The 576,716-nt window shown below is 35.8% G+C and overlaps 8 protein-coding genes across 68 annotated transcripts; 3 read left to right on the forward strand and 5 right to left on the reverse strand.

Annotated features, from left to right (window-relative positions):
• Nucleotides 1–221: 221 nt before the first annotated feature.
• On the forward strand, nucleotides 222–62,863 carry LOC149794125 (ras-related protein Rab-1A-like). Of its 3 annotated transcripts, none has more exons than XM_089968113.1 (8): nucleotides 222–596; nucleotides 25,960–26,755; nucleotides 35,556–35,616; nucleotides 46,624–46,684; nucleotides 51,923–52,000; nucleotides 54,889–54,996; nucleotides 58,785–58,904; nucleotides 60,243–62,863. In XM_089968113.1, the coding sequence occupies exons 2-8, from the start codon at nucleotides 26,623–26,625 to the stop codon at nucleotides 60,579–60,581; spliced, it is 900 nt and encodes a 299-aa protein (XP_089824239.1). In that variant the 5' UTR covers nucleotides 222–596; nucleotides 25,960–26,622; the 3' UTR covers nucleotides 60,582–62,863. The 3 variants fall into 3 exon arrangements, with proteins under 3 accessions (XP_089824239.1, XP_089824237.1, XP_089824240.1); XM_089968111.1 differs by lacking the exon at nucleotides 222–596 and adding an exon at nucleotides 11,114–11,399; XM_089968114.1 differs by lacking the exon at nucleotides 222–596 and adding an exon at nucleotides 11,114–11,399 and having other exon boundaries at nucleotides 26,305–26,755.
• A 5,594-nt stretch (nucleotides 62,864–68,457) lies between these two features.
• LOC149794126 (uncharacterized) lies at nucleotides 68,458–127,017 on the reverse strand. Of its 4 annotated transcripts, none has more exons than XM_089968116.1 (10): nucleotides 126,555–127,017; nucleotides 105,434–105,517; nucleotides 92,904–93,061; nucleotides 90,207–90,255; nucleotides 88,070–88,157; nucleotides 87,535–87,664; nucleotides 86,730–86,790; nucleotides 79,228–79,397; nucleotides 78,012–78,163; nucleotides 68,458–72,661 (listed from the first exon to the last, which is right to left on the reverse strand). In XM_089968116.1, the coding sequence occupies exons 1-10, from the start codon at nucleotides 126,766–126,768 to the stop codon at nucleotides 72,514–72,516; spliced, it is 1,254 nt and encodes a 417-aa protein (XP_089824242.1). In that variant the 5' UTR covers nucleotides 126,769–127,017; the 3' UTR covers nucleotides 68,458–72,513. The 4 variants fall into 4 exon arrangements, with proteins under 4 accessions (XP_089824242.1, XP_089824241.1, XP_089824244.1 ...); XM_089968115.1 differs by having other exon boundaries at nucleotides 88,070–88,172; XM_089968118.1 differs by lacking the exons at nucleotides 105,434–105,517; nucleotides 126,555–127,017 and adding an exon at nucleotides 100,483–100,560 and having other exon boundaries at nucleotides 88,070–88,172.
• LOC149794127 (uncharacterized) lies at nucleotides 98,078–100,167 on the reverse strand. The gene is made up of 3 exons (XM_089968911.1): nucleotides 99,879–100,167; nucleotides 99,035–99,197; nucleotides 98,078–98,324 (listed from the first exon to the last, which is right to left on the reverse strand). The coding sequence occupies exons 2-3, from the start codon at nucleotides 99,139–99,141 to the stop codon at nucleotides 98,078–98,080; spliced, it is 354 nt and encodes a 117-aa protein (XP_089825037.1). The 5' UTR covers nucleotides 99,142–99,197; nucleotides 99,879–100,167.
• Nucleotides 127,018–148,562: 21,545 nt separating the features above from the next.
• On the reverse strand, nucleotides 148,563–202,300 carry LOC149794128 (peroxidasin-like). Its single transcript, XM_089968119.1, has 14 exons — nucleotides 202,049–202,300; nucleotides 196,081–196,215; nucleotides 193,161–193,212; nucleotides 191,684–191,710; nucleotides 185,038–185,232; nucleotides 184,011–184,277; nucleotides 182,114–182,401; nucleotides 180,371–180,489; nucleotides 177,384–177,534; nucleotides 176,136–176,396; nucleotides 166,779–166,854; nucleotides 165,531–165,600; nucleotides 159,284–159,414; nucleotides 148,563–148,718 (listed from the first exon to the last, which is right to left on the reverse strand). The coding sequence occupies exons 1-14, from the start codon at nucleotides 202,262–202,264 to the stop codon at nucleotides 148,643–148,645; spliced, it is 2,064 nt and encodes a 687-aa protein (XP_089824245.1). The 5' UTR covers nucleotides 202,265–202,300; the 3' UTR covers nucleotides 148,563–148,642.
• A 12,462-nt stretch (nucleotides 202,301–214,762) lies between these two features.
• On the reverse strand, nucleotides 214,763–268,225 carry LOC149794129 (uncharacterized). Of its 7 annotated transcripts, none has more exons than XM_089968176.1 (18): nucleotides 265,929–268,225; nucleotides 262,015–262,041; nucleotides 258,952–258,975; nucleotides 254,645–254,707; nucleotides 254,153–254,251; nucleotides 252,886–253,002; nucleotides 251,453–251,497; nucleotides 250,696–250,740; nucleotides 241,615–241,773; nucleotides 241,063–241,161; nucleotides 239,563–239,607; nucleotides 236,148–236,228; nucleotides 235,467–235,520; nucleotides 231,272–231,316; nucleotides 230,743–230,823; nucleotides 222,224–222,256; nucleotides 221,068–221,271; nucleotides 214,763–215,941 (listed from the first exon to the last, which is right to left on the reverse strand). In XM_089968176.1, the coding sequence occupies exons 2-18, from the start codon at nucleotides 262,016–262,018 to the stop codon at nucleotides 215,589–215,591; spliced, it is 1,551 nt and encodes a 516-aa protein (XP_089824302.1). In that variant the 5' UTR covers nucleotides 262,019–262,041; nucleotides 265,929–268,225; the 3' UTR covers nucleotides 214,763–215,588. The 7 variants fall into 7 exon arrangements, with proteins under 7 accessions (XP_089824302.1, XP_089824307.1, XP_089824308.1 ...); XM_089968183.1 differs by lacking the exon at nucleotides 214,763–215,941 and adding an exon at nucleotides 217,553–218,077; XM_089968179.1 differs by lacking the exon at nucleotides 214,763–215,941 and adding an exon at nucleotides 217,553–218,019 and having other exon boundaries at nucleotides 265,929–267,902.
• Nucleotides 268,226–268,359: 134 nt separating this feature from the next.
• On the reverse strand, nucleotides 268,360–426,647 carry LOC149794130 (uncharacterized). Of its 50 annotated transcripts, none has more exons than XM_089968123.1 (100): nucleotides 425,057–426,647; nucleotides 387,750–387,902; nucleotides 385,671–385,716; nucleotides 384,458–384,484; nucleotides 380,646–380,693; nucleotides 378,623–378,658; nucleotides 375,009–375,062; nucleotides 374,537–374,572; nucleotides 357,745–357,798; nucleotides 356,240–356,293; nucleotides 328,328–328,363; nucleotides 327,806–327,841; nucleotides 327,299–327,343; nucleotides 326,402–326,455; nucleotides 325,397–325,432; nucleotides 324,696–324,731; nucleotides 324,199–324,252; nucleotides 322,971–323,024; nucleotides 322,396–322,422; nucleotides 321,961–321,996; nucleotides 321,312–321,347; nucleotides 320,807–320,860; nucleotides 319,830–319,883; nucleotides 319,260–319,286; nucleotides 318,825–318,860; nucleotides 318,180–318,215; nucleotides 317,713–317,766; nucleotides 317,330–317,374; nucleotides 316,733–316,786; nucleotides 316,158–316,184; nucleotides 315,723–315,758; nucleotides 315,090–315,125; nucleotides 314,593–314,646; nucleotides 314,210–314,254; nucleotides 313,619–313,672; nucleotides 313,043–313,069; nucleotides 312,608–312,643; nucleotides 311,977–312,012; nucleotides 311,481–311,534; nucleotides 311,098–311,142; nucleotides 310,521–310,574; nucleotides 309,942–309,968; nucleotides 309,507–309,542; nucleotides 308,885–308,920; nucleotides 308,388–308,441; nucleotides 308,005–308,049; nucleotides 307,428–307,481; nucleotides 306,849–306,875; nucleotides 306,414–306,449; nucleotides 305,792–305,827; nucleotides 305,295–305,348; nucleotides 304,912–304,956; nucleotides 304,333–304,386; nucleotides 303,758–303,784; nucleotides 303,323–303,358; nucleotides 302,682–302,717; nucleotides 302,185–302,238; nucleotides 301,223–301,276; nucleotides 300,647–300,673; nucleotides 300,214–300,249; nucleotides 299,579–299,614; nucleotides 299,079–299,132; nucleotides 298,696–298,740; nucleotides 298,104–298,157; nucleotides 297,528–297,554; nucleotides 297,093–297,128; nucleotides 296,463–296,498; nucleotides 295,963–296,016; nucleotides 295,581–295,625; nucleotides 294,989–295,042; nucleotides 294,415–294,441; nucleotides 293,953–293,988; nucleotides 292,861–292,905; nucleotides 292,494–292,538; nucleotides 291,909–291,962; nucleotides 291,340–291,366; nucleotides 290,878–290,913; nucleotides 290,206–290,241; nucleotides 289,709–289,762; nucleotides 288,763–288,816; nucleotides 288,191–288,217; nucleotides 287,726–287,761; nucleotides 287,376–287,411; nucleotides 286,870–286,923; nucleotides 286,489–286,533; nucleotides 286,114–286,167; nucleotides 285,536–285,562; nucleotides 285,066–285,101; nucleotides 284,271–284,306; nucleotides 283,204–283,257; nucleotides 282,475–282,528; nucleotides 281,926–281,952; nucleotides 281,405–281,440; nucleotides 274,155–274,190; nucleotides 273,236–273,271; nucleotides 272,805–272,840; nucleotides 271,420–271,488; nucleotides 271,070–271,105; nucleotides 269,913–269,939; nucleotides 268,360–268,668 (listed from the first exon to the last, which is right to left on the reverse strand). In XM_089968123.1, the coding sequence occupies exons 1-100, from the start codon at nucleotides 425,261–425,263 to the stop codon at nucleotides 268,619–268,621; spliced, it is 4,470 nt and encodes a 1,489-aa protein (XP_089824249.1). In that variant the 5' UTR covers nucleotides 425,264–426,647; the 3' UTR covers nucleotides 268,360–268,618. The 50 variants fall into 50 exon arrangements, with proteins under 50 accessions (XP_089824249.1, XP_089824259.1, XP_089824255.1 ...); XM_089968133.1 differs by having other exon boundaries at nucleotides 320,816–320,860; nucleotides 327,290–327,343; XM_089968129.1 differs by having other exon boundaries at nucleotides 317,722–317,766; nucleotides 327,290–327,343.
• Nucleotides 426,648–468,262: 41,615 nt separating this feature from the next.
• LOC149794131 (uncharacterized) lies at nucleotides 468,263–477,295 on the forward strand. Its single transcript, XM_089968184.1, has 3 exons — nucleotides 468,263–468,841; nucleotides 470,019–470,400; nucleotides 473,478–477,295. The coding sequence occupies exons 1-3, from the start codon at nucleotides 468,644–468,646 to the stop codon at nucleotides 476,027–476,029; spliced, it is 3,132 nt and encodes a 1,043-aa protein (XP_089824310.1). The 5' UTR covers nucleotides 468,263–468,643; the 3' UTR covers nucleotides 476,030–477,295.
• A 37,476-nt stretch (nucleotides 477,296–514,771) lies between these two features.
• Nucleotides 514,772–554,052, forward strand: LOC149794132 (uncharacterized). Its single transcript, XM_089968185.1, has 4 exons — nucleotides 514,772–515,170; nucleotides 540,505–540,880; nucleotides 543,785–544,945; nucleotides 551,784–554,052. The coding sequence occupies exons 1-4, from the start codon at nucleotides 515,000–515,002 to the stop codon at nucleotides 552,779–552,781; spliced, it is 2,706 nt and encodes a 901-aa protein (XP_089824311.1). The 5' UTR covers nucleotides 514,772–514,999; the 3' UTR covers nucleotides 552,782–554,052.
• Nucleotides 554,053–576,716: the final 22,664 nt, after the last annotated feature.

Genomic DNA, 576,716 nt, shown 5'->3' on the forward strand with positions numbered 1-576,716 from the left:
AACATCAAGGAAAATACTTAAAACATTGGGTTTCCGTCCAATTGAGAGAAAAGATTTCGCCCAGGTTTTGGCAAACTGTACATATACATATAACCTTTCACAATGAATGACTCAGTCATCATTCATATAATCACTATTTTGTCGTTTTATTTAAAGGGAAATGAGTTCGTTTATCCTAGGACACAATATGTTTGTTGAGATAAAGGCTGTTATTTACAATCACGTTTTCGCAGATAGGAATGTACATGGCGTAATAGCAGTGCATGTCATGAATGAATGATAGACATGGATAGTTAATTTCCAGTGTGACATTGTATCAACTTTTGTATACAGCAATCTAATTGGAAATTCTTACTGAATCATGGGCTAATCACTTAATTGGAAATTCCGACCAAATCATAGGATGATCACTTCATTGGAAAGTCGATATCTTCAACTAAATTAACCTGAACCGAGCATACGTTCTTATATATCTCCTTAGAAATTGGTTCTCCGCTGACAGTGAGTGGAAAGAAGCATTGTACGTGATAATATATTGATCAGGCACCTACCTACCAAACGAAAAATTCCATTTGAATATACAGCCAAGTTCTGAGGTATCTTTTTTAATTATCTTTTTCTCTGTTTAACTGCAATTTCAACGATTCATCATCCATTCATCTGTAACTCCATCAATTCTGTTTATGTGCACTTAAAAATGAGTATCAAATTTTGAATCGTCGTCATAAATACATCTATCTACACAGATCGTAACGACTTATATATCTATTCACCATCCTACGCATTCAACAATCCATCTATCCGTTAATATGTATGTCTGTCTTTTTTGTTGTTTGTCTGCTTGGCAGTATAACTGCATGCCGATTTAAAAGTCTCAGACTGTTCGTACGTCTATCCGTGTCCTATTACCATGTCATCGGTCGGTAATAATGTCTTATCTTCGTCATCATTTGCCCAAATGAGGCAAATACTCAAAGTTCGAGTTTCTAGACGAGTCCTCCCCTCCCCCCGGCATACAAAATGAATCTACACAAATCACATGGCATAACTACAGGATGGATAGAATTATTGTTGTTGTTGTTTTAGGCGTATCACGAAACCACACACGAATTGCTATGCTAGCGGAATTTAATTTTCATCTATACGTACAAATCCGTTCGGCTTACCAAGCGAGCTCCGAGTCTGTACTTTAATAACATTCGACCGTATTCTATATTTTTGGGAGATGAGCGCAAAGAGGAATTAATGCTTTCAGAGTTATTTGACTCTCTCTCTCTCTCTCTCTCTCTCTCTCTCTCTCTCTCACACACACACACATATGTACAACCTCTTTTTCGTCTTGAGCGTTTGAAATCTCTGAACAAGTGTTTAACTGATTCATCACTAAGAATTACACCTGACCCTTTGTTTGTACAGATGATAAACAGGCAGGGTTTGTATACACATCATTTCATTACTTCAGTTTGGAACAGGCATGGCTTTGGAATCTGTATCCTTCCAAATGAGAATAGAGAATAGGATTACTTGGGATAGTGTTAACAATCAACTTTTGTGTGTATGTGTCAGAGAGAGAGAGAGAGAGAGAGAGAGAGAGAGAGAGAGACAGAGAGAGAGGGGTATATTACACTGGCGGACCGGCGATATGAGACAGACAAACGGACAGTAATGATAACGGAATGCATCTGGACGAAATAAGATCTACAAATAACAATACTGACATGGAAAATTAGAAATTTATTGTATTGCATTGCGCAACGTTCTACCTTTGTAGCAGAAAAGAGCGAAAATCAGCACATTTTATAAAATTGATGATTTTCCAGTAGCTTGGAATAGTGTTGATGTGCTAACAGTCTTGATGTATCACAATGATATAGTTCCAAATGTCCTTGAATTAATTCAGATTAATCACAAAATAATGATTTGGTTCGAGAGGTCAAAGATCACTTTGCAATTCCAATGAATTAATTAAATAAATAAATCCTCTCAGATATTAACTATAACACAACTAAAATTATTTCATATAAAGACTGATATTAAGATAGGAATGATTAATTCTGAAGTAAACAAACTTTGTATACCTCTATACCTCTCTACCTGACCAATATCGTAATAACAATTTTCTTTTAATACTCTATCATCTTAATGGGACTTTTCATTAAAATTTCAAGTTAAGTATACATAACACCTTTATAAACAAATGCGCTACTGGATAGCACGTGCTCCTAGAATATAAAGCGTTGCTGGACATTGACGTCGCGTTGCTTTGTATTGTTAAATACCCAAACTATGTTTGAGACAATGCCTACAAGGTTTTGTGAGATAACTTGGAAAAGGATATAATTAACCGCTTTCGCTGACATGTGACCAACATGACTATTGATTTAAACATATTGGAGGAAGTACGAGTGCGATATAATCTATCGTACTTCCTCATGTCTCCCACCGGAAACACATCACTATTTTAACTCAGTGGAATAATATTAAAGAGGTTTACAAAATATGCATGCTGTAATTGACCCATAAGTAGTAGTATCACGATAGGGATTTTAGATTTCGACAGCTAAGATGGATGAACTGCTTATATAAACCATGATTTTACTACTTTTACCCCGATCGTCATACGAGAATATATATATGATATAGAGGGTTTCACTGTTGCAACGGAGTTGCTGATCGTAGCGCTTGAAATTACCTTCCTTGGCTCCAATGATCATGCCCGCAAAAATGTCTAGTTCTGGATAGTTCAGAATTTCGCACCGTTTTACGCTTGGTTAACTAAACATAGAGTCAACAAAGGAAATAATTTTAGCTGTACTACAGATCATTATGGTTAAACCAATGAATACTTTACATACGTCTAACATCTTTTGTGCATACTTGGAGAATAATTATAGACGTCATATCAGATAATTAGATTCGGTGTCCATACTTACATTATATCAGATAATTAAATAATATTTACTATCCATACTTAAAGTATATCAAATAATTAAATAAAATACACTGTCCATATTTATAATATACCAGATAAGAGGAACTTAACCAAGCAATGACTACATTAGCTGTCATGGAGATAAAGGAGTGTAATTAATGCAGATTGAATATTTATTCATGTTTGGGTGTAAATATCGTACAATATTCAGTTTAATTAAAATGCCCAATGACAGTTTTTGTTTTATTTTATTTTTGGTGGGAGGGGAGGGGTTCTCCCATCTTTAAACAATCAAAAAAGTATTTCCTCATATACATATTTTTTTCTTACTATGTCCATTCAAATATAGCTATGCATTCGTTCAACCTAATATTTAATTGTTTACAGTCCTCGCCGGTTTTCTCTAAACTTGAAACATCAAATATCGGACGGTGCATGCAGTAACTTTCAGCATGATTTTTCTTTGCTTATGCTGACACGTTGTAATAATTTTTCAAAAGAGACAACATTTCTGATTGCCACCAGCAAATTGTCTGGAACAGCCTTCTTAAAATTAGATTAATTATATTTAACTTTCCTTGCATCAAATATATAAGTTTAAAAGATCCAATTATTTCACAGATTCCATTCTATTACTTTGGTTCGCCTTTTAAATCAATATCGATCCACGCGGCCGGATGTGAAATTGCAGACAGCGTGATTGGAAAATAGTCTGTTTGTAAGAACCCACTCTTCAAGTCAGTAATAAACGGATACTCACAAATATTCATATTTGTTGTCTTTATCTAACAGTCACTCTTTCTATCTTAGCACTCGTTTTTGACCAAAAGTATGTTTATGTAATATACGTATGCGAACACACATTCATTCAAGCATATACATACCCATGCACCAGATGAAATGAGACAAACAGACAGACATACAGACATACATGCAGATAGATGAGAACCAAAACTGTCTTATACATGCATAGTGTGTCTAATAACATCGATATTTCTCCAAACTGTATACTCTAAAAATTCCAACCGTTCAAGGAAATAAAATTAAAATCATCAAGAAGACTCGTACACGCGCCTTCCTGTTCAAGTGTGGTAGACATTTGTGCATTTTGAAAAATGATATATCCTTCCTAGATATAACTCAAGTTATTTCGTTAGAAATATAATGAACACTAATAGAAATGCAACAGTCTAAATCAGTAATAAAAAACCCTAAGAAGTAAGAATGTTTTCTCATTGTCATTCAACCTCCAGTAGCTGCAATGATTAAAGATGTAAAAAATGAACATATTTTCATTATTCTTCAAGCGAGATAAATTGCACTTACTATTTTTTCCCGCAGCTATACACTTTCGCACAATCAAATAATACAAACTAGAACACGAGGTAGTAATGGAAAGATAATGAAGTTTTGAAATAGGCAAAGAACATTTGCTTGAAAGCTGGGAACAGCGCAAGTTAATGAATAAAGATAAAAGATGTAAAAACAATTGATCAAATATTGATAGAATTTCTTTTTAAGATAATGAGATATCGATCTTGCTTGCGGAATGTGAGCAGTCTGTCACATTTTTGTGATCTACATCTGCCATCTTTATTGATTGAACTATCCGGAAGTGAGTTGAACCGAAACGCCCTCTGGTGTTTGCAAAAGGAGATAATAACCGTGAAATGGTCTGTAGGGCAATACAATATAATTGTAAAGCTAGCGGTAAAGATTTTGCATAGTGTAAATCTGCAAGCGTAAAATATGGAACTGTTATTAATTTTTTGGTAAATATAATTATTAATTCTTGGGAAATATAATTTTTAATTTTGGGAAATACAAATACTCAAACAGCGGCAACAGTGACGAAGCACCATTTCCGTCGTTGTATATACTGTGTCATTGCTGTCGCTGTTTATATTTCTAAGATGATGTTCTTTAGAAACATACTGGATACTATTCGTTATTCTGAGTGGAGTTTTACCCTCTGGTCGCGTAAAAGAAAATCTGCCGGTGGTCTGGCCAATACAGTATTATTGATTATGTCTATACTTTATATGTGGAGTCTAAAATACTGTTGACGCAATAGGATTATTGATCGCTACTATGCTGTGTATAATATTCCGCCGACAGTATTTTCTGTGTGTAGATGTTTTATTTTCTTCTTGGCAGCTATATTTTATCTTAGTAAGATGGGTGGTTAATTAGATTTGGCTGGCGTTATCCAGAGGATGGCCTCCCTCGATTTTAAATAGCCCGGTGGGACTGGATAGATAGAATATCAACAGAGGACTGAGCGAGACTATTGGGAATAAATAATGCAGTACGAGACCCTCCCCCCCCCACAAGAAAATTAACAAAATTAAACCAATGACAAGTAATAGCGGCAACTCCAATTCAATCTAAGTTATGTCAACAGAATTTAATAGTAGTGTATAATTTGGATTTATTTCATGATAATAACGAGCGGTGAAAAAGTTCAATGTCCACGACTGATTGCATCACCTTCCTCTCGTGACACGTGTGTCACGTCTTCACGTGTTGTATGACGTGTATCACGTCTTATTATTCTCTAGTCATCCTATTCTGTTCATGGACTTCCTACTATTTTAATCTGAATACGTCATCTATTTCCGTACTTCCGACTTCCGTCTTCGGACTCTCCTGTCTCTCTCAGAAAGCTGTTTCCTTAAAGGACAAAATTACCCCATAATCTCTATACGTATCACTTTCTATACGTACATAAAATGCCCTCACTTACGTTACTCAGAAGCATAAGTAGCTATCCAAACACTGCATAAATTCTGAAAGGACTATTATTTTTAGGTTTCCTCGTTGCCAAACTTCTTCTCTCTTAGAAAATTTCGGACCAAATAATTTCAACCAAGCTCGTCTCTTTAAATTCACACTACTTCCAAAGTGTATGCCTTAATTTACTCTGACCAATCGTACACAGCGATTCCTAAATTTTCCCAAGATAATCATTTCTTCCGTCAGGTTTTAGACAGCCTAGAATCTTTACAATCAACTTCTCTTTGAAAATGATAATTTGACTTGGGTTCCTATCAAGCGGTTATGGTTGGTAGCTCAGATGTTTAATTTCTAAGTACAGCGTTGCGATGCCCTGGACAAATCTCATAGAGTCGTAGACGCTGGCCTTTCAAGTTTAACACTGACATGGGGTAGGGAGAAAAGAAGAAAGTCGAAGTGACCCTTCACAAAGACTTTTCTGGTTTAAATGTGATATAAATGTAATGCTCCTTGCATTCCACTTTAAGGTTCAATACTATTCAAAATTCGACAATTTATAATATATATGAGTGAATACTACATTTATTCAATTAGTAAATATGGCAACAGTAACGAAAAGCATAAAGAATAAATTAATTATAGAAACGCATTTTACCAACGAAACATTTTCGTAAGAATGTCATGAATAGTCTATGCTATTCTGCGTAATGTTATGAGTTCTTGCGAAAAGAGATTCACATGCAAAAATACAGAAAATATTGAGTCAGTTCGCAAGCAGTGCAAAAAGTTGGATGCCATTTTACACGAGGCGGTATACTATTTTGTAAAGATCAACGTGCAGTGATTTGGCTAAATACCGAATTGAAGAAACTTCTGTTCAAACAAAATTTATTTGATAGTAATCCTCAGTGTATGGGGACAGGTGAAAAAGTTTATTTGCATCGCACAGCTGATAGCTTTCATTTTTTTTTAACATTTGCCGTCTATTATTTTAAATGACTCATAAAGCACGCTTTCCTTCGGCACAATTAAAAAATTAAATTGTTTGTTTTGTTCAAATACACCGAATCCATATTTAGTGCCTTTCTACAGGCACACATAAAGCTTTGTTGACCTTCCTTTATCTGTCTATCTGTCTGTCTGTTGTTCTCAATTTGGTTAATCATTTTTATCTTACTTCTTTTATGGAATATTTGAATATATTGTATTTTGTTTTTGCTTTTCATCTGTAGTGTTTTTCCGTTGCATTTCTAATATTTACAACAGGTTATGTCTTCGATACACGTTGCTTTGGGCACGCTTCGACTTTTTACCATGTTGATTTTAACATTTATTTCTGTACTTTTATTTCAAACACTATTTAATGTCAGCTGAAAGTGATGAAAAACAAAATTGTCAAAATCTGTTTATGTCCACACTTCTAAAAGTGTGCTGGGTTTTACTTCTTTCAAGTGTTTAGAAACACATCCCATGTTAACAGATTTTGGTTAAGTTTGTGATAATCCTTTGCGATTTAAGGTACGATTGCTGTGCGTTCTTTTAACTTAATTTAAGAGAAGTTTAAATGACACAACGATTGTATCAAGATGAATTTCTCACTCCTATTTTGTGTCAAATCTCATCGACTAGCTCCATGTCTCTTACACTATATATTTTTGTCCAGCTTTTTTAATGTTATCTATTTTTTCTTCCATAATTTAATTTTTACCTGCAAAATCATTGGGTATATTGTTTTTTACGTTTTTCATGTGTACTTTTGTTTCCTAATGATGATTTTTTGGTATGTACTTTCTTGTATTCTTATGTTATTTTATATATCTGGCAAGTCTCCAGTCCTTCATTTTCCTTTGCAAATTTTCTTCCCCCACATTTGTGACACATTCTAGAAATTCATTATCTTACAACAAAAAAACCTAAAAATATTCAAGTTCTTTAATACTTTCATTTATGCATTGCCCTTCCTTCAGCTCTAATGCGATCCACCGCTTAGTCATCTTGTTCGCGTTTCAATCCGAACGGAAATATCTTTACTAACACGGCCCGCCATATTTATGTAGGCAAATCTTTGTATTCAGTCAACAGAAGTGACGTAGTTCATACTCTTCCATAAGCTCCGAGTAATTACTTACAGTTTCGTGACTTTCGGAGTTACATCCTTCGAACTCATTGACACAGATTTTACCTTTCTCTGTAGTGAAACTCGGAATTTTCCAGAAACCTGAAAAGGACAATGATCGGGCTGGTTGTTTACACTGAAAACTCCCGTTTGGATTGAAACGGGAGCAAGATGACAGTGATGACGGTGATTATGCTACCAGCCAAGTCCAGTCCGAAATTACGAATGAATAAACGAAATGTAAAAATTGCGTGCATTTATTTAATATCCTTAATGCTCCTCGATTTTAAAGTTGCATGGTGGGAGGGGTACAGACAACGTGTGGGTGGGTGTTTAGATACATTGATTGTCATCTGTCGACCACTCAGTATCTGATAATTTAATCACAGTCCATAATATTAGCTATTCGGGGTGAACTCATAAAACAACAAGTCTCACGAATGTTTGCATTTAGCCAACACGCCAAAATATCGTCGTAGTGCTTTCATCTTTAACTTGGTATACTTTAATAATTATTATGCTTCCGCATTGGTCTGTTAAAGAAATGAACATTGGCTGCAGATCACGCGACAGATGCTTCTGTTGAGCAACTTTAGATAAGGGAATATAGGAGTTTTTTTTTAAAAAAAATAATAAAAAAAACTAGGTCGGCTTCTTGGGTATTATTGTAATTCATGATACTCTTTGAGTTCGAACTTTGTTTCGCAAATGCCAAATTTGCCCCGGGTCAGCTGTTTAATGTGCTTGTACTAATGGCAGTTCCTTGATAAAAGTCATGCGTGTCGAAAAGAAGGGTATATTATTGCTTTTTAGCAAGTGGTAGATAGTCATACACCAATAGGTGGCAGTGGATCGTGTCTTCGCATATATTTAGTGAGTAAGACATTTAATTATGGACATACATTCTCTTACTGTCTTTCTTTTCTCTGTGTTTCCCCCACCCCCACCCCCAGCTTGATCTCATTTAAATGTGCACTTCACGGGTTCTCTGGACACATCCTTCATTAATTAGGGGAGAAACACCAGTTGTCACAATTACGGTTGTGTCACCTTAATGTGGACCATCTGACAAATTTACTGGGACTAAATCAGTGTGAAACAAACATTTAGAAGCAAAACTACTACTACTACTACTACTACTTGTTGCTGATGTCGTTGTACTTAATTGCATCATTATTTGCTGTTGTCTTTACTGTTGGTTCACATTTTGTATTCAACCGACCCGAGTGCAATAATAGTAATGAAAATCACACTCTTTTGGGTATTACCACTAACTTTAAACTTCACAATGAATTCAAGTTTATTTATATTAGTTTATTTTCACGTACAATTTTACAAATGATAAATTTATGATGTTTTCCCATGTCCAGATGAAAGTTTTGCATTTCGCTTACGTTATGATTTGTTAGGTGAGGTGAATGTTGGTAGGTCAGATTTAAAAATTATTTACTGAAAATCTTAATATACAAAGCTAGGTGTCGAAATGTATCACATTTATCCTCTTTCAGCACATTCCCTCTATCTTCCAGTGTTCCAGGTTATTCTGTCATGATAATTAATGTTTAGACTGAGTGCGGAATAAATTAGTCTACCATTGTATAATAAACATTTTAATGAATCTCTACCCAGATGAACACCTCACTGTGTGTAATGTAATGTTTACTTCACTGAGTATTTACAAGTCAAGTTTGATCGTCTGACTGTCAAACCGAGTGGATCATAGAGACAATCTTAAATTATCATATTTATCTAACTCTGAACTTAGACCGCTCCGGTGGCACAGTGGTTAGCGCGTCCGCCTCGGATGCGGTAGGTCGCGGGTTTGATCCCCGGCCGAATCATACCAAAGACTTATAAAAATGGTACTCACAAATCCTTCGCTTGGCGCTCAGCATTAAGAAGTTAGTGTTAGACTGGTCGACCTAATGTCAGGATAATGTTACTGGGTGGGACGTCATGCTACATGTCTGCGGTATGATGCCCCAGTGCTAGACATCACCATAAATTGCCACAATGCAGACACCGCGGCGATATGTCTGAAAAATTGTTAAAGATATGTTAAAAATCCAACACACATTTCTGTTGTAAATCTATTATATTTAACGTTCTCCCCAAATCCCCGAAAGGTCAATTAAAGGTTTCTCTAGCAGGTAGCCAACAGGTATATATAGAATAAGCCATTGCTGTACAATTGATAGGCACACCTGACCATGTAGCTTTAAATTAGAATATTTATTTCGAGCTAATTTTGCCGCCGCCAATTTTGTGAGACAAGTAGCGTAATATGCATTAACGAGCCGACTGGCCTGGTATTTATAGCGCTAACGCATTAAACTCAACATATTCATGACTATTTCTCCTTTGATTTGTCTTTAGTTTTGTTTGATTTTAAAATAGTAGATGGTAACAAGTACTTCTGACCATCCCAATTTCAGTATACAAATGTACACACGCTATAGACTACCTGGCGAAACGTATCTTTCCCGTATAAAATTATTTCCTCCCTCTTCTCAAATTAACCCATTAAGAATGTGTACAAGGGAAGTTCCGGAGGGTGGAGGTTGTGATGCGGAGGCGATGCCCTTTCCCCCTACAAAAATAGCGCAAAACAACGAGAATGTTTCCTAGAGGAAGATTTCATTACATTTACATGCATACAAGTATGCATTGGAAGCACTTTAAGTGCCCAGACCTCTCCGCCTACTCACTTTGCCACCCCCACCCCCAATTGCATTCAAATGACCTATGTATTTTATCTCACAATCGAATAATACAGTACGGTCATGTAATCTTGTGTAATAGAATTCTATCAAATCAAAGAAGAGTTAAAAGTGTTGCATAGATTTTATCATCAAGCCATCTAAAAGTATGTCATACGGAGCTTGCCTATATAAATTAGTGTCGACCTGCAAACATCAAATTTTCAATCTTTCTGAGCTGGTGATGTCTATTCTTCGTTTGACAGATACCCAGCCATTCAACACATACTTTTCTATATGCCCCTTACCGACGATTTGAAGGAGAAAAATGTGCTGAAGATATTCAATGCATATTATTTATTTCATCGCATTTCTATGGATATTCTCTCCTTAATGTTGAAGAATGAATTCCCCAGTATTATCCATTTGTGTTACAAACAGTGAAAGCTGTTTTATCTCGGTGATATTTGCTTATTTTAGGATCTTCTTTCGACCGACCTTTACGTATACAATGGATGCATTTATCAAACAGACATCGCATGTTACAGATTGAAGGGCTGTGTACAGCTGTATTTATACATTTTATCCAAGAAGCATTTGGAGATAAATACTGCATGGAACTGATTCACTGAAGGCCTGAACAGACGTTTGTATGTTGCCCTGAGGGGGAAGTATCATCGTCTCTAATGATCTGCACTATTAAGCTATCTCTAACTGTCAGAGAAGGAAGTTAATAAGACAGAAGCAGGGGTATACTTTCAGATCATTGTTTCTTTACTGGATGCTAAGTGTTTTCAGCTGGCTAAAACATATTCATACAAGAAGAGGGTCGAACTGTACACTTAGAAATTGAATAATCGCAGTGGTCACATTACGTACTTTGCGTCTCCACGATTCCATTTCGATCCTTGGTGTGGTAAGTAGAAGCATTTATGGTATTCACTGTAGTATGTTCCCCCCCCCCCAACTAGTTTTTAAAAATCAGCATCCCTGCTTTGGAGATTGATCTTGGAATTCGCTGTGCAAATGGAGTGAAAGGGAAGTTGGCTTTCGATAGAAGCATGTTTTAAGTATGTACATCATGTACTAGGATTAACTGAGTTTAATTGGGACTTATTTATAATACGATGAATGTATCTATAATTCAGTCTCATTTCGGATATTGGTGAAAGTCCTGTATCTGGTCACGAAATGTTGTTGTTTTATTTACTTGACCCATATCCATAGTAGTGTGTACAAATCGCACCATTGGTAATATTCTTTGATTTTCTTAACAAGGCTCAGACTCTTCATAATATAAATGCTATAATGATTTTATTGACACCAATTTCTAAAAAAGTAACAAACAACAACAATAAGTGATTCAGGTTTGTATTTACCTCTGAAGTTGCAGGAGTTAAAGGGATATGTACAGAATAAGTCATCTCTTCAAATGAATGAATACCGACTTCTGATTGTTTCGTAACGGAGATAATGTCGCTGATAAAATGATGGATATTACTATCGACTGTGGAAGTAAAGTCAGGTGCTCTCTGAGGTTGACGAGAGCGAGAGATAATATCCATCAATCATAAAATTTCACTCCACATTTCGAGTAATAAATGTTATTTCAGATTTGGAAATCTTATCCAAAATGAACAGATGAATGCATCTTTATAATTATTTTAATATTTTAAACTCAAATTTAAAGTCGAGAAAATTTTTACGAGGGAGGGGTATGAAGAAAACCACGGTCCACTGATTGTTTATAAACTACCTATCTACGGTAGAACGCCAGACATGGGTCGCGGGACTGATACCCTCACAGGCCAATCCAGTTGGCTGCCTCAGTGTGCCTTTGGGAAGGCACTTATTTCCCTCGGTATGATATAGTCAAAAATATGTTAAAGTGCATTTAAGACCAAAGATAAAATTGCAATACAGGTGATCAAGCTTGGGTCATCCAAAGTGCAAAGCTAGAATTTGGACATTGTGTTATTCAGGCGTTTTGACTCGGCTTATCCATCGCATGTTTGACTGTTTTCGCAGCCGTATCCTGCCAAGTTTGAATTTGGTGTCTGATCCCCATTTGGTCGGACTCATTGGCAGATAGATGCGGTAATGTTTCTTATATAATTGTTGCTTATTATAGGATTGCTCGTGATTATATTAGAAGAGGAAAAAAGTACTTATAATTACTTACGTTAAATGGAACTTTAAGATTACTATTTTTGTAAAACCCTAAAGTAGCTCACATGAATCGTTTCCATTTTCCATTTTCTTTTCTTTCTCTCTTTCGCTTTTGCTTCTAATTAGTCCCCGCCTACCGCATTTTAAAGACGTAATAACATTAGCATTCATTTCCTTGTGCAAAATATTCTTTTTCGCTCAGTCACTTCTCTCTATCTCTCTTGGTTGTTCTATCACTTCTCACATGTTTGTCTGTTTATGTAATTTGATAGTAGTTAATGGGAGCGATATAGCGTCAATGGAAAATACATACAGGCCCTCTTGGGCTTGTATAGCGTCAAGACTTTTCAGATCACCCTGGGCACGTTTTGCATCAGTGGGAATTGAACATGGGGAATACAGGGCCCGTATAGCGTCAAGGGAAAGATTGGTTGTTGTATAGAGACAAAAGGAATGAAACAGGTCACGATACTAAACATTGGTAACAATGTAGCAAGGGGCTGACCTGAATACGCGCTATTCTAAAGAGATGCAAATACAGAAGAGATATAGACATATACATATATAACACACACAAGACATAGACACATATTGAAACCGTAGGTTAAATGAGAACATATAAGGAAAAATACACTGGATACGTATATGGACAAGGGGAATTTGGCATTGGAAAATTTAACGTGGGTGGGACCTTAGCGGGACAAGGGAAGGTTTAACATAGGTTGGGACTGTGTAGGGACAAGGGGAATCGAACATAGGGAATGTATAGCGACAATGGATTGGGACTGTCAAGGTACAGTGGGAACTGAACATAGGACTATCTAGGAACAAGTAGACCTTAAACATGGATGGGCCTATCTAGGCATCAAGGGGAAATTGGATACGAACTGTCTAGGGACAAGGATGGTAGAGTGCCCAAAAAACAAAAACAAAAACAGAGACAGAGACAGACATATACTAATACAAGCCCGAGATTTTTATATAAAACATTACCTGGACCTGAAATTATGTTGGCAGTGTTCATAAATTTTCATGCCTGTAATGATGCTATAAATAGCTATAATCAGTGAAAAGACTAACGCCAAAATGGATGTGAGCAAAAGTGTCGATAAAATGGACGAAATTATCCCAGAATTTAGATTAAAATGGATAATCCTAGTAACTATTTATAATCTCATCTTGTCGGAAAGTCCTATGAACTAACCTAGTATTTATTTATAGCATAACCTGTTGAAATTCCTATGCTATGAAATCCCACCATCTATTTATAGCTACAACATGTGGAAATTCCTATGAAAAATCCACTATCTATTTATAACCTCATCTTGTAGGAAAGTAATATGAACGAACATATTATCAATTTATAGCTGTAACCTATTGAACCTCCCACTATTTATAGCTACAACTTGTGGGAAATTCCTTTGAAAAAACCGCACTATCTATTTCTAGCCTCATCTTGTGCGACATTCCTGTTTAAAAACCATAATATCTATTTATAGCTACAACCTGTGGAAAAACCCAAGGTTATATTTATGGTCTCAAAATTTCCAGTTTCAATGACGTCACTGTACTGAACACTAGGGGAATAATGACAAACGTTTTGCAAGTGGCTGACCTGAATACGCGCTACTGTAGGTAGGTAGGTAGATGAAATTTATTTGATACGGATAAAGGGAGTTTTATAGAGACAAACAAAGACGGATGCATACACCCACACACAAACAAACATACGCGCGTGCGCACACACACAAACACACACATACCAAAGAGGGAAGAAGAGAAAACAAAGTCAAAATATACTATCCATACAGAAGGGAAGGGGAAATAAACCCAATATCTACTATAAAAAATATCTAAATATTTGCTATAAAATCTCATACAAACACGCACTCTACTCTCCACACAAATGTACGCGCAAGCATACAAACTCAAAATATACTATCCACACAAACGTGCACACACACACACACACACAGTGAAAAAGAAAAAAAAAAGCCAGAATATACTATCCACACAGAAGGGAAGGGTAAATCCCAATATATAGTATAAAAAATACCCCAATATTTGATATAAAAAACAATATCTATTATCAAAAATACCCCAATCACTACTATCATAAAACCTCAGCATCTACTATCCACACAAACAAACACTCTACTATCCACACAAACACACTTTACTATTTACACAAACGTACACGAACGCATACAAACACAATATCTACTATCCAAACAAACATACGCGAACGCATACAAATATAATACCTACTATCCACACAAACGTACGCGATCGCATACAAACCACAAATATACTATCCACACAGAAGGAGGAGGACAAATACAAACCCGAAATATACTATTCACACAAACGTACGCAAACGCATACAAACACAATATCTACTATCCACACAAACGCTCGCGAAAGCATACAAACCCCAAATATGTTATTCACAGAGAGGGAAGAGGGGAAAAAACCACCCTAAACACACTCTGCTATCCACACAGACACACATTCTCCTATCTACAAAAACACACACTCTTCTATCCACACAAACTCACGCGAACGCATACAAACCCCAAATATATTATCCATAGAGAGGGAAGAGGAAAAAAACCCAAACACACTCTACTATCCACACAGACACACATTCTCCTGTCTACAAAAACACACACTCTTCTATCAACACAAGCGTACTCGAACGCATACAAACACATATATACTATCCACATAAACGTACGCGAATGAATACAAGCACACACTCTACTATCCACACAAACACACACTCTACTATCCACACAAACGTACGTGCATGCATTCAAACGCACACACACACACACATGCACACACACACTACACAGAGGGAAGAAGAAAAAAACAAACCCAAAATATAATATCCAGAGAGAGAGAGAGAGAGATAGAGAGAGAGAGACAGATACAGAGAGAGAGAGAGAGAGAGAGAGAGAGAGAGAGAGAGAGATAGAAGACAAACACACACTCTGTTGTAAAAAACCGAATATCTACTATCAAAAATACCCCAATATCTACTATCCACACAAACGTACGCGAACTCATACAAACACACTCTACTATCCAAACAAACCCAAATATACTATTCATACAACGTACGCGCACGCATACACAAAACCCCAAAATATACTATCCACACAGGGGAAGAAAAAACAAACAAATATACTATCCATACAGAGGGAAGAGGGGAAAAAGTTTTAGGCAAGAAAGCAAATCTGTTCAATTCATATGAGTGGCCCTGATTGTTTTTAAACGTCATTCCGTTAACACAGAGGACATCGCATATGTCTTCTTCTCTTCCTCAAACTTCTTCTGACTTCTGGACCGATGATGAGGAATCTCTTCAGACATCATTGTCTCACCACTCAGATTATTCTTTTCCAAACACTCGTATCGGTGATCTGGATGATTGTCCATGATGATCTGACATACATGGATAAGTCCGTCCGGAACATCATCGATGATACGAGGGTAGATGATTCAACGTTAGTCTACATCTTGTGACGAGAACAAGTTAAGGGCAAGATGTGAACGGGGATATTTATAATGGAAGAACGGATCGAAACGGATTTAGTTTTTTTTCACCAATCCTAATACGCATTACAAAATTCAGTCACAGTGTGGTGTCTGTCTTCCAATCCGAAGAGAACTGCCTATAACGTCACAATCCTCGAAAAGAGATAGTATTCATTTTTTCAACATCAATTAAGACTCAAAATTCATTTTTTGCCTTATGATGTACGTGTGTGTGTGTGTGAGTGCTTGAGTGTAGGTTCTTATTATGATTATAAAAATAAAATCCAAGCGACACATACGTTTTCTGTCTGGTCTATTCCGTTAAAAAGTTTGCAATCCAATTCATAAAACAACACTTTAAAAAGTTCATAGACATCTTTGTCTTTTTGTTCACTCTCTTTTTTTAAATTTCTTCATCTTCACATGTGTTTCCTCCTCTTCTTCCTCAATTTCTCCTAGTTTTTGTCTTCTCTTTATTCTCTTTCTGAACGTGACTGGGTTCTTCCTTTTGGGAGGGTACCTCTTCTGTTTTTCCTGTTCGGAAATCCTCTCTTCCTTTTGCCCCTGTTGTTTCTTAGGGCAGACTGAAGACCAATGTCCTTTCTCTTGACAATAATAACAAGTATCTTGACTTTTATCTCTTCTAACACCTGTCTTGCTTTTTTGACATTCTGGACATTCCGTAACCCAATCCCATTCTACATACAGATATTTTAAGTATCTTGACTTTTAGCTCGAAAGGAGGCGGAACAGTCCGTCGGCTTCACTGAAGACAACTTTCGTATGACACCTCGCAAAGCTCTGATCAGAAGTTCGATCAGTGTGGGCTCTTCCATCATTATGGTCGGTTTGAGACTGAAATTAATATTGGGAGGGAAGACGTTGACCCTTTATGTAGGAAATACAATAGTCTGATATAGATATAGAGACCCATAGCGTTTCAAATATAGTCATTTGACTTTTTGCAGTCAAGATGACACGATCGCATCATTTCGTAGACGAAGGAGAAGAAAGTAAGATACAGAAACGTGTCTTATCGACTCGCACAGTTGCTGAAGTCTTGGCTCAAATTCATGCTAGCGATTTTAAAGATGACTTAAGTGAACCCGAATCCAGACCCAGAGAGTCCACACCCAACCAAAGTTCACCATTATCACCCGAAAAATATTACCACATTCGAGTGACGGAAACACGCTCTTCTAGAAAATCTTGAACTACGGCCTACAAGTACACGGTGAAGTTTAAAGATTTCAAGTCCGAAGTACCGTTGGAGAAAGCAGACGGGTTCATCACTGATGTGTGGGATTCTTTGTTAACCACACTGAAACTACAATGTGAAGCCAAAATAATACGATCGCTTGAGATTTTCCATTCATCACGACAGTTTGAAGTCGCCCGTTTAGATCGAGTTTAGCAACCCAGCAGAAATGATGCCTTCCAAAGTCATCGCAAAGATCCAACACGTGCAACAAACCAAAGACAATTTTCACATCACCGGTGGAAAAGCGACACTGTTCATGACCAACGTGTCTCTTCCCCAAGGGACCAGACAGTGCATAGAAGTGTCATTGATGGACGACCTTCGTAGCATCAAGCGTAGCCTCGTCCAAATTAACAATCCTTAAGCAATCGTGGTGGGACGAACGTATGCCGACAAGAACGACACGGCAGAATGGAAAAGTGACTGGAAAACTATTCAACAATCTGACCGAGCCAAACAACTAAGAGAAGCAGATCGCCTGTAACAGCAAGCAAGGATATCCAAAGACACCACCTGTGGCATTCCTGAAATGCAAGAAATGCAAGAATGACCTGGCTCCACGTTACACCTTGAAAGTGCGCCCTCAAGAAGTGCGCGGACCTCTATTGTTTCGAGGCAAAGATGTTAAAGACGGACAATAACGTCTATCGTCACGATGAATATTTTGATGCAATTACCAGTATTGCCGCATTCCTCGGTAACAGTTATTACTGTGAAAAATGGGACTATGGCTATAACAATCGAGAGCAACACAAGCATTGTGGATCGAAATGTGAGGTATGTTTGGCCTCTCAACCCTGTCATGAAGAATGACAAGAATGGGTGCATTGCGCAGCTTGTCAGCTCACTTTTGTCAGACCTGCATATTACCAACAACAGTTCACAGAAGAAAAATGCTTATCAACTGCTGCGATTGTGCCCTAATTGTGGACAAGTCAAACGTACCAACTGTGCCAAGGCACACGTATATTCAGGAACGAAATGCTTCATTCAAAAATACCATTCCAAACATCAAGAGGAAGACGATGACCAGAAGAAAAGTAATTTCATACTTTTCTTTTGGAATGTATGCAAGAGACCGGTATTCACATTCCTAATTTCTGTGTGGCTAATCGAGTGTTCGAGAAGTGCACCCAAGAGCTTATCTTTAGTCATTTTTCTCACTGTAACAAGATTCCTAGAGGACGTGAAAAAATATTTCGGCGACCTAACACTCTAGCCGATTTTGCCCGATGGCTCTTAGATCCCATCGATGAGACGTGGAGCGAGATACAAGAGGACATCGAACGTTACGGAGTCTGTCATCGCCATGCCACTGTAATGGCTCACAATTTCTTGGGATATTATTGACAATTATTTCTTCTCAGATACTATACGGTGCAATGTACCGAACGTCCTAAAATGACTTTGAACGAAGCCAAAATCATTTCCATGCAAGTGGGACAAGTGAAGTTTAAAGAGTCGATGAGTTAGTTGGCCATGCCTTTGAACCAAATGCCTTAAACGTTTGGAATGCAGAAATGGCCAAAGGTTATTTTCCTCAAATTTTCAATACCGAGGCAAAAATCAACACGCCGTTCTACCCATTTGCCCGAGGGTCACTACTACGACCCTGTCTGCATATGCACCGAACAATGAGAAGCTTTATACGCTAGGTACCACACTCACGCCTCGGTCCTCTTCGACTTTCTGAAAAAATTTGAAACTATTGTTGTTCCGACGTGGACATTTTACGACATTGCTGTGGAAAACTTCGAGAATTATTCATGGAACACTGAGGGACCGATCCTTTAAAAGAAGCCTACGCCATCGCCAAAGCGTGTTCCTTAATATACCGCCAACGGTTCATGCCCGAAAACACCCTAGCTGTCATCAACACTTAAACGACCAACTCGGTCAAAGCCTTTCGCTGGCTACATTATTTATGCGACAAGGAAGATAAATGCATTCAACATTCCCGAAACGGAAGAGGCGAAAAGACCATAAGACCGTATTCAGTGGATGGCTGAGACTTAGAAAACCCCAAGATCGTGTATGAGTTTAACGGGTGCTTATTTCACGGATGTCCCTTCTGCTATCCTCAACGTGACACTAAAAATCAGTTTTTACATCGTACCAGGGAAGACTTGTACGAGGCCGTTGTCAGCGACTCTTGAAGTTAGAACAGCAAGGATATGTGGGAACACGAGAACGATGACCGTTTGAAAACAGATCCCGAGTTTAAACGTATCGTGGAAAGTTACAAGCTGGTTGACCCTCTGAAACCGCGGAATAGTTTGTACGGAGGACTGACTGTTTGCTGTACCACGCCGACGAGGAGAAAGGAGAAGAATTCAAATACTAGTACGTGTGTTCGCTGTATCCTTACGTGTGCAAATATTGTCATTTTTTCCGCACAGCACCCACAACTGCTGACGAAACACATCGACCTGGACAACAATCAACAATACGAAGGATTGATTCAATGCAAAGTCTTACCTCCCACGAACTTGTGCTTCCCGTTTTACTTCACCATTGCCAAGGAAAACTGATGCTTCCCTTGTGCCGTACTTCTTCCGAAACGTGCAACCAAGACCGACCATGTCAGCACACCCAAGAAGAATGCAACCGGACGGGAACGTGGATCAGCGTCTAATTGTTTCAAGCTCTGTACCTGGGATACCATTTGTTAGAAGTGTACGAAGTTCACCACTTTCCCAAGACACAAAAATACAACAAAGACAACGAGACTCAGAAGGGCATCGATCGCCTGGGTCAACGCCACCCTGACATCGAAGGAGACAGTTTAGGAGCCTGGACAGACGAGCACCCCAACGACAAGATTCTAAGTTTTCCTAGTGGCGGTCCAAAACATTACGGCTACGAATACCGAGACCGACAAGGGGAAGTGCACACTGAGTATAAAGTGAAAGAATTGACTCTCAGTTATCGCATCAGCTGAGTAGTGAAGTTTGGCGTACTGATAGATGCATTACAGTCCGGACTGGTTGAAAACTTTAAAGTAACCACATCGGAACAACAGTATCATGATATTCTCTCTGGGTATCCTACTGAGTGTGCTGGAGAAGTTTATAGAGATATTATTTTCTTTGATGATTTACTTCAACGTGCGCGTAATGAAGTAGACGCAGAATCAGGCTGATTATTTGTTTTATGAAGAGGATGAGGAAGTAGAAACTAGAATTAGAGGTTAATTCAGTATTTGTATCAGAGTTTAACAGTACCTTTGTAATGTGAAGTTGAGTGAATCTAAAGGGTTTTAAATTGAAAGGTGGAAGAGAAAGTTTATGGCTTTACATGTGGCTAAAAGTAGTACATGGAAAGAAAATATGCACAGATTTTACACGGATAGACATGAGGAATATAGGAATGATACATATGGTTTGTATAAGGACTCTGAAGTATGGAGAGATCATGGTGTAAATAGGATTTGAGAGTTTATAAAATTAAACGTGTTGAGTAATGAGAAATGCGTAAAGTACTTTGCATTGGGATATACAGATGAATATGAACATAACTAGTACATATATATGTTGCATGTCCAATTGGCTTGTATTGAATGGATAATGCTTTGACCAAAACACAGGTCGTAGAGCTCATATATGTAATTGAATAAATACTTTTTTTTTTACCCATACAAGATAATTTTCTTGATGGAGTCACTACTCTTTATGGATTAATGCTTTAAGGTACAAGCAACACAAGTTGATTATTTATGTCCATAGCAGTGGGAATAAAGTGCCTTGCTCAAGGACACAATAAGGTAGCTGACCCATGCTGGTCCTATGGTAGGATTCTAACCAGCACTCTATGAAATATCTCTGTATTTTCCAGTGTCTTTCTATCTTCTGTGACTTGGAAGTTGACATCCCTTCGATTCAAACCTACCACGAAAGAGAAAGGTTGCAAGAAAAAAATAAACGAGACAGTTGGTGTCCTCAAGAGTGCTAGAGACGGTACTGTGCCGTTAGGACATGTCCGTATTCCAGAAAACCACGCTATTCGAATGCGATATCTCATTCTCTCTGTCAATTTTACTTTGTCGCTGACCACGATGTCTACCAACTCTGATTTCTTTTGCGTCCGCGTTTGAACTATATAAATTGTTGATTCATCTTCCTATGAAGATGTGTTCAAGACTAGCCAAGCTGAACGAAGCTTACGTGAATTTACATCGTGCGAGGCAAAATCCTGATACCCAGACCTGTAGAGAATGTCATAATGTTGAAAGTGACCGAATACCTGATATAACAGTTCTTCAGAGATGAGATCAGAAAGGAGAAAGAAGAATGAATGGAGACGTACAGACTACAGACGCAAAGAGAGAAGAGAGAACAGCAGCAACAGAGCACCAGGAATCAGACAGAGGATTTGTAGTCTGCCGTGTAGACATGAAAGAGTTCTCCTTCTCTTTCCGAAGAAGCAGACCATTTCCTGTGGAAAAGCCTGCTAACAGACGGAGACGCAATCTTAGACGATACAAGATTGCAATAGATCCCCGTCCAGAAAAACAGCCCATTTCAGGGCTATCCCAGTACTCCAGAAAAGAGATACTAGTTCAATTGCCAATCATATTATTTTGTGTGTCTATAAGCAGTTCGTTTCTTTGTATTATGTCCAAAAATAGATATACGTCTATCAACACTTCCTTTCCCTGTCTTGTCAAATAATCAGTGTGTTTTTGTTTGTAGTTTGTAGGTAAAAAGTGAGCAAGTGTTTCTTTTAGATCCGCTCTTTCCATGCATTTTGATAATGATATGGGTATTGCAAGTTTTGGTATCAGGTTTATGTTTTCCTTCAGCTCCATGCTTGACAAATATAAAAGGAAGCGCTAGTCAGTCTGGCTAATCTCAAATTACTCCTAAATTATTAAACAAATATACCCCCCTTTAAAAAATTAAAGTTATTATTATTACCCACTGCCCAATCCATTACATACAATATAAAGCTCAAACCAAAGACGGGCACCTTTGACACGTCCCCCGAGACCTGAACACTCAGCCATGGTGTCCGTCTTCGAGAATCATTCCTAAAGCATGAAAGAAATATACCCTTAACTTATAATTTAATTTCAAAATCTCTCTTGACTCCTACTCCTACCACCCTCTAACAATCTACCCATACTTGCTCCTCAACATCTCTGTCAATAACAAAACAAAATAACACAGAGTAGTCTTTCCAAATTCAGTACATTTTTAGAACTTTTAGGAAATACAGATCCAAAATTCAAAATTCTTACAAGACGAAAAGTATTCCAGTACCACGGAGTCAACGGACACACTTCTGTGGATGGGTGCCTGCCTTCCTGCCTGCTTCCTCCCATGCCTTGGTCGGACAACAAAGAGCGTGCAATTCGCGCATAAATACCTCCCCCAAAATAAGACTAAATGAGTGATGGTTCTATTTTCACTCATCCACTAAACTGGTACAGATGGCTCAAACATGAGTGTGTGCTGGTTCTACTCACACTCACGACAGCCTATCACTCAGATAGCATGAAACTTTATGTTTTGCTATCTGACGGCTCAATTAACAGCACTCTTTGAGTGCATAAACGCCTGGGGGATGTGGCTCTGATTCTTTTCCCCAGGAACTATTAGCATCCTGCTGTGCAGAAATAAATAAGTGGCACATGCACAATTATGCGCACGCCACTTAAATCGAAGAAAAATCAATCAATCAATCTGGCTACCCAGGGTTCACTCGTTAACATTAAACATGAGTTGAATCATCAAATTATTGGAGCTTCAGATGCACCTGGAGTATGCCGGGTGCCTGCTGAATCAGCTGGCCATGGATGCAATCCAGGAAAGTGCCCGATTTGAAGTAGAGGAGGAGACGAAAAGGAAAGAAGAGGAGAAGGAAAAGAAAGAAATTATCCCGCATTACCTGATGCTAAGACAGACCTGTGAAGTCAATCCGATGGAGAGGACATCTCCACAGAGACAAGCACCACAGCCATTACCAGCACAGAAACCCGTGGTCCCACAAATAGAGAACCGGGACCAATTATTGGAGAGGCAGAGGAAAGAGCAGGAGCCTCAGCATCCACAGAAGGTAAGGAGGCAGCATCCGCGGGCGTAGAAGAGAAGGAGAGAAGCCTTCACTATCCCTCAAAGTGAAAACCGGGATGATGAGGCCACTCAAGCTGCCTCTTCGTTCCAAAGAACAACTGTGAATTGGGAGCAAGGTTGGAGCCGCCGTTGTATCTGTGGTGCCCGGCCAGGGAGGTGTCACCATTAACCATCTGCATCTAAGTTCAGCAAAAAAATCTCAGCCCTTCTCATGGCTAACCAGAACTCTATAAAAGAGACTATTCAAGTTGCCAATTTCTGTGAGTGTAGAGTAGTGTGACTATAAATACTAACTCATTTACTGATATTTGTGTGTGTTTGTGTTTGCATGGGTTCACGTAAGTTTATTTATGCGTTTGTGTGTGTGTATGCGTCGGGTACGTTTGTGTGGATAGCATAATTGGGGATTGTATGCGTGCGCGTACGTTTGTGTGGATAGCAGTGTGTGTTTGTATGCGTGCGCGTTTTTTTTAACCCTTCCCTTCTGTGTGGATAGTAGAGTGTTTGTATGCGTGCACGTATGTTTGTGTGAATAGTATATTTGGGGTTTGTATGCGTTCGCGTACGTTTGTGTGAATAGTAGAGTGTGTGTATGCGTGCGCGTACGTTTGTGTGGATAGTATATATTGGGCTTTTTGTTAGTAGATATTGGGTTTATTTTACCCTTCCCTTCTGTGTGGATAGTATATTTTGGCTTTGTTTATCTTCTTCCCTTTGTGGTGTGTGTGTGTGTGTGTGTGTTTGCTTGTGTGTATGTGTGCGCTCGAATGTTTGTGTGTGTATGTATTGGTCTTTGTTTGTCTCTATAAAACTCCCTTTATCAATATTAAATACATTTCACCTACCTACCTACCTACATTAGCGCGTATTCAACCACATGCAACAATGTTGCCATTATTCCTCTAGTGTTCAGTACGGTGACATCATTCAAGCTGGAAATTTTGAGACTATAAATATAGACTTGGGTTTTTCCACAGGTTGTAGCTATAAATAGATACTAGGGTTTTTAAACAGGAACGTCACACAAGTTGAGGCTAGAAATAGATCGCGGGGTTTTCCAAAGGAATTTCCCACACGTTGTAGCTATACATATATAGTGGGATTTTATAGGAAGTTCAACAGGTCATAGCTATAAACAGATATTATGTTAGTTCATAGGACTTTCCTACAAGATGAGATTAAAAATGGTTACTAGATTTATCCATTTTAGTCTACATTCTGGGACAATGTCGTCCATTTAGCGTTACGTTTAGTCACATCCATTTTTGGCGTTGGTCTTTTCCTTTATTATAGCTATTTATTGCATCATTAGAATTATGCAAATTTATGAACACCGCTAACATAATTTCATTTATAGGTAATGTTTTGTCTATTAATCTCGGGCTTGTATTAGTATATGTCCGTCTCTGTCTCTGTTGTATTTGGCCCTCTACAATCCTTGTCCCTAGACAGTTCCTATACAGTTTCCCCATTGCCCCTAGACATGCCTATCAATGTTCAAGGTCTCCTTGTCCCTAGATAATCCCATGTTTAATTTACCTTTTCCCTAGACAGTCTCAATACACTGTTGCTATATATTCCCTATGTGAAACTTTCCCTTGTCCCGCTATAGTCCCACCCATGTTAAATTTCCCCACGTTAGATTCCCCTTGTCCCGATACGTTCCCAGGGTGATTTTCCTTATATGTTCTCGATTGCCTTACGGCATCAATCTATGTCTATGTGTTGTATGTATTATATATGTATATGTCTATATCTATCCTGTATTTGTGTCTTACTAGAGTAGCGCGTATTGAGGTGAGCCCTTTGCTACATTGTTATAGATATTCAGTACCGTAACGTCACCTCACCTGTTCCATTCCTATTGTCCCTATACAACAACCCCACTGTCCATTGACGCTATGTAGGCTCAATATTCTCCATGTTCAATTCCCATTGACGCTAAACGTGCCCCTGGTGATCTGAGAAGTCTTGACGCCCAAGTGGGTTTGTGATGTATTTTTCACTGACGCTACATCGCCCCCATTAACTACTACTGCTCTCTGTGAGACTGTTTAATTTTAACCTTTATCTCAGTTTCTTCAAAGCATTATTTTTCTATTTGTTAATCCTTGTTCTTCTCGGTTAACAGGTGCCTCTCCTGCTTCTTGTATTTATTGAGGTGTATCTCTGCTGACCAGATGTCATTCTGTGTATGTGGCTTAATTAATGTCTGTTGATATTTTCTTCTGTAGGTGTTTTCTTCTGGGTTCTTGTTTATATGTATTGGAGAACTGAAATCCCCTGTTCAGCAGAAAAAGATCGCAACCCCTATTTTCAAAGTGTTCACATTCCTCTAAAAATAGCTGTAAAACTTGTATCAAATAGCCAGCCAGTGCAGATAATGCAATGTGCAGTTGTAGGATTGCATAAATGTCTTTTTCTTTCAGGATACAGTGCGAATAGGATTGCATCAAGTGATCTGCAGACGGATGTTCAAAACACGAAAGCGCCTGCACCCAAACATTTATGTACGTAATAATACTGGAAGCTTCATGTCATTATTCGGTTCTGATTCATTTGTAGTTTGCCACTGTCACGTGACTGACTTGGTTCATATGATTCTGACGTTGTATTCAGCATCACAATGAGACGTGCCGATTCAATAGTGTAGTTTCGATTTTGGAAGTTCCAGGAACAAGATAAATGCACAGATCTACGATTTTCTTTGCATGGATAATTTTTTAGTGGCTATCGTCTTTGTATGAGTAATTCAGTAATTGTTTGTACTTCAGATCTTGATACTGCTGACCATTGATGGTTTTCTGCTATATAAGTCTCACTGGAAACCGAAGAAAGGTCGAAGAAGTTCAATAAATATATAGTAGTGATTACATTCAAGGATGTGGAGTATTCATGACTGTTTATACGATTGTATCTAACCTTCTTTACGACGAATTACAGCAGACATTATTTTCAAATGACCAGATTTCAGTACGGATTTGATTCGCGTAAGTTCAAATGGATAAGTTAGCCGTATTTAAGAAGAATTCAACGACAAAAGGGATTGTTTGACTAAATATATTACCACGTCTCACCAGAAGATAAACATCATGCCGCTGGATGAAGCCGATTGTGCCGCCACCTACAAGATTTTGATTCTAGGGGACGCTTCTGTTGGAAAATCATCCATATTGCGCTGTTTGACAGGGCAAGAGTTCAAAGACCAGCTCTACCCGACTATAAGTAAGTTTCTTAACATAAAGGGTAATTATGGAGTATTGTGAGATCCTAGGAAATGAGATACTGCCTTGGGTAATATGCAGAGACTAATATGTCTGCCTCAACTGGTTCCCCGCTTCCAAAAATCAAATAGGCTTTCATACTGATCGAAAAGGACATATACTCTAAAATAATTAGAATTGTGATGTGGTTAATCAAAATGCCAAGCATGTAATGCATTGTAATCTTTCAGTATATTTATGAAGAAAAGTTTCTAAAATATGTAATGGGCAGTATCGAAACACAGACGTGTCCCAATGACCTCATGCATGTAAAGAAACCGTGAAAGGCGCTTTGACTTGAATGTGGGTAAACTAGATGAATGTTGTCCAGTCAAATCACTTAATTTTACGATGGAACAAAAACATCTTGAGTATTAAATTAACAAAGTATATAACTGTTTTTAAATAAATTTTGTTTTTGTAATACTACATAAAATAATGTAAAGAGAAACAATTATTACAAAATATCATCATGTGCCTGTCGAAACAAACTCGTAAACTATGGAACTTTGCCTTTAATATAATTGTCCATGTAGAAACTGTTGCATGCTTTCCCTACTGAAATAAATGTATCGCTATGTGAATTTGTATTGTACTTCATTAATTAGATCAACGCACAAAACTATCCAAAGCTTTATCACATTATCCTAGCTTACGGTAGTATGAAAAATTAAATATATAAAGTCCAACTTCATAGAGTCCAAAATTTAGGAAGTTTTATTAAACTACAGGGGCCCCACGGGTAACACACACACACACACACACACACACACACACACACACACACACACACATTCAGGATGTGATATGGTATGATATCCTTAAACATTCCACAGATTTAAGCCAGTGAAAATCGCATACATTGATTTAAAAATGCTATATGTTACAATAACATTAGCAAAATTCACTCTGTTACTATATATATATATATATATATATATATATATATATATATATATATATATATATATATATATATATATATATATATATATATATATATATATATATATATATATATATAATCCGTAATGAAAGTAATCATTTCTTTCTATTCTAGGACTCCTTCATTAATCATAATGTTCAATAATGTTCATCATATAACGCCATGGATATCTTATATGGTCTTTTGTATTATATGGTTATCTTGTATGCACTTGTGCTATTATATTCAGCAGTGTTGTCATTATATCCATTTCTTTCTTCCTTAGATGTAGTTTGTTCTGTACTTTATGTGGTAGATTCTTCAGGATGCGTATCTTCATGATATGCAATGGTTTCGTCGTTAAATTCGGTGGCTTAGCATTGTGCGTAGATTAATTAAATATATTCGGGGGATTTTGTTATTAAATGCAGTAGTTCAGATATAATATGCGGTGTTTTCATTATTATAGGTGGAGCTAACTCCATTTTATATGCATTGCGTTTCCTCTTTGCATTATTCTTTATATTCTCTTATATCTTTATATCCGGTAGTGAGGAATGAACGGTAAAAACTGAAATCTGCATTCCTGGTAAAAACTGAGCTAATGTTATATTTTAAATCCGGTAGTGAGGAATGAACGGTAAAAACTGAAATCTGCATTCCTGGTAAAAACTGAGCTAATGTTATATTTTAAATCCGGTAGTGAGGAATGAACGGTAAAAACTGAAATCTGCATTCCTGGTAAAAACTGAGCTAATGTTATATTTTAAATCCGGTAGTGAGGAATGAACGGTAAAAACTGAAATCTGCATTCCTGGTAAAAACTGAGCTAATGTTATATTTTAAATCCGGTAGTGAGGAATGAACGGTAAAAACTGAAATCTGCATTCCTGGTAAAAACTGAGCTAATGTTATTTTTTAAATCAGCGTTTCTTGGTGAAAATTGAGTTAATGTCATTTTTTAAATCAGTGATTCTTCTTTTTTTTTGTGTGGAAAAAATGATTTACAAACCTACGTGTATAATACTTTACCCAGAATACAGAAAACTGAGAGAATTTCAAAAGAGGAGAAGAAGAAAGGTGTTTCTGCAGTGTTGTAAAATAATGGAATTTTCAGTGGTAATGATGGTAAGGGCTCACATCCTACACCTAGTAAAACACCACAAAATGATATTCAGTTTGTTCATGACCATGCCAATACTTTTGATAGGTTTGAACCTCATAACACAACAAATGACTCAAAAAGAAAATGTCTTTCTCACAACGTAAATATAAGATGAATCCACTCGCTTTAAATAAAAAAGTGCAAACGCTGGCAAAGAAACATGTTCAGGAACAAAGTGTACAATGACATTTTTACAAGACTGTAATTGGCTTTTTTTTTCATCCGAAGAAAGAACAGTGTCCAATTTGAAGTCGCTACGAGCACCGTAGGAGAGAAGGAAATTGATTGAAAAACAGAAAACGAATATAGTGACCACCAAACTACAGAGAAAATGTCCTGGCAAGATAAAGGGAAATATAAGAAAGGGGCCAAATCCGATGCAACTTCACATATTTCAACATTTGAGTTGTAACTGTTCCGACAACGCCTTGTTGCTTTATAGGAGAATTGCATTGTAAGAGAAGATTTTGCTGCTAAACCTAAGCATTCTAGTTACACAGCGATAGTATTAAAAAGTGCTTCATATGGGATAAGACACAAGGAGCTTGATGGTCTTGCGAAATCCGGACTTGTCTTATCATACATCTAAACTCTCTCACGAGCACGACATCAAACCTCAAGGAGGTCACTTATTATTTGGAGAGCAAAATAGAAACTACGTTGTATCACGTGCATTGCTATATTGCATTTGAAAGGTTGAAAACATAACCCACATTGATCAGAAGATTCTAGAAATAGGACTTTCAACAATGGAAGATGATTCAACTCATGCCAACACAGCAAATGCAAAGAAGGTTACGAAGGCGTATGATCCTTCACAACTGGAAACAATGGTATATCTTGCATGAAAGACGAAACCCTACGTTGTCATTACATTTAAGGTTAAAGAATTAATGGATTTAAAGAAACTGAAGACGGAAACTGTAACAAAAATTTCAAAGTAAGCACAAAAGAGAAGACAGGTTAAAGATAAAATCGACTCAGATCAGGAAGGAAACGCCAAACACCCTTTTTGTGAACAATATATTTAATGAGCAAGACTTCAGAGAGGTGCCGGCGACCTCTGGCATAACCATAGGTACGCTAAATTTTCAACAGTGCCTTAACCATGTCTGAAAGGCGCAGGACAACATTGTCAATCTCTGCTACCAAGAAAGCAGTTGTGTTGTCCCTTGTGTTTCAGTGATCGTACCAGAGAAATACAGCGAAATACTATCAGACCCCTCTATCTAATAAATCTGTGGAAGACAAACTTCCTTTTGTACCAATATCAGCCATTTCTTCATTAATACAAGTCTATGCATTAGTTCCCACATTATTTATTACTGACATATGCTGCTCAGCACTTGCATACAATTCTGGAAAGTATAACTATTTTAAAAAAAATAATGTCGACAAGATATTGTGGCCTTAAAATAATGTTGTTTTTTTTTTTAGAATACATCAGTCCACGATCTTATGGTAAATTGTGGAATAAGGAAGTGCCAGTTGTTTTCCTGGGAACTTTGGAAGAAAATATAATTCTGATAATTTTTCTGTAACGCTGAACAATGGAGAAAAATGTTTTCTAATAGATATATATTATTGCAGAATTTCTAAAGGTTCTTACATTCTTAGGCAGTGAAAACAATCACTGACATGGCAGTAAACAATGTTTCCTTTATAGATTCCTAAACACGTTGATGCACAGTTACATCTTTGAATGCAAAATGACCATAAGACAGTGTGCTTGGTTTTCTCCATTAATTCATTGTAATAAGAGCATTTGTTATTTGCTTGTTGAATTGTCGGTGTGGAACAGTAGGTTTTGCCGTTCAGAGTTTTGATAAATGATGCTAAAATAATGTTGCCGTTTAGCTGCTGATAGTGAAAGTAACTAACGGCTGATATTTTCTTTTAGCAGCATGGAGAACAAAAACGAAAATAGACTTGTTTTAACAATCGAAGTTGTAACTAGTTCAAAGTGAAACATTTTATTTCACCACTGGATCATACTTAGAATTCGTCCTTTTAAGAAATATTACAAATTAACTTAGAAGAAGACGTAAGAGATTTTTTAAAATATTTATTTAAACCTTTCGTTTGAATATCTCAAAATTTAAAAAGAAATAGTTATCACCCTCGGGTAGTTGCATATTTATGTTGGTGCTTATTGTATTATATGACTTGATTTGATTATAATGATTCTGATGATGATGATGAGGTTAATTCGTAGATCTCAGACCATATCCAATGTCATCTGTATTGTTGTGATTCCTTTTCTTTTACTAGCAAATGCTTTTACTTCCCATGCCTTTTCGAGAACGGTGGGAGACAAAGCATTATGTTTGTAGATTCTGCAGTGGGTCACTCTTTTGTTTCCGTTGTGTAAGTACAGCTGTTTGAGATAAAGGATGAAACTTGGTGTAAAGAAGTTTCTGCCTTGAGAGTTGGGTTTTTGTTTCAATAGTTTAAGTTTCTATGTGCCTTTTATTTCGGATTTATGAATTTTGAGCCGTCAGGAATGAAACAAGATACATGGTCTTATCACAAAAGATGCTGAAATGTTGCACAGTAACAGCTGCGTACTGTTTACGGGTATACGATATGGACGGCCTTATGGAAAATAACGCAAATTTAGTGTCACTGAATGTAAAGCGTACGAAAGATAGGTTTATTATGAACAAAAAAGAATATAAACTAAAAGAATAGTTTGAGAGCCCCACCTAGCTGTAACTACAAAAATAACATTCATGGAATTTCATTTCTTTTATAGACTTCAGTTTGGAATACTCATTACTGAAAGTAGCACAAGAATCTTTCGTGCAGAATCAAAAACACAAGTAGATCCAGAAAATGCTGCAGCTCATATGGTTTTCCCTAAATATAACCCGATATCAAGCATGTCTCTTTATCGATAAATGTAGCTTTGATCATGAGCGTTCCAAAATTTAAAGTTCTTGAATTCTCGATATTACGGTGTTTGCATACCTTAATAATAGGAACCTAATTAGTACCGTGAGTCCTATGGAACACAAAGCTCTATAGTGTTTCTGTCTATGCATGCACAATTTACATTACTATAAATGCAGAAGTATAATTCTTTTTGTGGAAAAAAATACCTTTTGTAAGCATCAGGTTGACTTCAGTGGGATGTTAAACACTATTTCAGACTTCCCAACGGTTGCTTTTAAAGGGAAGAGGGTGTTGGTTGTAAAGGGTGTAGATTTGACTTTGATAGGTGGAGTGTTTTGCACATTGTTTAATATCTATGCAGTCAGATATATAAAGTATATACAATTTACCATCTATATAGTAATTATGATAGAAATGTGGTATTTCCTAATTGTGTTTTGAAACATAATGCCTCAGATATGATCACTTAGGTCTCTACCATTTTACTTAATGGTGATGACCCCTCGCGAGATTGTGTCTCACCAATTTCATTCAGTGAATGTTTTGGAATTTCATATTCTTTAATTGGCTTATGCCTACATTACGTTGGTTTTAACTTATGTGCATTCATGCAATTTTAGGTAATTTATGTCATTTAAATCCTCGTTTCTGTTGTAATACATACACCTGTGAATCTATCATCTTGACATTGTACTTAATATGACAAAAGCTGATATTATATTTCAATTAAATTTGACGAGATATAAATATTGATTGTAAAAACTAAGCCTTGATTACAAACATTTATTTTAATTTTTTTCTTAAACATTTTTAATGAAGCACAACTGCTTAAATGTTGCATAAAATAAACCATTGCTATACTTGCAAATATAATTTAATATTCACTACTGTAACTTTTGACAATCTGTAATAGGCACACAGTTTACTTCACGTATGCATTCAAGCTACGATTCCTATGTCAAGTAAATCAAGGTGCATATAGGACCTAAGGTAGTAATGATATGGAAGAATGGGAACCAGGTTTAGAACTAGGTGAAGATAAAATAGAATATAAAGTAAGATTTTAGTCAAATAATCTTTTGAGAGCATATCCTAGATGTAAATAAAGAAACAGAGACATTGTATTATTGATGAAATTCAGTCCTTTTGCAGATTTGAGTGTGGAAAAAATTCATTTCTGAGATTAGCACCTGACTCTTTGATGCGAAACTGAAAGCACATGTTTCGAATAGACGTCGATCCAGAAAATGCCGCGGCTTATATGGTTTTCTCTACACAGAAGTCGTCATCAAGTATGAATGCATGTACCGATAAGTATAGGTTTGATCATGAACACTCAGAAAATAAGGTTATCGAATTTTTAATTTTATGGTGTTTCCATAGATTTACTATGAGAGATGAATTAGTAACGTTAGTCCCAGCACCTGAGTACTCTACTGCTGCTGAAATAACACATTTTTACAGTCCATAAATGTGGAGAAAATGGCGGGCGTGGGGATGTCACGCTCACAACGTGACCGGAATTCTTATCTTTGCTCACCATTGGATAGTCTGAAGAGAATCATTACAAATATTCGAGATATGACGTCAATATTGTGCTGATAATTATATCTCTATCCAGTATCTCGACGATGCATAAATCGTACCACGTGATTTTAGCTACTTGTGAGACGCTAAACGTTTTGGTGAAATTATTTCATAACGTTCTTTTTCATAAATTGTTTATTTATCTAATACTCAACGACCTCTATAAATGTGTGTTCGATCTGTTATGCCTGTGGGAAATCCCAATTTGTATAGTATGACGTGATCGCCATCGTTTTTGTTAATAAATCCGATTTATATACAACATAATCAGAATGTATATCGCATTCAACATTGAGGGTCCTTTAATGTCAAGGTAGCGAGTCTGTGGTTTATCTTTTCCGTTACACTTTCATTTCCGTTCTATAACTTTCAAACCGTCTGAGGTTAAGTGATGAAACTTAATATCTTTATACCTCCTAATTAGAGAGTGAGTTTGTGTAGAGTCATATCTTCAAGGTCACGGATCAGTATTGCCAATCACATTTCTCCAGCTTGCTAACATAAGAGCTGAGAAAAATAGGAAACTTGCCAAACTTGTATATTGTCGGTAGAATATATACTGCATTCTACATTTGGATCTGCGGGATCAAGGTCAAAGGTCAATATTTCAGGTTTCGTTTGTTTCTGATTTATGTTTGTGGTACATAGATAAATCATGGGGTTAGTCACATTTCTGGCTTTGATGGCACCTCATATAACAGTCAAAACCGTATCCTGAAGATCCAAGTCTCTTATCAATCCTCTCCCTTTCCTGCCATCTTGCTCTAATTATCTTTTTTATAGGTAGAAGCATGAAACAGTTCTTCTTTCCATGTCTGCCCGTTACTCGGTGGTCAGGTAACAATAGCCACAACGAGATCTTGTTACTGCATACTGTTGGTGTATTTGCTTATTATGTTCTATCTAATATTCATTTTTTGTCAGAGTTGAGAGTAAGGTTAGAGAAATCCGAGGATGCACCGGTATAGGGAGTTTTATTCAAACTGTTTAAAAAGTTCCTATTTAAATGTCGCGTTGATTCTTGTTGTAAATTAATGGTCCCAAATTGATGTTATGGTTATCAGACACCGAATTGACGAGTCATGGCGATATAATTTTATTGCGAGAAAGAATTAAGTTTCCTGCTGTTTATTTAAACGAAAATGACGCAAAACAACGAGACTGGTGCTGCTGTATATGTACTTGGGAGCAACTTTAAAAGAAAATGAAGAAAATAGGTTTAAAATAAAATCATGATTTTATGCAAATAATTATAGGTTACTGCATTTGTATCGAAAAATATAAGCGAGATTTGACTCAAAAATACTGCACAACCTTGGGAGTTCAGTATTAGTCTGCTAAAATGATTTCATAGTCTGCCATACAAATGCAGTAACGTTTTAATTATAATACTCATTTCATTTTCCTAGCTAAGGCTTATTATAATAAAGGTATAAACTTCAAGAAATAAAGCAACTGAATTTATGTTGTATTTCAAAATAAATACACTATCGTAGATTCATCAATACGAAGTAACAATATTAATGCGCACATAGGAGTACCCACCGACCTTTCAACTTCGTTGCGCGCTCTACAGTACTTTAAAAAATGCTCGTATGACCAAAATAGACCATATTTCAAATTGAAATGTACTCATAATTTGACTGAAAGCACATTGAAAAAAAAACTTTTCCAGTTGGTCTGAAAAGGATAGACTTTATAGACTTTGTTTTCTTTTGATTTAATGCATTTCTGCTGTTCTGCTTATGATGGACTGGATTTATTCGGTCACTTCAGTGCAGCAAGTAAAATGCAATTTCTACTGGAAATGTAATCGAAATTACAGTACAATTTCTGTGTGTATCAGGTTTTCTATGACATGGGTCATGTAATTTGGATTTGTAGAACTAATTAAGAATACATTTTGAGGAAATTCGAGATGCATAAATGTATATATATATATATATATATATATATATATATATATATATATATATATATATAAAATGATGAATGTACTGCATATAACAAAAAGTAAACAAAAACACAACATTTTATGAAGACGGCAGATAATTTACATCCCACAGAATATAATAATGAAAGAACACATTAAAGAGCTCTGGCGTTCATGAACATACCTATCATCATTATCTTATGTTCTTCTTTTGATTATTATTATTATTATTATTATTATTATTATTGTTATTACAGCTGCTGACTTTAGATACAGGAAGTTTGAAGTTGATGGAGCACTTGTACAGTTGCAGATTTGGTAAGCATCACATTCCTAAATAGCCAATTAACTTAAGACACGTGATTCAAATGTTCTGCTGAGTGAATATGGTCTTGGATGCCATACAGATGATTTCACGTCTACTCTGAAGCAAGGTTTAATGTATATATCACAATCTTAAACTTTCACATGTCAGCATTAGGTCCATTTTGGGTTGCAGGAAATTGGATAGCTCACAAGAAATATCTTCACGTGTCTCTCTCGCTTGTCAAAAGGAATTAAAAAGCTTTTGGGGTAGCAGGTATAACCTTGCGAACATAAATTTGTAGCGTGTCAGCGTGGTGAGACTGTCTTAACGTTTTTACCAGGTTTCGCTGGGATTCAAGAGCTGGCTAGCAATAATATATAGGCCTCATCAGGTGGTAGCAGCAGATAGTAAGTGTATCCCTGTGATTTCCTACGGATTTCACATCAACATTTTGTTTTTAGCAAAACGTATTTATATAAATGTTCCTATCACTGGTCATGATGTTGTAACATTTACACCATGATAATTCCATTCATTTAAATTTCATCAGTTTCGTGTAAACAATTTCTTTCTTTTGTTAATACCGATGGCTGTCTTGATTTCTCTTCAACCTCGACTACCGGCATCGGATCAAAGTCTTTTATGTCAATTCCAGCATGAGTTAATTCCATTGGTTAGTTAAGCTGCAGTTTTGATCAAATTCTGGCAAGAAAATTCTCGCCTCCACTAAATGCTTGATATTGGAAGTACTGTCATATTTCCATCAAATAAATCGCATTCGGGTACTGTCCTTTCATTAATTCAGATGCCGACAGTCCGTTGTAATTGTTATGCACGATGAACTACCGAGTATGTGCAAGTCGAAACCTTTAACTGGTGGTAGTATCAAACAAATACAGGTGTATCAGAAAACCTGAAAGCATGTAAAAGGGAACGAGTAATCACACCTTCTGAAAACCCACCTGGCTTGGGCATCTGTTCTTAGATCAGTCAGTTATGTTAAGGCTACTTTATGCTTTTCAAGAAAACGTTGAGTTTGATAAAGAATGTGAATAATTCCCTGTAGTAACTGACGTGATTTGTGACTGTTCGCATACGGTGAGTGAATGAGTTCGGCAGCAAAATGAGATTAAAATTCATGGAAAATAATAACGGAGAAGAAGGAAGTAAATGCAGTATTTTAGTTTGCTAGAAAAACGAAAACGAAAAAAGCGACCTGTAATTCATTTGACCTCCTTCTCGACTCTAATCGTGAAAAAAATCTGCTCAAAATCTCAAAAAAGCTAGAGTAGTAGATTTTAAATCGATGAGTAAATATGCATATGGCAAACAAGTGACATCATTGTTTGCTGTTTCAGCCAGAGCTTTTCCAATGGTTTAGCCAAGGTTTTGAGATGTCTCTAGGACTTTTAAATCACGTAGTATCAATGACACAGATCGAGCGATGGAACGTTCTTTGTTTAAATAAATTGTGATAATGTAAATCTTACTTTTCATTAGACCAAAGTTTAATTTTTTTCTTCATCTTCTCCATACTTGGTGCACGGTGCATTGTAGAGGATGATCCAATAAAATGAGTTCTATTTATCAACACGTTTGACACACTAGGGTTTGTCTGGTCCTGCAATAAACATGCTGAAGACACTGTAATGATACAATGCCTCCAAACTTTGATGGTCTGACCGTATATTTGTCACTTTGATAATGGACGATGCAGCCATAACCTCTTTTGAAAATTCTCAGACGAACACATAATGCACAAAGCATTTTTACGGAAAAAGGAACAGTTGTGTTTAACTTTTGACTAAACATTCTAATTTCTCTTTCAAACTTTTACTTTTGTAAGGGGGAAAATACTAGAAAAAGCGGACATTGGCTCGCATAGTTGATTAGAATGCTTAGACAGCTGCGTTCGCCAAAAGACTAAAATTAATACAATTTAATTCTAAGGATGTAAATTTGAATCTGACAATGTAAGCGTAATTGTGTGGTTGTGTGGTTGCTGTCACTTGAAAGTTTCTTGAAGTCAACTTGCTCGCTGGTTAGATATGAAAATGATCATAAGGTGCTACAATACGACATTCAGGATTGGATGGCGGCGGGTTCCACGTCAACCATCCCATCACTTGACCTGATCCGGCGCTGACACCCACACACCCACACCCATACATACCCCTACCCCCACCCCCACCCCCACCCACATACACTCTTTCTCGTACTGCTTTGATTAGTTTTAAAGAGGCGACAAGTACTAACACTCCAGTACATTTGCAAAAAGGTGAGAACTCAGGTGAGTGGTCTCGATCGGTCAGCTGAGTCGAAGATGTTTTGTGTTTAGAGACTGTCACTCTCTTAAAGCACATGGAACCTTTGACTTACGCCAAAGTCAAACATTGTTCGTCAGTGTAGCAATGTTTCGAGGTCTTTCTTCACCATTGTTCTCACTCCATTATATATATGTGATCTTTGTCCATAGGTAGGTCTCAGTGACAATCATTTATTACTATTCTCTTTTCTGTTTTGGACATAACAGTTGGTGTGGTTTTGTAACTATTTTTTTTATTAACTATCATCACAAAACTCGCCTTTCCTTTGTCCATTTTGCTTGTATGCGTGGGCGTTGCTTAGTTAAAGTGAGGGATGGATGGTTATTAGTTTCTTCGTTCTCGTCACACTTAAAATTGCAACCTTGGTCACTGTTAACCCCCAACTCCCTTTTCTAGGGAATCGAGGCTACTAGAGCTAAAAATACTACTGAATATTACGTGTCATCCCCCTAAAAAAAAGTATCCAGTAATTTGTTAACGTTTCGTGTCTTTTTCAGAACTTTAGTTTTTGTGAAAATAAATAAGAAAATAGTAAATTTTCAAGTTTCGTTATTTTGTTAATTTGCAAAGTTCGTATATTTTATTTGTTATAATTTATAAAAAATTTAATTTTTTCCCTTATATATTTATTTAATTCTGCAAAACGCCGTGTCGATTTCACAATTTTAGTATTACTTGTAGTCTTTCCCATATTTTAAAAGTTTGTCCGGATTTTTTTAATTTTCCGCTTAAATGGGGCGCATTTGTCTGTTTATCCCCCCCCCCCACCTTACTATATACGGTGAACTCTCGTTGCAGTGACCAAATTGGTTGCAAGCGATTTGGTTATAATATCATGTTTATCATTGCATCGATTTATGTATTTTTGGGACACGAGTTATCTTTCTTATTAAGCTTTAACACGATGTAATAATAGCACGAGAAAGAAGAAAAGGAAAAGCAGAAACAAGAATGATAACTAATTTCCTTAAATATTATCTAGTTTGCAAGCAAACGTTCCTGGATGTCGATAATTTCTTCTTTTTTTTACCGAGACCAAAACTTGGGTTGGTCTTTTTCTTTCTATGGGGTATTTCGCATCCCTTTAAATTTAAATGCAAGCTGACATACATAATTTATCACAACGTCACAACGGCTCTTTATATGTTATCCTGATCAATGGACTCATATCATTACATCAGAAAGTGACATACATTTTAAACAAAAAATACCACTAGGTTCTTATCCGCAAAAAAAAAATTAAAAAAATAAAAATAAATAAAAATACACGATCCCGAGTGCGTCATGTTTGATAAAAATTTTGATTGATATTTATCGTTGTAAAATTCCATTTTTATATGCAAAATTGCATGTTTGCTACAAAAATAAATCAACGTCATTGTCGGAACTCGTATATTCCGTCTGGACGGATAAATTTAACAGAGTGTACGTTTGTTCCGACCTAGTTTTCATCGTTAAGCTAATAATCAGTTGAAACGAGTGTCGTTTTAACAAGAACCGACTGTATATAAACATTTCCTTGTAGTTTATAGGACATCTAATAACCAGCCATTCTGAGGTAAATACCGAATCCGTCAGTAAACCAAAATATTACATATATGTGGTAAATTCTAAATTCCAAGTTGAATAAAGCAGACTCTGGCTGTATATAGCAGGCCTTTGTTGATGGAAGATATAAATTATGGACGTTGGACTGCATATAGGGGCCATCCATTTAGTACGTACGCAAAAAATATCATTAACGTGTTTAATAAAAAGATATTCCATCGACTTTGAATGTCTAGCTGCATCAAAGAAATAAGCTGTGTAACTTTAAAAAGTTTGTCTAGTGTCTGCTAAAATTCAAACGCCAACTGAAACCAGTCGAACAGGTTACGTATTGCATAAATTATTATTGAGGTTTAGCCCCCCCACCCCCCTTTCCTATGCGTACGATTATTATTAGTAGACCCACCATACGCAAGCGTATACATCTGGGTTAACTCTCTCCCCCCTCCATGCATATGTACTAAATGGACGGTCCCATACAGTTTGTGATACTAAATAAATCCATTTTTAAACTTATGTATATTTCACATTTCTCATTTCCCTATCAGAATCCTTGTAAAAAAATCGTTTTATCTCCTGCGTCCATGTATTATATATAATCCGGGAGTATTTTTATATAACCTTGGACCATGTGCTCTTTGACATCAGTGAAGCTGTAATGAATTCATTAATTGTGGAATTACTTTTTTACTATAAGAATTGTCTTGAAAAGACAAAGATTACAAAGAAGAAAATATGCAATGAACCGTCTGAGGCATAATTATCTTACTTTTTATGGCTTCCTGCCATCTGGTAACTTGCCCTTGGCTCTTGCAGGTCTATGAGCTAATTAGATATAAATGTAAACTGTAAGATTACAGTATATACATTCCGCCAGAAGTGTTGAATTGCAAATGAAGTCATGTGAAGTACGAACGTGGAAAAATTTGGATTTATAGACCATATGCTTTCAAAATAGTCTTAGAGAAAAATAACGAAGTCAGTTGTTAAGTTAACTTCTTTTTACTTTTTTCCCTTGGAAAAATAAAATATAAGATTGAAAGAGAGAAATTAGAACTCTTTAATCCAGATAAGCATGCTTGTTTGTTTTCTTTATAAAATGTGTTCTGTCCCTTCTGCCGTCTAAGAATTTCCAAAACCACTCAAAGGCTATGGCTGCATCCACCGTTATGAAAGGTCAAATCAACAAAGTTAGGCGGCACTATGCCATCGTCTAACATGTTGACTGCTTGACTGAGTTCAGACAAAATCGAATTTGTCAAGCGTTGAATCGAACACAAATCACACATTTGGGATCGTGATGTTTCAAAGAGTGGCAATCGACTTGGTAAGTTACTGATATACATTGGAGGGTAATCCAATTCATTTGTAGAATGAATTCCACGTTAAGATATGGGATCGAGACTGGCTTCAATAAAACACACCTCGGCCTCAAGTCATTCGCGCGATCAGTTGAATAAGTGGGGTTGGATTTGTTAGGAGCCGGTCTCATATAAGTACTACGATAGTTTACATTGACAGCACATCAATTACGGCAGGGAATTATTCTTATCCCTCATCAAACGCAACGATTTCTTGTAACGTTACCTTAAAACATCTTACCGGTCATGTAATCGATACCCAAACCAAGAAGCCCGTTAGACTGAATGCGAAAAGAAGTAGATTTCTAGGTTATGAATCGTTCACATCCACAGTGACATCCCAATACCATAGTCAAAGACAAAAGAGCAGAATGCAATAAAAAAAACTAAGAAGAACAGGAGAATATCAGTGAGTGCACACTATAAACCACCCTCTTCCAAGAAGAAGAACAAAGAGAAAATTCACACTGCACCCTCAGGAAAGATATACTTCGGTTAGAATGCACACATGCTTGCAGGAACCTTGACCAGTAGGCAGCACAACAACATCTGCTTATATCTCCTCTTCTTTATCTTCATCCCTGTACGTGATGACGCCAGCTTTAAAACAAGTGTTTCCAATTCTGATGAAGAAATGAAGACTTATCTCTTAAGGGCCTCGTACATTTCTTCGTCTTCCTTAGTCCTTTTGGCTGCCAAAAGGGTCGCTTCCCTAAGAAAAAGTACAAGAAAGAGCATGAAAGCTTACTATATTTGTCTCAGCAAGCACATGCGCGATTTAGTCTAATGATAACATCTCGTCGTCCAGTGGTACCCAAAAGCAAATTGGTGCGACGTTCCACAACCCATGTTGACCAATTCTCTACAGAAGTAAAAGTGTTTAACTAGTCACTTGAATTCCTCTGACCAAGATGTTATACTCAAAGAGTTCAGTCACAACATCGACGACTTCCAAAGATGCCTTTAAAGAAGAGGAAGAAAGGTTTCCCCGTACAGCCACAAACATTGGATGCGTTTTAGGTTCTTATCAAAGATGATGCTCTTTTGCTCAAATAAATTATTCAGACTTGCACGTAAAGACATTCATCGATAAGAACTATGATTGTTGTTTAAAGTGTTGAAAGGAACGATTCCCTTGACCAGTACACATAATCAGAGATTAGGATGACATTGTTGCACTCTTCAACAAATAGTGAAAAGAAAAGAAGTGCTCAGCTGACGAGGAACACTTAATCCGATGTATGACAGAACCGTTGCTAGCCAAAGTGGAAGCTCCACCGGTAAGAACAATAGCTGGATCTTTTATAATGGTTGTAATGAAGTGAACATAAAAAGGAATGTGCTTTCTGGAAGGACATCAAACCTGTACACCTGTACTTCACAAAGGGACAAACATTACCTCTAGCCCTTTCCAACGGTTGATGAATCTTAATTATCAGAATGGCAAATAAATACCTCAATTACACCCTCTCCTAATCTCGCGAAGATATCAAACTTGCAATAAGAGTTACAATCCTTGATGGATCGAGCAGATTTGTCAGACACGAATACCTTCCAACGGTATAGACAGTTACCGGAACGTCTTCAGCTGTTTCATCAGAGAACTTTAGACGAGACTGCCAAACTAGCTTTAGAGGTTTCAAGAAAGTTATGAAGACCGAAGGAAAATAGAGCAGCAGATACAAAGACGACGACAGACATGGCCATGAGTATGAATAATAGAAGAGTTAGTAGAATTGAAAACTTCCTCTGGTCAAGTACATTTTCTCCAATGTGAAACCTTCAGATATTTCAAATTGGCGAGAAATGAAAGTCTATTTTGTTTATAAAAATATCGACACCCTTTCCAGCACAATATAGAAGGGAAAGAAGTGATGAGAGAAGTGAAAAAGAAGACAATAAGAAAAAAACAATTATCTCCACAAAGAACTTCTTTACCCACTCGTATTGCTTATCGGATACGCCAAGCGTTGCAATCCAAATTGCCAAACGAACCTAGGAGCATCGAAGTCTTACGAAAGTAAAAAGACTCAATGTTTAAAGGCAAGACAATGTAGCAGACGTGTCGAACTTAGTGTCGCACATATGCTTTTTTTCCAAAATCGGTTTGAATATTTCCTTTGACATCCAGAACAAGTTAGGAATTAGTTCAAGCTTTAAAAATCGTTTTGAAGCAAAGAAGTCAACATCCTTTGCAATGGTAAACTGACAAAGGTACTGAATTTACAAATCAGTCATTTAGAAAAAAATTAAAACAACATTTATGCCAACGATATCCATCCATCTTTGATTGCTGCTTCACAAATCTTTAAGTATAAAAAGAAGTGGAGATTGCGAACATGCTGTTAATTACTCCATTCCCTTCTCCGAATTTATCTGTCCAAGAATTGAAAAAGACCAAAAGAAAAAAAATGAAACAACAGCATTAGCCGATGTTGTGTGGAAAACGTGTTTCGGAAAATCAAATTGTCTTCTTTTTTCAGATCTTAATGGCGCTTCTGTTAGAAATTGAGTTTGGAACACGGGGAAAAGAATTGCATATTGTTTAACTTAGCAATTGTATTGACTATCTTCTTCCCAATCCCTCTTTGAAATAAGTCTGCAGTTTTAACAACAACGTTAGTGATACCAGCACCAGCATCAACCCCTCCTGTCACAGTAACCCTTGAAACTGTCAGATGGTCATTTTATCCTTTGTGACTTCTGATGACTCTTAGGGAACAAGAACGATCTAACTATAACTATCAAATGTATTTGACTTTACAAAGTTATGGTTCTATAGACGCGTTTAACAACTACACAACTGTGTCGTTCACGGCAAAATTACATCAAACCATACAGTGACTTTGATGGAAATTCACTTGATACATCTGTCAAAACCATTGATATATCATCCATGCCACAGCAAGGACAAAACGGATAGATATTTAGAAATCCATTCAGACCTGACAGCCGCTACCATAAAAAGAAGAGAGGAACCGTCGAATTTGGACGATTTTGATTACATCAAAAAAGATGTAACATGATTCTTGTGAATGTGCAAAGACAAAACGCGATCTGTTTGCCACGCCCCCCCCCCCCCCGCAGGCGACGACAATGCAAAATTACTAAGGGAAATTTCCATCCCGTGTCGTCTCTTCAGCTCCCATCGAGTTTGAAGTCCAAAAACAAACCGAAGATTGCATCGATCTGAATAAAAATACTTTTATCTGAAAGTTAAAGTCATGAAAACTGACGAAAATCCAGGTGTGCATATTAGAGTGACTCCTATCAACAATGTCGTGCATCCCTTGTTCAGCAAAGTGGATTTGTACCTGAAGAACAAATGTGTCAGCAGTAGCATAGACACCTACCTGTACTGAACTTACCTTGAGAACCTTCTGATTTATGGAAAAGAAGTCAAGAATACACGCGTGGAAATCCAAACATATTGTGTGTGTTGCACAAACAGAATTGACAGTGGACGGCGACCCTAGCAATAGTGGATTAACCGACCGACAAAAGAGGATGAAACAAGGAATAGTTTGGAAATGATTGATCGTTTGGACATGTGTTTGCAAAACAAATATTTGTTGAATGGAGTGGATGTATGTCTGCGACTTAATCGAAATAGCTCCGTGTTCCATTTCGTGTCTTATACTAACTAGTACAAAATAACCATAGAAGAATCCAGACTATGTGACATGTGACGTATGGAAGTCATACATAAAGTTAGAAACGCCATCAGTCAGACTGACGAGAAACACAACTAGGTATCCCTTACAACGAGCGGGGTCAAAACCTTCATCATTACCTCTTAACTCCGATCCAATATTGAATATAATGTATTCTAATGACTATTGGTCAAAACCCTTTCCAGTTCCTACACGTCAACGTATCCAAGATATACGTTACCAGGGACGACCAGACGTTGTGTACCAGACCTTTTGATTCTACCTTTGTCAATAAAAATTCCTTAAGATCTTATTTGAGTCTGTTTGAAGCCATAGGGCAGTTTGAACCAACAGTACCCGTGACATTTACTAATACGATTATGTAAAAGGGTAATGTGTGTGAGGATTTGTTTTCAATAATATCCTATGACAAAATTATCAGTATGTGCCTTATGCATGAATAAAGTTCACTAGTACTATAACAAATTAGCATACTTTTCATCACCCCTCTACCATCTAGATTTTTAGATATTAACCTCTGTAGGACACATCCATATGTACTTAAGCAAAGTCGGCTGTTCATTTGCAGCCCAAGTTACGCATTTGATCCTTAATGCTAGTCTAATTTGTGACAGGCAGTCACCAAACAAGCATACCTATTTTCAAGTCAAACTCAAAGTAAATAAAACCAACATTGCAGATTTAGCTTCTGTGTGAATTTATAAATGCTAGGCTTAGGATAATTAGGCTCATGCCTTCTACCTTAAAAATTAAGGTGTCAAAATACGAAACTATCCAGTCAGACCTTTGTCGTGTACATAGATTCATGAAAATGCACGCTACCAAGAGTCTGATTAGGACGTAAGGCCTCATTCTCCCGGAAACCGCTATTGAACAATTACATTTTCGTTTTGTGATTTGTTTTTTTTTTCCTTCTCGATTCGGTTGTTATTTTAAAAATAATCGACATTGCAGCTCCAAAAATGGAGATTTCCACTTGGTTTGCAATATGATTGATTACCGATAAGATATATTAACTTAGAGTAGTTCATTTTTGAATTAGTATACACTTTGATTAAACACCGATAAGTAGTTATTAACTTAGAGTAGTTTTTATAAAAAAAATTAGTATACACTGTGATTGAACACCGATAAGTAGTTATTAGAGTATCTTTTTTTAAAGTTAGTATACACTGAGATTGAACACCGATAAGTAGTTATTAACTTTTTTAATTAGTATACATTATAACTAAACACCAATAAGCAGTTATTAACTTAGTGTAATTGATATATGATTAGTTTACAAACTGATTGAACACCGATAAGCAGTTATTAACTTAAAGTAGTTGATAGTTGAATTAGTATACATTATGATTGAACACCGATAAGCAGTTATTAACTTAAAGTAGTTTATATTTAAATTAGTATACACTATGATTGAACACCGATAAGCAGTTATTAACTTGAAGTAGATGATATTGAACTACTATAAGACTGGTCACCGATAAGTAGTTATTATCTTAGAGTAGTTGATGCTTGATTCAGTATATAAACAAAATACATGACTGAATAACTAAATAAGATTTTAAGAGAACAAAACGACAGCTCTCAAAACAGCCATGCTTACTAAGGAGGAAGCCCACTCTTACGCTACAGGTCGGACTCACATTTCAGCCTATAAACCAACAATAAAATCTTTACCTTGAAACTATGATTCCGCCAGCTAGCTCAGTGAATGAATTTATTTATTTATTTATGCTGGTGAGTTGTGGCTCATTGAGGTTTCTAACTGGGCTGGTCAACAGAGAAGAAAACTCACGCGCTTAATTTGCAGCAAATGTGCGGCTTTTGTTCGATCTTTCTGTATGTATTATTACAGGAAATATTTCCTGGTAATTCGTGATAAGGCAATTCAATAATCCTGTTTAAACGACCTTCTCCCCTTCTTAATAATTTCATATAAAAGTATATGTCACAGGATATAAGAATGTGCTTCTGTGCTTGGAGACATTATTGATTGATAAATATTGGTTAAAATTTAGTGCTTGGTGGATTTCATAGCAATACAATGAAAGTCTACAACCACAAATTAGGGTTCTTTCTTGAATATAGAAAACATTTCTTTTCAGGGACACAGCAGGACAAACTAGGTTTCATTCCATGAATAGATGGCAATTCAAAGGAGTAAAGGTACATGTTTACCTATCCACCTATATAATATTACCTACCTATACACCTACCTAATATTACCTACCTATCCACTTACCTATTACTACCTACATATCCACCTACCTAATAGTACCTACCTATCCTCCCACATAATATTACCTATCTATCCACCTATATAATAAAATCTACCTATCAACCTACATAATACTGTCTACAATCGTCCACCTACATACATCGCCTCCTACCAAATATAGCCTACCTATCCTCCTACCTATCCACCTACCTATCCACCTACACCATATTACCTACCTATCCACCTACACCATATTACATACCTATCCTCCTACCTATCCACCTACACCATATTACCTACCTATCCACCTACACCATATTACCTACCTATCCTCCTACCTATCCACCTACACCACATTACCTACATATCCACCTACAACATATTACCTACCTATCCTCCTACCTATCCACCTACACCATATCACCTACCTATCCACCTAAACCATATTACCTAGCTATCCACCTACACCATATTACCTACCTATCTTCCTACCTATCCACCTACACCACATTACCTACCTATCCTCCTACCTATCCACCTACACCATATTACCTACCTATCCTCCTACCTATCCACCTACACCATATTACCTATCTATCCACATACACCATATTACCTACCTATCCTCCTACCTATCCACCTACACCATATTACCTACCTATCCTCCTACCTATCCACCTACACCATATTACCTACCTATCCTCCTACCTATCCACCTACACTATATTACCTACCTATCCTCCTACCTATCCACCTACACCATATTACCTACCTATCCTCCTACCTATCCACCTACACCATATTACCTACCTATCCTCCTACCTATCCACCTACACTATATTACCTACCTATCCTCCTACCTATCCACCTACACCATATTACCTACCTATCCTCCTACCTATCCACCTACACCATATTACCTACCTATCCTCCTACCTATCCACCTACACCATAGTAACTACCTATCCACCTACACCACATTACCTACATATCCTCCTACCTATCCACCTACACCATATTACCTACCTATCCTCCTACCTATCCACCTACCTATCCACATACACAATATTACCTACCTATCCTCCTACATATCCACCTACACCATATCACCTACCTATCCACCTACACCATATTACCTACCTATCCTCCTACCTATCCACCTACACCATATTGCCTACCTATCCACCTACACCATATTACCTACCTATCCTCCTACCTATCCACCTACACCATAGTACCTACCTATATTCCTACCTATCCACCTACACCATATTGCCTACCTATCCACCTACACAATATTACCCACCTATCCTCCTACATATCCACCTACTCCATATTACCTACCTATCCTTCTACCTATCCACCTACACCATATTACCTACCTATCCACCTACATCATATTATCTACCTATCCTCCTACCTATCCATCTACACCACATTACCTACCTATCCTCCTACCTGTCCACCTACACCATATTACCTACCTATCCTCCTACCTATCCACGTACACCATATTACCTACCTATCCACCTACCTATCCACATACACCATATTACCTACATATCCTCCTACCTATCCACATACACCATATTGCCTACCTATCCTCCTACCTATCCACCTACACCATATTACCTACCTATCCTCCTACCTATCCACCTACACCATATTTCCTACCTATCCTCCTACCTATCCACCTACACCATAGTATCTACCTATCCACCTAGACCATATTAACTACCTATCCTCCTACCTATCCACCTACCTATCCACCTACACAATATTACCTACCTATCCTCATACCTATCCACCTACACCATATTACCTACCTATCCTCCTACCTATCCACCTACACCATATTACCTACCTATCCACCTACCTATCCACATACACCATATTACCTACCTATCCTCCTACCTATCCACCTACACCATATTACTTACATATCCTCCTACCTATCTACCTACACCATATTACCTACCTATACTCCTACCTATCCACCTACACCATATTACCTACCTATCCACCTACACCATATTACCTACCTATCCACCTACACCATATTACCTACCTATCCTCCTACCTATCCACCTACACCATATTACCTACCTATCCTCCTACCTATCCACTTACACCATATTACCTACCTATCCTCCTACCTATCCACCTACACCATATTACCTACCTATCCACCTACCTATCCACATGCACCATATTACCTACCTATCCTCCTACCTATCCACCTACACCATATTACTTACATATCCTCCTACCTATCCACCTACACCATATTACCTACCTATACTCCTATCTATCCACCTACACCATATTACCTACCTATCCTCCTACCAATCCACCTACACCATATTACCTACCTATCCTCCTACCTATCCACCTACACCATATTACCTACCTATTCTCCTACCCATCCACCTACACCATATTACCTACCTATCCTCCTACCTATCCACCTACACCATATTACCTACCTATCCTCCTACCTATCCACCTACACCATATTGCCTACCTATCCACCAACATAATATTACCTACCTATCCTCCTACCTATACATATACATAATATTACCTATCTATCCACCTACCTAATATTATCTACCTATCCACCTACAAAATATTACCTAATTATCGACATACATAATACTGCCTACAATCGTCCACCTACATACCTCGCCTCCTACTTAATATAACCTACCTATCCACCTACACCAAATTACATACATATCCACCTACACCATGTTACCTACCTATCCTCCTACATATCCACCTACACCATATTACCTACCTATCCACCTACACCATATTACCTACCTATCCACCTACATAATATTACCAATGTATCCACCTGCATAATATTACCTAGCTATCTGTTTCATGTATGCTATATTTATAAATACAAAAAGTTAATTTTATTTTTTCAGAGATATTGCATTTACATGTGATCCTTTGCAAGGCTGTAAGCTATGTCCTTCTTAATGAAGCTGGTGTATTGGAAATAAATAGTTGCCACACATTGTATGGACTGGTTTCTTGGGGTTGTTAGTTGATTTCTTTTATTTACTATTTTTCTTCTTTGCTCGTTTCTTTTTCTATCAGTTGACTTTAACTTTTCACATGAATCAGATTCTCTCCCGAGGAAGCCATTTTAAGAAACCAAATGATTAGTCAATATTTCCAGGACCCCAAACCATGGAGATTTTATTTACTCCCTAAAATATTCAAAGCCGGTAAGCCGGGGAGGCTAATAATTTCCGGAAACAGACATCCCACTGAAAATTATCTGAATTTGTTGACTTTCACATTCGACCTTTTGTGAGAAAACTGCCTTCAAATATTCAAGATACTACTTACCATCTCAACAAAACACAAAACTAACCCCCCGAATAACAATCACATCGTCACCATGGATGCATATTCTTTATACACCAACGTCCCACACGACGAAGGTATCACAACCTGCAACGAAGCATGTAATTGTTATCCTGATCTATCCCTTCCAAGGTCAAACTTTTTTAACACAGGTTCCCAAGTTTAACAATTTTGTATTCAACAAAGAATCTTCCTACAAATTAATGGGACTGCAATTGAAACTAAACTGGCACCTTCGTTTGCCAGCATTTTCATGGGAAGACTAGAGAAAAGGCTTCTCAACTAAGCACCATATAGACCCAAATGCTGCCGTAGATTCATTGACAACATAAAATCGAAATGGATTGAAACGGGCGACAATTTCAAAATGTTTATGGAATTCGCCGATAACTTTCACCCTACATTTACGTAGGAGTCATCGAATATGTCCGATATCTTTTTGGATACTCAAATTCCCCTTCTGGAGAGGGAAGGAGAACATAGAAACTGACCTATATTCTGAACCTGCTGACTTTCACCAATAACTACTCCAACCAGCTGCCACCCTTCCACGTAATAAAAAATCTCCCTTACGGTAGGTGCATTTGAACCAAACGCATATGCTCTACTCCAGCCACTTTTGAAAAGGGACTCGGGGAGTTCAATATGCCCGAGAACAACTCTTTTAGAAGTTAGACCTGAGTCAACTTTACAATCAGTCAGAAATTAAGATGTCGAGCCAATAATAAATCCATCTTCTGACATGCAAAATCTGTGCCATTCAATATGTTGGAGAAACCATTGTTTTCAGAAAGCGAATCAATAACCACAAAACCCACATTCATAACAATATCAACGCGAAAGTCGACAACCACCACAACTCGAAAAGACATTAAGTCGAGTCCCTCGAGATACTACCGATTGAATCTATGCTGGGGTGGACTGACTTAAGAGTGCGGACGTAAGGAACAATAATGGATACTTCAACTGAAAATTCATGGGGAATTGGCCTAAATGAAGAAAAAAAAATCTAACCTTCTGTTGCAGCGTTGTCAAAGTTACAGCCATTCATCAGTTTGGCACCAGACGCAAATTTTGCGCTAATATTTAGTTATTTTTATTATCCCGACACACAATTATCTTAACAACTTTCTTTCAGAACCTCCTTGTATAACTCTACCGTGATACAATTTCTCGCCACGCTTTCTTGCAGTCCTTTGTTCACAACATTACGATTTGGATCAAAACATACTGGCTTGCTATGTGATAGACACATGAACTCGCTCGTCTATTATTTCTGCACAGATTTGTATTGTTACATCTCGTGTTGTAAACTGTCCCTAGTGATTCGAACATGTAGGAGTTCAGAATGTTTCCTAAAGTTTGTGCTAAGTGTTTGTTTTGTATATGCACGTTGTTTTATTCTTCCCCTGACGAAGAGCTTGTTTAGCCCGAAACGCTGGAAAATCGTTTTGAATTTGCACTGTTATCTATATCAATACATGTTTCGAAAATTCGATGACAATTTATTGATAAGTGTTTATTGCTTTTGTACATAGAATCGGGCCAGGCGTGGTTTCACTATATCTAGTCATTGTAAACAAATAGAAATCTGAGTCATTTTTCATGTTTTAAAAATTCTAATAGGCGTACCAATATCATAAATTTTTTGAAAATAATTTAAGTATGGTGTACCAATAATATTATTTAAAATATTTCGAAAAGTGGCGTACTAATTGTGTGAATTCCAGAAAATAATTCCAATGTAGCGTGCCAACTGAATGAATTTCTCAGTATGATGATGTTTTCTTTTTCTTTTTCAGGGTATTGCAATAGTTTATGACGTCACTAACGTAGACTCCTTCAGCAACGTACCTTTCTGGCTGCAACTTGTGAATGCGGTAAAATATTTAGTTGGAACGTTTTTTCCGTCCGTTGTGTTCCTGTATTTAAAATCGAGAGTAGGCTTCAATTTAAAATACTTCTCATAAGAAATGTCATGAAAAGGATGATTGCTTCGTTGTATATATACTCATTTCATTACCCGGCTTGCTACAGTCTCCCCACCCCCATTCAACATTGCACCCACGTACCCCCCGCCATTCAAGGCTGTCTGCACCCACTCACTCTTCTCAGTTTCCATCAGAAAGGAAACTTCATTAATCCTCCTCCAACAGTTTCCTTCTTGTAACGCATCTCTTGATATTTGCCCCTCGGTAATTCCACTAATAGTTCCATAAAAGGTACATATATCGACTATAGCATTGTACACATGTACGTACGGATGTTTGTTTGTTTGTGTGTATGTACATTGACTGGTTGGTGGTTGGTTGGTTGGCGTGTAAATGCGCCTGAAAAAATGAAAAGTGATGTTTCCGTTACCGAGGCTCGCACTTTTGAAATGGGTTAAAATTTAAAAAAGAGAAAAGAAAGGGCATTTCCCTGATTTTTCCTCTGATAATCCCTGTAATCACACATTTTTCTATATTTGATATCTAAATGATGGTGGTTGATTCTGGCTCTGATAATCCCTGTAATCACACAGTTTTCTATATTTGATATCTAAATGATGGTGGTTGATTCTGGCTCTGATAATCCCTGTAATCACACAGTTTTCTATATGTGATATCTAAATGATGGTGGTTGATTCTGGCTCTGATAATCCCTGTAATCAAACATTTTTCTATATTTGATATCTAAATGATGGTGGCTGATTTTGGCTCTGATAATCCCTGTAATCACATAGTTTTCTATATTTGATATCTAAATGATGGTGGCTGATTCTGGCTCTGATAATTCCTGTAATCACACAGTTATCTATATATGATATCTAAATGATGGTGGTTGATTCTGGCTCTGATAATCCCTGTAATAACACAGTTTTCTATATTTTTATATCTGAATGATGGTGGTTGATTTTGGCTCTGAGAGGGCACATATAAGCCTAACTCCTGATAGGCACTTAATATAATTTTGCTTTCTCTTCTTGACTATATTTTTCACTTTCTGATCTTTGGAGATGAATTATAAAGAATAAGCACAATGTGAGCCGAACACTTTTTTTTTAAAGTTAAGCGTTTTAAGTGCACTTTTGAAATTAGTAACACATACACTGTTAAAATTCATATCTGTATTTCGAGGACTCGCCAAGTTAGCGTCCTTTTTGCTATTTCAATTACGTTTCTTCAGCACACAGAAGTTGTAATTTTCATCACAGCAGATACTTTCATAACTGTGATACGTATGTATTATCATCACAGTAGGGGCCCTGAGTGGCCGAGTGGTCTAAAGCGCTGTCCGTTGCGGATCACTGCCATCTCACCTCCGTCTGCGTGGGTTCGAGTCTCGGATTCAGCCAATGTGGGCATGTGACTAGGTTCTCGAGGGTTGGTGGTTCTTTCCGGGGATTTCCCGGGTTCTTCCATGGCGGCCACTAGTACTGGCCGCCATGTATAGCCAATCGTGTACTGAAAAATGGCGTTAAACCCTACAACAATAACAACAACAACAACAATTATCATCACAGTAATGCAATCTTGATAGCTAGATCGCGTCGAGCTATCATCATTGAAATCCGGATAATTACGAGACGCGAAGAATGGTCTGGAATTGCTGACGCTAATATCACGATGTTATCTAGCAAACAAGATCGAATAACTATGATAATGATATTTTTGTAAAGTATTAATCAATTTTCAGATAATGGAATAAAATCACTAGATTTAACTGAAAAACGAAAGAAATTGTTTAACGTTTCAACGCGCATGAATATCCCAGTTCATGAAGGAAGCATATGAAAGAACATCCACTCATTTTCACTGTATGTAAGGCATGGTCGCATAAGATCCATATATGCAACTAACAGTTTTTATGCAGTTGGAAAATTTTACATCGCGAAAGTTTTCAATAGCTTAATGACTGAAAGTTAGTCTCCGAGTCCAGGCTAAAAGCCGTATGAGAGGCTCCAATGAGGTCTTGGCATGGGAATAACAGAATTATTTGGACACTTATTTACAAAGAGATTGGACAGATTGTTTGAACTTGATGCTACAGATTATTTGCAGAGAATGTTACTCATTTCCTTTTACAAGCATGCCATGTGAGGCTACGGCATAGTTGTTTATGCTTGTTCAGTTGTAACAGGGAAACATAGACGAAAAGCAGTTGCCGCCTCGTTTGAGAGAATGGTCATACGGAATCAGAAAACGAGAGAATTGATATCATTCTTCTAGGAAATGGCAATAAAATTGTGGCTCTTTCTTGAGCGAAAAAGCGATAAGTGTATAATAGAAATAAATATCAAGCCAGTAGACGAAATACAAGTATTTTAACCTTCTCTATATATTTTGTGAACAATTGCCCACGCTACACTAAAATGAAGGTGAAATACTATGAAAATAAATATCAGCTCTAAAACTATAATAAAAGTCGCCCCATTAACCTGAAGCCAGGGAGTAATCGCTTCCTCCCACCCCAATCCCTTGCGTAGCTGCTGGGTAGAGATGTTGGGTGGAATGGGGGGGGGGGGACGACCAAGCTTTATGTTGAACACGGCAAGTGTTTCTATTACACGAGTTACTTCGCATGATGGACATGTATCTTTTGTTAATCTCGATAGATTTATGCATGAGTGATTATCTACAGTTTTTCATCACTTTTTACCTTGACTCAGAATTCATATAATAGAGTTCATTTTTTCCGTTCTTTGCTGGTGTTTTTAACCTCACAATATCAGCACAATATATCAACAAAAGTATACAGCATGAATAATTTGTACTTTATTTCGCAGGAAATTGCCCATAGTCACAATAAGTATGAAGTAATACCCACCATCCTTGTTGGAAACAAGGCAGATCTGACGGAAGAAAGGCAGGTCCGGAAACAAGATGGAGACGAGGTATATAGTTCGTGTATTTCCGGTAACTTTTATCGTCTTGCCTTTTTCAGTTTCCAGCAAGATTATTCTTAAACCCAAATTCTTTCTTTTCCTACCTCCGGTTTGTAAAACTGTGTGAAGCAGTTGTAATCCACGTGATATCGGACATGTGACTTGCAAAAATGTCATGCTGCAAATGTAACAATGCAGATGACTTACTTTAGTTTGGAAATAATAAACAAGTGCGGCATTTAGCTATCACGGGGAAGGAACTATTTTATAAGCTATGGCTTTTTGATATAATTATTTATATCAGGGAATGCCTGTTTAATGCAGTCCCTGTGTGACTTTTAAATGACACGAATAACTCTAAGGCACCCACAAACATGACATCGGAGTTTTAATAAGAGGTAATGTTTATTTCATTGTATAAAGATTTCAAGTCTTTGTCGTCAAGCGTATAATCTCTCCTGTCTGCTAATGCTTTTCAGAATTAATCACACAGCGAGGAATTTACTTGAAAGTCTTTAGAGGTGGAGTAAAACTCGAGTCCAACTGGAAGCATTTTAGACACTGATCTGCCGTCACATAATGTACATCAGGTTCAATTACATCAAATAAACTTCATAGACCCAGATGTGTCGACACATTATGCAATGGCAGATCTTAGTGTGCAGTTGGATTTTATTTATAAGGAAGCATATACGGTAGTTGTATACTTATCAATGTCAGTGCACGCATGTACAGCATAAAGTTAACTCTCCTCACTATCTCAGTATTTCGTCATCCCATCAATATATCATACCCAGTTTCACCTACACATACTAAACATTGGTAGGTCGTAACAGGAAGACAAACTATGCCATCAATACATTATTGGGGCTTAATTTGCATACTTGAATGACTTTTGTATTCTAAGCTGTTCAGTTATTACAATTCCATTATATTACACTCTATTTCACTTATACTCAAAAAATCGAGATGTATAGTTATATCTGGAGAAAAGTAACTTTTCCAAAACAAAACTAGGCGAGTGTGACCTGATTTCCACGCCTGAGACTTGACTTTTCAATTATTTGTTCATTTAGTATGTTGTTAGAGTCGATTTCAATTACACGCAGGAAAACGTACATATATATATATATATATATATATATATATATATATATATATATATATATATATATATATATATCTGTGTGTGTGTGTGTGTGTGTGTGTGTGTTGAAAAGATTAAAGCAGTCATGCCGAATCTAGAACAGAGTGACATAAATTTGCACGCTTGAGTGATTTTTATATCTCTAGCTTTTTGTTCTTCACACACACAGAGTTTGAGACTTTCCGCATGCGCGTATGAAATTAAGCATGTACGGTCGATACGTCTGGGCAAGAATAACTAAACCATACCCAAATCTAGGTCAGTGTTGCACACTTGAGTGACTTTTGTACTTTCAGCTGTTCGGTCGTTACACACTAAATACATTAGACCATCTTTCGTCTACTTTCTTGAAAAATGGCGCATGATTACATCTTGAGAAATAATTTAACCATACCTAAACTAGATCAATGTGACTCAATTTTCACTTTTGTGTGACATTGCTAGTTGCAGTTTTCTGTTTGTTGCACCCTAAATATTTTGATCCTGTTTCACCAATGCACATTGCATTTGAAAGGGGAATTGAATCATACCAGCGTGACCTACTTTTCACTCTGGAGTGACTTGGGTTTTCAGCAATTTGTTCCATATAGCTTCAATACCTAGAACGATATTTCACCCACTCTCATGAAATTGTTTTATATGGATATTTATCTTAACGTTAGTTAATGAACCATACCAACACTAGGTCAGAGTGACACTATATTCATGCTTTAGATACCACTGTTACTGGTTACATGTTCGATATGTTAGGCCTTATTTCACCTACACGTTTAAAAATTGCAATGTGAATGCATATAAAAGTGAGGCATCTTAACATACATAAACAAGGTCATTGTACGAGCGTATTTAACACATCGTTATTCTAGATTGGAGTGTACAATATTATCATAAGTATCCACAGTTCTTCTACGCCAATATAATCTTTCAGTTAAGTACCGTAAGCGTTACTCTTCAATTAACTACCGTCATTATTACATTTCAGTTAACTACGATACGCTGTACGATTCAATTAACGACGGTCAGCGTTACTCTTCAATTAACGACGACCAGCTTTACTCCTGAAATAACTTACGCTTCTTTTAACTACGATACGCTGTACGATTCAATTAACGACGGTCAGCGTTACTTTTCAATTAGCGACGGTCAGCTTTACTCCTGAAATAACTTACGCTTCAATTAACTACGATACGCATTACGCTTCAAATAACGACGGTCAGCGTTACACTTCAATTAACGACAGTCAGCGTTATTTTTGAATTAACGACGACCAGCTTTACTCCTGAAATAACTTACGTTACTCTTGAATTAATTAGGGCATGTTTTACGTCTCAAATATACCGCTCCGGTGGCCTAGTGGTTAGAGCGTCCGCCTCGGAGGTCGTGTGTTCAATCCCCGGCCAAGTCATACCAAAGACTTACAAAAATGGTACTAACAGTTGCCAAGCTTGTCACTCAGCATTAAGAGTTTAGTGTTAGGACTGGTCGGCCTTATGTCAAGATAATGTGACTGGGTGGGACTTCGTGCTACATGTCTGCGGCATGGTGCCTCAGTGCTAGACATCACTATAAACTGCCACACTGCAGACATAGTAGCGATATTTTTTTTAAAGCCACGTTCCAAAATCCAAATCTCTCTCTCTCTCTCTCTCTCTCTCACACACACACACACACACGCGCGCGCGCGCGCGCGCGCCTCAAATAACTACGATCAAGTTCCTGTTCAAATAATGACGGTAACCCTTACCCTTAAAATAACTACGGTACGTTTAACGACTTATATAACAACGCTTCAGATAACACTTCATACTGAAATAATGCCATTTTGTCTTACAGGTAATATTTCCTTTTCAATGTTTAACTGTACGAAACACATATTAGCCCGGGTCTATATCATTCCGAGAATCTTGGATAAACTGCTGCTGCTGCTGCTGCTTATTATTATTATTATTATTATTATAAAGGCATTAAAACGACTAAATGTGGAATACGCATGTGTTTATCGGGGATCTCATCATCTTAACAACGTCAACGTTTTAAAGTCATTGTAGTATCAAGTTGGAGAAATACTATGGTTACAAATATTACCGAGGAGTACACCAAGTCGTAATACTTGAATATCAAATACAGTACATAACGATACATAAATCAGTAACTTCACTTTTACACATAATAACACCTGTATCTGTTTCAAATAATAACACCTGTATCTGTGTCAAATAATAACACCTATATCTGTGTCAAATAATAACATCTATATCTATGTCAAATAATAACATCTGTATCTTTGTCAAATAATAACAACATTTGCTGTGTCGTTCTTGTTGCTGTTGTGGGGTTAAACGCCATTTTCAGCACACGATAGGCTATATACGGCGGCCAGTATTAATGGTGGAGGAAGAACCCGGGAAAACCCCGGAAAGAATCACCGACCCACGAGAAGCTACGGGCAAGCTTTCTCACATACCGACATTGGCCGAATCCGAGACTCGTATCTGTGTCAAATAATAACACCTGTATCTGTGTCAAATATTCCATGCAATACTGATATAAAAGTTTACAAGCCGACATTGAATCATGTTTTTCATGTCTCAGTGGACATTGAATCATGTATTTCATGTCTCAGACTAAATTATGTTTTTCTTTTTAACAGTTAGCAGATAAAACGCTGATCTTCGGGCATTTTGAAACGAGTGCAAGGACTGGTGACAACATTTTCATTGCTTTCAGCCATCTAGCCTATCATGCTACAGACATATGTGATCCAAAATGTGTAAGTATGTCTGTCTGTCTGTTTGTCAATATTTCCCTGCCTGACTGCGTGAATTCCAGCTTTGTCTGTTTCTATGCCCGTAATTATATCTGTATGTGATTGCATTATTTCAACCGTATAAGAAGTTTATACTCTCTCTCTCTCTCTCTCTCTCTCTCTCTCTCTCTCTCTCTCTCTCTCTCTCTCTCTCTCTCTCGTACAATGAGGTCTGCAGTTGTCTTATGTTAGTGTGATCCCATTTCTACTCCTTAAAAAGGAATCAGCACATATTTGTACCGATTTCTACAATCGGATACTTACAGTTATATATATCGAGGTTAAGGAGAGAGTTGAAAGGTTCTGTAAAGTGCTTCCGTGTTTTGTATGTAAGAAAAACTGTTGCACATATACATACACATACACGCATACACAGAAACGCACAAGTATAGGTCCGTGAATTTGTTGTCGGTACGACTAACTTCTATTATCACGGTTACGATTAATAGTTTGTCATCCATAAATACAGCTAACTTCTTTTTATGGTTTTCTTATGTAATTAGAATAAACATTTTCACAGTTGATTTGAGAAATCTACTGTGAAATTTTATAATGATCCACAAATTACTTTATATACGAGGTAGTGGTGGTGGTATCAAAGAGGGATGCTGGCACAGGCAATTTTTTATGCTTCAATTAGATATCTTTTAATTTCTCGCATTAACAAATTTTAATTTTGAAATCTTTAATAGCACGCAGAATGCACAGTACTTGTAGCGGCCAATGCACTAAAGTCTCTGAGAACATGGCAGCATTTCTCCCGGGAATACAAACGTACGAGGTTTGGGACAGTTAATCCGTTAATTATCAGCCCCAAACCTATACCGATACTGACTGACGGTTTGTTACCACAAAGCAGATTAACACTGTGAAAAAGTCGTACATATCTAAGGGCAAATAGACAGACGCTTTAGTCCAGATGCTGAATAGTCGGGCTCGTAATCTAGAGGTCACAGGGCTACTTATCCACCCAAATGAGCCAGGTCTCATTCTTCTTAAAAGTGCCGTTAAAGCATCCACCACCACCACCACCAAGACCAAGAACCTACCGGAAAAAACTGAGACACACAGGTTCCGTTACCGTGGTTAATGAACAGAAGAAGAATAACTTACCTTTAATGAAACAAATAGGGCCGTTTTAAAAATATCATTTATGCACATTACACCCTGTATATAAATCAAATCATCGAAGTATGCATTATTTATTAAACAAATTGTAGCCACAAAATTTCGACTTTGATATTTTCAATTTTTAAAAAAATACTTTTGATGTTTACTTTTCTATTTTCTATTATTCTCTAGATGAAAAGCTATCATCCTAATATGATCAGGAACTCGTCTCAGCCGGACACGACGTCAAAGGGAAGAAACTCGGAAGATTCTTCAGGAAAATCGAAGGGAGATAAATCAAATAAAAAGGTTAAGACTGGTAAAGGTAAAGACCAAGAAGCGGGAAGCGAAAGACTAGCAATAGAAGCTAAATGGACCCGATATGGAGAAAAGATTGAATTAAAGACGCTAGGTGCGAATGGAAAGAAAAGAAAAGGATATTCAAAGGACGGGATGAAGACATCCCGTCGCCATAAGTGTAAATGCATATTTCAGTGTTGCATTAGCATCCCGCGTACACATGACGATTAAATGGGAGTACTTAAATACTTAGGGAGTCGTGGTATGCAGGGGCGAGGGGAGGGGTGGAGGAAATTTTGGCGGCAATTATATGCGATTACACTCCCTTCCCGCCCCAGAAACTACTGACGCCTTACTGATATATTAATTTCCTATAGTAAATAATCACCCACATTTACATTATACTCGGGCATTATCCGACAGACAATTGATTGGAACAAATGATATGATCAATGGTAAATGTAATATTTTCAAAGGAATATCCAGCTTCCGACTCCAACAACATTTTCCCGTCAACAAATATGCATTATTTTCTGTGTACATTGTACATGTCATTCCTTTGGATTTTACTCTTATGTCAAACAATCCTGTGTAAACATTAACTTTGCAGAAAACAAGTTTTAACATACGAATCAGATTTAAACAATAATCACAATAATATTATATATTCGGTATGTATTTAAACAATACTATTAGATGTTAGGTACATATTTATATTTCTGACGTTTATTTATTATCACTGCATTGACAATGACATGAAAAGACGATAATATCTTGAAATGAAAGGCACGATTGTCACAACGAGTTTCGTTACTTTCACGAAATAGCTGGAAGTGAGCTTGTACACACACACACACACACACACACACTTGCCTCGTGGGGAGACATATAATGCAAAACCACGACTGGGATTTGCTTGTCTCGGTCCAAAACCCAACGTAGATTGTTTTGCTCACCCAATATTTGCCTTTAAAGTAAAAAGAACTCTTCACTAGTATAATATAGTTCACGTCCAAATGTTTTATGTTGATATTGTTCTTTGCTCACGCGTATAAAATGTGTACTCCGGATGAAACGGTCAAACAACAACCCTCATTAGCATATTTCTACTAATGAGCCGCATGTAAACATTTGGACTTGAACTATATTACATTAACTACGAAGAATTCTATTTACTTTAAAGATAAGTTATGGGTTATATATATATATATATATATATATATATATATATATATATATATATATATATATATATATATATATATAGTGTGTGTGTGTGTGTGTGCGCGCGCGTACAAGCTCATTTCCAGCTATTTTGTGGAAGTAACGAAACTCGTTGTGACAATCATAAAAAGTTTGTCAGATTTTTATTGTCATCTTCTGTCACATTTTGAACATTCAAGTAAAATGGAACGAATTAAAGATTCCACTACGGCCAAAGTTCTAAATGTAGGAAAACTAGTTTTCTTTTTTATGTAGCGATACTAATGTAAATGTGAAAAAGAAGAACCTGCACATATTCATTCTTTTTAAAGTGGTACAAATGCTCAAGCGTTAGGTTGCGCTAAATTTAAAAGCTGTGAATCGAGACGTATTCACTGTGAATCCCATGCTCTTCCCAAGGTGGCGCTGTAGGTACGCTCGTAACGTTGCTGCACAGAATTGTTTTTTGTATGTATCTTGATCACATGTGCACTGTTCTTTGTCAAGGGTTATCGAAATTTTACCTCTGCATCAACTTTCTTTTTGGTTCATCTTTCTGTTTTGGGGTTCACTGGTCGTTGTATTTTTTGAAAATGACCCTGGAGGCCAGCTTGGATGGGGAAAAAAGAAGGTACGAAACAAACGGAGAAAAAAAAAGAATAAAAACACGCAAACAATTTCGACCTAATGTTAAACAATTACCAACAGCATCCAGGGAGTCAAACCAAACATCCTATCCGTATCTACCGTGTAGTACTCTAACTAAAACATGTAGTGGTGCGATTCGGGATTTTTGTGCAGCTAAAATTTTCATATCATTTCATCGCATCTTAGTGTAACGGGGGAAATTCTTCCCGAAACGTATATTTAGATGGCATTGGGAATGGAGGTTGGCAACTGATAAAAAAAATTGTTCAGTGTGGATAAGTAGGGGCTTCACTAAAGAACATTGTCCCCAGGTGCCTCGAACTCTTGCGCTGCCACTGACTTAAGCTTCTATCCTGTTTCTTTGATCTCAACAAAACTAGTTTTTTATTTATATAGACAATGCCGCTTCCCCCTCTGTGATAATATTCTACCGTACTTCTTCAGATAAGGACTTTAACGCCCATTATCTATTGATTACGTGTGACATGTGTGCACAGCCTAGGGATCGAATGTTTTAAATACAACTCATCACCTGTTCTCACGTCGTTTTCAGATGATACGATTGAAGTTGACCGCACCGGACTGATTTCGACTAAACTCCTAATTCGAGTATGTACGGTGTGTATCATAGAAAGCATTGCAATTAAAAGAATCCTTTCGTCTATTCTTCCAGTGTCTAATCTATAACCACAATGCTTAACTCGAATATTTGCCTTAGGGCTAATAAAAAATCCATACTCCAAACGTTGCTATCAGTGGTATATAATTTTCTAGCGAATAAGTAATACACTTGAAATTAACGCGCGTTGAAGTTTAACGACTGACTATTCAACTATTTTACAGAAATCTAGCTAAGTGCAAATATGCAACACTGACACCCATTCCAAAGTCATCGTACACGATATACATATGTCTTGTCTATGATTTGCAGGAGAGACAATATTAAAACAAGGACTTTAATATTAGGCTGGAAGCAGATAAGAAATAATGCTTATTTATTTTAATAAAATGGTGAAACACGAAGAATACACTATAGCAAGGTTCAAAGTATATACCTCTTGAAGCGTGGAGAACAAAAGCAACAAGGGCGGCAATAGTAGACATCATCATGGCGCGAGCTTCCATTTGATAGAATCTTGGGGTCCCTGACCAAGAGGTCAACTGAGGTTTACGAGCGTTAAAGAAGATTAATTTTATAGCACCATATGTATGTATGTATGTATGCATGTATGTATGTATGTGTGTGTGTGTGTGTGTGTGTGTGTGTGTGTGTGTAAGAGCTTAGTACCAGGAAAAATATTGTACCACGGTATATCGCGGTATTTTTCTGAACGTCCCGCGAATACGTTCTATCGTATACCACAATTATGTTAAGGCCCAACAGTTCAATATTATTGGGCAGGGGCTGACATTTTTTGTTTAATTTCCATCTTCTAATGGCTGGAAAAAAATTGTTCTAATTTATATCAAAATAAGGACATAATATATCTATATTATTAGCTGGAAAATTATCTAGAGATAAGATAAAATATCTGAGTTCTAAAGAAAAAGCACAACCACCCTCTCCCGAAAATGAAATGGCCAGTACCATATAGCAGTTGAATTTGCTATGTTTATGTTAATTGTGTATAAGTTGTAATCTAAAAACTAACTTAAGTGGGATGATCAAACTTACTCTATACTATAGCTGATACTGTGAAAGATATTGTTCTAACATTAGAGAGCCAACTGAGAAAAATAGGAAGTGTTGATATTTAAGCATGCAATTTAGTAGCTAAACTATTGATGTAGTAGGCAGGGAAACTTTGAGTGGGTTGCCAACAATACTTCGAAATGTTGGTATCTCAGGTCCAGAGCTTTAAGTAATTCCACGCTGACCCATGTTCCTGTCAAGGTGTGTTCTTCCTGGGTGTGCTGACATGGTTGGTCTTGGTTGCACGTTTCGGCAGAAGTATGGCACAAGGGAAACATCAGTCTGTCTTGGCAATGGTGAGGTAAAACGGGATGGTACAAGTCCTTGGGAGGCAAGACTTTGCACTTGATCAATCCTTCGTATTGTTGAATGATGTCCAGGTCGATGTGTTCCGTCAGCAATTGTTGGTGCCCTGCGAAAGAGTGACAATATTTGCACACGTAAGGCTACAGCGAACACACGTCCAAGTATCTGATTTCTTCTGTTTTCATTTCGCCAGCGTGGTATATCATACTGGTCGCATTCGTCCGTCCTCCATACAAACTGTCCCCCAGGTTCAGAGTGTCCACCAGCTTGTAACTTTTCACGAAACGCTTAAATTCTGGATCGGTTTTCAAACATTTCTACCACTTGGTATCCTTGCTGTTCAAACTTTAAGTGTCGCGGACAAATGGCCTCGTACAAGTCTCCCATGGTACGTTGTAAAAATTGATTTTTAGTGTACCGTTAAGGGTAGCAGAGGGGACATACGTGAAAGAAGCAGCCGTGAAACTCCTACACGATCTTGGGGTTTTTCTAAGTCCCAGCCATCCATAGAACAACTTCCAATGGTCTTTTCGCCTCCTCTGTTTTGGGCTTATTGTATACATTTGTCTTCCTTGCCACACAAATAAAGTAGCCAGCACAGCCAGGGTCTTCTCGGGCATGAATCGTTAGCAGTACACTAAAGAACGCGCTTTGGCAATGGTGCAGGATTGTTTCAAGGGGCCGATCCCTCCGTGCTCGATGAATAATTTTCGAAATTTTCTACGGCCGTAAAATGTCCACGTCAGAACGACAATACTTTAACATTTCTTCCTGAAATTCGAAGGGGCCCGAGGCGTGGGCCTGGTACCAAACGTAGAAAGCTCCCCGTTGTTCGGTACGCATGTTGTTGGGGTCGTAGTAGTGAGCCTCAGGCAAATGTGCCAGGACAGCGTGTTGATAGGCTTCGGTATTGAAAAAGTGTGGAAAGTAGCCTTTGATCATTTCTGTCATTCCAAACGTTTTAGGCATTCAACTCAAAGGCATGGCCAAGTAACTTGTCGAATCTTTAAACTGCGCTTGTCCATTTGCATGGAAATGATTATGGCTCATCGTACAAGTGTTTCTCAGATTGATGCCCGGAACCGAGTACGAGCACGCGATCGAATCCAATTTTTCCACGCTGCAACGCGCTCTTAATTACGCGGCAGATGTTAATGTGAAATCGATTTACAAAAAATGGCGGAGGACTTAATTTTTTATTATTATCAAAGCTGTTCGGAATAGCGGGGCTCATCGTCAACAAGGCCAAATATAATCCATCCAGGGCAAGCTCGTGGTTACCGCTACCCAACGACGTGTAAAATACAAAAGCTGGGTTAATGTTGACAGATGTGTTTCATGTCGACGGTATTATCCACAATTTAATCCGTGGAAAGAAATCCTGACTGGATATATCACAAGAAACCCTACGAAAACATGCTCAATGTTACTGGAATACAATTTCGGGGGTATATAAAAAATATTATCTCGCTTACTACTACCAGAACCAGTAAAAGCGACCACAAAAGTTATTATTGTTAAAAATGTTTAGCCGGGTTTAGAAAACAGGAAGATCTTTAAAAGCATGGCCTTGATTGCCTAGATTGTGTCAGTGTCATGACGATTAAACCTCTCAAAAAAGAAAATGGAAAACAATAACCTTTAAAAGTGTCCATTGCCAAATGAGGCGTCTTTTCGTGGTGTACACTTGGTTTTCGTCAACGAAAATTACATTTCCGAGGCCAAAATCTATTTTGGGCAGGACTGCGTGGAAAAGTTTGTGCGGAAATTACTGACAGAAAAGGATAAAATATAATCTGTCTTGCAAAACAAAGTTAATTTTTGATAGCGCTCTATCTACGGGAAGTTATTAGGAAATGTCCGAGTGAGAGATAATTGTTATTAAACACCGACAAATACGGATGATAAGCTCACCGTTTGTGTGATTTACATTTCAAATATTATTTTGTACCTGTGGTGATTCATAATTTTCGAGGATACTATTTTCATCTTATCGTCAAATGTTTTGGCATATTCCCACATCAAAAAATCAAATACATTCCTAATAACATGGAAAAATATACGTTCTTCTCGTTAGGTGTATTACGATTAATCGATAGCATTCAATTTATGGTGGCATCGTTTGACGACCTCGTCAAAAACACGTAACGCTTTAAACACACCTAGCAAAAATACGGGGATTACATGACGTGCAAAGGAGTTATCCTTACGAGTTCATGAACGATTGGAGCAAATCTGAGAAAACATCTTTACCACCCAAAGAGGAGTTTTACAGCTCATTTACATATTCAAATATCAATTATGCTCGTGCGCTAAAAGTATGGGATGTGTTAGGGATGGCCACCATGGGAGATTATCTTAATTTGTTCTTCACAACGGACATGAAGCTGCTCGCAGACGTATTCGAGAATTTCAGGGACATTTTTTCTAAATTATTACGGATTAGATCCTTGCTGGTATTAATATTGTCCAGGATTATAATGGGACACTGCACTGAAAATCAATAGGGTTACCATAGATATTTTAGAAATGTCGATACGGCAGCAAAGCCAAGTTGTTGTTTACCGACACAGACATCCTTTGATAGGAAATTAAGACCAAAGACGTGTACGAGGACATGTTTTCGGACAAATATTTGTTCGACCTTTCTGGTTATCCTAAAACGTGCATATTTCGCGATGAGACCAATAAAAAAAGCACTGGAAAGTTTAAGGATGGGAGTAAGTCGGTGCCTAGCAGAATTTGTCGGGCTGAGAAGCAAAATGTAAAATTAGCAGGAGACAATGTCAAAAGAATAAAAAGAAATATCATCAAAAATTACTCCCACCATCATTATATGGCATGAGTTACAAAAATGTTCTCGCAAATGAATACGATCAAATCCAGTTATTATAACCTATTTACATACACGCTTAAAAAGTGGGGTTATCGTATTACGATGACAAACGCTACGTTATGGAGGATGGTGTTACAGATATAACGGTACCAATTATACAACCCCAGGTGGGCGGAGCGTAAGGGGTAGGAACAATGTATTCAGAAATAGACAACAACAGTAGCTGTGATTGGTGCACTATGTAAGAGTTGTAGTTTCTGTTAGGCTTACAAAATGTTAAACCTCTTGGCAACATGTGAGATTATGTTAATTTATATCTAGATCATATTTTGCTTTTATGATTTAAAAAAAAAAAAATGTGGTACACTTGGCTGAAAATGTGTCAGTTGTGACTAGATAACTCTTACCCCTGTCTAGCTCCAACATAGTTATCTCTTTTAAATGTAATGGAGTACCTGGTTTTGTCCTTGTCAAATTGGCAATCTAACATTGTTCTGTATCACAGTGTGTGACATGCATGCTGATGTAGAATAGAAAGTATATTTATTTCACAAAACATTAGCATTGAGGTCTATGGAAAAACAACTGATACCGTGTACCCACACCTATGGTATATGGTCTTAAGATGTTAGAAATGATGTGCTTGCTGTACACGCATTTTCTGATACTTGTAGATACAAAACTATACCCATTTGACCAATATTAGTTCATTTGTAACCATTGTTACTTCTCTATTTAAGCCGATCTGACTGTTGACTAAGCTTGAAGTTAAATTACTATATTGGTATTTAACAGCCACATTGCAATCAAGTTCATCCGAAATAACATTCTGATCATACGGGTTATTTCTGCGATACAAAAATATGTTTCCAATGTATGTCGGAGTAGTAATTTACAGACAAATGGTGCATTTTGTTTTCCGGCAATTTCTACTAAGCATAACAAACCGCAATCTATTCACACCACTTAAGCTATTTCAGCCATTGGGTTGACTGTAGGATGCACCGAGAAGTTACGAATGAATGTCAACATAGTTATCTCTTTTAAATGTAATGGAGTACCTAGTTTTGTCCTTGTCAAATTGGCAATCTAACATTTTTCTGTATCACAGTGTGTGACATGCATGAAATAGAAAGTATATTTATTTCACAAAATATTAGCATTGAGGTCTGTGGAAAAACAATTGATACCGTGTACCGACACCTATGGTATATGGTCTTAAGAATCCTTGTGTCGTATATAGCTGAGGTGATCCGAATGTCATCTTTAGGTATATAGTTACGATACGTATGACTGACCTCAAAGTTTTATATGCCTAAGTTACAGAGTGACGTTTGGGATGATATACAAAAGTCCCCACGTTTCCACAGGACCGTGAAAAAAGAGACGCTTACGTAAAAATATAAAAACATTTTAATAAATAAACTTGAAGTCTTTATTCTTTCTTCAAACTTTTGTATAATGACATTGATATCTGATTTCTGATATAAACCATATGCGAACATTGTACATGAATTATTGGAACAAGTTCAATTGTAAACATGGAAAGAGTGAATTAAAATGGATAGAAAATGGATAGCATTTAGAGACAGTATGTATGTATGTATTGTATGTATGTATGTATGTATGTATGTATGTATGTATGTATGCATGCATGCATGTATGTATGTATGTATGTATGTTTGATAAATTGATGAATGGCATGATGAAAATGTACAACAAACAAACCAGCAAATATTGTGAAACACTATGATCATATATGGATGCTTGAAACCTTTAAATAATATTATGCATTGATATAATCTTAACATGGATCAATATTGGTATCATTCTTGAATTTTCAAGACTTTTCACATATCATTTTATTATGCTATACGCACATACCTACCCACTTTATAAAATGTCATTTTATCTACTGACTTTGTTAAATAGAATAAGAAAAGAATTTAAAATGATAAAACAAGTCAATTGTTCTGAAATAGAAATAATAAAGCGAAATGAAAGCTGGAAAATGAACGGCAATATACCAGTAGCATATAATATGGTACGCAACATACAAATAACTTATGGTAATGACCGAATAACATTTGTGAATACGGGTAATGCGTAAAAATGCATTTATACATTTCCCTTAAGTAATGCAGTGTAGAATGCCTTCCTATACGTGAAAAATAGTGGAGGAGGTTACCTTTCATCCCAAGATAATATCTTTATATCAACGACAATACAACTCCTACAAATGTCGTGGGATATGACTTTCTCAGAGGGATAAAACCTCGCATGTAAGTGATTCTCTTGTATTGTATTACATATTGATTTCTCGAAAGAATGCACCCATTGGAAGAAAACAGTTTAAAAATCTTATTTCCTAATTATACAACATTATAAACGCACGCACACACGCAACGCACACACGCACGCACGCGCGCACACACAGCATTGGAGATAAAAATGTGTGCATTCTAGAAACAAATACATTTAATATCGACACATGTGGAAACATAAAACAGGACATTATAAAATTCACATCGAACTTTAAAAAAACCACCCTCCCAGAAAACAAAACAAACCCCAAACAAACAAAAACAAACATTTCATGCATTGGCAGCAACGAATTAGGTGGCAACACACGAACTGATCATTTCGACATGACATCATCCCTGGCATTCAACCAATCGAACCACTTGTAAATCAAGATGAAGGGTATGACCAGTGTAAACCAAATGTTTATCCTACCGAAACCGGACGTCAATCCTGTTGCTGCGCGTAGGTCGAAATTATCAATTTGGTGGCAACAGAGGAATATGGTGGCAAGACACGACAATTTACAGTCTTTGAAGAAGAAAGCCAATAAAAATTACTTCGTACACAGTGGCCTTGTGCGCTTTGGAAGACGTTACCCATGCCGTACAATAAAGACATTATATCGTACATATTTTGGGTGCAACATGTTTTAGATTTTCATAAAGGCCTGAAACCATTTTTATTTTATTTCAACGGGTTGGACGTTGAACTGAGCAAAGTATTTGCATTTACTTAAATATAACAAGTAAGTCTTCATTATATAATTATATTATATTATATTATATTATATTATATTATATTATATTATATTATATTATATATATATATATATATATATATATATATATATATATATATATATATATATATATATATATATATATATAATGTGCAATGATGTGAATGTACCCATTGGAGCGATAAAGTGAAATAGCGCTCCAAGTGTCCAAATGAATTTGGTGGATAGAGGGCTTGAAAAACAGTCAGTGGCCATTTAAAAAATCTACGTCGCCAAGCCCTGGTCGCCATAGAAGCTAAGAACAAAAATTAACTGACCGGGAAAAACGATTTGAAAATATAAGGAAACTGAACAACTGATCTCTCGATCTTGCACAAATTCCTATAGCACTGATAACGAAGAGTAAAAACTAATTTTTAGTTAGATTATGCGCTTCGGCTCTCATTGAGTCTTATTCGAAGGCAATGAAACAAAAATAGATAAAACCAACAATAAACAAAAAGAAAGCGTTAAAATTATAAAAGCTTACATGAATGTGTAATGAAGGTATGTTCGATTTTCGCATCTATTTGATTTGAACCCATGTTTGTCAAAATCTGATCATTAGAGTTAAAACTAATTCGAAGCGACATCGAACATTTTCAAACAACATTTCTATAAAATATACTCAAATCAAACTTTTGTGATGTTCACGCTTTCTTTAGTGTTTATTATTAGTATTGTCTCTGTAACATAATTGCCTTTGACAGTTGTGTTGCATTTTCTTTAATCTATTCCTGATACACGAGATACCTTGCTGGATTGAGTGCACACGGACACATTAAGTCATTAATTACACAAGGAAAAGCTGCATTTATACGGATGAGTTCAGCACTTTCTGCCTAAGTGGAGGTCGGATTTGCTTTTTTCCCTTTCCTCCATTAATATTTAAATTTTATCTCTAGATGCCAGTGTATGCATGTATGTATGTATGTATGTATGTATGTATGTATGTATGTTCTTCTTTTCAGATTATCGTGTTAAATGGTGGTTGATTTTCTCATACACATTAATACCCAATCTAAAAGTACGAGTTCCGTCACGGGATAACATAGTACGACGATGACCAAGTAAAGACCGCCTCAGATGCGGGAGGTGGTGGGTTCGATGCCAGGCCGAGTCATATCAAAGACTTATAAAAATGGGACTAACAGTTGCCTTGCTTGACGCTCAGCATTAAGAGGGTAGTGTTATGACTGGTCGGCCTGGTGTCAGGATAATTTGACTGGGTGTGACATCATGCTACATGTCTGCGGCATGATGCCCCAGTGCAAGACATCACTATAAAATGCTACGATGCAGACATCGTAGCGACATGACTGATTTTTTTAAAGCTGCGTTAAAAGTCTAAATCACACACACATACACACACACACACACACACACACACACACATAATTTTCGTCACACAAATTTCTATGTGAAGAAAAACCATTACTGTTTAAAGATTATATTAGTTCACTGATGTTAGAGAATCTATTTAAATAAATAAGACGCAAAACTGACTTTTGATTGGTTCATCCTATGAATGTCATCGATAAAATCATCGATAGTTTGATATTCAGCAAAAAGTTATCCATTTTAAGATCGCAATTTGTGGCAAGAGTTGCTTAATTAAGATTAACGCAAAAATGAGTTATGAATGGCAAGAATGTAAAGCATCGTTCGCACAGACACATTTTCCTTGTTGTTTTGAACGTGTGTACACGTAGAGATACATTTTCCTTGTTGTACTTTGCCTGAATTGGAAAGTGCGTAACACGTAGATATAAATTTTCCTTGTTGTTCAGTGCCTGTATTTGAAAGTGTGAAACATGTACAGATACGTTTTCCTTGTTGTTCTGTGCATGAACTCGAAAGTGTAATACATTCATGTACTCAAATCTCGACATTTCTTTCTACAGAAATCAAATGATTATATAAAACAAGCCATACATCTGGATATTTTTAAGGTGGTCCTTTATTGGACTGAGGCGAAACCTTAGTCCTAAATCAAACTAGGACCTACTTTTAGGTATTATACTTCAATAACAATCTAAACTTTCTGGAGGAAAATCTTCCTAAATGACCGCTGGAATATAGCGATAGTGGATCACACCAGTAATAAAAAACAATGCCTATACCTCAGGGGCAGAAGTGTCTTTTAAAGCTGAGAAACTTGTAATACAGCGAAGGACAGTGATAAAATGAACATGTCTCGAATGAAATTCCTTGTGAATCATACGCTTTTCATTGACACTATTTGGGGATAAGCATCCACAGGACGCAAATACATATTCATGAATCTTCCATAAGATTTGCGAGAAATGGTAACGTTTTCTCAAGGTGGAATTTTACTGCACTTTTGGGGTAATACTGTATATTTCATGTCTTTAACCAAAAGTTGCAAGTGATGTCATGTATCGAGCGTGTACCGCTTGTAGTCATCAAGAACCCCTGCTGCTTTCATGGCAAAACCGGTCCCAATAGCTCCAGCAAACATAGAGGGCACTGCCAAGAACGATAACCATGCTAGGAGACCCAATCCAGACAAGCCATGACCGCTGAAATAATAATAATAATAATAATAATAATAGCAAATATTGGGATTTTTGAAATGCTGTATGCTTTAAAAAAGAAAAGAAAATTCAACTAGAAGTTCATCAACAAATTGGAAAGCCTACATTTTGCACTGGTACACACATTCACAGCGTCGAATACAAAGTCAGCCATTGACGTCACGAGAAGCCAGTCGGCTGCGATCTTCGGAAGATTTGCCGTTAAAGTTAAAGAAGAGCACAGCCACTAAACAAGCTGTTGTAGTAACGTGTATTATCTGCACAGTGATGATGTTGAAAAACCTTCGTTTCCGGAATATTTTAGGAGAGAATGTCAATTTTAGATATGGTACATTGAGAGAGAGAGAGAATCTCTCTCTCTCTCTCATTCTCAGTATACCATGCTTGATGTAATGACCGGGATTAAACATGCCATGCCATCATAAATGTAATTTTTAGTAACATATCCCTTAAACATGTGTTCTGTCACGAAATGATTACTCGGCCATCGTAAAGGTTTCGGCCTCATTGCGTCTTTGTTGCTTATTCTTTATCGTTCATAAAATGACGAAGTTTCCAATCCACAGTAGTCAATTCAGTATCTTTATTTGTTTTGGCTAAGAGAAATAACATAAATATGCTGAACACTTTGTTGTAACATTTTCTCCGACTTGTTTGGCATTTACTGTCTTCAGATGGCGAACTGATGTTTAAGGGGTCACTACAAACTACAGGTTAATCGACTTCATGATAAAGATGAAACGCTTTTTCAAAAGCGTTCAACCGGAATATTGAAGCGATGAAACAGCATTTTAAAAAAAAAGATGATACGCTTTTAAACAGCGATCAACAGGTATTTTGTGAGTGAAAAAGTTTTTTATTCTGTGATGCCCTATCGCTTGCTACCTTCACACATCAGTAACTTTGTGTTTCAAAAAGCGGTGAGCTGGTATCTGCAATCCTGACCCTATTCATAGACCGTATTTACCCATTTTAAGTACTACACCATATTTTATCATTTCATATTGATAGCGTGCAAAGCAGGCGGTTTTCATAACGCGTATCTCCTGGATAATGGTTCTAAACTACACACATATCAATCTCGCATACATAATTTGATTACACTCCTTCCGCTGTATTTTGATTTATTAAATGGAATTCCATATAAATTTATTCTATCAAGATTTACTCACCTTGGAAACTCTTATAAAAGAAGAATAACATCATTTTAAAGAAAACAACATATTCTTGGCAGAAGCGTTGCTTTGTTGCTGTGAAATAACTTTTTCCATCCATTTTTTGAACTTTAAAGATAGTGATTTTATTTATTTCCATTAAAATTAAATGTATGTCGACAGCTGTTGACAGGTTGTTGTCTATTTTTAGGTTTTCACCTATCTACGTCTATCTCTGTGTATGGGTAAATATTGTGACGTTGCAATAATCCAATCAGAGCAACGCTTACATAGATATATAACGGACGTATAGGGCCTCCCCAGATGTCCCACTGCAGATATTAGTCATCCAGCTGAAAAACATTCGTTTCTGTTTTCCTATTTTCTATTTTCGTATTGATTACACCAGATAATTATAAAAGGTGAGAATGCAAAATTGTAAACAATAAAATTAAAGAAGTCAGAGGAGATTTATATGTTATATATACAAATTCATGATATAAAGTAGATAGTCGATATTCATCAAAGAACTTATATGCGCAACGCAACCCCTCTCACGTCCTTGCACAGGCGAAAAACGCGCACGTGGGCCATTGTAAAACATCTTGATGACGACACCGCACTATTATAGATGTTGCTCACGCATGTTCTAACGTTTTATTGAGAAGCGCTCAGCCAATGGACGTAATATGTTGTCAGTTCCACCTCCAACTCTAGACGCCCATGTTATGTGTCGTTAAGATAATTGTGCCAATTAACTGTTATTTCATCCTACTGTAGTCCCCAAAAGTCCCAAAAAGCATCAATATTTTGCTCTGGTTCATCCTCGATAACTACTAACCCGTGAACACTAATACTACATGCATCTATATATTGTACGTAAATGCTTATATATGCTGCATGCAAATAATACTGTACGTATGGTACAGTATTATTTGCATGCAGCATATATAAGCATTTACGTACAATATTAACTCGCATACAGTATATATAAACATCTACGTACAATATTACTTGCATACATCATATATATTCATTTGCGTACAATATTACTTGCATACAGCATATATAAGCATTTACGTAGAGTGTTACTTGCACACAGCATATATATATATATATATATATATATATATATATATATATATATATATATATATATATATATATATATATATATATATATATATATATATATATATATATATGATTTTTCATGGAGATTTGCCAGTTAGTGAATACTATTACTTGCATCAATATAAAGCAGCATTGTAACATCCTTAACAGAAAATAAAATATTTATTGAGTTCATCCTGTTAGCTTTTACGAATGATGACAAAAACAAACAAATGCGATTCGACCGGTTCCGAAATGGTCATTTGTACCAAAATTTGCAGTAATTTCAATCAAATGCAAATATTTTCAGAAAATGCAACCGCACTTATGCTGATCTTTCTTAAGTGCTCTGAAATTATAAAAAAATTGAACTTGAATTAATTTAAAGTAGAATAAGAGTCATTCGAAGGGACTGGCGCTTTAATATGGATTTTCTCCCTCCAGGAATTTAAGATAAGACTATTTCTTCCTTTTAAATGTCGAGTGTTGCAACCATCTCTGACACGGTACACGTATAGGATGTCAGCCTGGCTCCATTTTTATTTGGGACAAAGTGGACACTAAGAGAAGTCATTTGTTGAAACGCCTGTGTCGTAATAATGATTCATTCTTGGGGGAGTAGTGAAAATAAGACTGTCGACGTGGTAGCCATATTGGACAGATCGATACCATTCTCAGTTAAGATCAAACATACAACAAGTCTTACAGTGGAAACTTCATGTTCATACGACGACTATCCATTCAGGTGGAGTGGCGATGACCGTTGTGTGGCAGCCATATTGGATGTCAGATCGGCTCAATTTTGATTTGAAACCAACTAGACATCATAAGAAGTCTTTCGCTGAAACCCCTCGTAGATATGAATTGCGATAGGTGGCGCTATACAGTTTCGCATTTTGCATAGGTTTAGGATTTTAAAGAAAAAGAATGTCCCCGGCTTTCCTCACTGGTTATCCTGGCTATTTAAAAAAGACCTTGTATATCTTAGGTATAATGCAAAGAACCTTTAATTCCCTTTATTTTGGTGTATGATTGATGGGTGTAGTATGGGTTATAGAGTATACAGCTTGGCCTTACTTCAAATGTGCATCTTTCAAAAAAGTGCTAGCTCTACTTGGTCATTTTCACTTCCTGAACTTCAGAGGTCAATTGTATAAAAAAGAGCCGATAACTTTTTTTACATTTTATATATTTGGTAATTCATTCATTGCACTTTCAGAAGCTGGTATTGTCTAGTCTGACAAAATTCATTTTCCCTATTTTAATAGCTGCTATGTATAGTGTACTTTAGACTAATTCAGACTGATTTTTTAAAACAAGGGAGCAGTCATTTTAGTTAGCAGTGTGCTTAAATCATGTAAAATTTCCAAAAGTACAATATCCAAAAGAAATATCATCCACATTACATTAATGTAGCATAGAGGTATGCAAACATTCTCTCCACTGTGCATGTTTTAAATGCGAACTACTTCACCTTACATTCGTCACTCTCTCAAAAGTACATATTATCTGGTGAGCGCCACCATAACAATATTTTTCAGATGGTCTCCATGCCGGCCATGTTGGAAGTCAGATTGGTACCATTTTTTATTTGGGACCATCTAGACATACATCCTCTATGTTGATATTACACCCGTGCAGGAGGAGTAACGATAACAAAATTTTCAAGGTGGCTGCCGTGACGGCTATACTGGACATCTGAACAGCACCATTTTCAAATAAAATTTTCATGATGACCATTGTGTTGGATATACTGGATGTGAGAGCAGCACAATTTCCATTAAGGGCCAACTAGACCATGGGTTGAATGAGTGTCTAACTTAGTTTCATGAAAATACTCCAACTATTTTAGGAAGGGTAACGATAACAAACTTGTGCTAACGGACGAACGGACGCCATATGCCATATCATTGCATAAACTCAATGACCAGTAGAGCTAAAATGAAGTGAGTACAAAAAAAAGTTAATTGGTGTGGTTATGTCTATTAACAGCGAGAACGAGGACCAAGACCCTGCGCAGGAACGAGTTCATCTTGCACAGTATCATCTGCACACTGGTTCAGTTGAGAGAAAAAATGTTTCCTTTTGCCATGGCGTTGTGCAGTAGTATTGATGTTATTGTGTATTCCTCTTCTTTAATTCTGAGAAGTGCTCAGTCAGTAAACACAATATATTTTTGTCCTGCATTCCTCTTAAGCTACGATTGTTCCTCCTTGGCGCTGCCTGTTTCATGATAAAAGTGATAGTGAGCAAATGCAACAAACAACAAGTTTCAAAACTTACACCAACAGTTACCGCCATTATCTGCTCTTCTCACAGTTCATATTCCTTCAGAAAGTATCGATGCCATAGAGCTTTTTTAATCAGCGGGTCGTACATTTTTCACTTCAGGTTAAAAGTGAATCAAGAATGGTGTCAAAATAAACCAGTTAATAATGGCAACAAAAAAAGATGAGCTTCATTGTAGCGTCATAATATGACGTCTGCTAACGTTATATATGTTAACATTATCGAACCGGTGATCTATTGGTGCAATTCAAGCACTTCTGAATTTTACTCCACTACGCACTACACACACTATTCATATTTGGCAAGAAAGCCATTTAAGAGGAAAGAACAAAAAAATGCGAGATTAATTGATTGCTATACCGTTATCAAAACGTACAGTCTGACATTTTTTACCAATGTACAGCGTTGTGGTAGTGGTGTTATCTTGCTGAGATAATCGAAGCTCGCGGCTTTAACTGTGATAATCGGGAGTGGTGGCTTTATCTGCGATAGTCGGGGTAGGGGCTAGTGATGAAGAAAGAGCAGTAAAATAAAACTCGTGAATCCTGCCGCTAGTTTGGAACCCAAAACTATCAGTATGCCGTCAAAGAGCCAATACATTTTTATAGACGTAACATGCGAAAGTCGGGGCTAGCAGTATTAAATGCCACAGTCGGGGTTCGCGACTTTTTCAGTGATAGTCGAGGCTCGCAGTTTTAGCTGCAATAGTTGGGACTAGCTGCTTTATCTGCGATAGTTAGGGCTGGGGCTAATATTGCATAAAGAGAAGTAAGACAAACCTTGTGCATCCTGCTGCTAGTCTAGCACCCCATAACATCAGTATGCCACCAATGAGAGCGGCTGGAATGCTGGGGCCATGCGCGGTTGCTATGGTATTTGACAAAATAGCGGATATCGCACCGCCCAGAATAGCACCCGAGACGTATAAGACCTGTTAATAATAATAATAAAGAATGTTACGATACTGTGTCTTAAACTAAGTTACAAAATAAAGATAAATCAACAATTTAAGTAAAATCAACAAGATATTCTTTTTTCTAAGTTATAAAGTCTAAATTGTAAGAAACACTTACTGGAGTATAAATTAAATTCCCAGTAATCCTAAATATCCTATCACAAGTTCAGAAGTGTAGAATGTTCCGAATGAATTCCAATAGTCTTGAATATCCTGATATACCACAACAATGTAATCCAGAATGTCTTTAAATGAGTTCTGAACAAGCACAAAATAATGTATTAATCCATTCCAATGATCTTTAGTAATTCCAATGAATGATTTAAATAATTCCTCTCGAATTGTATCTGAACACGCCACAAATTCTGATCAAAGATTCCCAGAGACTGGTATGAAACGGGAATGAATAATGTTTACCAAACTTTATATACAAAATATTAGCTTGACCTAATACGCAATAGAATTTTATGAAATTCTTTAGATGTGAGCCATTTCTAATTGAAAATTTCCTTAAAAGTGTAAATAAGTTTGTTTCTAGAATATTCTTAACTCAAAAAGCTATTTCAGCATGTTCATTACAAATGACTAGAGTCTTAAAATACAATCTACAATCATTGACAAAAGTTAAGTACACAATACAGATATACATAACATCAATAATAATAATAATAATAATAATAGCAAAAACAACAATTGTCATCACCAACACTACTAACGTAGGCGTAGTCATCTTCGTAATCATTATAGAACGTTCATAAATCATGTATATGTATATATGTGTGCCTGTGCCTGTATGTATGAATCTCCTCGTTGTTCACTCTTCTAGAATTACAATCTTGAGTGAATATTGCTCAATCTGAGGAGTGCATACGAGTCTTGCGAACTCGGCACCAATTCATCAGGTGCATACGGGTCTTGCCTACCTGCCACCAATTCCCCAGATGCATACGAGTCTTGCCTACCTACCATCAATTTCCCAGGTGAATACGAGTCTTGCCTACTTGCCACCAATTCCCAAGGTGCACACGAGTCTTGCCTACCTGCCACCAATTCCCCAATCCAGTCCGTTTATTTTCTAGGTAGGGGAATGTTTCTTGTAGTTTTTTCGTGATCAGCCACTGACTGACAACTGTGACATAACTGGAGCTGCCGCCTAGCGTGTCCTTGACAGCAAACACAATCGGAAGCTGAAGCAGGCCGATTATAACGCCTATGAATAGATAAAGCCATGCCTACTTATAATATCTGCAAACTGCAAATTGTGTAATAACAGTTTTCATTATTTATTTATTTATTTCATTTTTCCTCTTTATCAGACCAGAACATAAACTTTATGAAACATTAAATTGCAAATACATTGCTTAGAACACAAAATTACATGTTGTCTGTGGTTAATGAAGATATATCTTGACTCATTCTTGGAAGTCGATTTTATCCATAATGACATAGCATACGCGTTAATGTCAAGTTTCTTTTACCTGAAATGCCATCGTTTTCCTGGTACCTTATTTAAACTCGAATGTTCAAATTCTCACCCATACTCATTTCCATCTGAGAAAACAAATGTTTTGAATGTTTGTAAGTTTCGAACTAGAAATATCTTCAGACAGATGTAGCGCTGTAGGGCCCTTTACTGAACAAGAGGTAAATCGCCTCTTTTAAGAAACTAATGATATCTTATTGTCAATACCGGGAATTAAGTTCATGATACAATTGAGGACTGATTCATGAATATTAATATATTACCTTCTAAAAGAATAATTTTAAAGTATTTATCAATTATAACTTGGCTTACCGTTAATTGCTGACTTTATGGCAGTATATAATCGGTACGTTTATAATTCTTTAGTATATACAGAGGATTTGAAAATGTGATATTCGTTACTGTAGATTTTGCATTAAATTTAAACTAACACTAACGTTTTGAAAAAGCTGCATATGGATGGTGGAGGATTTTGAAATTGATCACTCAATAAAATATACACAACATAAAAAACTTTCATAAATAATGTTTAAGAGCAGGTTTGTTACAAATTTTATTTTTCAAGATAATATACGGTCACTCAAAACCATTATAGTTTTGCGGAAAAACAGTTTACCAATGGTGTCCTTTCAAGCTCTCATAGTGTTTAGAAACATGCTTGGAATTTCGCGAACTCACGACAAAAACACTAACCCTGCCTAGCGCGTTAACAGTGATATATCTGACACAAATTACGAGGTAAGTGACTGAGAACCATTAGTATGTACGATTTAATGGTCCGATAACTTGTTTTTATAGGATGACGTTGTTGACAGTTTGCCTGTGCTTTGTGTATGGATCGAAATTACTGTCAGTGAAGTCAAATATTTTGCTTAGTCATACAGTACACCTGGAGTTGCATTCACTAAACTGTATAATATCAATTGCCAGACATTTAACAATGTAATATCAATGACCCCATCTGTAATGGATACTTCTAGGCAAGGCTGTAATCATTAACCGTTGCAATATTAATTACCCCATCTGTAGTGGATACATTTAGGTAAAGGTGTATTCATTTAGCGTCATAATTTCAATTGGCCATTATTTAATTGATATATTTAGATAAAGTTGTAACTAGCATTACATTTTTAACAAAAATATCCCGTCCGGTTTTGCTGATCAAAACATGTTTGATCCCCCTATCTGCCCATAAATTGAAATATATTTGGTGAAAAAACTGTCTTAGATAAGGAAGGAAAATAAATAAATAAATTCGGTTTCGAAGCCCCCTATACTTTTGACACAATGGTCAGTGCCTTTCTGGCTAAATGAACATATCGGTACGTGATATAGAACGAATAATAAAAATAAGGCTCTTGAGAACATGAAATTAGTTGTGATAAAAGATTGACTATTCGTGCTCTAAACTAACCTGAGTCAGCTATGTAATACACTAACCATGAGTCATCTATGTAATACACTAACCATGAGTCATCTATGCAATAAAATAACCATGGGTCAGCTATACAATACACAAGCATGAGTCATTTATGCAATAAATTAACCATTAGTCATCTACGCAATAAATTAACCATGAATCAGCTATATAACACACTAACCATGAGTCATCTATGAAATACACAAACATGAGTCATTTATGCAATATATTAACCATGAGTCAGTTGTGCAATACATTAACCATGAGTCATCTATGCAATAAACTAACCATGGATCAGCTATGTAATACACAAGCATGAGTTATTAATGCAATACATTAACCATGAATCAGCTATATAATACACTAACCATGAGTCATCTATACTATACACAAACATGAGACATTTATGCAATAAATTAACTACGAGTCAGCTGTGCAATTCACTAAGCATGAGTCAATTAGACAATACACTAACTATGAGTTGGCTATGAAGTACTCTAACCACGAGTCAGTTATGCAATACACTAACCATTAGTCAGCTAGGCAATACACAACTGGGTCATTTATGCAATAAACTAATCATGAGTCAGCTATGGAATACACTAACCATGAACCAACTAAGCAATGCAATAACTACGAGACAGCTTATTGGAATTTCATTTAGCCGTTCTGTTATTCCAATATAACAATTTCATCACGTTGTCGAGTGACTGATCAAACTCGGATTGCCGGCATGTCAGCATCACATAGTTGCTTCCAGTCTTCCAAAATCACTGCTCGTGATTGTTCGGCCTTTCCGCATTTCTTTACCTACCCTCTATCACCTTCTAGTTTCTTCGGGTCAACAACAGTCTTGTTTGTAGACTACGCTCCTTTCCACCGGGCAATACAGGTATGCTGCTACTTTTTTCATTGCCTTCCCGTGCACTCGCTCACTTATCATCAGATAATTCCCTCTGTCACTTCTCTGGCGATAGGTCTGACAAATTTCCAGACACCCCTTCCTTGGAGGATTTATTTAACGAGAGTAATTGCTTATTATTTTATTCTCAGAGTTAAATTCTGGCTCCCCTCATAACGTAGACTGGCTAATTTCGCGAGAAAAATTTCTTAAAACCTTGAATTCCGTCTAGCTTATTCAATCAAGATTACTTTCTGTAACCGCCTAAAACATTTAACATTCCAATCGATGTCAGAATAATGCTCTCTAGTCAGCCTTCCTTAATAACTATTCTGGAAAATATAATTTTATGATACCTGCATAAAATGGTTAAATATTTCCCAAAATGTTTGCTCTGATTTGTCTCAGCTCTTTTCAGGTTTTGCTATTGAAGTTACACTGATATATCTGCCGAGCCGTTATCGAACAGACTCTAATTACAATTCAGTTCATGTCCCAAACAAAGCAGATCCCATCCCTCGCAGTCAACTAGGCAATAAACTAACTATGAATCAACTAGGCAATAAACTAATTATGGGTCAACTAGGCGATAAACTAACCATGGGTCAGCTAGGCAATAAACTAACCATGAGTCAACTAGGCAAAAAAACAAACTATGAGTCAGCTAGGAGATAAACTAACCATGAGTTAGCTAGGCAATAAACCATGAGTCAGCTAGGCAATAAACTAACCATGAGTCAGCATGGCAATAAATTAACCATGAGTCAACTAAGCAATAAACTTACAATGAGTCAGCTAGGCAATAAACTAGCCATGAGTCAACTAGCCTATGAACTAACCATGAGTGAGTTCTCCTCTAAACAAAAACATGAGTCATTTATGCAATAAACGAACCATGAGACATCGATGCAATAAATTAACCATGAGACAGCTATGGAATAAACTGACCACGAGACAGCGATGCAATAATAACCGAGAGACAGTTATGCAGTACGGTTCGTATTTTTTCTTCTCTATAGCGCGCACTTAACTGAGAACATCAAAAACCCAGACCCTCGCATCCCATAATGCATGAGCAGATCAGGTTGTACAGTTTTCTTTTCTGCTTATGAGTTTATTCCATTTATAGATAAATACGGTATGTTACTTGCGTTCTTTTTACGAACGTTACTGAAAATATGTAATAATCGAATTAAAAAGCAATCTCAGTACAGCAGCATTATGCCAAAGTTTATCTCAGTTATATCTTATCAACCCCAACGCCATCCCCCATGTGTTACATAAGAGACTTGACGACCACGGTGAGTATATATACAGCATCAGTAGGCCAGGATCTGGAATCCTTGTGTTTAGAACTTGTTAGACATTTCATATGTATGCAAGTACACACAGGTAAAGACGGTTAGGATAAAGTAATTTCGGAGAAGAACCAATAATTTAAAAGTAATCGTTCCATGCCTTCCTTGAAGCTCCTATAAACCATATTCCTCCTTCCACGAAGATAAAAAGAAAATGAAAAAGAGAAGAAAAAGGTCAAACAAATATTGTATAACGCTATACATGTGAACACCATATTTAACATTTTTTACTTTAAGAGATGCTTTCATTTTTATTTTAAACCTTGCTTCGTTTTAATAGAAAAATCTAATTCGGAAACTCACTAGTTATACTGGCTATTTAAAAAGAAACTTGTATATCGTAGGTCTTGTTAAAAGAACTTATAATTCCCTTTACTTTCGTGTATGATCGATAGGTGTCATTTGGGTTATAGAGTGTACAGCTTGGCTTTACTCCAGATATGCACATTTAAAAACTGTTAGCTCTACTTGACCATTTTCACTTCCTCGACTTCAGAGACAAATTGTAAAAAAGAGCCAATAACTTTCTTTACACTCTATATATTTGGTAATTCATTCATTGCACTTTCAGAAGCTTTCATTGTGTTGTCTACCGAAATATATTGTGCCTGTTTTGATAACTGCTAATGATAGTATACTTTAGACTATTTCAGGCTGATTTTGAGCACATGACAACAGTCATTTGGGTTAGCTGTGTGCTTAGATCATATAGTTCCCACAAGTACAACATTCAAAGAATGTTTATGCATAGTATAGGAAGGTAAAATATTTATATGCCAACATACTCTTCACTGTGCACATTGCCAATCTAAGCAACTTCATCTTTCAACTGTCACTCTCAGTAGTTCATAAGACCTGTAGAACCCCATTATTGGCTATATTTTAGTCCTTACGCCTGCCTAATGCCTAAAACGAAACCATGCTACAAGAAAGATATTGAAAAATTGAGATGTTTAGTTAGACAGGGGCCAGGATCCATTTTCAGACGCCAAACATTAACATAATATTGTATAAAAAATGGAGTTAACCAACTATTGATACTGAATTTTCAATGAAATCTACGCTGTGCGTACACTATCAATAATATGTAGTGCTGGGGGATACGCCTATACCAGCGTTTGCGTGGCTGTCAATTCATCGATCACTGTTATGTAATGCAACACGACTTTCTCTTACATAAGTCGTTGCTTTTAATGGATCCATCACGTGCAATATCTAATATTTAATGGATCCATCACGTGCAATATCTAACATTTAATGGATCCACCACATGCAATATCTAATATTTAATGGATCCATCACATGCATTATCTAATATTTAACGGATCCATCACATGCAGTATCTAATATTTAACGGATCCATCACATTCCTTATCTAATATTTAATGGATCCATCACATGCAGTATCTAATATTTAATGGATCCATCACATGCAGTATCTAATATCTAATGGAACTATCACATGCAGTATCTAATATTTAACGGATCCATCACATGCAGTATCTAATATTTAATGGATCCATCAAATGCAGTATCTAATATTTAATGGATCCATCACATGCAGTATCTAATATTTAATGGATCCATCACATTCCTTATCTAATATTTAATGGATTCATCACATGCATTATCTAATATTTAATGGATCCATCACATGAGGTATCTAATATTTAATGGATCCAGTATCTAATATTTAATGGATCCATCACATTCCTTATCTAATATTTAATGGATTCATCACATGCATTGTCTAATATTTAATGGATCCATCACATGCAGTATCTAATATTTAATGGATCCATCACATGCAGTATCTAATATTTAATGGATCCATCACATGCAGTATCTAATATTTATATGATCCATCACATGCATTATCTAATATTTATAGGATCCATCACATGCAGTATCTAATATTTAATGGATCCATCACATGCAGTATCTAATATTTAATGGATCCATCACATGCAGTATCTAATATTTAATGGATCCATCACATGCAGTATCTAATATTTAATGGATCCATCACATGCAGTATCTAATATTTAATGGATCCATCACATGTAGTATCTAACATTTAATGGATCCATCACATGCAGTATCTAATATTTAATGGATCCATCACATGCAGTATCTACCTCTTGATAAAATAAAGAACATGTTACTTTTATCACACAATAAACAATTTAAGGTCATCAAAGGTCATAAAACAGACTGACGTACCTATTCATGCCTATCCCCTACGATGTGGCTGGGTCAGTTGTAACGCTCATTGTTTTGTTCTTCCCAGTTTTATCAAGCGTTGTCTGGTTTTACTGGGAAAAACCTTCAGAAGGCTTGAGTAATTTCTAAGGTTGAGAGTTTTTATATGTGATAATGATGACGTTTGAGTTAATCGAATGATTTCACATACCGGAAATATAATTATGAATAGTATGTTAAAGTTATGAAAAAGCAGAAAGTACAATTAACATTTTCTATACAGCGCACTGTTCGGATTAAATATTTTTGCTGTTTCATAAAGGCACCCCGTGTAATGGTGCATAATGACTGAGCAATCTTACTGGGACCAGAATATGTGGTCAGTCTGCAGAGGAAGCTGTGTTATGTACCGAGGATCCGATTATTAAGAAATCTTTTACACTATAATAAAAGTTGCTTCCAGGTGGATAGACAACAATGTGCTCACTCATTACTTATAGTTCCCTAACGAGAGCTTCGTACAGATCAGGTTTCACGTGACTCATTGTAGTGATGAACCATGCTGTTGGTATGTATCCCTTGAAGAATTCCTTTATAGTAGGATTATAGCTCAAGAAAAAGGATATTTAAATCAAAAGAAATATGCATATAACTTGATAGTATTTAGTACCTAAATAATACAGTAGCATTTAAAATACTCTCGCCGTCACTGGACACCTATTGTGTTGATGGGTAGATAGTAGATTTACACATCTAAGCGTTGCTTCCTATTTTGAATTGGAATGTCAGCCCACTAATTTATTGCTACTGTAATACTGTGTGTGCATGTTTGTGTGCGCGTGCTGTGATGGGGATGGATCTGTTAAAGGAGTTGTGTGAGTGGAGACTGATGCATGGAGTGGGAATCAGCCATTTTGAAATTCATTTGCCTCACACTATTTAAAACGAGCAGAAAGAAAAAAAAAAAAAAAAAAAGAGAGAACACAGGTCGGCATTGCTTCATTTCATTCATGTAGTCGGCAGCGCCAAGGGAAGCTTTGCCCACCATCGGTCTTATGTTGAATAACTGTATGTGTCAAACTGTGGAGAACAGCATTTTTACGATGATTATTATTTATCCAATGCTTTGTGTAAGTTGACAGAGAATGGGAGGAAGGGAGGGAGAGAGCACTATTTACCAGAAACTGAAGGTCGCCAAGCCTTAGCCAAAAATATGTTATCCTTTTCGTGTAGAGTTTCCTGAAGAGAGAAAATACATCTCCAGATTTCATGTCTAATGTAAATATTTATAAATGACCATATGGCTGTAATATAGAACATAGTTAATACGAAAACAATCCTCTCGATAATAACAAATGTCGCATATACTGCTCCTCTGTTCGACATATGAAGAATGCGTTTGACCTAATTATAAAATGCATATTATTTTGGTCATTATCAGTTTTATTGCCAGTTGGACTACAAAAAAAGACGTATAAATTTAAATGCTAACCGTTACAAAATAAACTTTAAATAACGTACAGATTTTATTGGTAGAGGAAGAATTTCATTCTTTAGTCACTGGAGTCACGAACAGTTTTAACCAATCAGAAATCGTTAGACGCTTGTTAGAAGAGATGACTTACTCGCAACATATACTCATTGCTCTGCTAACTTAAAGGGTAAAATAACCATGAAACAAGACTATTTTCTATTTAAATGTTTTGAGTACATGTAACAATTTAAGCAGGAAAACATTATTTTGTCTTCTTATTGCAGGTCTCTTTATTTCAAATAATTATTGGATAAAGTCCATTGAAAACTCCATTACAGGACCAAAGGCAAATACCAAGTAAATGTATTTCAGATTTAATATATATATATATATATATATATATATATATATATATATATATATATATATATATATATATATATATATATATATATATATATATATATACACACACACACACACACACACACACACACATTTACATTTACATTTTGGTAAAGGTCTCTCAGATCCGTCTGCCAATCCCAGAACTTTTCAAGGATCACTACAACGACGCCAATAAGAAGTCCCAAGGGTAATGCAATAGCGAAGAATGGCCACTTGAACGTTGAATGTACCCTAAAATTTAAATGAAATTTATTATGTTATAATGGCAACAGTTTGCTGTCATTGAACAGGTCTTTCCTTTATGGGAATTTTCTTTTTTTGTGTGGAGGAGGTTAGAATCATATAATTTGCCGCAGCGGCAAACATGTAATCAACTATTGAACGTAATTTTACAACGGGACAAGGGTTTTTAAATAACCACCGTCACCCACTCCAACCCCCAGTAACTATTTTAAAAAAAATTAATATGTTCTATTGTCAATACGGATAAGCAAATATAATTTAAAAAAATAGCTAGCACAACGTGATATCATTTTACTTTAAACATAACACGTAAGCTTGTACAGGGCATAATTTTCTTTCGATATTGTTATCAATAAACTTTGAGAAAACATGAATAAGCAATAGCGTACTTACTGATGATTCTCGGGACATTTCTTTGGCCTTGAGATTTTTGAAATAAATGGGCCAATCAGGCCGTAGGTAAGAGCTCCAAACAAGCAGCCTGTTAATGTGAAAACTGAAAAAGTTCGAATATATTTTACAGGTAATGCTCTCAACTTCACTCCAGAATAAAAACATAAACAAGAGAAATTTGTAACATAAGTGCAAAATGAGATGTGAGTGTCTGTGTGTGTGTGTGTGTGTGTGTGTGTGTGTGTGTGTGTGTGTGTGTGTGTGTGTGAGTGTGATTTGGATTTTTAACGTAGCTTTAACAATGTTGCAGTCATATCGCTACGATGTCTGCAGTGTGGCAATTCAGATATATGTCTAGCATTGGGCATCATTCCACAGACATATAGCATGATGTCCTACCCTGTCATATTATCCTGACACCAGGCCGACCAGTCATAACACTGACCTCTTAATGATGTGCGCCTAGAGAGGCACTTGTAGTAAACATTTTATAAGTCTTTGGTATGACTCGGCCCGGGTTCGAACCTGCGACCTCCCGCATCCAAGGCGGACTATCTAACCACTAGATCACCAGAGCGGTCGCAAAATGAGATTGAGACCACTTTGAAAACTATCTGAACACCTCCCAACCTTAACAACAGTATGTGTGCCATAAAGTATAGTTAAACATGAACATATATAAAACAAGATATACAAACATGAACAGATATGTAACAAGATATACAAACATGAACATATATGTAACAAGATATACAAACATGAACATATATGTAACAAGACATACAAACATGAACAGATATGTAACAAGATATACAAACATGAACATATATGTAACAAGATATACAAACATGAACATATATATAACAAGATATACAAACATGAACATATATGTAACAAGATATACAAACATGAACATATATGTAACAAGATATACAAACATGCATAAATATATGCATGAAGAGATCAAATTAAACATGCATGCATATTTGCAAAAAGATGTACAGTTAACCATGCATGCATATTAGCAACAAGATGTACGGTTAAACGTGCATGCATATTTGCAACAAGATGTACGGTTAAACGTGCATGCATATTAGCAACAAGATGTACGGTTAAACGTGCATGCATATTTGCAACAAGATGTACGGTTAAACGTGCATGCATATTAGCAACAAGATGTACGGTTAAACGTGCATGCATATTTGCAACAAGATGTACGGTTAAACGTGCATGCATATTAGCAACAAGATGTACGGTTAAACGTGCATGCATATTTGCAACAAGATGTACGGTTAAACGTGCATGCATATTTGCAACAAGATGTACGGTTAAACGTGCATGCATATTTGCAACAAGATGTACGGTTAAACGTGCATGCATATTTGCAACAAGATGTACGGTTAAACGTGCATGCATATTTGCAACAAGATGTACGGTTAAACGTGCATGCATATTTGCAACAAGATGTACGGTTAATCATGCATGCATATTTGCAACAAGATGTACGGTTAAACGTGCATGCATATTTGCAACGATAGACATACATTTCTTAAATCAGTTCATTTGTTTTCGCTTTATAAATTAATTCTAATGGAAATAATTTTGTTAAATAGCAATAATTCTAATTGTATGTATGTATATGTTCTTGGTTTGTCTTTAAAGGCATTTTTTTATTATTACAAGTAAATGGTATAACGATACAGTCGAATAGAAATACAACACCATGTTTCCTCGGATGGCAACGTGTCGGCTGTGAACGGCAATAGGATTCCGCATAAGTTGGTGAGAGATAGTAATTCCTCATACAAATAAAGGCACATACTTTGAACGCCAAATAATACTTTCGATATTTTACCAAACTTGCAGTTTATTAAAGCCATCGATACAGAAGATGTGTGACTTTTAAAATTGTAACCCAACACCTCAAAATTTGCTAACAACCCCCACCGATGCTCCCACCTCAGTCAATGCAGCCATCGGAAAAGTGATATATAATGCCCCACCACACTTCCACCCCATTTACATGCGAGCCAATAGTAATGGTGTTGTAAACAACAATAATGAATATTGTGTAATTATTTATTTGTGATGGTTTTCGTGTTGTAGGACAAATACAAGAAGACTAAGTATTCCTTACCCGAGTTTGCGGTCCACACCCCTACTTGAACCAAAACCATCCCTGGGCACTGTAAAGGAGAAAATGCAGGACACTGATGGGCGTATGTGAACGTATCATGGCTTACTCAAAACAATAAGCAGTTTAAATCAAAAGAGGGAAAGTATATGTATAAGTATTACATACATGTCATTCTTTCTGCGAGCAATTCACATGAAAGCACATTTATCCAGATAAATTAGTTATTATCATATTTTGAATCAGAATTAGAATTTCCACTCAGAGAAACAGATTGGTTACTTCATCGGTCTATCGGTCGCTCGATTTATTGGATTATTGGTCGCTTGCTCGATCGATCGATCGAAAGATAGAACCAAATGAATATATCTCAATGACCCCTCTTCATGTTTAGTTACCCAAACAATTATTAAAATACAGTTTGAGAAAAGAGATGAAACAATGGCGCAAGTTTACAATCGAGTTCAAACTTTCTGTCCAATTTCAAAATGAATTTCAGGTACTAAATCATTAACCCAGAATTGTTCTCATTTCTCGCTCTGCTATTGACCAGCAGATGTATTAAGTGCCAGTCACTGTCATCTTATCTTTACGACAGTGGCTTGTGTGAAAATGTTTAGATAAATGTTTGTTGTTCTTGTTTTTTGTTGTTGCAGTTGTATGTCGGAGAAATGCCCCTCCAACTTAACAGGCAAGTTTTGGTTTGGTTTGCCTTACATACTGCTTTTTATAGCTTAAACAATACACCATATAATTCATAATTTGCGTTTCACATAAAATGTGTCTTTTAAATTTAAAATTTATATCTGTTTTCACTATTTCTAAATTAATTAAAAAATCACACAGATTATTACTATAAGCAGATTGCGTCATAATATGCCTCTCATCGAAATGTCCGTTATCTTCTTATTTCGTTTCTACGATGCAACTCAAGTTTAAGTTCCAAACAATTCAGGAAATTTTGGTTGCATTTGAAGCAATTCGATTTTCCTCCTTGGAGATACGGATACGTTGTGCTAGTTTGCCCAGGAAACCAGTTTAGACCGGTGTTTAGAGCTAGTTTGCATAAGAAACCGATTTAAATAGGTGTTTAGTGCTAGTTAGCTTAGGAAATTCAATTTAAACCGGTGTTTAGTGCTAGTTTGCCTGGTAAACAAGGTTTAGATCGCTTTTTAGTGCTCGTTTGCATAGGAAACCAGATTAGACCGGTGCTTAATATTAGTTTGATACCTCTTGGTCAATAATAATATTCTTCTTAGGTCCTCATATTGTTTTACACTAAATAAACATTAAATAAACATTGGTAAATTGCATATGTATTTTTTAAAATTTGATTTGCCTTCCTAAAACTCAAAATTTCTGATTCTTAATTCGATATTGGTAAAACGTAATTGTTAAAGAGGTCTAATATGTATCTAATTTTGTTTTCGATTTGTTGTTTAGTGGCAATACATCGCTGCACATATGTAGGAAATCCTTGCACGACTGTAAAGCATAATTACTGGCGGAAAATTCAGAGATCTAAGCACTGTGCCATCATGAAGGTTTTAAGTGGCTCACAGTGTGTGCATATTAAGTCGTGACGGCTTATCGTGCATGAATATGAAGATTTTAGGTGGCTCATCATGTGCGAATATGATGTCAGGTGGATCATTATGTGCGAATATGATGTCAGGTGGCTCATTATGTGCGAATATGATGTCAGGTGGCTCATTATGTGCGAATATGATGGATCTTCGATGCTCATTTTGTATGAATAAATATTTTTGTCTTCTTCCGACTGTGGCAATCATCTGTAATTTTACATGTAAGGAACACGATATCACAAATCGATATTAGTTTACATATAGAAGATTAACTTCTCAAAAATTTAATAAAAGTCTACCGAAGAGAAATATATTGTCAACTAGTTATTCGTCTTTCGTTTATGTATTCGTTTAATGCTTCATAATTATCTAAGTAAGCTCAATATTTTCCTCAAATTTTGTATGTAAATAGTTTTGTGTGTGGATTTTCTGCTTCAAACAAACACGTACCGTACGTTTAAGTCTAGTTTCAATACAAACAACATAGACCCTGATTTATCGTCGCATAATGCTCCGGCATATCCAGGTCAATGTTGTTTGTTTTAATAACAACAAGCTGTATAGAGCCAGATTTGCAGGCGCAAATAAGCCGGCAGATCTAGGTTTGTGCACTTTACAGTTGAACTCGACTTACAGGCAAATATATACAGTACACAAACATAATCAAGTCCGTTGCAATGCATTTTGTTTCATTCATACTTTAACAATGAACAAGACTATAAACAGTATTTGTTTATATCACATCAAAAATCTCTAAAGGTTTTATATCAACAAAATTTGACATGAAAAACGCCATTACATTTTCAAAAATTTTGTGAATGCCACATATTTGCTCTCCCAACCTTGCGAATTTTCGCTAATTCAGCTAACTCGCTAAATTCGAAGAAAAAGAATATGTGTACACTCAGTTAAGTTTTGAATGATTTACAGCGATGGTATGCTGTGCCTTTCATCTATATAAAAATCATTGGCATGGATCAGTAATTACGCAAGTCAGCATAATTACGAAGACACGCAAAAACTGATGAGAGATTGGGCGTAGAGAATGAAAACTTGAGTAAGAGAGGAAGAAAGAATGCAGGAACAGAGGAAAGAAAAAGGAATGAATACATACCGCTCCCGAAAGGGTCATGCCGATTCCGAGAACGAAGGGCCCTATGATACTTGTAAGGATCCCTTTCTCCTTAAAGCAACTCACAAATTCGTTGCTCACTGCGGCGAAATAAGGCTTCGTCACCGGAATGGCGGAGAGCAAACTAAAGACGATAAGGCCTGAAAATGTAATATATATATATATATATATATATATATATATATATATATATATATATATATATATATATATATATATATATATATATATATATATATATATAATTATTTGAACATAATATTTAACATATTTGGCTGCATATAAAGGTCATGTAATATATATATGTATATATATTCCATGACCTTTATATGCAGGCAAATATGTTAAATATTATGTTCAAATAGAACTTGGTGTAATTACCTGTATATACAAGTGATTCCATTACAGAGATTACCACTATTGCATGTAGACTGTTGGTTGGCTGGTTGGCATGGGTTTAACGCCATTTTTCAACACATAATTGGATATACGTGGTCGCCAGTATATTTGGTAGAAGAAGAACCAGGGAAACCTTAGGAAAACTACCTACCCATGGGAAGCTGCTGGTAATCTTTCTCACATATCCACGTTAGCCGAACCCGAGACTCGAACCCACGCAGAGGTGAGAAGTCAGTGATATATAAAGGCGAGCGCCTTAATGTATGTTTGTATATACGTATGTATGTATGTATGTATGTATGTATGTATGTATGTATGTATGTATGTATGTATGTATGTATGTATGGATGGATGGATGGATGGATGGATGGATGATGGATGGATGTGGTGATTTGAGTATAATGAATTTTGCAATATTTGCAATACGGATTTGTGGTGCTTCTAGTTGAGGACAAATTCATAACACAAAAGTTATATTTTTGTATATTAAAAAAGTGGTTCTTCATCGGAATATATTTGCTACCTATCCTATGAAAAGTGACGCAGTCATTGAACCACTCATTGTAACAGACATTAATATGAAGAGTGACGCAGTCACTAAACCACTCTTTGTAATAGACATTAATATGAAGAGTGACACAGTCAATGAACCGCTCTTTTTAACAGATATTAATAAGAAGAGTGACGCAGTCATTTAACCACTCTTTGTAACAGATATTAATAAGAAGAGTGACGCAGTCATTTAACCACTCTTTGTAACAGACATTAATATGAAGAGTGACGCAGTCACTGAACCACTCTTTTTAACAGATATTAATAAGAAGAGTGACGCAGTCATTTAACCATTCTTTGTAACAGATATTAATAAGAAGAGTGACGCAGTCATTTAACCACTCTTTGTAACAGACATTAATATGAAGTGTGACGCAATCACTGAAACACTCTTTTTAACAGATATTAATAAGAAGAGTGACGCAGTCATTTAACCACTCTCTGCAATCGATCTTAATAAAAAATAGATATGTTCTAAGGTCCAAAATTCACGCCAAAAGAGAACAAGCAAACCTGTATATAAATGTGGCACCTTTTGAAGTATTGTAGCATCCAGGCTGAAACAGCCAAATTCTCATTTTTCTACTTTAAAATTTACATATGAAACTAAATGTACACGCAGTTGTATATTCCCACACTTCTCATGTTTTTCTTATTTGGTAAACAACATACAATACCATTCCTATAAGATCTTCGGAGCAATGAAACATCAGAATATTTCCTGCACATCTTTGAATGCACAGCTGTAATATTGCACAGGGTTGAATCAATGCTAAATAAACAAACCGAATTCTCAAAAGATCCCGTTTATCGACAATGTTCCAAGCAATCTTACCAATAATGGGCCATGGAAACAAGTGAAACCACAAAATCCATAATGTGTATCTGCACTAAGTGCATACCTAGTATACAGTTTCACTAAAAAAAGAAAACTCTAACCGTTGAGCGGGAGAAGCAATGAACAGTTAATTCTCAAAATATTTCATTTCAGAAAAGAAACACTGTTTTAAAAATGCCTACCCCAAAAGCCCAGAGGAAAATGTCAGACATAATGTCTACACCACCCACAAAGTTTTCGTTAAAAACTTTATAGCATGTGGAAGAATAAAAGATGAACCAAATTATCTTAATGTCCCCTGTTTGAAAATATTTATAGAAATGCACCCCACCCCAAACCCAGAGGAATGGAAAATGGTAATGCCTTTGTATGCATCTTTATCAACCATACATTCAGGTTAGAGAGTTTCAATGAAATCATCCAAGCAGTGTGTGAGAAGCTGTGACCAGCTTAATTCTCAAAATACCCCCCACCCCCGCAAATCATCTTCACTAGCTAAGGTATCGATATGTTAACCCTACCTACATATATCTGTAGATATGGTTAACATATCGGAACCTTGGCTAACGAAGATGTCCAAAAATATATACGAGGAAAGAAATAATACCTTTAGTCCGCATGCACACAATCCACATGCCTATCCCACGAAGTATAATTGAAATCATACAAGCGATATGTCGAAGCGATGATAATCTTTGACACGTACTGCTGGTTGCTCTGTGTGTGTGTGTGTGTGTGTGTGTGTGTGTGTGTGATTTTGATTTTTAACGTAGCTTTAATAATTTTCCTTGGTTTTAAGCACCACTATCAGCATAATATTAACTATATTGTGCCCAAGAAATGGGAGCTAGTGACGTTTTCCCAAGAACAGAGACAACCGACCAACAGACAGACAGACTGATACACGTGGACAACGACTATATCTCCGTTTCTCGACGAAACACACACACAAACACACACACGCACACACACACATTTTCTCACTCACGCTAATTATAATATTTTACAGTTAACTCGTATGGCAAATTAATGCAGAATATTCAAACCCCCCTTGTCAACAGAGTTATTTCTACAGGTCAAAGAAAAGAGTTGAAATAATGATAAAGGGAGTTCATACCATAATAGTCTTACAAACCACTGATTTCCTGAAAAACATGATTCGAAAGACTTCGTACGACCATGTTAGATTCATTTATGTTTATAACGATATACGCAGCCTGATCTCGCATGACCGAACATAAATTTTGATATCAAGAAAGCACAACGATGACAAAAAAAAAACAACAACAAAAAACAACAACAACATGAACAATAGATGTACCATTATGCTGTACTCGGTAGGGACGTCGAGAGCGATCACGGGCCCTAGGATAAGAAACGTCCGGGCCTCTCCTAATTCTTGTTCAAACAAATTTTTTTCTTTTATAAAATTAAAAAGTGCTGTTTGGGCCCGGGCCCCGGGGATATATCCTCGGTTGCCCCCCCCCCCCCCTTGTCGGCCCTGGAACTCGGGTGAAGGAGGTCTACCTTTAAAGTGCCACAACAGTGTATCTACATTTATTCAGTTTATTTCTTGGTAAAAGAGATTATAAATTCAAAATACGAATGTAAAAAATCCGATTGAAAAATTTTCAGTAATAACTGCGTGGGAGCCTACCTAAATTCGCGTTTGCACCTGTTTACGATCATAACCGAAGGCAACCGCCGACCACTTCCGGTATTTAGTGAAAACAAAGCGTGACGTCACGTTATGAACGCTTGCTGTAAACAAAGGCTCAGTTGGTATCGTCACCCAAGTTTGAATCCTATATTTCCAATACCGAACAATGCGAAGTTGCAGATGAAGATAACAAAGAAGAAAGACAAGATAGACTGACGGACAATTCATGGTAATTGTTTTCTGAATATGTCTACGGCCTAAGTTACGATAAATATGTGTATCCGACGATATTGACAGTTTCCTGTTCCTTTACAAATTTGGATTTTTTCTCACCTGTAATAAAGGCTGCACATGTGTATAGCATTTCATGGGTAGAGACGTATCTATACGTTGATAAGTAAAAGGTACATAGGATCACAGTTGTAAGCTTTGAAAACCTGTGAACAAGTTGATATAATTTAGAAGTACTTAAGATTTCTAGGAGAGGAGGTCCGCTTTTTTTCACAACTATTGAAATAGGCAGGATACTACCCTCATGACATTAAAATTGAATTCATATTCTGTACGCTCTATTATAAGTTAAAATTTCGAATTTCTTATATGTATGCTAATAGTTGATTTTGATAAACTGTGAAATAAACCTTTTTTGTCTGTGGTAAGCATCTTCTTGCAACTTCTATTTTCTTTCATATCTAATTTAATTTTACAGTGCTGTACTAAACGTTTTATCTGTTCCTGACTTTAGTCAGTTTTTGTCATTGTACTGTGCTACTGATGTGTTCATAAATATGAGATTAAATTTGACAAGCACAGCACAATGCATTAAAGAAGAAAACTCTATTTTACGTGTAAATGTGGACATTGTTTGGTAATGCCTACAGCAAGAGAATGTGTATGTTGTTGTGACATAGAGAAGGTCACAAGTATCCGCAGTGAATACCAGGGGATACAGTGTATAGCACACCATCCAGGGTTCACTGCAGTTTGTCTCGACATCATGTTTTAAAAGTTGCATACTACCAGTATAGACAACAATTTGGAGAACATCCAGAACAAGGATATGAGTAAGTAAAATATCTGAGTAATTTTTCATGTTCTTTTGTTTTCATAAATTTTGCTTTCATGATCTATGCATGACAGCATAGTATTGGGGTTATTAATACAGCAAATAAATAAACCACTTTTTCAAGTCATTTTATGACATCTTTTTGGATTGAACCCATGTTCTGGAGGCCTACACTGTCTAACCTTTATATCAGTGATACTGATGAATCATGCCAAAAAACAACACATATACATGTACAAATATTGTTTTATTTCATTTTTTGTGTTGCAAAATAAGATGGTCATATATATATATATATATATATATATATATATATATATATATATATATATATATATATATATATATATATATATATATATATGTATGTATGTATGTATGTATGTATGTATGCATGCATGCATGCACAGATTATACTGGAATCATTTAACTTTATTGATATACAAAATAATAATAAATCACACTGGGCCACTACTAATACTATCTACTAAAACTTTTGATTTCCAAATTTGATCTAATGCATAAAGCATATTTTATTTCAACTCAATTTTCAAATTATTATTTCAGAAGACATCGGTATACAGCATATAGACAATTTGCTCTGCGGTGTTCGCACTTCATGGGCAAGGAAGTGAGGGTCATCATTCTATCATGTGTTCTTCAGAGGATCCGTACTGCCTTTCCTGATCAAAACCTGAACTACACTGGCTTTCATGAGGCTGACAGCAATTAAACCTGCTAGGAAGATTTTGAGTAGCAATATCCTTGTCAGGCCTCTCATACAGACTACATAATGGTGGTGATACATCTACCATTAGTTTTACTCCATCATTCATGTGAGACACCTTTCCAATTGTGAATGCTGTTTCATCAGACATTTGACATAATCTGCAAATTAAATTTAATATGCATTGTATTGTACAAGCCACATACTGCAACCTTTTGTTGAAGTTAATACACGAATTAAAAGTATTTGTCTTTACAATTGTTTGTATATTTTTACTATTTTACCACCGGGAAAATTCATGACCTTTAAAATTAAAGGGGTGTCAACTTTAACAAATATTTTGCCTTTACTGTTTGAATTTAATAATTTAAAACAATAATATAGGTACATACACTTGGTACAACAGTATTTATATTTTCTAAGTGATATATGCCTTTATGTTCATTAATTACTAATGTATATTCTTGCCATATGTTGAGTCGACAAGGATTTTCCTGACAGTGTATTCTCCTTTCTTGTACTTTGGATACAGTATTTTATATCTGGCTCTCACATCCTTAGTGCATGCTTTCTCTCTTTGGCTGTTTTCATTAAAATGCAATGCAGCTAGCTAAAGCCTATTTCAAAGTAAATAAAGATGCAAAATACAGTACATCATTCTATCAGAATACAGATAATTTATTTTTATAGATACTTTATTTGCAAACATTCTAAAACACTAAAAACTGTTATACAATTTTACATTGTAGGATATCAAAAGATCAGATCTTGATATATATGATTTAATTTGAATATGAATATACTGGACTATAAATAAAACACTGAAAAACCTGAATCAGAATTTTTGTGTGTGCAATAATTTAAGCTTTACCTTGAAAGCACTCCATGATAGGAGAAACCAGTCATCTTTGGTGCAAAATAATTAATCACAGAGTTGTATCCTCCTTGCTTGTTGTCCAGATGACAGCATTGGTACATATTTTTTCATTTGTCTGCTGTCACAATCTCTTCAAGCTTGTCAAATACTTTAGATCCTATAAGTTATAAAATATATTCACCAAAGCTTGGTTTTATGCTATCTTGCATGAAACTTAAAGTGTGCACTAACAAAAATGTATCTAAATTCAATAAATTACTAGACCAATACAGTTGAATCAAAGTCACATACCTATATGACATGTGCTCCATAAGATGCTTTTGCATACCAAATATCATTGATCAATAAAAAATAAATCTACTAATTGAAAAACTTGATGGACTTAAATGATTGTTGCCAAGATACGACTGAAAAATTGTTGAACATAATATCACCACCACTGAAAAAAATCATAACACAATATTGTACAATTTCTACTACATTTTGTGTTATTCAGATTTGTATTCATTGCGGATGATAATAAACCTCGTCACGTTTGTAAATATCTATATATAGTCTGATTCACACATTTGTCCGACAATGAAAAATATATGTAGGCCTTCTAAATCTACCAGCAGAAAGATTTTTCTATTCACATGGTCAAACAAAGTTGAAGGCAACATGAAAATTGTGACTATTTATCCACTGTTTATATCTCAGTTCTTGATTGATTAGATATTAAAAGCATTTGTTTTGAAAACTAAGAAAAAACGTTCTATTGGGTAGAAATGGAAATGTTGCAGTGACTGATCTGGTGAATATCATATATATAATATGGTACATGTCATTAAAAACTCACCCTTGCAACTTCTCTCTTTGAATAGCCTCTTCTTACTTTCTTTGGTGGTGACACTTAACAAGTTACTAACTCTGATGGTGACAACATTTCAAGCCTACACAGTTGATGCTTTGGTGTTGAAGTTTCTGATACATTTGCAGTTACCTTGGCTTGGTTGTCAGTTTCCTTCACTCAGTGGAATGACGGAGCAGCAGCATCAATGAGTTTGACTTTCTTTTGGTGCCCTACCCATATGCTCAACATCAAATGTATACCTAAATGGGAAGCATTCTGGTGTAAACTGAAAGGAGCAGAGCCTAGAGGGCAGAAACCTCAGTCGGACCATCCCAGTTTGCTCTTTTGATTGTAACAAAATCTGTCCACCTGCGACCACAGGTGCTCGACGCGAGCTTGATGTTAAGAAAAAATAATAATCTAAAGGAAAAAAATCATACAGAGTGACAAAAAAAACGTGCGATTTTAGCGAAGTTTTCCTTTGTGGACACTTCCGTGCTCATTCGAAAACCGGTGACAAGAGCGATATGGACAATGTTTTCAACTCTATGGTGCATCATTTCTTGAATTACAGAACAGCGGTAGATGCAAAAGTAAGATTTTTACTTACCATTAACTCGATTCAACTTTAGGAATCCTGTTCCATGCAAGTATTATACATTGTCTTCTTCACTGCACAACACATCGTATACATGCATCTCTATTTTAAAAACTGGCGGCACTAACGTCAACGCCGAAATATGATTGGTTCAACGCAGAAAAGTCAATATGGCTTGATGGATAGAAAAATATATCAGAATTAAAACAAGCCATATAGTATGGTCGCGTGCCTTTAAAGACGGAAATAGCAGAAGGAAATCGAGGGTCATGGGTGGAGCGAAGTATTTGGAAGTTCCGTACCTTCTCTCTTATATATTATGATAGAGAGGGTCCTATGTCAGAACGGGTCATGGGGGTAATCTAGGGTATTTTTGTCATGATTTTTTTTCCTTTAGATTATTATTTTTTTCTTAACATCAAGCTCGCGTCGAGCACCTATGCCTGCGACGAAGTGCTTGGTCTTTCGGAAAGGAATGCATGGAAAACCCATCAACATTTGAATTCCAACAATCTGCTGTAACACGCCTGACCCCGCTGCCCTTGCTTGTACCTCCACGATCTCCTCTTGGCATGACTGTGATGACAAAACTTTTCAAACTAGCTAATATGGAACGGAACAAGTGCTTTGTTTATGTTTCGATAGAAACGGAAGTAAAATGTGTGTTCAAAATGTGACGTCAGGCTATCTACACACTCCGGAAATTACCGAGCGATAAAATTGGTCCGATGTGTATTATTTTCGAAAACACACCTGAGCGTATTTCTCAGTTATTATGGCGAATTTTTTCATCGTTTTTTTTTTTTATACCGCTTCCAGACTTGATTTTCTATTCAAATAATATTGAATTGTATTTACGTTATATACACTGGTATGGCACTTTAATATCATTCTTTCCATAAACATTTTCTTACAAGCTGAAGGGAAATAGAAAGGCCGAGGGTGAGGTGAAGAAAACGGCTGACACATTTATTGTATAATGACCCCTATAACCTTACTTAACAAAATAAAACAAAAAGTTTTGAAGATCATTCCTTAAGCAGCTTGGAGGTTTCATTCTCTCTCTCTCTCTCTCTCTCTCTCTGTGCGTACACATACATACATACATACATACATACATACATACATACATACAGTGTGTGTGTGTGTGTGTGACAATTTGTACATAACAAATAGGAATTATGATTTTGCACTTTTTTTTTAAAGCGATATGAATAACTTTGAATCTGCCGATCTGATGTTGACCCGACGCTCGATGATAATAGGTATAACTTGTTGAACGACCATAACAGTGAATTAACCATATAATTTAGGTCACCACGCCCAGACAAAAGTAATAAGAGGACAGAGTCACAAAGAATTGATAGCCAACATTTAAAAATACGTTTATATATTATGTTATGCTTTCTAGTTCTTCCTAATTTGGAGCAGACTTAGATGTACCAATAATATATTTAAAAATGACAAATCCACGGACGTCAGTCCCACGGTTGAGCGTGTGTGTGTGTGTGTGTGTGTGTGTGTGTGTGTGTGTGTGTGTGTGTGTGTGTGTGTGCGTGTGTGTGTGTGTGATTTGGATTTTTAACGTACCTTTAACAATTTTTCAGTCATATCGTTACGATGTCTGCAGTGTGACAGTTTATAGTGATATCTAGCACTGAGGCATCATGCCGCAGACATGTGGCACGATGTCCCACCAAGTCACATTATCCTGACACCAAGCCGACCAGTCATAACACTAACCTCTTAATGCTAAGCGCCAAGCGAGGCACCTGTGTGTACCATTTTTGTAAGTTTTTGGTATGACTCGGCCAGGGATCGAACCCACGACCTCCCGCATCTGAGGCGGACGCTCTAAACCACTAGGCCACCGGAGCCGTCCCTCGGTTGAGAATGTGAACTATCTTCAGTTCAAACAGACGAGGCAATGCAGCTACTGATAACTTCGCTTCAAAATATGCCTAACCTTCAATACTTGCAAACATTGAGTTTTCTGGCGCATATGCCATTAGTTTTGTTGTTTGAAGAAAATATGCATCATATATACTTGTAATAAGATTCAATCTTTATCTCTGTATGGTCACATTACCAATTAATAATAATAATAATAATAATAATAATAATAATAATAATAACAATGATAATGATGATGATGATAATAATAATATAATAATAACAGTAATAATGATAATAATAATAATCATTAAAATGATGATGATGATAATGATAATAATGATGATGATAATGATGATGATAATAATAGAAATAATAATAATAATGATGATGATAATACTAATAATAATAATAATGATGATGATGATGACAGTAGTAATACTACTACTATTAGTACTACTACTAATAATGATGATGATGATAATAATAATAATGACAATAATAATGATAATAATAATAATTATGATGATGATGATAATAATAATAATGATGATGATGATAATAATAGAAATAATAATGATAATAATAATAATAATAATGATGATGATATTGCTAATACTAATAATGATGATGGTGATGATGATGATGATGATGTTGATGATGATAACAATACTACTACTACTACTACTACTGGGGGCCCCGAGTGGCCGAGTGGTCTAGACCGCTCACCGTTCCGGATCACTGCCATCTCACCTCTGTCTGCGTGGGTTCGAGTCCAAGGCTCGGCTAGCGTAGGTACGTGGGAAAGCCTGCCAGTAGCTTCTCGTGGGTCGGTGGTTCTTCCCTGGGCTTTCCAGGGTTCTTCCTCCACCAGTTATACCGGCCGCCATGTATAGCCTATCTTGTGCTGAAAAATGGCGTTAAACCCTAGAACAACAACAACTACTATTACTAATAATAATAATGTTTATTTGCAATACAGGTATCTGGCTATGATACATATCCATACATCATGCGCAACAAAAAGGTATTTGAGTATGTAACAGACAAACTCACATCCTATCCACTGGAAATTTTATACAAGCAGGTAATTAATTATTGTATATTTTTAACTGAGTGAAATACGAATGTATATTACACAGTAACCACACATTATAGATTAAAGGAAGCCCTAACGCCTGCATGTAGAAAACAGACGGTATTTGAAATATATATAGAGTATTATGTAGATCATTAAACGGTTTCTCTAATCTTTAAGGCTTTTATAGTAAACATGGCTAAATTAGTCATCATAATTTTCTAGCATCATTTTTAAAAATAAAAGTCCTAAATTTTTCTAAAGTTGGATCTTTCTTAATAGCAAATATTTTTCATATTTTCCTGTCTTATCTTTGATTAGCAAGTTCCCTGCTCTAAGCATAGTGATTATCAAAACAAAAATCGCCATCTCCTAACTATTCTAGATATATCTGACAAGTAAATTCTCCTCCCAATGACCTATAGAAACGCAGTCTTTCCATCGACTTAATCTCATCCTGCAGTTTTGGCCTAAATTATCTTTACATCTCTGATTCAACAATGTATGAAACGTATTTTCATCATTTACGCCCTGTGTACTCAAAACATTGGTAAATCCATACGTAAATAAAAGCATTTTGACTTCGTTAGCCCAATAACCACAATTTTCCCCTATCTTAGCTGTAAATTTTTGGCATTTTTAGAATTCTAAGCCAACATTTGAAAATACGTTAATATTTTAAACTTTGCACACCACTTCTTCCTAATTCATTATATTCGAATGCATTTGAAGTAGATTCGGATGTACAAATAATATATTTAAAAAAAAAACAAAAAACGAAATTTTCATTATCACTGGCTTCATAAAACCCACAAACCTCAGCCCCATAATAAGGAATGGAAGCTATTTTTGAGTCAAACAGAAGAAGCAATCCAGCAGCAGATAATTTGCCTAGTTCTGAATGACTTCAAACTTTTCATACTTTTGCAATGACAGTTTTCTGGCACATATACCAGTTGTTGTTTTTGGAAGAAAATATGCATCCTAGATGCTGGTAATATGAATCGGTCTTGATCTCTGTAGAGTCATGGTACCACTTTCATAGCTTCTGAGATAACTACTACTGCGAAATACAATCAGTTGTTTTCTGCATTCTCTTTTAATTTCCCTCTTAACAATACGTATGCTGTCTATTGAGCATATTTGCAACTGGCGGGCATTGTCAACAAATACTAAGACAATCTATGTTGGGGTTTGCACCAAGACAAGGAAACCCCAATCAAAGTGTTACATTACTGGTCTCCCCACGAGGATCTGTGACTGGGATTTCCTTAACAGATACAACCCTCCCCTCCCAAAAAAAATAAAAATAAAACACAGTATTCAATAGGTATTGTTATTACCTCTAACTCTTATAAAGGTCATAAGGTTTTACACTCTTGTATGAAAATCTGAATAATTACCTAAGTAGAATCTAGCTATGCATGCTGCTCTTAGAAAATAAACAAATTCAAGATAGTCTAGATTTTTTTTTGGCAGCCAGTGTTGTGTATTGAACGTGTATGGAACAGTGTCTTCTGTCATAGTTCGTTCCACGCAGCATTGCACGTGTATGGAACAGTGTCTTCTGTCCTAGTTCGTTCCACGCAGCATTGCGAACTTTATTCTATCGCTCAGTATGTTTTCAGAGATTGTTGTTGTTGTTGTTGTGGGGTTTAACGCCATTTTTCAGCACGAGATAGGCCATACATGGCGGCCAGTATTAATGGTGGAGGAAAACCCCGGGAAAACCCCAGAAAGAACCACCGACCCTCGAGAAGCTACTGACAAGCTTTCTCACATATTTTCAGGAGAGCGTCATTAAATGTAACTGAAGTGCCGAATTCGTTTTTTTTTTTTTAAAGAGTATTTAAAATGAATTAGATACTTTTAGCTAAGTTTAATGACGCTGACCTGAAAATTAACTAAATAACAGATAGGATAAAATTCACCATATGTGTTTGTCTCTAATAATAATAATAATAGTAATAATAATAATAATAATAAACTCACCGGTACCAGTGGCGGCTAGAAACATCTTCAGCATTATGAAGTTTTCGAATACCATTTGATGTCTGATAGACTTTGGGTCGAACACTGAAAATTAAAGATAAAACAAAACTAGATATCAATATATTTCAAATCGAATCGCTTTGAATTATTTGTTTTCTTTTCACTCGTTCGTAAAATTCAGAACATGTGAAGAAATTAAAAAGTGTGTAAACTGTGATTTAAGAGGTGTCTGTAGGATTGTTTTGCTTTGTCGTATTGTTGTCATTGTTGTTGTTGTTACTGCCACCTCTGTTCATTCATATTTTACGTTTTTAATATTATTGTGAAGGCTTGTAATTAAACCTTCACAAAATTTCGAGCACACTTGACTATACATTTTGCTAGCGCGGAATTTGCCTTTGCACACCATTTTGTTAAGGAATATATAAGTAAAAATATCAAACGCAGGAGCGAACAGTTTTTGCCATGGAAATCAAAGATAATATTTTAAAGTGGTGAAAGAATGGAAAGCGTCTTACAGTCATATGCACGAACAGTGAGTGCTGGGTTAGACTCTGGGCATAATATGTGCATTCACGTGCGTAACCTACATATTAAGATCGTGTACTTCAAAGTTTAAACACAGACCATGTCTGTTCTAGTAGACAATTTAAGAGTAATAAATTTGATTCACAGTGTATCCACGCAGTCAGAACGGCTGACTCACGTTCACTGTAACGAAGGCTGCTTTATTTTCACAGCTACCAAATATTCACGGCTTCTTCGACACATAACTCGTGTGTAAATGATCAATGTAATGTGTAATGTTATACTCAAACTCATAAAAGTATGTTGGCGAGTTACCAAGCGCAACAAAAGAGCTGATATTTAACAAACAAAACCAAAATAACCTCCCAAAATGTACAGAAAGTTGTTATAGGGTTTGACGCTATTTTTCAGCACAAGATAGATTATACATGGCGGCCAGTATAAATGGTGGAGGAAGAACACTGGAAAACCCCGGAAAGAACCACCGACCCACGAGAAGCTACCGGCAAGCTTTCTGACATGCCTACATTGTCCGAGCCCGAGACTCGAACACACGCAGAGATGAGATGGCAGTGATCTGTAACGGTGAGCGCTTTGAACTACTCGGCCACTCGGGAACCCCTACAGAAAGTTACTAATAATACAGATTTGAATGAAATTAAATTCGTACAATGAATTTCAGTAAAATTAAAGAATTACAGATTTTGGTATTAAAGCTTTTATTATAATTCATGAAAGTAACATTGATTGGAGCACCAAATGTCACATGGTCAAAGAACAAAAACATCGTGTCTGTCTCCCTCACGCGACCGGGTCTTCCCGTCTTAACTGATAGTAAACATATACCCAAACAAGGATAATATACGTTTCGCATAGCATTACCATGCTATTGGCTGACATTATTTTCAACAAATCGACCGAGACGATATCATTAACATCGCGTCACTACATAAAATATATTTAAGAAACCAAACATAATTTCCGTCTTTGTACATCTGACTCAAAACGATCTATATTCTATATATCTTCCTCGCCTTATTACACACTGATTACCTTTTATTCCCGATAGTATATAGGCCATTTGGTGAAGGAATTAGATAAAAACGCTTACTAAAAAACTGACCTTTTACACAAAACGCTAAATTTCTATGATTAAGCGTAATAGAATCGACAATGACCTAAATACATTTTCTGCAGGTGTTATTACGACTGGCAGAAATAAATTTTAGGTACTATATTCATGATGATTTGGCACCAAAGTACTCATTTTGCTTCATTTACCATCAAGACGATCGAAGCTAATAAATGAGTGAAAGTAAGGAATGCACGATATATCACACGCATGATGCTTTCTCAATGTTCCAAAGCCTCTATACGATTAGATTATCAAAGTCTTTCCCTCACCCCCACCCCATCAAGAAACAACACAACACAAAAATCAACAATAACAAGAACGAAATAGAAAGCAACCAAAACACTGACAACAAACAATCATGTAAAAATGTTTAACTCTATAAACAAATGAATGTCTACAAAACCGTTAGATCTCTTTTGCTTTCAGAACCAGGCACCTATGTGATTAAATATGTTCATTTTCAAACTCAGTCTAAATTTACAATTCTGATTTCTGATTGGTCAGTGTCCGAGCATTGATAAAATCATGTCAGACGTTTCAACTGTGTCAGACTTTGAGCCCCAGTTTAGCAATTTGTTTTAAACTTTTCGCATCCACTTGATAATCTGCATTATCTTGCCATAATCAATTTGATAATATTTGAACTTTTATGAGGTAGATGTATTAGCAACGATGAAAATAAACTCTTTAGCTAACCTGGAAATGCATTTAGTCGTGATAAAAAAGTTCAAGAGTTTAAACTGAAAAGGAAATTCTTAAACTTTTCCTCAGTCCTCAGCATTAAAAGAAAAGTCTTCTGAGGAGAAAAAAAAAAAGATTATATGAATGTATTTAGCCTCTGACGGCTTTCCAGTGTTCATTGAAGAAATAGTTATTGCAAAAATCAATTAGTAACAAAGATAAAACAGGAAAGAAAAAAAAAGTTTGAGAAAGAAAAGCTCTTTAATAAAATTCGAAGTTTTAAATTCTCATCTTTATAGGGTTGACTCAGCTGTTGAAGACAATGTTGAGGACTGTTACTTCTTCTGTCTGTACATATTCTCGAACTTTACTATTTGAGTTACTTGCGCATAATACACCCTAAATAATAATAGAATATTCATCCGAACACACTGGCCTTAATTTCAGGGTATTTTACTAGTCTATATGGTGCTAATGTGTAAGAGAGGTGCCATACTTGCATTAATTTGAGTGTTTCCTCGAAGAGGGTCAAAGGTTAAAGCTATACAAATTCCAACTGTAGCGGCATTTGAAATATTTTGATGAAATTTTACATATGCAGTCATAACGGGAAGAAACGGATTCCAGGCCATGACCACCGGATATTTTCTGGGGTAGCGGGACGGGGTAGGGGCTATCAAGGTATATGCATCAAAAAAACCCCCTTCCTGCCCCCCCCCCCCCCGGCATATTTAATGAAAATTTAGCCACCAAAGAAGTGGCTGCAGCTGACGCATGTGGTCAAAGGCCAAGACCTCAAGCAAAAAGCAAAATTCTCTAAATATTTACTTCAGATTTTAATAAGCACCAGTGTCTAAGTGGTAAGTGTTCGACTTTTGCGACAGAAGGGACGCGGGTTCAAATTTCGTCTAGACCAGGCAGGTTCTACAGACGGTTCGTATCTCTATGACATAAATATCCCTTATTATGCTGGTGTGCCTTTATCCCACCCCCCCCCACCCCACTCAATCAACCTCTCAAGAAATCTTTTTTTTTGTGCCTACTGTGCGCTTTGTAGAATGAGTATGTACGAATATTATAAATATTGATTCCGATAAGTTGCATGACTGGTAAAGAAAATTGGGAGTGTAACAGACATATCCAGTGTAAATAATTTCCATTGATTTGACTTAAAATCCTTGCTTAATCAGGATATAAACATAAATTATCCTGTAAGTAAAATATACATTATCGTATTGTATACTGCCATTGTAGGCGTCACTTACTTACATACGCATTTATATATGAACATAAAAATCATATTCATTAGTCAAGGTTTGTACAAGATATTCCAGTAGAAAACTCAAATCTGACATAAACAGCCGGATATAAACATCAAAATACAGGTTAGCAAGCTACCATTTTAATGGGGAAAATATCTAATGACAGAAAGCTGAAATTTTCATCTCGAACGTTGTAGTAGGTAAATTGGGCAAGGACACTTATGAATATATACAAATGCAGGACATGACTATGGAGTATATTCGTGTCATATGGGAGGAAAAAACAACACTTCGGGTCATACCGTTGCTTGCAACGGTGTTGTCCATAACTCTGGACTGGCATTCAACCATTTGATCTGTACATATCAGACGGTTCTTGCTATAGAACCTATTTCCCCCCGTCCTTCTGTTTTTCACAACCCGTAATTTCGTGAAATATGATCATGCAGATCCATTAAAACTGCACGCCATACTCAATTACGTGGCCAGAGGTCTTTACATGTGATCCCATTGCTATCGCCAATTGCGACAGTGGGAGATCCGACCCAGGACCTTCCTAACACTAAACACGCGCTCTACCAGCAGAGCCACCCAGTAATCATAGCAAATCCCTGCAACGTTTATGAAGCTTAGACGCACGACTTCAATGTTAAGGTACGTAGTAACGTGTACAATTTTCGTCACTGACTGTGACAAGGCAAATTTACTGATAAATACAATAAAGCCAATTTTGTTCCGTTGTTAGAAAAGTAGCCCTGAGTAATTGCCAATGAAGCGTGTTTCTTTTCATCATATATGTTTTTTCTCGTACTGAAATTTAAAAGATTTCAGACAGATCACAGGAAACCATGAATGTAGCGATGCACACAGTGTTGTAATTCATGACTTCCTATTTGATATTTTTTTTGCGTAGCGTATTACATTAAAACGCTTGTATATCTCGTTTAAGAATCGGAATACATAAAAAGCTCGTATTTCCTATTTAAGGATCAGAATACGTAAAAATGTGCAGACTCACTGAATCAGATGACTTGCGTAGTGTGAGCTTTATATTGCAAGTCATTGTACCTATTTAGAATATATATATATATATATATATATATATATATATATATATATATATATATATATATATATATATATATATATATATATATATATACATATACATATACATATACATATATATATATATATATATATATATATATATATATATATATATATATATATATATATATATATATATATATACACATATACACACACACAACACTAAGCACATTAATAATATCTGTAAGTCAGAGCTAGGTAGACTGTTTGCAATGTCACTAAAAAATGGACTCTCTCTCTCTCTCTCTCTTTCTCTCTCCGCAGTTTCATCGTCCAATGTGACGGACAGTGCATATGAAGCAAAAGTTTTGAACATCACTCCCCGAACAAGGAACTTGAATCACGTCTTTGTATACACAGTGTACTGGTAATAAACGAATTCCCTTTTACAATGAAAAGCGGGTTTTAGTTAATAGTTTGTTATAGCCAATCCAAATACAAAACTCGTGGGATGGTAGGGGTTTAAGTAAGGGAAACGATCAATGAAACAATAATGATGGTAATGATGTAATATCTCCCTTGAGCTGTCCTTTTCATTTAATATGTTAGGATCAGATGGAAATTAACATTACTTAGTTTTCTTTTAATCAGTGATATGTTTAGACGCTCTGATAAAAATTATGGTTTCTTTACCAGCTGAAACTTTTCAGTAGAAACATAACGCCCTTATGTCCACCATTTTGCTTATAACTTCACATACTATGACAAAATATTCCGGACGGTTGTGTCCGCCCATACTATATCATTTCCGGTGCTTCTCAAAACTGATCACTTCCATTTAGGCATTATAGGATTGCGCACTACATGCAAACTTTACTTGCCTCGGAAACGGAGTTTGACAACGCTGCAAAAACTACATATTCCTGAATTGACAATTAAGCACTGGGAATTTTGCATACTGATAAGTAGAATTTTCATTAGCTAATTTACAGTCAAGACAAATATTAGATAGACATTATAAAGTAATGACAACAAACAATGTAACGGACAAGTATTTATAACTATTTTATTAGATTCTTAACACATAAATTAGACAGTAAATCTTCGTATATATAAATGGTACAGAGTGGTATCCACCTTGTTGCGTCGAACCACATCACACCACTAGAGATAGTGTCGCCAAAACGGCTGACCAATCAGCAAAATGAGACAGATCGTGGTACCGCTCAAATAAGACGTGTCCCCTATTGTAGAGTCTGAAGAATTCATTTTCTTGGACAGGAGGTGGGGTGGAGGTGGTGCGGTGGAGTGAGCCGAAGAAATGTTTTGCTTTTTGAGGAAAAAAAACTGTAACATATATTTTTGTTTTGACTTTAATAGAAAAAGAACTCATTCATCATATTTAGTTGAATAAAAGAAAGTATCTTGTGCTAAAGAGAAAAAATATTACTCGAGTAAATTACACAACGCCACTTTTCAACTAGAACTAATAATGGCGGAAACGTTAATGTTCATATTAATGATAGAGTGATAGTTGGTAACAAGGTTGTGTTTAGGTTGATATAATGGTTGAACTCTCAGAGTAATTATTAAAAATTGAATTAGTAATGAGGCAAACTATATTTGTATACATGTATTTTATCAGTAGATTTTACACTGTTATGATGATGCATTATAACGGTCAATATAATCGGCGAAATCTACCAGATGCCGACCATTGTTGCTGTCTCATTTAGGTAGCATATTGTGTTTGTTCCGTAAGGTCTCCGCCAACCTAATACGACGGAATTTGCAATTTTGTAATCATCTATATTTACTCTCTTCCTTGTTAATGACTCAATGCTTGCAAGTAAGAAACTTTTAGCTTTGAAGTATCTCAATTGCACGATGTCTGTTTTTGCAGAACGTTTTAGTTTCATAATAAAATGTATTATACTCAATCTTTTTCTAATCTTGAATAATGTTACTCTATTTACGCTTTCACTAATAAGGTACGAACTATTCCTGATTTAGAGACTGTATACAGAAACTGTACTGCCTTCATGTGTGTCAATGACTCTTTTTTATACTTTCTATGAATATTTACGACCGACGGAAAATAATAATTCATCAATTTTTCATTTGACGAAAGGAAATGAAGGTGTAAGATTAAACCATATTGAACAAAATGTAATAAACATATAATAAATAGTAAACTGGGTTTCTGATATTACAGTTTTCATAGTGTCGATTGGTGATCTGCCATCTGTGTGAAGATCTTACACATTAAGTGATGTATGTGTGTGTACGTGCGTGAGTGCTCGTGTGTGTTTGTGTGTGTTTGTGTGTGAGAGAGACAGTGAGAGAGTTCGAGTTCACGACCTCTTCCCTTTTCAGAAGCGATCCCAAATACAATCCCAGTTGTAAACACTGTCACTACTTTTAGTATGGCAACACATATTGTGCCCCTACTGTAAATAAGGGTATGTCCTGAATCCCCAAGCATCTTTGCAACCGGAATATCATTTGTCTTTCTTTCGTCCATTTCATCCACGGTACGAATCTGTTGAAGTTCACCGATCTCCATTGCCACTTTGAAAATTCCAAAATATGGCTTCGAAATTTTCTTTTCAATCCAGGCCAGTGATTTGTCGTAGCTTGTCAGATAACATCCTTTTCATTTTCGTTCTATATCTCATGTGACAATTTCTAAAACTTGATATTATTGAAACTTGAACAATCGGAATGCTGATAAAATATTCAGATAGGACATTTTTTTCTTTAGAAATTCACTCAGTATGCACAACATTTCACCGCAGTGACTTGACCTGCTCCTTCAGTTCTAAAGCTATGAAACTTAGAATAGGTATAATTTAATAATTCATGATTCAGTGATACGACTGTTCTAAGATTCGTGCGTATGGTGCGGGTAGATCATAGCAGTTGTTACGCGTCTATGCTCTTAAAATAAGTAATAGAACAGAGTGAAAAACAACAAGCTTTGTAAAAATTTAACAAATAAATTTATTTCCCTAGAATACAAAGTGAAAATGAGAAGAAAAAAACTTACGGTGTTGCGATTTAAATCCCAAAATAATCATAGAATTACAGGCACAAGTGCCAATAATTCAAAGTCATAAATAAAACTCAGTACAAGTCCTGAAGAAATCCAAAAACTGAAGGCTATGACGTGTCTGTTATGGCTTATAGAGTGTTGATGTGTCAATAGTCTTTTGTAGAATTACAGTAATGCAATTCCAGGTTTGAATTCAGTATACATTCCAGTAAATGTCTTGATCAAAGAATTTTATCAGAGAACTTTTGTATTTCCAGAGAAAATAATCGCTTGAATTAAATAATTTAAACAATAAAGATTCCAGCCCAAAACTACTGGTCACAACATGTAATATACAACTTGAAAGCGCTAGATGTCAAAGCGCGACTGATCCACATCCCTACAGTTACAAGAATGTCTAGTTCTCTATTTGACCTCAGGTCACAATTAGCATTTTCTAAAACAAAAACATTACCTTATGGAAAATAACCTTATAGAATGATCGCGATGTTTACAAGATCGAATCCATAGCCTGGATTACACTCAGAAAATTCCAAAATTTGACCCAAATAAACATATTTACTTCTTCTATTAATAATGATCCTGATATTAATGCCATACACATAGAAAATAATTTAGCAATGTATAGTTGTTTACATAAAATGAAATAAAAAAGTCAATCAGGTCAATCAGAAATGAACTAAATTTTGGACAAAGTCAAGTCCAGCATACAGTGTTACATTACAATAGCATGTAATGAAATAATAAAAAAATTAAACTAACCAACTATGTAAATAAAATATATATAACACAGTGTTAAGTAACGTAGTTAAATTGCAGAAAGAAAAGATGATGATGTTAATTGATGTTGTAACTATTAGGGAAAGCATTGCAGGATTAAAGGATTAAATAATCAGGATCATCTGTTTATCGAAGTTTAAATTAATAAACCATAACAAAAGTAAATAAAGTCTGAAGAAGTGAGTGATTAAATAAAATTACACTTCGATAAATACCCAACTATGAATATTTAATGCTCATAATTCTAATTTTATTTGTTTCAATCGTCAAATCAGCAGATGGCTTAAATCGTTTGAATCTTGGCGGGTACATAGTTTTCATTCACTATCTTCCTCAAATAGTGCCAGAATATCCTGTCACATCTTTGCTATGCAAGGGAAGTGGATCCACTTGATTCATCGCCGATGTGAAACTATGTGTAACCATTAGCTAATGAGGATGATCTAGATGGTACAGTATGACTAAGTTTGACTACAAACGAAATATTGACGGTCGCTGTAAATTTCAACTTAGCAAATATCTGCTTTGCATTCATTGGTATTGCTTTGTACGCATTTCGTTCATGAAATAAAATGAGTTTATATTTAGAAAGATGTTCTGCTCTTACATAATATAGTCCTGATCAACAATAACAGCTCTTCTGATTCTCCACAATTACCGTCAAACTAAAGAATGCAGTAATTTATGTAGCCAAAGTTGCTCGAAAAATCTGCCATGTGCTTTGTTTTATATCAGAGGTGAGTGTTGGAGTGCAGAGAGGAATGAATGTTCAATTAGCTTTTGAACGTCTTATCGCGCGCGCGCGCGCGCGCGCGCGCGCCTGTGTGTGTGTGTGTGTGTGTGTTATTTGGATTTTTAACGTAGCTTTAACAATTGTTCAGTCATATCTCTACGATGTTTTCAATGTGGCAGTTTATAGTGATGTCTATAAATGGGGCACCATTCCGTAGACATGTAGCATGATGTCACACCCAGTCACATTATCCTGACACCAGGCCGACCAGTCATAACAATAACCTCTTAATGCTGAGCACCAAGCGAGGCAGCTGTTAGTACCATTTTAATGTCTTTGGTATGACTCAACCGAAGATCGAACCCACGACCTCCCGCGTCCGAGGCGGACGCTCTGACCACTAGGCCACCGGAGAGGTCGAATGTCTTATCGAAGATTTTATCTACGGTTGCAGAGTTTTTTTTTTGAAGTCAGGTGATAGATTCATTATTCTTCTTATTATTATTATGTTGGAAGACCATGATACAAACGAGCCTTGATCGAAAGTACACAAGAAACCGAAAGGATATCCCAGAATCTCAGAATTTTTCAGTAAAAAAAATTCTGTCTCAATATCACGTGACCAATTTTAACCAATCACATTGCACAGTAAATTCAAAACGACTGGAATTATTTTCCCAATTTCTTTTAGTTTTGTTGATTTAAAACCGAAGATAAACACTTGTACGGAACATGTGTACAATACAATTAAGATTACCTTCAGCGTTGTCAAATGCAGACACGTTTTAATAGATTTCGAAAGAATAAGGAAGAGCATTCCTTTTGGCCATTTTAACTTCAATTGGTTACTAGCAACTTTTAAATTTATCTGATACCTTTTTGGGTGAATATATATATCTTTACCTACGTTAGTACTGGACATATTTCAACGTGATATTTTAACTACAGAAGCCACGAGTTATAATATATCGTTTTTGGAACCACAAGATGAAATATATCCGGTATTAATGTATGATTTTTTATATTTACATCAAACAGGCTCCAGAATCGAAGTTTAGATGATCCAACTCACTCCTTTGCACAACACGCTCATTCCTACCGTCTTTTAGTAAATTCACCTCACCTTCATATGCTTCATATAAATATATATGATTTAAGAAAGGGCTAGGATTAAGTTGACATGTGCTGTCGCAGTAAATTACATTTTGTCATTTTGTACGCTATTTAAACATATCTGAAAACATGTTCCATTCTGCGGTGCATCACAACACAAGGGTTCGCATCAGTGCTTGCAGTTTAATCAACAGTCATACATGTACTATATAATTACAAATATATTGTTATATAGTACATGTATGACTGATAGAAAAGTAGAGACTGTTCATAAGAGTGGGTTATCGTTGTTGTCAAGGAAGTATGAGTAATAATTTCAGAGAGACGCAAACGGCGTCTGGTCAAATTTCTTTATCAAAAATTAATTTCCATGTCTGAAATGTAGGTCATTTTCTACTATTTGTTTTAGCTCACAAAGTAGTCGTTTTTGTTGCTGTATGTACAAATTTATAGGCACACACAATCAAGCGTCTCAAGGCACGATGCGAATCTTATATTGTTCCCATGGAAAAATACAGGAATTAAAAAATATGAAAATTATTTAGCCAACAAACCTCTATATTTCACGCTTAAGTATATAATTTAAAGTAATAAGTGTTGTCGTCGTGTTGTCGTCGTCGTGTTGTCATACTTTATATGCTTACTCAGATTAAGCGATTATCCAAGATAGCCGTAATCTATTTCAATGTTGCCCTAAACCGGATAAACTGGATCCAGCAGTGAGATTCAAACTTGATATGGTTCTATTATTTCAAGGCTAAATTCGACGAGTGAAGTTATTCACGTAAGCAGTCCCCCAGGAATTTAACGAAATGAAGTTATCCGTGTAAGCAGTCCCCAGGAATTCGACGGAGTGCAGTTATTATTGTAAGCAGTCCCGCGGAAATTTGGCGGAGTGAAGTTATTCATATTAGCAGTCCCCCGGGAATTCGATGGATTGCTGTTTATTTTTTTTAACAGACAATTTACAGTATATTTTGGCACATAAAGTTAAATAGCTTCTCTCTCAAGGCTAAGACAATGTAATGCTTTGGAAAAAGAAGCAGTTAAATTGTCTTATTATTCGTCTGATTTTACGTTGTTGACGAGGTACTTCAGGCCGGATCAAACCACCATGAATAGAAAATAACATGGACTCAGGTCATTAATTTCAGTCATCACTGCGCACTTTATTGTCATAATTAAAGATTAATCAATTGAAATTTTCTCCATGCAAATAGCTAACTTGCATCTTTTGTTTTGCTACATGGGAACTTCCATGATGTTAAAGTTGGTACCTGGGTGATACTTAACATTGTGGTATAAAATGAGATTTGTCAATTGCAAAGAGAAAAAAATTAGAATTCGAAAGACACATGAATGTTAACGCGTGTAATATTAAAAAAGAACATAAAATTGCTCATATGGAATCTGAAGACACAAAAGTGCATCATTGTAATAATATAATAAGAAATTCAGTAATAAATATTGGTCATGGTAAATATGCAATCCAGAATGTAATCGTATGCACATAGATAACAAAAATATCGAATATACAGCGTACACTAATAGACAATGCTTACAATAAATTATGGCGGTGTCCCCCCCCCCCCAACTACGCTCATGAAAACATGAAAAAAGCAAACCCTTCTGTTGCAACACCGGCCTCAGCACTTCAGCTGGATGTACGCGTCGGCCAGTGTCCTCTCAAACAGCAGAACAAACATCTGCTTACCAATCTCAGTATTGGTGACTTGATTGCACAAGAGGCCAAGGGTCATATTAGTTCGTTGTCTCTTTGAACAAGAAAGAAAGAAGAAAGAAAAAAAGCACGAGAAACGGAATGATCTGAACGATCAAATTACGATGCTACCAACTACGATATCGCATTTACTAGACCGGTGTCCTATGTGGAGAAAACTCGTAAGGAGAACAATCTGTCACCAGTGTTCAGATCGATAATCTGGCAAATCTAAACATCACCAGACTGAAACAGCAAGCGCCCAATGTTATTAGGTGTGTTCATTCAACTGACATGAAAATTCGAATCCTGCTTACTTGCCAGACATGGAAGCCCAAAGCAAGGCCACAGTATGGTATTCGCTACCAACCAAAACATGTATTTTGCTCTTTGGCCTGGTGTGGAAAACACTCATAATTTTGTGTTAAGAAAAGTAGAAACTAGCCCTTGCTCATTCCTTGAATATGTAGCTGAAATATTTACTAAAGTGATATAGCTGCAGTGTATTTTTTAAGTCATGCATATAAACCTAAACTAGTCTTTCAAGACATCGTTAAATAATGTGATGAGCCCAGTATGACTCAAGGTACTAGTTCAACTCTCATAGCGCTGGTTAACTATTCTCATATATAATGAATACGATATTGTCATTCACATTATAACCAGCACGGCTAATCATGTTTAATTGATTTGATTGCCTACAATTCATAGGTCCAAAGATTAGCGCACAATGATTGGTGCTCATCGATGTATGGAGACGATTCATATATATATATGAAAGTAAACCTTTATAGGGGTGTAAAAACTGAGAAAGACGATTTCATTTTCTTAGTTTGGAGAACACTTAGAAATACTGAAAGCACAGATGTTGAATCAGCAAATATAACCGATAATGTCTTAAAGTTTTAACGTATATAAAGTTGAGAGCTTTCTGAGAAAAAAATATCAGTTTGAAAATTGTAGAAAACGGATTCATTATAGAAAATAAAGCAAGAACCTTTATCATTCAGTTCAAATAAAATCAAAATCAAGATACAATCGTTATATAGAAATCTATTTGGTGAATATACATACAAAGAATGAACACACGTGTAGCGTTCATTTGCAATGGGAGAGCAGCGGTATCGCAGATGGTAGAGAGTCGGTTAATGGGTTCGATACCCGCCCAGGCCAGACTTGGTGTGTTCTTGAGATAGGCACTTAGATCCAATTTCCTCGGCATGATAAAGGGATCTAAGTGCCGCAAAAACAAACAAAAAGAAATCACGTAGAATAGGTTAGGATCTCGGGACATACATGACAAAAAATGGGATGAAAAAGTAGTAGACATAGTTATTATGAGTTTACACGGGAACGGGCTCAAGCATCAGGTCTCTAAGCTTTTTTTAAAACCTAATCTGTAAGTTGACATTTGTGTTATTTAACAACGAACAAAATGATGATATTAAAAAGGATAGTGAAATTCGTGTGAGACACATAATTCAAGGTCTCTTTCAGATATATCCAGATTTTGCCTCTTTTCAGTTCACCTGGAAACCTGTAATTTTCATTGTACGGTATTTTCTAAAAATTATTCTATACTTTTGTGGAATGCGTGTTAAAATCATTCCGATTAAATTTTAAAAAATAAGAAATAGATGCTGTTTTTAGAACATTACAAAGCCATGTTTGTTTATCTTCATCTTTCAGCTAAACAACAGAGGAAAATGTTAACCATTTAGTAATAAGTAACAACCATTTAGTCATAAGTAACAACCATTTAGTCATAAGTAACATCCATTTAGTCATAAGTAACAACCAATTTATTTGATAGAAGCCATTTATAACTGAATATACAAGCATCAACAATGTGTAAGATAAATCATGTTATATGTTTTTGCAGACACAAGTCTGTCTCAAAATATAACAGCACTAAATTTGAATAAAGATGTTTGTAGAACGCATATCGGTCTTCCCAAACAAAAATATATAGAGGTATGCTCCTCTTAAAAAATGTTATTTTTTCTTCCCATAAAAAAAATCTGTGTACATGTGCAATAACAGAAATATCACTAAACCATCCATATAACAATTCCGGCAAAGCTGAAGACTTCATATACATATAACAATTCCGGCAAAGCTCAAGACTTCACATTCATATAACAATAACATCAAAACCCTAGACCTTACATAAAAAGTAACATCAAAACCGCAGACCTCGCATTCAAAATAACAATAACATAAAAACTCCAGACCTCACATAAAAAGTAACATCAAAACCGCAAACCTCGCATTCAAAATAACAATAACATCAAAACTCTAGACCTCACATAAAAAGTAATATCAAAACCGCAAACCTCGCATTCAAAATAACAGTAACATAAAAACTCCAGACCTCACATAAAAAGTAATATCAAAACCGCAAACCTCGCATTCAAAATAACAGTAACATAAAAACTCCAGACCTCACATGAAAAGTAATATCAAAACCGCAAACCTCGCATTCAAAATAACAATAACATCAAAACTCTAGACCTCACATAAAAAGTAATATCAAAACCGCAAACCTCGCATTCAAAATAACAGTAACATAAAAACTCCAGACCTCACATGAAAAGTAATATCAAAACCGCAAACCTCGCATTCAAAATAACAATAACATCAAAACTCTAGACCTCACTTAAAAAGTAATATCAAAACCGCAAACCTCGCATTCAAAATAACAATAACATCAAAACTCTAGACCTCACATAAAAAGTAATATCAAAACCGCAAACCTCGCATTCAAAATAACAATAACATCAAAACTCTAGACCTCACATCCATACAGCTATAAGACAGCTCTGGTAGTCTAGTGGTTAGAGCGTCCGCCTCTGATGCATGAGGTCGTGGGTTCGATCCTTGGCCGAGTGATACCAAAGACTAAAAAATAAATGGTACTAACAGCTGCCTCGCTTGGCGCTCAGCATTAATAGGTTAGTGTTAGGACTGGTCGGCCTGGTGTCAGGATAATGTGACTGGGCGGGGCCACATGCTAAATGTCTGCGGCATGATGCCCCAGTGCTAGACAGTATGCCATGAGAAAACACATGATATCAGAATAACAGGCATACACGGTATGCCATGTGAAAGCACATGATATCAGAATAACAGTCATACACGCTATGCCACGAGAAAACACAAGATATCTTAATATCAGTCATACACGGTACGCCATGACAAAACAGTTGCCAGAACACTAGGCCTGAAAAAATTCATGTGCGCCCTTCAGTCTCTGTCCAAGAGAAAATGGTGAGAATATTGTACTACGATAACGGCACAAAAATGATTTCTAATGTAGCGACTTTTACATATAAAACTAAGACCGTTGTCTACAAACTAATTTTCAGACCGTGTGATATATAAATTATTATGATGATATATAAGTAGATGCATCTACCTATCGATTTATCACTGAACTGTCATTCGGATTTCAGGACTCGAATATATCGTTCCAGTTACTTCATTCTGTTTTTCGAATGTCAAGATTGTCTTTGGTTAAACAGATTACCTTTCTTATTATGAATTGCAAATGATTTTGTTGCACAGCTTTACATTATCTACTTTATTTTATTCAACTGATTAAGAAATAATTGACCATGAAGATGAAGATACCGCGTATCAGGTGTTGGTTTTTATATCAGTGTGTATTGCCCACATCAAATATTGAATGAATTATTTTACCAAGAAGTGCCAAATGGAGAAAGATTGAAAACTGATCCCTTAATGGGTTTTTCATGACGAGGGTAACGGCAATAAGAAACACCACATGCTTACGGTTTCGGTCTGATATCTTAAGATAAAACTTAGGTCCTCGAAGGACACGATGTCATTCAGTGCCTATCAAAAGCAATACAGTGCACTCAAATATATTTTTGTACATAAAAAACGAATTTAATCATACTGCATTCAAAAGTAGACAACAATTCGGACAAGTATTCACCAAGTTCGTGACTGTCAGTTGTCTATAACATAAATGTAGTGAGTGAGTAATATGTCATCCAGTCTTTCTGTGTGAAGACTTTGATATTCTGTGTCAGCCAGAATTTCAGTGCGTAGACTTGGATTGTCTGTGTCAGTCAGTCTTTCAGTGTGTAAAATTGGATGTTTAAACCACCGACGTATCATAGGAGTGACATCGCTACATTTTCTGAGGTGTATACATGAGCTTTTGTCGATTGCCACTTCATGTATTATTTAAGTATTTATCGTTTCTTAATTGAAGCGTTGCTGATTTGTTTGCTTAATTCAGAAAATAATTTCATATCAGAGATAACAGTTGAGCTGGGCTGGGTGGTGGGGTGAAATGTTGGGAATGTGGGAAAAATCTACAATCGAGAAGAGCGCCGTTATGTGCTCATTTTTGCACAAAATTATTGTTTACGTCTAGATATCTGATAGTAGGATAATAGCTGTGTAAGCATCAAGACAACTGAATAACGCCGTAGATAAAAGCTTATAAGGTAGGAAGAACTAGACCTAAATAAAGAATTCATACCTAGGTAGGTAATACACATGTATAATCAATTTTCGGACGTAGCTTAAAGTATACCAAAGTTCTAAATTGTCATACTTAAAATTAGAGATAAAGACTACTTTCTGAGCCATCATGCAAACTGTCTAATAGCCAACGAATAACTTCTAGAATTTTACATTGATTATTGCCAAAAAATGACCCCATATGGATTTATTCTTTTAAAGTCAATCATTGAATAGTTTTTGATAGATAATTCGGCCGATTATTATTGGATTATGGTGTGTAATTTCGTCCTGTCAGCTGTTTTAGCATATAAATTTTCCTACACGGTCGTTGTTTTATATACGTAATGTATCATACTTGTAAATAATAATAATAATAATAATAATAATAATAATAATAATAATAATGAGGACTTTGTATAGCGCCTAATCTTTAGAAGCTCTAAGCGCTTTACAACATTAGACAACACCTATAAGATAAAAAAAATATAATGATATGATTACAAAAACAAACACCATGAAATTAGAAAACATTAAAAAACATGCTGAAAATATTTAAGGTAGGAAACATTATTAGGTCTTTAAGTTTGTTCTTGCAGTCGAAAATAAGTGAGTTTTGAGAGCCCTCTTGAATGTGATCACTGTGTCTTTGTAAACCGTTTAATTGAAAAAGTAGATCGATTATTTAAGAGCAGCAATCACATACCAATTGTTATATCGAACAGTTCTCAACGTACCAGGGATGATAATGGCCATAAGGTTGTAAACTGTGTTCCAATTCATACCGTCGTATATCCTGTCATATATACATAATAACACAAACTCCAATTCATACCGTCGTATATCCTGTCATATATACATAATAACACAAACTCCAATTCATACCGTCGTATATCCTGTCATATATACATAATAACACAAACTCCAATTCATACCGTCGTATATCCTGTCATATATACATAATAACACAAACTCTTCAAACATATTACGGATTACAAAATATTAATATGCATGCCCTCACTGCTTGCAACGTGTGCATCTTGAATTAGCCCTGTCCATCCATAAGTCAGTCCGTCACTAGAAGTTTGTTACTAAGGTTGTAAAAATAAATAAAACCCCAGATTACACAGATGAAATTTGACTGGATTATTTGTTTGCAGATGACTCTATAATATACTTAGAAAATTTTCTAATTTGTTTATGCGTTGTTTTGAACTTTGTAGACTTATACAGTTGATATCTTATTTTATTTTTTTATTTACAAAATCCTTGTTATAACCATTAAGTAAAATCTACTTGAGTAGACAAAAACGAATTTTCCATAATCATTTGTATTTATATTTTTTCCATACGTAGTTATATTTACATTTTAGTGAATTGATGACTTTCTGGACTATGAGTAGACAAATGAAACTTTGTAGGCATATTTGTATTTTGTTGTAACTTTGTAGACATATTTGTATTTATTTGTAACTTTGTAGGCATATTTGTATTTATTTGTAACTTTGTAGGCATATTTGTATTTATTTGTAACTTTCTAGGCATATTTGTATTAATTTGTAACTTTCTAGGCATATTTGTATTTTGTTGTAACTTTATAGGCATATTTGCATTTATTTGTAACTTTGTAGGCATATTTGTATTTATTTGTAACTTTGTAGGCATATTTGTATTAATTTGTAACTTTCTAGGCATATTTGTATTTTGTTGTAACTTCGTAGGCATATTTGCATTTATTTGTAACTTTGTAGGCATATATGTATTTATTTGTAACTTTGTAGGCATATTTGTATTTATTTGTAAATGACATGACTACTTCATCGTTCCTTTACAACAATTGGTGATTTTTATTTTCTTAAACATATTTTTAAACGTTTTGGACAATGATTCTTTTGACAATATTAACAATATTATGCAAAAACCACTTATGAAGAAAAATACAAGTTCGAATGATTTTTCTACGTATATGTAAACGAATTGATTAGATTTTCTTGCCATTGTTGCATTTTTGGAGGCTTCCAAATTTTGTGAAAGTAGTGGAATCACATATGTTTTACAATCACAAATCTAACTGAGTTCTGATAGGTTTGTCATATTTACTATAATATCATTGACAAGGAAGGAAGGATCTGGTTCCATAAAAGCCACGGACGTAATACATCCTCATTTACTGTTAACTATATATTTCTACTCACAATAATAGGCAAAGACTAGCCGTTATGGGGTTCCAACACTGAAGTGGATAAAAATATGACAATCTTCAAAATATTTTCAAGTAAATTGTAAGCATCGTAACTTTTTCATCAAAGGATAGTTTTACACTTATTTTCTCCTTCCAAAATAACAAGAAAAATTGTTTCCTCGCTGTTGGATGCAGTGAAAAGGACAACTTTCTATACACCTTTATATCATGTTATATGTTTATTACTGGGAAAATGCCAATTTAGTAACCGCTCCAGTGGCCTAGTGCGTCCGCCTCGAATGCGGGAGGTCGTGGTTTCGATACCCGGCCGAGTCATACCAAAGACATATAAATGTACTAATAACTGCCTCACTTGGCGCTCAGCATTAAGAGGTTAGTGTTAGGACTGGTCGACCTGGTGTCAGGATAATGTGACTGGGTTGGACATCATGTTACATGTCTGCGGCATGATGCCCCAGTGCTAGACATCACTATAAACTGTCACAATGCAGACATCGTAGCGATATGACTGATTTAAAAAAAAGCTACGTTAAAAATCCAAATCACACACACACACACACACACACACGCAAACACACAGAGACCAATTTAGAATCATATATTGCGTTCAATACAACAATATAGACAAATGGGTTGCCTTATAAATCTATTGAAACTCACAGACATCGTATATAAAACGGTATATTTAACTTGGTTTTCTTATAAATCTATTGAAACACACAGACTTCGTATATAAAACTATATTTATCTTGGTTTTCTTATAAATCTATTGAAACACACAGACTTCGTACATAAAACGGTATAGACAGCTTGGTTTTCTCATAAATCTATTGCAACACACAGACTTCGTACATTAAACGGTATATTTAACTTGGTTGTCTTATAAATCTATTGAAACACACAGACTTCGTACATAAAACGGTATAGACAGCTTGGTTTTCTCATAAATCTATTGCAACACACAGACCTTGTACATAAAACGGTTTATTTAACTTGGTTTTCTTATAAATCTACTGAAGAACACAGACTTCGTACGTAAAACAGTATATTTAACTTGGTTTTCTTTTAAATTTATAGAAACACACAGACTTCGTACATAAAACAGTATATTTAACATGGTTTTCTTACAAATCTATTTAAGTATAAAGCCTTCGTAAGTTTCTCTTTTGAACACAAATAGCACCAATAATATAGAACAACATCAGAAAAATCCGTGACAGCAACAACAATGCTACTAATGCTACCACTACTAAATTCTGTAATAACTAATGTTCGTACAACTATACAAACATCACCACCTTTAGTAGCTGTTGTGATGGTCTAATGGAGGATTTAACATGAAAATATAATTAGCAAAGCTCCACTAGGGACGCAATAGAGGATCTTACATCTATGCTCATTTCATGAGAAATTTATGAAACGAATCAAATAATTTCAATCTTTTGCATTTGAAATTTATGAAACGAGTGGAATAATTTCTCTCTTTTGCTCGGCCTTTTTGATCAAAAGATAGAGATTATTAAGACGAGTTTCATAAATTCCATATGAAATGAGCGCAAATGTGAGATTCTATTTGTCACATGACGCAAATTACAATATTTGTTCAACAATATACTTTAGTGATATGACTTTTAAGTAAAATTGATTCCTTGAAAAACATAACGTTTCTGTCTTAGATGACGTAATGACGTCATTTATAACGTTATAAAGTGTTTTCAAACCTGCATAATAGGGAAACAAAAACATGATATGTGTTTATGCACGTAACTTAATCATCATGTGGAAATTAGACAACGTTCGAAATAAGAGAAGTTTGGACGGAAACCTGCACGTTGATGGTGGTTGGACATAATTTGGGTTTGGATAAACCGATAATCTTAATAAAGGAGGTAAGGAAAAAAATTGGTTTTCATGTGTAAATTACATTTTGTCGGAAAAGAATAAAGACTTGTAAATTATCAAGCAAGCACGAATAACATATGTGATGACAGAGTAAAATACAGGGAAAACCTGTCTTTAAAGAACCGTGAAGTGACTAACATTTTGTCTTTATTGACAGGTGGCCTTTATATAAAGGTATAAGATACCAACGAAATTAGGGAAATAAGCACATACTATTATCCTGTATCAGTAGGAGCCCGTTATAAGGAGGTGGGTAATATATGTATTGCTGTATCCTGATTTGTACCCAAAGCTATGAAAATAAACATTCTTTTTCTTTTTCTTGAGAAATATAGAAAATTGACATTGACGTTTGCAAAATTACTGAGAGTTCCCAAACAGACACAGAATGCGCAGGGGTAGACAGGTCGTGACGATGATGATAACTATATGGATGGACACCGTTCACAATACGCTTACCTCGTCCTTTTTCCAGAGCAAATCCAAAGAATATACCGGTAATGAAGCAGATGCAAAGTTTAACCGTGACCACTAGAATGGACACTCTTTTATTTTCGTCTTTTGCGTCGTCGGGAATATTAAGCTCCATGCAACTTCCATCGCTACTGGAAGCAGTCGAGCTGCTACTGTCAGCCACTTTATTTCCATTTTGGAACGGTCCTTTCTCACTCATTTTGAAATAATATGTATATTTCTGAGTGCTGAGTACCTGTTTTATTCCACTGAATATAGAGTAAACTAAGATGAAAACTGATCAGAGCTGAATAAGCCTTACTCCGCCACAAACATGCAAACGTGCGTGATGCAACTTCGTCCAGCATTATCAGTTAAATGTCCTAAATTAACCCCCATAAACCGTTTTCTGCGGAAGCACTTCGGCAGAGCTCAGTGGCTTTTATCTATCAATACCTATATACACCACCCTCACAAACCTACTTAGGTAGAATGAATGGTTTGTTAGAGTTCCAAAGATAATATAACGCTTTTTTATATAGGATACGGCTAACCAATCAATTCCGCTTGTAGGTGACTGCTTATGTCTGAGATGAGTACCGTTCTGCATTATTGCACAGTTACACACGAAAGTAAATAGTCACTAACTTTTTACGTGAAAATTTATAAAAGAAATATAGATTTGCAATTTGGCATTATGTTGGTATATTCATCAATCTTTACGCTACTACTACTACTACTACTACTACTACTACTACTACTACTACTAGTACTACTACTACTACTAGTACTACTACTACTACTAGTACTACTACTACTACTACTACTACTACTGATGATAATAATAATAATAATAATAATAATAATAATAATAATAATAATGTGTGTGCGTGTGATTTGGATTTGTAACGTGGATTTAACAATTTTCCAGTCATTTCGCTACGATGTCTGCAGTGATGCAGTTTATAGTGATGTATTGTAGTGGGGCACAATGCCGCAGATATGTAGCATCATGTCCCACCCAGACACATTATCATGACACCAGTCCAACCAGTCCTAGTACTAACCTCTTAATGCTGAGCACCAAGCGAGGCAGCTGCTAGTACCTTTTGTTATCTTTCGAACCAGCGAACCACTTAGGCCGCATCCGTCAATACTACTACTACTACTACTACTACTAATGATGATACTACTACTACTGAAAATAATGTCATTATTATTATTATTATTATTATTATTATTATTATTCGTGATTTTTCTGCTGACTCAGTGTTTTGCAGCTTTGCACGTTTGAAATAACACCGATTAAAGCGATTGTACAATATAGTTCACACAGTTCTAATTTCTTCGTCAGTTATTGGCAGTCTAATTGCCCGTGTCACTGAATTTTCTAGTATTACAACACACTCGAAAAGAAAATGCATATATTATACTAGAAGTGGTATATTGTCAACAGTAATCAATAGAGCTCTCTGCCTGCAATGTTTAAACAGGAATACATTGCACAGGAAATGTGGAATGCTTCTTGCAATCGCACTACTGATATAATGAATATCTATTTACGCTCTGTCAAAGCAAATACTTTGAAGGTGAATGTCACTCCGTCAAAATGTAGGTCACAGTCTGTGCCACAGGTAAAGATAATGAAACATTTCCCTAAAGGTGTGGAACTTATCGTTAGCTGTCGCAATCGATATCTATGTTTTATTTTCTGTTAATCATATACTGAAATATTGTCAGTGTGAGATAATTACATTTGATGCAAAATGTTCAATAAAATTACAATTTCTTTACAGATTTGTACAACAAATTGCAGCACTGATTTCTATTGACATAAATATGCCTATCTCTCTGATTTCGAAAATTCGCCAGTTTACTTTAATTTTTCACAGACATATATTCAGGTCATTTTTCTTACGCGATAGCTAAACAATGAGAAACAAGTAAAGAAATGAAGATCCATGTTTCTTTTTAAAAATTGTTTTTCAAAAATATGCTATAGACCAATCTAAGCCTTAGCTGTGCATAGAGTTTGATATTCCAGTACACAATTAATCACACTTGTCTCTACGGGTTAGTAGTACGACTTTATATATGTGTGTATTGTGGAATTGGATATCTCTGGTTGATGGACGACTCGTTCCGCAAGGCAATGATACGATCGGGTTACAATACAAAAATCAGTAAAACTTGCAAGTCATCACGTGGACGATGAATAATGAATGGGTCTTTGTTATGCTCCCTGTGGTCAATAAGGGGAGGATTGATGTTTCTAAAAATAATAATGTTAATAAGATAAGTCTCACCATCATCATCATCGTCGTCGTCATCATCATCACTTCTGCTGTTGTTGTTCTTTCGTATAGAGAAATATCTGTATTTTGGCACATTCGAGAACTGAATCATATCAACATAATGCATATTTGCTAAAACTCATTTTGGTCACATGGGTGCTAGACAATGGATATATTGTCAGTTCGTTGCTCTAGCATTGTAGGTGTTAACATTTCTTGTGTGCTAAGGTTTCTGCACATTAGATACTGGGATGTGTTGGTGTAGGGGAATCTACAAGCAGGTCATACACTAGGGTATGTGGAAGACATGTTTTCGTATGATAGCTTGTAAAACTAATTAAAGAAAATAAATAACCAACCATTTAGTTTCTCAATAAGTTCCCTTCAACTTTAACAAACATGTGTCCCCTGTTTCCGTTGAAATTACCTCGTCTGCAACTGTTATCTGTTATCATTGCTATTTTTGTACTTCTAATTGCTCATAAACACACATATATCACAGTCTTTACCCTATAACACATACCTATTACATTCTTTATCCTTATAGCACACACCTATCACAGTCATTACCCTAATAACGCACACATATCACAGTCTTTACCCTTATAACACATACCTATTACATTCTTCACCCTTATAAAACACACCTATCACAGTCTTTACCCTTACAACACACACCTATCACAGTCTTTACCCTTATAACACGCACCTATCACATTCATTACCCTTATAACACATACCTATCACAGTCTTTACCCTTATAACACACACCTATCACATCATTTTCCCTTTTAACACACACATATCACAGTCTGTACCCTATGAACACATACCTATCACAGTTTATAACCTTTGAACCCATACCTATCTGAGTCTGTTTGTACCCTTGGAACATATAACCATCACAGTTTGTACCCTTGGAACTCATAAACATCACAGTCTGTACCCTTGGAGCACATAACCACTACAGTCTGTACCCTCATAATACATACTAATCACAGTGTGTATTCTCATAACACATAACCATCACAGTCTGTACCCTCATAATACATACTAATCACAGTGTGTATTCTCATAACACATAACCATCACAGTCTGTACCCTCATAATACATACTAATCACAGTGTGTATTCTCATAACACATAACCATCACAGTCTGTACCCTCATAATACATACTAATCACAGTGTGTATTCTCATAACACATAACCACCACAGCCTGTACCCGTAGCACATTTTAATATCTATATGACTGGCAAACTTCATACATCGCCTAACCGGAGAAACTGTATAGAAACAAACGAACAAATAAACAGACAAACAAACAATCCTGTAACATTTGTTCATAATAAAAGTAATGGGAAGGTTCCTTTACAGGATAAGTGGTCTTCCTCTAAGCTAAGTCAGCTGTCGGCTTATAACACCCGACTAACATTCGTCGAACGCATTTAAAAATGAATATTGGCTTTTACTTTCTGTGTCTTTCCAAACCTGTATTTTCCTCTCATTTCGTTACCATGCAAAATCTAATGTAATGCAGAAAACAATGGGTTGGTTGTATTAATAACTATCCAGCAAAAGTTATACACCTAATTCTTATTGGTAGACACTAATGAGATAAAATACAACTGAATAGAATAATATACCCATCATGCATTCCATATGCCGATTGCATGAGAAAGGAAAGAGCATTTGGAAAGTAAGAACTTATACAATGAATACTACTTTAAGCGGAATGAGACGGGGTCAAAAGGTAAACAGGTTTCAAATGTACGTTATGCGAATACAATGCAGCCTTTGAAATCAAGAAAGCTCCATTTATTTATTCGAATTTCATGACCAAAATGAACACAGAATAAATGAAATTAAGATCAAGAGTCTCGAAAACGGATTTAGAAGATACAATACATAACCCATAATTGTACACAAGCAGAAATACTATTCATGCTCACTTTTAAGTTAAGTCCGTCTCATAATACTCCGGCAGACATGGGTCCATGCCGTTTGTTAAGTGTGAACAGTAGAACACGCAACACATACCTGATATGCCGGTGCATTATGGGAACGTAGATCAGAGTCTATCTTGTTTGCATTGGAGTTGGCTTTTCAGAGAATTTGTATTATCTATTATCATATCAAGAATCTAAGTATCATAACATTGTCAAATAAATGGAGTGGGTGGATTAATTCATGGAAATTTGGTGAATCAATGTTGCTTAATTATTTAAGAACTAGTTAGTCGTTAATAAATCAACAATCAATAAATCACCAGTACCTTTACACATACCTTCTTATATTTTGGCGTTTCTCCGTAGCCCGCCAAGTCTGCAAACTGTATTATTCAATTTTGCTTTCGTATGTTTATAATGTGCACGCGCAGACACCTTCAGAGGTTGAGACCAGTCAGGGGTACTTCAAGAGTTTGAGACCAGCCAGGGGCACTTCAAGAGTTTGAGACCAGCCAGGAGTACTTCAAGAGTTTGAGACCAGCCAGGGTACTTCAAGAGTTTGAGACCAGCCAGGAGTACTTCAGGTGTTTGAGATCAGCCAGGAGTACTTCAAGTGTTTGAGACCAGCCAGAGTACTTCAAGAGTTTGAGATGATGAAAGACTTTAAGAGATCTAAAAATATCTGGTAAATTCTGAAACCCTTGGAAGGTATTCCGCGACCGTTCAAGTAGTGACAATAGTTTGGATTCTTGCTTTTTTGAGCAGACTATTGTACTCCTGAGGAAAGTACGTTTCGTTTTTAAATCTTCTCAATTGACTTCACTGCTATAACCAATAGGAGAAAGAAGAGTAATCGATATATTTGAAACTTATCATTCTTATTCCAAACGTCGCAAATGCACATATTCGAAGCTAAGGGCTAGATCACAGCTAATTTCATGCAAAATGATATCATCGCTTGCCCTAAAATGACCGACATAATTGCTGTATCAAGAATTACTACTGTATTGATTAATACTATGGGCAGCATGATGCCCCTAGAAGCGCGAGGCACTGGGCAACTGCCCAGTGTGCCCATGCCTTAAGACGGCACTGCTCACACACACACACACACACACACACACACACGTGTGTGGGTGTGGGTGTGGTGTGTGTGTGTGTGTGTGTGTGAGAGAGAGAGAGAGAGATTACATTATACAGATAGTAGTATAAAAAACAAAGTGAGTGTTCTGAGAACATTCCATTCTTACAGATGAATTTAAAGTTAGAATAATTGTATGCAGATAATCCAATTTTGAATGTACATTGTTGGTAATACATGAGTATTTTCTTGAATTTGAAGACGTTTTAGTCTCCTAAACATATTGTTAAACTTTTGATCATTTGCAAAAGTAATATCGATCAATGAAGAGATTCCATGGACTATATAAACAACGTTCCATATAAGCTCGCTATGTTTTCTTTTCAGCTTTACGAAGCATTCATTTGTTGTTAGGAGCTATTTTTGAATGAACTTGCGCATGCGCATTTGTTCTACTCTCTCACGTTCAACAGTTTTATATATATCATTATTTTATTGACATAACACTGGGTCACCGAGTCGAACATAGATAAGAGGAAATTCACTATCTATCCAAAGGAATGTGGACCGTTTTAATTATAGCCCTGGATAAAAATTAGAAAGCATTTAGTTCGAAAACTAATGGAAGTAGGGGATTGAAACATAATGCATATACAGAGTAAACGTTAGGCAAATACAATGTACTTAATAAGAAACAAAAACATCAGTAGATGACGAAAAACGACGATGGTCATAATGACAATGACAATTAGCATTAATCAGAAAAAGTGATATTAATAACTAAAATTTGCCTTACATTGTGGAAATGTAGATCAAAAGTCTCATACAGAGGTCACTATAAGTATAAATGCAGTGAACAACTGTCCACGAAATAGAAGACCATGTTGAATTTTTGTAAAACTGCATTACTACATTTTTCATTAATTCTCGACAGGTAAGAAACAACGCCTGTTTGCGAATTTATTCACCTATATAAACACTATTACAATTCAATTCATCATGCAAGGAAGATTTTTCTAAAGATGTGAAGATTACAAATAGAAAGTCAGTCATTTAATAACTGTCATCAAAGAATAATTTAAAGTGTTGGAAGATATGTGAAAGTCACCTTGTCTGTAACATCCATCATGCACGTATGTATGTATGTATGTATGTATGTATGTATGTATGTGTGTGTGTGTGTGTGTGTGTGTGTGTGTGTAGGTAGGTAGGTATGCATATATGCATGCATGCATATATATGCTTACAATTTTAAAGGAACAGAGACACCTAGATTAAAACAATTAGGCAATGATTAGTGTATTGCATGCTGATATTAACTTCAGTTTGTTACTATCATTTGATGACAAACCTTTGTGATATCGTATCGTAAAAGACAAGAGTTTACAATTCACATATTCATTGGCGCACCTAGCTTACATAGGTTTAGTGAGAACGGCCAAATAACCTAGCGTGTTTATCTCATAAGTAGTGAGATGGAATCCACAAGATGTTGATGTATTTGTTTTTTGTTTCTGTTTTTCTGTGTTTTTTTTCTCCATCTAACACATTGGAGTTCTAATAGCCTCACGAAGAAAATGATGACGAAAAAGAAAAACACTTGGTTCTCAAAGACAAGGTCACTGTAAGTTGTAAGAGTCATCTTATATTAAAAACTAGGAATAACTAATATTACCTATAATTAAACAAAGATTTTAAGCCAAATAACTTATCGTATAAAGTGAAACAAAGAAGGCGGCACATCTACACCCTGTCCTAACACGTACAAAGAGTGAGAGCGAAATAATACGAAGAGTGACGTCTTCAAAATAGTCTGTATCAAAATGACCAGTCAGGAGAAAAAATATTATAATGGTAAAAGCTGGTATTATCTCAAGTTACGCGTTTTTTGCAGATCCATTCTAATTAGAATTGTTTCACGAGGTCTTTAATGTTGATATAGCGCAGTGCAGTCTTAAACGATTGCTTTGAAAAATGTCGCTAGTGACATTAAGGGACATTACATTTTGATGCAATATCAAATGACGTTCTCTCGTGGACAATTGGAGTGTCGAGTTCTTCGTATCAAGAAAGAGACCGGAGTCGATGTGCCTCGATGCTATTATTACAGTGTCAGACAACTTGATACTTTATGAGATCCAGACATGCGAACGCTCTGCCGTATATACTTGCAAACAAATTACGAACCAACACTTGCTATTATCGGTCTCTTCTAATAACTACAGTTGATAATTTTTTTCTCCCAAGCATATATATTGCATCCCCAAAGCAGCCATACTTAGTGTCAAGTAGAGAACAACAATATTTAAAGTTCCGGTTCGATAAAGATCTACAATCTCTATCAAATCTTATGCCTGAAATGACTGATTTATGCATTTTTCTAAATCTAAGGCGATCACCCTGCTGCTCTCATTCGCAGATCTTAAGTCTTACAATTGCATTCTAGTACTTGCAAGTTGGGGCCTTGTAGGTTCCATTTCGTAAGTAATAAATCACAAAAGTAAATACAATTCTTTTGTTCTGATGTAAGACTCCTTGGACTTCTTTGTTCACGTGCAGCCTTGACAACAACACAAGACAGGGTTGAGCGCTTTGCGTATCTTGGATGTGTCTTATATTATCAGTTCGTCTGACGTGTCTAAAAAGAATCATTATTAGTATAATAGGATGATATGGCGACAATTGGAATTTAAGACACGTCGTGTGGGACAGTATGGCAACTTTAAAATTAAGCAGTCATTAATTGGGATTGTTGTATGGCAGCATTGGGGATTGTATGGCAACATTGGGGACTTAATCTGATTGGGACTCTCAGGCGATAATGGCAATTTAACATTAGACTCTCATAAATAAGGATTCTATGGCGAGAAAAATTTTTTCAACATATACCTTGTGGGACTGTGTAGCGAAAATGGAAATTAATATTTGTCCATATTATTAACATGATGTGACTGTATGGCCACAAGGGAAAACGTGATGCTAAAACTAACACGCTATTTCCATTTGTTACTTATAAATGCTTTTGGATGCTACTGTACCTAGACAAGGGAAAATGTAATGTGTAAAACTAATACGATATTTTCTCTTGTCGCTATACACACTTTTGTGTTAGGTACAAATATAGGACCTAACGACGACAAAGGAAAACATAATGTTAGAACTATAGGTCACTGCATTTGGATGGTAAAATATGAACTAATGAACGAAGTTCAGAGGTCGCTGGGCGGTGCCATGTGCACATTAATAGCTGCTGTGTACTGATGAATCTACGGTTGTGTATTTAATTTTAAAAACATTATAAATTCAATTACTTTATTTCTTATAGTGTATTCCTTTATTGTTAAGCATTAGGTAGGAAAACGAAATGAGTATATCATTAAAAGGTTACTGCATTTGTATGGGAAAATATGAACTAATTTTTCGTGTGAATAATATTGCACTGCCAAGGTCGTGCAGTATTACTTAAAAATAAAATCGTTCATATTTTCGCATAAAAATGCAGCAACGTATAAATACTATCCAACATACAGTTGGAGTAACCCTCATCCACTCAACCACTAGCCAATGGGTAGTAATGCTCCCACATACACAACTAAACCATCATACACCGCCACACACTCACTCATCTACTAACCAAAGGACAGGGGTATTCCAAAATACACGAACATAATGTCACTCACAAGGGTAGGATTGCTCACACGCTATACACACAAACAAAGGGTGAGAGTGATCACACACAGACTACTAATGAAACATACTATCACACTGGGGTGGGTTTAAGTTTAAGACGTAAAATACAAACACACACAAGCAGGAACGATTAAGTAGTATTGTCAGAACGTGTTGGAGATGTGTGACCTTTATGGTATTTGGTTACCATTTTCTAGGAGGTGAAATTACCCCGATCGAATAAGCAAGAAATTAAAATATAAAATTAAGGGATGGAAGTACAGAGATCTGAGCAGAGATATAGAATAGAATGACAGGAGCCCACGTATGTAAAATATAACCATTAATCAATTACATATTCAAAACAAAAACAAAGATGATATGTGAATATAGTGATGAAATTATGCAAAATTCAATTAACTTTTCTGCTATAAATGTTTATTGATGTAGTTTTAACGCTATATTCAGCACAAGATAGGCTATACATGGCGGCCAGTATAAATGGTGGAGGAACTACCCGTAAAAACACCGGAAAGAACCACCGACCCACGAATAGCTACTGGCAAGTTTTTTCACATACCCATATTGGCCGAACCAGAGACTCGAACCCACGCAGACAGAGGTGAGATGGCAGCGATCCGTAGACCACTCAGCCATTCAGGGCCCCTGCTGATAGAACAAATTTCATAATATAATCAAGTAGCTGATCGAACTTTAATTACCAACATAACAGCATCACCTGGTGCTTCCGGTCATTTATAAATCATTGCTGGTGATATGTCGGCGTTACTGTATTTCATTCTCTCTCTCTCTCTCTCTCTCTCTCTCTCTCCTATTCTTTTTTTTTTTTTTTGGGGGGGGGGCACTAGACAGATGCCCCCCCCCCATTATTTCCAAAAAAAAAATAAAAAATATGCTTGTGTGTTTCCTCCTCAGATGTGTTGTACGTTTTATTTAAAAACAAAATTTTATATAAAAAATTTAGTTTTTAGAATTTTTGATAGGGTATTTATGTTTCCTTAGTGTTATCCAAAGGCTTGTTCGTCCGAGCCTGGTTTCCCTCACCTTGTTCGAAGTACCTTCCCTTGAAATTTGTGTGACCTTTGCTAGAGGTCGCCTAGGTCTCAGTGTTTGCTATATGTAGTGGTGCTATATTGTGTGTATGCTATATTTTCTGTATGTTTGAGACAGCAAGTATAGATCAAATATCTTTCCCAGCTGTATTTCTTCCTAATTTGGATTTAAGATCCGTTATGATATGTTATATTTTATCTTTTAATTTGTGTTATGGTTTTCGAATTTTGACGATGGAACGGTATACTATTTAGCTTTTGTTAAAAAAATCCTATTGTATTATTCGAGTGATAATGTGTCGTTCCTCGTAATAGTTTTCAAGGATGCTGATAGGTAGGTTACGCTCGATCCAAGGTCCACACTTCTTTATTGTCTATGTGTTTCTCCTGGGTCGAGTTAGGTCTCCTTTATTTAGTTTATCTGATTATTCTTTATTGAAAGATCCAAAATTGTTTATGAGACCACATTATTGTGTAGTGGTCAACCATGCAGTGCTGAGCTGTATGGATTTTAAGATATAGAAGAAGTTAGTAGGGTTTTAAACTAAGTGTTATCCAGTATGTATTTGTGTCTCTGTTTTGTCTGTTTATGTTCTACATGGGGTGTTTTCAAAGACTTTTTCATGAGCCTGTCCACTTCGCGTAGCGCCATGTGACTTAGCCCAATGATGTCATCGTCTTTTACTTCCCCATATAGTTTCCCTGTATCCCTTACTATATATGTCTTTAGAATATTCTTTCAGAAAAAAAACACCAAAATAACGAATCCTTTCTTTCTTTTTCTCTTTCTTTTCTTTTTTAAAAGGTTATATGTTTTTTTTGTGGAAATATTTGAAATATAATTTATATATTTTTTTATAAATATGGCTGTTGTGGGTTATGAGGTGGGGGGGATGGTTGCAGTCTGTGCTCTTTCATCACTGTGCGATGCAGGTATGGAACTATTTTTATTCAAAATACCCCCAAAAATTAATAATTCCCAAACTGAATACGTGTCAGGTTTTTTCTTCTCCTGAGATCAACACATATTCCCGCTCTTTCTGCGTCAGATATCATCTATCAATTCATCTGAACTGAAAACACTCACAGCCCAATTAACTTGAATGTATGTCATGTCTTGCTGCTCTCACATTCCAGCCGAGACTATGACATGATTATACCTCTCAGATTCTATTACAGCCGTGCCGTGGCTATACATTTACCGGCTGAACTAGGTCAGTCGGCACATATTCCTAGATTTTCGGCCTTAATATAATTCACAACTTAATTACACAAGAATCAATTGAGTTCACTCTTTGTCATAACTACGCTACTTTCCTACTTAGCGATTTCCTGACATAGATTTCCTGACACAGGAAATATAAATCCTAAGCGTACATTATACAAATCATTTAAGACAGATAACTTACATATTCTCACAATTTATACCAGAAGAAATGCATGAAATCTTACACTACATAATTATTATTACATACAAAACAACTAAATCCGAAACACTGTAACATAACACGATTATTTATAAACTCAAGGAAAAATTTAAGTATGAATTTAAAATTAATAAATTCAACAATAATTACAAACTTACATCAATGAACACATTCTATGTAATTGAAACTAACCTTGCCTTCCCGAGGCCTCGCTCGCTTATCATCAGATAATTCCCTCTCTCTTGATCTATTATCTCTATATTTCCAGAAATCCATATCCCTTCGACATTTATTTAACGAGGGAAATTACTTATTAATTTTCTTCAGACTTTCCCAATCGGCATAACATCTTGGACTGATTATTTTAAACCTGTATTCCATCTAGGAACACACACACACCCTCGTTTAGTTTAACCAGTCAGGATTAATACTTTAACCGCTAAAAAGTTGTGTTACTCCAATATAACTCAGAATAATCCTCTCCAGTCCGCCTTTGTTAATAACTATTCTGCAAAATATCATTTTATGACACCTATTTCAAGCGGCCCCACGACTTCCTGAACGTTTCCTTTGTTCGTCTCACTTCTTGTTTTTTTATCGCTATTGACCTTGATTTAACATTGCACTCTTATCTGGCGTAACCGTTAACCGCGCGAGTCATAATTAAAATTCTACCCATATTGATCATAATCAATGCCTTTGGACTTTTAATGACCTAGGACAGTGACATTTTGCCGTCAATAAACACTATATTTTCGAGCTATCGAAAATGGATATTTGTAATGTTCTCAAAACCACATTTCTATTTTCGTATTGTTTATAAAGAAATCACTTCCAATACAACACTAAATGTCCTGATGAAAATCTCACAATATTGAATTCGACTCTTGTAATATCACATTATTGAATATAACATTTCTTCTCATAACGTAAATATTATAGTCTTCAAGAAGAGGTAATCCATAGGAATCAAATTATTCAACACCGTCTTAGCTGGAAAAATAGACTACTACCCTATGGGAGATGACTTGTGTACATGTTGATTATATAAATTCGAATGTCTTCAGGTTTTCGATGAGGAATTTATCTTCTGTTACACAACTGTATTTCTTCCAAGGAGCTATCCACGCGTTGTGCATAGGTTGGAAATTATGAAGTTCACAAGAAGTCATATTCATCGGTTATACTAGGTAATGTTTCCATACTTTGGTTTTTCTTTAAAAAGATTTGTCAAGTAAGTCGACGAACAGAAAGTCTCGGCACTCTGTTGCAAGAGAACTTCAATGTGTTTCCTTTTCAGAGTAGGCAATGGAGATAGGAACTTGTCAGTTATGTTTCTGTGCCACTCTTTCAAGATCTTCCCTCTTGAGATTAATGTACATGCTTCTTCCAGATACTTTCCCGACTTTCTTCTTGACTCATCACGAAAAGTTTTGTCGTGTTGCACTTGGCCAGGATGCTCGATTCGATAACATTAACATTGTTGTTTGCTTAGGAGGGTGATCCTTCCAGACATTTTATAAACAAAACAGGAGAGTACGTGATGTTCCTTTTCTGCGATCGTGGCACTACCATTTTTTTCTTCTCCACTTTGCGACTGATATAGTGGATGGAAAACATCTTCATAACCAATTACCATATTTTAATGGTTCGTGTTTTAATAGTCTATGATAACTTATCTCAAACTGTTGATTTCAAGAGTATTATCGCATTCCTCATAAGAAGATCACCTTTGCTGTGTTCGCGACGGCCATTGCAAACTGAAGTTTCACTATGAGTTGACTTGGTTTTATCTATAAATTGGAACTATTTTTTGACACTTCCTTGGTCTGGAGTGCAGTTAAAGCCCCACAACGAGTATCGACTTGCATAATCGTCGAACGAAATTATATGGGTAATGTTGGTTCATAATTGTCATGTCACTTCAACCAGGGTCAAATAGGCTCTCAAGTCCTTTCTCTGCGAAAAGTTAGGTTGAGAAAATCTGGTACACAAAAGCATGGACATCTCGGGTGACTTCTTTTGTGGACACATTGTAATTACGGAATTGGAAAAAGATTTTGATCCATAGTTGAGTTAAGGGCGCACGACATATGTAGCGTCTGGTGTCTTCGAATATAGTTTTGCATTATTTGATATCAGCCAACAAATGGAACACGGTAATATTTCGATTCGGTCACGGATGTATATCTACATCATTCAACAAATACGTGGCCAAGTGCAAACGATCCATCATTTTTAAACTACGTCCTTGTTTATTATTTTCCTTCGCGGTCGTTACATCTATCCGTCTCTTTCTGCATTGGTCTTGCTCCGGTTTAGAGGAGGAATTCATGTCTTTGCCAAGAGTGTGAAATTAAATTATTGGGGAGTCCGGAAACTAAGGAGCACTTTATTTGTTTCAAGTACGATATTGTCCCTGCCCTCATTAAGGGTATATTTCGGACTTTGTTGATCGATGGATACTTTTTTTTTCAGAACTTTTTTTGTCCTGGTATCAAGGCCGCAACTTGTAAAGAACGGAATCCTTGAATCACCTTAGGCTTTAAGATGTATGCTACTATACGAAAATAGGAGATTCGTTTTCGAAAATGTAGGTTCACGGCGACTTATCCTTTAGAGAATAGAATAAATTGGTCGCAGAGCTTCTTTTATACTTTTATACTAATATTCGCACTGTCAAAAATAGATTTACTAACGTACCAGTTCATCGTGGACATGATAAATGTTTCCTCCATAATCATAGGCAGCTATGGCAGAATCCGTGTTAAAAAGGAATTACTAATGCCTATGAAGCGGATGTCTTTCACGAAGTTGTACTCGTCGACATCTGACTACTCAAACATGATAAGTTCTACTTTGAATTGAAAGAGTCTCAGCAATGGAACAGCCATGTCTCACACTACGTCGCACTTATCATAGTACACAATTATTAAATTAACTCCACTAAGACCAGCAATCAGACTGAGAGAAAAGGTGATGGACAGTGTTTTGCCGTTTAATAAATCTAATTTGAATAATGAAATGGCTCCAAATTGATCGTTAAAAAAACAGATGATAAAGTTTGGGTCAGATGTGGACCTTTACAATAATATCCGGAAGAAATTCTCATGGTATATTCAACTGATAATTTTCTTTTTTCTTTCGTACAAGCCAGTGTGTGTTACTTCCACCTACTTTTCAGGTGACAAGGAACAATTCTGTCGTCTACTTGGATAAAAATCATTTGTCAAAAGTGCTATTTGTTTTTTCCAATGCTAACCCAATCTCCTGTGTTTAAGACTTGTTTCTTTTTCCTAGTATTCGATGTTCCAAACAATTGATCAAAGACAGTCGTTTCCTTTTCAGGTACCACTTCTTCGGAATCATATCCAACGCTGCGATGGTATGAATGATTGTGAGCTTTGACAAGATATGTTCCAACTTTGATATATTTTAGTGCATGTTGAGGGTTAAATTATTTCCGCATACATTCTTTTGAGGATTAGTTTTTGTTGCGGGATTTTCAGCGGTGATAAAATGAATGTGTTCTTTACATTTTCTTTTAAAAGTTCGGTTAATAAATTCAATGTTTTTATCTATTCGCCACCGTGGAGAGTGTCAACACCTTCTTTCAAGAAAATGGTTAAGCTCGTATAAACTCTTAACTTGTTTATGAAGTCAAATAACCACCCATGCTGATTTTAAGAACACACTAATGACACAAAATAAATAACTGTAATCGGCTTGCTATTGTTCACTGATTCCTTCTCCAAGGTTCCTATCTGATCTCATCGGTGAAAGAGGCATTCTTAATTTCTCTATTCGGAATATCTTTTCACCACTTGGCGAAGAACGTGACTGTGTGATCGAAATCGCTGTTTCTGTATTTTGGGAAGAGTATTGGAATCGACGCCGTGAAGCTACTCATGAATATAGGAACTTAGTCGTAATATTATAGAAGGCTGCAAGAAAGTCAAAATATGTAACAAACTATATGAAAAGATATCACATCGGGCTTTGTACAAACATTTGCACCGTATATTAAACACGCAAAAGAAATTGCCCAACGTGCCGAGGATTTTACACAAGAGCAACAGCGGAACAAAACTGGAACAGAAGAAGAACCTGGTCCAGTTCGTAAGATAGCTAAGCGCACCAAGGCTATTAAAAAGCAACACAAGCCACTGCAGAGGTTATTACACGCTTGCTAGAAATTGTGGCTTAAGTCAAAGAAAAAGAAAACATCGGAGAACTTGAAAGACCGAGCAATCAAAGAACCATCCCCGGGTTCGAGTAAAAAATGATGAAACCGAAACAATATCTTAATGAAGAAGATGATTAAAGAACCATCACAACATTAAAAAAAATATTGAACAAAGAAATTACTGTGTCTAAAAAGCCTCTTGCGAGCTGTTCGAGTCTAATAATGACGTATTTGCTTTGGCTAAAGCTGGGAAATACTTGAATCAAAGTATGTGATGAATCGTTTCATGAGACACATACAAGGAAAGATCAATCATTGTAACTGAAGCAGAAGAAAGTGATACATGAATATTCGGATCAATCAGCTGTACGTCTACTAGAACAACCATTGTCTGAAGAACAAGAGCAACAGCATGCACCTAACTTTCGCTCACTCGAAAGACAATCAAAATGGAAGCACGAAGGAGTACAAAGGTTGGCATATTATGGACAGAAAAACATCGCGCGCTGTTGCAACAAATTGTTGAAGATATCAGTAACGTATATTACTACAACACCGATGATAAGTTCTGAAAGAACTGAGACTGTGCGTGTGCTATGTGAAATAAATGCTGAGATGCAGCAGGTGGTTGTAAATGCTATCCAGGGAGTGCATTTGATGATTACAATCTCATTAGCGAGACTAGATCGTGGTGTGACTTTTTCTGCACCTGTTACCGCTGGTGAATCACGCACACTTTAGATTGCACTAGCATTACTGAGAGTGCATTACAATTGGCCTAATATCAGAATCCAACTGATCAGAGTCTACCCGCGAATAAATTATTTGAGTTTTCAACAGACACTGACTCAAACTGGAATACTACTGAGTTGCCACGGAATTGATGAATGAAGAAATTCGACGAAGATTCGTATGTATGACCGGCAAAGACTCTAAAATTTCTATCTCAAAGATCAGTTTTATGTTGGCCTGACTAAGTATCAGATGAAAAACCATTTTTACATGTGGGACATCATATGGCGCATGACAGTGTGAGGATTATCTCAACAACACAGGTCATTTTAACTTGTGACGCTATTAGTGGTAGCTACGAAAGCAGGTTTTAAAAAAGAGGCGTAGCTGTTCAGTGTTATATTCTGTTTGGGTTCTCGTCAACCGTAGAGCCAGTTAATTTTATATCAGCTACACCCGCTGCACCTGTGTATCTCTCGTGCCATAATAATTGGTTAACACATATTCGTTTTACCCTTGTTTATCAAGACGGGTACATTGTAGATCTTCGAGGAATAATATTGCCGATACAACTGTACATTAGAGATCGACCTGATATTTAATATAATGACGGTCGTACATAGATATGTGAGACCCGTGCGCGTTGTTAACACGAGATAATCCGTTTATGTGAAATATATTACGGAACTGGCCTCGGTGACGTTCGTGAATTGTTCACATGTATACCAAAAGTCCTGGGGCTCTGGCCTTGCGCGCTGCACCAAAACAGGTTGCAATGCGAATCGTTGATATCATTAAACATTCAGCTGTGGATCGGATTTAAAAACTTTGATCGCAGGCGGCTCAATCGAATCTAGATCGGTTGCGACGAATAGTGACTCGAGCACCAAAGTTACCAGTTACACCATCATCAACAGAGACAGTGTCGCTTGCAGTTGGTAAATTCATTATTGAAACCTCTCAGCAACGATCATCAGAGTCAGTGATTGGAAATCTGGCTATGAGAAGAGGATCACGGTTGCCTCACAAAAGGTATTAGAATATGCTATTAATATATAAAGAATTGCCAAATTCAAAGATATATCTGATCCTGCATTTGAGACTGGCGCGCCTGTGTTGGTGGATCAAAGTAAAAGAGATTTTCAGCATTACTCTGCCATAAATCTCAATCAATTAAGAATAGTATTACAAGTGCAGGACACGTCTAGTGTTTTCCTTCCATGCGATGCATTTATGGAAATTGAGAAAAAAACTTGTACAAACCGATGATACTAATTACTCCGCTGATGCCCGGGCTGGTTTTGTCAATAACGGAGTCATGGAGTTGTTTAACAGTGCACGTTATTCCGTCGATTAAAAGGAAACCGAATCAGTTCTTGACAACGTTGATGTTGCCAAGATACAGCGATGATTACACATTGTCTACCAATGATGTTTGTCAAGGATGAAACTAATAATGCATATCATTGTTCATATACAACAACTACCTGCTAATCGTGTGTCATTTTAACTAAACCTTGCTACTCACACCGCCGTATTCCTTAGCCCCAGCCAAACTTTTAACTTTTGATTTGCACAGTGTCTATCACAACTTTTTAGTGATTAATTTAAGTTTTCGTGTGCAGTTCCTCTCAGTCAAGTATTTGGTTTTTGCAGAGATGTTCACAAGGTGATTTTTAGGGCTAAATATGCAATCACCTTATTCCGTAAGAGCAACGCTAAAGATGTAATTTGGCGTGTAGGAGGTGCTGATGCTAAAGATGTAATTTGGCGTGTAGGAGGTGCTGATGGTAAAGTTGTAATTTGGCGTGTAGGAGGTGCTGATGGTAATAAAGTTGTACTAGAAACATTGACATTGTGGATGCCTGTGCTAACATCGCTACTGACAACATAATCATATTTGTTATCGTTGACGCAGTCGGAAACCACGTGAACTCAGTCGTTTTTTGCTCATACCACAGATGGACACTCACCAACTGACACTGCGGCCCAACAATTGTTTACGTGGTCTTACCGCATCAAAATATGTTTGCAGCGTTTCAGAATGTAAATCGAGATAGAATTCAAACTCATAGTACGATGATATTTGACATCTTAGGAGTGATTGAAGTTTCTTTACGGATAAACGTTCATCAGGAAACCTCTGAAGAAATTCGGCGTAGCTATTCAGCAGACACTCTTCATATTGCACGTGCATATCATAATTAGTGGTCGTATATGGACAACATCAAAATATAGACACGGGTTTACATATCTTCCAGCAAGACTTTCGTACGTTTTCATTGGAACAGTTGGAGCTGTTCAGAAAGCGCGTCGTTGACGTGTATTTTCATGCACGTGTAGCTTCCGCTGATGCCAATTGCAAATGTTATGCTGTGATACTTTCCGAAACGACTGTTGTCGGAGACTGTTACTGGCAGTATGAATGTCATCGATTTACAAATGAATATGCTACTATTTAAATAATATCTTATCACGAAGTTAAGATCGGCCTTAGTGAAAATCAACTTGTGAAAATAAAAAATGCAATTAAAAACAATTGTGGTATCACATTAAAATTTTCTTCAGCAAAACTGAGCGAAAATGTCTCTGTGTGGTAGAACAACGACAACTCGCTCGGCTTAATGCAGCCAAACAAAACAGTACCTCACTGCCATTACAAGTATCCAATTCAGAGGTGACACAAATGCAAAAGACTAATGAAATATTTTCATTCCTTGTAGCGATTCCAGCGTTATTGGCAAGCAACGGCCTCAGCGGTTGCAAAAGCTGACGCAGCTGTCGGAACTGCATCCGGGGATGAAGCTGAGAAAGGTGCTTGGTGGTCGCATAAAAAAGGAAGAGGCCTAAGATTACCAGGAACAAGTCCTTGAATACCATCGGGCAGAGGTCTTCGATTACGCGGTAGCAGAAGGCCACGCGTCCATTGACCAGTCTTAATTTACTCGCGATGGAAGAAACAGTCAAGCATTTTTGTGGTGTTTTTCTGCAACGTAAACTTGCAACAATGGTGCCACGCAATGTGAAACCGGTCTTGTCAACCTGGATTAGACAACAGTACCTGGCACGCATTGGGTGCATATGAGGTAACACTTCAAGATCGTTTGCATTTTGACTCGTATGGACTGCACCACCAGTTGAGGTTGTTAATTATTGAGCCAGACACGGAGGACAACCACTATTTTTGATTATACCAGTATAATCTCGGTTGGATGGACCAATGACTAATATGCGGAAATATTGTTCTTGAAGCGTTTTGTGCACAGGAGTGTTCATCGACGCCACAAGCACTTACTGATTTCACATTAAAGTACGTTTAATATTATATAAAATGTCCATTAACATTTTACGGGCGTTACTCAGCTCTACGTGGTGCTGATGTAGATCTGAGCAGATTTGCCATCAAAGCGGATTTATATGAGTTTACTAGTCATATTGTTGTTGACGTCGACCCAGGTGAGCTTGCGATGTTTCAGGATCAAACTGGTAAACTGCACACGTGTAATGCTGACATTCAAGATATTATTGTCAAGCTCGAAGGTCTGAAAACAGTGTAATCAGAGGCACTGGTGTGTCAGTTGCATTAATCAAAATTTATATTGATGCAGATGAGTTTGCGGTAAAACAACACACAAGTGCAAAGTTGCAGAGTTGCCACCATGCCTAGTAGCTTCATTTACAGTATGCCAAATAAATTTTGTAACTGTCGAAGTAAAGGAAGAAACTGGTGTCAAAACAAGTGGTCGAGTTATTTTCCCTAAAGTGAATGGTTTTTATAAAAAATAAATCTATAAAGCGCACGAGTCTGGATCGTCAATATTCATCTTTACCTGTTTGTCTAGTGTGTGGTGTTCAGTAGCAATACTAGCATATAATATCACGTCTGGTGAATTGATAATATGTGACCCTCATGAGAGAAATGTCGGAGAAAGTTGTACACATGCGATGTCGGAGATGAAAATCTTAGTTTTTTGTGTAATCTTTTCTTACTGGAAAGTTAATCACTCATGCAATTCCATCTGAGCAGAATCAAGTTGTCTTATTTTTGTGAAGTGTTTTGCATTGATTTGGGTGAAATTATTTAATTCAAATTATTCTGCTCTGGAAAGACAAAGTGCCCCCCAAAAACCATTCTTATGAATAGATGCTTGAATTTATAGTGAAATTCAAATAAGGATATATTCACTGATTGTATTATTGTGATCCAACAAAATACTGTTGCCACGACACATGCCAACACAGGCACATCAACACTTTCAGAGTTGGATTTATTCTGAAATACCACTAAAGTATATTCAGAATTTTATTTATTAGGACTTGTGTTAGTAATTCTAGAGTTTCTAGAGTTATTTGAAATTTAATTCGCAATACCGTAAGTTATTATTTTTTATTTCACTCTGTATTTTAGGGAAATAAACTATTGTTGAATTATTTTTTATACAAAACTTGTCGTTTCTTACTCTTTCCTATTTCTTATGTTAGGATCATAGAGTTGTAATAATAGTATTTGAGGCAGACCGAATATTTCCAGCTTTTACACTTAAAATATTCACTTATGTTTCGATATTAGCAAAAGTTGTTCTAATTTTGGTGCATATTTAATGAAAATAGTTTACCTCCCTCTGAATTTAAACGCACACAAGATCTGATTTGTTTTGATACATCATGCCTCAGTTGTGGATGACTTAATCACACATCAAGTTTTATATGACCTGTGAAGTACTGATCGATTCAGCACTGCTGGTGGTCTAGTAGCCGTATGCAGCCTAAAGAACGTGTATACATTTTGACTTTTCTTCGTGGATTAATAATCCGACGGTTACACATTTCTTGTTTGTCGCTTGTTTGCCAAATCATGGGAGAGAGGGTAGTTGAGGCTATGGTTTTCGGTCAAGACCCATGGGAGGGAGAGGGAGAGCCAAAACTGTCATTTTTATCCTACTTATTAAGTACTGCTGGCATAAAAGAAATCGCACGCTTCAATCCAGGCTAAATCAGCCTGATAATGTTAAAATGTGTTGTTTCTCAGCCTCGTCGTTTCACTCATTATCATATTACCTGACACAAATGGTATTGATCATGTCAAGGTGTCAGTGTCAAAGTCATCTTGGAAGACATCCACGAGATCAGTTGCTTGCAGAAGTCATGTGATTATTTTGATACCAGGCAGTTTTAGTGGAAATCGCACCATTATTATTATGTAAGAAAAGTAGTACATAAAACCAGTGCAAACTTAACTTTTAGAATTCTTTTTTCGCCCAGTTCTTTGTCTATTTTCTCCATGAACGAAAACGGCGGGACTCAAGAAGATATTTAGAACTTACATGCCTATAGATAGATATTTTCGTTTTTGACTTTCAACAATAAAGATGACATGACAAAGATGAATTCCAATACACAAATGTGTAGGTGATTATGATGGCTTTTATCTCGAGCTTCTATCATCCATCAACACCATGCACTGATTTGCTGGCATATGTTATGTGTATCAATCATATATAGCCTTTGAAATAGTATTTCCGCCACTTATCATTATTAAACGAGAGAGAGAGAGAGAGAGAGAGAGAGAGGGAGAGAGAGTTGGCTGTTGTCAAAGTCGTGAGTGAAAACATGCCTTTTAATTATTGTTTTTTTCCATGAATACGTTCAGAGAATTGCACGAAAATACCAATCAATGTCCGATTCAGCCTGTCACCTGCGAATTACTCGGTTGATCTTCGCCATTCAGAATCTCATAAGAGGTTGCTGTTGGTCCGGAGCTGAAAATCAACGATATGCATATATATATATATATATATATATATATATATATATATATATATATATATATATATATATATATATATATATATATATATATCCGGTGCCCTACTTGGTTAGAGTGTCCGCCTCGGACGCGACACGTCGCGGGTTCGAACCCCGACCGAATTATGCCAAAGACTTATAAAAATGGTACTAGAAGCTGCCTCGCTAAGCCCTCAGCAAATAATAAGCTGCTTTCGGACAGGTCGGTCTGGTGTCAGGATAAAATGACTAAGTGGGACATCATGCTGCATGTCTGCTAGACACCACTATAAAATGCCACAATGCAGACATCATAGCGTTATGGCTGAAACATTGCTAAAGCTACGTTAAAAATCCAAATCACACACTACTGCCACTACTGCTACCACTACTACTAGTGTTGCTACTACTACTTCTTAGTAACTAATAGCATGCTCAACATGTTATATGAAAACTAAGATAAATGCAAGAATTCCATTAGTTCTGGTTCAACGGAGAGGAATGTGATATTTACTAGATGAATTTTGTTAACTTGATCGATCAGTGTACACTAGAGTCAGTAGATCCTTTGTTCAAAATAGCCCTTAATTCAGTACTGTCCAACCTGCTGCCCGCGGGCTGATTTTAAACGGCCCGCCAGAGCTCGAGCAATATTTTTTGGAATTATGTAAAAAAAAAGTCAATGGCCTACTTTCACAGTATATCTTCATAACCAGGTAAACAATTGTGAATAATTTTTATAGTCGTTGCTTTTAAGTTTTCTACCGCAGCCCTTGGCTTCAAGAAAAACGTGTCAGTGGCCCATGATGTCAAAAAGGTTGGACAGCACTGCCTTAATTGATATGTGGCAATGTAGTAAACAAATAAGGAGATGCCGACCATATTTAGACGGACATCTTGCACTGTATTCTGTATTTACGTATGAGTGGGCCTACCACACGATGAATACGCAGACCCTTATCCATCCCTTGACTGGACGTTCTCAGTTAGCACCATAACTTAATAAGGGAGTTTATTCCCAAAGTCAGTGCATATACGATTAATTAATTATATACGTTCCTTTCTGGTTTCAAACATGACAAATGCAATTTACTGAACGAAAACTTGAGCGAATAGTGTAAAGTCATGATACTGTTACGCAATTTGTAATACAATTAATGTGTAACATCCATGATACTGTTACGCAATCGTAATACAATTAATGTGTAACATCTGCCCAAGATTTATATACAATAATGGCTGTATCAAAAATAATATTTTAAAAAAATGTAAAAATGAAACATTTATTAAAAAAAACTTGAAAAAACCTTCGCCATGAGATCATTCAGTGCTGTAGAGACATACAACAACACCAATTGTTGTTCGTAGGGTTAAAAACATTTGCCTTCCAAACAGTTTGAAGACTCAGTTTAAAGACTCCGCTATATTTGATTCTTTGTTCGGATAGGAATCAAAGAAACATTACAAGATGAATTGGCAGAGGGCTGGAGAGGAAGCACAATAATATATTTTTGTAATTTTTCATAATTTGTGCAAACTTGCTATAATAAGACTACATACTGCTATAAGAGAAGTAAGTGACATAATTTGCACGCTCTGATGATCATTTTGCACACTGTACCAAGACCAGGCCAACAGGTTAACATAATCGCAGTTTCTTTACACTACTGTCTATCTATCTATCTGTTTATCTATCTCTCTATCTATCTTTTTATCTCTCTCTCTCTCTCTCTCTCTCTCTCTCTCTCTCTCTCTATATATATATATATATATATATATATATATATATATGCCGTGTAGTAATTGCCCCTACCGAGGAGGCCCCCCTCCGCCATCCAGCCTCCACCGAGGATCCCCCCCGCCATCCACCCGTCATTGCTTGAGACTTCTATACAGAGCTTGTTAACATATAATTCGTTTTTTGTACAAAAGGATAAAGATCGGAACATACTTAGCGTAATGTCTGCTTGAGAACAGCAACAAGTGTTATATGTACCAATTTCATATACAGGTCAATAAATATAATTGGTAGCATATACATTAATATTATTGTTTTGTAATTAGAACATTAGACAGATCATATTTGGTGGGAGGATCAGAGTCTATGTTGTTTTTTTTAACAAGATGGCCGCTATCGCTTAACCGGCTTGAAGCAGATTTTCCGTTTTTTAGCGCCGTTTTCATGATATTTGTGCTTGTTGCCTGTTTTCATCTTCGTTATTGTGTTCATTATGTATTGGCTGTTAAATTCGTATGTGTTTCTTCATCTCCTTGTTTTGGAAACGAGAATAATTAGACTTTTTCTCAACTGTCTTGCTCCACCGTTTTTGAACAAACCGCCATCACATGATACTCGCCAGTCAACCCGTTTATGCTACGATGGACCCTCATTAATTGCTTTAAATGATCACTCCTTGGCTTTCCACACTACGTTGTGCTCTAGACTAAACGAACTGGGACTACATTCATCATTACCTAAATGTAAACAGAAGCGAAAAAAGAAACGTTGTTTCAAAGCTGGCAGGCGTAGAACAGGAAGAAGAATCCCAGTTATCTCCTTTATTTCGGCACACCCATTTAAAAACATTTCGACCGTTAATTTAGATAACCTAATTCAAATCCCTATTAATTCGTCAACCTTTGTACCTTTGTCTCAACTATCCAAGAAATACCTCTGCGCATTGCATTATTCAATGCCCAGTCAGTAGGACCGCCGGCAATGCGTACAGAAATAGTTAATTTTATCAACGACCAGAATGTTGACATATTTTTCTTGACAGAAACATGGCTAAAAACATCAGGCGATGAGCCCAAGTGTGCCGATGTAACACCCACTGGTTACTCCATCAAGTCGTTCCCCCGTAATTCTCGGGGAGGTGGAATTGCTGTCATCACAAAGAACTCCATGATAAAACGTCTTAACTACACCACAACATTCAATTTCGATCACACATCGTTTGAACTAGCCCAAAACAGACTCACACTGGAGCAAAGGTCAGTCCATTTTTTTTGCCTATACCGCCCTCCTCCTAGTAGAAAAAAACAAGCTGGCTGACTCTCTCTTTTTGGAGCAGTTTCCGAATCTCCTGGACTTTGGAAATTCGATAGGTGGCAACCTGATTATTCTTGGAGATTTCAACTTTCACTTTGACTGTCCCGGAAACTCAAATACATCAAAACTCATAGATACCATTAATGTTTTCAACCTCAAACAGTCAGTTTACCAACCCACCCATAAACATGGTCACATTTTAGACTAGATTCTTCATAGACCTGATGATAACATTATACGGTCCTCCCTGGTATCCCATGACCTTGCATCAGATCACCGTTACATTATATGCTATCTTGACGTATCAGTCCCTAACCCTCCACCTTTATCTGCTACTAAGAGAAACCTCCGTATGATAAATAGAACCAAACTAATGCACGACATCCAAGCTAACCTAACAACTTGCTTACCTCCTACCGCAGAACAACTCGATAAATGTCTGCGTTCATTACTTGACAAACATGCCCCAGCTACCAAGTGCATAGTATCAATTCAAAAGTATTCTCCATGGTATAGCAGTGTTAGGGACCAGCTTAGCACTGCTAAAAGAGACCGCCGTAAAGCTGAGAGGCTTTGGCTTTCCACCAGACTCACTATTCATAAGCAAATCTATGAAGTCGCTAAGAAGAATGTCACAGATATAGTCCATGCAGCGAAATCAGCCCAATACACTACTAAGATCATGGAAAGCTCCAGCTGCAAAGAGCTCTTCGAGATTACTAACAAGCTAATGTCAAGGAACAAATCAACACCACTTCCAACTACCTTCTCTCCAGTCGACCTTCCGGACATGTTTGCAAATTTCTTCCATGACAAAGTACAAACCATTAGAGATAAGCTTGACACCACAATTTCAATTGACTCGTCGTCACCATACAGTTGGGATACAGAATTTGAGCGGCAACCATTAGCAGCATTTGAACCTGTCTCTATGGCTTTCGTACGTACAATCGTGACGAAGAGTGCACCAAAGTCATGTGAACTTGATCCAATTCCAACATCACTGCTGCTTGAGTGGTTAGATCCAGTATTGCCTTCACTAACTGATGTTATTAATACATCTCTCTCATCCGGGGAATTTCCATCATTTTTCAAAACTGCCACTGTAAAGCCTCTACTGAAGAAACCAACACTAGACCATAACGATTTAAAGAACTACCGCCCAATTTCTAATCTCCCATTCATATAAAAAATCTTAGAAAAGGTTGTTCTATCCCAGCTTGTATCTCATCTAAATTCAAACAGTCTTTTTAGCAATGTACAATCTGCATATCGCCCTTGCCACAGTACTTTAACTACTCTTCTAAAAGTAGTTAATGACATTCTCTCTGCGTTGGATAGCGGAAAGATTACAGACCTCACCCTCCTTGATTTGTCTGCAGCATTTGACACAATAGACCATGATATATTACTTCACCGTCTCCAGCATGTATTTAGCATTCATGATACAGCCTTACTGTGGTTCAAGTCCTACTTGGTCAACAGAACACAAAATGTATCTGCAAATGGAATACACTCCAGCCCAGTTGATCTATGTTGTGGTGTTCCACAGGGGTCTGTTCTTGGATCTGTTCTCTTCATTCTGTACACTGAGTCGCTCTCGAGTGTCATAGATCATCATCCAGTGTCTCACCAATTGTACGCTGATGGCACCCAAATATACAAATCTAGCCATCCAAATGAAGTTTATGCTACCATCCAAGGCGTAGACAGGTGCATTTCTGATGTGAAATCATGGATGACATGTAACAAGCTGCAGATAAATGATGATAAAACTGAGGCCATTCTGATCACAACAGAAAGACTTTCTCATTCACATCCTTTACCTCAACAATAAATATCAGCAACGCCAACATTAAATTCACACAATCAGTACGAAACCTAGGTGTTACTCTGGACAGTACTCTAACATTGCACCAACATGTCATGAACATATGCAAGGCTGCATATCTTGAGCTGAAACGCATCAGCTCAATTCGCAAATATCTTTCAGTTGATGCCACTAAAACACTTGTGTGTTCATTAGTACTTTCAAGACTGGACTATTGTAACTCAATTCTCTCTGGTTCATCTCAATATCTACTCCGGAAACTTCACAAAGTTCAAAACACAGCTGCTCGGATCATACTTAGAGTACCACGATCAGAGCACACCTCCCCGCTGCTCTGTACCCTACACTGGCTATCCATTCGATCCAGAATCAAACACAAAATTTGTTCTCTGTGCCACATTTCACTGTCGGACTCTAGTCCAATATATCTATCCGACCTCACCCATGTGTACACACCAGCAAGATACTTACGCTCCTCTTCTGACAATCGTATACTCATTATTCCCACTATGAAAACAAAGTCATATGGACAGCGTTCTTTTGCATACCAGGGCCCAACAACGTGGAATGAATTGCATACTGAACTTAGACACAAAGAAACAGTGATCACATTCAAGAGGGCTCTCCAACTCACTTATTTCGACTGCAAGAACAAACTTAAAGACCTAATAATGTTTTCTACCTGAAATATTCTCAGCATGTTTTTTTATTTTTTTTAATGTTTTTCTAATTTCATGGTGTTTGTTTTTGTAATAATATTATTATATGTTTTTTATCTTACAGGTGTTGTCTAATGTTGTAAAACGCTTAGAGCTTCTAAAGATTAGGCGCTATTCAAAGTCCTCATTATCATTATTATTATTATTATTATTATTATTATTATTATTAAAGCAAACAACGTAAGAGTTAAACTGCGCTGTCCGCACTTTATGGCACAGGTGCAAAAAAAAAATAATCTAAAGGTAAAAATCATCCAGAGCGACAAAATTACCTTAGATTACCCCCATGGCCCGTTCTGACATAGGACCCTTTCTATCATAATATATAAGAGAGAAGGTACGGAACTTCGAAATACTTCGTTTCACCTATGACCCTTGGTTTTCTTCTGCTATTTCCGTCTTTAAAGCACACGACCATACTATATCGCTTGTTTTACTTCTGAGATATTTTTCTATCCATCAAGCCATCATTTACTTTTCTGAGTTGTACCAAACTGAAGTTACGGGCTCCGAAACGTGCGATTTTCGCGAATTTTTGTATTGTGGACAAGTGCGTGCACATATGAAAACTGGTGAAAAGACGTACATGTGCCGTCTTTTCAACTCTATGGTGCGTCCCTTTTTGAATTACAGAACAGTGGTATATGCAAAAGTAAGTTTTTACTTACCATTAACTCGATTCAACTTTAGGAATCCTGTTCCATTCAAGAATTAGACATTGTCTTCTTCACTGCACGTACATTGTATACATGCGACTCTATTTTCAAAATAAGTAAACTATGCGGCACACGTCAACGCCGAAATATGATTGGCTCAAAAGGTTATACTTAAGTAACATCCATATCTCAGATAATCCTTTCACGACAAAGACTATTTGTATCCCGGCAAAAATACGTAATAGCATGATTGGATCATGTTTCGAATCATTTGAATGTGTTGAATTAATGACAGTGTACATTAAAGTATGACTATTCATTTTTTTTTACTGAGGCATTAAACACACACACACACACACACACACACACACACAGAACCAGACACACGTGGTTTTTAAATTTCTTATCATTATTTTTATTCTTGTTATTGTTATTATTTATGTTGTTCTTGTTGTGATCGTTATCAATGCCGTCATTGTTTTCATCGTTATCATTGCCATCACCATCATCGTACAAATTTGACGCTTATTTACTGGTTTCGTTCTAAAACAATTTTCTAACTATAAAGACAATTTTAAAGCTGTATTTAATATATCTTAGTATGAATATTACTAGCATGTTCTTTGATGCTTCTAAACAATGTGGAACTATGATCTTTACCACTAAACAAACTAAGATTGTACATTTGGGTTTGTTTCGTTTTTGGAAAACCACTGTGTTCTAGCCACAAAATACTGTTATTTAATACCTAAGATCTTTATTTTTAAAGAGACTCACTTTGCCTAAATTGTAAACACGCAGGGTGTTCAGATCATTACAGTTATTCCACGATGGCTGAATGGGCCTTACTGTACTGATAATTGTTTATAGCTAAAGTCCGTTTGCCCTACTTGACTGGCCGAAAAATTAGGTTTTCTTCAAATATTGAATGTTGAGCCTCTTAATGACGAACCTCCAGATCATCCAACTGGATAATTTTCTCCATAATGGTTTATATATGATGTTTAATGTGTTGCCTTTTACTTTAAAACAACGGGCACTTTAGATATATTACCACACGTGTTACTTATTAGATTTAACGGCATACTGACAAAATGTGATTGGATGCCACCTGAACGTAATCTGTCGTAACGTTCATGAGAATGTAGTACTGACCCATGTCAATGCACCAATTTACCCAAATCACATGACTACTACTACTACTACTACTACTACTACTACTATCTTATTATTATTATTATTATTATTATTATTATTATTATTATTATTATTAAAATGGCCGTGAAAAAAAACCTTGTCTAATGTGACCTCTAAATAGATTATAAAATCTTAAGCACGAGATAATATTTATGTCAGAAAATAACACAAAACACTGTTAAAGACACACAGGCTGTACACATCACTGGGCAAAAACCCTTCTCCAACAACTACCACAAATCTGACAACAACCAGAAATGAGTTATGTCAAACCTTCTTTCTTCAAACTTTGTAAAACATCCCCAGTCTGTCCCAGTTGAATCAAACACAATAATGCCATTGCAAATGAAAACTCTACACTTACAGATCAGAGTGGTTCGACAAGAAGATTCCATTGTAGCGTATCATTTCACTAGTAATATAAACATTTGTCATTTTTCCAGGACAGAAAATACTCATTTCCAAGAAAATCATGAATTAGAAATCTCCTCACAGTCTTATTATATGGGAATCGTCTTTCAGGATGGTAATTATAAAACCAATATCAAAGACAAAATCAGTATGTTATATACAGTTTCACCTTTTTCAAAAGAACAGGTTAGTTACATATGATAATAACAGAGATCTCTAGTTTCCACGAATCGTCCAACACATACAAATAGGCTACACTCATACACTTCGTTAGAGCTGTGCACTCAATATCGCGTCATTGGCGACCATGGTAATTTTCCAAATTAGAACTGATGAAGGTTAAAAATTATCCAGATGAAATGCAAATTATTTATTGTTATTATTTTATGACATCCATCTATTAAATGTGATAATGCAGTAATAATATAAAAATGTTTATGTGTTATGAGCAGAACTTGTCTTGTGTCCTTAGGGTCGACAGGTAACCAACTGCTTCATTAACATATTTGTATTAATGCGTGGTAATGACGAACATAGCACGTAGCTTATGACGTCCATTGGGCAATAATTACAACACGTAAACGTTTTGATTATTTTATTATCTTTTTTTTTCTTCTTCTAAGGACAACATATATAGCTAGGTTTTACTCAGATATTTTTTTAGATGTTTATAAAACAGTATCAGGCCTGATGGCCGATATAAAAATGTGATAATAAAATCACGTGATGAATACTGCATGTGTTGGATGTGCCAAGGCTCGGTACAACCTTGTGGGAATGTAACCCATTGAATGGGATCCCATTTCTCAGTGCAAACCCCAACGCAGATTCTATTAATAACATGTTAATTGATTCAGTCATTATAAACTGAAGTTTTTCTGCCGTTACTGTCCTTGATTACTGACATTTTTGTTTTTCTTCGGTACTAAAAAAAAACAAGTTGTCGTGCTAGGTGCATAACAAATAATGATAACAAAATACAAAATTTGTGTAACTTTAAGTTTAAAGATGGTATATGTCTGAATTCATGCTAGTATTTGAATTGATGTAAACTTAATTTCAGATTTGTCCACTTTTCACTCGTTCTTAATTTATGGGTGGTTAAGATGTCTTATGAAGTCTCGGTACTTGGCTTCACCACACCTTAAGTTAATTACAGACTTAAATGTGAAAGTGTCGTTTGCACCGTGGTCACAAACAATGCACTGGGAAAACACCCCAACCTATTTAAATGCCGAAACACTCCAACCTAATTAAATGCCGAAATACCCCAACCTATTTAAATGCCGAATAGTCTGCTGGACATTTATGTTATCCCTTGGATTCTCCCAGATGTTCTTATCTCTGTTGTACCTTTGATCGCAATATTTTCACCTCTATTCATTCGAGCAGCCACAAAAATATTTCGTGCCATTATCTCAATTTTAGTTTCGATGCTTTTGTGTGAGAATGCAGCTTTTAATTTTTGTACTATAAAATTGCATGAATTAATGTCTGTAAATAGTAGCTGTTGGATTTGTACGGTCGTGGTTTAGTTTAAAGCTCACTGGAAGTAACCTGTAGGAACGAACTGTGCTAAAACATATTTTGAATAAAGTGTGGAAAATAAATGAATTTATGCATTTTATTAATTATATTAACACATTTTTCTAACATTAAACCACTTGTTAATAAAGTGTCCAATGGTCGATCCTGTGTCGGCTTTTTGGTTTTTAATGGAACTTTGGCAGAAATTGTCTTAGAGAATGTCAATCCTCTTTATAGATTTGGTTTCTTAAATACAGGTATTTTTGCCGCGGGGGTGGTGGTGGGGTAGGGCGGGGGCTTTGATGGTGGTTGCTGTGGTGGGGTGGTAAATCAAATACTTCCTTATTGGAATATTTTTCAATGGCACACAAGAATGGCTGATTATAATACGAGACTGGTGTATGTAAAGTAACAGTGTACACGACAAGAATATAACAGGAGTATAGTGCTTGTAAAGAAAACTGTGTAAACGACAAGAATATAAAGTAATAGTGTATACGACAAGAATATAAAAGGAGAATGGTGTATTAAAGGTAACAGTGTACACGATAAGAATACAAAAGGAGAATGTTGTATGTAAAAAAAACCAGTGTACACGACAAGATTATAATATTTTTTAATGATATCATGTCTTCTTTCCGCTTATTGGGCATGCATATATTCGAGTAGGGTGGGCTCGGGAATGGATCACCGTGCATACCAGCAGTTTGAAAAAAAATCCTTATCTAATAAGAAAACAACATTAATTGGCTTAAAATAATGAATCTCGCCTGCTCTATGAACATCTTTCCTAAGTTAGACGTGGATTTTATAGTGCCTGTGCACATATACATGGGACACTTTATAAACTGGAGTGGAGAGAGGGGGCAGACTGAAAACCTGTTTGTGATGACATTCATTATGCATATCAGCAGCCACAATTAGGAGCCATACAAGAGCAAAACAGAATTTCCGAACATACTGTAGCAAGATAAGTATGGTGTCCGGTGTTCCATGTACTCCCAGTCCAGCTTTAATTCACTGGAGTTACTTGATGAAATATCAGTATGCCGATCTATAATAAGGACATTAGGGTTACTGGTGTTACATGATGACCAACGGGGTGAGAGAGAGAGAGAGAGAGAGAGAGAGAGAGAGGCAGGCTTACAAATGACTCTGGATACCGTTGCTCAGTGTACTGGCGAAAGTTGGTGAACCCGACTTTACCTCGAAGACCACGACATTTCTATTATTCTGCAAGGCATGGGTGTGCTGTCCCGCTAAGCACACTTCTGACATCTAATAATAATAATCATACATATTATAATAAGAGCAGCATCAGGAATAACAGCAACATTATTATTATTGTTATTGTTATTATTATTATTATTATTATTATTATTATTATTATTTTGTTTCAAGTTTGGATGATATATATTTCTTGTTGTTTGTTTCTCCTTTTATCGGACAACTCCCAGTGATCTTCTATCTAAAGGAGCTTCCGCAGTGTTCTGTTGTTTAGAGGGCGCTGCTTTCAGTGTAAATTTAGTGCCATTCTAAATATTGTCACACTGTCTTCTAACTTGTTATCAGGTAGGTAGCTTCCACATAGCAAGATTATACAAAACATAGGGACCATAAATTCAATGCGTCCACAAGTTCATCCAGAAAAAATATATATTTTTTTTACACTATATAAAAAACAAGGAACAGGCAATATACCACATATCAAATACCGTAATTTTGGACCCGCAAATTTGCTGTTAACATTGCAGGGGGTCCATCGATAAGCTTACTTAGGGGCCTGAATTCCCAGATACACCACTCTTTGTTGCCCCTCCACAACTGATATTATCTCTAAGTTTGTCAGAACTTTTCAAGTTATCTGGTCTGGTCATAGCTCTTGGTAACTTTTTAATGTTCATTGCGTGCGACGGGTACTACGTCTTGTTTCGGAAAAGTAAAGTCCTTCGTGACTGGTTGACACAAAAGCTCAAGCCCAAACTCATTCTGAAAGGTTTTATACTTTCCTGGGATGGACTTTACAACTTTAGACTGCGTAATCACAATTTTCAGTAATGTGATTGTAACACTATATGTGCACTCGAGCTCGTACTTCTTAAACAGCTGCCAGTGTAGGACTTTTCAATAAGTCTTGTTCTCTTCCTCTGGTAGAAAATCTCTTCAGTGCGCCTTTTGCACCTGCGTTAGTAGCACCTTCTACTTTTGTGGACTACCCATTCATTAGCTGTAAAAAATGCCTCTTGAAACTTCGAGCAAGTATAGTTGCATTTTGAAAGCAATACAATTTTCTTTCTATCCTCTTTATACTTTTTGTTTCAAATAAAAATGATGGAGTAGCGAGCAACATTTGTTAGCATATTTTGTTTACACAAAACTGTCAATGTACATACTTTTCTTACTATATTTAACAATTTTTCATGGTCTCAAAGGTATTCATCAACATATAAGCACTTGTAAATTGCACATTCCATTGGGATGATAGCGGTGACAAGTGCTACTCTTTGGACCAAGATAGCATTTTCAAACTTATCTTCCCCATACCGCTGTTCATTAGATAGTATATCGATGTTCTTGCCAAAGGAAAGTGAAGCGTCTCTCATAGCCTCATCTTTCCAGGTGTAGTGATCTCCGCAGGAACACTGTCTCGCACTGCTGGGCAGGAGGTTACTTGCATATGGCCTCTCCTACACTATTGTGTCCACAGCAAAACCTTCACGCGGGGCCCCCTGTTTTCAGAGAGCCTGTTGTGTGGCGCGACCGAGTGCCCGGCGATATAACTGGGTGGGCAGACTGGGCTCGTTAGCCTTGGCAGGTAACCATTCTAAGGGAAACTCTAACTCCAAACCCGGGCAGATGAAGCTCGTTAGCTTTGTCAGGCAGTTCGTCTAGGAGAAGGAAACTCTAATTCATAACCCACCAAGTCCCATCCATTGGATGATGGCTCCACTGCCTTGTGGATATCTTCGAGAGAAGGAAAGGCTACGGGAGTGAACCCAGACAGAAAATCCGGAGTGGAGCCATCAAGGCGGCTGGGTGTCGACTAAGACTTCCTTTTGGCAGCTCCTGCATCCAAACTGGTGCCAAATGTCATGCTCAGCATTCCTTTGGACCCCACCAGCAAGGACGAGAGTAGGATCCTGACGTCTAGGCAGCCCAGGATCTCCATACTCCACGCCCAGGCTTGCGCCCTGGAGAGGTCATTCCAGTCTCTCTACTGAGTGAGGAAACAACACGGAAGCTGACAGTTTACGCGTTATAAGTCCTACCCGATTGCGTAGGGAAGGGGCGCCACGGGTCAGCTTTGACGGTGGGAGGGGCATCGTGTCCCACTGGCCGACTACCGCCCGCCTCAAGCCGGGAAGCCCCCGGTCAATAAGGTGGTGATCCGCCATCGTCTGTCTACTCCAGTGGGTGTCTGGAGCTCAGTGTGTTGCTCAGCATGCCATGCTGACGAAAATTCCACACCAGTAAAAAGAAACAAGAAACCAATAAAGAAGACTCCAGCCCTTCTATTCGCAAGCTGGAATGTCCGTACCATGTGCACAGGCATCTCCGACGACCTCTGGGATGTGGACGACACCAGAAAGACGGCCATCATCGATAGAGAACTCACCAGACTAAATATCAGCATAGCTGCCCTCCAGGAAACCAGGCTCGCCTCTAGTGGCTCCCTCAGAGAGGAAAACTACATCTTCTTTTGGAGGGGTCGAGAACCTGAGGTGCCCCGTCAGCACGGAGTGGGCTTTGCCATCAAAAACAATCTCCTGGCCTCGGTTGAACCTCCCATAGGGGGCACTGAGCGTCTCTTATTGAACCGCCTCACCACTGCTGCAGGTCCTGTTAACATCATCAGTGTCTACGCCCCACCCTCACGTCTTCAGAAGACACAAAGGATCAGTTCTATGGGTAGCTGGACGAACAGATCAAAGGATGCCCCAAACACGAACCACTATTCCTCCTAGGCGACTTTAATGCCATAGTAGGTGCGGACCACGAGTCATGGCCTACCTGCCTCGGACATCATGGCACTGGAAAGACCAACGAAAACGGTCAGAGATTGCTGGATCTATGCACGTACCATGGCCTGTGCGTAACAAACACCTTCTTCAAGTGTAAGCCACAACACAAAGTGTCATGGAAACACCCCAAGTCTCATCACTGGCACCAACTCGACTTGGTCATCACCAGGCGCTCTGCCCTTAACAGCGTCCTCTCCACCAGAACCTAACACAGTGCAGACTGCGACACAGACCATGCCTTCGTGAGCAGCAGGGTACGACTACAACCACACACTCTACACCGCTCTAAACCAAAAGGACGCCCTCGCATAAACACTGCGCTGATGTCGGTCCCCTGCAAGGTGGAGGAGTATGTGTCCGCCCCGGACAAGGCTATCCAGGACCTGCCAGAGCACGATTCCACAGCCAAGTGGAACGCCATGAAGGGTGCCATCTACAGTACAGCCATGTCCACGTTTGGCAAGAAGGAACGACCCAGCCAGGACTGGTTCAACGCACACCTATCAAAGATGGAACCACTAATCGAGGAGAAACGAAAAGACTTCATAGCTTACCAAAAAAAAAGTGCACTAATGAACGGACGCTTGCTGCTCTCAGAAGTGCCATAAGCAACACCCAACGCATCACTAGACAGTGTGCAATCGAGTACTGGCAACAACTATGTGAAGGGATCCAGCGCAGTGCCGAGTCAGGAAACATCCAAGGTATGTACAGTGGCATCAAGAAGGCTCTAGGCCCTATAGTGAAAGGGGTCGCTCCCCTGAAATCTCTGATGGGAGAGAAGATCACAGACCGTGGACAACAGATGGCCAGATGGGTGGAGCACTACTCAGAGCTATACTCCCGAAAACGTCAGTCACCGATGCAGCCCTTAGCAGGATAAAGAATCTGCCCACCATGGAGTGCCAACCGTAGCGGAGCTTAGCAAAGCAGTCGACTCCCTCCCAAACGACAAAGCACCAGGTAGTGACAGCATCCCGCCCGAAGCTATCAAACGTGGGAAACCAGCATTGCTTCAACCACTGCATGAGCTACTTTGGGAGGAAGGAGCAGTCCCCCAAGACATACGCGACGCCACAATTGTGACCCTTTACAAAAACAAGGGCAACCGTAGTGACTGTAATAATTACAGAGGGATCTCTCTCCTGAGCATCGCTGGTAAAGTGTACGTCCGCATCATACTCAACAGGCTGCAGTTGCTGTCGGACTGTGTGTACCCGGAGTCCCAGTGCCGCTTCAGAGCAGGCAGGTCGACGACAGACATGATCTTCTCCCTACGACAACTCCAAGAGAAAAGCAGAGAGCAAGGTCAACCACTCTACATGATTTACATCGACCTCACCAAGGCCTTTGCCTTGGTTAGCAGGAAGCCTTTTTGAACTCCTCAGTAAGATCGGTTGTCCCCCAGAACTCCGCAGCATGATAATCTCGTTCCATGCAGATATGAATGGAACAGTCCTGTATGATGGATCCTCCTCAACCTCCTTCCCAATTAACAGCGGCGTGAAACAGGGCTGCGTGCTAGCGCCAACCCTTTACGGAATCTTCTTCTCTCTGCTCCTGTCCTACGCCTTCGACTCGTCCACTGATGACATATATCTACACACCAGGTCCGACGGGAGGCTGTTCAACCTGGCACGAATGCGCTCAAAGACCAAAGTGAGAGCTGTGCTCATCAGGGAGATGCTTTTTGCAGATGACGCAGCTCTTGTGACCCACACCGTGGAAGCCCTCCAGAGACTGGGAGACCGTTTCGCTGATGCCTGCATGCAGTTTGGTCTCACCATCAGCCTGGAAAAGACAAATGTCAGCGTGCAAGATACCACCATTGCCCCTTCCATCAAAATCGACGATGTCACCCTGGAAGCAGTCAACAACTTTACCTACCTGGGGTCAACCATCAGCAAGATTCTCTCGCTTGATATGGAGCTGTACAGAAGACTTGGAAAGGCAAACACCATCATGGCAAGACTTTAAGAAGAGGGTGTGGGAAAACAACGCGCTGACAAAGCACACCAAGGTTCAAGTCTACCAGGCCTGCGTTCTCAGCACCCTTCTATATGGAAGTGAGACCTGGAGTACCTACATGAGGCAAGAGCACCGCTCAACTCCTTCCATGTATGGTGCCTAAAACGCATTCTGAAAATCAGCTGGCAAGACCGTGTTCCATACTGCGAGATCCTGCAGCGTGCAAGTACCCCCAGCATGTACTCTCTGCTGAGCAAACACCGCCTTCGATGACTGGGACACGTCCAACGCATGGAGGATGGAAAGCTGCCAAAGGATATCCTATATGGACAGCTGGCCACTGGCATGAGAAGAGTCGGCCACCCTTCACTCCGTTTCAATGATGTGTGCAGGAGGGACATGAAGACATGCGACATTTCACCCAATGGCTGAGAAGTGCTGGCCGGGGACCGAGGCACCTGGATACTGACGGTAAAGAAGGGCATATCAGTCGCTGATGCGAGAAGAGGCCAGTTGGCGGCAGAGAAACGTGAGAGAAAGAAGAACGCGGCAGCAACCACAGTAACTCAGACTTCCCAGTATGTCTGCACCAACTGCACTAGGGACTGTCACTCGCGTATAGGCCTGCACAGCCACAGCAGACGATGCCAACACCCCAGAGACAGACAACATCCCAAGGGCACTATTCACATGGTCTCTCGAGACTAAGTCGCCAATGATGATGATGATGATGATGATGATGATGATAATGATTATTATTATTATTATTATTATTATTATTATTATTATTATTATTATTTAAGAATCACAAAGCATGCACCCCTATGGTTTCAATAATTCAGTGTAAAAAATATGCACATATCGTCCGAATTAAGAGGTAGCTATATATCATTTTTATATAAGAATATATTTAAACATTTAAAGTAATTTGTTTTAAAAGTGGTTTGATTTTTTTTACAATATGTACCAAAAATCATGAGAGGGAAGATACGTCTTATAAAAAAGTTCATATGAACGCATTTGTTCTTTCCTTTATGTTCAATTTATTTAGGAGTTATTTCTTGCAATATCTCTATTGTGTCTTTATTTGCTCAGTCTTCTTATAGTTTCATTCAAGTTATCTAAAATATGTATGTATGTATGTATGTATGTATGTATGTATGTATGTATGTATGTATGTATGTATGTATGTATGTATGTATGTATGTGTGTGTGTATGTATGTATGTAGGTAGGTAGGTATGTAGGTATGTATGTATGTATGTATGTACGTACGTACGAATGTATGTATGTATGTATGTATGTATGTATGTATGTATGTATGTGTGCAATATTTATAAATTGTTTTATCTTTAATGCACATTTGTACTATTCAATGACATCCATTTTGCATGTTGATACATACCGAAGGATATGTCTTGTAGCCATACAAATTGTTGTTGCCCGTTACTGAACAGTTCGATGGACAATGAACACTGCAAAAATAGTAGATTTTCGACTATGGAATTACTATATACTTTCAGAAATGCACTGGAAGAACATGTTATTTATTGAAGATATTAAGCTTGGACCCCCCAATTCCATTAAAAAGCAAGCCCCCACCCCTAAACAACAAACAAATTGTTGTATTGACTTTGGTACTTAGTGACCATCAATCGGTCAATAAAGTCTTCATGATTCTTTATGTTCGGAAAGGACCACTATAATATTACAATTAAAATGAGAGGCATGATTAATTTCTGTCGGAATTTAGTGAGCCTTACACTTACTGCTAACATAGGGTTGAACAACTGACTTCCCTTTCTCTTTCCATTATATATACATACAGGGCCGGCTCCAGACCCGGCCAGACTATCTGGCGCCCTAGGCAAGGTTAGATTCTGGCCCCCACCGAGAAAATATAAATTTAAAAATTGATAAACAATATATTATTTTTAAAAATGCGCCCCCTGAAATCAGCTCCTTAGGCGGCTGCCTAGTTTGCCTATATGGTAGCGCCGGCCCTGTACATATATATATATATATATATATATATATATATATATATATATATATATATATATATATATATATATATATATATATATATATATATATGCATGTGCTGCATTCTAGATGGGTCTGTGAGGTTTGAATCACACCAGATGACCAACCACTTTGTATCGCCTGCAAATAGTAGGCAAGAGATGCTGATCACTTTCCAACAGCTTTGCGTTTTTGTTATTGTTGTTGACATAGACGTGAACGTGAACAGTTTCTCTGACATTGTAGACTTAAAACCTGATGTCTTTATTCATTGTGGATGGTACTGCTTATCACAAAGTAACTTTTTCATAATCTACTTGTCAGATCCCAGTGATTACGTTAAAGTTTTGCATTTAGCAAAATTAAACCACAATGACCAACTTCCTTGCTCTAGTTACCTTCCAATATTCTTGTGTATTACCACACAGTTGGGCATGCGAGAGAAACAACGTATCACGGATCGGTTTCTTTTTTTCCCCCTTTAATTTGAACCATACTCTTGTTTCAATAAAATCTTGAGCATTAACAGACCAGCAATTGTTCGCCTAGATTCGTTAACTATTATATATTATCTCAGAACAAAAAGAAGAATAAAATGAAGCTGAAGAATAAAGATAGAATTAATCACCCGCATATTTTGTGACTTGGACATGGTAAATCTTGAAATTGCGCAGTGCAGGAGGTCTTTCCGAGGTCTTTATAGACTGGAATAGAAAACGTAAATAATATGCACCTTCAGATTAAGCGTAGTAATTTCTGTTTTTGACAAATGTGCATTTGGTAGTAGGTGTGTGGCCACCAATTATTTTACAGCCAGAGAACCAGTCTGCTAGTGGGATAATACAATATACAGTACTAAATAGTATGATATACACCATTAGCTAGTACAATACTAAATAGTATGATATACACCATTAGCTACCACAGTACTAAATAGTATGAGATGCACCATTAGCTATGCATCATTAGCTAGTACACTACTAAACAGTATGATATACACCACTAGCTAGTACATTACTAAATAGTATGATATATACCATTGGCTACCACAGTACTAAATAGTATGATATACACCATTAGCTAGTACGGTACTAAATAGCATGATATGCACTATTAGCTAGTACAGTACTAAATAGCATGATATACACCATTAGCTACCACAGTACTAAATAGTATGATATACACCATTAGCTAGTACAGTAATAAATAGTATGATATACACCATTAGTTAGCGCTGTGCTAAATAGTATGAGATGCACCATTAGCTATGCACCGTTAGCTAGTACAGTACTAAACAGTATGATATACACCATTAGCTAGTACATTACTAAATAGTATGATATACACCATTAGCTAGTACGGTACTAAATAGTATGATATGTACTATTAGCTAGTACAGTACTAAATAGTATGGTATGCACCATTAGCTACCACAGTACTAAATAGTATGATATACACCATTAGCTAGTACGGTACTAAATAGTATGATATACACCATTAGCTAGTACAGTACTAAATAGTATGATATGCACCATTAGCTAGTACAGTACTAAATAGTATGATATGCACCATTAGCTAGTACAGCACTTATAGGTTACTGCATTTGTATGGGAAAATATGAACGAGTTTTGGGATGGAATACTGCACGACCTTGGGAGTGAAGTATATCCTTCCGACAAAACGAGTTCATATTTTCCCATACAAAGGCAGTAACCTTTTCATTATATGCTCACTTTTTGTATTCTACCTAAGGTTTAATTAAATAAATACAATGCACTACGAGAAACAACGTAAATAAATGTATGCCGCATTCCAAACTAAATACACAAGCGCATATTCATCATTACACAAATCAACATCATTACTGCGCACATAACTCCGCCCAGATAAATTTGAACTTAGTCGCGCGCTCGACATAACTTTCGGAAGAAAATGGGGTGTCTAGTTAAAATTGGAATTTTGAGTCATATTGTGAATGAATGTGCATTGCAAAAACGTTTCCATTTGATCTGGAATTAATAGATTTTGGTATTGTTCTCAATTCTAGGAAATTTCGTGATTATTGACTGGATTTGTATGTGACGATTCCACATGAAATACATGAGATTTAATAAGCTAGAGAGAAGCGTGTTGACATCTGCAAATGTTTTTCTATTTCTGTCATTGAATGTTTGAAATCATAATGTGGGAAAAATATGAAGTCTTTCAATTGCAATTATCAAAAAGACGCTGTGGAATTTAATGCTTATTTCATTTTGAGTGCAGTAAGGAGGATGCAATTGCACTTATCATCGAAATTATAGCACAGTTTCGAAATGTGTAATCCAGATTGAAAACCTATGACATGGCTCATGTAATTTGGATTTGCAGAATTAAGAAAATGCATTTTGAGGAAATTCAGGATGTAAAACTGTAAGCATATTTTATTTTGCCATTCTTATCACCAGCTAAAGAAGAGAGTATATGACTTGTCACTTGTATGTTATTTGTAAGGACCTTATCTTGCGTCTGTCATATAATGTAACTAGCCTAAATCTGTAATATTGTATCAACGCGGAATGTGCAAAAGCAGCTGGTATGTGGCAGTCCACAAAAAATTTAAACAACCACAACGTAAAGAGCCTCTTAAGTGAGTGTACATGATTTGTGTACAAATCAAACGTGCTGGCGTCTGCGTCCATTGTTTGTTTACAATAGAAAGTAGTTCCTTTATGCACGTGAATGCTATTTGTGTATTGTCGCGCGAGTTCAGTATCGGGTACTATTGAACGATTCTGACAATGAAAATATAACGGGGAAAAATGAGCATATAATAATAAATATTATGATCACCATTAGCTAGTACAGTACTAAATATTATGATATGCACCATTAGCTAGTACATTACTAAATAGTATGATATGCACCATTGGTAGTACAGTACTAAATAGTATTATATGCACCATTAGCTAGTACAGTACTAAATGGTATGATATGCACTATTAGCTAGTACAGTACTAAATAGTATGAAATGTACCATTAGCTAGTACATTACTAAATAGTATGATATGCACCATTGGCTAGTACAGTACTAAATAGTATGATATGCACCATTATCTAGGACAGTACTAAATAGTATGATATGCACCATTAGCTAGCACTGTACTAAATAGTATGAGATGCACCATTAGCTATGCACCATTAGCTAGTACAGTACTAAATATTATGAGATGCACCATTAGCTAGTACAGTACTAAATAGCATGAGATTCACCATTAGCTAGTACAGTACTAAATAGTATGATATGCACCATTAGCTAGTACAGTACTAAATAGTATGAGGTGCACCATTAGCTAGCACAGTACTAAATAGCATGAGATTCACCATTAGCTAGTACAGTACTAAATAGTATGATATGCACCATTAGCTAGCACTGTACTAAATAGTATGAGATGCACCATTAGCTAGTACAGTACTAAATAGTATGAGATTCACCATTAGCTAGTACAGCACTAAATAGTATGAGGTGCACCATTAGCTAGTACAGCACTAAATAGTGTGATATGCACCATTAGCTAGTACAGTACTAAATAGTGTGATATGCACCATTAGCTAGCACAGTACTAAATAGTGTGATATGCACCATTAGCTAGTACAGTACTAAATAGTGTGATATGCACCATTAGCTAGTACAGTACTAAATAGTATGATATGCACCATTAGCTAGCACAGTACTAAATAATACGAGATTCACCATTAGCTAGTAAATGAATGTAATTTTATTATTGTACACTTATTAACTTCAAGATATGTATTGCAATTGAAAACAAAATATTTACTTTTATTTTGATATTCTGTGTTTAATTTCTAACTGCCAAAATGTGATATAGGCACTTAATGCAAGGTTATTTTATTTAGTGCAGACCAGGGAGTCCCTCTGTCTAGGAGCAAGTGGCAACAAAATATTGTGCCTAACACCTGTATTTCAAGGCTGAAGAATCTTTGTTTGGCTCTAATGAATGTAAGCATGCGTGGTTTGTATGCCAGTCTAATGAATGCAAGCATGCGTGGTTTGTATGCCGGTCTAATGAATGTAAGCATGCGTGGTTTGTATGCCAGTCTAATGAATGCAAGCATGCGTGGTTTGTATGCCGGTCTAATGAATGTAAGCATGCGTGGTTTGTATGCCAGTCTAATGAAAAAATTATTTGAATGTTTTCTTAAATGTATTAACATTAAGTTCTATCGGAAATGAATTAGTGGCCTGATCCCAATATAGTTTAATACAACGGCAATCCGAATGCTGATAAATGAATAAAATCCAGTGAATGTTGACTGGTATTAGCCCAAACACTGCTATTGTTAACATAGCGTGGTAAAATCCAGCACAAAATAATGCAGTTTTACAGATGCCATGATGGATTATTTTTTGTTAACCCCGATTCCCCCCCCCCCCCCAAAATAAATAAATAAATAAATAAATAAATAAATAAATAAATAAAATAAAATAAATGATTAAGCATAAAGTGTTCTGATAGCGTGTGCCATCACGGAGATTTATTGCAATACGCCACTTTGCTATACCATGTGAAAGTATTTCTTTCCCTTTTCATTTTACAAATTCTTTACTTCTTAAGGCAAGAATAATTTCCATTATAGGTTGCAAAAATAAATATATCTGCACAGCTAAATTTCGGTTAGGCTTGTTAAAGTTCGTTAGTTTTGACGGTGAAGGACAATTATTTTCTTCTTAATCAATGTTTCAGAATCAGATATTCATATTTTAATACTTTTCAAATGATCTTGCTACGTTTGGTCATTTACACGCGTTGGGATTTTATTCTACACTATCCTAGGAAGTATGTGCTACATTATCCTTGGAAATATATATTACAGTTAACTTCAGGACAATCTAAATATTCATTACATCCAAAACTGTTCTGACTTCACCTTCTGATGAACAAAAACACATATATCACATGCATGTGGCGATTAGCTGACCGGCTTCGTCGACTGCTACCTACCTTATTATGATTTGCTATAATAACTCTGTTGGAATCGTCAAGCAGATGACCAGTAAGAAGTACAAAGTTTCTTTCCTTTCTCGTGGTTTAGCTTTCCCTTGTAATGGGCAATATATTTAATTCTTTAAAATACCTAATCGCTCTTCAAAGGGAGACGCATAATAATTAGTCGTAGAGTTTAATATTGCTGTTTTCATTTCTGATGTAAAGTTTCTGAAACACTGACATGTTTTAGATCGGTTTTAGGTGCTAAAGAGTTAATGTACTCTTGGGGGAACAAGTCTGACGACGTGACAAGTTTTGGACAGACACCCTATTCCAACTGTAGTTTATTTGGCAGGGTCCACTTTCGTAAATTGGCCCCTGTCCAATTTCTTAATTTAAGGCTTTGGTGTGACTTTTTCAGCTCTTATTGTTTACTATTTATAAATATGGATATATTTGTGAACTGGGTGTTTCGGGCTTGTGTTGTTCTTGAAATTGATGTCAGGCATGTACACCTTCCGTAGTTGTTCTGCAGTATGTTGATAGTGATATACCAATAGTTGGCTAGGAAGAAGAGCTAGCCTCCCATAGCAGTAGACACGTAGGTCCAAGGCAAGTAGAGTATCTCAAAAACGGCATGGAAGACAACTATTCTGAATTGCATCAGACTATTTAGTAGACAATGTTTTTCAAAAATTTTCATCCAGGAAAAGGGCTTGCGTTTGCACTGTGAGCACCACATGCTGTCAAAAATGTCATTTGGATGTGAAAAATGCATATATAAAATAGGGGCTGGGGTACATTAACTTCTTTTGCTATGAACTGCCATTAACTTCTCTGGTCAAGTGAATACTATTCTTATGCTTTGCTTTAATATAGTTATCTAAAAATATGGACCTTTTTGACCTTACTTGTATATTTGATTTTTTATGATTTTATATACTAGGTGGCTGATTGCGGCATTAAATTTGTACATAAAATCTGGCCCCTGCCCCCTTAGCGCATAGTACGGTGCTAACAAAGTGGGGACGGGTCGAGCAATGGGAACTATCTACGGCCTTTTCCGTTGCACGCTAGAAAAAGACATCGGTGTAAGTAAAATCAGAAGATCTTCATTTATTTCGAATACGTGTGGAATAACTCCGACTCTGTGAAAGAGATTTGCCTTTCTTAGCATGCGATATGAAAGACTGAAAACATTTCGAATGATGTTAATAGTGACAGCAATTGTGTTACAACAAACTTATCCAGGTGACGAAGATTAGATTACGTGCCATCACGGATAGCAACGTAAGCAGCAGTTTGTAGCCATGGGAACTGAACGATTTCTTCATTTGTTTTCATTCAAAATTGATAAAAGTAGCATTAAAATGAAACGTGGAGGTATTTCACTGATTTTTGAAACGTCATCGAATATTATTTTCAACCCCTGTCTTCCATCATGAGGATCTATTCTTGTCATATCTAGCTAGATATTCGTCTGCCAAAATTAAAAAAAGCAGTATTAGATCAATTATGTCTGAGTTTCCTGCAGAGATGAAGTTATTTCACTCGCATCGAAGAGAGGCTGAAGTTCCGATTGAGGTCATGGGCTCTGTCCATTCGAAATTCGCTCGCATATTTCCGAGGCGAGTCAGAGGTATTCGTAGTGACAACTTTCCGAATTGGTAAGGTTTTGGCGGACGAACATCCAGCCAAGTGTGTCGGAACAGATTCTTAAAAGGGATAAATAAAATAACACTCGTCAAGGTTTCAAAAATGAATTAAGCATCTGTAGTTTTAATTTTTAATATTATTCATGCAGACTTTGAATTAGAAATGAAGCAATCGTTTGGTTTTAATAGTCTGAAACTGCTGTTTATGTTGCTATTAGCGAACACGAAGCGCAGGTTTTTAAACAAATATTATTTCTTTCATTAAAGCTGTGTTTCCTGTAAAGAGTTTTTACCTAGACCTATACAGTTAAATAATGCATTCTGATGTCAATGCAGTTATTTTGATATAATATCAACCCTGGGGTTTATACAGCTCAAAATGGGAATTATTTACATCCCAGATTTTGTTCTAGTATATAGTGGAAAAGGCATAAAACGTATCAATGCGGTCTCTGTCAACTCCATTTGGAATACCTGGATTTTTGTTGGTAAAATCAACACTCAGATGTAACTGTCTGAACCAGTGGTCATATACAAGAGGGTTTCTGCTTAAATTCATGTAATTCCGAATATATTTTCCCGTTCGATACAAAATGGTTATCATAGGTTACTACTTTGAAATTTGCTATTTTGCGTCTGGCGAACCATCGTAGGATGATGCATTAGGTACGTCACAATGGTACTAGTGAGGTTGTGAACACGAAGCGCAGGTTTTTAAACAAATATTATTTCTTTCATTAAAGCTGTGTTTCCTGTAAAGAGTTTTTACCTAGACCTATACAGTTAAATAATGCATGCTTTCAAATTATTGGCGTAAGAAGAACATTGCTGTGACGTTCACTTATTACAAACTGATCTAGGTAAAATATGTCATCGGCGCATAACGTCGAATATCTGCATTTGCAAGAATTGTACGCATGACCCATAATCAAGTCCGACGTGGAATTCGGCGACTGCACAAACTGAAGCGTGTTCCTAATGCTGTCCAAAAAGAACATCACCGGCTTTTCCCCTCGCATGCATGGAAAAGGACTGGGATGTAAATAGTGAAACGTTTCAACTGCTTTCATTCTCATGGTTGTTATTACATCTTAATAATTTTATGGACGTCACAACAACTCGATGATGTATCCTAACCAATATTAACTTAGCACTAGTTTGATGGTGCTACAATTGACTTGTTTCTTTAACTTGTGTCATTAAAAAATACAGGAATAAGAATAAAAATTCAAGATGCAGATATTTCATTGATTGCGAAACGTCGTCGAGTTTTAACATCTATATTTCATAATTCGATACTTCAAATATTCGTCTGCTAAACTTTGAAGCATCACTATACAGCTGAGTCTCTTTTAGAGAGTCAAGGTCATTCGAGTAGCTTCTGAAGGAGACGATAATGCTCGAACTGGGACGATGTCATCAGATGGTAATTTCGCCGGTAATCTGATTGGTTAGATTGATCAATTGGATATAAATGCAGTATGTATGACATCACAATGACGCGTTACACACTGCAATGTAACACGAAATACGTTTTGTTTCTTCTTCTTTATATGAAAACATTCATACGTTCCCAGGATCGTCTAACACCTAGTCATTCTCTTCATTTCTTCATACTGGTTGATTTTCTATCGTTTAAACATTGTTGCGGTTTTGTAGAACAAATAACTTAAATGTAGATTATTTAATACACCTTCTTCATACTTCTATCGAAAACTCAGCAAATTATATATTTTTGACGCGTATAGTGGACCAGTTATCTTGTTTCAGGAAAAGCTACTGATTTGCATCAAGTTTCACTTCAGACAGGTGACAGGTCAAAAACAGTAAAGTCAGCCGCAAAAGGAAAATAATCTTCTCTTTCCGATTCGAGTTCAATATTTCGACTTTTGAAAGAGACTTGGACGTTTGGCAAACAAACATCCAGCGCGAATTTAATTTTATATAGTTGTACATTCAGAATTTTAATGAAAACATTATTTTTTTTATAAAAATCAAACCGTTTTGAAAAAAGTCTTAAACTATTGTTCCCATTGCCATTATTGATGAAGTGTCATTGAGTTGTTATGACGTCATTGAAGCTACAATGTCTGAATGACAATCTCTGGCTTAAGGATAGTTCAATATGGCCACTATTTACATCTGAGGCTTACTCCTTAGAGTGTGTTACCTCCACCTTAATGCTGCGATTGCTCCACTGCCACCGCGAGGTAAAATCTGCTAGAGAAACTCGCAGAAAGATTTTAAAGGGTTTCTTTTTAATAATTTTTAAACTTTGGGGACAATTTGGCCAAAGTAAATGATGAAATATAAAATATAAAGCTTACGCTAGATCTAGCGCTTGTATAGTCAATGTATTGATATTTTCATCATGAATTCATCATTAAAATAACAGAAATTATATGTAAAAGCGAAGCTGACTTAGGGGTCGAAATGTTTTTACTGGCAGAAGCGTTGTTTATGACGTTATCTGGCGAGTAGTGTCACACTTAAGGCCTTTTCGGTCATGTGGCGGAAAAGGTCGAGAATATTTCGAAATTTTTAGCCTGTGTCTATAAAGCCCCAATCAAACCCATCGAAATATATGGTTTATAACAGGCCAATGGAAACGAATTTGCTGTGTCTATTCAAACCGGAAAGTGATAATGTTTGACATATTTTGAGTATTTGGTGGGCTAAATAACGTCTCTCCATGGAATGAAATTGCGTCTAAGAAGCTGACGCTCAATCTAATGCAGAATAACCAACTTCGAAATATCACCATATAACATGCAACAAAGTTTGTCATTTGTATTTGACGACTATTCTGTTAACATAATCTACAAAATAAGTGTTGTAATAATTACAGTGTTAAGCATTTACGGCATTAAGTTGTTACCGCGAAACTGCTACCTTTTTGTTGTCTGATGAGCGACGTTTGTTATTATAATGGGACCTTATTGAGAAACTAGCGGTATTAGTGGCGAGAAACCTTATTCACTGACATTTTTTAAAATTTAAAAGTGTTATTGCTGAAAATCAGGTTTAGGGCCTAATCAGGTCAAGTGTTTGGGGGTGGGGATGGGTCTAAAATTTAAAAAGGGCTCTGGTTTTCTTCGAAATGGCACCTGATCGAAAGTCTTTATGTCTGGTTACTCAAAATTTGCATAACACCCAAGAAACGTGCGCAAAAATAAAAATATGGTAAAATTTCAAGTGACAAGTGACTGAAAGTTATGTGTGTGTGTGTGTGTGTGTGTGTGTTTGTTCAGCCTGGGAGGTTATAGAAAACCTCGGCCTCTCCCCCATTTGTCCATGAGTTCAAAATAAGTATTTAGGCAGTTGAATGCACCAATTACTTACCTATCGATAAATCCGTAGCATTTTCAATCCCATTGCTGGCTATGCATTTATATTTGCCAATATCTGTGTTCACATCCACATTTGTAACAATAAAGTTTCCTCCTGTGAGAGAGAGGTACTTGCTTCCGGTCAGAGGTTGTCCATCCTTTGTCCATGTGATTGACGGTTGCGGATCACCATTTCCGGTGCATTGTAATGTTATCACTGGCTCAGTTCCGGTTAAGGGAACCAGGACTTGGTTCACTTTGGCTGTTACAACCTCTGTATCAACAGAACAGATATAATATGACTTATTTGAAAGTTGCAAAGTGAGACAAATACACTTTTTGCCCTGTATACTTGAAATATTTTAAGTACAAAATTTTAAGCTCTGTCTAAAAAGATGACGCTCTGGAACTTAACACGGAACGAAGTTTTATTCAGCTAATCACTGGAAAGTTTGCTAAATTTCGATAAAAATATTATCATATATTATTTTTACTTTCGTTTTTCAGGTTGAGTTTAAATGTTGCTCTCATAATATCTCGAGAATACATAGTCTGAAATGATTTTAACTGTCTGGATCTTCAAAACTCTTTCACTAGAATATTGTCGATACTGATCATTTTAAACGTTGCTAGATTTTTCGACCTCCGACCATGTTGGCTTTATAAAATAGTCACTCTATGATGACTTTTAATTTTTCCTCACTGTGAATGAAGTTAGCACCTGAAGTGCCAAAGAGCTTCGAAATTCTGGTTTACTAACTGTTTTGACTCCGACCACAAAAGACCATGAACTTGAAGAAAAAAAAAATTCTAAGCCGATTTATGTTTGTACCTAAAAGTCCAAGATAAAGTGTCTGAAACCATTGGAGTTCTTTTGTTATTGTTTGTCAAAAGCTAACTTCAGAACATAACAAACCTAACGGAATAAAAGCACCAACGGATATAAAAAACAGATGACGTAAAGACTTGAGTGTGTCATAGTAAAGATAAACAATATACAGCAAATAATATCTTTTGTATATACCATAGGCATTAAATAAAATGAGGAATTCTACAGATGAATCAAATGCTGTGTCATAACCTATGCAGAAATAAAACAAGCAGAAAAATGCTGGAGTGAAGTAAAGAACATGCCAGAGTAATGTGAGTAAGAGGTCAGAGGTCAGCCACTGAATCTTATTGCACCAAAAACGTTTTAGAAAGTAATAAAGCTAGCAGATAAGCAGATATGTAAGCATGTACATATAAGTAAAAGGCTTACTATGGACGGTGAGACTAGCTGTTGCAGACGTGGATCCCGCTACGTTGGTTGCAGTACAGGTATAGTCCCCATTGTTAAAATGATCGACATCTATCAGAGTTACTGAATTATCCGGGTTGAGTTGGGCATTCAAAGGTGGTTTGTCACCCGTCTTGGAAATATAATCAAAATCTTATTAACGAAATAATATGTAAAGGTACAAATATTTTAGTAATGAAAGGGAAGTATTAGGAATTAATATTTGTTGGTTGACTAAAGCTAATGAACTTAAACATGAACTGTAAGCGCTGTGTCATGAAGATCGATGTGAAAACGTCAAAACTGATGAGAGTATGTGGATAGGAAAATACGCATCTCAATATCGGAATTGATGGTGAACAAGCTGAACAAAATAGAAAGTTCAGAGACCTAGGATATCTTATTACGGAAGATGGAATGTGTGAAGACGAGGTAAAAACATGAACTGGAATCACGAAATATGTATTTATCAAGAATAAAGAACTGTTACCGCTGAAAACATTAACTAAGATTTTGAAAAAGAAGTTGTCAAAACCCTGTTATGGAGTGTAGCATTGTGTGGATCAGAAACTTGGACTCTTACGAAGCAAGACAGGGGATGGTTAGATACGTTTGAGATGTGGGTTTTGAGATGTATGCAGAAAGTCAGTTGGGGTGACAGGAAAACAAATGAAGAGCTAATAAGTTTTGTAAGCGAAAAATGAATATTGATGCAAGTAAGATTGGAGGGAAAGAAAAGATGGAGAGGATATATCTTGAGAAGTGAAAACCTATTACAGAGGAGGAAATGGATGGAAAGCGACCATGAAGGAAACCAAAGCGTATGCATCTCGATGCCCTCAAAGATGAGCATTCAAATGAAGTGATGAAACGTAGATTGATGACAAGAGAAGAATGGGAAACAAAATGAATGCCTCAGACCTGCAATATTGCAGAAAACTAATGAATGAATGAATGAATGACTTATTGGAGAGATCTAACTAAATGTAACTTTTACTTGTACCTAACGCTTTACGTTGGTACAATATATTATGTATATGCAACAATGTGTTGATACCGTGTATAAAGTTGTGAATACAAATTAGAAAAGCCAAAATAGATATCGTATGACTAAGCTATGAAAATGTATCAGTGTATTGATGAAATATACAAAGCATCTCGATTTAAGTATTCATGAATTGAGAATTATTGGTTAGAACTGTTTAGATCTGGTACGTATGAAATAAAGTTATTTTTTTTCTTCTCTTAAATGTTCATTATCAGCAAATAATTAATATACGGGAGGGGCTGTCAGGTTTCATGCAAAAATGTTATGTAGATATTCAATAACTTTTAATAATCGGAAATCTTCTGTAAGTATTTGCTGTCCATGCGCTTTTTTTTCTTAGTTAATTTCTTGTCTGACGTATAAAAAAAGTTTTACATTTCACATAAAAATGCATTAATCACATTTTTAATTTGCATTCCATGTTTTTTAATGTCAAATATCTTACAATTTTTAAACTTAATCCAGTTTCTTTGAATTATATTATAACATGTTTGGCATCTATTCGAACAACATTTGGTTACCCAGGCGTCTCTTTCAATCAAGTTACTTTAGACATGGTAAGAATTTGTTTCGAGTTATTGGGTTGTAGATTACTATTGATAAATTTAATTCTTTCCTAAACATTTCTCTTTTCGTGACTGCGTTGAAGTAATTGTTCATGTGTCCGTACCCTCAGAAATATATATTTAGAATTTGTAATTAAATTTCATTTGATGGTGGGTTAATCCATTTAAAGTTATCTCAGTTGATCGGTCAATTTTCTTTTCGCTTTGACTAACAATTTCCTAGCTTTGTCTGCTGTAATTCTGTCAGCCTATTCTTGTTTGCGTTTGTGCTTTATAGTTGTTATTACTAACACATTAAACGGAATGCTCACATTTATGTTTTCAGAGACAAGATTTCAAGTTGAATTATTATGCGTATCATTTAGTTTAATATAAATATCAATATAAATATGGGTTCCTTTTCGCACTCTCCATATTACTAAGGATTCATCAAAAATCTCTTCCAGAGCTTTCTCAAAGAATTCCCAAGTTACTTTTCGCGTTCATTCCTCATGTTGTCTAATAGTGTCTCTTCCATGTACCCGAAGACTTGCTTATCCCATGTTGACATTATGGTGCTGACATGTATGCTTTTTTCTGTATGTAATAATTTACATTAAAGTAAAGCACATAATGTTCAAGTAGTTTTAAAAAATCATATTTGAATCACGGATATATGTTTGTGATTTTTGGGGTGGATGGGGTAACTTCTCCCGCTTATGTGCTAGCTATACGTGGAGAGCGTGTAGACTTCTCGCGCTGGAGTGGGTTTCTCGCACTTTTGGATCGCTGCTTGAATTGATCGTTCGTCAAGCTGGCGCGGAGTAGACGCAGGTAGAACTTTCCGCTGGAATGTACTCCGATAAATCAGCCCTTCAACCGTGATGATGTTGATTTTCAGGTGAGGGGCGGATATCACATATTCATTAAAAGCTGCAATTATCTGCATCCAAATATGGCTGCACACATCGGATTACATTTTATACACTTACCGGTATTTCTCGTGTCTGTGCAGCTACCGTCAGCTGTAGAGTTCTTTTGGTCAGATGTATATTTTATATCCTGAACATATCATACCTTTGGCGACCTGTAAATCTACCTGGAATAGCACAACTCTCTGTCATGTGGCCATTCTGAATTTCGCGCTTGATATGGCTGTTACCAATTACCGGTATGTGTCTAAAGTGTACGAAGGTTTGTTCCGGAAAGATTTGCATGGAGCAAAATTGCATTTTTTAATGAACAGATCACACCAGACCTACCTATCGTCCATTAGCATCAGCACATATTTGGGGGATTGATTTATCGAACTAGCTGAAATGGTGAATAAAATAGATTTATCAAATATTGATATACAGATATTAAGGCTACATTACCAGAGGGAACGTCCATTTGACGGTAGCTGGTGGATTGCTGACGATGTCACAACGAATTATTACGGTGTCTCCTTCGTGAACGGATTGAGTCTTGGGTCCCCTGATAATCTGAGGCGTACCTATGATAGAACAATACTTTTTGTAATGTGCTAGGAAACGATTACCGTGTAATGGATTGGTCAGGTGAATTTGATTAAGTTCATATGACTTATGGGAGTTAGAAGTGACTTAGTGGTAGGCAGCGTTGACTGAAAATTTTGAAGGCCGCCATCACATTTGTTCAAAGAGGCTCTTTCTTGTATTTGCTAAATCTAGACGCTTGACATTGCTTGTTCCATTCAATAAGCACCATCAACACTGGAAAACGGAGTAAAGTGGTAGCGGTGGGGGTGCTAAGGCTTGGTGGTGGTTCATTTAAAGGGGTGTGATATCATCTTAGTTACTAAGCGACATGAACACATGGATAAGTGCTAACCACATAAATCAAAAAGATGCTTAGCATTGTTTCAATTTTTAACCATATAATAACCAAGAACCAAGGACGGGCTCATTATGTCGCACGATAATTATCTATCTAACACGAGGCTGTCATTCGAATATTTACTTTTACCAAATAAAATAATGTTGGTGCAATGTCGTTCTCATGGCGCCATACGAAACAGTGACTATATGCCATAAAGCTGGGAAACAGAATTTACATTGTTTGCCCATTTAGAGTTTGAATGGAATTCAATATCTATACAACATTGTTTGCCCTCTTAGAGTTTCAGTGGAATTCAGGATCCATGCCACATTGTTTGCCCATGCAAAGACTGAATGGAATTCAATACAACATTATTTGTCCATTTACAGTTTAAATGGTTTTCAATATTTATGCCACCTTGTTTACCAATTCAAAGCTTAAACGGAATTCAATATTTAAGTTACATTGTTTGCCAACCGAGATTTTAAATGGAAATGAGTATCTGTACCACATGAAATGAAATATCTATAACGCATGGTTTGTCCATGTTACATTGTTTGCCAACCGAGATTTGAAATGGAATTGAGTATCCGTACCACATGAAATGAAATATCTATAACGCATGGTTTGTCCATGTTACATTGTTTGCCAACCGAGATTTGAAATGGAATTGAGTATCCGTACCACATGAAATGAAATATCTATAACGCATGGTTTGTCCATGTTACATTGTTTGCCAACCGAGATTTTAAATGGAAATGAGTATCTGTACCACATGAAACGAAATATCTATAACGCATGGCTTGTCCATGTTACATTGTTTGCCCACTGAGAGTTTGAATGGGATTCAATATTTATACCACCTTGTTTGCCCACTTAGAAATGGAGTTCAATATCTATTACACAAGGTTGCCCACTTAGAAATGGAATTCAATGTCTATTCGATACGGTTGCCCACTTAGAAATGGAGTTCAATATATACTCTACACGGTTGCCAACTAAGAGAAATGGAGTTCAATATCTATTCCACACAGTTGCCCACTTAGAAATGGAGTTCAATATCTATTCCAAACGGTTACCCACTAAGAAATGGAGTTTAATATCTATTCCACACGTTTGCCCACGTGGAGTTGGTTAAATACTATAACAACTGCAAGCTTCTCTTCATGAAAATGTGTTTATTGATTTGACATTTAACTCATAAATATTGAATGTTATATAAGTAAATATTTTGTAGCTGTCCGTCTTTGCTTCCTTCATACATTGTACTGAATACTGACCTGATGTTGTGACTACAGTTCTTGCTTCATCCCTCTCGTAGATGTTTTTGGCGGAACAAATGTACACACCGGCGTCTGTCTGCTGTGGGTTTGTTACAGTTAACGTGCTTTGGCCATTATTAGTGCTGATCCCACTGGTAACTGTGACATTGGATCCATCCAGCATCACGTGGTACCACGTGACTCCTGGAGTCGGACTTCCGCTGACGTCGCAGGTAATGGTAAAAGATGGAGTAGTTCCAGCTATCACGTTGATAGTTGCAGGGTTCGTAGTCGCAACGACACGATCTAACAAGGTTATAGTAAAGATACGATAAGAGTGTTGCTATTGTGTTTGTACACAGTTCAGTTAGTATCTGTATTTAAGAACTATTTTGTGCACACGTATCATAATGTACATTAACACAGTCCACGTGATGATCATCAAAGTAAAGTGTCTTGTAGTTTACAAGGATCCCAATGAAATCGAGGAGACTACATTATTAACAAGTCATCTGACCACACTCACCGTACTTCCCTTTAGTAAATTATAACAAGAAGAGGAATTTAATACTACTACTACTACTACTACTACTACTATTAATAATAATAATAATGATAATTTCTGCAATTCTGAAAACCAAACTACCGAATCTGTACCTTTATCAAGACCTTTGCAAAGTTTAGGTTGTTGTAAAGCCTTGTAAGTATTAGTCATCTGCATTACTTTCAAAGAATGTTCAAGTGACGCTGATGAATGACAACACGTATATTGTTATTCTATACTGGCAAACATGTTCATACACACTTAGGATTGTGTGAGGAATAAATTTGGCCACGTATGTAATCAGGATAGGAAAGTCATTGCAGAATAAGATTTGTTCCAAGGAAAGCATCTCTGACTAGAAACTTATCCTCTAGGGGCCCACATGCCAGGGAAAAATGTCAAACAGGGTTCATTTTTTCTGGTGATAAAGTCCGCTTTTAAACATAGTGATCCTCATTAATACACATAAAAAATTAAAATGATAAAGTATCGACTGAAATTATATTTGTACTTTAAAAAGAAAACCTTGGATTTGGTTTAATCTGAATAATTTAGCATATACTCGGAATAGGTGTTACAATGTATAGGTAGGTTAAGTTCTGAATTGAAACCGGTAGAATCACAGTGAACGAAGCGACTTTATGTGTGGATGACGTAATAAAAAGCATTCGATTAGCGATGATGCAATCAAAACACTATTTGATCATCATGTGAGATGGAGCATATCTCCAATGAGATAGGATAAGAATTTTCTTCATGGACCTTTTGACAAGAAAATTTTGCCCCTATATTATTCGCTTCGTACTACATTGAAGAAGAAGCTTCAGGCATATTTTACTTCCCAGAGTCCGCAAAACATAAGGATAATGAATTTGAAATAATTTGACAAAGATTTTAAGATTAAGTACATGAAATTTATTTACTTGTAGTTTTGCAATAAATATTCGACGTACATATCGACATCTTAATAAATGTAACCTTTTGATGTTTAAAAAAGTTAAAGAGATTAAAATAAATGAAACAAGATTGAAATTGATGGAGAAATTTAAGTTGGGTATATTTAGTTTAAGTACACTACTTACAAAATACCAAGTGACATAAAAACAAACCCCATGATTTAAAGTTACAATTTTAAAGAATTATACATTTTATAAAATCATTTCAATTCTTGTGATTTATGTTCCAGCAATTACTCAAAAGGTTATGCAGATATTTATTTTACCTATGTTTTTACTTAAAAATTACTTGAAGGCTTCCTTTAATTGAAGTTATTGAACTTTTAAATCTTAGAAAAGTATAAGTAACAAGTTACCTAACTTGAAAACTCCTTAAGAATGTATTTGTAATTTTTGTCTTTAATGATAATCTTACCAGTAACAGCCAGCTGAATTTGTTTGTCCACGGTGCCAAAGATGTTGGTCACCTTGCATGTGTAAGTTCCGCTGTCTGAGAGTTTGACATTCTGAATTTGAAGTCCATCCTGGACTAGTAAATACCTCCCTGACCCCAGAGGGTCGGTACTCGGCGTAAACTGTACGGTCGGCGGCGGGTACCCTAATGTCTTACATGGAAGGACGACACTTTGTCCGCTGTATGCTGAAACTACTTGTGTAGCAGCCCCCTGATAAGATGGTTTTGCTGAAGAAAAAATCAACCCATTTTGTTTAAAGAATAAATCAAATATTAGTAGAACCATTTAAAATTTAGGACAAAATAGTACCTATATATATAGCTTTTTAATGTTATCTCCTGCACAACCTTTTTCGGCCAAGGGCCAGATTGCATTTTATAAGAACACTCGAGGGCAGCAAACACTAATTTCTTTAATATAATTACTGTTCAGGGGCCAGATTTCTGTGTTGTTTAAATTTGCCCTGAGGGCCGGACAGAATACGTTCGCGGGCTGGACGCGGCCCCAGGGCCGGGGATTGTGCACCCCTGTTATAGAGTTTGATATAATTTCCACTTTTCCTTAGGTTAATTAATAAAATGGAGCATTCAAAATAAAACATCAGTGTAATGCAATCAATTCTAATTTTCGGATCAAGGTATTCCATAACTTCGTGTAGTCAGGTATTTGAATCAAAATATCGGCTTTTGTGCAGGGTAAAAGAGAGATTTAAAAATACATTTTTGGCATTAGAGTTTGATAGCTATTTACTTGCAACGGAAAGGATTTTGGTTCTAAAACTCATAGAAAAAATGGCAATATTACACCTTGACCATATACATATGTTACAATGCCTTCAGGACAGGATTGTCGCCATAATGTATATTGACTATATACACATTTTGCAATGCTACATGATAAGATTGTCTCTATAATTAGTATAATGAAAACTGGTTGATGAGCATTACTTTACTTACAAAGTGCAAAATACGAAATATTTCTTCTTACCAAGCGTACTACAGCACTGCTGATCGATCGAAAGAGGTCGAGCATCGTCCCCTTTGTCTCCCTTGGGTCCTACTGGTCCTAGTTGTCCGGGTTCTCCTTTATCCCCGGGAAATCCAGGAACACCATAATTACCCTGTTCTCCTTTAGGACCCGGACTTCCTGGGAAACCAATATCTCCTTGATCGCCCTTCACGCCTGTGAGGTGAAGAGCATAAATGAAAGATTGTATCGATTAGAGGTAATTTAATGGACGTAGCAATTGAAATAAATTACTTCCCTTTAACAGGTGTATGTTTCATTATGCATAACATTGTTGGTTGTTTCTTTAGAGAATGACCCCCAAAAGACGATACGTTTTTAAACAACCACGACTTATATCGATGTTGAAATTTAAAAGAAATGTTATTTGGTATCACTTTAAGAACAATATGTCCGAAAATTTGACAGTTTGCAAAATTTGGTTTTAAATTTCGTGATCTTTTTTATCAGTAGGCAGATAAACGGGGATTCAAGTTATCACCTCTAAAAACAGTAGGCATAATTTTCGAACTGGGAGGTGGAAACCACCCACCAACACCCAAATTATTCCTCAATGGGGTACCCATACAATTCCCAAAAAGCAACCTTCCTAGGTATGTTAGTCGATGAAGAACTCACATGGGCAGCTCACATTCAAGAACTCGTAACAAAGTGCAATCGAGACATCAACCTCCTCCGTAACATCAGAGGTGCGAACGTGGAGTGGGGGGCTGACAAAAAAAATACTCATAACTCTCTGCAGAGCGCTCATACGGGCTAAACTTGACTACTGCTGTCAGGACTACGGATCGGCGAGTGCCGCATTACTCCGGAAACTGGATGCAGTCCAATCTAAAGCTCTAAGGGCATGCACCGGAGTACTAAACAATATACCCCACTACACACAAGAAATTCTAATAATAACAGGATAACCTCCGTTAGAATTGCGGCGGAAGGTATTTACGCTGCGATACACTACCCGCGTATCAATACACCAATCCACCCATCGTTCGACCCAAGATCTTGTAAAATGTGACAAACCATTCTGCACGAAAGGGGAAAATAGAAAAATACCCAGTGGGAAAATAATGATAGAACTAAAAAGAGAACTGCAAATCATGAAAATCAACCCAGAGAAAATACGATACTACCCAGATCCCCGTGGATCTGCCCCACACCACAAATCGACTTTTGCCTACGAGAATTATGGAAGAAAGAAAACGATCTGATATTACATGCATACTAACTTACAAAGATAATAAATACGAAGCCTACACACAAATCTTCACAGATCTGTGAAAAACAAAAAATCCAAATAAAAAGGCAGCAGGGATAGTAATTCCAAAACTAGGCATCTCCTTCGGGAAAAAGACTACCAGACCAGTATACAATCTACACTGCAGAATTCATGGCAATATTATCGGTACTAATCTACATCAAAACATATCCAACAACTAAAACGGTTATTCTAAGCGACTCGTACAATGTACTGCAATCCTTGGCATCCGACCAATCAAAGAACAGACCTAATATGATTAACCATGCCAGCTTTCTACTCAAAGAAATTGAAGAAACCAACGAACAAGTCGAATTCGTATGGATCCTTTCCCACATCCTAATTCCGGGCAATGAAAAAAACACACACACACAGAAGCAAAGAACTACACAAATGAACCCATGGCCAAATACATTTGCCTGCATCATCACTGAAATACATATTAGTATCCGGAACAAGATAAATGCCATGTGGCAAGAACAATGGGACAAGTCGGACATTTGTATGCAATTATACAAAATAGGAAAATTAAGTATCTGAGCTTCAAAACCCCCTACGACATAACGATAATACATCTAATAAGAACATGTAAAACCCTACTGGCAGGATGAACAGGTAAACACATAAAAAGGGGGACAACTACAAACTGCCCCCACTGCCCAACTGCAGAAACAGTCGAACATGTGGTAAATACATGCTTATATTACAACCAGGAGAGCGCCGAAGTAACAGCCCAACAGGAACTCGTAGGAGAACGAAGCACATACCCGGAGTTACTAGTGACAATAAACAAGAATCTAGGTGGGACTTATACAACATTTTGAAATTCATTAACAAAATACTAAAAAGGGAACAAATATAATGTAAAGTGCCACTATAACATAACCTAAATAATAGTCGTAAAGAAAGAAAAAACCACACACACAAACACGAAAACCCTAACCACTAAATATGAAATAAGCCAAAATATTGCACACACCCCGATCCACGATAACAAAAGTCGGAGTGGTCAAACGACACTGCTTCTATCAACGACTATAAACAGTGGCCGGGGTGTTTTAAAATAAGAAATATTGGCTTAAATAAGACAAGAGAGGTAAACAAGGAAGCACCCACACATAAATCACTAGACTAATCAAATCTAAGATAATTAGCACCAAAATCATAAGTTCTAAAGTAACATCATATACTCGAAACTAGCCAGATGATCAAGGGACGCATAAAAAAAACCTTCAAATACCCAAAGACAATTTACATGGAGCATGACAGTAGTAGAGAAGACCAGGAGGCAAGCAGAAAGACAATAACATCAACGGAAACGGGAAAGGAAGAAAATAACTGCAATTAAGAAGATCGGGAAAAGGATTCAACACCATACAGAAGAAATGACCACTCGCAGCAAGAAGGAGGCACAAAGAACAGAAAGAGAAGACAACCAGGGCAGAAACCTCCTGAAGACTTGGGGAAAAGAAAGTATTGTTGAAAAACAATTGCCACCAAATAATAAATAAAGTGCAATCCCAAAAGTCCGAAAACATTTGAAATCCCCAAATAAATAAGAAACCCAGATCCGTACAACATCCTCCCCTCCATCCCCAGCGCAATTCACATATGTATGCAAGAGAGTGTGCGTGTACGGATGTGTCAGAGTGTATATTAATATAGCTTACATAATAATATAAACATGAATCGGGATATCTATAGCTTGCACATAGATAGCACACACACACACACACACACACACACACACACACACACACTCCCCCTCCTCCGCCAAACAAAACAAACAAACACACACACACAAATTTAGCACATAGGGCTTTCATTCTGGCCCACGAAAGCCAACAACTCGCTGGCCCTGAAATGATTCTGAATGGTTCTATTTCAAACTCTCGATATTTGACACCCAAATTAAAATCTCAAAATACGAGAGGCAACTTAAGCCTACACGATGTGACGGACTTTTCGAAAAATTACGTACGTACAGTACACGAAATTAAAGAACTACCACAAGATAGGAAATTTCACAACAAATATTTGAATCGAATGTGACCACCAGATGTTTGGCAATAGGATAGGAAGAGACCGATAGAAATAGGAAACTGGGCATTAATTTCAAACAAATGAATCAAAAACTGCTGCTGCTTGTGTACATGGTGACGGCCTTCAACGGGAAAAGACGGGGATGCAGACAAACACAAGAAGAGGTCGCAAGATGATGTTGCTGTGATGGGGATTTGGCGCGGCATTCGTCGCTCCTTTGTTTCCGGTCGCTTGCTCTGGTGACATAGTAATAGCAAATTATCGCACAAATTAAGTCCAAAATTGAGTTTAACGAAGGAATGCAATAGGACTCTATTGATTTTGGAGTAACAAATCTTCGGAGTTCAGAAATTATGAATAATCTGGACCAGAGATTTTCACATTTGCAACAACAAGAAAAGAATGAATTTAAACAATTTTTACTTGAATATGAGCACTTATTTCCAGATGATCCTACAAGAACAATCAATATCTACCATGACGTTGAAATTGTAAATTCCACACATGTGAAACAACACCCGTACAGGATGAACGCTCTCAAACAGGAATGCTTGAAAAATAGAAATTCAGTATTTTTGTACTGGAGAATGAGTTCATAGAGCCGAGTAAAAGTGGCTGGAGTTCAGCATATATACTTGTTCCGAAACCAGATAATACTTTCCGCATGTGCACTGATTAGAGAAAGGTGAACAGTGTGACTAAAACAGACTCATTTCCCTTATCAAGAATTGATGACTGCATTGATAAAATTGGAAAAGCAAAGTATGTCACCAAATTTGACGTTTTGAAAGGATTTTGGCAAATTCCACTGACGGAATGGGCTAAGGAAATTTCAGCATTCGTGACTCCAGATGGACATTAACAATATAAAGTGATGCTGTTTGGGATGAAAGTTTTACCAAGTACTTTTCAATGTTTAATGAACATGATTACCTCTGGTCTAGATAATTATGATGCTTATATTGATGATGTCATCATTTACATCGACACCTTAAAAGAACATTTAGCGACAATTAGGAAAATCTTTGACAGACTATCTGATGCAAGTTTGAAAATTAATTTATCTAAAAGTGAGTTTTGCCGTGCTTGTGTAACATTTCTAGGACATATCGTGGGACATGGACAGTTAAACCTAAAGATGGTAAGGTCAAGGTTATCTCTGAACTCCATGTGGCTATCAGTAAAAGCAGCTGATGCGGTTTTTGAGTATGGCTGGATACTATCGGAAATTTTGTTCCAATTTTTCCATAATTGCTAAACCCCTGCCCTGACAAAATTATTGAGCAAGAAAACTAAGTTTCACTGGTCTGAAAACTATCAGGAGGCTTTTGATAAGTTAAAGGTCATAAATAAGAGTGCACCAGTTCTTACAGCTCCAAATTTCAGTACATCATTTAAACTGTTTGTTGATAAGAGTGATGTTGGGGTTGGAGTAGTATTGATTCAAGAAGATAAAAATGATGTTGATCATCCAGTGTGTTTTTTTTCTAAGAAATTAAATAAGCACCAGAGAAATTATTCCACAGTCGAGAAGGAATGTTTGGCTTTGATATTGGAATTACAACACTTTGAAGTTACATTAGTTCAGCTCCTTCTCCGATTATTGTGTTTAGTGATAACAACCCATTTACATTTGTCGGCAAGATGAAAAACAAAAATCAGAGATTATTATGGTTGAGTTTGTTGTTACAGGAATGCGATATTGACATCAGGCACATCAAGGGAAAAGACAATTTAATAGCAGAGGCACTTTCACGTGTATATGAATATATTGTTTCGTGTATACTCTGTGTCGTTCATCAGATTTCATCTTATTTGTTTTACCACATGCATATTTACTTATAGCAAAAGGAAAGCTTTATTGTATAAATCTTTATTTCTTTATGACGGGAAGTGTTAAGTTTATTTGATTTCATTGTTTGTGAGTTAATTTATTTTTTGGCATTACATGTTGTAATGTAACATTGTTTGCCGGACTTGACCTTGTCCAAATCGGATTGATTTCTACTTGACCTGATTGACTTTTTATTTTTTTATTATTTTATTTATGTAAACAACTAAAATACTTCATTATTCACTATATGTAAGAGCTTATTTACCAAATCTTTATTTAGGTAAACAAGAAGTAGTAAATATGTTGATTAGGATCAGGGTTTTGGATATTCCCACCTGAATTTCATAGGTTATTGTGTTGTAAATAAACAAGGTTCATTAGATCATTCTAGAAAGTTATTTTCCATTAGGTAATGCTTGTTTTCAGAAAATGCTAATGTGACCTGAGGTCAAGCAGAGAACAATATTATCTTGTGAATGTGAGGGTTTTACCAGTTGTGCTGTAACATCTAGCACTTTAAGTTGTGTTATCTTGTGTCCAGCTTGGGCTGAATTTTGTTTTTCAAATTACTGAACTCAAGTGATTATTTTCTTTGGAAGTACAAAAGTATCTTTAAAAATGGTTGGACAAAGACATTCATTGGAATTTATACTGAATTCAAACCTGGAATAATATTTAGGTGATTCAACAAAGAGACTACTAATACATCTTTACATAGCAAGCTATAACATACACGTCATTGCATTCAGTTTTGAAATCTCTTCGGGACTTGAACTGAGTTTATTCAGGACATTTTATTACTAGGACTTGTGTCTTTAATTCTTGGATTAATTGTTGGATTTAATTCTTTTTGCTAATTTTTCACTTTGTATTCTAGGGAAATACATTATTTTCTAAATTTTACAAAGCTTGTTGTCTTTACTCTTTTCTGTTACTTATTTTAACAGAATAGACTCGTAGCAACACATTAACAGATTTAATAAATTAGGACTAAAGAATTAAATATAATATGTGGTGGAATTAAATCAGATATAATTCAGAAACTGTTGCAGCATAAAATCGTCATGGAACAAAATTGAAAGACTGAAAATACAATATAATACGTCAGTCATTGTTATTCCTAGTTTGTGGAGTCAATATCACATTCTATGGAATGAATTGTATCCTAAATATCAATATCACATTCTTTGGAATGAATGATATCCTAAACACCAAATATCAATTTTTTTGGAATGAATGAAATCCTAAACACCAATATCACATTCTTTGGAATGAATGATATCCTAAACACCAAATATCAATTTTTTTGGAATGAATGAAATCCTAAACACCAATATCACATTCTTTGGAATGAATGATATCCTAAACACCAATATCACATTCTTTGGAATGAATGATATCCTAAACACCAATATTACATTCTTTGGAATGAATGATATCCTAAATCATTGTTTGTGAAATATAAATTTCTTTACCTGGATCTCCTTTCGGACCAGGTGGACCTATAATAAAAAATGATTGAGAATATTTTGGTAGATTAGTGTAAATCTGTCCATCGTATGCATTGAATCGTTTGGTAAATTTCTGACGTGATGCGTTTTTTCTTATTTAATATTATCTACTAGGTAACACTCAAAAAGATGCACAGGCCTTTGAAAAATGTGAAAACATGACAATTTGAGTAGACAGCGAATTTTTTCACTTTGGTCATTAAAAGATTGTACTGGAAGACATCTGATAAAAATATTATATCAGTTAACAGAAATAAGGATTTAAGATATGAAAATGTAATAAAATAGGTATGTTGAAATTGGATTGTACACAATATTTTGAGATTATGTGTATCAGCTCGTGGAAACGTTTAGAGCTATGTTTATAACTTTTGGATACACATGTTTGTTATGTAATGAAACACAAGAAAGCAACATTGTCTCGTCAAGAAAGCAACACTGTCTCGTCAAGAAAGCAACACTGTCTCGTCAAGAAAGCAACACTGCCTCGTCAAGAAAGCAACACTGACTCGTCAAGAAAGCAACACTGTCTCGTCAAGAAAGCAACACTGACTCGTCAAGAAAGCAACACTGTCTCGTCAAGAAAGCAACACTGTCTCGTCAAGAAAGCAACACTGCCTCGTCAAGAAAGCAACACTGACTCGTCAAGAAAGCAACACTGTCTCGTCAAGAAAGCAACACTGTCTCGTCAAGAAAGCAACACTGTCTCGTCAAGAAAGCAGCACTGACTCGTCAAGAAAGCAACACTGACTCGTCAAGAAAGCAACACTGACTCGTCGAGAAAGCAACACTGTCTCGTCAATAAAGCAGCACTGACTCGTCAATAAAGCAACACTGTCTTGTCAAGAAAGCAACACTGCCTCGTCAAGAAAGCAACACTGACTCGTCAAGAAAGCAACACTGTCTCGTCAAGAAAGCAACACTGTCTCGTCAAGAAAGCAGCACTGACTCGTCAAGAAAGCAACACTGACTCGTCAAGAAAGCAACACTGTCTCGTCAAGAAAGCAACACTGTCTCGTCAAGAAAGCAGCACTGACTCGTCAAGAAAGCAACACTGACTCGTCAAGAAAGCAACACTGACTCGTCGAGAAAGCAACACTGTCTCGTCAATAAAGCAGCACTGACTCGTCAATAAAGCAACACTGTCTTGTCAAGAAAGCAACACTGCCTCGTCAAGAAAGCAACACTGACTCGTCAAGAAAGCAACACTGTCTCGTCAAGAAAGCAACACTGTCTCGTCAAGAAAGCAGCACTGACTCGTCAAGAAAGCAACACTGTCTCGTCAAGAAAGCAACACTGACTCGTCGAGAAAGCAACACTGTCTCGTCAAGAAAGCAACACTGTCTCGTCAAGAAAGCAACACTGAATCAATAAATCGTTTAATCATTTGTATTTGCTCAGTGACACACACAATGTTGTGTACAGATATAGATATTCATACCTGGCAAACATATCTTTGAAGAATTTCCACAATAAGTCTCAAGGACTCGAACCTGTCAAGATGTGAGTAGAAAAATTAGGATTAAAGTTCTCTTGAACAAGAATAAAACTTACATGCAGGCAATACACAAATGGGTTTCGTCGAGACCTCAACATATCTTATTTATATAAAATTAGCAAAACGAAAGAGACAGAAGTAAAACCTCGTTTTGTATCTTATTCATAAGTCGGTGATCACATTTCATCATTAACTTCTAGAGTTTGTCAGTCATCAAACTGTGATCAGCCACCAACAGCTTTTGGGGCGGAGGAAATTGTTTGGCTCTGGGGGAATTATGCATCAGTATTTGGACTCTAGATCTGTCAGTAAAAGCGCATATACTTGTGTTCATTTAACTTCAATGGTTTCTGTCGTTTGTTCTTACTGTTTTTAACTGAAAAGATATTGTGTATGTTGCAGACTCGACATTCATTCATTTCAATGGTTCCTAACTTTGTATCATCAATAAGCGCACCAAATTTTGCCAGGCTGATTTATAGGAGTGGGCATGACTCTGGTAACTCGGTTGCAGCCTAGGCGCAACAGGAAGATTCGGTGACTTCTGCTATCTCGTACTTCAGACACACTGTCACTGCATTGCAGTCGACAGTTAATAATCTTTCGGAAAGTGTTTGGGCACTGGTGGAACAGCAAAAGAGGCATATTGCCGAGATGGTGCCTTCAACCCCGTTCGTCGAACAAGAGCCAGTCTAGTTTTGGTAAAATATTTCCATGACGTGTCCTACTTTGGTAAGTCATAGCACTGTAAGTGAGATGCCAACTGACTCTCCACTCAGATCCGGTCAGTTTCTGAAAACCACATGTGGCAATTTTGCCTAATTCCTACCATTTGTAGAAACATTATACTCTAATTTACCTCAAGAAATTCACGAAGGCAAAGATGTCACTTAGCAGTTCTTTTGATACGATATTATACTGGCTTACATTCGGATCCAGCCAATACATCAACAGAACATCGTTCTGCCATTTTCCGTCAGTTCGTGGTATAACCGCAAAAGTAGTTGTAGGAATACACATCAACCTGATATGTTTGGTGATTTGCCTCTGGCGGAGTGCATTATTACGGCTGCCAAGACAGAAATTGTTTCGATGGCGTTAAATAACTGGCTGAACGTGACCCAGTTCTTTCACGCTTTGGGCATATTCAAGAACGTAACAAATAATGCTCATTCACAAAGAACACAACGGCTTTGAACGTGATTATACTTATATGGCATCAAGGTATACATAACAGAGTGTACAGAAAATAGTATCGCAAGATATTCTCAGCGCAAACAGCGGTCCATTACTATACCATCATTAAAGCTGATTTGTCTGTGAGTAACAACAGTTTGTTATGTCGTATCTTTGCAAATTATCGGACAAATCCTTCTCACTCTGTAACATTACTCGTCACCTGTCTTAATTGGACCTACACCTTAGGATGAGAACACAATCATGGTTCCATTCACTCGGAAAGTTCACTTTGACATTTTAGTTCTACCCAGAGTCAAGAGTACTCTGAAACAACTTCAACATCATTAAAGATTGTCAACTGGCTGGCTGTAGAAATTAACATGTATGCTTACATTAAAGCGGATCAGTCACAAATTTGGTGTGTGTTTAAGGCCACTTTTTTTAGCACATGATACGCCATACATGGCGGCCAGTAGAACTGGTAGCGGAGACTCTGATAAGAACTACCGACCCACTAGAAGCTACTGGCAATATTTCTTACATAAGCACAATGGCCGAGCCCGAGACTGACACCCAAGCAGAGAGAAGTGAGATGGCAGTGATGGATAAAAGCGAGCGCATTACACCACCCTGCCACTCGTTGCACCAATCATTCACAAATACAGTGCAATACTTCAAAATCATTCTGACTCTTCAAACAGACATATCAAAATCACCACGAAGGGACCTGTCATTGATGATGAATTACGCTATGAGCTAAAAATTACTCGGACTGAGAATTCATTCGTTATTTGCTACTTTTTTCCAACTGGTTCAAGAGGTATACCTTCCATTTATTTTGTACACAACCCGAAATATCTACACAGTTATTGCAAACCGAACTTCGTAATGGTTACTTTATTTGTCAATATGACAAAGTGCCTCTCTCACTTTTTAGAATTAGTCCCCTAGGTGTTTCTGAAGGAAATTCTTCTGAAAAAGAGACAAATTGCAGACCTTTCGATCCACTTTCCCCATATTCTTGTTCTTATTCCATTTTAAATGATCTAATATACAAATATGATACTCTCAGTCTGTCCCCCCCCAGTACTTAATGTTCAGAGTAAAAAATCAGTGTACAGATGTTGTAATATAGTAATGTTTTGGTACAGAGCTTGAATAGAGGTAATCGTGTTTGTGATGGACGTGTGAATAGATTTGAAACATCAATAACAATGCCCCGATCATTGCATTTATAAATTTGTTTCTTTCTTATGTCTAGTATTATACCACACATATTTTAAGAAATATTGCATACAGAAACATCCAATTAATTACGATAGGATCCAAAGATGCACATTTTGCAATTTTAACAACAACAACAGCAAGATACCACAACGCCCCATCTATACTGCTTACTCTGCTAGCATGTAACATCACTGTATTAGACCAATTACTATATCTCGTCATTTGCTAATGGTGGTGACACAAAAATTACTTATATTCTTATTTTGGTACATTATGAAGAGTAGTCAGTGTAATACTTGTATTGTTTTCCTGATAAAAGGTATACACTTTTACTCACTTTTTTATCTTTGATTTCGAATAAAGTTTTGGTTCCACTTCACTTAAGCAGTCATATGAACAAAATTGTAAAGCTTGTATTACTTTCAAAATTTACATAACATGAAATGATTGCTCTCACCTCCTGGTTGACTAAATCAGTCACAAATTGGGTTAGACTGCCAGCAGCCACCTGTCTTTTCTTCCTAGATCCTGAATCTGGTGTCCTTTGCTCCCATTTTCTAAGACTATTTATGAAGTCAGGGGAGTCTGATAACTGAAAATAAAGAACGTATATTAGGTTTGTGCCATCAAAACGAGGCAAGCACAATGATATTACTGCAAAATATTGAATCAGATCTCATTTTGATTTGCTATCCACTGTGTGTATCCCATTTTCAACAGCGACCTATAACTTAGAACACCAGGAGAATAGAGATATATAGGGGTAGGTATACTTTAATTGTGATCTCAAAAATATTGGATACATATTAGAGTATGACTTTCTGTGTAGGTGCGTTGTGGGAGGGTAGACAGAGTATGACTTTCTGTGTAGCTGCGTTGTGGGAGGGTAGACAGAGTATGACTTTCTGTGTAACTGAGGTGAGGGAGGGTAGACAAAGTATGATGTTCTGTGTAGCTACGTTGAGGGAAGGTAGACAGAGTATGACTTTCTGTGTAACTGCGTTGAGGGAGGGTAGACAGACTATGACTTTTTGTGTAACTGCGTTGGAGGACGGAGACAGTATGAATTTCTGTGTAACAGCGTTGGGGAGGTTAGAGAGTATGAGTTTCTGAGTAACAGAGTTGAGGGAGGGTAGACTAAGTATTAGTTTTTGTGTAACGCAGATGGGAATGGAGACAGTAAGAGTTTCTGTGTAACGGCGTTGGGGGAGGGAGACATAGTATGATTTTCTGTGTAACGGTATTCTGGAGGATAGAAAGACTATAGGTTTCTGTGTAACGGCGTTCTGGAGGGTAGATAGATTATGTGTTTCTGTCTAACGGCATCAGGTATCAGGTAGACTTTCTGTGCAGTATTATTCGGAGCTGCAGTTTTGTGACGTCAGAATGTTTACCCACACGTCATACGCTGAGCCCTCAATAAATAATGACAAGCACGTAACATACAATCATATACCAACAGTGGTCGATGTTAAATTTATTTTCAAGGAAATCTATTAAATCTATATTAAAAGTTCAATAAAAAATAGAAGAAAATCTTTTCACTACAGGTCATCCACAATACTTTAAATATATCTTTCATTCAAAGTGATACTCCTCCCAGAAATTGGCTATCTTTATAAAGCTAAAGACAGGCATTTATTTAAATGATGCCTCAGCTGGTATAAATATCCAATCGTTTAATTGTTTTAATGTTACTACCTCTAAATTTATACATTGCGGTTATCATAATATCGTATGTGGATGGTGACACTGTGTTTAATTGGCATTATAAGGATGAGCACATATGATTGGTTTAATAGATACAGTCATTCATTCTATATTTTCTTGAATCATCACACGTGTTAATCACGTTTAGTAAAATCAGTTTTAAATCTAAGTAGATTCCGATCTTAGGCCTGCCAAAATTACCTGCCCTTTTTTCTGAGAAGGATGCATATCGGCTTGGTTTTCTCTTTCTTGTTGCAAATTTATTTGTTAATATCTACATTGTGCTATAGTGTTAGGAATTAGTGTCCAATATAAATTATAAACACAGATTCAGGCTAACCTTTCACTGTACTAATTTTGGCGCAAATCTTCAAATTATTATCGGTTTGCTGTGTCAAAGTTTTCAGTGGTATGTAAATAGGAAGACGTTGTGGTGTGTGTTTCTTTCTTGCTATATAATAGTAAAGTTTTAAAAGTGGTGACGTCAAAATGTATTGTTGGGTCGCGAGATGGACGTCCATCAAAGAGAGTTTTGGAAGAGAATGGCCGCAGTGATATCAAAGGTTGTGCTGTTTCCTCTACTAGCACTACTATACTTACCCAACCAAACCTGCGATCACTTCATAACTAATACTACCTGATTTGTGTATAATCAAAACAGAGGTAAGTAAATCGTAAATTCATAATCGAGTAAAATTACATATCTTGCCAAGCAAAAGAAAGGTGTGTGTAAATGTGAAATCGCGGTTACCTACCCTGTCTGCTAGAGCGCACCACTGCATAATTTAATGTTCTTGTAAGTACATAGAACGAGCAATTGACAAAAGCAGTCATTGCTTGTGATGGTAGATACGTATAAGTGCATGTGTTCACATGCCTGTGTTGGAATTATGATATTAGTTATCTTCGATGCAAGCCTCGAGGGGAGACATATAATGTAACCCCGCGACTGGGATTTCCTTCTCTCGGTGCAAACCCCGTCGTAGATTCTTTTTATCGCCCAATAATTTCCTTTAAAGTAAAAATGAACTTCTGACTGGTGCAATGTAGTTCACGCGCAAATGTTTACATGCGGTGCATTAATACAAATACGTTAATGAGGAATGTGGCGTGACCGTGTAATCCGAAGTACACCCTTTCTATGCGTGAGCCCCCCCCCCCCCAAATAACTACATTAAACGTTGTATAGTATTGAGGCATTATCACATTTAATATATAGATGTTATATGAAATTAACAAAAATAATTAATATTTATTGCAAGAAAATGTTTCATTTTCATCAGTTCCAATTTAGAAAATTATATTATAAAGAATGAAACGATACTGTGCCACACCTCTATTGTTATAACGAAAAGTTACATGTAGCATGAGTGTCCGTGTTTGGGTTATTCACGGGTAATTAGAGATCCGAGTCACTATATGTTTGTGACATACTTGTGTTGTAATTAATACTGATTGCAAAATTACCACCCTGTATGAAAAACCCTCCAAATACAGGCCCTAGCTGATAACCATGTGAAGAAGTTTCAAGTTCACGATATCTTGGAAAACTTATATTTTCTGTCTTGGAAATATGGCAAGTGTTCCTACTAGTATTGGAAGAACTGTTTTCAGGGAAATTTGTTTGTGGAATAACGTGTGGATTGATAAATGATTCCCTCTGGCTGGTAAGTGCATTATTTGTCATCAAAGATTGCATGCACATGTTTATTCAACTGGGGCGTAATGGGGATGTTTAACAAAATTAGAAGAAAAGATGCATGACATAACACATTTCTGGTTATTACTAAGTTTTCTGTAGTTGTTGAGTGAGTTTAGATCTTTTGTGGTCAATGATGTGTATAGCCTGAGTGTCTGGAACATTGTTTTCTATTAGTTTCTGACAAACATATTTTCTCACACTAGAGTTTGTAATGCGTTTAGAAGCCAAATCGGGCAAGTTTACTTTCAAGGCCATTTTTTCATTAGCTAGTTAAGCTTTCGGGCACCAACTGGTGCACGTAAAAACCATTACTCATTTGCCCCAGGTGCATGCACGTAAGTTACAGGGGCAAGGTAAAATGGATGATCAGGGTTACAAAAATCACTTGGACGTTTGTTCATAAAACATTTGTAGATAGTTACCGGACATCTATCTGGAAATAGATGGTTAGCGTACATCCTTGGTTTTTAATTTCTCTTTTTTTTTTTTATGTCTTCCCCTGTCCTCGTTTTCGACTGTCTCTTGTTAAAATCTAAATATTCTAGTTTAAGTTCGCAATCTTGCTTTAATGATATGTCTCCCCACTTTACGTTTCTGTTTTCTTCTCCCCCTCCCCATACCCCAGTATGCCTAGTATTATTAAACCATAAAGTGTTCAGTAAACTTGACGGTGTGCTGGGGCCCAAAAGCGAGTACGCATACATTTTTTTTTAATGTCATCATCAGTTACGGCATCAGCAGTTTTGGGTTTGTTTCATTTTCCTTTCTTCTTCAAATCTTTCTGTTTACTTTTTACGGCATCTCTTGCTCAAAATTCAGGACCATAAACCAAGCTACAACTGTATCTGTTTCGTCTCAGATATCGTTCAAAACTTCCCATCATACCTATAATAAATAATAATTAATTATAAAAAGCCATGTACCTAGGGTAAAATCTCTCTCTCTCTCTCTCTCTCTCTGTTTTTTTATCATTTGTCATCCGTGTTGGGGAGGGCCTAAATTGCTTTATCAGTCACGTTCTTTAATTTATACGGTAATTTACCTATTAAAGCGATGAATACAATTCTTGTTCATTACAGAATATTTTGAGATAAATATATTGAGAGAATGCTGCTCAGGGCAGGTGCCGGCACTTCATGTATAGGGCGCATCTCATTGTTTTTCTCAAGATATTCTTCTAGTAGTTTTATGTGTCCCAATGTCTTGCGTTTGGTGTTCACATTTTCATGCTCTAAAACAAAATTTGTGACAGGCTGATCGTCCACTTCTGTAAATCTGCTTTCTTTGACCGTTTCAGTGTTTTTTATTTCCACTCCTGATTTTTTTTATTTTCTCCGACGAAAGTTGGTTCGGTTTCAGAGACACATTTATTTCATTTGTTTCCCAGTCATCATAAAGAAAGGAAAGATTCCCTGACTCATGCTTTGGTGAATTTTATGAAATTACTAGTTCATGTCTAGTATAATTTGTGAAACTTCCATAGTCCAAAAAACGTACTGTATACATGGAATAGGTACCCAGTGGGTGGTAAACATTTACGATTTTTGCTCTCCTACCGTTAAAAGTCAAGATGTTTCCAAGCTTGTAGTCCATTTTCTTTTTGTCTTATCTTTATCGTTTTCTTTCTAATCTTCTTTTTGTTAGTTATTTTTTCTCTCCTCCCAAAAATTATTTTGTTAAATGTCCCAAAGTGTTAGCGTTTGTTTGATCGGAAAATAACTCCATCAGGCCAAGCATAAGACAAAAACGGTTGCGTCCCTTGATGAAGTAATCCGTGGCGTGTCGAAACCATGACTGAGACGATTGGTCTGAGATGACTAGACTGATATACGAAAAGGTTAGCAAAACAGCTAGATTAATCTGTCGCATGCGTAAGAAAAGGTAATCATTTCAATAAAAAAAAAATGTTACGGAACTTGTTTTTCCAAAAGGTTAGTGGCTTCTAGTATGTGAATGCACATTTATATTTCTAACCTCGATATATTCCTGAGACAGAAATATTGGCAAATTATCTTTATGATCATAATAATGACACAACTGGAATACTGTACATTTTATAACATTTGATGACTAATGATGTGTGTAAGTCTTCCACAAATTTTCCAGATTTTTTACGACTGACTGACCAAGGATGTTGGCTTCATAACCTGGATCAGTCTAAAAATTTTATCTTCTCGCGCTCTTTGAAAGTGTGTCCGTAGATTAGCATGTTTGGATAGCTTCTTTTTAACTGTAAACGGTGGAATGATGAGATCTATACCTTTTGGTGTGGTTAGGTCTGATATAAAAAATGCCCTTATCTGCTATAACGGCATCACCTTCCTCTCATAGGTACAAAATGCCACACCAGGTAGTAATTTGCTTGTCTCACTATTATGCACTATTTCTTCCAAATTTGTCGTATTTCCGGGACCGATGTGAATCTGTGAAAAGTCACTTTTTGCCCTTCTATCCACTTATTACTGTGATTGGAATAAATACAACAATATATTGATTGTGTTGGCATTTTAATAGCCAAACAGATCAACTCGCACCCTATATGTCAAAATCAATACTTGCAGGCCAATGCAAAAGAGTGCTGACCTAAAGGTAGATAAATCACGTTTTCTCATTCGTCTATACCAGTGGAATAACATATAAACTATTTATTTAAACTACTCCCAGGGCTGAGAAGGGGGGGTCGGGTGGTGGACTGGGGATATATCCACCGGGCCCCGGCCCGTAAGGGGGAAAGGGGCGAACAACACTTTTTAATTTTATACAAGAATTTTTTTTTTTCAACAAGAACTAATAGAAGCCGCGTTGTTTCTTACTCTAGGTCCCGTGATTCCCCTCTACGACCCTGACCACTCCTGTATTTTTGAGATTAGAACAAAAAAAAAAAAAAAAAAAAAACCACTCAGGAACATGTGACACGGTCAATATGCCTTCTACCAGAAAACACTAAATACATGTAGCTTTAATAAGATGACTTGGTGCCGCAAAATCAACGCTAGTATATTTACTGACTTACCTTTGCAATTATAGAAATGTCTGACGTTATACCAGTTAGAGCAACCTCTAGTTTATGCACTCTCTGTTGTAGAGACTGAATTTCATAAAACTGTACATAGTTCACAAAACCGAAAACAGTTGCAAAAGACAACGCAGATGTCACTATAAACACAATCTTGCAGCAATCCCCACCGGACGCAGACGTTTCCTCAGACACGTTCTGTTTGTTTGGCATTATCGCTGTCACCAGATGTTGTGTTGTAATATTGTGAATTTTAGTACAATACAGGATTGGTAGATTGGCATGATAGATAATAATCTTACAGCTGCTTCATTCACAAATTTAGATTGAATATTATCAGTCACGAAGAGCTGGTAGCAATACCATGTCACTTAAAATGTCGCATTGCTACATGACAACAACTTTGTCAAAGACAAACGGCAATTTTCATGATGGTCCCTGTATTAAAATATAAGATACCTTACATGTTTTGGTTAATGGGGTGGAAATATTGTCATCGTAGAGTATATTATTATTATTATTATTATTATTAGTAGTAGTAGTAGTAGTAGTAGAACAAAGACCGTACGCATACAATTAGGACCTATAATCTAAACTTCGTAAACTCTTTAAAATCTGTCGTTTTGTCAATACTGACAATTTTTCAAGCATCAAGTTTAGGAATATTTTGCGAACACGACGTAATGAGAGCTGTATTAATAAGTTGGGTTTGAAATTTTCATTGAGGAGTTGAAGCGTTTATAGTCCAGGCGGGAAAGTACAACTCTAACTCAAGCTGGACATACCCAGTGGTACAAGTTATTGCAATTCCGTCTCAACTGGATTTAACTATATACCCAGTGGTACCAGCTATTGCATTTCCATTTCAATTTGTAAATTTGAAAGGCATTAGTGAACACACACACTCACACACACATACAACATATCAATATATAATATACATACAATATAAAAAAGAAGTTAACAAAATGAAATTGATTCATAAAGCAACTTATGATCTCAATCTTTGTTAACACTTACAAAACACTTGAGAGAGAGAGAGAGAGAGAGAGAGTCAGGCTATTTGTTCCAGCTCCAGACACACAGTCTATACACCTCACTGGCTACAAAAATCCAAACTCTCTCAAAAACTACCGCTAAGCAGGCAACAAAACAACCAGAAATTAGAAATTTGTTATGTTGTTGTTGTTTTTGTTGTGGGTTTAACGCCAATTTTCAGCACACGATAGGCTATACATGGCGGCCAGTATTAATGGTGGGGGAAGAACCCGGGAAACCCACGGAACCACCGACCCTCGAGAAGCTACTGGCAAGCTTTCTCAGATACCCACATTGGCCGAATCCGAGACTCGAACCCACGCAGACAGAGGTGAAATTTGTTAGGTCAAACTGGTTTCTTCAAACTTTGTCAGAGAACCCCAATCCGCATGTGCTAGAAAAATGCTAGGTTTCCTATTTACTTTGAAAAAAAAATACACTTGGTGAAGAAAAGTCTGTAAGTGTTTGCACCAAGTCAAGGAAGTCCATGTCGCGGGGTTACATTATTAGTCTCCCCACTTAACTGGGATTTAGTTATCTCGGTGCAAACCCCAACATAGATTTTTATTTTTCCTATAAAGTATAAAACGAGACGCTTACTCAACACACATCAGTTTACAATATGGCATAGACTAGTATCTACATTTTGATGGACATGTATTTTTGATGGCATAGACTAGTATCTACATTTTGATGGACATGTATTTTTGATAGCATAGACTAGTATCTACATTTTGATGGACATGTATTTTTGATGGCAGAGACTGTATTTAAGTATTAGATTAATTTCGTGACACAATAATGTCTTACCACGAAAACATAAATAGGATTATATTTCGTCGGTACGTGTACGAGTCATCCAAACACCTAATCATGTATGTATGTATGTATGTATGTATGTATGTATGTATGTATGTATGTATGTATGTATGTATGTATGTATGTTTAATTTGTATTATTTATTGGGGGCCCCGAGTGGCCGAGTGATCTAAAGCGCTCACTGTTACGGATTACTGCCATCTCACCTCTGTCTGCGTGTGTTTGAGTCTCAGGTTCAGCTAACGTGGGTACATAAGAAAGCTTGCCAGTAGCTTCTTGTGGGTCAGTGGTTCTGTCCGGGGTTTTTTCGGGTTCTTCCTCCACCAGTTATACTGTCCGCCATATAAAGCCTATCTTGTTTTGTAAAATAGCGTTCAACCCTACATCATCATCATCAACAACAACCATTTATTGCGTTTTCTTCATGATTACTGTGTTATATACATTTGTATTTTGTATTTGCCCTTGCAAATTTTCTGCGTACGTGACTTGGGTCATTGAATATGTAAACAACTAAATACATAGCTCATATCATATTTCTCATAGCTTGATGAGAAAATATTAAATATTAGGATCATTATCAACGAAGTCAATACTTTTATCTTACTTTGAGTTTAGGACATTGGTATTAAGCATTGAAACAAGTTATTGATAAGACTGATCAGTAATCCTTTTCTCTTCCTACATGCACCTCTTGCAAGAAGAAAGGGTACATTATTTCTGATTGCATCTAATTGAAAGATAAGCAACATACTCAAGATAGAGCTCTTCCAAATGTTTTTATTTTAAATAGGTAAAGGTCACGGTAATGTATTGAAAGCAATACATTCGTTGGGACAAAGAAACTAGCAGCCTGATATGGAGAATAATGAAAAAATCATATTGAAAGGTTCTGTATTACTTATTAATAATTCTGCCAAGCCTATCCACATTAAAATTTTAAGGGACACATGAGCTTCTCAGAGTCTTTTATTATCAGGTACGTTGCATTTTATAAGAACTCTTCTTCTGATGAAGGTGTTGTTATTCAGTGAGTAGAGTGCGGCTTTGTTAATATTCATCCATTGTGTAAATCTGTCATCACACTTAGCCTCAGGTCACGTGACAATCGGAACAGTGTCGTCTTTATCCATCAAGGTTATTAATTTATTACTAGGCTATGACTTAGCTGGAGATAAGGTTGTGGTTAACTCACTTGTAACTGACAAGCCATGTTTGAACCAGAAAATCGATACTAGAGTTAGTTCGAAGAATATTCTTAAGAATGATGTTGATCATTAAATGACTTCTTTACTGAATATTTATTGGTCAGGCTTTTGATAAGGTCACCTTTGGTGCTCGTATGGATGAATCAAAATGTATTAATCAAAGTCATCCTCTTCTTGCTATTCATTCTCTTTAGTCGAATCACTGACAGAAAGGGCAAATGAAATTTAGGAACCTGTAATTTCAGATGAGCTAAATCAATATAAAGTGATGTCGCTTGGGATGAAAGGTTCGCATTATATTTGTCAGCATTTAATGAACACGATTACGTCTGGTCTTGATAATTGTGACGCTTACATCCATGACGGTATCATCTACAACGACACCTGGAAGGATCTCTTAGAGACGAATCGGAAATTTTTTGATAGGCTCAGTAATGAAAATTTGGCAATTAATTTAAGTAAAAATTGAGTTCTGCCGACTTGTGTTACATTTCTTGGACGTATCATGGTACATAGACTAAACGTATAGAAGTTAACTTCAAGAATATCTCTAAATTCCCCGTGCCTATCAATGAAAAGCAGCTGATGCGATTTTTAGGTATGGCTCGATATCATCGGAAATTTTGCTTCAACTTTTCCATTAAGGATGATTTGTACCATGTTTGGAATTAATTAGAATACAAACTCCTCGAGAGTTGAACCTTTAACAATTTACAATACATTCATAACCCGATTGTACCCTAAGATATGAAACTGTATCCTCTGTAAAATGTGTATATTATAAGCAATATATATTACACGGCTTTTTTCCTCAAATAATCAAACATCCTTACAGTTTTCAAGATATCCAGTTCTAAACAGATGGAAGATAATATTTGTATGTTTGAGCTATCCATTTTCACTATAAAAGTATAAATTCATAATGCTTGAAATGCAATATGTTCTGCAGTCAATAGAGAAAGTTCTGATAAATACCACATACAGATTGAGAAAGTTTGCATATAGCTTGCAAAAAACATACAAATATTGAAGGTTATAAATGATATATGGGTATTCTTCAAAGTATTGTTAGATTCTTATATATGTCAGCAATTCGCTTGCTTGATTAATGAAGAAATATGTAACAAATAAATAAATATAAAAAAACTGAAACCTGAATGCGGCTGATGAAAACTTAATAAGGCACATCTTGTTTGAATGCGTTGGTACAACATTTGCAACTACTGATGTGTTTTTTGATATCAGAACAACAGCTTTTTATATTTTGATACTTTAAGACATATCATGATATTTATAATAATAATTATGAAACGTTGTTTGCACAAGTTATGAAAAAAATATTTATCCAAAACTCAGCACAATCACCTCAAGATATGGAATAATTCACAGATACCATGACTGTTTGGTCCTTTTGATCAGAGGAGACGAGAAAAAGTCTAATGATGCCATTTAGTCATACATGTGATATATTATTTGGAATTAATCAATGAATCAATGTCATCAAAGAGGTCAAATCTGAGTCTTCTCTCTGACTGTCTTGGCATAGACTTGGCAATTAAAGTACCTGGCATGTTCTTTGAATTCATAGAGAGTCTATCAAAGGGACACTCTTTTTGTTGGGTTACATCTTCAGTCATTCTTATGAAATGTTTTTCTTTCAATTTTCTTTTGTTCTTTTTGATGGCTATTTGTGCCTCAGAATTTCGAAATTTCACAATTACTGCATTTGTTATTCCCGTGGATTCGGGAATTCTATGGATGAGATGTATGTCTTTCTTCTCCATGTCTTTACCTGTAGCTATCCCGACTTATTGAACCATTTGGTCTTTAAAGTTTTATTTTGTGCCTCTGGCATGTTAAATATTTTCACATTGATTTTTTCTAGAGCATTGTTCATTTTCATTTGATTTATGCATTGCTTCGTCTGCCTGATGTGCTGTGGTTTTCAATTCTTCTTTCAAATTCACATTCTCTGTTTTTAAGTTTCTAATGTTTGTTTAATAGTTCATTTTCAAAGACTAAAGACTCAATCTTTTTTTTTTGCACGTCTGCAATCCTATCTTCATTTTCTTGCTCCAGTTTTCTTTTCAACCCTGTTTTCATTTTGGCAAAACTTGAAACACAAATTCTAGCACCAACCCACCTAATTCCTCGCTTGTAAACAATAAGTTGATGTCGTCCTTTCTAAAAGTTCCTTTCAGGGTAAATTTCGTATCTTGCAAATCGCTCGTGATTTGGTAAACACCTCTCAGCTCCTCAGTAATCATAATTAAGCCTCATGGGTCATGTGATGCACTGGTTTGTGAGTTATTGCTTGACCTGGTTTAGGGATTTGAACATTCTTTCCTTTGTCCCTTAGATGCGGTTGGTCTCAATTGTTTTCTTAGCATTACTTGGTGTTAATATTAGAGTTGAAAGCACCTTAGTTATTTTGTCATCCACAATTAGTGAATTAAGCTATTAACAACCCAAATGTAAGGATGTCTCGACAGCAAGCACATAACCAAATGTTTGGATGTCTCTACAGCAAACACACAACCAAATGTATGGATGTCTCTATAGCAAACACACAACCAAATGTATGGATGTCTCTACAGCAAACACATCACCAAATGCAAACACATAACCAGTTATGGATATCTCTACAGCAAACACACAACCAAATGTATTGATCACTCTACAGCAAACACATCACCAAATGCAAACACATAACCAAATATGGATGTCTCTACAGCAAACATAGCCAAATGTATGGATGTCTCTACAGCAAGCAAATAAACGTCACTCAGAGAATTAGGCTATTAACATCCCAAATGTATGGATGTCTCTACAGGAAGCACATAAACACCACTCAGTGAATTCGGATATCAACAACCCAAATGTATCGATGTCTCTACAGGAAGAACATAAACATCACTCGATGAATCAGACTATTAACAACCCAAATGTGTAGATATCTCTACAGCAAGCACATAACCGAAATGTATGGAGGTCTCTACATTACGTACATAAACACTACTCAGTGAATAAGGCTATCAACAACCCAAATGTATGGATGCTTCTACAGAAAGCAAACAAACACCACTCAGAGAAGTAGGCTATTAACAACCCAAATGTATGGATGCCTCTACAGCAAGCTTATAAACACCTCTCAGTGAATTAAGATATTAACAACCCAAATGTGTGTCTGTCTCAACAGCAAGCACATACACACCACCCACTGAATTAGGCTATTAAAAACCCAAATGTATGGATGTCTACAGCGAACACATAATCGAAATGTCTGGATGTTTCTACAGCAAACACATAAACGAAATGTATGGATGTCTCTACAGCACATACATAATCGATATGTATGAATGTGACTACAGTACATACATAACCAAATGTATGGATGTCTACAGCAAACACATAATCGAAATGTATGGATGTCTCTACAGCAAACATATAAACATCACTCAGTGAATTAGGCTATTAGCAACCAATATGTACGGATGTCTCTACAGCAGGCACATAAACAAATGTATGGATATCTCTACAGCAAGCACATAACCGAAAAATATGGATGTCTCTACAGCAAACTTATAAACACCCCTCAATGAATTAGGCTATTAACAAACGAAATGTATGGATGTCTCTACAGCAGGCACATAAACACCACTAGGTGAATAAGGCTATTAACAAACGAAATGTATGGATACCTATACAGCAAGCACATAACCAAATGTATGGATTTCTCTACAGCATGCACATAACCCAAAGTATGTATATCTCTACAGCAAACACATAACCAGATGTATGTATATCTCTACAGCAAATCCATAAACACCACTTAGAGAATTAGGCTATTAACAACCCAAATGTATGGATGTCACTACAGCAAGCACATAACCGAAATGTATGGATGTCTCTACAGCAAACACATGACCGAAATGTATGCATGTCTCTCCAGCAAGCACATAACGAAATGTATGCATGTCTCTCCAGCAAGCACATAACGAAATGTATGGATATCTCTACAGCAAGCACATACATAAATGTATGGATTTCTCTAATGCAAGCGCGTACAGCAAACACATAACCAAATATATGGATGTCTCGACAGCAAGCACATAACCAAATGTATGCATGTCTCTAGGGCAAACCAATAACCGAAAATATATAGTTGTCTCTACAGTGTGTCCATAACCAAATGTATGGATGTCTCTACAGCAAGCACATAACCAAATTTATGGATTTCTCATAGAACACACGACTAAATGTATGTATGTCTCTACAGCCGACACATAACCAAATGTAGGGATTTCTCTACAGCAAACACATAACTGAATGTAGAGATGTTTCTACATAAAACACATATCCGAAATGTATGGATGTCTCTACAACAAGTACATATCCGAAATGTATTGATGTCTCTACAGCAAGCACATAAACACCACTCAGTGAATTAGCCTATTAACAACCCAGATGTATGGATGTCTTTACAGGAAGCACATAACCAAATGTATGGATGTCTCTACCACAAGCACATAACCCAATGAATGGCTTTCTCTACAGCAAGCACATAACCAAATGTATGGATGTCGCAACAGAAAACACATAACCGAAACGTACGGATGTCTCCACAGCAAGCACATAACCAAATGTATGCATGTCTCTACAGCAAACCCTCAACCGAAATGTATGGATGTTTCTGCAGGAAACACATAACCGAAATGTACGGATTTCTCTACAATAAACACATAACCGAAATGTATGGATGTCTTCACAGCAAGCACATAACCGAAATGTATGAATGTCTCTACAGCAAGCACATAACTGAAAGTATGGCTGTCCCCAACAGCAAATACATAACCAAACATATGGATGTCTCTACAGCAAACACATAACCCAATTGCATGGATGTCTCTACAGCAAGAACATAACCGAAATGTATGGATTTCTCTACAGCAAGCACATAACCGAAAAATAAGGATGTCTCTACAGCAAGCATATAACCGGAATGTATGGATGTCTCTACAGCAAACACATTACCAAATGCATGAGGTCTCTACAGCAAGCTCATAACCGAAATGTATGGATGTCTCTACAGCAAACACATAAGGAAATGTATGGATGTCTCTACAGCAATCACTTAAACACCACGCAGTGAAATAGGATATTAACAACCCAAATGTATGGATGTCTGTACAACAAGCACATTAGAAAATGTATGGATGTCTCTACAGTAAGCACACAAGGAAATGTATGGATGTCTCTACAGCAAGCACATAACCGAAATGTATGAATGTCTCTACAGCAAACACATAACGAAATGTATCGAGGTGTCTACAGCAAGCTCATAACCGAAATGTATGGATGTCTCTACAGCAAGCCCATAAGGAAATGTATGGCTGTCTCTACAGCAATCACTTAAACACCACTCCGTGAATTAGGCTATTAACAACCCAAATGTATGGAATGGATGTCTCTTCAACAAGCATATTAGAAAACGTATGGATGTCTCTACAGCAAGCACATAATGAAATGTATGGATGTCTCTACAGCAGGCACATAAACACCACTCAGTGAATTAGGATATTAACAACCCAAATGTATGAATGTCTCTACAGCAAGCACATAAGTACAAGTAGATGTTTATATTAAACTGTCAGTGTAGGTCCTATCACATCATAGAAATAATGCCAAGAACTTTTCAATATAATTTAAATTGCATACTCCAAGGAAATATATCCTATGATGAAACATTAAACAGCTAATAATTCCAACCCAAATCGCCCCATCATAATTTGTATTTTTCGAGAAAAGTCACTAATGTTTTGAAAGAGATTTACACAGGTCATTGGCTCTGGCGGCCGCATCGAATCTCCTGGAAGTAAACATTATTATCTTAATATGAGTCTAGGACACTGGTATTCCCCATATATAAACCTGTTATATCTGATGTTTAACACGCCTTTTTAATAATTGTAGTAAAGCATTTTATATTCTTGACAACTTGGAATTGTTAGAAATTAACTTTAGACCCTCATCCTGGTTCTACTCTTGTGTCTTAGGTTTGTAGATACTGTTTTTTTCTTTTACTTGAAAAATTACTCACTCTTGCATTAACATCTTTAGCAGAATCAGTCTTATGGTTGTGTTCAGTATTTATTTAGGGTAGAATATTTATTCAAATTATTATTCACTGGTAATACAGAGATCTATAATATTCTTGGACAGGAACATTAATTTGGAATTATAATGATTTAAGATAAGAACATTTTTCAATTATATTATTCTGATACGTCAAAAGACTGTTAGCCCATCACTAGGGTAAAGGTCACTGGCACATAAGCATATTCGAGACTATTTTAACATCAACACAGTCAATATTCGAATTAAATTGTAATACCGCTGAAATTCAGTTGTAACTTTATACATTTGGGCTTGTGATAAAACTTTTAGGACTATTTGGGATTAAATCATAATACAGTAAATTCTTTTTAAATGTTCCCTTTGTACGCTAGAGAAATATATTATGTATGTATGTATGTATGTAAGTATGTATGTATGTATGTATGTATGTATGTATGCATGTATGTAGTATGTATGTATATGTCTGTCTGTCTGTATGTATGTATGTATGTATGTATGTATGTATGTATGTATGTATGTATATATGTCCGTTTGTCTGTCTATCTGTATGTATGTATGTATGTATGTATGTTTGTATGTATGTATGTATGTATGTATGTATGTATGTATGTATGTATGTATGCATGTATGTATGGATGTATGTATGTATGGATGTATGTGTGTGTGTGCCTGTGTGTGTGTGTGTGTGTGAGTGTGTGTGTATGTATTTATGTATGTTGGTATGTTGGTAGGTAGGGAGGGAGGGACGAAGACGTTGAGAATCGCCCATATTTTTAAATAAATTTGGTGTGTATTAGTCGTTGCGAACGGCATTCTTCTCACGGTTTCCAATGGAACATGTTTGGTACTTGCACATTTCCGTTCCGTTTTTCAGCATGAAAAGTATGCGTCCAAAATAAAGAAAATGGTGGTTATTGAGATATACACAAATTAGTCTTTAATTTGCATCCTCATTCAATTTTGCATGACTCAATTCAACCCTTTTCATTACATGATTCACATAGTGCAGTTTGCGAGGTCAAAGTCGGTTGAGTTTTAGTAAATATCATTTGTATTTGAGTGTCCCCTCCAAGTATAGCTGTCTAATAATGTGGATGCATAGTCCTGAAGGGAAAATCCGAATGTGTTTGTTTTAATTACATCTGTAAATTTTGAGCAACATTAATCCACTTGTAGTAATGTGGGGTACCCCAGCCTCAAGATGGGAAATTAAAGGTTAACTAGGTTATTGTTTTCATCATGTTAATGTTTGGGCACATCGGACTCAAGATGGTAAATTAAAGGTTAACTAGGTTATTGTTTTCATCATGTTAATATGTAAAGGCACATCGGACTCAAGATGGGAAATTAAAGGTTAACTAGGTTATTGTTTTCATCATGTTAATATGTTAAGGGACATCGGACTCAAGATGGGAAATCCTGTGTGAAAACAAACCATATGATTAATATCTGAGGGCGCTCGGGCCTCAAGATAAGGAATCTATGTTTCATAAAAATTTATTTAACGTAGGACTGCCGATATTGAGAAAAGAGAAGTACATTCACAGCAACAACAAATCCAAAAGTAAACTTTATTCATAGGTTTAACATTATGGGGCACTCTAGCCTATAGATGGGATGGTCACATACTATCCAGCAATCTTTCCGATACATTCACCAACACCTATTCGTGATACACTATCCAACACTTATTATACTGAGTACTGCTATTGCTGTTACCGCTCTTCTGATGCTCGCAACCTCAGCCTCTCTTTTCTCTCTCTCTCGCTCCCGTGCATTCATCTCCACCACTTCCTCTTCCATAACTGTTCAGATGAGCCACACTGCTGTTTTCAAATATACAGTCTTCTGCTTCAAGTAAAAAGGCTATGTAATATGCTTACATCACGTACAGAAAATTCCGAATCAGATTAGGACATATATCTATTAGTTGAAAAACTGGGGTAATGCCCTTTTCGATATAAACAGTTGCAGTTATAACTTAATGAATATGCATGTGTTCACACTGTTTTCATCGTACTAAAGTCGAAAAGCTTAAGCGCAAATTGGTCGATGAACCGGATCGTTATGCATATTTAATATGAATTTATTGCTTTTTTCTCCATCATTATAAGTTATATATAAATGTATTTTGGACTTGACCTTGTCCAAAATCGAATTAACTTTGTTCCTGACTAGAGACACTGATCGAGAAGGAATGTTTCGCTTTGATATTGGCTTTTTTGCAACACTGAAGTGTATATTAGTTTAGCTCCTTCTCCGATTATTGTATTAAGTGATAACCTCCTGACTTTCATTGGCAAGATGCAAAACAAAAATCAGGGATTATTTAGGTAGAGTTTGAGGTTGCTGGAATACAATATTAAAATCATGTAAATTAAGGGAAAATGCAATCTAATTGCAGAAGCACTTTCACGTGGATAGAAGTATTATATTGCTTTGTGTATATTTTGTGTAATATTTAATCACATGCATTTTGACTAATAGTTAAAAGTAATGTTTAGGATATAAATCTTTCTATTCTTGTAGGGAAGTATTATGTTTATTTAATTTGTATTTGTGATTTTTTTTTATCCATCATTATAAGTTATGTATAATTGTATTTTGGACTTGTCATTGTCCAAAATCAAGTTCACAGTCTTCCTGACTAGAGACACCGATGTTTTTATTTTGTAAACAAATAATACATACTCTTCTCTATGAGTGTTGGTATAATATTAGGATCATTATTTTAATCTGAGTCAAGGACATCATGTTTATCATGTTCTTTGTTATAATTTTAGTCACAAACCTTGTCTAATTATAACTTAGGTTGTACTAGAAATGAACATGTCCTACATCCTGGCTTTATAGTGTCTGTTTTTTAAAATATAGAATCTTGTTTACTTGAAATAAGTGTCATACTTGCTCAAAGATCTTGAAGCATAGTCATTTGTATTGTTGTGTTCAGTATTTAAGTTTGGTCAATTATTTGTGAAAATTTTTATTCACTGTCAATAGATAGTGATCTTCATTAATTTTCTAAGAAACATTCATTTGGAGTTTTAGTGAATTCAGAGGACGACAACTTGGATTGCATTATTTTGATCAATTGTAAAGCTGTTGGCACATCATTACATTTTAGGGCACTGGTGCATCAGTACATTCAAACCTACAGACACATCGACGCCTTTAGCGCTGGATCTTAATTAGAATACCACTGGAATTTAATTTGAACTTAATTCATAAGGATTTGTGAAGAACTTTCGTAATGGCATGTTAAATCGGTCAATACTGGAAGCATCAGTCCCTCCACTCATATGAGTAATGTCTGGTTCTGTCTGTATGTGTCGTCGCATTGTGCTTGCAACATTACATTTTTTATTGGCGTTTCGGTCTGTACACGAATCCATGTTTCACGTTTAATGCTATAACTTCAACCTGAATAAGAACTAAGAAGGAAAATTACTTTTAATCAGTCATCCGAGCCCCACCCCTCCAGTATAGAATACGCAAAACAACAAACTACTTGTGAGATGCAGTGATACTTTATTGAGTAAATGATTACATTTAAATGCGGTGATAGCATGAGGAAGTTTGCCGAAGACAAGGTACATGAAAAGAACCTCTGCCGTATAGTGCAATAACATACAAAAAGTAAAGCTACCTGTTCCAGGGAAATATATTTTAAGTATCTTTTAAGATTGAAATGTTCTTTTCTCTGAAATATAATTGTTTCATAACCGATATTGTATACTAAGTAAGCTGTATAATGACTACAAAATAAATTGTGATTGATTACAGAATGCCCATAATATAGTATCTGCGCTTGTATTATTCTCACTAAAAATGACATTGGCATAGAATAAGTTGAAAGCTATTAAGGTACACGAGGTCAGCATGACGGAGATGGAAGTGTCACACACTTTAAGGCGTTGAAGGGATGAAACATTTGCGTACAAACATATGTGGCTTGTTCTGTCTAATTGGGATCAACGTTTATAAAATTGAAAAGAATAAATTAAACTAAATCAGATATTTTTGTTTGGTTTTAGGCAGATGATAGTGGTTAATATCAATGTATATATCCTTTAAATTCGGAGTAACAAGAGAAGAATATATATCTCCGAGTGAAACACTTTCGAGTTTATTTTCCTACACATTGATAGTTGGACTTATGACTGTGAGAAAAATGATTGTATCAAAATCCTTGATTAAAAATTGAGCTGTAAGTAGTTTTTCAAATGAAATAAAAGATTCAGTGATGTTTTTGTCTTCTTCTGTGTTTAAATAAAAAAAAGTAAATTATTGATCGTGCTTTTGGCAAAGATGGTTCAGATTCATGCAGCGAAAATCTACACGTAGACATAATCCGGTAAATCCGGGTCAGCCACAGTTTGAGTTACACTCCATGATTGGGATTGCTTGGTTTGTGCTACGGACTGCGAGTTTTGGTACCAAGGATGGGAGCTTTGTACACTCGAATGAGGGGCGGCACCAACTACGGGAGGAGATCCAACAAATGGAGCCTTCGCTGGGATCGGAACTGGGACCGGTCCGCGAGTTGGTGTTGGTTGCTGCTGTGGAGGCAGCGGCACTTGATGTGCCATCTTGACATGGGCTGGGCTGTGAGCAGAGACATCATTTGGAGCATACACCGGCTGATGGACGTGTGAAGTCAGTTGTTGTGGAGCTGCTCTGTTATGCGCTTAAATTGCAGGAGAAAAAAATAAATGTAATACACGGACAAATGGGAAACAGTGGGATAAACATTTTGTAAATTTCTCTGCAAAGAAAGATATTTCATATCTTAAGCTGCACTTTTATTACTATTAAACTTTGCCTTAGATATCTATACATGAATTTAGGACTGTCATTGCCAATTGGAATTTCAGTGATAAGTGATCGATGTAATTAATTTAGAGACGCTTGAAACAAATAACACAAGTACCATGATGAATTGTTTTAATATTAGCGGAAATGACAGAGAACCCATATATGTAATTATCTTGAAGAAATAGTGTGTCATTTACGCTGAATAAAGTTATTATTGTTTTAAATTAAACGTTGAGTATTTTTTAGGAAACACAGTGTTTAGTTCAAATTTAAACTTTTTTTTTTCAGATTTAGCAACTAGTTGTCTTTATGAATTCGGTCGAGGAAACCCAGTTCGAACCAAATTCTCATATTATACTTTGTGTAAGAATTATGTATGTATGTATGTATGTATGTATGTATGTATGTATGTATGTATGCATGCATGTATGCATACATGCATGCATACATATATGCATGCATGCATGCTTGTATGTATGTATGTATGTATGCATGCATGCATGCATGTATGTATGTATGTATGTATGTATGTATGTATGTATGTATGTATGTATGTATGTATGTATTTGCGAATGACTCTTTAATGAATAAATACTTCATGCAAACATCATATATTGAAACAAAGAGTGGTATACATTAAAATCTCAAAGTCGCCGTGAGGGCAATTATAGCAAGAAGGATTATCAGGGAAAAATCATTTTAAACTAGTTTCAACGTGCTGAATTAGCACTGAATAATGCAGTCCTTTCCAATGTTTTGCCAGTCGCTATGCCACATGCTAGATATCTACACAATGATAACTTCTTTCCATTTTTCTCAGGAAGGTTGTGTGTGTATGTGTGTGTATGAGAGAGAGAGAGAGAGAGAGAGAGAGAGAGAGAGAGAGAGAGAGAGATTGTAGTTTTAATTGTTACTTAGTGTGAGTCAGCAATGTATTACTTTATTGTGAGTCGATAATTTATTCCATGCTTAGGATTTTTGTTTCGAGCTTTTCACAACTTTTTCTGTAATTGTCCTGTCTTTGCTTTCAGACGGTTTAATGATGAAATAACATGTTTAGTTTCTTGGTAACTGAGGGTTTCAAACGTCAATATCTTATGTAATTTAACTGTATTGATGTAAGTTAAATATATTGATGTAATTTAAATATATTGATGTAATTTAAGTATATTAATGTAATTTAAGTATATTGATGTAATTTAAATATATTGATGTAATTCATCAACAGAAGGACCAATCTGTAAAACGATTTGAAATTTACTTAAAAATTAAAAATGTTTTACAGTTACATGACTCTATATATCGAGCCGCGTCTATTTTGGTTAAATACGAGTATAGGATTTAACTCTACAGTAATTGTATTAGCAGAAATTACACCAAGGGAAGGAAAGACGTTTGACGGCAAGTTTATTTTCGATTCGTAAGGTATGGGTAATTATTTTTAAAGAGTACTTTGAAAGGCAAGACAGGACCAATACACACAACAATTTCTCTCGTTTATTGCTTTAATATGATGGAAACGTAACAAAGTTTTGCAGTACATCAGTTTAGATCGAGTGAGTGCCTAGCGAATATTAAAAAACAACAAAGCCCTCATTCCGCCAATTCAAATTAGTTACATCATCACTTTCTGTGATCACACTTAATATGGCGATTCGTGTCCTTCCGCCTCATGATGTCCATGAGGTTGCCTCCAAGACCCGCCATACTGCGCATGCGCATACTGGCCTTGTGGTAATGGACCATATGGGGTTCCAGGTATAGGATGAGTTGATTGTATTTGAGTAGCGTGTTGACCGCGTGAGTTGGATGGTGGTGGTTGATACATCTGAGCTTGCTGTTGCGGCCATGCACTCTGAGGCGGTCGATGCTCGGATGTTTCAGCTGGTGGAGACAATGCAGGCTGGGAATTTGCAATAGGTGCCGTAGGCGGGTGAGGTGGTACATACACTTCAAAAGACAAGGAGATAATCCATTACCGTACCCCCTGTTTTAAACTTCTTGGCATCTACAAATAAGGGAAGGAAAGCCGAATATAAGCGCCCAATCCCATCAAGGCCTCCCTTACTCAAGTCCTAATTATAATATGTTTTAGATGTATGTATATATCATGTGAGTGAGCATTAGTTGTCATTGAGCAAGCGCATTTTTCACTTTAGTTCAGGCAAACTATAATGCATGCATACATTGATTTAAAAGCTGGTACACATGGACCGTTGCCTGTACAATAGTTACGGCTCTATTAACGGAATTAACGGAGTTGAATTATAGTCAACAGGATAAAGATTTTTCCTTCATCTTACTTCAAGGGTCAAGTCATTCAATACTTGCTGACATAACATAATTTCAAGAACGAATCAAAAACGATTCTTTTATCGTCTGACGGTTAAATAAATTTACTTGTAGCCATGTTTTGAATTAGTATTACACGCTGAATCAAAACATTCAGAATTGTGTGCAAATTCTTTTAGGATGATTTTTCACCGATAAAGTGGTTTATTTGGTAAAGATCTAGTGATGAAATCGAGAAAGGACAGCTGTCAATCGGGTTTATATGGCGGAACGTAATCCCACCTCACTGTCTTATTCGCGTAGTGTTACACTGATGGCAATACCGTAACACTGTCATATGTTACACTGATGGCAATACCGTAACACTGTCATATGTTACACTGATAGCAATACCGTAACACTGTCATATGTTACACTGATAGCAATACCGTAACACTGTCATATGTTACACTGATGGCAATACCGTAACACTGTCATATGTTACACTGATAGCAATACCGTAACACTGTCATATGTTACACTGATAGCAATACCGTAACACTGTCATATGGTACACTGATAGCAATACCGTAACACTGTCATATGTTACCTCGAAATTCGAGTGAAAGCTGCTTTAGCTATTAGGGACAAACATTCATAAATGACGTTTGAGTTTACGTATTTACGTAGTTATAAAGGATACATGGATATATGCCTATAACGAACAAAATAGCCTGGCCCCTTGAGCGTGAACAGGTTTTATTATATACTTTTGTGCGTCAAATATAATTACATGTAAAATGTCTTAGTAAATTGGCGTATTTAAGATTATTTGTTACATTTGCACAAAACCTGTGATAGAAAGAGTACAGCCTATCCGGTAATCGTATTGGTTTGATCCATATTATATATAATACTGTCTCCAAGTGGTTGACAAGGATTTTGCAGCTCACTAGCATATAATGAAAAGGATCATCTTAACTTATTCTGAATGTCTGCGTTTCTCGTATCGTTTGGCAGCCGTACACATTTATTTGGCAAAGACGTGTCATTTCTGTTCCTAGCAACACATTTTTAGGCGGACAACCTTTATCGCAGATCCTTTGTTATTTTATATAATGAGAGAGAGAATGATAAATATTCAACGATGCTCAGTTTACTCACTCTACGTGGGCTTGATGTCTACATATATTAAATGTCACCTGATTGCCCCCTTTCCCTCTCCCAACCGCGGCCAATTATTGATGCCCAAATTAAAGACATTTAAGGCTTGCTAGGCTGAGCTGTCTGTCCACACGATCTTCAATCGTTACTGTGCAACTGCATTTGCTTCTCTTCTCCAGAAATACCCATATTCATTCGATCCATTTCTGTCCATGTCTATATTTCATAAAGCAATATCCGGTCTAGTGATATTCCCTACTTAATTAAATAACCCCATGTCGTCGTTGGCTTTTTGTCTGTAACGTTCTCAAGTTAAATTAAAAAGACTAAACTGGGATTAGCAAACCACGCTGGAATTTATATTTTAACATCAAATACCCCCTTTCTCAATATTTTTCATCAGGAAAACACGCTCCATGCAGTATGTGAAAACACGCCAAATATTGTAGGTGAAAGCACATTCCATGCTGTATTGTGAAAAAATACCCCATACTGTATGTGAAAATACACCCTATACTGTATGTGAAAATACACACCATACTGTATGAGAAAATACACAGCATGCTGTAGGTGAAAACACCCCATACTGTAGGTGAAAAACACCCCTATACTATAGGTGAAAACAACCCCCAAACTGTAGGTGAAAATACAACCCATACTGTAAGGTGAAAACACCCCCCCCCCATACTGTATGTGAAAACACCCCCATAATGTAGTGAAAACACACCCAAGACTGTATGTGAACCCCCCCCCCACTCTATGTGAAAACTCAATGTGAAACCACACCCATAGGATTGTGTTATTTAGGCATAAAAATTATTGCCAATTGTGGCAAATGCATGCATTGAAAACATTAGAATGATTATTACCATATAAGTAAATGAGAGAAAATGCAATTTGGCCAGCACGTAAGCAATTAGGTTCTTTAGGATATAACCTGTTTTAACACAAAGCTTGTCTGCTTTCAGTCAATATATGTAGCGAGCACAAACGACGTTAGGTCCATAGAGGAAGAAACGCCTTTTAATATATATATATATATATATGTCACATTCATACACGAGAAGATAAAAGCTTGCAGAATAGTACCATTCATTCCAATAGTGATATTGTCATATTTTGGATATATACAGTCAAATCAATCCACTTACTCTTCCAAACGTACACAAAAATGCCAACTTCGTATGCAGATAACATTTAAACCAAACGAAGAACACTGCTGATCAGGAAACAGCGCACATGTTTATATAAATTAGGGTCGACGTAATCCGTGTCTAGTATTTCGTGAGCCGATAGAGACATTGATAGTGGTATTTTATGTTAAAACATTACTTGTCGTTGTATAATAATTATTAACGGAAGAACTGAAGTATATCAAACAATAAAATTGAGTCAAATGACATTTTTAAAACGGGTATAAAATTTATTGTAAAATTAAAATAATCATATTTTGACATTTCGCTATTCAGATGAATGGCACTAGTCCGTATTTGTGAATGATACTAAAATAAAATATATATGTTAGATAATGCATGAAGAGTATGTTAAAGAGGCAGCGCTTACCTGCAGGTTGCGGAGCCGGGGGAGGCGGGTTATATGGCGGATACACCACTTGCTGCGGAGCTGGCGGAGGCAAATGCCCCTCTATTTCATAATGGTGGGCGTGGTTGGAGGCTGACTGAGGGTAGTGGTGGTACACCTGAGGTACCGGACCAGCCGGGGCAACGTACTGGGCAGTCAGCGGTGGTTGTGTCGCCGGGGCTTGGCCTAAAAATTGGGTCAAAGTTATAAACACATACTGTATTAAAACATCGTTATCTTTCCTTATCACTTACATCCCTTAGAATCAAATGATATATGGTGCTTAATTGTGAAGGATGAAGCTTTATTCGATGAGAAAATCTGGAGAAGGTCTTTAATGGGAAGGCATAGAACTAGCTTACAAAGGCATACTTATATTAGAATTCAATCTACATTGGAGCTTTCTCCGGTGGCTTACCATATAATAATTTTAGTACAATGCTAAAATTAAGAGGAGAAAAAGTCGACAGAAAGAAATTATCAGTTAATTTATCATGGTGCAAAATAATAGTCATTTCCCAGTCAGTTCCTTATGACTGAAATAATATTATTTTACAGTTAAAGAAATAGGCGTCTCTACGTAGTACAACTGATTCTCAGTTAAAGAAATAGGCTTATATGAGCAATACAACCATACCATAGTTGAATAAATAAGCGTTTCTGAGGAATGCAACACAATCAGTAAAAGAAACAGGTGTCTCTAAGTAAAACAACCCAATTCTGGATAAAGAAACAGGTGTCTCTAAGTAATACAACCCAATACTAGTAAAAGAAATAGGTGTCTCTAAGTAATACAACCCAATTCTAGTAAAAGAAATTGGTGTCTCAAAATAATACAACCCAATCCTAGTACATGAAATAGGTGTTTCTAAGTAATGCAACCCAATCCTAGTAAATGAAATAGGTGTCTCTAAGTAATAAAACAAATCCTTGTTTCAGACATAGGTGTCTCTACTTAATACACACCAATGGAAAAAAATCGCATTGCCAAAATAAGAAAACTAAGTATATTGCAAGACAATTTTGTGTTTACAAAACGTTCTAAACACAAGCTGTACCATCATAAACTTATGAAATGAGCAGGATACGTTTCTATGGTATGGAGAGAGAGAGAGAGAGAGAGAGAGAGAGAGATTACCCGGAACTCCGCTGCCTGATAGTCCCATTCGTCCTGGTGAAATAATGGAATAAAGTAATAATGGTTGATGCGTATGCTGGTTACAGTTACAGAAAGATAACATTAAATAAATAAATAAATAAATAAATAAATAAATAAATAAATAAAAGATGCGCTTCATTCCATATGCCCATTTGCCGTATTTAGCAGCGAAATCTTATTCCCAACCGCAATCTCTAGATGGCGTATGTTTTGACATCTTAAGTATCTTTCCTATGAACTGCAGCGAATAGGACTGCATTTGCTGTCAGCTGTAATTCTTTGTCACAAAGAGTTTATAAACTGTAGACTCTCTCATCACTGAAGTAAGTGGCTTGTTTTTTCTGTATTATGTTAAAGGCAATATGCGTGCTTGATTGTAGTCTAAATGGATTGAAAAATATAATTTTTATGTTGCAAAATAGTTCAGTGAACGTTCACTCTCGAGGACTCGTTTGATAAAGATATGGCCTTACAAATTTGGGACAAATACAAAATCGCACATCACCATAACCCTAAATAAATACATAACTTGAATGTTAACTATACATCGGGCGTATGTTCGATACGATATTTCTGCTTCTGCCATAAAGGTCTCACCAGATAGTTTCGTATTTTGACCTAATTTTTAAGGTGGAAGGTATGAGCCTAATACTCATAAGCCTGTTATAAATTCACACATTATAAAAAGATGTAATGCTTTTTACATTTACTTTGAGTTAGGCTTGAAAGTGGGTTGGCTTGTTTCATGACTGCCTGTCACAGTTAAACTAACTAGCATTGGAAATACAAAAACCGAGATGAGAAGTATGCGAATTTGTTATAGTACTAGTGAACTTTAATTATGTATAAGGCGCGTGCTGATTCTTTTAGCGGCATTGTCACATGAACATATTCAAAAAAGCTCTGTGTGTGTGTGTGTGTGTGTGTGTGTGTGTGTGTGTGTGTGTGTGTGTGTGTGTCTGTGTGTGTATATGTGTGTGTGAGAGAGAGATTGGATTTTTAGCGTAGCTTTAACAATTTTTCAGTCATATCGCTACGATGTCTGCAGTGTGGCAGTTTATAGTGATGTCTAGCACTGGGGCATCATACTGGAGACATGTAGCAAGATGTCCCACCCAGTCACATTATCCTGACACCAGGCCGACCAGTCCTAACACTAATCTCTTAATGCTTAGCGCCAAGCGAGGCACCTGTCATTGTTACATACCTAAAATTAGATGAAATATTGGCGACTGCCAAATTACTTAAATAATTTCCAGAAGTTAATTAAAATGAAAACAGGTATTGACTATATCTCGTTAATCCTATTACGAAAGTGACCATCGAGGAAGACAAAGACCAGAACAAAAAATGAAAACACGTATACATGAATTTTTTGTTTAACGTATTTTATTGGTTTATACTGTGTTCCCTTTTCTCCGGTTGAAATCAAAATAATAATTTGAATATTGTTAAAAACCAACAGCGACGAAATAAGTGCAAAGTAAAACAAGTTATGAATGTACAGCCTCATGCTTTACAAAGAAAGGAGATAAAACGGAAAATGGTAGCGAATAATGATATTCAAAATGTTCACTGATTTCATAAAAAATTGAAATTTTAATTGGACCCTTTCAAATTGAAGAATTAAAACTGCAAAGATTGACATATTCAGATTTTTTGAAGTTCAAAGACTTTCCGTCCTTTTCTGAAAATTACTCTTAAACAGAACTAATGTTCCTCAGATGTGTTTCCGTGTCAGTGTCCTTGGAATACATTGGATGCAATAGCAGAACATATCTAAACTGCAGTCCATCTCTAAGGAAGATGTTACATTTAAAGAGGAAAACTTGCTTATAAACGTTTTAGCAAATCACTGACATAATCATCACACTTAGTTCGTAAGCTTATTGGATGCATGTTGAAAGGATAATAAATACATGCAAATACTGTAAAATGTTCAGATAGTTGAATAAATTAGGCTGTCTCTAAGATCCGCCTCTTTCGCGTGGTTCGTATTCCTCTTGGTTTCGTTTTCTTGTTTCTGATTTCGCACTGGGGGCTGACGTTGGTTCAGATTGTGCACTTGTTGAATTAATGTTTAGATTTTCAAAGACTGGATTTGCATTCCGCGAGAAATGCTGCTCCCGTAGTTGACGAATCCGTTGGAGTCTCATTCTAACGTTTGACATTTGGCTGATAGATCCACTTCCGGCTACTCGTAAACCTTTTCCAACTCTCCATACGTTGTCGCCTCTATTTATTCCCGCTTCATTCATATTTGACCATTGTTCTGTGGGCGTCGGTGACATCGTGGTGGAAAATGCATACTCAAACGGAGGTGTGGAAGAAAACAAAGGTGTTGTTGGCACTATTTGTTGATTTCCGTTTAACATTCTATTCAAATTGTGCGGCTCATGTTCTCGACCGCCTTGTTTTTTTCTCAGGTTGGCAAGATTGTTTTGGAAAGGGTTTGTTGAATCATCAAATGACTTGATGCCCAGATGCATGTTGTCGGAACTAACGGCTGGTGGGTTCAGCCCGGCGGAAAGTCCGGTCGCTGTGTAGAAAATGTCAAAGAATCAGTTTAATTGTCATCATTTCCTTTCTTGATCATTTTTAAAGTCTGGGACCAGATATAGAAGTACTTTTATTTCAGTTCAGATACAAGATACACCACCAGCCGTTAGTTGCCTTGCATGGCATGGTTTTATTATTTGCGCGATGCGTTCGCGATTCTTCCTAATGCTTTCCACGGTCTCTCTGCCTTACGAACCATTTTTCAGAATCCGTGTGGACTTCAGAGAACACTTGTTTCTGATGGCATTCAAGGCAACCAATCAAATCTGGGGGATGTCCATGATGTAACTGACTTTGGCATTAGAACCCTTTCGACTTAATACAATATTAGAATTTATGAAACTTAAGCGATAAGACAAAAATATACTATTTGCTACAAGTTACAGGCACACGCACTTTTAATTAACAATTGTTTCGAAGTTAAACATTTTGAAAAATATCCATGAATAAATTTTAGACATTTACGTTTTGCATGTAACTTTAATGTTATAATCAGCAATGTATAACTTTATTAGCGATGTTAAAAGTGTGATAGAAATGAAGGACACAAACAGGACTTATAACCATACGGATATGAGGGCACAAGTAGGAAGTATAATCAAATGCATCTGAGGACACAAAATGGAAGTATAACCAAATGGAAATGAGGACAAAAACAGGACGTACAACCAAATGGATATCAAAACTCAAACGGGGAGTGTAAAAAATCAGATATCAGGACACAAACAGGAAGTGTAACCAAATGGATATGAGGGCACAAATAGAAAGTATAACCAAATGGAAATTAGGAAACAAACAGGAAGTATTATTAAATGCATATGAGGACACAAAAGGAAGTGTAACCTAACGAATATGAGGACATAAACATTAAGCATACCAGAAATTGATGAGGACATAAACAGAAAGTGTAACTTAACGGATATGAGACACAAATAGGAACTATAAACAAATGAATATGAGGATACAAACAATCAAATCGATAGGAGGACAGAAACAAAAAGTAGAACCAAATTGATATGAAGGCACAAACAGGAAGTTTAACCAAATATATAGGAGAACACAAACACGAAGGGTAACAAAATGGATAGGAGGACACAAACAGGAAGTAGAACCAAAGGGATAGGAGGACACAAACAGGAAGTATAAACTAATGTATATGAAGACACAAATAAGAGATATAACCAAACGGATACCAGAACTCAAACAGGAAGTGCAAAATATCGAATAAAAGAAACAAACAGGAGATGTAACCAAATTGATATTATGACACAAACAGGAAGTATAACCTAATGGATATGAGGACACCAACAAGAAGTATAACCAAATGGATATCAAAACACAAGCGGAAAGTGTAAAAAAAATCAGATATCAGGACACAAACAGGAATTGTAACCAAATGGATAGGACGAATTAAATAGGAAGTGTAACTCAACAAATATAAGGATACAAAGATTAAGCATAACCAAAACTGATATGAAGACATGAACAGGAAATTTAACTAAATGGATATGAGGACACAAACAGGAAGGGTAACGAAGTGGATAAGGACACAAACAGAAACTGTAATCAAATGGATAGGTGGACACCAGCAGAAAGTATAACAAATGGATATGAAGACACGAACATGAAGTGTAACCAAATGGATATGAAGACAAAAACAGAAAATAGAACCAAATGGACATGAGGGCACAAACAGAAAGCAGAACCAAACTGTTATGAAGACACAAGCAGGAAGTATAACCAATGAATACGATGAAACAAACAGGAAGTGTAACCAAATGGATATGAGGGTACAAACAGGAAGTACAACCAGTTCGAGACGAGGACACAAACAGGAAGTATTAGCAAATAGATAAGATGACACAAGCAGGAAGTATAAGAAAATGGATATGCCATCGAACTGATAAACTTAGAAAGCATATCGAGTTTCTAAGGTACTAATAATCTCGCCCTCTTAATAAGTTATACAAAACCTTGACATACTTCAGGTAAAATCAGAGAAACTCCTATTTTACAATTAACATCTCAAGCAACATAGGTAATCGATATTACTAATTTTAAGCCACTGTAAATAATCTGAACGTATTTGATACAGAGTTGTATAAATGTGAACCCATTACCCACTTTGACTGTGATTGTACTACTGGACAATCTTCACATTTGATGGATGGAATAAAAAATAATGGACGGATGGATGAACAACGGGACGGATAAATGGGTGGAGAATTATGAATGAAATGGAAAACGATTTTCAGTTTTATTGCATCTCAAAACTTGAATGTATGTATTAAGACTTTTAGATAGTTATATGTACTTGCATAAAGACAAGAGTCTTTCGTAATCGGTCGTGCATCGTCTGTTCACAGTTGCCATTTACAATTTCTTCTTATAAACAGCATGCGATAAAGTTTAGTAGAAAAAAAAGCATGAGGCTCTGAACACAGTGTAATTATTTTTTTTACAAAAACTGCCCATATATATGACTCTTGAAACGAATCAATTGGAAAACAGCTCATGAAAATCTGACTAAAATTAAGATAGAGCCCCCCCCCCCCCCCAATCCGGTCTTGTTGGCTTCACATTTGTGTAAATGATATGAACGCACCGTCAAACATGGCCGCCAAACTTAATAATAAATTCTTCTTTAAAAAAGCGCGCTGAATAGAATTTGAGCAAATTAGGCAGAAAACAATTTGGCATAGATGGTTGTCAATTTATGTTTATTAGAAAATGCAACGTCTTCTTGTAGGCATTCAATAAGCGCAATTTGATGAAATCATTAAAACCCAAAGAACTTTTAGATGACGCTAACTTCTTATTAAATACTGTCACTGTTGCCTAAAGTTTCCAAAATTTTAAATGACCTTTCAGCAAATGCGTAGCAGAATTTGACTGAATTTTACATACAATATTGTAGAATTAAGGATTTGGAAAACTATGCAACCGATGCCAACTCGCCATTAAATATGAAATAGAAAATCCCTTGAATAACGTCTCAAAACTAACTTAAAAGAATTTGAAGAAATTTGACAGAAAGCACATAAAAATGCAGGGTTTAAAGGCTCATACAAAATGGAATCCACTTTCTCTCACAATAAGGCTACTGATATTAAAACAAGAAAATATTTTAGTAACTTTGAGACGTTGTTAACAGAATTCGTAGATTTAGACAAACTCTGATAGAAAGCCTTCAGGTATAGAGGCCTGGCAATATAGGTTGCCATCCACACTCCCGATGTACAATGATAACTTATTGTTTATTTACTAATATTGCAAAGTCTGAACATGAGAACGGAAAATACAAGATGCCCTCAAGTGTTAGTCTGTTGTTTCAAATTTAATACTTCATTCAACTGGTAAAATGCATGGACACAGTTCCCTAAATTAGTCTAATCAGAAACTTAGACCACTGGTTCTAATCGTATTCTTTTGTTCATGGTCAGCGTGCGTTTAATTCATTTTCTTTACAATTCTCTATGCTCACTTTTGCCTGAATTCAGAGGCCATTAAGAGAACATGAAAAGGATGCACAGTTTCAAAACAGAATAATTTTTTTTTTATAGATATGACAATCAATAAGTTATCTTAAGTTTGTTCAGTTTTACATACAAACGCATCTTTTTAGATAACAAAATCATTATTTAATCAAGTCAGTTACATATAACATATTATGGTTTCGTCATTTGAACTTAAATCCCCTGGAGTCTTATTCGTTTCTTTTTAATTTTCTTTCTTTTTCTAAAATTTTTAATTAGTCAATAATGGATGCTTGTACTCGTGTTAAACTAAACAGAAAACGCATACATAGATGCATTCATATATCCATATTAGATACATACATCCACGCAAACGTAGATACATGCATATACTACTACTACTACTATAATGCTAATATCTTATTATCGTTGCTTGTTCTTTAAAGATATGTATCAAGTACGTTTATCTATTCAAACGTTTCAAGTTTAAGTCGTACTATAAGCACAGATAAACATCACGTATCCGAAAAGGACATGAGTTCTAGCGAGAAGCTAAGCTGACCTAATTCTTGATTAGTTACTGTAAACCAAGTGACTCTCTTTACTGACAGAATGATTCGAAATACCAAAATGATCTACGCAAGCCTCGTATTGCATTCTATCTATTGCGTTTTGTGTAATAGAGAATTAATAGTTAGAATTATGCATTCTTATTTGTAAACAACAGCCTTGGAAGTTATTCATTGAGGGGAATTTATTTATTTAATTTGACCATTCATTGGAATTACACTGCTCGAAATATTTAAAGACATTTGGATTTAATGCTGTATTGGAATTACGGTGAATTCATTTTAATACATTTTGTGATTATATCATTGTGATTGTTCTGCATTGTTGATACTGACCTTCATTCTCAATTACTTTGAAACTCGTAGAAACTTTTGGGATTGAGAGAACATTTAGGACTTTAGGATTTCATTCACCATACAGTAAGCTATTTTTAATTATTTCACTTTGCATTTTAGGGAAATTATATTTAAAATGTTTACAAAACTTGTTGGGTTTGCTCTTTCTTGTTCCCATTTATAAGACCATAGAATCGTAACAATGGATGCATGCATACATACATACATACATACATACATACATACATATATACATACATAACAGATAAACATACATAAATACATACACGCATTCAATAGATATAAATTTGCATACAGGCATATCTACATTACATATAAACATAAAAGCATATGAATTTGTATTTATTATTCGTTCATTCATTGACCAATAGTACTACCTTATGTTCATCTCAGAGAAACACAAGCATATCTTGGTACAGTCAAATGATTCCTCAAACAAATGAACCACACATATACCATTGTACAGTCTAACGATTCCTAAAGTAAATGAACCACACATATATCTTTGTACAGTCTAATGATTCCTCAAATAAATGAACCACACACATATCTTTGTACAGTCTAATGAGTCCTCAAATAAATGAACCACACATATATCTTTGTAGTCTAAGGATTCTTCAAATAAATCAACCACACACATATCTTTGTAGTCTAATGATTCCTCAAATAAACGAACCACACACATATCTTTGTAAAGTCTAATGATTGCTCAAATAAATGAACCACACATATATCTTTGTAGTCTAATGACTTCTCAAATAAATGAACTACATATATCTTTGTTCACTCTAAGGATTCATTACATAAATGAACCACACATGTCTTTGTACAGACTAATAATTTCTAAAATAAATTAACCACACGTATCTTTCTACACTCTAATGATTCCTCGCAATTTCAAACGTGTTCGTTAGAAATTGATGCAAAGTTTAAGTTTAGATTAAATTTAGCTACACTTCGTATTATATTATATGGCTGCGTATATGAAATGTTTGGAACTACAGTGGTGCTCTTCGTAAAACATATATCCGTGGGAAAGTCTGATAAATAAATAAAGCAGAGTAGACAGAAAGACAAAACTAGCTAATACATAGACACAAAGAGATATACAAATAGACGCGTGCATATATACACAGTCAGACAGAGTTAGATATTCAGCCTCGTGAATGCAGTGTAGGGTTAGATTAATGATAGGAAACAGAAACAGTGTAGAATTAGATTAACGATATGAAACTAGCAATGTATGGTTAGATTAATTATAGGAAACAGTACCAGTGTAGGGTTCGATTAATGAAAGAAACAATAATAGTGTAGGGTTAGATTAATGATAGGAAACAGTAACAGTGTAGGGTTAGATTAATGATAGGAAACAGTAACAGTGTAGGGTTACATTAATGATAGGAAAGTAATAGTGTAGGGTTTTATTATTGATAATAGACAGGAACAGTGTAGGGTTACATTAATGACAGGAAACAATAACAATGTAGGGTTAGATTAAGGATACAAATTTAATGTAGAGATAGCAATAGAAAGTTACCTTCAGGTCCAATGGGACCGGGTGGTCCTTGTGGTCCCTGGGGTCCAGCGGGTCCTGGCGATCCTTGTGCTCCCTTAGGACCTTAATGAATAATTACATTTAAAAATAAACTTTGCATAGATCTCAATTGTAAAATCCACATCCACCACAAATAACAAGAACTTAACTAAACTAAACACCCCCTTCCAAAGCCTAATCAAAACTCAGGCTATTCATACATGGAGCAAGAAATAATTGAATTCTATGAAGAGTCTATTTGCTGACATGAGATGAAGTTTTCAACAAATTTTATAAAGATAGACACAAACAAATAATAAAATAAACTTTTTCAATATGCATACCTATTCTGTTTTGAAAATTATAAGATTGAATATTTAGTTACAATGAAAGTTAATCACTGTAATATTGGAACGAACTCTCGCTTTTCTAGCTATATCTTGTTCATGAAATATTTATTTTTGTTGTTGCTGAGTAAAATGCATATATTTGCACTGCAGTTAAATTGTTGGATGGATATTTTTGGATTTACCTGCAAATCCTCGAGGTCCAATGAGTCCTGCCGGGCCCGTGTCCCCTACAAAGAAAAGGATTAGTGTTAAACGTGCTAGTGGGTTTCTTTCGTTTTGAATAACACAAAAAAGAACAACAAAGAACAATTAAGAAAAGAAAGGGAAACGATTAAGAGTTTAATGTTGCTTTTTCTGAGTTTATCGTGGTATAAACTGTCATTTGCTGAATCTCGCAGCAAATAACGCCCGAAAGGCGTTTTGCAAGCTGTCTGATTTGCCAACTGACAGTTTGCACCACGTTAAACTCAGAAAAAAAAAACAACAACGTATAAACTCTTATAATTGCAGTTCTTTATAATTTATTTAATTTTTATTGTTTTATTTGGTCTTTATAAAAGATATTTCTTATCAGTTTTCGGGCCATATTTAATCGTATAAATTCTTGTTAAGTGAGTCTACTACGTACTATTTATAGAACATTAGATTCTCCAACTGCAACGTAATAGCTACTTCAACATCAAACAAATACTTCTACCAATGGTGGGTGATCTAAGGTTTTGAACATTATGGCCTTAATTATTTTTTATCTAAATAAGGCATGTGTGATCTGAGTAGAAGTTCAAAATTAAAAGCAAAGAATGTGTTGTTTTGTTTGACATACGAAGGACTCTTGGATTTGATGCTATCATGAGTTAATTGTGACTTGGCCGAATTGTTATTGTCCAAACACGTGAGTAACCAATTTTCGCTTCTTTAAATCTATTTTCGTGTCCATTAACAGTTTAGGTTACCTAGAGGGGTTTCTTAGAAATGAAAATTATTCACTTCTTTAAATCTATTTTCGTGTTCATTAACAGTTTAGGTTACCTACAGGGGTTTCTTAGAAATGAAAAGTAAGGGTATCGATAAATGATTAAAGTGATTGTGGTCCAATTTTCAAACAGTGCAAGACATCGACAATGACATTTACGATGGGGGAGTAGTGTGATTTTTATTTTTACTCAATGACCCCACATCGTAGCTATCAAGGTCGGCGTCTTACATTGTAGGACTATGAACACAATTGTTATAATGTTAGCGTTTGAACCTTCCTCCTCCCAATCCATATTTTCGTTTATCTATAGTTATAAATTCATTTGTAACGAGCCACAATTAAAGTGCTGTATAACACAGACCCAATGTTATTTATATAGCCCCATTATTCTTCTTTGTAGATTTTGAGCTTCCCAGCCCTTGTTTCGAATTTAATCAAAGAAATAATTATTAATCTTCAGAAAAGTTATAAAGATTTATTATATGATTATTTTAGATCAATTTATTAATTTTTTAAAAATAAAATATAAGCTCACTGTTTTTGTTTCGTTAAAAACGCATGTAGTGTGGATCCCTTCTGATTCAGTGTTTATATTAGTTACTTTGCACGTGTCTCTATTTACAGAAGTATAGCGTAGTTCTCCGTACAGTTTACCCAGAAATAAACGCAGTTGGATCTGTTCAACTGGTTTTGGTTTGACAACTGGAAATCTGCCCTACATTTATCAACTGATGCAACTGCAATTATTTAATAATGATCGTACAACAAAAGGAAAATAAGAAATCATTGTGCTGCCTTCTCCATCCATAATAATATTTATCTACTGTAAATTAACATTTTGGTCTACGTTTGACACTGATTTAAAAATAAAATTTCCTAAACATAACTTGAACTGGTTACTGTAGAGCTTATATGAGATGAATTGACTTTCTAAGTCAAATGAGGTCAAGTATTAAAGCAACCAGTCAGCCAATATTAAATATTCAGCTTTCATTGAAACGGATTAATGACCCATGACGAATTAATGAAGACTGTACTTATCTCTGTACAAATCTAGTTTTTAAAAATCGAACTTGTTTAGAATAGTCTTTGTTTCTTACTTAGTATTGTTCCGATTCTAGAAACATTCATAACCAACGCAAGTTTTATCCAGATTGCGACACTGGAATTGATTTCTGTGTCCAATTAGTCCAGCCACAAGACTTGTCAGTTTCCGTTGCGGAAACTATTTTCGTATACCATTGCTTGTAGAGTCACATGACTTATTTTTTTAAAATTTTAATGAGGGTGCTTGAAATGTAATTGCTAACTGTCATTTGGATAATATTTTATAGCTTAGTGATCTATATTTACTTTTACCTTAAGCCATTAAGCAAAGTTTCTCAAAGTTAGGGTACTGCTCGGGTGGTAAAGTGGTTAGAGCGTCCGCTTCGGATGCGGGAGGTCGTGGGTTCGATCCCTGGCTGAGTCATACCAAAGAGATATAAAAATGGTACTCACAGCTGCCTCGCATGGCGTTCAGCATTAAAAGTTTAGTGTTAGGACTGGTCACCCTAGTCTCAGGATAATGTGACTGGGTGTGACATCATGCAACATGTCTGCGGCATGATGTCCCAGTGCTAGACATTACTATAAACTGCCACACTGCAGACATCGTAGCATTATGACTGAAAAATTATTAAAGCTACGTTAAAAATCCAAATCATCCTTACGTTTAACTCAGTTTCTCTTAATCATGTAACTTGGGATAAAACTGCATCAAGATCAAAGCTATGTCACTGTCAACTATATTTGCTAGCACTTTTGTCTGAGTTAAACTTGAGTTTAACATAGTTACTCCAACATCTTTGCATGTAGGACCATGAAATATGGTAAGTATATCCTGGCATGTACACATATATTTCACATTCCATTAACTTGCATTCGCCTTGTGCTCAGTTCAGTTTCCCAAACACTAACTCATGCAGCCACGTAAATTGGTATGTAGATGCTACGTGAAATCTGTACATTCTTCTGTCAGTAGTAACTCCTCGTTATGTATGCTTCATATTCCAGTCAAGTATTAATATTATTTTAGAGCTATGTAACTTATTTAGGATGTACCATAAGAAGTACTACACAATTCAGAGATATCAAAGTTGTGCAGCTTGGCCATTGACGGTTTCTGGTTATATTACAGGAAGATTTGCATTTAAGGGGCTGTTCAGTGTTTAAAAAACTCCCCATAAAACATCTTTAACCGTAATCACGAGAGAGAGAGAGAGAGAGAGAGAGAGAGAGAGAGAGAGAGAGAGAGAGAGAGATGATGATATTCTTTTATTCCTCCATTTTCTGAAGATTTTAAGACAAAAAAAAAATGCATTTAAATACATAGAATCACAAAAATAGTGGATTCGTTCCTTATTGAATTATTTCCAATAGCAAACGAATAAATAAATTAAAATCATTACTAAACTAGATAGAGATATATATACGATAGAACATTTGAAAATGTATCCTCACAACAAAAATAGATAGTTTCCTAATCGCTTTGCGATCCAGTACAAGTATTTCTTTCCTTATATTCTGAGTGAGTTCTCTATTGAATTGAATATATAATATCCTTTATCTTAATGAAATACTTGGTTGATAGTCTGATCATATTTATCCATGTCTCAAATTCTAAACGTTCTGATATATCATTTAAACCACCAAGTAGTATAATCAGTATAACATCATCGGTCTGATCACAGAAATCACGGTAAATCACTGGAGGCATATACGAAAATAGACTTTCCATCAAGTGGTTTCTGTCGTCTGAGGTTAAGGCACAATTCATCGAAATGTGCAAAATACGGTCATGACTCATTTTGCCACATAGGGGACACAGTCCTGGTCTTGCTTGCATTCCTCCAATACGAATTAATGTCCCATATTCGATTTTTCTGCTTGAGTCAGTGTAAGCTATTTTCCATAGATGAGGCATTTTTAGTCCTGGATTAATTTTTAAAAATCTACCGAATCCCTCTGATGGGTTTCTGATACTCATTTCATGTTTTCTCTCCTCAAATATCTGTATTCTTGTCCCAATTAAGTTTTTCCATGTTATTTTGTTTGGAAATTTTCCAGTGAAAATAAAGTCGTTGAGATAGTCTTCTAAATCATACTTTTTAAGTACAGTATTTATATCATATATAAAAGAGTTGTAGCTATGTTGGGGGTCAAAAATCAAATTTCCAACAGCCCAGAGGAAAACCTTTTCAGCAGTTAAGTTTGCTGATGTTCTACACAAGCGACCAAGGAATACGAGGTTTTGCTTATCTATGCGAGCTTCCATTGATACCATCCCCAAGCATCTTTAACCGTAATTACGAGAGAGAGAGAGAGAGAGAGAGAGAGAGAGAGATTGCAAGTTTGTGGACCTTTCTTCCCTTGTTGCCCAGGAGGTCCTTCCGGTCCTGGGTGTCCCATAGGGCCTGCGATAGATAATACGATAATACAAATACTACTGTTGTTACTACTACTACAACCAACATTAACAATAATAACTGATTAATATAATGATTGATTTTTCGTGTTTAATGGTACAGTGGCACATATAATACTATTAAGAGTATAAATGCATAGACTCGTTTTAAAAAAGTGAAGTAAAACACAGAGATAAAGTTATTGAGAGGCATAGTGTGGTGGACAAGTCTGGTCGATATTACGAGAATTTAATCCACAGTCAAATCCACAGCAAATCCCAAATGTTAACCACTATACTACGGCGGATCGTGCATTCATTCAATATTTTTGAGCTCTATAATTCTTCCACTCCATTTAGTTATTGGAGTACATGTGACAGCAATAAGCCGAAATGCCCATGGAGAATAGGCGGTGTTATGACATACAGACTTTAATCCGCGTTGAATCAGCTTTAAACAAGCGTTAAGGAATACTTAGTTTCTAAATACAGAATGTGTTCTGAAAACGACCATAGAGGCAATCTAAATAAAGCAATAAGCTGTCTAAAACAACGACTTTTTTAAAGGTCACTTTCATTTTCAATGGGTGACTGCCTGCTACAGGGTTGTTTGCGTGTAGTGATTGCATTACTTCACCTTTTGGTCCGGGATCACCTTTAGCCCCTGGGGTTCCGGCCGGTCCAGTCGGTCCGGGGTCTCCTTGTGAACCTTTACTTCCTGTAGTAAGAACAAGCAATTACTGTTATTACTATTTGTGGAGAGAGAGAGAGAGAGAGAGGTGGGTGAGGGTTTGGGTGGGGTGGGTAGAGAACGCAAAAAAAAAATAATGAAAATGACATAGTTGAAATATAAACGGACAGTACTTGCATTTCAACACAGCATATATCATTACAAGCAAATATGGGTTACAAGTTCACATAACTCGCCACCAAACTCAAGATGGTGACTGGTTGTTAATATCATTCGTGTGTGTACCTATCCATATACATTTTATACATTTGTTCTCTGTGCAATAGGGACGATCATCTCTTCTTTGATTTTTGTTATACAACTTTGTTGGACTCACGGCAGTACAAAATAAACATTGTTTGCCCGTTTTCAGACCATCTTTCTTTTTATCACTTGTTTGTAGATTTCACGTTATTAACACTTGTAGGAGCCAAGAATGTCTCTTTGGTTTTTGTGTTTAGTGTTTGTTTTATAAATGTAAATTGTTTCTTTCCGTCACTAAGAGCTTGTTTAGCTACAATACACTCACTCATAGCATCTTGGAAATATTGTCAAACTTGCATATTGAAAGAAGGCTTGATGGCCAATGTAAAAATTTAAGCAAGAGACATTGAAACATTCTAAGGCTTGAATAGAGTGGAGGTACGGTGCTCGATGACTCTGTTAACTGTCTGTACAACTATTCAGATTGTCAAATATTATTTTAAAAGTCTTAGTCACGAGATAGTCAACAAATGCCTCTGTTAATAACATAAAAAATCGAGTTCTTTGAAATTATCTTAATATTTTTAGAAAAACGATTTGTAACCAAGTGTCATGTTATAAGTAAGGAACAATATTCAGATTTCAACATGTATATGCTAGACCCTGATACTAATTATTCGCTTCATAAATTTTGCGAGTGTCAGCCTTGCGAACTAAGAGTGTCAAAGCGATGTGAACACAGCTGGCCGGCCAGCGTATGTTACGATAGTGTAAGCCGACATCAAAAGGACGGGTGGGAAGCCAGCTGTATATAACATGGCTAAAGGAAACTTGTTATTGGCGCCTTATTTGGCTGCGTGCGATTCACAGGTAAGTGGCATGAGTAGCTACTCTGACGTCATTCGAAATTGGCGGTAAATATTGTTATTCTGGGAATTACAAAGGAGCTTCGGACAGGTCAGTGACTCATTTGCTCGATTGTCGCAATCTATTACGGCAAGGTAATTGTACTTTAATTATGTGCAGTATGTATACTTCATTACTGGAATCGTTAGTACGTAGAGTTACCATCTGTAAGGTTTGATTCATTTGTGGTGTTTGATCTACATGCATATTTTGAGATATGAGCAATGTTTATGTAAAGAATTAATATTGTTATTCGCTGTTTGGTTAATTCGTAGTAACCTCGTGCATTTATTCATGTGATATTCTAGATTTGCAAATGTTGAATTGAATTATAACTTCGTATAATGGTTGCGGTGTGCAACATGAGTTAATAGGGGTATTTGACTATTTGTGTATACTTTGTAGGAGTATAATGTGTAAGGATATATCAGCGCATGGATATGTGGATATCTGTGTACGCTTTGTAGAAGTGTAATGTACAGAAATGAGTCTGATTATGTGATACTGTTCTGTATAATAAGATTTAGAATCTATATATACCGATGTGATGAAATCTATTGATATATCATGAGAAGCAGTTGACACCGTGCATACCATACCAGAAAGTATGGGTATTTCGATGTGCACGATTGCGTGACCAAAGAAGGTAATGGCTTATCTGATGATAGATTGTTGTTTAGTATGAGACTAGATAGCTAGAGGAATATACTTATGTCCTTGTGTGTGTTCGGACAGGAAGCTTTTAGGGACCGGAGGAGCTGTAGGAGACAGAGAAGGGAAATACCCTGGTACAGTTGGTCCCGAGTCTCTGGGAGACAAGAAAAGGAGAGAACGGAAGTGGAAGGGTGAATGACGTGGTTGTTGGACTGAAGGGGTACTGGGTAGCAGTCAAGAAATACTACAGATGAGTAGAAACAGAGGACAGGAGGAAAATCTATCACACTAAGACAGATGATGAAATAGGACGTCACTTGGTATTGTGAAAGACGAGTGATAGGTTTTTAATATTGAATTTCATTTGAGGAAGGAATATCTGTTATTGAATGGCATTAAATTTGTTGTTTATTTAAATTCCATCTTTTGTGTATTCAGTAATTTAACTATCGGCATCGCTGACTGGGGGGCTCGGAGCTTTGCACCTCTATCGCTACTTCAATTTCTAACAAAAACGAGCCAGGGTGGGTCTTCTATAATAATTAAACATAATAGTGGGAGCACACCATCCCAACCTAAGGTAGTCTACGAGACCTTTAAACCAAGATTTTGTGTAATAGTTAAAGCTGCAGGCATAAAATATTTCAACAGCTGTAATGTTATACTGTAGTCAGAAAAACTGCAGGCATAAAATATTTAAACATCTGTAATGTTGTATTGTAGTCAGAAAAACTGCTGCAAGTAGATTCCTTCTAGAGACTGGCATCCGAATCAATCTTTCATATGTACGTCTACAGTCAGTTTTATTTCATATATTGGCATGCGGAACATTATTTACTGTGTCATAACTGATACTGAATTTACTTTTGTATGACTTTCTCTCTGCAAATATGCTTTTGAAAATCTGTGAAATTAATGGCAACAGAAAATTTGTTTATAAAGCTGTCTAGACGTGCCCATACTCATACACACACTCCCTTAATTTAGGTGTTTATAAAGCGGTCTAGACGTGTCCATACTTATACACATACTCCCTTAATTTAGTTGTTTTTAAAGCGGTCTAGACGTGCCCATACTCATACTCACACTCCCTTAATTTAGTTGTTTATAAAGCGGTCTAGACGTGCCTATACTCATACACACACTCCCTTAATTTAGTTGTTTTTAAAACGGTCTAGACGTGCCCATACTCATACACATACTCCCTTAATTTAGTTGTTTATAAAGCGGTCTAGACGTGCCCATATTCATACACACACTCCCTTAATTTAGGTGTTTATAAAGCGGTCTAGACGTGCCCATACTCATACATACACTCCCTTAATTTAGGTGTTTATAAAGCGGTCTAGACGTGCCCATACTCATACACATACTCCCTTAATTTAGTTGTTGCATATGGGCCAAAATATTTAGACAAGTGATAAAAATACACGGAGAGAATGGATTCCCATGTCTACATCCCCTTCCGATACCAAAGCTATTAGATACATGACCATTAAACATTAAGATTTGATGTTCGATAAACAAGACGTATAATTATTTATACTTTCCCCCCTACCTTTAGGACCAGGAGGTCCCATTTCGCCCTGGCTTCCCCTTGGACCTGTATGAAAAATAAAAACATATATAAAATGAATATTTTTATTTGACTATCCCAAAACTACATATATTTGCAATACATGTTCAAGGACCAGAATCGGCTGATCAGTACTTGAAAACTCGGATTTTTGTTGTTGTTTTTTGAAACATTTATTGCTTATAATTTACAATTATACAACTATGTAGTGTTACAATGAGCACCAGCAGCAGACATTACCAGTTCTACAACGTACAGAACTTAAATTTGTTGATACCACTTTGTGAGAGATATTATGTAATAGCTGAATATTGATCCGATGGGTCTAAAAATTTCATAAAAGAAAACGGTTGTGTTACTGGCAAAATGGTAAATGAATCAGGCCACCTAACAGATCTCGTCTATGCGTTACGGTAAGTAAACATGGGGATTATTGAAGTAAGAAATCATTGTCCCGTAGCAAATGTGTGTGTGTGTGTGTTTTGGATTTTTAACATAGCTTTAACAATGTGAATCATATCGCTACGATGTTGTAGTATAGCAGCTTATGGTGATGTCTAGCACTGGGGCATCATGACGCAGACATGTGGCATCATGTCCCACCCAGTCAAATTATCCTGACACCAGGCAGACCAGACTTAACACTAACATCTTAATGCTGAGCGCCAAACGAGGCAGTTGCAAATACTATTGTATAAGTGTTTGGTATGACTTGGCCTGGTTCGAACCCGCGACCTCCCGCATACGGAGCAGTACATAATACATATTTTAGTGCTAAAAATAAGGTGACGTTGTGGACTCAAGTGAATGAACTAAACCGAGCTTCTGTCGTATGACCTTATAATAGTTTCATCTCTGTAACATACAAATTATAGGAAATGATATACTGAGCTAATGGTTGAGACTCGTATTTTTATTTCTTTTGAAAGCTTCGTACTGAAAATATGTTCTTTGTGAGGACATACATTTTTTATACTAGTTTGTGAGAACTTAAATTTGTTGATACCAGTTTGTGAGAGAAAATTGGAAGAACAATATAAATATTTGGAAGAAAATTGCGTTGTCATTGGTAAGTTATTATATGCACACTAAGGGGCATTGAACATACTAGACACTTACAGACATGAGTGTTCAATAACAGGGGCTATATGACTGACACTTTCTTCAGCCTTTTTATATAGTCTGTTACTAAAACAAACTCTCTATTCGTATTAATATTATTCATACTATACTATACTATATATATATATATATATATATATATATATATATATATATATATATATATATATATATATATATATACACAGACAGACAGACAAACAGATAGATAGATAGATAGATAGATAGATAGATAGATAGATAGATAGATAGATAGAAAGATAGATTAAATGACCTCAGACAGTGAGAAACTAAAAAAAGATTTTTTGCCACCAAAGATATACTGAACAAGAGTGATCATATAATATAATAAAAACATACCTGGAGCGCCCATAAGGCCTTCAGGTCCAATGCTACCTGGGCTGCCAGGCACTCCGGCTTCCCCGGGAGATCCTGGGGGTCCCATTGGTCCAGAGTTTCCTAAAGAATATATATGTATATATATATATATATATATATATATATATATATATATATATATATATATATATATATATATATATATGTATGTATGTATGTGTGCATGTGTGTGTGTGTGTGTGTGTGTGTGTGTGTTTTGAATCGCTAAAACATTTCAATGTCACAAACAACAACATATCATGAGTAATAATGATGACTTGTTGAACTGAGTTTTAGAGGCTGTCATTTTTAGTCAAAGACAACAGGTTGAGCAAGGTATCTACGGTTGAACCATTATTTCTGAAACAAAAAACACCAGGTAACTGTATGGCTTGTAGAATTACATTATCAAAATGTTGCCAGAGTACACTGTATACAAATATGAAAGTTTAGCAGTACAGAAATGAAGGTGTCACTGCGTGGTACAAGAATTAAATAAAATCAATAAACAAAAAAAAAAAATCTAAAATTCACCTGGAGGCCCGATTGGGCCAGATACTCCCATGGGCCCTGCAGGGCCTATAGGCCCCGAGGGTCCAGTTTCACCTGGATAACCAGGGGGTCCCATATCGCCTTTTTGACCCTTAGTAATGTTTCCTGGTAGTCCTGGAGGGCCAAGAGGTCCGGGAGGTCCTGAAAGACAGATGGTCCCGGATTCATAAATAATTTTGATGTACTCGATATATCAATATTGCATATTCTCGGGAAGGTTATGCTAATTGCGGGAGGATATGGCAAATAATATTTGAATTATCAGACAGTTGCATTTCAAGAATCAATGGTGCCTATGAATTTATCAAGAAAGGGTTATGGTTTGAGGTGAGTAAAACTAAATCCATTGTCTTTGCTAACGAAGGAACAATGGTGTACTTTTAAACACCAATGCGTCCTTTCGTTGCCGCTGCTGTGACCAACACAAATATTACTACCCTGATCACTCGCCACCAATAGTCTATTTCTACTATTATGACTACTATGATTATTGCTACAATAACCTGTACTACTCCCTTTTCTTTGCCTCGAAAGAATTAATCTATAACAATGTCTTTTATACAACCACAGAGTTTCCACAGCCATTCGTAAATCTACAGAATAATGCTACTGCGATCAAGCTATACCAGCACCAAACCGATCAACCTTTACATCTACTACTACACTGCCTGACCTGATCAAATGTGCCACGTTTCCTTTTTCAACTTGAATACTCGGTCGTTCTTACATTCATTCAACCAGATACTGACGTGAGAGCTATGTCAAGACGATATCAACAATATGGTTTCCATATGTGGAACAATGACCAAAGGTAAAATGTATTTATAGCTGTACCTGCCCATACGTGCGAAGGCATCATTGGTACAAAAAATGTAATGGTTTGCCCGTGGAGAAGAGGCTTTATCTAGATCAGTCACAATAGGAATTGTTGAGATCAATCACCAAACATAACTATACATTCTACATGCCGAGCCTTATGCATGGCTGTGGTAGGTACTGCCGGTAACACGCACAGGGTAAAAAAATAATCCATCGACTGCACAATTCCAAGCTATAACCGCTTTTGGTAACCTAGTAATCTCCCTTAAAAGACTCTCGTATTGGGTATTTACTACATACGATAGGTAATTCAGGCGCAGTACAAGATAATAAGTGCTTTAGATCGTTCATGTACCTGAAGAGTGGAAAACAAACAGCAATGCATGAAAAAGAAGAAAAAAAAAAAAACAAAACTGAAGAACATTTTGAGAAAATTTAGACAGCCAACATAGGGCAGTAACCCTGAATTATTGGAAAGAGTTCTGATAATATTAAATTGATGAATCAATAATCAAGTCCGTTTTGAAAGATACAACCCTGTCACCATTTGGATAAAATCGGCACTCGCCATTAGAAATAAAGACATGATGGTTATTAGGCTATGGCACCTCTCCAAGGTTCAGCGATAAAGACCTCTAAAAGTATTTAGTATTAATTAGACATGGGGCTTTTGATGATAACCCTGTATCTGCTAGAAGACAACGGTGTTTTAATAAGAATTTTATGTTCAGAGAATTATGTGACATCATATATCAGAGAAATGTCTACATTGTTTAGTAAAATGCGAAAGCCTCCCTTCCATTCCAATGATGGACAAGAAAAGCCTATTTATGATGCTTGCTTTTCGAAAGTTACTGGCCAAGTTCATACAACATAATGCATCTGTGTGGCAGGGTATGTACATGTTTCCTATCAACATGCTGATTTAGTCCAAGATACCTATGTATGTATGTATGTATGTATGTATGTATGTATGTATGTATGTATCTGTGTGTGTGTGTGTGTGTGTATGTATGTACACACGCTTAATCCAAGTAAGAGTAAAAACAATAAGGATGAACTTTCGAAATTGTCTAATATATTCAATAACATATTTAAAATTGGGATTTCATAAGTAGCAACTTAATTATAAGAAGGTTCTCTGACTGTTAGCGTGTTGGGTATTACTTTGCGTGTATTTGGATATGTTAATGTGTTATTTTGAGTGTATTGGTATATGTTGGGGTATTACTTTGCGTGTATTGGGATATGTTTGTGTGTTATTTTGAGTGTATTGGTATATGCTGGGGTATTACTTTGCGTGTATTGGGATATGTTTGTGTGTTATTTTTAGTGTATTGGGATATGTTGGGGTATTACTTTGCTTGTATTGGGATATGCTTGCGTATTATTTTGTGTGTATTTGGATACGTTTGGGTGTTATTTTGAGTGTATTGTTATATGTTTGGGTATTATTTTGGGTGTGTTGGGATATGTTTGAGTATTATTTTGGGTGTATTGTGATATGTTTGGGTATTAATTTAAGTGTATAGGAATATGCAAGGGTATTATTTTGGGTGTATTGGAATGCACGATTCTGCCATACAAATCATCTATTAAGATATAATTTAATGATAGTGTTGAGTGAATGAACATAAATGCAAAATCATTTTAGGAATTTTGATAAGTAAATTTTGATTTTCTTATGCGATTCACACATGCATTCATATTTGTCTTCACATTATTGTCGATATGTTTTTTTCAATGTGTTTTATCGACCATAATTTACATTGCTGTAAGTATCACATTTTGTGGTGATGATGATGAATACAAAATGAATCCAACCTTGCATTACTTGGAATATTTCTTTGCAAAGACGAGATCGACGCCGAAGTATGGGACGAATGATAGCCATTTTAATTATGTATAATGCACAATTATGTATAAAGTCAAAATATAACAAAATATATCTTGATATATTATTGACGAATGTTCAATAATTCATCAGAACTCAATTTATATAATAAAATTTATGGTGTGCATAATGCTTATAATCAAGTATTTCATAAATAATTAATCATAATATATCGAGAATTAATTTAAAAATGCACTTTCATTTTTAAAGAATTAGTAAACTTATTTTTATGATATGTGTTCATAGTTTCACTGTTAAGTTATTCTGTAAATTAGAATAATATAAAAATATTATTAACTAATTGTAAACAGGGGACATAATCAAAACAATGATTAATGAATGTTGTATAGTGTATTGGAATATGGACCTTTTGGATATATACCGTATTAATACGTCTGATGAAACAATAAAGCAAAACCGGTCACACATTATGCGTGTTAGTGTTGTTTATTTTGTAATGTATTATATATATATATATATATATATATATATATATATATATATATATGCGCAAAAGTAGTCAAAGGAATACAATAACTCTCTTTTTGTTACTGTCGACATTTCTACCTCTTCAGTCCTCGTGGGTCGGTGGTTCTTTCCGGGGTTTTCCCGGGTTCTACCTCCACCATTAATACTGGCCGCCATGTATAACCTATCGTGTGCTGAAAAATGGCGTTAAACCCTACAACAACAACAACAACAACAACCTTTTCAGTCACTTGAACTTTATTTTTCGATGTATTTACTACGATAGTCAGACTACGTCTGTACCACATGGGAAAGCACATCCAGTTATAATCTATCCAGAATTGATAAACTACTGAAGGTTCCTATTATAACCTTTCTCGAATGTGTTATTTTCACGTCTACAATAGCTACACATACAAACACGTATTCTTTATATTATAAGTTAAACAGAAGTCTCGTATAACGCTACATCTGACCTTAGCTAGCTTTTAACCTAATTATGACCCCTGAAAGACAAACACGATAGTTATATCATTATCAGGAAACATTAAATACAAACATAGGCTGATCATATCTTTTTACTAAAACACCATCAAATAATACACGAGATTTTTGTGTAGCCCCTGGATAGCCCGCTGTAGCCATTAATGCAGAGAAACTATAATAATGTTGTCAATATGCTAGCATTGTCCCCACAAACCATATAGTGTAAGGCATACATAATGCACCATCATGCTTTGCTGTCTTGCCATAAGCGCTCACTGCATGATTCATCATACTGGGAAGCATTATTGTCCATGCACATTTCAGCGAGGAACGTGTCATCAAGCCAATTCGTGCATACAGAATTGGCACAATTGCTTCAAAATAAGGCCCTCTCCAAGAAGGTATAGCGAAGAAAAGTAGGTGCGTAACAGTGTTTCAATTTTGTATACATTTCACAAAGTTTATAATCTGTATGCGTGCGCTTATTAAATTTGTCTCCTCCACGAATTCTCTTTTTAGTCCTCATTATTAGTTTGGTTGTGTATATATGGGTATTAGATTGATTGTTCATATACAGGTGTTTTAGAGATGATTTTATTTCTGAAATAGTAAGTTACTCCCTTGTTCGCCTGTTTTTCTGACCTTTATAAAGAATGTTTAACATACTATCTGAATGGCAATATTGGACTATTTCGCATTTTAGAGCAAGTCATAAATATGTTTTATAAGAATGTAATATATTTGCCTCTCACGCTTTACACCGAAATGTGGTGTACACAACAATAAAATATTTTAACGATGCTAGTGTGTCCCTGTTCCGCTTCTAGTGTATGATTTGTGGGAGGGGCGCAGGGATAGGTGGAAGTGTAGAAAGGAGTCGACTGAAATAATTTACTTCAAATAGATTGATAAGTTTTGGATGCTCCGTTGACATACGTTTTCAGTTAGTTATAGATTTGCAAATGCAAAAGATGCTTTAAAGCGACGGCGCAATATATGTTCGTGCAAATGTTCGTTAGAGGACAATATTAATGTTAGCAGGTAAACTATTTGGCAACACTTCAAGGAACACAACTGTATAAATTTTCAAAACTTTAAATTTGGGCTTGTTTCTTCTGTAATATTCAGAAAGTCGCAAAATCAGGAAACTAAGATTTTGCTCAATGTAAATAGGTCGAAAATCGATCTTAGATGCAAATTAGTGTTTTCTATCCTAAAATGGACCATGATTACGAGTAATGCGGTCACCTGACTCATCAACGTGAAGTCTGAGAAGCAAATAGTTGGTAGAGCTCGAGATGCTTTTACGGTAATTTGGTAATAAAGGTTTATTTATTGTTGTGAAATGAAATAATACATAGTAACGTAGTCGTCGATGGAATGAAATCGTTATAATAAACACGAACGTAGTCTCTAAAGAGTAAAGAAGCTTTGTTCCGCTATCTTAGAGCAATATATAAAGCTAATAATTTATTGTGTAATTGGATCATTCAATTTGTTACCGAGTGAAAGTTTACGCTAGAGCGTTCTCTCTCTCTCTCTCATATTTTAGTTTGATAAATTGCTTAGACAAAGTAATCGAGACCCTCTATCACTTGCAGCTAAGATTCCTAGACAAGTACTCCAGACACTCTATGACGTGCAGTTCAGATCCCTAGACAAAGTACTCCAGACACTCTAACACTAGCAGTTCAGATCCCTAGACAAAGTACTCCAGACACTCTAACACTAGCAGTTCAGATCCCTAGACAAAGTACTCCAGACACTCTAACACTTGCAGATCAGATCCATAGACAAAGTAATCCAGACACTCTACCACTTGCAGATCAGATCCCTAGAGAAAGTACTCCAGACACTCTATGACGTGCAGTTCAGATCCCTAGATAAAGTACTCCAGACACTCTACCACTTGCAGTTCAGATCCCTAGACAAAGTACTCCAGACACTCTATCACTTGCAGTTCAGATCTCTAAACAAATACTCCAGACACTCTAAAGCTCGCAGTTCAAATCCCTAGACAAAGTACTCCAGACACTCTACCACTTGCAGATCAGATCCCTAGACAAAGTACTCCAGACACTCTAACACTTGCAGATCAGATCCATAGACAAAGTTCTCCAGACACTCTATGACGTGCAGTTCAGATCCCTAGACAAAGTACTCCAGACACTCTACCACTTGCAGATCAGATCCCTAGAGAAAGTACTCCAGACACTCTATGACGTGCAGTTCAGATCCCTAGACAAAGTACTCCAGACACTCTACCACTTGCAGATCAGATCCCTAGACAAAGTACTCCAGACACTCTACCACTTGCAGATCAGATCCATAGACAAAGTAATCCAGACACTCTACCACTTGCAGATCAGATCCCTAGAGAAAGTACTCCAGACACTCTATGACGTGCAGTTCAGATCCCTAGATAAAGTACTCCAGACACTCTACCACTTGCAGATCAGATCTCTAGACAAAGTACTCCAGACACTCTACCACTTGCAAATCAGATCTCTAGACAAAGTACTCCTGTCACTCTATCACATGCAGTTAAAATCCCTAGATAAGTAATCCAGACACTCTACCACATGCAGTTCAGATCCCTAGACAAAGTACTCCAGACATTCTACCACTTGCAGATGAGATCTCTAGACAAAGTACTCCAGACGTGCAGTTCAGATCCTTATACAAAGTACTCCAAACACTCTACCACTTGCAGATCAGATCTCTAGACAAAGTTCTCCAGACACTCTATCATGTGCAGTTTAGATCCCTAGACAAAATACTTCAGACAGTCTATCACGTGCAGTTGAAATGCTAGACAAAGTACTCAGTACACTCTATCAATTGTAGTTCAGATCCCTAGACAATGTACTCCAGTCACTCTACCACTTGCAGTTCAGATCCCTAGACAAAGTACTCCAGACACTCTATCACGTGCAATTCAGGTACCTAGACAATGTTGCAAATATGATCATGCAATTTTGTATGTGTATTCACATTTATCACATATGTTAACAAAAAGGCATATTGGTGTTGTCGTGACCTACTTTTCTTGCTTAACTGGCTATGCCAGGATATGTTATGTACTGTACAGACGAAGCAGGCGAGATATCTCCTTCTCAGCACAGACCCTCAGTTATAAACGTGAAGAGAGACGAATGCTTTCACGTGGATTTATTTAATTTTTAGGCTATATTTTACTCTCATCCTTTTTGGTTCTTTTATAAGAACACCTTTTCAAGTGGAACTCAATATCACTTCATAACCACTGTCGTCTTTTAAGGTATTCATTTTAACCAGTATCCGAGAGAGTCAAATGAAACCAATGATTTTTGTTATTATTGTTGATAATGATGATGTTCCTAATGGGTACGTCGTATATGAGGCCTAGAAGAAAAAATCTGAATGCGCACTAAGATCTGACTATCTTGTCTGTGCTGCCTAAGCTGTTTATAGCTTGCACTCAGATTGTGTTTAAACGTAATATATATCTCTCAATTCTGTTTGTCATACTATCTTTCGTGGTTAAACCAAACAAACTGACCCAACTTTGACCTAATCTATCTCCCAAACCCTCTTAGTCGTTCGGCCTTCAGTGTTCATACCTAACATTCAGATCAAACTCGTACATAAACTATCTGATCCAACCATCTTGCCGGTACTGACTCATTGCTTACACCTAACAGATGAAAACTTTTGACTGTCTGCTTGGCTGCACTGAGGTTGTGTACCGTAAGGTTGTAATTTTAAATAAATCTGTCTCACATTCCTACTGCATGGCAAGTCAAGGGTGACAATCCGCTATGGTCTTCTTTTAACAAATGGTCGTCTGCAATAAGTTCCTTGTTTTTCAAGAATATTTATAAACCAGCTTAACCAATCACTGTGAGCGAGAGTGCAAAATGGTGATCCAAGATGAACTTTTACGCTGTTTGAATGAACCAATCAAAATCAATTATCGCTAAATAAAGAAGAGCATTTTCACTGATTTGAGACAGCTCCAGTGGCCTAAGTGGCTAGAGAGTCCGCCTTGGATGGGGGAGGTCGCGGGTTCTAATCCCCAGCCGAGTTATATCATAGACTTATAAAAATGGTACTAGCAGCAGCCTTGCTTGGCGCTCAGCATTCAGAGGTTAGTGTTAGGACTGGTCGGCCTGGTGTCAGGATAAGGTGACTGGATGGGACATGATACTACATGATGCCCCAGTGCCACACTGCAGACATCGTAGTGATATGACTGAATAATTGTTAAAGCTACGATAAAAATCCAAATCACTCACCCACCCACCCACACACTGGTTGAGTTGAAGGAGATTATGTCATTGTGTTGTAGATGGTGTAGTTTGGTTTATGCGTATTCATAAAAAGCTAGGAAACCTTTGTCGCAGCCAGCCACACAGGAAAGGGAGCGTTGTGGATTGCCAAATCTGACATGAGACGACAGTCCTTATAAAAAGGTCGAGCTTATTTTTTGACATTTATCCTGAAAGAGGTCGGTTTTCAACTCCAAAAAGCACATTTGAAAGAAAATGATTTCCTGACATTTTGAAACAGTCCCCCAAAAAGGCGAGGTGACAGTTTTAATTTAAACTAAATAAGGAATATAATATTTATTTGTTTGTTTAAGTTTTCTTATTTAAATGGCTTTTTTCGACTGTAAAACATTATTTACCACAGAGGATACAAACACTTTTATTTCAAAGATAAATTACAGAGGCTTTATCTTATGCATGCGTAAAGTATTTTAGTAGCCAAAACGAAAAATGATGTTTTAAATTTTTAATTCTTCCATGGACGTTCAACAAACTTTCCAGTACTAAAATCGTCTTCTGATGCTCAATGGTTAGAGTGACGAGGCAGAGTCTCAGATGTATCAAAAACGAATATTGTCTTCTCTTTCATTATCTTGGACTTTATAGTAACCTTGTATAGTCTGGAATATACTGAAACAGCTTTTTTTTTTTAAATAAATGTTTTTATAATGCACTATGAGTGAGAAGCTATGAAACATTTACGGGTAAATGCCACAGGTTTGTAATAACGTTTGTACCAGGAAAATAGTTCTGCCTAAATCACCACTGATATATCTTAGCACTAATTTCTAAAACATGAAATCCTTATTTTTTTATAATTACAGTGGTCACCATCACTCTCGAACAGTAATTAAACGTTAAACACCTTTCTGGTCACAACGTCAGAACACACCACAGCACAGGTAAAGATCCGTATCGAATAGTATATTCCCATTAAATCCTGCCTTGCTAAAGGTGAGTAAGGATGGAGTGAATTTCACTCCAGACGTTTGGCTTGGAAGATAAGTGTGGAAAGCTTAGAAAACGGATACTGAAAAGCGTAGCGACAAGCAATTATTATTATTGTTATTATTATTTTTATTATACCTGGTGGCCCCGGGCGGCCCATGAGCCCAGTATCGCCAGGCTCGCCTTGAAGTCAAAAGCATATTTAATTTAGAATCGGACAAGTTTGAAATAAGAAACATTGATTTTTCAGATGTGCATCGATCTGAACTATACTTCCATCCGCTATAGATAAATATAATAAAATAAATGCATTGTAAAGAATATTTAACGGTCATGAATGTAATATTAGAATGATATTTAATTCATATTATAATCTAATATCAAAGATGTGCAATATTCAACTAGGAAGGCACGATATCCTTTAATATCGTATAATATATACACAACGAAATATGTACATGTACATTGGGAATGATGTTAAAAAAACGTAATCTGTGATGTCGTTTCAATATACCACGTCCTTAAAGTTCATGAGGCTACTAACACTACGCGTAGCTTTGCATGTTGGCATCGTCATGGGTGTAACGTGCCCTGCAAACTAAAACCAACGAGAGTGCTTTACTCATCGGGTTTTCATGTTTTTAATGAAATCATAAAGTAAGATTATTAAAATCAGTTAACATAGATCATAATATAATCAAATGATTCAGTTAAAAAAGAACAACTAACATCTTTCACCATATCTGTGCCTTTTACATTGCAAGGATGAACAAAGTGGTGTCAAATGTGATAAGAATGAAAAAAGAGCAGGTTTATCCGTATCAAGAGCTTTAAAATATTATGTTCTTACAGTTGTGCATCATTTCTATAAAACTTGCTGACTCGTAAAACTCACCTCTCCAACCCCTCCAGCCGCGAAGACCTTGTTTGCCAGGCTGACCTGTGGAAAAAATTCGTTTAATTATACCCCCTCTATGAGAGGCTGGCGGTATACACAATACGCTGTCTGTCGCTGTGGCGTTCTTGCTTCCGAAAGCCAAGTCAGCCGGTAATTCTTTTTCTAACCTATGTAGGTTTGCTTTTTACTTCTTATCAGAATGTTATCAAAATTGCCAAAGACGTGTTCGGACTTTAATTGCAATATTATTATGTCTATTGCCACTCAAACTACAAAAGTAAAGCATTGTTGCATGTATATGTGCCTCGTGTTTGTATTCAAAGTTGTCTAAAATAATGGCTCATGCCACTCAGACAAGTTTATCTTGTAAGTTCCTGCACAGTAACAGTTTCAGTTCTATACATGAAATTAAAAATTAACATGTCTTGACAACATTATGTTTGACAACTTTATGTATTGACAACACTATGTATTGACAACACTGTCTTGCAAGCACTGCCTTGACAACATTATGTCTTAACAACACTATGTCTTGACAACATTACGTCTTAACAACATTATGTCGTGACTTTTTAAATTAAAGGTTTATTAACCGAAGGTTAGTGCAAAACATTATTTATAATGTACTTCTAACTTTAGAATTTCTTAATTATGACACTTTATTACTATCCATATAGATTTTTGTCTCTGCTTTATTAGTAGATGGTGATAAATACATTAGGATAAATTGTTAGACATGTTTCTATATAGGAAATAAATAAACAAAACTAGGTATCAGTGGGTCAAGTTTGGATAGAACAAACATGGTTTTGCATTTATTTATTGCGCTGGAACTTTATCATGTTTAAGATTAAACTCCGAAGTATTTTTTGATAGTTACAGTAATGGCTTTCAGCAAAATGATTCAGTAAAGGATAAGCAATGATTGGTTGAGGGGTAGAAGGTGGCCAAATGAAAGTAAACAATTGATTTAATAATCTGTTTATCAAGGTTGACGGAATATTATGTTAACACTTTCTAAGGCGAAGGGTTGCCTCAACGACTATTTTGACATGCCCATTTTTAGGGATGAATAAATGTGTTTCCATGTTTATGTGACCTATTTGAAGCAGCTTCCACAGAACTACTTGCAGTTAACCGCATCTGTACTCTTGGCAGCTCACAACCTCTTTTCCCTTGCAAGATTATTGTGGACTTCGGCCACCTCTTGCACTGCCAAACATGTAATGCCTTTCGAACTTCTCGAGAGAGTGACATCCTCCAAGGTCACTGTGTGAGAAGATGATAACATACGCATACTGAATATAACTGTGACCCAGGGACCTCCTCCACCAATTTTTATTTTAACATTAGCGCTGGAAAAACTTTCATGCACGTTGAAGAAACAAATTGTATTTTACGAGAATTATGCATTTATTTGAACCCGTTACCCGGTGGTCCTCTTTTTCCTGCTGCCCCTGGGATTCCATTATTCCCCGGTGGTCCCATAGGTCCAAGTTCCCCTTTCGTTCCCTGTGGGCCTATACCTCCAGACGGACCAGGAGGACCTAGAGAAGTGAACAAAATCATCAAAGTAATATGTTTGTCTCTATCAGATGCTAAGCACAGTAATGAACATTAACACACAGATATAAACGCATCCTAGAAAACAATTGCACCCATGTGCATACATGTTTCCGAGAGCAACAATTTGCATCTAATTGCTAATTAATGAAATAAATGACATACATTTTTGCTTTTAATATTTACCTTTTTGTCTTTGTTAAATTCAAACTAAATATCATTGTTACCTTCGGTTTTAAATTAATTCACTCTTTGCTACGGCAGTAAAACATTATTTTTAAACTGAACACAACAATAGGAATGATTGTGTTTCATATGTTATCAAAGGAATAACTACCTTTCCCAGTTAATCAGATTGTAAGATCCTCTACTCGACCTAGGTCACAATTAGCATTTTCTAAAAAAAGACCATATTGCTTAATTACTTAAAGGAAACTTCTAAAAGAAAGCCTAAGTTAGGTTAGGTATTTGCATGGATAATTCCAAAAACCACGACGCACACCCTAATAAGTATGTTTACATCTATTGATCATTAATAACTGATATTTAAGTTCTAAAGAAATTAATAGCTTTATATTATTTGTTTACAAAAATAAAAACAAGATCAATGTATTTAGTCAGGAACACAGTGAACTTGAATTAGACAAAGTCAAGTCAAAAATATAATTATCCATATCATGATTTAAAACACCTTACAAATATTACAAATGAAATATTCATAGCAATACAGTATGATGTGAAGAGGGCTCGTATTTTAGCACGATATGATAAGAAGAGCATTCGATACATATATCTATATATTCATTCCTTTCTTTCCTTTTGGAGAAAGAAATATGCGAAATGCAAATTAATTTATATGCTATTTTAAATACAATTGAGTTCAGTAGCCTTCTATAATAAAATTAATGGTACTAAAATCATATGATCTAACTGAAAGAACATCCTTTTTCTTTTCCACTTATTGCATATTATACTGTTTTAACAATAATATCTTTTATGACGATGCAAATATTCATGAAAAGATCATAGAATCACGAAACGTTGCCCCGAACTTTCAGTTTCAAAACTTCTACATAGAGTTATGAAAAATTATTTTCAAGATTCTTAAAAATGCTATATGTTATGAATAGTTACCTTGCGGTCCCATTTTCCCCATGGATCCTGGGATTCCGTTTTCTCCAGATTCCCCTTTAGGTCCCTGAGGCCCTATTTCTCCAGGAGGACCAGGAGGACCTATGGGATATAAATACATTTTAATGCATCTTTGTCTTGAGTAGAAACAATGTCTTGCTATTTTATAACAGAAAAATAGTAAAGGGTTATTTTCCCCTTACGTTACTCATGATACGTTTATAATAAATATAGGTAGCACAAGCTTTTTAACCCATATTCATAAGTTTATAATTTTTCAAAACAAAATTTATAGAATGTGTTTTTATCAACTTAATAAAAAATCGGTAATTTATCGTTATTTAAAAAATAATATTTGAACAAAGTTGGTAATATTTCAAGCAATATTGACGTTTATTAAATATAAGTACAAATTTGATTTTCGATTAGTGTCAATCTAATTTGAGTTATTCCACGCATGTTTCAAAGGGTGGCAAAACAGTGTAATAAAATTACCTGGAGGTCCCGGAATACTGTTCATCAGTGGAAGGTCTGGTGCCGGCGCAATCGCTCTAGAGGCTGTGTAATAATAATAATAATGATAATAGTAATCTAGCTTTCAACGGGTTCTTCGGCGGCTCTTATTCGCATTTATCTATAACTAAAAATTACAAGTCTGTTAACATTCGCGATTCATTTTTGGCGGAGACATTTCCGGCGAACAAAATGTGTGATATTTCTCTAAATTATAGCATTGACATACATTCGTGGTATATTTTGCCTCGCAGAAATAGCAGAGGAAGTTCCGAATGATGATGCTAGTATGAGATGAAATCAAATTACATTTATTAGTTCCACTTCAGTGCCCATGAATGTAGTCACATTCTATATTTAGAGCATATTTTCCATTCTTTTTGGTGGTGATACAAGAGTTAGAATTAGGCATTCTTGGTGTTGATTTAAAGGTAATTGTTTATTCTTTAGAATTTGAGCATTATGGAATGGTTATCTGTATGTATTTTGGCGACGGTGCACAGCGAATAATGAGGTCCTGGTGATAATCTGGTAATAAAATATGTGATTCAAAATACGGTGCTTTGTTTATAGTCCATCCTCTAAAAAGAATTGCCGGATAACACATGACAAAAACTTCCTCGTGAGTTCAGGTAAGGTACTTTACAATACGATATGATGTTTGATCATTTGGACACAATGGAAAGTTCAGTACTGAGAAACAAATATAGAGAATATATAGTAAAATTAATTGTGATCTGATTTCTATTGGTAGTGTATCCTTAAATGTTTAAATTGGTAGAAAAAGTAAAAGTTTATTATTATTGATAGGCTCATGAAATTTGTATTATGTTGTGTATATTTACTTTAAAAATAAAAGAATGAAGTTAAAAAATTAATTAAAAAATTGAAATGAATTATTTTTAAAAACTCAACTTAAATCCCCCAAATACAAATAAATAATATTTATTGGGAATGATATTAAATAGTATCGGCATGTATGTATTCCTCAACTATATGCAAGCTGCAATGATATATATGTGTCAAATTTTGTCGGAAAATATCTTTAAATGTCAAAATAGGACCTTTTTTTTTTTTTTTAAATTACATGAAGGCAGGTTTCGATTTGATATTGTGCCTGTAAGTCGTTCAAACTACCTATTATGGGTCCAAGCGGTTGATTGATGTCGTTATAATGCGGTGACTTCCTGGGTATTATGGCTTTGAATAATTGTTTATTAACATAGTTATATGGTACTTCATGAGACTACACAGATGAAAAACTTTATAGCAGAACCTACTCAAGTTTTCTACTAAATCAAATTTAAACGGAGAATGAAACATGTCAAAAGAAATACAGGGTCAAAGGGATAAGATATACTTTCTAGAGGTGTATGTACCCTTGGGTGTAAGAAAACAACAAAATCAATTATGTTGAACACAAAATGCACCCTATTTGATTGTTCGGTATTGTTAAGACATTGATTGACGTAGTGCGGTGTTGTGAACTAAGCTGATAGTATGGGAATTCTAATGAACCATTTTACTTTATTAATTATTAATTACTAATAATAGTTATTAATTGGCACTCTAAAGATTACACCAGAAATATTAAAACCGATTATTTGAATTTAACCTTGCACTACTGAACGTAAAATATCCCAAATTTATCCCATATATTTTAGAAAGTTTGGGATCAGAAGTTCACATTCAGTACATCATATAGGCTGTCATTGTACCTATAGTGAATCTGTTGTTGTTGTTGTTGTTATTGTGGCGTTTAACGCCATTTTTCAGCACACGATAGGCTATACATGGGGGCCAGTATTAATGATGGAGGAAGAACCCGGGAAAACCCCAGAAAGAACCACCGACCCACGAGAAGCTACAGACAAGCTTTCTCACATACCCACATTGGCCGAATCCGAGACTCGAACCGGCGCAGACAGAGGTGAGATGGCAGTGATCTGTAACGAAGAGTGCTTTAGACCACTCGGCCACTCCGGGCCCCTTATAGTGAATTTGTAAGGCACATATCTGGCTGTGTGCACCTAAAATATCCCAAAATATTATTCTAATCATGAAAATACTTATGTGTGGTAACATATTTTAATTTTATTACTTTGGCAGAGTGCGGTATTTAAGCATCAGTTGATATAACATTCCAGCTTGATAATTACTAACCAACTCTCGTATAATCTTACAAATATACTAACATTGTTCAAACAGATCATTTGAATTATGTTTGCACATTTGATCTTGATAGGTACATGAAACATCCCCACACATGCAAATGTCCATTCTTATTTATAAGTTTTGGTGATTGAAATTTCATTTGTAATTGATGATACAGGACCAGTTGGTACCAATAGTTGGTCTGGTAGGTCCATATATTTTTATTTAGTACGTTGTCACTTAACTTGCCTGTATACTGGTATGCACTAATGTTTACGTCAATGATCAAACCTCACCGTCCTCGCATCGCCTTAAATTTGATACCCAGTGAACCTAATTATTTTTAAACCCGTAAATGACTAAATATATTTCTAGAGACATCATATATGTTTTCGATGAATTTATCACGTTAATACATTTCCGAGTCTCACTATGTCAAGGTTAATATTTTTCCCGTGCTTGCACCCTTGATGTCATTTAAAAATTTCCATATCTAACAGAGTTTAACTTCATTTACCTACATCTTACTATTTTCTAAAATTAAGTGAAACATGTTTCATCTTTTCAAGTCTAGCCTTATATCTGGAACAAGGTGAAAGAGTTGGATTAGTTTGGAATTATCCATTAGTCTGATGGCGATAGCAAGTTTTCATAAGTGTACTGCCATTAGTTCATATCACCACACTGATATATAGCACCTCAATGACATGGCTAAGTCTTCAAGAGCGAGATCAGCACCATTGTTCAGTTAGGTAGAGCCTCCCTTGAACTGTATGTTCCTATTACATTGCAGACGTTTGTGGTGATCGAAATGGAAATGGAATGCATTTTTTTCCCCCCCTAAAACATGGAGCTGGTCCTATCAAAATTATAAACTTGACTGCTCTATTACTTATACTAACAATTATCTGACACAATAAATGTGGAACATATCACCTGGTATCATTTCGTTAGTGATACATCTATATGCATTTGAACAGGCATTTTGTAATTTGACGCATAATCACTGTCAACTATCTTACTTCACTACTCATGGGAAAAATGTTATCAGTTGTACAGACCCAAACTACGTTTGTTTTATATAACATTCATTAGTTAAATTTGCTGTCAAAAATTGTCAGTTTGAATTTCAAAACTTGTATGAAAAATTAAATATTTCGTTGAAGTTTAGTTTTCTAAATTTAAATGTTTCTTTAAATTTCCATTAAAATGTAATTTATCAGTGTTTTTATATTTCAAACAAGTATTCAGACAGGTCTCGTCTTTTATTACAATTTTGCTTTTACCACTTGTAAAATTCCTATAATTAATGAAGATATTGCCGATTTGGTTTCTCAAGAGCACCTCAGCCATCCCTTGCACCACGTTGAACACCAGCACTACACACTTTCTGACAGCTGTCACATGTCTTTTTTGCTATGAAATTCAAAATGGCTTCATGTACAAAGTTGAAATACGTGTGGCATACAAAAAAAAAAAAATTGACTAAAATTGGCACAATTGTTAGTTCCGGTTCAGTACCTACGCATATAGTCCCAGTAAATTTTTAGAGCATTTTTCCCCATTCTCCTTTTGGTGGTGATAAAAGAGTTAGACTTAGGTATATTTGGTGTTGATTTGAAAGCAATTATTTATTCTTTAGAACTGGAGCAATATGATTCGGTTATCTGTATATTTCGGCGACAGTACACAGTGAGTAATGAAACCCTGATGATGATTCAGTAGTGAATTATGTGACCCAATGTACGTTTCTTTGTTTCTAGTTTAGCACCTCCAAAAAGAAAAAAGAAGCCATGACAAGAACTTCACTGTGCGTTCATCTTTGAAGGTACGTTATAATAAGATATTATTTATTATCATTGGGACACAATGGGAAGTTTATTACTGAGAAACAAATCTAGAGAATATATAGAATAATTAATTGTGATCTGATTCCAGACAGCTGTTTTATCGTATTCGGTCATTTTTGGATATTTCCCGAAGTGACCGTTTAACAAAATATGTCATGATTACTAAGAGGTATTTTGAGTTTCAAATTCATTGGTGCGGGAGTAAACTTTAATACACATTCAGCATGTTATGAATTGGCTTCTATATGTTCTTTTCAATACTGCAATACGTGTAAAAGTTCTTACCTCTTCCAGGAGCACCTGGCGGTCCTGAAATTGATAAAACCATAATTAAGCAAATATTAATTACATTAAAGATCATTAACCTGAGTGTTTGTGGATCTAGATTATGCGTATTGCAATTCGTGGAATGGAAAACATTGTCCCACCACTTATTGATAATTATTGTTCAGTTATTTATTTGATGAAATTATATCTGGTAGCCATTAAAAATACGTCTTGCTTATCTAACGTAAAGTTGTCTGTCTATCTCTGTACAATTTCAAATAGCTGAAAGTTAGCGTCTTGTTGTTGTTGTAGGGTTTAACGCCATTTTTCAGCACAATATGCTATACATGGTGGCCAGTATGGCTGAGGAAGAACCCGGGAAAACCCCGAAAAGAACCACCGACCCACGAGAAGCTACTGGCAAGCTTTCTCACATATCCACATTGGCTGACTCGAACCCACGCAGACAGAGGTGAGATGGCAGTGATCCGTAGCGGAGAGCGCTTTAGGCCACTCGGCCACTCTTCCACTCTGGGCCCTGCAAGTTAGCATCTTGTACTACTAGCTAGATTTTGAAATTTCTAACTTTGTCAATAACAAAATAATAATCATTCATGAAAGAAAAGCTTTATTGTATATTTATATAACTTGTAAAATGCAAATGATCAGTATAGAATCAAAATATGTTTGAATACTCGATATAAATGTTCATCAGATTGGCAAGACTATGTATTCCTGACTCTTGCTTCAATTAGACATTAATTACTTAGACGCCTCTTTACCAAAATGTAAAGAGTCGGCACACCTCAGTGAGAAAATATGCTTTTCAAGATATTTAAGTTTTACCTTTCTGTCCTCGTTCTCGTTATCAGTCTCATTTGGTTTAGGTTTGTGGATTTTAACACACGTTTCAGCACATGATAGGCTATACAATGCGACATTGCATTTCGTGGGAGATTGCTAACTAACCAGCTCTAATTGTGAGCATATTGCGGTCATCATCGTAGGAGACATTCGTAAAGGGCATGTCAGCTTGTACTTGGCTTTAGATATAGCGCAGCGACTAAATATTGATCACGAGTGCTAGACGTCATCGTGATTTATGCACGAGGCAGCAACCGAATTACTATATCCCGTTGACACCCAGCACGAAGCTGACAAATCTGAGTTAGACTACAGCACAAATATTAATACGTGCCATTACATTCCATTCGACTTAGTTCGTTGAGTTTTAATGGCATTTTCAGTATCTTGTAGATTAAATGGAAGCTAAGTATTCGTCCCAAACACAAATCGTGACATCCAACCCTGACTGGCCTGTACGGGTATGAAGCGAGAGACCCTTTGATTACGATTCTTGCGCTTTACCAATTGAGTTACTGCGTTTACACGGGGACGACGGGAACTAATATGCGTAAGAATAACACACCCATGTCTTCCTGCAGTGGTACATTAGATTGTGTCCTTTTTACTTAGTGTTGTTTCGTATTTTTTATATAATGTGTATCGTCAACTTCGCATCATACAAAGATCACCACGATTATCAGTAATATTAGTGTGGTAGTGGCTGCTGTTGTTTCATTTGCATTCTTACGAAGAAAGTTTCTTGGCATAGTTTTTCACAAACATATTTTTAAATGAGAAACCATATAGGTTAGTGTTCATCATGAAACTACATTTAGTCAATGTGACTAGAAATCAGCACGTACATCATTTCATATTGTAGTGAGTTTCAACTACTGGTATTACCTGGATTAAATTATGGTGATTTCAAGTAGCTAAATTAATAATTCATCCACAGAGCCAACATTCTTGTTATTTTGTTTGTTTCTCTAACTTTACAAAAAGGTGACCAAATTAAGACATTGCCATTCATCTATGGAGTGCCGATTCACCCGCTGCACTCACTTCACAATGAGACAATGTTCTCTAGTGTGGTGATAACTGTCTCACAATTCCGTTGCTCGTGAGTGCTGTTATCTTTGTAATTTTCTCCACGTTTTGGAGTAACAAGATACAGCCAGGGAGGTGAAAGGGAATCCACACTTTACGTACGAGTCTTGGTTAAAGTTTCGAACTTTATATCATACCCACATGTGTAAAGAGATTAATACGCTATGTATACAAACTATCACACAGAACTATCAAGTTCGGTATGAGGCAGAATATGCATGTGTACCTAACTTGTTTTGCAAACATAGGTTCATATGGGCTATATTTCACGATTTACGGATTTGTTATTCAGTTTTAGATATTGTTCATACTAAGAGTTATGAAACTCAGTGATTACATTTCTGGGTTTAGTATGAAGTTGCTATGAGTTTAACTCCATTTTCAGCACATGTTAGGCTATACATGGCGGCCAATACATTTAGTGTAGGAAGAACCCGGGATAACGTCGGTAAGAGCCACGGGAAGTCAATGGCTATCTTTCTCACATACCCACTCAGACCGAGCCAGGGAATCGAACCCAAGAGGACAGAGGTGAGATGTAAGTGATGTGTAAAGACGAGCACCTCAGACAACTCAGCCACCTGTGACCAGCTTAGTATGAAGTTATCTACTTACCTGACATTACAGAGTTCGTTTTACAAGCGCTAAATCTTATTAGTTATTTGTTTTAGAAATAGTAAATCAAAGTTATAACCAACACCTTGCAAACTTTAAATATTTAAGGTATTTATATCTGTCTGTAGGCATATATGGCTGGCTGTCTGTAGGTATAGACCGCTCAGATGGCCTTAGTGGAAACTTACATTATTTGCCTCGGATGCGGGAGGTCGCGGGTTCGAACCATGGCCGTGTCATAGCATAGACGTTTGAAATGGTACTAGCAGCAGCTTTGCTTGGCGCTCAGCATTAAGAGGATAGTTTTAGGATTGCTTGGTCTGGTGTCAAGCTAATGTGACTGGGTGGGACGTGATGATATATGTCTGCGGCAGATGCCCCAGTGTTAGACATCGGTATAAACTGCCACATTTCAGACATCGTAGCAATATGACTAACAATTGTTAAAGCTACGTCGAAATCCAAATTAAGCATTTTGTATGACTGTTTGCAATCGTTTTAAGTAACACTTACCCATGGGTCCCGTTGGTCCTATTGGTCCTGAAACAAATTACATAATATTTTACACCTTGTGTGGCAGTCAAAGGAAAACACCGCACCAGTTATAACTAAACATTAAAACTGAACTATTATAAAGCGTTGTCACCTACGTGTTCTCCTTTCGAATCTTGAAAACTAGTATATTACACAACCATCAGAGGTCAGTGTTGTCCCTTTAGGAATTATTGAAATACAAATGCATGGAAAAGGGACCGTAGGAAAACATGATGATATAATATTCATTAAACACCCGTAATTTAATGCATGTTCAAACTCGAATCTTGAATGTAAATATTGCATTATATTTCCTAATTTATCATAATTAAACTCGCCTTAAACAACATTACTTGTCAGGTAAATTTAAGCGAGAATCTTTAAATTTCTATCATCTAGTTTGCAAAGTTGTCAAATATCGAATGCAACATATTGACTTTGATCCTTCCTGTACCTAGTTTGAGGTATTGATTAAATACTGACCAGTGGCGTAACTTAAAATCTCCCCTATTGTCCTGCAAAATTCAGAAAGGGGAGTAGAATGAGATAACGCTTAGAATTTTTGGCTCTTTCTTGAATCCCTCCTTCAGCATTACAGGGGCCGCGCCTTTAGTTATGCCCCTGATACTGACTTTAATGACAAATATGCAGCTTTCTTGGACAATTAGTAAAGCTACACTTTGCACTTTGCATAGGTTTTGCGTACTTATATTTTTGCGTAGTTATGTTTTTGCGCAGTTATGTTTTTGTCAGTTGTCAGTTAAGCCGGAATATACAAGAATGCTTCTTATACTTTAAAGAAATTCAAAGATATTTTTAAACGGCATTCACTTGCAGGTTTCAAAAACGCTTACAATTCAGGCACCGCTTCATCGTCCATAAACTTTTGAATTGCATGACTGCGAATCAATAACGTTAATTTAGTCTGCCCTCAGAATAGACAAGTATCAGTTACAAGTCTGCCCCAGTAATACATAAGGTATTATAGACGATGGTTCCAAGTCTTCCCCAATAAAACGTGAAGTATAATTGGTGTCGGTTACAAGCCTGCCCTTATAATACATAAGGTTTCATACATGTTAGTTTCAAGTCTGCCCCAAAAATACACGTGGTATCATAGAGGTCAGTCTCAAGTCTGCGCCAATAATACATAAGGTATTATAAATATCAGTTTCATGTCTGTCGTAATAGTATATATTTTATTACAGATGTCAGTTCCTAGTCTTTCCCAATAATACACAAAGTATTATAGATGCCAAGTCCAAGACAAACGTCCTCATGAAATGGTAGTATACAATGAATGGATTGTGCCTCGTTCAACACAAGGACTGCACCTATCACTACTTTCAATTGTGTCAAATGTTGTCGAATATCTTAAATAATACTACTTATTGCAGAACGGCCGCGTTTATGTTTCATCTTCATTTCCAAAAAGTTTGACATAGGACTACGCGTCACAAAATAAGGCGAATATGAAAGTAATTGTTGTGGTAGGTGGGGTATGTGTAAAGTTTCGAAAATAAATGTTAAGGTTAACTAAAGTAGATTTTTCTTTTTATTTCATATATATTTTTTGGACAAAAAGTTTGGAATTACATAAGATTTTAGTGTCTAAAAGAAGAACGTTTCCGTTGTAGTTCAATTATTAGTTATTCAATTGTTAGTTATTGGGACATGGTACACACAATACACGGTCTAAACTTCATGCATAGATTTGAAATATGATACAAATTCAATGGTTTTAATAAATGTTGTTCTAAGGGGGACACTCAACAAAATTGGCTGTAAACGCTGATCAGATGTTTCTCCACATTCAAAAGTAAACTTGAGAAATGGAAGTAGAGTGATTTAAAAGACAACATATAAGGTTTGCAAAGAAAGGAGAAGTATACGGTGTGCAAGCAAATGTCCTATTTAGTGTCTAAGTCAACTTCATTATTCTTTTAATAAGGATTCCTTTTGAACAAGCAGGTACACATATGAAAGAAACACTAATTGGACTTACTATTTAGTTATAGACAAGCAGAATAAGAGTGCCTAAAACTCTAAATGAACATCTATTTAACTTGCTCGGTAATGTTTGATATGGCATAGGGATACGTCGAGACCGTTAGGTCGAGACAGTCTCCTATATCATGTCAAGTGATTTTTGTATTTATTACATACCATCTCATTTACGCTTTCCAAATTTTTTCCCTACGCAGAATGAATGGAATTCAGAGCAGATCGGAATTTAGAAAATTTCAATTTTGAACAACCAAACATATCAACAGGTCAGTTGGACGTCAGTGGAAAACATGGCTAATTTCCAGCCTGGGGGTGTGCGATATCCCCATCCAAGTATTGAATATATTAGAAATTGCTAAATTAATCATGTACGATTAAATGGGTATGCAATAATAAGTCATCTGGAATGAGCATTTTATAATTCCAAATTCTTATAATAAATTATTAAATGCATGTTATCAAACTCTACCAAGCATCATTATAGTTCACAAGTAAATATGACGGTATGCAATTGTTAAACAATTACCAGAACGTCACTGATTTATCATAATCGGAATGTAACTTATTTCTCACCATCAACTTAATGTAACTAATTTATCACCATCAACTTGATGTAACTAATGTATCACCATCCACTTAACGTAACTAATTTATCGCAATCATGAGAATGTCACCAATTTATCACAATCATCGACAAGTGATTAATTTATCATAATGATCAGAATGTCAATACTTTATCACAGTCATCGGATTGTGACTAATTTATCATACTCATCAGAATGTTACTAATTTATCGCAATCATCAGAATGTCAATAATTTATCACAATTGTCACCATCGGAAGGTGACCAGTTTATCGCAATCATCGCATTGTGACTACTTTATTGCAATCTTTGGATTGTGACTAATTTATTAGAGTCATTTGAATGTGACTTATTAATCACAATCAGCAGTATTTTAATAAAAGTCCACAATCATTGGATTGTGACTAATTTTTCATCGGCATGTGACTAATGTATCACAATCATCAGAATTTGACTTATTGATTACAATTATCAGAATGTCTCTAATGCATAACAGTCGGATTGTGACTAGTTTATCGTTATCGGAATGTGACTAATGTCTCATAATCATCGAATTGTGATTAATTTATCATCATCAAAATGTGACCAATTTATCACAAAAATCGGAATGTGACTGCAGTCATCAAATTCTGAATAATATAACACAATCACCGGAATGTGACTGCAATCATCAAATTCTGAATAATATAACACAATCACCGGAATGTGACTGCAATCATCAAATTCTGAATAATATATCACAATCACCGGAATGTGACTGCAATCATCAAATTCTGAATAATATATTACAATCATCGGAATGTGGCTGCAATCATCAAGTTCTGAATAATATATCACAATCACCGAAATGTGACTGCAATCATCAAGTTCTGAATAATATATCACAATCACCGGAATGTGACTGCAATCATCAAGTTCTGAATAATATATCACAATCACCGGAATGTGACTGCAATCATCAAGTTCTGAATAATATATTACAATCACCGGAATGTGACTGCAATCATCAAATTCTGAATAATATATCACAATCACCGGAATGTGACTAACTTATCATATACTTAAGAACATTTTTAAAACATGAAATCAATATATCATGTCAGAACAAATCGTATTATCTACAAATTGTTTCATTGTTATCTCTTTCTATGTAACACATCTAACTTTTTTCTGTGGCACTTGAATCTACTTATATTCAAGCGTGAATATACAGTGCATTGCAACAGTCGCTGTCTTGAAACGTGCAATATATAAAAACACACCCCCCAACACCCATAAATGATAGCCTGAAAAGCAGAAATACCTTGTAATACGTTTTTGACTTGTCCTGGGCGGCTGGAAGAGTTAAGTGAATAAAATCAGCAGTATACCGTACATGAAAAAAGGTAATGGCGATGATAATCATTTGTTTAAATTGATTTATTTCCCTTTCATTACGAACAAATCTATTTCCTTTTTTGAGTCAGAGAAAATTAATTGTAATATCAAGGGTTAAAATATTAAGACATTGGCAGAAATCCAAGACATTTTACAAAATACCATGAACAGAAAAAGAAAGGAAATAAAATACAGTAAAAACATAATCATATAGCTGTTAATTCAAATGGATACTTGTTTTTAGAATATATGAGCGCAATGTTCGCTCCGCGAAAGAAAGAGCTTTTTATATAACCGCTTGCAAAAACAGATAATGTTTGTGAAAAAAATTATATCAGCTGTTAACTGGCAGTTAATCACTAGAAAGAAAATTAGATTTCTTGTGCGTCAGAAGATATAGCACTAGGTTTGTTTTGTCTAACACATTGATTTGTCTCTGTATTCGTTCAAGATTCGTTCTATAAAATATTACTATATTTACTTCGAGAAACGTGATCATGACCCAAAACCTGAATGTTACATATATCCTAATGGCAATTTACATCTTCCGAAGACAGCAGACTGCATAAAAGTGCCATTATACATGTATTAACTAAGATCTGGTTATAAGTCTTGGTTAATGTTTCCATATGAAATTGCGAATCTACAATTTTTCACATCATCTTAGGATGTAAAAGAAATTAGACAAGATAAATCGACCTATCGACAACTTATATACTCTCCCAGGAGAACGTGGACCAATATTATCCTTTGCTAATCATTCTGAGATGACATCGAACACGCAATTCTTACGCTATAACTGTGCCATTTTGTACCTAAGTTGGCCAAATTTTAGGAAGGTTTAAGTGGTGCTGTTGAATCAGGTGTGCAACTTGTTTTCAAGAAAATCTTTTGCTTGATAAAAAAATGGCACATAAATGAGCAGGAATGGTAGAATCGATAGGTCAATTTACAGCAATTACTAATAAGCGTTACAAGGCAGTTAGTTTGTGATTAGGATGTTGGCTGGTGTTATCCTAATGTTTGACGGTCAAGAATTACTTGAGGTGTACTTTATGATTGTATTGTAGATCTTGTAAAGAATGCAAATTTGCTTTAGGTATAAATTTCCTGAATTAATAAAGGGCCTTAATCATAAAATGTTTGGTCGTTGGTTTGAGACGAAAACATCAGAGCTGTCTCAACGTTTTGTTTGATCTTATTTAGACAAGTCTTAGAAATGTCAAAATCCAACTCATTTATAATTTGTCACCAGCGATCATCCTTAAGCGTGGCTTTAAAAATGAAGTTAATTCTGTTTCATTCTGATCATATTTGTTATTGAATGTACTAGTTAATTGTGTAAAGAAGCATTTCTCGTTAGGTCGAAAAATAATTGTTTTCTTTCCCGGATATATTAAGACACTTTGACAAAAATCTTGGTTAAATTTGATCGTTCATTCCATAAAATGTACACAGATACTTTATGATCAAACTGTATACATACTGTTGCAAGCAATGTGTCTCACTAGCGAGGGAATCAAACAATACCGGCTTGAGTCTGGCTTGCGGTTGATTGCTTCCCATATTTCCATAGGTCTCAAGATAACAGTTGTTGGAAACAGTATGGTTTTTAAAGGCGCAAATATTACAATATGTTTTATTAAATCACCCAATGACCATACATCACTAGACTCTCATTTCACACATTCATATTTTTTTCTGGCTTTATATCTGTATAATTTGTCAGTGAGTCTTTTGAAGCCGATGACTGGTACTTCACGCCATGCGACACAAGACCTAATACAACGTATATTTCCTGTCGCTAATTACTGAACACTTACACATTAAAATATATCGAGTATTCCTAATGTTAAAGAACTTAGGAAGGGTCCAATTTTACAAAACTAATCCAAGTTAACATAGCGTCACCAAATGTGGCGATATGCTACAGTTAGAAAAATTAACATATATGACATTTGTTTTCTGTGTTAAAGTGTCCTCCAAGCATTCATATTTAACTTAACCTAGCAATGCGTACATCTCAATGACTGGCTGAGAAAAAGAGAGGTTTTCAAGAAAAGGTGAAAAGAAGTAATTTTTTTCTCTTTTTTTTCTCGTAACACACTTGGGTCTTAAGAGGTTATGTATGACTTTACAGTTTTAAGAGGGTTTAACACTAAGATCGAGATCGATCGATTGATGCATCGAAAGAATATCGCATCAGATGCACACAATGTTGATATAATGGCATTTTACCGGCAACTGCACCGCGTATTCCGCTGCACTTGATAATATGAAAGAACTAGCAAATTCGATGCTCGTAATACTGTTCTGGAAATATATCGTTTTAATACAACGAAAACAAAAGTCTGAAATGTAGTAAGACAATATTTAATGTTCGTTATAATGTTGCCGCATCATTGTTGTAAATATCATATAAAGTTAATAAATATATGAACACTGACAAGTATTTACTGATGTGATGTACAGTTTAAGGGCAAGTTACCTAATATTAAAATGATGACCCTATATTGTTCTGGAATGGTTAAGGTCGTATTTACATCTGAATGTATAACTACAAAGGAATATGAATAATTTCCAGTGTTTTCTTGACCCTAATGTGTAGAGTACGAGTCACACTGTGTAAGCATTCACAGATGCCTGGCCCATTTCTCTCCAGTTTCCTGCAGGCATGAAAAGGATGAAATAAGTTTGAGTTTAAACAAACTTTAATTTATACATTTGTATTTGGAGATTACAAGATCCACAATACAGAAGGTACAAAATTAGAATGATTACTGTAAATATATGTTAATATATGGCGGACTATATTAATTTTTTGCATCTAAAAATTAAATTATTGAATAGCCAAAGTAATGCGTTCTTTCGTTACAAACTAGCACTTAAGCCAAAATATATAAAAACAGGAGGGTGAACAACAAGGATGTAGGTGAAAGGCGAGGATAAAGGAAGAAATAAGTTTAAAAGAGACAAGCATTGTGTGGAGTGTTGAGAAAAAAAAACTAAAGAAAAGGAGGAAAATAAATAAATAAATAAATTAAAGTGAATAGTACACCCTTCTAGAGCGAGTCGTTGCGGAGGCGATGGCGAATCGCTTCGACAAGCAGGAGAAACCGCTGAATGCAGCTGTTTATAACTTGTGGAAGTGCATGCGTGTTAGCCATTTGTGCATATGAGTAAATCGTTTAGATTTTTAAATATATTTATAAGGTGCATCGAAGCTACGATATAACCTCATGACGGCAACATGGATGCTTGTACGAGTTTTTAAGTAATTGTCTTAAACATATATATGATTTGTTGACTAGTACCTTTGTCATCACATATCCACACCATTTCGCTCCATAAGGACGAGTAACAAAGTAAGGAACAAAAGTAAACAGATGTTACAAACAAAAGATGCAAAACGAAAATAACAGAAGGTTGTTCATAAGAATGTATGTCATCCTTAAGTTACGAATGATGTGTTCTTGCATGTTTATATTAATGTAAATGATAAATGTACCTGCTAGCGTTGTAGTAGAGATGACGATACTAGCATGCAAAATGTTCTGCTCAGAACTGTATCGAAAACTTCCGTATAATTCTTAAAATGATATAATTATGGATTCTCTGTTTCGAAATAAATACGGTTTATCATAACAAGCTGTCAATTGTTAATGATCAAGCTCACAAAGAAAGCAAGAGTCCATGCTGTACGAACCGAATAGGAGACTTATTCCTCAACACAAAAGTACAATTCACAAGTATAACATGAAAATTAAGTGGAATGAAATTTTTAAAAAGACCTAATTGAAATACTATCCAGAAATAAAATCCATGATGTAGCTCAAGATAATACATTAGTTTAAGACGTAAAATGGGGCGTAATGATTTTATGAAATGGAGTTAAAATCCTTGTTCTCACCATTGTCCATGGTTTTCCCAATGTTTCCTAAAATATTAAACGTTTGGAAACTCATTCTTATGGTAAAAAACAACGTCTTTACCAGAAAGCCAGTGTTTTACAGACCAAATCAATGCTATAATATTGTTATTATTTAATTAAGCATATTTGATATTATGTTGTTATTATATTTAATTAAGCATATTAGATATTACATTGTTATTATTTAATTAAGCATATTTGATATTATATTATTATTATTTAATTAAGCATATTTGCGCTCCAACGGTTTTTTGCTACGTATTTTTATTTTTAAACAAATAAATAATTTGAAACAAGAAATACTTTTCCAAACAAGGTTTTTGAACAGACACAGAGCAAAATGTTTTGGTGGCAATACAATTATTGGCCATATTTTCACTATTTAAAAATACATGGAATAATTAATTAAAGTTTTAAGGGTACTATATATTTTCCTCATTAATACTTTTCAATGCGTATTAGAAATATTGTGAAAAGACATTACTTATAGTAAACCCTTCTGTTGCGACCAATTCTTAAGAAAGTCATCTTTTCAATAGAAACCATATTTTTGAAATCCCATTTACTACACAAAAGTCCAAATTAGTCCTTGACAGTCAAAACATCTCCCCATAATTATTTTAAAAATCATGGGTATAACACGTGAATGTGCTGATGAAATTTAGTAATGCATATAACATTTGTGATAAAGCGCACTGAGTAAACATCAAAAATAATAAATCGCTTAGGTTATTCAGTTCCTAATGGTTTATAATAAGGTATGCAAGGGACGAAATATAACTTTCTTATTACATCTGCATGGGTTTTGAGGGCTAATATATGAACTAGTTTTTAAAGTAAATACAACATTTTTTGATTCTCTTAGCACCAATCCAAGAAAATATTATCTGTAAATAAATAGAAAAAAATTCTTCTAGACGGACCTAATAAATTAACATTTATAGAATGTGTCGTGGGTAGTTTGGCAAGGGAAATTCTAATAGGTAAGGTCTCTTGCCAGAGAGATATCGTAAGAAATATTATTAACTTATGCATAGGCTGGAAATTGTATACAATTTATGATTGTTATCGTTTTTTATACCTACTTAATTTCCTTCAATATTATCAAGGTAGACATCACTCTTTTACATATATACCTGGTGTACCTTCATTTCCAGATTTGCCGGGACGTCCTAGAATCATTAAACGGGATTCAAATAATTGTCATTGTTTAAATTGTGAGAAAACTTTATGAGAAATATGTTGTGTCCTTATGAATAAAATAGTCCAATTAACACAATAGTGATCGCTGTTCATATTTAATAATTTGTACGATTCGTTAACTAACAGTATCATATAATAGAGATAAAGAACTGCTTACTGGGTTCATCCGGTGCTTATGTGCAAAGACAGACATTAAGATAATTTGTATACATAGTAAAATTTGTTTACAAATATGCTTAGAGTCCTAGAAAAAGGATGAAAACAAAGTTTTAAAACTACTTGCTTTTTGTAATAGTTCGACGTCGTGTGTCGGTAGGACGCATACCTGTTAAACCACGCAATCCTTGGAGTCCTACAATGCCAACGAAAACAATAATCATCTAGTATACCTTCCAGGAGTAGAGACTGAGTGAATGTTGATTTTTACAAAGTGTCAACTAATGTAACCGAAAGTTACTAAGTTCGAATGGACAAAACCAACCTTAAAATTTTCGAACTATGTTGTTACGTCATTAAAATTAGAATTGAATTCTAGAACTCTGATGTCCTGTCATTAAAGTTAGAATGTTTGAATTGAATTCAAGAACTACTCTGATGTAGTATCAATAAAGTTGAAACTGAATTCTAGAACTCTTTTATCGAGACGGTAAAGTTAGAAATCAATAAAGAGAGAGATATTGTGTACGTGAAGTAGTTCATATACTTCTTAATAAATATTTACTCTGTGATCAAAAAGAAAATATTAAACGGGTTGAATAAACGAGTTATGTGAATAAAAATTAGAGAATTCCGTCTGTTGAGGAATATTTAACATGTCTAGATTGGAATGAAAAATATTTAGTATGCATCAATTAAAATGAAATATACTTTTATGCGTCGATTAAAATGGGGTATATTTTTTATGTGCCGATTAAAATGAGGAATATTGTTATGTGTCGACTAAAATGAGGAATTTTTTAATATATCGATTAAAATAAGGAATATTTATTATGTGTTGATTAAAATGAGGAATATTTATTATGTGTAGAATAAAATGAGGAATATTTATTATTTGTAGAATAAAATAAGGAATATTTATTGTGTTGATTAAAATAAGAAATATTTATTGTGTTGATTAAAATAATGAATATTTATTTTGTTGCTATTAAAAAATGGAATATCTAATATGTATAATTTAAAAATGGAATATCTATTATGTGTCGATTAAAATGAGGATTATCTAATTTATGTAGATCAAAATAAGGAACGTTTATTTTGTGTAGATTAAAATAAGGAATATTTATTATGTGTAGATTAAAAGAAGGAACTTTTTTATCTGTCGATTAAAAAAAGGAATATTTATTATGCGTCGATTAAAATGAGAAATATCTGTTATGTGTAGATTGAAATAATGAATATCTATTATTTATTAATTAAAGTGAGGAATATTTGTCACGTGTAGATTAAAATGTAGACTTATAGGCTTTCACAAGGGGATACGATAGCGAATTAGAACTATAGGAAACTTTGGCGTCATATGCCATTAAGACATGGTGAAGAATATCAACGAATATTAGTGTTACTAGTATGTGACAAATGTTCAAGCCACATAGTTTTCTAAATGTCAGAAACTAATCACCTAGTCTAGGCTAAAGAAATAAAACACAAAAATGTTGGAAGAAAGCAGACCTGGGGAACCCATTCCTCCTTTTTCACCCGGTAATCCTAAACAAAGGAAAAGAAGATTTCTAGAAAGTTCTCAGACAAACTTTCAAGTAGAAATACAAACCTTTGATTAAAAATTAGGCTGATTTTCAAATAATTATCTTCTAATAGCAAAGATAATATTTTAAAGGAATTGTATACCAAGCATTATAAGACGTATTCATTATTGAATTAAGTTGTCGATGAAAACAATTACATTGGAATTAAAAGTCAGAAATAAGAAAATTCAGCTTCTCATGATTTGACTTAATACTCTGGAATGTTTGGCTCTAGATTTAAGGTTAATTTACACTTTGTACGGACAAAATATTTATTAATGTAAGTACAACTGAGAGAATATGAATTTCTCTCTTGCCCTATACCGTCTGTCTGTCTATATATATAAAAACGTGTACCTGGATGACCGTCTTTTCCTGGTTCTCCGGGAAGTCCTAGAGAACCAAACATTGCAAAATTGTTTGATTGAGAAAAAATATCAGGAATCCTGCTTAAATGTTACTATTGAATGCATATTTATTACGAAGGAAAAACGTCAAGAACCCAGCTTAAGTTTTACTAAAGAATAACGATTTACATTCCTATTGAGATAGCACACATTTGCATTAAATCTCCATCGAGATAGTACCCATTTTTATTGTATCTCTAGTGAGATAGAACACCTTTGTATTGTATCCATTTTGAGATAGTACACATTTGTGTTGCATCCTTACTTAGACAATACACATTTCCATTGTATCCCTAATAGATAGAACACATTTATATAATTTTTTTATGCTGAGATTGTATATCTACTCAGATCGTACACATTATATTCTATCTCTGTTGAGATAGTACACATTAATATTGTATTCATATTGAGATAGTATACATTTTATTGTATCTATGCTGAGATTGTATTCCTACTGTGATAGTACACATTTGTATTGTATCTCTACCGAGATAGTACACATTTATATCATATCTCTGTTGAGACCGTACACACTAGTATTGTATCCTTACTGAGATATTACACATTTGTATGGGATTCCTTTGGAGAAGGTGCACATTTGTAATGAGAAGTTGAAAGTAATGTTCTTGATTTCATTAGATGTAGAAAAATGAAGGAAATATATGAGAAATGTTTTCAATATGGTGATACCCAAAAATTCGCCTTCATTTTATTTATATCCTTCAATAAGAAGTTTTATCCCTTACAAAGTCTTGCTACAGACGAGTTGTAAATGATGATTTAACTGGCATGATTTGAAAAACTGTCATGCATATCAATGCAAAGTGCTAAAGGGAAAAATTGTATTTTATGTGCATGCGTGATACCTGGTTCACCATCTTTACCGGGAGGCCCAGGGCGTCCTAAAACATTTAAAGAACAAGATAACATTTCATATTTTAACAAGTAAAATGTTAAAAACCATTTGCAATGTACTAATCTACCGTCGATCAAAGCCATTTACTGAGATTATTAGTAATGGATTAAGAGACTGACAAAGATAATCAAATATATTCAGATAAATGACATTGATTAACACTGTAGAGTTTAGGAATTAGGGAATCTAGGTACGGATTTTTTTTTCCATCTAAGCACTAATGTCATATAATTATATCCCTTTCATATGAGTGGCATCTAATTATATCCCTCTCATGCGTAGTATCATAACCCTGCCCGACATGGGATTTATTTATTGTGGGAAAAATGGTAGGATTTATTCACAGAACGCTAACAACGTGACCCCAAGAATGACATATCCGTGGTGCCGTGTAGCTATCGAATACCTAAAGTTTTCTGTTTGGATATTAATCTTAAACCTAATTACTTACATTACTATCCGGAAATCTAATGTATTTTAATTTTTAATTTATCACTCACCCACCATGCTTAAACATGGTTTCGCTTGGGACTGGTATTTTACTGCACAGCATAACAAGCGGCTTATTTAGTGCTGAGGCAATTGAACTAATGTGACTTGGTTCGAACACGCATACGTTCGGTCGCGAGTGTCGAAACTAACCACTGAGCAGCCGCAGCCCCGAAGTTAAAAATTACAAACTTTATGCTTAAGTCTAAGTTGTTTTTATACATCTTCGGTATTTACGTTTGATATATTTGGCAAGCTGACAGGTATTTATGCTTAATAAATTTGGTAATCTGATGGGTATTTGTGTTGAAATGGATTTGGCAATCTGATGGGTATTTGTGTTGGATGGATTTGGTAATCTGATGGGTGTAAGTATCGGATGGATTTGGTAATATGATGGTTAGTTGTGTTTAATATATTTGGTAATCTAATGGGTGTTTGTGTGTGATGGATTTAGTAATCTGATGGGTATAAGTGTTGGATGGATTTGATAATCTGAGTGGTATTTGTGTTTAATAGATTTGGTAATCTGATGGGTATAAGTGTTGGATAGATTTGGTAATCTGATGGGTATAAGTGTTGGATGGATTTGATAATCTGAGTGGTATTTGTGTTTAATAGAGTTGGTAGTCTGATGGGTATAAGTGTTGGATTGATTTGGTAATCTGATAGGTATAAGTGTTGGATGGATTTGGTAATCTGATGGGTATTTGTGTTTGATAGATTTGGTAATCTTATGGGTATTTGTGTTGGAAAGATTTGGAAATCTTATGGGCATTTGTGTGGGATGAATTTAGTAATCTGATTGGTATAAGTATCGGATGGATTTGGTAATCTGATGGTTAGTTGTGTTTAATGTATTTGGTAATCTGATGGGTATTTGTGTTTGAAAGATTTAGTAATCTGATGGGCATAAGTGTTGGATAGATTTGGTATTCTGATGGGTATTTGTGTTTGATAGATTTGGTAATCTGATGGGTATTTGTGTTGGATGGATTTAGTAATCTGATGGGTATTTGTGTTTGATAGATTTGGTAATCTGATGGTTATAAGTGTTGGATGGATTTTGGTAATCTGATGGTTAGTTGTGTTTAATATATTTGGTAATCTGATGGGTATAAGTGTTGGATAGATTTGGTAATCTGATGGGTATTTGTGTTTGATAGATTTGGTAATCTTATGGGTATTTGTGTTGGATGAATTTAGTAATCTGATGGGTATTTGTGTTTGATAGATTTGGTAATCTGATGGCTATAAGTGTTGGATGGATTTGGTAATCTGATGGTTAGTTGTGTTAAATATATTTGATAATCTGATGGGTATAGGTATTGGATGGATTTGATAATCTGAGTGGTATTTGTGTTTGACAGATTTGGTAATCTAATGGGTATTTGTGTTGGATGGATTTGGAAATCTGATGGGTATAAGTGTTTGATGGATTTGGTAATCTGATGTGTATTTGTGTTGGATGGATTTGGAAATCTGATGGGTATTTGTGTTTGATAGATTTGGTAATCTTATGGGTATTTGTGTTGGATGAATTTAGTAATCTGATGGGCATTTGTGTTTGATAGATTTGGTAATCTGATGGGTATAAGTATTAGATGGATTTAATAATCTGAGTGGTATTTGTGTTTGATAGATTTGGTAATCTTATGGGTATTTGTGTTGGATGAATTTAGTAATCTGATGGGCATTTGTGTTTGATAGATTTGGTAATCCGATGGTTGTAAGTGTTGGATGGATTTGGTAATCTGATGGTTAGTTGTGTTTAATATATTTGGTAATCTGATGGGTATAAGTATTAGATGGATTTAATAATCTGAGTGGTATTTGTGTTTGATAAATTTGGTAATCTGATGGGTATTTGTGTTGAAATGGATTTGGTAATCTGATGGGCATTTGTGTTGGATGGATTTGGAAATCTGATGGGTATAAGTGTTTGATGGATTTGGCAATCTGATGGGTATTTGTGTTGGATGGATTTGGAAATCTGATGGGTATTTGTGTTGGATGGATTTGGAAATCTGATGGGTATTTGTGTTGGATGGATTTGGAAATCTGATGGGTATTTGTGTTGGATGGATTTGGAAACCTGATGGGTATTTGTGTTGGATGGATTTGGAAATCTGATGGGGACAAGTGTTGGATGGATTTAAAAATCTGATGGGTATAAGTGTTTGATGGATTTGATTATCTGATTACTAATAAAATATTCGATTTGCAGAAAGTTTCTTTAACAAAGTGTTGAACTTATCGAAGTACTGTGTTTTTTGTCACTTATCGTTCACAATGCAGTCTATGAACTGCCTCCTAATAAGTACAGACCAATTCTTATATGTTTCCAAAATATGCTAAAACAGTTATCCTGAAATTACTTTTCTGACATTTCATCACCTTTTTAATAAATCGCATTACCTTCCAAACAGGGCAAGTCATGTCTAGCTAAAAGGAGAAAACATTTAAGCAAACACGTTTCGCTAACAGTTAGAGTCCATCATATTAATCTTAACTGTGCCTGTATAATGAGAGCACGTCCTGTATAATGATAACAGTGCCTGTATAATGATAACAAGTTTAAACCTTTACAAATGAGTAACATATCTAGAATCTTTGATTGTTTAACGGTGAAAAAAAATTCTAAGAAATAAGATATAACTTTTTGTGTTTAGTTACATCAACCTTTTTTTATTCCGTTGACAAATACGAATATTCTTATTACAAAAACCAGGGTGGTCATGGACCACACCATGAGTTAATATGTCAAGTAAGTATTCTCGCTGTTTGCGTAATGCGTCTCCTGAATCTATTCAGTGAACTTAACTGGTCACTTTTTAAATATATATATAAACACGAGACGATAAAAACAGTGATATGCTGGATTCTCATATGAGTAAATTTCCTGCGCATATTATAATAATTTCTTATTTTCTAGCTTTCTTAAATAACACAGAATATCAAAATGTAGAACTTGTATCACTAATTCATTGAAATAACTCAAAATGCCACCAAGAAGTTAGTGTTTCAGGCACGGGTGCACAACCTTTTTCGGCCTAAGGTCAGACTGCATTTTCTAAGACCACTCGAGGGCCACAAACACTAATTTCATTAATATAATGACTGTTCACGGGCCAGATTGCTGTGTTATTTTGATTTGCCATTAGCGCCGGACAGAACACGTTTTGTGCACACCTGGGATGAGGACATGGTTAAATATTATATTACTGAATTTACATTACAAGAATGGATGTGCGATAAGATGACATACGGTTTCACACCTGATATTCCTGGATCACCTTTATTACCAGGAGGGCCAAGAGGGTCCATTGGGCCTGTACTGGATGAAGGAAAACTCAATTCGAGCACAATTCCTTAAACAAATGTCTTTATTGAGGCAATGTATGTAACGGTATAAAACAAGTAACATTACCAATTATTAAGCACGTGAGTGATATAAAAATGATACACATAAACATTTAATGAGCTATATTATTATTATTTATCAACGTTTACATTAAAAAATGCTTGGTGTTTCCTTTGTATGTTTAAGTGCGCATGATAAAATGTATACGTACTTCTATTTTACAGCGCAGATAAACAATAATGAGAGAAAATAGTGATATACATAAAGGAACATTTAGCTATGCCATTTTTAGTCTTCGTAGTTTAGAAGAATCCTGGAGGACGTTTCTATGCCTAAGCGCATATAATAAACGTGTGGATACTAGTTTCAATGTATATATAAAAAACATACAATTACTATACAGGGAATATTTCAGTTTTGATTAAAATAATATATACATTTACTGCCCAGTATTCGTTTTTTACTTATAAATACAGCATACACTTACTTCTTGAAGAAGGATTGCATTTTGATTTATATATGCTACATATACATACTGTGTGCTTTGTTGATTTGCATGCTGCACACGCTTAATGTTTTAGGAGGTGAAATGTTTATTGAATTACTTATATACTACAGATATTCTCTGTTCAGAAATATTTGTAAGTTTTGATTTACATACTGCATACATTTACCGCTCAGGGAAGTGTTCGGTTTGATTTATATACTGCATGCATTTACCGCTCAGGGAAGTGTTCGGTTTGATTTATATACTGCATACGTTTACCGCTCAGGGAAGTGTTCGGTTTGATTTATATACTGCATACATTTACCGCTCAGGGAAGTGTTCGGTTTGATTTATATACTGCATGCATTTATCGCTCAGGAAAGTGTTCGGTTTGATTTATATACTGCATGCATTTATCGCTCAGGGAAGTGTTCGGTTTGATTTATATACTGCATACATTTATCGCTCAGGGAAGTGTTCGGTTTGATTTATATACTGCATACATTTACCGCTCAGGGAAGTGTTCGGTTTGATTTATATACTGCATGCATTTACCGCTCAGGGAAGTGTTCGGTTTGATTTACATACTGCATACATTTACCGCTCAGGGAAGTGTTCGGTTTGATTTATATACTGCATACATTTACCGCTCAGGGAAGTGTTCGGTTTGATTTATATACTGCATACATTTACCGCTCAGGGAAGTGTTCGGTTTGATTTATATACTGCATACATTTACCGCTCAGGGAAGTGTTCGGTTTGATTTATATACTGCATACATTTATCGCTCAGGGAAGTGTTCGGTTTGATTTATATACTGCATACATTTATCGCTCAGGGAAGTGTTCGGTTTGATTTATATACTGCATACATTTACCGCTCAGGGAAGTGTTCGGTTTGATTTATATACTGCATACATTTATCGCTCAGGGAAGTGTTCGGTTTGATTTATATACTGCATACATTTATCGCTCAGGGAAGTGTTCGGTTTGATTTATATACTGCATACATTTATCGCTCAGGGAAGTGTTCGGTTTGATTTATATACTGCATACATTTTATACTGCATACATTTATCGCTCAGGGAAGTGTTCGGTTTGATTTATATACTGCATACATTTATCGCTCAGGGAAGTGATCGGTTTGATTTATATACTGCATACATTTACCGCTCAGGGAAGTGTTCGGTTTGATTTATATACTGCATGCATTTACCGCTCAGGGAAGTGTTCGGTTTGATTTATATACTGCATACATTTACCGCTCAGGGAAGTGTTCGGTTTGATTTATATACTGCATACATTTATCGCTCAGGGAAGTGTTCGGTTTGATTTATATACTGCATACATTTATCGCTCAGGGAAGTGTTCGGTTTGATTTATATACTGCATACATTTATCGCTCAGGGAAGTGTTCGGTTTGATTTATATACTGCATACATTTTATACTGCATACATTTATCGCTCAGGGAAGTGTTCGGTTTGATTTATATACTGCATACATTTACCGCTCAGGGAAGTGTTCGGTTTGATTTATATACTGCATACATTTATCGCTCAGGGAAGTGTTCGGTTTGATTTATATACTGCATACATTTATCGCTCAGGGAAGTGTTCGGTTTGATTTATATACTGCATACATTTACCGCTCAGGGAAGTGTTCGGTTTGATTTATATACTGCATACATTTACCGCTCAGGGAAGTGTTCGGTTTGATTTACATACTGCATGCATTTATCGCTCAGGGAAGTGTTCGGTTTGATTTATATACTGCATACATTTATCGCTCAGGGAAGTGTTCGGTTTGATTTATATGCTACACACGCTCACGCGTCTAGGAAATGTTAACTTTGGCTTATATCCTACGCACATTTTCTGTGATACATTTAATTCAATACTCCTAAACTGTAACGCTTAGAGAAGCGTTGAGCTCTGATTGCACAAGACGTATTTATAGCGGCAGGAAATGCTGCCTGAACTATGTATGATTTAAAAGTATATATATATTAACAATGTAAACTTTATGCTTTGATTTGTTTTCTCTAGTATTATGCTAAAGTAATAACAACCAACAGATGAAAAATAATGGATGGGAGAAAATTTATAAATTTAATTATTTTATTCTTTACTCCTGATGTTCGCAAGCGTTTGCAAAATGGCACGAAAAAATTATGAAAGTATCAGTACGATTTGAAATATCTGTTCATATTTGTTTACGGAATCGCAAATCCTTGTATATCTAATAGCAACTACAATAAAACACGGGCATTGTACGAGTAAACTGACACAGAAGTAACAGATTAGCTTACATATTTCACCCTTAGATCCTGGTGAGCCCATTAGCCCAGCTTTCCCGAATCATTACGTAAAAATCAAAAGAGATCTCCTCGTAAATGGCAATAACACTTGTAATAGGAGACTTAAATATGTACTAATATCTATCAAGGATTCAATGGATTTGTTCAGGTAAAACAGTTTCTAATGCTTAAATAGATTACTATAATTCAAATAAATAATATCAGTAGTATTTGAATTTCGTTGTCACGTTACTCTTGCTATCATCCTGTGCTTATGTTCTCGATCTGCTCGTTTACTTTCTATCATCACCAAAACGTTTAAACTCAATAACAAAGACTCTCACTCTTTCTATCTCTATGTATCTGTCTCTCTGTCTCTCTCTCTCTGTCACACACACACACACACACACACACGTGTCAAGCAAAACCATATATTAGTAATAGAACATTGTGTCCAATGATTTCCTATTGAGCGAAGGGTCAGGATCTGATTACGGACTACTTTATATAAAAATATTCCAACTCGAATACATTTTGCTCTGATGTTATCTCTCTAAAATTTACCTGGTATGCCATCTTTTCCTGAATCTCCAGGCCTTCCTATAACAGAATAAATCACTTTTGTCAGACCGATGATGAAGTTTCTCTTGGTTGATATGATTGTGTTAGAATCGAATAATATGATTGTGTGTTATTTAGAATCGAATTATATGATTGTGTGTAATTTAGAATCGAATAATATTTTATACCTGATAATTTGTAATCGATCAAATTCTGTTGCTCTGTTCTTCACTGTCACTAGTAGTGAGACTGAGAAACGTCACGCAATAAATTGTTATACTACCTATTGTGTTATTGTTTACATTCCAAAAGTTTAAATAGATTCAATTTCTTGCACTTTAGTTAAGCATATTTATAGTGTATTTTTCAGCCCAGTATATTCTATTGTGCCGCTGGAATTGACGAGCATGTTCCTGTTAATGTCATTTCCCCAGGTAGTGCAAAAACAATACTTATGTCTTTACTCAAACATTATTACAGCACTGAGTAAAATGAAATTGATCTATAACAGTGTTCAACATTACCAGCCAATCCAGGTAACCCAGGACGACCTATAGTTAACAAAAACAACAATGAAATCGATCACACCTTTAAAATTATGCAACAGGTCAATTCTGCGACGGAGATCTTGTTTCAGTCCCTATGCATTTATTTATAAGAAGCGGCCATACTATCTTAGTCTATTACTTGATATAAACGAGCTGAGTGAACTTAACCACATGAAATATGTACAATTTTGTTTTTATTCTCGTTTGACAAACATGAGATAATAATATGATAAAGAAATATCCGTTGAATAGGTTTCTTAATTTTACCAGTTTCGATGTACTTACAGGGTTGCATTATCTTAAGGCTTTATTTGGAATAGTTTGACCAGTGGTATTACTAATCGTCGTACGAATATAAACACGAAACACGTTACCTGATTATTTACTAATTTTAAACACTGAACAACTATAAAAAGACTGCCTTTTACAAGAGACAATTGAAACCATGAAGCTGTGTGAACATTTGCCGAATGATTTAGAGAAACATGCAAAATATCAGTAATGAGATATAGAAAAAATTAAAACCTGCAATTCCCGGGTCCCCTTTATGGCCAGGAGATCCAACAGGGCCCACAGGTCCTACAGGGTGAAAAATATCCTCTCTAAGTTAATAGTGAAGATTAATTTGCACAGGAAAGTGATGATCTTTATATTTACTATCAACGATACAGACATCAGTAGGTATTGGAAGAATTTGAAAATGTTAGACAGTGCTCTTACACTATATAATCCATCATCTGCTTGTACATGGAGATAATGATTTCAGTGTGTCACAACATATTATATATAAATATATATATATATATATATATATATATATATATATATATATATATATATATATATATATATATATATATATATATTAGGTTACATAACGTAAACACCAAAATTTTTAATGTATCTGTTTGTGGGAATAATTGCATCAATTACTGTGTGATACAGATAAATCCCTGAAAACAATTGTGAGTTTGAAAGTCTTTGAAATATTGATAACCTAATGTTACACCTTGCAACAAAATTTTTACTAGATCTTATGATACGTTCATTAGTTTGTCTGGGACAATATTTGAACGCTCTCAACACATCTTAGTTGCGTAATTTTTTCTCATCCAGAACCTTCAGTATCTTATGAAACTAGCCTTTTGATAAATTATTAGATATGTTGTTATGCAAATTTTATTTTATATTTTGAATATACATTACAGTTTTCAATTTTACTTATCCGGAGAAATGAAAAATATTGTTTTTCACCTGACTCACCCGTTTCACCTTTTAGCCCTGGTGGACCGATTGGTCCGACTGGTCCTAAATATAAACTGAAGGCTTGATTCAGTCACAGTTGTACATGCATAAGATCTAATTGAATGCCTATTACGAGGCGTTTCAATGATCATATAAACTAAAACTGATGATATTTGGTCCAAAAGAATTAATCACAAAAATGCGTAATATCTAGAAAGAACAACAATGGGAAAGTTATAAAAGTACAAAAGTATCGATTGGCAGCAAATTATGGATACATTTTGTATTCTCTTTTTTCAATGAATGTTAATATTTTCACGTATACTACTATCTGGGCATAATTTAACTTGTAAGTATTTATTGAAAAGAAATTTGTATTATTTCTGCTTATATGATTTCTGTGCGGTCTATTCAATTTGTTGTCTATTAAAAAGAAATACCAATATTTTGTTGCTGCTTTTGATATAATCTTGAACATTAGTATGCTTTAGTTGAAGATATTTCAAACGCTCGCTGTACCTGGTACACCGCCTTTTCGAGGCTGACATTGGAGGCCTCAAACGGCAACCGTATTTTGTAATGAGAAACAGAGTTGAATTGAATAACATCGTTAATGGGAGTTTGGATGATTGAGTCACATTATACGCTAAAAGGAGCTTTGATTATGTCACAATATGTATAATATCTTTCGAAGGTTCAGTCGAATGTTTATGTAAGTAGTTATTCCCAGAGAAACACTTTTAAATTCTTAAATAGAAATATGTAATTCATGTAATATATATTTGCCAAAAAATCTATAACATTCGTAGTAATTGACTTTTATTGTTTACATCAGTTTGGTTTTGATATTGCGCTTATCTCGATCTGCTCATTTTCATTCTAACAGCACAAATATGTATGAACCTGACCACACAGAATTTCCTCTCTCGTCTTTCTAATTCGCTCTTTCTGCACACAAACAGACATACGCACACACACGATTAAGGTATGAAAGCATATATTAATAATAGAACATTATTTATGGCGATTTCGACCTCGAATACATTTTGCTGTCATGTTATCTCTCTAAAGTTTACCTGGTGCGCCATCTTTTCCTGGATCTCCAGGCATTCCTATAATAACAGAGCAAATCACTTTTGTCAGACCGATGACGTGTTTTCTCTCGGTTGATATATATTTGTGTTACATAGAACCGAACACTATCTTATATGTAATAATTTGTTACCGATCAAATTCTGTTGCTCTGTTCTTCACTGTCAGTAGTAGTGAGATTGAGAAATGTGACTTGATAAATTGTTATACTACCCATTTTGTTGATGTTGGTAAACGTATTTTGTCAGGAGAATGAGAGTATTGAATTGAATAACATCGTTAGTGGGAGTTTGGATGATTGTGTCACAATATCTACTAATATGAGTTTGGATTGTGTCACAAGATCTATAGCATCTATCGAAGGTTTGGTGAAATTGTTTTGTACATACTGTTTCCCGGACAAATACTCTATCATTCTTAGATAGAAATATGTAATTCATGTATTATATATTTTCCAAAATATCTATAACATTCGTAGTAACTGATTTTTGTTGTTCACATCAGTTCGGTTATAATATTGCGCTTATCTCGATCTACACATTTTCTTTCTAACAACACCCACATGTTTGAACCTAACCACACAGAAATACCTCTCTCGTTTCTATCTTTCTCTCTTTTTGCACACAAACAAACAGACGCACACGCGCTTTCAAGGCATGAAAGCATATATTATTCATAGAATATTATTTTTGACAATGGGATCTGATTATGGACTAATTTGTATCAGAATATTCTATCTCGAATACATTTTGCTGTTATGTTATCTCTCTAAAGTTTACCTGGTGTGCCATCTTTTCCTGGATCTCCAGGCCTTCCTATAATAACAGAGCAAATCACTTTTGTCAGACCGATGGTGTGTTTCCTCTTGGTTGATATACTTTTGTGTTGTTTAGAACCAAATAATATTTTATACGTAATAATTTGTTACCGACCAAATTCGGTTGCTCTGTTCTTCACTGGCAGTAGTAGTTAGACTGAGAAATGTCACTTCATAAATTGTTATACTACCCATTTTGTTGATGTTTAATTCAAAATTTTTAAATAGATTCACTTTTCTGCACTAAAGTCAGGTATATTTATAGTGTATAATTCAGCCCAAGATATTCTGTTTTACCGCTGGAATTGACGAGAATGTTCCTGTAAATGTCAATTCGCCAGATATTACAAAAACTATAGTCATCTCTGTATTCAAACATTATTACAACACCGTGTAAATAAAAATGAATTTAAAACAATGTTCGACTTTTACCAGCCAATCCAGGCAACCCAGGACGACCTAAAATTAACAAATACAACAATCAAATCCTTTGATCACACCTTTAAAATTATATAATAGCTCTATATTGAGATGCATTTGTTTCAGTCTCTATGCATTTATTTACCAGAAGTGGTCAGAATGTCTTGCGGCATTCTTTGAAATCTCCGAGCTGAGTTTATTTAAAGACCTTACATCGTGATTAATTAATGAAATATCTACATTGGGTAAGTTTGGTTTTAATCTAGCAACCGTTGACAAGCATGAGATATTAATGCATTAAAGAAAGGGCATTTCATTAGGTTTCTTAATTTTACCAGGTTCGATGTACTACTCGGTTACTTTTCTACCCTTTAATTTAAAATATTTAGCGAGCAGTATTAGTAATCGTCGAACGAATCGTAACAACCTACTAGTTACCTGATCCATTACTATTTTTAAACTACTGAACAACTTTATAAAAAAAATGGATTTTACAAGAAACAAATAAAAAAAAGAAGCTGTGAGAACATATGATAAATGATGTACAGAAACATGGAAAATATCAGCAATGAGATGTAGAAAATTAAAACCTGTAATTCCTGGGTCCCCTTTATTGCCAGGAGATCCGACAGGGCCCACAGGTCCTACAGTGTGAAAAAAATCCTCTCTAGGTTAAGAGCAAAGATTTTCACAGGATGGTTATGATCTTCTTTATATTTCACTATCATAGCCGTGTTTGAAACATTTATAAATATGTTGATATATTACCCTTCTAATAAAATAATTTCTTACATTTAAATATTTAACACCAAATTACAGATTCTTTGTTTGTTAATTTAACAGTACATATATCGCAGAATTAAAAGAGTAGATGCTGATGATACCATAGGAAGAAATCAGTATATTCGTAACTGAAAAGGTCTCGTAATGGACATAAGATGTAAAATATACGCAAGTAGTCTCACCAAATTCACCCTTGGGTCCGGGCGCCCCCAAGAGACCAGGAGACCCTGGTCAAGAAATATTGTTTTTTTCGTTAAGTAAATATATATTTAATTTTAGCTCAATGAATATTTCTGACTTGTCACAAACTTTACTTATTGGTCTACAAAGTTATAAAGTAAAACATGCATTAAAACTGCGGCATAATTTTGCAAATATGTCTGAGAGATTTGTGTGTAGCTTTTCTTAAACAAGCATATAAGTAGTTTTGATACATTTCACAAACCATTATTAAACTAAACATTTTAAGTTGAATCAAAAGATGTTGTTTCTTTTATATTTTGAATATACATTACAGTTTGCAATTTTACTTATCCGGAGAATTGAAAAACATTCTTTCTAACCTGACTCACCCATTTCACCTTTTAGCCCTGGTGGACCGATTGGTCCGACTGGTCCTAAATATAAATTGATGGCTTGACTCAGTGACAGTTGTGCATACATAAATACATAATATCTAATTGAATGCCTATTACGAGGTGTTTCAATGAACATATCAACTAAAACTGATGATATTAGGTTCTAAAGAATTAATCACAAAAGTACATAATATAAAAAAGAACATCAATGGCAAAGTTTCAAAAGTTCTAAATAATTCATCTGCTGTACAATATAGCTACATTTTTTTCTAACCAGCGTTAATCTACTCACATATACTACAAGTTAAACATAACAAATCTTTTAATGAGTTACTGGAAAGAACTTTGTATCATTTCTGCTTATTTGATTTCTTTGCGGTCTATTCAATTTCTTTATTTTATTAAAAAATAATAACAGTTTTCTGTTGCGTTTAATATAATGTTGAAGATTAGAAATACTTTTGTGAAGATATTTCAAAAGCTCGCTGTACCTAGTACACCGTCTTTTCCTGGCTGACCATGGAGGCCTAAAATTGCAAACGTAGTGTGTCAAGTAAAAGAGAGTATTGAATTGAATAACATTGCTAATAGGAGTTTGGATGATTGTGTCACAATATCTGCTAATATGAGTTTGGATTGTGTCATAATATCAATAATATCTATCGAAGGTTCAGTGGAATTGTTTTGTCCATAGTTTGTTCCGGACAAACACTTTTTAATTCTTAAGTAGAAATATTAATAGTTTTATTATTTATTTGTGGGATCTGATTATGGACTACTTTGTATCAGAATATTCTACCTCGAATACCTTTTGCTGTCATGTTATCTATCTAAAGTTTACCTGGTGTGCCATCTTTTCCTGGTTCTCCAGGCCTTCCTATAATAACAGAGCAAATCGCTTTTGTCAGACCGTTTGTGTGTATTCTCTTGGTTGATATAAATTTGTGTTATTTAGAACCGAATAATACCTTAGACGTAATAATTTGTTACCGATGAAATTCTGTTGCTCTTTTTCCACTGTCAGTAGAAGTGAGACAGAAAAATGTTACGATATAAATTGTTATACTACCCATTATTTTATTTACTTTCCAACATTTGAGATAGATTCGGTTTTATGCACTTCAGTCAGGTATACTTATAGTGAATTTTTCAGCCCAACATATGCTATTTTGCCGTTATAATTGACGAGCATTTTTCTGTAAATGTCAATTCGCCAGATATCGAAAAACACTAGTTATATCTGTATTCAAACATTCTTACAACACTGAGTAAATATAAATGAACTTATAACAGTATTCGACATTACCGGCCAATCCAGGCAACCCAGGGCGACCTAAAATTAACAAATACAACAATCAAATCTATTGATCATAACTTTAAAATTATATGAGAACTCAGTCTTGCGATGGAGATTATTTAGTCTCTATCCATATTTTTACCAGAAAGGGTCATACTCTCTTACAGTATTCCTTGAAATCTACGAGCTGAGTTATATTAATGGCCTTAATTAATGAAATATCTACAATGGGTAAGTTTGGTTTTAATCTAGCAACCTTTGACAAACATCAAAAATTAATACGTTAAAGAAATGTCATTTCATTATGTTTCTAAATTTTACCAGGTTTCATGATCTCCATGGTCACTTTGTCTACCCTCTCTATTTGGAATAGTTTGACCAGGAGTATTACTAATCGTCATGCGAATCTTCATACAATTCACGTTACCTAATACATTACTATCTTTAAACTACTGAACCACTATCAAAAAAGACTCGCTTTTACAAGAAATATTTAAAACCAAGACGCTGTTTGACCATTTGCTGAATGATTTAGAGAAACATTGAAAATGTCAGCAATGAGATGTAGGGAAAATTAAAACCTGCAATTCCCGGCTCTCCTTTATGGCCAGGAGTTCCAACAGGGCCCACAGGTCCTACAGGGTGAAAAATATCCTCTCTAAGTTAATAGCAAATATATTCACATGAATGTTATGATTTTCTTTATATTTCACTATCATAGCTTCAGACATCTGTTGGTATTGTTCGAACTATGAATTTGATAATTTTAGACAATGACATAACAGTATATAAAATACTGAAAACCAAATGTTACACCTTGCAACAAAGAATTTACTTGAAATGATCCTATGCTATGTAAATGCGTTTGACTGGACAATATTTGAACGCTTTCAACACATCTCACTTTGGTCGTATAAAATTAGCCTTTTGATAAATCATAAATATCTTGTCCTTCAAATGTAAGAAATTGTAACATTTAAATATTTAACAACAAATGACAGATTCTTTGTTCTTAAGTTTTCACAGTACAATTATCGTAGAAGTAAAATTGTAGATGGGGATATTACCGTCGGAAGAAATCAGGATATTCGTAACTGAAAAAATCTTAATGGACATAACATGTAAAATATATGCACTAGTTTCACCAAATTCACCGTTGGGTCCGGGCGCCCCCAAGAGACCAGGGTACGTTGGTCAAGAAATATTGTGTTTTCGTTAAGTAAAGATATATTCAGTTCTTATCTCAATGAATATGTTTGACTTGTCAAAAACTTTATTAGTTGCTCTACAAATTTATAAAGTGGAATGTGCGTAGAAACTACGGCATAATTTTGCAAATATGTCAGAGATATTTGTGTGTAGATTTATTTAAACAATCGTATACATGTTGCTAATATATTCCTCGAACAGTTATTCAATTAAATATATTAAGTTGAATCAAAATATGTTGTTTATTTTATATTTTGAATATACATTTTATGTTTGCAATTTTACCTATCCGGAGAAATGAAAAATATTGCTTCTAACCTGACTCACCCACGTCTCCTTTTATCCCTGGTGGACCGATTGGTCCGACTGGTCCTAAATATAAATTGATGGCTTGACTCAGTGACAGTTGTGCATACATAATATCTAATTGAATGCCTATTGCGAGGTGTTTCAATGAACAAATCAACTAAAACTGATGATATTAGGTTCTAAAGAATTAATCACAAAAGTGCATAATATAAAAAAAGAACATCAATGGGAAAGTTTCAAAAGTTCTAAATAATCGATCTGCTGTACAATATAGCTACTTTTTTTTTAACCAGCGTTAATCTTCTCACATATACTACAAGTTAAACATAACAAATCTTTTAATGAGTTACTGGAAAGGACTTTGTATCATTTCTGCTTATTTGATTTCTTTGCGGTCTATTAAATTTCTTTATTTTATTAAAAATAATAACTGTTTTCTGTTGCGTTTAATATAATCTGGAACATTTGTAATACTTTTGTGAAGATGTTTCAAAAGCTCGCTGTACCTAGTACACCGTCTTTTCCTGGCTGACCTTGGAGGCCTAAAATTGCAAACGTAGTGTGTCAAGTAAAAGAGAGTATTGAATTGAATAACATTGCTAATAGGAGTTTGGATGATTGTGTCACAATATCTGCTAATAGGAGATTGGATTGTGTCATAATATCAATAATATCTATCGAAGGTTCAGTGGAATTGTTTTGTTGATAATTTGTTCAGGACAAACAAATTTTGATTCTTAAATAGAAATATCAATAGTTTTATTTTTTATTTGCGAACATTCTAGACCATTCGCAGTAATTGATTTTAATTGTTTACATCAGTTCGATTATACTGTTCCGCTTATATCGATCTGCGCATTTTCTTTCTTTAAAGATCAAGATGTTGAACCTAACCACACATAATTGCCTCTCTCGTTTCTTTCTCTCTCTCCCTCCCTCCCTCCCTCTCTCTCTCTCTTTCTCTCTCTCTCTCTCTCTCTCTCTCTCTCTCGCTCTCGTTACACACACAAACAGATGAAAACATACTTTCAAGGCTTGAAAGCATATATTATTTATAGAACATTTTGTTTGACGATTTCCAGTTGTGAGAAGGGATGGGACCTGATTTTGGAATACTTTGTATCAGAATATTCTACCTCGAATACATTTTGCTGTCATGTTATCTCTCTAAAGTTTACCTGGTGTGCCATCTTTTCCTGGTTCTCCAGGCCTTCCTATAATAACAGAGGAAATCGCTTTTGTGACAGCGATGGTGCATTTTCTCTTGGTTGATATAAATTTGGGTTATATAGAACCGAATAATACCTTAGACGTAATAATTTGTTACCGATCAAATTCTGTTTCTCTGTTTTTCACTGTCAGTAGAAGTGAGATAGAGAAATGTTACTACATAAATTGTTATACTACCCATTTTTTTGTTTACATTCCAATATTTGAGATCTATTCAGTATTATGCACGTCTGGTATACTTATGGTGTATTTTTCAGCCCAACATATGCTATTTAGCCGTTGTAATTGACGAGCATATTTCTGTAAATGTCAATTCGCCAGATATAGATAAACACTAGTTTTATCTGTATTGAGACGGTATTACAACACCTAGTAAATATAAATGAACTTATAACAGTTTTCGACATTACCAGCCAATCCAGGCAACCCAGGGCGACCTAAAATTAACAAATACGACAATCAAATATATTGATCACAACTTTAAAATTATATATGAGTTCAGTCCTGCGATCTAGATTATTTAGTCGTTTCCATTTATATACCAGAAGGGGTCATAATATCTTACATTATTCCTTGAAATCTATGAGCTGAGTTATATTAATGACCTTAATTGATGAAATATCTACATTGGGTAAGTTTGGTGTTAATCTAGCAACCTTTGCAAACAGCATAAATTAATGCGTTAAAGAAATGTCATTTCACTAGGTTTCTTAATTTTACCAGGTTTCATGATCTCCTTGGTTGCTTTGTCTACCCTCTCTATTTGGAATAGTTTGAGCAGAATTATTACTAATCGTCGTGCGAATCTTAATACGATACACGTTACCTAATCCATTACTGTTTTGAATCTACTGAACAAGTATAAAAAAGACTGGCTTTTACAAGAAATAATTGAAACCAAGACGCTGTTTGACCATATGCTGAATGATTTAGAGAAACATGGAAAATATCAGCAATGAGATGTAGAGAAAATTAAAACCTGCAATTCCCGGCTCTCCTTTATGGCCAGGAGTTCCGACAGGGCCCACGGGTCCTACAGGGTTTAAAATATCCTCTCTTAGTTAATCGCGAATATATTGAAATCAATGATTTTCTTAATGTTTTACTATCATAGCTTCAGACATCTGTTGATATTGTTGGAAGGATGAATATGATAATTTTAGACAATGATATAACATTGTATGAAATAGTATCACCAAATGTTACACCTTGCAACAAAGAATTTACCAGAAATGATCCTATGCTGCATGAGTGCTTTTGACTGGACAATATTAGAACGCTTTCAAAACATCTCAGTTGCGTCGTATTTGTCATCCAGAACCTTCTTTATCGGATAAAAGTAGCCTTTTGATAAATCATAAATATCTTGCCCTTCAAATGTAAGAACTACTAACATTTAAATATTTCACTGCAAATTACAGATTCTTTGTTTGTTAGTTAAAAAGTTCATTTATCGTAGAATTAAAAGAGTAGATGCGAATGATACCATAGGAAGGAATCAGTATATTTGTAACTGAAAAGTCTTAATGGACATAACATGCAAAATATATGGAAGTACTCTCACCAAATTCACCCTTGGGTTCGGGCGCCCCCAAGAGACCAGGAGACCCTGGTCAAGAAATATTGCTTTTTCGTTAAGTAAAGGTATATTCAGTTCTTATCTCAATGAATATGTTTGACTTGCCAAAAATTTTATTAGTTGCTCTACAAAGTTATTAAGTAGAATGTGCATAGAAACTACGGCATAATTTTGTAAACATGCCTGAGAGATTTGTGTGTAGATTTATTTAAACAATCGTATACAGTTATTAAATTAAATATATTAAGTTGAATCAAAATATGTTGTTTATTTTATATTTTGAATATACATTACATGTTTGCAATTTTACTTATCCGGAGAAATGAAAAATATTGCTTCTAACATGACTCACCCACGTCTCCTTTTATCCCTGGTGGACCGATTGGTCCGACTGGTCCTAAATATAAATTGATGGCTTGACTCAGTGACAGTTGTGCATACATACTATCGAATTGAATGCCTATTACGAGGTGTTTCAATCAACAGAAACTGATGATATTTGGGTCTGAATACTTAATCACAAAAATGCATATTATCTAGATAGAAGATAAATGGGAAAGTTTCAAAAGTTGAAAATAATTGATCTACTGTAAATAAGCTACATTTTGTATTTTCTTTTTCTAACCAACGTTAATCTTCTCACGTATACTACAACTTGAACATAAGACATTTTTTAAAGGAGTTACGGGAAAGAACTTTGAATCATTTCTGCTTATATGAGTTCTGTGCCGCATATTCAATTTAAAAACAAAAAAACACAACATTTTGTTGCTGCGTTTAATATAATCTTGAACATTATTATACTTTTGTGATGGTATTTCAAACGCTCGCTGTAAATAGTACAGCTTCTTTTCATGGCTGACCTTGGTGGCCTAACATTGCACACGCAGTTTGTCATGTAATAGAGGGTATTGAATTAAATAACATTGCTAATAGGAGTCTGGTTGAAATTATCACAATATCTGCTAATAGGAGATTGGATTGTGTCACAATATAAATAATATCTATCGAAGGTTCAGTGGAATTGTTTTGTTCATAGTTTGTTCCTGACAAACACTTTTTAAATATTAAATAGAAATATTAATAATTTTATTATTTATTTGTGAAAACTACACCATTCGTAGTAATTGATTTTTATTGTTTACATCAGTTTGATTAGAATGTTCCGCTTATGCTAATGTGCAAATTTTCTTTCTTAAACGATCAACATGTTGAACCTAACGACACATAATAACCTCTCTCTCTCTCTCTCTCTCTCTCTCTCTACAAACACACAAACAGATGCAAACACACTTTCAAGGCATGAAAGCATATATTATTTATACAACATTCTGTTGATGATTTCCAGTTGTGCGAATGGATTTGATCTGATTATGGACTACTTTGTATCAGAATATTCTACCTCGAATACATTTTGCTGTCATGTTATCTCTCTAAAGTTTACCTGGTGTGCCATCTTTACCTGGTTCTCCAGGCCTTCCTATAATAACAGGAAAACGCTTTTGTCAGACCGTTGGTGTGTATTCTCTTGGTTGATATAAATTTGTGTTATTTAGAACCGATTAATACCTTAGACGTAATAATTTGTTACCGATGAAATTCTGTTACTCTGTTTTTCATTGTCAGTAGAAGTGAGACAGAAAAATGTTACTACATAAATAGTCATATAACCCATTTTTTATTTACATTCCAACATTTGAGATATATTCGATTTTATGCACTTCAGTCAGATATACTTATAATGTATTTTTCAACCCAACATATGCTTTTTTGCCGCTATAATTGACGAGCATTTTTCTGTAAATGTCAATTCGCCAGATCTCGAAAAACACTAGTTATATCTGTATTCAAACATTCTTACAACACTGAGAAATATAAATGAACTTATAACAGTATTCGACATTACCAGCCAATCCAGGCAACCCAGGGCGACCTAAAAATTAACAAATACAATAATCAAATCTATTGATCACAACTTTAAAATTATATAAGAGCTCAATCCTGCGACGGAGATTATATAGTCTCTATCCATATTTTTACTAGAAAGGGTCATACTCTCTTACATTATTCCTTGAAATCTACGAGCTGAGTTATATTAATGACCTTAATTAATGAAATATCTACACTGGGTAAGTTTGGTTTTAATCTAGCAAGCTTTGACAAACATCATAAATTAATACGTTAAAGAAATGTTATTTCATTAGGTTTCTTAATTTTACCTGGTTTCATGATCTCCTTGGTCACTTTGTCTACCCTCTCTATTTGGAATAGTTTGACCAGGAGTATTACTAATCGTCTATCGAATCATAATACGATACACGTTGCCTGATCCATTACTATTTTTAAAATACTGAACCACTATAAAAAAAAGACTGGCTTTTACATGAAATATTTAAAACCAAGACGCTGTTTGATCATATGCTAAATGATTTAGAGAAACATGGAAAATATCAGCAATGAGATGTCGAGAAAATTAAAACCTGCAATTCCCGACTCCCCTTTATGGCCAGGAGTTCCGACAGGGCCCACGGGTCCTACAGGGTGAAAAATATCCTCTCTAAGTTAATAGCAAATATATTCACATGAATGTTATGATTTTCTTTATATTTCATTATCATTGCTTCAGATATCTGTTGGTATTGTTGGAACTATGAATTTGATAATTTTAGACAATGACATAACAGTATATAAAATACTGATAACCAAATGTTACACCTTGCAACAAAGAATTTACTTGAAATGATCCTATGTTATGTAAATGCGTTTGACTGGACAATATTAGAACGCTTTCAACACATCTCAGTTGCGTCGTTTTTGTCATCCAGAACCTTCTTTATCGTATAAAACTGGCCTTTCGATAAATATAAATATCTTGTCCTTCAAATGCAAGAAATTCTAACATTTATATATTTAAGAACAAATGACAGATTCTTTGGTCTTAAGTTTTGACAGTACAATTATCGTAGAAGTAAAAGAATAGACGGGGATGTTACCGTAGGAAGAAATCAGTATATCCGTAATTGAAAAAGTCTTAATGGACATAGAATGTAAAATATATGCAAGTAGTCTCACCAAATTCACCCTTGGGTCCAGGCGCCCCCAAGAGACCAGGAGACCCTGGTCAAGAAATATTGTTTCTTCGTTAAGTAAAGATATATTCGGTTTTTATCTCAATGAATATTTTTGACTTGTCACAAACTTTATTAGTTGCTCTTCAAAGATATAAAGTAGAATGTGCATAGAAGCTACGGCATAATTTTGCAAATATGTCAGAGAGATTTGTGTGTTGATTTATTTAAACAATCGTATACATGTTGCTAATACTTTTCATGAACAGTAATTGAATTAAATATTTTAAGTGCAATCAAAATATGTTTTTGATGTTATATCTAAAATATACATTACAGTTCTGCAATTTTACTTATATGGAAAATTCAAAAACATTGCTTCTAACCTGACTCACCCATTTCACCTTTTAGCCCTGGTGGACCGATTGGTCCGACTGGTCCTAAATATAAATTGATGGCTTGACTCAGTGACAGTTGTGCATACATAAGATCTAATTCAATGCTTATTACAAGGCGTTTAAATGAACATTTGATATTTTGGTCTAAAGAATTAAACAGAAAATGACATATTATCCAGAAGAAAGCAAACGTAAATGGGAAAGTTTGAAAAGTTCAAAATAATTGATCTGCTGTAAATTATGGCTACATTTTGTATTTTCTTTTTCTAAGCAACGTTAATCTTCTCACGGATACTACAAGTTGAACATAACACAACTTTTAAGGAGATACTGGAAAGAACTATGTATCATTTCTGCTTATTTCATTTCTGTGCGGTATATTCAAGTTCTTTTTGTTAATGAAAAAATACCAATAGCTTGTTGCTGTGTTTAATATAATCTCGAACATTAGTATACTTTTGTGAAGATATTTCAAAAGCTCGCTGTACCTAGTACACCGTCTTTTCCTGGCTGACCATGGAGGCCTAAAATTGCAAACGTAGTGTGTCTTGTAAAAGAGAGTATTGAATTGAATGACACTGCTAAGAGGCGTTTGGATGATTGTGTCACGATATCTGCTAATCTGAGTTTGGACTGTGTCAAAATATCAATAATATATATCGAAGGATTAGTGGAAATGTTTGCTACATATTTTGTCACGGACAAGCACTTTTTAATTCTTAAATAGAAATATTAATAATTTTATTAATTTCTTGGGTGAAAACTCTGCAACATTCGTAGTAATTGATTTTTATTGTTACATCAGTTCGATTATAATGTTCTGCTTATATAAATCTGCGCATTATCTTTGTAAAAAGATCAACACGTAGAAACTAACCACACAGAATTACCTCTCTCGTTTCTCTCTCTCTCTCTGACTCACACTCTCTCTTTCTCTACCCCCCCCCACAAATAGATGCACACACATTTTCAAGGCACGAAAGCATATATTATTTATAGAACATTCTGTTTGACCATTTCCAGGTGTGCGAAGGGATTGGATTTGATTATGGAACATTTTGTCTCAAAATATTCTACCTCGAATTCATTTTGATGTCATTTATCTCTCTAAAGTTTACCTGGTGTGCCATCTTTTCCTGGATCTCCAGGCCTTCCTATAATAACAGAGCAAATCGCTTTTGTCAGACTGAAGGTGTGTTTACTCTTGGTTGATATAATTTTGTGTTATTTAGAACCGAATAATACCTTAAACGTAATAATTTGCTACCGATTAAATTCTGTTGCTCTGTTTTTCACTGTCAATAGTAGTGAGATAGAGAAATGTTACTACATAAATTCTTATACTACCCATTTTGTTGTTTACCTTCCAACATTTGAGATAGATGCGATTTTATGCATTTGAGTCAGGTATACTTATAGTGAATTTTTCATTCCAACATATTTCTGTAAATGTCAATTCGCCAGATATAGAAAAACACTAGTTATATCTGTATTCAAACATTATTACAAAACTGAGTAAATATAAATGAACTTATAACAGTATTCGACATTACCAGCCAATCCAGGCAACCCAGGGCGACCTAAAATTAACAAATACAACAATCAAATCTACTGATCACAACTTTAAAATTATATGAGAACTCAATTTTGCGATGGAGATTATTTAATCTCTATCCATTTATTTACCAGAAGGGGACATATCATTTTGCAGTATTCCTTGAAATCTACAATCTGAGTTATATTAATGACATGACCTTAATTAATGAAATATCTACATTGGATAAGTTTGGTTTTCAATCTAGCAACCTTTGCAAATATCATAAATTAATGCGTTAAAGAAATGTCATTTCATTAGGTTTCTTAATTTTACCAGGTTTCATGATCTCCTTGGTCGTTTTGTCTACCCTCTCTATTTGGAATAGTTTGAGCAGAATTATTACTAATCGTCATGCGAATCTTAATACGATACACGTTACTTAATCCATTACTGTTTTGAATCTACTGAACAAGTATAACAAAGACTGGCTTTTATAAGCAATAATTGAAACCATGATGCTGTTTGACCATATCCTGAATGATTTAGAGAAACATGGAGAATATCAGCAATGAGATGTAGAGAAAATTAAAACCTGCAATTCCAGGCTCCCCTTTATCGCCAGGAGTTCCGACAGGGCCCACGGGTCCTACAGGGTGAAACATAACCTCTCTAATTTAATAGCGAATATTTTCACATGAAGGTTATTATTTTCTTTATATTTCACTATCATAGCTTCAGACATCTGTTGGTATTGTTGGAACTATGAATTTCATAATTTTAGACAATGATATAACAGTGTATAGAATACTGATAACCAAATGTTACACCTTGCAACAAAGGATTTACTAGAAATGATCCTATGCTATGTAAATGCGTTTGAGTAGACAATATTTGAACGCTTTCAACACATCTCAGTTGCGTCGTTTATGTCATCCAGAACCTTCTTTATCGTATAAAACTAGCCTTTTGATAAGTCTTAAATATCTTGCCCTTCAAATGTAAGAAATTGTAACATTTAAATATTTCACTGGAAATTACAGATTCTTTGTTTGTTAGTTTAACAGTACAATTATCGTAGAATTAAAAGAATAGATGATGATGATACCAAAGGAAGAAATGAGTTTATTCGTAACTGAAAAAGTCGTAAAGAACATAACATGTAAAATATATGCAAGTAGTCTCACCAAATTCACCCTTGGGTCCAGGCACCCCCAAGAGACCAGGAGACCCTGGTCAAGAAATAGTGTTTTTTCGTTTAGTAAAGATATTTTCAGTTCTTATCTCAATGAATATTTTTGACTTGACACATGCTTTATTAGTTGCTCTACAAAGTTTTAAGGTAGAATGTACATAGAAACTACGGCATCAGTTTTCAAATATTTCAGATAGAAATTTGTGTGTAAATTTATGTAAACAATCGTATACATGTTGCTAATACATTCCACGAACAGTTATTCAATAAAATATTGTAAGTTGAATCAAAATATGTTGTTTATTTTATATTTTGAATATACATTACATCTTGCAATTTTACTTATCCGGAGAATTATAAATTATTGTTTCTAACCTGACTCACCCATTTCACCTTTTAGCCCTGGTGGACCGATTGGTCCGACTGGTCCTAAACATAAATTGATGGCTTAACTCAGTGACAGTTGTGCATATACATAAGATCTAATTGAATGCTTAGTACGAGGCGTGTAAATGAACAGATAATATTTTTGTCTATAGAATTAAACAGAAAATCACGTATTATCTAGAAGAAAAAAATACACAAATGGGATATTTTGAAAAGTTTAAAATAATTGATCTGCTGGAAAATAAAGCTGCATTTTGTATTTTTCTTTAACCAACGTTAATCTTCCCACGGATACGACAAGTTGAACATAACACAACTTTTAAGGAGTTATTGGAAAGAACTATGTATCATTTCTGCTTATTTCATTTCTGTGCGGTATATTCAAATTCTTTTTGTTAATGAAAAAATACCAATCGTTTGTTGCTGTGTTTAATATAATCTCGAACATTAGTATACTTTTGTGAAGATATTTCAAAAGCTCGCTGTACCTAGTACACCGTCTTTTCCTGGCTGACCATGGAGGCCTAAAATTGCAAACGTAGTGTGTCAAGTAAAAGAGAGCATTGAATTGAATAACATTGCTAATAGGAGTTTGGATGATTGTGTCACAATATCTGCTAATATGAGTCTGGATTGTGTCACAATCTCAATAATATATATGAAGGATTAGTGGAAATGTTTACTACATATTTTGTCCCGGACAAGCACTTTTTAATTCTTAAATAGAAATATTAATAATTTTATTAATTTCTTGGGTGAAAACTCTGCAACATTCGTAGTAATTGATTTTTATTGTTACATCAGTTCGATTATAATGTTCCGCTTATATAAATCTGCACATTATGTTTGTAAAAAGATCAACACGTAGAAACTAACCACACAGAATTACCTCTCTCGTTTCTCTCTCTCTCTCTGACTCACACTCTCTCTTTCTCTATCCCCCCACACACACACAGATAGATGCACACACATTTTCAAGGCACGAAAGCAAATATTATTTATAGAACATTCTGTTTGACGATTTTTAGGTGTACGAAGATATTGGATCTGATTAAGAAACATTTTGTTTCAAAATATTCTACCTCGAATTCATTTTGATGTCATTTATCTCTCTAAAGTTTACCTGGTGTGCCATCTTTTCCTGGATCTCCAGGCCTTCCTATAATAACAGAGCAAATCGCTTTTGTCAGACTGAAGGTGTGTTTACTCTTGGTTGATATAATTTTGTGTTATTTAGAACCGAATAATACCTTAAACGTAATAATTTGCTACCGATTAAATTCTGTTGCTCTGTTTTTCACTGTCAATAGTAGTGAGATAGATAAATGTTACTACATAAATTCTTATACTACCCATTTTGTTGTTTACCTTCCAACATTTGAGATAGATTCGATTTTATGCACTTCAGTCAGGTATACTTATAGTGAATTTTTCAGCCCAACATTTCTGTAAATGTCAATTCACCAGATATAGAAAAACACTAGTTATATCTGTATTCAAACATTATTACAAAACTGAGTAAATATAAATGAACTTATAACAGTATTCGACATTACCAGCTAATCCAGGCAACCCAGGGCGACCTAAAATTAACAAATACAACAATCAAATCTATTGATCACAACTTTAAAATTATATGATAACTCAATTTTGCGATGGAGATTATTTAATCTCTATCCATTTATTTACCAGAAGGGGACATATTATTTTGCAGTATTCCTTGAAATCTACGATCTGAGTTGTATTAATGACATAACCTTAATTAATGAAATATCTACATTGGATAAGTTTGGTTTTCAATCTAGCAGCCTTTGCAAATATCATAAATTAGTGCGTTAAAGAAATGTCATTTCATTAGGTTTCTTAATTTTACCAGGTTTCATGATCTCCTTGGTTGCTTTGTCTACCCTCTCTATTTGGAATAGTTTGAGCAGAATTATTACTAATCGTCGTGCGAATCTTAATACGATACACGTTACCTAATCCATTACTGTTTTGAATCTACGGAACAAGTATAAAAAAGACAGGGTTTTGCAAGAAATAATTGAAACCAAGACGCTGTTTGACCATATGCTGAATGATTTAGAGAAACATGGAAAATATCAGCAATGAGATGTAGAGAAAATTAAAACCTGCAATTCCCGGCTCTCCTTTATGGCCAGGAGTTCCGACAGGGCCCACGTGTCCTACAGGGTGAAAGATATCCTCTCTAAGTTAATAGCGATTATTTTCATATGAAGGTCATGATTATCTTTATATTTCACTATCATAGCTTCAGACATCTGTAGGTATTGATGGAAGTCTGAATTTCATAATTTTAGACAATGATATAACAGTGTATAAAATACTGATAACCAAATGTTACACCTTTACTAGAAATGATCCTATGCTATGTAAATGCGTTTGAGTAGACAATATTTGAACGCTTTCAACACATCTCAGTTGCGTCGTTTTTGTCATCCAGAACCTTCTTTATCGTATAAAACTAGCCTTTTGATAAGTTTTAAATATCTTGCCGTTCAAATGTAAGAACTACTAACATTTAAATATTTCACTGCAAATTACAGATTCTTTGTTTGTTAGTTTAACAGTACAATTATCGTAGACTTAAAAGAATAAATGATGATGATACCAAAGGAAGAAATGAGTTTATTCGTAACTGAAAAAGTCGTAATGGACATAGAATGTAAAATATATGCAAGTAGTCTCACCAAATTCACCCTTGGGTTCAGGCGCCCCCAAGAGACCAGGAGACCCTGGTCATGAAATATTGTTTTCTCGTTAAGTAAAGATATATTCAGTTCCTATCTCAATGAAGATTTTTGACTTGACACATACTTTATTAGTTGCTCTACAAAGTTATAAAGTAGAATGTACATAGAAACTACGGCATAATTTTGGAAATATGTCAGAGAGATTTTTGTGTGTAGATTTATTTCAACAATCGTATACATGTTGCTAATACATTCCACGAACAGTTATTCAATGAAATATTGTAAGTTGAATCAAAATATGTTGTTTATTTTATATTTTGCATATACATTACAGCTTGCAATTCAACTTATCCGGAGAATTAAAAAACATTGCTTCTAACCTGACTCACCCATTTCACCTTTTAGCCCTGGTGGACCGATTGGTCCGACTGGTCCTAAATATAAATTGATGGCTTGACTCAGTGACAGTTGTGCATACATAAGATCTAATTGAATGCTTCTTGCGAGGCGTTTAAATGAACATATGATATTTTCGTCTAAAGAATTAAACAGAAAATGACATTATCTAGAAGAAAAAAACGTAAATGGGAAAGTTTGAAAAGTTCAAAATAATTGATCTGCTGTAAATTATGGCTACATTTTGTATTTTATTTTTCTAAGCAACGTTAATCTTCTCACGGATACTACAAGTTGAACATAACACAACTTTTTAGGAGTTACTGGAAAAAACTATGTATCATTTCTGCCTATTTGATTTCTGTGTGGTATATTCAAGTTCTTTTTGTTAATGAAAAAATACTAATAGCTTGTTGCTGTGTTTAATATGATCTCGAACATTAGTATACTTTTGTGAAGATATTTCAGAAGCTCGCTGTACCTAGTACACCGTCTTTTCCTGGCTGACCTTGGAGGCCTAAAATTGCAAACGTAGTGTGTCAAGTAAAAGAGAGTATTGAATTGAATAACATTGCGAATAGGAATTTGGATGATTGTGTCACAATATCTGCTAATATGTGTTTGGATTGTGTCACAATATCAATAATATCTATCGAAGGATTAGTGGAAATGTTTACTACATATTTTGTCCCGGACAAACACTTTTAATTCTTAAATAGAAATATTAATAATTTTATTATTTATTTGGAAAAACTCTGCAACATTCGGATCAATTGATTTCTATTGTTACATCAGTTCGATTATAATGTTCTGCTTATATAAATCTGCGCATTATCTTTGTAAAAAGATCAACACGTAGAACCTAAGTACACAGAATTACCTCTCTCTCTCTCTCTCTCTCTCTGTCTCTCTCTCTTTCACCCACACTCTCTCTTTCTCTACCCCCCCCCCCCAAATAGATGCACACACACTTTCAAGGCATGAAAGCATATATTATTTATAGAAGATTCTGTTTGACCATTTCCAGGTGTGCGAAGGGATTGGATCTGGTTATGGAACATTTTGTATCAAAATATTCTACCTCGAAGACATTTTGATACCATTTATCTCTCTAAAGTTTACCTGGTGTGCCATCTTTTCCTGGATCTCCAGGCCTTCCTATAATAACAGAGCAAATCGCTTTTGTCAGACTGAAGGTGTGTTTACTCTTGGTTGATATAATTTTGTGTTATTTAGAACCGAATAATACCTTAAACGTAATAATTTGCTACCGATTAAATTCTGTTGCTCTGTTTTTCACTGTCAATAGTAGTGAGATAGAGAACTGTTACTACATAAATTGTTATACTACTCATTTTGTTGTTTACCTTCCAACATTTGAGATAGATTCGGTTTTATGCACTTCAGTCAGGTATACTTATAGTGAATTTTTCAGCCCAACATATTTCTGTAAATGTCAATTCGCCAAATATAGAAAAACACTAGTTATATCTGCATTCAAACATTATTACAAAACTAAGTAAATATAAATGAACTTATAACAGTATTCGACATTACCAGCCAATCCAGGCAACCCAGGGCGACCTAAAATTAACAAATACAACAATCAAATCTATTGATCACAACCTTAAAATTATATGAGAATTCAATTTTGCGATGGAGATTATTTAGTCTCTATCCATTTATTTACCAGAAGGGGACATATCATTTTGCAGTATTCCTTGAAATCTACGATCTGAGTTATATTAATGACACGACCTTAATTAATGAAATATCTACATTGGATAAGTTTGGTTTTGAATCTAGCAACCTTTGCAAACATCATAAATTAATGCGTTAAAGAAATGTCATTTCATTAGGTTTCTTAATTTTACCAGGTTTCATGATCTCCTTGGTCGTTTTGTCTACCCTCTCTATTTGGAATAGTTTGAGCAGAATTATTACTAATCGTCGTGCGAATCTTAATACGATACATGTTACCTAATCCATTACTGTTTTGAATCTACGGAACAGTATAAAAAAGACTGACTTTTACAAGAAATAATTGAAACCAAGACGCTGTTTGACCATATGCTGAATGATTTAGAGAAACATGGAAAATATCAGCAATGAGATGTAGAGAAAATTAAAACCTGCAATTCCCGGCTCTCCTTTATGGCCAGGAGTTCCGACAGGGCCCACGGGTCCTACAGGGTGAAAGATATCCTCTCTAAGTTAATAGCAGATATTTTCACATGACGGTTATGATTATCTTTATATTTCACTATCATAGCTTCAGACATCTGTAGGTATTGTTGGAACTATGAATTTCATAATTTTAGACAATGATATAACAGTGTATAAAATACTGATAACCAAATGTTACACCTTTACTAGAAATGATCCTATGCTATGTAAATGCTCTTGAGTAGACAATATTTGAACGCTTTCAACACATCTCAGTTGCGTCGTTTTTGTCATCCAGAACCTTCTTTATCGTATAAAACTAGCCTTTTGATAAGTTTTAAATATCTTGCCGTTCAAATGTAAGAACTACTAACATTTAAATATTTCACTGCAAATTACAGATTCTTTGTTTGTTAGTTTAACAGTACAATTATCGTAGACTTAAAAGAATAAATGATGATGATACCAAAGGAAGAAATGAGTTTATTCGTAACTGAAAAAGTCGTAATGGACATAGAATGTAAAATATATGCAAGTAGTCTCACCAAATTCACCCTTGGGTCCAGGCGCCCCCAAGAGACCAGGAGACCCTGGTCATGAAATATTGTTTTCTCGTTAAGTAAAGATATATTCAGTTCCTATCTCAATGAAGATTTTTGACTTGACACATACTTTATTAGTTGCTCTACAAAGTTATAAAGTAGAATGTACATAGAAACTACGGCATAATTTTGGAAATATGTCAGAGAGATTTTTGTGTGTAGATTTATTTCAACAATCGTATACATGTTGCTAATACATTCCACGAACAGTTATTCAATGAAATATTGTAAGTTGAATCAAAATATGTTGTTTATTTTATATTTTGCATATACATTACAGCTTGCAATTCACCTTATCCGGAGAATTAAAAAACATTGCTTCTAACCTGACTCACCCATTTCACCTTTTAGCCCTGGTGGACCGATTGGTCCGACTGGTCCTAAATATAAATTGATGGCTTGACTCAGTGACAGTTGTGCATACATATAATCTAATTGAATGCTTCTTGCGAGGCGTTTAAATGAATATATGATATTTTGGTCTAAAGAATTAAACAGAAAATGACATTATCTAGAAGATAAAAACTTAAATGGGAAAGTTTGAAAAGTTCAAAATAATTGATCTGCTGTAAATTATGGCTACATTTTGTATTTTATTTTTCTAAGCAACGTTAATCTTCTCACGGATACTAGAAGTTGAACATAAAACAACTTTTTAGGAGTTGCTGGAAAGAACTATGTATCATTTCTGCTTATTTGATTTCTGTGTGGTATATTCAAGTTCTTTTTGTTAATGAAAAAATACCAATAGCTTGTTGGTGTGTTTAATATAATCTAGAACATTAGTATACTTTTGTGAAGATGTTTCAAAAGCTCGCTGTACCTAGTACACCGTCTTTTCCTGGCTGACCTTGGAGGCCTAAAATTGCAAACGTAGTGTGTCAAGTAAACGAGAGTATTGAATTGAATAACATTGCTAATAGGAATTTGGATGATTGTGTCACAATATCTGCTAGTATGTGTTTGGATTGTGTCACAATATCAATAATATATATGAAGGATTAGTGGAAATGTTTACTACATATTTTGTCCCGGACAAACACTTTTAATTCTTAAATAGAAATATTAATAATGTTATTATTTATTTGGAAAAACTCTGCAACATTCGTAGTAATTGATTTTTATTGTTACAACAGTTCGATTATAATGTTCTGCTTACATAAATCTGCGCATTATCTTTGTAAAAAGATCAACACGTAGAACCTAAGTACACAGAATTACCTCTCTCTCTCTCTCTCACCCACACTCTCTCTTTCTCTACCCCCCTCCCTCCATGAAATAGATGCACACACACTTTCAAGGCATGAAAGCATATATTATTTATAGAACATTCTGTTTGACGATTTCCAGGTGTGCGAAGGGATTGGATCTGGTTATGGAACATTTTGTCTCAAAATATTCTACCTCGAATACATTTTGATACCATTTATCTCTCTAAAGTTTACCTGGTGCGCCATCTTTTCCTGGATCTCCAGGTCTTCCTATAATAACAGAGCAAATCGCTTTTGTCAGACTGAAGGTGTGTTTACTCTTGGTTGATATAATTTTGTGTTATTTAGAACCGAATTATGCCTTAAACGTAATAATTTGTTACCGATTAAATTCTGTTGCTCTGTTTTTCACTGTCAATAGTAGTGAGATAGACAAATGTTACTACATAAATTGTTATACTAACCATTTTGTTGTTTACATTATAACATTTGAGATAGATTCGGTTTTATGCACTTCAGTCAGGTATACTTATAGTGAATTTTTCATTCCAACATATTTCTGTAAATGTCAATTCGCCAGATATAGAAAAACACTAGTTATATCTGCATTCAAACATTATTACAAAACTGAGTAAATATAAATGAACTTATAACAGTATTCGACATTACCAGCCAATCCAGGCAACCCAGGGCGACCTAAAATTAACAAATACAACAATCAGATCTATTGATCACAACTTCAAAATTAAATGAGAACTTAATTTTGCGATGGAGATTATTTACTCTCTATCCATTCATTTACCAGAAGGGGACATATTATTTTGCAGTATTCCTTGAAATCTACGATCTGAGTTATATTAATGACACGACCTTAATTAATGAAATATCTACATTGGGTAAGTTTGGTTTTCAATCTAGCAACCTTTGACAAACATCATAAATTAATGCGTTAAAGAAATGTCATTTCATTAGGTTTCTTAATTTTACCAGGTTTCATGATCTCCTTGGTTGCTTTGTCTCCTCTCTCTCTATTTGGAATAGTTTGAGCAGAATTATTACTAATCGTCGTGCGAATCTTAATACGATACACGTTACCTAATCCATTACTGTTTTGAATCTACGGAACAAGTATAAAAAAGACAGGCTTTTACAAGAAATAATTGAAACCAAGACGCTGTTTGACCATATCCTGAATGATTTAGAGAAACATGGAAAATATCAGCAATAAGATGTAGAGAAAATTAAAACCTGCAATTCCCGGCTCTCCTTTATGGCCAGGAGTTCCGACAGGGCCCACGGGTCCTACAGGGTGAAAGATATCCTCTCTAAGTTAATAGCAGATATTTTCACATGACGGTTATGATTATCTTTATATTTCACTATCATAGCTTCAGACATCTGTTGGTATTGTTGGAACGATGAATTTCATAATTTTAGACAATGATATATCTGTATAAAATACTGATAACCAAATGTTACACCTTTACTAGAAATGATCCTATGCTATGTAAATGCGTTTGAGTAGACAATATTTGAACGCTTTCAACACATCTCAGTTGCGTCGTTTTTGTCATCCAGAACCTTCTTTATCGTATAAAACTAGCCTTTTGATAAGTTTTAAATATCTTGCCGTTCAAATGTAAGAACTACTAACATTTAAATATTTCACTGCAAATTACAGATTCTTTGTTTGTTAGTTTAACAGTACAATTATCGTAGACTTAAAAGAATAAATGATGATGATACCAAAGGAAGAAATGAGTTTATTCGTAACTGAAAAAGTCGTAATGAACATGACACGGAAAAGATATGCAAGTAGTCTCACCAAATTCACCCTTGGGTCCAGGCGCCCCCAAGAGACCAGGAGACCCTGGTCATGAAATATTGTTTTCTCGTTAAGTAAAGATATATTCAGTTCCTATCTCAATGAAGATTTTTGACTTGACACATACTTTATTAGTTGCTCTACAAAGTTATAAAGTAGAATGTACATAGAAACTACGGCATAATTTTGGAAATATGTCAGAGAGATTTTTGTGTGTAGATTTATTTCAACAATCGTATACATGTTGCTAATACATTCCACGAACAGTTATTCAATGAAATATTGTAAGTTGAATCAAAATATGTTGTTTATTTTATATTTTGCATATACATTACAGCTTGCAATTCACCTTATCCGGAGAATTAAAAAACATTGCTTCTAACCTGACTCACCCATTTCACCTTTTAGCCCTGGTGGACCGATTGGTCCGACTGGTCCTAAATATAAATTGATGGCTTGACTCAGTGACAGTTGTGCATACATATAATCTAATTGAATGCTTCTTGCGAGGCGTTTAAATGAATATATGATATTTTGGTCTAAAGAATTAAACAGAAAATGACATTATCTAGAAGATAAAAACTTAAATGGGAAAGTTTGAAAAGTTCAAAATAATTGATCTGCTGTAAATTATGGCTACATTTTGTATTTTATTTTTCTAAGCAACGTTAATCTTCTCACGGATACTAGAAGTTGAACATAAAACAACTTTTTAGGAGTTGCTGGAAAGAACTATGTATCATTTCTGCTTATTTGATTTCTGTGTGGTATATTCAAGTTCTTTTTGTTAATGAAAAAATACCAATAGCTTGTTGGTGTGTTTAATATAATCTAGAACATTAGTATACTTTTGTGAAGATGTTTCAAAAGCTCGCTGTACCTAGTACACCGTCTTTTCCTGGCTGACCTTGGAGGCCTAAAATTGCAAACGTAGTGTGTCAAGTAAACGAGAGTATTGAATTGAATAACATTGCTAATAGGAATTTGGATGATTGTGTCACAATATCTGCTAGTATGTGTTTGGATTGTGTCACAATATCAATAATATATATGAAGGATTAGTGGAAATGTTTACTACATATTTTGTCCCGGACAAACACTTTTAATTCTTAAATAGAAATATTAATAATGTTATTATTTATTTGGAAAAACTCTGCAACATTCGTAGTAATTGATTTTTATTGTTACAACAGTTCGATTATAATGTTCTGCTTACATAAATCTGCGCATTATCTTTGTAAAAAGATCAACACGTAGAACCTAAGTACACAGAATTACCTCTCTCTCTCTCTCTCACCCACACTCTCTCTTTCTCTACCCCCCTCCCTCCATGAAATAGATGCACACACACTTTCAAGGCATGAAAGCATATATTATTTATAGAACATTCTGTTTGACGATTTCCAGGTGTGCGAAGGGATTGGATCTGGTTATGGAACATTTTGTCTCAAAATATTCTACCTCGAATACATTTTGATACCATTTATCTCTCTAAAGTTTACCTGGTGCGCCATCTTTTCCTGGATCTCCAGGTCTTCCTATAATAACAGAGCAAATCGCTTTTGTCAGACTGAAGGTGTGTTTACTCTTGGTTGATATAATTTTGTGTTATTTAGAACCGAATTATGCCTTAAACGTAATAATTTGTTACCGATTAAATTCTGTTGCTCTGTTTTTCACTGTCAATAGTAGTGAGATAGACAAATGTTACTACATAAATTGTTATACTAACCATTTTGTTGTTTACATTATAACATTTGAGATAGATTCGGTTTTATGCACTTCAGTCAGGTATACTTATAGTGAATTTTTCATTCCAACATATTTCTGTAAATGTCAATTCGCCAGATATAGAAAAACACTAGTTATATCTGCATTCAAACATTATTACAAAACTGAGTAAATATAAATGAACTTATAACAGTATTCGACATTACCAGCCAATCCAGGCAACCCAGGGCGACCTAAAATTAACAAATACAACAATCAAATCTATTGATCACAACTTCAAAATTAAATGAGAACTTAATTTTGCGATGGAGATTATTTACTCTCTATCCATTCATTTACCAGAAGGGGACATATTATTTTGCAGTATTCCTTGAAATCTACGATCTGAGTTATATTAATGACACGACCTTAATTAATGAAATATCTACATTGGGTAAGTTTGGTTTTCAATCTAGCAACCTTTGACAAACATCATAAATTAATGCGTTAAAGAAATGTCATTTCATTAGGTTTCTTAATTTTACCAGGTTTCATGATCTCCTTGGTTGCTTTGTCTCCTCTCTCTCTATTTGGAATAGTTTGAGCAGAATTATTACTAATCGTCGTGCGAATCTTAATACGATACACGTTACCTAATCCATTACTGTTTTGAATCTACGGAACAAGTATAAAAAAGACAGGCTTTTACAAGAAATAATTGAAACCAAGACGCTGTTTGACCATATCCTGAATGATTTAGAGAAACATGGAAAATATCAGCAATAAGATGTAGAGAAAATTAAAACCTGCAATTCCCGGCTCTCCTTTATGGCCAGGAGTTCCGACAGGGCCCACGGGTCCTACAGGGTGAAAGATATCCTCTCTAAGTTAATAGCAGATATTTTCACATGACGGTTATGATTATCTTTATATTTCACTATCATAGCTTCAGACATCTGTTGGTATTGTTGGAACGATGAATTTCATAATTTTAGACAATGATATATCTGTATAAAATACTGATAACCAAATGTTACACCTTTACTAGAAATGATCCTATGCTATGTAAATGCGTTTGAGTAGACAATATTTGAACGCTTTCAACACATCTCAGTTGCGTCGTTTTTGTCATCCAGAACCTTCTTTATCGTATAAAACTAGCCTTTTGATAAGTTTTAAATATCTTGCCGTTCAAATGTAAGAACTACTAACATTTAAATATTTCACTGCAAATTACAGATTCTTTGTTTGTTAGTTTAACAGTACAATTATCGTAGACTTAAAAGAATAAATGATGATGATACCAAAGGAAGAAATGAGTTTATTCGTAACTGAAAAAGTCGTAATGAACATGACACGGAAAAGATATGCAAGTAGTCTCACCAAATTCACCCTTGGGTCCAGGCGCCCCCAAGATACCAGGAGACCCTGGTCAAGAAATATTGTTTTTTCGTTAAGTAAAGATATATTCAGTTCTTATCTCAATGAAGATGTTTGACTTGACACATACTTTTTTAGTTGCTCTACAAAGTTATAAAGTAGAATGTACATAGAAACTACGGCATAATTTTGGAAATATGTCAGAGAGATTTTTGTGTGTAGATTTCTTTCAACAATCGTATACATGTTGCTAATACATTCCACGAACAGTTATTCAATGAAATATTGTAAGTTGAATCAAAATATGTTGTTTATTTTATATTTTGCATATACATTACAGCTTGCAATTCAACTTATCCGGAGAATTAAAAAACATTGCTTCTAACCTGACTCACCCATTTCACCTTTTAGCCCTGGTGGACCGATTGGTCCGACTGGTCCTAAATATAAATTGATGGATTGACTCAGTGACAGTTGTGCATACATAAGATCTAATTGAATGCTTATTACGAGGCGTTTAAATGAACATATGATATTTTGGTCTAAAGAATTAAACAGAAAATGACATTATCAAGAAGAAAAAAACGTAAATGGGAAAGCTTGAAAAGTTCAAAATAATTGATCTGCTGTAAATTATGACTGCATTTTGTATTTTCTTTTTCTAAGCAACGTTAATCTTCTCACGGATACTACAAGTTGAACATAACACAACTTTTAATGAGTTACTGGAAAGAACTATGTATCATTTCTCCTTTTTTTATTTTTGTGTGGTATATTCAAGTTCATTTTGTTAATGAAAAAATACCAATAGCTTGTTGCTGTGTTAATATAATCTCGAACATTAGTATACTTTTGTGAAGATATTTCAAAAGCTCGCTGTACCTAGTACACCGTCTTTTCCTGGCTGACCTTGGAGGCCTAAAATTGCAAACGTAGTGTGTCAAGTAAACGAGAGTATTGAATTGAATAACATTGCTAATAGGAATTTAGATGATTGTGTCACAATATCTGCTAATATGTGTTTGGATTGTGTCACAATATCAATAATATATATGAAGGATTAGTGGAAATGTTTACTACATATTTTGTCCCGGACAAACAATTTTAATTCTTAAACAGAAATGTTAATAATTTTATTATTTATTTGGAAAAAACTCTGCAACATTCGGATTAATTGATTTTTATTGTTACATCAGTTCAATTATAATGTTCTGCTTATATAAATCTGCGAATTATGTTTGTAAAAAGATCAACACGTAGAAACTAACCACACAGAATTACCTCTCTCGTGTCTCTCTCTCTCTCTATCTCTCACTCTCCCTTTCTCTACCCCCCCCCCCATACAAATAGATGCACACACACTTTCAAGGCATGAAAGCATATATTATTTATAGAACTTTCTGTTTGACGATTTCCAGGTGTGCGAAGGGAATGGATCTGATTATGGAACATTTTGTATCAAAATATTCAACCTCGAATACATTTTGATATCATTTATCTCTCTAAACTTTACCTGGCATTCCATCTTTTCCTGGATCTCCAGGCCTTCCTATAATAACAGAGCAAATCGCTTTTGTCAGACTGAAGGTGTGTTTACTCTTGGTTGATATAATTTTGTGTTATTTAGAACCGAATAATACCTTAAACGTAATAATTTGCTACCGATTAAATTCTGTTGCTCTGTATTTCACTGTCAATAGTAGTGAGATAGAGAAATGTTACTACATAAATTGTTATACTACCCATTTTGTTGTTTACCTTCCAACATTTGAGATAGATTCGGTTTTATGCACTTCAGTCAGGTATACTTATAGTGAATTTTTCAGCCCAACATACTTCTGTAAATGTCAATTCGCCAGATATAGAAAAACACTAGTTATATCTGTATTCAAACATTATTACAAAACTAAGTAAATATAAATGAACTTATAACAGTATTCGACATTACCAGCCAATCCAGGCAACCCAGGGCGACCTAAAATTAACAAATACAACAATCAAATCTATTGATGACAACTTTAAAATTATATGAGAACTCAATTTTGCGATGGAGATTATTTAGTCTCTATCCATTTATTTACCAGAAGGGGACATATCATTTTGCAGTATTCCTCGAAATCTACGATCTGAGTTATATTAATGACACGACCTTAATTAATGAAATATCTACATTGGATAAGTTTGGTTTTCAATCTAGCAACCTTTGCAAATATCATAAATTAATGCGTTAAAGAAATGTCATTTCATTAGGTTTCTTAATTTTACCAGGTTTCATGATCTCCTTGGTTGCTTTGTCTACCCTCTGTATTTGGAATAGTTTGAGCAGAATTATTACTAACAGTCATGCGAATCTTAATACGATACACGTTACCTAATCCATTACTGTTTTGAATCTACGGAACAAGTATAAAAAAGACAGGCTTTTACAAGAAATAATTGAAACCAAGACGCTGTTTGACCATATCCTGAATGATTTAGAGAAACATGGAAAATATCAGCAATGAGATGTAGAGAAAATTAAAACCTGCAATTCCCGGCTCTCCCTTATGGCCAGGAGTTCCGACAGGGCCCACGGGTCCTACAGGGTGAAAGATATCCTCTCTAAGTTAATAGCAAATATTTTCACATGACGGTTATGATTATCTTTATATTTCACTATCATAGCTTCAGACATCTGTAGGCATTGTTCGAACTATGAATTTCATAATTTTAGACAATGATATAACAGTGTATAAAATACTTATAACCAAATGTTACACCTTGCAACAAAGAATTTACTAGAAATGATCCTATGCTATGTAAATGCGTTTGAGTAGACAATATTTGAACGCTTTCAACACATCTCAGTTGCGTCGTTTTTGTCATCCAGAACCTTCTTTATCGTATAAAACTAGCCTTTTGATAAGTCTTAAATATCTTGCCCTTCAAATGTAAAAATACTAACATTTAAATATTTCACTGCAAATTACAGATTCTTTGTTTGTTAGTTTAACAATACAATTATAGTAGAATTAAAAGAATAGATGATGATGATACCAAAGGAAGAAATGAGTTTATTCGTAACTGAAAAAGTCGTAATGGACATAGAATGTAAAATATACGCAAGTAGTCTCACCAAATTCACCCTTGGGTCCAGGCGCCCCCAAGAGACCAGGAGACCCTGGTCAAGAAATATTGTTTTTTCGTTAATTAAAGATATATTCAGTTCTTATCTCAATGAAGATTTTTGACTTGACACATACTTTATTAGTTGCTCTACAAAGTTATAAAGTAGAATGTACATAGAAACTACGGCATAATTTTGGAAATATGTCAGAGAGATTTTTGTGTGTAGATTTATTTCAACAATCGTATACATGTTGCTAATACATTCCACGAACAGTTATTCAATGAAATATTGTAAGTTGAATCAAAATATGCTGTTTATTTTATATTTTGCATATACATTACAACTTGCAATACAACTTATTCGGAGAATTATAAAACATTGCTTCTAACCTGACTCACCCATTTCACCTTTTAGCCCTGGTGGACCGATTGGTCCGACTGGTCCTAAATATAAATTGATGGCTTGACTCAGTGACAGTTGTGCAGACATAAGATCTAATTGAATGCTTATTACGAGGCGTTTAAATGAACATAAGATATTTTGGTTCAAAGAATTAAACAGAAAATGACATTATCTAGAAGATGAAAACGTAAATGGGAAAGTTTGAAAAGTTCAAAATAATTGATCTGCTGTAAATTATGGCTACATTTTGTATTTTCCTTTTCTAACAAACGTTAATCTTCTCACGGATACTACAAGTTGAACATAACACAACTTTTTAGGAGTTACTGGTAAGAACTATGTATCATTTCTGCTTATTTGATTTCTGTGCGGTATATTCAAGTTCTTTTTGTTAATGAGAAAATATCAGTAGCTTGTTGCTGTGTTTAATATAATCTCGAACATTAGTATACTTTTGTGAAGATATTTCAAAAGCTCGCTGTACCTAGTACACCGTCTTTTCCTGGCTGACCTTGGAGGCCTAAAATTGCAAACGTAGTGTGTCAAGTAAAAGAGAGTATTGAATTGAATAACATTGCTAATAGGAATTTGGATGATTGTGTCACAATATCTGCTAATATGTGTTTGGATTGTGTCACAAAATCAATAATATATATGAAGGATTAGTGGAAATGTTTGCTACAAATTGTGTCACGGACAAGCACTTTTTAATTCTTAAATAGAAATATTAATAATTTTATTATTTTCTTGGGTGAAAACTCTGCAACATTCGTAGTAATTGATTTTTATTGTTACATCAGTTCGATTATAATGTTCCTTTTATATACATCAGAGCATTATCTTTCTAAAAAGATCAACACGTAGAAACTAACCATACAGAATTACCTCTCTCATTTCTCCCTCTCTCTCTCTGACTCACACTCTTTCTTTCTCTACCCCCCCTCACACAAATAGATGCACACACACTTTCAAGGCATGAAAGCATATATTATTTATAGAACATTCTGTTTGACGATTTCCAGGTGTGCGAAGGGATTGGATTTGATTATGGAACATTTTGTCTCAATATATTCTACCTCGAATTCATTTTGATGTCATTTATCTCTCTAACGTTTACCTGGTGTGCCATCTTTTCCTGGATCTCCAGGCCTTCCTATAATAACAGAGCAAATCGCTTTTGTCAGACTGAAGGTGTGTTTACTCTTGGTTGATATAATTTTGTGTTATTTAGAACCGAATAATAGCTTAAACGCAATAATTTGCTACATATTAAATTCTGTTGCTCTGTTTTTACCTGTGAATTGTATTGAGATAGAGAAATCTTACTAAATAAATTGTTATACTACCCATTTTGTTGTTTACATTCCAACATTTGAGATAGGTTCGGTTTTATGCACTTCAGTCAGGTATACTTATAGTGAATTTTTCATTCCAACATATTTCTGTAAATGTCAATTCGCCAGATATAGAAAAACACTAGTTATATCTGTATTCAAACATTATTACAAAACTGAGTAAATATAAATGAACTTATAACACTATTCGATATTACCAGCCAGTCCCGGCAACCCAGGGCGACCTACAATTAGCAAATACAACAATCAAATCTATTGATCACAACTTTAAAATTATATGAGAACTCAATTTTGCGATGGAGATTATTTAATCTCTATCCATTTATTTACCAGAAGGGGACATATCATTTTGCAGTATTCCTTGAAATCTACGATCTGAGTTGTATTAATGACATGACCTTAATTAATGAAATATCTACATTGGATAAGTTTGGTTTTCAATCTAGCAACCTTTGCAAATATCATAAATTAATGCGTTAAAGAAATGTCATTTCATTAGGTTTCTTAATTTTACCAGGTTTCATGATCTCCTTGGTTGCTTTGTCTACCCTCTCTATTTGGAATAGTTTGAGCAGAATTATTACTAATCGTCGTGCGAATCTTAATACGATACACGTTACCTAATCCATTACTGTTTTGAATCTACGGAACAAGTATAAAAAGACAGGCTTTTACAAGAAATAATTGAAACCAAGACGCTATTTGACCATATGCTGAATGATTTAGAGAAACATGGAAAATATCAGCAATGAGATGTAGAGAAAATTAAAACCTGCAATTCCCGGCTCTCCTTTATGGCCAGGAGTTCCGACAGGGCCCACGGGTCCTACAGGGTGAAAGGTATCCTCTCTGAGTTAATAGTGAATATTTTCACATGACGGTTATGTATGATTATCTTTATATTTCACTATCATAGCTTCAGACATCTGTAGGTATTGTTGGAACTATGAATTTGATAATTTTAGACAATGATATAACAGTATATAAAATACTGATAACCAAATGTTACACCTTGCAACAAAGAATTTACTTGAAATGATCCTATGCTATGTAAATGCGTTTGAGTAGACAATATTTGAACGCTTTCAACACATCTCAGTTGCGTCGTTTTTGTCATCCAGAACCTTCTTTATCGTATAAAACTAGCCTTTTTGATAAGTCTTAAATATCTTGCCCTTCAAATGAAAGAAATTGTAACATTTAAATATTTCACTGGAAATTACAGATTCTTTGTTTGTTAGTTTAACAGTACAATTATCGTAGAATTAAAAGAATAGATGATGATGATACCAAAGGAAGAAATGAGTTTATTCGTAACTGAAAAAGTCGTAATGAACATGACACGGAAAAGATATGCAAGTAGTCTCACCAAATTCACCCTTGGGTCCAGGCGCCCCCAAGATACCCGGAGACCCTGGTCAAGAAATATTGTTTTTTCGTTAAGTAAAGATATATTCAGTTCTTATCTCAATGAAGATTTTTGACTTGACACATACTTTATTAGTTGCTCTACAAAGTTATAAAGTAGAATGTACATAGAAACTACGGCATAATTTTGGAAATATGTCAGAGAGATTTTTGTGTGTAGATTTCTTTCAACAATCGTATACATGTTGCTAATACATTCCACGAACAGTTATTCAATGAAATATTGTAAGTTGAATCAAAATATGTTGTTTATTTTATATTTTGCATATACATTACAGCTTGCAATTCAACTTATCCGGAGAATTAAAAAACATTGCTTCTAACCTGACTCACCCATTTCACCTTTTAGCCCTGGTGGACCGATTGGTCCGACTGGTCCTAAATATAAATTGATGGCTTGACTCAGTGACAGTTGTGCAGACATAAGATCTAATTGAATGCTTATTACGAGGCGTTTAAATGAACATATGATATTTTGGTCTAAAGAATTAAACAGAAAATGACATTATCTAGAAGAAAAAAACGTAAATGGGAAAGTTTGAAAAGTTCAAAATAGTGTTTTCTTTTTCTAACAAACGTTAATCTTCTCACGGATACTACAAGTTGAACATAACACAACTTTTAAGGAGTTATAGGAAAGAACTATGTATCATTTCTGCTCATTTGATTTCTGTGCGGTATATTCAAGTTCTTTTTTGTTAATGGAAAAATACCAAAAGCTTGTTGCTGTGTTTGATATAATCTCGAACATTAGTATTCTTTTATGAAGATGTTTCAAAAGCTCGCTGTACCTAGTACACCGTCTTTTCCTGGCTGACCTTGGAGGCCTAAAATTGCAAAGGTAGTGTGTCAAGTAAAAGCGAATATTGAATTGAATAACATTGCTAATAGGAATTTGGATGATTGTGTCACAATATCTGCTAATTTGAGTGTGGATTGTGTCACAATATCAATAATATATATCGAAGGATTAGTGGAAATGTTTGCTACATATTTTGTCACGGACAAGCACTTTTTAATTCTTAAACAGAAATATTAATAATTTTATTATTTTCTTGATTGAATACTCTGCAACATTCGTAGTAATTGATTTTCATTGTTATATCAGTTCGATTATAATGTTCCGCTTATATACATCTGCGCATTATCTTTCGAAAAAGATCAACACGTTGATCCTAACCACACAGAATTATCTCTCTCGTTTCTCTCTCTCTCTCTCTCTCTCTCTCACTCACTCTCTCTTTGTTTCTCTCTCTACACACACACAAACAGGTGCACACACACTTTCAAGGGATGAAAGCACATATTATTTATGGAACATTCTGTTTGATGATTTCCAGTTGTGCGAAGAGATGAGATTTGATTATGGACTACTTTGTATCAGAATATTCCACCTCGAATACATTTTGCTGTCATGTTATCTATCTAAAGTTTACCTGGTGCGCCATCTTTTCCTGGATCTCCAGGCCTTCCTATAATAACAGAGCAAATCGCTTTTGTCAGACCAAAGGTTTGTTTTCTCTTGGTTGATATAATTTTGTGTTATTTAGAACCGAATAATACCTTAGACGTAATAATTTGTTACCCATCAAATTCTGTTTCTCTGTTTTTCACAGTCTGTAGTAGTGAGATAGGGAAATGTTACTACATAAATTGTTATACTAACCATTTTGTTGTTTACATTCCAACATTTGAGATATATTCGGTTTTATGCACTTCAGTCAGGTATACTTATAGTGAAATTTTCAACCCAACATATTTATAAAAATGTCAATTCGCCAGATATAGAAAAACACTAGCTATATCTGTATTCAAACATTATTACAAAACTAAGTAAATATAAATGAACTTATAACAGTATTCGACATTACCAGCCAATCCAGGCAACCCAGGGCGACCTAAAATTAACAAATACAACAATCAAATCTATTGATCACAACTTTTTAATTATATGAGAGCTCAATCTTGCGATGGAGATTATTGAGTCTCTATCCATTTATTTACCTGAGGGGGTCATAATATTTTGCAGTATTCCTTGAAATCTACGATCTGAGTTATATTAATGACCTTAATTAATGAAATATCTACATTGGGTAAGTTTGGTTTTAATCTAGCAACCTTTGCAAGCATCATAAATTAATGCGTTAAAGAAATGTCATTTCATTAGGTTTCTTAATTTTACCAGGTTTCATGATCTCCTTGGTTGCTTTGTCTACCCTGTCTATTTGAAATAGTTTTACCAGAAATATTACTAATCGTCATGCGAATCTTAATACGATACACGTTACCTAATCAATTATTGTTTTGAAACTACTGAGCAAGGATAAAAAAGATTGGCTTTTACAAGAAATAATTGAAACCATGATGCTGTTTGACCATATGCTGAATGATTTAGAGAAACATGGAAAATATCAGCAATGAGATGTAGAGAAAATTAAAACCTGCAATTCCAGGCTCCCCTTTATGGCCAGGTGTTCCAACAGGGCCCACTGGTCCTACAGGGTGAAAAATATCCTCTCTAAGTTACTAACGAATATTTTCACATGAGGGTTATTATTTTCTTTATATTTCACTATCATAGCTTCAGACATCTGTAGGTATTGTTGGAACTATGAATTTCGTAATTTTAGACAATGATATAACAGTGTATAAAATACTGATAACCAAATGTTACACCTTGCAACAAAGGATTTACTAGAAATGATCCTATGCTATGTAAATGCGTTTGAGTAGACAATATTTGAACGCTTTCAACACATCTCAGTTGCGCCGTTTTTGTCATCCAGAACCTTCTTTATCGTATAAAACTAGCCTTTTGATAAGTCTTAAATATCTTGCCCTTCAAATGTAAGAACTACTAACATTTAAATATTTCACTGGAAATTACAGATTGTTTGTTTGTTAGTTTAACAGTACAATTATCGTAGAATTAAAAGAATAGATGATGATGATACCAAAGGAATAAATCAGCATATTCATAATTGAAAAAGTCTCGTAATTGGCATAACATGTAAAATATATGCAAGTAGTCTCACCAAATTCACCCTTGGGTCCAGGCGCCCCCAAGAGACCAGGTGACCGTGGTCAAGAAATATTGTTTTCTCGTTAAGTAAAGATATATTCAGTTCTTATCTCAAAGAATATTTTTGACTTGACACATACTTTATTAGTTGTTCTACAAAGTTATAAATTAGAATGTGCATAGAAACTACGGCATAATTTTGGAAATATGTCAGAGAGATTTTTGTGTGTAGATTTCTTTCAACAATCGTATACATGTTGCTAATACATTCCACGAACAGTTATTTAATCAAATATTGTATGTTGGATGAAAATATGTTATTTATTTTATATTTTGAATAGACATTGCAGCTTTCTATTTTACTTAACCGGAGAATTGAAAAATATTGCTTCTAACCTGACTCACCCATTTCACCTTTTAGCCCTGGTGGACCGATTGGTCCGACTGGTCCTAAATATAAATTGAACGCTTAACTCAACGACAGTTGTGAATACATAAGATCTAATTGAATGCATGTCACTAGGTGTTTCAATGAACATAGCAGGTGAAACTGATGATATTTGGATCTAAACAATTAATCACAAAATTGCATATTATCCAGAAAAAAACATAAGTGGCACAATTTCAAAGGTTCAAAATAACTTATCTGACGTAAATTGTGGCTACATTTTGTATTTTCTTTTTCTAACCAACGTTAATCTTCTCACGTATACTACAAGTTGAATACAACACAACTTTTAAGGAGTTACTGGAATGAACTATGTATCATCTCTGCTTATTTGATTTCTGTCTGGTTCATTCAATTTCTTTTTGTTAATGAAAAAATACCAATAGCTTGTTGCTGTGTTTGATATAATCTCGAACATTACTTTTGTGAAGATATTTGAAAAGCTCGCTGTACCTAGTACACCGTCTTTCCCTGGCTGACCTTGGGTGCCTAAAATTGCAAACGTAGTGTGTCATGTAAAAGAGGGTATTGAATTGAATAACATTGCTAATAGGAATTTGGATGATTGTGTCACAATATCTGCTAATATGAGTTTGGATTGTGTCACAATATCAATAATATATATCGAAGGACTAGTGGAAATGTTTGTACATAATTTGTCCCGGAGAAACAGTTTTTATTTCTTAAATAGAGATATTAGTAATTTTATTATTTATTTGTGAAAACTCTACAACATTCGTAGTAATTGATTTTTATTGTTTACATCAGTTCGATTATAATGTTCCGCTTATATAAATCTGCGCATTATATTTCTAAAAAGATCAAGACGTTGAACCTAACCACACAGAATTACCTCTCTCGTTTCTCTCTCTCTCTCTCACTCACTCACTCTTTTTCTCTCTCTGTCTCTCTCTCTCTCTCTACACACACACAAACAGATGCACACACACTTTCAAGGCATGAAAGCATATATTATTTATAGAACATTCTGTTTGATGATTTCCAGTTGTGCTAAGGGATGAGATCTGATTATGGACTACTTTGTATCAGAATATTCTACCTCGAATACATTCTGATGCCATGTTATCTATCTAAAGTTTACCTGGTGCGCCATCTTTTCCTGGATCTCCAGGCCTTCCTATAATAACAGAGCAAATCGCTTTTGTCAGACCAAAGCTTTGTTTTCTCTTGGTTGATATAATTGTGTGTTATTTAGAACCGAATAATACCTTAGACGTAATATTTTGTTAGCGATCAAATTATGTTGCTCTGTTTTTCACAGTCTGTAGTAGTGAGATAGGGAATTGTTACTACATAAATTGTAATACTAACCATTTTGTTGTTTACATTCCAACATTTCAGATTGATTCGGTTTTATGCACTTCAGTCAGGTATACTAATAGTGTATTTTTCATTCCAACATATTTTTGTAAATGTCAATTCGCCAGATATAGAAAAACACTAGTTATATCTGTATTCAAACATTATTACAAAACTGAGTAAATATAAATGAACTTATAACACTATTCGATATTACCAGCCAGTCCCGGCAACCCAGGGCGACCTACAATTAGCAAATACAACAATCAAATCTATTGATCACAACTTTAAAATTATATGAGAACTCAATTTTGCGATGGAGATTATTTAGTCTCTATCCATTTATTTACCAGAAGGGGGCATATTATTTTGCAGCATTCCTTGAAATCTACGATCTGAGTTGTATTAATGACATAACCTTAATTAATGAAATATCTACATTGGATAAGTTTGGTTTTAATCTAGCAATCTTTGCAAAGATCATAAATTAATGCCTTAAAGAAATGTCATTTCATTAGGTGTCTTAATTTTACCAGGTTTCATGATCTCCTTGGTTGCTTTGTCTACCCTCTCTATTTAGAATAGTTTGAGCAGAGTTATTACTAATCGTCGTGCGAATCTTAATACGATACACGTTACCTAATCCATTACTGTTTTGAATCTACGGAACAAGTATAAAAAAGACAGGCTTTTACAAGAAATAATTGAAACCAAGACACCGTTTGACCATATGCAGAATGATTTAGAGAAACATGGAAAATATCAGCAATGAGATGTAGAGAAAATTAAAACCTGCAATTCCCGACTCTCCTTTATGGCCAGGAGGTCCGACAGGGCCCACGGGTCCTACAGGGTGAAAAATATGCTCTCTCAGTTAATAGCGAATATTGTCACATGAAGGTTATGATTTTCTTTATATTTCACTATCATAGCTTCAGACATCTGTAGGTATTGATGGAAGTCTGAATTTGATAATTTTAGACAATGATATAACAGTGTATAAAATACTGATAACCAAATGTTACACCTTGCAACAAAGGATTTACTAGAAATGATTCTATGTTATGTAAATGCGTTTGAGTAGACAATATTTGAACGCTTTCAACACATCTCAGTTGCGTCGTTTTTATCATTCAGAACCTTCGGTATAGTATAAAACTAGCCTTTTGATGAATCATAAATATCTTGTCCTCCAAATGTAAGAAATTCTAACAAGTCTGAATTTGATAATTTTAGACAATGATATAACAGTGTATAAAATACTGATAACCAAACGTTACACCTTGCAACAAAGGATTGACTAGAAATGATTCTATGTTATGTAAATGCGTTTGAGTAGACAATATTTGAACGCTTTCAACACATCTCAGTTGCGTCGTTTTTGTCATTCAGAATCTTCGGTATCGTATAAAACTAGCCTTTTGATGAATCATAAATATCTTGTCCTCCAAATGTAAGAAATTCTAACATTTAAATATTTCACTGCAAATTACAGATTCTTTGTTTGTTTGTTTAACAGTACAATTATTGTAGAATTAAAAGAATAGATGATGATGTTACAATGGGAAGAAATGGGTTTATTCGTAACTGAAAAATTCGTAATGGACATAACATGTAAAATACATACAAGTAGTCTCACCGAGTTCACCCTTGGGTCCAGGCGCCCCCAAGAGACCAGTGGCGCTGGTCAAGAAATATTGTTTTTTCGTTTAGTAAAGATATTTTCAGTTCTTATCTCAATGAATATTTTTGACTTGACACATGCTTTATTAGTTGCTCTACAATGCTTTAAGGTAGAATGTGCATAGAAACTACGGCATCATTTTTCAAATATGTCAGATAGAAATTTGTGTGTATATTTATTAAAACAATCGTATACATGTTGCTAATACATTCCACGAACATTTATTTAATTAAATATTGTAAGTTGAATCAAAATATGTTGTTTATTTTATATTTTGAATATCCATTCCAGCTTTCAGTTTTACTTATCCGGAGGAGAAAAAACATTGCTTCTAACCTGACTCACCCATTTCACCTTTTAGCCCTGGTGGACCGATTGGTCCGACTGGTCCTAAATATAAATTGATGGCTTGACTCAGTGACAGTTGTGCATACATAAAATCTAACTGAATGCTTCTTGCGAGGCATTTAAATGAACATATGATATTTTGATCTAAAGAATTAAACAGAAAATGACATTATCTAGAAGAAAAAAACGTAAATGGGAAAGTTTGAAAAGTTCAAAATAATTGAACTGCTGTAAAATATGGCTGCATTTTGTATTTTCTTTTTCTAAGCAACGTTAATCTTCTCACGGATACTACAAGTTGAACATAACACAACTTTTAAGGAGTTACTGGAAAGAACTATGTATCATTTCTGCTTATTTGATTTTTGTGTGGTATATTCAAGTTCTTTTTGTTAATGAAAAAATACCAATAGCTTGTTGCTGTGTTTAATATAATCTCGAACATTAGTATACTTTTGTGAAGATATTTCAAAAGCTCGCTGTACCTAGTACACCGTCTTTTCCTGGCTGACCATGGAGGCCTAAAATTGCAAACGTAGTGTGTCAAGTAAAAGAGAGTATTGAATTGAATAACATTGCTAATAGGAGTTTGGATGATTGTGTCACAATATCTGCTAATATGAGTTTGGATTGTGTCATAATATCAATAATATCTATCGAAGGTTTAGTGGTAATGTTTTGTACATAATTTGTCCCGAACAAACACTTTTTAATTCTTAAATAGAAATATTAATAATTTTATTATTTATTTGTGAAAACTCTACAACATTCGTTGTAATGTATTTTTACATCAGTTCGATTATAATGTTCCACTTATATAAATCTGCGCATTATGTTTTTAAAAAGATCAAGACGTTGAACCTTACCACACAGAATTACCTCTCTCCTTTCTCTCTTTCTCTCTCTCTCTCTCACTGACACACACTTTCTCTCTCTCTCACTCACACACACACTCTCTCTCTCTGTCACTCACTTACTCTCTCTCTCTCTCTCTCACTCTACACACACACACAGACAAACAGATGCACACACTCTTTCAAGGCATGAAAGCATATATTATTCATAAAACATTCTGTTTGATGATTTCCAGTTGTGTGAAGGGATGGGGTCTGATTATGGACTGCTTTGTATGAGAATATTCTACCTCGAATACATTTTGCTGTCATGTTTTCTTTCTAAAGTTTACCTGGTGCGCCATCTTTTCCTGGATCTCCAGGCCTTCCTATAATAACAGAGCAAATAGCTTTTGTCAGACCGAAGGTGAGTTTTCTCTTGGTGGATATAATTTTGTGTTATTTAGAACCGAATAATACCTTAGACGTAATAATTTGTTAGAGATCAAATTGTGTTGCTCTGTTTTTCACTGTCAGTAGTAGTGAGATAGAGAAATGTTCCCACATAAATTGTTATACTACCCATTTTGCTGTTTACATTCCAACATTTGAGATAGATTCGGTTTTATGCACTTCAGTCAGGTATACTTATAGTGAATTTTTCATTCCAACATATTTCTGTAAATGCTAATTTGCCAGATATAGAAAAACACTAGTTATATCTGTATTCACACATTATAACAACACGGAGTAAAATGACATGAACTTATAACAATATTCGACATTACCAGCCAATCCAGGGAACCCAGGGCAACCTAACATTAACAATTACAACAATTAAATATATTGATGATAAGGTTAAAACTGTATAAGAGCTCAATCCTGCGATGGAGATTATTTAGTCTCTATCCATATTTTTACCAGAAGGGGTCATAATATTTTGCAGTATTCCTTGAAATCTACGAGGTGAGTTATATTAATGACTATAATTAATGAAATATCTACGCTGGGTAAGTTTGGTTTTAATCTAGCAACCTTTGACAAACATCATAAATTAATAAGTTAAAGAAATGTTATTTCATTAGGTTTCTTAATTTTACCAGGTTTCATGATCTCCTTGGTTGCTTTGTCTACCCTCTCTATTTGTAATAGTTTGACCAGGAGTATTACTAATCGTCTATCGAATCATAATACGATACACGTTACCTGATCCATTACTATTTTTAAACTGCTGAACCATATAAAAAAGACTGGCTTTTACAAGAAATAATTGAAACCATGACGTTGTTTGACCATATGCTGAATCATTTAGAGAAACATGGAAAATATCAGCAATGAGATGTAAAGAAAATTAAAACCTGCAATTCCCGGCTCTCCTTTATGGCCAGGAGTTCCGACAGGGCCCACGGGTCCTACAGGGTGAAAAATATCCTCTCTAAGTTAATAGCGAATATTTTCACATGAAGATTATGATTTTCGTTATGTTTCACTCTCTTAGCTTCAGACATCTGTAGGTATTGTTGGAACTATGAATTCGATAATTTTAGACAATGATATAACAGTGTATAAAATACTGATAACCACATGTTACACCTTGCAACAAAGAATTTATTAGAAATGATCCTATGCTATGTAAATGCGTTTGAGTAGACAATATTTGAACGCTTTCAACACATCTCAGTTGCGCCGTTTTTGTCATCCAGAACCTTCTTTATCGTATAAAACTAGCCTTTTGATTAATCTCAAATATCTTGCCCTTCAAATGTAAGAACTACTAACATTTAAATATTTCACTGCAAATTACAGATTCTTTGTTTGTTAGTTTAACAGTACAATTATCGTAGAATTAAAAGAATAGATGATGATGATACCAAGGAAGAAATGAGTTTATTCGTAACTGAAAAAGTCGTAATGAACATGACATGTAAAATATATGCAAGTAGTCTCACCAAATTCACCCTTGGGTCCAGGCGCCCCCAAGAGACCAGGAGAGCCTGGTCAAGAAATATTGTTTCTTTCCTTAAGTAATGTACATAGAAACTACGCCATAATTTTGCAAATATATCTGAGAGATTTGTGTGCAGATTTATTTATACAATCTCACACATGTTGCTTATACATTTCACGACAGTTATTCAATTAAATATTTTCAGCTGAGTCAAAGTATGTGTTTATTTTCTATTTTAAATATACATTACATCTTGCAATTTTACTGATCCGGAAAATTGAAAAACATTGCTTCTAACCTGACTCACCCATTTCACCTTTTAGTCCTGGTGGACCGATTGGTCCAACTGGTCCTAAATATAAATTGATGGCTTGACTCAGTGATAGTTGTGCATACAGAAGATCTAATTTAATGACTATTACGAGGTATTTCATTGAACATATCAACTAAAGCTGATGATATTTGGTCCAAAAGAATTAATCACAATATGAATATTATTGAGATAGAACATGAATGGGAAAGTTTTAAAAAGTCTATTTAATCGATCTGCAGCATATTATTGCTATATTTTGTATGTTCTATTTTTCATCAATGTTAATCTTCTCACGTATACTACAAGTTGAACATAATTTAACTTTTAAGGAGTTACTGGAAAGTGCTTTGTATCATTTCTGCTTATTTGATTTCTGTGTGGTCTATTCAATTTCTCTTTTTATTAAAAAATATCAATATTTTATTGTTTTGTTTTTTTATAGGAGATTGAACATTATTATAGTTTTGTGATCGGAGAAGATATTTCAAGTTCTCGCTATACCTAGTAAACCGTCTTTTCCCGGCTGACCTTGGAGGCCTGAAATTGCAAACGTGATTGGCATGAGAAAGAATGTATTGAATTGAATAACATTGCTAATAGGAGTTTGGATGATTGTGTCACAATATCTGATAATTGGAGCTTGAATTGTTTCACAATGTGAGTAATATGTATCGAATGCTCAGTGGAATTGTGTTGTACATAATTTGTCCCGGACAAACACTTTTTAATTCTTAGATAGAAAGGTTAATTTATTTATTATATATTTGCCAAAAATCTTTAACATTAGAAGTAACTGATTTTTATTTTTTACATTAGTTTGGTTATAATATTGGTAATGTCTCGATCTGCGCATTTTCGTTCTAACAACGCCAATATGTTTGGACCGAACGACATAGAATAACCTGTCTCGTTTCTATACCTCTCCATACTGACACAGTGGTGAGAAGGGATGGGATATGAAAATGTATCATTATATTTCAACTCGAATAGATTTTTCTGTCATGTTATATCCCTAACGTTTACCTTGTGTGCCATCTTTTCCTGGATCTCCAGGCCTTCCTATAATAACAGAGCAAATCACTTTTGTCAGACCGATGGGTTATTTTCTTTTGGTTGATATAATCTTGTGTCATTTAAAACCGAGTAATACTTTATACGTGATAATTTTTTTACCGTTGAAATTCTGATTTTCCGTTCTTCACCGTCTATTGTAGAGAGATTGTTAAATTTCACGTGATGAATTGTTATTCTACCGGTTTTGTTGTTGTTCTATTCCAAAAGTTTAAATAGAGTCACTTTGCTTTACTTCAGTCAGATGTATTTATGGTGTTTGTTTCTTTATATCATATTCTGTTATGGAGTTTTTTTCTGTCTTTATGCATTTATTTACCAGTGAGGACAATTATGTCTTAAGTATTCATTGAGATATACAAGCTAAGTTATATTCATGACCTTAATTCCGGAAATGTTTACCTTGGGTTATTTTTTGTTGTGAATACAGGTACCGTTGACAAACATGAGATGGTAATACGTTAAAAAAGTGTCCCTTCTTTGAGTTTCATTGTGTTAGCATGTTCGGTGTACTACTGGGGAAAGTTATATATCATAAGTTGTTCTTTTTTTTCTTCTTCACATTTTCACTTTATATTCCAGGGAAATACATATGTTCGAATAATTTTAAAAAAGATTTCTCTCTTTTCTGTTACTTTTTTTAGACCACAGAGTAGCAGAAAATTGAAGGCTCGTCTGAGATACAAAGTTCTCTAAAATATTTAAGAAAACGTTGTTTTTGAAAGTGCTATTTACTTTGCTTTGGAATTTTCATTCCAGTTATTATTTTACAGCTTAGAAATCTTTAACAAAATCAACAATATATTTATAATGTCATCTTAAGTGGAGATCTTTATTCCAAATCCTTCATGAGAACAGTCAGATACCTTAAAAAGGAATGAATTGATTCAAGTTGTCAAAAAATATGATCTTCATGAGGCAAAGGCTTTTTTAACGATGCAAGAAAGAAAACATACTTTGGTCCAATATTTGATGCAAAAGTATGTTTTGGATATAAGTGCTTTGGATTTAATTAGTAAGTCTGTATCAGTCTCTAACATAAAAATAAAAGAATTAAAAAAAATATTACATAATAATTCAAGATAGAGTTAGAGCTTAGAAAGGTTGCGCTTGAAGAAAAATGGACGCGATGCGATAAAGAGGAAAAAGAGAGAAGAAAATGCAGTTGCTGAAAGAAGAGAGAATAATGAAGAGAAGATGACAAATGCGGTTACATAAAGAAGAAAAACAAATGTAATTGGACAAAGAGGAGAGAGAAACAAATGGAAATGCATATGAAATGAGAAAAGGAAGTAGTGAATTACAGAACAAGTGAGAGAAGGGAGAAAGGGAATATGAATTTAGATTAAAAGAATTAGGGCTGGTAAGTGATCCCCACGTTACGTAAAAAGTTTAGATGTTACGAAGAATATTAGGTTAGTGCCCCCATTTCAAGAAAAAAGTAGATAAATATTTCCTCATTTTGAATAAAGCGCTGAAAATTTTAAATGGCCAAGACGGCATTGTACTGTACTATTACCGTTTGCACTTTTTGGCAAAGCCCTAGACATCTATGCTTCCCTATCAGTTCAGCAAAGTGCTGACTATGATCGGGATAAGGAATGCATCTTAAAGGGTTACAAGGTGGTCCTTGAGGCATATAGACAAAAATTCAGGAACTATACAAAAGAAGATGGACAAACTCATATCAAATTCGCTAGAGAAAATGAGCAGTTATTTGACAGATGGTGCTTAGCCAAGAAAGTTGATAACAATTTTGAAAATCTACGACAACTTATATAACTTGCCGTTTTCAAGAATTGCGTCCACAATGTCATTAAGACTTAATTCGATGAGCATAAGGTTGAAACTTTTAGAAACTGATGGTCGTACTCCTGACAAGTATTCCGTAGCTCATAAAGATTTTTTTTGCCCATAAGTCTCCACTCAGCAGTCGTCTGGTAAAAAATATTTCAGCCTAATACAAGCCCTTCCAAATTTCAATCTGGCACATTTATTAATTTCTGATAAGTTTGATCGGAGGTACGTATGTCTCACTACGTGTACCTAGTGTAAGAAGAAAAGACACGTTATTTCTGATTGCTAGAAATTGAAAAATAGGCATCAGAATCAAGACAGAAATATTCTAAATGCTCTTATTTCTAATAGGTCAAGGTCACGGTCATGTATTGAAAGCAATCCATTTGTTGAGTCTAATAAACTCAAGTCTGATTTTATTATGGGGAATTATGAACCATGCACGTCGAAGGGTTCTATATCACTTATGTTTGATTCGGCCAATCATATCCCTATTAAAATTTTAAGGGACACAGGAACTTTTCAGTCTTTTATTATTACGTACTTTGCTTTTTTTTCTGAGAAGTCTTCTAGTAATGAGAGTCTTCTTGTTTAGGGAGTGTGGTTTTGTTAATGTTCCACTCCATTGTGTAAATTTGTCATCAGACTTAGTATTTGAACCCATGACAGTCGGAACTTTATTTTCTTTGCCCATTGAGGGCATTCATTTATTACTAGGCAATGACCATCCTGGAGGTAATGTTGTGGTTAATCCACTTTTAACTGAAAAGCCTTGTTTGGATTAGAAATCCGATCATATTGAAAAACAAATCCCTGAATTATACCCAGCTTATGCAGTAACTAGAGCTATGGCAAAGAAAGCATTTGAGAATGATGTTGATAAGGAAAGTATTCCTTTAGCTGACACATGTATGGGTTAGGCTTTTGATGAGGTCACGTTCATTCATATTTTGGATCAATCAAAGGATATTAATCACAGTGATCTTTTATCTGCTTCTTCTCTTTATTCTAATCAGGGTGACAAACGACAATCACTTTTCGAACAGTAAAAGATCATGAGATCTCCGGTTTGTTTCAAGCGGCCATTAGCGATACTGAAGCCACATAAGTTCATGTTTCTTCTGTCTTTAAAAATGGGACTTTTATGAGAAAATGGGGACCAAATGAGCTACCTGCTGGTGATGAGTGGTTAGTGAACTAACAAATTTTGGTTCCAAAATCGTACAGACAGGAAATTCTTAGTCTGTCCCATAAAACCCCTTTGCCTGGTCATTTTTGATCAATACAACTTATCACAAGACGTGATGTTTGTAAATACTGCAGATCTTGCCACACTTGTCAAATGGTAGGAAACCCAATCAGAAGATACCTAAGGTTCATCTGCAACATATTCCTGCATTTGACGAGCCATTTAGCAGAATAATGGTAGATTGTGACGGTCCCTTACCTAAGATCAAGTCAGGTAAGCAATAGGAATATTAAAAGCGCTGATAAAGGTTTTCCTCAGTTTGGCCTTCCCAAATCTGTCGAATCTGATAAAGGATCAAATTTTATGTCTGGAATTTTCCATCAAGTTATGTATGATTTAGGCATGCAACAATTCAAGACTTCTTCCTACCACCCTAATTCGGTCATACTGTTTTGATACAGGTAAAGATTGGAATGAAGGCATTCATTTACTGTTGGTTGCTGTTAGGGAATCAGATCAAGAATCTTTAAGATTCAATCCCTTTGAACTAGTTTTTGGACATACTGTGCATGGATTATTGAAGTTGTTACAAGAGAATATTCGTTCTAATGAAGATACCGAAATGTTTCTTCTCGATTATGTTTCTAGTTTGAAGTATAAGTAGTTACAGGCTTGTGGGGTTGCAATAACTATTCTGCACTCTACTCAGTCAACAATGAAACTAAGGTATGATAAAAATACCAAGGAAAGAAGTTTTCAGCCTTGTGTTGGACTTCTGGGCCTCTTGCCCGTACCACAAAGTCCTCTTCAGTCCAAGCATTATGGTCCTTACACAATTGAAAACAAAGAAAATGATTCATATGATATCATCAATACTCCAGGGAGGCGAAAACAAAAACACATTTGCCATATAAAGGTATTAAAAGATTGTTTTGAGAGAGATACCCAGATTATTTATGCCGTTAATTTTGTTTTACCTGTCCCACAACCTGAGGAAGTAAGTGATGGAATGCAATCGGACTGTATTGATTTTAAAGTAACAATTTCTTCGGAATTCAGAATTAATAATATGGACCAGAAACTTTCACATTTGTAACAACAAGAAAAGAATGACTGAAATGAATGCCTATTTCCAGATATTCATACAAGAACAAATAAATTATATCATGACATTCAAATCGTAATTTCCACACCTGTGAAACAACAACCGTACAGGATGAACCCTCTCTAACAGGAATGTTTGAAAAAGGAAATTCAGTATTTGCTGGAGAATAATTTCATAGAGCGCAGTAAAAGTGACTGGAGATCACCATGTATACTTGTTCCGAAACCAGATAATACTTAACGTATGTGCGCTTGTTGTAGAAATATAAACAGTGTGACTAAAACAGATTCATTTCCATTACCAAGGATCGATGACTTCTTGGATGAATTTAGAAAATGCAAATTATGACACCAAATTTAAACTTCTGAAATGATTTTGTAAATTCCATCGACGGAAATTACAAAGGAAATTAGGAATTCATGACTCCAGATAGAACTGATCGATATAAAGTTATGCCGTTCTGGATGAAAGGTTCGCTTGGTACTTTTCAACATTTAATCAACATATTTAATCTGGTCTAGATAATTGTGATGCTTACGTCGATGGTATCATCATCTACAATGACAACTGGAAAGATTATTTAGCAACAATTCGGAATTTTTTTGACAGTCTCACTGATGAAAATTTGACAATTAATTTATCAAAATGTGAGGTCTCCCGTGCATGTGGAACATTTCTAGGACATACCGTGGGACATGGAGAAGTTAAACCTATAGATGCTAACGTCAATGCTATCTCTAAATTCTCTATGCCTATGAATAAAAACAAGCTAATGAAATTTTGGGTATTGCGGGATTCTATAGGCAATTTTTCTATAACTGCTCAACTCATGACAAATTTACTGAGCAAGAAAACCAAATTTCATTGGTCTGAAAAAAGGTCAGAAGGCTTTTGAGAAGTTAAAGGCCATACTTAAGAGTGCACTAGTTTTTCCAGATCCAAATTCCAGCCAACCATTTAAAATGTCTGTTGATGCAAGTAATGTTGGGGATGGAGCAGTATTGATGTGCCATATTTCTAAAACATTTAATAAGCACCAGACAAATTATTCCACAATCGAGAAGGAATATTTGGCTTCGATAATGGCGTTTACATTAGTTTAGCTCCTTCTCCGATTATTGTGTTTAATAGTCACATCCCCCGTACCTGTATCGGCAACATGAAAAACAAATATCAGAGATTATTTTGATGGAGTTTGATGTTGTAAGAATAAAATACGGACATCAAGCACATCAAAGGAAAAGACAATTTAATAGCAGATGCACTTTCACGTGTATAGGAATATATCATTTCATGTATACTTTGTGTCATTAATAAGAATTAATCTTTTGGTTCGTACCATATGTATATTTGACTTTTAGTAAAAAGAAAGCTTTAATGCATACAACTTTCTTTTCCTTTATGAGGGGAAGTGTTATGTATGTTAAATTTAATTCTTTATTTGTTAGTTTAAAAAATATATAATTTCATCACATGCTATTGTAATGTAACAATGTATGCTGGAATCGACCTTGTCTAAAACTGAGTTTATTTCTTCTTCACCTGATTGACCTTTTTATGTCAATAACTAATACATAGCGAAATTATTCTCTATGTTTATGGGCTTGATATTAGGACCTTTATTATTATAAGAAGTAAATATGTTGATTTGGGTCAGGGTTTTGGATTTCCCATTTGAAGTTTGCAGGTCGTGGTTTTGATTTTCTAAAGATCAGAACCATTCTAGAAGGTTATTTGCCATGAGGTAATATTGTTTTCCCCCCCACAGAAAATGCTAATTGTGATCTGAATTGAAGTAGAGAACACTATAATCTTGTAATGGTGAGGTCTTGTTCATTTGTGCCTTAACGTATGGCACTTTTAAGTTGGATTATATGTGTGACCAGGAGTTTTGTTCTGGAATCTTTTTTTGGTTCAAATTATTAAATTGAAGTGATTATTTTGGCAGGGAATTCAAAAGTGAGCTGATACAGTTCTTGGATAGAGACATTCACTGGAATTCATATAGTTCTGTGATTCAACAAATGACTGTTGATACATCAACACTTCAATAGCTACGATGGGTAAGTCATCGTTTTCAGTTTGGGATATTGTCTGGACGATTACTGAATTTTAGTCAGGACGTTGACTTTCTAGGACTTTTGTCTGTAATTCTTTGATTAGTTTTGCAATTTACTTCGCAATACCATAAGTAGTTGTTTCTCATTTTTACTTTGCATTGTAGGGACCTAAATATATCTTTTCTTTTTACAAAGCTTGTTGTCTTTTACTCGTTTCTGTTACTTATTTTAAAAACATACACTTGTAAAAATCCTCAGGTGTTTTATAGATTGTAAATAATAAAATATGCAGAAAATCAGTAAGGATATTTGAAATGTTCGCGGTAGCTAGTATAACGTCTGTTCCATGTTGACCTTGCCGGCCTTTAAAGTTGAAGGTCACGTCATGATAATGAGCTTATTGCATTCAAAGATGTGCGATATTGCAGTGAAAACTCAAAACAAATAGATGTATGTTTGAATTTGCTCTCATTGACAAACAAACTTTCTGATGAGGCTTACAAGGCTTATTCGCGTTTATCTTGTGTATATTGGATACATCAATGTACAAAGTATTAAGGCTTTATTTGTGTTCATTCTATTTTCAAAATTGAAAGAAAATCGTTTTAGTTATTATGGATTTAGTCACTACTGATTTGCTCTTTAACGTTTTGTTTGTGGCAAAAATAGGTGTAGGAAACATTGATGGAATTTATTGATATTGCTATATTCAAGCATTTTGCATTAACGGTTCAATTTTTTATTTTGCAACTCTTTTGTCAGGTACGAAGAAGGTTTATTGAAAGAGAATGTAATGAGGTTTCCATGTGGGTGCGAACCTATGGACCTATATGACAAAAAGTAAATGAATGGTAACAGTACTGATAAAAAAAATTGAGCATTTCATAAAAAAATTAACGTCATATACGTTTGATACATAGTTAATAGTTAATGTTGTCAAAGGCGTCCTTAAAATAATCGGAGCTTTTGCTGTTCCATAGTTAATATTTCAACATTAGTTGCAACTTCTTTATCAAAAGTTCCAAGGTTTATAAAGATCCTGGAAGACATGATTTCTACACATTCAAGTAATAACTTGACACCTGATTGTTGTCGTCGACATCAGAGTTAAGCGGAGTGAAAATAGATGTTAATTGTTAAGCAGCTTAATTAATTTATTCTTTTCCCTCGATTTAATTGCACATTTTTACCAGGTATTCTATAATATTCTTAATTTCTGAGCTGCAAGGACAAGTGATAAGTTATTCATTTGATCACGAAGGTGCAAACATGATTGGAGTCCTTTTTAAATGATTTTCAACATTTTATTCGCATTAAGTTAGTGTACTTCATTTAATGCTAAAATGAAATGTTTATTCTTTAAATATTTGTACAGTAATCATAACGTGTTGCTTCAGAATAATCTTCCTAAAGATTTATTTCTCTACAATAAAAAATGTTGCTTAAGGGATTAGCTGAATGGTTTATGGAATTTTATCAGATTAGCTCAAAAGATAGGAGTAATGTGCCTTGCACATAAACATATTAGAGGAGCTGATGAATGTTCGGTTAGTTGAAATACATATACCTGTAAAATCTCACACTCCAAGTTGACCTAAAACGCAACCAGCAATGACGATACGCTTTATGAAGATCCTGAATTCGTGGTAGTTTCAAATTATTTTTCCTGATGTAAGTATTCAAACTAATCCGAAAGACAAAGGAATTTGCCATTAAAATTGAATTATTTTGGTGTATTTTAGTAGCAATTGTTACCCTATGGATATATATTTCTAAGGCTATGTTTGATGTATTTATAAAATATTAGTAATGCAAAACAGGTATATCAAGTGTAAATTTATCTGTCCGTACTAAATATTCCATTAACATTTTAATACATTAAATCAAATATTTGTGAGATTAACATTAATGTCCGCCAATCGCCTTTACGGATTTAGTCTTTTGCACCAAGTCATAAAATTTTCTGTCCTACACACGTACTAATCATATCGTCTATATCTCAAAAGATGTTTAACTTTGATTGGTACATGCAATTCAAGATTTAATTATGCTTCTATTATTAGCAACCAAATAAAAACTGTTTTAAAAATTTGGGAAATAAGACACTTTTCATATTTGTACTTTACTGTTAAATTAACTTGTACGTATATTAATATTAAATGAACGAGAACATGATACTTTTAATAAAGAAAAATAATGACATTAAAATTGATTTAGACCAATAGCACAAAACAAGGAAACTATAAATATGAAATACATTAAGTAACTAAACAAATTCCGTCTTATGCCCTGTAGGTTTGATTGTTTGTTATAGTTGTATCACATGAATTATTATGTTATGATCTACAGTTTGATAATGGTTTTAATTTCCACACATTACACCTGCTTCACTAACTTCGTCCAAACGGATCCTGCGAGCATTATGGGTATGCTAAACTGATGAACTTAAAATACAATTTTTGCAAACACTGTTCCAGAAAAGATTATACTCAGATCAGTTTCATTCAACAAAATATGCATTATTTTCCATATGTTGATTAAAACATTAACGTTAATCTATCTAGCGGAGCACCGCTTTCATTGGAGGTAGGAGTTTATTTTTTTAAAAACATTTTTTATTTCGAATCAGACAACTAATCATTTTTGAATAATAGGTCTAAATATTTTATTTTTAATACAAGACTCTGTATTGTTATATAAGTTCTAAGTTTCAATGTAATGAATTTAAACACAAGAGAAGAGAGAATATACGTTAATAATTGATCGATTCCAAGTATTGAAACGTAATACCGAATTCCAACGGATTCATACATACTAAAGAATTCCAACGAATTCATACATGCTGAAGAGTTGCAACGGATTTATACCTACTGAAGAATTTGGCCTGATTCATACATGCTAAAGAATTCAAACGGATTCACACATACTAAAGAATTCCAATGAATTCCTACATACTGATGAGTTTCAACGGATTCATACATACTAAAAAAGACTTTGGACAGATTCATGCATACTAAAGAATTCAAACGGATTCATACTTACTGATGTGTTTCAATGGATTCATACATACTCAAAAAGAATTTCGACAGATTCATACATGCTAAAGAAGTCAAACAGATTGATACATACTAAATAATTTCACCATATTCACACATAATGAACAATTTCAACGTATTCACCCATACTAAAGAATTCCAAAGTAGTATTACATAGTAAAAAATTTCAACGTATTTCATACATACTAAATAATACCAGCAAATTCAGAAAAACAAAGAATTCTAATGAATTAATACAATACCAAGAGCTGCAACAGTTTCATGCATGCTAAAGACTTCCGACAGATTCATACTTCCTAAAGAGTTTTAATGGATTCATGTATACCAATGAATTCTAACGTATTCAGACACACTAAAGCATTCTATATCATTCATACATGCTAAAGAATTCAAACAGATTCATACACGCTAAAGAATTCCAACACATTTATACATACCAAAGAATTTAAACGGATTTAAACTTACTAAAGATTTTCGAAGGATTCATATAAACAAAAATGCATTTCAACGTATTCGTTCAGACTAAAAAATTCCAACGAATTCACGCATACTAAAGAACTCCAACGGATGCATACATACTAAAGAATTCCAAAGAATTCAAACATACTAAAGAATCCATAGGAATTCATACAAACCAAAGAGGTCCAAGGGATTCATATACACAAAAGAATACCAAAGTATTCATTTATACGAAAGAATTCGAACAGATTCATCCATACTAAAGAATTCCAACGGATTCAAACATGAAAATAAATTCCAAGGGATTCATACATACTAAGGAATTTCATTGGATTCATACATGCTAAAGAATTCCAACGCATTGATATATGCTGAAGAAGTCCAACGGAGTGATACATATTAACGAGTTCCAAAGGATTCAAACATACTAAAAAGTTCGAACAGATTCGTACATGCTACGAATTCCAAAGAATTCCAAGGGATTTATGCATAATAAAGAATTTCAACGGATTCATGAATGTTAAAGAATTCCAAGATATTCATACATACTGAAGAATTTCCACAAACATACTAAAGAGTTCCAACGGATTCATACATGCTAAAGAATTCCATCCAATTCATACATGTTAAAGAAGTCTTACGGGATTCCTACATACTAAAAAATTCCATCGAATTCCCACATGCCAAAGAACACCAACCGATGTATTCATACAAAAGAATTCCATAGAATTCATACGAACGAAAAGGCTCCAACTGATTCACACATGCAAAAGAAATCATCCGGAATCATACATGCTAAGGAATACCAAAGAATTCATACATACCGAAAAATTCCAACGGATTCATATATACCGAAGAATTTCAACAGATTCATACATACTAAAGAATCCAAAACTATTCGTATATACAGAAGAATTCCAAGGGATTCATGCGTAATAAAGAATTTCAACGGAGTCATAAAAACCAAGGAGCTCCAAAGGATTCATTCATACTAAGGATTTCCATCGAATTCATACATACTAAAGAATTCCAACGTATTCATACATACTAAAGAATTCCAACAAATTGAGGCATGCAAAGAGTTCCAACGAATTCATACAAACAGTTCCAACGGATTCATACATACAAAAGAATTTCAACGGATTCATACATACTAAAGAGATAAAACGGATTTATGTATGCCAAAGAATTATAACGCATTATTACTCAGTAAATCATTCCAAAGTTGCCTTACATACTAAAGAATTGAAACGGATTCATACACGCTAAATATTTCCAATGGATTCATACAAACGAAAGGAATCCAATGGATTCACGTATACTAAAGAACTCCAACGGATGCATACGTACTAAAGAATTCCAAAGAATTCAAACATACTAAAGAATTCCAACGAATTCATACATACCAAAAGAAATCCAAAGGATTCTTATATACAACAGAATTCCAACGAAATAACACATACGAAAAAATTCCAACGGATACATCCATACTAAAGAATTCTAACGAAATCATACATGCTAAAGAATTTCAAGGGATTCACACAAAATCAGGAATTCCAATAGATTCATACATGCTAAGGAACTTAAATGGATACATACATAAGAAAGAACTACAACGAATTGATTCATGCTAAAGAATTCAAACGGTTTGCTAAATGCTAAAGATTTCCAAAGGAGTGACACACACTAAAGAGTTCCAACGGTTACATACAAACTTAAGGCTTCGATCGAATTCGTACATGCTAAAGAATTGCAAAGAATTCATACACGCGAAAGAAGCCAAAGGGATTCATACATACTAAAGAATTCCAAGGGATTCGAACAAACTATGGAATTCCACTATTTTCATACATGCCAATGAATTTCCACGAATTCAAACATACAATAGAGTACAAACGGATTCATACATACTAAATAATTCCAACCAATTGATACATGCTAAAGAATTCCTACTGATTCCTAGATACTAAAGATTTCTAAAGAATTCATACGTACTAAAGAGTTCCAACGGATTCATACATCCTAAATAATTAAAATGGATTCATACCTATTAAAGTATTCTGAAGAATTTCAACGGCTTTATACATGCTAAATAATTCCAATAGCTTCATACATGGTAAAAAATACCAACGAATTCTGACATACAAAGAGTTCCAATGAATTAGCTAATACAAAAAGCTTCATCAGATTCATACATGCTAAATGCTTCCAACTGATTCATGCTACCTAAAGCGTTTTTATGGATTCGTGTATACCAAAGAATTCCAACGCATTCAGACACACTAAAACATTCCATTGGATTCATACATACTGAAGAATTCAGAGATATTCATAAACGCTAAAGAATTCCAACGGATGTATTCATGCTAAAGAATTCAAACGGATTCATATATACAAAACAATTTCAACTTATTCATATATATATATATATATATATATATATATATATATATATATATATATATATATATATATATATATATATATATATATATATATATATATATATATATATATATATATATATATATATATATATATTAGAGAATCCCAACCAGAACATACATACTTACATAACTCCAACGGATGCATACACACTAAAGAATTCCAAAGTATTCGAACATACTAAAGACTCCCAAGGAATTCATTTAAACCAAAGAGCTCCAAGGGATTCATCTATACAAAGGAATACCAAGGTATTCATATATATACACAAGGATGCCAACGGATTGATCTAAACTAATGAATTCCAGCGGATTCACACATGATAAAGAATTCCAAAGGATGCATACATACTAAGGAATACCAAGGTATTCATATATACGAAAGGATGCCAACGAATTGATCCAAACTAAAGAATTCCAACGAACTCGTACATGCTAAAGAATTAGACGGATTGATATATGCTGAAGGATTCCAACAGATTGATACCTATTAAGGAGTTCTAACGGATTCAAACACACTAAATAATTCAAACAGATTCGTGCATGCTAATGAATTCCAAAGAATTCATACATGTTAAAGAATTTCAAGAGATTCATACATACCGAAGAATTTCCAATAATTCATACGTACTAATGCGTTCCAACGGATTGATACATTCTAAAGAATTCTAACCAATTCATGCATGCTAAGGAATTATTACTGTTTCCCACATACTAAAGAATTCATAGATACTAAATAGTTCCAACGGACGCATACATGCCAACAATTTCCAACGGATTGATATATGCTAAAAAATTTCAGAGGATTCATACTTACTAAAGAGTTCCAACGGATTGATATATGTTCAAGAACTCGAACGGATTATACTAATGCTTTCCAACGGATTCATACATACTACAGAGTTCCAAGCGGACGCTTATATACTAACGAATACCAACGAATTCATACATACTAACTCGTTCCAAGGAATTCATACAAACCAAAGAGCTCCAACGGAATCATACATGCTAAGGAATATGTACGGATTCATCCATACTGACGAATACCAACGCATTCATATATACACAAGAATTCCAACGTATTCACACATGCTTAATAATTCCAACGGATTCATACATACTAAAAGGTTCCAGTGGATTCATACAAACCAAGGTACTCCAAAGGATTCATACATACAAAGGATTTCTGACGGATTCAGCCATGCTAAAGAATCCCTACAAATTCATACATGCTAAAGAATTTCAACAAATTCATGCATGCTAAATAGTTCCTATGATTTCATACCAACTAAAGAATTCCAAAGGATTCATCCATCCTAAAGAAGTCAAAAGGAGTCATACATACTAAAGAATTTCAACATATTAATACATACAAAAGCGTTCCAACAGATTCATACAAACCAAAGAGCTCCAACGGAATCATACATACTAAATAATTCAAACAGACTCATCCATACCAAAGAGTTCCAACGCATTCATATATATTTAATTATTCCAACGTATTTATACATGCTAAATAATTCCAAAGCATTGATATATACGAAATAATTTAAACGTATTCATACAAACTGAATAATTCCAAAGTAATCATACATGCTAAAGAATTCCAACTGATTCATACATACTGAAGTTTTCAAACTGATTCATACATACTAAAGGGTTCCAACGCATTATTATGTACTAAATTATTCCGAAGTATTCATACATGCTGAACAATTCAAAAGCATTCATATAAACGAAAGAATTCAAACAGATTCATACAAACTAAATAATTCCAACGGAATCATACATGCTAACGAATTGCAACAGTTTGTCATATGCTAAAGAATTCAAAATGATTCATACAAACTGACGATTTCAAACGAATTCATACACACAAAGCATTCGAACGGATTCATAAAAACCAAAGAGCTCCAACGGAATCATGTATACACTGAAAAAGTCAAACGGATCCATACATGCTAAAGAGTTCCAAGCGGACGCTTACATACTAAAGAATACCAACGGATTCATACATACTAAATCGTTCCATCAAATTCAAACAAACTAAACTGCTCCAACGGAATCATACATGTTAAGGAATTGAAACGGATTCATCCATACTGAAGAATTCCAACGCATTCATATATACCCAAACATTCCAAAATATTCAAACATGCTTACGATTTCCAGTGGATTTATAAATAATAAAGAACTCCAACGGATTCATACATACTAGGAATTCCGGCAAATTCATACAGGCTAACGAATTCCAATGAATTCATGCATAATAGATAGTTCCTACTGATTCATACCTACTAAAAAATTCCAAAGGATTCATTAATTCTAAAGAATTCCAACGGATACATACATCATAAAGAGTTCCAACGGAGTCATACATACTAAAGAATTTCAACGTATTAATAGATACAAAAGCAATACAACAGATTCATACAAACCAAAGAGCTTCCACGCCACGGAATCATACGTACTAAATAATTCAAAAGACTCATCCATACCAAAGAGTTCCAACGCATTCATATATATTAAATTATTCCATATACATGCTAAATAATTCAAAAGCATTGATATATACGAAATAATTCAAATGGATTCATACAAACTAAATAATTCCAAAGGAATCATACATGCGAAAGAATTCCAACTGATTCATACATACTGAAGATTTCAAACGGATTCATACATAAAAAGCGTTCGAACGGATTCATACAAATCGAAGAGCTCCAACGGAATTAACATACTGAATAAGTCAAACTGATTCATACATACTAAAATACACCAACGCATTCATACATGCTAAAATACACCAACGCATTCATATATACTAAAGAATTTCAACGTCTCCATGCATGGTAAAGAGTTCCAACGGATTGATATATACTAAAGAATTATAGAATTTTAACGGATTCATAAATAGTAAATAGTTCCAACGGAGTTATACAAGCAAAGGAGCTCTAACGGATTCATACAAACTACGTAATTCAAGCAGATTCATCGATATTAAATAATTCCAACGAATTAATACATGCTAAAGAACTCCAACGGATTCATCCAAACTAACGAATTACAACGGATTCTCTAATACTAAAGAATTCCAAAGCATTTATATACTCTAATAAATTCCAACGTATTCATACCTGCTTAAAAATTCGAACGGATTCATACATACAAAATAATTCGAAAGGATTCATACATGCTATAGACTGTCAACGGATTTATACTTGCTAAAGAAATCCATCAGATTCATATATGAAAACGAATTCAGACAGATTCATTCATGCTAAAGACTTCCAACTTATTCAAACATGCTTATAAATTCCAACGGATTCATATATACAATGCATTCCAACGGATTCATACAAACCAAAGATTTCCACCGGAATCACACATACTAAAGAAGGCAGCCGGATTCATCCATGCTAAAGAATTACCGCGGATTCATAATACCAAAGAGTTCTAACGAATTCGTTCAAACCATGGAGCTCCAATGGATTCATACATACTAAGGAATTCAAGCAGATTAATCCATAGCAAACAATTCTACGAATTTATACATGTTAAAGAATTCCAACGGAGTTATTCGTACTAAAGAATTCCAGCATATTCATAGATGCTTAAGAAATCGAACAGATTCATACACACATAAGAATTCGATGTATACATCATACATGCTAAAGCAATCCATCGGATTCATACATGCAAAATAATTCAAACATATTCATTCATGCTCAAGCTTTTCAACGGATTCATACATACTAAAAAGTTCCAACGGAATCATACATACGAAATATTTCAAACGAATCATACATACTAAAGAATTACAACGGATTCATTTATACTAAAGAATTCCAACGAATTCATACATAATACAGAATGCAAACAAATTCATACATTCCAAGGAGCTCTGACGAATTCCTACATACCAAAGAACTCCAACTGAAGCATTCGTACAAAGAATTCCATAAAATACAAACTAAGGATCTCCAACGGATTCACACATGCAATAGAAATCCACCGGATTCATACATGCAAAATAATTCAAACAGATGCATACAAGATAAGGAATACCAACGAATTCATACATGCTAAAACATTCCTTTGGATTCATATTACCGAGAAATTCCAAAGGATTCATACATGCTTAAGAACTCAAACTGACTCACACATGCTCAGAACCTCCAACGGATTCATACATGCCAAAGAATTACAACGGATTATTACATACTAAAGAATCAAAACGGTTTCATATATACCGAATAATTCCAACGGATTCATACGCACTAAAACATTCCAACGGATTCATACAAGCCGAAGAATTGAAATGGATACATGCAAGCTAAAAGTCTACAACGGAGTCATACATGCCAATGGAATTCAAACGTATTCATTCATGCCAAAGAATTCCAACGGTTTCATTTATGCCAAAGAATAGCACCTAATTCATGCAAACTAAATAGTTTCTATGGATTCGCAAATGCTAAAGAATTCCAACTGATTCATACATACTAAAGAGTTCTAACGGAGTCAAACATAGTAAAGAAATCCAAGGTCTTCATACATAGAAAAGCTTTCCAACAGATTCATACAAACCATAAGAGGTCAAAGGGAATCATACGTGCTAAAGAATTAAAACAGATTCATCCATGGTAAAGAATGCCAACTGATTAATATACACTAAAGATTTCAACGGAATCATACAACCTAAAGAATTCTAACGGGTTGATATATGCTAAAGAAGTCCAACTGATTTATACATACTGAAGATTTCCAACGGCTTTATATATACAAAACGTTCAAAAGGATTCATACAAACAGAAGAGAACGGAATCATACTTACTAAAGGCGTCTAACGGATTTATATATACTAAATAATTCCAACGCTTTCATACATACCAAAGAGCTCCGACGAATTCCTACATGCCATAAAACTCCAACCGATGCATTCATACAAGTGAATTCCTTAGAATTCGTGCAAACTAAAGAGCTCCAAAGGATTCACACATGCAAAAGAAATCCATCGGATTCATAAATGCAAAAAATTCAAACAGATTCATACATGCTAAGGAATACCAACGAAAACAAACACATTAAACAATTGCAACGGATTAATATATAACGATGAATTCCAACTGATTCATACATGCTAAAGAATTTAAACTGATTCATACGAGCTCTAAACCTCCAACGGATTCATACAAACTAAAACCTCCAACATGTTCACACATACTGAAACATCCAAACGGATTCATTTATACCGACAAATTCCAACGGATTCATACGCACTAAAATCTTGCAACGGATTCATACATGCAAAAGAATTCAAACGGAATCATACAAGCTAAAAGTCTCCAACGGATTCACATATGCCAATGAATTCAGACATATTCATTCATACTTAAGGATTCCAACGGATTCGTACACAATAAAGAGTTCCACTGGAGACATGCAAACCAACGAGCTCTAAAAGATGCATGCATACTAAGGATTTCCAACGGATTCATCCATGCTAAAAGATTCCTACGAATTCATTCATACTAAAGAATTCAAACTGATTCATACGTGCCCAACACCTTAGACGGTTTCTTTAGCATGTATGATTCCGTACGTGCTAAAGAGTTTCAACGAATGCATATATACTAAAGAATTCCAACAGATGCAGTCATACAAATTTAGTATGTATGAATCCGTTTATATTCTTTAGCACATATGAATCCGTGAAGGATGTGTGCGGCCTATAGAAGTGTGGGCCAACACAAGAATTAGGGACAATTGTTTGGTTTGTCAGTGGACACATTTGCAACAATTTACAAATATGTATGACTCATACAGCTGTACAAATGATCGAGTCATATGTTTGTTTCAACTGAATGTTGTTTCAGTTTGAGAACAATTGGGTCATTTTGATTACATGAGATTATTTGAATCTTATTTTCACTCCATGATATTATGTGATCTCACTTCCATTATGTTACCGTCCTACAATTGAATATATGAATCATTTCTTTGTTTTCCTATTTGTGACGGTTTGTATAAAGTAATTGAATGAGACGTATGTTTAGAGCGTGAAAGAATCACTGTGTTTGTAGCATACATATTTTGTTTATTAATTCATATCATAAACTTCCATCTTTCTTTACCTTGTGATGTATTCTCATTTGATCCAAGCTTCCATTCAGGTCTATCCTGTTACAAACGGATTCTTAAATACAAAAGAATTCAAACAAATTCATTCATACTAAAGACTTCCAACGGATTCATACATGCTAAAGAATTCCAACTGATTCATATATACCAAAGATTTCCAAAGGATTCATACATACTAAAGAATAACAAAGAATTCATACATACGAAAGAAATTCGACGAACTCCCACATGCCAAATAACTCTAACGGTTGCATTCATACAAAAAAATTTGCAAAGAATTCATAACTACTAAAGACCTCCAACGGATTCAGACATGCTAAAGAAAGAAATCGGATTCATGCATGCGAAAACATTCAAACAGATTCATACATGCTAAAGAATTCCAACAAATTCATACATACTGAAGAATTCCCACGGATTCATACATAATAAAGAATTCAAACGGATTATTACAAGCTGCAGAATTCCAATGGATTTATACATGCTAAAGCGTTCCAACGTTTTCTTGCATACTAAAGAACCCAACCGAATTCAGACATACTGAAAGAGTTTCAACAAATTCATACAAACCAAAAGGCACAAACGGATTCATCCATGCTAATGATATCAAACGGTTTCATATATGTAAAAGTTTTTCAAACAGATGCATACTTGCTAAAAAAGTTCAGCGGATTCATACATACTAACGAATTCCAACGGATTCATACATACAAAAGAGCCCCGACAGATGCATACAAGCTACAGAATTCAAGAGGATTCCTACGTACTAAAGAAATCCAACGGATTCATTCGTGCAAAATAATTCAAACAGATTAAAACATACTAAAGGGTTACAACGAATTTATACAAACTTATACGTTTTAACGGGTTCATATCTAATGATGAATTCCAACGAATTCAAACATGCTAAACATTCCAACTGATTCATTCATAGTAAAGAATTCCAACTGATTCATACATAGTAAATAATTCCAAGGGATTCATACATAGTAAAGAATTCCAACGGATTCATACATCCCAAAGAGCTCCGACGGATGCATACATGCTAAAGAATTCCGACGTATGCATATATACTAAAGATTTCCAACCCATTCATAGACGCTAAAGAATTCCAACTAATTCATGCGTACAAAAGGATTCCAATGGATTCATACATACTAAAGATTTCCAACGGATTCGTACATACTAAATAATTCTAATGGATGCATACATACTAAGGAATTCCAACGAATTCATACATACTAAAGAGTTCCTGCGGATTCATATAAACTAAAGAATTCCAACAAATGCATGCATGCTAAAGAACTCCAAAGGATTCAGACATACTAAAGTGTTCCAACAATTTCACACAAACCAAAGAGCTCCAACGAATGCATACATGCTAAAGAAATCAACCAGATTCATACATGCTAAAGGATTCCAACGGAATCATACATGCTAAGGAATTCCAACAGATTCATACATGCAAAATTGTTCCAATTGATTCATATACACTAAATCATTCAATAGAATTCATACATACTAAAGAACTCCAACGTATTCATACATACTAAAGTGTTCCAACTGATTCATATATAATAAAGAATTCTATAGAGTTCATACTTACTAAAGAATTCTATAGAGTTCATACATACTAAAGAATTGCAGCGGATTAATTAATACGAAGGAGTTCCAACAGATTTATGTATCCTAAAGAATTTCAACGGATTTATACATGCTAAAGAATTCCAAGTTAATCTTACATGCTAAAAACTACCAACTTATTCAGACATGGTTTAGAATTCCAACGCATTGATACATGCTAGAATTCCAGCGGATTCATATAATAATAATAATAATAATAATAATAATAATGAGGACTTTGTATAGCGTCTAATCTTTAGAAGCTTTAAGCGCTTTACAACATTAGACAACACCTATAAGATAAAAACATATATAATGTTATGATTACAAAAACAAACACCGTGAAATTAGAAAACATAAAAAACATGCTGAGAATATTTAAGGTAGGAAACATTATTAGGTCTTTAAGTTTGTTCTTGCAGTCGAAATAAGCGAGTTTTGAGAGCACTGTGTCTTTGTGTCTAAGTTCAGTGGGCAATTCATTCCACGTTCCTGGGCCCTGGTATGCAAAAGAACGCTGTCCATATGAGTTTGTTTTTATAGTGGTAATAATGAGTATACGATTGTCAGAAGAGGAGCGTAAGTATCTTGCTGGTGTGTACACTTGGGTGAGGTCGAATAGGTATGTTGGACTAGAGTCCGTCAATGAAAGGTAGCACAGAGAACAAATTTTGTGTTTGATTCTGGATCGAATGGATAGCCAGTGTAGGGTACAGAGCAGCGGGGATGTGTGCTCTGATTGTGGTACTCTAAGTATGATCCGATTAGCTGTGTTTTGAACTTTTTGAAGTTTCTGGAGCAGATATTGAGATGAACCAGACAGAATTGAGTTACAATAGTCCAGTCTTGAAAGTACTAATGAAAACACAAGTATTTTAGTGGCATCAACTGAAAGATATTTGCGAATGGAGCTGATGTGTCTCAGCTCAAGATATGCAGCCCTGCATATGTTCATGACATGTTGGTGCAATGTGAGAGTACTGTCCAGAGTAACACCTAGGTTTCATACTGATTGTGTGAATTTAATGTTGGTGTTGCTGATATCTATTGTTTAAGGTAAAGGATGTGACTGAGAAAGTCTCTGTGTTGTGATCAGAATGTCCTCAGCTGTATCATCATTCATCTGCAGCTTGTTACATGTCATCCACGATTTCACATCAGAAATGCACCTCTCTACCCCTTGGATGATAGCATCAACTTCAGTTAGGTGGCTAGATTTGTATATTTGCGTATCATCAGCGTACAATTTTTGGGACACTGGATGATGATCTATGACACTTGAGAGCGGATGAGTGTATAGAATGAAGAGAGCAGGTCCAAGAACAGACCATTGTGGAACACAACAACATTGATCAACTGGGCTGGAGTGGATTCCATTTGCAGACACAATTTGTGTCCTGTTGACCAAGTAGGACTTGAACCACAGTAAGGCTGTATCATGAATGCCAAATACATGCTGGAGACGGTGAAGTAATATATCATGGTCTATTGTGCCAAATGCTGCAGACAAATCAAGGAGTGTGAGGACTGTAATCTTTCCGCTATCCAAAGCAGAGAGAATGTCATTATTTACTTTTAGAAGAGTAATTTCAGTACTGTGGCAAAGGCGATATGCAGATTGTACATTGCTAAAAAGACTGTTTGAATTCAGATGAGATACAAACTGAGATATAACAACCTTTTCTAAGATTTTTGATATGAATGGGAGAATTGAAACTGGGCTGTAGTTCTTTAAATCGTTATGGTCTAGTGTTGGTTTCTTCAGCAGAGGCTTTACAATGGCAGTTTTGAAAAATGATGGGAATTCCCCGGATGAGAGGGAGGTATTAATAACATCAGTTAGTGAAGGCAATACTGGATCTAAGCACTCAAGCAGCATTGATGTTGGAACTGGATCAAGTTCACATGACTTTGGTGCACTCTTCATCAGGATTGTACGTAAGAAATCCATAGAGAGAAGTTCAAATGTTGCTACTAGTTGCCGCTCAAATTCTGTATCCCAACTGTATGGTGACGACGAGTCAATTGAAATTGTGTTGTCAAGCTTATCTCTAATGGTTTGTACTTTGTCACGGAAGAAATTTGCAAACATGTCCGGAAGGTCGACTGGAGAGAAGGTAGTTGGAAGTGGTGTAGATTTGTTCCTTGACATTAGCTTGTCAGTAATCTCGAAGAGCTCTTTGCAGCTGAAACTTTCCATGATCTTAGTAGTGTAGTGAACTGATTTCGCTGCATGGACTATATTTGTGACATTCTTCATATATTTGCTTATGAATAGTGAGTCTGGTGGAAAACCAAAGCCTCTCATCTTTATGGCGGTCTCTTTCAGCAGTGCTAAGCTGGTCCATAACACTGCTATACCATGGAGAACACTTTTGAATTGATACTCTGCACATGGTAGCTGGGGCATGTTTGTCGAGCAATGCACGCAGGCGGTTATCGAGTACTAATTAATTATAAGAGATTCATATATACTAAAAAATTCCAAGGAATTCGTACATACTAAAGAGCTGATACGGACGAATACGTACCAAAGAATTGCAACGAACTCATGCTTAGTAACGAATTCCATCGGATTCATACAAACCAAAGAGCTGCAACGGATGCAGGCAAGCTAAAGAATTCCGATGGATTTATAGGAACTAAAATTTCTAATGGATTCATACAAGCTAAAGAATTGGAACGAATTCATACATACTAGGTAATTCCAACGGATGCATACATGCTAAAGTGTTCCAAGGTATCCATACATACTAAAAGGTTCCAACGGTTTCATATATATTAATGAATTCCAATGCATTCATACATGTTAAAGAATCCCAACTGATTCATACATGGTAAAGAATTTCAACGGATTCATACATACCAAGGAGTTCCGACGGATGCATACATGCTAAAGAATTCAAACGTATTCATATATACTAAAGAATTCAAATCCATTAATAGACGCTTAAGACTTCCAACGGATTCATACGTACAGAAGAATTGCAATCGATTCATACATGCTAAAGAATTCCAAGGGATTCATATGTACTAAAGACTTTCAATGGATTAATACATGCTAAAGAATTCTAACGGACTCGTACATACTAAATAATTCTAACGGATTCATACGTACCAAAGAATAACAACACATTCATACATGCTAAAGAATTCCAACGGATTTATACATACTAAAGAATTACTCTGGATTCATACACAGCACAGAGCTACAACGGATTAATACACACTGAAGAAGTCGAACGAATGCATACATATTAAAGAATTTGAACGGATTTATTCATACGAAAGAATTCCAATGGATTCATAGATACGAAAGAATTCCAACGGATTCATAGACACAAAATTGTTCCAATTGATTCATATATACTAAATCATTCAATAGAATTCATACATGCTAAAGAATTCCAACGGATTCATACATACTAAAGTGTTCCAACTGATTTATATATACTAAAGAATTCTATAGAATTCATACATACTAAAGAATTCCAACGGATTAAGTAACATGAAGGAGTTCCAACGGATTCATGTATACTAACAAATTCCAACATATTTATACATACTAAAAATGCGAAGGGTTCCATACATGCTACAACCTGCCAACGTATTCAGACATGGTTACGAAATCCCACGCATTCATACATGCTGCAGAATTACAACCGATTAATACAAATTAACGAAATCTAAAAGATTCTTATATACCAAAGAATTGCAACGGATTCGTACATACTAAAGAATTACATCGGATGGGTACTTACTAAAGAGTTCCAACGTATTCAAACATACTAAAAGGTTCTAGCGGTTTCATATCTACTAATGAATTCCAACGCATTCATACATACTAAAGAATTCCATCTGATTCATACATAGTAAAGAATTCAAACGTATTCATATATACTAAAGAATTCTAATCCATTAATAGACGCTTAAGACTTCCAACGGATTCATACGTACAGAAGAATTCGAATCGATTCATGCATGCTAAAGAATTCCAATGGATGCATATATACTAAGGAATTCTGGCTGATTCATACGTACTAAAGAGTTCAACGGGTTCATATGTACTAAAGAATTCCAACGCATTCATCCATGCTAAAGAATTCCAACGGAGTGTTACATATTAAAGACTCTGAACTGATTCATTCATATCGAAAAATTCCAATGGATTCATATATACTAGAGGATTCCAACAGATTCATCCATACAAAAGAAATCCACTGAATTCATACGTACTGAATTGTTTCAACGAATTCATTGATAATAAAAATACGAATTATGTCACGTCTGTAATTTGCAAGTTGAGTATATTACCTGCTAAACCCTGTAATCCAGCTGTGCTTAAATTCATTTGCTCACAAGAGATTTAAAATTACTCCGTCGGAGAACTTAATAAGATCACATTGTTGACACTGCACAGTTTGTTAATAAGATGTTAATATATTACATTAAAACATATTTCTGCACGAGTGCCTTCCTTTCAACGTGGCTGATTTACATGCCTAGCAATAAATTAAGAACAAGACAAAAGTTTCCTGAATAGTTCTGAATACCTTTTAAAACTTCCAACTAATTGATTGTGGAAAATAAAACAATTAATATATAAACATTTTATACTACTATTTATAATGTAACAAACAAACGTTCCAATTCAATGGTCGAAATGTTGCCTTTCTATTTTATATGGTTCCCCTACGTTGCCCTTATCTCCCTTTAGCCCCATTGTACCTGCAGGACATATTTATAGAAAATTGTACGTGCAGATAGCAGTATAATTTTCTTTCTTTTAGGATTACGATCAAATTTTAACTTACTTTGTTGTATGTAGTTTTACAGGATATAAAAAAGATATCTTTTGTATATTGTCTTTTTATATTCCAAAGGGACATGATTTGTATATTGTAAAGGGATAACATGCAACTATATGGAAAGCAATTTAGCTAATTCAGCTTTAGAAAGCATACTAAAATATTGTAAATGTCATAAGTTAAAAAGTTTAGTCAGCTCCTGCGAGATAATAATAAAGACTCCCGATGAATACAATTTCATTGGATGACCGAGTTAGTGGTTTAATTTTAAAGCATTTTGCTTGAAGATAAAATTAATGATTAATTTGTTAATAGCTTAAATCATAATCTAAAACTTGCAAGTATTCACGATTCCTTTCGAATGTGGAGTAATATTAGAAACTAAATACTCACCTAACATTAGAGGATATAGGAACAATGAATAAGAACTCTTTAATATGTACTCAGAAAACTTCGATAGCTTCTATATATGCGTCACGTTCTCTTTTGGTGTAATTTGTGCGTACATTAAAACCAATAATCCGTCACAGACATGTGCAGTTCAGTGCTGCATTTGTAAGTAATCAGAAAAGTGTACTCTCTTCGTTTGTTACGATTCAATTATTTAATTAATTTGGATTGGTTTTGTGCGGCTTAAGACCACTTTCAGTACATGATAGGCTACACAAAGATCGGTATATTTGGACTCGGGTTACAATTATTACTCCCACGAATGTAATCACATACTATGATTATACCACTATTTCCTCTCTGTTGAGATGAATCAGAGAGAAACGATATATATCCAGTCTGAAGTAGTGGTAGCAAGATATATAATACCAGTGTACACCTTTGTTTCGTTTATACACCTAGTCAGACCCGTGTAGATCTTTTATTTCTATTATACTCCTAATCGGACTAGTGTAGCACCTTTAATTTTTATTATATACCTAGTTTAACCAGTGTATATATTTTATTTCTATGATATACATAGTCTGACCAGTGTAAATCGTTTATTTCTATTACATGCCTAATATTACCAGTGTATACCATTTATTTATATTATATACCTAATCTTACCAGTTTAGCTCTTTTATTAATAGTATATACCTAATCAGACTAGTGTAGATCTTTTATTTATATCATATACCTAGTCTGACCAGTGTAGATCCTTTATTTCAATTATATACCTAATCTGACCAGTGTAGATCTTTTTTCTCCATTTTATACCTAATCTGACCAGTGTAGATCATTTATTTCTATTATATACCTAATCTGACTAGTGCAGATATTTTATTTCTATTACATACCTAGTCTGACTAATGTAGATATTTTATTTCTATTACATACCTAATCTGACCAGTGTAGATCTTTTATTTGTATCATAAACCTAATCTGACCAGTGTAGATATTTTATTTATATTATATACATAGTCTGACCAGTGTAGATCTTTATTTGTATTATATACCTAGTTTGACCAGTGTAGATCCTTTATTTCAATTATATAACTAATCAGACCAGTGTAGATCTTTTATTTCTATTATATACCTAATCTGACTAGTGTAGATATTTTATTACTATTATATACTCAGTCTGATCAGTGTAGATCTTTGATTTCTATTAGACACCTAGTCTGACCAGTGTAGATCTTTTATTTCTATATACCTAGTCTGACAAGTGTAAATCTTTTATTTCCATATACCTAGTCTGACCAGTGAAAATCTTTTATTTCTATATACCTAGTCTGACCAGTGTAAATCTTTTATTTCTATTATAGACCTGTCAACGACTCTATGATATGAGGTGATATTTGCATATAAACGATACTTGCATGTACACGATATTTGCATGCACACGATATTTGTATGGACACAGTTTAGGTAAGGACTCTAATTTCAAAGATATTTGCATGTATACGATTTAGTCAACGACTCTGCTTTCAAAAATATGTGCATGTATACCTGGCCATAGCTATGAGAATGTAAATGATCCAGGACGAGCTACGGAAAATAGAGGTAGATAGTCGACAATTAAAGATTGTCCAACGGGAAAGCCAAGGTGCGCGGACCATGTGGGTTTAGCCAGAAAGGAAGCTAACATGGTTTAATATTTGGAATTAACGAGCCACTCCGGTTCCAGTTTCTGCTAAGATCGGTGTTTAAACCTTTGCTATTTCCAACAAACTTACAAAACTGGGGCCTCATTGAGAATCCTACATGTCCTCTTTGTGGTGAAAGAGGTAGCCTATGTATTAAGGCATGACGTCCTCTTTGTGGTGCAAGAGGTAGCCTACGTATGGAGGCATGAAGTCCTCTTTGTGGTGCAAGAGGTAGCCTACGTATGGAGGCATGAAAAGATTCTCTGCGAGGTAGAAAACATCTTAGAAAGGGAGAAAAAGAAGAAAAGAGCAGTATTAATCACCAAGCAAACAATTTATTAACTTTCTCAAAGAAGGAAAATCCAGTAACGCATGACCACATAGGAGGACAATCCGTATTGAAACAGAGAGTTGAGCCATGCATGCGGATTTCGGTAAGAAATTGGTTTCGACAGAAGAATCCACGTCTACATGCAGTGCTTTGGTCAGAGTCTAGGAAGAAGCTGGTGGCCATTGAGCTGACTGAACCATGGGAGATGTGATGAGGCTCAAGAAAAAGTTATCTAAATATGCAGAGATGATGGAGACATGCAGGAGTATTAAATGGAGTACTTGGTTGAATTGAACAAAGGTGGGAATTACACTGTTTCCTGCTCAATCAGTCTTGAAGATGTTCAGTGCTCTAAATATAACACGGAAAACCGTAAAGTGGCGGTTCAAGCACTGAGAAAAACTGATGAAAAAGCACACATCTGTTTTTGGTTGAAGCGTAAAGAGAGAGAGAGAGAGAGAGAGAGAGAGAGAGAGAGAGAGAGAGAGAGAAAGAAAACGAGAACGAACGTTAGAGTGTGTGTTGCCGCAGCACATGCAAAGGTTATTCTTCCTATTGGGCTACGAATATGTACTAATTAAAATACGTAATAATATTAACTTTAATCGAAATTAAGTCCTTTAAATATAATGATATAATTAAGTCCCCTGATAGAGAGTCCTCCAAGCCTGTAATCTGGATAAGTATTACACAAAGAACAACTCTTTTTATTCCTGCCAGATTAAGGTTGCAGTTGATATTATTGATAAGACCAGGTGAAATATACACACCTGGAGATCCCGGTTCGCCTTTAATCCCAGGAGGTCCACTAAGGCCAATAGGTCCTATATGTAGAATAACAGGTGATGCTTTGTAATTATACCACAGATTTCACATCTTTACAATGCCGATGTAATATATTTAAAGATATTTCGCTGACAAAAGAAACATCTTGAAACAAAATTTCAATTTTGCTAAAATTTGATTAAATTTAGAAACTTAAAAATTAGTATAAAAGTCAAAATATCATCACTAGTTAACTATACAACTAGTCAGCAAATTAGCAATTTTAGGGCACGAGGAATACATTTTCTAGACGATTCAAAATAGTGTTTATTGTTTGAGGATGAATTTCTCTGATTTTAGTACAATTGTTTAAAAGCAAGCATAAGTACACGTTTTCAGTTCCAGAGATATAATTAAACGTTTAAAGGTCATACCAAAAAAACAATTAATGTAATTTACAGGTAGCTGATACGTTGTTGCAACACCGTGTACAGAAAGTATTGCGATTTACTGTAGAATGTGTTTTTTACATTAAATGAAAGAAAATGATCATCACCACTATAGTAGATATATCTTACATTGTCCAAAACCCAAGTCAAACAACATTATTAACTAATGTTTCATTAGGATGAAAAATCGATTGAAGTGTTTTACAACATAAACTTTCTTGAAGCAAACTAAGAAATTGAACAAATAATGATAAAATGCTTATTCTTTACGACGTTTAGTGAGAGAAACAAAGAAATACTCAAATTTAAAGCTTCTATTAAACTTAAATATTTCTATGAAGAAAAGAAATATTGCACTTTTATATACGATGACACGTTACCTCCAAATGAAGAGTTCAGAGAAACGACAATATGTTTGTGTATCAAATCATGTAATCTTGTTATTTTACTTGATATGCATGAATATGTGTTATATCATTAAGAGCAAATGCTTAAGGAAGAAAGGTCAAGAAAGTGCTTTCAATCCCAGTTCTGACTTAAACATTCCAGCACGAGGCTGAATGGAGTCATATAAAAAGGTAAACTTATGTGACAGGTTAACTTTTAGTATTTGGTTTTTAACATCACGAATACTGGAAAACTTTATACAGATGTAAGGAAATGACATTGTTATACAAAGAATCAAAATTGTGTTCATGTAGTTACGTAAACACGTAAAGAGTTAGAACAAACTTAAAGCAATCCTCAAACGTAAAACCCATTTATCGTTCTTGCATAAATGTTTACCACAACAGATACTATGAATTCCTTTATTTTTACGGTTAACAATTGTGTGTGGTTTTGTGAAAAATGATATTTTCGTCAGTATTTATATTCGTAGATTCAGGAAAATTCCTATTGTTTCAACATAAATATAATTGTTTAGTAGACCTTAAGATGGTTAGTCTAGTCTGTGGCAACGCCGACATCTTCAAAGATTGGTACCCAACGAAAAATAATGAATTCAGAGTGTAATTTAAGCGCAAGTAATGACCTAGTCACAAATTGAGAAATAATCAAACCTGGCGGGCCTTCCTCGCCTTTATTCCCAGGAGGACCCAAAGGGCCAACAGAGCCTAAAGTTGGGGAAAAGAATTCACATATCAGTTTTATTGTTGTACTTAGGACAATAATTCTTCTTTTATTTGAATCCCTTCGTGAATGAACGGCCTCCTGAGTTTAATTAAAAATGCATAACAATGCACCCATTATCCACACGCCATATCTCAAGGCAACAGCCGGCTTCTGCAATGAACACAGCAACACACGAGTACCTTTTATAATGCGAAGATATCTTAAATTTTTTAATGAAACATTTGAGAATCTATATACAGTCTAAGTATTACAAACACATAAAATTATTATATTCACAAATAACGGGAACAGATTGTTTAATCTCCAGAAACAAAGACATCAGTTTTATGAGTAAAACTGAGTTTATTCAAAACAGGTATACTATAGATTTATTTTCCTTTTAATTCGTCTTCAATTGCCACAGTATGATTTGCAAATACCTGTATGATTGACAAAATATCAGTATGACTGACACAATACATGTATGACTGAAACAATACCTGTATGATTGGCACAATGTCTGCATGACTGACAGAATACCTGCGTGATTGACACAATACCTATATGACTGAAAATACCTGCTTGATTGACACAATACCTGTATGATTGACACAAACCTGTATGATTGACACGACACCTGTATAATAGGAAAAAATATCTGCATGACAGGCACAATACCTGTATGATTGACACAATAACTGTATGATAGACACAAAACTAGCCTTCTAACAAGTTCAACTTTTTATATTCCCGTTGTCTCATGTATACTATGTAATAACGTGTAATCAACATGAGGATTTTTGCCCATATAAAACATGATAAAATTCATCGTCAGTTCAAAGGTAACCTTTCTCGCTACAAAATGGACAGTAGCTATGCTAGTTCGATTTATATCGTAGAAGTAAATCTTGTCATTACAAGATCTCTTCACAGGCGATATTTTAAACTTTATAAATTTCTTTAAAAATGATTTGGCTCTCCTCGGCGAAAGCATTATGTTTACATGACATCCTTTTTTAAAAAGTAATTTTCCATTCTTCCTCACAAGTGAAAGGTAATGAAACTCATAATCCTTGTTTTATTGGAATAAATCTGAATCGTATTTGTTACCAATCCTGTCAGGAACCAGTTCACTTGAAACAAACGGAAAAGTATTTGTTACCAGCTAATAAGTGCAAAATAACAATGTCGAATAATTGTCTCTATAAGGTTGTGAATTCTTTTAAATTGTACATATTTAGGATCGGTTGTTTTGAATCAGTATTTTTTTTGTTGTTGATGCAATTGTCAAGAGTTTCTGTTTAGTAACCATATTTGTACAAAGCATTCAAGAAAGGGATGAAGTTATGGAGCTATTTTGATGACGATTCTACATGTACGATGTGAAAAGAGGATTCACTCTTCAAGAAACAGAGCTTTATGTTTCTGTCGATAGAATACTTCTCCATAGCGCATCCATGGAAGACTTGCCTTTGCGAGTAAAAAATATCCAGACTGCGTTTATAAACATGTACTATTTTGTATCTTAAATGACAAAATATGCAAAAAGTGCTTAAAGGTATTCAAAGTTCAGATTATATATATATATATATATATATATATATATATATATATATATATATATATATATATATATATATATATATATATATATATACACACATCATCTGTTGAATAAGATCATACATGATAGTGAAATTTCAAATGAAAATCGGGCAGTCAAACTGAATATTTAATACACGGCCAATACATGTCTGAAAGAAAAGTAATATAATAAATGGTAGGGAAATAATACAAAACGTGTCAAACGATTGATTGCTTCTGCAGTTTTACAATATTTTTGGATATTAATAGTATGTGTCGTCCATTTTCGAGACGTCGATGATGACTAAATATGCATATATTGACTTGGGAAAGTACCATAAGAAGCTTTGTGAATGAAGCACATCGTCAATTTTCAGAAACTGAAAACTAAAATGCAACAGAACATTCGTTTGATAATGTTTTACAAAGGTGATTTGCTTGCACACCGCATACTTTGAAAACGCATCCACATGGTTATATACAGAAATAGCGAGTAGGAGTATAGCTCTTAACTGTTTTAAAGAAATTGAAAATATAAAATATACTGGTAATGATGCTAAAACTTGATGTAAAAGAGTGTCAATATTTTCTCCAAGGCATATAAGGGCAAATCGGTCGTTGATCCATCCCAACCTCTTGATGCATCCGGATGCTACGATGACGCACTTACCTTTCTCTCTAACTGAAAATGAGCAGTAGGTGAAAGAAGCCAAAAACAAAACTGAAACCGGTAAAATGAAGCAACAATAGAAAAAATGTGCTTCTACTAATTAATGTTTGAAACGATTCTAACGATATTTCTACTGAATAGTTCAATTGCAGATGAATTATAACTGAAAACTTTAAAACCGGGCAGAATAGTCTAATATTGTAGACTTAAGAACGAATACAATGACGCTCGAAGCCATTTGAAATGTAAATGTAATACGCAAATATCATCAAATAATGATAGCACTTTGTCTTGTTGTTTAACAGTTGTTGTCTTGTTGTTTAACAGTTGTTGTCTTGTTGTTTAACAGTTGTTGTCTTGTTGTTTAACAGTTGTTGTCTTGTTGTTTAACAGTTTGAAGCAGAAAGTGAAAGTTTACCGGAAAACTCTAAATTTGCCGTTCTTTGGGATTTTTTAAATGGATTTTCCATTGGATATTTAATTTTAGAACATTTTGTATCATCAAACGTAAAGCACACATAAATTTCTTCTGGCGTTGCTTCATTATGGTTCATTGGTTCCTTAAAAGTGATACCGTTCAACGACAAACAACTTAGACTCAGATCTGCTGCCGCACAATGAACCGGCAGATCAGGATGTATGTTGTTTATTCTACTGATTACTCCTAACAAACTGCATATGCCAATATCTACAGGCGCATTTTGAGATGACAGATCTGGGCCTGTGAAGTTTTAAATTAGACCCAGTTATAAAAGAACATATACGCTATAAAATGACTTTATAAGTCTCTTTTCAAATTATTTTCCTGACATTTCAGTACTTAAAGCTTAAAAGGTTATAGCTTTCAAACCATCTTTGCATTCTGAGCGTTGATAAAAAATTAATAGAAAAGAAGTTATTTACACTTTGTTGCGGAAAGCAATGGGCAAAACTGGATTAAATATTTGAACATTTTGTTAATTATATATGTTAGAGGGAAATATGAATACAAAAATGTAAACGAAAAGAAACCCACAGGAAATTATAATTATAAAGTATTTGCCTATGTTTTAAAAAGGACGGATGTAATGGACCCCATGGAATCGTCAATGGAATATATGATTAATAATAAGTAATAATTAGACAGGCAGCGCAAGTGGTATATATATATATATATATATATATATATATATATATATATATATATATATATATATATATATATATATATAAAACTTGTAATAAACAACAACAAGATTGTATATGACAGTGAAATATACGACTAGTAATAAAAATAAAGATATTTTAGTAGAGTTTTCAGTTTTAGAATACGATTTTTGAATAGACTAGTATAAATTGTCTATGATGACAAAGATTTTAGCTTTTGGGCAACAATGAAAAATTACTGTCTTTGAATCGAATTTTCAGTGCATAATTTTGCATTTAAAATATTCGATTCGTGTTTATATATATATAAATAAATAAATAATATATATATATATATATATATATATATATATATATATATATATATATATATATATATATATCTTACATACATACATACATACGCTAAGTCAATACAATTCACGTATTTTGGCCATAATATAAAACTAAAGTCATTTTTGCGAGTAAGAACATAGGAAGGATGTAGAATGGAGATGAATAGTTCTGGACCATATATATTCTGCTTAGTAACTGATAATTTGTATCAATGCTGCTCCATAGATGTACGGGTGGCTGATTTTTTCCTCAGCAGTTGGATTCATCACAGTTGAAACAATGTAAGTAAATAAAAATCAGTTTAAAAACTCAAAATATCGCATGGGCCAGAATCTCCTCATCAGTATACTATAGATTTGTTAAATGCTTACCAAATCTCTAAAAATGAGGCGTACCATTTTTGATGTTCTATGGAACGAAATTAAAAATCTTGAATATAGGGCATGTAATCAGTTGAGTATCCAAATGATATTGCTATCTATTTGACGAGCTAATAGATGAGTTGGTTTGACGTAATAAACTTACTAATACATTGAAACTTAAAGCTACAATAATGGAGTGAAACTGGATCAGCGAGAATAAAGCCAACTTAAGTAAACTCTTGTCTGGCACGAACATATATAATAGTTACGGGAAAGAACAAAGTGAAAAAGGCCGTTGATTATCATTTAATCTTCGTAGAAATGTTTGCTTCTGTAAATTCATTTTTCTTTGCAAAAGTTTGCCGTTCATCTTGCTTTAGCGAATCTGTTCGATAAACGGATATGCTTTGAAGCATAATTCTGTTAGTCACTTTAGGACTAATAATTGGACTATGATGAATCACAAAGTCCCCACAAGCTTTTGTGTTACATTCCGAAATTGTTCTATTAAAAATACACAGTAATAAGCATCCTAACGTTCAATTTTTAACAGTGGTCTCTTCGATTCCAATTGTTGTTTGTGAATCTTAATATTATTTTCCATTGTGGCATTGTCAGTTGGTTATTTGACCTTGTAAGGAAATAAATGACGTTGCTTAATAGCTTGTAGCTCACTAACGATAATATGTATTGTATGTTTTAATACGGATAAGTCTGAAATTAGTACATTCAATATTGTATCGATATACTACATCATTTAAACTGCGAAAGATCTAAATTCCTTTTGCAGCTGAGTTAAACATGAAATATACTTGATTGCTCTTTGGCTACAAGATGTCACATAAGGTAGTTAAATTAATGTCATATATGTTCACTTGATTGTTGAATATTGAAGAACGTATACTAAAATACATGGTAGCTACAACCCACAATGCGGATATTTGTTTCTGAATAAAAAAGATTTTGTGAAGTTATAAAACTTGCGTCAAGAAATTTCTAGGAACAAAAATATGCACACTTACGTTCAGCAAGAAATGATTAGTGGATGATATGTAAAACTTCTTTAAATAAACAAAAGGCTGAATGGGAAAAGAATATCAGTGTGGAAACAATGTAACAATTACATTTGTGATATTTCAATTAGGATGCAAATTACAAAATAGACTAGAACATTAACGACTTAAATGAAAGGAAACACATATTCATCTGATTCACTCCAGCTTCATATTTCTCACAGAAATCTGTGACGTTCCTAAAATTTGCATCATGAAATTTTTCGTGCCTATATTAAATATATGTTTGCTATTTAAATCGAAAATACTTTTTAGAGTTAAAAGAATTCTATGGTGCATATACTGAATTTATTTCATTATGTAAATCAGAGGATTTAACCACGATAAATTAAACGGTCAAAGGTTCAAAGAGTACGTTCGTGTCTGTAAAACTTCAGAGGAGTTATGTCATGGAAGGACGTCAGAGATTGTTGTAGAATTTAAAAACTCAGATAACACAGAAGAATGTATATTGCTGAACTGAATAATTTGAGACGAAAACTTTAGAGATTTCAATACTCCTATAAAGGTAAATTGACAGGTAAATCTATGAATTATCGGAAAACATATATTAGGCATGGGAGAGTCACAACGAATGAAAATAAGAACACGTTGATGTTATAGTACTTTCAAAGATTCAGAAAATGTTGTTATATAAGCATTAAGGACCACTCGAGGTTGCTATCATTGCCGGTAAACAAAATGGCAAAAAGTTCATGTGTAAATATGTTTATTTTGGCATGCCAAATTAAATGAGCATAAACGAACATGTAATATTTTATAGAAAATACATTGCATAACATGCCGGAATAGGGTTCAGTCGTCAAATAAAAAATGTCAAGATCACCTTAAAATTATTTTTGTGGTCCACTTTGAGCATAAATTAAAATCGAAAAATAATGAGGCAGTGGATTTTAAAACACAAACTTTAACATTCGAAACAGCTTAATATATTTTCTTGGGATTTTGTATCCACGTCACATCAATCCACAAAGACTACACACCAAATATCTATATTGGAATAGACTGCATGAAAATAGTTCAAGACGAAATGGGTATTATTTTACAGAACAAGTAAGTACAGAAATGAATCCTAAGAATGCAAAACATACGCTTTTCCCGTGATAAAATGAAAACTGAAAATAAGGTAAGGGACTCATGAGTAATACACAAGCAATTACAAAGTTCCTGCTCACAGCAAATGCACTTCAAATTTGCAATATTCAAAATATTATCCCAATTTTAGTTCTGCTGTTTTGACATGGGCTACATATCAAAACGTTAGTAAGACAAGATCAGTGGTTAACAATCATAACGAGCAATGAGATACTTATTTTATGCAGCAAGGAATTTATTGTTGATAGCTTAAACAAATGAAGAAACAGAAATAACTGTTTAAAGGACACTCAGTTCAGTTGACAGCTATGGGGTATATGGCTTATTCATTAGTGCAGATGGCATTACGACGGAATGATGGGAATTTTATTAAAACTACAATATGTTTGTAAACAGGGATTTTGTTTTTGTTGTTGAGTTTAATTATAGTGGCGTGCGCACAATTGTGCATGTGCCACTTTTTTCTGACTGCACCGCAGCCTGCTAGCTGTTCCTGGGGAAGGGAATGGTGCCACCTCCCCCAGGCTTGTATGGATTCAAGGAACCCTGATAGTTTGGCTTCAATCTGTGGGTCCATAAAGGTCCCTTACAGTTGAATGGTTGGCTGTCATTAGTGGGAAGAAGAGCTCGGGAACGGTCCTGCTTGCTTTACATGGCTGGTTTCTTGTTGCATTTGCCTGGTGTTTCTTGCGATTTTTTTCCGAGTTTTCTTCTTCTTCAAAATGTTCAAAAGGGGGGGGGGGGGAATGTTCTATGCTGTTTATAGAGGTTCTTAGTAGAAATCATGTATGAAGAGAGATTTTCAAGGTTATTATGGTATTACTAGTCGAGGTGTTTAGGGTGTGCTGCCTACGTTATGTTATTTATAAGTTTTTAGATATTGCCTCTTCAAGTTATTTATTTATTAATGTTTTTAGAGATTGAATGTTATTTATACTTTATTTAGCAAGAGACCGGAATCCTAGCCGATTACACGGTTCGTTAAGGACATCTAGGACCGGAGTCCTAGCTGATTACTCGGTTCGTTAAGGACATCTAGGACATCCGATTTTGCGGTTTCCTTAGTTTTTGATAGGTTCTTCGTAAGTGAATTATTTATTAATATTTTTATAAAATTGAATGATATGATATGGGTTTTTATGTGGTGGCTTCTAAATTTATTTAGCTAGTTACTGGGTCTTTTGGTTTTTTGGGGATAGTAATTATATTTTGTTCCAATCTCTTTTTGGTTTTTGATAAATATTTTCCGAGCGGGTTTAATTGCCAGTTAAATTATTCAAGCGGGCATGCAGTGAACAAATTGAATGGGTAGAGATCAGCTTGTTAAACATTATGAGAACTAGCGGATGACTATCCTTATGACTACTTGGATAGTTTCGACGGGTTAAATTAGATAACCATTTAGTGAACCTAAATACAAAATTCACAAGTGATTTTGGATTTCGAATATATCTATATATCATGAACCATTTCGACATTCAAACATTAGCTGAACTTTGGCAAGAAATATGCATTGATGGTCAGTGAGATGTTTGAGGAGTGTCGTAGTTTTTGTATGAACCGCTACAAGGTAGATTATACCAGCTATCATATCGCACTGGATTTATCTCGAGATACTAGTTGGAAGATATCAGATATACAGAGCTTGAATTGGCTGTTTATTTGTTTCAAATAAAAGAGACTGGAATACGAGAAGGCGGATATATGGTGGTATTATATCAATAAACAAAGAACAAAAGTAAAAACTGAATGTTGTGGATGTGATGAAAAAATGAGATCATAAAGAGAACGATAAAATTAAACCTAAATCATTCATCGTTAACTTTAGATGCATAACTTGCCAGTGATATTATTCAAGTGGGCATATAGTGAACAAATTGAATGGGTAGATATCAGCGTGTTAAACATTATGAGAACTAGATGAGCTAAGTTTTCGAGGTATAGTTAATGATTCTAAACCCTTTCACTATTGTGTGATTGATAACTCTTGAACACCGTATAAACCAGCTCCTAATAAAAATGAACTACCAGCTTTTCAGAAACAATTCATTTAACTTGAAAAGTAATACAGCAAACGCAGTTTAAATTGGATTAGAATACATCATTCAATACATTACATAAACCGTTTAATATAGTTAGCAATGAAAGTAAATATAAAAATAGTTCCTTTCTGGCCAACGACGGTTGTTGAAATCCCATATCGAGCTCAATATAATTTGGGGAAACAATAAATACTTCGCGAAATTGAAATGTAAAAACTGAGTATTTGAAAGCAGAGAGACATTTTCAAGAAGAGCTAACATACGTATACTTGAAAGAAATATGGAGAACGTCAGAAGATTTATTATTTACTGTAATAAATGTAATTGACAATCATGTAGTTTTGGTCACCATCAGTAACAAGACAAATGAGTTTACTAACAGTGTTATGTGTATTTGATTTAATGTATTTATATTTGATTTAATTTAATTGTCTGTTTGTAAGCTTAAAATTTATTTTAATTTCATTACATGTCAATGTAATGTAATTTTTGTTTACTAGGAATTTGATATTTTCCAGAAAGTTCAGTTTGACATGAATCTTTTCATAAATACCTAACAATAGAAATACTGTTTCTATTTCTGACTTAGTTTCCGACCTTGATTGCAAACAGCCCTATTTCGCAATTCTGTGTTTTCCGGTCTTCTAAACAATGGGACTTAAAGATGTTCATTTTGTTGTGAAAGTTTAGAGTTTTAATTTTTATTCAAATTATTTGGATTCTAAAAGATTAATTCTTTTTCCTGGATGTATTTGTTTGCTCATACATAATTCTTGGACAAAGACATTTATTTAAATTTTACTCGGAAACTCAAACACCGGAATATTATTGACTGTGAAGCAGCAAAGAAATGTAGACGATACAGTACCAAAGAGGTTACAGCATACGACATCGCCTTCCATTTTGGATTTTTCGTCAGGACTCGAACTTGAATTCATTAGAACATTTCATTACTAGTACTTCTAAAATTTAATTCGTGGATTATTCCTGGATTATTTTTTAATTTGATTCTTAAAACCGTAAGGTTTTTTTTGTTTCAATTTTTAAAATTTTTTTTCCTCAAAGGAAATAAATTATTTTTTTAAATGTTTCAAAGCTTGTTGTTTTCACTCTTTATTTGGTTACTGTTTGTTAGAGCCTAAACACGTGACATAAAATTGGGGCCTCGTCCTTGCATTTTTGAATTCTGGCAAAAAGTTTTCAGAAGACTCTGTTTTTTGAAATTTTAATTCCCACTGTATCTGAAATCTTTAGTAAAATCGGGACGCTTTTACTAAAATGTCATTAAAAGTAAAAACAATTCATTCAAGCCCTACCCAGGACCACTGAAACCTTTTTAAAAAAGATAAATTAATTCAACTTGCCAGAAAATGTATTCTTTCTGAGGTAAAGGCGTCATTAACGAAGGAAGAAATAAAAAAATATTTTGGTCCAGTACTTGGTAGAAAAGAATGTTTTGGATAAAAGAGCTTTGATTTCGATCAGTAAGTCTGTACTGGACTCTGACATAAAAGTAAAAGGAATTAGAATTGAAATACAAGATGGAATTGTGGTTGAGGATACTGGAACATCAGAAAGATAAAGAAGAAAAACAAATGCAGTTGCAGTTGCAAATGGAGAAAGAGAACAAATAAAATTGGAAAAAAAGAAAGAAGAAAATGAAATTAGAGAAAGCGAAAGAACGAATGGTATTACAAAACTAAGAAAAAGGAATCCAGTGCCAATTTTATAAAGAGAAGAGGGGGGATGCAGGAAATAGAGAAAGAAAATCAAATGCAATTAGATAAGGAAAAAAATTAGAAAGAGCGAGAAAGAGATATCCAAATTGAAAGAGAGAATGAAGAGGAGGAATATCAATTTACAATAAAAGAAGTGGAGCTGGCAAGTGAAAAGTGTATTCACACTTCAAATAGAAATTTAAGTGTCGATGTTGCAAAGATTATGTTAGTGCCCCCTTTTAGAGAAAAAGATAGAGACAAATATTTTCTTTTTTTTGAAAAACGTTGCTAAAAATCTGAAATGGCCAAGGTAGCATTGGACTCAGTTGTTTCAATATGTACTTACTGCCAGAGCTCGTGATATTTACATTTCACTGTCACTAGAGCAGAGTGCTGACTATGATGTAGTTAAGGACTATATCTTGATGGGTTATGAGTTAGTCCTTGAGGCTTGTCGGCAAAAATTCAGAAACTATAAAAAAGAAGCTGACCAGGCCTATGTCGAATTTGTATGGGAAAAAGCACAACAAATTGATAGGTGGTGCCCTTCTAGAAAGGATAATAAAGATTACAAAAGTCTCAGACAACTCATATTGGTTGAAGAGTTTAAGAACTGTGTAAATAGTGACATTAGGATTTATCTAGACGAGCGTAAGATCGAAACCTTGGAAAATGCTGCTCGTGCTGCTGATGGGTATTCTTTAACTCATAAAGTTTCTTTTGTAAATAAAACCTCCACTCAACAGTTTTCTGGCAAAAAGTAGTTCAGTCTAACACTAGCCCTTCTAAATTTCAAACTGGCACAACTTTAAAACATCAAGCTTCAGATAAGATTGACTCAAGCTCCTTGTCTCTTCCTATGTGTTCCTATTGTATGAAGAAAGGACACACACTTTTTGATTGCTGCCAATTGAAAAATAGGCATCAGAATCAAGACATACCTATTCCAAATATTCTTATTTCTAACAGGTCAAGGTCACGGTCATGTATTGAAAGCAATACATTTGTTGGGTCTAATAAGCTCCAGTTAGGTTTTATTCTGTAGAATTATGAATGACGGGTTCTATATTACTCTGGAGTGATTGGGCCAATATTATCCCTATTAAAATTGTAATGAACATAGGAGCTTCTCACAGTCTTTCATTGTGAGGTACTGTGCGTTTTTCTGAGAAGTCTCCTTCTAATGACTGTTTTCTTATTCAGGGAAAAGAGCGCTGTTTTGTTAATGTTTCTCTCCATTGTGTACATTTTTTATCATGTTTAGTCTCAGGACCCGTGACAGTCGGCATAGTGTCTGTTTTGCCCATTGATGGCATTCATTTATTATTAGGCAACGACCTAGCTGGAGGCAAGGTTAATCCACTTGTAACTGACAAACCTTGCTTGGATCAGAAAGTTGATCCAATTGAAAAAGAATTCCCTAATATATTCCCAGCGTGTGCAGTTACTAGATCTATGGCCAATAAAGCTCTTGAGAATGATATTGATAAGGAACCTATTCCTTTAGCTGACGTAAGTATTGGTCAGGCTTTTGATGCGGTCACTTTCACTACTTGTTTTGGCTCAATCAGAAGTTATTGATGACAGTGATCCTCTTTTAACTGCTCATTCTCTTTATTTAAATCAGGGTGACAAACGACAATCACTTGTCGTCGAACAGGACAAGATCATGAGATCTCCTGTTTGTTTCAAACGGCCATTAGTGGAACTGAAGCCACTGAAATTCCTGTCTGTTATTTCATTAAAAATGGAATTCGTATGATCAAAATGGAAACCTTTCGAGGTACCTAGTGATCACGAATGGTCAGTGAACTATCAAACTGAAGTTCCACCTTACAGACAGGAAATACTTAGTCTGCCCCATGAAACTCCTTTGACCGGTCCTTTAGGGATTAATAAGACTTATCACAAGATCTTGACTCACTTTATTGGACAAAAATTAAAAGTGATGCTGGTAAATACTATAGATCTTGTTATACTTGTCAATGGTAGAAAAATCCAATCAGAAATTACGCAAGGCTCATCTGCAATCTATTTCTGCTTTGACGAACCATTAGAATTATGGTAGATTCTGTCGGTCTCTTATATAAGACCAAGTCACTTAACCAATACATGTTCACTATTATGTGCGCGTCAACACGGTTTCGAGAGGCAATTCCTTTGAGGAATATTAAATCTTACACAATAGTAAAATCATTGATAAAGGGTTTTCTTTTACTCAGTATGGTCTTCCCAAATCTGTCCAATCGGGCCATTGATCAAAGTTTAGGTCTGGAACGTTCGAGCTAATGATGCTTGAATTTGGCATCCAGATATTCAAGTCAAAAGTGAAATTATGGCTTAACAAAACTACAATGGAGAGAGCTTTTGAGTCTCGTAATAGAGTTCTGTCTCTCTTGCCCATTCTTCATAAATTTCTTCAGATTAGATTTTACTGTCCTTACAAAGTTAAGAAGAAAATGACTTAAACTGTAATATTAGTGCTCCTGAGATCTAAATAAATTAAGGAGTACCAGTATATTGAAAGAGATAGCCAGGTTAAACATGAAATTAATTTAGTTGTACCTGTCCCACTCAGTAATTTATGTAAATGAATATCATCGGATCCTACCGATATTGGACTGACAAATCGTCGGAATTCAGAAATTATGGAAGATCTGGACCAGAAACTTTCACATTTGCAAGAGCGAGAAAGAAATGAACTTAGACAGTTATTAGTAGAATGTGAGCACTTATTTGCAGGTTTTTCTATAAGAATGAACTAAATTTCCATGACGTTGAAATTGTAAATTCCAAACCTGTGAAACAACCAAAAGTACAGGATAAACTCTCTCAAATAGAAATACTTGAAAATAGAAATTCAGTATTTGCTGGGGAATGATTTTATAGAGCCCAGTAAAAGTGACTGGAGTTCACCGTGCATACTTGTTCCAAAACCGGATAAAACTTTCCATATATTCAATGATTGTAGGATAGTGAATAGTATGAGAAAAAAGATTTATTTCCATTACCAAGAAACGATTACGGTCTTGATAAGATCGGAAATGCCAAGAATTTGACCAAATTTCAACTTTTGAAAGAATTTTGAAAAATTTCACTAATGGAAGGGGCATTATCAATAAAAAGTAAAGCCATTTGGGATGAAATGGTCGCCAGGTACGTTTCAACGTCTCACGAATATGATTACCTCTGGTCTAGATAAGTGTGATGCTTACATCGATGATGTCGTCATCTACAACGACACCTGGAAAGAACATTTAGCAACCATTCGCAAATTCTTTGACAGACTCATATATCATAAAAATTTTTCTTTTTCTTTCAAATAATTATTTTGCTTATATATGATTTTATTTAATTGTCTGTATTTAAATTTTGAATTTTTTAAAATAAAATCATTTAATGTAAATTAATGTAATGTTGTTTACTAGGTATTTGATATTTTCCAGAAAATTCGGTTTGACCTGAAACTTTTCATAAATATTTAATAATAGAAACACTGTTTCTATTTCTGACTTAGTTTCCGACCTTGATTCAGCAATCACTGAGACAAGTAAACAATTTTTTATTTTTATTTTAATCTAGGAGTAAAAAGATTGGCTTTTATCAAGGTCATATTTTGGAGTATGTGACATTAGATTGTAAACAGCCCTATTTCACAATTCTGGGTTTTCCGAAATTGCGCAGTAGTCAGGTTTTATAACGATGTCTATAGAAATATTTCTCAGTTGGGCTTTTAAACAATGAGACGTAGAGATGTTCATTGTTTATGACAGTCTTTAATTATAATTTTTATTCAGATTATTTGGATTCTAAATGAAGAGTTCTTTCTACGGGAAATATTTGAGTGGTTATACAGAAATCTTAGACAAGATATTTATTTAAATTTTATTTAAATTTGATTCGAAAATTCAAACACCAGAATATCATTTACTGTGAAACAACAAAGAACTGTAGACGACACAGCACCATAAAGGTTACAGCATACATCATCGCCTTCCATTTTAGAGTTTTCGTCGGGACTCGAACTTGCATTCATTAAAACATTTCATTATTAGGACTTTTATCTAGGAAAATAAATTATTTGTTAAAGTTTTCGCAGATTGTTGTTTTCACTCTTTCTTTTGTTACTATTTATTAGAGCCTAAACACGTAACAACAGGACCTATTTTCAGTAGTTTCATTGTGTTAGAATCATCAAAGTCGTAAAGAGAACGACTGAATAAAGCTTATGATGACCGAAACAGACTTGCTGTGCATGATGGTAATGATGATCGACATAAACGTGCTGTACATAAAGCTAATGATGACTGACAGGGACTTGCTGTGCATGAAGCTAATGATGACCGACATAGACTTGCTGTACATAAAGCTAATGATGACCGACAGGGACTTACTGTGCATGAAGCTAATGATGACCGACATAGACTTTCTGCGCATGAACCTATTGATGACCGACATCGACTTGTTGTGCATGAATGTAACGATGACCGACATAGACTTGCTGTGCATGAAGCTAATGATGACCGACATAGACTTGCTGTACATGAAGCTAATGACGACCGATATAGACTTGCTGTACATGAAGCTAACGATGACCGACATGGACTTGCTGTGTATGAAGCTAACGATGACCGACATAGACTTGCTGTGTATGAAGCTAACGATGACCGACATAGACTTGCTGTGCATGAAGCTAACGATGACCGACATAGACTTGCTGTGCATGAAGCTAATGATGACCGATATAGACTTGCTCTGCATGAAGCTAATGATGACCAATATAGACTTGCTGTGCATGAAGCTAATGATGACTGACTTCCGACATGGACTCGTTGCACGTGCAAGCAATTGATGACCGAACTAGAGTCTATTTACATAAAGCTAATGATGATTGATATAGTCTATTTACATAAAGCTAATGCTGACCAACATAGTATCGTTCCACATGAAGCTAATGATGACCGACATGGATTTGGATACAGGTAACTATTTTATGACTTGAAAACAATATGCATTTTTACGATAAAATGATAGCAAGTAGGTAAGATGAGTTGTACGCCGCTAGTAAACAAAACAAAGTTGTTGGATCAATCAAAGGTGAAAAAAAACGGCAAACATCAAAGAGTTTTATAGGTTGGAATAAAAAATAAATTCATTTAGAACTGATCGTCAAGAGAAAAGGGTATACAAGTGTATTTAAAAGTATGTGATGTAAATCGTTTGAAGATATGACATGTATTATCACTGTTTATTCAGTCATGATAATAATTGCCAACCAATGCATATGCAGATGGCATACAATTTTAAAGGTTGTAATATTAATCAAAATGTTAAGGATATTATAACACATTATAAATTTTAATTAGTGTTTAACGTTTTCTTTGTGTTTGGGATATATAGGAACAGACACAAAGCTTTTTAAAATGCAGGAGTACCAGGGAATAGTTGATATACGGTCATGAAGGAACTTTATATACTGCATTCATTTAGAAACCTCTCAAAATGTAACAAATCAAAACGTATGTCACGTGATACCGTTATGTCTGTGAAGGACATGAATAATGCATACACAGAACATTCGACCGAAAGAAAGAACGACCAAACAGCCGAAACCAAACAAACAAAACCAATAATTTAAAGATACAGTAGGTGGTATCCAGTGGACATTAAGAAAGGATAAACTACCAGATATTGACCGTGTAGAGGAAATGTAACAATTTGCTAATGTGTTTTGCAGGTAATAGACAATGCTCAGTCTTAGGATAAATTGTTGATGAAAGGGACGGTAGCATTACAAATATCAGAAGAAAAAAAAACTTCATATTAATGTTACCAGGCGTAGTAATACTAATTATGAAATGACTGAAATAGTGCTGGAGTTAGCTAAGTTACAAATCGAAAGACTAAAATCAATCGTTCAAAACATTGTTGTAAAAGGTACAGGAATTGTTTAATACATTAGCAAAGGCTTGATAAAGTGAACGGCGAATCATGTGCAAAGCACAACGACTTTTCAGAAGCAAACACTTAAAAGAAGGTAAATGGATTATGAAAGTCCTTTTTCACTTTGTACACTAATGTCTACGTTCGTGCCTGACAAGATTTATCTGAACTAGGCTTTATCCTAACTGAATCTTCTGTTCTTAATTGACAAAAAGAAAAGAAAAAAGGAAGCCTCGCCTTGCGATTAGAATTATACACGTTAACTGTTCTACCACTTCTATATACCGTATCATTTTCATTCCTTCCCTTTATTTTAGCAATAAAACAAATACATTGTTTACACCTAATTAATCTCCTAATTGACCAAAACCAACTGAATATATGAACGCATCACATATCTTACATTATTGTGGTTTTTTTGCCTACTATTGTTCTTAAAAAATAAAATATTTATATTAAATTACATATAATCGATATTTCTGTAATATTAATATTGGTCGTACGAATGTGAAATTGCCTAACCGAAGAATAATACTGTGCATGTATGCATTATCTTTTGAAAGATTTTATTCTTATTGTCAAACCCGGAAATTTGAAGATTATGTCATCTAAAACATTGTTAAAGAAACTTTGTACTGTGACATCAAATTACATATTGCACTATTATATTAGTTTCTCGTACATTTTTAATGAATTTGGGGGAAAAGTTCACCGTAGTCAAAATAATTCATTTGTGTTCAGGCGGAAGGAGTAAAAAGAAAATGTTCCTACCTTGCGGCCCTGGCTCACCATCTTTCCCTGGAAGTCCTATGGAAGAGGAGGAAGCACTTGCATAATCTTGTTTAAGGGACACGATATTCAGTTAAATAAGTTTTTAAATTATAATAAATAGATCGCTTCGTCACATAACGTTTTCGTCTGAACCATGGAATATACCTTTGTGACTGCGCAAAGGCAGTCCTTTTTCAAAATATACACGTATACAAATTATATTAATAAAACTTAACCTTAAAAATTGTACATGCTATACTTGCTAAATAAATCTCACTTTTCAATGTATATCTAACAAACCTGATATCACACTAATCCCTGTCTGAAAAACATTAAGTATTTGTAATATATAGAGTATAAGACCTTTTGTATTAGCCCGTATATTTGTGCTTTTGTTGCCACCAAATTATTTTTATCGTGTGATATTGTCTTCTGAACATTTTGAAATTTAGTAAGTGTTACACTGACTCACCTCGTTCACCCTTGTCCCCAGGAGGTCCAATTGGCCCTTGGTTTCCGGCTGGTCCTAGAGAACATGTAAACAGTATACGCTTATGTTGTAATTAAAATATTGTCGTACGAGCTTTCATCGTTTATTTGGATCTCCATTAAAAAGGAAAATAAAATAAAAAATGCTAACTTTTTGTGTGCCAAAAGTTGACTTTAGACACCATTTTAGTGATAACGATTTCAAAGTCAGGTATTCTTTGATCTATGTAACTTAAGTGACAACAAAGAGCATTGATCAAACTCATGATTTAGGAAGGTCGTAGACCGAATACAGTGGTCATTGATCGTTACAAATTGCGCAGTTTTTTTTTTACAAACAGCTTAGAAGTTAGATACAAACTTTCACTTTTGCTTCATTTTGTAAGGCCCATCCATCTTAAAAAGTATCTGTTTTCGCATTTCTGTTTTGGCATGAAATACAATCGCAATACTTTTGGTTTCAACAAAGCCAAGTATGACATCTTAAGTTATACTGTTAGTGTTGACGTATATTCCTATCTTCATAAATATATTATCGTGATATTATCTTCTCAGAATTGAACATGTAAAAACTTTACTTTTGTCAATGTGGGCTATTATTTAATTCTTTTTCTTTTTATACATCCAAAAATAACCAAAGACGAAACTAAAACGAAAACATGCATAAAGGCATGCATACATGCATCGATAATTTTGTTAATACATACATACATGGATACATGCATGCATGCATGCATACATACATACAAATATGCATGCATTTGGAGAGGAAACTCTTATGTTGTAGCATACACATTTAAGCATAAGGTAAAGCGATTGTTGACACATAAGTGCTGAAAACTTTATTCATTGGTACCAATAACTGAATTAGGATCTGAATTTAGTTCTGATTAAACGAAAATTTGTTTCTCTGATGATCGTATTACATATTGGCTTCGATAACCAAACTTCCGATATGTTAACATATTTAAACCTTGGAGGATCGATCCAATAATTCAGTGCTTTTCACTCGAGACACCTACTGAATTTCACGAGTTGCTTCCCTTGTATGTAAAGCCAACTTACCATTAGCGTGTAACGGCGGTATATGGTACATCGGCCGAAAATTCTAGAGGTAATTGACCTCAAACGGACATTTCGTGTATTTAACATCCAAAGCTGACTACCTACCAGTAATAAGCTGTTAAAGTTAAGTTCATTGCTTTTGTTTTAAAAGCAAAATAAATCATCGAGTATTACAATCAATTCATTTTTGAAAGATACCATTACGTCTATGTCCTAGTTCATGTTAATGAATTGTCCAAAGGTTTCCTTCTATTAAACAGATGGAAAAACTGTGCATACTAGAATGAATAAATACCTTGTTCTTTGTTTACAATTCATTTTAAAAGTAATATCGTGTAGATTTTGCACCATCTTATTGACATAATTGAAACAAAGGTTTATTTGGGTCTGACCTTAATGAGCCAGTTAAAAAATATGCTATTAACACGTGTTTACAAGGGAAATCACTCATTGGTGCTGATTTTAATTGCTATCAAACATCAGGCTTTGGGGATGAACGATCAAAAGCAGATCTTGTATATTCTCTCTGTGTAGTACTTTTTATAGAGATTTATCTACTTAGAACGAGCGCTATTTTTTCAAAATGCCATCTCAGTGAAGAAAGACTAATACTTTCTGCACGTTCCTCGCTTTAGCTGTTCCTATAGGCGTGTATATTATATGGTAGAGTTAGCTCTCCTGGGGATTTATTTTAGCAATCCGAAATCTTCTGTGAGAATAAATCACCCTTAACAATTTCAAGACATATGTATATGCTAATAAATTGATAATGATGAAAAATATCCTACAGAAAGCATTGCGAAATTAAAACATAAGTGAAAACTCGGTCATGCAGGGGATACCACATTTATTTCAGTTCCAGGTAATAATATTGACACTTGACAATATTGACGCGTTGACAATATGACACAGAATAATCTCAAAAATGAAATTTTTGTAAATATGTTGTGTACTTAAGTACTATTTATCTTTCTCCTTTGAAAACGATGACTTTTGAAGAGACATATATACAATTGTCTGAAGGTGAACATTAATGTTCTGTTGATAAAGCGTCTCCTTTGTTATGGAACAATGGGTGGTTCAGAACGAAGTGAGGAAACCAGAAACAATGACCTATTCAACATCAATTACTATGTTTATCAATGACACCTATCTTGCGCCAATATGTGTCATAAACGAGGAAGGTAGGAAATAATAAGAAAGAAAGTCAAACATTTCAGAAGTAGAATGATGAACACAAATGATTGTGACGTGTGCATTTAATACGAAAAATAGATGAAATATGGACAGATGCACATGCATTATAGCTACGTCTTTAATGGTATATTTATCTAGATAATCTTGGATATACCAATGGAATCCAGTGCATACTATGGGAATGATGCAATTATTATTGGAATACCGTACTTACTAATGGAATACTTCCCTTGCTATTGGAATGTCGTTTACTATTGGAATGTTGTACTTACAATTGGAATGCTGCAAATACCATTGTAATGCTGTACTAACTGTTGGAATGATATACTTACTAATTATCATCTGATTTATATCCTTTTTATGCCCTTATATTCATTTTGATGCATTTTTCTCATAATATTATTTTTTTCTCAAACGGCTGGGGATGTAGATTATGAGCTTTTGTAGACATATATTTGAACCGACCATGAAGTATATTCATTTTCACCGGCATGCCAAGTAGTACATGGTACTTATTGTCAATATACATTTGGATATACCTCAAGACATATTCATATTACCAGCATTTTAAGTCTTGTCTTCTTTCATACTTAAGCTAGAAAGATCATTATACTCGTGATTTTGTACTATGGGATGTCATCACCTCCAAATTGTTAAGAACAAGGTAACTATCCAGTTAATGATAGTATGTAAATACATAGGATATGACTTGTGTAAATATACGTCACATAAAATAAATTAAAACAAACATGATCATTTCGTTTAAATTTTCCTAAAAAGTGAAAATTGTGTAACCTCAACGCTGTATTTGTTTCCTGTATTTGCCTTTGAGAAAAGCTCATTTAGAGACAATAGGAAAATTAGAATTAGTTTTGCACTATTCGTTTTCAGTGTTTTGGAAGAAATAGACTATTCTTAGCATCGCAATTGTACAAATGTGTTTGTGCTTATGAAATTTATTTGGAAATATTACCACACATTGGGAGATAATAGATTTCAACATGTAGATAAACATATGCTGTAAAATACTGAGAAAAAAGGTTTAAGAACTCTTGGACAAAATGTAATGGGGACACAATGTATGGTTCATGAAACAGGCATGTGCATGTAGATGATAACTGCAAATATTATACCTAAAGCATAACAAAACACATGCTTTCAAATGGACGATAGCATGCTAGTGATCAAATGCAATTAAAGCAAAACGAATAGGCATTTAATGTGATGAACTCACGTCATTAAATAATGAACAAGCATTAAATGTATAAATGTTACAAGTAAATTTATAGGCATCAGGTCTGTATTTACATGTTTAAATTAACGTCCTTTTCTTACCTGGATCACCCTTTGGTCCTCGTTCGCCTGCGTCTCCTGTAATTGGAAGGACGAAATGTAATTTTATAATAATAATAATAATAATAATAATAAATCACAAGCGGCCGTGTGAGAAGGGACCGCCTATTCTCAGAGCATGATTATTATGTACTGTTAGGAAAATATACATAAGCACTACTTTCTTACTCTCTTCCAAACAAACAAGAGAAAGAAAATAGCTTAAAACATTAATAAAAATACAATATAGACATATGTTTCCGTCAATGACATTTATATTGTCATTAGAGAACGTAAGATTATTATTAGATTTGTTAAATGCGTTTATTTTGAGGCTGCTTTTATTACTTGAAGTTAAAGAGCTGCTCCTTACTGGATTGCCTTTCGCATATTATTGCAGCAATTTTCCCCTGTAATAGAATAATGGTGTACGCTCGATATTAAATGAACAATATTGGACCGTCTTTGTTAGTTTTTGTCAACCGAAATTTGACTATAATAGGAAAAATGGTGTACCGACACCTACGAGATCAGGAGAACAGTGTGACGGACACTAATATATTAGTTTGTCATCTTACTTCCCGTTTGCATGTTTTCTGTATGATTAGTAAAGGGCATGGGGATCATCGAAATAATCTAAAACAACAGCTCAATAAAACGTGTGATGTAAACATATTAGCGCAGCAAAACCCAACTCAAATTATTTAGATCGACTAAATATTGTTTCTACTCCTTGGGTATTCATCAGTCGGACATGACATTTACCAGTAGTGTGCACTTTGATACATCGGGCACTTTACAGCGGAGACTGGAGGCCCACTACAAGACTCAGTTGTGGATATTTTTGAACTAATGAGAGTTTTATAATGTAGTTAGGTTTATCCAAGGATCATAATTGCTTTAGCAAAGGGAGCAAGAAACTCAAATTATGACAAACGTATGACTGTATTGCATGTGCAAAAGACCAACACAAAGAAGACTGAGTTATGGCTAAGTTGTGTTTGTCCTGTGAAGGTAAAACTTTCTATTAACAATAAAAGCTCAGGTTAGCCATAAAGACGTTTCGTATATACAGTCATAAAACATGACAAGTGTTCATATTTTTTGACATTACTGCTGGCAAAAGGTACCTATAAGTAAAAGTAACATACTGGTATTTTTTATCAACAATTCCCAAGTATGGCCTTTGTAAAAAATGTATGCATTCAACTCAGACACGTACGTTAACACCCATAAAATGTAAATTAGCATGCATAAAATGTAACTTAGGGTTGGGAAGACCTACTATGCTTGCTAGTGTTCCTATCCACAATTATTGGACTATGAGCCATCAAACTGGAGAAACTTCGTATTCTACAGAATTCACCGTTGGTTCATTCTTGGTACACACTTTCCAGATCTTTATTCTATTATGAGCGTAGAAAGAGACATCTGTTTGATTTATATTTTAGTTTAACTATGGGGGTTTAGTAACAACTCTGTTTGATGCAGTTTCACTCGTGGACACTGTTCTAACTTTTCTAAAATACAAATGTTATTCTGCTTTTGATAGGTGAATGTTGGAACACTCCAGTGTTGTTCTTGTATTGATTAATATATGTCAATATTCGAACATTACAATATTAATTTTTTTTTGGATTTGTATAGGTCAATGTTAAAACATTCCCATATAATTCTTGCTTTGATTAATACTGATCAGTGTTATTTGTGGATGATTCGTAGGTCATTGGTGGCGAACAACATGGTGTTAATCATAAATTGGGTCTTGCACGATATGATTGTTTGGGTGTGCATCGCTACGTTTCTTTGAGAAATTAAGGTGATGCCAATAACAAATCAGAATAAAGCTCTAGAAAAACTGAATAAAACTCATAGGAATGGTTATCTAAATGTGTAGTATACTAAAATCACACAAATGGCGATGCAGTAAATAGATTACCCTAAATATCCATGTCATCTTTTTACAAGAGAGTTAACGAAGACCAGAAGTGAGAATCATTTCTATAAAATTTGCATGCATTTTTACCTTTTGGACCAGGTAGTCCAGTCCCCGCACCTGACGGACCAGGCTTTCCTGTGATATAGAAATTTAAAATTCCAACATTTATATGTAATATGAACCGACAATTGTTACGTTTATCCATAGATGCACTCATGCATACATACATACATACATACATACATACATACATACATACATACATACATACATACATACATGCATACAAACATACATACTTACATACACACATAGACACTTATAGTCTGCCGAAGGCTGCTTTGGTCTTCGCAATCCTGGAAATTACCTCGTCATCCATTACGACGTTATGTGACGTCAAGATAGTTGCACATATTCAGTTTGTGGACTTTGGCTGTGATGTTTGTCTCAGCATACGGTTTTCATGGGGCTGGCAGATACATTACTTCAGTCTTCTTTGTGTTGGTCTTTAGGCCAAATTTGTGCAAGCATTAGAGAACGTGTCGATGCTGCGTTGCATGTCACCTTTAGAGCCAATACGGAGGGTGCACTCATCAGCAAATAGTAGGTCTCTGACGATGTCTTTCGTTACCTTAGTTTTTGCGTGAACCCTTCTGAGGTTGAACAGTTTGCTGTTTCTCCCGTAACCATGTATGAGGGCATCAGAGAGCATGGCTGATAACATGAGACTAAAAAGTGTTGGCACCAGTACACAGCCATACTTTATTCCGTTCGAGACAGAAAAGGGCCCCAGACGATTCACAATTATACCGGACTCTAGCTTCCGTGCTGTCCTGGAATTGCTGAGCCATTGTGATACATTTCATTGGACAACATACTTGACCATGATCTTCCATAGCCCCCCCCCCCTGCTAACAAGTCGAAGGCTTTGGTCAGGTCGACATAAGTGGAGAAAAGGTCAGCATCCTGGCTTTTCTCTTTCAAGTGCATAGCAGCGAGCACCATGTCGATGGTTCCAATCTCCTCCCGGAATCAGTATAGTCTTTCTGGTAGGAGTCATTGCCCAAGGTGTAATGTGAAACGGTTGAAAAGAATCCTGGCGAGTATCTTGCCTGCGATGGAGAGCAAGGATATACATCGGTAGATTCCACAGGTCTGATTATTTCCTTTCCGCTTATACGGGTGTATACTAGTATCCTACTCTGTTTCCTTTGGGATCGTTTCTTTCTGCCAAATGAGCTGAAACAACTGATGCACTTTTTACTCAGAGCTGTGCCGCCTTCCTTGTATACCTCTGCTGTGATTGTGTCTGAGCCAGGATCATTGCGGCTAGAGAGCCTACGTAACGCTGTATGAGTCTCTCATAGGCATGATGGGTCATCCAGTGGTTCTTGGAGTGGCGCATGGGGCAGATGACCAATAGCTTGACTACTGGGTAGAGGCTAAGATTCTGATGATGAGGGGCCACATACTTCATTCAGTCATAAAACTTCTTCTTATCATGCCATCAGCTTTTTCACACAGCCAAGAGTTCTGCATTTACCGGAGTTTCTACTTAACAACCTAATGGATTTTATCGAAAGCATCATTCTTGGAGGTGAACTATGGATCATTTAGGTACGCTTTGTGGAGGCGATGTTTTTCCGTCAGCAACAGCTTGATGTCTTAACAATTATCATCAAACCAGTCTTTGCGTTTTCTGGAGGAGGGCCGTACGATCTATGAAGCGGTGTTATAGACCAGCTCTCTACGTGTCGACCAGGCTGTATTCTTTGTGTCCAGAGGGGTGGATTACAGACGGTTTTCTAGAATGCCGACAAAAGTTGTTTTGAGTTAGAGTCCATCTGCTCGTCAACGATCAGCCGTTTTGGAATCTTCTTGCCTTGGGGGTGTTTCGTATGATATATACGAATGTGTAGCTTGGAGACTACAAGGAGGTGGTTAATCCTACATTCTGCGGCACACATTGACATATTAACCTGTACATCCTGCCTGTCTCTCTTCCTAGGTGTCGCGTAATCGTTGAGATGCTTAGATCGGGGATGCATCTATATCGTCCAGACAGTGTTGGTGATGAGTAGTTTGTGCTCTTCGCTGGTCTAAAACAATAGGAGACCACTGCAGTTGAAGCAGCTGATATGACCCCTTTCTAGGAGATGTTGTCACAGCTAGCAATTGCATTGACGTCACCACGATTGGTGAGCTTGTCAGATATGGGACCAAAGCTATTATAGGGTGAAGTTCTTTATAAAATGTTATCCTTAACGTCTCCAGCGTTGTCTATGGCTAGAACGCAAGCACTGATGATCGTGATATACTTTCTTTCATTCGACAAGGGGTGGAATCTGGTGATGATAAGCCTGTCGTTCTCACCCTTTGAAAGTCCAGCTAGTTTGCTAGAAAACACAGATTTCACTAAAAAGCCGACTCCGGACTCACTCGCTCTTCACTTCTTCCGCCAGCGTCCCTTTCACAAAGTTCGCCATCTCCTGTAATGCGGGTTTCACTCAAGGCTGCAGTGTCAATGTTGTACCTGGCTATCTCTCTGCCAGTCTGGGCAGTTGTCGTGTGCGGTCTGTCAGCATAATTTCTGTCCAAAAATGCGCACGTCCGATGCGATGAGGGGGAGTGTAACAGTCTTCATTGTTTTTCTTCGTAATGTTACCACCGCTGATGTAGGGTCTCAGCCTGCCTAGATTAGAGAGAGAGAGAGAGAGAGAGAGAGAGAGAGAGAGAGAGAGAGAGAGAGCAGAGCTCTAGAGACTGCCAAACCCCACTGCTCCACCGTGTTAATGAAGAACAACCATATGGCATGTTTGCAGATTTGCTGCGTGGCTCGTCCGTCGACAAAAGACTTTGGGAAGAAGGATAACCAAGTGACTAGCGTGATGACTTGGTTTAAAGAAGGAAGAGTTGCGTGTCGTCTACCTCTCTTTGTCTCTTTTTTACAATACCATCTGGATCCAGTGGCAAGACAAAGTCAAGACACATGGAGCTGGAATCGAACGCAGTGGATGACAGGACTACCTACTCGCCTCGTCATACCCTAAGGCACTCCTCAACGAGTTGCTGGGAATCGCTTGCCTGCCCGTTGAACTAGCTATCGGTTTCATCCGTGCAGTCCGCCGAATACAGTCCTCACATGCTTCAGTAGGAAAGTTTTAACTCACTGAAGGTTTAAGCCCGTCGGCTACCCTCATCTGGTTTAGCCCGCCACTCAGAGCTATTTAACAGGATGTGGCTGATGCGCATGTTACACAGGGGCGAACTTAGTACATATAATGACCAAAGATAGACGGGCTACCCCTGAATAGGCACGTCTGTTCCCCTACCAGAGGTGATACCCCTCCAAAAAACTCCCGTACGTACATACATACAATCATCCATACGTAGAATAACAACACATAGACACAAGGTAGATTAATGTTTTTGATAAATAGTCTTTGACAGTTCAAGTTTGTTATCTTTGCCGCTAACGAAACAAAAGCAATTACAAGAATATAATTAAATTATAATACAAGGAAGTATGAAAACGTTTGCATTAGAAACTCTTTTCGCCTTTAACATTTTTTAATTTTTGAAAAAATATAAGGAATTAAAAAATGAAAAAAATGGCTTGATTGCAATTATTATAAGGGTTTTCATTTATTTTAATTAAAAACACTGATGATGGAAAAAGTTTCATTTTCTCTAGTAGTGCTTCATTGTAGAACTAATACTTAAAGAATACCCATATAAGATGTAATGCGTCGTGAAAAACTTTGCTAATTTGATAAAGCTTATATTTTGCTTTGTTCTTATTTTGCAACAAGATTGCCTTACTCAATCATCAAGCAACAACTGAAATAAGGAAATGATCAGAAATACCAAAACAGCGACAACAATCAATAAATTGTTACCTGGTGGACCTGCTTCTCCAGGCGGACCTGTCAGGAAAGAAACGTATGAATTAATAATGGAATGGGTTATTATTAGCGAAAAAGATAACAGTAGGATAGAAGTAAATATAACTTAATTTAACGAAATTTGAAGAACATTTTAAGACTTAGTATGGAATGATCAGCAGATAGAAAAAAGAGAAAGAACTTTCTGATAGCGACTTTCATTGGCATAGCAGAAAAAAGAAAATTGTAATATAATATAATAACTTTCGAAAGAAAATGGCCTTTTTGCCTACTTAAAATTGGAGTCATTTTGTGAATGAATGCGAATTGCTACGACTTTTCATCTGACCTTGAATTAATAGATTTCGATATTTTTGTCGATCCTACGACATTTTTGTGATTGTGGACTTGATTTATCTGTGCCAGTTATACATGAAGTACATCAGATTTCAGCAGCGTGTGGACATCTTCAAGTGTATTTCTGTTCTGTCATTGAATGTTTGAAATCATAATGTGTGGGAAAATATGAAGTCTTCCAATTTCAATTATCAAAACGACGCTATGGAATATAATGTTTTTTACTTCTCATTTTGAGGGCAGTAAGGAGGATGTAATTGCACTTGGATTATAGTCGAAATTACAGTACAGTTTCGAAATGTGTAATCAAGCTTGAGAACCCATGACATGGCTCATGTAATTCTGATTTGCAGAACAACGAAAGTACATTTTGAGGAAATTCGGTTTTTGCCTTTTCACTTGCATGTTGCTTACAAGGACCCTGTCTGGCGTTTCTCGCTAACCTAAATCCGAAACATTATATGCAAATGTTAACGCGGAATGTTGCAAAGCAGTTTTTATGTGGCAGTCCACGAACCATCTGCAATAGTTCATACAGAAAGAAATTGAATCAGCCAGAAACGTAAGGCGTCTACTAAACGAGTGTAGATGGTTTGTTAACAAAGTAGTTTCTAATGCAATATAAAGCTGAACGTGAGTTCAATATCGTAAAATATTCCACGATTCGAACAATGTAAAGTTAAGAGAAATAAATGAGCATATAATAAGTCACATTTATAGTACTTAATCATCTACAAAACGCACTGAAGTACAAGTTGTGATTATTGTTATATTATTTCATAAGGATACCATTGGACAATATCTATCTTTATAAATAAGCAGTCTAAGTTGACTATAAAACACAGGCCCACACAACTGGTGATGGTCTTACCTGGTATGCACATCGACTGTAGGCAATATGTGTATATAACATCGGCCTGAAATGATATTGTATATTTCTATTGTTACTTTCCAATAATAAATATCAAAGAAAAGGCCTAAGGCAAATAAAGCATAGGAAAAGTCTAATTTGTGGTAATGGAACACTAATTTCGTTCATCATTAGCTTATTTTCTTGCGAGATAATTTATCATAATCGAAGAATAATAGAAAGCAAATAATCCAAGGCTCCAGGGTATAATTATGCAATTTATTCGAAGCCGAATATAGTTCTCAGTTGTTCTATTATAAGAAGCTTTGTGTTGTGTGTGCTATGGACTAATCATAATATATATATATATATATATATATATATATATATATATATATATATATATATATATATATATATATATATATATATAATATCCATCACTGAAGAAGCATGTAACAATTAAGTACATACAACATTGTCACTATATATATTTAATTTTGCCTTAAGGCGATATTTATAATATTAATAATATTCTATAAATAATAAATATCATGTCACCTCTGAACCCTAACGTCACCTAAACTAATAAAGTTGGGCCATATGATATATAAAATGTTAAACATTCTATTGCTTTATAGACATCAATGAGCGTGATGAGCTTTAAATCCACAAAATATTACGAAAGGAAACAGCTATCATTATCATACATCAAAGCAACCTACGCATTGTTAGTTCTTGTTAGAAACTCCCGTGTTTAATCGGTGAGTTCATGAGACACATGGTGCTTTGCTTGATAAACTAAACGCAGGATAGTTTATTACTAAGTTTAAATTAGTGAATATTTGCGTTTCTAATTACGAAAGTCAATTGAAGAGTTTCTTAAAAGAATAATGGAAGAGTACACATGTCGGCCCACCATGTCTATTCACCAAATTTAAAGACTCTTGCAGACTTTTCTTCGCAGACTTCAAATGCCACCAATGGAGAACGATATAACATTCACTTTGCAATCTTCAATTGCACTAACGAAGATTAATATTAGATTCACTTTGCAATCTTCAAACCCTACAGCGAGAAGAGATATTATTTTCTTTTGGCAAGCTTCAAATACCACAATAAGAAATATTGTCATTTGTTTACAGCCTTAAATGTCGTAATGGGAAGAGATATTGTCGCAAACTTCAAATGCTCAATTATCAAACTGTAAGACAGAAAAGGCAGCAAATTTATGTGAATGGCTTTGAAACTTTGCATGGTGGGCTCAAAATAAAGTACACGGACATGTGCAGGTGTACGTTAATCATTAATTTTAAAAACGATGATACTTTAGCCATGTAAAGTGTAATATCGCCATTGCAATGGACTTTTTCTAAGTATATTATCAGCACATAGTATAAGTGACCAACGACCTGCAGATAAACGAGATGGAACAACGAACTTAGTTTTAAAATATTAGTTATCTAATTAAACTAGAATGTTTCACGGAGTCATTGGTGTACACATATATTTTGAGAGAGAAAGATCCTTTGAAATACGTTTAAATTTGATACTGTATTTTAATATAATATACTTTCTGTTGTCCTTTTTGCAGCACACAAAACAAAAATGAAAATTACAATATTAATGCCTGCTTACTGCAAAAGTCATAATGATAAGAGAATTTCAATACACACTGAGGAAGAAACATCTTCGTGACATCAGTTTGCACAACCAGCATCAGAACCATGTTCTCGTGGCTTATTTAAACCTGGTTTTCACTTCAACATTATCGCTGACTAACCATCAGATTACAGATGCAACATTAGCACTAAATAAGGATTCAGTTTCAATGAAAACAGAGATGTGGCAGCCTCTTGATCACAGATGATTATCTAGAGGGCATGTACGACATATACTATAAACATACCTGACAGTAATACATTTTGATAAATAAAATCTATACCCAAACTATAATGATGAAGACCAAACTAACATAAATCAGAAATTAAACAGTGCATATGAGTAGCAAAGATATTTCACAAAACTGTATTACCTGTATCCAAAGCACAAGCCATTTTCATATCTTTGATTTAATAAAGATTAAAACTATGCACATACCTGTGATTGAATTATGTTCTGAACTGCCCAGTCGAATTCCTCTTGATTTGAAGCCCTTTTCCTCAAATTACGAATGCCCTCGACCAAATTGACCTTTTGCGCTATATGGGTAGCTAGGTGCTTCGCCGATCCCTTATCCACCGTAGAGGCCCTCTGAAACCGTACGATAAACATTTGTCTCGCTAAAAACAATAGCTGTTGAAATTGTTCTGCTTACTATATATGTAAAGCTTCAATTTCTTTCCCTGTATTGTTGAGGAATTTTCATTTGTGTGGCTTTTCGATCTAAGACAAGTCTCTGATAGACTTAGTTTTAAAATAAATTTACATAACCATTGAACATATTAGATGAAAGCGTTTATTTGGATCATTTTGCTTGCTTTCAGTGGTGTGTAAATATTTACGATTTAACGGGCTGTGAGCGACATCACACATAAAATTCCTTAAAAGTGTTATTCCGATCAATATCGTATTCAAAAGCCATTTACTATTTCAGAGGAAGAATAAAATCACTCACGCCTTTTTTATTCAACTGCTATTCGGTAAGAGCCAATACTATATATATATATATATATATATATATATATATATATATATATATATATATATATATATATATATATATATATATGTGTGTGTGTGTGTGTGTGTGTGTGTGTGTGTGTGTCTGTCTGTGTTTCAGACAAATCTAGTACACGTACCTTTCATTTTACTTATATTACATTTGCAAATACTATCGTAAGAAGAGGTAAATATCTACCACAAATATTTTTTAATTAATTTATAATGCAATTGATTCTGAATGTTTACCAATTTTCTTAACTCGTATAAATGTTTGGAAATTATAGGGATGAAACTATTTTAAGAAACGGTTCAAAATTATTTCCCTAAGTTTTGCTAAGTCTTTTCTCAAGCATCATTGAGCATTAATTGATCTTGATACTACATGGCTACATTTTTAAACAAATGCCCCAAACAATAAAGCAACCAGTGCTAGGTTCTTAATGAGGTCTATGAGAAAACAATTCATTATTTTCTAGCAGTCACTGATTGTCTCCCCTATCGTATTTTGTATAAAGTAACTTCCACACATGTCAGAATAATTTATAACATGATATTCAGTGGCTATGTAAAATCGTATTTAAGGAAAGTCTGTGTAGTTTCTTTGTTAACTACCGAATCTAAGTAATAATTCATACGGGACGGTGGCATTTTCACTAGATATGAATATAATAATGTCACTTAAGTTGAAACACATGCATATTCATATCATGAAACACAGGTAGACGTTTCCAAAAGATGAAAGGAAATGCATCGAAATCTAACATTTTGTATGTATGATGGAGATCCATAAATCCGTATAAAGTAGGTTGTTTAGCAGAAATTAAAATTGAGAAGAGAATAATTTAACGAACACAGTTACTTCATTGTAATCTTGGTGTCAATATAGCAGTAATAATATATAAACTCAGGAAATTTCCCCCAACATTATCACGATTAAGTCACGTGACCTTTGTGACAAGGCCGTAGTTAATGGACAGACAAGGAAACTTGCAATTGTTAATGGCTCTATCTTATTTGGCAAGAAAATAAAAGTGCATAAAAGGTCGGGAAGGTTGAATAAAGACTTAGACGTTATGTTAAACCCTGTATGTGATACATGTGATGCTCTCCAGCAGAAAAATAGCATGTACGATGATTAAAAATGTGCCTCAAACGACATTTAAGATATGAAAAGACAAGAAGTCCTTTAAAATAATGACCACTACTTTGGCCTTAAAGATAGGTCCCCAAAATATGGAACTATGTAATTATCGACAGTTCCAAATTATGTCAAGCAAAAGGAACATTATGTACACATCTAAAATATTGACTTATGATCTTTCCATTAAATATGGGATTCCTGCTGTGATTTATGATACACCTTCTTAAAAGATGTATACGAATAAAATTTGAGACACTACACTGAAAACAACTACAAAGTGGCGGATACATTGTGCTGGAGTTAAATATATATAGATTTGTGTGGAATTATGTTGTAGGCAGCACCTAGGGAACAATGACTGACGTGAAGAGCTGTTAACACAATAGGCAATAGTGGTTGACAAGACAAAATAGACATTACTGGTATAATGAAACAGAAGTAACAATGACCATAAGAAGTAATTAGGTTAATGAACAACTCTGTTCCAAACTTATCAAATTTTAATCGCAAAATTGACAAAAGCCATAGAAGCGTGTAATAAATGTCACGATAATTGTCATTGTTCATACTGACACGCATTTCCCCAGTTAGCTTCATAGGTCTGCACTAAGTACGTATTGCAAAACAAAACTGCAGCTTGTGACTTTATAATAGAATCAGTAGTATGAAGTGAGCGTTTTAGCTTTTTTATGTCCCCCCACCCCCATTGGGTCCCTGCCACCTGTAATAGCATTTAGATCCATGCGTGTTAATACACTCGTAATCAGACGTGATTTTATAACGTATACACTCTAGAAACCCAGAAAATAAGTAAATGTGCTGTGGTAGCAGCGCGTATTTCGATCAATAACCTTGAAGATTGTTATTGTTTGACTTTGTAAATGTTGGCTGTTTCTTATTTGTATTCGTAATTGTTTGTGATTTTCAATTTCTGCCAGCACAGACTCAAACTCAACCTCGCTGATTATTTCATCATCGATTATTACCGTGTACAGTTTACTGATCTTATTTACATTGCTCTGTGTTGCTGCCAACATCTCGGAATAGGTGCGTAGTCGTGAGTGTAATGGCATCGAAATTAATTTGCAAGCACTGCCAGAGAAACCAGTTAATATCGAGATATCTCCGACAACAACACTGATTATTGCACCAACAATGGTGGTTGTTGCCGTGATTTCAGTCACACCACAAACAACAGTAAGACCGCAAATATCATCTATGACCAAACACGCGTTTTTATATTTTATGATCAGTAAGGTGCGGTTCTCAGTAATTTGATCTCAAAGCTGTTCCTCTTCGATTTTTGTCCCACGTCGGTGAGACAAATGGTCCATCATAAGTCATGTGCTAATAATGCAATCAAGTATACAATCAAGTATATATACTCATCATTGCGCGCAGGTGCGATATGCACAAGCACTTCAAGCCAATGTCAGGGACCTTTTATAACTGGTACAATTGTCATACAATTATATTTTTAAAAACTGCCATGGAAATACTTAAATCTTTGGTGATTGTGCCTTCTGATGGGCTGGCGCCCCTTTCTTTCGACAACACACTGATTATGCCAGCATCTTTCACAAGTAACGATCGTCTTCACCCAATACCTCTTACCCGAATAAGTGCATCCTTGCTGAAGAACGGTTCAGACCTTTCTCTTTTCAGTTCAGTCACTTTTGGAGTAAAATATTCATTGATGACTTAACTTGAGTGAACACATCAGTGTATGTCACTTCGCCATTGCAGAAACAGTCCTGGAAAGGTTTTGCATTTGCTGTTGCGGTTACCAATTGAGCAAATTATGCCTGGCGCGTTTGAAAAACATGAAAGGACAGTTGGCATCGGAGGCAGAGCAGTCACTAACTAACGTTATGCCGATGACATTAATGGACTAGCAGGACATAAGCAGGAACTAGTTAGCTTAGTAGAGAGCCTCGATAAAACCTCTGCAGCCTACGGCACGGAAATCTGTGTAGAGAAGACTAAAATGTTGCCCAACAACACCAGGGACATCAATACTGACATCAGTGACGAAGGTGCGAAGCTAGAAATACTCCACAACTTCAAGTATTGGGGGCAACTGTAACAGGTGAATGATAGAAGCCTGAAGTAATCTCCAGAAAAGCACAGACGATAGCAGCACTGACAAAACTGAAGCTCATCTGGAACGACAAGAACAATGCACTCAGTTCAAAGGTCAGATTGATGCGCGCACTTGTGATCTCTATATTTCTCTACACCTGTGAATCATGGACCATAACAGCTGACTTAGAGAAAAGGATACAGGCCATATAGATTAAATGCTTCCGAAAGATCATCGGCGTTACATACAAAGACCGTGTATCCGATGAAGAAATACGACAAAAGAATTAGACAAGCCATTGTGCCTCACGAAGATCTCCTGATAACAGTGAAAACAAGTAAACTGCAGTAGTATGGGAATGTCTCGCCATCATCAGGGCTTGCCAAGACAATCCTACAAGGCACTGTAAAAGGAAGAAGAAAGAGATGCAGACAGAGAAAGAGGTAGGAAAATAACATTTGAGAGTGGGGAAGTTTAAATTGAGCAACTCACTGAGAAAGACGAAAACTCCAGAGGAATGGAGGAAGTTGGTTGTTCGGTCTTGTGTGATGATCCAACGGTCTACCAGACTACGGGAGTGATTATGGTGATGAAACTGAGCGAGCTGTGTTTGGTAATTTCTAGTTTAATGTGCAGGAGAATGTTTCAGTGTGACCACCAGAATCGTTTCTGATTGCAATTTTATTTTTTTTACAACTGATTCTCATTAAAGCCGACATTCAATTCGTGATATAATGTTACTATTAAAAAACGTAAAGAAATATTTCTACATTTTCCACAGGTCCATCTATGACCCTCATTGCGGCTACCAGTACCCTCCAACAATAGTGTCTTGTCGGAATGCATCACATCATAAAATTTGCAATTAACAATGGATGCACTTACTCGTGGATGAAAATACATGTCGACAAAGGATCGCCTAAATAACTTCAAGTATTCCAATGAAAAGTAACAAAATGAATACAGTGTCATGAGGTCATACTGGAAATTATGCAAACCTGTGTCAACATTTTGCTGCCAGTCCATATAAGACCACATGTTATGATATGCACGTGCAATATGATCGGTTTCAACCTTAGCCAAATTTCTGCAGCAGATTCATAATGACCGTTTCACTGCAACGACATATATTTTTTAAATCACTTCTATGTAGTCAAATACTATCTTACCATTGTCATTGACTCGTTTAATAAGTTGAAATGTCACAAACACGTGTTTTGGTGCAGTAAGACCGTGCTGGGTGCTTGTTTGACAATTAAGCCTTAACTGGCTTGCAAAAGCAGCTGGTGAGTGTGCATATGTGGCATGTGCGAGAAAAGACAGCGTTGAAGTGGTTCCACTTTGCATAAAAATTGACAGAAGTGAAGGGGATCACATAATCATCCACACTGTTATTTTTTGTAATGCATCTCGACCATCAACAGTATGGTTGGAATTAAATGTGTGGGTTAATGCCACTGTATTTGTGGCTCCAAAAATAACTTTGCGAACATCTCTGCAAAAGAAAACAAAAATGTGACTGAGAGGAATTGCGAACGATGACCGTAATGTGGCACCACGAAGTTGTCCTTTACACTGAAAAAATCCGATATTAAGAGTGCCTTTCACTCCTACAACGGCAGCTTGTATATCCACATATTTGTGTGTAGTTTAGGTCGCATAATTGTTTACAATTCACAGTCTTCATTATCTGATGTATTCTTGATAAATCATCTTTGTTGGGTCAGCTGTTCTCGTGTAATCGATGCTATATCTGGCAGGTAAAATAATTATAATTGTTGTGGCCACGTCAACGTTTTCTAAAATTGATTACATTTCCATCCATGGATTAATGTGCTCTGTTAAACACGCTATGATCCATTTGTTAACCTGCCCAGCTGTGATACTGGCAAGATAATCGGTACCACCAGCATCATTCTGTACCAGTTTTACCGTAACTTTGAGGAATGCCTCACATTGAAGAAACAAGAGGTCCTGTTGTTTCAGACCTGCTTTCATAACTGCCAATGATGGCGTCAAAAGTTACATTGATCTCCATCGTTGAGGTAATCCTTAAAATGTCAGGTGTGATATTATATTCAGTTCGTTAGATCATGCACTCATAATTTGTTTATTTTCGGAAATATCTGTGGGCCATCCAAGACCTTTTCTTAAGGACTAAAGTTCAATATTTAACCACCTATTGTAGAGATTCAACGGCGGTGACATATTCGAGTTTGGGCTCTTCATTAATTGATGTAATTTAGTATGTTCCACAATACCACAAGTTAACCTACAATCTGATGAAAACTCGAATCTGTTGTACACCGACAGACCGGGCAGACCGTTGGGATCGGATAAATGACCAACTGTAATACATGCACTTGCAAGAATGCTAATGTGAATATAAGTGGACGTGATTCCCCAACAGAGTTAGGTGCACAAAACGTGACACTGAATTCTGGTTTCGTGGATGATGGTGATCAAAGTAACGCTCTGGATTGTATTTACAACGACCTGTTGGATTAAATCATAGATTTTACGCAAACCACGACGTGTTTCTACACTCACTGTCTCAATCGTTTCAGGACTGATCATCGATGAACGAGTTTTGTTCGTTGTGTACATCATGTTTCCAACAGTTCATGCATCGCCAACAAACCAATGCGGCTTTATTTATGACATTTTTCGGTTGCATTGTTGCCAGCACGAACTGTTCCCACAAGCGTTTCCAATCGATCAGCAAGATCACAAGGGTCACATAAGCAACCAAGGTCTTCTCTTAGTTTTGTGGTTGTAAATCATGGCAACAGTTGTTGTGCCGACCTTTGTATCTACTTGTCTATCCATTGTTGTAATGTAAGAGATTCATGTGCAGGTTGTTCTGTTGATGTTTTTGCATGTTGATTTTTGTTTAGTGTTTACTGGCGAAGGTACACGTTTTGATTGAGGTGCGCTGCTTGAGCAGAATATTCTTCTGCCTCAATGTCAGGAGTAAGGAATGGTCAATCCAAATATTCTTCACTTGTAGGTTTAATTGTTGGTCGAAACGAATATTTATCTGCCTCGGATTCATAGACTGGTCATTATTCTCCTGTCCTGTGCAGGATTCTAACCAAAGATCATATCGCTTGACCTTTTACATTACTTTTTCCACCTTTCATGACAGCAAGTACTTATTAAAGAATCAAACACCCTAACACAGGCCCTTTTTGCCCCAGTAATCTCCCTGTATACTCACTTATTCTATCCCGTTGGGTGCTATTTTAAGAATTGAATGGGATGGGTCTTTGTTGATCCACTAACGACCTTCTTCATTAAAATTATGTTTCGGTGTATGTATATCTGGATGGTGGAAAAGATTATTTGATGGCTCGCTCATTAGGTTCTTTAAAGTCTTCTTTTTTACCTCTAGAAAGCGTGTAATAACCCCTGCAGTTTTCTGTGCTGCTTTTGATAGCTTTGGTACTGTTAGCTATTTTACGAACTAGACAAGTTACCTTTTCTGTTCTTGCTAGCGCTGCCACTTGTTATATTGTGACCTTTGTTGCCTTTTTAATATCCTGGGCACGTATGGTTATTTCCTTTATGGGTTTAATCAGGGGCGCAAACTTTTTTCAAAGTCCACCTCGAGGTCTTCTCGTACAGTCTGTTACGACTGTGACATATCTTTGATCTTTATGCAACCTTGCATAAGATTGTTATGAATTCCTGCTGTTCTTGAGTGGCTTTTCGGCTTCGCTTTCCATACTCTTCTATGACAACACTGGCGGACATTTTATATGATTGCTTGTCATTGTTAGATTGGCGCGTTCAAACATGCACGATATTTATCCCGGCATGTTGCGATCAAATCAGTGGTGAGAAACATTTACAGTTCAGAGTTGATCGACTCAATCGTCTCACGAAATTCTTTCCACGCGTATTCAGCAGCATACCAAGTCCAACGAGTATTTCTAAGACCATGCGCGTCAAGACCACGAGTATCTTAAGCATATTACTGTTGTCACGGATCAGTTTAGGAACATGGGTTATCGTAAATTGCAACAGTGATTTTGTGCAGGCCTTGATTTGATTTTCAAGCATCACATCGTCGTACACAGCAAGGTTGTTTTTGTCTTCATCCGGTTATCATTGGTATTAAGGTCGTCAGTGATTGAATAGAACTCGATGGTGTTCTTGTTACTACTTCTCAACGATGTTTGTATTACTTAACGCTTTTGAAAGTCTTTTTTAAACAGTAAAGCACGGTTGATCATCTGCGATGGTGCAATCACGTACAACAGTTCCCATGTTAACTATCGTAAAAGCATATTCGACAACAGTTGACATTTTCCTGATCCAGCATGGTCAATCATTAGCGCACAATAGGCGCATGGAAACACGGTTCCATCACCATGTTTGGACGGTTTAGTGTTGCTTGTGCAAATAAGTCAGTGACGTAAAAATCCTCGAATTTTCTACAATCTTTCCTTTTACCAAAAGCATTTGCGAGTTTTCTTTTGCTTGATGCCATTGAATAATGTCGTACCAAGACATGTACTGCAAATCCAGCTCTAGGACAAGCAGTGATAATTAGAACTTGTGCTAGATATGGAGAAAGGACGTTCACTATTATTGGACCTTTTATGTCAATCAATGAACGCTAACGCATTTCATGCTCAGGGTCTGATTTTAAAAAATGTCGGCGGCGGTGATATCACAGCTTCACTAACAAAGTTACCAGGGACACTATGGAATAAATATCAGGGTTAAAACTAAAGGTCCTGGATAAAGTTACTCCTGGTCTTACATACGAAGAGAGATATACGGCTTCTAACAGCCAGCCAAAGCCTATTGAAGCACCTATCAACCGCGTTGATGCTGCGTGTTACCGGCATGACCTTGTTTATAAAGCATTTAATGATGTCCGTTCACGTTAATGCGCCGACCCGGATTTTACCTATGACGTTAATAGAATTAATCCAACACTGGGAGAACGCATTGCAAGATGGTTCGTCAATGGAGGTATGAAAGACAAGATTGCACTCCGTGGCACTCATTAAAAGCAAATTATACCGATATATAAAAGCAAACAATGGAAACAAAGAACAGCACATTATCCAAAATATACTACAATCCGCTTGGGTATGAGAGAGGTGAAGCCGCTGTGGAACAGTTTGCCATGTGAGAGTACGTGTCAAGACATTGCTTGAACATGGATGGCCAAACAACGCTGTTGACAATTTACTTACCGGTACCAAGAAAGATTTACCGTGAATGGTTTGATGTTGAAAAACCTAATAAGATTCATAAGGCTGATTTGTTTACAAATACGCGTTAACCATTGTCGATATTGCAAGCAGAAGCTGCACGCTGGCATTAAAAGGTTCTACAAGTGTCGTAGAGGCAATTGATTATATTTGTGCACGCGGTCTACTCACATGGCAACGATTGTTACAAATGGATTCCGGCGAAGAACTTAGGTTGCTATGATCATGATCAAATACCATGTGAGATTACGTGTCACACATAACAATATGCTTCTTGACCATACTATTGTGGAACGATTTAATTGCATTCTTGCAGAACGGTTATTGGTCCTTCAATACATACAAGAAATGTAGATGAGGACTTTAAGGTCTCAGGAATGGGTAACACGACTTCCTTTGCTTCCTTTGCTCAAAGCAGCAGTTAACAATGAAGTCTCACGCACGACTGGATTGAAACTAGCCAATGCGATTCGACAGAAAACTGTAATGTTACTCAAAACATGATTTCACAGCCAGCACCGTTACACACACTCGGAAACAAGTTTGTTCGGTATGAGTATGCACTTGGAGAGTTGGAAGGCGGGCAACAAATTTGTGCAACTGACCAGTGTGGTCCGTCGATGAATTTCGGAGCCGCTTGACACTCCAAGACAGCCAATACATTACCAGTTGGGACCGTCATCTGGTGGACTATTGCATCTTAGTTGTGCATTTTTGCGACAGGAATTGTAAGTCATTCGAGCCAATACGGATCTTACACTTTGCTTTGTGTTGATGCAGTACTGTGTCACGTTAACCAGCATCAAAAGTAAGTTGGTTTGCACAGCATGCCGGCCAAACGCTTAAGTGGTTATTTCATCAGGGATTGTCCATAGTTTTTTTCTTCTTCAGGCTGGGACAAACTCACTTTGGTGAATTATTAAACACTCATGCGATGTTTTTCACGCTTTATATTTGCTGTGTGCATATTCACGTCGATCCCCCATTTGTGTCGCTGAAACAGAACTTGACGCACTCATGTCTTTGAAAGCAGAGTGTTCTGCTGGAATATTTAGCCATTCAAAATCAAAATGATATAAGAGACGTGAATTTTCATTGTACTGTAGTACATTTAACCATGTTTTTAGGAGGTTTTAGCATTATATTTCGCTGCGGTTTTTGACTGACTTGTTAGCATTTGCTGAGTCTTAAATACATGCATCCAACATCTGCATGGATATTTCTTGCAATTTATTTTACTATAACGGTTAAGTAACTACGCAAAAGTCTTAATCCATACATAGTGCTTATTCTGAGACTTTCTTTACACTCAAAAGCAGAAAAACAATCTGAGTTCGTTCATTCGCTACATGTGGAGATAGCGCCAGTGCGCATGAACCTTTGTCATAACTAAACACATTGACAGCCTTACCTGGGTTAAGTGTTTTAAATGTTTTCAGTGTTGCTTTGGTAATCTGCGCACAGGAAATTCAATATCACTAAGATTTTACCCAGGTGTTGTTGGTATTTTTGAGACAGAACTTGATTATCACTGCACGTTCAAGACAACAATGTTCTTTTTTCTTTACGTGTATAACTGAGCTTCGTGTGACCCATAATGGTGTTGCTCTGTAACTGAAACCACGAAACTGTTGATATCGTGAGAGATGTACCTCGAGTTAATCAGTTCTTTCCAGTGTTTTGAGAATCTTTTCAATGGCTCTGCCAATTTCATCGTTAATGACGCTGGTGTCGCTGTGGTTCAGGATTACGTATACATCAATGTAAATCCACAGTGTATGAGTTTGAGATCCATCCTTGTCAAGACTAACTGGCATAGCTTGATGAGTGCTGACAACAGTGTCTGCTATATTCCAATCATTTGATGAGTTAATGCTGCCGTTTGAGACGTCCGTATATTCGCTCAGAATACTTTGAGAATCGATCGCCTGGCTCTTGCTCAGTATTTTCATATAAACCACCACAAAAATTTCTTGAATGTGAAAATATTCACAACTCAACTATATATTTTATTGCCAGAACAAAAGTATTAGCCATTTCAAATTCCATTCCATAGACTCTACTACACTATGCAGACATTGCTGTGGAGAAAACCAATAAACAAACTATGCTAATACAATTATAGTTACAATCAGCAACACATACATGTCTGTATGCAGTACGGACAGGTAAAAGACACAGTAATACCACATCCATAAGAGGTATCTAATTCGTGTTTGTCCTTTTTTATGGAAACCCATTTATGGAACTGACATTTGTATTATACGCTATGCCCCCCCCCCCCCCGACTGGATCAAGTGCGTGGAAATTTAAAATTGATAAACATGCATGGATCGCTCTTGGGCTAAGTAAGTCATGGGTGGTGGAGGCTATGACGGGTCGCCGGGACCCAAAGGGGAGAAAGAAAAGCAAAGTGCTCACTTTCATACCACTGAATCAGTTTGTGGGAACTGACAATAATCCGACACAGTTCGGAATATGGATAGTACCTCATTCAACAGAAACGTAAATGCACACTCCTATCACTAGCATCATTACTCTTATAATTACTCTTATGATAGAAAGGTTAGTTGAGATCATGTGTATACATACGTTTGAACAAACCGTGAATAACTGAAGAAAAAATAATTTCCTTTCATTACCGTGGATGCATCTGAAAATTATATGTCATAATATTATGGCTCAATAACTTGATTCGCCAAACGAACCTTGAACCAAAATCAACTATTTGCATTTTAAATTCAAATATTTTCTTTGAACTTGGGACATTTTTTCTGGCCCATTTAGTTTCATGATTGTTTTGTAAATTACAAAGATGGATTTGGCCAATATCAAGACCAGATACATATAGGTCGTTTCTAGGATAAGGTTTTACGTTTTCTTACTTAAGAATGAAAAATAAACAGGTAAGTGTTAGACCAAACATGTGGTGGAGAAACTATGGATTTTCATATTACCATTGATACATATTACATTTATCTGATGATAAAATAACAAAAACGTATGGACGTTTAAAACACTTTTTCGAGAAATCAATATTATGAGCGAACATTTTGTTGGAAGGCCATATGCAATATAATGAAAGTTTCCTGGTTGATTTTATCCTGATCCAAATCTTGAATATAATATATCGGACTCAAGCACATCGTACAATTTCTTTTCTATTGTAATATATGCATCTCCAGTTTCAGTAACCCGCTGGGCTTACGTTAAGGATACACTGCATCATATGTACATCTACTGTTTCAGAAACATTCTCGGTGTACATTAGGGAGACATTACATGAAAATGTAACATTTCTCTTTTTATTCTCCATCCGACATACATTATAGAAGATATACTGTATGAATAATTTAAAGTGGTGTTAATTTAAAACTGCAACTGACTAAAACAGTCTTTAAATTACTAAATAGGATATATAAAAGCTGAAAGGGAATTTTTTTCTTGTCTTTATTGTCATTCAATTTTACCACCACATGAGCATAAAACAATGACAAAAAAGATCATGTTCGAGTTCGAATTGAATAAGATACCAAATTACACCGAGAATGTCTGACTTTGAAAGTTAATGGTCTGTAACTATTACATATACGCATTATGGTTACCCAAATATAAAAAAAGCAATTAATATCATAAATGCTTCTGGACATTTGGAACAATTAAATAATACAAAAATATTTCTTATACTTATGCTTTGAACCATATTGTAATTAGTGTGAAGGTAATCACCCATCTGGCTAATAGGCATACAAATCTAGACGCTGACAAATTACGGCTTCTGGCGGACAATTTCGTGGTCACGATGCTGTATTTATTATATTCTTTTTTGATTACTCCAACATTTAATTTGTTCATTTTATGGTTTATTACATTTATGTAAACAAACGTAATTAATTTACTTATGCGTTGTAGTCATTTGCTGATGCCAAATTAAGTCATTATGCATATAAACACATTATTTTTTGTGTCCAAATCTGCGTTTAAATTCTAGCTTTCATTTATTTTCATTTTATCTGCAGTCCTTTACATTAGGACGTCGTGTCATTAATTAAAATTTGGCTTCAAATGCACTCATATTAATGTTTTATGAAATGTGCGTACTGAAAGATTCATTGAGAGTTTGTTTCTTTTATATTATATCTAGCAATGCACCTAGACAGACAAGTTGTGAAGAAATTAGCGCCTTATTTACCCTTGTTGACATTATGTGTTCTAAGTTTTGTCTCTTGATGGCAATATTAGCCATTAGATCAGACGTAATCGTATCGTAGTGGAGGCCAATATTCCCTAATTTATAATCATATCGTAGTAGAGGCAAATATTCCTTAATTTATAATCGTATCGTAGTGGAGGCCAATATTCCCTAATTTATAATCGTATCGCAGTGGAGGCAAATATTCCATAATTTATAAGCGTATCGCAGTGGAGGCAAACATTCCCTAATTTCTAATCGTATCGTATTGGAGGCAAATATTCCCTAATTTATAATCGTATCGCAGTGGAGGCAAATATTCCCTAATTTATAATCGTATCGTAGTGGAGGCAAATATTCCCTAATTTATAATCGTATCGTAGTGGATGCAAATATTCCCTAATTTATAATCGTATCGTAGTGGATGCAAATATTCCATAATTTATAAGCGTATCGCAGTGGAGGCAAACATTCCCTAATTTCTAATCGTATCGTAGTGGAGGCAAATATTCCCTAATTTATAATTGTATCGTAGTGGAGGCAAATATTCTCTAATTTATAATCGTATCGCAGTGGAGGCAAATATTCCCTAATTTATAATCGTATCGTAGTGGAGGCAAATATTCCCTAATTTATAATCGTATCGTAGTGGAGGCAAATATTCCCTAATTTATAATTGTATCGTAGTGGAGGCAAATATTCTCTAATTTATAATCGTATCGCAGTGGAGGCAAATATTCCCTAATTTATAATCGTATCGTAGTGGAGGCAAATATTCCCTAATTTATAATCGTATCGTAGTGGAGGCAAATATTCCCTAATTTATAATTGTATCGTAGTGGAGGCAAATATTCCCTAATTTATAATCGTATCGCAGTGGAGGCAAATATGCTCTATTTTATATTCGTATCGCAGTGGAGGCAAATATTCCCTAATTTATAATAGCATCGTAGTGGAGGCAAATATTCCCTAATTTATAATCGTATCGTAGTGGAGGCAAATATTTCCTAATTTATAATTGTATCGTAGTGGAGGCAAATATTCCCTAATTTATAATCGTATCGTAGTGGATGCAAATATTCCCTAATTTATAATCGTATCGTAGTGGAGGCAAATATTCCCTAATTTATAATCGTATCGTAGTGGAGGCAAATATTCCCTAATTTATAATTGTATCGTAGTGGAGGCAAATATTCCCTAATTTATAATCGTGTCGTAGTGGAGGTAAATATTCCCTAATTTATATTCGTATCGTAGCGGAGGCAAATATTTCCTAATTTATAATCGTAGTTTGCTCATTCTCTCACATTAAATGTTTTGTCAAGTGTAACTATTAATTTCAAATATAAAAATAAAAGCGATACTACCTACAATGATCCGTCGATATATAAAATTATATTATTTATTCCTTCTTCTTAAACAGCATTTGCATTTAGGTTGTCCAGGTTTTTCTAAAGTGACACTATTACCTTCATGAGTAGAGAAATATATAGAAAATCATTCATCCAAAGTCTTAAATACTGAATAATACAATGATACTATCTTAATATTTCCTTTAAGTAAAGTTACTTTGCTCTGCTTTCATTAAACTAATTAGTTTGTCCTGCTATTATTATGCCTTATACTGTCATGATCAACTCCATTAGGATCAGAGAACCTACATAGAATACCGCCGTTAGCCAAATAGCTTCAGTATTAACATACATGTGATATCCAAGCCCACCTGCCTTAAGAAGAAATAAGAACAATTTCACAACGATGCAGAAGAAAGACAGCAGGCGCTGTGTGATGAGTACTACTGTACACACGAAGATAACGAACGAGAGACCATACTGACATATATGAGCGTATATGATACCTTTTATGGTTACAAACAAACAAGGAATTGGCGTATACAAATTGGTGTGACATTTATTAACGGCACATTAGCTGTAATTTGGTATAATAAAGTTATAAAGAAACGTTTTTCCAAGCAGGAATTTCACATATTGCGCTGGGATTGTGAAGATGATCCTGTTTATTTAGCAGAACTTTAGTTAACTCTATATATCGTTATATAAAAAAGTATGTTACGTATCATAGCTCTAAAAGTGGGTCTTATCCTTTGTATTATACCTGGTTTTCTCTAATATAAAGCGGGTAAGCGAGAACGAAACACACCGACAGATAGAAGCGATCAAGAATTCAACTAAATACGAAACTGTTTGCACACACAGAAGAAGTTCAATGGCATTGGGACGCAATAAATGCGCCTTTCAAAAATTTAACTTTATGTCAGAAATTTTCAATATGAATATTCTACATCACATTTGCTCCCGATACATGCTGGCCTGTGTGCTCCACCATGTCTTAAATGTGGTATTGGATTCATGTCGCGCAATCTGCTTTGCCGACCATGCGAATATTCTCGCGAGTATTATCGCGCGCGCCAGCTAAGACTATCGTCATTGAAGACCCAAAGATATTGTTCAGGTAAAAGGTGCAAAAGACATTGAAATAGTCCCTTGGATTCAAGAGATTGCGTTTTCTGATCCTGGTAAAGTAAAATAATTACAGAAGTGTATTGACGGAATAATCAGATAGAAAAAGATTGTCCTCATATACTCTCGCGTCTACCGTGAACCACCTCAGGTAAATAGCACGAGAGTGTGGGATAAGATCACAAAGAGATGCAAGAAAGGCAAACATGCTTGTAAAGGTAGAATATTCCCCGGACCGGCCACGGTTGACCGTAAAACAGTGCATTGCAACGGTTTAACGATTGTATATTAAGATTCTTCAACGAGACAGGCGAAATTAAAATGCACGCATATTTGCATATAAAAGAAACCGCCTCCGCATCAGAGTTACTATCATGACTGACGTAGTCGAGTATGTTCACCAACGCCAAGTCCCAGAGTTGACGTTACAAAAGCACGTTGATCTTATTGAAGATTATCGAGTATATATCCTACACGCCTATAAACAAGCAGCAAAGCCGCAAAATTGCTCTCAAACATGATTTCGCCAATTATATCAAAATTTCAGCAAGTAGGCCCCTCCAGGTCCAAAATGAAGATTAATCTTATTATGGACTTTACTATGGCACATCGCGCTGATCGTTAGAATTGCTTTTAACACATGCGATGACACGTTTGCAGAGACGCCAATATGATTTTAACCGTGAACCCTATCATTGATGAGATTAATAAGAGTTTTCCATTCATTCTCAGAAATTTCGACGATTATACCATGGTAAGGTGCTGGGTTGACTCTGAATTCGCGAAAGGTTCATGTTGCTATTTTGCCGTACAAACCGTTCCGTTGGTCGAGCTATATATTAAAATAGCAGCGTGTAGCTCACTATTTGCAGCAATAAACGTGCAAACACAGGGGTAATCGATGCTTTGAATGGGCCATTTTGTCCCTGTTATAATCCGCGAGCGATCATACAGATCAATCTCAAAAATATCGACAGTACCTGGGTGAACTCTATAATCTCCACGTGCACGTGATCATATCGAGGTTGGTCTTTCATTCTTGAGCAATAAGAATCGTTCAGAGGCATCATTAGGTATGGTTAAAAGATTTTCCCCGAAATATTTCTCCACACAGCAAGCGTCATGAAAAAATAGTGTCCATGTAATTACCGTACGCAGGTATTTCGCACACAACAGCGGCTTGACGATGATGACTTTCATCGCGTAGGAATTATTGAAATTCCACACCGTATAATCATGTCAGAGCAGGGCAAAATATTCTGAAATTTACAACGATACAGCGAAAGATGAAGGTCAAATGTGTGATTTACGCGAACTTCGAATATTTGAACTTTCTTGCTGAAGCATCGCTTTCCATGAACTAATCAAATATGACACAAGTTACAGAATATGTCCCATGTGGGCTTTACAACATTGTTGTTGGGTGGGATGGAGCCAATGAGCCACCAATTTTGTCGTTCCCATGGCTCGGCTGAGGTATTCATAAAATCGCTCGAGGTTATAGTGAAAGTGTGCAAGTATGAACATTACCAGTGGTGATATGTATGAGTTTTCCACAGCATTGCATGGCTACATCAGTAAAGGAGCATTTGGCTCCACCGATGAAAAAGTACGTGATCACCGCAATATCACTGGCACGTAAGAGGATAGACATACAACCCATGCAATCTACATTTGCAAATTTACCAAACAAAACAAGAATCCCTCCTTCCCTCCTGTGCTTCATTATCTGCGCGGGTACGATGGTCACCTGATTGTTTCAGGAGTGGCAAAGTCAATGAATGCACTAATAAAAGATCATCCTCAGCAATATGGAAAATACAGGACGTTTTATTTGGGACAGCTACAGTTTATCGCATCGCTGCAGTTACTGAATTCTAACCTGTACAAACTCGTAAGTACCTCGGTACGGGAGGCCATAAATCGCGTTATAATCACTTTCCAAAATGGTGGTGCATCCTCTACTTAAGCTGAAATAATCACCCTGCTTACTGGAGAAAGTCTCCTACCCTTACAAGTATATGTGACCATAAGAAGTTTGCCGAAGCTCAGTTAACAGTGATCTAGGCATTATATTCGTTATTGTTGGTGTATATATTTTTGAATAAGACTACAAGCTTGCAACAAGCGTATGGATCTGTTAGGTTGCCAAACGTTTGGCAACCAGAATGACCTGCATCAGCTTTAGGTTGTTTTGCTGCTGATGGATGTGTTTGAAGGATTCTGCAACTTGATTTTGCATATTACTTCTCGTCGCTGGGAATGGCGTGGGACGCATTTTTGTGGAAATCCAACGTCGACTTGGTATTATATCCCTATATTGGCCAACATCTGTTTGCTCAAAGAGGAATCCGTGGCGTATATTGATGTCGAGTCAACTATGCTAGAGCCTCCAATCCAACCTTGTCGAAGGATATGAACAGGTTCCGTCAAATAGTTCCTTAATGTATTTAGGAGCTAACAATTTATACGACAGGCAGTCATGCAGCGTATGCATGTTAATGGGTTTGAATGGCTGGAAACAAATATATACATGCGGATAAAATGACAGCAATCCAGCGGGTGCTCGGGGTTTGTTAGCGTGCGTGAAGTGTTCCATACCTCGAGATGAAATACGGGTCTGTGGAGAAAGGCAACTTAATAGTTTGAAATGGACTTCTTCAACATTATGAACAAAGCTGTGTTTTCTAAGATTATGGAAAAGATACGGAAACAAATCCGCGTTGGTCTTGTTCTGGACAGCGAATAAAATGAACGTCGAAGGCTTGTTGCTGACAGCACATTCGAGTAACTCGTGTTATTCGACGACGGACTCAGTAAAATATCTAACCTGAAGCTGACGACTTTGTCTGCACCCCCATGCATACATATGCCGAACCAGACCATCCTTAGTCAAGTCTAATGCGAATGGTTGTAAAACGTTTCACGGTTTAGGAACGTGGCAGTTTCAATTGCCTCAGCGGGTATCACTGCGATCTTGATTGTTTTTCATTATTCAACGCTACTATGACAGATAAAAGCTGTGCCACCAATTGGAAAGATCGTTATTTACAATTCAGAAAAAATCTCTGCCCGAATAACAGTTCTGCGGGTACGGACTTAAATTGTTAACTAATTTGATGTATAATAATGTTTCCAAAACGAATCAGCACCTTATGTTTTGTTAACAACACCACATAAGCTCCTAAAAGTATGTGTCCATGTCCATTTGCGGACACCGTGGATATATTAGCTTGACGAACGAGCATAGATACGTATAAAAGCGTCTGCAACACTCGATTGAACTTTAGATGTCATCGACTCGGCTTCCTTTTTCTGCTGACACACTCTGCAATAGTATGTGCTTCCACGTACACCATCATGTCGGAGAAACAAAAGATACTCCTATTAAACATCGTTGAGATCCTCATTTCAAACCATCCAAGTGAAATCTACCTTGTTGCGAGTACGTAAATCTGCCACAAACCTTGTTTGGCCAAATATGTTCGAGCAATTGCGCGGGTAACATTTGCTGTACTCGCTAATTTTTCATAGGCAACTTCCTCGTTCCAATAGCCTAGGGTATTGAAGTATATCGCTCTCAGTTTTGCACCTATATTTGTTTGATATATTACATTTTTAGCTCCAATGAGTGGACTTTGTTCACCACGAAGTGCAGCACTTGCGGTCACAAAGAACAATCTTAACCTTCGTACTTCCTTTGAAAACCCGTTTGGCGATTGTTTCTCCGATACAGAGTTCCATGATTACATTCAAGTCATGGATGACACGAACGGATATCACTTGATAATTTCTAGTTATGATAATGTAGGTAACACGTAGCATCGACGCGGCGAAATATTTTTTGTTTATGAACGTAAATATCTTTGCTCCACGCTAATACAAGCTACAACAATAGGGACTTTGTTTATAATGCGTCCGGTCATTTATTGAATTTGTGATACGAGTTTTCATACATCGCAAACAATATAAAGGCATGACTAAGTAATACAACAAGTGATATTCAACATGGCATCACAAAAAAATAAATAAAATATGAAACTTGTATCGTCACTGACTTCTCTGCGCAGGTAAAACCAAGACCACCCAAGCACGCTAGCATATTTCCAAATCCCAACCCCTGCCCCAACCATTATACGAACTTGATCCCTGTAAGATTATCCACTGATGCAATTTTCCGATTTGAAGTAGATTTTATTAAACGATGAATAAAACAGTCAGAAAGAGAGAAAGAAATTTAAATTTTAAACGCAGAAGCGAAGACCTGTATCTACCCCTCCACCTAAACCCAACGTGAACTTTTACCTGCAGGGGTAGGAGATAGATCCTGAGGCTTATCGACAAAAAATCACGAACTATAACAGGTCTGGACAAACTAATGTTGAATTTGCAAGAGAAAAAGGGCAGTTATTTGATAGGTGGTGCTTAGTCAAGAAAGTTGATCAAGACTACGAACATCTAAGACAACTCGTATTACTTGAAGAGTTCAAGAATTGTGTCCATAGTCAAGTTAAGAATTATCTTGATGAGCATAAGGTCGAAACAGAAAATGCTGACCAGTATTCCTTAGCTCAAAAAGTTTCTATTTTCAGTAAGCTTTCCACTCAGCAGTCTTCTGGAAAAATAATATTTCAGCCTAATACAAACCCTTCCAAATTTCAATCTGGCAAAACTTTTAGAAGTCAAGTTTCCGATAAGATTTATCAAACATCCATACCTATTCTTATGTGTACATATTGCAAAAGAAAGGAAACGTTTTTATTGCTACGAACTGAAAAAGAAGCATCAGAATCAAGACAGACCTATTCCAAATGCTCTTCTTCCTAAGAGGTCACGGCCATAGTCATATATTGAAAGCAATACATTTGTTCGGTCTAATAAACCCCAGTATGATTTCATTATGGAGAAGTATGAACCATTCATGTCGAAGGGTTCTATATCACTCATGAGTGATTCAGCCAATCCTATCACTAAGGGACACATGAGCTTCTCAGGGTCTTTTATTATCAGATACTTTGCTTTTTCCTGAAAGGTCTTCTTCTAATAAGTGTTCTTATTCAGGGAGTAGAATGCGGCTTTGTTAATGTCCCTCTCCATTCTGTAAATTTGTCATCAGACTTAGTCTCAGGACCCGTGACAATCGGATCTGTGTGGTCTCTACCCATTGAGTGCGTTCATTTATTACTAGGCAATGGCCTAGCTGGAGATAATGTTGTGGTTAATCCACTTGTAACTGACAAGTCACGCTTTGATAAAAAAAAAGTCAATCATATTAAAAAAGAAATCCCTGATTGATACACAGCTTATGCAGTTACTAGAACTATGGCAAAGAAAGCGCTTGGGAATGATGTTGATCAGAAAGGTATTCCTTTCCCTGACACAAGTATTGGTCAGGCTTTTAATGAGATCTATATTACTCCTCGTTTCTATCAAAGTGTATTGATCACATTCATCCTCTTTCTCCTACTCATTTTCTTTATTATAATCTGGGTGACAAAAAATTCGACAATCACTTGTAGTCAAGCAGGAAAAAGATCCTTCGATCTCCTGTTTGTTCCAAATGGCCATTAGTGAAACTGAAGCCACATACTAATTTTGGAGTGATAAATCTTCGAAATTTAGAACTTATGAACAATTTGGACCAGACACTTTCACATTTTCAACAACAAGAAAGGAATGTACTTCAGCAGTCATTACTTGAACATGAGCACTTATTTCCAGATGTTCCTACAAAAACAAACGAAATCTACCATTACGTTGAAATTATTAATTCCGCACGTGTGGAACAACACCCGTACAGGATTAACCCTCTTAAACAGGAATGCTTGAAAAAGGTCAGTATTTGCTGGAGAATAATTTCGTAGAACTGAGTAAAAGTAACTGCAGTTCACCATGTATACTGCTTCCGAAACCAGATAATACTTTCCACATGTGCACTGATTATAGGAAAGTGAACATTGTGACTAAAACAGATTCATTTCCCTTACCAAGAATCGATGACTGTATTGATAAAATTGGAAAATGCAAGGTATGTCACCAAATTTGACATTCTGAAAGAATTTTAGCAAAATCCAATATTGGAAATTGCAAAAGAAATTAGACATTCGTAACCCCAGGTGGACGTTATCAATATAAGGTGATGCCGTTTAGGATGAAAGGTTCGGCTAGTACTTTTCAACGTTTAATGAACATGATTAAATCTGGTCTAGACAATTGTGATGCTTACATCGATGATGACATCATCTAGAACGTCACAAGAAAACGATTATTTAGCAACAAGTCGGAAATTTTTTGGCAGACTCCCTGGTACAGATGTTACAATTAATTTATTACAACGTGATGTTTCCTGTGCTTGTGTAACATTTCTAGGACATATCGTGAGACATGGACAGTTAAAACTATATATTGTAAGGTCAAGGTTATCGCTGAATTCCCTGTGGCTATCAGTAAAAGCAATTGATGCAATTGTTGAGTATGGCTGGATACTTTCGGAAATTTTGTTGCTGAACACTCGACAAATTTATTGAGCAAGAAACCCAAGTTTCATTTGTCTGAAAAATGTCAGGATGCTTTTGATAAGTTAAAAGTCATTTAAACTGACTGTTGATGTAAGTTATGTTGGAGTTGGAGCAGTATTGATTCAAGAAGATAAAAATGGTGTTGATCATTCAGTGTGCTATTTTTCTAAGAAATTAAATAAACACCAGGGAATTTATTCTACAATTGAGAAATAATGTCTGGATTTTATATTGGCATTACAACACTTTTAAGTTTACATTAGTTCAGCTCCTTCTCCGATTATTGTGTTTCGTGATCACAAACCCCTTACTTTCATCGGCACGGTGAAAAACAAAATTCAGAGATAATTAAGGTCATTTTTAAGTTACAGGAATATGATATGGATATCAGGTACATCAAGGGAAAACACAATTTTAATAGCATATGCTTTTCTGTGTATATAGAAATATATTGTTTCATATATATACTTGCTGTCATTCATAAGATTTCATTTTATGTTTTATTTTATCACATGCATATTTGACCTATAGTAAAAATAAATTTTTATTGTATAAATCTTTATTTTACTTTGTGAGGGGAAGTGTTAAGTATATTTAATTTAATTGTTTGTTTCTTTTACATTTTTGTATTGCATTACATGTTTTTGCAATGTAACATTGTTTGCTGGACTAGACCTTGTCCAATATTGAGTTCACTGCTCTTTGATCTCAAAGACGTTTTATTTTGTTAATTTCGTTTATGTAAACATCTAATAACAGCTTTATTATTCTCTATGTGTAAGACCTTATTATCAGGATTATTATTTAGGCAAGCAAAGAAGGAGTAAATATATTGGTCAGGGTCAGGGCTTTGGAGATTCCTAAGTAAATTGTGAAAGCTATTGTGTTGTAAATAAACAAGGCTCATTAGATCATTCTAGAAGGTTATTTTTCATTAGGTAATGGTTATTTTTAGAAAATGCTAATTGTGACTTGAGGTCAAGCAGAGAACTATATTATCGTGTGATTGTGAGGAATTTGCCAGTCGTGCTTTAACATCTAGCACTTTCAGTTGTATTAATTTGAGACCAGTATGGGCTGAATTTTATTTTCTTCAAAGTATTGAATTCAAGTGATTATTTTCTCTGGAAATACAAAAGTATTCTGACAAAATTATTGGATAAAGACATTCAATGGAATGCATACTGAATAATATTTCTGTGATTCAACAAGAGACTCTTGACACATCAGCACTTCATAGACCATAACAGATACGGCATCACCTTTAGTTTGGATCTCTTCGGGACTTGAACTGAGTTTTATTCAGAACTTTTTATTACTAGGATTTGTGTCTTTAATTCTTGATTTAATTAATAGTACCGTAAGTTCTTTTTTTTTCTCATTTTTCACTTCGTATTCTAGGAAAATGAATTATTTGTTAAATTTTGCAAAAGGTGTTGTCTTCACTCTTTTCTGTTACTTATTTTAAGAGCATAGACACATAAGAGTATGGAAAGTCTTTTCGAAAATATATCAGATTCACCTTTTTGACATAAGAAGACACATGTAGAATGATCCAATTATAACATTTTCGTAAATTTCCCTAATTCATAAATTCATAATATTTAATAAATTATATATTTATTTTTTAAAGGGAAACAAAATGTTTCCTCGTTTGTTTATACTTGTTATGATGACAAAACAGATGACACATGACATGATATAGTTAAAAAGTATTTACAGATTAAGGAAGCACTATTGCATTAAGAACAAACAGGCGAAAGATACTTTAAAATATTAGATAAGGGACAACCAGATAAATCGTATCACTTAACAACAGAAAAAACATGTAAAAGTATAAAAGCTACTAATAAAATAACCCGGTACCCTCAAGAATCAAAGTTGTAACAAAACCAAGGATAATAATTGTTCATGAAATATATCTGGAACTAAGCGACAAAAATGAGTCATTGACAATCATTTAAAACAGAATAATTCTTTAACAGACTAATTAGACGGATGATTTCATAGTTATTCAACTTCACGATTAATTATCCCGCAAGGAACAAGAGAGTTATGGGGCAACGTAGGTGTAGCAGCAATATTTATTTCAAACTTTAGTTCAACATTTAATTGATATACGGATGTAAATATCTAAACAAAAATACCATGCTAAAGGAAATGCTCCAGACAGGAAATCTAAATAATAAGAACCTTTTGAATAAAAAGCTTCAATATGAACAGCACAAATTGATCACCATGTAAAAGATATAGAACTAACATTAAAGAAATAATTTTTTAAAATATCAAAGTTATAGAATAGTTTCCATTAATTGATAGAATAAAACGTCTTTTCAGTAAGTGTGTGACAATTGCTACTGATTTTGTAGCTAATGGTATGATATCAGGAACTCTAGGTCAACTATTGCAAATCTTATAATAGGTATACCAGTCAGAAGTAATAATGGCAGCGACGGATGCAGAGGTGACGTTAGCGGAAACGCTTATAAGTTCATTAATAAATTTATAAAAGGTACCTGAATATTGCAAACTATCTATTGAAACTTTGCTATTAGTCAGCAGCAACATTGCCTGGCGGAAATGCATTGAGCTGGCTACTTACATAAGCGGGAAATGTTGTTTCTTTATTAGCTGAAAATGCCTTATTAATAATTCTTGCTTTAATTGGATTATCTCTACAACTTTACTGAAAGGATTATTAGCAACAACAAAAAGGAATAGAAGATTAACTTTTCATTTGTAAAAAGGAGTTGCTCTATTTCCTGCAACAAGATACATTTAAACAAATGACTGTTTGTTTCATGATATATATGTATGTTTCATATCGTGATGTATATTAATTGCAGGTGTGGTGTTATGTATAAAAATGTTGCTATTCTTATTTAAGAGTCCTGACGTCGTGTCTGTGTAATTGTTATTAACCTTTAGCTGTAATATTTATGTTACTTCAGTTACTCGGCAATACATTTACTGACAAATTGTTGAAGACTTTATCAACTGCTGGTATTAAGCTTTTTATCACATTTGTATTTATAATAGCATTCATTGTTCGTATAAATGAATCTCTTTCTATAACCTTCTATGCAACCCATTTCTCTCACTATAAGAGGGAGTCGTGCCAGCTCAGTTGGACCCGTAATCCAAGGGCCGCAGGTTCGATTCTCGCCCAGGCTGTCTCTGTATCTCCTTGGAAAATGCATTTGGCTCCAATTTCCTCTTCCTTATAAAACCTATAATGTGTCCAAATTTCCGTGAACACAATCAAAACAAAAAACAAATCACCAAATGCCTGGATTCTAAGAATCACCATACACTAGTCTAACATTTGAACTAAAAATATTATCCGAAAATCTTTCTATGTTGCTTGGGTATACTGAATGAATTTAAGTTAGTTTTGTACCTATGTATCTTTGTAGAAGGAAGACAATGAAAGGAGCTTTATATGTCCACTGTTTGTCTGTTATTGATTGTTTTTACCGACTGTTTAGACTTTGCGTGTTAACATGGCTTGTGATGTACGCCTAATAAATTATCTATCACATTGTGGTCCCCTCTTTCTTGTACTTAGGTTTATCAGCATCCGTGCTTGTGAGGTGTTTGTCGCCATTTCTTCGTGATGGTGTGAGGTTCCTTTCTCCCAACAGAACCACGCTAAAAGCACCTGTAAGGTGCATCAATATGATTATCGAGGTTCATTATTGCACGTTAGTATGTTTCATCCTTTGTTTCAGCAGGCATCTTGATTATCTGCCTTGTAGAACATATATGGAAAACAGATCATCTTGATGATCATCCTTGTAGAACATACAGAGAAAAACGGACCTTCTTGATGATCTTCCTTGTAGAACATATAGAGGAAACGGATCATTTTGATGATCTTCCTTGTATAAAATATAGAGAAAACAGCTCAACTTGATCCGCTTTTAACATTTTCGAACATTTGTGGCAGAATAATGCCGTATTCCGGATGTTTTCCACATTTCTTATATTTTTAATATTCTTTACATTTATATGAATATTATGAGGATGAAATTACCTAAAAACAATGATGTAGATGAGTCGTATGAGGACGAAATTACTTAAACACGCTGACTGAGATGAGTCGCGTGAGGACGAAGTTACATAAACACGCTGACTGAGATGAGTTGTATGAGGACGAAGTTACATAAAAACGCTGACTGAGATGAGTTGTATGAGGACGAAATTACATAAACACGCTGACTGAGATGAGTCGCGTGAGGACGAAGTTACATAAACACGCTGACTGAGATGAGTTGTATGAGGACGAAGTTACATAAAAACGCTGACTGAGATGAGTTGTATGAGGACGAAATTACATAAACACGCTGACTGAGATGAGTCGCGTGAGGACGAAGTTACATAAAAACGCTGACTGAGATGAGTTGTATGAGGACGAAATTACATAAACACGCTGACTGAGATGAGTCGCGTGAGGACGAAGTTACATAAACACGCTGACTGAGATGAGTTGTATGAGGACGAAGTTACATAAAAACGCTGACTGAGATGAGTTGTATGAGGACGAAGTTACATAAACACGCTGACTGAGATGAGTCGTATGAGGACGAAGTTACATAAACACTCTGACTTAGATGAGTTGTATGAGGACGAAGTTACATAAACACGCTGACTTAGATGAGTTGTATGAGGACGAAGTTACATAAAAACGCTGACTGAGATGAGTTGTATGAGGACAAAATTACATAAACACGCTGACTGAGATGAGTCGTATGAGGACGAAGTTACATAAACACGCTGACTGAGATGAGTCGTATGAGGACGAAGTTACATAAACACGCTGACTTAGATGAGTTGTATGAGGACGAAGTTACATAAAAACGCTGACTTAGATGAGTTGTATGAGGACGAAGTTACATAAAAACGCTGACTGAGATGAGTTGTATGAGGACAAAATTACATAAACACGCTGACTGAGATGAGTCGTATGAGGACGAAGTTACATAAACACGCTGACTGAGATGAGTCGTATGAGGACGAAGTTACATAAACACGCTGACTTAGATGAGTTGTATGAGGACGAAGTTACATAAACACGCTGACTGAGATGAGTTGTATGAGGACAAAATTACATAAACACGCTGACTGAGATGAGTTGTATGAGGACGAAATTACATAAACACGCTGACTGAGATGAGTCGCGTGAGGACGAAGTTACATAAACACGCTGACTGAGATGAGTTGTATGAGGACGAAGTTAAATAAAAACGCTGACTGAGATGAGTTGTATGAGGACAAAATTACATAAACACGCTGACTGAGATGAGTTGTATGAGGACGAAATTACATAAACACGCTGACTGAGATGAGTCGCGTGAGGACGAAGTTACATAAACACGCTGACTGAGATGAGTTGTATGAGGACGAAGTTAAATAAAAACGCTGACTGAGATGAGTTGTATGAGGACGAAGTTACATAAACACGCTGACTGAGATGAGTTGTATGAGGACGAAGTTAAATAAAAACGCTGACTGAGATGAGTTGTATGAGGACGAAGTTAAATAAAAACGCTGACTGAGATGAGTCGTATGAGGACGAAGTTAAATAAAAACGCTGACTTAGATGAGTTGTATGAGGACGAAGTTAAATAAACACGCTGACTGAGATGAGTTGTATGAGGACAAAATTACATAAACACGCTGACTGAGATGAGTTGTATGAGGACGAAGTTAAATAAAAACGCTGACTGAGATGAGTTGTATGAGGACGAAGTTAAATAAAAACGCTGACTGAGATGAGTTGTATGAGGACGAAATTATATAAACACGCTGACTGAGATGAGTCGTATGAGGACGAAATTACATAAAAACGCTGACTGAGATGAGTCGTATGAGGACGAAGTTACATAAACACGCTGACTGAGATGAGTCGTATGAGGACGAAGTTAAATAAAAACGCTGACTGAGATGAGTCGTATGAGGACGAAGTTACATAAACACGCTGACTGAGATGAGTTGTATGAGGACAAAATTACATAAAAACGCTGACTGAGATGAGTCGTATGAGGACGAAGTTACATAAACACGCTGACTGAGATGAGTCGTATGAGGACGAAGTTAAATAAAAACGCTGACTGAGATGAGTCGTATGAGGACGAAGTTACATAAACACGCTGACTGAGATGAGTCGTATGAGGACAAAATTACATAAACACGCTGACTGAGATGAGTTGTATGAGGACGAAGTTACATAAACACGCTGAGATGAGTTGTATGAGGACGAAGTTAAATAAAAACGCTGACTGAGATGAGTTGTATGAGGACGAAGTTAAATAAAAACGCTGACTGAGATGAGTTGTATGAGGACGAAGTTACATAAACACGCTGACTGAGATGAGTTGTATGAGGACGAAGTTAAATAAAAACGCTGACTGAGATGAGTTGTATGAGGACGAAGTTAAATAAAAACGCTGACTGAGATGAGTTGTATGAGGACGAAATTACATAAACACGCTGACTGAGATGAGTCGTATGAGGACGAAATTACATAAAAACGCTGACTGAGATGAGTCGTATGAGGACGAAGTTACATAAACACGCTGACTGAGATGAGTCGTATGAGGACGAAGTTAAATAAACACGCTGACTGAGATGAGTTGTATGAGGACGAAATTACATAAACACGCTGACTGAGATGAGTCGTATGAGGACGAAATTACATAAAAACGCTGACTGAGATGAGTCGTATGAGGACGAAGTTAAATAAAAACGCTGACTGAGATGAGTTGTATGAGGACGAAGTTAAATAAAAACGCTGACTTAGATGAGTTGTATGAGGACGAAGTTAAATAAAAACGCTGACTGAGATGAGTTGTATGAGGACGAAGTTACATAAACACGCTGACTTAGATGAGTTGTATGAGGACGAAGTTAAATAAACACGCTGACTGAGATGAGTTGTATGAGGACGAAGTTACATAAACACGCTGACTGAGATGAGTTGTATGAGGACGAAGTTAAATAAAAACGCTGACTGAGATGAGTTGTATGAGGACGAAGTTAAATAAAAACGCTGACTGAGATGATTTGTATGAGGACGAAATTACATAAACACGCTGACTGAGATGAGTCGTATGAGGACGAAATTACATAAAAACGCTGACTGAGATGAGTCGTATGAGGACGAAGTTACATAAACACGCTGACTGAGATGAGTCGTATGAGGACGAAGTTAAATAAACACGCTGACTGAGATGAGTCGTATGAGGACGAAGTTAAATAAACACGCTGACTGAGATGAGTCGTATGAGGACGAAGTTAAATAAACACGCTGACTGAGATGAGTCGTATGAGGACGAAGTTAAATAAACACGCTGACTGAGATGAGTCGTATGAGGACGAAGTTAAATAAACACGCTGACTGAGATGAGTCGTATGAGGACGAAGTTAAATAAACACGCTGACTGAGATGAGTCGTATGAGGACGAAGTTAAATAAACACGCTGACTGAGATGAGTCGTATGAGGACGAAGTTAAATAAACACGCTGACTGAGATGAGTCGTATGAGGACGAAGTTAAATAAACACGCTGACTGAGATGAGTCGTATGAGGACGAAGTTAAATAAACACGCTGACTGAGATGAGTCGTATGAGGACGAAGTTAAATAAAAACGCTGACTGAGATGAGTTGTATGAGGACGAAGTTAAATAAAAACGCTGACTGAGATGAGTTGTATGAGGACGAAGTTACATAAACACGCTGACTGAGATGAGTTGTATGAGGACGAAGTTAAATAAAAACGCTGACTGAGATGAGTTGTATGAGGACGAAGTTAAATAAAAACGCTGACTGAGATGAGTTGTATGAGGACGAAATTACATAAACACGCTGACTGAGATGAGTCGTATGAGGACGAAATTACATAAAAACGCTGACTGAGATGAGTCGTATGAGGACGAAGTTACATAAACACGCTGACTGAGATGAGTCGTATGAGGACGAAGTTAAATAAAAACGCTGACTGAGATGAGTTGTATGAGGACGAAGTTACATAAACACGCTGACTGAGATGAGTTGTATGAGGACGAAGTTAAATAAAAACGCTGACTGAGATGAGTTGTATGAGGACGAAGTTACATAAACACGCTGACTGAGATGAGTTGTATGAGGACGAAGTTAAATAAAAACGCTGACTGAGATGAGTTGTATGAGGACGAAGTTAAATAAAAACGCTGACTGAGATGATTTGTATGAGGACGAAATTACATAAACACGCTGACTGAGATGAGTCGTATGAGGACGAAATTACATAAAAACGCTGACTGAGATGAGTCGTATGAGGACGAAGTTACATAAACACGCTGACTGAGATGAGTCGTATGAGGACGAAGTTAAATAAACACGCTGACTGAGATGAGTCGTATGAGGACGAAGTTAAATAAACACGCTGACTGAGATGAGTCGTATGAGGACGAAGTTAAATAAACACGCTGACTGAGATGAGTCGTATGAGGACGAAGTTAAATAAACACGCTGACTGAGATGAGTCGTATGAGGACGAAGTTAAATAAACACGCTGACTGAGATGAGTCGTATGAGGACGAAGTTAAATAAACACGCTGACTGAGATGAGTCGTATGAGGACGAAGTTAAATAAACACGCTGACTGAGATGAGTCGTATGAGGACGAAGTTAAATAAACACGCTGACTGAGATGAGTCGTATGAGGACGAAGTTAAATAAACACGCTGACTGAGATGAGTCGTATGAGGACGAAGTTAAATAAACACGCTAGCTAAAATGAGTTGTATGAGGACGAGATTACAAAAACACACGTATTTAGCAGTAGTGGTATGATAACGAAATTCCATAAGCACGAAGATTTCAACGAGTGTAGTGAGGATGAAATTATATAACAGACCAATAAGACGAGTGGTATGAGGAGAAAATTCCAAAAAAAATGATCAAAATGAATATTTGAGATGTGTGGTATGCGGAGGAAATTACATAAGCAGCCTGACTTAGATGAGTGGTATGACGTTGTAACACAATACTTTACATGGGTGATATCAGAATGAAATTTCATAAAAACTCTCATGTCGATGGGTAGTACGACGATCAAACTACATACATACACAGATTTAGAACAGGGGTACCATGATTAAAGTAATACATACCCTGATTTAGAACAGGGTACCATGATTAAAGTAATACATACACTGATTTAGAACAGGGGTACCATGATTAAAGTAATACATACACTGATTTAGAACAGGGGTACCATGATTAAAGTAATACATACACTGATTTAGAACAGGGGTACCATGATTAAAGTAATACATACACTGATTTAGATCAGTGGTACTAGGATTAAAGTACATAAATACACTGATTTAGATCAGTGATACGACTATTATAGTGTATACATACATTGATTTAGATCAGTGATACGACGATTAAAGTACATACATCAATGTTAGCACGACTAAAGTACATACATACACTGATTTATATCAGTGGTACTTGGATTAAAGTACATAATTACACTGATTTAGATCAGTGATACGACGATTTAAGTACATACATACACTGATTTAAGTCAGTGGTACTAGGACTAAAGTACATACATACACTGATTCAGATAAGTGATATGACGATTAAAGTACATAAATACACTGATTTAGATCAGTGGTACTAGGATTAAAGTACATGCATACACTGATTCTGATCAGTGGTACCAGGATTAATGTACATAATACATACACTGATTTAGAACAGAGGTGATAGGATTAAAGTGCATAAATACACTGATATAGATCAGTGGTACTAGGATGAAAGTACAAACATACCCTGATTTGGATCAGTGGTACTAGGATTAAAGTGCATACATACACTGATTTAGAACAATGGTACTAGGATTAAAGTACATACATACACAGATTCTGATCAGTGGTACCAGGATTAATGTACATAATACATACACTGATTTAGAACAGAGGTGATAGGATTAAAGTGCATACATACACTGTTACGACGATTAGAGTGCATACATACACTGATTCCGATCAGTGGTACCAGGATTAATGTACATACATACACTGATTCCGATCAGTAGTTCCAGGATTAAAGTGCGTACATACACTGCTTTAGAACAGCGGTACTAGGATTAAAGTACATACATCAGTGTTACTAGGATTAAAGTACATACATACACTGATATAGATCAGCGGTACTAGGATTAAAGTACATACATACACTGATTTAGATCAGTGATACGACGATTAAAGTACATAAATACACTGATATAGATCAGTGGTACTAGGATGAAAGTACAAACATACCCTGATTTGGATCAGTGGTACTAGGATTAAAGTGCATACATACACTGATTTAGAACAATGGTACTAGGATTAAAGTATATACATACACTGATTTAGAACGGTGGTACTAGGATTAAGGTACATAAATACACTGATTCATGTCAGTGGTTACTAGGAATAAAGTGCATACATACACTGACTTATATCATTGATACGACAATTACAGTACGTACATACACTGATTCAGATCAGTGGTAGTAGGATTAAAGTACATACATACACTGATTCAGATCAGTGGTACGAGATTAAAGTGCATACATACACTGATTTAGCTCAGTAATACGACGATTAAAGTACATACATACACTGATTTAGATCAGTGGTACGAGATTAAAGTATATACGTACACTGATTTAGAACGGTGGTATTAGGATTAAAGTACATACATACACTGAATTATATCATTGCTACTAGGATTAAAGTATATATATATACACCGATTTAGATCAGTGATACGACGATTAAACTACGTAAATACTCTGATTCCGATCAGTGGTACCAGGATTAATATCCATACATACACTGATTTGGATCAGTAGTACTAGGATTAAAGTGCATAAATACACTGATTAAGACCAGTGGTAGTAGGATTAAAGTGCATACATACACTGAATTAGAACAATGGTACTAGGATTAAAGTGCATACATACACTGATTTAGAACAGTAGTACCAGGATTAAAGTACATACATGCACTGATTCAGGTCAGTGGTACGAGGATTAAAGTGTATACATCCACTGATTTAGAACAGTGGTACTAGGATTAAGGTACATAAATACACTGATTCATGTCAGTGGTCACTAGAAATAAAGTGCATACATACACTGACTTATATCATTGATACGACAATTACAGTACGTACATACACTGATTTAGAACAGTAGTACCAGGATTAAAGTACATACATACACTGATTCAGATCAGTGGTAGTAGGATTAAAGTGCATACATACACTGATTCAGATCAGTGGTACTAGGATTAAAGTACATACATACATTGATTTATGACAGTGGTACTAGGATTAAAGTACATACATACATTGATTTATGACAGTGGTACTAGGATTAAAGTGCATACATATACTGATGTGTGTATATATATATATATATATATATATATATATATATATATATATATATATATATATATATATATATATATATATATATATATCAGTAGATATGGTCATGTAGGTATCTAATATGGATTTCTCACATCACCAGTCGTTATATCATATAAAGTGGAATGGGTGACACGACTGCATCTTTCTTATTTATCACGACTTCACTAGAATTGTATTACGGAGTTTTGTAATATTTTTGTATATGTATCTTACGACAACGGGGAATGTCTTGCGCTGATAAACGAATCATTGTCATTTCAGGCTTGATCTTATTGTAAAGAATTTAGCAGTGTATGATGTGGTCAGTTTTTTGGACTAGTTAAAATTATTCTTGTCCACTTTTGCGAATGATATTACCATCCTCGTCTCATTGAACCGAGTCGAATCACCTAAATTTGCTGAAGGGTGTTCCAAAATGATAACTACTGTGTGTGCGCGCGCGCGCGTGTGTGTGTGTGTGTGTGTGTATGTGTGTGTGTCTGTGTGTGTGTGTGTACGAGAGACGTATACTGGTAGCCATTCCTGACAATTGCATTAAATGTATGTATGTATGTATGTATGTATGTATGTATGTATGTATGTATATATATATATATATATATATATATATATATATATATATATATATATATATATATATATATATATATATATATATATATATATTTATAAGCTATACTTAGTGGTCTTATACGATCTTAATTAAACTAATAATATTAGGACAAAGGTTTCCGAGAAATCTAACTAAAAAGTGCTCAAAAAGAACCGAAAACTTTGACTAATAAATGCAACCTTCTGTGATGCGAATTCAAGCAACAGAATTCTAAGTCATATGTAAGGAAATTGTATAACACCGCATGTCCTCGGGAGCTGAACTGCAACGTTTGCGCAACACAGTCATTAATTATAAAAAAAGATTCCGCCATTTGTCAACATATGATACAGGGTTAATATGGTGTATTTAACAGTAAGTCACGATTTCATTAAAATGCATATTATCGCAAGTTCGTATTCAGCTAAATGAAACTCCACAGGTGAGAAAGAAGTACTTCCCGATTTAACTCAGGTATTCAAGTCGTAAATAATGGGTTTAACTTTGGTAATGGATTCGGAATTATATTATCTCCCACATAAGAAAAAAATGTTTTTATTAGTTGTAGCGACATGTATAAACATATTTTTGACTATATCATGCCGAGGAATGATGTTTTTTCCAAGGATATACCGAGATAGTCGACCCGTGGCTTGCCTGGGCGGATACTGAACACGCGACCTTGAATCACGAGTTCGACGCTCGACCAACTAAGCTACCGCAGTCCTCCAAATGAGAACAAAGAAGATAACGCAAACAGTCAAACGTAATGAAGACTTATTCTGTTTCTACTGACTACACTGCTTTATATCCATAAAGATGTATCTTGTTCACAACACTAATTCAATGACAATTATGACTCGGTGATATCTCTTTGATCACCCACTATAACTGAATATCGCCTTGTTCACGTCACTATAACTCGATGATATATCTTTGTTCGTGAGACTATAAGTCAATGATATCTCTTTATTCGTGACATTATGACGCGATGATATATGTCTTTCTTTATGACATTAAAACTCGATGATATTTCTTTTGTTCATGACACTATGGCTCAATGATAACACTTTTATTCACAACACAAAGAGTCAGTGGAATAAAAGAGAAAGAAGAGGAGCATTGCAGGAAGTCAAAAATGATCCTTAGCCCGTACAATCACCAGAGAGACAATCGAACTTACATAGCGTAATTTCATGTTTTCTTTAAGGAAATCGTTTCGTATATTCAGAATGTTGTAAAAGATTGCTATTGCACAAGGTAGTACGTGGAAAATAAACATAATGACACTGTTATTAAATGTTCGAATCCCTTTATTAAAATAATAAATTGGAAGGGAATATGTTATTTTATTGATATGCCTTGCTTAACATGAACAATATTGCAACAATAATAGGCCGCAATTCCCTTCAAACACTTCTCTTTTTTATGCCGCACTCTTCAAATCTTTGATATCTAATGGTCGATAGGTAATACCATATCTTTCTTCATGATCTTACTGGACCATATTGCATAAACAGTCTATAATACCGTGGTTTTGGTTATGGTCTTGTGTGGTTGATTTATACATATTTAATTTGTATAAATTGTTGGCGTCCCTTAATGGCTGTATTTTATGTATATCTGTATTTCGTACCTGACCTTGTTCAAAATCACTGTGTACCTGACCAGAGACAATTAGTTTGTAAATAGCAGAATACATAGCTAAAGTTGTGTCTATGATTTTTTTAAATTAAATATTCAGATCATTATTAATGTAAACATGTTTACTTGAATTTGAGTTAAAGGCACAGTCTTGATCCTGACCTTAGAATGTTCAGAACATTTGTCATTGCGACATTGTTTGCTTGTAAAAGTTACTTATTCTTGCTTTAACATCTGAATCAATCTTATTTTGTATCCAGTTTTTAATTGGTGTGGATAAATCACTGTATTGAAATCACAAAGCGCTTAATAATATTCTTGGACTGGAACAATAATTTGGAATTATAGTGAATTCAGACCAGGGCATTGGGGAGTATATTACTGTGATACAGCACAAGACTATTAGCACATCGTCACACTTCAGGCCATTGGCACATTAGCACGTTACAGACTAGAGACACATCAACAGATTTAATATCAAAACATGTTTGGAAATACCAATGGAATTCAATAATAACTTCATACGTTTGGACTTATCATATAACATTTATGATTATTTGGAATTTAATTAATAATACATTATCTTTTAAAATTTAAACTTTGTATTCAAATGAAATAGTTAGCTTTCGAATTTTACAAAATAATTTGGTTTTCGCTCTTTTCTGTTATTTAGTTTAAGACCAAAGAGTCCTAACAAATTTCAAGAATAATGCAATATATCCCAAGAATAGATTATACAATCAGCTGAACGATGTGCTTAACATGAGCACACATCATGTCAACAGGAAAGGAAAAGTTCATTTGGCACCGCACTAATGTTACTTCCACCCATATTTAATGTGTTTCCTTTGAAACTCATTCATGCCCGATATATTTTTCAGATTTCATTCACGTCTCCTTTACCCCAACCCAAATTAAATATGATGTTGCGTGTGGAGTATTTAATTCACGTGCTTGAAAATAATATTTATGAAAAGAAGACCACACAATTATAAATTTCGATCTCAATTTTACCAAACTTGAAAAGATAATAAAGACTTTTTTTTACACTTAAATTTCTGCAAGCGTCTAAACGAGTCTGAACACTGGGCCTAGCCTTCATACACATTTTTATTCACAGAGGCAAACCTGTCGAAAAAGGACAGAACCACTGATAAGGTGCAATGTATAATAGTATTGCTTTTAAGTTATGATATAACAAGCTTTATCATAAATATTATTTTTTAGGTGTTTAATCATAATTTGTTTACGTTCACACGGGAGAAAATGCTCGTATTAAAATTGTAAAATCCAAGAAACTTACAAATAAAAATAAAGTATTGTCCTCAATATTTTTTTTCACAGTGTGAATCTATAGACAATGTTAAAATGTTTCTTACCTTTCCCCTTTTAGCTCCATAGGTCACAGTGTCTACATCCGAAAAGCAAAAATCTTCCAACCGCGAAACTCTTTCTTTCAATACGGCGGCTTCTCGAAACTGAATGTATGACGTGATTACAAAGGACAGTATCAGTAAAAGAAGGGTAAAGGAAGACACAAGTATTACAGATTTTATACTCGTAATATGTAATCCTCCCTCTTTCATCCTCTTTATCCTGTTGAGATTGACTCGAACAACATTTGATGATTTTTGTTCCAAATAATTTACATCATACTCTGAAAAAGCAAAACTTGCTGTCTGAGTGCGTGGACGAAAGATCGCTTGTTTGGTACTAGAAAAAAGAAGTACTCCGAATAATTTTGAATATGTCAGAATTGGACAGGAGACCGAGAATTCCCATCACGTTGTGTAATTAACAGGCATGTACTCGAGGTACAGGCATGTTAAAAGTAATTAGTGGGGTCACATATGGGGAGCCTTAGGTTGTTCACAATTCCACAAAATTCAGCCATGTCCTTATGTCACTAATTCTCCCTTTCTTCTCTTTTTTATAATGGTATCTTGACACTTACGCTATATATCTCTAGAATGCGTAACACTTTTAATTCCTTTCTGATTAAATTATATAGAATTAGTTTTTGCACATCCACTTTTGTTACGTGTCAGATATTGTGATCATTCAAAGTAAAGTTTAAAAGTTTGTATGATAGTCATAACGGACAACGTTGGAGTAGTTGCTTTTCTGTTTTCGTATTTCTGATTTAAGTTGAACTTACAAATAGTATGTGTCCATTCAAAAAGCATATTCAACAGCGGATTCTAAATTGTTTTGAAGCCCTGCCATTTTTTCTTTCGCTATAGATCTGCAGTTTAAATGTCTGCATTAATGAAAACTTGTGCACCCTAGTGTGAGATCAACAATGCTATTGTTTTGCATTTAGAAGATACGGCAGTAATCACGTCGGTGCACTTTGGTTTGAGACGAGGAACATACTGCAGTCCTTGTAACGCCATTTATAGTCAATCTAGAGAACAATTTGCGTAACGTACCAGAGGCAAAATATTATCCAGTCACACTTTTTTCATTTCACACGGTATCTTGCCGTTTTCTTATTGTCTTTCCGTTTGTTTACCGCTCACATTATTTTCAACCGGTTCTGACAGTTTATGTGAATGCTTTAAACATTATTGCGACTGAAGTACACAATTCCGTACCGTTTCATACGGTTTGCCTACAGATCGGAATAGTTTGATTTTAGTCTGAGTAGTCAAATTTAGTCTTAAGACTACTAAATGGCACATGCACAATTGTGCGCACGCCACTATAATTAAACTACAACAAAAACTTAAGACTGCTTATCACCATTTGCTTAAATGCCACCCTGCAGGCGTACCACTTCGTGTCTCCCGTATTGCAGTATATACGTTTCAACTATTGTTGCCAGATCACCTGCGTACACTGAAGATCGCTGCACTAATTGGTGTGGTCAATACCGGATTTAGACATAGCGAGGCCCTAAGCTATGGGAAGCTGTAGAGGCAGCATTTGGTATAAAATAAATTTGTGAGGCCCCTTCAGACTGTGAGTTCAGACTGTGAGGTCCTAAGCTGTAGCTTGTTTAGCTTATGCCTTAATCCGGCACTGAGTGTAGTGCAGTTGTCGTGTACTACAATGAATGACATAAAAAGTAATAACTGATGACCACATGGCAGATGGGTTTCTCATGACAAATGATGTTATCATCGTTAAACAAAGATTATTATTATTATTATTATTATTATTATTATCACAGAGTATAAAATTAACTCACCAATAGTGAATAACAAATACATTCGGTGCGCGTAAGCTTTGAGTGATTTATATGTATTCCTAGAAACTGGGAGGGGTGTTGGTGGCCGCTCTCCACTTGACCGATCGCTAGCATCTCACCTATCTTCTTGAGTTCGAGTTTCAGACTCGGCCTATGAATGTATGTGAGAAAGCTTGCAAATAGCTTCCCGTGGGTTGGTGGTTTTTCCCAGGATTTTCAGGGTTCATCCTCCACCTGTTATACTGGCCGCCATGTATAGCCTATCATATGTTAAAACTGGTATTTAGCCCACAACAGCACTAATTTGCCAGTCAGCCGTCATTGTGTCTTACCTTAGTCCCTAAGATAATCAAGAATATTTTAATCTGACTTTATTTTAAGTCAGATTAAGTTAAGTTTAAGTTAAAATTAAGTCAATTTTAATTTGTCTTGCATTAAATCGAAAGCAGCGTTAAAGTCTAAACAGAAAATATAATGCTGAGTGACACAGGATGACATTGCAAACAATTGAGATTCGGCTGGTACCAGAACGGTCGCTTGCACTAAAAGTTCCAGTTATTTCATTCAAATGAAACTATGGTTACAAATGCAACATAAACCATGCTGGTGTTTGATATGCTGTATCTAGATGAATGACTAACATAAATAAGACAATACTGATGGATCTAAACTTACAGCTTGTACACTGGAATTCATTATTAAAAGTGTTTAAAAGTGGGAAATATATAAATAATTTAATACGTGTAATAATAAGTTTAATATCATAGATGGGATAATCCAGGCATTTTTGTTAACGAATGCTGTCATCAAAACCGTAGAAGAATGAAGGAAATATATACGAGTAGCCACTTCTAGTAAGGTTCAACTGTTTGTACCCAGGTTTTATGACTTAGCTCAACGTCGTGCTTAATTCAAATATAAATCATCCATGTCAAAATTATTACAGTCTTTATGTGGTAATTTCTTCATGCGTGCTAAGTCACAAAATGCTGCAGTAATTCATCTTGTCTAAACTCATCCTTTAACAAAATTACTGGGCTATTAACCTTACGTTTATTTAATACCTTTCTTGATGCACCTCACTGAAGCTTACGATTAATCAAATTTTAGTATATACGTGAAAGCTTCAATGATGACGATAAATATTTAATACGTAAATTTATCAGAGTCCAAGAAACAGTTCAAGATTTTACAAATCAGATTCTGTTTCATTTGAAAGATGGCACTGCCTAATACCTTCCTCGAATAGAACACTTGGCATACTCATGTTTGCATGTATATATGTCTGAATGTCCGTCCGTTCCACCGTCCGGATGCCTGTATGGATAATAAGGTTTCTGAAATAGTAATCTATCAAAAAGAGAATTATTGCATATTAATGTCACGATTTTCGCTTAAGATCTACTGCAAAAATTCCAAGATTATCAAACTTCTAATATGTATAATATTCTTATGTACACAGTGTTTACCCCACTCTCATGTTCACAGTCAATAGCATATCCTCATGTACACAGTGTATACCCCATTCTCATGTACACAAAGTATACCCAATTCTCATGTACACAGTGTATACCCCACTCTCATGTTCACAGTGAATAACCTATCCTCGTGTACACAGTGTATGACCAATTCTCATTTACACACTGTATAACCCATTCTCATGTACACAGTGTATACCCCATTATCATATTTGCAATGCATAACCATTTCTCATGGATACAGTGTTTACCAAATTATTATGTACACAGTATGTACCCATTCTCATGTACACAAGGTATACCCCATTATGATGTAAACAATTTGTATCCATTCTCGTGTACACAACGTATACCCCGTGATAATGGTCACAATATATATCCCATTCTCATGCACAAAATGTATAACCCATTGTCATGCACACACAGTGTACCCCATTCTCATGTACACAGATTATAACCCATTCTCATGTACACAATGTATAACCCATTCTCATGGACACAATATATACCAAATTCTCATGGACACAATGCATACCCCTATCTCACGAACACAGTGTAAGCCCCATTCTCTTTTACACAACTTTTACTTTACTCTGATGTACGCAATGTATAACCCATTCTCATGTACACAATGTATACCCCATTCTTATGTACACAATATATACCCCATTCTTGTGTACACAATATATACCATTATCACGTACACAGTGTATACCCCATTATCATGTACACAATGTATACCCCATTCTTATGTACACAATATATATCCCATTATTGTGTACACATTATATACCCCATTATCACGTATACAGTGTAGACCCCATTCTCACATACACAGTGTATATCCCATTATCATGTACACAATGTGCACACAGTTTACTTTATACACGTATGTATTAGCAAAATGACTACTTTGAATAAAATCATGTTTTGCTTTCTCTCCCTACAGCTACTATTTGTATTTTCGTCTCGTAACTGAACTGAACTTAAAAGAGCTTTAAATTATTTTATTACACTTTATTTGTAAACATTAATACATGTTGTTGTTGTTATAGGGTTTAACGCCATTTTTCAGCACAAGATAGGCTATACATGGCGGCCAGTATTAATGGTGGAGGAAGAACCCGGGAAAACCCCGGAAAGAACCACCGACCCACGAGAAGCTACGGGCAAGCTTTCTCACATATCCACACTGGCCGAGCCCTAGACTCGAACCCACGCAGACAGAGGTGAGATGGCAGTGATCCGTGACGGAGAGCGCTTTAGACCACTCGGCCACTCGGGGCCCCCATTAATACATGTACCTGTCTTTCTATTACATTAGTCATCTTCTGTGATAAATGTTTAGCTTTAAAGAAGAAAGTGCAACTTTATGCTGATTCCTCTCAGTATTTAGTTTTTATTTTTATCGAATGCCCAATACCGCCTATGAATAAATTGCCATCTGCACGAGGTATGTTAAAATTAAGAAATAAAGAAAGACAAAACTGAATGAATAAGAATACTTGACAACTCATAGTTTTGTTAAAGTTGAAGATTTCAATAGTTAATATAGTAAATAAGACGACGTATTCATTACAGATCTATTTTTTTATGATCAGTCATACCGTGGTAGAGAGGGTACAAATCTTTATCTTTACCTTCATTGATATTGATGTATAGTTTTTATCTATTTCTTTACGCTCAGAGATACTGAGGTAGAAGGGGTGCAGATCTGTATCTTGACGCTCAGTGATACTGGTATAGAACGGGTATATATACTCAGGTAGAGAGGATACATATCTTTTTCTTTACGCTCATTGATACTGTGGTAGAGAGGATACATATATTTTCTTTACGCTCATTGATAGTGAGGTAGAGAGGATACAGGTCTTTTTCTTTACGCTCATTGATACTGAGGTAGAGAAGATACAGGTCTATTTCTTTACGTTCATTGCTACTGAGGTAGAGAGGATACAGATCTTTGTCTTTACTCTCATTGATACTGTGGTAGAGAGGATACATATATTTTTTTACGCTCATTAATACTGAGGTAGAGAGGATACAGATATTTTCTTTACGCTCATTGATACTGAGGTAGAGAGGATACAGGTATTTTTCTTTACGCTCATTGATACTGAGGTAGAGAGGATACAGATCTTTTTCTTTACTCTCATTGATACTTTGGTAGAGAGGATACATATATTTTCTTTACGCTCATTGATACTGAGGTAGAGAATATGCAGGTCTTTTTCTTTACGCTCATTGATACTGAGGTAGAGAGGATACGGGTCTTTATCTTTACGCTCATTGATACTGACGTAGAGAGGCTACATATCCTTTTCTTTACGCTCATTGATACTGAGGTAGAGGATACATATCCTATTTTTTACGCTCATTGATACTGAGGTAGAGAGGATACAGATCTTTGTCTTTACGCTCATTTATACTGAGGTAGAGAGGATACAGATCCTTTTCTTTATTCTCATTGATAGGATACAGATCCTTTTCTTTACGCTCATTTATACTGAGGTAGAAACGGTGTAGATCGATATCTTGGCAATCAGTGATATTGAGATAGAGGGGTGCATTAGCAATAAACTGCCTACCATACATAAAGTGTAAAACTCGTGAATGGTTTAGCTTGTGTCAGTCAACTTTACATCACGGCGAAATTCTGAACTTAAGTTGGTTAAAAGGAAATGCACAATCTTTTGAAACATTTTTATAGAGAATGTATACACTCAGATTCAATTTGAAGTCTGACTTTGCTAAAAGGAACATATGTCCTGCAGTTTCCAACATTTTTTTATTTGCATCTTGAATAGTACAGTGAAATTTATCAATTTCCATTCACATGGTATCTAAATAAGGAATTTTAGGTACGAAGATATATTCGGGTAAAAGAAAAACAGTCTTAGTACGGAGGTAGAATATTCGATGTCATCGATAGAAACTGTCATTATCGATGATGATGTCATCTATACCATCAAGGAGCCAGTGAGGTGTAAAAGTACCGTTAAAACTCACAGCATAAAATACTGAGTGAAGCCTGCTATATAGATAACAAAGGAACTTAGTTTTTCATTATCATGTCTTGTTTACTACTCAGAACCAAATTTTTAACCACTGAAATGTTTAATTTATTAAATATTACTTTTATTTCACAATATACATATCTTTCATTCAAACACAAAATATCTTCATCTGGTACGAACAAAATGAACTGTGGGTTTTATTTATGAGCTTTACATTATCGCTCAGATTTATCGTTATTAATACTAAATTATCTCCCCTTTTGGGATTTTAAAATCGAAAAGCCTCACTGATATAAAATATGCACAAAACTTAGTCATTTTCTTAATTTATTATTTCTTTTCCCACTGTGGCAACAAGGGTCTCTAACACTGTAATTTTTGTGTTTCAAACCAAACCGTAGATTCTTTACTAGCATGCCATCCTTGTTTGCGTGAGCGAATATGTTTTGTCAGGGAACAAGAGTCATTAAGTTCGTTGTTTTCGGTAAGCTACGAATAATTCCGTAAGTTCCGATAGCTTTTGGGAATACTTTTCATTACATAGGAGTTAAACGCTTGCCTTTTTTATTTTTATTTTGTTTTTAAATTGGAAAAAAATATTAAAACTCGACATTGCATAATTGGATGCAGTTTTGACTGTATATATATATATATATATATATATATATATATATATATATATATATATATATATATATATATATATATATATATATATATATATATATATATATATATATATATATATATATATATATATATATATATATATATATATATATATATATATATATATATATATATATATATATATATATATATATATATATAGTCCTGCAAACCCCAACTACTAACGGAGATTCAACTTTACCAGTAACCGGAAAAAGGAAGCCATACTAGTATTTCATATTTGCAGACAGAATATACCTTATGTAAGCATTGCTTCCATATTGGTTCTGCAAACTATCGCACAGATTTCTTCATGTTGTGAAAAAAAATGAGCCATGAATTTTGATGGTACGTGTTGAATAAGGCTGAAGTTGAACTACACAAGATAAGACGGGCTAGAAACGTTGTATGACGGTTCAAAGATACGGATATTTGGGTGGATTAGTTAGTCACAAGGTATCGTAATTACTCGCTTATAAGCATAGTCCAACTGCAAATAACATAGATCCAGAGCTGCAGTAGCATACTGCACCAGCAGATCGAGTTCTGTATTGTCTGTTCTATTGAATAGTCCAGACTAACTGCATTGACATGCATTGACACGCAGTTAGTCTGTGCAATTTGCAACAGGACCTTATAAACGGGTAATATGATTAGCCAAGTGCAGCTAGTGAAAATGATGAAAACGGAGGTAAAATGTAGACTGCGGATTTCCACATTTATACACAAATAAAGATATGTTAAATATCCTAACGAAAGGTCATTTCGAATGGTAACTCGGATCAAACTGCATAAAATTAAATTTTAAAGTTCCATTTTTGGAATGCAAAATGAATGTAATAAATTCAAACCAACAAAGGAATTTTTATTATACATTACACCACAGAAAATAATATACGATAATTGTGCAAAAGTATTACGTTTACTGGCTTTGTGCAACCAAAAACTGTTTCATTGTTTTAGAAACGTTTTGAAAATTACTCGGAATAAAAGCCAATCAATGTCAAACTGATTTACTTGAAATACAAAAAAGTCATATTTCTAAACAAAGAATGTTGTACTGATGTATTACACATCTTCTGATCAACAGCTTTGTGTTGTTGGATTTGTAACGTGGCTTTAACATTCTGAGTCATTTCGCTACAAAGTCTGCATTTCTGACAGTCTATAGTAATGTCTTGCACTGGGGCATCATGCCATAGACATGTAGCATAATGTCCCACCCAGTCACATTATCCTGACACCAGGCCGACCAGTCCTAAGACTAACCTCTTAATGCTGAGCGGCAAGCGAGGCAGTTGTTAGTACCATTTTTTTAAAATAAGTCTTCAGTATGACTCGGTCAGGGTTCGAAACCCGCGACCTTCCACATTCGAGTCGGACGCTCTAACCACCTGGGCCACCGGAGCGGCTCCCTTTTTGATCAATTAAGCAGAAACTCGTTGACAAATATGGGTGCGTACCTAAAGTATTTGGCACTCAGGGTGGATCCTTCCTTTGGTACCCCAAGAAATAAATTTTAAATGTAAACACACAGAAAAATATATTATGTTCGCAAGTAGATTTTTAAACAGTAAAGAAATGGCATAAGCAAATTGGAAATAACTTTTACGTTGGCGAATTTTTCATTTGGTTTGAAAACTTGTACTGGTATTTCAGCTCTCCAGGTGGCACCCCTTCCCCCCTTCTGGCCGACACCGGGAACCGACCGGTCCCCTTTCACCCCAATTAGTTCGCCCCTGGACAAGTATTACCATAAGATCTAAATGGTATATCGTTCTGTCATCACACTCGGAAGTAATTTTTGTTGTTGTTGTTATTGTTGTTGTTCTTGTTTTCAAGAGTTATACCCTGTTTGAGTGGTAAATGTATGCACGATACACGATAAATCCTGTGCGCAACCAATACCATATTGTTGCATTTTCCGATAGTGGTTCTTCTTTCTTTTCATATTTATAAACTTCTTTATAATAAATCTTGTGTTTTAAACTAGTTCCACCGGTTTTTAAGAATTGCCCTAGTAAGTGGCAGACATTTATGACATGACGCAAACCTGTACGTATAATACTGTCGTCACACTCAAGTACTGTATATTTGTTATGAGTTATGTCCCACGTTTTGAATGTACATATTAGATATGTTAAATCTGATATGTATAACAAGCCACACGTCTTTAAAAGATTTGATAGGAAACTCGACAGACATTACTAAATCAGGTGAACATGTGCATGTAGTTCTCTTTTTGTGTTTTCATACGTTTCTAAAGCTTCATTTTTATGTTAAAAGTTTATAAAACATGTGAAACTTCTTGAGTGGACAACTTGTCCCAGACATTTTAACGAATTGCCTTATAACCTGTCATAAATTATGTATATCAGGTCGACCCGCTCTATCCTCAAAATGGGGCCCTGAGTGGCCGAGTGGTCTAAAGTGCTTTCCATTACGGATCACTGCCATCTCACCTCTGTCTGCGTGGGTTCGAGTCTAAGATTCGACCAATGTGGGTATGTGAGAAAGCTTGCCAGTAGCTTCTCATGGGTCGGTGGTTCTTCCCAGGGTTTTCACTGGTTCTTCCTCCACCATTAATACTGGCCGCCATACATAGCCTATCGTGTGCTGAAAAATGGCGTTAAACCCCCACAACAACAATTGTCCTCACTCCTCAGTTAAATTTTGTTTATTCATTTTTAATGGTCTTGTGCGTTTGCACGCAACACGTACATCACTGTTCTAAATGCACAACTCAAGCATGTTCTTCTTTGGAAAGAAACCAAGAATTTTACTTATACACTGAGGCCTTTACGATATAAAAACGTTATGTCAAATTGTCCATTTCCATAGATAGTAATTGGAACGATTATCCCATTCTCATTAAATATATCGTTAGTCATAACTCTATTTACATGCAGTAGCTTTTTTATTATTGTTCTAAATATGAACATTTCTAGATCCTTAAGAACTGGCATTAATTCTGAATTGTCGCAAGAAGTATGTAAAGGTCAGAGTACAGTATATGCAAAAATATGAGTATAACATATGCGAAACTGGGTACAGTATAAGCAAAGGTGAGTAGAGTATATGCAGAAGTACGAGTACAGTATATGCAAATTGTTATTACAGTATATGCGAGTGAGTACAGTATATGCAAAAATGTTAGTACAGTATATGCAAAAGTGTGAATACAGTATATGCAAAAGTGTGAGCACAGCATATGCAAAACTGAATACAGAATATGCAGTTAAAATAATGAAACCGTTGGACAGACAGTCTTGTGAAAATTTAATTTCCCGGGATGATATAATGTATAAATTTAACATTAAGCCACATCGAAGAACAGTGTTGATAAAATGTGTAAAAGTGACAGATTATTTCGGATAACAAAAATGATCTTACATGCTCATTATTTCTGCTGATAATTAATATGATAATATACATAATGATAATTAAGATGATAATGTAAAAAAATGATGACTAAAAAAGTAATGTATATGATGATGATTAACATGGTATTGTAAATAATTATAATTAAAATGGTAGTGTACATAACGATAATTAAAATGGTATGTTTACATAATTAAAATTAAAATGATAATGTACATAATTATAATCACAATCGTAATGTACATAATAATAACTAAAATAGTAAAGTACATAATCATGATTAAAATGATAATGTAAATAATTATAATTAAAATGGTAATGTACATAATAATTATTACAATGGTAATTTACATAATTATATTTAAAATGGAAATATAGATAATGATAGTTAAAATGGTAATATACATAATGATAACAAAAATAGTAAAGTACATAATGATAATCAAAAGGATAATATACATAATGAAAATTAAAATGATAATATACATAATGAAAATGAAAATGAAAATGATAATATACATAATGAAAATTAAAATGATAATATACATAATGATAATTAAAAGGATAATATACATAATGACAATTACTTTTTTTAGAAGATTTTATAATAGAAAGCATAAGCATAATCTTTATTTTTGGTTGTTAAGTTACTTTTTCGATTAAAGCTTAAAGTGAGCATTTAGAGCAGCTTAATCAGTGTGTTCGTGATAATTTCTATTAAGGTAGTGATAGTTATTAACACTTTTATTCCAGTTTACATCTAGATCTGATATTACATCTGTAGCTGCAATCAGCCAGCGTAAAATATGTCCACTGACGGATGAGCTTCACTGACTAATTGTAATTACCGTACAATACATTAATCATTTTTGCCAGGCGTGGACGGACGAAAAATATTTCGGAGATGTAAGGGGGTGGGGGTGGGTGGGGAGGCGTTGATTATTAATAGTGATTTTATGCAAATGTAAGCGTATTTAATATCATCAAGTATATTTTAATTACACGTTAATGCCTGACCTCAAAAGAAGTGAATCACATATATGGCCTTTTTTCTGATGGCTTCGTTTTAGTCACGGGCATCAGCTGTGTTGGTGTTAATGTTAGGTCTGTGCATTAGGCATAACTTCTTGGAGACTTTTGCATATAAAGTTATTCATCTTCATCGGTGCATTCCTCTGCAGAATTAGTTCTGAGCATCTATTCCTGGGACAGTGTTTTATAAATTTTCATGAAACTTCATGGTTATTAATTTTGACAGTCAAACACCTTGTTATGAAACTAATTCGAAATTAACCATTTTATACTCGCATCTGACAATGTTATACCATTTCATACTCGCATGTGACTATGCTATACCATTTTATACTCGCATGTGACTAAATTATACCATTTGCATATAAAAAGTGGATAATAGGCGTATACAAAAAGAAGCAAACAAAGGATTTCAAGTAGTGTGTGTCTGATAAAACGTTCACAAAGGCATTATAGAATGTTTTGGAAATATAAGTATACAATGCCCTTCCAGTATTTCTGTGAGAAAAATGTTTACAAGAGCATTTGAGTATGTTTTGCAAAAATAAGGACTCTCGGACCTTCCAGTATTGCTGTGTTTACAAGAGCATTTGAGTATGTTTTGCAAACATAAGGACTCACATACCTTCCAGTACTGTTGTGACGAAAATGGGTTCACAAGGGTATTAGAGTCTGTTTTAGTAAAAAGGCCCAGAAAGGCTTTCCAAAATTTCTTCGGTAACAAAATAAGCTAACAATAACCTTCTATAATATTTGTATAGTAAATAGAAGGGCTAAAGCGCCTTATGGAACTTTTTTGTTTCTAGAAAAGAAAAAATCATATGAACAAGAGTATCGCATCTTTAAAGAAAAGCAATGCTTAAGTCGTCAAATTGAATTTTCTAGCCTCTATAGTTCTATTAAAAAGATAGGTAACATACGTCTATGATTATGTAAGAGTGTTTTCCTGGTTGTGCCTCCTCATTCTTGCCACTTAACAAGTCTTCCCTTTGCAATGAAGTACGTTGAAAATTGATTGTATTTTAGTTGTTCCATTCTATAAATGAAAACTGAAAGGGAACACTGAACAGCGAAAGACCAAAATTAATCAGTGAGAGAAAGATGGGGAGCGAAAAAAATATAATGAAAACCATCACCCAATAATGAAAACCATCACCCAATAATGAAGACCATCACCCAATAATGAAAACCATCACCCAATAATGAAGACCATCACCCAATAATGAAGACAATCATCCAATAATGAAGACCATCACCCAACTTGCTCCACAAATTAAATCCACCAAAATACCACAGTATTGACATCCATTAATGCAGTTAGTCATTTTTGGCAATATTTTCCAAATATAAATTTGAAAATGTCATTCTAAGAAAATATTCACTTGTCACAGAAAATGGCACTCTGATATTTCCAGGTTTTGTTAGGTTGGACTGTTAGAAGATTTAGCACTTTCAAATTATAAAATTTCTTTTAGCAGATGAAATGATAGCAGCAGCGAAAAGTTAAAATGAAGTAGTCAAATTTAGAGCCATGTGTCCAACTGCTTTAAATGTTCATTCAATACAGCGCGTGTTTCAATTTGTGAAGGTTCTTCACTTCTTACCCTGCCTTTAATGTGGTCCAAAAAGTGTGGTAAAATAATGCAGAGTAGTCGTTTTCAACATTACAGCATTGTTCAACGTACACGTACCATTGAGGAATGCTGTGAATTTTGACAAAGACATAAATATGATTATTTGAGCAGTTGAAAATGATCCTGTACATGTAGATATCGGACCACCAATTATTTTAAATCCAGGGTACCAGTCTACCGGTAGGGGAATAAAAATGGACTACACAATCTTTTGATACATAACCATTTGTTAATAAATGGGTTCAGTTTTCTTCCTTTAAAAATTTCACAAATTTTAATATATGCACAACAATAAAATATTTGCCTTTATTTTTATATCCTGTATTTATTTCATGCTGACCAAATAACATATGAGCTCTTGGTGCGAAGCTACGTTCTTAGGTACACACCAGATGGTTCCCCTGTTAAACCACCGCTCTACAGTTTTTATGTACTTCTGGTATAAGATTAAGCCGTATTCATTAGGACACACGGTACTAATTATACGGAAGAACTGTGAACCAGTCTAGAAATGGGTGAAGAAATAATAGAGTATTTACAGGTTTGGTGGTCCATAATTGGTTAATAATGAAAATTAAAATTTTAGGAAAAATATCTTTTGAGAGCTTATCCTATATGTAATGTAAAAAAAATATTGACAAATTTCTACTGATGCAAGTTTAGCATTTTTACAGGCTTGACTCAGGAGTACTCAATACTGAAAGTAGCACCTGATTCATTTGGTGCAGAATCAATAACACGTGTTTCATGCACATGTATGTAAACAAATTGCCGCGGGTCATATGGTGTTCTCCACACATAAGCTTGCACCAAGGTTAGATATGCATGAAAAATTATAGGTGTCATTATCAGCACCCATAAATTTTAAGTTATTGAATTTTGAATATGATAGTGTTTCCATATGTTTACCATTGGAGTGGAATTAGTACCGTGAGTCCATTAGCAACACGCACACTGGGAGAAAGTTGGCATACCTCGGTACTACTTTAATGTACTGTGAATGAAATTTCTTTATACGTAGCAGTCGGGTGGGTGGGTGATTTGGATTTTTCATGTTGCTTTAAAACAATTTCAGTCATATCGCTACGATGTCTGCAGTGTGGCAGTTTATAGTGATGTCTAGCACTGGGGCATCATGCCGCAGACATGTAGCATGATGTTCCGCCCAGTCACATTATCCTTAGACCAGGTCGACCCGTCCTAACACTAACTTTTTAATACTGAGCGCCAAGCGAGGCAGTTGTAAGTACCATGTAGCAGTCGGGAAACAATGTGCTGCCTAAATGAGGAGTTGATCGAAATGGCTTTACCCATATCTTCAAAATATGAAATTGTTGTTGCTGTTGTTGTAGGGTTTAATGTCATTTTTCAGCACACGATAGGATATACATGGCGGTCAGTATTAATGGTGGAGGAAGAACCCGGGAAATCCCCGGAAAGAACCACCGACCCTCGAGAAGCTACTGGCAAGCTTTCTCACATACCTACATTGGCCGAATTCGAGACTCGAACCTACGCAGACAGAGGTGAGATGGCAGTGATCCGTAACGGAGAGCGCTTTAGACCACTCGGCCACTCGAGGCCCCTCAAAAAATGAAATCGAACTAGTCCAAAGTAAACTAACTTTAACATTATTAGTGAACTTCAGTTTTGCAGAGTAGACAATACAAGTTTATGAATGTTCAATACGATAATGATAAAATACAAAATAAACTAAATAAAAATTAAATACATTATCAGTTAGTGAAATGATAGCAGTTGTACCCAAAGTACGTAAAAAGTCTAGGAAGTGAAAAAGGACAAGTGGAGCTAGCATTCTTTTGAAAGATGCACATCTGAAATAGAAGCTAAGCTATTTATTCTATAACCATCAATAATGCACCGAAACAAATGGAAGCAAAATTTGTTTTATCAACGCAAAATACATACAATATCTTTAGAAACAAGGACGATAGCTAGTTGGGACACCTTTTTTTTAATAAAAAATCAACCCCTGTTTAAAGTACGAAACTGAAGAGACTCTAAAATACCGGTAAAAGTTGAGAGAACAAATTTGACTATCGTGAATGAACGTATAGCTTGTGTTGCCAATCTAATGCACTTATTATTTGCACGTTTTAACAAATCTTCATAAAGTTCTATGGGAAATGAATTAGTGGTCCGATCCGTATACGGATTGTGTTAGTGTTATATCCATGACAACCACATGTATCTCAGGACCTATCAAGTGCCGTTGGTTTATGAGAAATTATAGTAAAGTCGGTCAATTTTTGAATAATTTGGGGCAGATACTAGTGAAATACAAAGACTTGTGGAAAACAGGCATATGGTTGTGTAATTTGGATTGGGAAGCGAAACAAATCAGGCTATGGGAAGCATAAAGTGAAATAGCTTGATGGCACTATTTGATGTTTAAGTTTACACACATATTCATATATGATAGAAAGAAGAATTACGTGTGACTTAGGTGGCGTTCTACAGTTTCGTATTATGCATAGGTTAAAGATTTAAGGAAAACAAATTCCTTGGTTTTTCTCACTGGTTATACTGATTATTTAAAATTGAACTTGTATATGTTAGGTATTGTTAAAAGAACTTTTAGTTCCCTTTACTCTGGTGTTTGATGGGTGTATTTTGGGTTAAATAGTGTACAGCTTGGCCTTGCTTCAGGTGTGTGTCTATCAAAAAATTGCTAGCTCCGCTCTGTTATTTTCAGTTCCTGAACTTCAGAAGTAAAGTATTTTTAAGAAATCGATTTCTTTTTTTGCATTTTATATTTGGTAAAATTTACTTTCACTGTCTTAGTAACTGCTGATGATAATGTATTTTAGACAACTTCAAACTGATGTTTTGAGCCCATGTGAGCAGTCATTACGGTCCGCTGTTTGCTTAGATCATGTACAATTTCCATAAGTACAATATCCAATGAAATGTCAGCCACAGTACATTAATGTAACATAGAGTTTTGCCAAGAATCTCTCTCCTGAGCCTGTCACAGATGCAAAAAACGTCACTTTATACATGCCACTCTCTCAAAAGTTTATAATATCTATAGATTATAGACTGGGCAGTCCCTTTATGCTAGGCACGTGTGTCACGAGAAAATGTGTGTGAACATCGACCATTAACATAGGAACCCCATTCAATAAATAGAGACCACCCGTCTTTTTAATATAATGTATCTTATGCAAAACAACGTTTAACACCGTTGCCATTATTCAGCTCCAAGTGTAATAATCTGCCTTTTGCATAATTCCCTCCTAATGACATTAGAATAATTGAATTTTGGTAAAAGTGCTCTCCTTTTACATCTATTATGTTTGTATACTTTCTTTTATTGGAAAATGTCTGTTCAATACGTTCTTTTTGTCATTTTTAGTTACATAACTACACTAGAGTTTGCTTCTATGAGGCCCAGAGTTAGTTTCACTATAGACTCGCATGTGTCATTCTTGATGTAATATGCTGTACTATTACATCATATATGGAACTTGATTATAAATCATACATTTCGAGATACCCTATTTACACTTCCAGGTTTGTGTATTAGTATTGAGATATCTTCTGAATTATTATTTTCTCCAACTTGTAGCTAAAAATGTCATGCGTAGAGTTTAATATCTTAAATTGACCAGGCAGATGCGTAGAGATTAATATTGACCAGGCAAATGAGTAGGGTTTAATATTCTAAACTGACCAGTCTTACGTTACGTGTTTAAACTCGAATAAACAGTAACACAAGAAAGAGTGAAAACAACAAGCTTTGAAAAAATACAATAATTTATTTCCCTAGAAAAATTCTGTAAAAATGAAAAAAATAGTAACTTACGGTTTTATAAAATCAAATCCAAAAATAATCCAAGAATAATCAAAGAATTTTTTTTAGTAGTCCTAATAACAAAATGTTCTACTGATTTCAAATTCGAAACCCGACGAAGAATCCAAGATGGAAGACGATGATGTATGCTATAACATGTAGTGTTGAAGTCTAAAATTCCTTGAAGAAACAAGAATTATCACTCCGGTTTTAGAAATCTGAAAAAAAAATTCTTATAAGAACTGTCTTTGATTAACAATCTCACATGAGCACATGTATTTGCCAGGAAAAAAGAATTAATCCTTTTGAATCCAAGTTATTTGAAATAACTCCAGTCCAAATAATTTGAAATAACTCCAAACAGCACAACATACAACTTCCTGTGTAACAGCCCAACTTCTACTGAGAATAATTCTCCAAAACAAAGGTTATATCGTCTTCTAAAACGTAAACAGGGGGTCACGTGATCATGTTCTGGAAGCTCGTAGAAATTATGTACTTGTTAAAGACCACATACACCCAGTGTGACCCTGACGAAAATCAATCATTTTACTCTAAAATATAAAAATTAAAATAAATTGTTTACGTCTTAAACACGTAGTCCCATCATGACCGCGACAACAACCAATCATTTTAAAATAAACATAGAACTTATTTACGTGGTTGCTACAAAATTTGAATCAAGTTCAGGATCTAGATCAACACCTGGTGTTTATAAAACGAACACTCAAAGTCAAACTATTTTCTGAAAAAGTAACATCTCTAGTGAATACATTTACATTACAATATCATGTAATGAAAACAATGTTTAAAAAAATTGAAATAAATATATATTAAATCAGATATAATTAAATCAAATATACATAACAACTAGACAAATGCGTAGAGTTTAATATTCTAAACTGAGCAGGCAAATGCGTAGGGTTTAATAATCTAAAATGACCAGGCAAATGCGTAGGTTTAATATTTTAAATTGAACAGGCAAATGCATAGGGTTTATTATTCTGGAAAATCTGAACAAATTTTAATTACCCAGATTCAATTTTCAGTGCAAACATAAGACTTAATCTTGTAAATGGCGTGTGATTATCTTAATACCAGGGCACTATGACATCTACTGTTTTTGATATGGCCATGGTTATCATAGAAGTGTCCCCAGAGTACTTCTGAAGGGCAGCATTAAACTCTGCATGACAACGCATGCTCAGGTTCATCGCAAAAATATTTTCTCATCCTCTGGCGAAATCCTTATCTTTTCCTACGTGCACCTATTGAAAGATGAAAGGGTACCTTATTTCTGATTGGTACAGATTGAAAAATAAGGTAACATAATCAAAACAGAGCTATTCCAAACACTTTTTTCTAAGAGGTCACAGTCATAAGCAAACCCTAGTCTGATTTTATTATGAATCATTCGTGTCGAAAGGTTTTATATCACTTACTGGTGATTCTGTCAAGCATACCCGTATTAAAATTTTAAGAGCAAGAGGAGCTTATCACCGTTTTATATTATCAGATACTTCCACTTTCCCTATAATACGTCTTCTAATGAAAGTGTTATTATTTAGGGAACAAAGTGCGGCTTTGTTAATTCTCCTCTCCATTGTAAAAGTCGGATCAGTGACGTCGTTACCCATCGAATATATTCATTTATTACTGAACAATGATCAACTGGAGAGAAGGTTGTGGTTAATCTATTTGTGACTGACAAGTCTTCTTTTGATTTTTGTCGTCAATCCTATTGAAAATGAAACCCCTGATTATACCCTACTTGTGCAGTTACTAGAGTTTTTTTTGGGAAAAGATCTACTCAGAATGATGTTGATCGTGAAATTATTCCTTTAGCTAACGCATATATTGGTCAGGCTTTTGATGAGGTCACGTTTGCTCCTCGTATTGACCAATTATAGGCATTGATCACAATGATCCTCTTTGTATTACTCTTTCTCTTTATTCTATCCAGGGTACCAAGAAAGACAATCACTCGTTGTTGTACAGGAATAATTTCCCGAGATCTTCTGTTTGTTTCACAGGGCTATTAGCAAAACTAAAGCCACAGAAGTACCTGTTATTTGTTGTTGAAAAAATAGGGTTCTTATGAGAACATGAAGACAACCCGAGGTATCCGTTGATGACAAGTGGTCAATAAGCTATACAACTGTTGCTCCTAAGTTACATAAAGAAGAAATGTTTAGTCTAGCCCATGTAGTTTATTTGGCTAGGGTAGTTTATTTGGCTAGTCATTTAGGAGTAAATAAGACTATCACAAGATCTTGAATATTTTGCATTGGCAGAAACTTAAACATGATATTCCTAAAATAATGTATGTATACATACATACATACATACATACATACATACATACATACATACATATATCCATGCATACATACATGCATACATATACATACATATTAATGAAAATATTATTAACTTTAGTGACTCCTCTCAAGGACAAACCACAGTAAATTAGCACCCCTCCAAACACAGATTGTATGATAATCTGGTACTAAATACTCCTTTCTTTGAAAGAATAACCCATGTAAGTCAAATATGTTTCCAAACCATTCTTTTCATTTGGTGTTGCATTGTACATGATTTTGATTCTTGCTACCATTAATCTACTTTCAGACAATCTTTCTGACTGTTCTTTACTTTCTGTCCGGGGGCCCCGAGTGGCCGAGTGGTCTAAAATGCTCTCCGTCACGGATCGCTGCCATCTCACCTCTGTCTGCGTGGGTTCGAGTTTATGATTCAGCCAGTGCGGGTACGTGAGAAAGCTTGCCAGTAACTTCTCGTGGGTCGGTGGTTCTTCCCGGGGTTTTCCCGGGTTCTTCCTCCACTATTAATACTGGCCGCCATGCATAGCCTATCGTGTGCTGAAAAATGGCGTTAAACCCGACAACAACAACAACTTCCTGTCCGTTTCTCAAGTATCGTTTGTACATGACTTAATAGTTTTTACGACAGATTGAGAACTCGATTCAGAGGCTTTGGATGAGCAATTATAGGATAACATTTGTTGATAACATCTCTTTTTCACTCTAAATATTGCTTCTCAAGAACATTAACCGAAAGTAAGCATTTAGGCTTCAACTGATCAAACATGCGCTCAAGACAGACGACGCATTAAAGTTAACTCCCTTTTGTATTTTAACTAAGACATCTTACTTTCAGCTTGTATTAAGAAAACATATAACAGCCCCCCCCCCCCAATCAAAACAAAGCAAAACACCCAAACAAACCACCACCCACCCACCCCAAAGAAACAACGAAGCTGGCAAATGAAAAAATGAGACGGTTAAGTTGATGTACATTAAAAGGATCTTACCTTATAATGCAGATTCATAACCAGGTTATGCAATTTTGGTGATTCTTAAATATTATTACTTTCATACCTGTTGTTGTATAGCTGGTACGCTTCCGGGTGGAAAATATCCCGACCGTATGACGAAAATTCGTCCTCTCTTTAGGATGAACCAGAAAGTCCAGAACACTGGATTGCCCCTAGAGGACCACACAGATTGCCCATGCATATTACCATTCATTCTTGTCTCGGTAGTATTGTTGTAATGTTTGCATTGTTTACGTCGAGGAGAATGTGTCATCACTTCATGGTTTAACAAATAAAGTGAATAGATCTCTTGTGTGCGTATTTTTTGTTATCGTTCGGATTATACGTCTACTCGAGTTTGCTTTCTATTAAGGTAAGCTGTCTTGAGAGTTATTAGCATTAGTTTCGTACACGTTGTCAAGAGCTTTGCATTGTATTCCTTGTTTTCGCCTTTCAAAGGGCATTAGTGATTCTAAGTTGTGCATTTTCACATCTAGGGTAGGTATTTTCTTAAAATCTTTTCTTGCGTTCAATTTTCGTTGCACAGAAGTTTTTTGTACATCATAGACGTACATATAAAGCTAGGTAGAAGGACATTTCCTCGTCGTCTTCAGAAATGTCGCGGTTTTCGTTCGAGTCTAAGAGAAAGATTAAACAAATCTTTTCGGAGACTATTAGGGCTAGTGGGGCCCCTCCCAAGATAGTCTATAAATAGGTCGAGAGTGAGTCCCACAATCCAGTTGTGAGTCCCACAATCCAGTTTGGGAGGGACATCAAGCTTCCTATTCCGTGAAGACAGTCAGTAGCGTCCTCCACTTTCCACTAGTACAGGGAGCAAGTCATGCCCTCCCCTTAGGGAGGAAAAGCATCCTGTATGTCTTTTAAGGAAGGTAACTGTTTAAAGTTGATTGACACATTGTGACATTGGGCACTGGAACAATCATCCTGTCGTAGTTTGAACGTTTGATTCAGCAAAGGAGGCTTTACAAATGCGTGTTTGAATTACAGGTTACCTAGAAAACCTCAAATGACTGACTCCCAACACCGTACAGACGATTTTATTCGGAAACTACTGGCTGACGATGGCGATAATGACAATGATTTTAACCGTTTAGAAGCATTTCAGATTACTGGAGCTTGAAAATTGTTGCTGAAAGTACCAGTGAGTGATTTTGAACCTGAAAATAATGTCCGATGACCTGAAAAGTGGCCACAAAATCAGACGGCAAACTTTTTCCAGAGCTTATGTTAGTAAAAACAATCTTATTTTGAAGCAGAGGTATGCAAGCGACAATATCTCTGAGTTGTGGAAATTGTACATAAGAACCATAGAGAACAGTTTCCTAACTCGTTCTAACTGGTTAAACTAGAAATGCATATGCTCCTTCAGATGTCATATGGTGAAAGGGGGTTCAGCACAGAACAGTAGTCATACACACATAAGGCACAGACTAAGATCTTAAACAATCTACAGATTAATGCTTATACAACTGGATGAGAGATTTTTTAGAGGATTCTGAGTCCAACAGAGTTTTAGCGGAAAGGAGCAGACAGTAAGAAAGACGGATATTTGAGGGTTAGGTAAATATTGAAATATGGCCGTTCAACCGTCCTCCACTATTATTATCCCCCTCCCCCTTATTTTAGTGACAAGCGAGGAGCTCCCCACCTTTGATGAAATCATGATAGCATATTTGCATCTGGGATGACTTTATGCACCCCTGGAGAGGTCAACTAGAATGCAAATTAATAATGATCAAAGGTGTGATAGCTGTCAATCATCCAGTAGACTCGTTAATTATAAGTCTTAATGAGAAACACTTTCAATGTCCCTAACGAAAACCTGACAAGAAGGGATATTTTTATTATACAACCAAATCCTGTCATAAGGGTTATATATATTAACCACTTGCATGTTTTAACAGCTTCCACCCCCCCACCCCACCCCAGTTTATTTAAGTATACAATGTGTAGAAATAATTCTCCATTAGGCAGTTATCGGTTTTACCAGGTCGTAGTTTTAGCTTCATAGAGGCGATGACTTAATACAGATTCGACACTTCCTGAAGAATATTTAAGGATAATCTTTTGGCATCTAATAATAAATATCTCTAATGGTTGTTTTGTTCATTAGATGTCCCTGCATATGTTTTTTGAACATTCTGGACAAGAACCTTTGTATGTTGCAAAAAACGACTTAGGTGAACAAAGTCTGGTATACATATGTATATGCATCTGAAGCTAACTTGATTAGATTAACATGCTATTGAATTTTAAAAAAAATAAAACAACCTTTCTCACTAAACTCTGAATTTTTCCGTAAATACTTGTAAGGTTTGCTGGGGTGGGGTATATGTTTGAAAAAAATATATTTTCAACGATGAACTTTTGCAAAAACTTAATTCAGTCAGTGACAATGGAGTGCCTCGCCTGCCAAAAGGTTCTCTTGGCATCCGTCCGTCTACGAGAGACGATGGCATAGCTCCAAAGTACGCTTTTGCTTATCCTTCTTTTTAGCTCTCTTTTCAGCTTGCTTTATTCTTCTCTTTTCCTCTGCGTTTTGAACTCCCTGCCTGACAGCTAGACGCCAGCTGGAACGGTTGTTTGCACAGCTCTCCCAGTCGTTGACATTGATGTTTGCTGTCTTCATATCCTTCTTGCAAACATCTTTGTAGCGCAGATGTGGTCGTCCAGTTGGTCGTGCACCTTCTGCTAACTCCCCATATAACAGGTCCTTGGGAATGCGACCTGGGTCCATTCTCTTGACATGGCCGAGCCAGCGAAGGCGCCTCTCGCTGAGTATGGAGAACATGCTGTTCATGTTGGCGCGTTCTAGAACCTCTGTGTTGGGTACTTTGTCCTGCCACTGGATGTGCAGAATGCGCCGCAGACATCTCAGGTGGAAGCTGTTGAGTTTCCTCTCGTGTCTTGCATAGGTGGTCCATGTTTCGCTGCTGTAGAGAAGTGAGCTGAGCACGCACGCTTGGTAGACACGCAGTTTGGTCTTCTCTGTGAGGTTGGGGTTGTTCCAGACCCTCTGGTTAAGTCTGGCCATCACTGCTGCTGCCTTGGCAATCCTGCCGCCCACCTCAGAATCAATGGAGAGTGAGCTGGAGATGTTAGACCCGAGGTATGTGAAGTTCTCGACAACTTCCAAATTGTACCCATCGATGGAGACAGAGGGAGGGGAGTCTGTGTCCTGTGCCATGACATTTGTTTTCTTCAAACTGATGGTCAGTCCAAATTCCTTACATGCATGGGAGAGGCAGCATACCAGCTGCTGAAGTCCATCTTCCGTATGTGATGTCAAGGCTGCATCGTCGGCAAAGAGCAATTCACGGATGAGTACCTCTGTGACTTTAGTCTTAGCACGGAGACGGGCGATGTTGAACAGCTTGCCGTCAGCCCTGGTATGGATGTACACTCCCTCGCTGCAGTCCTTGAATGCGTACTGGAGAAGCATGGAGAAGAAGATGGCAAAAAGCGTCGGTGCAAGGACACAGCCTTGTTTGACTCCGCTAACGACTGGGAATGCTTCAGATGTTGCGCCATTGAAGCACACTGTGCTGTGCATGTTCTCGTGGAACGACATAATGACAGCAAGCAGACGTGGGGGGCAGCCGATCTTCTGCAGGAGTCTGAAGAGTCCACTCCGACTAACCATGTCAAACGCCTTCGTCAGGTCTATGAAGGCAATGTAGAGGGGCATCCGCTGCTCGTGACACTTCTCCTGCAGCTGACGTAGTGAGAAGATCATGTCTACAGTTGACCTGCCGGCTCGAAATCCACACTGGGATTCTGGGTAGACGCGGGAGGCTAGGATCTGCAAGCGTGCCAAGGCAACACGGGCGAAGGCCTTTCCGACGATGCTGAGGAGGGAGATGCCCCGATAGTTGTTGCAGTCGCTACGGTCTCCTTTGTTTTTGTACAAAGTGACGATGTTGGCATCACGCATGTCCTGTGGGATGTATCCCTGTTCCCAGCAAAGGCAGAGGAGTGTGTGTAGGGGCTGGAGCAGTGCTGGTTTTCCGCTCTTGAGGACTTCAGGCGGAATGCCGTCGTTTCCAGGAGCCTTCCCACAGGCAAGGCAATCGATGGCTTTTCCAAGCTCTTCCAGGGTGGGCTGTGTGTCTAGCTCCTCCATGACAGGCAGGTCTGGAATGGCGTCCAGGGCAGTTCCAGTGACATTGTTTTGGGTTGCATATAGCTCAAGATAGTGCTCAACCCATCGCTGCAGTTGTTTCCCCTGGTCTGTGATGACTTCGCCCGTCTTGGACTTGAGGGGGGCGGTCTTGTAGCTGGGGGGGGGGGGGCCTGTCGCTTTTTTGATACCCTCATACATTCCTCTTGTATCCCCGGTGTCAGCAGCTGTCTGTATACTGTTGCAAAGGTTCAACCAGTAGGTGTTGGCACAGCGGCGGGCGGTCTTCTGGGCGTTATTCCTTGCAATCCTGAGGGCTTGTAGTGTTCTGGGGCTAGGTGCAGCCTTGTATACCAGAAGGGCTTTCCTCTTTGCCTCAGTCACGGGCTCCATCTCCTCCCAGTTTGCCTCATACCAGTCGACATTCTTTCGCTCCCTCTTCCCGTAAGCTGTGATGGCTGATTTGTACACAGAGTCACGGATATGGGACCACTTGGAATCAATGGTGTCATCAGGTGTCACTTTGGTGAGGGCTTCCTTCAGTTTGCTGATGAACTGCTGTGTTTTCTCTGGGTTGCTTGCACAGTAGGTGTTGATACGTGGGTGACCCTTCTTCTTGGCGTGGTGCAGCTTCTTGGGTAATATTCGCACCTTGCTGGCCACGACGGAATGGTCCGTGTCACAATCGGCACTGTGGTAGCTGCGGGTAAGGAGGACACTGGCCAGTTCTGCACGCCTGGTGATGATGAGGTCTAGCTGGTGCCAGTGGCGTGAACGTGGGTGTCTCCACGACACCTGGTGGATCTCCTTGCATTTGAAGAAAGTGTTTGTCACACATAGGCTGTGGGAGCAGCACATCTCCAGCAGTCGCTGACCATTCTCGTTGATCTTGCCCCTTCCATAAAAGCCGAGACAGGTGGACCAGGCCTCATGGTCAGCTCCCACTCTAGCATTGAAGTCTCCTAGTAAGTAAAGGCTTTCATTGTTGGGGATACTGGATATTGCCTGATCCAGAGCCTCATAAAACTTGTCTTTCTCATCGTAGGTGGAGTAGAGGGTTGGGGCGTACACACTGAAGATGTTGACCGGGCCTAAGGATGTTGACAGCCGGAGGGCAAGGATTCTCTCAGTACCTGATGATGGAGGTTCAATGAAGGCGATTAGCGTGTTCTTGACGGCAAAGCCTACACCATGCTGCCTAGGTTCATCCAAGGGCTTCCCCTGCCAAAAGAATGTGTAATTGGCTTCCCTGATGGTGCCGCTGTCAGCCAGTCGGGTCTCCTGGAGGCAGGCAATGTCGATGTTCAGTCGGGAGAGTTCTCTGTCAATGACGGCAGTCTTCCGTGCATCGTCGATCTGCTGTAGGTCAGTGGTCAATCCAGGACACATGGTCCTGATGTTCCAGGTTGCAAAACGAAGAGTTGGAGTCTTTTTATTTCTTCTTTTAGTCTTTCCTGGTGCAGAGTTTTGTGGCCCACTTGTCGAGATGGTTCTCTAAGCTCCACGCACCCAGTGAAGCAGGCAGGCCATGGCGGGCAGCACCTTACTGACTGGGGGCTGCCCAGCTTGAGGCGGGCGGTAGCTGTCCAGTGAGACCTGATGATCTCTCCCACCGTCAGAAGTAACCCCTGGCGCCAAGCTCTACGCCAATCGAGCTTTGACTTAGAACCGGTAAACTGCTACTTCTCGTGTTGTGCCGACGCCGTACGACGACGCTGGAGTGTCCTCTCCAGTGGAGCTATGAAGCCTGGGCAGGGTGGTATGGAGAATCAGCTGTTGCCCATGCAGCAGATCCCCCCTCTCCACGCAGCTGGTGTGCCCAAGGGAACGACGAATGCCGATACAGCTTGGCACCAACGGCGTCGCAGGAGTTGCCGGAATGACGTTGAAGTCAATGTCATACCGCCTTAGGGACTCCATCTCCGGTTTTCTGTCGGGGTTTACTCCCTTAGCCTTTCCCATGAGTGGGTATAGCCACAAGGCAGCAGAGGTTTGGAATCGGAGTTTTCCTTCTCCTAGATGAGCTACCATCCAAGGTTTACGAGTCCCATCTACCCGTTATAAACTAAAGATTTGTGGTGATATTCTTTATGCTTCAGATTTTAAGACGCTAGAACCAATCAAAATGGTTCAATGATAAGGTAAATACGTTTTGATAAAAAATTTGCTTAGTGAAAAACTTGCTAACATGTCTTTCTGGGTAGGTTACTGATACTGAGTAATATTTGAATGTGTTTTGACAAAGTAAAAACATAGGTACAACTTAAAGCTGGTTGGAATGTCAAATTACTCATTTTTATACGCATATCATATCCAGGGGGTATAATGTTATGATATGGTCCGTCCATCCGACTTGTACACCTGTTTATATATTATAATTTGAGTTGACATCTTGTTCTAGACTATACACATTGGCCAAAATTTTCTGAAAGGTTTCTACTTATTGTATGGAAGACTTGTTGGTTTAGAGGTCTGAAGTTCAAATATCATGATAGAAAAGTAAGAAACCATGATCATAGTAAATCTAATAATAAACCATGGGCATGGTAAATCTAATAATAAACCAAAGGCATGGTAAATCTAATAAGAAACCATGATCATGGTAAATCTAATAAGAAACCATGGACATGGTAAATCTAATAAGAAACCATGGGCATGGTAAATCTAATAAGAAACAATGGGCATGGTAAATCTAATAGGAAACCATGGTCATGGTAAATCTAATAAAAAAACCATGATCATGGTAAATCTAATAAGAAACAATGGGCATGGTAAATCTAATAGGAAACCATGGTCACGGTAAATCTAATAAGAAAATAATGGTCATGGTAAATCTAATAAGAAAATAATGGTCATGGTAAATCTAATAAGAAACCATGGGGATGATAAATCTAATAAGAAACCATGGGCATGGCAAATCTAATAAGAAAATAATGGTCATGGTAAATCTAATAAGAAACCATGGGGATGGTAAATCTAATAAGAAACCATGGGCATGGTGAATCTTATAAGAAACCATGGGCATGGTAAATCTAATAAGAAACCATGGGCATGGTAAATCTAATAAGAAACCATGGTCATGGTAAATCTAATAAGAAATCACGGTCATGGTAAATCTAATAAAAAAAACATGGGCATGGTAAATCTAATAAAAAAAACATGGGCATGGTAAATCTAATAAAAAAAACCATGATCATGGTAAATCTAATAAGAAACCATGGGCATGGTAAATCTAATAAGAAACCATGGGCATGGTAAATCTAATAAGAAACAATGGGCATGGTAAATCTAATAGGAAACCATGGTCACGGTAAATCTAATAAGAAAATAATGGTCATGGTAAATCTAATAAGAAAATAATGGTCATGGTAAATCTAATAAGAAACCATGGGCATGGTAAATCTAATAAGAAACAATGGGCATGGTAAATCTAATAAAAAAAACATGGGCATGGTAAATCTAATAAAAAACCATGATCATGGTAAATCTAATAAGAAACCATGGGCATGGTCAATCTAATAAGAAACAATGGGCATGGTAAATCTAATAGGAAACCATGGTCACGGTAAATCTAATAAGAAAATAATGGTCATGGTAAATCTAATAAGAAAATAATGGTCATGGTAAATCTAATAAGAAACCATGGGCATGGTAAATCTAATAAGAAACCATGGGCATGGTAAATCTAATAAGAAACAATGGGCATGGTAAATCTAATAAGAAAATAATGGCCATGGTAAATCTAATAAGAAACCATGGGGATGGTAAATCTAATAAGAAACCATGGGCATGGTGAATCTTATAAGAAACCATGGGCATGGTAAATCTAATAAGAAACCATGGGCATGGTAAATCTAATAAGAAACCATGGTCATGGTAAATCTAATAAGAAATCACGGTCATGGTAAATCTAAAAAGAACCATGGTCATGGTAAATCTAAAAAGAACCATGGTCATGGTAAATCTAACAAGAAACCATGGTCATGGTAAATCTAATAAGAAACCATGGTCATGGTAAATCTTATAAGAAACCATGGGCATGGTGAATCTTATAAGAAACCATGGGCATGGTAAATCTAATAAGAAAATAATGGTTTCTCCACAATGCGTTGTGTGATCGTTGAGACAATTTAGTGAGTAATCTCCAGAATCAACCATGTCATACAAGTGCCTTCATTATAGACAGGGTAGGTGTATGCTGTAATGTTAATTTGCTAGTGTCATTTAAGTGACCATTTTCATTTATTTAATTGCATAATTGCATTCTGATTAAAGTCAATTTATACTAAAGATTTAGAATGATAATGTATGTATATTTATGATATTATATTTCATTCCTGTTTTTCTTCAAAGTATGTTCCTTTCATTAGTATTTTCTTTGTTTCCTTACGTCTCACAGATTATGAATGCCTACTTGTCCTTATTACAGTCTGAAACAAGCAAACGACATAAATGTCATACACTGATCAGCTACCAAACCACTTGACACAATCTATTTCTCTCTCTCTCTCTCTCTCTCTCTCTCTCTCTCTCTCTCAAAATGTTTTGCATGATGTGGTATCTAAGCTGGAGACATTTTCAGCTGATGTATGAGTGGTATTCTTTATTTTGTAACGAAATTAACATGTTAAAGTTCCGTGAGTAAGTGTGTTGTTCATTAGATTATGCGTAATGGTTAATTGATTATTTCATTCATTCGTTTACTCGTTCACAAATTGATTTACCTTTTAACAAACTGTTAAGTTAATCTAAAACGTGTTGCTCATCATTTTATTTGCTAATACGTGTTGATCATCATTTTCTTTGCTCACACATTATCCTTTAAATTCAATATTTGCAATTTTAGGCATTTGTACTGCGAAAAGTTGTTGGCTGGCATTCTCTGCCATCATTCTGACGAACGGAAAGGAAACATCTTAAATTTTGGTGATGTGCTGTATGGTTTTCTGAAAATATCCTTCAAGGAACCTAATGTGACCCATTGTTTACGTTTGTCATCCACACGTTTTCATGTTCTGACAAACTTTGCAGCAAGTTATGTGTCCACATACAAAATTCTGCTCTCTATTACCCTTGCACATGTTGTGTTGTTTTGTTTTTTCCTCGTCTGAATTTGTTATCAGATAAGATAGTTGCTAGCGTGTCCTTTATGCGTCAGTCGGGAAGAAACTATAGGTCTTCTGTCTCATACTGTAGTGCGTTTCGGTAAATTACTAGTTGCTGCTTAGAACTATTTTGTGAAGTTCCATCAATAAAACAATGTATTGTAAATGTCCACTAGGTACCCAGTTGCTGGTAAACATTTACATTTTTTTTTATTCTCCTACCCTTGAATGGTAAAATGTTTCCTAACTTGGAGTAAATTCTCTTTTTGTAGTTGCTTTAGTTTTGTTGTGTCTCTGTTATTGTGGGTTTTTGTTTTGTTTACTGCTTGTTGTTTTTTATAAATATTTTTTCACAATATTTACATAAATGTATTTAGGTATCGGTGATTGTTTGTCTTTCAAGTAGCTCCATGAGCCACAACAGAATACAAACATGGTTGCTTCCCTTGAAAATATAGTTCCAATCGCGTGGACAAGATTGAGACAGCCGGTTGATTGATAGTTTTACGGTGCACCAGCTATGTGATACACTATAAAGCCATTGGACCCAGATTGAAAAAATAAGCCCAGTTATACGTGTCTATGTTCTTAAAATAAGTAACAGAAAAGAGTGAAAGACAACAAGCTTTGTAAAATTTAACAAGTAATTTATTTCCCTAGGATACAAAGTGAAAATGAGAAGAAAAAAATCTTACTGTATTGAGAATTAAATCCCAAAATAATCCAAGAATTACAGACACAAGTCCTAGTAATTTAAAGTCCAGAAATAAAATTTAGTAAAATTCAGAATAGATCCAAACACTGAAGGTGATGATGTGTCTGTCATAGCTTCTAGTGTGTTGATGTGCCAACCAAAAAGTCTTTTGTTGAATCACATAAATATAATTCCAGTTTTGAATACACTATAAATTCCAGTGAATGCCTCTATCCAAGACATTTTTCAGAGCATTTTTGTATTTCCATAGAAATGCAATCACTTAAATTCAATAATTTGAAGAAATAAAATTCAGCCCAACTTGACACAACATAATATACAATTTCAAGTTCTAGATTTAAAAGCAACTTATAAAATCCTCTCGGTTACACTATATATAGTTCTCTACTTGACCTCAGGTCGCAATTAGCATTTTCTAAAGAAAACATTACCTGATGGAAAATAATCTTCTAGAGTTATCCTGATGTTTATAAAACACTAATCTGTATTTTGTATAATTCACTTAGGAAATTCCAAAACCTAGACCCAGATAAACATATTTACTTTTTTAATTAATTGCAATACGAATTGTAAATCAATACACAGAGAATAAGTTAACTATGTATTAGCTGTTTACAATTAATAAAATAAAACGTCGATCTGGGTCAAGCAGAAATGAACTCAATTCTGGACAAGGTCAAATCCAACATACAATGTTACAATACAACATCATACATCTATAAACTGAGCCATGGCGAAACTATACATTATTGATTTTCTTTAATACCATTTACCGTCCAAATTCACACCCCATTGCCAGACTTGCAATCGCTGAATCTGATAATCCTTGTTGAGAGGCTTCAAAATAACTTTATTAACTACGGATGACATCAAATTTGTCGATGGTGACGTTAATATTTTAGATGATGCTCGTGTTTACTAATCGTAATCCATCTCGAAGTGACTGAGCTGCCTGCCACCCCAGTTGTTTCAATCGATCCGCAACAACACTTTTAACACTATCTACAACTTGCATTGTAATATCGTTAGCGATGGGTGTAGCGCTATTGGCTGTGAGCGCTTTTGGTGCGCCCGTTAAGAATCCACGAACAACTTCACCAAGCCCGGTTCCATAATGTATCATATGCACTGGTTTTCTCGCGTTAATAACGCGAACAGGTTTCACACGTCCACGCACGACAGTGATTATTATTAACTTTTGAAGTTTAAATCTATGCCGGTTACCAACTTGATTCTTCGTCGAATTTCTCATTGATCGCTTCTATGTCGTACACCCCAGTAGGAAGTTCAATATTATGCCAGGTACCGTCTCTGCAATTATCTACTGTAAACACAAATGAATTTTTTGCGGGCAGACCATCACACGGTAGGGATCGGATATTAGGCCAGCTACTCGGAACGACACAAGTGGGATCTCAAATGTGCTTGATTCAGCAGCAGTCACAGGCGCAGAAAAGTCACACTGAATTCTGGTTTCGTGCATGAGATAGTGAGCATCGATGTAATGCTTTGGATTGAAAATTACAACAACTTGTTGCACTGAAGCATAGATTTAACATAGCACACGAAGTGTTTCAACCGCCTCAGAACTCATCATCGGTGTTGTAGTAATATAGGTCATGAATATCTTCAACAAGTTCGTGCATCCAGCGCACAATATGTCTCTGTCCATGATGTGATTGGTGAACAGCCGCTGATAAATCGATGTGACTTCATTGATAAGTTTCGGTACATTGTTGCCGGCACGAACTTATTACACGAGTATTTCCAATCGATCCGAGAGATCATTTGGGTCACATAATTCACCAAGTTCTTCCTTTCCTTGTCTCTATCTATGACTTGATATTGATATTCAGGCACGAAGTGATCACTCGATAAACAGATGCTGAACGATGTCAGTGAGAATTTTCAGCTTGATGTTGGTTTTGGACAACAATGCACCCCAACCCATATCCGGTGATGAGAAGTAATGTGCAGGATCAAGCCTGTGCACGAGCAAGGAATTTCACTAAATTTCTCAAACACATCAAATGAGCAAAAACACTTCGGTGAGCAGATGAAAATCGTGATGGTCACAGAGGGAGATGCACTAGAATGCTGACAAAACCTTCTTTGTGTGTTCGTAATCATTTCCTGAAATATATTCATGTGACAGAGATGAATAAAACGCTTTGATCGGTGGCACCTGAGTTTCAGCGAATTTTTTTTCAGTCTCTCGTGTACTCGTATGGATACACACCTTTCCTCGTTATTAAATCCGTATTGTTTGGAAAGTATCGACGAGTGTTTTTGAAGTTTCTCACCGTCTGATTGTTCGCTAACTTGTCCAAAGGCGAATTCATAAACTGTATTGAATCGATGAACTCCAATTGTTCCAGACAAAACGTCATGAATGTTTCCATGTTATTGGGAATCATGCTTATTAGTTAGTCGGATACAGTGGCTATTGCTTGCATTATTGAGTGTATATCACACCCACGCATGTTATGAAGCACCACATGGTTTTTGGTTTGTTTGGGTACATACTAAATTGCAAATTGCATGCTTTGTGGGCACCAGTAATATGGAAATGATCAAGAACTTTGAAACCGGGGCTTTTTCATTGTTGGAAGGACTTTGCCCTTCAGTAAAAAGTTTTTCACAAATCCAGCAATGGCGGCAAAGAACTCACGAATGTTAAAACCAGTCATAATTATGTGAGTATAGCTGCTATCGAATCCATTTAACCGTAACTTCGATCGATCTGACTAACACCTCAACTGCGTTTAGAGCACGTTGGGCACAATAAAGGACTGGTTGCTATGTTTTTATATGACATCGAAATATAACACAACAAAAACCGCTTAGGATTTTTCAGCGATTTGCATAGTTCGATCAATATTAGGCCCATTTGTGTCTTTGCACTGAAACAATAAGACATTCAAAATCCGCATAGACGATGTATGAGACATTTGTTGTACTTCGGTAAATTTGACAGTGTCTTCACCATCCTCTGGCAATATTGTGCGCTGTGGTTTTTCACTGGTACTACTGCAGTTAAAGTAATGAGTAGTGAGCAGTTGTTGAGTCTTAAATACACGCATGCAAAGTTTAGATGGATATTTCTTGCGAAGATTTTTACTATGTCGGATAAGTAACAGAGCAAGATTTTTTTATCCACAATCCATATATAGTGCGTTATCAGTTCTGTTTCTTTCGTTTCATTCAGCAGTAAAAAGATCAATCTGAGTTTGTTCATTCTGTCCACGAAGAGATTGTGCCAGCGGATAAAATATTTCGTGGTAAGTAAAAACATTAACACCGATACGTGAGTTAAGCGTTTCCGATTTGTTCAGTATGAATTTAGTAACCTGCACTGGAAATTCGATATCAGCGAAGCTGAGTTCACCCAGGTATTCAAGAATATATCCATAGGGCTGGCAAAGTTAATTATTTGATTTGACTCAGTTGCACATTTAAGATATGATTGTACCACTGAACCATCACGTAACACCTGCGTATGTTTTACACACTCTTAATAGCATCCTCTGCCACAGAGTTCGTATTTTCCAAGCCAAACATACATACTCGAGAGCGTTTTATCTAATTGTTGACAACAGCGTACATTCATTTTGACCACGTGGTAACATTCTGACCAATGGAAATGTTACTTTTCTTTACCATATATGGGCAAATAAGGGTATTCATAAGCTTCTTCCATTTTATCAAACAGCTTGAGTATGGATACAGCTCGCATATCTCCTAACTCTTTCTCTGCATCAGGTAGAACACTGATTTCAAGCCGAAGCGAATAAACAACTTCACAGACTCTTTTCTGAAACCTTAGGGTAACTCGAAATTTTAAATCAGGCTTTATCAGAAATAACGACGCGTTCTTTTTTTATCTCAACATAAAATGTGCATTTTGTCTATAAATTGCTCTGCAAAGTCGCATCGGATGAATTTCAACTTAGCATCAAACCAAATGATCTCAAATGACCCATCACATAATATTTCAAGAACTCGAACACGAACAGAGTTTGAGCGTTTCTATGCAATAACATCAAATGTCCTGTAGTGCTGGTACACTTCCTCAATCGCTTTTTTTTTTCGTTTCTTTCAGCAACAACGTGATAAAACTGTTTCAGGTGCTTGCATGTCTGCGTCCTCATGATACCTTTAATATATCCACTGAAGAGGAGTGGGTTCGGATGCCATTCTTATCCGTATGACTCCAAACAATTTATTTAATTTGCCTGCTCTTGAGCATTTTCAGCATTGACCTGGTCAGAAACGTCAGTCCCTTCAGACGCAGTGGCAGTGTTATTTTTTTCCCTTTGCGGGTGTACTCTTTCATGCACAATATTCTGCAGATTCGTTTTATTGTTATTTGCCTGAAAAATTTGATCAGAGTTTATTTCGTTCCAATTCTAAGGTCACTCCCAGGTTAAACAGTTTATCAATGTGTTTCGGATGTTTCGGAGAATGCATACAACATATTTTGTGCTTCCTTAATAATGATACTTTTAATATCCCAGTCTTTTGGCAGATTAATGCCGCTAATAGAGATAAGATTGAATTCCTTCAATATACTTTGAGATTATAAGGCCTGGATATTGCTCAGCATTTGTATATAAACCACCGCAAAACATTTCTTCAATACGAAAATATTCACATCTCAATTAAATTTCTGTTTTTCACATTACAAAATCATTAGCCATATACAGCCTGTACCACACTGTGTAGGCAGTGAAGTAAAACCAATACCCAACGTCAGTTGCTATAGTATTGTTACAATCAGTAACACAAGCCTGTATGTATGCAGTATTTGATCGGTACCGTGTGCAATAAAATCCAGGAAGTAACAAAGGATGGGCTTTGTTCTACGGGCCTCATTGGGCACTGACATGCGTAAGAGACTCTACACCCATGACTCGGTCAAGTGTGGACAAAATTAAAAGTGGTAAACATGTAACGGTCACATATTGGCTAATTCTGTCACAGGGGTAGAGTCCGAAACGGGTGGCAGTGTTCCCAAAGAGGCCAGTGGGGCAAAGCGATCACGTCGATACTGCATCCATCAGAGAACAAAACGATAAACTAACATTTTGTTCTGCATCTCAGAATCATAAAACAGGTCATCACTAATTGCATAAGCATGACACGTAAGTTCTAGAATAAGGTCATAACACTGGACAACAAATTTTTACAAAAGTCATGTTACTGAAATAAAATTAGTCAATTCTTATCAATTTTTATGTGCTGAACACGAATATGACAGTCAAATTGCAAAATTGGCTCTAGTTTTTTTGTAATCTGCAAGAAATTAATGTTTACATAACGAAATGCATTCCAATAGTAAAAGGTCAACTGTAATAGCCTACCTATAAAAAATCAAGTCATTGACTACATCTTAGATTTCTTCGCCTGTCTCTTGTACAGCTGTTCGGGAGCATCTCTGAGGAGTGTCCAGCAGTAGTCAGCCAGCATTGTAGTGGACCATTTTCCCTGGTATCTTTGTTCCATTGTTGCGATATCTTGATGAAAACGTTCGCCGTGTTCATCACTAACAATACCACAGTTGCTAGGAAAGAAATCCAAATTGGAATGAAGGAAGTGAATCTTTAGAGACATATTGCAGCCAAGTTTCTTATACTTCATCAACATGTCTTCTACTAGTTCCTTATAGTTTTCTGCCCTAACATTTCCGAGGAAGTTTGTAGAAACTAGGCGAAAAGCATTCCATGCTTGTTTCGCGTCACCTTCCAGCAAGTTGTTGAACCGGTCATCTTTGAAAAGCTCTCGAATCTGAGGACCCACAAAAACTCCCTCTTTAATCTTTGCTTCGCTGAGTCGAGGGAATTTTTCATGCAGGTATCGGAATGCTGGCAAAGTCCGGTCAATGGCTTTCACGAAGTTCTTCATCAAACCTAGTTTGATGTGAAGGGGTGGTAGCAAGATTTTCTGAGCCTCAACCAGAGCTGGGTGTTGGATATTCTTCTCTCCAATGGCTACATTCTGCCTGTGAGTCCATTCCTTCCTCATGTAGTGCATTTCCCTTGCTCGGCTATCCCACTCGCATAAGAAACACATGTATTTTGTATATCCTTGCTGCAGTCCCATTAAAAGGGCAACTACCTTCAAATCACCACAGAGGTGCCAGCTGTACTTGTTATACTCAATGGAATTCAGTAGCTGCCTTAAGTTATCGTATGTCTCTTTCATGTGGACAGCATACGCTACTGGAATAGATGGAAGAATGTTTCCATTGTGCAAAAGCACAGCCTTGAGACTCAGTTTCGAAGAGTCCACAAATAGTCTCCATTCTTGTGGGTCATGAGTGATTTTTAAAGCATTCATGAGGCCCTCAATATCGGAACAGAATATCAGATTACTTTCCTTTCTGAAGAAAGGCTCCAATTGCTGGTGGCGCTTTCGATATGCAGTAATTGTGACATCTTCTTCTAGAAGATTCCATTGTTGGAGTCTTGATCCTAGCAATTCTGCCTTGTTCTTTGATAAGTCCAAATCACGAATCAGGTCATTTAGTTCTTCCTGTGTTATTCTGTGTGGGGTTGATGATGCACCACAGTGAAAATCTGGATCACTGCATGCTGATGGACCAGGAGAAGAACAGGTCGACTCACCTTTGTCTTCGTAAGATGAATCAAGAGAATATTCTGCTGGAGGTTCTGGAATAGGAAGTCCCTCACCATGTGGAACTGGTCTCAATGCAGACGGAATGTTTGGGTAGACTATTCTCGACTTCTTTCGCTTCGTTATTCCGCCGGAAAGAGGAGGAACCAAGCAGAAGTAACAGTCATTTAGGTGGTTGCTTGGCTCTCTCCACACCATTGGGACTGCAAACGGCATTGATGACCTTTTGCAATTCAACCACTGTGAAAGCTGTGTTGTACATGTAGCACAGCATATATGCGGAGCCCAAGGCTTGTCTTGGTCACCAACCTTGCATCCGAAGTAAAGATGATATGCCTTCTTCACTTGAGAATTGATACTTTTCTTCTGGTTGGCAAATGTCACTTCCCCACAAATATAGCAAAAATTGTCCGCGGTATTAACACACTTTCGAGGCATTACTGTTCTTTATTGTACGTAAATGGATAAAATAATAAGTTTTATGTAACAGTAGCTTGAACTGTCTCGCACAACGTCTAAAATATTTTAAATGCTGAACCTATCTGATTGGGCTTTATATAGTACACTGCTTACGTCAGCTTCAGCAGCCGCCTGGCATTAGTATAATAGGCCTACACATGTATAGTACACTGCTGACGTCAACTTACTTCAGCAGCCGCATGGCATTAGTATTGCATTGCATCAGAAAATGATGCAATCAACTGTGGATGATGTGAGCATGATGGTATTATGCAATGTTACATCATTATTCCGGATGTTGCTGCAGTCCTACTGGAGAAATTTACACAGTGAAACATAGAAAATGAGGTATATGAATATCTTCAAAACGAGAGCCAATACAAATTTTTCACGGTTATATTCGTGTTCGGCACACCAAAATACTACAGATTAGGGCCTTTTCAAGTCAGTAATGATTTCACTGTTGACCAGTGTAATCAGTGATGCACATATACCCGTTTATCATTGTTCATATTATATTAGTAGAATGTGTTTACTAAATATATTTACTTGATAATACAATGCACTGCATTAATCATGCTTTTCCGGGATTTTATTAACTAGCATGAAAATATTTCCGTTGATAAATTGCTATGTAATCTGGTTATAAAAGTAAATTAATGTACATGAAGTTGATGAACTTATCTAAAATGGTACAGCGATAAAAATCACAACAGAAACTGGATAGAATACCTGCACAGTATTGCAGATAGTTTCTTCCTGCGATGTTATTGCAATAGAACTTCAATGCTGGGAATAATATATTTCCGAAGAAAAAAATTTTTAGATAAGGAAATAACTTCTAGAGTTTAACAGTCTTATGACTGAGAAAAAAATATTCTTGTACTTTTAAATGTTAATATGTTTCAGATTTACATTAAAACTGAATATTTTCCAGAACTTAAAAATCCTTAACTATTTTAGGAAAGATATGACTATTTCGGGGGCGTGTATTCTTTCCCACATATATTTAGTATACTAGGGCTAAATTTATCAAAGTCATTCATTCATTCAAACCATCGCCACAACTGCGGATGTGGGGTGTGGTGGCGGCAGACCTATTAGTGGTCCTAAATTCCCATAATAAAAGAAACTTTTCTTTATTGCGATAGAGACCCATAATTAAGTTTTACGGCCGGGTCTGGGGTGGGGGCGAAATTATTGCAACGCTACTACATTCATTAAATGCTCTCTTTTGATAAACCCAGTGGATGGGTCAAGCGCAACACAGGGATTGATATGACATATGTGAACTTTTGACCCTTCTTTCGTATCCCGACCGGGTAACCAAAGATAATTGTCCTTTATTAGTAGAGTACAACACGTGCAAGTGCATTGCGAAACTTATGTAATTAAGCCCAATGATATATGGCAGAAATGTATTAGATTCCAATAAAGTATCCAATTTTAAAATGCACAGATGACAAATGTCTCAAATACGATAAGTGTGAAGGAAGCGAACTGAGAACAGCTATTCTTTCTACAGACGCCGTTAGTGATAATTCTGCTAGACATGTTCCTCCATTCTCCCCCTTCCCAATCTCTCTCTCTCTTCATGCACACACACAAATATATATATATATATATATATATATATAGTGTGTGTGTGTGTGTGTGTCTGAGTGTCTGCGTTTATGTTTGTTTGTATGTATGTGTGTTTAAGTACTTAAAATCACGGTTTTGAATGTCAAAATGCTATTATACCACATTTTTCAATAATGACTGCGGTATGTGGATTTTCTTTTGGTGTCTTTACTAATTCTGACTGATATGTGTACTAGTGCTGATTGGTGTTTTTACTAGTGCTGACCGGTGATGATTGGTGTATATACTAGTAGTGATGAAATAATTCTGCTGATTTTCTCTCGGTATTTCTCACTGAATACAGAAAATAAATCACTTGAATTTGATAGGAGCAGTTACCAGCTAGTCCTTGAAACAAATCAAGTCTGTTAAAAAAATATCTGATAGAGACAGTAATTGAAAATATGTTGATGTGAAATCAATCTTTTGATGAATCCAAATAATACATCCAGGGTGTCCTTGACTGAATTCACAATAATTCCTAGTTAAGGTCTCTGTTTAAGAATAGTTTTGATGAGCAGTTATTTCCAGTGGTTAATTAATTTTGAATAAATAAATTCCAGCCCAAATAAAATACAAACACAACAACATGATTGTAACAAGATAACCGGGTGGGATATTTCGGATTAACAACAGAACACGTTTTGACGACACAGATATATGGTTTAATGTGGCGATTTATATGAGTAGTGGATGATGAAGATGTGTGCGTATTTATAATCCAAATATTGGATCGATTTCACATAAAAACGCACAGTTTCAAAGATGGAAAAAATATACAAATAAATTTAGTTCAGTAACCCTAAAATACAGGATAAATGATTTCATAAATGATTCAATAATGGAAAGATGAATATAGTTCACTCAAATAGTAAACAATGTAAGTCTTTACACATAGTAAAAAAAAATGTATTCGCTCAGGTAGCGAAATTATGTCACTAAACAAGAACGGATATACAATCTATCCTTCCAGTCCTGAATAATACACTGGGTCTTACTAACCCAAAATTAGCATACAGCTAAAAATACATGTGTGGAGATGCACTCCGTCACCCGTGCACCATATCCGCTCCACAGCTCCTCTGAATCAATTTCACAACCAATATAGACTCCGGACCCTCGGAATACTATGATCACTTGAAACATTAGACCCTCCGGACACTTGAAATATTAGACCCTCCGGACCCCCTGGTCCTTTGACGGCTCTACAGCTGGGTCACCTTAGTCACTCTTGACACTCCGGACGCTAGACATTAGACGCTCCGGCACCTTAAACGCTCCGGACACACGGACGTTTCTACCCTCTGACAACACCGGACACCCCGGATATTCCTACCATCAAAACACTCAGCTGAAAATATACCCGATACAGTGTACTAAACTTGATACAGACATAACGTAAGGACGTTATACATGGTGAGTTAAAAAGATTATATTATAATGGCAATTACAAAACAGAGGTTCAATAGTAAACCTAACCCTGCTTGATAAGACAATAGTAAACAATTCTTTTAAAAAATGTAGTTTTACATTACCAATATAAGTCCTGCACTACGTCGCAACAAGAATAAAAAATGCACGCATTATGGTATGTAAAGAAAACTATAACGAACATGCAAAGGCAAATATGGTAATACACTAGTTATCACTTAAAACCCAAAACATTACCTACCCCTACAGCTGGAGTTGTGCGAATCCTTTAAGCAGGCCGCTTGCTGACAAAACCATTAGTATTGTAAAGGTCCTTTACATGTAGTAACGTATTTATACCTTTAGAATTTTCGTTATTCTTTATCAAAGGCACCTTGCACGTGTGGCACAGGACGAATCGTACTCACGATTTCGAAATACAATAGACCCTGATATAATCACCCTCGGGTATCGTTGTACAGAGAAAAGAAACGAAACCCGAGTACATGTATTTAATTAACAACCTTTACACCATTCCGTGACAATGATTGATTCTAATGTACGATCTAACAGCAAAATGAGTAATTTCATCATAAACAAATTTATAAACCCCTCTACATGACCTAGGTCACATTTTTCATTTTTTAAAACAAAAGCCTATTACTTAATGAATACATAAATTATAGAAGATTCCTTTGCTAAAAATACGTTATAGAATGTGGTAAATATTATAGGCTAGCTATTTGTATGGAGAATTCCAATAACCATGCACCAGACCCTAATAAATACGTGTGCTTCTATTGATAATGATCCCAATATTTGATCCATTCTCCTAGAGAAACTATTAGCTATGCATTATTTGTTTACAAAATGAAAACAACATAAGTGTCTTTAGTCAGAAACTGTGGACTTGATTTTGGACAAGTCAAGTCCAAAATACAATTGTCCATAGCATATAATGAATTTCTAAAACAGAAACAAAAACAGAACAAAGCTAACAAACAATGCAAATTATATATACATAACACTATCGTGTAATTATAAATAGCTAGCGATACAGTCGTATCTCTCGGATTCATCATTGAGGCATACACAATACATCGTATTATTGTTATGAGTGTTTCCCCCGATCATCAACAATCAACCATTAACCGTCAACATTAGCACTCTGAAATTATACAGTGAAATTGCCGTGGGAAGTAAATACATTTAAGTTAAATTCATAATTTCAAAAGTATTGTACACGGCGATATTGTACTTCGCATAAACAGTGTCTTAGAAAGACCAAATTCCCTTGAAACAGAAAATAAAATTTCTTGTACTTGATTCATATGTGATGTATTCATGACCATACCTTAGAATAGGATACAGTTATTGACCTTTGTTTAGGTGAATATTACTGTTTATGAACCAGTTGAACTCATATTGACCAAGTGATTGATTGACTGATTGATTGATTGGATTTACGTCGCGTGCAGTGATGCGTAGGTCGTAATGATTGGTATACTGATTCTTAAAAATTTACAATACTCCAAGCAAGGTCTATAATTGCCTTTTTAGATGCTTTATACTAAAACGTTTGATTTAGTTTATTTCACTATAGTGAAAATTTCATTTCAGCTGCATTACGTCACGACGGTGGAATAGCATGAATTGTTGCAAATCGGTACAGCGACAACGTTATTTACTGATTAGGACGTCATGACAGTGGAATATATACAGAGGATATTTTCTTTTCCTACGTTAATACCAGATATATTTCATCGCGTCATACAAATATTTTTATGTTATCGAACTGGGTAAAGTTTGGTAATGATGTCAAAAATGATTGCCGTTGCCGACTACACCCAGGACAATTACAGATAAAATGATGGATATTTTACGAGAAGAATTTTTCTCATAAACTCTAAGTCAAGCTGTTTCCAAAACCCAACGGAGAGAGAGAGAGAAAGAGAGAAAGACGAAGTTCAATCCTCTTGAAAGAGGTGTCACATGACGATAAAGATGTGGCTACATCTGGGGAATTGAAGGTACTCGGGATCGACTGCAAAGACAGAAGCTGTTTGAGTTTCTGGCGAGCAAACTGACGTGCCCTAGGGTTGGGGCCTTTTTATATCAGTTCTTAGGTCAAAGCCAAATATGGACATGAGCCTAGTTCTTTGCGTTGGCCAGAATCTCAAAGTGAGGCTTCGTAGTGTCTTACAGATTTATCGTCTGGGTCTATGTACATTATTACGTAGGTACTTCTGCAAGATCAGCCCATTTGCCCTCTAGAAAAATCTTTGGAATCTGTCTAACTCGTCTATTTACGCAACCTAGCGAATGTACTTTTTGCTGACTTTGAGATACAGGGCAATGTCTGTATAAGACGGTTCGTATTTGATCATAAGGGCGCAATCATTGTTAATTAGTATATAATTATAATACCGAAATAAATAGATTTAATTTCAATACATTTTAATAGAAAATTACTTTCAATATAATTTAATCAAAACTTACTTTTAATACAATTTAGAGAAAATTTCAACCTTGTTACTTGTACTAAAAAATTCTGTCCTAACAGATATATACAGTGTCTAATAACCATCTCTAGGACAGCTGTTTATTTACCCACATTTCCACCCTCTCCCAAAAAAGAACAACACAAATTTTCCAAAAAGCAATTTCATACGCATTCTTGTTTATCCTGAAACTAACATTTTTATAATCCAGAATATGTCGTAACATGGTTGTAAAGTGATTCGTTAAACTCATACCTACTTAGTCATTAATCAAATATTCATCAAGCGGCCTCTTTCTCATATGCATGAATGCCGCTGTGTGTCAATCAATCTGAGAATGACAATGCTGCTCCTGTTTCTTAAACATTTAAAAAAATCTACATCATAAATGATGACAAATGAATGCATAAATGATATATACTTCCATTGTTGTACGCTGTATTCATCATGAGGTGATATTGTTCTTCCTCGCTTTAAACAAACAACAAACTAAAGACATAGTGTCTTCAGCTGTACTTTATCACACAGGACTTTGTTGTCAGTGTCAATATTTTAGGATGTGCCAGCGATAAAACAAAAATGTTATAATTGTGCAAATTCGAACGGGATTTGGAATTTTAAAGAAAAGAAATTATATTATTGAAATGTGTGATTTTATTCAGTTTGTACAAAGGACGCAGAATCGATCTGAGGAAAATTCTATGCAATTTGTTCTTTCATAATGAATGATTGTGTGTCAGTTATCTGTCAAATGAACGTCAAAATCCAAAATAAAAACGTTTTGCATCATTGAGAAAAGTGTTGTGATTAGGACGTCAAAGATGGGAAAGAAAAATGTCTTCCTTTCGAAGATTAATAGTTTCAAAGTATTTTTAGTTTTCATGCTGACCATAAAATTACCCCGATGCACTGGTCAAGGGAGGATGATTGAACCCCCAATGAGGTCGTCAATGTGGCGATATGGCTTCAACACGCCGAAAAACTACCAAGACGATCTCCTTCATTGTGGTGGATACCAGGTAAGACTAGTCTTTTAAACCATATCAAACCAACAAATTTCTCTTTTGAAATTGCTCCTCAGATTACATTTATCAAAAGCTGATGCGTGGAACGTTTTAAATATTTCAACGGGATTCTTAGAGCTAATACACTTCTTCGTGAAAAAAAGATTTAAAAAAAATACCGCATCCTCCTTTATATGTTTTATAAAACTTCATCCATTGGAGTGATTATTTGCGACTTGTGAGCCTATCTGTCATGTCCAAAATACAAGGGCTATATACATATGTATTTCGGACATGACAGATAATGCTCACAAATTACAAATAATCAGTGCAATGGAGGAACAGACGAATTAACCCACCGGTGGTTATATCGACATTTTGTTATACAATATGTCAGTCTGCTATTTGAACTAGATTCATTTGTATAGGGTCAGATATAAAATTATTTATGGCCAACAGTTTTGCATATCCGTCACATCAGTCAAACATGTGCGACGAAATCCCTCTAAATTTAAGTTACAAAGTGGCATCAGCTTTAATTTTATCCAATTAATTACGCGTACATCAGTGTTTAAAATGTGTACAAGAATAAGATGGCAGCTCTGTTATATTTAATATATAGTCAAAATTTGCAGTTTGTTTCCATGTGTTTTGAAAGCTGCCGGGAAAGATAATGGTACTTTTCTACATTGCTTAGTAAGGACTTCCTTATGTGTTAATGGTTATATTTCATTGCGAATAGATCAAATGTCCAACATATATCAACCGAGCGTACATTAAAACGCTTGCAATTGTTCCGTTAATGAAGATGGCAGTAATGAATGACAAATACACAGCTTTATCTTGACCTTTTATTCTTACAGGTACATCAACACTGACGATGTTTTCCAAATGTATCTTACGCAGTCCGTATTATTTCCTTTTCTTTAAGCATATTTGCGGAATGAAACTACAATTAGTTTTACTCTTTTTTAACCTTAAATGATCTACATTATATTCTTAACACTGCGATAAATGCTGTAATGTGAAAGTCCTTAATAATAGTTTCGCAAACAGCAGTTGGATAACGTCTTTTTACAAAGCAATTACAATTATCCAGTTTTGAGAAAAATTTATTTAACAAATAACATTTTTTTTTAAATGGGACAATTTTGATTTATTTGTACACTACAAAATGTTCTTTTCATTCCAGAGGTATATAGCAAACAATGAAAGATGTGGGACATGTGGGGATCCGCATGATGGTGTACGCCACAACGAGGCTGGAGGTCAATATGCCACCGGTATTGTTGGCCGATATTTCTCACTCTCGGACACTCACATTCCCGTGACTATAGAACTCACAGGGAGTTATGGCGGCAAATTTGAGTTTCGACTGTGTCCCCATAACAATGTGAAGGAGCCTGTTACCCAGACGTGCCTCGACCGATATATTTTACTTATAGAGGAAGGAGTTTCCCAAGGAACGCCTTATTCATTTGAACCCAAAACTAGTGGTACATACAATCTAACTGTTCAAATTCCAGATGGTATGTTTTGCACACAATGCGTCCTACAGTGGAAATACAGGGCAGGTAAGTAAAGACCGTCTACCACCCCTCTATTTTTGTAGTGGTGGTAGTGTGGTGATGGTCCTAATGATGATGACGACAATGTTGGAAGTTGCGTTGGTGTTAATGAACGTTACAGTGATGATGATGATGATGATGATGATGATGATGATAATTATGATGATGATGATGATCGTGTTGCTGCTGACGATTTTCATAATAAATATTCATTCCACAAAATGATTATGCAATGCTAATTGAAACAATCAGTATACAAGCGATACGCTTTAAGTTGAAAGAGAAAGAATGAATATATCAGGCTTTAAAAAAAATATGCTCAGTATTTCACTAAAGAGATCATACACAGCTTGCTGTGCATAAACGTTAGTCTGAGTGCGAGGAAAGACTTCAAGTTTGAAAATTAAAACTCCTTCCGGAGTGCTTCAGCTAAAGTTTACCGTAGCACAAGAGAAGACTTGAAACTCAAGAGTTAAAAGTCCTTTCAAAATACTTCAGCAAATGATTGCAGGAGAATAAAGGAAAGCTTTGGGGCTTATGTGACCGCTGTGGTCATGACACCGTGTATCCGGGCTACATGGCTAAACATCAGCGTAGTATAAACGATAGACTGTAATTAATTCTAACTGATAGAAGTACCTAGATTACATTATTCTAATTACATATAATTGATTTGTTTAATTATTTTTTAATTTCGATGTAAACAATTAATAATATAAACATTGTATCTAGTTGTTGACCTTGTTCCAAATCAGTAACAGTTTTGGAAAACAACTTTTAAATTTTTTAAAATTATCTTTCTCAGAGTAAGAATCATTCAGTTGAGTCAAGGTTATACCTGGACTACGTGACATCAAGTATGTGTCAGTTGATAAAAAAAACTTCTATTTTTTCCAGAAGGATGAACTTTTGACCCTCATCCGGGAATCTGTTTTGCGCCTTAAGTAATTATTAGCAAATACGTGGTCTATGATTGAAGTCATATGACCAAATACACGGCCTATGATTGAAGTCATAGGACCAAATACATGGTCTAATATTTGAAGTCACAGTCCAAATACATGGTCTAATGACTGATGTCATAGGGCCAAATACATGGTTGAATGTTTTAAGTCATAGTCCAAAGACATGGTCTAAAGACGGAAGCCATAGGGCCAAGTACAAGGTCTAATGACTGAACTCATAGTCCAAAGACATGGTCTAAAGACGGAAGTCATAGTCCAAAGACATGGTCTAAAGACGGAAGTAAATAGGGCCAAGTACAAGGTCTAATGACTGAAGTCATAGTCTAAAGACTTGGTCTAAAGACTGAAGTCATAGGACCAAGAACAAGGTCTAATGACTGAAGTCATAGGGCCAAGTACAAGGTCTAACGACTGAAGTCATAGTCGAAAGACTTGGTCTAAAGACTGAAGTCATATGGCCAAGTACAAGGTCTAATGACTGAAGTCATAGTCCAAAGACATGGTCTAATGACTGAAGTCATAAAGCCAAATATGGGTTAATAAACAAACAGGTATTTAAACATTAAGCTGGAAAGTTAAAAGTCATTGCCGGTGCTCCACATATGATTGGTATTCGTACATAATCTGTTTATACAACCAAGTATTATATATCTAAAATCGATTAAGTATGAAATTTGTACACACTAACAAACATAATTATTCCTATAGCAAACTAGATATCGGCACGTTTTGTTGTTGTTGTAGGGTTTAACGCCATTTTTCAGCACAAGATAGGCTATACTTGGCGGCTGGTGGAAGAAGGACCCGGGAAAACCCCGGGAAGAAGCATCGACCCACGAGAAGCTACTGACAATCTTTCTCACGTACCCACGCTAGCCGAGCCCGAGACTCGAGCCATCGCAGACAGGTTAGATGGCGGTGATCCGGAACGGTGAGTGCTGTAGACCATTCACCTACTTGTTGACCCTACGCACGTTTAGAAATTTTATTATCCGAATACTTGGTTGAAAAGAAATATATGTACCAAAGGGATATTTTAAAAGACTCTATTCAAAGTCGATATTTATAACTCAAAGTGTTGACTTGGTCTTGGAATTTTAAGGGCACAGCACACTATGAAGATTATATTGTGTTGATGCTTCAATCAAGAACACGGCACGATAGTCAATGAGAACACACCCTATTGACCACGAGCCTAACGTATTACTGGCCTAGACGTAACAAACACTAACTTTCATCAGTCTTATATCTGTAAGAACCTTACTTTTAATCGGCAAATTCTGGCTACCTAGTATTATATTGACATGCCGTTAAACGCTAATATGTATGCCCATACATATTTGTGTATCCGCATTAATTTTTCCCGTGTGCGTGTGTGTTTGTGTGTGTGTGTGCAAATCCAAAATGGAAACATATATTTTATACTTCACAATGGATTCTGTAAAACACTGGAGGGGAGGGTATGGGCAACTGCCCCCTTTGCCCTAACCCCGGACGCACATACATACGTACATACATGCATGCATCACACACACACACACACACACACACACACACACACACACACACATACATACATACATACATACATACATACATACATACATGTGTCTTTCCAAGCCTGAAGAAAGATACGTACTGATTTGCTTCTAAACACTTGGATTTTATGTGTTTCGCCACAGTTGGTTTATATTTAATATTATTTTTAGGGCTCATGGTTATCACTTGCAAATTTATTATTATCTTGGTATGAAAATAAATTCCCAAGTTGTCATTCTAGTGAACATCTGATATTAGTAAATTCGCACAATGGTTTCTTTTTCGGGGGGTGGGATATAGGATTGGTGTGCCATCGTTAAGCAATCATTTAAATAGAAATTACGTTTTCACACAAAAGAAAACAAACAAACCATACAAAAAACACCTTGTGCCATATAATAGTGTATATTTTGTGGCAATTAACTTGCCAACTGATGATTAAAAGCCTTCATGACTTTGTCAATCGCCACTCTTTTGCGGTGATTGACACTGGGCTATGGAATTATGCCTGCAATTTTGACAATAGAAAGTTGTTTCAAAATGCAAAACATAATGCATCTGTCTTTTTGTTCATTTCAGAGAACAGCGTAGGAATCAGACCAAAGAAAACGGAGTGTACTGGATGTAATTACAGCGAAAATTTCCAAAATTGTGCAGACGTTAGTATCGGCTACTATCCAGAAATGATGCCTAATGTTGCAGTTACAAAGCCGAGCGACCATTGGACAGATCAAATAAAGCATCTTCTCCAACCAGATGCTTACAAGTTCAATTCAAATGGAACTGAAAATGTCCTACCATTTACTAAAAGCACTACAAACAGGTCATCGATTCTGCTATCTACTATACCGCCTCCTCGATTCCCAAAAATATCCACTATACCGCCTCCTCCATTCCCGATAATGTTCACTATACCGCCTCCTCAATTTCAGGTAATATCAACTATACCTCCTCCTCCATTCCCGATAATATCCACTACATCAAAAATAGAAATGAAGTCAGAACATCTCATCTTTAAAATCGCATCTCCGCCACAAACCAATTTTTCTGAGCTCCCTTTGGTGGACGGTAAAGTAACCAACTCATCAAAAGAAACTTCTATTCGCCATTCTCTTATTGACAGCAATATACCGCCCAAATATTCACATATACTACATAATTTGCATTCAAACTCTGAAATGTCTGCGCTAAGCGAGCAAAATAATACTTTGACCACAAACGGAACTGTTTCAACCAATACTTTGACCACAAACGGAACTGTTTCAACCATAACTCATGGCTTACACCAAAATACATTTACAACAAAGAAGCTCGAATTAAATCTTGACAAACGAATTGCTGACAATCTTTATTCGTCACAAGCTCAAGCTTCTGACGCACAATCTTCATCAAATGTGATGCGTGTGAGCTCCAGTTCAATAGCAGACTCTACAAATGGTCAGATAAATACGTCACGAGAAGTTTTGGATGACATTGAAACAAGAATCGCTATAGCCGAACTCATTTTGGCCGATCAGCTTATTGCTCAGGAAGCTGGGCAAAATACTACAGCTCATATTGAAAACGATCTTAAAACGATGAAGACAAAAATAATTTCCCTTGAGGATAAATTGAAGAAAATGGAAAAGAAGCTAAGTAAAGTGGCAACGGATTTAACGAAGGCAAAAGCATTGGCATCACCTGCGAAATCCAGTAGGAAAGAGATATTGCGAAGGATGGGACTAGGTTTTCATTTCCCAAAGGAGGAGACAACCACTGTAACTATGCCTGCATGGAACATGGAGGAGAGGATTGTGGGAAAAGCGCTGACATTTTCAAAGAATGCTAACAAAAACGAGAATGTGGTTAACAAAGTTCCGAACATTGTTTTGGGAAAGGTAATTAAAGATTTAACATCAAATAGTACTTCAGTGTCTCAAAATGAATTCATTCCTGAAACAACAACTACTGCAAATAGTGACACCTGGAAGATTACACCGAAACCAATTCTAACACCTAATGATATAGCAAATCCAGCCGAGGGTACGTCTTTTGACATTCACACTGCAAGACTTTTAATGCCGGTAAGACAAAGTGCATTAAAACTCAATGATATAAACGAACCACAAAAATCTGAGTCAAATTCACATCCGATCCCTTCAGCTATTAAATCAGCACTAGTTCTCGATAAGCACCTACCTGCAGGATCTCTTCGCTCATCGGCGGCACCTGTAAATGCACTGGACCTTGGGCGGTCAATTATTGACCAAGGAAATACCGGTAGACTCACTTCATTAGCGGAATTTACTGATCTTCAACAACCCGTCCAAGACAGGAGCTCAGGACGACTTAATCGTATCCAAAATATGGGAATCCAACCAATACAAGGAGGAGCTGATATTCAAAACACAGACAAAACAGTTTTTCAGCTTGATAGCAATTCAGTACCAAGATCAAATGGGCACGGATCGCTGTCTCTTGTTTCGTCAGGATCTGCTACCTTACAATCCAGAACAAGAGTAATGACTGTCTCATCGGTGCAAAGAACGGCTGAGCAGGTTAATGCAGTTCCAGACAAAAATGTTGCGGCACTCCCTGTCTCATCAAAAGGAACAAGGCCTCAATGGCAAATGATAAGATCTGCACAAGATGTAATTGATTTGAGATCCAGTATTGAAAACAGTGAAGCAAATAATATGCAAAAGTTGTCTCCCTCAATGGGTCCTGTTTTTAATTCGAGTATTGGAGGTAGCAGTGCAATGCAAACTAATACTTTGTTTTCTAGGGGGTCAGTTCAACAATCGCAACAGCAGAGAGAACAAATTAATGCACAACAGCTTCATTCACAGCAACATTCCCAGCAACAAATTCAAAGATCATTTGCTTCTCTTCCCTCTGCCTTTGTAAATACAGCAACTAATCACGCTAGTCAAGTCCAAGCTCCTCTTGTGAGAACATTTCAACCCAGGACAATCATGTCGCAGGGCCAGATTATACCGTTTTTACCAGCGCAAAACAGATTTCTCAATCAACGGTTTCGTGCGATTAACACCAATAGTCCTGGAACTATAAATAGCCAATCACAGCAGCCCATTATAGCTTCTATGCAATCAATCGGTTTCTTTCCGACTGCAGGGATTCTTTCAGGATAATTCCAGTGACCTCTGTTCAGTTGACTTATTTGTGTGCAAGCATGATAAGTTACACAAAAATCAGCATTGGTATTCTATGCAGCAGAGATTAAATAAAAGAAAACTGAAAGGACCATGATAATTGTAAACAGTCACGTGCATGAAAGTTGTATGCATTATATTGCGTTTTTAAGCTTACAGAAAGAAAAGTATGCGCAGAAATATGGTGGTTGGTTATAGCTAATTGGCCTACATATGAAAAGGATATGTTTTTACATCCGCGTTAAATAAGATTAGATCAAAATTAGTAGGTTCTGCTCACAAAAGTTTAACACCAGTTTCATTTTGTTGCATAAGATGACTGCGATCTCTGAGACTTTGTGTAAATAGTACATGAATAAACAGATGATAAATAATATCAATAATATATATATATATATATATATATATATATATATATATATATATATATATACTCGACATAACTGAAAGTGATATCCATGGATTCTTTAAGAGAATGCTTGATAATAGTAGGCATAAGTAATATTTAATACTAATAATTATATCAGACAAGTTAGAGACTTTTTAATTTGTACTCTACGGAGATTCGAAACCAGGTCCGCAAGTAAACGGCTCCCGTCGCCTTGCCTGCACACACCAGTTCATTGTGTCATCATTATATATATATATATATATATATATATATATATATATATATATATATATATATATATATATATATATATATATATATATATATATTTACAAAATAGAGCTTATTTTCACAATTTGAGATAAATTTGTACACATTTGGCTCCCAATATGGCAACAGTGGAACAGTCTTAATTAAGACACAGAACCCTCAAATAGGATAGGATTGCTGCTGTTGATGATTCTAATTCAAATGACCGAGAAGTGCTATTACTCATGCATCCAATGCAAACAAAATAATAATGTTTATTATTATTATTATTATTATTATTATTATTATCATCATTAATTTTCCGTTGAGTAAAGCGCATGATATGACTGGGTATTACATAAATTGTATCCTTATCAAATGTTATTGTTTCAAAAAACAATGGAATAAACTTAAAATTTTACATTACAAGGAAATCAACCACCCACCCACCCACTCCAATCAAAATTCTAGTAGATAGTTTGACTGATATCCTGAGTCTAAAGCAAATTATTTTATTTATTATCAGCTATATCATCGATTTGATTTTTTTTAAAACAATGTATCATCTGATTTTGGCTCTCTTAAGTAAAGGACAGTCTACGACATTCGTAGCACATTTTTATTGATGGAATTCATTTAATTCTCATCCGTGGACCCCAGAATGGCATTCCTACTTTTAGAAACGATGTCAAAATAGAAACGTGGGTTTGTCTAAATTATGTTTATCTATTCTTGAGCTTTAAAACACACCCTCTCGCACACATACAAATATCGACAGACAGACGAACAGACACCATCTATTAGATTATACCTTTTTTCTTGGCATGGTAGTTGTTTTTGAAATAGGAGAAATGGGAGAGATGGGATAGGGGTACAGATGTTTACAATATGATAGGGATTTTAGAATTGTAAGGGAAAAATGAAGTTAGTTTAGTTGATAACGGATTTACACTCTAGTTTATAGTGCTTCTTTAGGACCGAAAGGTGTGGGGTCTTTGGATGAGAGGGTGTTGATATGTTAGGATCATGAGGATGATGTTTAGTTTTAGAAAAGGATGCTATAAGCTAGGTGAGGATATTGTTGAAGGAGGTACAGATTTAACGTGATAAGAGAATATGGGAGATATAGAAGACATTTTTATTGATAGGGGATTTTTAAATTATTTTAGCATAAGTTGTTTTACTTCCTACTTTTTCTGAATGAGTTCGTAGCTTTGTTTAAAATAGGAAGATAGGGTCTGTAGGAACATTATAGAAGGGGTAGATATTTTATCTTCATAAGGTGGTCCTAAAGGTTTAAGGGGACACATCCTTAGAGAATGTATTTGTATTTGATAACGGATTTAATTCAACTTTTATATAAGTTCTTTTGAATCCTATCCTTGTGAGTGTAAAATAAGGGACTAAAGATGCTAGGGATATTATAGATGGATGTAAAGCTTTTCATTTTATTTATAAGATTTATAAGGGGGATACTAGGGTACCTAGATAGTATATAGGTAGTCGATAATAGGTTCGTGGATATTATAAACACGGGTGCTGGATAGTTGATAACTGAGTGTTGGTAATGGATAATTGGTTGATGACTAGCATATACATGGGTACTGGACATTAGAAAGGTGTGCTCTTGATATATGATAACTATCTGTGTATATTAAACAGCTTTTTGGTGAATATTAGATATCATGGTGTCGATAGCAGATCATTATTTGGAGGATAGTATGTCACTGACTTCTGGCAATTAGACAGGTAGTAGTATTAATCAGCACTGATATCTCAGACTATAGGTAGCAGGGGATAGTTTCATACATAATCCGCCATTAAATTTCTGAACCTAAGGCTCTCCCCCCAGCCTCCACCCCCTCCGGTTACTTCACATTATCTAGGCAGTGAAATCCCTAAAGTGGACGAGGAAGCAGAACTAGTCACCCATAGCAGTAGACACATTGGATTCAAGATAGAACTGGCCAGGATGTAAACTATATTGAATTGCATCAATCGTTTAGTACAAAATGCTTTACAGAATTATGACATAGGAAAATGACTTGTATTTGCATTGTGGGCATCATTGTGTGTTGGGATCATCCCGGTAATCTCTCAATAAACTCATTAGTACTTATGGGTTATTCCTGGCAATAAATTCTGTCACTTGCCGAAAAACTCGTTCATGGAAAACTCGAACGCGTTTTGAAGAATTTTCTTGAGTGCAAATTCTTTAAAATGTTGTGTTTTTGTGGTCAGTTCTGATTTATTCGGGAGGTTCCCGGTGCGCTTCTTCGTGTGCATCCCTTACTACTACTTCAAGTGCTCATCGGATTAGTTCCGGCAACTGGAGATTTATATCTGTTGTGGCGCCTTGTGATGCTTGGATGGCATCTAGGAGTTGTTGTAGTGTCTGCGCGTTGACGCAGTGATTTCGTTTGATGGTTTAATCAGTTGGTCGAATGAATGTTTGACTTCCATGCGCAGTTACATCTGGAACGGTTACACGGAAAGTTTCTCCTTTTGATCCATGTGACAGATCGTCCAGACATCTTAGTCAAGTATTATGTATTTATCAACATTCATTTTCTGACGTGGTTGATATAGCTAGAGGAGTAAGGTGGCTTGGGAGTTTTAAACAATCTTATGGGTTATTATTTGTCAGCGGAGACCCAGAAAATATGATCTTACTGAGGAGATACGTTTATTTAACGAAGCAGGAAATACAAAATATTTGCTTCAGTATTTGGTAGAAAATAATACTTTGATTAAAAGTGCTTTGGATCAAATTAGTGAGTTTTCATATGATTCTAACTTAAAATTGATGGATTTTAAATTTAAATACAAGAATGAAATCGAGTTAAGAAAGAATGAGCTTCAGAAAGAGGAGAGAGAGACAAGTATAATTGCAGGTACAGGAAGAAGAAAAACAAATGCAATTGGAGACAGAGGAAGAGAGAGAGAGAGACAAATACAACTGTAGTTACAGAAAGAAAAGGAACAAATACAATTGAAGTAAAAGGAAAGATATACACAAATACAACTGCAGTTGCAGAAAGATAAAATAAAGAGAGAAGACAGGTTAATGGAAATAAAGATGCAATGTGAAAAGGAAGAGAGAAAAATACAGAGAGAAAGACAAAAGGAAATAAAGGCAACTTCAATTTAGGTTAAAAAGAATGAAAGCTAGAAAGAGAGAAGCACATCCCGACTTCACTTACACGTTTAAGCTTTAATGTTACTAAAATATTAGGTTAGTACTCCCATTAAAGAAAACAAAAAGAAGAAAAAAATGCAATTATTTGATAGGTGGTGCTTCGACAATGAAGTTGATCAAGATTACGAAAATCTCGGACAACTCATATTAGTTGAAGAGTTCAAGAACTGCGTCCATAGTGCCTTTTTAGGTCTTACCTTGAACAGCACAAGGTCTAAACTTTAGAAAATGCTGTTCGTACAGCTGACGAGTATTCCTTAGCTTAGTAAGTCTTCCACTCAGTAGTCTTCTGGCCATAACTCTTTTTCAGTCTAATACAAGCACTTCAAAATTTCAAATTAACAACCTTTGGAAATAAAGTTTCTGAAAAGGTTGATCAGAAATCCTTATTTCTTCCTATGAGCACCTTTTACAGGAAGAAAGTGCACGTTATTGCTGATTGCTACAAGTTGAAAAATACGTATCAGAATCAAGACAGAAAGACATACCTATTCATAATGCTTTTATTTCTAAGAAAACAGGTCACGGTCATGCATTGAAAGCAGTATTATAATTGGGTCAAACTAACCCGACTCTGACTGTATTACGGACAATTATGACTCATTCATTTAGAGTGGTTCTGTATCACTCATAGTGATTCTGCGAATCCTATCCTTATAAAATTTACGGAACACAGGAGCTTCTCAGTGTCTTTTATTAACAGGAACTTTGCCTTTTGTCGAGACGTTTTCTGATAATGAGAATATTCTTATTCATGGAGTAGAGGGCGACTTTGTTAATATTTTTCTCCATTGTGTAAATGTTTCACCAGATTTAGTCTCAGTAACCGTGACAGTCGGAACAATGTGGTATTTACCCATCCAGGATATTCATGTATTGCTTGGTAATGACCATTGCTGGAGGTTGTGGTTAATCCATTTGTAACTGAAAAGCTTGTTTGGATCAGAAAGTGGAACATATTGAACAAGAAAATCTTGGTTGTGCAGTTACTAGAGTTATGTCAATAAAAGCTCTTGAGAATGATGCTGATAAGGAAAGTATTCTTTAGCTGACACATGTGTTGGTCAGGATTTTGGCGAGGTAACGTTTTCTCGTCATTTGAGTCAATCAAACGGTATTGATCACAGTGATCCACATTTAGCTACTCATTCTCTTTATTTGACCGCTCCGGTGGACTAAGTGGTTTGAGCGTCCGTCTCGAATGCGTGAGATCGCAGGTTTGTACTCCGGCCAAGTAATAACAAAGACTTATACAAACGGTTCAATCAGCTGCCTCTCTGGGTGCTCAGCGTTAAGAGGCTAGTGTTAGGACTAGTCGGCCTGGTGTCATGATAATATGACTGCGTGGGACATGTTACATGCCACATGTTTGCGGCATAATACATCAGCCTTATATTTCACTATAAACTACCAATATGCCGACATCGAAGCGATATGACTGAACAATTGTTAAAGCTACGTTAAAAGTTCTCTCCACACACACATTGTCTCTATTCTAATCAGGGAAGAAACGACAATCACTTGTTGTCGAACAGGAAAGGGGTACTGAGATCTCGTGTTAGTTTCAGAGGGCTATTAGCGAAAATAAAGCCGCAGGAATATCCGTTTGCTATTTTGTTGAAAATGGGGTCCTTGTGAGAAATAGATCTCCTGAGGTGAACAGTTGTCAACGAGCTGTAAAACTGTAGTTCCAAAATCATACAAACAGGACATTCTTTATTTAGTCCATGCAGCTCGTTTGACTGGTCATTTAGGGATAAATAAGATCTTGAATAATTTCTATTGGCCAAATTTGAAAGTGACGTTTGTAAATACTGTATCATACGTGTTACATGTAGGAAACCCCAATCAGAAGATACATAAGGCTGAGCTGCAACATTCCCAGAGGCAATTCATTTGAGGAATATTGAAACTAAAACAATAGTAAAAGCTTTGATCAAGATTTATACTACTTTTGGCGTGCCCAAATTAGTCCAATCTGATTAAGGGTAATATTTTGTGTCTGGAATTTTCCAGCAAGTTACGTATGATTCAGACATTCAGCAATTCAAGTCAATAAAGAAATTATGGTACAACAGAACTGCAATAGGGAAAATGTTTCAGGCTGATGACAGAGTTCTGTCTCTCTTGCTTATTCTTCAAAATGTGTTTCAGATTAGGTATTATGGTGTTACAAAGTTAGAAAGAAAACGAAGCAGTTAAACTACAATATTAGTACTCCTGGGATGAAAATATATTAAATGAGTACCAGTATGTTGATAAAGATAGTCATGTTATTCATGCAGTCAATTTCATTGTACCTGTCCAACACAGAGGTGATTTAAGCGATTGTATGCAATCAGACTGTAGTGATTATGGTGTAATCAATCTTCAGAACACAGGTATAAATAACATGAACCAGAAACATTCACATCTGCGCAAACAAGAAAAGAATGAACTAAAACATATATTTATTGAATATGAGCAATTGTTTATAGATTTTCCTACACTAACACATTACATCTGCCATGTCGTTGAAGGCTCCACACCTATGAAACAGCATTCGTATCTGATGAACCCTCAAACAGGAATGTTTTGGAATGTTTTGGGAAAAAAGAATTTCAATATTTGGTGAAGAATAATTTCTTAGAACCGAGTAAAAGTGAGTTCATCCTGCATTCTTGTACCCAAACCAGTTAATACCTTCCGTATATGCACTGACTATAGAAGAATTAATAGTATGACCAAAACAATATAATCTTGTTTTTTTAGAAAATATTTACTAGATATGTAAGATCAGAGAAGAGTCAGTTGTATTATTGTATTAATGCGGGCAAATTAACTATTCCTTCCATGTGGTTTTTCGCGTATCGACGTCTTCATTCTTTACTAGACAGAATACGTAATGTTCACTCATTTAACTAGCAATACTTCAATATATATTTTGGCACTATATAGTGACTTCTGTGCTGAGGCGCCATAAAACACTAATATATATTCACTATAACCTTAATTGCAAATAGCTTAGATATGTGAAAACATTTATTAAATTTAACTTTTGTCATATATTATATTTACAAAATTCAGTAGGTACTAAAGCTTTTGCCCCAGCTGGTACTTATATTGCAACATCACACTCACAACCCAGTGAAGAGGCTTTTGAAAATTTATTTTCTACGCTCCCAGTTCGAACTTGGTGTTCCATTTTTATTTGTACTCAAGAGACTTTGCCAAGCTTTTGTGCGTCAACCATACGTTACATGTTGGTCCATGTGTTACAGTTTGTTTTGCATTTTAGCTAACTTAAGACAATAATTTAGTACGGTTCTGGTATGTCAGTCAAATAGCTATGCCTCATTTATTGATGTTTTGTGTTCGATCGGTTTGTCATATATTTTAGGCTCTACTCAATATACAATCAAGGGGACTCAGTTGTATTTTTGTTTTATATAAACGTGAATGTTTCAGGTCTCCGTGATATTTGTGCCTTATGCAAGTATTAGTGGTCCGGAAATTTATTTTGTTTGTTTAACCCTGTATATCTGCACTAATATATACTACAAGCTTCGAACGAGAAGGTATTTTTTTAATTTAAAAAAAAACTATGAGTGGTCTAGAATGTTACGAGATTTTGAAAATGAACACTTAACATTTTTAGTGATCCAGTTCTATGTGTATATTCACTATTTCAAATTATATGATAGTAATGTCTAAAGTGTTGCATACAAAATATATATGAGGCTCCAGTTGCAGTCTCCTGCCGAAAAAGTAGCGCTCAGCTATTAAATTTGACAGATGTAATCCAAAACATGTTTAGATGTGAAATTATGCGAGCGCCCATTGTAATTTATTTTTTTTCTTTCTTGTGTATGCTGATAAATCAATGACAGCAACACTTAAAATTGAACAATGACACCATATTTATCAGCTGCTATCACCAATAACCATTTAAAATACTGGCATTGGTGTAAGATATACATTTAGGTACATTTCAAGGTACAATCCAAATTTGCCTGTTTTATCTGCATGCGCTAATTCCTGCCTGTACAGTGTAAGACACTGAAATACTTATAAAGGATCATATTCAAATTATTATGCATTCAGTACGTGATGTGCATTTACAATTTGGCAGTACAATTACCATCAGCCTGCCCATTCTGCACATTTGTAATCAGGGAACAGCGTTGGAAAAGCTTCTTTTGCGGTGTCACGTAACTGGTGGACCACTGATGTCATGGAGGTGTAGGCTGTGAGATTAGGGTATTAACCATGTGACTAACCATGAACATTAAAAGCACGAGGTCAAATCGCGTTATCTTTATGGCGCTTTAATGCAGGTAGGGCTCGATGTAAGGTCGTTCAAATTTGCTAGGCCTCATAGTAGGCGAGTACCCTGTGTGGACAGGGTACGGTTTCGGGTAATTTTAACTTTTCGACATGCATTGACCTACACCCCAACATAACTGCCAAATATATAAAACGGGCTAGGAAAAGTCGAACGAAACTCTGACTAGCTGATCTAAATTATACACTATTTGTTTTCATCGGAAATCAAACCAATGTACTTTACTCCAGCCTGCACTGAACAAAAGTAATTCCCATTGAATGTTCAACCGTGAGATATGTTTTATCACGGACAATACGCTTGACAATATTGTTGATACTACATAGGGCGGACGCAAGAATTTCCGGATAGACACGTATTCATTTGTGAAAATATGACGAAATTATTTTTTTCAGTGCCGCCAGACAAGCCAGTTACGACAGATATAGCTCCGAGAATAATTCCGACTGGCATGCTTAAGATAGTTGTCGTAGCTGCATTTCATGTCACATCTAGTCCAAAAGTTCTACTACAAACTTCATCCACGACAACACACATGCGTTTGGATTTCGCAAACAAATCGGTTTTTTTTTGGAGGGGGGGGGGCGATTTCATCCCGCACCTGTTCTGTTGTTCCGCTTAAATTATTTTATCGACTCTGAAGCCTTGAGGTTCCATCCCAATTCTTATCTGCTCGACAAGCTGGCTTTGTTCGGGCGCAAGACGTACACGCACCTGTACCTAAATTGTTGGTACAAATGCCATGCCCTCATTAAAAATATTTTCTACGGGAATATTTATTTCTCTGGCGGTTGTTGGCCCGCTGCCTGTTCAGAAATTGAGAATCTATCACGCATATGTATTGATAGATCTTAAGCATAGACGCCAAAGATAGTTATGTCCTCGAACGGGTAGAAGTCGAGTCCTTCAAACTAAATTTTATCTCTGGTGACAAATAAAATTGCTATCGCATATATTAAATGTTTTAATATTATCGTCTCAGGTGATACGTTGCAGAGATGATATGTCACGCTGGTGATAATATATCAATATTTTGATGTATATTTAATTTAATTGTTTGCTTGTTAGTTTAATTCTTTTATTATTTCATTACATGCTATTGTAATGTAACAGTGTATGCTGGACTTGAACTTGCCCACAACTGAGTTCATTTCCTGCTTGACCTGATTCATTTTTTATTTATTGTTTTGTTTCACTTATGTCAACAATTAATATATAGCAAAATTATTCTCTATGTGTATGAGCTTAATATCAGGATTATTATTCAGGTAAAGAAGGAAATAGGGTGATTTGGGTCAGAGTTTTGAAGATTCCTAAGTGAATTTAACAGGTTATTGTGTTGTAAGTAAAAAGGCTAATTAGATCATTCTAGAAGATTATTTTCCATTAGGTAATGGTTCATTGTTAGAAAATGTTAATTGTGACCTGGGGTCAAGTAAAGACATATCTTGCGATTGTGAAAATTTAGTCAGTTGTGCTTTAACATCTAGCACTTTAAAGTTGTATTGTGTTGTGAACAGTTTTGGCTGAGTTTTCTTTCTTCAAATTATTGAATTCAAGTGATGTTTTTCTCTGACAAATAGTGTTTGATAAAATTTTGGATAAAGACATTCACTGGAATTTATACTGAATTCAAACATGAAATAACATTTCTGTGATTAAAAATAAACACTGTTGACACATCAGTAATCCGTAGATTATAACAGACACGTCATCGCCTTCAGCTTTGGATCTAGTTGGGACTTGAATTGAGTTTTATTGAAGACTTTTTATTATTAGGACTTGTGTCAATAATTCTTGGATTATTTCGGGATTTAATTTTCATTACAGTCAGTTCTTGTTTCTCATTTTCACCCTGTCTTCTATGGAAATGAATGATTAGTTAAATATTACTAAGCTTGTTGTCTTTCACTTATTTTAAGAGCATAGAAATTGGAGGCTTGTCCGGGATACGAATTTGCCAACTAATTTCAGAAAACATTTTTGTTGAAATTGTAATTCCCCTAGTTTCTGAATTTTTAAAATTCCAAATATTATTTCACATTTTAGAAATCTTTAGTGAAATCAACAAGTATTTTTACAATGTCATAAAAATGGAGAGCTTTATTTCAAATCCTACCCAGGAACAGTTAGATTCCTTGAAAAAAAGATGAATTCATTCAGCTTGCCAGAAAATATGATATTTCTGAGGCAAAATTGTCTTTAACGAAGCAAGAAATCAAAAATATTTTGGTCCAATATTTGGTGGAAAAAATGTTTTGGTTAATAGTGCTTTGGATTTGATAAATAAATCTCTATCTGAGTCTAACACAAAAGTAAAGGAATTAAAACTAAAATATAAGATAGAATTCGAATTAAGAAAGATTGAACTTTAGAAAAAATAAGAGGAAAAGCAAATGCAAATGCAATTAGATAAAGAAAGAAGAATGCAGCTGGAGAAAGAGGAGAAACAAATGCAATTAGAGAAGGAGGAAAGAAGGAGGAAAATGCTTTTGGAGAAAGAGGAGAGAGTATGTGTGTGATTTGGATTTTTAACGTAGCTTTAACAATTTTTCAGTCATACTGCTACGATGTCTGCAGTGTGACAGTTTATAGTGATGTCTAGCACTGGGGCATCATGTCGCAGACATGTAGCATGATGTCCCACCCAGTCACATTATCCTGACACCAGGCCGACCAGTCCTAACACTAACCTCTTAATGCTGAGCGCCAAGCGAGGCAGCTGTTAGTACCATTTTTGTAAGTCTTTGGTATGACTCGGCTGGGGATCGAACCTTCCGTTTCCGTGGCGGACGCTCTAACCACTAGGCCACCGGAGCGGTCGAAAGAGGAGAGAGAGAGAAAAAAATGCAAATTCAAAAAGTAAAGGAAGACAGAGAATTGCAGAGAGAAAGAGAGAAGGAAGAAAGTGAATATCAATTTAGATTAAAAGAATTAGAGCTGGCAAGTGAAAAGAACATCCCCACTTTACATACAAATTCAAGTTTTGATTTTACTAATATTATTTGGTTAGTGTTCCCTTTTAGATAAAAAGAATTAGACACATATTTTCCTCATTTTGAAAAAAAATTGCTGAAAATTCAAAATTGCCAAGACAGCATTGGACTCTATTATTACAGAGTAAACTTTTTATCAAAGCCCAAGACGTCTATGCTTCCCTGTCAGTACAGCAAAGTGCTGACTACGATCTGGTTAAAGAATGCACCTTAAAGGGTTATGAGTTAGTCCTTGAGGCTTATCGACAAATATTCAAGAACTATAAAAAGAAACTGGAAAAATTCATGTCGAATTTGCAAGAGAAAACGAGCCGTTATTTGATAGATGGTGCTTAGCCATGAAAGTTGATGAATATTACGATACACTTGAAGAGTTCAAGAACTGTGTTCAGAGTGACTTTAAAACTCAACTTGATGAGCATAATGCGGAAACTTTAATAAATGCTGCTCGTACTGCTGACGTGTATTCCTTAGCTCGTAAACTTTCTCTTGTTAGTAAGTCTTCCACTCAGCAGTCATTTGGTAAACAAATATTTCAGCCTAATACACGCTCTTCTAAATCTCAGTCTGGTACAACTTTTAGAAATCAAGTGTCTGATAAGATTGATCAGAAGTAATTTCTTCCTACGTGGACCTATTGCAAAACGAAAGGACACGTTATTTCTGATTGCTACAAATTGAAAAATAAGCAACAAAATCAAGACATTCCTATTCCAAATGCTCTTATTTCTAATAGGTCAAGGTCACGGTCATGTATTGAAAGCAATAAATTTGTTGGGTCTAATAAACCCCACTCTGATTTTATTATGGATAATTATGAACCATTCATGTCGAAGGGTTCTATATCAATCATGTGCGATTCGGCCAGTTCTATCTCTATTAAATTTTTATCTGACACAGGAGCTTCTCAGAGTCTTTTATTATCAGGTGCATTGCCTTTTTCTGAGAAGTTTTCTTCTAATGAAAGTGTTCTTATTCAGGAAGTAGAGTACGGCATGGTTAATATTCCTCTCCATTGTGTAAATTTGTCATCAGACTTAGTTTCAGGACCCTTGACAGTCGGAACAGTGTGGTCTTTACCCAATGAGGACGTTCATTTATTACTAATCATTGAGCTAGCTGGACAAAAGTTGTGGTTAGTCCACTTGCAACTGACAAGTCTTGTTTGGATCAGAAAGTTGATCCTGTTGAAAATGAAATCCATGATTTAAACCCAGCCTGTACGGTTACTATAGTTATGGCAAACATAGCTATTGACAATGATGTTGTTTAGGAATGTATTCCTTTAGCTGACACGTGTATTTTGATGAGGTCACGTTTGCTCCTTGTTTGGATCAATCCAAGGATATGGATCACAGTGGTTCTCTTTTAACTACTCATTCTCTTTATTTCTAATCAGGGTGACATATGACAATCACGTGTCGAACGGGAAAAAGAACATGAGATCTCCTGTTTGTCTCAAATGGCCATTAGCGAAACTGAAGCCAGATAAGTACCTGTTTGTTATTTCATCTATAATGTTATGAGCAAATGGAGACAACCCGAGTTACCTGCTGGTAATGAGTGGTCAGTGAACTATCAATTTGTAGTTCCAAAATCATAAGGACAAGAAATTCTTAGTCTGGCCCATGAAACTCCATTGATTGGTCATTTAGGGATTAATAAGACTTATCACAAGATCTTGAATTACTTCTATTTGGTCAAGAAGTAAAAGTGATGTTTGTAAATACTGCAGATCTTGTCACACTTGTCAAATGGTAGGAAAACCCAATCAGAAGATACCTAAGGCTCGTCTGCAACCTATTTCTGCATTTGACGAACCATTTAGCAGGATAATGAAAGACTGTGTCGGTCCCTTACCTAAGACTAAGTCAGGTAACCAATACTTGTTGGTCATATTGTGTGCATCAACAAAATTTCCAGAGGCAGTTCCTTTGATGAATATTAAAACTAAAACAATAGTAAAAGTTATGGCAAAGTTTGTTTTTGGTCTTCCCAGATCTGTTCATTCTGATCAAGGGTCAAATTTTGTGTCTGAAATTTTCCAGCAAGTTATATGCAAATTAGGCATCAAACAATTCAAGCCCTCTGCCAATCACCCTGAGAGCCAATGGGCTTTAGAAAGATTTCATCAAACTTTGAAAAATATGATTCGGTCATATTGTTTTGATACTGGTAAAGACTGGGATGAAGGCATTCAGTTATTATTATTTGCTGTTAGGGAATCAGTTCAAAACTCTTTAGGATATAGTCCCTTTAAACTAGTTTTTGGAAATAACTGTCCGTGAACCATTGTAGTTGTTATCGCGACGACGTCGGTTGCTGACAACATTATAATTATGCCATGATGTTGACGTTTCTCTGTTTCAAACTGTTGTGCCTGCATCTATGTCAATATATGTTGGATGTTCCTAGATAACTTGTCCCGGGAACGTTTCAAATGAATTCCCTTTGTTTTCTCATTCTGTTCGAGATCTTTTCAAGCTGACCTCAGCTTAAAGTAACATATTTATGTTGGTGTGAAATGTTATTTCAAACATAACGGTATCAATTACAAACTTGCACAATTAATGTTTTCGAAAACAACTACGAGTACTTTAGAAGCGACCTTCATTCGGCCACTTTAACAACAGAGTCTTCTCGGGTAGAATCACGTCAATGCATCAATACACAATGTCACCGACAACACTTCCTGCGCGTACTTTAGTAGATCTAGATGCTCGAGTGAAAAATGAAACTTGGGAAAAACGTAGTCCTTATGGGAATTCTGCAAACCCGTGTTCATGTTTCGCTCTCGGCCTATATATTTAGCATGCGCAATATGCTTGTTTTCAAAGTCAGCAAACTTCTTTTGGGTTGGTTCTTGGTGGCCTTTTAACCTTAGAGAGACTTCAGTCACTGCATGTTTCAAAAATATCATCAGACCTTCTAGTTCTTTCTCCCTGTTTGAAATGCCACATATATGTTAAGTGATGTGCTGGTACCTTATAAGGTATATATTTGCCATGAAAGTTCCCATCGAGCGGCATTTTGAAATGCTACAAATACGCGACGTGGTGTGCTGATACATTGTTATGCATATATTTGTCATGAAAGATCTCCTCGAGAAGCATTTTGGAACCAGCCTGTGATCATTGCGAGTAATGAAGTCGTAGAAGTTCGTTCAGACGCTATAAATAATGTCAAACGTGCTGATGTGGAGTGATAGACTCCAAGAGTTCATCCAAAGCGTAAATTTGGATAACATAACTTTGTCATTGACGGCGACATCATCATACCAAAGTGCATCGTCGTCGTTGCTCTTAAGAGTTAACACGACTGCGTGTTTTTCGAGAACATAACCTTACAAACGTCTGTGCAGATTCCAAATACGTGTGTGAGTGGAATCTTCCAGAAAACTCGTCGAGAAGCAAAGCTAAAATTGAACAAATGACGCTCTTCGATTACTGCACCTGCTTCGTTTAATATGTATTCGATATGATCTGCTTGATCGACCGTGTCCTTGGTATACATTCGATGAGGTAACGTGCGCTGTTGAAGAACGCCATTATGTCGCTGTTAACAAATCAATGAATTTACTCTAATACCATTGATGACAACAGAAACCTCGTTAGCTTGTCCTACTAGCTCTATCGTGTCCGTTCCTTTATGCTTCTTGAGGCAACCTCTTGAAAAGCCTACTGCTTGCCCCCAGCCATAGGCCTCGTGAAGTTTAAATCTCGTTTTGAATGGTCTAGTCGAACACGACAAGCAGAAGTAATGTGTCCGATTTGCCCGCAGCGCCAGCATATTCGGTCTCTATTCTCATCAGTATTATTTGTCCTAATGAGTCGAAACACATAAATATCAGTCTATATAAGCACAGGATAAATATCACTGTCAATCACAAGATTCAGATGATCCACAAAGGTAATGATTATCCACTAGCCTCGGAAGCTTTGTATGTTTCATGCGTGTCGTTATCACCTTATCAGTGTGCGCTCTTGGACAATTCATAGCTCAGATTCGTTGTGGATAATCATTATTTGTTTCGTGAAGCTCGTCGGAATATTCCACGTCTACTTTGAAATATATACACGAGCATTTGTTTGTTCGTACGCGTCTATGTGTTTGTACGTCCGCGGTATCCACTTACTGAAATTAACTTGTTGGAATGAGATTGCACCATCGCCGGTTGGTACAGTGTTTTAATGTCAAGATACATGATACAACTGTTTGCTTTATTCGGGTGGTATACGTTCAGGCATGGGTTATTTGCGTGAGCGCAACAATGACTCACCTTGGAAATCCCGCCTAGCATACAACGTTGGATACAAATCTGCTGATCGATGTCAGTGAATAGTTCCAATTCGATTTTGGTTTTTGAAATTTATGGTCATCAAGCAGCTGTTGGGTGTTCAATACATACATACAGCGCCTACGTGGAAACTTCCTACAATGGTGTTTGCTGTGACAAGAAACCATTTGAGGGAAATCTTTAATCCACATGTAGTGGTGTCGCGTCGCTGGTGTATTGGAGCCATTGCCAAACAACAACAGAGAAACGTGTTTAGTCCGCTCACGCGAAGCGGTGTATATTCAAATCGGCTGAATAGCACTGTTCCAAGTAAACACAATAACGTCGGCAGCAGGACTGAGTTGTTTCAGTTTTTTAAATCAGTAACTCTACAGGGAATTCTGTGCTGCATTCTCGAGCTCACCTATGTACTGCACATCTGTCTGAGGCTGGTATGCCGAATTGCATGCAGGATGTAGATAAGATAATATCGCTCATGCAGAAAAAGGTTGAATTTTAAAAAAAAAATATTTATTACAGCTCGTGGTGGAATACAATCTTGTATTTTAATATAACCTGAACGACGTAAAGGCGTGTACGGGAAAGATTAACTGCCTAGTATACGGAAAGATCTTGAACCTTCGTGGCAGTAGTTGTCAAACGTTGCAAGGATATTTGCAAACCCTTTGTCGATTACATCGTCAAGAGTCTCTATCTCTCTATGATTTAATATTACACGAACTTCACTATGAAATCCTATGGTTACGAATGTAGCTCGTTTGTAGCCTTGAAGGAGTAAATCATCTTGATAAATTGCAACTGGATAATAAATCCCAAATTGAAGGCGGACCGTAGCTCTTTTGTGCTCTCGTGCTGTAATGTTGAAATCACTTCCGTCGTAAGTTTGAAGGAAGCTTCATAGCAACTCTGTCTGACTAAATTCGTTTGTGATGATTGCCCAGTAGTCTTCGAAACCACTATTGAGCTTGTCTGGCGTGTGCAACATCAACTTTTAGACATGGATTTGTTGACGAACCTTTGAGGCAGCCTAATAATCATCAATAATAGCTGCAACACGGTGGAGTTTCTTCATCAGTGATCACACCTGCGATTTCGTCCCGCTTGACACGAGAAGAAATCTTGATATGTAACCATGTTGCTGTTGACGAAAGCTGCCTCGGAGTAAACCGTGATTCATCTGGAAAAGATGTACTAATAGTGTAAGTATACCTGATGTTACTGTGCCTCTCGGTGTCCTTATTTCACAGTCTCACGCGGATTACTTAAGTTGATTACAGTCGGCATGACCTTATTTAAAACAATGCGTTGTCTAATTGCTTATTTATTAATAAACTCTGTTGTAATATAATTGCATAGTATCAGTTCACAAACAGCAATTGAACCTATACATTATTTTTCTGTGACGACATCCTCGACGTTTTCACTGACAACATTTTTCACATTCGTGTTGGCAAGTCGTTTTCCTCACTCACGATAATACTCGGTAACAGATCCACAAAGATGCTTATGCAACTTGACTCTCAACAACATTAAGGTCTTTTCAGTACCGATTATGATACGTAGTGTCAGCAAATGTCATTTACAATATTCGTTATGACATGCTCTGTGCAAATTTCACGTTTTTCAAGTCATACACTTTATATCCTTTGCCATCGAAGTTTCTATATATTCACGAAGAAACTTTTGGTCTCTAACTGAATTCCTGGTATCTTCATCCTTTCTGTCTGTATCGCCGTTTTATTATTTCCTTCTTAACCTGCTTTGGTATCAAATGGAGTACATCAGAAGAAATTATGCAATAAAAAAAAACCATGAAACGTACCATACTTTTTGCAAATGGTGTTGTGTAATGTCACACGAGGCTATGCCAAATAAACACGCTCAACTTCCCGATCCCAACCGAAAATGCAAGGTCTCCGCTGGGATAAACAAATTCAAGACGGCATCGCACCAAATTATCTGGCTTATTTAATGCTAAGTACTTGATGTTTTCAGGTACAATATCATACCATGACATTTCTGGCACTTTATTATATTTTTCGCCAACATGTCGTCCAACATGATCCCAAACCAGGTTAGTTATTCCAGGCATTCCAGATATGTATCTGTAAAATGAAATAGCATCTTTTGGGCCTCGTTGACGAATCGATATTGTACATTTGGATTAAATTGCGATTTCATTTGTCCTGTGACGATAAAACGCATCTGGATTTGCAATTTAATTCCCACATTAGCCCCGGACCTGAATTCTTTCACAAGACAATATGTGTCAAACGATGGAGTTTCTAATGGCAAAATATATAATACTTAACTGCAGTTCTCTAATGGCGAATCACTTCTGCGTTCTCAGCCTATATTTATCTGATGGTATATGCAACTGTCTGTCCCCGAGATCACGGTGTTGCAGCCCCTATTTTGAACCGCTGCTAAAATATATACAGGCACAATGTTGGGACTTAAGTCGAACATATCTCCCGCGGATTTATATGTTGAGAACCTTCATGTACGCGGCGGCCTCTGATTCTTCTAACAGGGTCCATACGAGATACAATCGCGGATGCCTGCTTGTACATAAAAACCGGGCTCTGTCAACTAGCATCAAACGCCTGTTATGACATTACTTTTCTGCATGTATAAATTAATTGACCTGAGTGCGTTGCCTCAGGAAATATATTCAGGTCTTTTGTAAACTTACAAGCAGCTTGTTGACCTACATAATCATTAACACGGTACCAAATGTTTAACGTTCCGTTTCAGTCGAGTGATTATGTGTATATCATTCACATGTTCTCATTTTATCATCTTTTTATTTCCGTTTTCCTCTTGCCTGTAAGCCATCATAATAAGCAGTAAAAGATTAACATCGTGTTACATTTGAAGGACTATGCTCCAACAATGTATAACATACCTATATACAAACATCTAATCCAAACTAATAGCATGAAATTTGCTATCTACAGTTCTGACTTTCTGCAGATTCTTACACTCTGTAGTAGGAAACGAATTTGTAAACAACGAAGGTCCACTTGATGTGGAGTATATACATTTATTGTAAATATTTCACAGTGGACTAGTGATTCTCTATATCAAAGACTTAATGACTTTATACCTATAGTTGTTTCCCATCATATAACGAGATGTGATATATCCTTTGAGCAATGAAGCGTCGTATGATATCATATTGATGGTACACTTTTCTCAAAAAGCTAGAGAGAGAGAGAGAGAGAGAGAGAGAGAGACAGACAGACAGACAGACAGAGGGAGAGAGAGAAGGAAGACAGAGATTTGACTTCGATTGTTGTTAATTAGTTTACAATTGAAAGCTAATTTATGAATACATAATATAAATGGATCAGCTCAACCGATATTTGTCTAGCCATCTGTAGTAATAGCGTCGGTGACGGCTAGATCACTGTTACGAATGTTGCGATTAATGTTAAAAGACCATTTATAGAGTCACACATCATATATAAAGCTGTTCACAATATTTGTATAAGCTAGCTGTATTCGGCCCCATGATAGCCTAATTAAATGTAGAAAAGGGAGAGAACTCAAGTAGAACTTACTCATTGCCTGAATTTGTGCCAACTTAATTCCCTTGATATTTGAAAAGAGGCTGTAACAGTTGATACATCAAAAACAAAACAAAGAAACAAAATTATTTTTTTTTTAAATGACCGAAAAAGGTTTCTCCGATGAGCTATTTGCTCCTGTAACTAAAATAAGAATGAATGTCTTCATGTATTGGCACAGCTCATGGAGGGGGGGGGGGGGGCTTTGTTTATGTAATATTATTCTACTGGTATGCAATATATATTTGCTTTAGCAAACAACACAGCCACGGTAACTAGGTGAGACCATTTTGCTCTTTAGGTGTGCAAGTCCTTCTAGAGACCTCCCGCTCTGCAATCAGTCCTAGTACTGACGAACACCCAGTCTACCATTACTTTAAGGATCGTCATTTTTATGTGTAAGACGAGTGCCCCAAAAATGCTGAAAAGTATTTTCCCATATACATGGAGTGAGGACTTCTTTGTAATGGCATACAACAAATTGTCTGAAGTCAGTGCTAGATTGGACTGCGATCCATCGAATGGACAGGCGATACTTTTGTAACAGCAGGTATTCAAGGAAATGAATGATCCTCACTAACAAACACGCACCCTAGCAAACCATATTCGATTAATTTCCTTGGATAATGCAACCATCTTTGTGCAAGGAAAATGATGATCGTTACTAAAAGCTGCTGCATTTACAAGGGTGTACATGTATGTCTCTGATAATGGCTTGATGATATCAATGTATGGGTGTTAGTTGAAAGCAGGTCTATATCTACTCACATATTCACACACACTCATCCACATACAGGATTTGCTTTACTATGCCGTTTAAGTGGTAGAAAATGACATACAATTCTGAAATAGACACGTTTTTCGTCATGACATTCGGCAAGGAATATTACAGAAACATTAACAGAAGTTTGTATTGGATAGGTACGAAAAAAAGCCTGGAATTTCAGACTTGTCTCCTAGAGACTTTTGAAACAGTATTTGACAGCTTTAACAAGTTGTAAACCAGTATATCTTTTCACACACTTAAATGTCATTTCATGTCTAAATTTAAAATGAAAAATCATAATCCCTTTGCAGAAATATTTGCATGAACTTTCTTAAATACAGAACAAGACCACATGGTCAAGTAGTTCATTAATGTTAGCTATATTTGCTTCTTTATTTTTCTCGTCATTGACCAACTTGACATGTCTGCTTGTCCTTTCATAATGATTAATATAACAAATGGGGTCCTGTCAGCTAGATAGAACACCTATAGCAGCGTGCGTGCTGGATGTATAGATTATGCATATCTGTAACTGTTATTAGGTTTGGGTTGTATTGTACTTTTTCTTCCCATCTAGACTATGTTACATGAATGATGAGGTTTAGTAAGAACAGCAGAGTCAGTGGTAAATGAATTTGCTTTTCTATTTACTTGATCGTTTCCTGTACCAAGATAGTTTAGTAGATCCAAAAATGACAAGCATATAAACAAAATATCTATAACAGGTCGGATACGAATTCCCCGAGTTTTACCGCTTGTAATCGTTCTTTTTTGTTGCACTGTAATATATAGACATATTATGTACGATTCCTTTCAGGATCTACTAAAATAATCCCGTACATGACGATTCTTGGTATCCATTGTGACCCATTTAGCTGAAAAAGAAGAACATAACATATTTATTCTGTGGCAAACCAGCCATATTAATTGCTAGATACTTGGCATGGTCAGTTTCATGAAGTTTCAAGAAGTTTAATATTAATTTGATGAATCCGTATACATGCACGTGTGACGTGTTTGTCAGTGAGGACACAGTGGTATAGGTCAGTCCACAAAGACATGATCATACATTCGTATTCTGCATAATGTAGATATTTACGTTAAAAAAATATGGAGCCTTCTTAGAAAGAGGTCAGCAGCTTTAATGCAATCACAGTATCGTCGGGAAAAAGAGATGAACAGCATTCTGTACGCTTAGCAAATGCCAAATTTGTACTCCTTACGCAAGTAGTCATGTACTACCGGCAGAATCGTGCAAATGGTACGTTCGAGATATGGTGTCGTTCTGTATATGTTACGATCTTTACATTGTAGGTAGTTGGATGAAATTACATTTTGCAATGTATCAGGAATACAGTTTTGTTCACATACTGTTTTCAGCATGTTTTCCATATTTCTAAAAGTGTATAATCGTCCACGTTTCACAATAACGGTCCATCAGCAGGAACACCCGCACAATTATTTTCAGGGGGAGGTGGGGCAAACATGTAGTGGGCAGCTATTAGGTTTTACGGATGTAGGCCAAAACATGTTTAGATGTGAAATCGGGGTGGGGGCGCGGGATACGGGTGCCCATTCTCATCAGGTCTGTGCAGACCTAGTGTGTTTGACCCAGGTGATTGCTTGTGAATAATATAAAGCATGTTGGTCAAAGAATGCTACTCTCATACGTATATATTGTTCATAACTAATAGAAATGATACTTAACTGTGAAGCATATTTTATAACTAATGCTGAAAATATTGATAAAATTCGTATGAAAATTGTATAGCGCATCGACTTTACGCTTGAAAGAGAATACAAATTATAACTTTTTTTTATTGCTCTATTAAAACAAAACTTGCATATCTTTAAAGTATAATTGTCATATTTTTAGTGAACACCTATTTTTTTACGTTTCCTTTTACTATGATTCTCTGTTTGTAACGCTAAAGAACGTCTCCTTCTCTGCCCCCACCCCACTTCTACCTGGAACAGACTATAGTCATCACTGATTGTTGAAAAACTGAGTTAGCGTGTCATGTCACTTCCTCTTCTTTAATGATATATCGGACTTATTTCCATAGTGAATAGATCCTATATTGTTTGAAAATTAAATGGTAAAAATGAAAATCAAAGTTATTTCATTCCATGTCGTACATAATGTAATTCTGAAGAACTTTTAATGGGACAACATTGATATTGATTAACATATTCGAAATGTTTACATTTTTCCTCTTGAAATGTATTTAACGTTAGGTTTTAACCGAGGATATACGGTACAATTAAATTATTTCAGGTCGTATTAAATCGAATTATTATTATCTCCCATCCTTGGTTTTCAGTAACTTTGTATTTTATACATTTTTCCTTTAACAATGTTCACGAATCAGACTTATTATTCTCGCCCATGCGACAGTGTGTGTGTGTGTGTGTGTGTGTGATTTGGATTTTTAACGTAGCTTTAAAACTTTTTCAGTCATATCGCTACAATGTATGCAGTGTGGCAGTTTATAATGATGTCTATCACTGGGGCATCATGCCGCAGACATGTAACATGATGTCCCACCCAGTCACATTATCCTGACACAAAGCCGACCAGTCCTAACACTAACCTCTTAATGCTGAGCGCCAAGCGTGGCAGCTATTAGTACCATTTTTATATGTCTTTGGTATGACTCGGCCGGGGATCGAACCCACGACCTCCCGCATCCGAGGCGGACACTCTAACAAACAGGACACCGGAGCGGTCCACCCATACGACAGAGAAATCTACCTGTTTGGCTAACCTTGCTTTTCCTATCTCAGTCTGGTTATCTCAAACCAATTGTCTCCGTCATGGTGTCCACGCGCTATGGAATACATTATCAACGGACTCACCATTGTTGTCTTCTGCTTGGCCTCAAGGAGTTGTTTTCCGATAAAAACAAAGGCAGACACGTTGGGAAATTTACCAAAATAGTGTTTCTATGAGAGGAACAAAATACATTGCACATTGGGGTACGGGGAGAGGGTGAAGAACACTGAAACAATAAGTGGGGAGATATATCATTAAAGCATGATTGCGAACTGAAACTAGAATAATTAGAGGTTAACGAGAGTCAGACGAAGACAGGGACAGAGGAGGAAATAAGAAACACAAGAAATGAAAAACCAAGGATGTACGCTAACCCTCTATTTCCAGATAGATGTCCTGTAACTATCTACAAATGTTTTATGAACAAACGTTCAAGTGATTTTTGTGACCCTGTCCATCCATTTTACTTTGCCACTGTAACTCACATGCATGCAAATGGGCCGAATGAACAATATTTTCTACGGGCACAAGTTGGGGTCACAGGGACTCGTATCATTGCTCAAAATTATCTATCAGTTATACATACAGTATAAAAATAATATTATTTTATACTAATGTATGAATGCCAGTTAATTGTAAGCAGCGATACCGACTCCTGTGGTTGGGACCAGAAAGCTTAACTCACTAATGAAAATGGCTATGAAAGCAAACTTGCCTGATCTGACTTCAGCTAGTCTGTCTGGATGGTCTTTCATGCACGGGGGTAATTTTACAATCAATATTAATTACAACATCAGTATGTTACACACACTTTTACTTCCTCCAAAGGAAAGGAGAGTTTGTACTTTAGTGACACAGATTCAATGAAAAATTTAAGCACGGTCACTCCTGTTACATGTAACTCCTCGTCATGGCCTATATAAAGCTGTGTCCCCAGTATCGTTTCATTATTTACAATATAACTGTTCTAAATTGGAAGTGATGAAAATGAAACATTTTCTTATAATAAATATTAATTATTTGTTGTCAATTTCATCTAACATCCATATATTTAACGTGATAATACCTCGATACTATCAAACGTTTTTGGTTGTTATTTTTGTTTTGCACACGCGTAAAAACTATCTACTTCGGATGGAACAGTCACGCCACAACCCTCATTAACATATTTGTATTAATGCGCCGCATGTAAACATTTGCGAGCGAACTTAATTTAAAATGTTAAGAGTTCTTTTTACTTTAAAGGAAAATATTGGGTGATAAAAATAATTAGCGTTGGGGCTTGCACCGAGACAAGGAAATCCCAGTCGCGCGGTTACATTATAACCCCTTGACTGGAATTTCCTTGTCTCGGTTCAAACCCAAGCATAGATTATATTATGATAACTTTGTTCACAAAATCCAGCTATGTTTATTTGTTGACAATGTGAAACCTGTAAGCGTGTCACTAATTTAGTTCCAAGCAAAATAAATTTATTTTTATAGTAACAAAAGTAAGAAAAACACTTTTACAAAAACTAAAGGGTGAACCAATTTTGTGGCCAAAGCGTACCTATACACCCTGGTAACTCCTAGCTATATGTGAATATAATAACACAATGATCATTCGGTTCATTGTTCAGTTCAAAGACAAACGTTTAACTCATTTTATTTAGTTGGCGATCAATTCACATGTAGAAACATTACCCCCCAAGATATGGACAAAGTAAAGCCTTTGGTGTGAAGGATCAATTATGATATATTTTCATTTATTCAGAGGCTCCCCTAAAGATAGTTTTTTTATCTTTAGATAATCTAAGGTAACTTAAATTTATGTAAATTTATGTAATAATTATCTCTTCAAAAAGTTCAATCGTTCTCAAACAATTAATAGTATTAATTTATATCAACCTTTCTCACGTGGGAGTTAAGGTACCTGGGCTATAGTCCCTTACAATGTTACCAAATGATAAATACGTTGCGTCATCAAATGGGAGAAAAAAGATTCGCATAATTAAGGTGCTATAGAAACCATACGTCTGATATTTCGAAGTATTCCTAAGGGGTTGATTTAATCTCACAAACGTTAAGCTTGATAAAATCCTTTAAACAAACAATGATATCATGAATTACTTTAATATAAATAAAACCCGCTATGTAGCTACTACAGCGTACTGATTAGAATAGCGAGTACTAGAAACTGCTCAATAAAGAAATTATATATATATATATATATATATATATATATATATATATATATATATATATATATATATATATATATATATGTACACACACACACACATATATATATATATATATATATATATATATATATATATATATATATATATATATATATATATATATATATATATATAGTTCATATGGCTAGCAGTAAGCATGTTTAGTACAGTAAACAACAACATAAAATTGTATTTAGTCATCAAAAATCATTCCAAACAATCTCTTCAAACATACCATATCTGATGGTTCCAGGTTCCCATTTTGACCCAGTACAGTTTTACAACAGACGCTAATCAGGATAATGCTGGTTAATACTGATCTTGTGAATCAAAAGCGAGGTCAAGGTGGATGCCTCCTGTCTGTATACTAAATAAAATGGTGGACAATCACGTCTGAATCAACTCTTGTGAACCGGTTATGGCGTATCCATTTTTATAAATTGAGAGAAAACCATTGGAAATAAATGAATCAGTGAAAATAGTAGAAAAAGATTAGAGTATGTCTACATTCTAATTGCTGGTTTTGATGCTCTTAAATTAGCTTTTCTTGAAATGGACAAATCTAGTCAGTGTGGTATACATCATGAAAAGAATCGCATTAAACCAGTTGGATTTCATACAAATAAACTGCCAAAACTGACCGTAAACTGTTGATGCGTCAGTGACAATGATTGGCGCAAAGAAAGTCACGTATCAGCGAACAAATTCGTACATTCCTTGTGCGATCTTTTCCACACTATCGTGTCTCCCGGTCGTGTTTAATAACGGTGTAATAAACGGTTTATTGTCCTTTTTGGGGGGAGATTGATTCTTTGTTGAAACGCGACAAGTCATGAATGATGATTGTCTTGGACGAACAGATTTTCATATCCTCCCACCCCGTCTAACAAGACAATATAATATACATGTATATTATTACCACACTAATTAAGAGACCATATGACTGTCACTCGGCAATAAATGTATATTATTACCACACTAAGAGATCTATGACAGTCACTAGGCAATAAATGTATATTATTAACACACTAATTAAGAGACTATATTACTGTCACTCGGCAATAAATGTATATTATTACCACACTAAGAGATCTATGACAGTCACTCGGCAATAAATGTATATTATTACCACACTAAGAGATCTATGACAGTCACTAGGCAATAAATGTATATTATTAACACACTTATTAAGAGTCATATGGCTGTCACTAGGCAATAAATGTATAATATTAACACACTAATTAAGAGACTATATTACTGTCACTAGGAAATAAAGGTATACTATTACCAAACTAATTAAGAGAGCATATGATTATCACTAGGCAATAAATGTATATTATTAATACACTAATTAAGAGTCCATATGACTGTCACTAGGCAAAAAATGTATTTTACTGACACATTAATTAACAGTCCCTATGGTTGTTACTAGACAATACAAATTGACTTATAGAATCTTAACTAAATGTAAATCTATCCAACAAACCGTCACTATTAACCAGCTGTCCTTGACAAGGCTAACGAAAGAATTATCCGGACGCTGCGCTTGATATTTCGGAAATTAAACGCCCAAAATACAACGTTGTGGATGCACATATAAGTCGAGAACATTCTTGCTATTTTAGATTTTTATTTTTTATTTTTTTTTTGGCTTAACTTATCGGATAAAGACGCTTTACGTGTAAAGAATGCCAATCGTACATAGGAGATAGTCAATCGCAGAATTCAATAAATCTTGAAAATATAACTTATATTAAGAATTCATCCGTTAGAAATCAAAGATCAACTCAAACTAAAATTTTGAACATACGACGAAAACAGAAAAATAACTAAACGTTGCAGCCGAATAGTTTTAATAGCTTCAGAGATAGCTATTCTAAATCATTTTGTTGTTTGACCGAAATGTGAAAATTTTGTTAATTGGTAAATTAACCTTCTGTTTGTTTTCTCAGCTGGTGCTCACAGAGAATCTAACTACCACTGACAGAGAGATTCCAAGTACCAGTTTCTTACATACCGACAACATAAACACAGCTACTCGTGATTATTGTAAAAGGAGAAGATAATTCCATAGCTCAGTGATACATTACGATATTGTTTCAATTTGGAACACAAAACAATTGTTTCAAAATGGAAACATGGGGATTTCTCCTTTCTTCATGATAACAAGAGTCTACGAAGTGCGCTGAAACGATCGAAATTGTTTTGATAAATGCTGCTATTTTATCAAACTGTATAATAAAATGGTTCGATGTTTATTGATTTGCTCCTTGACAGTCAACAACAATGAGCACCATAGAATTAAGGTCATTTGCATCTTTGCATGCACAATTACGACGTTTTCTTAATCAAATGTACTTGTCAATGCTTATGAGATGCACTGGTGAAACTTATATTGATCAAAAAAAGAGTAAATTCTTCAAAGCCAGGTTTAAATGTCATAAAACTTTCACCTATTTATAGATTCCGGCAAGAAAGTTACTTTTTGGTATTATAATTAATTATCAACTTGGAAAAATATGTAGGCATTGGTAAACAAACATGGACTGAGGCAAACAAAACAATGTAGTTGAACATTCTATAAACTGGTTGTTAAATCTAATGATGCCACGAAATTAATTATGTGTTCACAATGTAAAGATTGTTCCATGTCTTAAAACCTGTATTATAATATGGGAACTCAAGTTACAATACCAGTCTTCTGTGCATGTGCGTGCGTGTATAATATATATATATATATATATATATATATATATATATATATATATATATATATATATATATATATATATATATATGAGAGAGAGAGAGAGTGAGAGAAAGAGAGACTGCCGATGCACATAGCCCCATTATATACTATGAAAATGGGACTGTTGATCTAGAGTCATTTCATTGGGTATTATATTGGATAATCCATCTTTTTCACTTCTTCTGAGACCTGTGTTAATTTTTGGGAGGGTGTGGTATATAATTGATGACCTGATAAGGACGTTTATTGTAATAAAGTAACAATTGCTAATCCTTTTACGTTACTTCTACAGAGAAAACAAGCGTGTGAAGACAAATTGCATATGATGGTCGTGACATCTTATTTGGTTATAAGGTTCGGTCGTCATGATCTTGCACTGGTTTAAGAAATATTTCAGTTTGTGCTTATGTGAATCTTCTTTTCAATAGAGAACAATGACTGAGGATATATTTTTTGCTCTTTTAGCACACTTTAACCGACTTGCTAATCTCGATATACAAATCTGAGACAACATAATACATTTCATGAAGGGATAACAAGCTGCGAAACATTTTTTCTTCATATAATCTCATTGTCTACATCAATAAAAAAATAGGTTTTTTTTTTTGTAGACCGATTCGGCGTCCTAAGTATTTAGAGCATCCGCCTCGGATGCATAAGGTCGCGGATTCGAACCCCGCCAAGTAATGCCAAAGACGTATAAAAATGATACTAGCAGTTGCCTAGCTAGGAGCTCAGCATTAAGAAATTAGTTTTAAGACTGGTCGGCCTGGTGTCAGGATATTGCGACTGGATGGGACATGATGCTACGTGTCTGCGGCAAAATGCCTCAGTGCCACACATCAATATAAACTTCAGACATCGTAGCGATAAGACTGCAACATTGCTAAAGCTTCGTTAAAAATCCAAATCACATCAAATACACACACACTTTTTACGAAAATATAAATTCGAATTTCTTTGCTCGAGTGCAGTTTCGAACAGTCCATACTTTCTTCGTTTATGAACAGTCCAACGCTTTTTAAAGAAGAAGAAGAAGAAGAAGAAGAAGAACAACAACAACAAAACAACAACAACAATAGCAAGAACAAGAAGACGAAAGAGGAAGACTACAGGCTCTGACTTAGAATGGTGTTACAATGGAAAGAATTTAATATATCTATAGCAGGCTGATGACGTACTGACCTAGATTATGACGTATAACACGGGTCCATACTTTGAATTGTTGTGTAAACGTATTTGGACCATTGCAGTTAGTCACAAAAAATTATTCTTAAGAAGAAAGTAAATGAAACCAAAATAATCGACGTTCTTTTTTATAGGGAGAGTTATGCATGGGACAGCTGAAAAAGCCATGTACAACATATCTTAAGGCGTTTGAAATATATAAGTGATGTGAATCACCAAAAAAGTCAAATTTATTAGGGTAAGATGGATAACAAACAGATATAACTTCGATAGAACTTATATAAATTATAGTAGACGTGGTGCTTTGTTACCTGTGGCACAAAAGAAAGACGATGGAATTGAAGGTTTATCTAGCAAGAAGTCATGAAATGCTATTTTGGGCAAAAAGAACAAGAATGCTAATATATATATATATATATATATATATATATATATATATATATATATATATATATATATATATATATATATATATATATATATATATATACATATATATATACATATATATATATATACATATATATATATATATACATATATATATATATATATATATATATATATATATATATATATATATATAGAGAGAGAGAGAGAGAGAGAGAGAGAGAGAGAGAGAGAGAGATTGTGATTGCTATTGATGATGACAATTTATTAGACCGAGAATTTAACAATTAGGGATGTGTATGCATATATTAGAACTCGATGATAATATCATTATTATTATAGCACTTAATTTTTATAGAACAAAGTGTGTATGGAATATTTAGATGTGAGTGTGAGTTGATCTGTTCATTTATTCGCCATTTTTCTGATGAAAGGTCTGTGAGAGTGAGGTTAGTTCTCCTGAGATTAGAGCAAAGAGAGAAGAATATGCGTCCTTCTAATTCGACAGGAAGCTTTCCGGGTTGGTGCTAGAGTCGACATTTGAGGATCGGAGAGAGTGAAGACACGTGGAGAATCCATGGTAGGAGTTATTGTGACGTCAGCAGTTTCTGTTGAGGAGCAGTGCCGGAAGAAGCACGTGATAGAGGGTACCGGAAGTGTTGAAAGGAGAAGTACCATAGAGAAACAAGAGGCGAACAGTAATTGACAGATGAGTAACAGAGACAACACTGAAAGGAAAGACTCTCACTTAAGACCTATAATTCCATAATATGAATAGTAATTGGCAACCGTGATTAGGTCCTTGATTGTATTTGTTCGAAAGCAATTGCGATTGAGAAATTACTGAATACAATTGATATATCTTGTTAAATTGTTATACCTTTCACCTTGAGTTATTTATGCACCTAGGTCGTCGGCATTGCTGACTGGGGGCTCTAATCCATTGAAATTTTAATTGTCCACCTTCTCCGGTATTATAAATAGAGAAAAAAGAAAATCCCTAAACTTACATGTTTAAGACACTATCACTATGAGTGATGCCTATGTCTTGCCTCTGCCAATGTCGAAAATACACCTAGCGAAATGTTCTACAAATTGCTTACTTAAATAAGTCCCCATTTCTCCTACATATCACACGTGCATGTGAGGAAAATTATTCTAAAGTTATTGACTTTTCTGCATTGATGAGTAAGTGTAGTACTAGTGCATGCATGCAGCGGCAAGTACAAAAAGGGGCAATAACTATGTGTGTGATCTTCATTTTTAAGGTAGCTTTAACAATTTTACAGTCATATCGCTACCATGCATGCAGTGTGGCAGTTTATAGTGATGTCTGGCACTGGAGCATCACGCCGCAGACATTTAGCATCATGTCGCATCCAATCACATTATACTGACACCAGGCCGACCAGTCCTAACACTAACCTCTTAATGCTGAGCGACAATCGATTAAGCTGCTAATACAAATTTTATAAGGCTTTGGTATGACTCGGCCGGGAATCAACCCGGCGACGTTCCTCATCAGAGGCAGATGCTCTAGCCACTGGGCTGTTATTCTTATCTATTATGTCATATGAGTTCTGGTCAATTCCATGATGTAGGTTTACTGATTGTTTTCAGATTATTAGTGTTACTTTCCAGTCTAACTTTATGATAGTCAATCCAGGGCTCAAACTCAAGTCTGTTTACTGAATAGTCTGGTGCCTGTATACTTTTGTGAGCACTGAAAGACCTGCCTGAATACGGTGCAAATGGTGTCACTTCTCGCATATCAAATATCATTTTCAACTCATCAGTATGAGTGTTTTTGTGCTTGTGATAGCCTGTCCTCACTTTTATAGCAGTAATGTTGTCCATGACAGCTACTGATTTAGATCTGGCCAGTAGGTTTTTGTCTTTGTTCATTGGGCCCAGTCCTTTAAGCATTTGTTTTGGTCCTTTTTTACAAGGTGTTCCATTGCTAGATCTGCTGGTATATGACTATCTTTCTTCCCCCTTATGTTGACAAAGAGGCTATAGATACTTTGATATGCAGTGTGCAAACTGTATGATGCTTGCTGATGGCATAATAGGCGCAAGATTTCTAAAGCATATTTACTTCTGCTGTTGTGACTCTTGAACATCAACATCATGTATTTAAGGCAACCAAGTAACCTTCCCTGTCAGGTCTGTGTATCACAAAAGTTCCTTGTAGTGTAAAGCAACATGTAACACAGCACGGCCATATTGTTGTACATGATCAGTGTCCATTGGCTTCAAATTATATATAGTTTTAACTTCCTCATTGCTAATCTTAACTTGAATGGGAATCAGTGAATCCTGGACAGTTTCTTTAGCAATCATGTAAATTTTGCGCCCTGTGAACTAATACATTTCGATAAAATGGTCCATAGTCTGCTGGGACCACATGTCTGTTACAATGTCCGAAGATATCACACAATCAATGTATGATTTAACAAATGATAAAAGGAAATCTTTGTCTACATTGCTACGATTCTTCAAGTCAGGATTCACATGCCGCCTTATACGAATTCTCTCTCAATTCATGCCAGTGTGGGTATGTGAGAAAGCTTGCCTGTAACTTCTCATGAGTTGGTGGTTCTTTCCGGGGTTTTCCCAGGTTCGGCCTCCACCATTGATACCGGATGCCATGCATGGCCTATCTTGTGCTGAAAATGGCGTTAAACCCTAACAACAGCAGCAACAACAACAACTCTGCATTCATAGAGCCAGTTTTGAAATCATCAGAACTACATAGCTTCTGAAAAGCCATTGTCAAGAAATTCATAGCTGTATGCCAGAGTTGACAAGTAATTGGATGTAGGTCCTTCAGTCTCTCTCTCTCTCTCTGTCTCTCTCTCTCTCTGTCTCTCTGTCTCTCTGTCTCTCTCTCTCTCTCTCTCTCTCTCTGGCATCAAAATCATCTTGATGTCATCCTTTTGCACCACTAAATCTCTTTCTGGTCAATTGATCACCACCTATATGCACTGGGGCATGATTGGTTCATCGATAGATTTCGTCATTCGTTTCATTGTATGACTGCATTATCTTACATACATCATTATACTGTTGTTCATTGCAAGGAAGAAATGATAGTGGAACTTTGACTGATTTATTTGCAAGCTCGTCAGTAAATTCACGATCAATTTCACTACAATAGAAATCTTTAAATTTTTTCAGAACCGGGAGATAATTGACTGATGCAATTAAAATCAGGGCTGTATAATTGGATTTTAACCTCCTCTGTTCCTCTCTGACAAAGATAGTTGATCCAAGGCTATGTCTTGAACCGATCTCTGTGGTTGGTCTGGTAGATTGGCAAAATTCATGTGCTATACAATAGCAGTAGATACAAACCAATGTTTTGTCCCTCCTTGATAATGTTCCCTTAATGTCGCACCCCAGTTTCAAAATTTACATTGTCTCCAACAATTCTGAAAATTCTTCCTTCCTTGTCTACTAACTGCAACTTCTTTAAACATGAATTGACTAATTTTTCAACTTCTGTAATGGTAGCTTCATGGCTACTGGACACATCCAGAATCTGCACTCTGTTGAAAACATGTTGGGAACAAGAAAAAAATCACTGAAACCTTGTATCATATTAGTGTCTATTATTATTTATACTAGAGATAAGGTATCATATGAGTCAATGTAACTAGAATACAGGTTTAGATATTGAACTTGACCGCTGTACCATAAAATATAAACCTCAGTGAGAGCAGATCGCTTAAAAAATTGACAAATATGTAATAAACGAAGAACATGTGAGAGTGATTAGGCAAATATATGATTTGAACCTTAATCTGTGTCTACGGATGCTCAGCCATTAACTCTAATAGTTTATAATGTAAAGCCATGCATCCATAATAAACCTTATGAATAAATATTGGTAGAAAATGAATGTTTATATCATGGTATTAATTCACAATATGCATTTGACAATGTAGTTTGGTTATATTATGCAAGCATTTCCAATGTATACCAATCATTTTTTTAAACATAATGTTATTCATTCAATAGCATTTTGTTGCAAACTGAAATTCCTTTAAAAATATGTTTGGTTCATGTTTGATCCATTACAGTTTAAATGAGAATTACTCGAACTCGGTTCATATGCTGGTTCGTATAACGCAGGGGTACACAACCCATGACTCGCGGGCCGGATCCGGCGAACGTGTTTTGTTAGAAAAACGTATTAACCGCAAGACTGAAACAATTTCCACGCCTAATATATACTTTCAAGTATCAGCAACTTTATTGTTATCCCTGGTGCTCGGCCAGTTTGACCTATCTGTATAACCTTATCATTGAAATAGTTATTAGGGCAATGTCAATCTGACTAATTAGTGCATCATTTATGTGAACGAAAACATTCTATTGTCCTATACAAGTATAATCATTACAATACAGTACCTTGTCGAGTGAAGTAGGTGAATATTTAACTGGAAAGTTGACCTCTAACCTCTAATGTTATTTTTACCGTATTCATATAATTAAGGGGCGAATGCGAAACGAAGTGTGTGTGCCAGGTTTGGTCATTACATCATTAGTTTGTCCATATAACGATAAACAATCTTCTTTCAGTTTTTAAAACTTCACGAGAAAATTAGTTGAAGCTCAAAGAACACCACAGACACTGTAATCTTTTAAGTGTCCATTCCTTGTGATAAATACATTGTGGTTTTCAAAATTATTTTGATAATTATTGGTTGCTATCTCCGAGCATATTACTTTCTTTAACAAGAACTTTTCATTTAATTTTGCATAAATGTCTCATGCCATAACTTTGCGGAGTTAAATCAGGCATGCAGTGAGTATTTCAAAGTACTTGTCTGGACGTTTTATTGTTGTTAATTATATTTGCCAACTTTTGAAACTACGCTGGGCAATATGTTCAATCGGTGACACTGTGTAATGTGTTTTATGAGTGACTGAGTTGTTCCATTGGTCAAATATCAATTATAAAAATACTTCATTGAGCTAGAGCAGTGCTGTCCAATCCGCGGCCCGCGGGCTGATTTTAAATGGCCTGCCAGAGCTCGAGCAGCTATATAGTTGTTGCTTTTCAGTTTTCTGCTGCGGCCCTCGGCTTCAAGAAAAACATTTTTCAGTGGCGCATGGTGTCAAAAATGTTGGACAGCACTGAGCTAGACTATAGATTCATGGAAGTTTTATTATATTTTCTACACTTATATGCTAGCAATATAGCCTACAGTTAAATACCTATATGGAACAATAAACTCCAAGCAAGACGATTGGAACAGTCTTTATTGCACAATTTGAATTGCATGAACCAAACTCCTTACTGCGCCCTCTGAAATACCAGTTCAAGAATTTGACAGAATGATATATCTCGCATACTTCGCAGTGGCATAATCTACATAACTGAAGTCAATAAAGAAGGAAAAATAGGTCACTGCGTTCTACTTTGTTCGCGGTAAGTAGTACCCTTGAAGATGACTTTATCCACCAGTAGTACGATAAATCATTCCCAAAATCTGATTTGATACTGACTGATGGTTTTGGGGATAATCTCAAATGAGAGATCCAATCCACACACTCGAGTAAGCAAACTTTGGTGTAGATGATAAACTTTTCTCGAGGCGTTTGAATATTACCAGTTGAAGAGGTCTTTTGGTAATGTGTAGCAAACAATTTCCGTATAAAATCCTTTGCTTGACAAGTTGTCAATCCACGTGGAATAAGACAACTCTGCCTACCGTGGCTATGTCGAATTTCGTGCTTATGTTGGGAGATAACTTGGAATAAGCCCTTTCTTGAGAAACTGCTCAACAACGTGGGATTCCAAATGATTGCGATCCTTCTAGAGAAATTACATGGTGGGGTCTAGGCGTGTTTTCAAGTCAAATTTGATCAGAAAACATTCTTAGATATTTGCACTGGTAAACAGGAATAATGTATGCATATCACTATATAAATGCGTTAGACGCATGAAAATATGCAGATTTGTTCCTATCTTGGGGGCGAATCTAAGGCAATTAAGGACTGCTCTCATTGACACGTGGAACCATATTTCACAGTTATGAAGCCCATTACGTGTTGTTGCTTGATTCATGCACGTTCTTTTAAAAAATGTCGGCATTAAAAAGAATTTAAATTATATGAAAAGTAGTAGAGGTCTAAAGGAGCTGTTGCTATAGCCCAATGAAGCAGTATTATAAAATAGAACTGTCCAAAGAAGCAGTATTTTCAAATAGAACTGTCAAAAAATAATAAATAGTGATAAACACTTACCGCATTTTGAAGTATAAATGAAATTATTATTTCTGACATCATTATAGATAAACAATAAATTATTTATATAATATCTGGTCTAGACCTAAACAAAGAATCTGGAGTTACTAAAAAAAATAGTCATAAACACTTAAAGATATAGTTGAAGAAATACGTGTGTCCTTGCAGATATTAATCGACAAGTCAGTTGAAGCCAAAAAATGTAACCCGCACAGTGAAAACTAGTTAGTTCATTTCGATTTTGTAACAAAGGACACAAAACATTATCGTCTAATTATAGGCCAATTTCCATAATAAACTATCTGTCCCAAGTTTTTCAGAGAATTATATTCAGACATTTATATAATTTCTTTGCATGAAATATAGTAACCACCACCGTACTGCCAAACGTCACCTTAATATCCCACATACTAAACTTAAAAACTTGGAAACTCATTTAGTCCCCTAAATATGATGTGTACAGAGTGAATTTAGTTAACTCACACATTTGTGTACACGTGACAATGTAAATGCTAATCTTTTGTGCTGTCTTTTAACAAACACGTTGTTTAACTCTTGATTTAGTATTAAAAGACGAAGTCGATCTAAGAAGAGAAACATATTTTGGCATACTCCTAAATGCTCAGAAATTCACAAAACTATGAGGTTTTAATACTTACAGTTGTATTCTAAGTAACAGATTTATAAATAAATGAAATCGACAAAATTGACCGTAACAAGTGCACTGTCTCTCTAATTTCTTACTTAATTAACGTCATACGTATATGCTTATTCTCACATCCATTTAAATGGGTCGTCTCCTTTATTATACGATGTTCTTACCTTGTTTTACGGACTTAGTTAAGTTATTTTATAAAATGAATATTATCTTTGTATCATTTTTGTATGTGTTGGGAAAAGTCTAGACGAGTTAGACAGCTTGTGTCCAATCCCACATTGTTTAATAATACGACAGTAAAGTAGGTTTAAACCAATTAGTAATAATTTTCTGTGCGAGATAATGCGAGACTAGCCTTGACATCGGCTTTTAAATGGAAAATACATCTTTTGACAGTATATGGTGTTAAATAAAGGACCGAAAGTTGAAAGAAACTGTAGGTAGTTTTGTAATAGCATAATGCGGGACATAAAAACGCTAAATAAATACTCTAATGCATGTACTGTGGCTAGAGTTTAGAATGTAAAACGTGCAGAATATAAAGCGTTACGAGGTGAAGACGACCACTCTCTTTCTCGCTCACTTTTTCTCGCCGAAAGATTTTATCTTGCTCGCGGGCAAGTACTTTGCAAACTTAAATTAGCCCGACTCGTGCTCCCTCGGGAGTAGTTCGTCCACCTTTGGTTCCACCAGACGCTCAGCTCTCACCTGTGGTCTAAGAAGCTGTAGCATGCGCAGCGGCCACACCACGGGAAACGGCTTCGACTGGTCGGCTAAACCAGGTTGATGGTAGCTGCGGGCCTCAAACCCTCGGTGAGTTAGGAGCTTGCTTATCCTTGCATTCAAAGCCAGCTTCGATAGACTGGGCGGAAGAGATCAACTGAGTGATCCAATGACCACGAAGGTGAATCTGCAAACGCTTTGTGGAGAGCACAGGGCATGACAAGGCATTGAAGACGTCATGGCCATCCAAAGCAGACGAAGTAGTCACCAGCCGTGACGAATCTTCGTACCATTGAGTCCCAACTACCAAGGCCGAGAGAGTGAGCTGTCTCTTTGCAAAGGCTGTTTCACTTAAATCTCCTTCACGCACAGGTTATGTTGTGCACCTATCATTCATCCCCATCATTACACCCATCATTTACTACCTGCACCTACCAAAATCCTACGGCGAGTGGCGAAGCAATATGTGGAGATGACCACTGGGAGTTGTAGTCAGAGACCTGCACGTAGGCGGCCTTTGGACAAGTGGTAGCTCCGCTCTGTACCCAGGGCAGAGGACCAGTTGGCAGCATCCAAGGCGACTGAGCAGACCTTTTCAGGATAGCGCAGCTTACCATGCATAGCAAGGGGCCTAGAAAAGGTGGCCTAAAAATAACCTGCCCTTCAAAATCTGGCAAGCTTGCCAGTGTGCGGCAATTGGCAAGAACATCCATATCTGCAGTCAGAACTATCAAAAGAAAAAAACTTCTTATCGGAGCATGGAACATTCTTACTCTCATGTGTCCCAGCCACCCCCAACCACATGTGTCCCATACCCCACCTGTAGCCGCCTGTGCATCGGAATTTGGACTCCGAAGCCACATGCGCGTCCACCGTCGATGAACTTGCACAACTTGCCTTCCTCGGCCCGAGAGACTACCAAGAAGGATATGATATGCTGAATAATCCACAAGTGTATGAGTGAGAATTATCTATCAATACATTCCCTTAATCTGATTGGTCAGTAAAGGGTGAATGTCTCATCGATGTGCATGACCAGTAAGTGACAATGTTCATGGTTGTCCATTGACCCACCCTTACACGTCTGTTTGCAGTTTTGTAGTTTAGGACAAGTCTTGGTCAGTCAAGGAAAGTGTTGATTATATGAGTTTCACCATGTTAAATCCAAGTAAGGTTCAAAGGATCATTTATTTATTTAGCAATAGACGCTTTTAATGTTACAACTTCCATAGAATCCAAACGGCATACAGTCATATTTAATGTTTCATCTTCCATAGAACCCATAGGGCATAGAGTCTTATTTAATACTAAAGATCCATTCATCCCCATAGTGTCATTCTTAATGTTAAATTCCCAAAGGTTTCCATAGGGTCATATTTAATGATAATTTCATTGGATCACCATAACGCGCCCTCTTTCTTGTATCATCCCCTATAACTACTTACATGTTTCTAATTGTAATCCAGATGATATGCAAAACATTCGTCGTATTTGTCAAATCAAAATAAATTTATAATAAATTTCAAAACTAATAGAAAAGTTTCAAAGGTTTTGACTATTATTTTCTTTTTTAATAAGGTACAGATAACATTTTGAGATGCCACTAACAGCATTCCTATCTATTTCATATAGAATAGGACTCGAAGACATGGTCTTCATATTTCATCTTGCCAAATTATTGGTGCTATTTTTCGCGATATAAAAAAAATCATTTAATATATTGCATATGCTTTTAGTAATATTTATAACAGTTTCAGGACAATTGCAGTTGGTTGGCCGCTACTAATTGTGATATACGGTAGGTTTCAGGACAACTGCAGTTAGTTTGCCGAAACCTTTAGTGATATACGGTAGGTTTCAGGACAACTGCAGTTAGTTTGCTGCAACCTTTAGTGATATACGGTAGGTTTCAGGACAATCACAATTACGTGATTTATCGCCTCACTAACCATCAGGTAACATGACATACGATGAAGGTGTGGTGATGAGAAACAGATTAGTTATACGTAGCAAATTATTGCATTGAAGGATCAATTACTCGTGGATACACCTTTTAGCTCGATGGTCCACGTACTGTCTCAAGAAACAAAACTACAAGCACATTTCGAAGTCGAAGTGTTATCTGGTCGACAGACTACATCAAACTTAACATTGAAACCTGCAAAATATCTCATTTTGGCGGACGGAAATGGTCAACGCATTGTTATTTGCTAGCCTGCTGTTGTACTTGACTTCGATATCCCATGTTGTTGGAACGGGAGCTCTTATTGATCCCCCTGCAAGAAGCGTCCTGTGGAAATATGGCTTTGAAGTTGCTACTAATTATGACTATATGAGAGTTAACTGTGGTGGACTCGATGTAAGTATTACATTTCTACACTGTTCTGTAGTAGTGATACTTAAGGAAGTATCGTGATTGAGTGCTCTTATTACCGCATGGTTCCTTTATTTTCCTATGACTGACAGTTTAACATACTTGATCCACATGAAGTTAAATAAGTGTGCAGGTTCTTTATCTAAAGATGTTATATTTAGTAATAGTTATCTGTATTACAGATAGAAGAATAAGCAGTAGAAAATGCTCTTTTTAGCCTGTATTAAATACAAACTAATAGGCAGTAGAAAACGATCTTTATATCTGTACATGTATTAAATACAAACTAATAGGCAGTAGAAAACGATCTTTATATCTGTACATGTATTAAATACAAACTAATAGGCAGTTGAAAACGATCTTTATATCTGTACATGTATTAAATACAAACTAATATGCAGTAGAAAGCGATCTTTATATCTGTACATGTATTAAATACAAACTAATATGCAGTAAAAAACGATCTTTATGTCTGTACATGTACTAAATGCAGACTAATAGGGAGTAGAAAATGAACTTTATATATGCACATGTATTAAATACAAACTAATAGGCAGTAGAAAACGATCTTTATATATGTACATGTATTAAATACAAATTAATAGGCAGTTGAAAACGATCTTTATATATGTACATGTATTAAATACAAACTAATAGTGAGTAGAAAATGAACTTTATATATGCACATGTATTAAATACAAACTAATAGGCAGTAGAAAATGATCTTTATATATGTACATGTATTAAATACAAATTAATAGGCAGTTGAAAACGATCTTTATATATGTACATGTATTAAATACAAACTAATAGGCAGTAGAAAAATGCCTCTTCGTAGCTGTATTACATACAAAGTAATAGGCAGTAGAAAATGTCTCTTTGGAGCTGCATTTGTGGTCGATCCAAATCTTTATTAAATTTACGACATCACTGTACTGTTTAAAATCTACTTGCAAACATAATATATTTTTTTGGTGTGTTTACATTTTAAAATTAGTTGTGGGGGTTCCAAAGGATGGATCCGTCCCGGGTGCCAAAATCTTTTGGTATGCCCCTGTGTAAATGTTTATTATGTTTATTTGATCGTAATGTTTGAATGTAAGGAAATGAGCATACATTTTCACTCAGCATATTATCAGTCTGTGTTAAGTATGTAGCTTTAATATGATTTGTGTCCCAATCGCAATCTAACTAATTGTTCAGTACATTGCACTAAACACTTATTTTAATACCCTAATGATACAAGATTGTGCAGCAAATTTTACTTAAAATATAAACTTTTAAAATAGAAAAATAAACAATAAAATATATTTTGGTTTTTTAAACAGGCTATGAATAAATTATATAAATTCTAGGACATGCTGTCAATAAACTAAAAGTTTAAAAAGAAATGTAAGTAAATAGAATCATATAGTTCATAACAACATGTGATATGAACAACGACCAATAACTGATGCAATATACACAATGCTGTAATTGTATACACAAATACATTTACGGAAAAGTAATAAATTCTGTAATTAAATATGCATAACAATATACAGAGAATAAAATTTGAGGCTGAATATGCATATAACTATATGAAAAGTTACGCACTGTTTCTGACAGTTTTGATAATATTTATTTTACGTCAGACGTATATAACCAAAGTTAGTATTATTGCCCTCTCTGTCATTTATGATTACTCTATTGTCACAAACTTTTTCCGGGTCTAGTAGTCTCTGCGTAAACAACAAGATTGATATCTTACGCAGATTAGTAAATATATTTCAGTTAACGTTTAATTTACTGATGTTGCTTCCTTACAATATGACAGAAAGCGGTCATCATAAGATTATAATGTACCAAAAGACTGCCTTCAAATGATCTCTAACATCATCGAGAGTTGTCTCTATATTGTGACAATAATAAGAGTAAAAATAATACCTTACCAGATATATCAGTCACTTTAGAACAGAAATGTGTATAGTACATATACTATTGTATAAAAGTATGCATGAGTGTGTACGAGAGAGAGAGAGAGAGTCAGACAGAGACAGAAAAACAGACTGTATTTGTATTAGTTGTAATAGAAAGCAAATAGCTCTGTCTGCTTGATAACCATCCTTCTTCTTACTCAGATATATTCATTATTACTCGGATCACGACGGTCTTATTCCTTGTTGTATCCTTTATTCATACATTGTTATCTTATAGGTCTTCACGTTCATATAAAAATGGTCCTTTTATTTATAAGGAATAAAAGAAAGAAATTAATGAATAAGGATGGGTGAACTGAAAAACACAAAACTGTATACAGTACATAATCATGTACATGCAAGATTGCTTCCAACAGGTTAGTACATTTTTTGCACATGATCTGATCAAAGCCGAATTTGACTTGAAGTGGTTTATTTGTTTTTCAAATGGATAAAAAAAAATACATGTATGAAAGGAAAGAGAGTAGAGCATTATTCAGGTTTTGCAACTTACGAACTTTACAAAACGTCATCAACTGCTCCCGTGAAGTGGTTAGAGCGTCCGCCTGGGATGCGGGAGGTCGCGGATTCGAACCCCAGCTGAGTGACTTATAAAAATGGGACTAGCAGCTGCCTCGCATTAAGAGGTAAGTGTTAGGCGGTGTCAGGTTAATGTGACTGCGTGGGACATGATGCTTCATATCTGCTGCATGGTGCCACAGTTCTAGACATTAACTGCCACACTGCAGACTTCGTAGCGATATGACTGAAGAAGTTACATTAAAAATCACAGACACACACACGCACGTACACACACACACACACACACAATACGCATCTTTAGTACGATAACAACAGGGTTAATCAGTTAATCGACCGTCTGACTCATATTCCAAAGGTTGCTTTAGTGTGTTCTTGAGAAAGGTACTTAGTTCCCATTCCCTCTGCACCATATAGCCATTAATGTGTTGAAAGCACCGCTAAAAACTAACAAAAACAAGCAAAGCGGAAATGAGATGTCATGTACTACAGTTTTAGTAATGCATTACCGTCTGTTATAACAGTCATATTGTTATTGTTGTTGCTGTTGTCATGGTTGTTGTTGTTATTATTATTATTATTTATTTATTTTTATGGATATTAAGTGGATTCAACTAACATTGAATAAATGTATTGTTCCCTTCTCGTGTGTGTGTGTGTGTGTGTGTGTGTGTGTGTGTGTGTGTACATTTACATAGGAGCTATAAATATATGCTTACGTATGTTTTGAAAGTGAATCATAGTAGAATTATTAGTGTTTATATATTTTTACCAGATTCTGTTTTGTTTTTTCCTATTGGAAAGGTCGGTCAGGTGGTATCTTAGAAGAATTAAGTTAATTCGTATTGTATGGGTTAAATCGTGTATGTTTTTTAACGATGTTGGAAATTTTGGATTTGGCACGCAACAGTAGTGATTATATATGTGTGTTTAGTCTTCTCGCCTGTATATAAGTAGCTCTGACCGGGCAGCTTTCTCATTCGTATGTCTTTTGTTCTTGTTGTAATATCATGTATGCAGACTTATTTTATGTTTTATTCAAATATTGTTTGCGAAGAAAAACATTCCTTTGGATTATTCAGTGGAAATAGAAAGTGCTTATTGGAATATAATATTATTTTGGAACTTATGTGAATTGTTCAAGGGAGTTCCGGACGAAGCCATTTTGACATTTTCCATTCTTTGTTGTTAGCTTATTTTTTATATAAATTATTTGATTATATGCTATTGATGCTGTAACATTATAAGTTAGACTTGACCGTGTCCAGAATCAAATTCATTTTATACTTGATGTGAAACATTGTTTTTTTTTTTTTAAATTTAGTCTGTACACAACTAATACATATTAAATAGTTTCCTATGAGTATGGTTTAAATATTAGGATTATTATTTTTGCATGAGTCAAGGACATTCTGCTTACCACGTTTTATAATCTAATTATGACAAATATTTTATTTAGTAAACATTAAGAAGCTTCTAGAAGGTTATTTTCCATTAGATAAAATATTACTTTTTTGAAGAAAAAATGATAATATTGACCTGATATCAAGTAGATATCTGAATAATCTTGTTTTCCATAAATTATTCATTCATCCTGTAAGATCTTAGCATAATAAATTGTATTATTGTTGTGTTTTGTAATTCATTTGGGCTGGAAATGTATTTGTTCAAATTACTTATTCACTAGAAATACAAAGTGCTCTTTAAAAAAACATCCTTGGAAATAGAGATTTGAATTTATATTGAAATTTCAAATAAGGAAATATTCTTGGCTTGTTTGAATCTGATTCAACAATGCATTGTTGGCACATCACCACTGCATGAGCCACCGCAGGCAGAAGGCACCTCATCCTTTCCAGCATTGGATTTAATTTGCACTTCCACTAAATTGTATTTAGAGCTTTAATCATTTAGGATCTGTGTCTGTAATTCTATTTTTATTAGGGACAATGGGAATTACCATTAAAAACACCCTTGGGTCACTCTGGGGACTATGTAAATTTAACATTAACCACCCTGGGTCACTCTAGGGACAATGGAAATTTAACATGGGTAAAAAACCCTGGGTCACTCTGGGAACAAGGGAATTTAACATTGGAGAAAGGAAATATCCATGCTAGGGACATTCTAGGGACAAAGGCATTCGAACAATGGAAATTTAACATGGGAGATATTGCTGGGTCACTCTAGGGACAATGGGAATTTAACATGGGGAATAGAGTTTGGGCTTGTCTAGGGACAAGGGGAATTGAACATGGGGAATAGAGTTTGGGTCTGTCTAGGGACAAGGGGAATTGAACAGGGGAATAGATCGTGGGACTGTCTAGGGACAAGGGGAAATTGAACATGGGAATAAATCGTGGGACTGTCTAGCGTCAAGGGGAATTTAACATATAGAAATTGAACATGGTGGGTCTGTATAGCGTCAAGGGGAATTGAACATGGTGGGATTGTCTAGGAACAATGATGGTAGAGGGTCAAACACAACAGAGACAGAGACATACATACACTAGTACAAGCGTGAGATTTATATATAAAGCATTACCAAGACCTGAAATCTTGCTGGGGTGTTCAAAAATTTGCATAATTGTAATGATGCTATAAATAGCTATAATCAAGGAAATGCTCAACGACAAAATGGATGTGACTAAAAGTAACGGTAAAATGACGAAGTTGTCCCAGAATTTAAAGGAAAATAAACATATCCCCGAAAATTAAGTTACAATGGTTTAGACTAAAATGGATAAAATTAGTAACTACTTACAATATCAACTTGTGTGACGACCGTGGATAAACACCCTTGTATCTATTTATAGCTATAATCAGCTAAAATTCCTATGAAATCCCACTATCTATTTATACTACAACTTGTGGGTTATTTGGAAAATCCCACTATCTTTTTATAGCCTCAGCTTGAGTGAACTCTAGTACATATGTATAGCTACAACCTATGGAAATCCCCAAGTCCATATTTATAGTCTCGAAATTTCCAGCGTCAGTGACGTTACTGTACTGAACACTAGGGGATCAATGTCAACAGTGTTGCAAGTGGCTGACCTGAATACACGCTACTGCAGGTAGGTAGGTAGAGTGTATCTGATAGGGATAAAGTGAGTTTTATAATGACAAACAGAGACCAATACACACACACCCACACACACACAAAGTACGCGCGCAGACATACGCACACACACACACACACACACACACACACACACACACACACACACACAGAGGGAAGAGGAAAAAACAAACCCCAAATATACTATCAACACAGAAGGGAGATAATACAAACCCCAAATAAACTATCCACACAAACGTACGCGAACGCATACAAACCCCAAATATACTATCAACACAGAAGGGAGATAATACAAACCCCAAATAAACTATCCACACAAACGTACGCGAACGCATACAAACCCCAAATATACTATCCACACAACGTCGCTAACGCATACAAACCCCAAATATGCTATCCACACTCGGGAGGAAGAAGAAAAAAACAACCAAATATACGATCTACACAACGTACGCGAACACACACACACACAGAGGGAAGAGGAAAAAACAAACCCCAAATAAACTATTCACACAAACGTACGCGAACGCATACAAACCCCAAATATACTATCAACACAGAGTGAAGAAGAAAAAGTTTTTTGAAAGCACCTAAGCCCTCACCTGCAATGACCAACTCTGCCAAACACCTACACCCCACCCCACCCCACTCCCAACACTACAAAACCCATTTAACCCGTTATTTTATGGCATCAGTGTGTGACTTAGGAAACATCAAGACACAAAATGATGGATGAATAGACTGACTATTGTTTACCGACTTGCATGCCTAAAGAGCGTGCGTGAAGGAAAACATCCTTCCATTTCAATTCTAACTAAAACATGATCCAGAGGGATAGAGAGAGGTGAAAGAGCACAATTTCATAAAGTGTGAGTAAAAACAAAACACGCCATCCTTATTATACAATGTCAAGACCAAGAGACACTTACGTTTTCTTTCTGGTCTATTCTCTTTTAGAAGGTAGTATGAAATTTCACATCAGGGCCAACGCATCGGCTCACATTGTCAATTTTTCCATTTCCATGTCTTTACTGGCACAAGTTCTTCATCATCTTCAATTTCTTCTTCTTCTGAATCCCTCTTCTCTGTTTCGTCTTGTTTTTGTTTCTTCTCTTTTCTCGTAGGGCACTCTGAATTCCAGTGTCCTTTCTCCTGACAACGATATTAGGTATCTTGACTATTGTCTCTCTTTCTTAGACGAAGCAGGTATTCTGGAGACAAATACCCATTTACCTTTGCAGATATAGCAAACTTCATTAGCACTTACACACTTTCGTATGACTCTCATCAAATCAACGACCAAAAGAGTAAGTTTTGTTGCCACTTTCGTATGTGAATTATGCTTTCGTATGACTTTTAGCAAATATTTGACCAGCAGGTCGATCTGTGCTGACTCTTCCATCTTCTTGATCGTTTGAGAGCGGAATGAATACTCTGACGCTAAGACACTCTCCTTATATACAGGGACCTGCTGCGTAAGAAACCTAGTCAAATGTAATTTTGCAATAAGATGAAACGATTTCATTGAGGAAGTAAAAAGCAATGATGTACCGTATCGCCTCACACAAAACCTGAAGTGTTAGTTCAAATCCGTGTCAGCGATTTCGAAGACGACATAACTGGGCTTTAATCAATGCTCTCCAATTATGCCACAAAACCACGAGTCCTGATTCACGCCAAAATAAATTTCGTTCGGTCCATAAAAAATAGTATCACATCTGAGAAACGCATAAATGAACTTCCAGAAAACTGAGAACGACGGCTTACACCTACAACGTAAATGTATGAGTTCAAGTAGTGCGTAAAACTTAGTCAAATTAAATTTTTATAGTCAAGACGAAACGATCTCTTTTCGAACAAGAAAGCAGACACCAAGCGACAATGGCGATCCGTGTCACACAACACTTTTCAAAATGTGTATTATCAGAGGTTTGTTCTAGCGATCTGCACGGTTAAATTAAATGTTGATGTATTTTGCAATAAGACGGACACAATTTCCATGGGATCGCCCATGGTACGATTGTTCGTGCATTAGTTTAATTTTTAAAAATATTTTTTTATATAAATCGCCTATAGGATTGACCCAGTAAAGCATGGCCATTCTCGCCACTGTCTGAATAGGTACTCAAGTCAATTCGAAGCGAACGCGGTAAGAAAATAAGTATAGCCAATGAAATGGCTTACAACGGGTGATGCATTGTTTTGTTCTAGGACTGTGTGGCATAATAATCCCTATGTTCTTGCGTTGTTACTATTACAGTACAGACACTAAAATGTGAACTTACAAGCCCTCTTTGTGTGTGTGTTGTACCATTTCCTCTTACCACATCAAAATACTGAGCGTCACAGTATTGGTTCGCGTTTTCAAGCTGACCATTTTTTTATATCTCACTTAAACATTTCGACATAAACACTCACACTCACATCGGTAGAGTCAGAACAGATGTGTTACAGTATTGAGGGGCATGTTATCTTTTTTTTTCAAACTAATAAATTTGGGGTTTGTATGAAGTAAAGAACCGAAAGTACAGTGAAACTCAAGGATGATGACCCAATCTGTCTGTCTATTGATGCGTGTATTTACTTAAGAAGAAATATGACCTCTAAAACACAAAGAGATACGGCAAGCATGATTAGATTAAACACAACGATGTTTTCCTTCACGCCCGTGTAATTTAGAGTTTCAATCGTCTTTGAAGACAAACTTGGTCTCCTTTTGTAGGGCTTGAAATAATAAAAAATGCTGAAAAATCTTAGGCAATTTGCTATAGATAATTTCATCAACAGACTAAACAACATAAATACCGTTACAAGAATAGAAAGCCTTAAATCTTCTATCAAAAAGAAATGCAGGAAAAAAATTAAAGATTAACGATAACTAACCAATGAAACCGAATTTAACAAAGGCAATGACATGTGAAGAAATGCCTCTCACTTTGGAAAGGTAGGCGAATGTACTCTGTCATGCACCATCAACTTGAAAAAATTATAAACAGAGAGAAACCTGAATTCAAAATTCAGTTATTTTTTTCTTCAAAATTATTTCGTTTCTTTTTTTCTTTTTTTTTTTTGGAAGAAATCTAAGCACTAATATAGAGTGGAAAAGGGAAAATGCACATACAAACTTTGATATTTCTGAAAAAATGAGGGGATATTCCTAACGTTCATAACCACCTATATATGCCTGGACTTGTCTGTGACTTATCCACAAAACAAGATGTACATATTTCTGGTCAAGCTGCAAGTGTGTGCGTGTTTTTGAAAATGGTAAAACTTGGATATACAATTTTCTCGTGACACTTATAAAGTGAAGAGTCTGTGCAAGTGTCAAAAGCCAAAGTCATATAAGTTTTGTATTTTGTACGGCTTGTAAAGATATCCACTTTAGGAAATGTGAAGTATCACAAGTTATTATCACAAACAGAAGTGGAACATAGGGGCTTGCAAGAAAGAAAATAACCCAGACAGTTGGTGTCATCAAGAGTGCTAGAGACGGTACCCGAACTTGCTTGCTTACTTGAATTAAAGTAATTTTCGCTCTAATGGAGCATGTATCACTTGTTTAATAACGCACCGCGTGATTTTTAATTACTCCTGGGGAAGGAAAGAGAGCCTCATCCCCCAGGCTTTTATGTACTCACAGACTATTTTTAAATTTAGCCGCTCAGGTGTAGGACTAACTAGTCCTTAACAACCTGACTGAAAGGCTTTAAACATGAGTGGGAATTGTCTCACCACACACTCATTTTTCTGTCCGAGCGTGGTAAAGGAGGAAAAAGGTGCTCAGCAAGACAGCCATGGATGTTAAGTACTCACCAAAACGCTAGACCGTACTTATTTCAAATCAAGTCCCGTTTTTTGCAAATCGACAATAATAAGTACCAATAATGTGTTAACCACCTGTGCAATTAGTTCAAATCTAACGAGTCTATTAAATTTCCTAACATATCTGTCTAATATTAGTGCTTAGTGTACATAAAAATAGCCATACTGATCTTATTTAAATTATTATGTCTAAGCGACATATACCAGTTTGGTCACTGTTAGGTTTAAAAAGTTAAGTTTGTTGCGGTGTTCCAATGGGTCAAGTTTGTTTCGAGAATAGTTTAGTCAAGGAAGGATACCAAGCCAAATATGGTTCCCTATTTAATAAAAAGCAATCTTTTGGAGCCCTAAAAAAAGTTTGTTTTTTCTGTTAAAAGGTAACATGTCTCTCTTTTGCTTTCACGTTCTTTCCCGCACTCCTAGTCTCATGATTCTTGATATTAGGAAATGCGTAGCATGATGGGCGGTAATGTAAGCAGCGGCTTCTACCAGTTGACTGAGGGGGTATCCAGTGTAGGCTTGTCTGTAGAATTGGGGAAGAACTCTGACCCCTAATCCCCATTGAGAAGGTCTTGGTTTAAAGATGTCTAGAAATCTGTAGGCAACGTATTGTATGGCTCTAATAAACTGCCCTGCTATGTTGACGTCATACAATGCTTGATCTAGCCCCATTTCGGTGTACTTTTCAACGAGGGTCAGCGTCCCCCTCCTCCTCCTCAACCGCCTCAATTTCCTCTTCTGGTTCTGATACTAATTCTTCAGTTGAGGTAGATAGTTTCAAATCCGCTGCTATGGTGTCTGTCGCTGTTATTGTTGTTGTGGTTGTTATTTCAGCTGAGATTGCCTGTAGTATCGGAGTGAGAAAAGAACGCAGTGCCTCCGATAATTACATTTGAGTTTGCCATACCGTTTGTCTAACATAATTGGACCTTTGTTTTGCCACCACTCTTTCCGGGACGGGTTGTTTGTTAGGTATAGTCGGCTGTTGACTAGATGTTATTTGTGTTCTCGAGGTGGGTGGAGTGCTGACTGGCAGAAACCGTAAAGTGGGCAAACGACGTGTCAAAGAAGTCAAAGTACGTTGGAAAGGATATCCGACCAGTTATCATTCTTGGATAAACGCTTCGTACGTCATCGACTATAAAAAGAAGTGACCATCATTACCTTTCACACAGATTCAGCTACTGCGATCACTCCTTCACCCAATTCTTCTCTGCAAGATTTAGAAAAACAACCCTTGTGGGTGAGATATAGAGAACGTGTGCCTAAAACGCAAATCGTCTTTTTCTGCCAAATCTTCGTGGTGTATTGTGTCATCGGGGCAGCCATTGCCAATTTGAGTTTGCAACAAGGAGACAAACAATTGTGGACCATTGTATTGAGCAGTTGCATCGGTTACCTGCTTCCTAATACCTCCCTGAAATTCTCCTCGAACGGGAACCACGGGAACCTTGTGTCCAGTGTCAGTGCCAGCCACCACTCCAACAACAACTCCATTTTGGGCGGAGACACTCCTTTGACTTCCAGTAACACCTCGGAGAGCCACAGAACTCTGGAATTATGAGCAATAACAACCAATTTTACTTAACCTTACCCAGTGACAGTTCCATGGAGGTGTTTCCCAACAACACGTTGTGCTGTTACACGGTCAAATTACCTCAGACCATCCCCTTAGAACACGAAGCCCATTGGGAAGTGGCTTTAGTGGAAATCATTCACCCAACACAAATCAAAAACATCACCGAAAAGCAAAACACTTTCGAGGTGGAAATCCTGAATGCCCAATTGGAGGAAGAAATCAATAAAATCGGGTTTTTAGGGGACACAAGACCAGCCAGCAATCCAGCCTTCATTATCTACACCTTGAAAATTCCTTCAGGTTATTATTTTAGTGGTGAACATTTGGTGGACACTATTGCGGACAGGTTCAACTTAGCCTTTGGCAAAGCACTGAACAGAGCCAAAAAAAGCGTGAAGATTGAGTACCATAAAGTGGCTCATCGTCCCATGATCAAATTTCAAGATACGGACACATTGTCCCTCAAGTTCAATGGTAGTTTGTTTGTAATTTTGGGTGGACATGCAGAAATGGTCGCAAACAATTTGAGCCAAAAGATCAAAAGTAATATGGATTTTTACAGAGCTTTTGGAAACCCGGTAGAACTGAACCAAGGACTTAATTTGATCTTTGTGTATTCCGATGTGGAGGAGTACAACGTGGTGGGACACACATCTGTGCCGTTACTGTGTGTCATTCCTTTCAAAGTGGATAGTACCACAAACAATGACCAGGAAGGTGCAAACACCTATCACGTACACCGTGAATTTGTACATCTCACTATTTGCCCGTCAGTAAGTCGTATTTAGACACTGTCAACATTGCTATAAAAGGAGATCTGGGACAAAATATTCCATTCTCCAAAGGGAAAGTTACAGTGAAACTCCATTTTCGAAAACGGTTCTCTAACGAATTGTAAGTCAAGACAGCGACGAGTGACATTTTCACCCTATAAAATCCGGCCAGATGCGTGTGGAATTTCAGTTTGCAGAAAATTTACGTGCAGATAATACGGTGAACGTCCTCCTGTATGCTGAATTTGACAATACGATATAAACCAACAGTTTGAGAGAAGTCATTCTACACTATTAGAAGTCATGGAAGACTTTTATCAATGTTTATATAGTAGGGATTCTTTGGACATGGAATGTGAAGATCCTGAGGAAGGAGAACCCCAAGACAAAGACGAAGAAGTCATCATGATGAAGTCTAGATGGCCAGAACAAGAATCACATTTAATTTCCTGTTATGCTATAGTCTTGACAGAAAAAAATTAAGGAATTGATCAAGAAAGATTGCTATGGATGTCATAACGATCATCCCAGTCAAATTCAACACGATAAATGCCTAATGCTGAGTCAAGAAGAAAAATTCGACGAATATCTGGACGAAGCTTGGAGTCTCATCTCGGAAGAAGACGTGTTACAACAGTGGTATAAAGGCTTGCGTGAACATCATTGTCCTCCATTAACAACTCAAGAGATCCACCGCAACGAAGCTCTGTTGGATCAGAGTTGGGAGACAAGGCGAAGAAACGGTTACTTGTCAGACATTTTCAAGCAAAAAGTCAGGATCGAATTGATGACTTATCATTACCTGTGAAGAAAAAAAAAAACAAAAAATGGATACCTGAGAACTTTATTACCTTTTGAACCACAGTTCGTACACTGCTTCTTGGAATCCTGTCGTCTGTGCTAAAGATGAACTCCCTCATCGCAAACCTCAAAACCATCAAGCTTATGTCATTAACACGGACGACAGTCATCTCCCAGGAACCCACTGGGTAGCCGTTTACTTTCCTCAAGAAGGATGTGTGAAATATTTTGATTCGTACGGATTGCCCCCTTTGGAAGACGATATCATGGACTTTATGAGAAGAAATGCTCAGACCACCCGATTCAATAATGTGAAATTACAAGGCACAGATTCCTTGGTGTGCGGACAGTACTGTGTGTATTTTCTGCATCATCGCAGCCTGGGCTATTCCTTAGAACATTTAGTAACTCATTTTGATCCTCGTTCTTCTTCAAGAAACGATGTGAAAGTAGATCGATGGTTTTGTGACCATTATGCTTATCTTTTGTCTCAAGCTAGGAAACGTAGTGTCCATCAATGGCCTAATGACTTCCAACAGTGGAAATCACAATTTCATTCACAACGTTGTCAGCCCTGTTTAAAGTAGAGTGTGAATTGAAAAAATGTTTGGTATTTGAAAAAATGTTTGATGTTATATGGTTGGATTATTGTTAAAAAAATGTTAGAGTTGTTGGCTAGTGTTAAGTGATTCTGAAAAAAAATGTTGTGTTTTGAAGAAAAAAATGCCTTTGTGGTTTGTTTGGCTATAGGAATCCTGATTCATGCTCTTTGACTTCTCTCTATCCCTCCCATAACACTATTTGAACGGTTCGACTCGAAAACCGTGTAGTAATGTTTTCCTTCACGTCCGCGCTTTAACAATAAAAACGGGGTAGTCTCCAGTCTGCCCATCCATTGTTAACTTATCTTCCTACGAAGATGTGCTCAAGATTAGCCAAGTTGAACGAAGCCTATGTGAATTTGCATAGGGTCATGACAAGTCTGATACCGAGACCTGAAGAGATAGACAATATCATAATGTTGAAAGTCACTGAAGACATGAAAGAAGAGCTCTTCAAGGAGGAATTCAAGAAGGAGAAAGAAGAATGGATGGAGAAGTACAGACTTCATAAACAGTAGAGAAAGCAGCAACAGCAGCAGCATGAACCTGACAGAGGCTTTGTCAACAGTTGTATCGACACCAAAGAGTTCTTCTTCTCTTTTCCGAAGAAGCAGACCTTATCCTGTGAGAAAGCCTGTCGTCAGAGGAGGCCGTCATCTTATAACCTAAGCGATCTAATGCACGAACAATCGTACCATGGGCGATCCCATGGAAATTGTGTCCGTCTTATTGCAAAATACATCAACATTTAATTTAACCGTGCAGATCGCTAGAACAAACCTCTGATAATACACATTTTGAAAAGTGTTGTGTGACACGGATCGCCATTGTCGCTTGGTGTCTGCTTTCTTGTTCGAAAAGAGATCGTTTCGTCTTGACTATAAAAATTTAATTTGACTAAGTTTTACGCACTACTTGAACTCATACATTTACGTTGTAGGTGTAAGCCGTCGTTCTCAGTTTTCTGGAAGTTCATTTATGCGTTTCTCAGATGTGATACTATTTTTTATGGACCGAACGAAATTTATTTTGGCGTGAATCAGGACTCGTGGTTTTGTGGCATAATTGGAGAGCATTGATTAAAGCCCAGTTATGTCGTCTTCGAAATCGCTGACACGGATTTGAACTAACACTTCAGGTTTTGTGTGAGGCGATACGGTACATCATTGCTTTTTACTTCCTCAATGAAATCGTTTCATCTTATTGCAAAATTACATTTGACTAGGTTTCTTACGCAGCAGGTCCCTGTATATAAGGAGAGTGTCTTAGCGTCAGAGTATTCATTCCGCTCTCAAACGATCAAGAAGATGGAAGAGTCAGCACAGATCGACCTGCTGGTCAAATATTTGCTAAAAGTCATACGAAAGCATAATTCACATACGAAAGTGGCAACAAAACTTACTCTTTTGGTCGTTGATTTGATGAGAGTCATACGAAAGTGTGTAAGTGCTAATGAAGTTTGCTATATCTGCAAAGGTAAATGGGTATTTGTCTCCAGAATACCTGCTTCGTCTAAGAAAGAGAGACAATAGTCAAGATACCTAATATCGTTGTCAGGAGAAAGGACACTGGAATTCAGAGTGCCCTACGAGAAAAGAGAAGAAACAAAAACAAGACGAAACAGAGAAGAGGGATTCAGAAGAAGAAGAAATTGAAGATGATGAAGAACTTGTGCCAGTAAAGACATGGAAATGGAAAAATTGACAATGTGAGCCGATGCGTTGGCCCTGATGTGAAATTTCATACTACCTTCTAAAAGAGAATAGACCAGAAAGAAAACGTAAGTGTCTCTTGGTCTTGACATTGTATAATAAGGATGGCGTGTTTTGTTTTTACTCACACTTTATGAAATTGTGCTCTTTCACCTCTCTCTATCCCTCTGGATCATGTTTTAGTTAGAATTGAAATGGAAGGATGTTTTCCTTCACGCACGCTCTTTAGGCATGCAAGTCGGTAAACAATAGTCAGTCTATTCATCCATCATTTTGTGTCTTGATGTTTCCTAAGTCACACACTGATGCCATAAAATAACGGGTTAAATGGGTTTTGTAGTGTTGGGAGTGGGGTGGGGTGGGGTGTAGGTGTTTGGCAGAGTTGGTCATTGCAGGTGAGGGCTTAGGTGCTTTCAAAAAACTTTTTCTTCTTCACTCTGTGTTGATAGTATATTTGGGGTTTGTATGCGTTCGCGTACGTTTGTGTGAATAGTTTATTTGGGGTTTGTTTTTTCCTCTTCCCTCTGTGTGTGTGTGTGTGTGTGTGTGTGTGTGTGTGTGTGTGTGTGTGTTCGCGTACGTTGTGTAGATCGTATATATGGTTGTTTTTTTCTTCTTCCTCCCGAGTGTGGATAGCATATTTGGGGTTTGTATGCGTTAGCGACGTTGTGTGGATAGTATATTTGGGGTTTGTATGCGTTCGCGTACGTTTGTGTGGATAGTTTATTTGGGGTTTGTATGCGTTCGCGTACGTTTGTGTGGATAGTTTATTTGGGGTTTGTATTATCTCCCTTCTGTGTTGATAGTATATTTGGGGTTTGTATGCGTTCGCGTACGTTTGTGTGGATAGTTTATTTGGGGTTTGTCGTATCTCCCTTCTGTGTTGATAGTATATTTGGGGCTTGTTTTTTCCTCTTCCCTCTGTGTGTGTGTGTGTGTGTGTGGGTGTGTGTGTGTGTTCGCGTACGTTGTGCAGATCGTATATTTGGTTGTTTTTTTCTTCTTCCTCCCGAGTGTGGATAGCATATTTGGGGTTTGTATGCGTTAGCGACGTTGTGTGGATAGTATATTTGGGGTTTGTATGCGTTCGCGTACGTTTGTGTGGATAGTTTATTTGGGGTTTGTATTATCTCCCTTCTGTGTTGGTAGTATATTTGGGCTTTGTATGCGTTCGCGTACGTTTGTGTGGATAGTTTATTTGGGGTTTGTATTATCTCCCTTCTGTGTTGATAGTATATTTGGGGTTTGTTTTCTCCTCTTCCCGCTGTGTATGTGTGTGTGTGTGTGTGTTTGTGTTTGTGTGTGTGTGTTCGCGTACGTTGTGTAGATCGTATATTTGGTTGTTTTTTTCTTCTTCCTCCCGAGTGTGGATAGCATATTTGGGGTTTGTATGTGTTAGCGACGTTGTGTGGATAGTATATTTGGGGTTTGTATGCGTTCGCGTACGTTTGTGTGGATAGTTTATTTGGGGTTTGTATTATCTCCCTTCTGTGTTGATAGTAAATTTGGGCTTTGTATGCGTTCGCGTACGTTTGTGTGGATAGTTTATTTGGGGTTTGTATTATCTCCCTTCTGTGTTGATAGTATATTTAGGGTTTGTTTTTTCCTCTTCCCTCTGTGTGTGTGTGTGTTTGTGTGTGTGTGTTCGCGTACGTTGTGTAGATCGTATATTTGGTTGTTTTTTTCTTCTTCCTCCCGAGTGTGGATAGCATATTTGGGGTTTGTATGCGTGAGCGACTTTGTGTGGATAGTATATTTGGGGTTTGTTTGCGTTCGCGTACGTTTGTGTGGATAGTTTATTTGGGGTTTGTATTATCTCTCTTCTGTGTTGATAGTATATTTGGGGTTTGTTTTTTCCTCTTCCCTCTGTGTGTGTGTGTGTGTGTGTGTGTGCGTATGTCTGCGCGCGTACGTTGTGTGTGTGTGGGTGTGTGTATTGGTCTCTGTTTGTCACTATAAAACTCACTTTATCCCTATCAGATACACTCTACCTACCTACCTGCAGTAACGTGTATTCAGGTCAGCCACTTGCAACACTGTTGACATTTATCCTCTAGTGTTCAGTACAGTGACGTCACTGACGCTGGAAATTTCGAGACTATAAATATGGACTTGGGGATTTCCATAGGTTGTAGCTATACATATGTACTAGAGTTCATAAACAGGAACGTCACTCAAGCTGAGGCTATAAAAAGATAGTGGGATTTTCCAAAGGAATAACCCACAAGTTGTAGTATAAATAGATAGTGGGATTTCATAGGAATTTTAGCTGATTATAGCTATAAATAGATACATGGGTGTTTATCCACGATCGTCACACAAGTTGATATTGTAAGTAGTTACTAATTTTATCCATTTTAGTCTAAACCATTGTAACTTAATTTTCGGGGATATGTTTATTTTCCTTTAAATTCTGGGACAATTTCGTCATTTTACCGTTACTTTTAGTCATATCCATTTTGTCGTTGAGCATTTCCTTGATTATAGCTATTTATAGCATCATTACAATTATGCAAAGTTTTGAACACCCCAGCAAGATTTCAGGTCTTGGTAATGCTTTATATATAAATCTCACGCTTGTACTAGTGTATGTATGTCTCTGTCTCTGTTGTGTTTGACCCTCTACCATCATTGTTCCTAGACAATCCCACCATGTTCAATTCCCCTTGACGCTATACAGACCCACCATGTTCAATTTCTATATGTTAAATTCCCCTTGACGCTAGACAGTCCCACGATTTATTCCCATGTTCAATTTCCCCTTGTCCCTAGACAGTCCCACGATCTATTCCCCTGTTCAATTCCCCTTGTCCCTAGACAGACCCAAACTCTATTCCCCATGTTCAATTCCCCTTGTCCCTAGACAAGCCCAAACTCTATTCCCCATGTTCAATTCCCCTTGTCCCTAGACAAGCCCAAACTCTATTCCCCATGTTAAATTCCCATTGTCCCTAGAGTGACCCAGCAATATCTCCCATGTTAAATTTCCATTGTTCGAATGCCTTTGTCCCTAGAATGTCCCTAGCATGGATATTTCCTTTCTCCAATGTTAAATTCCCTTGTCCCCAGATTGACCCAGGTTTTTTTGCCCATGTTAAATTTCCATTGTTCCTAGAGTGACCCAGGGTGGTTAATGTTAAATTTACATAGTCCCCAGAGTGACCCAAGGGTGTTTTTAATGGTAATTCCCATTGTCCCTAGGGTGACCCCATTCACTACTCACATTATTTTCTGCAAATGCCAAATTACTACGATGACAAAAATTACACAAATAATATGAATGAATAACACCATCATATCTACGAATCTCTATAGAATGTTTATGACTAGATCATCTGAATCTCATAAGAGTATTACGAACACAATAGTTAAATCCATGGATAGAAAATTCTAAACACTTAATAATGTTTTGTAATTCTGATAATACTGTCACTTTGATGACTGCGTGATTTTATCATGCCAGTGTTGACTAATAAAATCCTTGCCTCTTTGAGAGAATGCTGTTACAAATAAGCTGACATATCCAACATCTTGTGATATCCATAGAAAGCCAGATCCATAGCTAAATAATAAATTTCTCCCATGTAATGCCCACATAACACGTCCGTTATCACCTAATGATTGAAACATTTTGTAGTATTCTGCTGGGCAGCTGCTCTTATCGGTATGTAACAATTTACACCAATATTTAGCATACAACTGTGGTCTGCCACATTCACAAAGAGTAACCTAATTATTTTTGGTGAGATACATATATATTATTTGCAGAAGCGGCTTTAAACATTTTCAGTACATTCCGAATATGCATGGCTCAAAATTTCAGAACCATGAGATAATATGGGCTTTACATTATTGTCTGATATTTTCAAGTTATCTAAGCGACAAAGAAACACCAAAATTGCCTTTGGTTATAAACGATAGTCATAACAGATTTAGCTGTCGTCCAGGATAATTTGGGTTGTACATACAAGACCCATATATTTATAAAATACAACTGTACCAGTTTGTGCCCATTTAAAAAAGAACACTTTTCATAATTCTTGAAAGGTCCTCCATGGCGAAAAGCAATTATTGTTGTCCTATCGAGGTTAACCTCCATTCAAATGGTACTATAAATAAGTTCCTTTACATGTAACTGTTGTTGCAATATTATCGCTGTATTAGCGCAATTAGCTATATCATTAGCAGTTGAAAGTGCTAACAGATCTGGGACATTTTCTGAAGTAAAATAATCTCTACCAAAATATTATCTCAGCAATCGAATAAAATAGTTAATAAACAAAGACAATAATAGTGGACTCAAAACATAACCTAGTTTAGTGCCCAGCATACAAGGCGTTCGGTTTGGCCTTCACTTGATTGTATACATGTCTGCAAGTTAAAGTACACTGCTTTTAAAATGGATAAAAGTTTCCCATTCGTATAAATACTTATTTTTAATAGAGATAAAGATCTTGCACATAGAATTAATAAATTATATACCCCTGAAATATTAGGATCGCATTTTTATGTAATGGTCATATAATACCCTTGAACGAGGAAAATGTCAGTGATAAAAACTTAGCTAAAAGTGCTACTAACAGTGGTGTGATAAAAAGCATATTACACTTATAAATGTTATGTCGTAAAACATCTGGCGTTTTCAGACTTGAGTCTACGAATGATGTGCACAACTTCCTCTTTAGGTATAGGTTCATTCAGAGTATGACAATCTGCATGGCGTCCATTCTAAAGAGGCTACTTGTCATTACTATTGTCAACGACTTTTTCTGTATGTAGTAGGTTCTTAAAATAATTATACCACTCTGTCAGAAATGTTAGATTTGCTAAACTAAGCCCTGTTGCCACAGGATCTAAACTCTTACCAAGCTTTCTGTGGATTATCTCTCATAGAAACAAAAAGGTTCTTCTGTTTCTCTTGACATTTTTCTGTCTTTACTTTACAAACATATTTCGATTTATTTTTGGCACACCCATACAACTGAAGATTAACTGAAGAGTTACTTTAACACTGCGTAACACCTTTTGGTACTTTTGCTATTTTCACACTCAGAATCTCACCAAACAGGTTGAAATGATTGTTTTACAGAAGAGACTGTGTCGAACTTGAAAAAAATCCAAAGTCGTAGATTATCCAACAGAAAAGATGGAATGTGATAAAAATTCTTAAGAATACCCTTAGAGTGTATTTTGTCAAAGAATATATATGCATGTCTAGATATTTCTGCTGTTGAAATGCCAGTTTTTGATATATAATGGTATGCTAACTTCTAAAACTGTATCTCAATAATATTTATTTTTCATTTCTAATATTCTTTCCTTTGCTTTTATATTTTGTCTAACAGTGACACAAAATAATTGTTTAGAATCGCCTACATTGTCTGTCTATATGAAATATGGTTGCAATATTTTTACAGTATTTCATGTGTCATAGGTATGTGTGATTGCAATACTGTTACAATATGAATGTATTACATGTATGTTTCAGTGCAATGCTGTTAAAGTATGAATGTATCACATGTATGTGTCATTGCAATAATGCTACAGTATGAATGTTTCGCATGCACGTGTCATTACAGTACTGTTACAGTGTGAATGTGTCACATGTATGTGTCGTTGCAATAATGCTACAGTATGAATGTTTCGCATGCACATGTCATTACAATACTGTTACAGTGTGAATGTGTCACATGTATGTGTCATTGCAATAATGATACAGTATGAATGTTTCGCATGTACGTGTCATTACAGTACTGTTACAGTGTGAATGTGTCACATGTATGTGTCATTGCAATAATGATACAGTATGAATGTTTCGCATGTACGTGTCATTACAGTACTGTTACAGTGTGAATGTGTCACATGTATGTGTCATTGCAATAATGCTACAGTATGAATGTTTCGCATGCACGTGTCATTACAGTACTGTTACAGTGTGAATGTGTCACATGTATGTGTCGTTGCAATAATGCTACAGTATGAATGTTTCGCATGCACGTGTCATTACAGTACTGTTACAGTGTGAATGTGTCACATGTATGTGTCGTTGCAATAATGCTACAGTATGAATGTTTCGCATGCACGTGTCATTACAATACTGTTACAGTGTGAATGTGTCACATGTATGTGTCATTGCAATAATGATACAGTATGAATGTTTCGCATGTACGTGTCATTACAGTACTGTTACAGTGTGAATGTGTCACATGTATGTGTCATTGCAATAATGATACAGTATGAATGTTTCGCATGTACGTGTCATTACAGTACTGTTACAGTGTGAATGTGTCACATGTATGTGTCGTTGCAATAATGCTACAGTATGAATGTTTCGCATGCACGTGTCATTACAGTACTGTTACAGTGTGAATGTGTCACATGTATGTGTCGTTGCAATAATGCTACAGTATGAATGTTTCGCATGCACATGTCATTACAATACTGTTACAGTGTGAATGTGTCACATGTATGTGTCATTGCAATAATGCTACAGTGTGAATGTTTCGCATGCACATGTCATTACAATACTGTTACAGTGTGAATGTGTCACATGTATGTGTCATTGCAATAATGATACAGTATGAATGTTTCGCATGTACGTGTCATTACAGTACTGTTACAGTGTGAATGTGTCACATGTATGTGTCATTGCAATAATGCTACAGTATGAATGTTTCGCATGCACATGTCATTACAATACTGTTACAGTGTGAATGTGTCACATGTATGTGTCATTGCAATAATGATACAGTATGAATGTTTCGCATGTACGTGTCATTACAGTACTGTTACAGTGTGAATGTGTCACATGTATGTGTCATTGCAATAATGATACAGTATGAATGTTTCGCATGCACGTCATTACAATACTGTTACAGTGTGAATGTATCACATGTATATGTAGTTATAGAACTGTTAAAATATTAATGTATCACTTGTATGTATGCTGTTGCAATATTTAATTTCAAGTCTGTGTAATGGTAATTGTTACCACTCTTTGGTCTTAGACTAAGTAACAGAGAAGAGCAATAACGAGCAAGTTTTGTAAAATTCAACAAACAATTAATTTTTTTCCCTAAAATACAAAATTAAAAATTATTTAAAAAAATAATTTACCGTATTGCAAATTAAATCCCGACTAATCCTGGATTTTAACACATATTCAAAAGATTAAAGTTCTGAAAAAATCTTTAGTAGTATCCAAAAAAAATCCAACGCTGAAAGTGTTGATGTGCCTGTGATGGCCTGAAAAGTAATGTGCCAGCAGTCTTTTGTCGAATAATAATATCCAAGAATATATCCTTGTTTGAATTTCACGATAAATGCAAGTCTCTATCTCCAAGAATATTATTTTAGATGAAAACTTTGTATTTCCACTGAATAAATAATTTAAATAAATAAATTCCAGCCCAAATGATATACTATACACAACAATAAGACTGATTTCTGCTTCCTATGTTATTGTAGGTCTACTTTTCTCCCAGTATGCAAGACTGTATACTTCTCAGCCTGACCTAGGTCATAATTAGCATTTTCTAAGAAAGTTACTACCTTGTGAAAGATTCCATTCTAGAAGGTTCCAAGTGTTTACAAGATAAAATCTTTGTTTTAATTAGAAGCTCTGTTACTAAAATTATAATAAGGAACAAAACACAGTGGTCTTGCCTCAGTTTAAGATAACAATCCTAGTACTTATCCCTCAGTCAGAAAAGTGTGAAAAACGTTTAAAAAACTGTCACTGATTTTGGACTATACAATTTTACATTATAAAGAAATGGAAGAAAAAAAACTTATAGAAATTAAATATACATAACACAATGCTGTTACAATATTTAATGTATCACATTTATGTGCAATATTCTTCATGTCAATAAAACTTTGGGAACAAAATAGACTTCTATCACATACGAAACAGAACTTATATTGTATCCACGAGACAATGGCCGAAACATTTTTATTTACAAAATGATATTAAAGTCTCGATTTCGCCAAAAATAATTTTTTAATAATTTTGATTTTGCGGGAAATTTCTTTGTAGTTTGGCTTCTGCAGCGTTTGATTTAAGTAAATTCATTGCGTCATTTTATCAGGAGCAGTCAACATACAATCAATTCTTATTCTATGATACGACCCTACATATTATTAAGCTCCATCGTTGTCGGATTCATTGCTATCTTATATTAAGACTCATATTCGGATTCATTGCTATCTCATATTAAGACTCATATTCGTGCCAAAAAAGAGGTCGATATCAGATCTTCACGTAGAACAATGGAGATCTGATTTTAATCAGACTGATTTTGCTTCTTCTCTAAAGCATCAGCAGAAATAAAACTGTCCAAACAACTAAGGGGTACTTCATAAACTGTTCATCCTTTAGACTATGGGTGATTGTCTTAAGCCATAGCACTGGAAATCATGACTACTTATGTCTTGGGCAAGGCTTGTTACCTTCATCACATGAAACCATGACTGTGTAATTGTTGTTGTTTTGGGGGTTTAATGCAATTTCTCATTGCAAGATAGGCTATACGTTGCGGCCAGTATAACAAGGGCAAGAAAAACCCGGGAAAACCCTGTAAGAACCCCCGACCCACGGGAAGCTACTGGTAAGTTTTCTCACATAGGTAGAACCCGAGACTCGAACTCACGTGGACAGAGATGCGATGACAGTGATCGGTAAAGGCGAACGTTTTAGATTACGTAGCCATACGGCTTATCACATGAAATCAGGACTGTTTATGTCTTGGACAACGGTTGTAAGCTGTATCCGAGTATTAGACTTTAAAACTATCACTTGTGCGGTTGATATTTGGCTCACTGCGTTCTACAACGGATCCACATGCTGAAAGATGTATTTTATATCTCGTTTGACTTTAGAATTTATGAAATGAGACTCTGAAATTTAATGACGATTATATTACGATATTTTGTAATTTTTTGTGCGTTTAACTTCATTCTTAGCATATGATAGGCTATACATGGGAGCCAGTACAGTTCGCGGAGGAAGATCCCGGAAAGAAGCATGGATCCACGGAAATCTCCTGGCAATTTTCTCACATGCCCATATTGGTCGAACCGAGACTCGAACTCGCATGCTTAGAGGTGATCTGTAAAGGCATGTACATTAAAGTACTCAGCCACCTGGGGCCCGGGAATAAATTACATGTTGTTTCTTCATTTAACTCTTTTAATCTTTCTTAATAATGTACGAGGGGTATATGTCCGTGAAATTATGCAGCAGCAACTTTGCCTTTCGTTTAAAATTTCAAATGTATATGACGGACAAATCAGAAAAAAATAGGTTAGTTGCAAATTAAATTAACATCTGGGAACCGTGAAATTGAAAAGGCGCAAATTAAACAGGTTTACAATTTTAGACAACTGGTATAATAAAGAAATAAATAACGATTATGTATTGGACGATAAAGGCTAGAATTTTACATTGTCGTATATAATATAGTATATTCTGACTGTCACGATGTTATAATTTATTTGTTTGCATCAGGCCGAAAATAGCGTATCATGCCTCATTGTCTCGTATGACGACAAACTGGTAAAATAGATTTCAACGGAATCAGTTATTCCTCGACTTGCATTGGTTCATTTGTAGTTATGATTCATTGTTGTTTCATGATTTACATGTCACGCTTAATAATTTTGTTCTTAACTAATTATGTACATTTTAGTAATTCATTGGCACCGAGATAGTTCCTAATTTGTCGCTGTGTGGTATCCAGCCACTCTAGGATCCGTTGGTTTTATTACTGCTTGTCATCGAAGAATGAGTTGGCAAATGGGCTAACAATCCCTTCAACTATATACGTCTACCTTTGACATGTAATTTGTTTGTAATCGGGATTTCCAGCAATTAATCTTTTCCAACTAATATTGATGAATGATCTAATTTAGAAAGTAATAAACAAATGCATTGAGTAATTTGTGTATGCGACTAGAGTATGTTTTGAGGAAATGTAACGTTTATGGATATTAGTATTGTCCAACATGACCGTCAATGCAGCATGTCGTCTAATTAGTCCAGCCTCAAACTAAATTTTTGGCAGTTATATCTACTATATACTTTAGCAAATTGTGACACAATGATAACACGATTGTCTTTCTTACTTAGTTCAGTAGAAAATTATATTTGTAGCCGTTCTTTGAATAATCATTTTAAAGTGTGCTCGAATGCGGTTAACTCAAATTGCTAATTATGTCCACCATTTTCGTCCCCAAAATATCAGATGCAAAATTGATATCTCATTAATAAGTTATTTTGACAATCATGAAATTCTCCAGAAATTGTGAATATCCAATCTTTTGTCACTAAAAGAGGTTTTTGAAATGAAAAAGCTTACATTTCAGTCTGCAATTAAATGCCCAGGACATATTTGTGTTTCACAGAAATATGCTGTCATCTTAAACTCATCGTCATATTTTTCTTCAGAAAATTCGAGAACAGAATGGAAAGTGTGGAGTTTGTGGCGACCCATATGACGGTCCAAAAGACAATGAATTGAATGGCGAATATGGGTCAGGAATCATTGGGAGATACTATCCCGCCGAAACCCAAGACATCCACGTTAAGGTGGACCTCACCGGGCACTTACAAGGTTACTTTGAGTTTCGAATTTGCGCCGCAAACAATAATCCAGTGACACAGGAGTGTCTTAACCGGAATCTCTTGCCCATTAAAGAGGGATTTACCCATGGAAGTCCTATGAGGTTTTATCCTACGGAAAATGGGGTTTACAATCTTACCATTGCGATTCCACCTGGTTTCTCATGCGAACGGTGTGTATTACAGTGGCGATATTACACAGGTGAGCTGAATTAGTAACAGTATATGCTTGTTTAACATTTGAATTAAATAAATAAATGTTTGGATTCCATTTAAAAACGCATATTTGAACCAGATACGAATCTATTGGAAATATATAATATGAAAAATCGATCAACCAATCAAGAATTAAGGAAAACAAAAGCATAATAGTTTAGCATAAGCTTTAATGAATATTTTAATCATATAAGCCTGCACTAATAACATAATCATGTGATGTGATGTGATGTGATTTTGATTTTTAACGTAGCTTTAACAATTTTTCAGTTATAACGCTACGATGTCTGCAGTGTGGCAGTTTATAGTGATGTCTAACACTGGGGCATCATGCCGCAGACATGTAGCATGATGTTTCACCCAGTCACATTATCCTGACACCAGGCCGACCAGTCCTAACACTAACCTCTTAATGCTGAACGCCAAGCAAGGCAGCAGTTAGTACCATTTTTGTAAGTCTTTGGTATGACTCGGCCGGGGATCGAACCCACGACCTCCCGCATCCGAGGCGGACGCTCTAACCATTAGGCCACCGGAGCGGTAATAACATAATCATAAAGACTGCACGATGATTCTAATCACGATAACCATCCACTAATTTTCTAATCATGATAAATCTGCACTTATAATCTAATTATGATGAGCTTGCACGAATTGTCTAATCATGATAAATCTGCACTTATAGTCTAATTATGATGAGCCTGCACGAATTGTCTAATCATGATAAATCTGCACTTATAGTCTAATTATGATGAGCCTGCACGAATTGTCTAATCATGATAAATCTGCACTTATAATCTAATTATGATAAGCTTGCACGAATTGTCTAATCATGATAAATCTACACTTATAATCTAATTATGATAAGCTTGCACAAATTGTCTAATCATGATAAATCTGCACTTATAATCTAATTATGATAAGCTTGCACGAATTGTCTAATCATGATAAATCTGCACTTATAATCTATTTATGATAAGCTTGCACGAATTGTCTAACCATGATTAGCCTGCACGAATTCTTTAATTATGATAAACATGCACGAATTGTCTAATCATGACTAGCCTGCGCGAATTGTATAATCATGATAAGCTTGCATGAATTGTCTAATCATGATTAGCCTGCACGAATTCTTTAATTATGATAAGCTTGCAAGAATTGTCGAATCATGACTAGCCTTCGCGAATAGTATAACCATCATAAGCTTGCAAGAATTGTCTAATCATGATAAGCCTGCGCGAATAGTATAATCATGATAAGCTGCACGAGTCCTTTAGTCACGATAAACCTGCACGAGTCCTTTAATCATTGTAAGCCTGCACGAGTTCTTTAATCATTGTAAGCCTGCACAAGTTCTTTAATCATTATAAGCCTGCACGAACAGTCTGATCAGGATAAGTTTGCATGAGTTGTCTAATCAACAGCAACTTGGGGTACATTCCGTAAATCTGGATTACATAAAAACTTGAAGAATGATAAATAAACTCAATATTCATTAATATTTAACTGGATATATTAAACAATTACCACGAGCATTTTTCAATCAACGTTCTGTGAAGTACTTTTCTAAATGAAGCTAAGATGTTTCGTTTCTACCATTATACTGTCTTCAAAATATCTTGTGACAGATTCCTTTTGTTAATATGCATGTACATACCTCCAACAAAAGTTTGGTGCTTTTTTCTTCACCATATAGTTAAACCGTCTCCCTAATCACACACTTAAAAGGTCAGTCGATCACAATGAAACATTTGCTCAGAGCAAAGTGTATATTTTTCAGTGACAGCAATTCAGGCCTTGCTTAAACTTTGTGTAGGAAAATGATCCAGAAATTAGTCTTTGTGCTTTTAAAATCTTTAGCTGATAAAACTAAAAGTCGAGACTAAAACCCCATACTCGTTTTAAAGAATTGTAAATTACAATGTTTTTCAAATAATTAGTCTGTTTTTAAGTTAAATGGGTTGAATACCAATCAAAATTGAAACGTGTTTAAGCGATCGTTGATGATTAGCAACGGTTTTACAAAAACTACCGTTTATACATCTGACTGAATGTCACAAAATATAGATTATTGTACCTGTACGCCAAATTGTGTTTCAGTGTCGAAACAAATATAATTGAGTTTAAGGTACTACAAACAACATGTCGCCAACTGAAATGTATGATATCATAAATTTAATATAATGCTATAATAAATCCTACAATACTTAAATATATTGAACACTTTGTTCATCGATAAAAAATAGCAATTTAAATTTGCTCAGGTAGGTAGGTGTGTAGAAAGAAAAACATTTACCGTTTTGAATCATAAAATCTTTGCAATTTGTCTGGTCTAATATCGAGAAAAAGTATTATTACTTCTTTCTTCGTTCATTGTATCTTCGTTTCTTTGGCCACAGTATTTGTCTAGAATAAATTGTACAATTTAAATTTAGATATAACATATTTTTTAATGTTTCTGTTGCCCGTTTAAAAGATTCTTGTCCGCTGCATCTGATGTTTTCTATTTTTGTACAGGATTAAAAATTGAACGATTTAGAAGAGTGTTACGATTTTATCATCTTTCTAGTGAACATTGTCCCATTTAAAATACAAACAACTAATATTAATTTTTTCAGATGTTGGATAATGCTCTACAATCGGAGAACACACTTGCAAACATTAATATTACCTACTGTTTTATAAGCCTTTGTAATGTCATTTGAATAAATGGTTTAGTTTGTTAAAAAAAACAAAGTCTTCAGTATATTCTCTTATTACAATAAAGAGTTTCTTCACAATCAGCAACATTTTGAAATTAGTTTTCAGTTTGGAGAGATCAATGTTGAAGATATTTGCTTTTTATTAATTTTATGAACAATTACTTTTATGCATTTTTATAATTTCAAAGGAAACAGCTGGGGAGTGAATCCTGATGGGAGACAATGTATTGGATGTGGCCTTCAAGAACAGTTTCAGAACTGTGCCGACATTCGAATTGGTGGTTCCATCCCAGAACCAATGAAAAGTAACAAACTGTACAAAGAAATGGGTTGGCTTGATTTTAAACAACAAACGGCTGGCTCCACAAGCGATAAAGTAAAAACTGCACAAGCAGATGTTCTGAGAATCCAAACTTCTCCGTTCACTGCTCCATCACTGAACTCAACAACAATAAACATGTTTGATAATATTACAGATCAGGTCACACATATTGATGGGTCAACTAGATTATCCACATTACAAAGCGCAGGTGTGCCAATATTATTTGGAGGCGTGCACATGTCCAATGATCCAACAGTGGTTTCATCACACTCTGAAACAGTTAGCCAATTAGCAAGTAATAACCAAAACAATCTGATTGATGAAACAGTTAAGTCTGTGCTAGGAAGTGAAACGAACGGAAAAACAGCACAGCCAGATTTTCCAAGTCCAAATGTTATCCCCACAATTAAATTTGATAAACCAGTTGAAACAAAACAACCCATAACAGAAAAAGATCGGCTTCTTGCTTTGACAAATATTAACGCTGATCAAAGCTTCAACGGCAATTCATTAGATGCAACCGTATCAAAACCTGTTGAAAATGATATCTATCTGAATTTACAAGGAAGTAGTGGCGACCCGATGTGGCATTTGGTCAAAGAAGGAACAGGCATAAAGCTTTCTGAAATTTTAAATAATAGCTCATTGACACCCATGGGTTCAGATCGATTTGGTACAAATCTGTCTGTGGTACGAGAGATAGAATCACATATTATAAGTTCTAAACCATCAACCTTCCCAATTACAATAGATTCAGCAACGATTTCTGAAAGAAATACATCCATAACATTTAATTCCAAAATGCCTAGACATGTTCCCGGCTTGAAAAGTGAATCTCTGGGTCCAACGAATGCCTTGAAAACCATCGATCTTACAAAGGTGTCTAGCTTTGACTCACCATTTGTTCGTCCAATGAATATTACAACATCCAGAGTGAGAGACCCACGAACAGGCCTTACCATTCGAGCTGCTTCCAGGCCAGGTATTTCCTCTGCACCTCTTCTTTCGCAAGGATTCGACATGGTGGGTACGTACATACTGAAAAACAAACTAATTCAATTCATTATATGGGAGGGGTGCTAGTTATATGTACTATTCTAGTTGAGTAATTAATAACCTATATTCGGACAGTTAGTTTTTACAAAAAATACGGCTTCCTGTTAATATTCCATCTTCAAAAATGTTACCAGATCAACACATTAGGTGTACTACCATTACCTTGCAAATGCAGCCACCAAACTTGTTTTAGAGGCAAAAGTGCTAAATACCCTATACCTAGCAAAGTGGGACTCAGATTAAGGGTGATCCACGTTTGGACAAAGTAGATGGCAATAAATCTCGTTCGTACCACAGTTAGTACTTCTACTCCTGCCAGGAAACACTTGTTGTGAGCCCTCTCAAACCGTTTTAAATGCATCCTTTTTCAAGTTTGGAGCGATTTCTATGAGTTTTCTCACATAGGGGTGTGTACATTTTCTGCGCTATAATTACAGGTGCGAACACAATGGGCAGGACAACAGGCACGCACAGAATGCAAACGCTTTAACCTGGTGAAAGATAACCATGCTAAACGTCTGAAATATATTGTATACGATTCCGGTTGTACTTGAACTTTTGCGCACGATGGAAGAAACTGTATGGGCAATTATTTTAGCGAAACAGTATACCCTGGCTAGATAAAAAGCGATGAAATGCACAATTAATGCTGAAGGTGCCATCAGTATTTCACCCGACACTGTCTTAGTCAATAACATTTTAATGAAAGAAACTCTGAGGCGGAGAGGTCACCAATCCTAATGAAAATTCAACGGGTTTATATTAACACCAGCGTTACATATAGCTCAGTCTCCGCCCAGTTTTCATGAAACAGGTCATCTTGGCGGTATCTGTTGAAGAAATGCCATCTTGATGCATTAGAGGTTCCAGTCAATATCGGCACTGACACGGCCTCGGTTGTGCCAGGTACGGTGGTAATATATCATGTTACGTCACCATAACATCGACACCAGTTTCAACGATTAATTCCCTACAATTACTATTGGCTCAGGTACGACTTTAATTGTGCCGTGAGAGACTGTTGTCGGTGATAGAATACCCCATTCTACCCTTCATGGCACCATAATACCGGCACCGGAATCAAAGAGCGAATAATCTTTATCCAGTATAGGTTTACGGCTTCCATGACGGACCAGTAGTAATCCAGTTTCATTTTAGACCTATTTCGGTCTGCTGCCATATGGACCAATGTCACAGGACCGCCATTGGTCCATATGGGCTCTATGCCATTACAAACCCGTGCTAGCCTTGTGCAGTGAATGGACCTACTGCTTTCTTTTGCCATATATAGCTCCAGAATAGATGGTTGTGATTTAACAACCCAATACTGGCTACAATGATGATCCAGTACCACGCTCGGACCATGGACACTGCAAGTAACATTCAGCTTCAACTCAGTCACTGCTTACCAATCTGGTAGCAGTTATGGCGAAGATTCAGTCTCGAATGTCTGATTCCATCTTCAGACTACTGACACGACACACTGTGATAATCTAGTGATTAGATTATTACAATATGGCTGATTTCTAGTCTAGTTAACCATCCGTGTCGGACGTTCGCCAGGCTCATGTTATGCATCTCAGTGGATGTATGTGCCACTCCTTCTGTGTTCGAGAACCCAAGGTAACGCTCACATCTGTCAGCGGCTACGGCTACATTCTAGATCCAGATATGTGATAATTAGTTCCGGAATAGGGTAAAGTATTCCTGTATGCATGTGTACTCTTGCCGGCTTCAAAATCATCACATTGCTAAAAGGCCATCTAAAAGGCGAACTTCAAGAGCCCAGCAACCCAAGGCCTTGTCCTCAGTTCCTTAGAGAAGGACCTTCTAAAGCATGTAAAACAGGGACATCACTTCCATTCCATTTTTCTTGATCCATCTGCTATAGAGACAGAAATATGCCATCCCGTTTACTCCTTAATACATATTCTTCTAGGTACCCTACGTAAATTTTATGTGTACCTACCACTTGGTAAACATTGCTCAACATTACAGGTGTCCCAGAAGAACTGTACAGTGTGGGCGTCTTGCAGAATGAATCAACACTTTCCTTATAAAAGCATGGGACTGCTCCAACATAAATTCATCGGGACTTTACTCCAGTCTTTTTACTGGCGCTAAAGGTCAACGATAAGCTTCGGTATGTCACAGATCATAACTCTCTCAAACTTTTCATTTGGTATCGTGGTTTGGAATGCAGACACAGAGATCGTTTCTGAACGTTATTAAGGAGGAAGATTTAGTATTCAAGGATAAGGTGTACTAATTAAAGGAACCCCTGTTCTGTGTAAAGTTCAGTCACTGAACCTTCACGAGAAGTATGGGCAGAATTTTATTAATACTTTAGAGCAACAATCACGTCCGTGAATTTGAACGACCTGAACAAGATTTTGCAAAAATCATCAGGAGCGTTATACTATAGATAAAGACATAAAAGTAGCTGTTCGTAATTACTTCACATTGTATTGCTTGTTAACAAAGACGAGACCGTTATTGCACCATCTGAACGTTTTATCACGTGGGTATCGGTTGAAAATGAAGGTGAACATGGTCTGTCTCCTTCAAGTACATGCTTGAAATAATTTTGATAATGCCTTCTATTCTCCCAAAGATTCGCATCTGCGCCTGGGAATTTAATCGCATATTGGGACAACTGATTGCAACAGCGGGTCTCAGCATCTTGGGATGCCTGTTTATGAAACCATTAGAAGTGGTTTTTATCCTAGTGGCAACCAGAGCTTAGCTTATCGGATAAGACGATCTGAGAGTTGGGATACGTGAGGTCTTTCATCTGGGTAAATTGGAGAAGCCAGTATAATTTCCGGCGGATATTTCCTTCAGGATTCAGCTTCTGAGAATAATAAATTACTATCTTCACTGACGCGAACTGCCTGGAAAGGAGGTGAACATTCTTTCCATCATCTAAATTGTACTAAATTACATTAGCAGACAACGAAAACCAAATTTCCAGATCTCTAACATCTAGTATGAAATTTTCTCAGGCTATGTCATTATCAACAAAATCATCATCAACGTCTGCCACTTGTCGGACAGACTATGAGTCCTAGCAGACCCATCTTTGCGACGAAACCAACAAAAGCAAACAGAATGATCTCATCACTCTTTGGTATATTGATGAATATGCGCCTCTTGATCTCGATTAATATTTGGATCTATTTGCGAAGAGATGAAATGCAGGATCTAACATGTTGAGTATTGGAAGCTCTTACCAGGATCTGTAACGGTCCAAATGCACGAACATTCTCTTCAACTCCTCTGATCAGAGTTTTGCAGAAAACTTAGGAATCGGAGAGCATTCTGGTCCGTCCTCATGTCTTCCCTCAAGCTGTTAAAAAGTCATGGATAAACCATCTACGTAGCTTTGCAGCCGAAGTTCACATGATGATTTTGGCCCATCCTCAACTTCTGTAGAAGCCACGAATTCAGATGTTTCATCCTTTCCCGGAATTGTTCAACATTTCCGCATGGCTCATATCTAGCAGGTTCTCGAGGGCAAATAATTCGCAGAACAAGCCTGAGAAATGTATCCCTGTGGTGCGAGCGGAAACTTTAAGCAGTCTCTATACTATGGACGGCTCTCGTTTGCCTCTTTAAAAACAAGAACTTATCGTCCATCATGATAAAAGCTTACGACAAGGTGAAATACCAGACATAATTCGTCATAATGGAATGGGGTACATCTGTCAAAATAAAAACCTCTTTGACCTCCTCGCAAACTTTAGTTTGTCTTGACCTAAAGACCTGGTCCTTTGTCAGAATTGGAAACTACTGTATGTTCTGTACGCTGAATATAACACTTTTGAAATCATTTGGTAGGACCTTATTGATTTTCACTTCTCGTATAAAATCTGCTTCTTGATCGTTCTTAACCAAATCATAATGAAGTTCTTGTGTATATAGGTTCACGACGTAAAGGCAGTATATTTTGTCTCTAAATAACGGAGTGGGCGTGAGTGTGTGGGAGATTTTTTCATTCAGTATGATTCTGACAGATGGAGTGCTCCTGTGTGAAATCTTCCAAAGTATCAGGGTCAATGTTGATGTGATTCAAGGATGACTTCAGGGTGGTTTTGAAACGCTTCTTCTGACGACCCTGAAGTCGCTTTCCCCTGTTCAATTTGCCGTAAAAAAAAAGTCTTCTATGTTAGTCGCTTTCTGACATCCTGGTGACATGGCATGCTAATCTTAACAGATTTAATCAGCTGACTGTTCTTGGAATGCCTACCCTTGTGACACCCTCAGTGTCTGGTACCCTGTCGTGCCATCTTTTCCTCATCAGATTCCTCAAGCCGTCCATGTGAAAATGGTTCCGCCTGTTGACATGGAGTCCATGCGCTCTCCAGGTTTCGTAAGAATTCAACAGGGTCGGCAACACGTTGGCTTTATAGACCTTGAGTTTCGTTTGTACACAATCCCTCTGCACTCCCACATATTTGTACATAGTATATCAAAGTCCGTACTTGCTTTAGTATATCTGGCGTTGGTTTCATCATCGGTGTGATTATACTGTACGTGCCATTGTGCTCCAGAGATACGACAATGTGTCCACTGCTACGAAGGTTTAGCCATTTACTGTGATTTTAGGTTCTACATAAGACTTTTCTGGATCGGGTTGGTCGATCACCTCGGTCTTCTTGATGATGATTGTGAGACCGAAATTGTCACAAGCTGAAGAGAAATGGTCTCTACCGTGATGCGTGTCAGAGACAGATTTGGTATGCAGGGGAAAGTCTTCAGAAAACAGGAGATCACGAACAGTAACTTCGCCTATACTCTCCCCAGATTAAAGAAATTGTTGTCAGTCTGGCATCTGATGTCGATTCCAGTGTCATAGTAATGGAAGGCATCACTAAGCATGACAGAGATCATAATAGAGAAGAGGGTGAGGATTAACACACAGCCTTCTTGCTTGAGACCATTGGAATGCTAAAGACATCTCGCCGTCGTCCACGAAACAAGTTACCATGCAATCGTTAAATTACAGAATCGTCACGAATAATCTCTCTGGGCAACCAAATGTTGACATGATTTTCCAAATGTCTCCATGGCTGATTGTGTCAAAGGCCTTCGTTATGTCTATGAATTCGTGTATATGTTCGATTTATGTTCCTGACATTTCTCCTGGCAGTTGATAAGCTGCAAACACCATGTCTGTGGTCCCTTGTATTTTCCTGAATCCACAATGACTCTCAGCATGATCATTTGATCAATGTGATGCACAAGACGATCCAGCAGAATTCTAGCAAGGATTGTGCCGACCACTGACAGAAAGATGTTGATTTATCTCTTGTACAAGTGGATTATATATTCTGGGGTATAGTTCTCTGAGTCTACATTGTCTGGAAGAATGCAGTGAGTTTCCTGCCAAGTGTGACCTTTCGGCTGTGTAGACTTCTGCTTGTATTGCATATTTTCTTGGTGCTTTGCCATTTCACAGCAGGTCAATTGCTTCCACAGCTGCAGTCAGTTTTGGAGGGTCAGTAACTGCTATGTTGATTTCCACTTGGCGCAGTCGATCAGTGTTCTCCTCATTGTCAGAAGACTGTTGATTAAGTATCTGCGGGAGTGTTCTGTCCATATTTTAAGTATGTTTCTTTCTCATTGAGCAGCTTGGTGCTGTCAGCGCTCAGTATTGGATATGTTCCTGATTAGTGTGTCCCGTAGATTGTCTTTAAAGCATCAAAGAAGTTCGACATGTCAGTCCTGTCTGCATAGGAATAACTCTCATCTACCGTATACCACAGTCATGAGACTTACAACTACCTGAGTTTGCATTTGACAGTTCTTTTGATGTTGTAGAAGGCTGCATTCTTAAATGATGGAGTGCTGTCTTCTCAACAGGCATTCTTTACCCGATGGTTTTCATTAATGGATTAGGATCGGGTAAATGATTTGATGAAGAAACTAAGTGTTACTGCACGAGGTTTCTTCATTAGTACTTGTCCAGTGCTAACAGGGGTGTACGCTCCCAGTCTTCCTGAACTTATTGTTCACTCTTTAAAAAAAGCGTCAGTATCCGTTCCGGTAGTATTAAAGTATTGATGGGATTAAGCACTACTCACTCTATCAAAGACAAGGTCTGTCTTGTCTGACTCCTATTAAGATGGGCCGACGACGTTTAGTACTGTTGTTGCTAAAACAAGCTTGGGATGGCTGGATTTTCGAGATTGTGGTCGCCCTTCTAGTGCATAATATTTGTATTTTACTTCAAACATTTGCTTTCAATTATGCATTTACAGCTTGCATATTTTGTCCACAGATGGAAGTCGAATTGTATTTCTTACAAGGATGCATATAGCGTTAACGATAGCTTTAAAGGGCAGTTAAAAAAGGTGTACAATAGCCTGAGCCTTCCAGGGCGATTGATAATAATACTAAACATATAATGTTACTCAGTTGTGCATCTTATCTCAGATTTATTAGGGATATTCTCCTCTTTTATCCATACATAGGAAACAATCTGGAAAATAATGAATGTCAAGAAGTGTCATCATAATAATAATAATAATAATAATAGAAAAAGAAGAAGTAGTAGTAGAGTGGATTATTTTATCCGTGTAGACAGTTTGGAAATGTCACAGTCGCTGAGTGACGTGGACAAAATAATCAGACTATGTCCATAATCGGACAAAATATAATTAGGCAATTGATAATCTCCCCCTTTTTTAACAAATCGCCAAAGTTTAGTTCTCCTAATTTTATTATTATTATTATTATTATTATTATTATTATTATTATAGTTGTTGTTGTTATTATTATTATTATTATTATTATTATTGTTGTAGGAGAAATACGGTTTCCTAGACAACACATTCTAGGCCTCAGAGAATCACCAACTCCACTAATAGATAAAGATCTCCTTCGTCAGTCAACGAGAAGACGAAATATCAACATTGGTTCCGTCCCCTCTGTTTCAGGATCTGTACGGCGGGGTCAAAATGGTGCAGTAATTCAACCCAGTCTAGCAGCATTCGAAGGACAACATGGCACGGTTTCTCAACAAGGTACTCAGGGAGTGCTAAGTGTGGACGTTTCGAGAAGTGATTCAGCAGCAACTGGTGTTCCATCAGCTACTGTTGTTCAAAGAACAAATAGTCAGATATCCAAAACAGATGTTCCAAGACGTAACAGTGCAAATTTACATAGCAATGTTCCAAGAGGAATTAATCCACTGTTACAAAATATTGGCACAGGAACAGCAGCAGGTCAGTTTCCTCAAAACAACGTTCAAAGTGCAGCTGGTCAGTTTCCCCAAGATGTTAGTCCAGGAAGAGCGAATGAACAGTCACCACCAACTGGTACTCAGGAGCAGATCCCGGGATGGATGGTCATACCTCAAAATGTTAATCAGCCTATTCAGTTAATTGATGCTCCTAACATGCAACCCAGCGCTCCGTTCATGACATTCATGCCAGGGTCGTCAGCTTTTAGTCAGGCTGGAGCCACGTCTGCCGCGGAAGTGGACGCAACCTTCGCGCAAGCATCATCTCAAACGGGGCCTGGAACTGGCATGGTTCCAGAGATTCCACGAACGTCACCCATGTTCGTCCAGTCTACATTCACCGCCGGTCTTGGAGAGTTCCCTGCGCCCCGTGCGCCACCACCTGTTCCAATTCCAAACGGTCCGTTGCTCACAAGAATTGGCAGTTTTCCCGGAACTCAACCTGGACCTTTACCAATAATGCCCATGCAGCCATTTCTTGGTCGCCCAGGAGTCGTTCCAAGAGGTCTACCACTTGGGCCTCGGATAATTTTTCCTTTGCGTCCCCAACCTTTTGTGTAGGGATGACATTTGTCTTTTAGGGTAACATTATGCTTTCAAACGTGTGGAAACATCCACTAATTACTTACGCTACCGCCTCTATCTCTATACGAAAGTTTCTATTATATTTCTACTTGTTTTCTAATATCATGTGATTTATTCTGCTGCTGACACGAACATGTGCATGATCTAGACACATGATTTACCCAAGATCAAGTTCTTTTGTTCTTTGACAAATAATATTTAAAAAGAAACGACAGTTGCACGATTAGTTCATATAAATGGCCTTTGCTTGCCATTTTGGATGTCGTAACGTTTTACTGATTATGATATCCGGTTTTATAAGAAAAGTTAAGAGAAAGAAACAAGTTTGGCTTTTAATAAATATCAAATGTCATTATTCAAAACAAGTTTAGCTTTTTATTAATATCTGATGTCGTTATTCAAAACAAGTCTGACTTTTTGTTAATATTCAATATTATTATTCAAAATAATTTTGGCTTTTTTATTATCAAAGTATCATTATTCAAATTCGTAGAACTCTCTGCTGTAATCAACTGTCATAAGGTTCATGCTTTTTATACGATTTCATAATTAATATTTTCCATTATCACCTTGACTTCTATGATATCATATTTTTTCAATTTAAGTGGAATATAACTGTTACCAAGTCAATATGATTATGTGTTATCATTTGCTTGCATTATTTTTAATCACTCGTCGTGTATCTGTCACTGTGTGTCGCAGAATGATGCACTGTATTTTAATATTTATAGCATATTTTCATGTCAATACATTTTGTTTGACCGCATTTTTATTATACGAAAGCTTCATCAATCGTGGCTTATGCTAGTACTTTTCTGCTCAACTGATTGACGCATACAGCAAAACTCACCGTATCTTTCTTTGTGACTGTTTTATTCGACCACTGAAAACTACAGTTCACCTGCATTGTCACGCTGACTTAAGATCTTACGTATATACAAACGTACATGTTTTAGCGTCGACACAAATTGTTTCATATACCTTGTCTGGAAAATTTCAGTGCTGATCATATTATATCTTCAGCTAAAGTGGCAGGTTTATTATTTTCTTGTGTACATTGTCCTTTCTATCATACATGGTTGTTCGGAAAGATATATGCATTCTTATGATTAATGATAATGGCAGTCAGCTGTAACGCTGCATCAAGTTATATAGTAGCTGTCATAGAAACAAATTTTGACTTTTTAACTATTCCCTTAATGAACCACATTATATGCGCACAAATCTTGATAAAACAAATTATTTCATATGGTTTCAACTTTATATATTTGTATTAATTGATGATTGTATAATCCTCACAGGTATTAGTTTCAGATATTAGGTTTTTAGTTTAGAGCACGACTATAAGTAGAAATTGTCTTTTTCCCAATGATTTGTATGAACCACCAAGTTGATAACGAATGTCACGTTCCCGAACATTAATCCATTAATATACACGAGTGCGGAAAACTCGTTTTGTGCATTTGCCATTCATCCATGTTGTAATGAAGATGTCGTTTTTTGGATGTGATAAAAATTCTTATTTTCATATCTGTATTGCAGATCAAATCATACAGTTAAATTCCAGCCAGCAAGTTAGAGTCTTCTGACCATTTCAAGCACTCTGACATTGTTTTTACTGTTTGAGCGTTACCCTTATACTTTATTCGCTAAAACCATATAATACGAATGCATTGGTTTAGAATATATCTTACCTTCCTTAAGCCTGTGTTCCACATTTATGAATGACGAACTATATGGTTCAGTACACTCACCGGATATAACATTACTATTGTTGATTCATGCAGATGCAGATTTTGGATCATGTGTGGGTCTCTTTAGCGTTACTGTTGGTCTGTCGGTCTTATTCTCTTCTCGGAGGGTTATCTTCCTTCTCTATGCGATTGGGGTTCCAATAAGGAATCGACTATGTGGAAACCAGAAAAAAGCTGTACCAATGTAAGGCGTGCTAATTCGACATTCAAGATAAATATTGTCTGCCATCCAGCGTTGAATATTTCCTGGCAACTATTATTTTTCATTGGACTCGACCATCTAATATATGAAAAGGAATGTTCGTCTGAAAGATTATTCAATAGTTCATTTAAAAAGGAAAGCATACTTCAGTGCTTAGGGATCATCTCATTGTGTGTAAAGGAAAGTCGATATAGTGGAAAAGAAAGCATTTAATCTTAAATCATGCAATCAAGTCTAAGTTAGAGACATTTGTCTTATCAAAAATTCCATAATTTATTCATATTTAATGACGTTTGACTCAGATTATAGATACCGTGCGCAGTAGTAGTTATGTTGTCGTAGAACTGTATTGTTTTCATCATTTTCCTTTCCTTATAAATCACTTTTTTGTTTGAATGAAGCCTTGGTCCCTTTACCAATCTGTTAACGCTCGATTCACTTCTCTGTGTCAGAAGTGAATTAGATTAGTGAATGTTGCTAAATGTTGATAATTTGTATTACGACTATAAAGTCTTAAAGTAAGTAATAGAAAAGAGCGAAAACCAACAATTTTGTAAAATTCAACAAATAGTTTATTTCCCTAGAATTAAATCCCAAATAGTCCGAAAAATTCTATCCCCAGTGCCAATGAATAAAGTTCTAATTTTATTCCATTGGTGTTATAATTAAGATCGAGCGCTGAAGGCGTCAAGGTGCCTGTAGTTTTGAATGTACAAATGTATCAGTGCCCTAAAGTATGATGATGTGCTAACAGTCTTCTAATTAATCACAATATTATAATTCAAGATGTCACTCTCTGTAGTTACTTTAATTCCAATTAATGTTTTTGTCCATGAATATTATTTAAGACCACTTTGTATTTTTAGTTAATAATAGTTTGAATAAATAATTCAGCTCAAATTAAATACTCAACACAACAATAAAATGTATTCTGCCTTAAGCAAGAATAAGTAATTTCTCAAGCTTACAAGATTATGAACCTCTCTACCTGACCTAGGTCACAATTAGCATTTTCTGCAAACACTATGTTTTTTAGTGGAAGTTTCCATTCTTGAACACTCTGGGCGGTCTACAAGAATAGATTGTTACTAAAAGGAGAATCAAAAATGATAAGCGTAATGTCCTTCACTCAGACCAGGATAATGATCATAACATTCAAATCACACTCTTATAAAGAGATTAGCTCGCATTATTTGTTTATCAAAATAAAAACATCAGTGTCTTAAGTCAGGAACGTTAACTTGATTCCAAATTACAATTTTACATAATCACGGAAGAAAACTAACAAATGCAAATTAAATATACCTAACATTTGTTTTGAATTAAAGTCTGAATTTGCTTGTTCCATACATAACGTAAGTCATCAGGGACTCTCCGATGTTAAAGGCAAATCTGGTGTGCGACGAGACTGACTAGATTTTGTTTTTGCTTATACTTTGTAGAACCTATGATGACACAATAACGTACTTAACACTCAAAATAGTTACACACTGGTCCCATAGTTCTATTAATATAACAAAAGCTTACATGTTTGTTTGGTTTTTTTTACTGCGATTTCATGAGTATTAGATTGAATTCATGTAAGTGACGAATATGGTTGCTTTACATTGCTATTTATTTGATGTGCATAATTATTTGTTTCCAAGACAGGTTGTGACAGAAAGGTAAATATTATAATTTTAGAAAAAGCAGGCAGAACGGTAGTGAAACAAAATGGATAAAGCAAGCAGAAAGGGAATGAAAAGAATGGGTAAAGCAAGCAGAAATGAATGAACAAAGTGGGTAAGCCAATCAGAAAGAGAAATAATGGAATTAGTAAACAATCAGAAAGGAAATTAACTGACGCGTTTATTGTGGTCAAAGTCAGAAGCTGACAAGGAGAAAACAGAGACGTATGGAAATTTGACAAGGGATAATAAGTGAGCGTTAGAGTTTTAAAGATATTAAAGGGTAGAACATAACTCTGACAATTTCATTATAAAGAGCCATACATCTTATCTTTCTTCGATGAGGGTAAGATAATTTTGAAAGCAATTTGTACATGCCTGAGAGATAAGCAAACTTTCACAAATAGGGAAAAGAAACAATTGCCCGCTTTGAGGATTATTTAAGGGTAAATTGTCATAATTGTACTCTAGTCTGTTTGTGAGCGATGCGCTGGTCTTTGACAATAACAAGAAAGCACTTCTATAACATTTTGAGTCAGGCGTTTATAGACACGCTAAAATACAACAAACAAGAGAAGGAGAGACATTTACCCAATCGTACGTATGTCACGAACCTATTAAAAAGTAGTTAGAATAAGGGAATATCGATACAACATTATATCAGTTGTCTTCCTTTTTTATTCAGAAATCAGTTAATGACACTATGTAGGAGAGTTATTATGCTGGTTTTGAAAACAGGACCTTTTGAAATGTGGTGGAATGGTGACGCACGCAGACTATTTCTCAGAAGATCATTGGGATACCCAATCTATGATTTCGAAGGACAAAAGGGCAAAGAATCGAAAGATCAGAAACGCCGAAAACAGGAAGTCACTGTGAAAAGCTAAGGTCATTTCCTAGACAAAACAACGGTATAACTGCAGTGTTAAGTATCTAGATAATTGGGTCAAATTTCATTTGACAGTCCGGAGCCTAAAGAGACAAAAAAAATAATGGTAGCGTTAGGGAGTAGAAGTTGAAGTAACTAAAAGAGACTATACTATATGACGAGAAAATTGGAGCAAAAACAACGGCGATTCGGTGTACAATGCATCTGTTTGTCATTATGAGCAGTATTTTCAGTTCGCGATGGGCAGTCAACACGTGTTATCCAAAAGGTTGACTACCAACGGCCAGATGTACCGTTACTGGCCGAGAGGTTACGGTAATGCACAACACAGGATATGCTGCATTGATAGTTAGTCTTAATCTGTTTAGGAAATCCCAGAACGGTTTAATGAATGAGACAACATAACGTGTCCTTGTTTGGCGTGATGTATACGGAGACGCCAGTAGTATATGGGGATACGCTAGGAACAATGGAAATTTAACATTGTGGGACTCCCTGGGGAAAAGGGGAATTCAAAATGAGTGATGTCATTGGAATGTACACTAGGGAAAACATCGCAACAGTGTTGCAAGTGTCTGACCTCAACCAGGCGGAAACGTAGTAACAGTGTTTGAGTTGACCTCAATACGTGCTACTGTAGGTAGGTAAGTATGTGAAATGTGTTTTAATAAGGTCAAACAAACCATAGACTTACACAAAGAAACAAACAAACAAACAAATACTTATACAGCACAAAGACAAAACTGTTAGGGTAACAGTGAAAGAGTATATCTTTTCAAAGATAAGACGGACAATTTCTTCTGAAATACTATACAAAACAAGGCATATACTGCCCTAAGGTCACCTTGAACGGAGCCATCCACATGCAAGTGTACAAGTACAGTTTAAAGATTATATGAGATAGTTAGCCATGCCATTGAGTTGAATGTCTAAAATGTTTGGAACGACAGAAATGGCCAAAGGGTATTACAGCACTTTTTCAATACCGAAGCCAATCAACACAGCGTCCTGCCACATTTGCCTGACGCTAACTACTACGATCCCGACATTTACACCGAACAGCGAGAAAATTTCTGCGCTCGGTACCGCTCTCAGGCTTCTCACCTCTTCGACTTTCAGGAAAAAATGTTAAAGTATTGTCTCCCCGACGTGGACATTTTACGGTGATGCTGTGGAAAATTTCGAGAATTGTTCATAGAGCACGGAGGGGTCGACCGGTTGAAAGAAGCCTGTACCATTGACAAAGTGTGTTCCTTTGTGTACCAATTCATTAGCGATTCATTCATGAGAAGACCCTGGCTGTCGTACGCCTTCAAACTCATGAGCTTGTGAAACATCGATACTGCGTCAAAGCTCAGCGCTGGCTACATCACTTGTGCGAAAAGGAAGAAATTGGATCTAACATGCCAGAAACGGAGGAGGCAAAAAGACCATTAGAACGTATTCGGTGGATGGCTGAGAATTAGAAGAACCCAAGCTCGTCTACGAGTTTAACGGATGCTTTTTCACGGTTGTCCGACCTGTTGCCCTCAACGGGACACTCAAACTCCATTTTTACAGCGTGCCATGGACGACTTGTACGAGGACACTTGTCAGCGCCGCTTGAAGTTAGAACAGCAAGGATACCAAGTGGTGGAAATGTGGGGACAAAACTACGACCCCGTTTGAAAACCGATCCCGAATTTAAACACAAAGTTACCACCCGGTAGACCAATACGATCCACGGGACAGTTTATTTGGAGAACTAACGAATGTTACATGTTTACTCTTCAACGTGGACGAAGTGAAAGGAGAAAAAAAATCTAATACCTAGACGTGTTTTCGCTGTATCCTTACGTGTGCAAATATTGTCACTTTCTAGCAGGACCACCACAATTGCTGAGGGAACACATCGACGTGAAAAACATTCGACAATATGAATGACTGATTAAAGACAAAGTCTTGCCTCCCACCGACTTGTTCCATCCCGTAATACCATTGCCAAGGAAAACGTATGTTTCCTGTTTTCCGTAGTTGTGCGGAAACCTGTAAGCAAGATCAACCTTTCCATCACACACAGGAAGAACGCGAATTGAGAGGAACGTGGGTCAGTGTGGAATTGTTTCGAACTCTTTAACTGGGATACCAGCTGTTAGGAGTGTACAAACGTTACTACTTTCCCAAGACAGAACAGTACCAAAAGGACAACGACACTCAGAAAGTCATTTTCTGTGGCTACTTGGTGTTTTTTTTTTAAACTCAAGGAAGAAGGCGGCGGCTTTCCTTCCTGGTGTCAAACTCTCTAAGACTAGGAGAAATTAAAAAAGGAATACTTATACAAAGAGGATATCACTTTAGACGACATATAGAAAAACGAAAGAAGACGATCGTTTGCCAAAGTCATGCTGAATAGCTTGTGGGGAAAATGGTACAACGACCATAATTGCCCAAAACGGAGTATTTGAAAGAACCCTCTGACTACTTCCAGATAATTCACGATAAAGCAAAATATATCATACTCGCGCCAAGATCTGATCCAAGTTAATTACGAAGAAGAACTAGAGTTTGTGCAGACCAACGAATTTGGAAATGACATTATTGAGACATACGTTATCTTAATATTGTACTAAACCTTACACCAGTTAGGAGATTACGTCATGTACTTTGATACGGACAGTTGCATCTACATACATCGCCGTGATCATCGTCACCCAACCATCCAAGAAGACCGTTTAGGAGTCTGGACGGACGAGCAACCCGAAGACAAGACTCTCAGTTTTGCTTGCTACGGTCCTAAACTAAATATTACGGTTACAAATACCTAGACAAACGAGAAGCATGGCACACCGAGTACAAAGTGAAAGGACTGACGCTGAATCATCGCACGAGTCGAGTGTGAACTTTGGCGTGTTGAAACGAGCTGTTTAGTCTGGAGAGGATTGAGATTTTAGAGTGACCACCTACGAACCTCAGAATTGTGCGTTTACTCGAACACTAAATCGTCAGTTGACCAATGAAAACACTACCAAATCGTGTACCAGAAGCAAATGCGAATGCACAATCACTTCACTTTACCGTACGGATGTGTCGATATTGGCATGTATATAAGCGGGAAAACTTCGAAGACCGAAACTTCTTTGTGACTGCCAATCTAGAAAAATGAATCCTTTCACACAGCCACAATCCACTGAGATGTTCAAATTATGTGATGACAAAGTTGAGTGTGATGTTGTACCTTGCGATTGCCGTGATTCTGTTCCCTGTGACATCATCGATTCAGGATACAATGGTAACTGTGCTATGACTACTACACCTACCATAGAAAGTGACGCTGTGCGTGTAAAACCCAAAGGATACAAAAGCGATGCCACTCCTTATCGTGGACTCTTTGCTAGTTTTCATAATCAACGTGATACTGAGCGCCAACCACCTTATGGATCTCATCCATGCTTCAGCAAACTACTTCGGGTATCACCGTCACCTGTGAAATGAACCTGTGGAGAAAGAATATTTGTTCCCTGTGCGTTTGCCTGGAAGCTGCAACTTTAATAATCGATTCGAATTCGTTCAAAGGAAAATGGCAAAAATAAATGGGAGGACCTACCCCCGAAGAATTAGCCAGAGTTGGTTTTATCGACTTGGGAGAAGGACATAAAATCATGTGCTTCAGTTGTGGTTTGTCACTTCACGAGTGGAAACAGAAAGACTCTGCTTACCTGGAACATGCTAGATGACCTCCGCACTGTCACTACTTTCCTCTAGTGGGCTCCCGGTAATATATTCATGGATACTTTACAAGAGATTGCCTTTGGATTTGAGAGGACGCATATACAAAGGGTTCGTCAAGATACAATTGAAATGCAAGAAACAATTGGATTAGAAAAAAACATAACTTTTAAGTTACCCATTGTATCTGAGAGACTTGATTCATTTGAAAGTGTTCAAACTGTCGGTCATTCAACAACAACTCAAAGGGGAGAAAGACTTCGACTATTTTACTTCTGACTTCAACATTAAAATAAATTGTGAGATTCCAGGCGGCAACAGTTAGAACAGAACTACAAAGAATGTTCAATATCAGCATGGTGGTTAGGACAACCGCAGGACATCACACCTTTATGAGAAGTGATTTGTTATCGTATGTTAGTTGTATTAGGAAATTATGTTTGTGTATGGATACACTATTACCTTAAGATTCCTCGGATTAAACTATACCCTTTTGATTCACAATTCCATCATCCAGAAAAGAAAAGGAAACTTGAATAACTAAGATAAATTCAGAAGTTACCTGACGTGGGTATAAAAGTTTGCTACCATGTCACGACCTTTATTAGTAGTGATAAAACAAATTCCGAGGAAAGAAATGATTGACACTATTCATACTTTGGAAGATTACCAAAACGTTTTGCAAGAGCTGTTTCCTTAGAATTGGGGACGTCGTGTGGTGTGCGTGCTAGTGACTTCGTTTCTAACATTCCTGTTGAACCATTTACGAACAGTACCTACAAAAACCTTAAGGTGGTTCCTTTAAATGTGCACGACGGGCTCATACTGTTAAAAGCGTTACACTTTCTTCTCGATAATACTTATCTACTTCAACAATAAAATTTTAGCGACTTTGGATTCTAACGAAGATGTCTGTATACCTTGTGACCTACATCCACACTGGAAAGATGCACGTGACTGGAAAAGTCTTGGCTTTGATGCTTGGAAGCAAGAAATGGCAAACTATGCCAAAGATATGTGTCGTTGATTCCAGGAGAAAAGTGAATTTCAAACGTCAAGTGAACAATGTGACATTTAAACACGTCTTAGCCACAGAGCCAGAAGAACCCGACACAGAGGAAAACAATAAACTTCAGGACAGTAGCACTACTGTCGTCGACATCGACACCCAGGAAAAACCAGTCCGGGAGAACACATGTGAGACTGTACATATTGTAGAGACTCCAGAAATATGACAAAGTGTCCATAGGACACAACGTCTTCGTCGAACATGTTGTACACTGACTTGTTTGCGTAGTATGTTGATCGTTTTGTTTGTCACTTTAGACATGTACTTAACCATTTGGCTCTTATGTATTTTTGTACTTCGTGTTTAATTTGAACTTGGAATAAACGTATCCTATAAAGTATAAAAAGGTATATTGTCTGACCTGTTATTTTAAATTGGTGGACACCTTCGCTATGACTAAATCTTCCTCTTCTACCTCTTCCTCGACTTTCATAGTCATCGACGTAAGGTAATATCATTCCAGTTTGGAGGCACTATATCTTCGCCAACCTTTTCACATTTTATTGCTGAACCGAGTGGTGCATCCAAAACCGACTTTGTCAAACGTTTGATTGAGTACAAAACCATTTGACGCAACCTTACTTCCCCAAACCACGGCCCTTGGTGACAGTGTCTCCAACAACAGCAGTAGCAGCTTCTTCCACTTCACCGTTGCTAGTGGTGCCAGCCAAACCCGATTTGACACTCATCTTTCCCAATTTGCTGAAAACATGGAAACCCTTTTCTAAAGGAACTACTCCGTCGGCGACGACCTCATCATCACCATTTTCTTTAACAGAAGCGGCACCTGCTAAATTAAGTACCCTCCCCCAAGATCAAATTCCAAGAGAGAGCGTGGGTGTTACAGATTTACTGTATTTATCCAAGCAAGAACTGTTACGATTTAGTCCAGAGCGAGCCCCCTCAACGTCGAGTAATGCCCTTCATGAAAATGATACGACGTACCGACAATCAGTGGAGATGTGTTCAGGTTTAAAAAGAATCGTTCCAGACGAATTGCATCAGTGAGTTTTCGCTCGTGAAAGAATAAACAATGTCACCCCTAAGAAGCTATCACTCGTCTCTCAAAAAAATGAAAAAGAAAATGGCTTCCTCCTCGTTTAGTCAAACATTTGGACGTATTGTCGGTGCTGTCGAAATCTCATTCACTAATGCAAAAACAACTCATTCAAATAGCACCTAAAGAAATCATCGATACCGTGTGTGAATGTTAATCGAATGTCTTGAAATGAAGGATACCTCTGTCCGAACATCAGAATGAACACTTATCCAAGCATGCAAACGTTCTTGGCTAAATGGTCAAAAAGAAAATACCCATCCGTCAAAAGACGAGATGTTGGTGCAATACGGAGGATTTTTGCACATGGTGATAGGACCCTTGATCAAAGAACTGACTGGAGCGATACCGGGAGAAATTGTGGGAGTTGTTTTACGCACCGGTCCGAGATATGAAGGGAGAAGAAAAGAAGATTGAAAAGACCCCTTTTGCACAAAGGCCTCATACGTGTACTTTACAATCACATGGAAGGACTAAAGCTGACTTTAGTGCCCTACAAATGATGGATGGAATTCCATCTTTGGCAATAACGGACCCCTCACTTACCTCCCTACTTATCCAAGTATATACGTATCCACCTACCCACACAAAGTTTGAGGACCGAAAGAGGCGAGACAACGGAGAATTTGGAAAAGAAAGAAAAAGGGAAAGGACCAAGAAGAACAGCCACAGTTAAGTCAGAGTTAACCGGAAAAAAGCAGGTTATGAAGTTGTACAAGGCAATGATTTCGATTGTTCACTCGATTATATGATGAACCAATTATATCTGTTTAAACAGATTGGCTATTTATATAAGTATATTTCTGTTTGAAATTCGGTGAATGATTTATTTCAAAAGAGAAGTGTATCTTCTTAATGAAAAGTATTATCACAGTTGTTTATGTAATTTATTAAATTGTTGTTCATTTCATGTACGGGGGCTAGTGTCATTCTGTTCTGTATATCTGCTCATATCTCTATTTATTCCATCTATAAGTTTCATAGTTTATACTAATATTTACTCGATCCGGGCAATAACGCCGAGGGCGATCACCTTCTAGATAATGATAACCAAATAAAGCGGACGACTTGTAAGAAGGTATAATCCGCCAATCAACTCCACCAACACATCCAGCGCCACAGACTGTGTATTGGTTAGTGGAAGTTTGTGCTAGTAAGTTGATGTGGTGCTGGTCAATAAGACTGTGTGTTGGTTAAAATTTTGTTTTCTTCAAATTATTTGGATTCCAAGAGATTGTTTTTCTCTGGAAATACTTGTGCTCTAAATTAATTCTTGGACAAGGACAGTTATCGAAATTTTTCAAAAAATTCAAAACTGGAATATTACTTTATGTGGTTCAACAAAGAACTGTTGACCCATCTATACGAGAGCCACCACAGCATAGGTCATCGCCTTCCATTTTGGATTTCATTGGAATTCGAACTCAGTTTTATTATGACTTTTTATAACTAGGACTTCTATTTTTTAATTCTTGGGTTATTCTTGGATTATTTTTGGACTTGATTCGAAAAACCGTAAGTCCTTTTCTCATTTTACCTTGTTTATCTAGGGAAATAAATTAATTGTTAAATTTTACAAAGCTTTTTGTCATCACTCTTTTCTTGTTGCGTTTTGTAAGAGCTTAAATGTAACTATATATATATATATATATATATATATATATATATATATATATATATATATATATATATATATATATATATATATATATATATATATATATATATATATATATATATATATATATAATTGATAATACATTGAAAAATTAGGAGACACTTTTCTTTACTTTCAAGCAGCTTAAATGGTCATGTTGGGTAAGAAAATTGGTTGAGTAGGTTTATGCATATGTATTATAGCCTGAATATATCTCTTCGTGTTTTTATTATATATATATATATATATATATATATATATATATATATATATATATATATATATATATATATATATATTTACGCCTCAAAATATTTCAATAATGGATATCTTTACTGTGATAAAAAGTGCAGGAAACTTAGTCTATTTATTCATTGACGGGGGCCTCAAGTGGCCGAGTGGTCTAAAGCGGTTTCCGTTACTGATCACTGCCATCTCACCTCTGTCTGCGTGGGTTCGAGTCTAGGATTCGGCAGTGGCGTCGCTAGGGGGTGAGGGGGATGCAGACCGCACCGGGTGACACCATCTCAGAGGGGTGACACCAAAATGAAAAATTGCAAATTTTACAGAGCACACACTGCTCGGTCTAGTCGGATTTCATAAGCGGATAACCGATCATAGTTAAATACATGACTAGCAGGCACAGCAGTGGCGTCGCTAGGGGGATGCGGGGGGTGCGGACTGCACCGGGTGACACCATCAGAGGGGGTGACACCAAAATGGCATTACTAAGGATTCTGTATGGTCTGTTACGGAAGGAGGACCATGGGGGTGACACCATGAGCTACCGCACGGGGTGACACCAACCCGAGTGACGCCACTGGGATTCGGCCAATGTGGGTATGTGAGAAAGCTTGCCAGTAGCTTCTCGTGGATCGGTGGTTCTTCCCGGGGTTTTCCAGGGTTCTTCCTCCACCATTAATGCTGGCCGCCATGCTAAGCCTATCCTGTGCTGAAAAATGGCGTTAAACCCAACAATAACAACAACAATTATTCATTGACTATAACAAGAATGGCCCTAACACTGAAACCTCTGCGCCATTCATGCTCAACGGACTTTTCATACTGACACGGCGCCATATTGCGTTCACGAGTCTGTTTTCATCAGCCAACAGAGTGACGTAATTTATCCTATTCTGATAATTCCGTAAATTACCATAATGTTGCGAGTTTAAAGTTATATCCCTATGCACACATGAACATAGAAATTACTCCGCTTGTTAAATCCACGTTAAAGGCAAATTTGTTGTTATCGCTCTTTTCTTTTGCTTGAATCGACATTGTATATATCGGAACTAGACGACTTAGTGTTTTTCCTCTATGTACATACAGTTGTGGTGGTGAATATACCCTTTCGCTGAAAATGGACTTGTCCAGGAAATGGAAATGACTGGCGAGCTGGGTCGTCTTTCACACTGAAAACTTCCATTTGGAATGAAACGCGCAAGCGATAACAATGTAAGCCCCCCCCCCCCCAACATAATCAGGTTTTAAATTTTGAATCAATAAATGAACTAATAAGTTCTGTGCATTCTTTATCTCAGTTGTGCTTTTTGTTTTTTATCGGTTGGAATGTTACCGTTCGGGTGGCCTAGTGATTAGGGTGTCCGCCTTAGCAGCAGAGAGGGCGAACAGACCATAGAATTCCGACAAACAAATAAAACAAACAAAAAAATGAAATCTCGTAGAAAGGTCCAGATTTTCACAAATAAACGTTTCCTGTGAGGTTTTTATTTTTTGTTGAAACCAACCCCATCAATAAAACCTTAGTTCGAAAAGGTAGCTGAAAAATAAAGTACTCTACGTATTTATTTATTTTTTTTGTTTAATTACTGGACGACTAACGTTGGTAGGCGCCCTCTCTGCTGCTATATTAATTAAAAAATTGTTATGTTAAAAATAATGGTACATCCAGAATCTCATACTGCAAGAATAGCACGAGAACGATTAGAAGCAATTAAAAAATTTCTTCCCATGCGAGATTCATTTAGAAAAAATCTACAAGCGCAGCAAGAAGCACGAGTTGAGTACGAAGAGGACACTAAAAAACTGTTTAAGCCCGTCACTGCAGCTACTGAGAAAGTTACAACAGTCATCAAAGAGGATCTTCTTCCGGTATCAAAACAAACAGCAGAACAAACCGAAAAAATAGCAAGAAGAACTAAACAAACAAAGAAGATTTTACGAGATCTTCCACCTGGCATAGCCAGGGAAATAGCTGCGGCTCAACCTCCACCTGTTGGTGAGGAAATACTTGAAGAAATTGGAAAACTTCGTACTGAAGTCGCCGACGTGCAAAAAGAGCATGCACGTAAACCCGAACCAGTAGAAGTAAACGTGGAATTGATTGCAAAATTTAGGGAAGGAGTTGTTGAAGAAATTAGAAATACTAAAGAAGAACAATTACCCGAGGTAATATTAAATAGCATATTTAATAAATCTAGTATTTTAAAACCCCATCATGAAAAAATAAATGATGATAATCTTATTAAATATATATATCGCGTATATTACAACAAAAATCAAGCTAAAGGTCAAAAATATGAAATTATTAAAGAAGAAGTAGAAAAACTTAGAGGGGGACTGAAACAACAAGAACAACTCTCCCAGCATCAGCTTCCTCCACCTATGCGACAAATAGAACAACAACAATCTTCTTATTCACCGATGATGTCGAAAATTAAAGAAATTTTTGGAGTGACACCATCTAAGAAATCAGACGAAGGAGCTACTGGCAGTGGTCTGGGAAATAATTTTATTTGTCCTGATAATATCATTAATGATGTGTCACGGTTAGAGGTTCTCATAGGAGGAAAACGTGCCGGAAATAATTCACCAGAAATAATTAATGAAGCATCTGATATTTGTCGGTGATTATTTCAAGGTGGTATCATGGATATAGGCGTTTACCGAGAACTTATCGATGAACTTGCTGATGACTAGTTGTTAAATAAATGGTAAATAAAAATAAGATGATCATACATGATAATCATCGTAAACCCATGCAGGTCAGAGTGGTAAACTCACGATTACCAATCTACAGAGCTACTTACGGAGATGGACTTGGTGATGTTATTCAGGGATTATTTACAAGGATAGCTCCAAAAGCAATACCTGTTGCCAAACAATTATCGATGAAAGCTATTGATATTGTTCGTGATAAAGCTCCTGGAGCAATTGTCAATGTTGCTGGTAAGGCATTCTCGGCAATCAAAGAAAGACTAGCACGATTATTGCGACGAAAATCACAACCACCGGTGAAACTGGCAAGTACTGAGGTGATGCCAGCAGACGTAAGTAAAATAATAAATCAGGCTGCAAATCAAAAACTAGCGGCGATATCTGAAGAAGCAGAAAAAAATATAACAGCAAATTTAATAGCAGGAAGTGGTCTTCGTCGACGATGATCATCATTTGAAAAATGGTAACTATAATAAAAATGTTCAAGCGCGAATCAGACCCAGCATTTGATATGGAGGCACCTGTCCTTAAGTACGAATCTATACGTGATTATCAATTTTATTCTTATGACGCAAGACAACCAAATCAGCGGGGGAGAATCGAATTACAGGTTCATGATACAAGTAGATATTTCTTGCCTGCTGAGGCATTTATTGAAGTAGAAGGTGAACTTGTAAAGGGGGATAATACGACATATGGTGCCAATCTGCGTGTTGGTTTTGTCAACAACGGGATTATGGCGTTGTTTGATAGCGCCACATATATGATTGACGGAAAAAATATTGAATCAATTCAGAAGGATGTTGATGTTGCTACAACAATAATTGGTCTGGCGAGATATTCTGACGACTTTACAAGATCAGCCGGTCCAACAATGATGTTTGCCAAGGATATTACTAACCACGCTGATCATATCAGGTATGCTAAAATACGAACAGCAGTAGGTACTGCAGTTGATCCACAGCCAGTTAATGAGGGTCCTGAATACGCAGCCAGACCAGCTGCTGCTTTTGATATTGTAAAAGGTGATAGCGCGAGATACAATTTAGGGTTTGCAATACGCCAAGCAGCGTTGTCAGGAAATAATAGAAATTTTTCATGTGCAATTCCATTATCTCACATCTTTGGATTTTGCAGAAATGTTAGAAAGGTCATCTTTGGAGCTAAACACACAGTTGTGCTTGTAAGAAAAGGTGATGATAATGATGCAATCTGGCGAGGTTTTGGTGTTGATGACGCTGGTAAAGTAAATATATCGAAGCTTTCATTGTGGATGCCAGTAATGACTCCATCTATTACTGAAGAACAAAAATTACTCTCTTTTATGAATCAAGGCGGTAAATCATTGCTATCATGGTTAACAGTAACCACAGATGCTATTCAAAGTTCTGTTGTTGGTTTATTTACATGGCATATAGCATCACAGCAAGGTGTTTCTGCACCACGACATATTTTTATTGCGCTGCAAGATAATGCTAGGATAAATAATCAAGAACGTTCACATATGACATTTGACAAACTTGAAATTAATGAAGTTTCCTTACGGATAAATGGACATCAAGAACCAGCTGAAGATATATTGTTAAATTTTGGTCAAAATCACGTAGCGCGTGCATATCATCGTTTAATGTCATTCATGGGACGTGATCAAAATATAGATACTGGTTTGCAAATATCACAACTAGATTTTACAACATTATATCCGATTTATTATTTTTCGCTGGAACATCTTGATTTATCCAAACAATCTGTCGTTGATATACACTTTCGAGCTCGTGTTAATGCCCTGCCACAAATCGCGGTTGGTCCACCGGTTGTTCATGGTCCTTATAGAGCAATCGCGGTCATACTTAGCGATAAAGCCATGTTACTTGAAGGTGGTAGTGGTCGAATGAGAGTCGTTGATGCACCAGTGGAAAATATTTAATCATGTTATTTAGAAAAATATATTTTATATAAAAATGTCGTATGGTCATGTTAATGTTACTCTGACTCCTGGTCAGGTAAAAAAGCTTCAATCAAAAACCGCCAACAAATGCGGAACTAAAATATCACTAAAACGAGATCAAATTGGTGGTGGTCCAAACAAATTATCGTTGACAAATAATCAGATTAAACATTTCAATAAAGCCCTGGAATCAAAAACTGGAGTTCAATTTCATCTTTCCGCGAGCGCCATCAAAGACATGGTTAAAACCGGTGGTATATTTCCACTTCTTGCGGCTATTCCAGCGTTAATAGCTGCTGCTGCTCCAGCCGTAGCAAAAGCAGCCGCGTTAGGTGCTGTTGGAACAGCTGCTGGAATGGCTCTAAAGAAAGCAACTGGAAGTGGATACAAAAAAAGGGACGCGGTCTAAGATTACCCGGATCTCGCTGGGGAAGAGGTCTGAGGCTTCCGCGTTAGATACTCCAGCATCAAATTTTGATTTACTTGATGCCGCTAAAAAATTAAAAATAAAAGCCTTTAGAGGTGTTTTTATGCGAGATCAATTACCGAAACAACCGAATAAACTCGAAACGGGTATTATTAATCTCGATGAACGTTCTGGACCTGGTACTCATTGGGTATCATACGCGGTTGATCCACGTGGAATCGTTTATTTTGATTCGTACGGGTTAGCTCCACCCGTTGAATTTATCAAGTATGTCGCACCACTCCACGCAAGAACCTCTGGTTGTAAAGTTTGGTATTCAACGCTACCCACACAAACAATGACAGATCCGCCAATATGCGGCCGTGAAGTAATTAATGTACTCGACGCTATATCAAAAACATCCAAACCACCACATAAAGTCGTGCATGATTATACAAGTGACCGATTCGTTTCGCGTAAAGCGTTTTAAACAACAGGTCTTATTATAATGGTTGATATTTACGGAAGAAGATTCTCACGGGTTAAGAGAACCTCCGGCGATGTTGATCTGTCGAAGTATGCGACTAAAGATGAACTCGCTGATATCATGAACCTGGCTGGAGTTGACCCAGATGAGGTTGTTATTTTTCAAGATCGATATGGTAAACTAAAAACGAGCAACATCAGATGGAATGATATAGTTCGACGAGTACTCGGTGCAGTTACAGATAATATTCCTGTGTTCACTGACGGCGGCAGAATCAGGGATTCAAGTATGTCGTTTGAAACCATCAGAGATGAAATTACAAGAAGCGTTGCTAATCGTGTGAAAAACACCGGCGACACAATGACGGGTGAACTCAGCATGAACGGAAACAAAATAGTAGTTTTAAGAGATCCAACATCCGGTGAAGATGCTGCAACGAAAAAGTATGTTGACATTAGCTATGGTACCGTAGATAATAAATTATCCACGTTACGGGCTGAGTATGATGTTCACGTGGGCGCTTTTGCAAGATTTCGCAGAAACCATCAAAAAACCGCCGAAGATTTTTTTGGTTCTCCGCACTCCGTTGACATAAAACTCGTTGATATCAAAACCAACATTGACACGATCAAACAAATACAGCAAGATATCAAGACCAACATTGACACGATCAAACAAACACAGCAAGACATCGTAGCGGGGATTCCTGAGATCGTTAACAAAACCGGTCTGATTAAAATTCCAACCGGAATAACTCCCGGACATATCACAAACATCGTGTACACGGTATCATCTGGATTTGCAACATGGTCGCAGCAAAACAATACTATCAAATATACCGCAACAGTCACTGGCGTGTACAGGTTGTCCGTGTTCAGTGCTGCGCGATTTGAGATATTTACAACGTTTCCATGGCGTCATTCCACCGACAGGTTTTCCGGGGTTGTATCTGTTATATTAAATAGCGGAACTGAAGAAATATTTATCCTGGAAGCAGCTGATAAGAAATTAACCGCAACATCTTACTGGTGGTGTTTGGAATTTGTAGCTGAAACACCTCAATTGGTTACTGCATAAAAATATATGGACGGTGCACAATACAGGTACAATCAAGCGCGTGAATGGCAGGCGGCGTTGAAAGATCAAGTCGAACAATATACAGTAAAAGTAAAAAAAATCGACGACGATTAGTTATCGTCGACGTGATTGTTTATTCAGTATCCGCTGCTGTTGCTGGAACGGGTGTTATATTATCAGCGGTGACAATGATGTCACCAGTAGCTGTAACTATTTGTATTTCAGCGGCAACAACGATTGCAGGTGTGCTCAATATCATCGCAAAAAAAAATATGTACTTGCACGAACGAAAAATTATCCGATTACATAATAAAATTACACACAGCGACGGTAGCATACTCGAAATTATCCTCGTTGTTATCAGCGAGTCTCAGTGATGGAATTGTATCCGATTTCGAGTTTTCAATGATGACTAAAATATACGACCAAGGTATCGGTATTAAAGATACAAATATTAATAATGACAGAATTACTGCAGCAGGTCGTGACTAACACAACTCCGCCAAAGATAACGATGATCTCGGTAAGTTCATCTGATCCTGAATTTAGTATTAATTTTCCTACTGCAATTCCAGTAAAAGAAATAGCGTTAGCTCAATTACGGGTATATTACAGCTGGCCAAATATCAGATCAAAATCATTTCATGGTACACCAGCAAATAATTTGCTCGTATTTGCTAACAAGAACAAGCCAGATGGTACTCCTGAATGGATAGATGTTGGAATACCCACTGGTAGTTATGAGACTGAAGATATCAATGAGGAATTTCAGCGTAGAATAAAATCAATAACCGGAAAAGAAGCAAAAATATCAATTAACGTTCATGAACCGACGCTATCTTCGACGGTTGAGATACATTCTCCTGATTACGTCGTTGATATTTATCAATCCACGATAAGATCCGTACTAGGTTGGCCTGAAATTCCCCCGGTGTATGAAGGACCACCAGAACCAAGTCGGGATGATTTTACATCATCGAAAAGTTTTCATCATAATATTAAAATGAATTATACAAGTTTCTGGTGGAACATAGAAAAACGTGTATGGGATAAACGGGATCAATTTCGTGTCAATAATATTGGTGAGTACTATTGGCTCTTACACAACGTTGATGGTGGTAATTCATTTTACGATATAAATATCAATAATGTCATCAGTATCATAAATTCAGATCACGAAGAACAACTAGACAATTTACGTGATAGTTTTCGAGAATATTTGTCTGATTTGACATCTACGAATGAAGAAATTATTAAACGAGTAGAAATTTTAAATAATATAGCTGATACTATTGAATATTTTCATAATAGAATCATAAACCTGGTTTTTGAATCATCGGGCGATCATAGAAGATTTTTCGCAACTAAGTACAAAATACCCGAAGCTGACATTGTAACGTTTAAGTTTCCTGATTATAATCCAGATAAATTAAGAAAATCTGTCAATGATGTCATTGATGAGTTTTATCCTAAAATACTCGACGCACGGAGAAAACTAGCACCACTAGCAACTGTTCTCAGACATAATAATGATCCACATGGCGGCGGCAGACACGTTTCTCCAGGAATCTTTAATATAACCAGCACGATCGTGGTCAATCTGGTTTGTGACGTAGTCGATGGCAGCTATCAAATAGATCTCGGAAGATCAAATCAGGCTCAACAAGGATATATTTTATATACATTTACACCACAAGTTTCCCCCGGAAGTTTAATCGTGCAAGAACCAACTAATCCTGTGTATCTGCGGTGTCACAATAATATGTTAACACGAATAAATTTTAAGCTCACAGACCACCTTAATCGCTTAATTGACATACGTGGAGAAGAACTTGTGATAAATCTGTATGTGAAATCTTAATTAATCAAGTAAATATTATATACTGTACCAGCACGTGAGGGTTTTTATACACGACAAAGAAGTACCTGAAAACGCCATCAGAACAGCGTTTTCACAAAACATGGAGCAATTTAATGTTAATTTAGTTATTGATGAATACGAAAGTGAGGATTTCTTATTAACACAAGAACAGTTAGATGAGCTGCGTCAAAAACATATTATCGACATCATTTGTAGCAGAGATCAGATTCTAAATTATGCACACTCCTGTATTAAACTCGATCAACTTAAAAAAATAATATTTCAGAATAAATAAATAATATTTTTTATTATTGGTACTTAAAATTATACAAGTATATCTGATGGGGTGGTTGGTACTTAAATTCGTGTAATGAATCTTTTCCAAAAAAATACTACAAAAAATATTTTATTATTATTCTGAAATATTTTATTTTTTCAGAAATATTTCAACATTTTAGTCAAATTTGTTTTTTTTTTCAGCTATTTTAGTCGATTTGTCAGGGAAAATTTGTCAAATTACAGTTTTTTCGTCGGGTCAAACCTCAAGCGGTTCTCTAATTGATTTATCGATAAATCGTCAAAAACCCTCATTTTTTTCGAAAATTACCAAAAAAATTAACAAAAATAGGATGAAAAATCTCATTTTTTGAGCTAATTTTACTGATTTTTGATGATTTATGGATAAATCAATTAGAGAACCGCTTGAGGTTTGACCCGAATGATAATGGAAAATTCATCAATTTTCACTAACAAATATTTTGAAATATTTTATTTTTTCTGAAAATTTGATCATTTTACATAAATCTGAGTACCAACTAACCCATCAAAATTACAAATTTGATCATTTTACATAAATCTGAGTACCAACTAACCCATCAATTTCAGAAAAAAATAAAATATTTCAGAATAAATATAATCTCAGAATAAATATAATCTCAGAATAAATATAATATTTCAGAATATAATCTCAGAATAAATATAATATTTCAGAATAAATATAATCTCAGAATAAATATAATATTTCAGAATAAATATAATATTTCAGAATATAATCTCAGAATAAATATAATATTTCAGAATATAATCTCAGAATAAATATAATATTTCAGAATATAATCTCAGAATAAATATAATATTTCAGAATATAATCTCAGAATAAATAAAATATTTCAGAATAAATATAATCTCAGAATAAATAAAATATTTCAGAATAAATATAATCTCAGAATAAATATAATATTCCAGAATAAATATAATCTCAGAATAAATATAATCTCAGAATAAATAAACAATAATTCAGAAATAAATAAAATATTTCAGAATAAATAAATGTGGGGTTAATTAATCACAGATGGGATAAATTAATCAGTTTTGTATAATCTGAAATGAATCAATCTGATGGGGTGGTTGGTACTTAAAATTACACAAATCAATCAGATGGGGTAATTGGTACAAATCAATCTGATGGGGTGGTTGGTACTCAATTTGTATAAATTAATCAGTTTTGTAATTCTTATGGGATGATTATCTTTGATCTTAATATTTTATTTTATTTTATTTTATCAGAAATATTTTATTTTATTTTATCAGAAATATTTTATCAGAAATATTTCAACATTTTAGTCAAATTTGTTATTTTTTTCAGCTATTTTAGTCGATTTGTCAAGGAAAATTTGTCAAATTACAGATTTTCGTCAGGTCAAACCTCAAGCGGTTCTCTAATTGTTTTATCGATAAATCGATAAAAATCTTAATTTTTTTCGAAAACTACCAGAAAAATTAACAAAAATCGCATGAAAAATCTCATTTTTTGAGCTAATTTTACTGATTTTTGACGATTTTTAACCTCTATTCGAGTCTTTTAGCAGGTTCATTATGCAATGAGATGTAATGAATGAAATATATGTAATGAGATGTAATGAGATGTAATGAATGAATGAATGTAATGAGATGTAATGAATGAATGAATGAAATGAGATGTAATGAATGAAATGAGGCCATTTTCTCCGCCTAACAGAATACCCACCCACCAAATAATCAACCCGTGGGAAATACAAAAACATGTATCTACCACGTTTGACATGATAGGATGGTGTTCTGAGAGCGGAGAGGGGTGGGCGGAGCCCCAATTAATTAGAAAAATCGCAATTATGCGCACACCACCGACAAGTTGTCAGCCATGAGGATTCGATCCTAGACCGCGAGCGTCACAGTCCAATACGATACTGATTGAGCCATCGAATCTTGTTAGAAACATATGTTTCGGAAGATAATATATAACTAAGGAACTAATTTCAAATATATTTACACTGAAATAGCGGTTTCTGAATAATAACTATTTCTACACTTAAATAACTACTCCTGCATTCAAATAACGGTTTCTGAATTATAACAACGGTTTCTGAATTATAACAGCGGTTTCTGAATATATCTGTATTATGCAGACTGCAAAACCTGCGAAATCAATAACGGATTGTGAAATACACCTGTACACCATAACAACGGTTTCTAAGCTGATTGCATACAGCTACCTGCGGATCAATAACAGCGGTTGTAAAATTGCCCTGATTTCTCGTAATGTTGTATGATGGGAAATATTTAAAAACCATAAATATACTTCTACGAGTAATTAATTACGACGTAATTAGTTAAACTGACTAATTGCGATCATAAAAAATAAAAAATCTACGAAGAAAACTATATATTACAAAGTAATCTTCCCCTTATATAATCAAAAATTCAGTAGTGTATGGAGGACATACTGTGACATAAATTAAAAAATTAATTCAATGTGGTGATGATAATTATTGATACTGAAAGATGATTTTCTGCTTATATTTTTTTCGAGAAAGAGGTTTTATATATATTTTCTGCTACTTTTTGTACTGAATACGGGTGAATATCAAAATATTTCGCAGCAGAACATATCGAACGAAATATAATTACTTTGCCAGTTTCTGTGTTTGTGGAATTTACCGCCCTCTTTCCGATTGTTTCACATCTTCCAGTATTACCACATGCAGAGTTCACGCTTTGCGTGACAACACGAAGGTTGGATAAACTATTATTTTGAGGATCTCCGTCAACATGATCAATAACAAGATCGTCTTTGATCACTCCGAAGAAACACTCGTACGTAAATCGATGACAGAGATACCCTTTCTTCCCAAC

The sequence above is a fragment of the Sinohyriopsis cumingii genome, chromosome 8 (assembly GCF_028554795.1).
Source record: "Sinohyriopsis cumingii isolate HCF-2022 chromosome 8, ASM2855479v2, whole genome shotgun sequence".
In the NCBI taxonomy this organism is placed as follows: domain Eukaryota; kingdom Metazoa; phylum Mollusca; class Bivalvia; order Unionida; family Unionidae; genus Sinohyriopsis; species Sinohyriopsis cumingii.

Coding starts and splice junctions, on each gene's coding strand:
- LOC149794132 (XM_089968185.1), top strand. CDS start 515,000: ATGGTCAACGCATTGTTATTTGCTAGCCTGCTGTTGTACTTGACTTCG. Junction 540,881..543,784: donor ACAGTGGCGATATTACACAG/GTGAGCTGAATT, acceptor ATAATTTCAAAG/GAAACAGCTGGGGAGTGAAT. Junction 544,946..551,783: donor GCAAGGATTCGACATGGTGG/GTACGTACATAC, acceptor TTATTGTTGTAG/GAGAAATACGGTTTCCTAGA.
- LOC149794128 (XM_089968119.1), bottom strand. CDS start 202,264: ATGCCAAACAAACAGAACGTGTCTGAGGAAACGTCTGCGTCCGGTGGG. Junction 182,402..184,010: donor AATTCAGCTGGCTGTTACTG/GTAAGATTATCA, acceptor TAACCTTGTTAG/ATCGTGTCGTTGCGACTACG. Junction 177,535..180,370: donor TCAAATGGACGTTCCCTCTG/GTAATGTAGCCT, acceptor TATATTTCCAAG/ACGGGTGACAAACCACCTTT.
- LOC149794126 (XM_089968115.1), bottom strand. CDS start 126,768: ATGAGTGAGAAAGGACCGTTCCAAAATGGAAATAAAGTGGCTGACAGT. Junction 78,164..79,227: donor GATTGGGGAATTGGTGGCAG/GTAGGCAAGACT, acceptor TATTATTAACAG/GTCTTATACGTCTCGGGTGC. Junction 72,662..78,011: donor CTAGCAGCAGGATGCACAAG/GTTTGTCTTACT, acceptor TTATTATTTCAG/CGGTCATGGCTTGTCTGGAT.
- LOC149794125 (XM_089968113.1), top strand. CDS start 26,623: ATGCCGCTGGATGAAGCCGATTGTGCCGCCACCTACAAGATTTTGATT. Junction 54,997..58,784: donor GGAAACAAGATGGAGACGAG/GTATATAGTTCG, acceptor TCTTTTTAACAG/TTAGCAGATAAAACGCTGAT. Junction 58,905..60,242: donor ACATATGTGATCCAAAATGT/GTAAGTATGTCT, acceptor ATTATTCTCTAG/ATGAAAAGCTATCATCCTAA.
- LOC149794131 (XM_089968184.1), top strand. CDS start 468,644: ATGGGAAAGAAAAATGTCTTCCTTTCGAAGATTAATAGTTTCAAAGTA. Junction 468,842..470,018: donor TTCATTGTGGTGGATACCAG/GTAAGACTAGTC, acceptor TTTTCATTCCAG/AGGTATATAGCAAACAATGA. Junction 470,401..473,477: donor ACAGTGGAAATACAGGGCAG/GTAAGTAAAGAC, acceptor TGTTCATTTCAG/AGAACAGCGTAGGAATCAGA.
- LOC149794130 (XM_089968120.1), bottom strand. CDS start 425,263: ATGAAAGAGGGAGGATTACATATTACGAGTATAAAATCTGTAATACTT. Junction 317,767..318,179: donor AGGAAAAGACGGTGTACTAG/GTACAGCGAGCT, acceptor ATTTATATTTAG/GACCAGTCGGACCAATCGGT. Junction 288,817..289,708: donor AGGAGACGTGGGTGAGTCAG/GTTAGAAGCAAT, acceptor TTCACCCTGTAG/GACCTGTGGGCCCTGTTGGA.
- LOC149794129 (XM_089968176.1), bottom strand. Junction 254,708..258,951: donor GCCAGGTGCTCCTGGAAGAG/GTAAGAACTTTT, acceptor ATTATTACACAG/CCTCTAGAGCGATTGCGCCG. Junction 222,257..230,742: donor CGGTCCCATTGGACCTGAAG/GTAACTTTCTAT, acceptor TTATTTCACCAG/GACGAATGGGACTATCAGGC.
- LOC149794127 (XM_089968911.1), bottom strand. CDS start 99,141: ATGTACCAATGCTGTCATCTGGACAACAAGCAAGGAGGATACAACTCT. Junction 98,325..99,034: donor TATCATGGAGTGCTTTCAAG/GTAAAGCTTAAA, acceptor TTTAATTTGCAG/ATTATGTCAAATGTCTGATG.